Genomic DNA, 528,274 nt, shown 5'->3' with positions numbered 1-528,274 from the left:
AGGGCAAGGCTTTCCAAGCTCCTCTTAGGATCTGCACCACAAAAAGCCTAGCAACCAGCGTTTTAAAGGAGAAGTGGGGGACTCCCCTGGTGGTCCAGAGGTTATGATTTCCCCTTCCAGTGCAGCGGGGTGGGTGTCGTCCCTGGTCAGGGAACTAAGATCCTGCATGCTGAGCAGCCAAAAAACCAGAACACAAAACAGGGGCAACATTTTAAACAAATAAAGACTTTACAAATGAGCCACATGAAAAAAAATTTTTTTTAATTTAAAAAAATAAAAAGGTAGTTTGGGCTGGGAGTGAGCGCCTGGGTGGCCGAGCAGAAGGAAAATGCTGGCGATTTGCTAGACTCCTCACCCTTGTTTAGCAATGAATGCTGGGTCCTGGAATGTTCATATATTATCTGGTGTTCACTATATATATCTCTGCTTTTGTGTAACTTACATTCTCTTCAGTAATTTGGGCGGGAGAGGGAAGTCTGTGGACACTCCCACCCAGGAAAACATAACTCACCCGCTTGCTCACTTCTGTTCTGATGACAGCCATCATTTAAAAAGCACATGCAAAAAAAAAACCACATGCATGACCACCATCAACATGCCGACATTGTTTGGGTGTTTGGGTGTTTTCTGCTGTACGCAGTCACAGAGTAAAAACAGCCCTTCTCCTACCAATGGGCACAGGACAAGGACTCCAGCGGAACTTGGAGAGGCTGGTGGCAAGGTATGTGCTGTGAGGTTTACTTAGGGAAATCAGTAAGCGAGGTGGAATGCCAGCTTCCCCTTGGGAGGAGTGTTTCACAAGAGTCGGCTCAGTGATGACAGCCTGGTTCTTTTGAACGCACGCTTAATTTTTTTGGCAAACTGTACAATCTGCGATTGTTCCTGTGGTTGGTATAGCCTTAGAACTATCTCCAAAAGCCTTGGAGTCCATCCAAACGTCATCCAGATTTCTTTGTGGGATATGACTCCAAACAAGCAGGAAGGATAGAAGAAGCATTCAGAAACACCAGGAAATCTGCATAAGCACCAACACTTAGGGACTGGACAGGGTGTCGGGGGTGAAGAGTGAACAGAACTCACAGGCAAGTCTGGCTCAGCCTCTTGCGGGGTCACTGGTCCTTTCTCTTGGGTCCCGGTGCACACAAGGTTTTGTTTGCGCCCTCCAAGAGTCTCTGTTTCCCCGTCTGTGGAAGTTCTGTAATCAAATCCCACTGACCTTCACAGTCAGATTCCCTGGGGATTCCCAGGCCCTTTGCTGGATCCCTAGGTTGGGATATCTGCTGTGGGGCTTAGACCCTTCGCATCAGCGCGAGAACTTCTCTAGTATAATTGTTGTCCAGTTTGCGGGTCGCCCACCTGGTGGTTCTATGGCAGGGCTGCCGGTGACCTCCTCCAAGACGACTCCGGGAGGTGGTGACGGACAGGCAGGTCTGGCTGCTGCAGTCCACGGGCTCGCAAAGGGTCCGACACGGCTGAGTGACTGAACACAGTGCACAGACGAGAGCTTCCCTGGAGAGGTGGGAGCTGGTCACAGCTGGCTTGGAGGGGCTTTAAAGAGAGGGCAAGAAGAGAAACAAGTCAGAGAGGAAGGGGTACCTTGCAAACAAGATTTGTTGTTTTTTTTTTTTAAGTGGAGGAGGGTGGTCAGTGAGATCTAAATACATTTTTTTATAGGAAAATAACATCATATTTGTATGATGATGGGCATGACCCTGGAGGAATGTGAAGTGTGAAAGTGTTATTGCTCAGTTGTGTCTAGCTCTTTGTGACCCCATGGGCTGTAGCCTACCAACCAGGTTCCCTGTTCATGGAATTCTGCAGGCAAGAATACTTGAGTGGGTAACCATTCACTTCTCCAGGGGGTCTTCCCAACCCAGGGATCAAATCCAGGTCTCCTGCATTGCAGGCAGATTCTTTACCATCTAAGCCACTTAGATGGGAAGCCCAGAAAAATGAATACTAAACAGACACAGCAAATAGTTATGTTGACTAAATATGGCTGATAGGTATTGGGGAAGTTGAGCGATAGGGCATGTGAATTAAATTAATGCAAGACAACAGGAGAAAAGGCCAGTTTTTATTCAGGTACACAAAAGCAAAGAGATAATGTTACTCAAAGGTGTGGTTAGAACTGGGGGCTCAGAGTCCATCTTAATAGGGAGAGAGAGAGGACCAAAGGGCACTTATCTAAAATCAGAGATACACGGGCTCTTCGGGAAATATATATCTTTGTGATATGGTCTCTTTAGGTGATGTCTTATCCCGGTGATTCCATCTCCAGTGATAAAAGTTGTGAAACTCCCAGGGAGGGGATTTATGACAGCTGAGTTCTTTGGCAAGGCTCTGCTTTTGGACAGATAAGGAGAGTTCAGGGCAAAGCCTTCCTGCCTTTAGATTCTCAAGTGACTTCGGCTCCAGCAGTGTCAATGCCACAGTGGCCTGTCCTATACAGGAGTCTGTGGGACAGCGACTGTTAGTTAAAAACAGACGAGCTCCACAGGCCGTCAGGAGAAAAGTCATTTCCTGGTGCCATAGTTCCAGATTTCTTCTCCTTTGGAATGTCTGGTGATGACCTTGGCTCAGTGCGAGGATCATCTCCAGTGCAGGTCAGTTTCAGGGTCTTCTCTTTAGCGGGTAAACGTCCTTCACCTCGGAGACCCAGAGTTAACTCTCTCACTGAGACATTAAACCTACGGGTTTGCATTTGTGAGTTAAGTTTAGAAACTGTGTGTATTCGTTTTCAAGAGAGTTTGGCATATTAGAAGATTTAACAGGTTCTGGTTTAAAACGTGTCACTGAATCGGGGCACGGGCTGCGATTTTAAGGTGGAATCTCTCTCACTTTGTGAGAGGCATGAAAACGCTGAGAGAATCTTAAGACTCACCAGGCTGTCTCCCTTGCAGTTTTATTGGGATATAATTGACATGGCCACTCAGGCATGCCGGACTCCGCGGCCCCGTAGACTATAGCCCGCCAGGCTCCTCTGTCCATGGGATTCTCCAGGCAAGAACACAGGAGTGGGTCGCATGCCATCCTCCAGGGGATCTTCCCAACCCAGGGATTGAACCCGTGTCTCCTGCTTTGGCAGGCAGACTATTGACCTTCTGAGCCACCAGGAATAGGGGTGTAAGACGCACAGCACATGATTTGACTTACATATACCATGAAATGATTATGACAAGTTAGGGAGCATCCACCTTCTCATTTAGCACCAGTTTTGTAAGTTAAAATTTCTAGATTTATGAAACTTAAGTTTTAAATCTTATTAAGGGGACCTTTGTTTGTCAGGAAATTGACTGTTTATTATTATCCATTATTCATTTCCTCATGCATCTCTAAGGTGACTTGTAATAAAAGAGAACCATTTGTACACTTTAAAAGCTTTAGGAAGAACTATGGTTTTATATCTGACTTTAGCTAATTGAACATGGATGTTAAAAATATATCCTGCTGAATGTTTTTCTGAGCAAAAGAATAACATAGGTGACCCTCAGAGTCGTAAAAATTCCCATTGACAGTTCTGTGTGTAATTTTATCTCATACCCACATTTACATAGGGATTCTTTTCTGTCCTTTTAAAGATTTTGTTTATTTTTAATTGGAGGATAATTGCTTTACAACATTGTGCTGATTTCTGCCAAGCGTCGATGTCAATCAGCCATAGGCATACAGACGTCGCTCCCTTCTGTGCTGAGCGTCCCTCCCACCCCCCACCTCGTCCCGCCCCTCTAGGTTAGCAAAGGTCTAGGAGCCAGCAGGAAGCCCAGAGCAGTAGCTGGGGTACTGCATGCGCACACACTTCTAAGAGTTCTAGAGCTGCTTTCCGAAAAGTGTCACATATTCAGAGTGAATTGGACTAAAGTTGTCAAATCTTGATTTATTATCTTTAAAACTAGATGTCAGTGATCGTAAAATGGTTTGAGGGACTTCCCTGGTGATCCAGTGGTTAGGCTCTGTGCTTCCATTTCAAGGGCATGGGTATGATTCCTGGTCTGGGAACCAAGATCCCATCAGCTGCAAAATAAAATAAAAGCAATGACATGTATCTATAAAAATTTCTTTAAAAATTAAAAAATTATTTCAGCTAAATATATACATCAATATATTAATAATAGATATATTAAATTATAAATATATTAGCCTAAATAATATTAACATATTTATTAATAGTATAATATTTTACTTAAATGCATTAAATATACCATAAATATATTAGATATAAATATATTGTTAATATAAATAATATATATTTAGCTCAAAACATGCATATAGATATATATGTATATACACACACACACACACACACAGAAATGGAAATGAAGGTTCAACAGTGATAAAACTCTGGCCTCCCAAATTGCTCCAGAGCTTTAGAAAAAAAATTAGCGGAGTTCTGAAGGCGTGAACTGCGTGGAGGCAGAAAGCACGTGTGATGAGAGCTGGCCTCCGAGAGACAGGCACTTCAGGGCCGCCTGCTGAGGTCGTCACGTGACGGTATTTCTTGGCTCATTTGGACCGATGTAGTAGAAATTTGAAGCTGATAAACACTGTCTCTAATAAATACCTCTTGTTGACAATAAGATAACTCAGCTCTCTATAGCTGCCCTTAGATGATCTAGTAACTTATAAAGTTTAACAAGAGAGAAACAACAAAAAAGCATTCAGCGTTTACTGAGGGCTCAGCTCTTTCCCAGGAATTATCTTAAGCTCTTCACAGGCAAGCTTTAGCTCCCTCCGTCCCCACATCCTTTGAGGTGGGTATTAATATTATCCCCATTTAACCTGTGCTGAGCCAGAAGAGATGGAGTTACACGTCTCAAATTGCACCGCCTGTCAGCGGCAGAGCTGAGATGGGACCCCAGCCCCCCAACCCCACACCCGCCCCCCAAATGGGCTGCGGTCACGACCAGGGCCACCACCATCTTTCATGCCCACCCTGCCTCTGCCCAGGCTTCCCTGGGGGCTCAGAAGGTAAAGAATCTGCCTGCAGTGCAGGAGATGAGGGTTCGACCCCTGGGTCAGGAAGATCCCCTGGAGGAGGAAATGACCAGCCACTCCCGGATTCTTGCCTGGAGAATCCCAGGGAGAGAGGAGCCTGGTGGGCTGCAGGCCCTGGTGTTGCAGAGAGTCGGAGATGGTGGAGTGACTGACACACGGAAGGCTGCACAGGCGGAGTTCTCCCAGGCTGGTCCCCTAGAGGGTGGAGGAGGATTTTTTTTTCCAGGTTAGGAGATCTGATGATGACAAAGTAAACACTGAAAGACTCAAGGAGAAGCCAGCCTTCCCTCTAGTGGTGCAGAAATGGCTTGTGGTGACTCAACGTGGAACTTGCACATGCCACTCCAAGAAGAAACAAACAAGCAAAACAAACATTTCAAGGCGGCCTAGTCACCATCTAGTTGCTAGACTTTTTTTTCTTTGATTGAGTGTACAATTTAGCTCAGAGCACCTGGACTGAGTGAAGATGGTGTGAGTGAATACAGACCCCAAAGCTTGATGCTTTGCAATGAAAACCAACGTTCCCATCTGCAGGGAGCTCGAGGCCGGCTTGCTTCTGCCCAACGACTCATAATCTTTCGAAGATGCTCTCTCTTCACTTCTGATGGACTCCTCATAAATGGTCTTTCATACTTGGGCTTTCAGTTCTTATAATTCCCAAGTCAAAGAGTTAATCATCTTTAAACAAGTACTAAGCTGACTGAAGAACCATTACCTGAAGAAATTCTTTATGATATTAAAAAAAAGGATTTAGTAAAAATCATTCATAACACTTCTAATTTATCGTTTCATGAAGCTGAATTTTCAGACATAGGGTCTCTTTAAAAAGCATAGCTAGGGAATTCCCTGGTGTCAGTGGCTAGGACTTGGCCCTCTCACTGCAGGGGCCCAGGGTTCAATCCCTGGTTGGGGAACTAAGATCCCACAAGCTGCACAGTGCAGACAAAAAAATAAAACAAAATAACATGTGTATCCATTTCTATCTACACCAGTATCTAGAAAACACTGAATTATCAAACTGCCCAGGCTTCCCTGGTGGCCCAGAGTGTAAAGAATCTCCCTGCAATGCTGGAGACCCAGCTTCAATCCCTGGGTCGGGAAGACCCCCTGGAGGAGGAAATGGCAACCCACTCCAGGACTCTTGCCTGGGAAATCCCATGGACAGAGGAGCCTGGAGGACTAAAACCCCTGGGGTCCCAAAAGAGTTGGACATGACTGAGTGACTAAACAGCAACAATAATGGAGATGCTTCTCGGATTTACAACATGCAGGTCAGCTTGAGAGAAACAGCAAGTATCTGGTGACTCTGGGCAAAGGGGATGTGTTTTTCAAAATGTTTTCTGCTTGTGACCCTCTTCTGTGGGGGGTGGTCTTTTTTTTTCATTTAAACTAGTTTCTGTTTTTTAAGAGAGGGCTCAGTGAGACACATGGTCAAATACAAATACTAGAGAAATGTTTTTTCTCCACCGCCTCCTCCCCTTCTATCCCCCAGAGGTAATCTCTGTATATACTTGCCTTTTAAAGAAAAATATTCATGTTGCACAACCCAGTGTCTGGATCCAAGTTTTTAAAAAGTGAAAGACAAATGCTTCCAAGGAACTGCCCCACTCTCTTCTCTTTTTGAAAATATCAGCCATTGGTTCCATCAGACTCTTGGAAAGATAAACTGGTATCACAGCGTAAGATATCTTTTTCTACTTCCTGTGTAGCACGGGGACTCTGCTCAATGTTATGTGGCAGCCTGGATGGGAGGGGAGTCTGGAGGAGAATGAAGTGAAGTGAAAGTCGCTCAGTCGTGTCTGACTCTTTGTGACCCCATGGACTACACAGTCCATGGAATTCCCCAGGCCAGAATACTGGAGTGGGTAGCCGTTCCCTTCTCCAGGGGGTCTTTCCAGCCCAGGTCTCCCGCGTTGCGGGCAGATTCTTCACCAGCTGAGGCACGAGGGAAGCCGACCTGCGGGAACATGTATGCCTGTGTGTGTAGGTCTGAGTCCCTGAAAACCACCACAACACTGTTAATCAGCTATGCCCCAATGTGAAACAAAACGCTAAAACAGAAGATATCTTTTTCTAAGTACATCAGCTAATGTCTCTTCACATTCACTCAATCTTGGAAGAGATCAATACAAGTTGACTGATCAAATAATTTGTTTTTGGGTCACTAAAGAGCCGTTGAATGAGAAACTAGTAAATAAGCGTATAGCCATCACTCTTGACTTCCCTGACCACATAAAGTATGTTCTAATGTGTGTGTGTGCTCAGGCACATAGCTGTGTCCGACTCTGTGACCCCACGGACTGTAGCCCGCCAGGCTCCTCTGTCCCAGGGATTCCCCGGGCAAGAATACTGGAGTGGGTTGCCATTCCCTTCTCCAGGGGATCTTCCCAACCCAGGGATTGAACCCTCGTCTCCTGCATCTCCTGCATTGACAGGCAGGTTCTTTACCACTGAGCCACCTGGGAAGCCTATACTCCAATACAAAATAAAAAGTTTTTAAAAAAGAAAAGTAAGTTCCCTACTCAAGACGTGTATTTTGGGAATGGAAGAAAGAAAGGCTCATAAAGGAAAAATAAAAAGAAGACAGGAAGGAAACAGTAAGGACCAGCAGGAGAAAGAGTCAGGATCAACATCTTTTTGTCCTGGAGATGATCCTCGGGCTCCAGGCTCAGCGGGTGCGTGTTTCAGGACCTGCTTCTCCCTCCTGCAGCTCAGCCTTTGGCCATTTCGTTCCTCATTAGCACCTTCCCCAGGAAGAAGAACAGCCAGCCACTGAAGCTCAGATCTGTCAATTTTGCAGTTATCAGATCTTGTCAAGACCGAGCTGGGAGAAGACAAGATGCAGCCAGAATAGAAGCTGGGGCTGTGTGTGGATTTCCGCCCTCTTTCTCATCTCTCTCGACTCGGACATCTCTGTGCGGGCGTCTGGGTCCCATGTGCTCACCTCCCTGTCACCCACTCATGCTTAACCTTGGTCGACTGTCCTCGGTGGGCCTCCACCCCCTGTCGGGTGGCTGCTGAGCTTGCCCTTCCAACCAGAGCAAGCTCTTGATTGCCACGTTGTTCGGCCTTTTCTTAGTCCATGAGTGGTACTGGCACTTGTTGCTCGGTCATTAAGTCCTGTCCGACTCTCTGTGACCCCACGGACTGCAGCACGCCAGGCTCCTCTGTCCTTCACTGTCTCCCGGAGCTTGCCCAGATTCAAGTCCACTGAGTCGGTGATGCCATCCAGCCGCCTCATCCTCTGCCGGCCCCTTCTCCTCTTGGCCTCAGTCTTCCCCGGCATCAGGGACTTTTCCAGTGAGGACACTAGCAGTTACCCAACTCCACCTGCCTGTCCCTGTGGGCTGTCCTAGATGGGAGGCCATGCGCCCAGCTGAAAGCCCATGTCCCCAGCCTCCTTGGCAACCAGAAATGTCCAGCAAGACGCAGGTATGGTCGTGCACGGGGACAGGCAGCCTGGAAGCTCATCGGGCGAGTCTTCTGGCAGCTTGAACCTGGCCGGAACCTCCTTTTGCACTCAAACCTGGGGGCTTGAGATGATTAAGGAAACACTTTCCTAGGACTTAGAGAGTTCAGCCGGACAGAATTCTCCCTCTTCCCTAAAGCAGGTGTGGGATAAGTGTCCTGGCTGGGGGGTGGGAGGGGTGAGGGGCAGAGGACAGTTTCTGGGTAAAACCTTGGGAATGACTCTGGCTTGTCCTTTCTGGTGGTGGGTGACATATCCAGAGATCACAGAGCTGCCAGGAGTTGGGGGAGCAGGAGGGCAGGGAGCCAGATATAGAACCCCACTCTCAGAACCAGCCAAGGTCAGGCTGAAAGGGGGCGCATCTTAGCCAAGACAGGATGGAAATGCCCAGGTCGCTGCCCTTGCTGGAGAGTCTGAGGGAGGCCGGGATGGGGGGGGGGGCACCCTGCTGCCTCCTCCAGGGCCGGGATGCCGCACCATCGGCAGGGCTGAGCGGCAGCACAGGAACCAAGTGGGAAAGCCTCAGGAGGGTGGGAAAGGCTCAGGAGGGTGGGAAAGCCTCAGGAGGGTGGGAAAGCCTCAGGAGCGTGGGAAAGCCTCAGGAGGGTGGGAAAGCCTCAGGAGGATGGGAAAGCCTCAGGAGGATGGGAAAGCCTCAGGAGGGTGTGCAGAGGTCGCTGGAGAGGCCTCGTCCCCAGAACAGGGCCCCGGGCTCCGAGAGTCGCCGTGGCACGGAGCACAGCCCTCGCCGGCCGTGTTTCCCACTGATGCATCTCCCTGGTACGTGCGGTCACTGCACAGGCTGGCCTGGGGGCTTGTGCCGACTCTTCAGTCATCTACAGGAGAGGCCGTCTTAGACATGGAGACTGTCTAACAGACCACCCTCGGCAGAGCAGGGGAGTGTGCAGGAGTCGGGCAATTCCTGTGAATCAGGCAAATTCTACTTCTCTTCTGAGGCTCAGTTTCCTCAACTCTAAAATGGAAATAGTAAAGCTGCCTTGCTGTAACAACTAAGCGAGGTCATGGATTTAAAGCAGCAGATCTCAAACTTCATCCATCTGAAGAGCGTTCATCTTGTTAAATTTTTATTAAGTTAAAAAATTTAATTAAAAATAATTGTTTAATCTTGTTATAATACAGATGACAGAGGCCTACCTCCAGAGTTTCTGATTTCTTCCAGCCAGGTGGGACCTGAGAATTTGCATTTTGAACAAGTTCCCAGGTGCTGCCTCTACTGCCTATTGGGAGGTCGCACTTCCAGGACCCCCACTGGAAAACACCTGCACTCTTCTGGAGGCTTGTACACGCAGTTTTCCCAAGTGCCCTTTCTTCCTCTTGTTCACGCAATGGGCGTCTATAACACAAGGCTTAGATCGATGACTCAGTTTCTGGCACACATGCTATTAATAATTGCTTGGTCTTCTGATATCAGCCTGGTGTGCAGGTAAGTAGCTGCAACATAATACAATCTTTCTAGGAATAATAGTTGTTGTGTGGTCGTTAAGTCGCCGTGGACTGTAGCCCTCCAGGCTCCTCTGTCCATGGGACTGTCCAGGCAAGAGTACTGGGGTGGTTGCCATTTCCTCCTCCAGGGGATCTTCCCGGGGAGATGCATCTCTTGCATGTCTTGCATTGGCAGGCGGGTTCTTTACCACTGAGTCCCCTGCAAAGCCTTCTAGGGATAGTACCAAAGTACCAGGGATAGTACCTTCCAGTTTAGCATCAAAGCTAATATTTGTGCAGACTCTCATGAGTATACTTTTACTTGACTGTCACCAAATCCTGGTTTTTCAGGAGAAGACGCTGAGGTTGAGAGAGCTTAAGGAACCCGGTCAAACTCACACAGCTGGTCCGTGGCCAAGCCTGGCCTCAGACACAGGTCTTCCGACCTTAAAGCTGGTGTTCTTCCCACTGAGCGCAGCCAACATTGTTTTCTGTTGTTATTACAAACTCATAGGGAGGCAGGTTTGCCCCCTTTGCCAAACACCTTTAATGAGGGGACTGATTTGCTGCCAAGTCCCTAAGTGCAAAGGCATTACCGCTTCCAGCCCCAGGAGCAGCCAGAAAGTGCGGCTGTGGCTGGTTTGTCAGTGTTTGTCCCGAGGCATGCGTGGTCCTAACCAAGGACTCCGCAGCAGCTCCTTCCGTGAGAACTCCTGCCCTCCTGCGGACTTGCCCTCCAACGGGGATGCCCCCCACCCCCGTCCTCGAGGACTATGTTAGCACTGATGTGTCAAAGGCGAAAAAGTTCAGAGCCACGTTCAATCAGTGAAATTGCTGAAAAGTGCACAGAAACGGCATTCCATCCAGGGAAAAGGAGAACCAGCCACTTCCCAGAGAGAGGAAGTCCCTGGGGCTGAAAGAGAGGCCGCTGGCCTCCTATGCAGGAGGGTGTGGAGCCAAAAAGACTCTCAGTCTAGTGCAACGGGGGATGGCAGCTCGGCGGCGAGGAGCAGGCACGGGGTCAGCTGGGGAGGGGAAGAGGCTGGGACCACACGGACCTGGCTGCCTCCTGGGCTTCTTCAAATGCAGGGCAGCCCCAGGCACATTCCCAGCCTCTGCGCGCACCTCTGGGGGCGGCCACGGGAATTAACGAGGTTCTCGCCCACAGGGCCCATCAGCTCCCTGCCTCTGCCTGCTGGAGCCCCCTAATTGTGCTCCTTTGTCTTATTTTACTGGTGCCATTACTTTGGTTTTCTTCCATCATCCATCAGAACATTGCTCTTTTTTAGAAACTTTTAATTTAGGATGGAGGTATAGCTGGTTACCAATGTTGTGATAGTTTCAGGTGGATAGCAAAGGGACTCGGCCATATGCACACATGCCCATGCTCCCCCAAACTCCCCTCCCGTCCAGCCTGCCTCAGAACCCGAGCAGAGCTCCCTGAGCTGTGCATCGGTCCTTGTTGGTTATCTACTTTAGGTAGAGCAGCGTGTGCGTGTGGATCCCGAACTCCGTAACTGTCCCTTCCCCGCATTTTTCCCCCATCAGCCACAAGTCCACGGAACATCGCTCTGATTTGGCGATGAGAACTCTCCTACGATAGTGCTGCAGTGAGAGGGGTGGATCAACGTGGTCGTGTTGTGGTCTTTGCAGGCACGGTGGATGGTCTGGGCTTCCTGTGGCCTCACCTCCAGGGTCCAGCCTTTTCCAGGCCTCCTCTCCAGACTTCCTGATGAGTCCATGAGCTCCGGACACCCTTCCAGCACATTCCCCTGTGCTCATACCTGCCAGAATCACTTGCCAGTTACTCGCAGCCCTGACTGATACACGTCTAGAATGGAGTCAGCAGAGGAGGGTCAGGGTATGTTAGTCAATCGCCATTTATTAACTTGGATCCTAGGGCCAGACTTAATATCATGGATGTGGCTGCTTTTAGGCAAGATTCAGTCTTTCTTAGCAGCAGAATGAAGCAGGTTCAGCTGGTGATGAAAGAAAAGCGTGCTTTGAGCAGCGCATGTTCCTGGGGGCCTGGGCAGAGCTGGGGACCATCTTCTCTCCGTTGGCCTCCAGATCACCGCGCAGTTGCTCTGACAGCAGGGCTGCTGTTGCTGGGTGTGAATATGTCTGTTTCCCAAAGATGCTGAAAGTCGTGACAGGAGAAGGGAGCCGTCTTGGCCTCCTAAGATCCAGCCTGGACGTCACAGGAGGACTGGGGGGAGTGCCTAAGAGAAACATTCTCTCCATGCCCAGCCACTCCTCATCCTGGGAAGGAATACCCGCTGGGCACGAGTGTTGTGGCTCGGTCGTGTCTGACTCTCTGTGACCCCATGGACTGCGGCCCTCCAGGCTCCTCTGTCTGTGGGATTCTCCAGGCAAGAATACTGCAGTGGGTTGCCATTCCCTTCTCCAGGGATCTTCCCGACCCAGGGATCAAACCCACATCTCTTGTGTCTCCTGCATTGGCAGGCAGGTTCTTTACCCCTGAGCCATCAGGGAAGCCCTGCTGCAGGGCACGATGTAGAAATCACCAGGCTGCGACAGCTGGGAGGGCCTGTGAGAGGCGGACACGGCCAGAGGGGTGCTCCTCCCTTAGACTATGCATTTGGGGTCCCCTGGCCTGCAGCACTTTCCCACCAGTGAAGGGGCCTTTATGGGGGATGTTTCAAGGGCTCCCCACTCCAGAGCAGTGATCCATGCCTGAGGATCAGGGACTGTGTCTTAGCAGGGACCAGGGTTTATCCACAGCATCTTGGAGGCCAAAGAGCAACTTGGAAGATGGGGACCGTCCTGGACAAAGCCTCAGCCCCAGTCTCCACCCCGAGGTTTCTAACGCCACAGGAGCTGGGGGGCTTTGTGAACAAGAAGGGGAAGAATGGGCCCTCCAGGATCTCTTGGGGCTGATATTTCTGCCAGTCACTAGGTAGGGGCCCAAAGCGGTTGAAACTTGATTTTGAGATACACAGCAGTGGGATCCTTGGTGCAGAATTCACGGTCAACACGTAACGCTTCTGCTTTTCACTGCAGGGTCACTGTAGTCAGTCACTACAGCCGAGTCAGCATGTGAGTTTCCTCATCACAGAAGCAAACTCTGCAAGCTGGCTCTGGGCAGCAGAGCAGTGCTGCGTGTTTTTGACCAGTCGGAGCTCTGTCTAAGCTCGATGTGGGTCTCCAGCCCTGGGGTCTTTCCTCCGCTTGGTCTTTGGTGTCATCTCTTTCTGGCTGCTTGAGTTCCTTCCTTGATGCTTCACTCAACATCACTCCCAGCTGGGCAGTGGTCCTCTCTTCCTGGCTCCCTGGAGGCCTTCTGCAATCTCAGGACTGTGTCCCTAGCCCTCAGACCAAAACCTGAACTACTGGGGCGTCCGACGCAACAACGAGTCCCCAGCCCAGCGACGCACCCACCTGCAGTGCCTCACAGTCTCTCGGAGGAACATAAAAGTTCATCCAGGTCCTGAGCAGATGTTGGGAGGCTCGGGCAGAGGGCCAGGCACCTGTCTGTTCAAGCATCTTCGCAGGCCGTTCTGGAGCTCAGCCAGGCTCAGGGACCATTCTCCTGGCCAGAAATGCTCAAGCTGCCCACTTCCTAACCACAGAAGAGAGCCAGTCAGGCGCCTCTGGGAAGAGTCTGGTTCCGGAGTCCAAGAGCCCACAGAGCTGAAATGCCTTTGAAGACTGGTGTTCTGTCCTGAAAGCAAGGGTGAGGGGGCTCAGAGGCAGGTTCTGGAGTCAGAGTGCTGTGTCTGAATCCCAGCTCTAGGTCAGAGCAGCTGCAAGGTGCTTAACCTCCGAGAGCCTCAGTTTCTGCATCTGAGAGAGGGGAACATACGGTGTCCTAGAACCATGAGGATTCTGTGAGGTATGGAGAGCACCCAGCGCAGCGCCTGGGGCGCAGTGGGGGCTGAGCAGCAGGATGAGTAAGCAGTCGGGGCTTTGATGGTGGTGCAGGGGACGTGGTCCACCCCGATGCCTGGCCCGCGAAGGGCAACTAAGCCCGTGCGCCACATGTACTGAGCCTCGCTCCCCAAGAGGAGCCTGAGCACGGCACCCGAGAAAGCCCACGCGCAGCCAGGGACCCAGCACAGCCACCAATAAGCAAGGAGTTCTTTTAAAAGAGCAGTTTGAACAGGCGTTGCTGGTGGAGCGAGAGCCCCTCCCCGTCCACCCCACCCCCAGCCCGCTGAACCCCACCCGCACACCCCACCCCTTCCCCCCCCCGCACCCACCGCACCCCAGACGTCGGCCTTGTTTCTGAGAGCCCACCGCCACGCCAGCTCCCTAACCGCGGCTGCTTCATCAGCCGCGCCTTCCGGGGGGCTTGTCCGACGGTCGGTCGGTGCAGAGCGAGAGCGTGTCGCCGGCAGGCGCCGCTTACGGCCGGAGCCACTGCGCCCGCTCAGCTCCCCGCCGAGCGCTGACGGCCTTCAGATCAGTCGCTCCTGAATTGCTGTCCTGCCGCTTCCGTCTGACTGCAGAGGAGCCAGTAATGAGGCCAGACTGATGAGCCGTCAGGTGGAAGCATTCTTCCCTTTCCCCCAGCGAGACTTCACTGACTCCCCGGCGGAGCTGTGCATTATCCTGGTCTTGGGAGCAGCGCTGGCTTCCCCTTGGCTGGCCTACTCGGCGAGCACCGGAGGACGCTCCTGCGGACAGGACCCTCACCTGCACGCCTTCGTCCTGTTTCTCTGGAATTGCAGACTCTGATCGGTGGTCTCCTGCTCACCGTCTTTTTGTAAATAATTCAGTGAGCAAAACAAACCAACCAACCCAGGCTGGGAATGTTGCCACAGCAGCAAACGAGTCTGCCAAGGGGCCGACCCCACGGTTGCCTCAGAGGCTTAGAGGGTGTTGGCAGGCTTCTAGAGCAGTCTCACGGGGGTGTGTGTGAGAGAGAGAGAGAGAGGATGAAGGGACGGGTCAGCTCCTTCAGGAGGCTTACCTGTCATTTCAGAGGCTTACTTCAGCGTGTTAAGCCTCCTCTGCATGTCAGAAGCGTGGCAGAGCCGTGGTCTGTCCAGGGGGACGGCTAGGGCTGGGAGCAGCAAGGCCCCTTTTATCAATAAAAATAGGACAACAGGAGAGGCGGGCGCAGGAGTGCAAGGTCAGCTTGGTTTGTGGCGATGGTGGACGTGAGAAACACAAGACTCCGTGGGAAAGAAGTTCATAAGATGAAGAGTTCAGTGCGGTGTGAATGTACTCAAGTCTGCGGAGCTATACACTTAAAAATGGCCAAGATGATGCGTGTGTCATGTGTATATATATATATATATATATATATATATTCTACCATAATGTTTAAAATAAATAGAAATCTATAGAAATTTTAAAAGAAATTGCATGACTGACCCATACCTGGCTCCTGTTGGTTCCTCAAGAGCCAAAGCCTTTCTCCTTGAAACTGTTTCTTATGCAGAGTTCTCAGAAATGCACTTCACACCTCACTGCATGCAAACCCACCATTATGATATGACAAGTTCAAGACATTTGGAAGTGTTGACCCTTACACAAAGGAGCCCCAGACCTTCCACATTTTCACTCATTTTTTCTCTTTCTTTTTTATTTTTTAAATTGTGGAAGTATGACAACACATTTACGGAAGACTTGGAAAACACAGAACAGAGTTACATATGGTCCCACTATATATTGCAATTATTTTTAAGCAGATAAATTAAGAGTTTTTAGTTGGAGTTTCAATATCAAACTCAAAAATTAATAGAATGAATATTCAGAAAAGTAGATGGATATAGTAGACCTGAAAAACACCATGAACCAATTCAACATAAGATTTATACAATTTTCACACAACAGTAGGATACAAATTCTATTCACGTTTTCATAGACTATAAGCTAGGAGACACTGGAACATATCCAGGGGTGTAAACCAAGGTGCAAACATTTCATTCACACATTTAAAAAAATTTGCCCACGCCATGGGGCTAGTGGGGTCTTAGTTCCCAGGCCAGGGATGGAAGCAAGACCTGCACAGAGAAACACTGAGCCCTAACCACTGGACAACCAGGGAGGTCTCAACTCTCCATTTGTGTGGCTAGCTTGCGTAGCTCTCTCTGCTCATAAAGTGATACAGTTAAAAAATGTTTTCTAAGTTCCTTTTTAATAGTTTGTATTGTTTCCTTCCAGACATGATCCATTTCTTGCTTTCGGTTTCCTGTAACCAGCTCCTAGCAGCATCTCTCTCATTTCTTATCTTAGATCTGGGAAACCATACAATGAAGCTTATTACAATTGTGTGTGAAGAGGAGCTTCAAGACAGATGAACACTTGGCCGGTCAGTATTGCTATTAGAAGTTTCTAGAGGATGATAGAAGCAGCTGTAGGCTGAGGAATCAGATGTGTGCATGTGTGTGTGTGTCTGTTAGTCACTCGGTTGTATCTGACTCTGCCACCCCATGGATTGTAGCCCCTGGCTCCTCTGTCCATGGGGTTCTCCAGGTAAGAATACTGGGGTGGGCTGCCGTTTCCTTTTCCAGGGGATCTTCCTGACCCAGGGAATGAACCCACTTCTTCCGCATTGGCAGGCAGATTCTTTACCACTGTACCACCTGGGAAGCCCAAGTTGTATTCATTTGAACAAGTCATTTGATTTCTCTGGGCCATGACTCCCTAGTCTAGGTCTGAGATAATTGACACATAACAGATCGTCACCAATCTTAACTTTCTTTCTTCCAGGCTGGATGTCTTTCTGTGCAGTTTAAGGACTTTAGTGTCCCAAGAAACTACTACAACTAGGTGATTTTGTTCCTAAAACTAGGCACATCTCTTCTTATACACTTTACAAATAACACCTCTGTCATTTGCTCAGAAGGAGCAGAAATTGACCTTGTAATAGGGTGTCAATACAGGTCCTATCTAGGCAGCTCAGGAGAAGAGTTTCATTAACCTCCTACCTGGTGACCTTTGAGGGGAATGATGGATTGATTACCAAATCTTCCCCTGCAGCTTAGAGAATGTTGTGCAGGTGGGCACATACACACTGGTGAGTAGGTTTTCCATATTTGTGGGCAGTGGGCTGGGGCCTGGGGGTATGTATAAATGGGGCTTTCCTGGTAGCTCAGCTGGTAAAGAATCCACCTGCAATGTAGGAGACCCTGGTTCAATTCCTGGGTCGGGAAGATCCTCTGGAGAAGGGATAGGCTTCCCACTCCAGTATTCTTGCCTGGAGAATTCCATGGATGGAGGAGCCTGGCGGGCTACAGCCCACGGGGTCGTAAAGAGTCGGACACGACTGGGCAGCTAAGCAGAGCACAGAACATCTATATAAACTCCCATCTCAAATTGTGCTCATCAGTTGCCAAGCAGGTACAACTCTAATTGAAGTTATTCTGCTCAAATGACACACTATCCAGGAAAAAATAAAAAGTATTTCTGCTGTGAAATTGGTTTGCTGGTGTTCTGCCAAATGGAAGCCTTATCATAGTAAATATATCAACTTTAATTATTCATTTCTATTTGCTCGAAGAAATATTCTTCTGTGACATACATATGTTCCTACACTCCCTTGTTGCAGAAACATGAACGGAATAAATCACTTTCACACATAAATGTAGCTGTAAGAGTTTGGATTGCTGACTGGTGTTCTCTGTTCTGTTCGCACGTGTTCATTCGGCTGGAGGAGAGGTGCTGTCTGGGTAACGGGGAGGAGCTGTGGACCAAAGGTGAGGGTCTTTTTAGGTGCTCTCAAGTAAAGGGGGGGAAATAAAGCAGGGGCTGCCATCTGCTACTGATGAACCAAGACACCTCGACCCACAGAAGTTCAGTGATGCACCACTGGTCGGCCACATGCACGCACTCAGTCTGAATCGATGGAACCAAAAACCAGGCTTCAAGTCTTTGCAGCTTGTCTGCGAGTCGCCCGTGGCAGACACATCAGGGCCTGTTCCGCCATCTGGTGTTCACGGAAGGAAAAGTCCATCGAGCCGAGCTGAAACTGCCAGCATTCATACATTATTGGTGGCTGTGAAATTGCTACGATCTCAGTGAAAGGCAATTCCATCCTCTCTGCCAAATTCCAACGGAAGACTGTTTGAGAACATCTATTAAAATTTAAAAGGCATGCACCCTCCGTCTAGTGATTCCACTTTTAGGAATTCATCTTATGAATATGTTTATGCATGTGCACAAAGAAGCGTGTCAAAGGAGGTCCCAGTGCACCACTGTGTGCTCTAGCAGAAGATGGAGACAGGGTGAGCACCCATCACCAGGGCACTGCTTCAGTAAATCATGATTTACCCACACACAGGTATACCAGGCAGCTGTCTGAAAGAGAAGGCTAACCCTCCCACACCGTTGGAAATGTCAGCTGGTGCAGCCACTATGGATACCAGTATGGAGGTTCCCTAAATAACTAAAACAGGGCTACTCTATGAGCCAGCAATCCCACTCCTCAGCATATACCTGGAGGAAATCGTAATTCTAAAAATACCCAGACCCCAGTGTTCATAGCAGCACTATTTATAATAATAGCCAAGACAGGAAAGCAACCTAAAAGTCCATCTGCAGATGAATGGATAAAGAAGATGTGGCATATTTACACAATGGAATATTACTCATCCACAAAGAAGAATGAAATAGTGCCATTTGCAGCAACCTGGATGGACCTAGAGATTACCATATTAAGTGAAGTAAGCCAGAGAAAGACAACTATCATATGATAGCACCACTTCTGAATAAACCCATCCAATTGCTGGAAAATCTTTTATTTGAAACATAGAATCCTTCTTCTCTATAAGTGCTGTTCATTAAGTGAAGTTCTGCCCTCAGGGACAACTGAAAATCAATTTAAAACTTCTTCCACATAATGGCTGTTGAAATGTTGGGAGACAGTTTTCTAAGTCTTCTCTCCTCTGTAGGGTAAACATCCACAATTCATTGAATTATTGTTCTATCACATGACTTTCAGAGTTTTTTTTTTTTTTTTTAATCTTTCAGAGGGTCTGACTTTTCAATGTGTTCTTTGCAAACAGCCAGACTTCGGTCTGATCAGACAAAGCAACTGTGCCCAAGGTTGAAGTTGTCTGTCTGTATCTTTGAACACAGTCTAATTCAATGGTATTTCAGCCAGGTCACTATTGAATCAGGCTAAACTTGCTGTCTGTGGAAGCATCTAGAATTTCTGCATGCTAGAACGGCTCTGTCCCCCACTTAATCAACCTACACGCTGAGATTTACAGGTATCTTGTGAGATTTATCCCTGTTTTCTGGCTGATGAGCTGTTTTTTTGCTATCAACTCTGTCCACATTCTCTCTGCTATATGACAACTTACAATTTATGGAATTTTTCAACTCTTCATCCAATTTATTGAAAGTATTGAATAGAGGAGAACATTCTATAGTTTTCTTCTGGAAAGTTTTTCTAAATTATCATCTTTTCATAAAGTGACCTGAGGATAGAAGATTGTGTTTTTCTGTGTGGAGTGCAAGGACCCTTGTTTCTAGGGCTTTGGAGCAGCGCAAATATATGAAGGAAGGGATTCTGTGCTGAAGAAACTAATATGCAAACATGTAGAAACAGAAGGAAAACACAAATGCTGTAGACGAGTTAAATAATCAGTTGGATGTATTTTTACCTGGGAGACCAGGGAAATCATCTGTAAAGGTCCTTGATATATTTGTGATGGTTGTATGATGAGATGCTGCAGGAATGTTTCCCAAGACCCATGGTCTACTTGCGGGGTCTATCTAAGTCAAACTGTTGGATGTCCACACTCACTCTGTGCTGTGTTAGCCGTTCAGTCGTGTTCAATTCTTTATGTCCACGGCCTGCAGCCCACCAAGGTCCTCTGTCCACGGGGATTCTCCAGGCAAGATAACTGGAGTGGGTTGCCATACTCTCTCCAAGGGATCTTCCCAACCCAGGGATCAAACCCAAGCCTCCTGCATTGCAGGCAGATTCTTTACCATCTGAGCCACCAGGGAAGCCCAAGAATCCTGGAGTGGGGAGCCTATTCCTTCTCCAGGGGATCTTCCCGACTCGGGAATCGAACCAGGGTCTCCTACATTGCAGGTGGATTCTTCACCAGCTGAGCTACCAGGGAAGCCCATACTCACTTTAAAGATTTAAATTTAGAATAAACAGCAATAAGGGAATTCCCTGGTGGTCTGATGGATAGGACTCCTCCCTTTCACTGCTAAGGGCCTGTGTTCAATCCCTGGTTGGGGAACTAAGCTTTCACAAGCCACATAGTAAAAAAATAACACAAACAGCAATAAATCATATTGCTGGGGCACATTTGTGCCTCTTACTCTCTCAAAAAGGGTAAACCCAAGCCTTCTTTGCTTTCATATAACTTAGACCCATCAGAGCTAATCCAACCCCCGGGACTTGATTTTTTCGTATTACAGTGACTGAGCAGAACTTCACACTTACACTTTGTCCGAGCAGCTGCTCAGCCGACTGATGATGCTGTTAGTAGCAGCAGAGATAGTGTCAGCCGCTCAGTCGTGTCTGACTCTGCAACCCCACAGACGCTTGCCCTCCAGGCTCCTCTGTCCATGGGATTCTCAAGCCAAGAATACTGGAGTGGGCAGCCCATCCCTTCTCCAGAGGGTCTTCTCGACCCAGGGGTCAAACCTATGTCTCCTGTGTCTCCTGCATTGACAGGCAGGTTCTTTACCTCTGAGCCGCCAGGGAAGCCCCATCTTACTCCCAAGTGAAAGTGAAAGTCGCTCAGTCGTGTCCAACTCTTTGCAACCCCATGGACGATACAGTCCATGGAATTCTCTAGGCCAGAATACTGGAGAGGATAGCCTTTCCCTCCTCCAGGGGATCTTCCCGACCCAGGAATCAAACCCAGGTCTCCCACATTGCAGGCGGATTCTTTACCAGTTGAGCCACAAGGGAAGCCCATCTTACTACCAAGGGCACTATTAAAAGACAAGTCTTCAAATGCTTTGCTAGAATGGAGACACATTATCGTGAAAGCGCTTCTTATTTACTCTCCTAAAACAACGTCAGAAACAGAACTGGGCTTTGTTTGTTGTAACCTGTTGGAAGAGGTCACACATTTTTTAGTGATCATTCCCATTCATTGAAATGCACACAAACCATCTTCTTAAATAATTTGTACGCCCAGGCTGTGAGTTTATATCAAATGTCACAATCCATTGGTTTTCTTCCTGTATCTTCAGGGATTTCTCTTGCTTATCATTTTAAAAAATTCCCTTTTCTCCCACTATCAAGTGATACAGACTACATGAAATAGGAAAGTAAACAAGATAAAAAATCTCTTCCTAACTGAATTATTCTTCACATTTTGGTGAATTAACTTCCAGTATTTTTCTGTATTTTCTTTACACAGATCACAATGTGGTCCATATGTGTTTTAAAATAAAATGCCTGTGGTACTGGATTGTCTTCCTTGATATCCTGTAATGTAAAGATTGATGACAGTGATGTTGTGGTCACAGTTACAAGTTCACACAACCTGGGATATGTTTTCCTGGGTTGATAGCCCTGAAATGCATTTGGGACAACTGGTAGCTTAAATGATTTTCTAGGAAAGCTTCAATTCCATCTCTATGGTGTATTTTACCTTTTTCGGTGTTAAGTGTAATTTTCTTTGTTTGGATAAACCCAATGAAAACTGAAAGCTAAATACAGAGCTCCCTCTGGGTCAGTTAGCATTGCACTGTGTTTAGAACTTTTAAACATTGTCAAATAAATGGGGCTAACTGTTCTGAAAGGCAGCAAGCCATATATATAAAGATTCTTAAAAATGTTTTGCCCCAAGTAATTCCACCTCTAGAAAAAAGATTCTAAGGAAGAAACTTATCCAATGATTTTGCCAAAGAACTTAGCTGTGGGGTTATCATAATGTTGCAAAATACCAACTGAATGTCCAAAAGCAGGGAGATGGTTAAAGTAGAGACGATGGAAGAGTACGGAGTTACTTTCAGGAAGCACGCTCGTAGAGCATAAAATAATGATCCAGGAAAGCACCTATGACAGGAAAATAAAACACCAAATTGTATTCTGAATATGGCCCTGATTCGGATATAAAAATGCCAAAATGACTTAACTCTACATTGTGAAGTTTTAAGATTTTTTTGGAAGACATTTTTGAGTTTTTGTTTGTTTCTTTGTTTGCTTTTGGCCTTGCAGTATGCAGGATCTTCCTTGACCAGGGACCAAACCTGTGCCTCCTGTATTGTGAGCACAGAGTCTTAACCAGTGAACCACAGGGCAGTTTGAGATGTTATGGGATTTTTAAATATTTGTTGGGCTTCCTTTGTGGCTTAGCTGGTTAAAGAATCCGGCTGTAATGCGGGAGACCTGGATTCGATCTCTGGGTTGGGAAGAGTCCCTGGAGGAGGGAAAGGCTTCCCACTCCAGTATTCTGGCCTAGAGAATTCCATGGACTGTGCAGTCCATGGGGTCACAAAGAGTCAGACACCACTCAGCAACTTTCACTTCACTTCACTTCATAGGTCTGCTTTCCAGATTTATGCAAACAATACAACATTCCTTTTATAATGAGGAAGATACACATAATTTCCATATGTACCAACCTCCTCCTATTCTGACCCCCAGACTTGGTTGTCTTTGCAAACTTTAACTTGTCCTGCGCTGGGGTCAGCTGAGGTCCTGATGGTTTGTAGACTTTAACTTGTCCTGCGCTGGGGTCAGCTGAGGTCCTGATGGTTTGTAGACTTTAACTTGTCCTGCGCTGGGGTCAGCTGAGGTCCTGGTGGTTTGTAGACTTTAACTTGTCCTGCACTGGGGTCAGCTGAGGCCCTGATGGTTTGCAGACTTGGTTCGTGCTGCACATGGATTCATTCCACGTAATATTCCCCTCCTTCCATCCGTTTCTATCTTTATTTTTTAACATGGTCTTTTTATATCTGCGCTCATCAGAGAACTTCTTGGGAAGAGTCGCGTCAGTCTCTCTGGCTGCCTTTTCATTTCTTCTACGTCGGGTCATCGGCAAGCGCATTCTCAGCACTTCGTTCTCAGGTCCTCGTGTGCTCACCCTCGTTCCCTTTCAGTGTCTCGAGCAACGAGGTCCTTCTGGCGTCGACGCTGGTGTCTCGCAGAGTGTTTCCACACATGTGTCACACCTGTGTGTGGGGTCCCGGGCTTCTCTTCTCTGGGTTCCGGAATGTCACGGCCTTTTGTCCTAACCTGGGGCTTTGTGAGACGTGGGGAAAGGGAGGAAGCTGGGGGTGAACCCCAATGCACACATCAGGGCCGGACCGAGGGTGAAGCAGACAGCTCTGGAGGCACTGACTGGGGCTCCTCGTGGCCACTGGACACCACGGGGGCGAAGTTCGGACTCCACTGAAGCTCGGGGAAATGTGTAGTGATTCACCAGGGAACCAGGTGATTTGGTAAATAGCTCCCCGGGAAGCTATTAAACGTGTGTGAATTGCATCCCTACTTTTGTGTGTGTGGATTTTCATACAGACACATCTTGTTTTTCCCCAAATGTGGAAACAGATTTTCTGTCTTATCTATTGATGGGGTTTTAAAAATCAGTAAAAAGAAAATGATACAAAAATCTGATGTATTGAAAAAAAGGAAGAAAGTAAAATGCCTGTATCTTGCCGCCTAGCGATAACCCCCACTCACCCTTTTGACAGCAGGGCCTGAAATGGCTGTCATTCTTTTTGTCTCCCGTTCTTTGCGGTTTCTGGTCATGAGGACCAATTCAGTGAGTCTCACTGAAACCTATTTGTGTTTTGGTGCCTTCGTGCACAAAAAACATGCTTCTGTCCAGGAATTCCCAGACTTTGCTGTGAGACATCCGAGGCACCGCTATTAATGCTAAGGAGAATGTTAAGGAGAGCCGGACGTCACCCAGCACTCAGCTTAAGCCGGCGTTTGTAAGCAGTCTGTGTGCGCTCTAATTTAATCCTGACCTCCGGCACATGAAGCAGGTTTCATGTTCACCCCTGATGTATTTTTTTACTTTGTTGGCTGCACCGCCTGGGTGTGGGATCTTAGGCTCCCCCACCAGGGGTCAATCCCAGGACTCCTGCAGTGGCCGCGCAGAGCCCTAACCATGGACCACCAGGCAGTCCTCACCCCGGCTTGGAGACGGGACTCGGCCCTGGGCTGTGGCTGGCCCCCGAGGCCACGGTTAGAAGACGCGGGGCCAGCAGGGCTCAGCCCAGCGGACCCGATGGAAGCCTCCGGCCCCGCCCAGGACGCCACACTCCCTGCTGCGTGGCGGGCTTGCGGGCTCCCGGACGGAGGCACCGTGAGGAGCCGGGTATCAGGCTCGTTTCCTCTGGCTCCGCTTCTCCTCCGCAGACTCTGGGCCCCGGCTGTGGGAACTGTCCACACCGAGTTTAAAACCCGAACCTCGGGGCTGATGAGTCCTCCCAGCAACATCCCCACCGGTTTCTGAGTGATGCCCTCAGTCCTTTGCTAGAAGCCCAGTCTTGGGCGGCTCAGGCCAGGGTCTGGGAAACAACAGACTCTCCGGAGCCTCTTCAGGAGAGCAGCTGGTCCTCGGCGTCTCACGGCCGGTGTGCGCGGGACCAGTTTCTAAGACTGTCCCCCGATCGGCGCCGAGCGCGGCCGTGGGTTTGGAGAGTGAGAACGGAGGGCGGGGGCGAGCCGAGCCGGGCCCTCCTCCTCTCCCACCGCCTCAGCCCGGCCGTCTCCTCCGCTGTGGTCGGTGTTCTTCCTGCAGGACGCGCGGGACTGCGGGCCTCCCTGCGCTGCCCTCAAGCTGGCCTCTCACTCTCAGACGCGGCGTCTGGGGCGCCTCTGGCATCCCGAGCCTTCGCCCTGCCCAGGCCGCATCCACTGCTCCTCGCCTGAAATGTTCCGCTCCAGCAGGCTTCAGCCGCGCGGCTTCTCTCAGGAACACAGCCCGCTGCCTTCCGCCTTCTGGATCTGACAACTGCGTCCTTGCCTCCTCACCTGCTGCGCTCCGAACTGCCAAACTCAAGGTTCTCCAAGACGTAACCCGAGGGAAACACCCTCTGTGGAATTCCTGCAGATGCTTCCAAGGAAAATAAGTACCTTGGGTTTTGTTTTATATTTCTTCTGTAGCATTGTATCTCAGTCCTAGAAAACTGTGAGTTCCTTGCGGACAACAGTCAAGACTTGTGTGTTTCTGAGATTCCAATGCCAACTGCCAAGTACAGCTTAATAAGGGCTTGGGAAATACTTGCAAAAGAAAGACTGAATTTGTGGAATCTAGGAAGTAATTCACAGGTGATCAAGGAGTCACACACTATAGAAAGTATAAAAGGTAATCTCACGTTGGCAAGACAGAGGATTATGTGGTAGAACCTTATCAATAGAACTTAGGTAAATATTGACATACTGAATCAATGGGTCTTAATCCCCACTGCTATCATAATTACCTGGGGCTTTAAAAAAGCCCAATGCCTGGACTGTCCCCTCGGAAATTCTGTTCAATTTTTCTATTTTTTGAAAACAATGTTGGAGATTATACTGTGCATCCAAGGTTAAGAATAACCACTCTAGATAAAAATAGAAATTGAAGTATATAAAGATACTAGTTGGGGCTTCCCTGGTGGCTCAGTGGTTAAAAAATCCACCTGCCAATGCAGGAGACAAGAGACACAGGTTCGATCCATTCCTGGGTGGGAAGATCCCCTGGAGAAGGAAATGGCAGCCCGCTCCAGTATTCTTGCCTGAAGAATCCCATGGACAGAGGAGCCTGGTGGCTGCAGTCCACGGGGTCGCAGAGTCAGGCATGGCTGAGCGACTGAGCAGGCACCTATGCACGCAGAGACATCAGTTGCTACAAGGTGAAAGCAATTTGCGAGCAGGGGTCCCAGAATTTGCACAAAGATGTCTCAGTGCAGACACAGGCTAACTAGGCATTTCTAGACTCACGTGGCCATGCCCACTAAGCTCACAAGTGCCTTCAGCCTCTCTGAATGTGTTCGTAGTTCCTGATCCACTTTGCTGTCACTGGAGCAAAGATACTGAGGGCTTACTGGTGAACAGTAGTCAGACTCTTAACCCAGAAAGAGGCAACTTTCAAAAGTTTTTTAAAAAGTCTAAACTGTTGCTAAATGTTTAATGTTATGGTCAAAGTCTCTGCTTGTGAAGTAAACAAAGTTTTTGAACATGTGATGCAATGTGATTTCAGGAATACAAAACCTTGGACTCTGAGTCTAGGTCTTGCTAGTTAATTTACAAAATAAATAGGAAAGGATATAAAGTCATTACGAATTTTTCCCCTTTTAAAAAAATTGTGATATAGTTGATATATGATATCAGGCTAGCTTCAGGTACGTTGCGCAGTGACTTGACGTGAGCACACATTATGAGATGATTGTCCCCGCACAGAGGTATTACAACATTCTCAGCCGTATTTCTTTTGCTGTGTCCCCATGGCTTGCTTATTTTGTAAGTGGAGGTTTGTACCTCTTCATCCCCTTCACCTATTTCACCACCCCCCAAGTCATTAAGAATTTTAAGTGCAAGGTCCTATGTCTCTTGTGAAACAAATATTGTCCTGTATTCTTCAACCCAAGTGTCTATGTGGCTCTGTATTCTTGTTCATGGTTAAGAAGACATAATATCCTAAGTGCAACATTAAATCCCAGGGTTGTCTACTCTTTAGTGATGATTATAAACCCTAACAGTACAAAGCAGGCACTTCATTTGTCAAAATTCCTTGGATTTTTGTCTTGATGGTCTTTCCATTTGCTCTGCCAAATTAAACTTTAATGGCAAGTTTAAATGTGTCTTTAAAATGTCATTTCACATCGATTGTCAGTCGGCTCTGTGGTTATTATATTACTGAGTTATCACTGGGGTGAGAGTTAAACCATATGGAAAGGAAGATAGACATGACTACACATCACCCAGCTGGTGCTAGAGTTACAGCAAAAACACATCGCAAGCTGGAGGATGGATGAATACCTCTCGTCCTAAAGCTCATCACAAGGCTTTTCATTAGACCCGTGTTTGTCTGTGCAGATTCTGGGAACATCTTGTAATTCTGACATGTTCAAGTGGCGAGGCACTTAGAATTAATAGCAATAATAATTATAATTTATAAATTGTAGATTACCATCCATTATGCTTGTATTTCATTTTACCAAGAAAGAAAATTTTTATTAGCCAAAAAATAAAAAACCCCACATGAGTCTCCTCCAAAGCTCTCGAACTAACTTGGATTTAGCGGTTTCTTCATTTTCCTGCTATTACTGCTTTTTGCATCATTTTCCGAAGTTCTGTAGCTGGCAAATAGGAGCTGTTGTCAATGACTCAAAAAAGTATTTTTATAATAATCTCGTCACTGGTGCTCACAGTGTCTGTCACTTAGTTTGGGGCTTCCCTGGTGGCTCAGATGGTAAAGAATCTGCCTGCAATGTGGAAGACCTGGGTTTGATTCCTGGGTTGGGAAGATCCCCTGGAGGAGGGCATGGCAACCCACTCCAGTATTCTGGCCTGGAGAATCCCCATGGACAGAGGAGTCTGTGGGTTACAGTCCGTGAAGTCGCAAAGTCGGACATGACTGAGTGACTAAGCACAGCACACACAGCACTTAGGACATGACTGAGTGACTGAGTGCAGCACACACAGCACTTAGGACATGACTGAGTGACTAAGCACAGCACACACAGCACTTAGGACATGACTGAGTGACTGAGCGCAGCACACACAGCACTTAGAACACGACTGAGTGACTGAGCAGAGCACACACAGCACTTAGGACATGATTGGTGACTGAGCACAGCACACACAGCACTTAGGACATGACTGAGTGACTAAGCACAGCACACACAGCACTTAGGACACGACTAAGTGACTGAGTGCAGAACACACAGCACTTAGGACATGACTGAGTGACTAAGCACAGCACACACAGCACTTAGGACATGACTGAGTGACTAAGCACTTAGGACATGACTGAGTGACTAAGCACAGCACACACAGCACTTAGGACACGACTGAGTGACTAAGTACAGCACACACAGCACTTAGTTTGCACCTGCTGCCAAAAATGTTTTCTTCTCAATTTTAAACTCCAAATTTTCTTTACCCAATCCCCAGCCTGTAGGTCTCTCTCTCTCTTCCTCCATCCATCTCAGTTCTTTATTATCTAGGACACCTTGGCCCTTTTCATTCATTTTCTCTCTTCTCCACTCTTTGAAGGAATTCTCCACAGTAACACCAAGCCTGTGGGTGATCTAGAAAACAAACATCTTTCTCTTTAGAAGAGGTAGCCGGGAACATGCCCAGTAGTGGGGTTGCTGGGTCACATGGTAGACTTAGTCCTAGTTTTCTAAGGATTCTCCACACTGTTCCCTACAACGGCTGTAACAGTAGCATTGATATGTATACATTATGGGGTGTAAAGTGGATAGTTGGGGAGAAATTGCTGCAAAACACAGGGAGCCCAGTCTGGTGCTCTGTGATGACCTAGAGGCTGGAAGGGAGGGAGGCTCAGGGCGGGGAGGGGATATAGTTATAATTATGGTGGACCCTGGGAGTTGGTGATCGACAGAGAGGCCTGGCATGCTGTGGCTCATGGAGTCACAGAGTCGGGCACGACTGAGTGACTGAACTGAACTGATGGCTGATTTTACATTGTTGAACGGCAGAAACCATCACAATAATGTAAAACTTAAAAAACAAAAAAGAAAAGGAGGTTGGAGTGTGTGCGTGTGTGTGTGCGTGTGTGAAAGAAAGAGAAGACTGTCACCATCACGAGAGAGGAAGGAGCGGCCTTGCTTTATGCTAGTGGCAGCACACTGTTCTCCGCATCACGGAACACCACGTTCATTAGCAGCATCGCTCAAGAGTCACTGTCTGCCAAGAACATGTCTCAAACCGATGTGTCTCCAGAAACTGCAGACTTGGGTGTAAAACACCACCACCCAAATGAGAACAGGCAAAGCTGTTTATTCAGAGCTTGCTATCAGAAGGCAGTCAGACATCATCGTGTTTGGCAGAGACCCAGAATCAGTTAAAGGAGTGGGAAGCTTCACTGCAGATGAAAATGGAAAGCCTCGAGTAGGCCCTGATGGGAGGGCTTGGTGGGGGCAAGTCGTGATTGATCACAGCAACACACCTGGTTCTCTCGGGTGGGCCTACGTCCGCCCGATTGCCCCAGCGACTGTGGTCAGAACTCTGTTTTTGTATGCTGTCTAGCCATTGTCCATGTGTGTATTCAGTCCCCGAGAGCGAATGACATGAGAACTAGGGTCCTGAATGGCCCCTCTGAGCCCACTCGTGAGCGCCCTTGACACCTGCCCGTCCTCTCCTGCTCTCCTTCGCTTCTTAGTGTCCGGACTAGTAATTTCACATCAACCTTCCAGTCCCCCAAACAGAGCTAGAAGTCTGCTAAGACAGATCAGAGAAGGCTTCAGCATGGATGAGCAGGACTTTGTGTTGATCTGGTGTGAGAGGAGAGTGTAGCTACCGGGCAGGTCGTGTTACTGAAGACAGAAGAGGAAGCACTCAGTTTGTGAGAGAAGACACCGAGCTCAGGTTTTAGAAGTGAAAATCTCAGCTGCCTCTGCGACAATGTTCTTTAGAGCCAGGCACCTGGCACCTGGAACGTCATTTCAGAGGTGGGGAGAGGAGGCCTGAGAGTAAGTGACGGGCCTCAGTTTACGTGCCGAGGCCAGGGCTGGAGCAGGTACTGCAGCTCTGGGCTTTCCAACCACCACTACTCACACCAAGGATGGAGAGCAGTCGGTCTGGACCAGTGGCTGGGCAATCTGGAACCACCAGGATGCTCTCAGAGGCAAGAATGAGCCACTCCACACTATTAACATAAATGTGGTAAAGACAGAAACCGTCTATGAAGATTTCACACAGACCCACCAAGATGAAAAGTAAATGATTAAAGAAGGTAGGTTTGGAGATCCTTTCGAACCGTGATCCTCTATCTTCTATTTACAGAGACAAAAGTACACCCCCAAATGGTTAATATTTAAGCACATCAATATTTACAGCTCCCTTTTAGGAGAGGAAAGCCGCTTTGGCAGTGCCAGTGTGACCCACCCGCGATGATTCCCCCAGTGCTCATCTTGTTGTCGGGTTTTCTCTGCCATGTTGCGATTGCAGGACGAAGTAAGTACTCACGGCTTTTGGGAAAAAAAAATCCAGTCCTGGGCTTCCCTGGTGACACTAGTGGTAAAGAACCTGCCTGCCAATGCAGGAGACATGGGATTGATCTCTGGGGTGGGAAGATCCCCTGGAGAAGGAAATGGAACCCACTGCAGTATTCTTGCCTGGGAAATCCCATGGACAGAGGAACCTGGGGGGCTACAGTCCATGCGGTCAAGAAGAGTCGGACATGACTGAGCGCATACCCAACCCTCTGGTAAATGCTGGGGGCCCACAGGGATTAGCTAAATTCCCTTTAGGATGGATGCTGGGGAGACTGGATTGGTGCTTATTGTTTGATGGAGCCATGCTTAAACTCCTTGGCAAGATACTTAGCTCCTTTAAGCCTCAGTATGCTTGCCTATGAAATGGGGATAACACATCTATCTCTTTTAAAAGCTGGTGAGATTAGCTGGGGTACGACATATGTCAAGTATTCGGAGCAAAACTCAGTGTAAGTATTTTGGTAGCATTAAATGTTTTTCATTTGTGTGGGCCAGCTAAACTTAAAAAGGCAAATATGGGTTTCTCAACCAACTGCTTTGTGCTGTTTCAGCCTGCCCCAAGCCAGATGAGGTACCATTTTCCATGGTGGTTCCACTGAAACAGTCCTATGAGCCTGGGGAGCAGATAGTGTTCTCCTGCCAGCCGGGCTATGTGTCCCGGGGAGGGATCCGGCGGTTTACGTGCCCGCTCACAGGACTCTGGCCCATCAACACGCTGAAATGCATGCGTAAGTCAGCCTCCTTCCGCAGTCTCCGCGCATTCAGACCCTGCACGTGGCGGGGAGATGACCGGCCTTGTCCAGCTCCGGGTGCAGAAGACCAGCAGAGCTGCGGGGCGGGGGGCGGTGGAGGCAGGGGTGGGTTTCCTGGGAGGGGAGACTGCGGACAGTCAGCGCTGTTTGCCGGAAGCCAGGAGGACAGGGCGGCAGAGGATGAGCTGCTTAGACGACATCATGACTCAACGGACACGAATCTGAGCTGATTCCGGGAGACTGTGGTGGACAGGGAGCCTGGCGTGCTGCAGTCCATGGGGTCACGAAAGGTCGAATGGGAATTAGCCACAACAACTGGGATTAGCTAGGGGAGATTTTAAAAAGAGACTTGGTATGATAAAAGGAGAGGGAAGCACTGCAGATGTGAAAAGAGAAGTGGATATGATATCACAAATTATATTTCTAATAAAATACAAACACTATATTAAATCAATGTTATGCATAATATATACAATATTATGCATAATATATATATAATATTATGGGGCTTCCCAGGTGGCTCAGTGGTAAAGAATCCACCTGCCAATACAGGAGACTCAAGAGATGCAGGTTCAATCCCTGGGTCAGGAATTTTCCCTGGAGAAAGAAATGGCAACCCACTCCAATATTCTTGCCTGAGAAATCTCATGGACAGAGGAGCCTGGCGGGCTACAGTCCATGGGGACGAAAAAGGGTAGAACACTACTGAGTGACTAAACAACCTCAACAGAGTGAGCATTTAGACTGTTCGATTTTTGTCATTGTAACTAACAGCTCTAATGTGCAGGGGCCTCCCTGGTGGGCCAGGGGTTCAGACTCTGCGCTTCCACTGCAGGGGGCATGGGTTCTCTCCTTGGTTTGGGAACTAAGATCCTGCATGCTGCATGCCCCCCCCACCAAAACAAACAAAAAAACAAGAAGTGACAATACAATGGACTCCATAGTACATGTGTCATTTAGGTTATTCTGAGTTAACTTCTGAGAATAGTTATCAGTAGTGTCACTGGTTCAAAAGATAGAAATGAGTTTAAACATTTTTATTAACAGGAAATTCTGTAACTAGAAATTGATGCTTTTATCTTTAAATCACAGCCAGAGTATGTCCTTTTGCTGGGATCTTAGAAAACGGAACAGTACGCTATACAACGTTTGAATATCCCAACACTATCAGCTTTTCCTGCCACACCGGGTAAGGACTTTTGGCTCACAGAGGTTGTGCATTCCTGCTCCCTTAAGCTGAACATCAAGGCTGGCCCCTATTTTATTTCTAGTCTTTAGGCTGGACTTGCTGAATATGGATCACTGAATAAAAATCCACAGTGGAGTTGGAGTGGGGTGGAGAATACAGCAGTTGGTAAAATACAAAATTGATGCTCTATCTAATTTTTCTGCACCTGATTAGCTACTTATACGAGGAGTATATTGAAATTATTGAAGCTGGGTGATAATTCTTTATAATCTCTGGGCCAAATCTTGGCTTAGGGGTTAAAGTATTCTAGTAGTCAGACTTGGGCTTTAGGCTAATTTGATGGACTGTGACCTAGGTTCACTGGTAAAGAATCTGCCTGCTAATGCAGGAGACGTGGGTTCGATCCCTGGGGTTGAGAAATCCCTTGGAGAAGGACATGGCAACCCTCTCAGTAATCTTGTCTGGGAAATGCCTTAGACAGAGGAACCTGGTGGGCTAGAGTCCATGGGGTCGCAAAGAGTCGGACATGACTAAGCGCCTGAGCACGAAGTAGAGGTGAATTCTGTGGAGAAGGCTGAGGGTGGTGGTGTAGAAACGCCCTCCTCCTCCCCAGGACCGCCTCCCCAGGAGGAAAGCATGTCTGGAGGGACACCGGCTGGTCCTCCTCATGAGCAAAGACCACGGGTGACCCAGGCAACAGCCTGCTGGCCATCAGGTCGGGCAAAAGTTCACCAGGGATCCTTGTTTGTGATGAGAGATTAAGAAATACTGTGAGTGAAAGAGAAATGCAGTCCTTTAAACTGAAAGACCAATTTATTAGGAGGTTCTTGATGCGTGACCTTGAACACTTTGTCTTCAAGGACAATGGCATATTTATAATGTTGATAGACTGCGTTGACAGCCCAAATTATTACACATTTGGGCCAGCAGGCTCTCAGAAAATGAGTATTAGAGGTGACTCAGTATGATTCACTTTTGTGACCCCCGAAAAAGAGGTGTCTTGGATTGGAAGCCGTTACCCTGACTAGCTGGTTGGAGACCAGGGGTTTGGGGACTGGAGGCGGGGTGGGCCTCCACACCCAGCGGTGATGGAACCCTCGCATGCTTCAGCAATTGCCCTGCAGGCCCAGGCTGGGAGGCTTGCTGAGCCTTAGAGGAATTTAAGCCTCTCAGGAAAACAGTATGGAAAGATGGAAAGGAAGCAATACTATTTGTCTGCAGCACAGCTTGATGGGAAAAAAATTTGAAGTGCCAGGGGTGGATGACTCTATAATTTAAGGGGTTCAATTTTCCCTCTGCAGGTTTTATCTGAAAGGAGCTAGTTCTGCAACATGCACTGAGGAAGGAAAGTGGAGCCCAGGCATTCCTGTCTGTGCCCGTGAGTGTCCGGGTCCAGCTCTAGGAGGGTGACCGCTTGGTTGGCCTGGGACGTTCCTGGTTTTACCAATACTACACCCTGAAACCCCTCAGTCCCAGCTCCCTAAGATGGTCGCTCACCTGTTTTGGGACTGCTCATCCTGACGTCTTCTTAAAATGATTTTATTGATTGATTTTTTGTGGCTGTGCTGGGCCTTGGTTGTTGCGTGGGCCTTTCGTTGCGGCGAGTGGGGGCTCCTCTCTGGTGGCGGTGCACGGGCTTCGTTTGCAGGGGCTTCTGTCTAGACCACAGGCTGCTGGGCGCACCAGCTTCCTTGCCCCGCAGCACGTGGGAGCTTCCTGGATCAGGGATCGAACCCGTGCCCCTGCATTGGCAGGCGGATTCTTTACCAAGGAGCCACCGGGGAAGCCCCATCATGGTCTCTTACTCTGGAAGATGAAGCAGCCCCTTTGGAGTGACACACCCTAACCCTAGCTTTGAAGCTCTAGATCACTTAGGTCAGGATGGCAGCCCACTTCTGAGTCCCTGCGTGAAGCTACTTGTGCAGGCTCCACACAGAGAGAGTACAAAAGCAGGAGGTATTCAGCGGGAGCAAACAAACCTGCATTAGCACCAAGGTGTCACTCAGATGTCACTGACTTCTTGTCATCAGCAGCTATTGCAGGATGCTGGCTTGGTGAGGTCCTTCACCAATTCTGACTCCGAGAAATGTCTTCAGGGTAGCATTTCCTTCCAAGACGTTTGGTCACCTAAGCAACATGGTCTTGTAACAGGCAAATCAGTGATGGCAAAACTTAAATTCCCTTCATTTTTCAGTTTTCTGATTGGCTCAGACATCTGATTTTCTGATCACATTTTCTTCCCTGGCTTCTCCAATGGACTGTGGTTACCCTGGCATTTGATCAAATTTTGCATTATCTCAAGTTAATCTTTGGATTTTTTCCTTTCTGTAAAGAGCATTTTGTTTAAAAATGACTCAACTACTTCCATTCAAATGACAGTTCTTTCTTTCTTCAGCTATAACCTGTCCTCCACCACCCATACCCAAGTTTGCAAAACTCAGCGTTTACAAGCCGTTGGCTGGGAACAACTCCTTCTATGGCAGCAAGGCAGTCTTTGAGTGCTTGCCACACCACGCGATGTTTGGAAGTGACACCGTTACCTGCACAGAACATGGGAACTGGACGCAATTGCCAGAATGCAGGGGTAAGTGCGATGATACGGCAAAGCAGTCATGGGAGTGCAGGGTCTCCCTGTTGAAGAGGACTGCAGATTCCACTCTCCCGGAGGGTTCTGAATGGCCTTGTTTACCGTGGCCACTGCTCTGTGCCTGGGCCTGAGGGTACCGGGTGACGGAGACCTGGCTTATGGCTCAGGGTGATGAGAGGAGGCGCAGTGGACAGTCTGGAGCAGCCTGGGAGAGCTCCTGGGAGGAGGACGTGCGGGTGCAGTGGGGAACAGTGCAGGCATGCCGCAGGAAGCGGGGGAGCTGGGGAGGGGACAGGGAAGAACAGGGCCTGAGCATGGACAGATGAATGTCACAGTGAGGTTGCTGAAGAGACGCCTGGATTAAACTGGGAAGTCCAAAGAGATCAGGGCTTCCCTGGTGGCTCAGTGGTAGAGAATCCTCCTGCAATGCAGGAGACCTGGGCTCGATCCCTGGGTCGGGAAGATCCCCCTGGAGAAGGAAACGGCAACCCACTCCAGTATTCTTGCCTGCGAAATCCCATGGACAGAGGAGCCTGGCAGGCTACAGTCCATGGGGTGGCAAAGAGTCAGACATGAGTGAGTAACTAAAGCTTTCACTTTACTTTTGAGAGATTTAAGGTGAAAAACCGGGTTGCAGTCAGATCAATATAAACTTTTGTAGTTTTTACCTAAATTTAAGAATCACAAGAATATTCAATTTAAAAATATATATGAAAATTCTCTCTCCTTTAATTGGACTCATCATTGCTATATTTATATTTATTGACCATGTGGCATGTGGGATCTTCCCCAGTCAAATATCGAACCCATGCCTCCTGCACTGGGAGCATGGAGTCTTAACCACTGGGCCATCAGGGAAGTCCCATTACTATCTGTGAATCTGTCCACTGCATAATGAGTAGGCAGATTGTAGAATTTACCGTGCATTCGAGGAGTGATGCTGAAGACTGCTGCCTTCTCCCACAGTGGATAGTGCAGACGTCTGCTGAATGAGTCCAACAGAAGTACTTTTTAGCACAGGGGAGCTGGTGCTACACCTAACACCTAGCACCTTTTGGGGGACTCAACTCAGGGCTAGACACTGGTCTCCTGCTGTTTATGCATATGTCATCTCATTTAATTCTCCCAATTAGTGGATTCTTCGTGGGCTCTTTTTTCCTTCTTATTTTCAGCTGTTTACATTGATATGTCAGCCATCAGCATGTTGTGACATGCTCTCTCTTTCTTTCTATAGACATGCTTTTGCCCTGAATCTTCTGAAAATAAGTTATGCCCATCATGACACTTACCCATGGACACGTCAGCAGCATGAACATCCTGATAGCAGTGAGATTCTCCTATGTTATCCCTGTACCCAAGATATTTAACGTGCTGGAATTACTAGCGATAATAATGTGGACAACTGTATACAATTAGCAATGTTTGTTTCATGTGCAAATTGCCCCACCTGATCCAGAAGTTCCTTCACACACACGTCTTGTTCTCTGTGAAACCCAGTCGTGAACCACCCCCCTGTCTGGCTGTCTCCTTTAGTCCTGTAGTTATGGATGATCCTCTGCCTTTTCAGTCATCTTTCATTGATGTTTATGAAGAGTGCGTGCTGGTTGTCTTTAGCAGTTTCCGGAATGTGAGTTTGGTGGCTTATTTACTCATGATTAGCCTCAAGTTAACACTCTTTAAGAACGCACCCCTCAGCAGAAGGCACGAGGTGTCAGTCATCCACGGCCAGGTGTGCTGCGATCCCGTGGCCAAGGGGGCACACCCCTCTTCTCTTGGTGAAAAAGCATCTCTTCCTCTTTGGAATTAGTACGCAGCCTGTGGTGGTAGTTTGAGGCTATGTGAACACCCACTCCTGAGCAGTCATTTCGGCGTCCATTGATGACCCTGGACTCAGTCAGCTGAGTCTGGTGGTTGCGAAGTGGTGGCTTTCTAGTGTGATCTGTCCTTTGATATTTATTACCTGGAATTCTTCTACGGGGAAAAGTTTTTCTTCCATGAACTGTTTCTCTTTAGTTTCATTATAAACTCATACATTCCTTTGTTCTCAATTTGTGGAAGAACCAAAACTGATCCGAGCAGTCCAACTCCGAATTTTGTACTCTCTTTTAAAAAATCCATTTTATTTATTTGGCTGTGCTGGGTCTTAGCTGCAGCACGTGGGATCTTTTAGTTGGAGCATGTGGTATCCAGTTCCCTGACCAGGGGTGGAACTCGGGAGCGTGGAGTCTTAGCCTCTAGACCAGGGAAGTCCCTGGATTTTGTATCCTTGAACCATCGCATTAGACTGCCTTCCAAAAGCTCTGTGCTCCTCCATCCAGCCTGGTTTTCTTTAGTGTGGTAAAGAGGGGACGACAGAGGATGAGACGGTTGGATGGTATCACTGACTCAATGGACATGAACTTGAGTAAACTCCGGGAGATGGTGAAGGACAGGGAAGCCTGGCGTGCTGAGTCCATGGGGTCGCAAAGAGTTGGACAGAGTTAGTGACTGAACAAGAGCAACAACAAAGAGGGTTTGGATTTAGGACTTTCCCGCCGGGGGTCTTCAGAAGGCCAGGGAGCAGCACCACTTTTCCCCTTCGTATTTCATGCTGGCTTCTTGTACAGTCTGAAGACAATCATAAGAATTACGTTTAACATTTAAAATCCAAATAATGGTGTTCTACTGTGCATGGAGGGAATCTTTGTGTTTTAATTTCATGGTCTGTTGATTGAAAGAGACAGACTTTTCTTTTGTTCAAACCCACCATCTTAGACAATGCGCAGATGAAGTTTGCAATAAATAATACCTTGTGATTATACGAAAGCCCAAAGAACTTGGTAACTCATTAATTTACTTACAAAGTGTTGTTGTTTCTATTTTAATACCCAGGGTCTCACGAGGATGAGATAAAGGGGAGGTCACAGGAATCATCCAGCGATTCACTGGTGTAAGAGAGGAGCTTGTAACTATTCTGTAACCACCAGGCCCCACACTGTTTATGCTAACATGGCTTATTGCTTAAACTTTTTAGAAGTAAGATGCCCATTCCCATCAAGACCAGACAATGGGTTTGTGAACTACCCTGCAAATCCAGTGCTCTACTACAAAGACACCGCCACGTTTGGCTGCCATGAGACGTATTCCTTGGATGGACCAGAAGAAGTAGAATGCAGCAAATTCGGAAACTGGTCTGCACAGCCAAGCTGTAAAGGTATGAGATATGGGTAAGGTCTCAAACCGCCTCCAGATTCATCCAATGAATCTCCTTTACTTGCCATTTTCTTGTTCCAATCATTTACCACTTTGTTTCTCAGACTTGCTTCACAGCTACTGGGATTTATATGAACACTTCACACCTAGCAACTCTGTTTGAGATTTAAAAACTATATACTTGATTCATTTATTTATTTTTGGCTGCATCGAGTCTTGGTCTCAGCTCTCGGGAGCTGTAGTTTCGGCACGCAGGCTTAGCTGCCCTGCGGCGTGTGGGCTCGTGGTCTCCTGAATAGGAATCAGGCCCACGGCCCCTGCCCCTGGATGGCGGATTCTTAACCGCTGGACTACCAGGAGGTCCCTCCTGACTGCGTGAGACAAGCGTTTCTGTTGTAGGCCTTGATGATGTGGTGGAAGATTGTGTGGGCTTTCTACAGCCGCTTTTACGTCCTGGCCCATGACCATCCTGTTTCGCTTTGTCCTAGTCAAGACTCTTCTCACTGGGGCAAAGTCCCATCACACAGTCAAGTGAGTTCCTGGAAATGGTGATTAACTACAAACAGCAACAGGCGATCGTATGGAATATGAGTCTGGGGAAATGAGGACGGAACTCAGTCAGGAACCGTTGCTACTCTCTCCACGGGGGCCTCAGGGTCCCCCTGTATCTCTGTTTCTTCCTTCCTCAGCTTGAACCTGGCCTGATTCTGTGCCAGGACCTGTCACCTGAAGGGTCCTCACTCAGGGCATCTTTCCCCTGAGAAGCTGGTTCTTTTAACGTCACGGCTCCTTGATCTGGCCCGTGTCGTACTTATTCAGAGAGCATCAGGGGTGCACTGTGGCTCTGCTCAGGCTGCTGTGGGCTGGAAGGAAAGTGGGCAAAATGGAGAATGACTAGGTTGGGGTCCCCTTGAAGCAGAGCCTGAGACAGGGACTCAAACGCAGCTGATGTACTGAGTCTCAGGAAAAAGAGAGTGAGGCAGGTAGGATGGAGCCGGACACGGGCGCTCAAGCCTCCCTGCATCAGAAGCACCTGGAGGGCTTGTTTAAACAGTCTCTGGTTCACCGGGTCTGGGATAGGACCTGAGAAGTATATTTCTACCAGGTTCCAGGAGATGCTGGTGCTGCAGACGCAGGGCCCATGTCTGGAACAAGGAAGTGGGCTCAGCTAGAGTGTAACGTCAGTTTAACCCCCGGGGAGCTCTGGACAGGGCCACTGATGCCATGGAGAGGCGAGGGGACTTATCTTGATCCCGCTGTGAGTCTGCACAGGCTGTGGGCTGCCCGCTTCCCTGCCCCGGGGCTGATGTGCACGCTCTCCTGAGAGAGGAGGCTTCCGGTGGCTGAAGGCCGTTTTCAGAGAAGGGAGCACTTGTGAGCTGTTACCAGCCCACACTCACCTGGCTCGGGAGTGGGTGCGCCCGGTCAGCGAGTGGGAGCCGAGTGGGCGGGGGAGACTTACCTGCAACAGCAGTGTCTCTTTAAAAACGTTTTATTGGAGTATGGTTGCTTCACAATGTTGTGTGTTTCTACCGCACAGCAAAGTGCATCAGCCGTACGTATCCATGCGTCCCCTCCGTGTTTCCCCCCAGCAGGTCACTGCGGGGCACTGGGGAGACTTCTGCGCTATGCAGCAGGTTCTCACTAGTCCTCTCATGTAGAGTATCCACAGCGTGTCTACTTCAACCCCAGTCTCCCACCTCCTCCCCCCTTCCTCCCCCTCGGGAGCCCTACGTTAGTTCTCTCCGTCTGTGTATCTGATAGAAGTGCTTTAAAAAAAACAGTTATTTATTGGCTGTGCTGGGTCTTCACCGCTGCGTGGGCTTTCCCTAGTTGCTACCAGAACGCGGGACTACTAGAAGTGGACGGGGCTTCTCTTGGACGCGGCATGAGGCTTCTCACTGCGGGGGCTTCCCTTGCTGCTGAGCACAGGCTCTGGGGCCTGTGGGGGTCTTCCCCCGGCCGGGGACTGACCTCACATTGCAAGGCGGATTCTTAACCACTGGCCCACAGGGAAGCAGAGCACCCGATGCTTCTGCTCTGACCTTCTCACGTGGCTGCTCCAGGGGAAGAAAAGTGGTCCTGGAAGCCGTGGTTCACGGTCCTATTGATAAAGAGCCGCAGTTGGCAACGCTGCTGAGGCTACTCACTATGCACCTACTTAGAATCTTCTTCTCCTGGGCCATTTGTCTCAGGTCTACTCATTGAGTGGTTCTGATGTTACATTCTCTTTGCTGCTGCGGCTAAGTCGCTTCAGTCGTGTCCGACTCTGTGCGACCCCATAGACGGCAGCCCACCAGGCTCCTCCATCCATGGGATTTTCCAGGCAAGAACACTGGAGTGGGTTGCCATTTCCTTCTCCAATGTGTGAAAGTGAAAAGTGAAAGTGAAGCCGCTCAGTTGTGTCCGACTCTTAGCGACCCCATGGACCGCAGCCTACCAGGCTCCTCCATCCATGGGATTTTCCAGGCAAGGGTACTGGAGTGGGGTGCCATTGCCTTCTCCGCACATTCTCTATAAGAAACAGTAAATGAAGTCCTGTCTTGACTACAAATATTGTCTCTTTCAGCGTCTTGTAAGTTATCTGTTAAAAAAGCTACTGTGATATACGAAGGAGAGAGAGTAGCTATCCAGAACAAATTTAAGAATGGAATGCTGCATGGCCAAAAAATTTCTTTCTTCTGCAAGAATAAGGAAAAGAAGTGCAGCTACACGGAAGACGCCCAGTGCATAGACGGCACCATCGAAATCCCCAAGTGCTTCAAGGGTGAGTTTCCTGCTGGAGTGTTTAGCTGGCCTTTCCCTTGCCCTGGCCATAGTCAGTACTTCCTAAAAAAATTTCAGTTTGTACTGGGATGTAGCCGATGAACAATGTTGTGATAGCTTAAGGTGAACAGCGAAGGGACTCAGCCGTGTACATATACCTGTATCCACTCTCCCCCAAGCTCCCCTCCCATCCAGGCTGCCACGTAACGTTGAGCAGAGTCACCTGTGCTTACAGGAGGTCCTTGTTGGCTGTCCATTTTAAATATAGGTGTGTGTACATGTCCGTCCCAGACTCCCCCAGTAGCCCTTCTCCCTGTCCTTTCCGCCTGGCCACCATGAGTCCCTTCTCTACCTCTGTGAGTCTTTCTGTTTTGTAAGTAATTTCGCTTGTATCATTTCTTTCTAGATTCCACATATAAGGGACGATGTACGATGTTTTTTCTTCTCTGTCTCACTCAGTATGACCATCTCTAGGCCCATCCATGTTGCTGCAAATGGCATTACTCCATTCTTTTTAACAGTCGAGTAATTATAATTTATAATTTTATTATTGACACATAATGACTAAAAGAAGCCATGTCAGTTTGGCCACTAGATTTTTAAAAGGAGGGTTGGACGGGAGAAAACGGCAAGATAAAGCAGTAACTGCATTTGGTATTTCCTGTTTCCTTTCCAATTCTTTTCCTTAAAACTCAGTCAGGATTGTGGCTTTCTTTGATGAGTGTTAAATTACGCCATGGTGTATAATTCCAGATTATGCGTGAATAGTAATAATGACATGATTGGAATATTGAATAATAATACCACCTCTTGAGCCCAAATGATAATGAACTCACCCCAAATTACAAAGTAATTCAAGTCAGTGGTCGTTGGCTTACAGATCTAACATTTCTTTCCCTCTTTTGACAGTTCCTGGAGTTTGAAACGTACCCGTTAGAGAAAAGTATTCATTAGAGCAAAACATTGAAAGAAAGATGACATTGTGTTTGTGTGAGATAAAGGAGCGTACAACGGTCAGCAGTTAAGCCATTAGTTTCAGGTCTAAATAAATACCTTTGTTGACACAAAGGAAGAGCCAGCCAGAGGCTGAAGCTATGATTGCATCTGGGTTTAGAGATGCTTCTAGAACGTCGTCAGCCCTGTGTCAGCTGGCAGAGGACACAGCTGGGAGCAGATGAGGGAAGAGAGAGGTCTGAGAAGGGGGCAGCTAGAGACAGAGGAGGAAACGAGAGCCAGCAAACAATACCCACCTCACAGGCTTGATGACGAGAAATCTCACCCATGACATGCAGTGGGTGCTCAGTGATAAGCATGACAGTCCTCTCACTCTAATCACAAACAGTTAGAGATGCACTGCACAGATTGTCATTGTTCAAAATATAGCAGAGCCCTGGTGCGATGTTACGTACTGAAACTGACAAAAAATCCTGGAGCAGGTCGGCAGAAATAGCACTATCAGAGGGTGATTTTAAAAAGTCAGACAGAACTTGGTTAATGTGTTTCTTCAGGCTGTTCTCTCCTATAGTCTGCAGACAGATGAGCGCTGTGGGTACACTGGGCATAAATAAAGGGCTGATGCAGTTTTTTCTTTTAATCTTGAGTGTCAGAATTATACAGAACCTTTCATTTTCTCTCTTGGAAATGATTGCTTTATCTTTTCCCTGATGTTTTCTCAAATCACTTAAACCTCACACGGAATGCTTTCGTTCATATAATTAGATTTATTCTACAGGTTTATAAAATGTATTTGATTTGGCTTGGCTATTTAACAAATTTAAGAAATGATTGTTTCTCTTATAGTATTTATTTATTTTTTCTCCCCAAACAGAGCACAGTTCTTTTGCTTTCTGGAAAACGGATGCATCTGACGTAAAACCATGCTAAGCTGGTTTTCACACTGAAAATCAAATGTCATGCTTGTATGTGTCTGTCTAAGGAACCCAATGGAAATGGAAAAATAAAGTGACTGAATTTACGGTGTCAGCCATTGCCGTGTTACTCCTCATGGTAGCTTACTTTTAGTTATCTGATTTTTTGCTTGCTATCGTTCAGTTGCTAAGTTATGTCCAACTCTTTGTGACCCCTTGAACTGCAGCATGCCAGGCTCCCCTGTCCTTCACTATCTCCCAGAGTGTGCTCAAACTCATGTGCACTGAGTCAGTGATACTATCCAACCATCTCATCCTCTGCCACATCCTTCTCCTCTTGCCCTCCATCTTCCCCAGCATCAGTCTTTTCCGGTGAGTCGGCTCTTTACATCAGTTCAGTTCAGTTCAGTTGCTCAGTCGTATCCAACTCTTTGCGGCCCCATGGACTGCAGCACGCCAGGCCTCCCTGTCCCATCACCAACTCCCGGAGTCTACTCAAACTCATGTCCATTGAGTCAGTGATGCCATCCAACCATCTCGTCCTCTGTCGCCCCCTTCTCCTCCTGCCTTCAATCTTTCCCAGCATCAGGGTCTTTTCAAATGAGTCAGCTCTTTGCATCATGTGGCCAAATTCAGAAACCCAAATATTTGGGACATTGTTCTTGCACAGCTGTGAAACGGAAAGTGTAAATAATTACCTGGGTTACCCAGTTCCCCTCTCCCTAATTCTATTCTTAAGTGCTTTCACTCAAAACAACTGCAATGCAATTATTTTCTTAGAATGGTCCATAGACTCCAGCATCAGTTTCGCCTGGTAATAATCACAAAGGAAAAAATGCTGTGTACTGGAATTTCTGAGGTTGGCCCCCAAATATGCATCTGTAACAAAGTCCCCAGATAACTGCCTTTTTGAGAAGTGTCATTGTAAAGGATAAACAAAGTGCATAGCCCTTCAGGCCAGTAGAACTGGGTCTGGACTCGGATAGCTTGGTTTACATAATGCCTAGAAATCTCTCCTTGTCCACCAACATGCCTCTGACCCATCACTGATGTCGCTCCTTTGTCTATATTTAACTTCCTTGCTCCTTCCTCCTTCTGTGGGAGGTGCTGGCAAACCACACCGCAGGTTCTAGTTGTGTCTCCTGTGCCGGCACCAGAGCAGCTGGACATTGCTGAAACAAAAAGGAACTTCACAATTATGCTGTTAGGTCCCACTTTGATCCATGGACATGAACCTCACACGAGCTCAGCTGCGCCTGGCAGTTCTGCCGCATTTCTCTGGTTGGTCCTCGCCCCGCCTCCCCGACACGGCTCTGTCTCTTCTCAGCCCTGCTCAAGCCACTCTCCTCCCCTCTCAGACAGTGTCCTGCTCTTACTTCACCAAGAAAATAGGAAAGAACCTTTTCAGTCTTTGCACGACCAAGTCTGTCACCTCAGCAGAGTCTGTACCAAGTTCTCTGCGCTCTGTCTCCTTACTCTGAGATCCCATCTAAGGGCAAACCTCATGCCCAGGACCCCATCTTCTGTCTTCTTAGTTAAGAATTTTGCTCCTGTGATGAATGGTCTTCCATTTTTTTCTTCCTTTCTACTGGAGCAGTTCTACACAAATGTACAATAATGTTGTTGAGTCGCTCTTCCCCATGGACCGCAGCACACCAGGCTCCCCTGTCACCACTATCTCCCAGGGTTTGCTCAAACTCATGTCCTTTGAGTCCATGACACCATCCAACCATCCCCTCCTCTGTCGCCCCCTTCTCCTCCTGCCCTCAATCTTTCCCAGCATCAGGGTCTGTTCCAATAATATCATCACTTAAAAAAGAAAACCTTCCTGTTACCTCACATCATTTTCTAGCTACCGCTCTCCATCTGTGTCAACTTAAAATAGTCACAACAAAGTTGAGAGTTACGTTTTATTTGGTGGGAACTTTCAGGACTTCAAGTCCTGGAAACTTGAAGCGTCTCAAATGACTGAGAGAACTGCTCTGAGGAGGTGGGAGGGGAGTCAGGTTGTACAGAAGTCGGACACAAGGGGCAGGTAGTGTGGACATCAAAGTATTTTTGTGAATTAAAGAAAGCCAGATAGCTCAAGGTGAGGAACTGGCGCTTTTCTGGGTACGGGGTGAGGCAGGCGTCTGGACTCCCTGACATCGCCCCTTTCGTGGGCACCTCAGTCCTCCGGGCAGGCTCCCGAGGCCTCCGTGCTCACCGCCGGAGTGCCTGCGGCCTGGCAGTTCAGATTGCGGGTACTGTTCTCCTCCTGGGCGCCCTGAGGGCTCAGAAATTCACACAAGCAGGGACAGATCCCTGCCGGCTGTGACATCCTTGTTTATTATTGTGGCAGAAAATACTCCATTTCTCATCTGTGTCCCTTGTTTTCATGAAAGTCCCAGAAAGAGCTGTTGGTCTTTGCCGGCTCCACACTGGTGTGCGGTGTGGTGTACAATGTCGTGACTGGTGTGCCCATCACGACCCTTCACCTCTGTCTCCTCCGAGGTCTCTTCTCGCGGACGCGTGGTCCTCAGGACTCAGGTGCCTTCACCTGGTGCGGGTCTGATCTTCACCAAGGTGCTCTTCTGAGCCTCTTCCCTTACAGAAACCAGTGTGGCTCTTCCCAGGTTGTCGTTCAAAATCTCCAAGGTCCCACTGTTGTGGTCGTTCAGTCGTTCAGTTGTGTCCAACTCTTCTGTGATCCCATTGACTGTAGCCCATCAAGCTCTTCTATCCACGGGATTTCCTAGGCAAGAATACTGGAGTGGGTTACCATTTACTCCTCCAGGGGATCTGGGAATCAAACTTGTGACTCCTGCATTGGCAGGCAATTCTTTATCACTGCACCTCTTGCCTAGCCCAATTATTGTATATATATATATATATATATATATATATATATATATATATATATATTCAATATTCCATTATATAGCACATCTTCTTAATCCATTCATCTGTTGATGGACACTTAAGTTGCTTCCACGTCTTGGCTATTGTAAGTAGTGATGCTGTGAACATTGGGATGCATATATCTCTTCCAATTAGTGAAGAAAACATAGGCAGAACACCCTATGACGTAAATCATGGCATTATTTTTTTGGATCTGTCTCTTAAAGCAAAGGAAATTAAACAAAAATAAACAAATGGGAAATATTTACACTTAAAAGTTTTTGCACAGCAAAGGAAACCACTGACAAATCAAAAAGACAACCCACTGAATAGGAGAAAATATTTGCTAATTATATGACTGATAAGAATCATGTATCAGTTTAATAAGATGCTGAAGCTCCAATGCTTTGGCCACCTGATGTAAAGAACTGACTCATTTGAAAAGACCCTGATGCTAGAAAAGATTGCAGGTGGGAGGAGAAGGGAACAACAGAGGATGAGATGGTTGGATGGCATCACCGACTTGATGGACATGAGTAAGAGTAAGCTCCAGGAGTTGGTGATGGACAGGGAAGCCTGGTGTGCTGCAGTCCATGGGGTCACAAAGAGTCGGACATGACTGGCAGACTGAACTGAACTGAAGAGTTTAATAGCCAAAGCATATAAATAGCTCAGACAACTGACCATTAAAACAAAAACAAACAAAAAAAACCCACCCCAGTTTTAAAAAGGTCAAAAGGCCTGAATAGACATTTTTCCAAAGAAGATATACAATGGGCATGCGAAAAGATGCTCCACATCATTAATTGTCAGAGAAATGCAAATTAAAACCACAATGAGACACCAGCTCACACCTGTCAGAGTGGTCATCATCAACGAGACCACAAACAATAAACAATGGAGAGGCTGTGAGCAAAGGGAACCCTCCTCCTCTCTTGGTGGGAATGTGAATTGGTGACACCACTGTGGAGAACAGTATAGAGGTTCCTAAACAAAATAGAATTACCATACGATGCCACAATTCTCTCCTGGGTATTTATCTGACCATATAGGTTCTTTCAAATCAGTCTTGCTGAAACTTTTTGTAAGAAATCTCCAGGTTGAACTTATAATAGACTATTTGATTAAAAAAAAAAAACCTGCTGGAATATGGCAAGTTTGTTGTGGATGGCTTTTGGCATAATCTTTTTCACTGGAAGGCATTTCAGGCCACTGGGTAGGCTTGAGTCCTTGAAAACTAATCAGAGTAGACTTTAGAGCTTAGGCCATAGTACTGACTCCTCTAATTTAATGATAGTTTTACAGAAAGAAAAAATCTGCTCTTTTTCAGTCTGAAGAGGCAATTTGGACTAGAAGAGCCTGGCGGCGGAAGCTGCCCAGTGGCAGCTTAGTGATTCCTGGTCCGCCTAGTGATTACGTGGTCCATTTAGCTCAGTAAGGGCACTCTCTATTCAAAATGTTTTTCTTCTTAAATTCTTAGATCACCAGGCTGCCCGTCATTAGAATGCAGCTGTGTGCTCCCTACTCAGAGTCCGGTGACTTTGCCTGCTGGCTCAGAGTCCAGAAAACAACACTGTCCTCTGCGCACAGCCAGCCTGGTACAGGAGGGGTGAGCCATAGCCACAGATGGGTGGTCCTCCATTTTAACACGGCCGAATGTGGCCTTTTCCATCGCGGGTGACGTTGCTTAACCAGTGACTGCAGACCCACTGCACCCTGCGAGCGCTCGAGGCCCCCGAGGCCTTGTTCTGTGACAAGCAGGCCCCTTCATGTGCTTCCCAACGACCAGCTCTCCTCTCTTCCAGGATGAAAGGTGGACTTCTAAATGCAAAGGGATCCAGGTCTTTACTTTTGTTTCCTGCGATAACATATTTCTGCAAGGAGTTACGGAAAATGAGCTCTCTTATTTCCAAGACATTGAATAATCTTTCAATATGTAGGTTCTCATTTCTGAGTCCCCCAAGCTCAATAACAGGTGTTCATCGGTAACATTTCCTGGCCACTAGCCTGAAGGTCATTCCCCACCTTAAACTGAAATAAAAGATTAAAAGAAAGAGAAAAAAGAAAGAAAGGAAGGAAGAAAAGAGCTTGGAGTGTGTGAATATGGGTGCGAGTATATGTCTGCATGTGTGTGTGTGCGGTTGGTGTGCATGTGTATATGCGAAAGTATATGTTGTTTGTGTGTTCTCTGTGAGCATGCGTATGTGTGCATGCCTATGTGAGTGTGATGTGTGTCTGTACATGAGTGTGTTTGCTCTTTCTGCACATATGTGGGTGTGAGCATGCATGTGTGTGAGTGCGTTTACATGAGAGGTGTGTGTGTGTGTGTGTGTGTGTGTGGCATACCTAGTTCTTTCTGTGCTAATGCTGCCTCCTAGTGACGTCCACCACTTCTGAAAGTGCATGAGTTCTGAAAGAAAAGATAAATGTTTCCTGAGTCAGCTACAGCTACAGCTAAGTCGCTTCAGTGGTGTCCAACTCTGTGCGACCCCACAGACAGCAGCCCACCAGGCTCCGCCGTCCCTGGGATTCTCCAGGCAAGAACACTGGAGTGGGTTGCCACTTCCTTCTCCAACGCATACATGCATGCTAAATCGCTTCAGTCGTGTCCAACTCTGTGCGACCCTATGGACAGCAGCCCACCAGGCTCCTCTGTCCACAGGATTCTCTAGGCAAGAATACCGGAGTGGGTTGCCATTTCCTTCTCCAGTCCTGAGTCAAGCACAGGGCAAAATTTCCCACATGCCTCACCTGTGTTAAGTCCATCTTCCCAATCACCCCGTTAGGAAGGTAAAGAAACTGAAGCTCACGGAGTTCTGGCAGCCGGCTTACACAAGTGACGGAGCCAGAGAGCCATGCTTCCGAACTGGGTCTTTTCTCCCTTGCTCACACTGCTAGTTGAGCGGTGGCTTCTTGGAAATAACTAAGTTCCAAAGCTGAGATTTTCCAGCTTAGGGAGGAGTGCGGAAACAGGGTGGTGGGGAGATTTGGGAACAGGTGAGGCTGGGAGGTGCCCTAGTGGGTGGTTGCTAGTCGAGTGAATGCTGGCTAGAGCAGTGTGTCTACACGTTTTCCTTGACTTCCAATGGGGTTTTGCATGTGTGTGTTAGTTGTCGTGTCTGACTCTTTGCGACCCATGGACTGTAGACTGCCAGGCTCCTCTGTCTGTGGGATTTTCAGGCAAGAATACTGGAGTGGGTTGCTATTTCCTCTTCCAAGGGATCTTCCCAACCCAATGGGGTTACCTCCTGGATAAACACATTGTACATTGAATACATTGTAAGCTGAAAATACATTTAAAACACCCAACTTACTGCTTATCATAACTTAGCCTAGCCTACTTAAAACGTGCTTAGAAGAATTACATTAGCCTACAGTTCAGTCGGTAAAGCATCTGTCTGCAATGCAGGAGACCTGGGTTCAGTTCCTGGGTCAGGAAGTTCCCCTGGGGAAGGAAATGGCCACCCACTCCAGTAGTCTTGCCTGGGAAATCCCATGGACAGAGGAGCCTGGTGGGATTCAGTGCACAGAGTTGCAAGAGTTGGACACGACTTAGTGCTGTCTTTCTTTCTTACAGTTGGCCAAAATCATCTATCGTAAAGCCTATCTTATAATAAAGTGTCAAATATCTTATGCAATTTATTGAGTGGACTTCCTAGGTTGCTCACTGGTAAAGAACTTACCTGCCAGTGCAGGAGACATGGATTTGTTCTGGGGGTCAGGAAGATCCCCTGGAGAAGGACCACTCCAGTGTTCACGCTTAAGGAAACTGCAAGGACAGAAGACCCTGGCGGGCCATAGAGCCTGGGGCCACAAAGAGCTGGACACGACCGTCAACTGAACAACCCCAAAACTGATGGAGCACCACACTGAAAGTGGAAAACAGAATGGCTTGGGTACAGAATGTTGGAAACCTGTGGGCTATTTATCCTCCTGATCGCACGGCTTCCTGGGAGCCATGCTGCCCCACTGCCAGCATCATGAGAGAACATCTCATTTCGTATCACTAGCTGGGAAAATATCCAAAGTCAACATTCGAGGTTTGGTTTCTACTGCATCTGTATTGCTTGCACATCATCATGCAAATGGAAAAATCTAAAGCTGAACCATCATAAGTGGGGGACCGTTTGTATTATTGAAAGGTGGGGGCGGAGGGAGAATAGCCAGTTTATCTCTGCTCATAGCCACTGGCACCCATGGACTGCCCAGGAAGGCAGACAACTAAGCCACGGAGGAGGGGATGAAACAGTGATTTCACCTTCCTTCTGGCAAAAGAAAGGAATCCAGAATCACTGAGTTACAGGTTGTAACTGTTTTCTGGTAGTGATGAAAAGAATATATTCCCCACTATTCTTGGTTTCTACTCTCTTTAAACTACATCTATTTGTGGTATAATTTATACTTCTGTGACCTATAAGTAGAAAGTTCTGAATCGTTTCCTATCCAACTTAAGGACTTCACTGGCTACAGGGTTATTCCGATATTTATCACTAACATCTTTCATGCCGGTGTGCTCTGATCTGTCAGGTCCAATTCCTTCCAACCCCATGGACCGTAGCCTGCCAGGCTCCTCTGTCCAGGGGATTTCCCAGGCAAGAATCCTGGGGTGCTTTGCCATCTCCTCCTCCGGTGTGGGGGGGGGGTCTTCCTGTGTCTCCTGGGCCTCCTGCATTGGCAGGCAGATTCTTCACTACTGCACCGTCTTAACATAATAATAATAATGTTCATTCTTGATATTTATCTAGATTGCTTTCCAGTTAGATGGCTGAGTCATTCATGTATTTCAATCTAATGATAGAGAGGATCTTAATAACGCAAAATGGGAAATCCCTGACTAAAATTTGGTTATTTAGGATAACAATTTATGCAATGATACTGTGTATAGAGACATTTGCTGGGATTTAAGCAATAAATTAAAATATAGAAGATACATGTATCATGTGAAACACACCCTCAAAATGGGCAAAGCACTGGAGAGGTATTTTGTAGAAGAATTTTTTAAAAGGACTAATGCTGCTGCTTAAATATTTCAGCTGTTCTAATAGTGGAACATGCAAATTAAACAGAGATGCTATTTTTATATACACAATTATCACAGATTAGAAAAATTGTTAATGTGAGACAACCACTCTCAGGAACTGTTGAGTGGAATTGCAAATTTGCCAAACAGTTCCAGGAAGCAATTAGTCTATACTGATCAAGAACTTTAATTTTTTTCATGCCCATAGGAATATCTTTTATGGGGATAGCTGAAACATCAACCAAGATGTATATATTAAGAGACATTTATTATAGTATTACTTGTAAGAGTCAAAAATTGCTAATAATTTATATATCCAATCACTGGAAAATAAGTAAATTATGTTACACACAAATGAAGCAAAAATAAGTAGATATTAAAATGACTATATATATGTGTAAGATTTGAGAACATATTTACTATTGTTAACAGTAGCTATTCATTAATAGTAGAATTACATGTAATTTTATATTTTTTGTTAACCTTTCCAATTTCCATATAGTATCATCAAAACTTTTATAACCTGAAAAAATACTCAATTCAAAAATCTCATCTTATGGGGGACTTTCCTTGAGGCCCAGTGATTAAGACTTTGCCTTCCAAAGCACAAAGTGTGGGTTCAATCCCTGGTTGGGGAGCTAAGAGAGTAAGAGCCCATATGCCTCATGACCTAAAAACCAAAACATAGACAGGAGCAACACTGATTGAACAAATTCAATAAAGACTTTAAAAGTGGCCCAATTAAAAAAAAATCTTTAAAAACAAATCCTCCAAAATCTCAGCTTGGAAGAAAAATTTTGTTTCTCTTCACAGTTCAGTTCAGTTTAGTTCAGTCCCTCAGTCGTGTCCAACTCTTTGTGACCCCACAAACCGCAGCACACCAGGCCTCCCTGTCCATCACCAGCTCCCACAGTCCACCCAAACCCATATCCATTGAGTCGGTGACGCCATCCAACCATCTCATCCTCTGTTGTCCCCTTCTCCTCCTGCCCTCAATCTTTCCCAGCATCAGGGTCTTTTCCAGTGAGTCTGCTCTTCGCATCAGGTGGCCAAAGTATTGGGGTTTCAGCTTCAACATCAGTCCTTCCAATGAACACCCAGGACTGATCTCCTTTAGGATGGGCTGGTTGGATCTCCTTGCAGTCCAAGGGACTCTCAAGAATCTTCTCCAACACCACAGTTCAAAAGCATCAATTCTTCTGCACTCAGCTTTATTTACAGTCCGACTCTCACATCCATACATGACCACTGGAAAAACCAGAGCCTTGACTAGACTGACCTTTGTTGGCAAAGTAATGTCTCTGCTTTTTAATATGCTATCTAGGTTGGTCATAACTTTCCTTCCAAGGAGTAAGCGTCTTTTACTTTCATGGCTGCAATCACCATCTGCAGTGATTTTGGAGCCTATAAAAATAAAGTTAGCCACTGTTTCCACTGACTCTTGATTATTCTTGATAGTAAGTGGAAATAATCCACAACAGTGATCCAAAGTCACTGATATTTGTTTTGTGTCTCGTGTTTGCTTTGCAATGTGTTCATTAGTCACAGTCTCTCAAACTGTTGGATAACTTCACATGGAAGCTTTTGAAACCTTGATTTCAGAACATTAGAGAGGAGAAGAAGATGGTGAATTCCATAGTTTTATGTCTAAGTCAATGTTTTCCAAAATAAAGGCTATTTTTGGAGAGATTTGAGGATATTTAGGAAGTAAAATTGACAAGACTTGAATCATCTTTAATTTCATTATGTAGAGAATCATTGATTCACATGCTTACATCTCTCTGGTAAGTAAGTAAGTTATTAGAATGGCTTGTAAACTATTTTGTAATTCATTTTCTGCGAGTTTATTAGTAATTCATTTATTGGTATAGACTGAAACGATACTGCCAGTGGAGGGTTTGAAAAAAGCATCTTGGAAAGAGGATTATTTCCCTCTGGAAGCTTGATAGAAACTAGTTACAAATGAATGAATCTTCTATTTTCTTTATGGAAAATTGAAAAGATGCTCCAAGCTGTGTTTATGTTAGATTTGGCATCACACTGCGTGTATTGCAAAGATACTGCAGAAGGAATCCTGTTGTGAAATTACATGAAAAACAGTGGTAAACTGAATTTCTTTTAAATGAGTGTTTTTATAATTTAAATTTTGTTTCTGCTCGGTATTTTAAAAAATATATATATAGTTCAGAGCTTTTCTGGAAATGTAATAGAAGACCAAAGAAAACCACAACATAGCAATGCAAACATGGAGATCGCCCTGAGGTGGAAGAGACTTCTTGGAGCAGCAGAAATACATTTTACACTTGATCTTGCTGTTCTGCACAGAATTGGTAAACACAGTCTTTTCATTTTATTTCAGCGTCTTCAGAATTTGGGGTAAGTTCTTTCAGATCTTGGATAGTTCTGAACCCCCCAAAAATGTAATGTTCATTTTCTTGTCTAATTGAACGGTATTCGCCTCTGAGTTGTGAGATCATTTCTTTATACTCATTCAACGTTGTCTGTCCTAAAAACGGGCACGCCCCTCTGTGAATATCCTGCGACCCCATTTTCTTTGCTCTTTATCTGTTCTTTCTCTACAGCCCCTAAAGTGTTGACAGGCTCCTATCCAAGCGGGATACCCGAGGGCAGCAGTGTCCCGACAGCGGTCTGGTCATCCTGGGAGTGTCGGCCTGGGATTGGTCTACCGCCTGGCTGGAAAGCTAGCCTAGAGCTGCGCAGAGGACCGGACGTCGTCATGACAACGCCGTCCAGAATAGGGGGGCGGGGAAACGCGAGTGCGGAAGTGCCTGCCGGGCGGGGCCCCCGAGGCCCGGGCGTCGCCATGGCAGCGTTGGGAAGGGGTGTGGCCTGCTACGGGGCGCCCCCGCCCCGCGGACCCCGCCCGGGCCTGCACCGCGGGCGGCGACCTCGACGCCCGCAAGGGTTTGAAACCGTTTTGTGGCGGCGGCGGCGGCGGCCAGTCGGAAAGCTTGCACGTAGGGGCGCCAGTTCTGGTTTTCCCGAATCCCTTCCCGGGCCCCCACGCGCGGGTTCCCGGTGGAATTTTGTGCGGGGCGGGGTCTCCCCGGGCCGGCCGCCGTCCAGGCCCCTGGCGCGCGCCGCTGGGGTGTCCGGGCGCGGCGGCCGCGGCTCCGCGTGCGGAGAGGGGTCCGGGCGGCGCGGCCCAGGGCTTCTGACGAAGTTGGGGGCAGGAGGGGTGGGTCAGCACGCGGGGCCCCGGCTCCCGACGGGACGGCGCCCGTGAGGAGACGTTGGCGCGCGGCCGCGGGGTCTGGTCTGGGTCCCCTCCCTTTCCCCGGGGTCCCTGCGCGCCCCCCGCTCTGACCTTCTTCCTCTCTCGGGGTCCCCGCGCGCCCCCAGCTCTGACCTTCCTCCCTTCTCCCCGGCTCCTCTCCGGGCCGGAGCACTTCCTTCGCAGCCGGGCGGGGGTCCTGGGCGCTCTGGGGGCGGCCCCTGGGAGACCCGCCCGCCCCCGGCCCTCAGGGCGGACAGGGCTCGACTCCAGGGTCCCCGGGACGATTGCGGACCCTGCGCGCGGCCTGCCCGCTGATCGTCGTGGAAGCGGGTGGAGAAGCCGGTCGCGGGGACTCCAGCCGCCCCGTGGGGGTCAGGGTGCGGCGGGGGGCGGTCCCTGGCTCCCTGGCCGCTGGCCCCAGCGTCCCCGGTCTCCGGGGCGATGCCACCCGTCGTGGGAAGTGCGGTCAGTGCCTGGTAACTGTCCAAACACCCGGAGGTGCGAGCTGGTGAAACAGACACTGTAAACGGATTTCAAGTCTTGTTAATGACCCGCCATCCACTTGAAGTATGATTTGATTGAGCAGAATTGATTTTAGGCGACTCGGAAGAGTGTATTTATTTCGCGTGACCTCTGAGAGATATCTTTCTTTGGGGGTGTGGCCGCGTTTCCCCAGGACCTAGAATGTGTGCGGCTTTCTCGTGCTTTGCTGATTTCTAGGACCGCTGAGCACCGTCAGAAGCACATCTTAGCCCATTTCCTAGCTGTCAGCAGAGACACCGGTATAAAAAAAGACCATGAGCTAAATATGCTAGAGCTATAAGCAAGTCATCCAGCTTATTGCTTTTTATGTGATTAGTAGGCACACTCAAGTATTTTAAATCTAACTCAAAAGATATAGCTTTACTTATTTTTTTAATTCTAATAATTTAAATCTGCAATTCTAATAAGTCATACATAATAAAACTTTTTGATTAGCTGGGATTAAGCTACCAGTAAGAGGTAGCTTAATATAACATATAACATATAATAATATAACATATAACATATAACATATAACCTACCTGTAAGAGGTAATTCCTTAAAGGTTTGAAGCAAGAATTCTTTGACGGTTTGAACCAGTAACTTAATTTTGTTTTCGTTTTGTTGGAGAATAAATAAGGGATAAGGAAAAGCTGAGTTTTAGCATTGACCAAGCATTGACACTGATTCTTTACTGTGCTTTTTAACAAAATAACTGTTTGGCAGCACTGGGCGTTGGTTGCTGCATGTGGGGTCTTTAGTTGAGACGTGTGGGATCTAGTTCCCAGACTAGGAGTGGAACCTGGGCCTCCTGCACTGGGAGCTCAGCGTCTGAGCCGCTGGACCACTAGGGGAGTCCCTCTTAACTGTGCTTTTAAAAAAATGTTTACTCCAGTATTGCATATTATTATAGCAATTTGATTGCCTTTCTACTTTCCAAATTACTTCTTGGAGGTATTGCTGATTTATATTTGAATGGCCAACAGGTCAGATATAATGAATCTGAGAGCTGCTGGTTTCAGAGTTTGAATCTGAGTTTTATGCTTAATTTCATGACTAAGTGAGTCATTTTACTGTTGAGTTTTCATTTCCTCTAACACTGAACATTAACATCTTCTGCTTATGTCAAAGGATTGAATGAGAACTAGCAATTATAAGGAATCTTTGTTTTCAGTTCAGTTCAGTTGCTCAGTCGTGTCCAACTCTTTGCGACCCCATGAATCGCAGTACACGAGGCCTCCCTGTCCATCACCAACTCGCAGAGTTTACCCGGACTCATGTCCATCGAGTCGGTGATGTCATCCAGCCATCTCATCCTCTGTGTCCCCTTCTCCTCCTGCCCCCAGTCCCTCCCAGCATCAGGGTCTTTTCCAGAGATTTTTGTTTTAGCGGTAGCTAAAGACCCTGATGCTGGGGAAGATTGAAGGCCGGAGGAGAAGGGGACGACAGAGGATGAGATGGTTGGATGTGGCATCACCGACTTGATGGACATGAGTTTGGGTAAACTGCAGGAGTTGGTGATGGACAGGGAGGCCTGGCATGCTGCAGTCCATGGGGTTGCAGACTCAGACATGACTGAGCGACTGAACTGAACTGATGGGCTCTCTCAGGCATATGTTTGATTATGTGGGCAAGATGAACTGTTTAAGCCTGGAAGTACACTTTAGGTCAGAACTGTGCTTAAAACTCTGGGTTTCTATGTTTCCATTTGTTTGTTTATCCATTTGATTAATTGCTTTTCAGCTTAATGATAGTAATATAACATCTGGCAGTGATATCTTGTTACCAGCTTTCTGTTGGTACTTTCTGTTACTGATGGAGTTATGTAAATTATGCAGCTAGTTATTGTAGGAATGTAAAACAAAACCAACCAGCCAGATAACCCCAGGCCAACTAACCAGTCATTGTTTTTATTTAGTCACTAAGTCGTGTCTGACTCTCTGCGACCCCATGGACTGGCCCACCAGGCTCCTCTGTCCGTGGGATTTCCCAGGCAGGAAGACTGCGGTGGGTTGCCATTTCCTCCTCCAGGGGATCTTCCTGACCCAGGGATTGAGCTGTCTCCTTGTGTCTCCTGCATTGACAGTTGAATTCTTTACCGCTGTGCCACCTGGGAAGCCCTAACTAATCATTAAATGTGATTAAATAAAACAAAATTTATGTTAACCAAGTCTTGAATTCAGAAACGTGTTTCTTCTGCTGTAATGTAGAAGGCACCATGACCAGTTCTGGTTAACAGAATTAAGGGCGATAGTATTTCTATTCTAGATGAACTATTTGGTATTTGGAACAGAATTTAAAAAACAAAAACAAAAACCAACCACAGAGGTACCTTGTTTTACTGCACTTTGCTTTATTATGCTTCATAGATACTGTGTTTTTAACAAATTGAAGGTTTGTGGCAGCCCTGCCTGAAACAAGTCGATCACTTGCCAACAGCATCTGCTCACTTCATGTCTCTGGGTCACATTTTGGTAATTCCCACATTTGAAACCCTCCCAAAAGTGATTACAAGTGATGGATAGTGTTTTTTGTTTTTGTTTTTTTTAGCAATAAAATATTTGTAAAATTAAGGTATGTACTTTTTTAGCATAACGCTATTGAACACGCCATAGACGACAGTATAGTGAAAACATGCCTTTCGTATGAGGGAGCTTCCCTGGTGACTCAGATGTAAAGTATCACCTGCCGTGCAGGAGGCCGGGGTTCCATCCCTGGGTCAGGAAGATCCCCTGAAGAAGGGAGTGGCAAGCCACTCCAGTATGCTTGCCTGAAGAATCCCATAGCCATTCCAATCCTTTTTTATGCACTGGGAAAGCACAGTGTTCAGGTGAGTCGCTTCACTGTGACGTGTGCTTCATTGCTGTGGTCTGGAACAGCCTTCGGTGTCTCTGAGGTCGCCTGTATTTGTCATGTGGAAGTAGGCTGTTCATTTCTTCAGGGAGCTTTTATTTACCAGTCAGTTCTTCAGCTTCTGTCACGTGCATGTGATGTACGAGGTGCCTGCTGAGATGTGTCAGACACGGTCCCTGCCCGCTGGAAGCATCCACAGATGGTGGAAGATGAGTAAATAGTATGCAGTTGCGTGAAGAGTGAAAGCACGATAAATGCTGCCCCACAGCTGTGAGCCGTGCACACTCGGATGGAGCGAAGAGTCTGGGCAACGCGGGGCAAGCCTCAGAAGGGCGCTTGAGCTGCATTTCCTGACTCGAGGCAGGGGGAGCGCCCGTGAGGATGAGTGATCCTCTAAGGCCTGAGCGTGTGCAGACCAGCGGGGCGTTCTGATGGTGCATGGTCATCGTGGGGCAGTTAGTGAGGCAGAGTGTGTGTGTGTGTGTGTGTGTGTAGAGTGGTCATCCGTGGGGCAGTTAGTGGTCCCTCTGTGTGTGTGTGTATGTGCAGGGAGTGGTCATTGGCGGGGCTGTTAGGCTGAGTGTGTGTGTGTGTGTGTGTGGAGAAGTGGTCATCCGTGGGTTGGTTAGTTAGGCCATGTGTGTGTGTGTGTGTGTGTGTGTAGAGAGTGGTCATCCGTGGGTTGGTTAGTTAGGGTGTGTGTGTGTGTGTGTGTGTGTGTGTGTGAAGTGGTCATCCATGGGTTGGTTAGTTAGGGTGTGTGTGTGGAGAAGTGGTCATCCGTGGGTTGGTTAGTTAGGCCGTGTGTGTGTGTGTGTGTGTGTGAAGTGGTCATCCATGGGTTGGTTAGTTTGGCCGTGTGTGTGTGTGTGTGTGTGTGTGAAGGAGTGGTCATCCGTGGGTTGGTTAGTTAGGGGGTGTGTGTGTGTGTGTGTGAGGTGGGGGGAGTGGTCATCCATGGGGCAGTTAGTTAGGCTGTGTGTGTGTGTGTGTGTGGAGAAGTGGTCATCCATGGGTTGGTTAGTTTGGCCGTGTGTGTGTGTGTGTGTGTATGTGAAAGAGTGGTCATCCGTGGGGTGGTTGGTTAGGCCCTGTGTGTGTCCATGTGTCTGTGTGTGAGTGTGTCTCTGTGTGTCTATATGTTCGTGTGTGAGTGTGTGGAGAAGTGGTCATCCGTGGGTGGTTGGTGAGGCCCTGTGTGTGTCCATGTGTCTGTCTGTGTGTGAGTGTGTCTGTGTGTGCGCGTCTATATGTTCGTGTGTGTGTGTGTGAGTGTGTGGAGAAGTGGTCATCTGTGGCTGGTTGGTGAGGCCCTGTGTGTGTGTCTGTGTCCGTCTGTCTGTCTGTGTCTGTGTGTCTGCCTGTGAGTGTGTGGAGGGGAGAGACAGGCTCGGAAGGCTCCGTCTGGGCTCAGCGGTCGCCCGCACCCTGGAGGCGGAGGTGAGGGGCTGAGCTCCCGGCCCAGGACTGAGGGGGGAAGCGGGAGGGCGTCCTCTGACTGAGGGGGCACGGGAGGGTTTGGAGGTGTTTCCGGATATTTGTTCTTTTTGTTGGGGTGACACAGCGAGGAGGTCGTCGGCAGGGGAGGGAGAGGGCGGTGGGCGCCAGTCAGGGCGCAGCCCAGACGCGCAGCGGGCGCGCATCTCGGGAAGACTCGGGAAGAGCTGGGAGCTGTGGGAAGAGCATCTGGGCGTCGCCCGACTCTTCCTCTGCATGAGGAAGGCCCTGAAGTGGGAAGTGAGCGGAGGCCGGAGCGGCCGGAGCAGCCTGAGCGGCCTGGTCCCGCTTTGGCGCGGCCCTGGAGGAGGAGTGGTGAGGGGCCCCGAGCGGGTTTTCGCCCACGGAGCCTCGGTCAGGGTGGGAGGGCGGCTGAAGAGCCGTGCGTGGGAGCCTGGCCCCTCCGGCCAGACCGACCGGCTGCGTGCGGAGCCCCCGTGAGCGGAGCCGACCCTGCCCTGGAGGCACTGGGGCAGGTTAGTGGGACAGCAGGGGGCGGAGAGGCCCAGCAGGGCTTTTCTCCAAACGTGAGTTGCAGATTTGAATAAATGACGCATGGGGACCATGTATCACATAGAGACAGTGCCCAGGCATTTCAGAACTTAGAGGAACATGTGGATTCTTGAGTAGATTTTAACTTAAGGAGTCTTGTCAAAACCTATGTTTCTGATTTTGGGGTTCACCCCTTTATAATCAGTGTTTTTCCTGTTGATTAGGAAGAAACCCGAGGACCAGTATTTTAAGTTTTTTGATGGGAATTAAACATTGTACATTTATCGATATTAAAACTCACTTTTCTGGTATACAGTTTGGTTAATTTTTGCACATGCATGGAATAGGTGCTTACAGCCCGCACAGATGGCATGTGGGACATCCTCAGGACCTGTGTGATTTCCTCCCCCGCCCCGTCCCATTGCTGACCCCGTGAGGGAGCCGCATGCCTGCACTTTTTCTGGGTGCCCGTAGTTCCTGTCTTTTCTAGGGTGTCACACAAGGGATATGGTCATGCCGTATGTGGCCTTTGAGAAAGACTTCTTTCACTTAGGCCAGCGCATGTGCAGGTCACCCATGTTGTCGGGCGTATCAGCACTTCTTTCCTTGTTTTTCATTGTGTGGATGAACCACAGTTGGTTTATCCATTTCCCAGGGGAGGGACACTTAGTTGGAGTCCAGTGTTTGGAATTGATTACAGAAGTTAACCAATGGTTACAGAAGAAAAAAGCTGGTATAAACAGTACCTTCAGGTTTCCATATGAATATAGATTTTGTTTCATTTGGATAAATGCCTAAGACTAGGATTTTTGAGTCTTATGCTAAGTGTGTGCTTAACTGGCTAAGAAATGTCTGTTTTCCAGAGTGGTTTCACCATTTTGTGTTCCTACCAGCAGCGCGTGAGTCTTCCTGTGGCTCTGTGCCCTTAGCAGGTGTGGTGGTGGTTGCATTTCTCAGTTTCGCTGTCCTCGTAGGTGGGTAGTGATGTCTCAGTGTGGTTCTCATTGGCATCTGTCTGCTGATCAGTGATGTAAGGCGTCTTCACCTGCTTAGATGACAGCTGTGCATCTTTTGTGAAGGAGCTAATGTTTTTGCTGATTACCTTTATTGGGTTGTTTGTTTACTTGTGGTTTAAAGTTCTTTATGTATTCTTGATATAGGTTCCTTTTTGAGATGTATGCAGTGTTTCTTCCCAGTCTGTAATTTATCTTTTCAGCTCCTGGACAGAGTTCTTTGCAGAATAGAAGTGTTTTATTTTGATAAAGTCCAATATATCAATTTTTTCTTTTATGGATAGTGCTTTTAATGTTGTATCTGAGAAATCCTTGACTAACTTCAAGTCATGAAGATTTTTTTTCCCTATGTTTTCTTGTTTTACACTTAGGTCTGTAATTTGAGTTAATTTTCAGTTCAGTTCAGTCCCTCAGTCGTGTCTGACTCTTTGTGACCCATAGACTGCAGCACGCCAGGCCTCCCTGTCCAACACCAACTCCTGGAGTTTATTCAAACTCATGTGCATTGAGTTGGTGATGCCATCCAACCATCTCATCCTCTGTTGTTCCCTTTTCCTCCCACCCTCAATCTTTCCCAGCATCAAGGTCTTTTCCAGTGAGTCAGCTTTTCATATCAGGTGGCCACAGTATTGGAGTTTCAGCTTCAGCATCAGTCCTTCCAATGAATATTCAAGACTGATTTCCTTTAGGATGGACTGGTTGGATCTCCTTGCTGTCCACGGGACTCTCAAGAGTCTTCTCTAACACTATAGTTCAAAAAGCCTTAGTTCTTCAGCGCTCAATTTTCTTTACAGTCCAACTCAAACATCCATACATGACTAATGGAAAAACCATAGCTTTGACTAGATGGACCTTTGTTGGCAAAGTAATGTCTCTGCTTTTTAGTAAGCTGTCTACGTTTGTAGTGTTTATAGTGTTTCTTATAAACACTATAGCTTTATAGTGTTTCTTAAAATCAGGTAAAGTGAGTTTTCCAAACTTGTTCTTCTTTTTCAGAATTATTTCTGCTGTTCTAATTCCTTCAACTTTCCATGTAAATTTTCAAGTCAGCTTGTGTATATCTGTGAGGAATACTGCTGGGAATTTTAGTGGAACTGCATTAAATCTGTAGATCAATTTGGGGGTGTTCAATACTAATGAATTTTATTTGATCTCTTCCAACAGTTATGTAGTTTTCAGCATACAGACATTATTATTTTAATTTTAAATATTTTACAGGCTGAATTATGGAAATGGGAAGTGAAGAAGAAAAATGGGAGAAGCTGGATGCGGAATTTGATCACTTTGTGGTAGATATGAAGCCTTTTGTTCTAAAATTACCCCACAGGTCAGGTAAGATTATGTTTGAAAATTAGGTTCTTATCATTAATTTTTTTCTTTGTATTATTTAGCCAAACCAATGAACTTCCAATATGGAGAGAAAACTGAATTTGTTCAGTAACAATTTTCATCTTATAAAGGATTGTTTACTCTGAGCTGTTCGAGGGAACAGGGAAATTCAGCAATGATGATGTCTTACTAAGCCATGGCAAGGTCTTACATGTTACATGTCCATGTCAGGAGCTTAAACTGCATGAATCTCTCAAGTTAGCTGTAACAGTTTTTTCCTCAGACTTTTTCCTCCTCCCATGGAAATGGTTCCTTTCAGGAGCTTCCTGTACACCTGTCTCTGACCCTTTTGTTTATTAAAGCAGAAAATAGTCTGTTATCTTCCCTGCTTATTGGTCGACTGAATAAAAATCAAGTGTGGGTGAGTTTTTGTTGCTGTCTTGTTTGTAGTTCCTAACCTGTTACCCTTTGAGAGTTTTTGTCTCAAGTCAGAGATTTTCAGATAATGTAAGGTTTATCAGAGAGCAGGTACAGAGACTGTGAGGAGCTTGGAAGCTTCTCTAAGTTAGGGCAGCCGTAAGGCTGGCTGTAAAAGTAAATCTGTTTTGGGAGCTTTTGAGTGGAGGGTTAGGAGTGGGGACAAGAAACTGGCATCTCCCCAAGTTTTGTCCAAGTTCCCTCTTAACTCTGAGACACCTAGTGAACTTCACATTCAGAAGAAGGAGCCAAGTCAATGTAGACCTTTACCCCAGGGAAGGGGGGTGTGGTGTGTGAGTCCCAGTCCTGTGGTCGTCCACCGGACAGGCAGGGCCTGCAGCCCGCCGAGTCTGGGGGTTTGGCTCAGTCTTCCCTTCACGCTCTTCCTCTGGCCTCTTCTCCTGCCTTGTTGGATGGTAACCTCTTTTTTGTTCCTCTGCTATTCTTAAAATGAGTACTTCCTGTCCCATGGCTCATTCAGTTAGTTGAACTAGTATTTAGTGGTGTTTCTACATTGTGTTCTCTTCTGATATTCACTGTGTTTTTTCCTTCTTGTGTTAGATCTGCTGATTAAAATGTATATTAAAATCTCTCATTATAAATGTACTTCAAGTCAAACTATGTTCATATTTCATCTTTTAAAAAGGGATTTGGGGTATCTAGAATGGGATTAACTATAATCTTTGGTTTGTGACTCATTGTGGAAATTAGTACATCCCTGGTGCTTTTTTATGCCATTAATTCATAATGAAAGCTCAGAAACTCACATCCCAGTCAAGACCTGACCATTCATATAACTTCAATCTCATTACAGTTAAATTCTACTTCGTTTCCCCCGATTATTTTAAGTAATGAGTTTTTTTCATTAACCAAATGGCTGTACTAAGCTCTGTTCATTTGTATATTACATGTTAATAGATTTCAGTTTGCTCTAGGACATATAGAAATACACAGTTTGAAAAACCGTTTACTTAAGTTGATCAGTTTTACTTACTGTTTTCTTTTTGCACAAAGTACACCCGATATTGGGGCCTCCCTAGTAGCTTGGCGGGTAAAGAATCCACCTGCAATGTAGGAGACCCCGTTTCAATTCCTGGGTTGGGAAGATCCCCTGGAGAAGGGAAAGGCTACCCACTCCAGTATTTTGGCCTGGAGAATTCCACGGACTGTATAGTCCATGGGGTTGCAAAGAGTCGTACATGACTGAGCCAGTTTCACACCCAGTATTTCAAGAAGTTTGTTTGTTTTGTGATTATATAATTTTCAAAACTAAAAATACAAAGTTCTTTAGAGACTACTCTCATACCTGGAGTGATAAATCCAGGCTGAGCAAAGTGGTAAATCAACCCCAGGGATTTTTGTAGCTGCAACAATAAACGAATATGACCTTTAGAGACTAAGAGATTAAAGCAGATTTATGATTCGTGTTAGATATATAATCCTTAAATTGAGTTAGACAGAAAAGATTAATGTTGAAATAGACTTGGTGAGCCCTGAAAACAATTCTGTGTCATGGTGAGATGAGGCAGTCAATAGGCCATTATATGTGGATTAAACCATGGTACATTTTTAAGGTAGTTTTTAAAAGGATAATTATTTTTCAAAATTAAATTTAAATACAGTAAGCCTCAAATATTTTTAGAGAGGTTAAAAGAAAACCCTAAATAAATCATTGACAAATCCTTGAAAATTATCAGCTTTAATAAATAAAACACTTGAGATTCAATTTTAGATTGAGTTTAACATGCTTAAGTAAGTTTTCATTTTCTCTCTCTTGGTTTTATAATTAAAATTATAGAAAGATTTTTTCAATACAACTAAAATTATTTTAGAGATGATTTTTGGCAACACTTTTGTCTCAGAGATTTATCTGATGGTAATCCTGGAACTCTAATCTACTGATAAGAGTCTGGCCCAGGGGTGGCGGGCTGCAGCCCTTGTCCCCATCCCGCCTGCGGCCTTTTCTGTGAAGATTGATTAGAAAACAGCTATGACCCCTGGTGGATGCGTGGTGCGGGTGATTCCTTGCAAACTTGAGACGTTGTGTGGAAGATCACTTGGGCCTGCAAAACCGAAATGTTTGCTGTCTGGTGCTTTACAGAAAAGATCTGCTAGCCCCTGTGCTGGACGAGAGCAGATGTTTTATGGGTCTGTAAGGGAATGTTGTGTTTTCTGAGAAATGCAGCCTAACAGCCCCTGTGTGTGTCTAGAACGGCAGCGGTGCGCACTCTGGATCAGAAAGCTGTGTGAGCCTTCAGGTACCGGCACCGGCATCCAGGGCAGGAAGAACCGCAACTTGTACGCCAAGCTCCTGCTGCACATGCTCCGGCGGGGGGTGCTGGAGGGCCCGTTCACGCAGCGCCCCGAGCCAGGGACCCTCAGAGCCCTGCCTTCCTACATGGTAGGTGTGTGTGCGCCAAGCGCCTTACCGCCCATGCCCAGGCAGGGGCGCTGGAGGGCCCTGCTTTCCTACCTGGTGGATGTGTGTGCGCCAAGCGCCTTACCGCCCATGCCCAGGCGGGGGCGCTGGAGGGCCCTGCTTTCCTACATGGTAGATGTGTGTGCGCCAAGCACCTTACCGCCCATGCCCAGGCAGGGGCGCTGGAGGGCCCTGCTTTCCTACATGGTAGATGAATGTGCGCCAAGCACCTTACCGCCCATGCCCAGGCGGGGGCGCTGGAGGGCCCTGCCTTCCTACATGGCAGGTGTGTGTGCGCCAAGCGCCTTACCGCCCATGCCCAGGCGGGGGCGCTGGAGGGCCCTGCTTTCCTACCTGGTGGATGTGTGTGCGCCAAGCGCCTTACCGCCCATGCCCAGGCGGGGGCGCTTTAGGGCCCTGCTTTCCTACCTGGTGGGTGTGTGTGCGCCAAGCGCCTTACCGCCCATGCCCAGGCGGGGGTGCTCGAGAGCCCTGCTTTCCTACCTGGTGGGTGTCTGTGCGCCAAGCGCCTTACCGCCCAGGCCCAGGCGGGGGTGCTCGAGAGCCCTGCTTTCCTACCTGGTGGATGTGTGTGCGCCAAGCGCCTTACTGCCCATGCCCAGGCGGGGGCGCTGGAGGGCCCTGCTTTCCTGCATGGTAGATGAATGTGCGCCAAGCGCCTTACCGCCCAGGCCCAGGCGGGGGTGCTCGAGAGCCCTGCTTTCCTACCTGGTGGATGTGTGTGCACCAAGCGCCTTACCGCCCATGCCCAGGCGGGGGTGCTCGAGTGCCTGTTCACACAGCACCCTAGGGTCATTTATTAAGTTACAAGTCCTAGATAGGCGTTAGTTAAAACAATTATTTTGCTCCGTGATTCAGTTTTTTTCCACCTCGAATGGAAATAGAGATTGGGCTCTAAGGGGACTATACTTAATTGATTTAGTCACCGCCCAGTATTCTGCAATATTTTTAAAAAGTTAAAATTTATTATTTCCCACTGATTTTAAATAATTTTAATTTTAAATAATTTTAAAATTATTAATTTCCCACTGATTTTCACTGGATTACATTAATTTTCACTGGATTACACTAATAATGTATAGATGTCAGTAAATTCTAGCTTCTGAAGCTTTCTAGATGTTAACATGAATTTGAGCAAACCTCAGAATAGTGAAGGTGAGGGAAGCCTGGTGTGCTGCAGTACATGGGGTCTCAAAGTCAGACACAACTTATCCACTGAACAGCGAGTATGTTTTACTTAATGTATATGAGAGGTGGGATTGAATGACTTCTAATGTTTTATATGATCTTATAAAATGACAATAATGAGAGTTTAGAAGTGATTTTCTGTACTTTGATTTCATTATCAAAAATCAGCTTTGTTACAGAGGCAGTTGGCATTGCGCTTGGTTGATTAATATTCAGTCTTGGACCTCATAACCGTGAAATATGTCTTGGTTTATGTGGTGTTTGGATACTTGAGAAATCTGTAGGTGTTGGTGGTTGCTGATAGATGTATATTTATTAAAAAAATAAAAAACCCTGCAAAACTTTTGTGTAGTATATTTTAAGATTTTACTTTATTTTATCAGTTAAACCAAAGTTCAGTCAAGAGGCATGCTGCACGCTAGATAATAATTTCTGTTATTCATGGCAGAATGTCAGACTTTTTGATGAGATTCTGCTTTATATGTTAAAACTATGGCCATGCATTTTCTTAAGATCAGTCGTCTTTGGGGTGGTAGTTTCTTGACTTGATAATTGATTAAGCATTGGAGTGACTTTCTCAATGAAAAAGAAACAGCTGTGCTTGTTTGACTTGGGGTAGAGGATCGTGTGTCTCCCTTCCTTAGAGAAAAGTCCCTGGAGACTTTTTTGAGTAGGATTGGGAGGATTACAGTTAATGCAAACTTTATATGCAGAGTTTTCTTCAGAAATGTGTCATGAAGCCTGTCACCCTTGAGAAGAAATAAATGGGCTGGTGTCTTTCTTCTTAATGACTGAAGATAGAACATTTTCTGAGGCATATTCAGATGTTGAAATACAAGTGTACCATATCATGTTTTCCCATTTGCACTCATTTTATGGGATCATAGGAAAGGGCTTTAGTTTATAAATAATAATAATGATGTAAAAGCCTAGAGACCTGTCTTGGATTTTTCGGCTAGGTCATGGCATGGCCAGAACTAAATTCTAGGTCTTCAACTCTGTTATTCCTAATGATGAAGAGGTTTCTAATTTTTATTTCTGATTTTTATTGATTTTGGTTTCTCTGCCTACTGATTTGTGTGTGTGTGTACATGTGTGTGCATGCACACAGGGTAATGATCACAGAAAGAAATAGGAGAGCACAAAAATTGTCTTTTCAGAAAGCTGATATTCCTTTTGTAATATAAGTCATTATTATCATATGTGTCTGTCATATAATTTTATGATTTATCAAATTTAAACAACATAATTAAAATGTGAGCTATCCATTTTTATGTATTTTAATATTTCATTGAATGATACGTTTTTATATAATTAAACTTGAGTATTTGAAAGGTTGTTATCAAACTTGAAACTTGATGGAAATCTTAACTGATTATTTCATTATATAGTACATTTTGAAAGAATAATCTTTCTAATTTTTAAAAATCAGTCCATCTATTTTGATGAACCAAATCCAGCACAAGCCAAAGGGTCCAGCCCGGATGGATTACCGGACTGGGTGGTGGGTGAGCTGGGGACCAGCGAGCACAGATGCAGCGAATCCCGGGAGCTTTCCCCTGGAGAAGATTACTCCTTGGTGCAGTCGCCGACCGATGTCCACAGGTATGCCTGAGCCTGGGATTCCACGTGTGTCTCATCATTTAGCTTGTCTTTGGAACTGGTTAATACATTCCATATTTCCTTGTTTTTTTATGGTAAACAGTTGGTTTACTTTATGTTTTTGCTGAAGTTGAGGGCTATGAAGGAATGTCATGTTGGTAAAATAAGTGTTGCTTTTCCACTGATGGTATATTGAAGATTATATTACATTTTTAAGTGATTTTTGAATATCTGTTAAATATTTACATCTCTTTCCATTGCTTGGGAAGTGGTGATTGAAAGTCCTTAAGTAACATAGTTCTCTGTTTTCCTCTGGGACACGCGTGAACTGAGAATATTTCAGTGACTTCAACAAAATACAGCATCTTCCATATCCATCTTGAAGTTTATGCTTGAATTTCTGTCCTTCTCTCCCCTCACCAAACAGTATTTGTTTTGATTTAATATAATAGTGAAGGCAAACATAAACCCAATTAAACTGTGCTTTCTTACTAGATATAAGCTTAAATACGATTTTTAGTACAAATAAAAGTGAATTTCTGAATTTTAAGTACACAATAAAACAATTATTGTTGTAGTATAACTTTTGGCCTTTAGAAGGAATAGATTTCAATTGGACTTTAATCAAATTATGTTTGGCACTGTTCCCTGAAATGTTCATGTACTGGACAGTGTCAACTCCTCACCATTCTCTTAGTAATTTTTATTTTTGGAATTTGATTAGGTTAACAATGTAATCTTTCTTTTCTACTATTAATTTTTTTTGCTTTATTCCTTAAAGGGTACAGAAATCTCATTAGTAATTTGAAACATCTTCATAGTTGGTGCAGTCTGGCTGTGTTTTTCAGACCTCACATATTATGATGGAAAAGAACAGATGAACATAAAGCAAGAGACCCAGTCCATGTGAAATTTCTAGTTAGAAAGGGGGAATAAGTTAATCTGGAGAGGCAGGACAGGCAGAGCTGATACAGTTAGGACGTGCGTCAGAGGCGTGAAAGCGAAGAACAGTGAGTCCGTGGCAGGTGGCTTCCTGGGACGTTCAGAGTCGAATTCAGGACAGGACGTGCACCTGGGGCCTCCAGGGAATCCAGGTGAATGGGGCTTTTTCTCTCTCAGAATAGAGGATCAAGTTGCAGGAAATATGGTGATAATATTCTTTAAATATTACTCAGTAACTTTTCTGGGCAATGAAACCATAGTAAAATCTCTATGGTTTTAACAAGTAACATATCTCTTTGTTGCTCACCTATAATAAAATGACATTTCAATGCAAATTACTTGAATTTGAGGCCTTAGTTAACAGTTACACAATAAGTAATTAATGGAAAAAGCAGACGGTCCTTCATTCCTCCTCAGCCCTTCAGAGCTCATGACTTCAGAGAAGCGTCCCCTGGCAGCCCAGGTCTGTGTAGGTGACCTTGTTATCCGCACGTTTCCTCTGTGTCTCTGCTGCGCTCCCCACGCGTGCAGAGGTGCTCCCCTGTCCTCGGGCTGGAGCCTCAGCTTCAGAGCGCAGGGACGGTGTTCCCAGCGCCCTGGGCAGGCACTGTGGGGGCGTGCCCGAGTCTTAGTCTTCGGTGAGTGCGCACAGGAGTCCGGGAGGGGGTAGGTAGGCCACACGTTGAATTTCATCTGTGCAAAGCCCCTTTCAGACAGGTATGTTGGGGCAGAGAGAATAGCCCACGAGGATTTATTTTTAAAACTATTTAGAAAAACCTGAGGGAGGGGTAAATTTTAGAAGTTAAGAGACGTATGGATATAGGCTAGGGATGCCTATTTGTTTCCTAGCCTTCTTATCTTATTTCTGATGAAGGTGTTAAAGAAAATGAAGGAACTGGAAAAGACAGCTGTCTTTCTAGTCAAGCGTTAGAGTTTCACTAAGGGTGAGGCCAGGTACGGGTATCTTTACTTAACACGCTTTTAATTTAACTCAATCTATTTAAAATTTTTAATTTGCATGTATATTGCTTAATATTTGTAATTTTATATACATAAAGGTGCTTAAAAATAAAACTACTTTACTTTACCTAAAGGCAGTACACTTAATTTAAGGCCAAATACATAATGTGTTTGATCAGCTCATAAGCAGTGGTAGAATCTATTGATGGTCTGTCTTCATGTTTCTTTTCTAGAGTTGATCCTTTACTCTGAGTGGTCATACTGTGCTAATGAAAAAGTTAGAATCTGCTCGTGTTGACCTAATACATCTCATCAGTTCTGCACGAAATTGTTTTAAAAAGTTTAAGAGGCTTATAATATGTGACACATGTATGTTTTTATAGTGAATAATTTATTGTTACTTAGAACTGAAGTTTAATGCTGCCTCATAAATTTTACAACCACTTCAACTTGTCCTTTGAAAAACCTCTTTAATCTTAAAAGATTTTCCCCCTTAGTGTTTCTTTTTTGATCACTATAAAATCCTGCTTTACTTAGGCCTTTTTGTATGTGAAGTATTTCTCATGGCATTTTAGATTATGCTGTTTGTGTCCTGGCCTTTTCATATTATTAAAGATGCAGAGGCCTTTTGAAGCCTCTTTGCCAGGACTCCTGTTCAGTAGAGATGGTGCCTGTCCCGTACCTTTATTCTTCCTGCAGTGCGTGTCACGTGGCCGCATCCTAAACACATTAGATGTATAGTGAGGTCGTACACTCTGAGGCTTATTCTCATGCTTTTCTCCTCAAATACACACTGCACACAAGTAAACTTAGCATTTTACTTCAGTTTCAACATGGAACTAGTCCTGTCCTGGTTTTATCCTTTGCTTCCCTTTTTCATAGTTCTTGGTTTAATGTTATGTTATTACCCCATAGTTTATTTTAGAAAAACCACTTTCCAAATTGCATTGCCATATTATTAGAGATCTTTTATTATAGTTTTATATCAAATATCTGATTCTTTTGTCGACAGTGAAATATCCGAGTTACATTTGAGTTTGGAGCACGATTTTACAAAATGTTAGAGCTCTCCCCTGTACAGTTTGGGTACTTTCCTGTAGCTGGACCGCTGTGAGTTATGTCCACGTGAGTTACTTCCTGGTCGTCTTCCAGGTGCTTAGCTCTGAGTGATGGTAAAGGCCCGCCTTGTCTCTGTGGTGCCCAGACCTGCAGGTGGCCCCGCGATGCTGCTGTGGGCACTGACGGCCTTGCCCGGTCCCCTCTCCTTGAGTGTGGGCAGGACCTGTGAGGGCATCTCACCAGCAGGATATGGCCGAGGTGACGGGCTGTCACTTCCGTGAGTGCCAGGCGGTGCTGGAGACCGCCCTGCCTGCAGACCGGCCCTCGGGGCCTGCTGCCTGCCTTGCTGCTGAGGAGCGGGCTGCCCTGAGTCTGTGGCCAGAGGAGGTGGAGCTGCCGACAGCTGTAACCGCCGGCAAGGTGGGCTCCTCCCTCCAGGTGGGGACCCGGCCCCGGGCAGACCCCGCGCGCAGCCTCGTGCGGCCCTGCGCAGGGGCTCCGGCGTGGCAGCGTCCGCACTGCTGACCCACGGAAACGGGGAGAAACGTGGGTGGCGTTGAAAGTGTCTGTCCGTGGTAGTTGGTTATGCAGCAGTAGATGACTAGTACTCTTTTTATCCTCATGTTAGAAGATTGTGCAGTCACATGCGGTACATTCTTGTGAAAATCTCAGTGTAGGCCTGCAAAGAGTAGAACTCTCCACTTCCGCGTGAGAGTTGCAGGCGTCCGTGCTTGGGTGTGTCTCACTCCACGCGCACACACACCCACAGGTGTGTAGCAAGATTGTAGTCGGCTTGTGCTACGCGTGCTGTTCTTTTGTCACATGACTGTTTTAATCCCGTGTCATGTGACCTTTGCGATCTTTTTAACACAGGTGATAATCCATAGTGTGGATTTACTGTAACCAATCTGTCTCTGTTGCTGGTGGTGCTTTAGCATTATAAAGTATGTCCTAGTTGACATCCCAGTACATGTATCATGATGAACCTGTGTGTGCTTGGGCTGTTATTGATTCTGTAGCCAGGAACAGTGAAACATGTAATGGGCTGTTGGTGGGATTATTAGTAGGTTCAACATCTTGTACAGAAAAGTATCTAGGCTAGTATGGAGTGATGTCTCAGATATGTGAAGTTCAAAAAATGTACGTAAAAGTAGTACGCTTCCATTTGTGTGTGCGTATCTCTTAAAAAGGACATGTGGATGTGGATGTGCACACGTGTGTGGAGTATTTCTGGGTGCCATGTGTGAAGCTGTTTTACGTCTAGGGAGTGGGGTAATCTGGTGTGAAAAGTTAAAAACTTTCTTTATACATGTGTCTGTTACTTTTAATAACCACACTTATTTTTTGATAGGAAGTGTCAAGTTGCCTTCCAAAATGCTCTCTCATTAAAATACTCAGCCATACACACTCTTTAGATTAGTTATGCACATTAATGAATCTAACCATGTATAGCAAATACACAGATTTAAACAGAAGGATGAAACTTTGCCAATAGTGTTTGTGGGTTATACTTAGATTTCTAATTTGTTAAAACAGGAACCAAGTGAGGCAAGTTGTACATTTATGGAGCACCTACTGTACGCTAAATGCTATTCTAGAAATCTTTGGTAAGTTATCTGACTTCATCCTCTAGAATTCTGTGAGGTTGACAGCTGCCCTTTGTATTTATTGAGGAGGTTACTGCTTCAGTAAGGTCAATAAACTCCCCAGTGGTGGATGCAGAATTGGAATCTAGGTCTTAAAATCCCAGGCCCTGTGTTCTTTCTGGTAGACCATGCAGGCATGAGTACTTTTTTTGCAGCAAATATGGAAACTTCACTTTAATCCTTTTCCCTGCCTTGAGCTTTCTTAGCAGTCTTGGGCGACTGTGCCTTTGTTCATGGTTATTTGTGGGTTGAGTGAAATGAGGCAGTTTGCCTTTGTTTAAATATCACTTCTGACACTTGGCAACTGCCTGTCCTCAGGCAAGTTCCTTCCTTTCTCCCAACCCAGTGTCAGCCTTTGTGAGAGGCAGACGGCAGTGCTGACCCCAGAGCAGCGAGGCTGGGGGAGCCCGGCCTGTCGCCTTTGACGTGGGACCCGTCACTCCCCACCTTCGGGGTGCGGGGGTCCTTCACGTGGGCTGGCTTGTTAGCTTGGCTCCTCTTCTGGTGCTCTCATGATCTGATCTTCCCGAAAGTGTTGTCTTAAATCCATTGGTCATTAATTATTTTCAGTTTAAAAGTAATTTTGTGTTCATGAGAAAAGGAAATTAACGGCTGTGCAGAAGGGTTCTGATTGTAAGTGTGAATCCTGCACATTCTCAGAATAAAGAGAGGGAATAGTATTTTAGAAGAGGCTTTTGGGAGCTCCTTAGTGGTCCAGAGGTATTAGGACTCGTCATGCCAGGGCCTGGGTTCAATCCCTGGTCCAAGAATGAAAATCCCGTAAGCCATGCAGCACAGCCAAAGAAATTAGAAATAAAGTGAAAAGAAAAGAGGCTTTGAAGCAATCTTTATTTGGATAACTCAGCAAGTCCCCTTTTCCAGAACAGAGGGAACACAATGTGGCTGGCCCTGGTTTTAAACATTTCCCCACACCACGCATTAGAAGCTGCCTACGTAGGGTTAGACTTCAGTTCTTGTCGTCTCCGTGTATTTCTTGGTGTGCACTATTTCAAAGACAGACACAAAGACAGGAGGTTGTATTCTTGTCCTACAGTTCTGTGGAAGAGGTTTTGAAGCTTCTTTGTAATGGCTGGTAATTATTTTTATGAGTTTTCAACCAAGTATGATGTGGTCTGGTAGCTTATCACCAAAGTGTAGTTAGGTCCTGGGGTGAGGAAAGATGAAAAAGAATGATTTAATGCCACATTATTTTTAACTTGAAACTTTGGTTAAGAGTTATGAGTTAGAGAGCAAAGAGTAACGTCGAATAAACCCCAACCTTTAAACTATGCTTTGCATGGAAGAAAGACAGTTCCGGTCATTTTAGAGGACTTTGTTGTTGAAAAAGAAGGCATTAGTAGCTTAGATTTCTTTAGATGCCACTTTATAAAGTGTCACGATGCTTGAAGAGTCAGAATGCTTAAAAACTCTAGGAGCCTGCAAGCAGAATTACTATCTCCTAGGTGGCGCTAGTGGTGAAGAACCCTTCTGCCAGTGCAGGAGATGAAAGAGATGCGGTTCGATTCTTAGGTCAGGAAGATCCCCTGGAGGCGGCAATGACAGCCCACTCCAGTATTCTTGCCTGGAGAATCCCATGGCCAGAGGAGCCTGGAGGGAGCGGGTGGGTACTGTCCAGGCAGCAAAGAGTCAGATATGACTGCCTGACTAAGCACATGTATTACTTTTACCATGTTAGATTTAGGTTAACTTTGTATAAAGGAAAGTTTTATCTTTTAATTCATGCCGTGTCCTTTAAATAGCATATACGTTCACACCTTTAAGAAAGGACTTGGGGAATAATTATCCTATTTTAAGTGAGGATGCGTGCTAAGTCACTTCAGCTGTGTCTGACTTTTTGTGACCCCATGGACTGTAGCCCACCAGGCTTCTCTGTCCATGGGGATTCTTCAGGCAAGGATACTGGAGTGGGTTGCCATGCCCTCCTCAAATGAGGATAGAGGGCTCTAATTTCTGCATCTTGCTTTAATGAGATCTTTCCATGGGTTATTTCATGCCAGATTTTAGTCTGGAATTAAGAATCTAATTATAGTCCTGCCCTTATGGAAAATATGATTTGCTTTACAATGATCCTCTTTAACATGTGGTTTTCCAGTAATGATTGTGGCGAAAAGCTGAGACTCCGTGCCCTTTAAAAGTGTCTCCCAGGACAGCCAGCCCTTCGCTTGCGGCTGCAGTTTAAACACGTCGCCAGCAGATGGTGATCAAGTAACGAAAACGTGCTCCTGCTTGCGTATGAATACGTTGATAGGTGAAAAAACATTTTTGCTTTAAAAATATTGATTTAATTTTTAGTCTGCATACTCAGAAAGCATAATAGACAGACTCTTTAATTTGTTCAGCTCCATTTTCATGTGTAAACGACACTGACCTGTAAACGGCCCCCGCTTCTCAGCTGCTGGATGAACTTATGGGGGAGCTGATCGTCACCTTGCCTTCCCTGGGCTTGTCGATGCCTGCGGGCTCGGGTGGTCAGGGTTAGACATGGTGCAGCACTCTCAAGTGTTATCACGGCAGTGCGTTCCCTTCAGTTAAGAGTCGCCCTGCTGCTGAGGCCGACCTGTCTGCGGTGGTGCCTTGCGTGTGTTCCGGCCGCTGTGTGCGCCACGGGTGTCCGGCCGCGGTGCGCTGTGGCGCGTCTGTGGCCGGCCCGTGTCTCCGCGCCTGTTCACACCTGGCTGGCGAGCGCCAAAGGGTGGCCGGTGTATCCCTGAGAACGGACTGTTGCGTTTGTATTAACTCAGAGAGCGTGTGGGGCTTGGAGATGGAGACCTGGGCTTCCTGGCGGATGGGGTCTGCTCTCTGCAGGGAGGTCAGGTGGCTAGGGAGTGGGCGTTGGGTCCTGGCACATCTCAGCCACCTCTGCCCGGGGAGACTGTGTTCTGGGCAGGTGTCTCCCTTTGTTGGTGAGGATCATTCGTGGTCAGTGGTTGGTCTCAGCTGGTCAGCCTAAGGTTTCAGAGGAGCTTCCCCAACTGGTCTGTTTGGAAGAAAGAAAAATTGATCATTTCCCTTAACTTACTGAAAGAAGGATCAGCCTTGTTCATCCTTTTGTTTGGAGAGAACTTTAGTATGGAACAAATATGATTGATGTGGTCTTCTTGCTAGAATGGAGGCTTGTCAGGTGGACGTTTAACCTTAGCTGTTGGGAGTGAGACTGCCTCACCAACGAAGAACAGACCTTTCTCAGGACCCTCAATCCAGCGGTGCTTTCACTCACTCGTGGGACCACTTAACTGGCCACTAATTTTCAACAGTGATGTGCTAATTAAATATCCTTCTTAGGTGTTTACCAAGACAAGGCCAAGCGACAACCATTTGTAACTGAGATGGAATGGCTCTGAAAGTAATGACCTGGCATTTCTTTTAGGCTGTTTAAATTTTTTTTATTGAGTCAGACTTTTGATAAACTTAGTCACTTCTTTTTTAAACATTTTTAATGAGTGGGGCTTTGTAATAAGTATCTTTTTATTTCACAAGCAAGTTTCCTTTTGTGAGATCATAATATCGAACAGTTTAGTTTTGATGTTCTTTTAAGCAGAAAAGGATGACAGTAAGCTTATACGTGTATTGTATAACAATTTAAAGGGAATTAAAATACTTTCTGGAATGTTGATACTGTTAAACCAGAGATATGTTAATAAACATAGATTTAAATGTGTTGACTTCTAAAGATGGTTTCTATTTTTAAGTGTAAAGTCAAATGTGTTATTCTAAAGTAGTAAATGGGAAAAATATTAAAGTCTTAAAATGTTTATGAATCTCCAGTCAGTTTTTAGTTTTGTCAGGCTTCTCACTTTTTAAAATTTAGTTTTGTTTTTCTTTTTATTCCTAATAAAGTTCCCTTTGAAATATTAAAGTAAATATGTTGTAGATCCTTGTAAATTATTTTCATTTTCTTATTTTCAGTGTTATTTCATACTTTACTGTAGTAGTTGTTGCTAGTTATTTGTATGTTTCATTGATGTTAGCAATACGGTAAGAAGACTTCTGCAGGTGGTTTATAACAGTATTAATTGCTAATTAGATGAATGCAAAGACATGAAATCTAAAGTTAGTTCTCATTTTAGTTTTCTGATTTATAATACAATAGTTGTATTACTCTTAAAATGTTTTGCAACTGTGAAACATAGCATGTGTGTAAAAACTATATGAAAATTCATTTAAAGACCATTATAAAATAAACATCCCTATACTTTTGACCCAGCCAAGAAGTAGCGCTTTTACCGAATCCCGGAGACCTGCCATCCTTTGCCTTGGTGCCTCTGCTTCCCATATCCTGAAAGACCCAGTGTCCTGTATTTTGTGTTAACTATTTCTTTGCCTCTTTTTTAAACTTCATGTAAGTGAGACCCTACTGTATATATTATTTTGAAGCTTGCTTCCTTTTCTCATATTTTTCAGATTCATTCATGTTAATAAATGTAGCTGTAGTTCATTCTTTGTTTTGTAGGAAACTTTTAAAGTCAGTGTATAACATGACATCAGGACTCACAGATCTGAAGTGTGGTGCTTGATGCAAATTCATAAAGTGACTGCATCTGTGTGTCCTCTTCTAGGTCAAGACAGAGACCACTGCCAGCTCCCCAGAAAGCCCTCTCTTTCCCCAGCCATTTATCATCCCCCAGAAGGTGATCGCTGTTCTGCAATATATGACCATAGATTAGTTTTCAGTTCTTGAAGTGTCTTCACTGTCTTCTAGCTGCTTTTGCTCAACATTGTGTTGTGAGATTGATCCATGTTGTTGCATTTAGCAGTGGGTTATTTTTACTTTATTATTGTGTGAATATGTCACACTTACATATCCATTTTGCCCGTTGTTGGTTGTTTGGGAGTTTTTCCAGTTTTTGGCAATCACAGATAACCCTGTGAGCATTCTTGCCCATGTCTTCTAGTGCCCATAAGCACACTGTATTTGCTTGGAGGTGTGAGTGCGGTAGATACTGCCAGAGAGTTTTACATGATGTCTGTAGCAGTTTACTCTGCCACCAGGAGGGTTTAAGAGTCTGTCTCACATCCTTAGCAGTTCTTGGTTTGTCAGCTTCTCCAGCTTTAGCCTACATTCTAGTATAGTGGATGTGGGTTTTAATTTGCATCTTCCCTCATTACTGATGATATTGAGCTTTTCTATGCCTGATATAATATTGATATTTTCTATGCTTTATAGCCATTTGGGTATCTTCTTTTGTGAAGTTCAATTTGTCTCTGTCCACATTGTAATAAAAATGGTTCGTCAGTCTTTTCTCCATAGATTTGTTACAACTCTTTATATATTCATAAACAATTTCTTTGATACATATATGGCAAATATCTTCTCCCACTTTCACTGATTTGTTCTGTTGAACAATATTCAATTATAATGTAAATTATTTTTAGTCAGTCATCTGGGATATTGTCTGTGTTTTTTTGTGTCCGATTTAAAGTTTTTTGCCTTGCCTGTTCTAAGATCATGGGAATGTTTGCCTTGTTACCTTCTAGAATGTTCCTTATTTAACCCTTGGGATTGTGCTACTTATGGAGCTGGTTTTTATGTATAAAGTGAGGTAGGGGTCATTCCGCCACCCCTCCTGTGGATAGTTGATAGCCATTTGATCCATTAACAGTTAGAAGAGCTATTCTTTCCCCACTACTGTGGTTGACACCGTTACTGTAAACCAGAAAACCTTGTTGGTGTGGGTTCCTGGACCCCTGTCCCCTCCCGTGATCTCTTTGTCTGTCTGTGTACTAATACTACACCCCCTTAGTTGCCACAGCTTTAAAATAAGTCTTGATTTTTCACAGATTAGTGCATGCATTACAGCTTTCCTCTTTGAGACTTCCTTGGTTCTTTTTCGTCCCTTGTATTCCCATATGAGTTTTAGAATTACCTTGCCAGTTTTTATAATGCCCATACATTGAGATTTTGCTCCTGTTGAGATTTTGGTTGAGAATGCATTGAGTCTATAGATCAGTTTGGGAAGACTGTATCAGTAATTCATTCCTTTTTATTCTTGAATGGTGTTTCATTGATGAGTATATCACATTTCTTTATCCATTTACTAGTTAACAGATATTTGGATTGTTAGTTTTTAACTATTCTGAAAAACACTACTATGGACTTTCATATACATATTTTTGCTTGGTCATTTGTTTTTCATTTCTTTTGTGTAGATATCTAGCAGTGAGTTGTGTGGTAAGTTTATTTTTAACCTTTTTTAGGGAATCAAACCCTTTTCTAAAATGGCAGTGCCATTTTACATCCCCATGAGTGTTCCAGTTTCTTCACATCCTAAACTGTTGATATTGTCAGTGTTTTAGGTTTTGGTCATTTTAATAAGCATGTAGTGGTGTCTATCTCATTATGGTTTTGATTGACATTTCTCTAATGACTAATGATGCTGAGCATTTTTTCATGTACTCACTGCCCATTTGTATATCTTCTTTGGAGAAATGTCTATTCCAATAGTTACCTGCTTCCCACACACCCAACATATAATAATCACTATAGACATTTCTAAAAAGGAGAATGATAGGACGTACAAAGGAGTCAATAGCAATTCTGAAGCCCAGTTGGGCAAATGTTGAAAGTTCCTTAATTAGAGCTCAAGATCTGGATATAATATTCTGTGTCTCTTGGCTCCTCCAAGTAGGAGGAGGCTTTTGATTCTAACTTCTGAGTTATCCTTTGTTTTTCATGAAAAATAGTATGTGTTTGCAGTTGGGTAGTTCTCTTAGTATGCTTCCTTCCAGAAGAATTTTGGGAGTCCAGTGGCCCCTTTTCATTTTTACCCTGTCCTTTTTGGTCCAAGAGCAGTGATTTTGCTAGTATAATTTTGTCAGAACCTTTGTAGGCCTCCCGTGAATCCTGTGTGTAGGGAAACTAGAAATCACTATCTGTAGTAAAACTGGAAAATTCATGAATATGTGGGAATTAAATAACAAACTCTTGATCAAGCAAAGAAGATATCAAATGGGAAATTAGAAAACATTTTGAGACAAATGAAAACACAACATACCAAAACTTAGGGGATGCAGTAAAAATAGTGCTATGTGGGGAATTTATAGTTGTCAAACTTACATGAAAAAAGAAGGAAGATCTCACATCAGCAAATTTATATCTTAAGTAACTAGAAAAAGAACAAACTGAAGCTAGCAGAAGAGAGGAAATGATAAAAATTAGGGTAGAAATAAACAAAAATAAATATTGGAGAAAGCATTAGAGAAAATCAAGGGAACCAAGATTTTTTTTTAATTAACAGAAGTGACGAACTTTTAGCTGAATTGTCTACAAAAAAAGACTCATCTGACATCAGAGATGAAAGAAGGGACATTAGCACTAATTTTACAGAAATAAAAAGGATTATAAGTGAGTACAGGAAGCAGTTGTGAATCAACAAATTGGATTACCTTGATTAAGTGGGTAAATTTCTAAGAACACACAATCTACCCAGACCAAATCATGAAGAAGAACAGACCTACAATTAGTAAGGAGACTGAAAGTGAAATTCGCTCAGTCATGTCCGATCTTTTCCAGCCCCATGGACTGTAGTCCATGGAATCAAGGAGACTGAAGCCATCTTCGAAACCTCCCACCAGAGAAAAGCCTAGGACCAGACAGCTTCACTGGTGAGTTCTGTTGCTGTGCTGTCGTGTCTGAGTCTTTGTGACCTCGTGGACCGCAGCATGCCAGGCTCCCCTGTCCTTCACCATCTCCCAGAGTGCGCTCAGGTTTATGTTCATTGAGTCAGTGATACTATCTAACCGTCTCATCCTCTGGTTAATTCTGTCACACATTTAAAGAAGAGTTAGCACCTGTTCTCCTTAACTCTTCCAGAATTGAAGAGCAGAGAAGCGGGTACTTCTAGGCTTATGTGTGAGGCTAGCACTACCGTGGTGCCAACACCAGACAACACACTATGAGAAAAGAAAACTACAGACCAATATTCCTGGTGTGCACTGATGAAAAAATCCCTCAGAAAAATGCTAGGAAACAATTCAACAGCATTATACACCATGACAAAGTGGGATGTATTCTTAGAATGCAAGGAAAATTTGACAAGTGGAACAATGATTATAATATAGAATGATGGAAAAAAGCCACACAATCGTCTCAGAAATTGATGCAGAGAAAGATGTGACAACTCATTATCAGAGAAATGCAAATCAAAACCACAATGAGGTACCATTATACGCCAGTCAGGATGGCTGCTATCCAAAAGTCTACAAGCAATAAATGCTGGAGAGGGTGTGGAGAAAAGGGAACCCTCTTACACTGTTGGTGGGAATGCAAATTAGTACAGCCACTATGGAAAACAATGTGGAGATTTCTTAAAAAGCTGGTAATAGAACTGCCATATGACCCAGCAATCCCACTTCTGGGCATATACACCGATGAAACCAGATCTGAAAGAGACACGTGCACCCCAATGTTTATCACAGCACTGTTTATAATAGCCAGGACATGGAAGCAACCTAGATGCCCATCAGCAGACGAATGGATGAGGAAGCTGTGGTACATATACACCATGGAATATTACTCAGCCATTAAAAAGAATTCATTTGAATCAGTTCTAATGAGATGGATGAAACTGGAGCCCATTATACAGAGCGAAGTAAGCCAGAAAGATAAAGACCATTACAGTATACTAACACATATATATGGACTTTAGAAAGATGGTAACGATAACCCTATATGCAAAACAGAAAAAGAGACTCAGATGTATAGAACAGACTTGTGGACTCTGGGAGAAGGCGAGGGTGGGATGTTTCAAGAGAACAGCATCGAAACATGTATATTATCCAGGGTGAAACAGATCACCAGCCCAGGTTGGGTGCATGAGACACATGCTCAGGTCTGGTGCACTGGGAAGACCCAGAGGGATCGGGTTCAGAGGGAGGTGGGAGGGGGGACAGGGATGGGGAATACATGTAAATCCATGGCTAATTCATTTCAATGTATGACAAAAACCACTGCAATGATGTAAAGTAATTAGCCTCCAACTAATAAAAATAAATGGAAAAAAAAAGAAGAAAGATGTGACAAAATTTAACAGCCTTTCATGATAAAAATACCTGACAAACTAGGAATAGAAGGAAACTACCTCAAAATAATAAAGGCCATATATGAAAAGCCCACACATAATAGCATACTTAATGGTGAAAGCAAAAGCTTTGCCTCAAGGGCACTAATGAGACAGAGACGCCCACTCTCATCACTGCTGCTTGACACAGTATGGGAAGTACTAACCAGAGCAATTAGGCAAGAGGAAGAAAGAAAAGTCATCAAAATCGAAAAGAAGAAAATGAATCTCTGTTCACAGATGGTGTGGTCTCAGATACAGAAAACTCAATGGAAAACTAATAAAACCAACACAGAAAAACCAGTTGCATTTTTATACATTAACAATGAACAATCAGAAAAGGAAATTTTAAAAAAGTTTCATTTGCTGTAGTATCAAAAAGGACGATCCATGGCTGATTCATGTCAATGTATGACGAAAACCACTACAATATTGTAAAGTAATTAGCCTCCAACTAATAAAAATAAATGAAAAAAAAAAAAGAAAGTAGCAGCATTTGAAAAAAAAAAAAGGATGAAATAATTAGGTTTCTTAACCAAGGATGTGAAAGACTTGTACACTAAAAAAAAAAAAAAAAAAAAACACTACAAAATACTGTTGAGAGAAATTTAAAAAGATGCCACGGTAAATGGAAAGACCCTCTGTGTTCATGGGTTGGAAGAATTAATATTGTTAAGATCTACAGTATGACCCAAAGTGATATAATTCAATCCCTATCAAAATTCCAGTGGCTTTTTTTTTTTCTAGAAAAAAGAAAATTCTTCCTAAAATTCATATGGAATCTCAAGTGACACTGAATAGTAAAGACAGTCTTGGAAAAGAAAAAACTGGAATTCTACCATTTTCTAATTTCAAGACTTACTACATGGTCACAGTCATCAAAACAGTGTGGTGCTATCTGCGAAGGATCAAGTAAGCTTTCTGCACCAGCACGCAGCTTTAATCTTCCCTGCTGTAATAGTAGCTTGCGCCTCCCAGTACAGACTGAAGAGGTGTGCAAAAGCTAAAGAAGATAAAGTGCCTGTACGAATTGCTGGAGTTGAGGAAAGCCATCGGAAGGGCTGCAGCCGCGCTCTTGAGCTGCTTCCCCGTCAGTACTATTTGGGATCTAGCAAGGATGGAGCTCCCAGCCCAGGCGTACAGGCCGCCCTGAGGACAGTCGGCGCTGATGCTGGTCTGAGACGCACGAGGGACAGCACGGCCTGGACACGGTGGCGAAGCTCATGTCCAGTGTGTGTGTTGGGAACTGTGGGAGGCTAGATCTGTGGCCAGTTTTATTTGTCTTTTGTAATGAAAGAACTGTGGTTTTTTTTTTGCATTTTAAATAAAAACAACTAGCGGTTTTTGAACTAAAAGTTCCTTGTCTGTCTACATTGAAATGCTATAATCACTTGGAGCGTGAGCGCCAAAAGTCTGTGAGTGCACACACTGCCTTTGGAAATTGCAGGTGTACCTGGTGTCAGGCGCTTGTTGGGGCAAAGAGGAGGTGTGCCCATGCCGACCTCTGTACAAAGACAGTTGTTGCTTTAGTTGCTGAGTCATGGCCAACTCTTTGTGACTGCGTTGTGTACCACCTGCCAGGCGCCTCTGTCCATGGGATTCTCCAGGCAAGAATGCTGGAGTGGGTTGCCGTTTCCTTCTCCAGGGGACTTTCCCGACCCAGGGGTCGAACCTGTGTCTCCTGCGTTGCAGGCAGCAGATTCTTTTCCACTGAGCCACGAGGGACGCCCACAGAGGACAGACACTGCTGGGAATGTGAGCATCCCCCTCGACACTTGATGCTCTCTGCCTAGATTTGGCAAAGGAGGCAGCAGGGTTTGCCAGCAACAGTGATGGAGAAGCCACCGTTCTTAGGTGTTGTGTTCCAGCCAGTAAAGCGTTTTTCTTCCTGTGACTCCATGTTTTATGAAGATGATACAAAGACTAATTGAGAACGATCTTATGCAAACAATAAAGGAGGGTAGTGTTTTCTGATATCAGCCTGTGGTTCATCTTCACAAAGCTCCTTGAGGGGGAGACTCTACCCTGTTCACAGTGGGATTCCTAAGACCCGTCACTACACCATGGAACGCAGTGACTCAGTTATTTGCCGAAGGAATATATGAATGAATGGACAAATGAATGATTGGATAAAATTAAAAAAGGAAACAGTGTGGTACAGGCATAAAGACAGACATATGGACAGATTAGAATAGAGAGCCCTGAAATATACCTTTGCATTATGGTCAAGTGATTTTTGATAAGGATACCAAGAGCATTCAGTAGGAAAGGACAGTCTTTTCAACAAATGATGTGGCAAAACCGGACATCCACATGCAATAGAACGAAGTTGACTCTTCCTTTTCACATACAAAATCTAATGCAAAATGGATCAAATACCTAAAGGTAAAATCTAAGACTGTAAAACTCTTAGAGGGAAATACAAAGGAAGCTTTGTGACAGTGGGGTTGGCATTGATTTACTGGATATGCACCAAGAGCACAGCCAGCAACCCCAAAGGCCCTGGATAAATTGGACTACCTCAAACTTAAAAACTTTTGTGCATCAAGGGACAATCAGCAGAGTGAAAGGGCAACCCATGGAATGGGAGAAAGTATTTACAAATCACCTGTCTGAAAAGGCGACTGGTATCCTGAATATGTAAGAAGTCCCACAATTCAACAACAATAAAAACAAACAACCTGATTAAAAAATGAGCAAAGGACTTGAACAGACATTTCTGCAAAGAAATGATCACTAATCATTCTGGAAATGCAAATCCAAACCTTATATCTATTAGGATGTCTACTGCAGAACAGATGAGCGAACAGACTACATGCTTAGCAAGGATGTGGAGGAACTGGAACCCAGTGGCTGAACACATAAACAAAATGTGGTATGTAATACAGTGTAATAGTACTGAGCCTTAAAAAAGAAGGGAATTCTGACACATGTTACAACATGGGTGAAATTCGAAGTTATCATGCGAGGGCAGAAGAGCCAGTCACAATGTGAGGAATACCTTCTGATTCCACTTACATGAATGAAGTGTAAATTCAGAGAGGCAGAAAGTTGAATGGTATTTGCCAGGGGCTATGAACATTTGAAGAGACCCTGATGCTGGGAAAGATTGAAGGTGGAAGGAGAAGGGGATGACACAGGATGAGATGGCTGGATGGCATCATTGACTCAATGGACATGAGTTTGAGTAAACTCCAGGAATTGGTGATGGACAGGGAGGCCTGGTGTGCTGCAGTCCAAGGGGCCGCAGAGTTGGACAAGAAATGAGTGAACTGAACTGATGAACATTGGGATGCATGTATCTTTTTGAATTAGTGTTTTTCATCTTTGCATATATACCCAGGAGTGAAATTGCTGGATCATATGGTAGTTCTATTTTTAGTTTTTTGAGAAACTTCCTTACAGTTTTCAATAGTGGCTCCACCAACTTACATACCCATTAATAGGGTATTAGGTTTTCCTTTTTTCCACATCCTCACCAACACTTACTTGTGGTCTTTTTTGGCGATAGCTTGATATTACTTTTTTTTTTTATTGCATTTTTGTCTGAGCTAAAAGAGATATCCTAGGTTATTCATTTAGGCTCTTCTCCAGTTAAAATGCAGTTTTAACTGGCATTGTCATTGCTATTTATTTAATTACTATTTTCCTAGTTTCTGTTTCTATTTAAGCCTTCTGGAATTCATATTATTTTGATATAAGAGATTTTGAATTTATCTTCTTCATCTCTTATATTTTCACTCATTATATTCATTCCTTTATTTTTTGTGTGTTCTCAGAATATTTCTTGAACTTGTTTTCTAATTTGCTGGTTTGATTTTTATGCTATATTTAATCTGTCATTCTCTTCTTACATTGTGGTTTTAAAATTTGGCAATCGTGTTTTTCATTTTTAAGCACATTTTTATGATCACAGATTGTTTATTTCCTTTTCTATCTGAAATGTCTACTTGAATCACATTGAGAACAAATTAAAAAGACTGTTTAGAAACTTTCTATGTATTTATGTTTCTTTAGCAGAAGGGCATTCAATTAGTCCTTTTTTAGACTTTTAAATCTTACATCTCATTACTTCTCTATCTTTATAATGACAAGTCTACGATTCTGTAGTATCTGGGATGAACACGGATGTGGGGAGGATGTTTCTGGATTTCTGTTGACATATTTTACCTTTCCATGGTGGCTCAGATGGTAAAGAATCCACCTGCAATACAGGAGACCCAGGTTCAATCCCTGGGCCAGGAAGATCCCCTGAAGAAGGAAATGGCTGCCCACTCCAGTATTCTTGCCTGGGAAATCCCATGGACAGAAGAGTCTGGTGGGCTACAGTCCATGGGGTCATAAAGAATTGGACGTGACTGAGTAACACAACGTTAGCCTTGGGAAGAAGTGATGGAAAATTTTGTATTTCCCATAGTCTTGCCCCTTCAGAGGAGTAGGGTGGTGCTCTCCTGTCAGGGACCCTCACTAGCATGCTGAGATCTTGCTTTCTGTGTTGGTGTTCCCTCTTCCGGTACCACCACGGGAATCCTGATGCCTCTGTGACCCTGCTCCTTGCCCCAACTACAGGCGGTCTCTGTGAGCACCTCGACCGGCTCTTCTGTGGGGCAGACAGCACCTGCCGCTCTTCATGCAGGATAACCGAGGGTGAAGCTCTGCCTCCTGCCCTATGTCCCCCTGTTCACCGGGGCCTCCAGCTGCATCACCGTGACCTTGGCCCCATCCCTGTGACCTTGGCCCCATCCCTGTGACCTTGGCCCCATCACCGTGACCTTGGCCCCATCCCTGTGACCTTGGCCCCATCACCGTGACCTTGGCCCCATCATCTGCAGCTCAGAGTTGCAGTTAAGTTTTGTCTCCATCTGTAGTCATTATCGGTAGCAAGAAATGGAGCCGCCATGCTTAGCGTTCTGTGTGTGCGTCGGCAGTGACACTGACCTCTGTCTTGTTTGGCTCAGTGGCCTCCACAAGGAGCTGACTTGGATGGTCTCTGCTTCACTTGGCCTGTACTGGGGACGTGGCTTGCACCCAGTCTCGGGCAGGTTGGATTGGAGGGAAGGCTGTCAAATATGTGTTTGTAGCAGGGTTGGAGGCCAGCAGAACAGGTTGGACTGGAGATGAAGATTGGTGATCAGTTTCCCCTTGTGATTTGGAAACTAATGGTATACACTGAATTGACCAGGGAAGCACATAACAGAAAAATAAATAAGGCTGGGCACAGAACTCAGGGGTCATTGCCTGTGAGAGATGGGCAGAGGAAGAAAAACCAGCGGAAGAGCTGAGAAGCGGGCTGACCAGGCCCGACCCCGCTGAGCTTCCCGGCTCAGAGACCAGGCACGTTCGGGGCGATGCGGCGGTGGACGGTGAGGGAGCGTCTGCAGCAGCGGTGGGAACTGGAAGGAAGGGCTCTGCGGAGCCAGTGCATGCGGCGTCTTTGCAGCAGCGCCCCTGCGGTTTCAGGGGGAAGGCAGGGAGTGGACCGTCTCGGCTCCTCTGCGCCTGCTGACCTCACGCTCAGCGCCTGCAGGGTGACTGGAAAGGACAAGGACCCGCCGCCCCCCTGGCAGGCTCACCGAGAGGGAGCGAGCGGGGTTGGTCCAGAGGACGGCCGCCCGCCACTTCAGAGGACGTGCTGGTTTATGTATGCACCCGGTGTAATAAACAGATAAATGTTTCAGTCCTCTTTTTTATTAATATTTTCTGTGAGAAGAATGACTTTTAATATTTAAGCAATTTTTCAATTTTTCAGCAGAGCTCTTTTTATGATTGTTTAATCTGTTCTTAAGGTGCAGGCACTGCTTACTGTGATGTAGTATGTGCCACACGCTAAGTGTGAAGAGCTTCTTATCCGCTCAGGCACGCTGACTGATGAGATTATCCTCAAAATGTCACTTTATTTCTTTTTCTTATTTATTCTTAAGTGTTTGGATATCTGGACTATTGATTAAGGGTATAAAAAGTCCACAGCTCTCTTTAAAACAGCTTTTTTCAGAAATTCTAAATTACCTAGTAACTAGTCTAAGGACTGTCATTCTGTCAGTGTTAACTACCAAAACCCACATTCATTTTAACCTTGTCTTTCTGAACTACAATTTTGTCTTTTGGGAACACTTAGTATGACCCACAGCTTGTGAGGGAAATCCTGCTATGGCTAGAAGTTGGAAGTCAGTGACTAATTCATCCAATAATGGTTCATTTTCATTTTGTATCTCCTGAAGGAGCCATTCAGAGAATAGGTATTTGTCGTCATGGAGCTTTCACTGAAGCAGCTGGAATAAAAATATCTGGGAGACTCCAGGCTAAAGTAGAATATGGAGAATGGCATTTTGAATATTTGGTGTATTTTATATTGGAGGAAAATCTTTTTTGTTCAAATTCATCTGGAAGCTTAAACCATTTTCCTATTTATGCTGTGCTTATCATATTTTACCTGAATTAACATGGCATATTTTTAAATTTAGGACTTTGATTTATCTGTGGTTTCTGACATGGTTTTGAATTTTCAGACTTTCAGCTACATGAGAGTTTTGTTATTTTATGTGTTTTAAGACTTTATCTTAATGTGAAGCATGAGTCCAACAAAACTTGCTAACCTTTTAAAACACTTATCTTCTCTGAGAGGGTACGCTTTAGCTTTTCTCTTCCTACTCTTAGAAAAAGGGGAAATGCCTGTGGGTTATTATAGTCCCATTTGACAGCAGCATTTGTTTGTAAGAAAGCATGTGACATTTAGGTGACATTTTATTTGTTGTGTCACCTAATTGAAGTAAAATGTGAGATACAAGTGGTTATTATCTGTATTTTTTTCTTTGCTATTGAAATATCACTGTTAATATAAGCAACCATCTCATTTCCAAAAGAAAAAAACATGACAGCCCTAGATTTTAATGCCCTTATGTCCTCTGAATTCCCCCAGTTCTGACTGTGACTATTTTGGTCTCTTAATAGGGAACAGTGCATTGCGAAGTTCCAAACCAGATCACAGTCTATGAGTCCAACCCGCAGAGAAGATGGACGGATTATTACCCCAAAGGATTGTGTAAGATCAGACTTCACCCTCGCTTTTCTGTTTGTTTTCTTCTTGTTTTAAAATATCTCCACACATTTTTAGTTTCATATTGTTAAATTCCTATGATTCTTGACAAACAGTAGACAGTCTGATGGTTTTGGTGGGTATCCTGATTTCAAAGAAAGGGACATATTGGGTATATTGCTATGTTCCTTCTGCTTTCCCTAACATTCTGAAGCATTGTGTTCATCAGTCTGTCATTTTTCCCGGGCACTGAAAAATAACTTTGAAAAACTTCATTTTTTAGTTATTTCTTCCCCCTTTTCTCTGTGTATATATAAAAATGACTAGACACACAGGGGTCATAAAGTTAGAAATGGAACTGGTTTGTAGTGAAGTAGAGGACACTTCCTTCCTGGTGAAGGTGGGCTGTTCGCATCCTGAAATACGAACACCTCTCTTGCGTGTTAGACTCAGCAGAGAGATTGTTTGAACCTGGAGCTAGTGAGCTTCGTAAAGAGAAGGACTTTGCCTGCTTGCCTCCATCCTTGTATAATTCTGGCTTGTCTTGGGTTACAAGCCTTTTAGTTAAGCAAGCCATGTGTGATGCTTGACTTTTTTAGGACGTTTGCTTTACATATAATTCCTTCTATTTTCTCCAGTGATGGGGAATTCCAGTTTGGAACTTTAATAAGCCTCTTGATATAAAGAAGAACACATTTTAAATATTTGTGAATTTATTATTAATCATCATATTTATTCAAAATAAACAAGGGAGGTACATTTTAAAAGATATTCTCATTCACACAAACATTCAAAAAGCAAGGGACCAACTGTAGAGGCAATAATGAATTTTAATACAGTATAAATAGTAAACCCAACATTTTGTTCAATAGAAATTTGTAAATTTTTAATTAGTTTCTGAGTTTCTAAATTAGTTTCTAATTAATTTCTAGATTTCAAATGAGTAAAATATGAAGAACATTTTAGTGTATTTTTCATTACTTCAGATAATATAAATGACCATAGATAGATTTATTTGTTAGTAATGAGGTTTTCCGGAGAGGGAAATGGAAACCCACTCCAGTGTTCTTGCCTGGAGAATCCTGGGGCAGAGGAGCCTGGTGGGCTGCCGTCTGTGGGGTCGCAGAGAGTCGGACACGAGTGAAGCGACTCAGCAGCAGCGTCAGCAGCAGCGAGGTTTCCTAGGAGCTTCCCAGGTGGAGCTGGCGGCAAAGAACCCGCCTGCAAGTGCAGGAGACGCAAGAGACACTGGTTGGATCCCTGGGTCGGGAAGGTCCTCTGGAGAAGGAAGTGGTAACCCACTCCAGTACTCTTGCCTGGAGAACCCCATGGACAGAGGAGCTTGGCAGGCTACAGTCCACGGGGTCGAGAGGAGCTGGACACGACTGGAGTGACTTGGTGCATATGCACAAGGTTTTCTAAAAGCATGAAAGTGCTATACCAACAAATTAAATTAAAATTTTTTAGCTGTACTGTAAAATATACATTATTCTTTTATACCGAGTTACCTTGGTAAGTTTTTGGGCTTTCAGATCATTGTCCATTTCTGGACACAGATCTTTGGCTTTCCTCAGTTAATTATGATTTTAATCTGATTTGATAGATATGTAATATAAAAAATTATACAGCAGGGAAAAGAGCATGGAGTTTTAATTTTTTAAGAAAGTTAAGAATTACCATGATTACGTTTTCATGATGTGAATCCAAGGCTTATTTCTCTTTATGTTCGGTGTATAATGGAGAAATAATTTAAGAACAAAGAGTTTCTTGGACATCAACCCAAACTTCCCTGTTAACTCATTTTAACGAGAATTAAGTAATTCATCTTTTCAAGTGTTCCCTTTCCCGCCTTTAAAACTACCATGGTACACCACAATTAAAACTTTTTGTAAAAGAATTTAAAGAGTCTGGATTATTTTTTAAAATATTCTTTTGATTTTTTGAAATCCAGTTAATGTAAATAGATTGTGAAGGAGTCTCATAGCCTTAAGCAGCTGTAATAAACAGTCATCACTTGGAACTGCGACTAGCTCAGCTGTAGCCTAGCCCTTCCCTCTCAGGGTGGTCGAGCGTTACCAGACCGCACAGGAGCACTCGTCACTCTGAACGACAGGCGTTTCGTCCTCTTTCTCCCCCGTCCCCTCTGCCCTTCCTTCCTTCTTTCCTCTGTTACTTCCATCCTTCCTTCTTTCCTCCATTCTGTCTTTTGTTTTCATTCTGTTTTTCTTTTTTTGTGTTTCAGGATATTCATTTGAAAAAATCTCCTCTTTCTTTGGATGACAGTGACATGGAAACTCGCCTTAATAGTTGGAATCTTGGGGTAAAAAAGCATTTGTTTTACAAATTTGTATGTTGATGTGGCGGAATCATTCTGTGTTTGGGAAGCACCTGAACTAATTTAATTCTGAACAACGACTCTTGCCTATGTTAGACACTTAGACACTTAGTCCTGGGTGGGCGCTGGGAAGGCCTTGGGGGACAGGAAGGAGAAGTGTGAGTGGTCCCTATGCTTGACAAGCTGGCTTTCCTGTTGGTGAGATAGGAGATAGGCACATGAAACAGTTAAAGACAGTTGCAGACAGCATGTGATGGCATGCCAGAATAAGTTACCCGGAAAGTAGAAGGCCACATGGGTGAGAAAGCTGTCCGGCAGACTTCAGGCCTGAACCACCATCTTGGACAGTTTTCATTTGCGGAGGCCTGGGCGCCCGTGTGCCTGGACGGTGGAGAGAAAGGGGCCAGGAGCTTAAGGCCGGAGGAGGCGCGAAGAAAGGCGGGGAAAGCGGGGCTCGGGGCCGTGGGCAGGGCTGCCGGGCTGGGGCCTGTTGCAACTTGACTGCTAAAGCGGAAGTTCCGCTTTCAGATTTGAGACGGTCGTGAGCTCTGAGATTAGTTCCCCCGCCTCCACGTTTCCACTGTACATACAGGCTGTTTAATGCTTTCAGGAAGTGAAAAGGGCTTTTTCAATTTTTAAAACCCAACTTTATTATTATACAAATAATTTGTAATTTGAAAACTACAGAAAGTCAGGTATGCAGAGAGATGTATTAACATTTTGTTATATATATCTTTCCCTCATTTTTTTCTGCATGTATTTATAAAATTAAACTTTAAACAAAATTGGGGTCATATTATAAATGCTATTTTGTTATGTGCTGTTTTAAATTTGGGGTAGGTTTACAGTAGTTCTATTAGCATGACTGTTAATGGTAGCACCAGTTTTTCTTATGAGTGGCTAGTTCATAGCTTACTTAAGCACTCTGACACTTTGGACATATAGGCTGCTTCCAGTTCATTGCTAACATAAGTCACAGCTGCAGCCGAAGTCCTTGCAAGAACCCTCCTGTTCCTGTTTGGTTGCTTCTTAGATCACGTTAGGTCTCGGAGCATTGCCCTCCATAAGGCATACACCAGTCTGTTTTCCAGCCAGAAGTATATCGGACTGTTCTTTTTTTACTTCTTCGCCTACATCAGGGACGGTTACTTTTATAAAAACCCTGAAACCCTTCTTGCTAATAATGATCTTTGGTGAAGGCAGTGCTTTAGGGAGACTGGGTGGTGGTATGAAGGCTGTGTTGGGTGTGTATGGAAATAGAGAAGGGGAGCGGGCATGTGTGCGGGCTCCGCCTTGCTCTGACTCTGAGCATGGAAGAGATGGAAAAGGAAAACGTTTCAAAGAGAATAAAGAATGCTTAGTGACTGACGGGCGAGCTGAACAGGAGGGCATCTAAAGCTTTGGTTCCAGGAAAATGGGAGGGTTGGCTCGCTGTCAGCTACCTGGTTGACTGGTGGCGGAATCATTTCAAGGGTTTCTCCGTTTTATCATAGACTGCTTTCATTCGGAGAGTAACGGAGAGTTTCAAGCTTTCAGCTCTGTGGTCTCCAGGGTTGCAGTCTTGTTTTGCAGCCACAGGCTGGTCGTGGTGGCCGTGCCCAGAGCCTGGGGACAGCTGTCTTCAGAGACTTCAGACCGGGACCCGGCGGCCACCGTCAGAGGGTCAGAGGGGGGGGACAGGAAGGGATTTGAAGTGAGGCATTTGAAGGTATGTTAATGTCGGAGAAGAGAGAAATAGCATTGATAACGAGAGGGGAATGGGTCAAAAGAAAACCATTTCCAAATTTGAAGGAGTCGGGGAAGCTGCCCCCAGAACGAGTCCTGACTTCCTGGTGCGGGAGAGGAGCGAGGAGGCGTCGGAGAGCAGAATCAGAGAGAAGGGCGTGCTGGGACGTCCTTCTGCAGCGGCCTCTGCCCCAGGCCGCTGAGAACTTCTGATGTGCGTTTTGTAGCACACACAGTACTTTTCACAAATGTTTAACTGTTCAGAGGATTAAACTTTTCATTTATATAATAAAATTAAGATAAAAAATCTAAACTATTTTGAGGGACTGCCTTAAAACTAGGGCCGCCTGGGATTTGTTTCACAATTTTATTGTTCAAAGATTGCGCTCACAGTGTGAAATAAAGTCCCTCATTTTTATATATTTATAACAGAGATGTATTAATCAGGTTCAACTATATCTCTTCATCACAGTAGAATAATTTAAATATCCAGTGTATTAAAAAGCTTAGATTTTGCTTTGATTTTAGTTTTGTATGAGAATGTGTAATGGACTTTTATTTCTTTCTTCCTCCGAATGATCAGTTAATAGCTAGTTAGTTTTTGTGCTCTATACTAAGGGCACATTTTTTTATGTTGCTGGCATGCCTGTCAACACTTACTTTTTGATGCATTAGAAGTTCCAGATTTTGAATTTTCTAGTTTTTGTTGAAAATATGCATTTCCCCCAGTTATATTCTTTCTTTTCCCAGGAGTGTTTTAATATTTTCCCTGTGAATATACAATTCAAGTAGAAATTTACTTCCTAAACCTAGCGGTTAAATTTTCCTCCTGTATTATTATTTTTTACTATTATTACTCTTTAGCCTTTTTAACCTTTAGCTTTGGGGGAGCTTTCTTGCTTTGTTAACCTATCTTATATACATTTCATTCACGACCGTCTTTATATAAAGTTTTTTCTTTTTTTCCTGAGGAGGACTGGGGGATCTGGAGGAGTCTCTTCTGGGCCTCGCGTGGGTCAGCAGACCCCCACCTGTCCGCACCCAGGCCTTGCCCGGGTCACCGCCCCCAGCCCGTGCCCTCCAGGGCCTCTGTGCTGACTGTGGAGGCTCGCTTCCACCAGGAGCAAACAGTGGGTACACTCTGGGTGACCCCCTTAGGTCAGGTCTCTGCAGAATGGGCGAGAGAACATTCTGTTCTGTTCTGGAGAACTCATGTCCTGGAGACCTCGCAGGACAGGATGGTCAGCGGGAGGGTGGACGGCACCCCGAGTCCGGCGGCCCCCCTGGAGGGCAGGGCCCCTGGCGGGACCTCCTGTCCAGGGCCGGGGCGCCTGCACATCCCGGAACCCCCGGTAAGGAGTGTGGGGGCCGAGCGGACCCACCGGGGAGGCCGGGGCGGGGCTGCGTGGTGGGGAAGGGAGAGCGTGGGCTCCGCGAGGCTGGGCTCAGGGTGATGGTGCACGCGGTGCTGCGAGCGCCGTCGGATCGAAAGGCGCCCGTGCGCGTCCTCATCCAACGCTGCGTGTGCCGTGCCTGCCCCTTGCTTTCTCTCTGGTACCTGGAGGTGCCAGTTATTAATAGTTTTCTTTTAAGTATGCAACTGAGCCATTCTCTGCAGCGGCTAGTGACACTGCACGTGTGGACTGAGTATGTATTTTCCTGATGACGGATGAAGTTAGATCCCTTTCAATACGCTGATGGACATTTTGGGTGGCCTCCCAGGGTGCAGTGGTGACTGGGGCCTTGGCGCATTCTGCTGTTGGGCTGTCTGCCTTTTTCTTGTCAACATAGAAGAGCTTTGTATCTATTCTGGATGAGTCCTTTTGGAATTTAGTATCATAAATAGTTTCTTCCACTTTGTTGCTTTCCTCCATTCTCTTACTGCTGTCTTTGATGAACAGGAACTAAAAAAAATGTTTTTTAATTTTTATTTATTCATTTGGCTGCACGGGGCTCTTAGTTTTGGCTCAGGCATGTGAACTCTCAGTTGCAGCATGTGGGATCTAGTTCCCTGACCAGGGATTGAGCCCCTGCCCCCTGCTTTGGGAGTGCAGTATTAGCCACCAGGGAAGTCCCAGGAATTTAAAATTTTAATGTGGTTCATTTTCCCGTGATTTTGTCTCATGAAAAATTGCTTTCTGTGTCTGTGTGAAGTATGTGGCTGTCCCGAGTTCTTGAAGAGGTTCTCCCAGGTCTTCTAGCAGCTGTGTGGTTTTACTGTTTCTACTTGGAACTGCATGCCGCCCGCAGGCAGTTGCGGGGTCTGCTGTGAGACGGGAAGTAGGTCCGTGGCCCCTGCGGTGTCCGCCTGACGCTTCACTTGCCGAGGGGCCTCTTCTCCCCCTGCTGCACGCTCGGCACGGGCTCCGTCTCACAGATCAGACGGTAGCACGTGCGTGTTCCCATTCTGCCCGTGGCTTGTTTGCTGTCCTTGTGGCAGTGAATGGTGTCTCTTATCTGTATTTCATTTGTTCTCATTAAATGTTGAAATGTGAGTAAACCCGTTTGTGGTATTGTATTTTTTTCTGTGGAAATCATTTTTCAATTTCTAAAATATCGACTTAAGAGTAAGAGCATTATTTTGGAGCATAAGTGACATTGGTGACTGAATTTATTTTATGCTGTAGGAAGAGGTTTCGCCGTCCTTCTGACGGGTGCTCTGACTGTGAGAACAGTTATTCTGGCTGTGCTGCTTGTAATATATTGCCTTAGAATGTCCCTTCCTCTAAGATGGCCAAAATACCAGATAAAGTGTCTTTGTATTTTTCTGAAACCTTGGAACATCTCTCTTTGATCAATATTGGTCTATAAGGAGGTCAGTTTGACCAAATCCTGAATAATTTGAAAAAGACAAACTGACAGAACTCTTTGAACAATTCTGCTGAAAAAATAAAGAAAGCGTCAAAAGGCAGTTTTCATTAGAGAGCATTCAGATATCTGTTTTCATGTCTAGTTTAAATTACTATTTATTTATTATTGTGATTGTACTTGTTTTTCAAACAAGAAACATTCTGTCATGTGATTTATTCATGCTATTGGAACTTAATTATTTTTGGCGTTACTGTCTGTATAATATTTTGTCAGACTTTAATGTTTCACTTAAGCTCTTTTTATCTTCCATTTTGGACATTCTTTATTGTGGTATTCTTTCTTGAGGTATTATATTATGAGAGAACAAGAAGTCTTCTGAAACAGCATGAAGAAAATCAGTGTTAAGACTGTTTACAGATTTCTGCAAGTCCCTGTTGCTTGTGGATTACAAAGTGGGAACATTCAACTTCAAAGCACATCTGGCTGGTGTTACAAAATCAGAAAATAGATTGCTTATTTCCCTCGAACAGACTCAAGAACATGCTCTCCTATGAATAATTCTCGTTACATGTTAAAAGTGCGTATCAGACAATGTGCTGTAAATGAATAAGAGCAACAGAAGATTCATGCTTGTTTACAGCATTCATTGTTGCTTTTAAATATTAGAATAGACTTTTGTCAACCTCAGAAAGGAAATTTATGATAACACGATGAGTCCTTAACTTCTGTATTTAATGATTTTTAAAGATGAAGAGGATGAAATAGTTATTTCTGCATAGTTGAAAGGCTACATTGTAATTAGCTAAACCAATATTTTGTACCCTGCTTATAAATGTAGAGCTGGGTAAAAATAAGTCACAGATGGTTTTCTTGGCTTTTGGGTTTAAATTTTAAGCTTAATTAGAGCTTGAGCATCTTTGAGAATTCTCTGTTTTTCTCTTCCTTTATTTTTCCCCTTGTATTTAATTCTGCTTCATGAATTAGGGTTTTATGTGCATGTGTCTTTGAAGGACTTACTTTTTATGCTGGTTTTCTCCATTCCAAAAATAGAGAATGGTTACTTACTTTTCATATATATACCTTCAGACAATAAATATTTATTGAGTGTACTTTGCTGCCTGCTGGAAATTGGCTGCCTCTGTTTTTCAAAAGCTGTGTATATATAGTACCATTTTGTTTACTAAAGACTATGCCTCTGTCTCTGGTATGATATTTAAGTAGACTTTATTATTATCTTTATTTAATAATGTTTCCCAAAGTAAATGGACTAAGTCATACACCCAACAGTAGGGCCCCACATCTGGAACACGTTTATTATCAAATTTTTAATTTTTGTTTTTTAACTTAATTTATTTGTTAAAACTTATTTATTGATTTACAAACTCATTTATTGACTATCCCAGCACCTTTGACTGTGTGGATCACAATAAACTGTGGAAAATTCTTAAAGATATGGGGATGCCAGACCACCTGACCTGCCTCCTGAGAAATCTGTATGCAGGTCAAGAAGCAACAGTTAGAACTGGACATGGAACAATGGACTGGTTCCAGATTGGGAAAGGAGTGCATCAAGGCTGTATATTGTCACCCTGCTTATTTAACTTATATGCAGAGTACGTTATGCGAAATGCCGGGCTGGATGAAACACAAGCTGGAATCAAGATTGCTTAGAGAAATATAAATAACCTCAGATATGCAGATGACACCACCCTTATGGCAGAAAGTGAAGAAGAACTAAAGAGCCTCTTGATGAAAGTGAAAGAGGAGAGGGAAAAGGCTGGCTTAAAACTCAACATTCAGAAAACTAAGATCATGGCATCTGGTCCCATCACTTCATGCCAAATAGATGGGTAAACAATGGGAACAGTGACAGATTTTATTTTGGGGGGCTCCAAAATTACTATGGATAGTGACTGCAGTCATGAAATTAAAAGACACTTGCTCCTTGGAAGAAAAGCTATGAGCAACCTAGACAGCATGTTAAAAAGCAGAGACATTACTTTGTCAACAAAGGTCCGTCTAGTCAAGGCTATGGTTTTCCTGTCATGTATGGATTTGAGAGCTGGACCATAAAGAAAGCTGAGTGCCAAAGAATTGATGCTTTTTAATTGTGGTGTTGGAGAAGACTCTTGAGATTTCTGTGGACTGCAAGGAGATCCAGTCAGTCAAACCTCAACGAAATCAGTCCAGAATATTGGAAGGGCTGATGCTGAAGCTGAAGCTCCAGTACTTTGGCCACCTGATGCAGAGAGCTGACTCATTAGAAAGGACCCTGATGCTGGGAAAGATTGAAGGCAGGAGGAGAAGGGGACGACAGAGGGTGAGATGGTCGGGTGGCATCACCAACTTGATGGGCATGAATTTGAGCAAGCTCCAGGAGTTGGTGATGGACAGGGAGGCCTGGTGTGCTGCAGTCCGTGGGGTCACAAAGAGTTGGATGTGACTGAGCGACTGAACTGAACTGATTTATTTAACTTCTTTTCCTGGAGTCGAGTTGGTCTGCAGTGTCGTGCTACTCTCTGCTGTACGGCAGCGTGAATCGATCACACACACGTGTGTCCACTCTTCCTAAGAGTCTTCCCCCCGTGAGTCGGTACGGAGTCCTGAGGAGCACCCTGTCCTGCGTGGCAGGTTATGGCCATTTACCTGTTTTATGACTGCAGTGGTTTGCCACTCCCTTCCCTGGGCTGGAGGAAGCACACGTTGGGATCAAGATTGCCAGGAGAAATATCAATAACCTCAGATATGCAGATGACACCACCCTTATGGCAGAAAGTGAAGAGGAACTAACGAGCCTCTTGATGAAAGTGAAAGAGGAGAGTGAAAAGGCTGGCTTAAAGCTCAACATTCAGAAAACTAAGATCATGGCATCTAGTCCCATCACTTCATGGCAAATAGATGGGGAAACAGTGGTTGACTTTATTTCTCTGGGCTCTAAAATCACTGCAGATGGTGATTGCAGCCATGAAATTAAAAGAATCTTGCTCCTTGGAAGGAGAGTTATGACCAACCTAGACAGCATATTAAAAAGCAGAGACATTACTTTGCCAATGAAGGTCCGACTAGTCAAGGCTATGGTTTTTCTAGTAGTCATGTATGGATGTGAAAGTTGGACTATAAAGAAAGCTGATCACCGAAGTATTGATGCTTTCGAACTGTGGTGTTGGAGAAGACTCTTGAGAGTCCCTTGGACTGCAAGGAGATCCAACCAGTCCATCCTAAAGCAGAGCAGTCCTGGGTGTTCATTAGAAGAACTGATGCTGAAGCTGAAACTCCAATACTTTGGCCACCTGATGCAGAGAGCTGACTCATTGGAGAAGACCCTGATGCTGGGAAAGATTGAGGGCAGGAGAAGGGGACGACAGAGGATGAGATGGTTGGATGGCATCACGGACTCAATGGACATGAATTTGGGTGGACTCTGGGAGTTGGTGATGGACAGGGAGGCCTGGTGTGCTCTGGTTCATGGGGTCACAAAGAGTTAGACACGACTGAGCTACTGAACTGAACTGAATTTTGTATATGTGATGTGATTTAGTTGCTAAGTCGTGTCTGACTCTTGCAACCCCATGGTCTGTGTAGCCTGCCAGGCTCCTCTGTCCATGGGATTCTCCAGGCGAGAGTACTGGAGTGGGTTGCCATTTCCTTCTCCAGCGGATTTTTCCAACCCAGGAATCAAACCTGGGTCTCCTGTATTGCAGGCAGATTCTTTACCAGCTGAGCTACATATTCTATATATAGTGGTGTGTATATGTCAATTCCGGTCTCCCAGATCATCCTTTTCCCCCGTACCCCTTGGTAGCCCATAAGTTTGTTTTCTCTGTCGATGACTGTGTGTCCAGTTTTAATATATGCCTGTCTGGTGGCTGAAAGTGCCATCTCTTGTGGTTTTCATAGTCCTAGATAGTTTGAGCATGTTTTCATATGCTTATGTCATTCAGATTTCCAAATCTGCCTGGGGGTGTAGTGATTAAATTGAGACTTGAAGGATGCTAGGTGCGTGCTTACAGGGACTGGGGTGGGCTGGGCAGAGGTAGACAGGCGCAGGAGACCTGCCGTCTCCTGGTGACGAGGGCCCTTCAGGACCTGGGGGCGAAGCGTGAGGTGAGCTGGCTGGGGGCGGCCGGGGCCTCAGCTGTGAGAGGGTCACTCGAGGGCGTTCGTGTGTGCAGAGGCGGCTACGCTTTATGTTTTATTTGTTAGTGGGCCACTAGAAATATATTATGCAATATGTATTCTAAGAAACATGCTAAATATTAGGACATATGGAAAACATTTTCATTATAGTTTAATTAATACTCAAATATTAATGTCTTTATTTTAAAATTTCAGATAGAAAACCCTCGATACCTGAGACAGAAGCCCATCCCAGTTACTCTGGTAGGTGAGAATGGCCCTGCGCTTTCCCTGTGGGCAGATGTCTTAAAATAAAATAATTGTTTAGTTGTTTACAGAAAGCAACCAGTCCACAGTATGAAGTACAGCAGTCTCGTTAATCCTATCACTTGGGAGTGAATAAATCCCTTTCTTTCCTCCGCTGTTTGTCTTGTTTTGGCATGAACTTCACTCAGTTTGCAGTTTACTTTTGGCTGCATCAGGCCTGAAACAGTATTGAATGGCTCTTCCTCATTCAACAGATGACTCCGAAATTCAGCCTGAGAAAATCCAGCAGTCTCCACGATGACCAGTTACTCTCCCGCATGCATGAGAAAGAGGTAGGGTCTCGATGTTTCTGGCGTATCTAATCTGTGCACAGTTTTCGTGTTTTGTGTGACTGAGCTCTCAGGTCCTAGTTAGAGTAATGCAGGCCTGGTAGGAAGGGGCTGTTGGTGTCAGCGTAGAATCCTGGCGCAGGTAAAGGCAGGCCTCCCGTTCGTTTGCACCGGCGTGGGGGCAGAGCTGCTTTGGAGGGTATGTGCGTTTCTGCCCTTCAGCAGCATGATTCCCAGGTATGCCCGTACGCAGATCTCCTTTTTGGATCTCCCTCCCGCTGTGTCCCACAGGGCCCGGGGCCGAGTTCCGTGTGCCGTGCGGCAGGTCCTCGTCGGTCGCCTGTGTGTACACGGGGGCAGCAGCGTCTTCCTGCTCTGCCCCGTAAGTCAGCCTGCTGGCGTGCCCGCTGCTGGCTCAGTAGTTCAGAGACCTGTTAGCGCTCCCATCTGAGGCCCGAGGGCCTTTGTTTCTTAGTGTACTGCTGGTGCTTTTAAAAAACCTGTGGAAATAAAAAGATGTCACATTCCATAGAAACTTTTTGAGGAAAATACTTACATTCAGATGGACCTTCTTTGAAATTCTTGTTCTGAAATTTTTTCTTTCCTTTTAAGAAGTTGTCAGTTGTTTTTACACATCATTCCAAGTCATTACCAACCATTTTCCCTCTTGCTGTTCAGACTGCTTACCATAGAATAGTCACCTCCTGTCTTTTTGAAATTTTTTCTGGTCTTTTGTGACACAGTACTCTTCCTCTTTATGTTTACACCTCGGGTTAGGGCTAAGCATACCAATGCTCCCCAATACGTGTTGAAAGAGAAGATTCTTAAAAGTACCATGTGTTGCACTGGAGATTCATTTCTGAACGTGTGTGGCTTTCTTTTTTCTGTACCCCTGTGTTTTTCTTTTTCTTTTTGGTATACTGGTAAAAATATTTGTGGGATCATTGAGAAGTTTGCATGTAAACATCAACTTACACCATATCTTAAAATATACCCAGTGTATATTTTGACTAGAATAACCCTTTGTGTAGTTACATAGTTGTTTCTGACTATTTTGGGTGAAATGTTTGGTCGTTTTTTCCTCCTAAAATATTTAAGAGTGTATGCTGGCTGAGTTGCTTCAGTGTGACACCTTAGTTTCTTTTAAAGCAGTATCTGTGATTATTAAATAACTTTGGATGTTTATTAAAAGAAATTTTGTAAAATATAATAAAATAAAGAAAAATAAAGCTTTTTATTACCCAGAGGGGGAAGAAGAGAAATTGTGTAAAATGCAGACATATGTAAAGAAGGAAATAAAATCACGTATGAAATTAATATATACAAATGAAAAGGCAGCATTGTGTTGACTTTGGTTCTCTTTTAATGTATTCTACAGAATACATGTTATTTTTCTTTAGGAAATTGAGATGATATAATTTGAGTATTTTTTGTATAACATGAGTATTTTATGCTACTAGATATTGCTCCTAAGCATTTATTTATTTATTTATTTTTGATGTCCATTCTTTTATTTCTCATACGTGTTTAACATGATACATACATCTTTACATGTACAGTTTAGTAACATCAGAGCACATTCCTGCCTGTTCTCGGCTGCAAGTAAATATTGTGAATTGTCTCTCTGGCTTTCCCCAGAAAGTTGTTGTTCAGTTGCTAAGTTGTGTCTGACTCTTTATGACCCCGTGGACTGCATCACACCGTCTTCCCTGCCCCTCGCTTTCTCTAGGAGTTTGCCCAGGTTCATGTCGGTTGAATCGGTGATGCCATCCAACCACCTCATCCTCTGCCATCCTCTTCTCTTTTTGCCTTCAATCCTTCCCAGCATCAGGATCTTTTCAGTGACTTGGCTGTTGGCATCAGGTGGCTAAAGTGCTGGCGTTTCAGCGTCAGCATCAGTCCTTCCAGTGAATATTCAGGGCTGATGTCCTTTAGGATTCTCTGATTTGACCTTCTTGCTGTCCAAGCATTTATTTATTTTTTTTCCAAGCATTTATTTTTAATGGCTGTATTATAGTCTATATTATAGAATTATCCCCAGCTAATGATGTATCCCTATTGTTAGGTACTGAGATTGAGTTTTCACTAATATAAATGATTCTGGGAAAAAATATCCTCATATCTCTATCTTTATATGCATTCAGATATTTGTATGGGATAATGAATTATGTCTTACATAGTAAAATTGAAATGATGTATTTTTGTAAGTATAGTAACATAAAAAATTTAACCTCTAAAATAAAAATTAATACTTGGAAGTCTCATGAATATTGTATGTGATTTTAAGATACAAGTAAAGAATGTATTATATGCAAAAATGAGAATGAATGTAAAAAGGCAGAGGTAATTAGGAGCCACATGAATGCTGAGAAAAGTGGCAGTTTAGATTGCCTTTGTAAATATAAAGATACTAATTATATTTTAAATATAGAGCATTGATTTTTAAAAGCTTTTTTCAGTTTTAGGACACAGTTTTTTTTAATATTTTCATTTTTGAAATAGGAAATGTTAATCATTAATAAAAAGACATTTAGGCTTTGTTGGTTTTCCTGAATCACGTGTGCGTCTCTGTGCTGAACCTAGTGGGGCTCTGCCCGAGGAGCTGCCTTGTTGCCCTCTGTAATGGGAAGCCTGGTGCCCCCGATTCTGGCCACTGAAGGGGCCAAGCGTCCAGACCCTGTTTCTAGGAGCTGCGCTTGTTCACGACACTCACCTCTGTGTGCTGTCCTGCTGGTCTCTGACTGTTCCACACTCATGTCAACTTTCTGTCCATCTCCTTTAACCTCGTTATGTTTGTGTATATTTGTGTAACTGCCTCACACTCTTTCTAGAATGGTGCATGAATAGACGGATAGATTTAAAAAGTCCATTTAAATAAAAGAATTAAAAACAAGAAAATATCAATCCTGCTGCTTTACCATTTTTACTGATTTTCCAGAGATAGTTTTCTAACATGGACTTTTGCCTCCGCTTAAATGCATAGGTACGCTGTGATGTGTTTAGTCATCCTGTAGGAGGATGGTCTTAGGTCCACTGGCTGAAGTCACTTTTCTTAGAGGCTCCCTTGCGGGCCTGGGGTGGCGGCTTTTCTGTCTTGCTGTTCAGCAGACTCTTGCACACCCGGGTTGGATAGCCCTGACGTGTCCTGTGCGTTCTCGTCCAGAAATGCTTTCGTTGTTGTTGGGTCATGTTGTAAAAATAAGAAATAGTCTTGTTTGAGTTATGTTTATTTTAAAATTAAATAGTAAATATTAAAATTAAATAGTAATGTTTATTTCCACAACACCTGATGACTCTTCAAGGTAATCATTGATAAAAATTTAATATGTATTCTCTTTAAAAGTTTAAAAATACAAATAACATACTAGGTCATACTCTACATTTGTTTCATTTTGCTTTTTAAATTCAAACATAATTCTGATGATTTTTATGTCAGTAACATAGTTAATTCTTTCAAGTAGTTGCACTATACTTTGTTTTATTGATGGCCCATGTTTTATTACTGGAGATTCCTACTGAGGGATGTAGGTTATGAAGAATATTTTGCTACAACAAGCCGTGTTTCAAGAATATCCCTGTGTACAGCTATATGTATTGCATGTTTATTCTTAGACCATAAATTCTGTGAAATCTAACTTCTCAGGATTGCACGTTTTAATTTTTTATTGAAACTGACAGATTGCCCTTAAAATGATGTTACGTCTGCCTTGGGCTGCAGACATTGGTGAGACTGGAGAGTGGTGGCCAGTGAGGGTGAGCGCTCCTTTTTGGAGTGATGAGAAGTCCTGAACTGGACTGGGGTGATGCTGTGCAATTCTCTGATGTACCGAGAGACATCCAATTGCATACTTTAAGTGGGTGAATGTTGTAGGTCAGGTCTGTTTATACTTGCACCAATAGTGTATGAGAGTGTCTGTCTCCTCATTTAATCAGCAACACTGAATTATAAACATTTTTGATTATCTGTGAGACAAAAAAATAGTATCTTGTTTTAATATTTGCATTGCTTTTATTATGTGAGAATGAACATATTTTTGTCTGTTTATTGTTTTCTTAATTTCACTTTTGTGAACTGTCCTTTATTATACCTTTCCATATTTTTGTTAAATTGTTTGTCTTCATTGTGATTCCTCAGCAGTTTATATATTAAGGAATTCAGTTCTCTGTCATATATCTTACAGGTATTTTTCTGTGTATGTCTTTTGATTTATTTCTGTCTTTTTTAAAAATATATAGAAGTTTTCTTTTCAGTAGGTGGCTCCATCAGTCTTTTCTCTCTGGCTTTTGGTTTTTGTATTGTGTAGAAAAGATTTGCTTATTCCAAGATTATGAAAAAATTAATTCATATTTTTGTCTCTTTTAAAAGCTCATCTTTGTATTTAAATCTCAGGTCCATTTCACAGGGTTTTACTCTGAGTAGTGATGATAATCTAGATTAAGTGGTTCTTAATGTTATAAAATAAAGACTTAGGAGGTTGAGTGCTTAAGTTAAAGAATGCAGCAAGTGTGGAAAGAATTGAGTGACATGAAGTTCTCTATAGATTACAGAGTTTGTCTGCATTTAATAAATGATTTAATTCTGTTGATGCTTTGGTGAGTTCTGAAATATTTAATTAGCCTTTGGAATATAAAACAACTTCCATTCTAGTTTATAATTCTGTAGAAGATACCTTAGATGTTAAATGAGTAATATTCACAGTATTATTTTATTAGAGTTGAAGAACTGTACTAGTTTTGTTTTGATTGGTAAAAACACACATAGACATTATTTTAAGATTAGAAATTTTGCTCAACTTATTTGGCATTATGGGAAGACATGTTTGGTGACTGTGACCCTTTGTTTTCACCTTAGCCTGCCATTCACAAACACGCTTGGACTTGTCTGCCTTTGTAATTGTTAACACGTTTCCCGTGATATCCACATCACAGGACTGTGTGACCTTGGGCGCCATCAAGCAGTGTGCTTCTTTTTTTAATTCTTTTAGCATTCTTAAAAAAGATTTCTGATGTAGATTAAGACATTTGGAAAACCGTTGTCACTGAAACTGAAAGTAGAGAGCACAACGAGAGGAGGTCAGTTTTCAGAGAACAGATGGTGGAAACTGCCCTTTTTGAGAAATAAAATAGAGTATTTCCTTTGAACTTTACCTCCACCCACAGTGAGTGTTTCCACCCATTGCCTAAAAGGCTGCCTTGCTTCTTTCTTACACGTAATGCCAATTAGGCATTTTTTTCCTTTTGCACATCTCCTAGTAAAATGTAGAATTTAAATAAATCCAAATGACAAAATCTACAGTCATTGATGTAATAAATGAGAGAATTTATACTTTAAAGCATTTCTTATGAATAGAGCATTCAGAGACTCGCAGTCTTACAAGATGTAATAATTATTCAAAGGAAAACCATCGTGGACCACATGCAGGCAACGGTTAGATCCTGACCAAGGCGCCGGCCGCCTGCCGTCCACCTCCTCAGTCCTGCTCTCGCCCACCTCCCCAACAATAACCACCATCCTGACGGCTCTCATCATTTCCCTCCTCTGCTTTTTAAGTTGACTTTGCTACCAAGCCTGCCTTCTTAAGAATGAAAATACTTCTGTTCAGTGGATTTTGAACTTCTTTTAAATAAAACAACTTTTCTGCTCAGTAGTATGTGGGTAACACTCATATTTGTTAGGCATTTAGCTGTAGTTGGCTTCATTTGCGGTACTTTCTATTAAATGACTCTGCCACACTTTCTTGCCATTGTGTTGATGAATCTATTCTAATTTTTGACTTTTGCAAACAGTAACCTTGTGAACAGTCTTGTACGTGTCTCCCGACACATATGTACAAGAGTTTCTTTAGGGCAGTGGTTCTCAGAGTGTGGGCCATGAACCCTATGATCCCTATGATCCATGAGGTCTATGAGGTCAAAATTATTTTTGCAATAATTAAAAAAATTTTTTTTACTGTACTGACATTTGTGTTGACTTTGCACACAGAGTGTTGGGTAAAACTGTATCCTGACCCACATCAAGGCAGTGGCACCAGATTGTACCAGTCGGTGTATTCTTCATTGCCACATGCTCCCAGGGAAAAAATTACCAATCTTACTTACGTAAGAATGTTCTCAGTGAAGCAAGTAGAAAACTATTAATTTTACTAAATCTTGTAACTCAAATACACATCTTCTGGCTAGATGAATGATAAAGTAGAACTGTGTATAGAGGGCTTAGGGTGCATATCCAGGCATGTATCGGAGTACCAGAAGGAAAATCCCATGTGCTTCCTCTGTTATGAACTGTAATAGCTCCTGCTTGTGGGATGTCATTTTTACGTGACAGACAAAATATGGTTATTCAGACTTGGTTATTGGGAGACATTTTCTGGAAAGTGAACAAATTGAACCTGTCACTTTAAGCAAAACAACTGACCGTATTTGCTGCTAATGATAGAATGTGACCTTTTAATACAAATTAGAATTTTGGCAACCCTGTATCAGTCACTGTGAGCTTGAGAACTTTCCAATACTAAGACTTTTACTATGAGATTGGTGGTAATATTAACCAGTGTGAGGTTTTGATATTATGTAGTGAAATTTTCAATATTTGGAAATCTCTGCAACTCATTGAACTGATGTTTTCCAACTGAGTAATGCATGATGTCATAGCATCAGACATGGGTAGAAGAGCCATTCGAAGTTCAGGGTAAACCAGCAGACCGACTGTGACGGTGAAAAGCTTGAGTCCACTTACTAAGTCCATGTAACTTAGAAAACCTAGCACTTGTGAGTGTTGGTTTACTTAAAAAGAATATCTACAGTTACCAAAAGGGGATTAACACACTGTACTTTACAACTACGTATTTATCTAAGGAAACACTTAAGGAAGAACTGTGTTCCAATATTACGTATTACACAGATTCTCTGGATAATAGAGCGGGATACTCTTCTCAGCTGCTTTTATAAGGCAGATACAACATGGTTAGAACCAAGAACATTTCAAGAAAAAAATTAAATCCCCTTAAAAATAAAATCACAGTGACAAAGTTCATTGTCAATACATTGAGAAAAGACTTTTTAATGAATGACGCTGGTACAACCTTTCAGTTACATGGAAAAAAATAAAATTGGGTCCTTTCCTTTAAAAACAAAAATAACCAAAATTGTGGATGTACCTAAAACTTAACCTGTAAACACCCAGATAAAAAGTTTCAAAACAACAAAAATCTTGGCATCAGGTCTTTCTTACCCAAAAACGTTTCCAAACTCAGAATGAATAAAAGAAATGATAGAAATATTTGACTCAAGTGACATAAAGAGTTTGTAAGGTAAAAAAAAAAAAATCAATTGAAAAACAATCAATTTGGGGAAAATATCAGAGATAAACTGTGATGTATATACACACATTGAATTAATGCATAATAAAACCTGCGTACCAGATTTTACTGGTTGACAGGAGGGAATGTGGGCGAAAATCGTGAAAGGGCCTTCACAGAAGACCAGATTCAGAAGGCCCCAAACATGTGACACATTTATATTCTGAATATTCATTGGAAGGACTGATGGTGAAGCTGAAACTCTAGTACTTTGGCCACCTAATGTGAAGATCTGACTCATTGGAAAAGACCCTGATGCTGGGAAAGATTGAAGGCAGGAGGAGAAGGGGACGACAGAGGATGAGACGGTTGGGTGGCATCACTGACTCGATGAACATGAGTTTGAACAAGCTCCAAGAGTTGGTGATGGACGGGGAAGCCTGGCGTGTTGCAGTCCATGGGGTCGCAAAGAGTCGGACAGACTGAGCGACTGAACTGAACTGGCTGAAACATGTGACAAGGGGCCAACACACAGTAGTTTTCAGGGAAATGCACATTAGGATCATAGTGAGATGTCTGTTCTTCCAGCAAAAATGTGAATTTACCTTTAACAGAGGGCAAAATATATCTAGATGATTTGAATCATTGCCATGTCTTTTGAGAACCCACCCTGTAGAAAGCAAAATCCAGGTGTGCTGGATGCATACATGAGAATGTTTCGCAGTGTTGTTTGTAGTGGAGACAGACTGAGAAGAAAGTGAATATGCATTAAGAAGAGTGGTTGAACAGATTTTATTTTCTCCTCATGAAAGAATAATTGGTAACTGTTTAAAAAATGAATAAAAACTAGAGCAAGTGTTTTTAGAGGGATTTCCATGAAATATTGTTCAGAGAGAAAGGCAAGGTGTAGAAAATATGTATTTTTGTGTGTGAAACAGTCATAATAAAAAGTTATGTATTGCTGAGGGTTAGCAGTTTAGAGAAGAGGGTCTGCTTAGCACTCCTCCGGCAGCACGGGGCGCGTTGGCACTGCGCGGCTCTGCCATGTCGCGGGGGACCCGGCTGGTGGGCAGCCTCTCCGCCCGCAGCTCAGAGCTGCAGTCTCCACCTGAGGTCTTGGTTCCTCACCCTTCAGAAAGAGAGGGTGGAGGGAAAGCCACTTCGAGAAAACATGTCCGTCGCAGTTGTCTGCATCACCTCTGCCCTGTTAGCCCCCCAGCCAGCCCAGAGGTGGTGGAATTAGTGGGGCCCCAAGGAAGAAGAGAGGAAGAAATGTCGGGGGTCCTCCTGGCCTGTGCCACACAATACCAAGTGGATTTGGCAAAATACCAGTTCACAATGACCCTTTCGGGGGAGTGGAGTGGGCCGAGTATCACTGATGAGTCTGTGTTCTTTGGCCTGTAGAGTGAGGTTTGTTCAGAAGACCTTGAATCAGCTTGGAGGCGATCGCAGAGTACACCCAGGGTATGAGTGTATGTAGTGGGCCTGCTGGACTGGTGACTATCAGGTGAACATGGAAAATGATGCTCTCTTTCATACAGGAGTTTATGTTAATTTAATTGTGTACTTTTGCAAAATGGGAAAGTAAATTAATAACACCTTTAAAATGTTTTCCTTGAAGTTGGACATGAAAACAAAGCTGATGGAAGCTAAATATCATGAAGAGAAGCTTAAATTGCAGCAGAAACACGATGCTGATGTTCAGAAGGTAGGGTGTGTACTGTTTATTATTTTTTTAGAATTGAGTATTTGAAATATTCTAGGTCTCATGACCATCCACCCACTCATTATATTTATGTGCTTATGAGAGCCTGACATATAAATGGGACTTGCTAAATTAATATCCTAGCAAAGCTGATCTTTAAACCTCATTTGCTAAACAAATGTATTCATGTGAGTCCTCATAGTTTACATCATCTTCAAGCTCTCCTTTATTTCTTACAGCCCTTTACATTCTATCATTGCTTTTCATTACAGTTGAAATGAAATATCAGCTGTAAATACTAGAGTTTGCTTTGGTCTAATATTCTTTCAGTCTTCTGGCAATTGCAGTTTCCTTTCTAATTTAAAAAGAAATCTTGAACTTAGTTCTCTTTGGTGTAGACTGAGTGTACTATGAGGCCAGTGTTGGCTTTCTTTCAGTAGCTCGTTGGGATTTATGCCTTCCAGTATTTCAATTTGTACTTTAAAGTATAATTTTTCTTCTTAATGGGCACAGCAAAAGTCATCAATGTATAGTTATTATACATTATAATTGTATAGCTATATTTTTGTATTGATTTTTAAAATGTAGTGATATATAAGTATAATTTTATGATATGAATTTTGAACTCATGACAGTTGATCCAAATAGAAACTTGGCATTGTCCGTTTCAAAATTGAGCCTGTGATGCTGCTCCCCAGAGTGAAGTGACAGAGCTGGGGGGAGGGGGTGGGGGCCAGGGCGTCGCGTCGCCTGCCTTTGTCTCCCCCACCACCCTGCCCCACTTCCTTAAAGCTGAAAATCTAGTGGTGTTTAGTCAGGCATATACTGGGCTCACCTTCTTGCAAAGCAACAGGAGGGAAACCACTGATTGAAAATTAGAGAAAAACTATTGAATCCTTTTCCTTGACTTTCCTCTTTTCCATTCAGACTTTAAAGGCAAATATTACTTTATGTTCTTACTAGAATTTTACCTAAGTATAAATGGTTAGATAAAAGCAGTTCTCTATCATAAATATGTTAAGAGGTTCAGTAATATAATTTCAATAGAGCATAATACATGTCTAAATTGAAAATAGAACCTATTGATGTATAAAATATTGATGTGTAATATAAATAAATATAGAAATATAATTGGAAAAATCATGGTAATAGAGTTTGAAATAGGCTTTTTGGTATGTCCGTTGCAAAGCGCTATTCTAAGAAAAACATTTAATAGTAGAATCCTTTCCAGGAGTTTCTCTTTTAAAATAAATTCTGCATGAAAAAAGAAAGCAGTGCAACTGGTTTGAAATGTCAGGTAAAATATAAATAAAATCTTTGACCTCATGCCAGATTTGGAAAGTACATTCATCAGTTTGTTGCATGTATGGCGTTTTCTATGTGTTACGAATTGGGAAGGAATAAAATTGAAAGTGTTTATCTCTTTACACACATTCTTTTCCGGTTCTGCTTCTTTATGGACATGGAGATCAAACTGGCTCCTTTACTTATTTATCAGTTGTTCTTAGAGGTGGGACCAAAATAATAAAAGGTAAAGTAAGATGCTGGTAATACAAGAAAAACTTGGTTAGACATGGTGATAACCTGTTTTCAAAAATTGAATTTGCGTGTATAGGAATATACCTCAGCCGTAAGAAAAGTGGGTAGGTAGTCATACTTCCGCCTCAGTTTGGTTTTCCTTTTTCCCCTTGGTTAGACATCTCTTTACCCTGCTTCCTCACTTTCCTATACTTTGTTTTTCTCTAATTTTTGTAAAGTATTAGATGTATTTAAAAGTATTTAATGATCCATTTAAAAACTTCTGAGAGTATAAATTAGTGATGTAGAATATTCATACAATTTTGGACATACTTTGAGCTGACTTATTTGATTCCCAAGAGCAGAACTAAATATAAAAGACGTCTGTTCCACCCACGTTCCCGTGTGTCTGGGCGTGCTCGGTAGTGTGTGTGGAAGTGCCAGAAGGGCCTCGGGTTGCGCGTGTCTGCAGGGCCCCTGTCTCAGGGCTGGGAGGGGATGGCACTGTGTCAGCATGTCAGCTTTCTGATGCTTCTCTCTGCTACTTGGTGACAGCGTCATCTGTTACATCTTAGAGAACCAGCTAATTGAGTAGTTACAATCTCTTTAAGGATTGGTACATGAAAATTTGAAACAGCATATTTCTTTTGGTAATCAATTGTTATAGTGTATTCAATGTTTTGTCAATGCACTAAAATATAATTTTTACATCTTTTTTTTGGGAAGCCACTGACAGGATTAACTGAGATAGACTTAAAAGAATATTGTGCTCTTTTAAAAAAAATTATGTGTTCCATACATAAAATAATATAATGTACTAAAATATTTTAAATTTGTTTGCAGATTTTAGAAAGAAAGAATAATGAAATAGAAGAAATGAAAACTTTATACAAAAAGAAACAAAGTGAAACCGAGGAGACTATTAGAAAACTTGAGAAGAAAGGTGATGTTGTCCTTGTTACATAAACCCATTAAAGCGTTTCTGCTTTACTTCAGTGCTTCTATAAAGTACAGGTTCATTTCTGACTGTAGTATGGGATAGGAAAGTTTGTGTGGGTATGGGTTTCCTTTGTTGGTGCGCTGATGTGAACTTCTGTATTTCTTAAGAGAAACCTGTGTGTGTGTGTGTGTGTGTGGTAGCAGTGGTGGGTGGTTTGGTTAAAGGTTTAGGAGAGTGTGACTGTTACTCTCTTAATCCTCTCCCTCTTCATTGGACTGGAATGGCCATAGGTCAGTGTTAGAATAGAACATACAGGCTTTCACAACAGAGTCGAGAGAAATTACTCGTCTTGGTCTAATAAAAATTCATTCCATTAAATGTCTACTTTATGCTTTATAGTATATTCTATGTTGTGATGGACAGAACATTTAAAAGTATTCCTCATTTATACTTTCATTACAAAGGAAAAGAAAACAGGTAATCAAGTGTTAAATTGATTATGACTATAGGTCGAAACATTGAAATGTAGTGGACAGTCTTAGGGAAAGTGTTGGAAATATTTGGGGGGGGGGAAGGAACTTTAAAAGTTTTGTAAGATTTAGTTAGTTGCAGAGGAGAGTTCCAGGTACTGGGGTGGGAATGCTGATGTTCATAAACTATGGGAAGGATGATGCAAAACCATCCATCTAGAGTGGAGAGCCTCATGTTAAGAGAGAAACTGACAATGACTAAGGTAGGTGACTTGGCGTCATATGAGCATGACCTTGAATTTCGGATTTAGAAATTTCAAGTTTATCCTGTAGCTGCTGAGAGAGGGAGGAGGAGAGAGGGGGATGGCGAGGGGGAGAGAGGGAGTGAGCATCTTCCTTCTTAGGAAACCTGCTCTTCAGCATCTGCTGTGGCCCATCGGCAAGCCTCTTACTCATAAAGCAGTGCGATTGGAGATGTATATAAAATCCTTTCAACTCAGGGACGCTACGCCTCCATAATGTCATGTGTAAGATGATGAGGACCCAGAATATCTCAGTAATAGCAGTGGGAGTGGCGAGAGCAAACCTGAAAGAGAAACTCTGCGGGATTTGTGAACGATCCGATGTCAGTGAAGACTAAGAAGAAAGTGGAGAGTCTGTCATGGAACCGCTCCAAACATCAGTGGCTTCACACATTTAAAATCTGTTTCTAGGCTTTTGTTTTTATTCTGATTCAAACCAGGCACTTTAAACAGTCAAAGAATGTTCAAACTGCCATACAATTGCACTGATTTCATGCGCTAGCAAGGCTGTGTTCAAAATCCTTCAAGCTAGGCTTCAGTAGTCCATAAACCGAGAACTTCCAGATGTACAAGCTGGGTTGAAAAAAGGCAGAGGAATCAGAGATCAAATTGCCAACATCCATTGGGTCATAGAGAAAGCAAGGAAATTCCAGAAGAACATCTACTTCTGCTTCATTCATTGACTGTGCTAAAGCCTTCGTGCAGATCACAACAAACTGTGGAAAACTCTTAAAGGGATGGGAGTGCCAGACCACCTTTCCTGTCTCCTGGGAAACCTGTATGGTGGTCAAGAAGCAACAGTTAGAACCAGACAGGGAACAACAGATTGGTTCAAAATTGGGAAAGGAGTATGACAAGGGTATATATTGTCACCCTGTTTATTTAACTTGTATGCAGAGTACATCATGCGAAATGCTGGGCTTGATGACTCACAAGCTGGAATCAAGATTGCTGGGAGAAATGTCAACAACCTCAGATATTCAGATGTTACCACCCTGATGGCAGAAAGCAAGGAGGAACTAAAGAGTCTGTTGATGAGGGTGAAAGAGGAGAGTGAGAAAGCTGGCTTAAAACTTAACATTCAAAAAACTATAAGATCTGGTCCCATCACTCCATGGCAAATAGAAGGGGAAAAGGTGGAAATAGTGACAGATTTTATTTTGGCGGGGGGCTCTCCAAAATCAGTGCAGATGGTAACTGCAGCCACAAAATTAAGACACTTGCTCCTTGGAAAGAAAGCTATGATAAACCTAGACAGTGTATTGAAAAGCAGAGACATCATTTTGCCGACAAAGGTCCATATAGTCAAGGCTGTGGTTTTTCCAGTAGTCATGTACAGATGTGAGAGTTGAACCATAAAGAAGGCTGCAGGCCAAAGAATTGATGCTTTTGAACTGTAGTGCTGGAGAAGAGTCTTCTGGACTGTAAGGAGATCAAACAGTCCTAAAGGAAATCAACCCTGAATCTTGGTGGCTTAGACAGTAAACAATCTGCCTGCAATGCAGGAGACCTGGGTTCAATCCCTGGGTTGGGAAGATCCCCTGGAGAAGGGAATGGCTACCCACTCCACTATTCTTGCTTGGAGAGGTGCCTGGAGGGTGATACTCCATGGGGTCACAAAGAGTCGGACATGACTGGGTGACTTACACTTAAAAAAAAATTTTTTTTATTGGAATTCATTGGAAGGACTGATGTTGAAGCTCCAATAATTTGGCCACCTGATGTGAAGAGCAGACTCACTGGGAAAGACCCTGAGGCTGGAAAAGATTGAGGGCAGAAGGAGAATGCAGTGGAGGATGAGATGGTTGGATGGCATCATTGACTCAGTGGACACGAGTTTGAGCAAACTCCGGGAGGAAATGAAGGACAGGGAAGCCTGGCCTGCTGCAGTCCATGGGGTCGAAGAGTCGGACACGTCTTATTGACTGAACAGCAATATCAGGTTAACTTGGACTCGTCTCCTTCTCACTTATTTGCTGCATCATTGAGATATAAAAGTGAAAGAAATATCTATGTAAATGTTTATGAAAATTTTCGTATCTTGCAGTAAGTGAATAAGAACATATTAAGGAGGCTAATAAAATACCACTTTCAAAGAAATACACAACTGAATTTATTTTGCATCCGGATGACATGAATATATTGAACAGTTTTCACTCGAATCAATGACAGTTTAAATCAGTTTTAAAAAGAAGATAGAAATTTGAATGCTTTATAAGGGAAATGTTTTATGTAATTTAGAGCATGTTTTGCTTCAGTCCCAGTAACTTTAATGCACCCAGGAGCAGTGGCAGACTGGAGTGGTGGGTTTCTTTATCTGTGGGCTTAGCACACAGCGTTTGGGGTACTTGCCTGACTGCCAGTCTTTTGCTCTGTAGTTAAAAAGTTGAAATATCTTTCTCCTCAGTGAAGAAGGAAATAAACTATTATAGCATGCAGTGTAATAAGGGACTTAATGCAGAAATCTAGAAGGTCCCCTGGGCATAGAGAGGAGTGTCTTTCTGCTCCTGCAAGAGGAGGAGACTGGTTGGTTCCGGAAGGAGGCGTGATTTGAACTGAGACTGATTTGGGTATGTGGTATTTCGGCAGGGGAGCGGGGCAGTCCAGGTGGACAGGTGGGCGCATCTGGGCAAGAGGATGAAAAGATGTGGGTCTGCAGATAGGTTGGTGTGTTTACGAGGTTAAACACACAGACGTGGCTGAAGATACGGCCAGAAAGTAGTCAGATCTGAGGAGCCGTTTCCTGTGTCAGAGGCTTTGGGTCTCTGTCTTGTGGGAGGGGAACTGGGAGTTAAGGTCTGAGGGTAGCGGTGCCGCATCGGCACGGGGAAAGGGCCTCTGTGCGAGCGGTGGCAGACACCCTGCAGGAGAGTTAGGGAGCCCAGCACACTGTGCTGTGGTCTGGGGGTGAGCCGCGAGGGCTTCACCGGGCTGCGGAGGTGGATGTGGAAAAGAGGAGGGAGGGAGAGATATTTTAGGGGAGAGCAGAGAAGACTGGGAGGAAGATGGGATGATCTGTTAACTGGTGCACTTTGCTTTTTATCACTGGACTCTTATGTGGCAGCTAGAATTGGTTTAATTATGTTTTCTTCATTTTTGACAGTTCAGACCCTTGTCCGAGAATGCCAGGTTATCAGAGAGACCAAAGACAACCAGATCGCAGAGTTAAAAAAGATATGTGAGCAGAGCACAGAATCTCTGAATAATGATTGGGAAAAAAAGGTAAGCTACAGAAAATAAAATAGTGATGGAAAAATATAAAGGGTTATACGTTAATGTAGCCTACTTAATTATAAAATAATGGGTATTCACAAAATATAAAGAAGAGCTTGAAAAAATAAAAGTAATAGTGTTCTAGACTCTCTAGAAATAGCTGTTGTGTTTTTGGTATACTTTTTTCTGGAAGTTTAATGGTTTATAAACTAGTTTTCATTTAGAAAAGTTACTTTTAACAATTCTTGGATTTAATTAAGGCTTTGAATTTTGTCAGAGCTAATAGACTTTAAGCAGAATTCATAGGGATATAATAGCAGGGTAATTTTGGGGAGTTAAATTGTTCAAATTTTGAATGTAGGCCCTTGGATCATTTCTTTTCTGAAATCTCAGATGACACAATAGTTGTAGTATAAACTTGTTTTTGGTGTAAGCAAAATCAGTTGTAGATGGATTATTCTTAGAGGAACATTTAATTAAGAAAAACATTTTCATTAAATTTAGCAGAGCCAAGAGTAATGTAAAAAATACTTATAATGTGTCATAAAAGTCTTACCTAGTCACACATAGTAACTACTTTCAGGCTTCCCTGTGGCTCAGCGATGAAGAATCTGCCTGCAATGCAGGAGATGTGGGTTCAGTCCCTGGGTTGGGAAGATCCCCTGGAGGAGGGAATGGCACCCCACTCCAGTGTCCTTCCTGGAGAATCCCGTGGACAGAGGAGCCTGGCGGGCTACAGTCCACGGGGTCACAGAGAGTCGGACAGGACTGAGCACGCATGCAGGCACATAGTACTACCGTCCACGGGGTCACAGAGAGTCAGACAGGACTGAGCACACGTGCAGGCACATAGTACTACCGTCCACGGGGTCACAGAGAGTCAGACAGGACTGAGCACGTGTGCAGGCACATAGTACTACAGTCCACGGGGTCACAGAGAGGCAGAGAGGACTGAGCAGGCGTGCAGGCACATAGTACTACAGTCCACGGGGTCACAGAGAGGCAGAGAGGACTGAGCAGGCGTGCAGGCACATAGTACTACCGTCCACGGGGTCACAGAGAGTCAGACAGGACTGAGCACGCGTGCAGGCACATAGTACTACCGTCCACGGGGTCACAGAGAGTCAGACAGGACTGAGCACGCATGCAGGCACATAGTACTACAGTCCACGGGGTCACAGAGAGTCGGACAGGACTGAGCACGCGTGCAGGCACATAGTACTACCGCCCATGGGGTCACAGAGAGTCAGACAGGACTGAGCACGCATGCAGGCACATAGTACTACAGTCCACGGGGTCACAGAGAGTCGGACAGGACTGAGCACTCGTGCAGGCACATAGTACTACAGTCCACGGGGTCACAGAGAGTCAGACAGGACTGAGCACGCGTGCAGGCACATAGTACTACAGTCCACGGGGTCACAGAGAGTCAGACAGGACTGAGCACGCGTGCAGGCACATAGTACTACAGTCCACGGGGTCACAGAGAGTCAGACAGGACTGAGCACGCATGCAGGCACATAGTACTACAGTCCACGGGGTCACAGAGAGTCTGACAGGACTGAGCACGTGTGCAGGCACATAGTACTACAGTCCACGGGGTCACAGAGAGGCAGAGAGGACTGAGCAGGCGTGCAGGCACATAGTACTACCGTCCACGGGGTCACAGAGAGTCAGACAGGACTGAGCACGCGTGCAGGCACATAGTACTACCGTCCACGGGGTCACAGAGAGTCAGACAGGACTGAGCACGCGTGCAGGCACATAGTACTACAGTCCACGGGGTCACAGAGAGTCGGACAGGACTGAGCACGCGTGCAGGCACATAGTACTACCGCCCATGGGGTCACAGAGAGTCAGACAGGACTGAGCACGCGTGCAGGCACATAGTACTACAGTCCACGGGGTCACAGAGAGTCGGACAGGACTGAGCACTCGTGCAGGCACATAGTACTACAGTCCACGGGGTCACAGAGAGTCAGACAGGACTGAGCACGCGTGCAGGCACATAGTACTACCGTCCACGGGGTCACAGAGAGTCGGACAGGACTGAGCACGCGTGCAGGCACATAGTACTACCGTCCACGGGGTCACAGAGAGTCAGACAGGACTGAGCACGCGTGCAGGCACATAGTACTACAGTCCACGGGGTCACAGAGAGTCAGACAGGACTGAGCACGCGTGCAGGCACATAGTACTACAGTCCACGGGGTCACAGAGAGTCAGACAGGACTGAGCACGCGTGCAGGCACATAGTACTCTCATTTAGGAGCTCTTCACCATTGGTTGAAATTACAACATGTGCTCACAAGAAATGAAACACGTTCCTTCTTTTGAGTAAGTCAGCTGTGAAGGTCTGCGGTGAACTCCTCCAGCTGACCCTCTCCCAGTGGGTTGAGTTTGGGCGTTCTCCTGGGCCCTGCGGGTGTTTGGAGCCAACGCCAGGTGGCTGTGTCCTGGGGCCGCGCCTCCAGGGCCGCGTGAGGAGGCCCCTGTCCGGAGGGCAGACGGAGCGCTCTTCTAGGTTCGTGTTCCTTTGTGTCCTTTTACCTTTTCTGTGAAGTTGGCATGTCTGTTTTCTGGCTGCTGCAGTGCACATTTCATCATTTAACACTTAGCTCAAGACGCCCGTCTTCTCAAAACCAGGCCGGCAGTAATTGGACAACACTCTGCAGTATCCGTACTATATAAATTATAACTCACTTTGGCTTGATTAAATGTATATATAAACGCCAGACACTGGGATAACTATTCTGAGCTCCATCAGGCTTCAGATCTGTGAGCCTGGGCTGGGTGCAGAGGATAGGAACTAGATTCCAAATTCCCCGCCCGTGAGGACGGGTGGACAGCAGGCACTAGACTCCGAATTCCCCGCCCGTGAAGACGGGTGGACAGCAGGCACTAGACTCCGAATTCCCTGCCCGTGAAGACGGGTGGACAGCAGGCACTAGACTCCGAATTCCCCGCCCGTGAAGACAGGTGACCAGCAGGCACTAGACTCCGAATTCCCCGCCCATGAGGACGGGTGACCAGCAGGCACTAGACTCCGAATTCCCCGCCCGTGAAGACGGGTGGACAGCAGGCACTAGACTCCAAATTCCCCGCCCGTGAAGACAGGTGACCAGCAGGCACTAGACTCCGAATTCCCTGCCCGTGAGGACGGGTGACCAGCAGGCACTAGACTCCGAATTCCCCGCCCGTGAAGACGGGTGACAGCAGTCACTAGACTCCGAATTCCCCGCCCGTGAAGACGGGTGACAGCAGGCACTAGACTCCGAATTCCCCGCCCGTGAAGACGGGTGACCAGCAGGCACTAGACTCCGAATTTCCCACCCGTGAGGACGGGTGGACAGCAGGAACTAGACTCCGAATTCCCCGCCCGTGAAGACGGGTGACCAGCAGGCACTAGACTCCGAATTCCCCACCCGTGAGGACGGGTGACCAGCAGGCACTAGACTCCAAATTCCCCGCCCGTGAGGACGGGTGACCAGCAGGCACTAGACTCCGAATTCCCCGCCCGTGAGGACGGGTGGACAGCAGGCACTAGACTCCGAATTCCCCGCCCGTGAAGATGGGTGGACAGCAGGCACTAGACTCCGAATTCCCCGCCCGTGAGGACGGGTGGACAGCAGGCACTAGACTCCGAATTCCCCGCCCATGAAGACGGGTGACCAGCAGGAACTAGACTCCGAATTCCCCGCCCGTGAAGATGGGTGGACAGCAGGCACTAGACTCCGAATTCCCCGCCCATGAAGACGGGTGACCAGCAGGAACTAGACTCCGAATTCCCCGCCCGTGAAGATGGGTGGACAGCAGGCACTAGACTCCGAATTCCCCGCCTGTGAGGACGGGTGGACAGCAGGCACTAGACTCCGAATTCCCCGCCCGTGAGGACGGGTGGACAGCAGGCACTAGACTCCAAATTCCCCGCCCGTGAAGACGGGTGACCAGCAGGCACTAGACTCCGAATTCCCCGCCCATGAAGACAGGTGGACAGCAGGCACTAGACTCTGAATTCCCTGCCCGTGAAGACGGGTGACCAACAGGCACTAGACTCCGAATTCCCCGCCTGTGAGGACGGGTGGACAGCAGGCACAAGACTCCGAATTCCCCGCCCATGAAGACGGGTGACCAGCAGGAACTAGACTCCGAATTCCCCGCCCGTGAAGATGGGTGGACAGCAGGCACTAGACTCCGAATTCCCCGCCCATGAAGACGGGTGACTAGCAGGAACTAGACTCCGAATTCCCCGCCCGTGAAGACAGGTGGACAGCAGGCACTAGACTCTGAATTCCCTGCCCGTGAAGATGGGTGACCAGCAGGCACTAGACTCCGAATTCCCCGCCTGTGAGGACGGGTGGACAGCAGGCACTAGACTCCGAATTCCCCGCCCGTGAGGACGGGTGGACAGCAGGCACTAGACTCCGAATTCCCCGCCCGTGAGGACGGGTGGACAGCAGGCACTAGCTCCGAATTCCCCGCCTGTGAAGACGGGTGGACAAATGCCCACAAGGCTTGTCACCTGGGTTTTACACTTCCTTAGAGGCTGCCCACTGAAAATTGGTTTCCTTACCTTAGTTGCATCTCTATTTCAGCATCTCACCGACTTCAGCATATGTGCACAGTCCTCGTTCAGACGGCCAGTGTGCACAAAGACATGGAGCGTGCAGCTCTCCCGAGAGCTGGCTTTGGTTGACACATGCCACCTTTGTGTCCACTTAGTATAGTTTATGGAGTGGATAAAAATAGTTTCTTGTTGGGAGTCAGGTTGAAGGATAAAGCATTTTGAACATTACTCTTGTGCAAGGTTTCATGCAAATAAGATGAAAATTCTGTGAGATAGCAATCTTAATTGATAGCAGTATTATAAATACCTTTGTTTTCTGATATGAGGCTGATTCTGGTGCTGTTTACCTGATGCATTGTGTTATCTGATTTATTTACTATTTCTTCCTGAGGTGGATCATCCCCTTTAATATTTGTTTATCCAATAAAACTTTCAATTCAGGAAAATAAACAAAACATTTTTTCTTAATCATGCTCTTTTCAGGAATATTTTATATCTTTTGTTGTTCAGGTCACCATATAAATAAATAGAGAAATATAGGGAAGGTTTTTTTCTGAATTACAAAATAGTCCATTCTGTAACAGTATTGAAAGAGTCAGTTCTTCTCCTCTGTAGCTCCACAACGCTGTAGCAGAAATGGAAAAGGAAAAGTTTGAACTTCAGAAGCAACACACGGAAAATATTCAAGAATTGCTCGAGGACACAAACGTGCGGCTGAACAAAATGGAGGGTGAATACGTGGCGCAGATGCAGTCCACAGTACGTCTTCTTTCCTTGTCTTGTCGCTTTATGAGCTGTCCTCTTCACCTCCCTGTCCTCATGCCTCCCCGCTTCCAGAGCATGCAGTGCAAGGCAAGTGTGTTGTGGAGTTAAAACCACTTGCCTTCCTTCCCAGCACAGGCTTACATGTGGCAGTGTGCGGCCTCTTCCAGTGGCCATGGGATTTCCCTGGGGATCGTTTGTTGTCACTTCTTTTTTATTTTTTTTCTACCCCACCAAAGCTTTATAAACCTTTCTCCTTTTTTTCCACTGACTTTCAGCCTAGAGATAACTTCTTTACTTTTTTCCTTTCTGTTTTATTTATTTGTTTCAGTCTTTTTGACTGAAGACGTGATTGTTTTTCTGGGAATGTGTAATGCCCGTGTGAAGACAGTCAGATCAGGAGGTGGAGCAGTGTGGCTGTAATGCCCATGTGAAGACAGTCAGATCAGGAGGTGGAGCAGTGTGGCTGTAATGCCCGTGGGAAGACGGTCAGATCTGGAGGTGGAGCAGTGTGGCTGTAATGCCCATGGGAAGACGGTCAGATCAGGAGGTGGAGCAGTGTGGCTGTAATCCCATGGGAAGATGGTCAGATTGGGAGGTGGAGTAATGTGGCTGTAATGCCCATGGGAAGACGGTCAGATCAGGAGGTGGAACAGTGTGGCTGTAATGCCCATGGGAAGACGGTCAGATCAGGAGGTGGAGCAGTGTGTCTGTAATGCCCGTGGGAAGACGGTCAGATCAGGAGGTGAAGCAGTGTGGCTGTAATCCCATGGGAAGACAGTCAGATCGGGAGGTGGAGTAATGTGGCTGTAATGCCGTGGGAAGACAGTAACGTCAGCAGGTGGAGCAGTGTGGCTGTAATGCCTGTGTGAAGACGGTCAGATCGGGAGGTGGAGTCGTGTGGCTGGTGGAAGGTGGTCTTTCTTAGTCGCTCTGTCTTGACTGAGGGAGCAGACACAGATGCGCTGTGGGTAAGCCCAGAGTCCCGTCCTGAGGATTCGGGGGGGGGGGCACCAGCGTACACAGCAGGAGAGCAGGTGTGTCCTCCTAGCAAGGATGGAGGGCCCCCTGAGCCCTTTGCTGAGTCTCTGCTTGCAGAGGTGGGTCTTCAGCCTTGAGAGGCTCAGCTGCCTTCCTGAATTACGGAAGCCTGGAGAAGGTGGGCTGAGGGTGCCTGGACCCGGGGCCTCATGTCTGAGGCAGTGCACCTCATCCTCCTTGTTCCTGACACGTGATCTGACCTCGTGGCGTGTAGACCCTGAATCCTCAGCATGAGCGCGGTCCCCTGGCCACTGAGCCCCCTCAGTCTTCTGGCTTTTCCAGAGTGCCTCCTTGGATTTAAAGCTGTGGAGTCTGAGCCAGAGTCTGTTACCTAGGCATGTCCTGGAGACCCCAGACTAGCTGCAGGGCCCGCTTCAGAGGGCGGAAGGAGGGGGACGCGGCACCCACAGTGATGCGGAGCGGGGCTGCAGGTCTCGGGCTCCAGTCCCAGGTCCTTAGCGGCCAGCCCTTGCGGCGCTCAGTGTCCTCATCCGTCGGCGGGGTCGCAGCAGCAGCGCAGTGCAATGTGCGTTGCTGGGAATGTTAGATATGTCAGGATCCCTGAGTTATGTGATGTAGGAAGTGCTCAACAGATAGTTGTGACATTCAGGAACAATAATCAGGAGACCTGTATACACAAGGAGGTACTCAGTTCAGGAAGTTAGTGGGCATTTGCTTGAAGACAGCAGGCTGAGCGCAACGTGTGCCTCCGTTCCCTCCCACAGAGACGCAGCCGTTGACCAGTGGGATGGAGGGGAGAGCGGTGACGGTCTGGGGTTGGGCCAGGCGAGGGGTGGGCTGACACCGAGCCAGCCGGGTCAAGAAAGCAGAACCCTGAGTCGGCCTGGAAGGAACCTAAGCAGCAAACAGTTCCATGTAGATCTTCCAGGGCCCAGGGCCTGTCCTACTGTCACCTCTGGAGGAGGGGGTGCATTTGGGACTTCAGCAGGTAGAGTGCTAGACAGTTTAAGAATCAGCTAGATGTGGAGTTGGGGTGAAGAATATAGTGGGTTTATTATACGATTCCTCCTCCTTTGGTGTATGTTTGAAATGTCCCATAACAAAACTTCTAAAATTTTATATGATTTGGCTGTGCCAAACCTTCAGATTGCAGAATCCTTAGTTGCAGCATGTAGGGTCTATTTCCCTGACCAGGCGTCAAACTCGGGCCCCCACTCTGGGAGGCAGAGTCCTGACTGCTGGTTCACCAGGGAGTCCCTCTAGCCTTGTTGTCATGTCTGTCCATTTTAGAATATTTCCCAATGATAATGCTGGATATGAAAAATAAGAATTAAAATAAAAAGTGTAATAGATACAGTTAGAAACAATACAATAAATACAGCAGAAGGAAGTCTACTAAAAAATTAAATAAGTAAGATTAGAATTGGAGAAAGAAATGGCACCCCACTCCAGTACACTTGCCTGGAAAATCCCATGGTTGGAGGAGCCTGGTGGGCTGCAGTCCATGGGGTCGCTACGAGTCGGACACGACTGAGCGACTTCACTTTACTTTTCACTCTCATGCATTGGAGAAGGAAATGGCAACCCACCCCGGTGTTCTTGCCTGGAGAATCCCAGGGACGGGGGAGCCTGGTGGGCTGCCGTCTGTGGGGTCGCGCAGTCGGACACGACTGAAGCGACTTAGCAGCAGCAGCAGCAAGATCAGAATGGGCTTCCCTGTAGCTCAGTCGGTAAAGAATCTGCCGCAATGCAGGAGACCTGGATTCAGTTTGGGTCGGGAAGATCCCCTGGAGAAGGAAATGGCAACCCACTCCAGTATTCTTGCCTGGAGAGTTCCATGGACAGAGGAGCCTGGTAGGTTCCTAGTCCATATGGTCGCAGGAATCGGACACAACTTAGCAACTAAAACACAGCCACCACCACCAAGATCAGAATGGAAACTATCCTAGGAGCAGAGTCTCGGAAGAAAGTGCAAGGAGGCAGATACATGGAATGGAACCACGGAGTAAGAAGGATAGATCTTTTTGAAGAAATAATGTAAATTGATTTCTCGGAATTAAAGAAAAATGAAAAACACAAAGGGATCAAATAATACCCCAAATACTCACATTTGGCAACACTGGAGTGACACTTAACACATAAAAATCAAAGATATTTGCTGATTTTTGAAGCTGCCTGTGTCTTCACTTGGGCACCGTCTTAGGGCCACGCTTTCCCACGCATTCACCTCCTCGTGGTGCTCCACCATCTCCAGAAGTTCAGGCAGAAGGAACAGCCAGTGCAGAAATCCCAAAGCTGGGACACCCCAGCCGACGGCAGCAGGGACGGGGCCCTGTGAGCAGAGAGCAAGGTGGAAGGAGAATTCGTCAGGGCACAGATCAGGGAAAACCTCGTGATCGATCCTTTAAAAAAAAACCAAACAGCTTTATTGGTATATGATTATAATTAGTATATTGTAAGATTCATCTGTTTTAAAGCATACAATTCCGTGAATTTTTGGCATCTTGCATTGCATTTGTAGTGGATTGAGCACATCAGAGTGGTTCCATGTGAATGTTACTCTTAATGTGTCTGTCTTGCTCTGTGCAGAGAACAAACTGTGGGCTCCGAGAACGGACTCAGGGGCGCTGGGGACCCAGGGCCATGGGCGCGGTTCGGGGGACAGGCGGCTGGGCCTGGGGTCTGCGGAGGGCGAGCACTGCCACTGCCGGGCTGCTCCCTGGTGGGGCGGGGACGCCCGACATGGACCAGCTCTCCTCAGCAAGATCAGGGGTCTGTTTTCTGGGGAATCAGCACAAGGATGACATTCAAGGCTGTGAGCAAAAGCCAGATTTATATCTGAAATACATTTTTGTCATCTCAGCCTCCTAAATTTTCATAAACATGAATATATTAAGTAATGGTAGGGTTGAAGTTTATGAAACATATTAATTGCCTACAATGTTTACTGCACTGTTATTTTTCATTAGTTAGATAACATTAGAGAGTAATAGCTTTCACATTGGAATTTTTAATTTTTATAAATTTGTAGTGTAAACTAAAGTCATACTTTGGGACCAAGAGGTTACTCTTAGAGAAACTGCTTTCTATTTTTAATGAAAGTTGAATTTAAAAATTAGCATTCAGACCTTGTCATTAGGCAACAGTAGAATATAGAGAAGAATGGACAGGGTCTGTCAGCGGGGTTGAATTTAAGAATCATCAGAACTAGACAGATCTTGCTGAGCCGCTCCTGACTTAATAATTAAACAAGGTAGAGTTCAAGGCGCGGCTTCAGATGAAAGACGAGACTGTCAGTGAGAATTAGTTCCTGGGCTTTGTTCTTTCAAGCGCTCTTCTTTTTTTAATTGGGTCTTATTTTTTCCCCGTTCCATTTTTTTGTAAGCAGGCATTTTTACAGATGATTAGACCTATGTCTCTTGGTATTGGAGGGGGTCTCCTTGTGTGAAACCAACAATTAAACATGGAAACACTGGATTTTCAGAACGACGTGTTACAACTTATAAATATGAAAACGGTAGCAGTGTTCTTAGATGCTTGGGGAGGTGACAGCTGTAAAGTGTAGGGCTCTCTTCACATCAGGGGTTGAGACACACAGAGTCTGTGAGTGGTTTTATTGAGATTTTAGGCTTTCTTAGTGGAATTCTTTACCCCTCTCTTTATCACAGATGCCACTGGCAATCTTGTGAAGTTTATACATTCCTCTCCGCATAATATTTGACAATTTAATAAAATTATATAAGATGACAAAGAAATTATAGTTACAGTCATCAAAATATTAATAAATCAGAGTCATGATAAAGTAATACATATGCTTCTAAACAAACGCAATAAATATGATTGAGCAGTGGGCCTAATAAGTGTAGTAACTTATGAATAACAATGAGGGTAAACAGTATTAGAAAGCTGAGTGCAGAAGAATCGATGCTTTTGAACTGTGGTGTTGGAGGAGACTCTTGAGAGTCCCTTGGACTGCAAGGAGATCCAACCAGTCCATCCTAAAGGAAATCGGTCCTGAATATTCATTGGAAGGACTGATGCTGAAACTGAAACTTCAATACTTTGGTCACCTGATGTGAAGAGCTGACTCGTTGGAGAAGACCCTGATGCTGGGCAAGATTGAGGGCAGGAGGAGAAGGGGATGACAGATAAGATGGTTGGATGGCATCACCGACTTGATGAACATGAGTTTGAGCAATCTCCGGGAGTTGGTGAAGGACAGGGAAGCCTGGCGTGCTGCAGTCCATGGGGTTGCAAGGAGTCAGACACGACTGAGTGACTGAACTGACTGAAACAATATTAGAGATTATCCCACACTATATGGTCTGTAAACTGCCTGTGATTTCCGTTGTTCACAGGCATTGCTAATTCTTCATTGGTGGCTGACTGTACTCATAGTTGAAGGGAAATGCTGAGAGTCTGTCAGGGGACTGGAAATAGAGATGAGCTGTGTTTTTCCATTCAAAGCCCCTGACACTCCAAGTTCTATTCATGGACCTAAATCGAGTTTAAGAGTATCACAGGCCTTAGAGACGTAAAGCGTTGTGTCGACCACGTACAGTTAACCACCACCGCTGGTGGCGAACGTGAATCGGAGAGCATCGCGTCACTCTCCGGCTTGGCTGGGGTTCATCATTTCATAGTTGCCATCAGCATTTCTCTTCCAGCCTCACAATGTTAAAGAAGAATCTCCTGAATAGCATCAGTTGATTATTTTGAATAGGATTGCCTTTTAAACAAATAGATTTTATTTTTTAGAGGGTTTTAGATTTACAGGAAGTTTGAGAGGATGGTACAGAGTTCCCATGTACCCCACACCCAGCTCCCTCTTTGTGACATCTTATGTTATTTTGGTATGCTTGTTACAGGCAGCAAATCAGCAGGACGCGTTAATAAACCAAAGTCCATAGTTTGTTCAGCTTTCCTTCTCTTTTCCCTCATGTCCTTCTTTTTTCCCAGGATCTCATCCAGACACCACCTTCTGTTTTCTCCTTAGGCTCCTTTGGGCTGTGAGTGTCTCAGACGCCCCCGTGTCTCATGACCCGAGCAGTTTTGCAGAGGACTGGTCAGGAATACTGTAGGATACCCCGCCTCCTATTCTTCTCATGAGAAGATGGGGCTGTGGGCTGACACAGTAGGTCATGGAGGTCAGGTGCTGCTCTCCATATCACATCAGGGGCACACGCTGCTCATGGCCACCCCTGTGGACGTTAGCCCTGGGCACCTGGCTGCGGTGGTGTGTGCTGGGTTCTCCCCCGTGAGGGTGGCCTCCCGCCTTTCCACACTGTCCTCTCCGGAGGAAAGTTCCCGTGAGGAGTCTGTGCGTAAGGAGTGCGCGGTGTACTCTCTATACTCAGGGGAGGGGACTCTGAATTATCGGGAGTTTCTCTACAGGGGAATCTGTCTCGTCTCCCTCATTTGTTAATTTATTGAGCAATTCACTTTTGTCAGTGTGGATATTATTTATGTTCTGGGTGTAATCCCGTATTCCTTCCTCATGTCGCTTAAGTTGCTCTGGCTTCAGCCATTGGGAGATTCTCCAGGAGGCCCCTGGGCACTCTGACCCCACCACCCCCCCAGCAATGTGGAGGACGTGGAGAATGGTGTTAGAGACCGAGGTCTGCTTTCCAGGGGTGCCCGTGACTGAGGGGGTGTCGTTTCTTTCCTGTCCTCTCACCAGTGTTTGTGTGTGTACAAGCCTGTGTGTATAGGCACATTTGTGAACCTTAGTATCTGTAACCAACTGCATCTGTGTTAAGCTAAGCGTAATCTCTCCCTGGTGTCTGTAACCCTGAACCTTTACCGCACGGGGTAGTCTAGCCTTTTCCTCTCTTCCATAAGCTGTCAGTCTGACAGTGGGAGCTTGGCCTGCATCATCCTCCGTTCGCTTTCTGACTGTTCACTTGGTGCAGACATGGGATACTCAGGGTTGTTGATCCATGTCCCTGGGGGACCAGGCCTGCCGATCAGCACGGGGCACATGTGCGGTTCTTGCCGCATCTGGTCTCAGGTCCTCAGCCTTCCTGCCACCCCTTCAGTGAGGTTTTTTACATATTTGTGATATAACAAGGTTCTCTTTTCACAGCCTGTATTTCTTCCTGGGATCCTCGAACTACTAAATTATTTTTTTAAGTTTGCATAAAGCTCATCCTTTGTGCTTTAAAATTCCGTGGGTTTTGACAAATATATCTAGTCGCGTATATACCATTATGGTTTTATACATAGCGTTTTCACTGTCTTGAATTCACACATGCTTCATCCTGTTCTTCCCTTGCCCCTCTCTCTAGGATCTCTGGCAACCACTGATCACCTTAACTGTCTGTAAAACATCGTTTTTTGCATAACTTCTTTTCCAAAATATCATATAATTGGAATCATACAGTATGTAGCCTTTTCAGACTGGCTTCTTTCATTAAAAATTATACATTTATGGTTTCTTCATGTCTTTTTATGGCTTTATAGCTCATTTCTTTTTATTGCTGAATAATATTCAATTATATGGATTAACATTGTTTATTCACGTCCCTATTGAAGGACATCATGGTCGCATCTACTTTTGGCAGTTACAAACATTTGGCTGTTACAGACATTCGCTTTCAAGTTTTTGCCTGGTCATAGTTTTCAGATCACTTATGACTGAGCATTTTCACTATAGAATGTCCAACCAAAAGAAACGGGTGAATATGTGCACCATGAAACATGTGTGAAAATGTTTATAGCAGCATTATTATTAATAACCGAACACTGAAAACAAACAATCAGTCAGTAAAATGGATAGATTATTTTAGGTGTATTCCACAATGGAGCAGTGAATATAGCACTGAAAATACTACTGTAACCCATGTCATGGATGACAGCTCTCACAGACGGGTGATATGCCTGGCCCAAAAGGGCACATACTGTGAATTTATTTACAGAAAGTTCAGCAAAAGACCACGCTTCTTTGTGATAGACATCGGAATAGCGGCTATCTCTTTGTGGAGCATGAGCAGCGAGGCATCTGAGCAGCCCCTGCGCTGACGTCTTGTACTGGCTCATGGCGTGGCTTCCCTGGTGAAGAGTCCACTTGCCATACCGGAGACACAAGCTTGTCCCTGGGTGCGGAAGATGCCCCGGAGAAGGAACCGCCCACTCCAGTGTTCCTGCCTGGGAACCCCCGGGGCGGGGCCGGCTCTCAGGCACAGGGCCACAGGCTTGGACCAACTTGGTGACTAAATCACCACCACCACCACTGGTTCATGGCTGTTTCCAAGTAACAAATTATCAAGATATATGTTTAAGATTTGTGCATTTTGTATATATATTTCAAGAAGAATTTGATGAAGTAAAATGTGTTGCTCCTTTTTCCATAGGAATTAAACTTTGGACTCTATAAATAGTTGCTGATTACTAATCCTTTCTAATTTTTGACTCCTATAGGATTTCACACAAAGTTTGTATGTAAAATTCTAGCATTTCTTATTCTGTCTATTGGTTATATCATTGAAAGCTCATCAGATATTTTATAATTTCCTAGTACTTAACTTGCTGAAAATATTGTCTGTATTTCCTCACAAAATAATGCCCTTTCACAACCTTCCTCTGAATTCCCAACGTGCCATTTCTCTTGGAGTGTTTGGTTTTGGAACTGAGATATCTATGATTTTTGCTGCTTCTCGTTTCCTGCAGATAGTGTTTTACTTGATCACAGTGTTTGCTTCTCTGGGAGTCTGCTTGGAGCTCCTCCGCCCCCTCCTGTTTCCGCAGCTACCACTCAGCTCAGGCCATTGTTGCCTCACTCCAGGTCCTTCCAGTGGCCTGCTGGCCGCTCCCCCGGCCTCCTCTTGTCCCGTGTCCCACAGGTGCAGGTTGTCTTGTGTGCCCGCGACTGAGACCTGGGGTTGCTAACCTAATGCCCACTGTAACTTCTGTCTGCAAGCCATGCCCATTCACAAACTCCAGCCTCCTGTTCCGAGCGCCCCCTCTGAGGCCACAGTGTGGGAACGTATTCTTTGTGCCCAAGGTAATCTGTCTGTTCCTGTCTGATTCTGTAGTCAGTTAAAAAGCCTGGAACCCCCCTTCCCCACTGTTTGTTACAGCCTGAAAAATATGGCTGGACATCAGCATCTTTTTATCTTTGTAACTTTTGGCCCCATTTTGAGGTTTCCACTATTTTGTGTCCCCTCGGGTCTTTGTATTCATTAGAAAAAAACCAAACATTATTTTGGCCAAATGTTGTTAAGGTGTTTCATATATGTCTGTAGGGTTTCCCCTGACATGAGTTTTAACATTCTTTTTGTTTATTGATACTTTATGTTTGCTTTATTTTGTCTAATCCACAGTGTGTTAAGAAAATGCTTTTAAAAGTAAATATAGTAAATACAAATAGTAAAGTGAACAACTGTGACCATACATTTTGCTTCTTGAATCAGAGTGTGCACCAGCGTATGCAGAAGTATCTGTCCAGTAAATGCAGATCTTAATACAGAAGCCAGTTTTCAGTTCTTGTGACGCTGGCTGTATCACAGGGATGCCTTTAACAGCACCCTCGCACCAGAGGCCAAGCAGGAGTCGCCAGCCAGGTGTTGCGCAGGCGCCCAGTGCGTGGGGCCTCGAGTCAGGCCCGTCCTGTCCTCGTGTTAAGCCTGCCTGTTTTGGCTCCGCTCCGCTGCTGTCTCTCTCATCCCTCTCTCCTGGCCTCTCCCGTGGGCCTGGCTGCCTGCCGTTTCTCTGCCCGAGTCCTCTCGTCGCTTCCTGTCCTGCGCTTCCCTCTGGTGACTGTTCTGTTGGCACGGCCCCGGGGCTCTCTGACCTCGTGTCCTCAGGCAGTGCCAACCAGATTGTTTTGGCCCGTTATGGTCTGTTCATTTATTATCTATCGCCTGTGCTAAGCATACAGATTATTTGAATTAATTGCTAAGGGACTCTCAGGGTAAAAGTCTTTGACAGTTTGATCTTTGTATGTTGGAATTAGGATGGACATTATACAGAAAATTTATTTCCAAAATCAGTTTGAGCCTGAGAAAATGAGTCGAATCGTGGTAAAGGGAATGGTTCTAGGGCCTGGTTTCTGTAGACTTAGTTTTTTTAGAGCTGTTTTATTCACAGCAGAATTGAGGAGGAAGGTAGATTCCCATAAGCCCTGTCCCTTCTGCTGACGAGCAGAGCCCACCACCACGGACACCCCCACCAGAGTGCACCATCACCCAGAGGCCGTCTCTTACGTCAGAGTTGGGTCTCGCAGTTGTATGTTCTGTGGACTTGGACAAATGCATAATGCCACGGATTGACCTAACCTTATGGTATTAGACATAGTGTTTCCACTGCCCTAAAAATCCCCTGTCTCCGCCTACTCATCTTTCCCCTCGCCCAGCCCCTGGCAGTCGTCTCCAGAAAATCATGTCATTGGAGCCGTACAATATGTAGACTTTTCCAGTTGGTTTCTTCTGCTTATTAATATGCACGTAGGTCTCCTCTGTGCCTCCTGATGGTCAGAGCTCATTTCCCCTTAGTGCTGGGCACTGTCCCGTCCTCTGCACGCACTGCAGTTTATCCATTCTTCTCCTCAAGGGCGTCATCGTTGCTTTTTGCCAGTTACGAGCACAAAGCTGCTGTAAGCGTCCGTGCGTGCAGGTTTTCATATGGACACAAATTTTTAACTCATTTGGGCAAATACCAAGCAGCATGATTCCTGGATTCTATGAAAAGAGTGTGTTTTCTAAGAACCTGCTAAGCTGCCTTCCAGGCTGGATGTGCTACTTTGCATTCCTTCCAGTAGTTAATGAGAGTTCCTTTTGCTCCAAACCCTTGTCAGCATTTGTTGTCAGTGTTCTGATGGGTGCAGAGTGATGTCTCATTGCTGTTTTAATCTGCATTTCCATGCTATATGGTGACATGTAATATGACATCCTCTCCTACGCTTATCATCAGCTGTATATCTTCTCTGGTGGAGTGTCTAAGTCTTTAACACATTTTTAAATTAGGTTTATATTATTGTTGAGTCTTAAGAGTTCTTTGTATATTTTGGATAACAATCCTTCATCAGATGTGTCTTTTGCAAGTATTTTTTCCCCATTTATGACTTATGTTCTGATTCTCTTAATAAACACTGTCTTTTGTGGAGTAGAAAATTTTAATCTTAATAAAGTCCAATTTATCAATTGTTTCTTTAATGCATTGTGCCATGAATATTGTATCTAAAAAGTCCTTGCCAAACTTAAGACAGTTTAGGTTTTTCCTATGTTATTTTCTAGGATTTTTGTGGTTTTGCATTTAGGTCTGTGATGTCTTTTGAGTTAGTTTCTAAGATCTGTGTCTAGATTCTTTGTTTGTTTGTTTGCATTGCTTGTCCAGTTGTTCCAGGACCATTTGCTGAAGACAGTGTCTTTGCTCCATTGTGCTGCTTTTGTTCCTCTGTCAAAAACCAGACTGTGTTTATGGGGGTCTCTTTCTGGCCTCTCTGTTCTCTTCCACTGATCTGGTTGTCTTTTCTTTTGACAGGCCACAGGGCTTTGATTACTGTGTCTTATAGTAAGTCTTGAAGTAGGCAGTGTCAGTCTTCCAACTGTGTTCTTCTCTTTCAGTTTTGCATTGGGTATTTTGTTCCTTTTGTCTCTCCATGTAAACTTTTAAGAGGAGTTTATCCATATCCATAAAATAATTTTCTGGGATTTTAATTGGTGTTGCATTAAATCTATAGATCAAATTGGGAATAACCAACATTGCATTACAGAGTCTTCCTATCCATGAACATGGACTATCTCTCCATTTATTTAGTTCTTTGATTTTTCTCATTCTTTCCTCAGAGGTTTGTAGTTTACCACATATAGCTCTTGTACATATTTTGTCAGACTTTTTTGGGAGGTGCTGATGTGAATAGTGGGCTTCATGGGTCACGCTCACGGTAAAGAACCCTCTAGCCAGTGCAGTAGATGTAAGAAATGTGGGTTGGATCCCTGAGTCAGAAAGAGCTCCTGGAGAAGGAAATGTCAACCCACTCCAGTAATCTTGCCTAGAGAATCCCATGGACAGAGGAGCCTGGCAGGCTACAGTTCACAGGGTTGCAGGTAGTTGGACATGAGTGAAGCGACTTAGCATGCATGCACTTAAGCTCATACCCGGGATCAGAATGGTGCTGTTCAGCGAAGGAATACCCACTCATTGAACGAATTAGAGGCTAAAAGCGTACAAACACGTTAGCCTGTGTTTCATGGTAGAAAGCGCTCCTTTTTTTAAAATTTTTAATTTTTTTAAAATTTTTTTTCCTTTTTTTTTTAAAAGACAGTTAATTTAGAGGTTGATTTGGTTTTTATTAGTATGATTTATGGTACATTTTTTTGTATTCTTATCTCTAATCCCTTGCATTTTTCTTGAGGTTACTTAATGATGCAGAATTGCTATAAAGTCAGAGGCTTTCTGAACAATGACCTATTCTTTCAGAACCAGATGATCAAAGAACTGGAGTCCCGTGTCCAGCAGCTGACTGGAGAAGCGGAGAACAGTAATTTACAGAAACAAAAATTAATTCAAGAAAAACTGGAACTGGAGAGATGTTACCAGATAACATGTAATGAATTACAAGAAGTAAAGGCAAGGTATTGTCTGAGGTCAGACAGCTCTCAGGTGTGGCTATAAAAAACTGACATTAACTCTGTAAGTTATCTGGTAAAATTAAAAACTTGTGCATTTAACCTTGGAAGGTTTCCATTCTAAATACTGCTGTTTGTTAAATTTTTTAAGTACCATTGAATGTAAGAGGCATACTGTTTAAAAACACTTGATAAAAATATGCTTACTTATTTGATGTATTGAAAGATAATGCATTTGGATTTGACTGGCTAAAAGATTCCATTTTAGAGGTTGATTATGAATACATTGGAAGTGTATTTTATTCTCTGGTTGCTTTTAGGCGCAACACACTGCATAAAGAGAAAGACCATCTCATCAGTGATTATGAGCAAAACCTGAAACTATTACAAACCAAGTATGATGCTGATGTCAACCTTCTGAAAAAGGAACACGCTCTTTCTGCTTCTAAGGTATTGTAGGTGCTGATGATAGCTATAGCCAGTCAGAGTCGTTATTCCCTTCACTCAGCACAGAACCAGAAGTGCCCGGTGGAAGCTCACTATCTGGCGCGTAAATGAGTCTCCTTTGCTTAATTTAATGCTAAATGTCTAATATATAGCACAACATAAATACTTAATAAATTAAAATCTGCTATAAATTAACCCTTTTAACTAAACTAATTACTAAAGTTTTTGAAAGAGGAAACATAAAACTCCAAGAAGTGATGTTCAGTTGTTTTAACAACATTTTTGAGTAACTCTATTTGAGTAACATTATTATTTGAGTAACTCATATAACTATACATTGTTATGTTAATAGTTAATTAATTAATAATATTGTTAATAATGTATAGAGCTAATATTTTGAATATAATACCAGTAATTAATACTATTATTAATATTTTGAGGTCTTGGTTATACATTAGTTTTCTTGCCCTCACACGTGTCTGTGAGCCTACACACTCCCTTAGGGCACCCACCCCCTTTTGTGTCAGATAATTGAAACTTTATGCAAAGAAAATCCTATAGCTGTGGTTACTTACTTGATATGTCAAGAATTATTAGGTTGGTGCAAACATAATCATGGTTTCAGACTGTGAATTTTAAATCATTATAACTAGGCTCAAACACATCTTTATTAATCAAAATAGGAACCATTACAATCAACACATTTTTCCCAACCAGGAATGTTTGTTTACCCTTATTGAAATCAATGCTTAAAATCTCTAAAATCAAAGCATAAAAGCTTTAAAATCAAAGCATAAAAATCAGTGCTTCGGGATTTGATGAACTCTGAGAAAACATTTTCTGCCTCCTCCTGATTCTGGAAGCATTTTCCCTGCAGAAAGTTGTAAAGATGCTTGAAGAAGTGGTAGTCGGCTGGCGAGAGATGAGGCGAAAATGGCAGATGAGGTAAAACTTCATAGCTCAATTCTTTCAACTTCTGAAGCGTCGGTTGTGCGGTGTGCAGTACGGCATTGTTGTGGCGAATTGGGCCCGTTCTGACCAGTGCTGGCTGCAGGCATTGCAGTTTTCGGTGCATCTCATCAATGTGCTGAGCGTATTTCTCAGATGTAATGTTTCGCAGGGATTCAGGAAGCTGTAGTGGATCAATCAGGCAGCAGACCACCAAACAAGGACTTTTTTTAGTGCGAGTTTGGCTGTGGGAAGTGCTTTGAAGCTTCTTGGTCCAACCACTGAGCTGGTCGTCGCCAGTTGTATTAAAATCCACTTTTAATCATACATCACAATCTGATTGAGAAATGGTTCATTGTTGTTGCCCAGAACAAGACAAGACACTTCAGAACTATGACTTTTTTGATTTGTGGTCGGCTCGCGAGGGACCCACGGACCGAGCTTTTCCACCTTTCCAGTTTGTTTCAAACGCCAATGACCATAGGATGACTGACGTTGAATTCTCTGGCAGCTTCTTGTGTAGTTGTGAGAGGACCAGCTTCGATGATGGCTCTCAGGTGTCGTTGGCAGCGTCCGGTGACCGGCCACCATGCTCTTCGTCTTCAGGGCTCTCGCTTCCTTCGTAAGATTTCCTGAACCGCCAGTGCGCTCCACGTTTGTGAGCAGCTCCTGGGCCAAATGTGTTGATGGTGCAAGTTGTCTCTGCTGCTTTATAACTCATTTTGAACTCAGATAATAAAATCACTCGAATTTGCTTTTTGTCTAACATCTTTTCTGTAGTTTAAGATAAATATAAAATAAACAGCAAGTAATAAGTCATTAGCAAAAGAAACCCCAGAAAATAAAAAATGTGCATTAAAATGATGTATAACATAACCATCACATTTATTTAGAATGTGTTCCAATATCAAATGGCAAATTGCACCAATGCAAAAAAACTGCAATTACTTTTGCACCAACCTAATAACTATTCCAATGGATTTGGTTTTTAAATTAATGTTTAAAAAAGTTTTCTGTTTACCTATTCTTTTTATATCAGTATTTTCATAACTTTAAATACTATGAATTTAATTTATATTTTCATTTCAAAGATTTTTTAACTTAAATTTTTGTAAAATTCACATTTATAGATGATTTTAATTCTAATCGAAACTTCAGGAAGAAAAAGGGTGAATTTATTAAACTGGAAGTTTGGAGGAATGATAGAAAAATCAAAATTTCATTTTTTATTATTTTCCTGAAATCTCTTTAGGCATCTGGTATGATTAAAGAGCTAGAACAGAACGTCTGTCAATTAAAGCAGCAATTACAGGAATCAGAACTTCAGAGAAAGCAGCAGCTCAAGGTGAGTCCCGTGCTTTTAAACAGAGCAATGGCTTAAAGTCACCCGTCCTTTTCTGGGTGTATATGAATAAGTGAGTGTCAGTTAAAAAGCTCAGAAATGCAGGTAACCATTTCTGATTCTTTTATTGCACTGTATCATTTCTCATCTTATTTATTTTAACAAAAGTAGATGCTAATGTGATAGAGTAAGAAGAGCAATTTTAACTTGGATGATCTACTCTTATGAGATTAGTTTGAAAAATAAACCTTATTTAGATAAACTATTATTTTAGAATAATTTCCTCTTTAAATTATTGTCTGCCACTCTTTACAGTCTCTCTCTCTCTCCGTTTTTCTCTTTCACTCCTCTTGTGCATACATCTGTCTGTTTTTTTGGCTGCGCCCAGCGGATGCAGCGTCCTGGTTTCCTGACCAGAGGTGGAGCCTGTGCCGCCTGCAGTGGAAGCACGGCGTCCCAAGCACCAGACAGCCAGGGAATCCCCTCTGTCACTCCTTTTAGACCCTCTCTTTTTCTCTTTTGGTCAAAAAGTACCAAACCCTGATATGTGATATAACACCTTATTTTCATATTGAGTCATTTGATCATTGTTAAGTGGGCTCCTAATTCTAAGGGTCGGAAAGTGTCTCTCTCACTGTAACATAGGTGCTTTTGAGAGTAGTAACATCTTCAGTTAATGGGCATTTTATGGTCTCCAACAGAAAGCTATTCATGTTTCTGTTTGTGCTTTAGAAAACTGGACAGGTAGGACTCACTCACTGGTAGGCAAAACTCAAATAAGTTTGTCATCAAAGAGATTGACTTGTTTCATTAGATTACTAATTTTATTGACCCTAGAAGCGATTTTAAGTATAATAAAGATAAATATTTATTATTCACAGGATCAAGAAAATAAGTTTCAAATGGAAAGAAGTCACTTAAAACGCACCTTTGAGAAAAAGGTAATATATTTTGTGGGAAGCTGTAAGCCACTTATATAGCAAAGGAGACAGTTAAGAGTGCATGCTAATTTCTATAAAACCATGTGTTCTAGACTGTATTTCTAGGTTTATTTCAGTTAGCCAGTAATCAAATTTTGCTTCTTTATTTTTCATGTTTATGAACAGCTTCTTCAGTTTGATTCTTAATTATGTTAACATTAATATACCACTTCTGTGTTTTATTTAATGAGTGAAGAGTATTATTATGTTCACCTCTCATAATAACCCTTTGAAATTATATTTTGTTTTTACCAGTTTAAAAATATGATATAATTGATGAGAGTTATTTTTTTCTGTTGTATCATATGTGTAATAAAACTCTAAATAATTAACCAAAGAATATAAAGTCAATGAAAGAATTGTCACTGCAACTGATTAGTAAAAAAGTTGATTAGTAATTATTTCCTGTCATTTAGAGTAGTGACTGTTTCTGCAGATGCATGTTGGCGTCCTTGTTATCAGTGATAACTGGGTGTCCATGGCCACCCGTTCACACCTTCAGTGATAAAGTATAGAGTTCTACAGGGTCTGTGACTTTCGAACTTCTGTTTTGAATTTGTTGTTTGCTCTATAACTGTAGTTGAGATAGCAGAGATTTTGTTGCTGCTTTCTAATTATTTACAGTTCTAACATCCACCAAATTCATCCGCTTGTAGAATACACACACAATGGAAAATGAGAAAAAGGTTACCCCCTCAGCTAATCAGACAGATTGTGTGGCACAAAGTTCTTGAAATGCCATGAAATCACGTCTGACGTGTGTGTACCGTCCCCTGGGACGTGTGTTCAGCGCCCTCCCGGAGTGTGGTCTCTCTGGGCCCTGGGTGGAGGAGGGGCTGAGGGGACAGGCCGTGCAGCTTGCTCTCCGGGGGCCTCGGTTTCTTGAGACGCGCATGGACCAAGTGTAATAAGTTTTCCTATTGCTAAAAAAATTTTTCCCCTGCAGTTTTAATACAGCTCAATGCAAGATACTGAATATACTTCATGCCTACAAAATGATATCTGAGCAGGAGGAAGAAATACTGCTTTCCCTGAAATAAGGAATTTTTTTTTTTTTTAGTTTCCACTTTAGAGCTTTGCAGCTTCATAAATATTAATACTTGACTTCCCCAAAGAAGACCATGTATTATCGTAAGCCTCACTGCCCACCGTCTGAGGCATCCACACCTGTGGGTATACCTGTTAGTCCCTTGCTGGTGCCGTGGGCGGGTACCTGGCTCCCCGTCCAACGGGGACCCCTCCCTGGCCTGCTGCTCTGTTACCCTGCTGGCAGCCCTCCTCCTGGGAGGTGGCGTCTGCGCCCCTGTGGGCCCCGGAGCCCTGGTGCCCGGAGGAGGCCACACCGGTTCACCGCATCCAGCTGTGGGCTGGGAGGCATGGAGCTGGAAGGCAGTCTCCTGCCGCTGTCCTCTCTGGCCGTGCAGCCACTGAGTGAACCTGGGTTTGGGGACCAGCCCCCCGCCTGGTGGGCACACAAGAAGCCGTGTTAGAGATCGATTCCTCCCCTCCTAGTCTGTGTCACTTTAGGGAGCGGACCGCAGTCATGTAATCAGGCATCTTGGTAACCACAGCCTTTCCCTGTCTGTGAGCTATCAAGTGGCCTCGCTTTTAAGTAACAGTAACTAGTACAGTTCAGTTCAGTCACTCAGTCGTGTCCAACTCTTTGCGACCCCATGGACTGTAGCACGCCAGGCCTCCCTGTCCATCACCAACTCCTGGAGTTTACTCAAACTCATGTCCATCGAGTCAGTGATGCCATCCAACCATCTCATCCTCTGTCATCCCCTTCTCCTCCCGCCTTCAATCCTTCCCAGCATCAGGGTCTTTTCAAATGAGTATGTGTTTAAAATAACACCTTCTGTAAAGAAGAAGGAGCGCATTTGTTCTAACAGTGTTTGTATTGGAAGAAAATGTTGCTCAGTGCGTTGCTTTTTGTTTTATACTCAATTCCACAATCTGCCCTTTTAAATTGCCCTCTGTTCTTCTCTCTGTATTAAACCTGTGATCTCAGTCCTTGAGGCGCTGCTGCCTTGTGCCCCCTCAGTGAATATCCCCTCTGCTTCCTCCGAGGGCTGACACCAGCCTCACCCTGCTCGGGGATTCGTGGCCTGAGAGCAGAGAGGGGTGCACAGGGCGTTTGCCGGTTAGACGGTGTTACAGGTGTGCGCACTCAGTAACCGTGCAAACCCAGGTTCTGAGTGTCTGTTCAGGAGGAGGAAATGCCGTCCGAGTGACATCACTTCCTCCTGCCGATGAGAGCAGCGCAAGGGCGGCCAGCTGCTTTGAGGTCCGGGGAGCAGTTGCGTCGACGCCCCTGGTTGGAGCCCACGCGTTACTGAATGGCCTTTATGGATCTCTGCTGGCTGCTGCCTGCTCCTAAGGTCTCTGAACATCAAACAAATAATAGGTAGTAAAACTCAATGTCGTTGTTTGCCCAAGTGTCCTAATCTGTTAAATCAGGAAATGGTTAAGCTAAATGATTTTACGAGCAAGGAAACACCTGCCTCCTACAAATAACCTACTACCTGTTTTCCAAACAGGCATTGGAGAGTTAAAAGATGGTGGTGTTTACTGAAAGTTCACGGGACAGATGTTAAGCATGTCTGCTGTAAACTGCTAGAGCTGAAGCGTCTGCTTATGAGTGTGACCCATGGCCACTGTGTCGCCATGAGGCCTGATGGAGTTCAAAAGTGTTAGGAATGGTGTTTACATGTATATAATTCTTTTAATTAGGTTAGACCAATGTAAAATTTACATGGTTTTACATATATTGTGGAGTGTTTTCCAACAATTATTGGCCTGGTTTTCTCTAAGAGGTAAGGTGTCTTGAGTGAAGTTTTGCAAAAAATGAAATTGCACAGTGAAATGATTGATAGAAATCATGGCGCCCAAGGTCCCGAGCTTGTCCCATCGAGAGGCAGAGGTGGCCAGGCTGGTTAGGAAGTACGGTGGGCTGTCCAGAGGTCCACCAGGGAACCTGCCGCGGCTCCACGCGCTTTTTGTGCCTTGATGTCACCCACCGTATGTCTGTTTCCTTACGTGTAGCAAGTCTCTTTCTTGTTTCTAGGAGCAGGCCTTTTTTGATAAATTCTTAAGGTGCAAGGGAGTGAAATCTCCATTTGGCTGTTGCACAGTAAATGTGCTTCCAGCTCCCTCAGTCAGTGTTTGTAGAACACTCCCACGTTTGAGAATATATGCTACATCTTGACTGTCTGCTTTGTGTTTTCATCGTTTAAGTGATTAGAACTCGTGTTTGGTGTTCACAGCGTACGGCCGGGCAGGGACCGCAGGCGGGTCGCCCCGCTGGGCCGCGGAGGAGAGGCTGGCCGCGCGCTGCCGCGTCGCCCCCTCTCTCTAGCAGACAGGTGGCACCGGCAGGACAGCCCGAGAGCCCGTGGGCGCTCGGCGCAGACACGCTCGGTGGGGAGCAGGCCCCCAGGACAGCACGCGCTGGCCTCTCGTTTGGGCCCCGCTTGTGCTGGGCGCCGGGACGCGAAAGCCGGGGAGGAGCCGCTTCCCCTGGGGAGCCCCCGGCTCAAAGGCCTGCGCGCCGACGCGGCTCTGCGGCTCCCACCCAGGGCGTCCCTCGCCTGCCGTGGCAGTGGCGCTCTGGGTTGGATCAAGGGGCTGGGGTCCGCCGCCGGTCAGGGAGTGGCGGCCACACTTGGCGGAGGTGACCGCCGCCTCTCCCGCGCAGACCGCGCTGACGGGCACTCGAGGTTCTGCGGGGCGCGATGCAGGCTTCTCCGAGAAGGAGGTCCTTCGGAAGGGGACACTGCGAAATTCACCGGCGGGGGCTCCCGGGAGTGTGGCGCTTGTGGGGAGAAACGGTGTCAGAGGAGAGAGGCGGAGAGGGGACGATGGGCTGACCTCACCCCACGCGGCGGCCGGCACGGCTTTCCCGCCGGCGTGGAGTTCCCAGGCAGTTGATTTGATCCGTCTACCTTCTGCCTGCCTGCCTACCTACCTACCTACCTGTCTATCTACCTATTTCCCTAAAACACCGAGGGGAGAAACGAAAGAGAATTACAATAGGAAAAAGCCAAAGAACAAGGATTTTTTAGTTAAATAGGCTTCTGTCTAAATGAATAAATAGCTAAACAGAGGTATTTTTGAGGAGTATTGATGCAGTGTCAGAAAAGGTTTGTGTCTGTGTATGTGATTGTGTGTGTGGTTGTGTATGATTGTGTGGTTGTGTATGATTGTGTGTATGTGATTGTGTGGTTGTATATGATTGTGTGTATGGGATTGTGTGTGTGGTTGTGTATGATTATGTGTGTGGTTGTGTATGATTGTGTGTAATTGTGTGTGGTTGTATATGATTGTATGTGATTGTGTGTGGCTGTATATGTGATTGTGTGTGTGGTTGTATGTGGTTGTGTATGAGTGGTTGTGTATGATTGTATGAATTGTGTGTGGTTGTGTATGATTGTGTGTGGTTGTGTATGTGTGTATGTGATTGTGTGGTTGTGTATGGTTGTGTGTATGTGATTGTGTGTGGTTGTGTATGTGATTGTGTGGTTGTGTGTAGTTCTGTGTGTGGCTGTGTATGAGTGTGTGTGTGGTTCTGTATGGTTGTGTATGACTGTGTGTGGTTGTGTATGAGTATGTGGTTGTGTAGGATTGTGTGTATGTGATTGTGTATGTGGTTGTGTATGATTGTGTGTGTGGTTGTGTATGATTGTGTACGGTTGTATGTGAATGTGTGTGTGGCTGTGTATGATTGTGTGGTTGTGTATGATTGTGTGGTTGTGTATGATTGTATGTGATTGTGTGTATGTGGTTGTGTGTGGTTGTGTTTGTGGTTGTGTGTGGTTGTGTATGAGTATGTATGTGATTGTGTGGTTGTATATGGTTGTGTGTATGTGATTATGTATGGTTGTGTATGTGTGTGGTTGTGTGTGTGGCTGTGTATGTGTGTGGTAGTGTATGATTGTATGTGGTTATGTGTGGTTGTGTATGTGATTGTGTGTGTGGTTGTGTATGAGTGTGTGTGGTTGTGTATGATTGTGTGTGGTTGTGTGTGTGGTTGTATGATTGTGTGATTGTGTATGAGTGTGTGGTTGTGTATGATTGTGTGTATGTGATTGGTTGTGTATGGTTGTGTGTGTGGTAGTTTATGGTTGTGTGTATGTGATTGTGTGTATGTAATTGTGTGTGGTTGTGTGTGGTTGTGTGTGGCTGTGTATGAGTGTGTGTGTGGTAGTGTATGATTGTGTGTATGTGGTTATGTGTGGTTATGTATGTGATTGTGTGGTTGTGTGTGTGGTTGTGTATGAGTGTGTGTATGTGTGTTATGTGATTGTGTGGTTGTGTATGGCTGTGTGGTAGTTTATGATTGTGTCGTTGTGTATGAGTGTGTGGTTGTGTATGGTTGTGTGTGTGATAGTTTCTGATTGTGTGTATGTGGTTATGTGTGGTTGTGTGTGGTTGTGTATGATTGTGTGTGTGATTGTGTGTATGTGTGTTATGTGATTGGTTGTGTATGGTTGTGTGTGGTAGTTTATGATTGTGTGTGTGGCTGTGTATGAGTGTATGTGGTTGTGTCTGGTTGTGTGTGTGGTTGTGTATGAGTGTGTGTGACTGTATGATTGTGTGTATGTGGTTGTGTGGTTGTGTATGGTTGTGTGTGTGATGGTTTACGATTGTGTGTATGTGGTTGTGTGGTTGTGTATGAGTGTGTGTGGCTGTGTTTGTATGTGACTGTATGATTGTGTGTATGTGGTTGTGTATGGTTGTGTGTGTGATGTTTATGATTGTATGTGGTTGTGTGGTTGTGTATGGTTCTGTGTGATGTTTATGATTATGTGTATGTGGTTGTGTGGTTGTGTATGGTTGTGTGTGATGTTTATGATTGTGTGTATGTGGTTGTGTGGTTGTGTATGGTTCTGTGTGATGTTTATGATTGTGTGTATGTGGTTATGTGGTTGTGTATGGTTGTGTGTGATGTTTATGATTATGTGTATGGTTGTGTGGTTGTGTATGGTTGTGTGTGATGGTTTATGATTGTGTGTATGTGGTTGTGTGGTTGTGTACGAGTGTGTGTGGTTGTGTCTGGTTGTGTGTGATGTTTATGATTGTGTGTATGTGGTTGTGTGGTTGTGTATGGTTCTGTGTGATGTTTATGATTGTGTGTATGTGGTTGTGTGGTTGTGTATGGTTGTGTGTGATGTTTATGATTGTGTGTATGTGGTTGTGTGGTTGTGTCTGGTTGTGTGTGATGTTTATGATTGTGTGTATGTGGTTGTGTGGTTGTGTATGGTTGTGTGTGATGTTTATGATTGTGTGTATGTGGTTGTGTGGTTGTGTATGGTTGTGTGTGATGTTTATGATTGTGTGTATGTGGTTGTGTGGTTGTGTATGGTTGTGTGTGTGATGTTTATGATTGTGTGTATGTGGTTATGTGGTTGTGTATGGTTGTGTGTGATGTTTATGATTGTGTGTATGTGGTTGTGTGGTTGTGTATGGTTGTGTGTGTGATGGTTTATGATTGTGTGTATGTGGTTATGTGGTTGTGTATGGTTGTGTGTGATGTTTATGATTATGTGTATGGTTGTGTGGTTGTGTATGGTTGTGTGTGTGATGTTTATGATTGTTTGTATGTGGTTGTGTGGTTGTGTATGGTTGTGTGTGATGTTTATGATTGTGTGTATGTGGTTGTGTGGTTGTGTATGGTTGTGTGTGATGTTTATGATTGTGTGTATGTGGTTGTGTGGTTGTGTATGGTTCTGTGTGATGTTTATGATTGTGTGTATGTGGTTGTGTGGTTGTGTATGGTTGTGTGTGATGTTTATGATTGTGTGTATGTGGTTGTGTGGTTGTGTATGGTTGTGTGTGATGTTTATGATTATGTGTATGGTTGTGTGGTTGTGTATGGTTGTGTGTGATGTTTATGATTGTTTGTATGTGGTTGTGTGGTTGTGTATGGTTGTGTGTGATGTTTATGATTGTGTGTATGTGGTTGTGTGGTTGTGTATGGTTGTGTGTGATGTTTATGATTGTGTGTATGTGGTTGTGTGGTTGTGTATGGTTGTGTGTGATGTTTATGATTGTGTGTATGTGGTTGTGTGGTTGTGTATGGTTCTGTGTGATGTTTATGATTGTGTGTATGTGGTTGTGTGGTTGTGTATGGTTCTGTGTGATGTTTATGATTGTGTGTATGTGGTTGTGTGGTTGTGTATGGTTGTGTGTGATGTTTATGATTGTGTGTATGTGGTTGTGTCTGGTTGTGTGTGATGTTTATGATTGTGTGTATGTGGTTGTGTGGTTGTGTATGGTTGTGTGTGATGTTTATGATTGTGTGTATGTGGTTGTGTGGTTGTGTATGGTTCTGTGTGATGTTTATGATTGTGTGTATGTGGTTGTGTGGTTGTGTATGGTTGTGTGTGATGTTTATGATTGTGTGTATGTGGTTGTGTATGGTTGTGTGTGATGTTTATGATTGTGTGTATGGTTGTGTGGTTGTGTATGGTTGTGTGTGTGATGTTTATGATTGTGTGTATGTGGTTGTGTGGTTGTGTATGGTTGTGTGTGTGATGTTTATGATTGTGTGTTTGTGGTTGTGTGGTTGTGTATGGTTGTGTGTGATGTTTATGATTGTGTGTATGTGGTTGTGTATGGTTGTGTGTGATGTTTATGATTGTGTGTATGTGGTTGTGTGGTTGTGTATGGTTGTGTGTGATGTTTATGATTGTGTGTATGTGGTTGTCTGTATGGTTGTGGGTGTGACTCTGCGTGTGTGTTGATCTCACTCCTGTCTCTCATGCCCCCAGTTGTACACCCCGCCTCAGCTGGGTGGCCGGCAGGAGAGTGTGCGGGGTCCCCGCTGGCTGAGTGGCCTCCGGCTGGGCTCTGCACCCCAGGGGCTCCCCTGAGAGCTCCCTTCTCCATGCGCGGTCCCTGCGCTGCGTCCATGCTGGGCCCACCCCGGGCGTGGGCATCCGCATGTGCTCACGAAGAGCTTTCAGTGCAGAGGTGCTCACATGGCCGCCTCCTCCTGGCTGCCAACCACCTGTCACAGGGCACCACTGCAGGAGAGCGGTGCTCCTGGGCGACTTCCCCAGACTCAGAGGATGGCTGGGTATATCATTCTGGAAGCAGGCGGCTGTCTCATCACAGCCTGTATGTGTCTGGGGAATGTGTCTGTGTGCGCTTAGTCGCTCAGTCGTGTCCAACTCTTTGTGACCCCATGGACTACAGCCCGCCAGGCTCCTCTGTCCAATGATTCTCCAGGCAAGAATACTGGAATGGGTAGCCATTCCCTTCTCCAGGGGATCTTCCCAACCCAGGGACTGAACCCAGGACTCCTGCATTGCAGGCAGATGCTTTACCGTCTGGGTCACCAGGAAAGCCAAATAGAGACGTTAATTTTTGTATTCTCCTGTATCTCATTAGATTACTTTCCTTTGGTTAATGTGTAATGTTAAAAAAAATTCAGAAGTTCTCTTTTTTAATTTCTTACATGTCAGTTTATTTTACAGGGATTCCACATGCAGGCTCATTTAAACAATGATTAATTTTGACCAGAAAGTTATTATCAGAAGAACAGTATTAAAATAATTTTATGGTAAATGATTATGGTTAACCAAGCCTCTATCTTGAAAAATCTAAATCTAATTTATATTGAAAATGGATTTAAGATTACTGTTTCATTGTATTTCTCCTTTGAGGAAACTTGATTTGTCTTTTAGTAAATTTTATGTCTTTGTCATGGCAGATTCACGACTTACAGAGTGAACTTGATAAGGAAAAAGAAGATGCTCAAAAGAAAATCCATAGACTTGAGGAAGCTTTGAAGTGAGTAAAAGTGTAATATATTTAATTTTTAAAAATACTCTTATTCTAAATTGTGAGCCAAATTAAGTGACTAAAACCCAAGCATTATATTTTTTATCATAACCTTGCTGTGGTTTAGTTTGAGTCAGTTTCCATCATGAATCTCTATTTTCAGAATTTTATTACTAGCCAATAAATTTTGTTTTTTTTTTAAAAAAAGGGAAGAAAATCAATTCAGCTGTTTTTAAGTGATAGGAATGTAAGAAAGAGAGCTTAGTGGTTTCAGATGCTTTCCTCCTCTTAAATGAAAACAGATTAAAAATAACAATAACAACAATAAGATTTAGATCTTAGGACATTTAGAAATTCCTCTGTAGATTTTTTTGGAGGAATTTGGGTAATGATATGTTTCAGCTGTTGTATCTAAAAATGGACTATTATACAGGCATTGTTTAGCAAAGGTTTTGTTTTATGATACCTAAGCATACACATTAAAATATTTTTTTATATATGTTTGTCTTTTCCAATAATTTGCTAAGTTGATGAGGCCTTACTTATCACTAGATATTATCCTGTAGTTTTTCACTGGAAAATATTGGTGTATTCAGTAAATGTTGCGCTCTCACCATATTTCAAACAGTGTACAGTTCCTTCCTGGAGGACCCGTGTTGCAGTCCGGTTGGGAGGATGGTCACGCCCTTGGCCAGGTCCAGTGCAGAGCCTTGAGTGAGGAGGGCTTTCTTGGAAGAAAGGCCAGGAGGGCACTTGGCCCGAGAAGCTGACTTAGGAAGAGCTTGCTTGGGCACAGTGTGTCCAGCTGACTCCCAGGGAAGCAGCAAATTCCATTTTCTGAGCTTTTCCAAATGTCCAAGCAGGAATAATTTAGAGAAAGGCCAAAAAGAACGTCTAGGGTCACAGAGACCTGGTGTCAGATTCTCCCGGGAGGGTCGCACAGCCACCCCTGCCTGTTAGCGTAGCAAGCCGCGTGGGGGCGTCACAGGGTGTCAGCGTCCCTTCTGTAACAGGGCTTGATGTCGCCGCGCGGGAGCCAGACGACCTCAGAGGACTGTAGGGTTCATCACGCGTCAGGTCAGGAGCCGTGCTCACGCGCCAGCTTGAGTGTCGCCGCAGCGAGGGCCTCTTGCTTGTGGACGAGATGTCCTCCCTTGATCCCTCGTTAATTCATTGTTTTCCTCCTTAAAACGCTGAGTCACAACTCTAGCTGTTCAACTTCCCATATTTTCCTTTCTTTTTTGTTCTACTTTGTCTTTTTCTTCTGTGACTGCGTTATACTTTTTCCATTAGTTTGTTGATGTGCATTTATCTTATATCCATAAAGGAAGAGATAATTCCTTCAAATAACACTAAATCAGCAAATATTTGTTTAGTACCTACAATGTCTATATATTGTAGTATCGTGTGAAAAGAAATGGAAGGTTTAGAAGCTATAGCTCAAGACACAGCCCTGTTCTTAACAATTTTCTTGTCTGGCGTGGGCATTTGAGGTCCATAGCATTGTTAAGTATCAAGTTGTTGACGTAAATGCAATAGTGCGGTCTTTTCATTTTCACTATGAAAAAACCCGGAAGCCTCCATAGTTTCTATATACAACATAATCTATTTAAGGCTTCAGAAGTGTTTACCAAAATGTAACATTTTACTTGGAGTTAAAGAAAGCTAGTTTAGATTGTTAATAATGTTCCTGTGGATCTGTGTCTTCCTTTCCCCTTATAGGAGATGTCTTTATTTCCACTAAATGTATGTGTGACCTTAATGGTCTAGCACCTGGTACAGCGGGAGTAATCTGATCTAAAGTAGGAGAGTAGTTTATTGTGCGGTTTGCACATCAGAGCAGACAGCACAGCCTGGCTCTTTCCCTGAAGGAGAATATTCTGGGGGCAGTCGCTGCTGCTTTTCAATCCAAGAATAGCGTTAGACCCAGTGCGTCCAGAGACAGTTCCATTTTTCTAGAAGAGAGGTGTATGATATGGAAATTTGTCATGATTATTAACAGGTTTTTTTCCATGATAAAAATATACACAAAGGTGAAAAATATGACTTTCAGAATGTGGTGGCATTCATCCATCCGTCCATCCGTCCATTCTTTCACTCAGTAGGGTTGCTTTCCTCCATCCGTGTTGAATGTGCAGAAGAGGCTGACAATGAGTTGGAGATAGCATGGGAATTAATCGGCTCCTGGAAACGTGACACGTGTGTTCAGCTCAGTCTTGGATTCAGAGCTCAGGTGACGCTTCACCCTCCACTGGTGTGAAGAGCAACAATGGTTTGGAGTTGGCACTTACTGTAAATACAGCTTCTAAAGCTACTTTGCCTACTTGTCTGTGTTTTTTAGAAAAGGAAGTTTAAATATACTCTATTACTTACAACTTTTATTCAACACATATCCTAAACATTTTTTTGCTTTCTATTTCATTATTGATGCAGAAGATATTTTATAGCCCCTTGTAACTGAAAGGAGTCTGAAACTATAACTGTAAATGGTATGAATTGTATGTGTTCATTTTTCAAAGATAAATAATTAAACCAAATGAGAAACTCAGTAATGAATGGGAAATTACCATAGGTAACAAAATAATTTGGTGTAACTCTTTTAAAGACTAACACAAAGTATGCTTTTTTTTTTTCTTTTTGAAGGAGTTAACATCTATGAAAAACATGTGTAGGTATTTAGTTCAGTTCAGTCGCTCAGTCGTGTCCGACTCTTTTCGACCTCATGAACTGCAGCACGCCAGGCCTCCCTGTCCATCACCAACTCCCGGAGTCCACCCAAACTCATGTCCATTGAGTCAGTGATGCCATGCAACCATCTCATCCTCTGTCATCCCCTTCTCCTCCTGCCCTCAATCTTTCCCAGCATCAGGGTCTTTTCAAATGAGTCAGCTCTTCGAATCAGGTGGCCAAAGTACTGGAGTTTCAGCTTCAGCATCAGTCCTTCCAATGAACACCCAGGACTGATTTCCTTTAGGATGGACTGATTGGATCTCCTCACCGTCCAAGGGACTCTCAAGAGTCTTCTCCAACACCACAGTTTAAAAGCATCAATTCTTTGGCGCTCAGCTTTCTTTATAGTCCAACTCTTACATCCATACATGACCACTGGAAAAACCATAGCCTTGACTAGATGGACCTTTGTTGTTGAAGTAATGTCTCTGCTTTTTAATATGCTGTCTAGGTTGGTCATAACTTTCCTTCCAAGGAGTAAGCATCTTTTAATTTCATGGCTGCAAAGTGAAGTAGATATTTATATGTTTACCAAATTTGATTTCTAAGTTTTGGGTGCTGTAGAAATAATGGAGCATTGTTCTGAGATCTTGTATAAATTGACTATTCTAAAGCAATCTGTGAAACCTTCCAAAGTTGTCCTCTTGATTGATACCTTTTTCAAAGTCCTCTGTGGCAGTAAAATGCAGAACTGTCTCAAAACAGATTTATTCTGATCCATTTTAACTTTTTTTGTGTTGTCAATTGTAATCGTAAGTATTTGTACTCTGACACTAATATATCTAAACTTTTGGATTTTTAGTACTGAAAGTGAGTGCTGGTGATTTCACCAGAACATATTACAAAGTAGGCCTTCAGATGTTACGGTTATGAATGACCCTACAGGAAGCAAGCCCTTATTCAACTAAACCATTGTTTCCGTCTGTCAGTACGCAGTGCAGGGCACTATGCTTTGGTGCCCACGGAACACAGGGGGCTGTCACAGAGACCCTGGGGGGTTGTCGGTGTGGTTTTCCTGCTTAGCTTAACATGAGATATTCTTGACCTTATTTTATTTACAATAGTGTGAAATAGGTATTTTGCCTCCTACTGAGCAATGCATCGTTGGGATTCCCGCATTGTTTGTGAAAGTAGAAAGTTTGTAATAAGGGGGAAATGCAGTGTTCCGTCCATATTTCAGGAGTTAGGGGAAGAATTACAGGCAACCCAGAAGCAGTCTGCTTGGCCCTCTGAGTCCTCGACATCCTTGCAGACCTCGGCCGCCCCAGGGCCCTGCTCATCTCCCTGCTCACCTGGCTTCCCTTTGCTGCTTCCTGTCGGCTGGATGTTCAAAGTGCCCCATACTCCTCTTTGAGGGATTTTTTTCTCTGTTCATGTATGCAGAATGAAAATCAATGTTTTCTTCCGGAGGCTGACCCAATAGAATGTCTTTAAAGCTACTCGGCTCTTCCTTTTGGAGAAAATCTGTCTTAGGGATTTAAATACAAAGTTTTATTTTCATCCTGGGATTTCTATCCATATTTTTTTTATAATGCCACTGATAATTTGTAGGGCTGATTCCACTTACATAATGGTGAAGGCAGGAAAATAAATGAGTAATTTTTTTTAGTGGTTACTTCAGCAAGCGATTATTTCCTGTGTTTATAATACAGACAGAGATATAGTGAACTTATTACAAGAAACAGCAAATATCTGTATATCTAAAACAGACTGAAATGGCTTACAATATAAATAGAAATTAACATATGATTGAAATAGAGTGTAATGTAAGCATGTAAAGTAGGATGGATATGAAATGAAATGAAATTGTTTCTGTATTGAAATTCTAAATTCACCCTGACCGAACTGTTTCCCGTGGTTTGGGGAGTCACGTGAGCTCCGTGCAGGAGCGTGGACCCAGGTTCCAGCTCAGGTTGCCAGCCTGTGCAGCTGGGCCTGGGGCTCCGTCTGCGTGGCCAGTCTTTGCCTCCATCAAGTGACCTTGCTCCGAAGGCTGTGAGGAGGCTTGGAGCGGTTCCCGCACGGCACCTCCAGCAGTGTCCGCTCTGTCAGCTCTCACCGCTTTCTCTCTCTTTATCTTACGAACGGGACAGACAGATTTGTCAGGTGATCTTACCCTGGCACGTTTTTTTTAACAGCTTTATTGAAATCTAAATCTCACCCCATAGAATATACTTAGTTTCACTGTATAGCTCACTGACGTTTAGAAATTCAGAGTTGTGCAGCAATAACCATAGTTCAGTTTTAGGACATTCTCATCATCCCCAAAAGACTCCGCATGGCACCAGATTTTAGAAGGATAATATCATGATTGATTTTTTTTTCTGACCAAACAGAATAAGTAATAAGGGACAAGATCTTCCATATGCTATTGTGCAGAAAATGCTAACTGGCCACTTCTCATTATGACCCTCAGTAAAAGCTGACAACACAATATCAAGATGTGCTCTTGCATTTTGTGGAGACCTGAGGGTGTAGCCCAGTATGTTCCTTCCAGGTTAACCGTCTGACATTTTACCTTTGATATGAGGTTGCATTTAGAAAGCAGATTCTGGGTGTGTGTGTGTGTGTGTAAATGCACTGAAAGCAATCTGGAAATATACATGTACCTGAGTGTTTGGGGTCATATTCATGTTTTCCTCTTTATGTTTCAGTGTAGTTTGAATCTTTTCTGATGAGACTATTGTATGGTACTTTGGTAGCTTAAAACAACAGTAAAGACAAAAGAAACCAGTGAAGATTTTCATCGGAAGAATTATAAACATTAATGATGGTTATCCTTAATTGTTGAGAATATGGGATTTTAAAAATTTTCTCTACATTTTGCATATTCTAAAATCAGCATGTCCAGAACCTTCTCAGAGTCTTGAGGACTTTCAGCTTGCTACAGATCCATCCCTCAGTCAGCATGGGATGGGGCAGGCTGTGAACACGGTCTCTGTAAATACATGAGCTCTAAGTATCTGGGCCTCTTGATGAAGGTGATAGAGGAGAGTGAAAAAGCTGGCTTAAAACTCAGCATTCAAAAAGCTAAGGTCATGGCATCCAGTCCCATCACTTCATGGCAAATGGAAACAGTGACAGATTTTATTTTCTTGGGCTCCAAAATCACTGCAGATGGTGACTGCAGCCATGAAATTAAAAGATGCTTCCTCCTTGGAAGAAAAGTTATGACTAAGCTAGACAGTATATTAAAAAGCAGAGACACACTTTTCCAAAAAAGGTCTGTCTAGTCAAAGCTATGGTTTTTCCAGTAGTCATGTGTGGATGTGTGAGTTGGACCATAAAGAAGACTGAATGCTGAAAAATTGATGCTTTTGAACTGTGGTGTTGGAGAAGACTCTTGAAAGTTCCTTGGACTGCAAGGACATAAAACCAGTGAATCCTAAAGGAAATCAACCCTGAATATTCATTGGAAGGACTGAGGCTGAAGCTGAAACTCCAATACTTTGGCCACTTGATGCGAAGAACTGTCTCATTTGAAAAGACCCTGCTGCCAGGAAAGATTGAGGGCAGGAGGAGAAGGGGACGACAGAGGATGAGATGGTTGGATGACGTCACCGACTCAATGGACGTGGGTTTGAGTAAGCTCTGGGAGTTGGTGATGGACAGGGAGGCCTGGCGTGCTGCCGTCCGTGGGGTCACAAAGAGTCGGACGCGACTGAGTGAACAACAAGAAGTATCGTGGGGTTTCGACTGCAAAGCCTTTTGTGCATTTCTTATGATAAACGGACAGATGATAAGGCTGAGAGTCTATTTTTTTGTTTTTTAGAGTGGAAGGACACCCTGCCACAGAATTTTAGGTGAGGTTATTCTGAGGCCAATAGAATACAGACTAGGAAATACAGCTTTCTAATAAGTGTCAAGTTAGGATATTTTCAACGCAAGTATGAGGTATTTTCCATGAAAGATGACATACTTTTTAGACGTGCTTTACGTTTTCTTCCCGTGGCAGCTCACGGGTCATCCGCAGACTCACTCTCCACTCTTCTTTTATCGGTCTTCTCTTGCACACTTGGCTCTGGTTGTAGCGCGGATTCTGCTTCTTGGCATCAGAGCAGGTGGCGGTGCAGTGGCTGTCGATCCCAAGAGAGTGAGGCTCTGGCCTCTGGTTACCAGTCCCTGGGGAGAGCTCCCACTGCCTGGAGGAAGGCAGAGGTCCTCCCAACGCTGGCCGCCAGCAGAAGTCCAGACATGCCTGCCAACCGCAGGTGCTGGAGTCACCAAGAGTACAGTGCAGTCAGGCACTGGATGGAGCCAGGCTTCACTGACACAGGAGAGTCGGGGAAGAGCAAGACATGGAGACACTGTGAATCAGCCCTACCCCAGTAAAAATTTAAAAACTAGTTGCATTGTTAAAACATGTTAATTATAGATCGTTGCTATGTCTAGACTGTATCATTTTAAATATTAAGAGTAAATAAATTTATTCAATTAATTATACCTTTATTTACATAATAAGAGCTTTTAAGTCTATATATTAAATTATTTTAAATAAGTGTTTAACAGTGTGTTACTTATTTAAAATTTAAAAATAAAATAAACATGGCTATGAAATGAAGCCTCCATTAAAAAAAAAGCTTAGTTGATCTACAATATTTTGTTAGTTTTGGTTGTGCAGCCTAGTGAATTGTATTTTTGCAGATTATACCCCACCATAAGTTATTATAAGATAAAGGCTGTCATTTCCTGTGCTATACCTGTATCCTTGTTGCTTGTCTACTTTATACACAGTCGTTTGTGTCTGTAAATCCCACACCCTAATTTGTCTCTCCACTCCTCTTCTCCCCTTCGCTAATGACAGGTATGTTTTCTCTGTCTGCAAGTCAGTTTGTATTTTGCATATATGTTCATCTGTATTTTTTAGATTCCGCATATAAGTGAGGTCATACAGTATTTGTCTTTCTCTGACTGATTTCACTGAGCATGATGTTCTCCAGATCCTGCCATGTTGCTGTAAGGAGCAGAATATCGTTCTTTTTAATGGCTGAATAACTCTCTGTGGCCACATCTTCCTCATCCACTCATCTGTTGATGGGCACTTGGGTTGTTCCCGTGTCTTGGCTATTGTAAATAGTGTTGCTAGGCCCATTGGGGCACGTGTGTGTTTCCGCTTTTTCTTGTATACTCAGGAGTGGAATTGCTACATCAGATCGTAGTTCTGTTTTTATTCTCATTTGTGGAAGAGAATTTCAAAGTGAGCATATGAGAGTATATTTATCCATCCTGCTGTCAGTATCCATTTGCGCAGTTTCTACGTTTAGGATATTAGTAACTGTGCCGTGATGAACATGCTTATTCCTAGTTATTTACCTCTGTCCAGTTTGTAGGTTGTGCCGAGGAAGACACAGCTCGAGGGAGGGTGCGCCTTTAGACTGCAGTGGTGTCGTCGCGGAGCTGGCTGGAGCTGGAGGGTTTCGGGTTGGTTTGGCGCCAGAGGGGAGCTGTTGGAGGACTTTGCTCACTTTTACTTTACCCTGGTGGAGGTTTGGACCTCTGATTCTGAAAACAGTATATCTACTCTGCTTAGGAGGATCTAAGACACAGGAGATCTGACTCATGGACCTGCTAGCTGGTGATTGGGTGACTGAAAGTGAGCAGGTATTAGAGCAAGGAAAGAATGTGAAAACTTCCTAAGGGCTTATTTTACCATAGTCTTGATTTTCACAGATATTCCTCCCTCCCATAAGGATTTCTGTTATTGATAATTGGCCTTTGTAGAAAATGCATAATTTTATTTTCATGTACCATTGCCCACAAGTACAATTTCACTTGCACAGAGAACGGTTAGAAAAAATTCCTGTTAGCTCAATTCCTTGTTAGCTCAATTGTACTCATCTACTGATGATACTAAAGTTGATGTTAATAAAGCAATGAAGAACCGGAAAAAAAGAAAAAAGAAAAAATTCCTGATGTTTTCTAAAGTGATTCACAGTGTTCTTGAATTATATTTTTATTTGACCTGTTTTGAAGCCAACTCTCAATGCTAGTGATACTCAGCAAATGTTCACCATCTGGTTCGTTGAAAGTTATACAAAAATGAACAGCACCTGTTCTTTTGCCTGGCTTTATCTATAGTTTTGTTTTTTATTAAATAGTTTTGGGGTGTCATTTTTCCAACAAACTGACATATGGCTTTATAAAAACACAGTGTTTACTTTCTCAATATACATAGATTCTTAATCTCTCCTTACAGTGGAAAGTAGACTACCCCTAAAGTTATATTTTTAAAGACGTTATATTTTTAAACACAGATGGAAAAGCTTTCCTATAAGGTTCTTTTAAATCTCCTTCGTTTATCTCTGGTTGTGTGTTTGTTGTCATAAATCAACATTTATAATATTAGTAGGAACAGGGATTAATCTTCAAATAAGAATGCCTTAGAGTAAAGATAGTAAAACTGCCGAGTTACAATGACAGTGTTTTTGTACTTTTATTTGCTGGAGACTAATCTTAAAGAAGATTTAAATGGAATACTAAACAATCTTGTGATTATTCGAAGAAGTAGACTGCATGCTGTTGATGTTTGTTTTTCATTTGAACAAGGCTTACTGCAGAAATCTGGATAAAGATACATTCAAAGCAGGTAGTTTTGCAGTTTACCCCAGAGGCTGGAGGTTTGAATTTTGGTAGAAAGGGAGAGCTTGGTTAAATCCAGTCTTGTGTAGGGTTTTTTAAGTACAGCTGAATAGTATAATTCCAAATTTAGTTTTATATGTTGCTGAAGTGAGAAGCTGTGGCTTAGTCATTTTGTTTGTAGGTTTGGTTAAAAAAAAATCTGTAAGAATTAATAGTGATGTATACTTTAAAATAGAAAAAAAAAGAATCAAAGAGCTATCTAGAAAGAAGCTAAAGAATGCCTGCAAACTTGAATTCTCAGTCTGAAGATTTCTGTGCCTTTTAAGTGAATGAAAACATCTTTACAGGGTCACCTTGATAAGACATTTTATCCTGTGTAGAAAACAAGATTTTTACTTTTTAAAGTTTTCTTAGAGGAGTAACTAAAAATAGGTTCCACTGCAATATCAAAATGGCCTGGAATTTATGGTGCTTATTAAAGAAGATGTGGTATTGGTTTTAACCAAGAATATATAAATTTAAAGACTGATTAAGTTTGTAAATTTTCAGTTGTTTTCTTTTATTTTGTGGTAATTATTAAAGATGCTGTGGTGTTGGTTTAAACCCAGGCGTGGTGGTTTAGTCACCGAGTTGCGTCCCACTCCATGTGCCCTGTGGGCTGTAGCCCACCAGGCTCCTCTGTCCACAGAATTCTCCAGGCAAGAGTACTGGGTTGTCATGTCCTTCTCCAGGGGATCTTCCTGACCTAGGAATTGCACCTGGGTCTTTTGCCCTGCAGACAGTTTCTTTACTGACTAAATTACCAGGGAAGCCTTTAATGAAGAATATATAAAGACTGATTAAGTTTGTAAATATTCAGTATTTTTTCTTTTATTATTACTACTAAAATTAAGAACAGATATAGTTTATAATGCATTTTCATTTAAAATATATCAGATTTTCATATTTACCTATAATGTTACCACTAAAAACCTAGATTTAGAGTTGGAGAGCAGGAAGATATTATTTGAAATGTATGAAATCATTTTAGATTTTATATAGCTAAAATTAAACTAATTATGTCAAAGCTAGTTTAAATGTAACCAGAAATTGGTAAATTATTTTATAGTTGTGTTAAGAAGTTTATTATATGTCACTGCCACTTAAGTTCTAGGCTAATCCAAAAAAGAAATGCTTTTTTTCTACCATTGGAACAGAAGACTTCTGTTCAAGTGAACCCACCCAGCGTCCTTGGAGGGTGAACTCTAGTTGCCAACATTGTGCAATGAGAAAACTTTTCAAAGTATCTGTTCTTTAGCTGTATTTTTATCACAAACTAGTACATGCTTGCTGTAGAGAATTGTAAAATTACAGAAGAGCACAGATAAAAAAAAATCAAAATCGTTTATGGTCACATTAAATAGAACTATCTACTGTTTTGCCCTTTTATTATTTTATTAAACTACAATTCATTTACATGATTATTAGTTTCAGGTGTGGCACATAATATTTGATATTTTTATATGTTGCATCATTCAAAAAACAAAGATCATGGCATCTAGTCCCATCACTTCATGGCAAATACATGGGAAAATAATGGAAATAGTGACAGATTTTATTTTCGTGGGCTCCAAAATCACTGCAGATAGTGATTGCAGCCACAAAATTGAATGACGCTTGCTCCTTGGAAGAAAAGCTATGACAAACCTAGGTAGCATATTAAAAAGCAGAGACATCACTTTGCCAACAAAGGTCCATATAATCAAAGCTATGGTTTTTCCAGTAGTCATGTATGGATGTGAGAGTTGGATCGTAAAGACTACTGAATACTGAAGAACTGATGCTTTGGGGCTGTGGTGTTGGGAGAAGACTCTTTGAGAGTCCCTTGGACAGCAAGGAGATCCAACCAGTTCATCCTAAAAGAAATCAATCCTGAATATTCACTGGAAGAACTGATGCTGAAGCTGAAGCTGAAGCTCCAATACTTTGGCCTCCTGATGCAAAGAACTGACTCATCAGAAAGGATCCTGATGCTGGGAAAGATTGAAGATGGGAGGAGAAGGGGACAGCAGAGGATGAGGTGGTTGGATGGCATCACCGATTCAATGGACATGAGTTTGAGCGAACTGTGGGAGATAGTGAAGGACGGGGGGCCTGGCGTGCTGCAGTCCACGGGGCCGCAGAGAGCCTGACACGACTGAGCAACTGAACAACAATGGCACGTTACAGAATGAGCACCACGGTAAGTCTGTGCTTCTGTCGCCATAGTTACTGCAGTGTTACTGAGGGTGTGCCCCCAGGTGCCCATGACACCCCGTGACTCACCTGCCTATACCTGCATTCGTACGTCTTCGTCCCCTTCACCTGTTCCGCCCATCCCCTCACGCCTGTCTCCTCTGCCAACTGCTGGTTTCTTCTCTGTATCTGTGAAGTCTGTTTCTGTTTGTTCTGTTTTGTTGGTTTGTTTTGGTTTTTAGAAAACTGCAATGAGATGTCACCCCACACTTGTTAGCATGGCTATTACCATAAAGACAAGAAATAAGCAAGTGTTGGTGAGGATGTGGAGTAAAGGGAACTCTTATGAAATGTTGGTTGGGATGTAAATTGGAACATCCACTATGGAAAACAGTATGGAGGTTTCTCAAAAATTAAAAAGTGAACTACGATATGATCCAGCAGTTCCAATTCTGGGTGTTTATCTGAAGAAAACAAAAGCGTAATTTCAAAAGTTATGTGCACCCCAGTGTTCATAACAGCATTATTTACAGTAACCTAGATATGGAGGCAACCTAACTGTCCATCAGTAGGTGAACAGACAGGAAAGATGTGTATACACACAATGGAATATTATTCAGCCATAAAAAGAAGGAAATATTGCCATTTTTTTGCAACCTGGATAGACTTGGAAGGTATTATGCTAAGTGGAATAAGTCACATAGAGAAAGACAAATGTATGATTTCAATTAAATGTAGCATCCGTTATACCATTTTAATTACTCTGAATACAAATAAAATCTTGAGCTTTAATAGAATGAGAATATCCTCTTCCAGGTTCTATTCATTTTTTTCTCCCACATTTCATGGTCTATCTCCAAACAATGGATTGGAGATAGCAATTGGCTATTCTTAGCCATTTGCTCTTCTATTTCAAGTTTAGAATTAGGTTTTATTAAAATTTTGTTGGAATTTTTATTATATTTTCATTATTGTTATAGATTACCATAAGTAGAGTTAAAATTTTTATTATATTTTATTTACTATATTTTTTCCACAAATAGTATTTTTCTCCATTGATTTATCTATTTTAATATCTTTTAGTAAAATGTTTATAATTTCCCCATATATGTTTTACATATTTTTGTTAGATTGATTCTTTCATACCTCCTAGTTCATGTTACCATTTTGTATTTTTATCTTTTTTAAAATTATGTTTTCTAAGTAATGGATCTAGCTGAACAAAAATCTTCAATACATTTTTTAAATACTGAACACCTTCATCTGGTACTTCTGCTGAATTTATTTTCAATGTTTTAGGTTGAAGGTTTTTGATAGATACCTTCTTTCAGGTTAAGGAAACTCCCTTTCATTCCTGAAAATTCTTTATATTTTTAGAAATGAATGGATATTACAGGATATTGAAAGGTTTTTGTTTTTATTAAGATGACCATATAATTTTTTAAAAATGGTTTTTAAAAGTTTTTTAAAAAGTTCTACTGTATTAGCAAATTTTAATTATACAATACGATGTTATCAACCACAGTTATCTTTATATCCTCAGACCTTATTTACCTTGAGGTTAAAATTTGTGCTCTTTTAAAAACCAGTCTCCCCCTGTTTCCCCTGCCCCCAGCAGGCCACTGTCGTCCTCCTCTGTTTCCGCGTGTTCAGGTTTGTAAGTGTAGCTGATTTACAGTGTTGTGTTGGTTTATGTTGTACAGGAAAGTGATGCAGCTATACTTATGTGTACAATCTTTTTTGTATTCTGTTCCATTATGGTTTATCCAATGATATCCTGGAGAAGGTTTTGTGTGCGCTTAAGAAGAATGTGTGTTTTGCTGCTGTTGAATGGAATGTCTCTTAGGTGCATCTGATCTAACGCACAGTTTAAGTGCAGTTTCCTTATCGGCTTTCTCTCTGGCTGGTCTATCCATTGTTGAAAGTAGGGTTGATATCCCTACTGTTATTTTGTTGTCTATTTCTCTCCTCAGATCTGTTAATATATACGTATTATATATTTCTTTTCTCCTGTGTTAGGTGCATGAGTATTTGCTAGTGCTGTATTATTCCATCAGTTGACCCTTTTATCATATAAGGACTTTCTTTGTCTCTTGTTGCAGCTGTTGGCTTCAGGTCTCTCTTGTGTGATAAAGTACATCTGCTTCTGCTGTATTTCGGTTTCCATTTGCTGTGGATTATCTTCTTTTATCCCTCTACTTTCCGACTGTGTGTCCTTGAAGCTGAAGTGAGTCTCTTGTAGGTTTAGTTATAGGCAGCATATAGTTGAATCTGTTTTGTTTTCTTAATCCTAATTCATATGGCCACTCTCTATCTTTATTTACGCTAGAGTATTTAATACATTTACGTTTAAAGTAGTCAGCGACAGTTATGGATTTCCTGCCACCGTTTTTAAAGTTCCCTGGCTGTTTTGTAATTCCTGTGTTCATTCATCCCTCTCCCGCTCTCTGCCTTTGTGATTGGATGACTGTCCGTAGTGGTCTGCCGCGGCTCCTTTCTCCTCATCTCGTGTGTCCGGGGAGTCCGAGCCCTCTCCTGCTCAGGGATGGGCTGGCAGTGGAGCGTCCCCCCTGCCGTGTGGCCCTGCGGCGGGCGGTTTATGGCCGGAGTGTGTGTCCTGCTCCTCTGGACGTGGCCGAGGAGTGTCACCGCGGGCCCACTGTCCCCGTGCGTATCAGGGGCTGCCGTCCTGCGGGGCTTGTAGATGCAAGGCCTGCTGCTGTCAGAGCCAGGCAGTGTTCGGAGCGGCTCAGCTCGTTTCTGGATTTCTGTTAGAGTGGCTCTCTCCGTGTGCGCTGTCCATTCGCTGTGTCTGCAGGGTCGGGGCCTTCTGGGTCCTCGTCTCAGCTGATGCCCTCTCTTGGGAAGCGCTCTTTCTTCTTCCTGAAACTGTCCTGTCTGTGCTTGCATGGCGCCAGAAGCATCCGATGGTTTTCTCCCGACTTGATTGGAGGCTCTTTTTCAGTCTCCTTTGAACTGAGTCCTCCTTTCCCACCGGGATTCCATGTTTCAAAGTTACCTGGGTTCAATCCTATACCATCTCTTTTTCTGTATATATGCCCACTTCTTAAGTGATCTCATAAAGCTCTGTAGCTTCAAGTACCGTACATTTAGTAAATCTCATATCTTTATCTCTGGTCCAGAGCTGTCTGTTACACTCCAAATTCTTATGTTCAGCATCTTTATTGAGTTATTTTTTTTAACATTTCTTTTCACATCCATTTAAAAAATCTTTTATCATTCCTTCATATTTATGATTTTCTTTACTATATTTTTCATCAGTTTTTTTGGTCCCCTGAATATGTGTTTAAGATGGTTTATAGCATTATTGATTTTATTTTCTGCACCTACATTTCTGCTCTTTTATTTTTATTATGAAATTTTATCGTGCTCTAAATTTTTCTCTCTTTTTAAATCCCTTTTCATCTTAATCATTCCTTATTTTAAATATTATTGATACTTTAAATCTTTAGTCAGTTCAGTTCAATTGCTCAGTCGTGTCCAACTCTCTGTGACCCCATGAATCATAGCACTCCAGGCCTCCCTGTCCATCGCCAACTCCCAGAGTTTACTCAAACCCATGCCCATTGAGTCGGTGATGCCATCCAGCCATCTCATCCTCTGTCATCCCCTTCTCCTCCTGCCCCCAATCCCTCCCAGCATCAGGATCTTTTCCAACGAGTCAGCTCTTCGCACGAGGTGGCCAAAGTATTGGAGTTTCAGCTTCAGCATCAGTCCTTCCAATGAACACCCAGGACTGATCTCCTTTAGGATGGACTGGTTGGATCTCCTTGCAGTCCAAGGGGCTCTCAAGAGTCTTCTCCAACACCACAGGTCAAAAGCATCAACTCTTCGGCGCTCAGCTTTCTTTATAGTCCAACTCTCAGATCCATACATGACCACTGGAAAAACCAGAGCCTTGACTAGACGGACCTTTGTTGGCAAAGTAATGTCTCTGCTTTTTAATATGCTATCTAGGTTGGTCATCACTTTCCTTCCAAGGAGTAAGCATCTTTTACTTTCATGGCTGCAGTCACCATCTGCAGTGATTTGGGAGCCCAAAAAAATGAAGTCTGACACTTTCCACTGTCTCCCCATCTATTTTACATGAAACGATGGGACCAGATGCCATGATCTTAGTTTTCTGAATTTTGAGCTTTAAGCCAACTTTTTCACTCTCCTCTTTCACTTTCATCAAGAGGCTTTTTAGTTCCTCTTCACTTTCTGCCATAAGGGTGGTGTCATCTGCATATCTGAGGTTATTGATATTTCTCCCAGCAACCTTGATTCTAGCTTGTGCTTCCTCCAGCCCAGTGTTTCTCATGATGTTCTCTGCATATAAGTTAAATAAGCAGGGTGCAAATATACAGCCTTGACGTACTCCTTTTCCTATTTGGAACCAGTCTGTTGTTCCATGTCCAATTCCAACTGTTGCTTCCTGACCTGCATACAGATTTCTCAAGAAGCAGGTCAGGTGGTCTGGTATGCCCATCTCTTTCAGAATTTTCCACAGTTTATTGTGATCCACACAATCGAAGGCTTTGGCATAGTCAATAAAGCAGAAATAGATGTTTTTCTGGAACTCTCTTGCTTTTTCAGTGATCCAGCAGTTATTGGCAATTTGGTCTCTGGTTCCTCTGCCTTTTCTAAAACCAGCTTGAACATCTGGAAGCTCTTGGTTCACGTATTGCTGAAGCCTGGCTTGGAGAATTTTGAGTATTACTTTACTAGTGTGTGAGATGAGTGCAATTGCGTGGTAGTTTGAGCATTCTTTGGGATTGCCTTTCTTAGGGATTGGAATGAAAACTGACCTTTTCCAGTCCTGTGGCCACTGCTGAGTTTTCCAAATTTGCTGGCATATTGAGTGCAGCACTTTCACAGCATCATCTTTCAGGATTTGAAATAGCTCAACTGGAATTCCATCATATCCACTAGCTTTGTTCGTAGTGATGCTTTCTAAGGCCCACTTGACTTCACATTCCAGGATGTCTGGCTCTAGGTGAGTTATCACACCTAAATATTTTATCATACCTAAGATTTTAAATCTTAGCTAATTCTTAAGGTTTCACCCCTTATATCGTTAAGACGGTCATCTATCTTTCCAATACATCAGAGTCACAGTTTTTCTGATGCTTTCTTCTGGATATTGTGTTAATAGGTTTTCCTTCTTTGTGTAGATGGTTTTCGTCCTGGCTCTGTTCCTAGCTTATGCAGTAGCTTTCAGATTCTGATTGTTGTTTGCATTGCTCCTCAACTTTGAACAGGGTACATTTTGCTTGGTCTTGATGGTTTGTTTATTGAGCAAACACATGGATTTCTCCTTTTGTAGATACCGTCTGACTTTAGTGTGCTATCTGTTTGGGTGTGGATCATCTCTACTTCATATTGACTTGCATACCTTCCATGTTCTTTCAAAGATATGCAAGTGGGTAGAAAGAAATTATTTGTCAGCTGCTAGTGAAGTTCCAAGTTTCTGGGAAGATATCATCTAGAGAAACTTTGCTTTACTGATGAGATACTTTTTCATAAACTCTGTGATGAGTATCTGCTTTTTGTGAATGAATGTGAATCCATAGTTCTCAGTATGTTTTGAATTCAGGTTTCTTCTTTTTGTGGCCATCCACCTTACTTCCTTTATGGAGATTACGGTCTTCTACATACAGTGCATTACCATTTGTCCTTTACTCCCAGTCCAGACGTCTTCTGGGAGTTCCTGACTCTGAATGGATGTGTATAAAACATCAATATATGTTGCTGTGTAGCTCCCCTTTCGAGGAGGCATCCCAGCTACCAAAATATTTTATTTCTTTTTAGACGCAGAATCTTTGACCTGGGGAAGGACGGAGATTTCTTCCTTCCTCATTTTTCAAAGCTTCTGTTTCCTAAGACCAGTTTACATTTGCTCTCAGGTGGACAGGCATAGCTTTTTGTTGTTGTTTTTTAACAATCACTTCCATTTGCTTTGTATTTATTGGAGATTCCTCCCAAGTTTTTTCACTGAGATGTTTGTTTGTCCATCTCAGTCCTTATTACTGGGATTTTAAAAATATTTTTCCACTTTCTCTTTGTAGGTATGTTAGTAAGTATTTAAGAGAGTCTGTTCAGGAGATGGTAGCCAGATGTCACTTTGTGTATGAAGAAGAAAACTGTTTTTAACATATTTTTGATAGAATTCTTTTTGAAATGTAATATACACCCTGTCATCCATTTTATCCTTGCCTAATGAAAACAATTTATGGCAAGTTGGCATCATCATTTTTGGAATCAATTATTGTAATTTGGTGTAGATTCAATTATAGTTTGTGTGACTAAAATCTAAACATGTAGTGACCTTCTTGTGACCTTGAAACTTGTCTTTTTTTTAAAAGTCCTTGATCTCAGCTTGCTCTGTGGTCTTTGCCTCTTTTTCAGGAGGACAGCATGCCACGTGGCGCTGTGACCTCCTGCGCTATGCAGCAGTGTTAGCTTTCTGCAAAATTAATAAGTGAATCAAAGGCTGACTCAGATCTCCCAAATGTTGTTTTTAACTCTAGAAAATCATCATATTCTCTGTTGCCATGAGTGTTCTTTGATTTTTCACACCAGTGAGATATGCTTTATTAATATAATAAAGCACAGCCGGCTTCTTCTGAGCTTTTATCCTTATTTTAGAGATTCTCGACTCTGTTTGTTCACGGAGCACATGGGGAAGCCCTGTCCTCACTCTCCATCACCTCGTCTGTCTCCAGGGCCCTGTTGCTAATACCTGACGCTGGTGCCATTTCTGCCCTGGCAACTCCAGTCTCAGGTCGTCTCTGTAATTAACATCCACCTGGTAACGTGTTCACGTTCAGCTTTCTGGAAGAGCATACTAAGTAGCTTTGTGTCAGAACATAATAAACATAGAAGAATGAGTGTCAGACATTTCCATCCTCAAGAAAAACCTGCTTCTATTTCCTCACTGAATTTCCTTTATTCCTTCCCTAAGTCATAGTCCCCCAAGTTTGAGGTCATGAAAAAATTTTTTTTTTTGAGGTCATGAAATTTAACAAGAGAATTTGAAAATTGGTGGCTTTGTTAACATTTGGATCCTCTAGTTTTTATTACTTGATATAAAATTTATTCATGTTAGGTGTGGAATACACAAATGTCAAGGAACTTTGAAGAAACCTTCAGTAATTTGAACCATATATCTCTATTCTTAGTGAAAAATGAAAACACCCCAAAGGAGGTTTTATGTGGAGTAAACCAGGTCTGGAAATGGTCTGTATTGGAAGACCTAATGGCCTTTTGATGTCTGATTCTTTGATTTGGCCTTTTCTCTGTAAAGGGGTGCTATGTGATTATAATTAGAAACATTTCAAGTTCCTTACCTGGGAGTTAATTGCTCTATAATTTGCTCTATTGTGAGTGATCATGTAGTTTTGCTTGGTAGTGGGATTTGAAGTTATTACTGAAGAGACGCTCCCTGTGTAGCAGGGAAAGTTTGGTCACACTCCTAATGGGAAGTCACTTGTCTTGCAGGTTTGGCTGTGATGTGAACATACATTTATTACATATTTAACATGTTTCATTTTAATGATATTCTAAGTAGTTAATGGGGATATAGTAGTTTGGTTTTTGTGCCATTATGTTTGAAGTTGGAAATTATGGACAAGTAAGTAAGAATAAATATGATAAATAAGTAGAAGGCTGTAAATAAGTAAGCACTATGGTGCTGGAGAAGACTCCTGAGAGTTCCTTGGACTACAAGGAGATCAAACCAGTCAATCCTAAAGGAAGTCAACCCTGAATATTCATTGGAAGGACTGATGCTGAAGCTAGAGCTCCAGTACTTTGGCCACCTGATGCAAAGAGCCGACTCATTGGGAAAGACCCTGATGCTGGGAAAGATTGAAGGCAGGAGGAGAAGGGGGCAGCAGAGAATGGGATGGCTAGATGGCATCACCTATGCAATGGACATGAACTTGGGCAAACTTCGGGAGATGGTGAGGAACAGGGGGGTGTGGTGTGCTGCAGTCGACGGGGTCACAAAGAACGGGACACGACTGGGCAGCTTCCACAACAACCAAGTGGAAGGCACTGCCAGAGTTTTACATTCACGTTTGTTTGGTGACTTGAGAAGTCCTCGGCTTTGCATTGATACGAATACGTGCCTCATCCTGAGCAGTTACCCCCTAGGCTTTGGGAAGCTCTGAATGTCATGTTCTTCTCGAGAGCAGCTTTCTTAAGTATGGCTGCTGGTGGTGGCGGGGACCCATCTGTTCTCTTTTCTGCTTGAGCATCTGAAACCACTTTCGATGGAGAGCAGTCAGAGTTTCCATTTTATTGTGAGCATTCCTGAGCGTCAGCGGGCGTGCTGACACGACCCTCCCTCCCAGAGGCAGGATGAGAAGCGCGGAGAGAGGACAGAAAGCTGCGGCGACCTTTTCTCCAGCCGAGGAGGAAGTTTCTGGTCTCAGTCCTTCTTTGTGGGCACGTCTTCATGGAGTTCTGTGTTTCTTTTTGCTGCCTTGGAGAGTGTCTGTCTAATGTGACCGTCAGGAGGCCTCCTCGGCAGAGACAGTTGTGACACTATTTCACACAATAGCTTTAATTTGGAACATGAGATCTTTAGGCTTTTGAGTATTTTCTTCAGAAACTAAGTTTGCAAAACTTGTACTTTTTAGCTTCTTGAGTTTTACCATAATCAAGATTGATTTTAGCAATGGGATGTGGTGAAATAAATGTGATCCTGACGAGGAATTGATACTAACACAATATAGCAATACTTTGTTTAATGTTTTATGGTCAACAAATGATTTTAATACACATTCCCTTAACGTAGCCTCAGAAGAACTTTGTGTGGCTGTTTGTTATTATCTGCAACTTCAAGGGAGAAGCTGAGAAATTTCAAGGAGGGGAAGCAGCGTAGTGGGCCTGGCTTAGCCTCTTCTCGCCCAGGAGGAGCTGACCGAGGCGCTCACGCTCTGGGCCGGTCGGGGCGGCGGGGCCGGAGGACAGCGTCACGCAGGCGGCCCCCAGGTGCACTTTCAGCCAAAGGTGGCATCTTGTGATTAAAGGCAAAAATGTCATCGGTGTGAGTTTCTCTCTTTCCCTCCCTAGAGGTAATCACGCCTTTCCTGTTCACATTTTATGCTTTTACCACATCTTTTAAAGGCTGTGTTACCTCCTTGGATTGATACCTGATTTTCATTAGGAGGAATTTTCTTCAAGGAGAATTGTCTGTCCCCTATGCAAATAGACTTTTGATAGTCGTAACCGAGTAATTTATCACACAGACCAGGAGGCATGTGAATCCCACAGCCGAAATCTCAGATTAGTCCCCAATTCTGACTCCCACTGTATGTGCTTTAACATAGAATGTCGTAATTCCGAAAGAGATTTCACACACTTTTCTTTTTCTAACTTCTGCTTTTAAGGCTCTAAATTGTTTTAAGAAATGTTGAGGTTGTATCCTACAAATTTTTATATGTCTTGTTCTCCTTGTGATTCATTTACAAGTATAATTAGTTCCTGATCTTCAATATGATTTCTTATTGGACAGAAATTACCTAATGGTGTGTTTTCCACTTTCCAAAGAAATGACCTTTATCCCCTCTCAGCAGGCAGAGATAGGAAACAGGAATGCATACATCCACATGCGTGGATGTGTGTGTTTTTATTCACGTACATGCACTGACACACATATCTACCTCTGCTTCTATATTTAGCTAAATATATAAACATCATGAATTCACACTAATTCCAGTTCCAGGGAGATGCCACAGCTTAGCATCTCCTTATGCGCTATTCCCTTCTCTGACAGAGAGAAACCTGACTTCCAATATATGTCATGTTGTTTGCTCAAAGCTTGAATTCCAGGAAGTGGTTTTTGAATCGATAAACCATACTTCTGGGAAAAAGAACCCTAAAGCCATGGTTTCATTCTTCTCTGAGTTCTCTTTGTCCTGAGTCTTGTGATCTGAGTATTGTCTTCAGAGGTTACTCTGGCTGTTTCTTCTCTCTCCTCTGTGTGATTATGTTATTAATCATCTGAAGTGTGACCAGGCTTTTTATGGTGTTGTTTCACCTTAGAATTTCCCTCCTCCATGCTGTTTTATCCTTTCCTTTTTAGTCAATGGAACGTGAACACGGTTTTAAGAGTCAGACCTGGACCGCAAGGTGTGATGGCAGAGCAGTGCCCCCCCACCTCTTCTCCGCTCCCAGCCTCCCTGCAGACAGGCGGTCTCCTCGGTCTCTGGCCGGGCCTCTCTGTATGTGTTTTGCACAAATGAGCTCTTACGTGTTTATCTCATGATTTTCTCTTCATTTGTACACTTTCCCTTTTCCCTTTATTATAAACTGGAACTCAGTCACAGCTCTTACATCAGCACAGTACACTAATGTGCAGATGAAGGTTAGCTTATGCAACTGCTGTCCTGCCTGCGGACCGGGAGATCATATCCAGTGTTCGCAATGATGAACGATGCTGAAAAGAATAACCAAGTAGATATATGTTTTTGTATTCTCTGAAATTTATATTCAGGGTAACTTTAGAAATGAGAATGCTGGGTGAAAAGACAAACATATTTGTAGTTTTGTTGAGTATTGCCAAATTCCCCTTCATGAAGTTTGCACTGATTGAACGTCCACTGGCTCTGTATTAGAACGACTTTTGACTTACAGCCTTCCAAGTAGAATGTGTTGTTCTATTTTAAATTTTCTGAAGTCCTGCTAGGTGATAAGCAGTTTCTCAATATTGTCTTAATTTGCTTTCTCTAAGTGAGAGTAAACATATTTTCATATATTTCAGGGCTGTTTTATCAGTCTTATTGAGTTATAATTGAAAGTAATTTCACGTAGTGTACAGATTCATGTTTTGACGTATGTGTTCACTTGTGAAACTGCCAGCACAGAAAGATGTCACCGTGAGCACAGCATCAGCCCCACACTTCCCCTCGCCCCGTGTAATCTCTCCTGCCCACACTTCTGCCTCACCACGTGCCGGCAGCCGTGAGTCTCCTGTCTGTCACTGTCACTCTATTTTAATTTCTAGAATTTTAAGTAAATGGAAGCATATTATTTGTATACTTTTTGGTCCTACCTCTTTCCCTTGACTTAATGATGATGAGGTTTATCCATGTTGTACTGTATATCAGCAGTTCTTTCTTTTATACTTTTGAGTAATATTCCATTACATTGATACACCGTAGTTTGTTGATCTGTGTATTTGCTGATGGACATTTACTCTGTTCTCACTCTTGGGGCCATTACAGATAAAGCCTCTGTGAACATCAGTGTCCAGGTCTTTGTATAGACATCTGCATTTTGTTCCCTTGGATAAAAGCTCCAAGTCACAGGCCTAGATCATGCGGGAAGCATATGTTCACTCTGAGAAACTGCCGTCCTGCTCTCCTAAGTGGCTGTGCTGTTTCACACCCACTGGCATGTATGAGACCTCCAGGTCCTCCAGATTCTTGTCGAAACGCAATGTGATCATTGTTTTTATTTTCACAGTTCCAGCAGGTATGTACAAGTAAGTCATTGTGGTTTCAATTTGCATTTCCCTGGAGACTAATGTTGAAAAAACTTTTCATGTCTTTTTTGTTGTATACTTTGGTGTCTGTTCAAATCTTTAACCTATTTTTTAACTAGATTGATTATTTTCTTGTTATTGAGTTCTGAGAATCTTTTGTTCATATTAGATACAAATCCTTTGACAGATAGATGGTTTGTGAATATTTTCTCCCAATGTGCAGCTTTTCTTTTCATTCTTTTAATAGTTTCTTCCAAAGAACAGGTGTTTTTAATTTTAATGAAATTCAGTTTATTTATTTGTTCTTTTATGGATTGTGCCTTTAGTGTGTCATAGCTAAGAAATCTTTCCCTTCCTCAAGACATAAGGGTTTTCCCCTATTTTCTTTTGGAAGTTTTATAGTTTTTAATTTTGTGTATGCTGGGAAGTATGAATGGAAATTTTTTCTCTTTATTTCTTAAAATTGCCTCTTTACCTTTTAATACATATGCAATCTTTAGTTATTTTCATCCATAACCTTTCATTCATAATATTGTTAATTTGTATTGTTTCTTTTTCCAGATCAGTCTGACTACAGTTTTATCAATTTTATTAAGCTTCCCAGAGAGCCAGATTTTTGTTACACTGATTTTTGTCTAATGTTTTCTGTTCCTATTTTATTGATTTCTGTTCTGATTATTTTTTTTTCTTTCTCCCACTTTATGTTTAATTTACTATTCTTTTTCTAATTCATTAAGGTGAAAGCTGATGCCATGGATTTGAAATCTGTATGTTTAAAATTTTTCTAATAGGTATTTAATTTTATAAAACTTCTCTCAAGTTTTTTGTTGATTGTTTAGTTGCTCAGTCGTGTCCAACTCTCTGCAACCCCGTGGACTGCAGCACACCAGGCTTCCCTGTCCTTCACCATCTCCTGGAGCTTGCCCAAACTCATGTCCATTGAGTAGCTGATGCCATCCAACCATCTCATCCTCTGTCATCCCCTTCTCCTCCTGCCTTCAATCTTTCGTAGCATCAGGGTCTTTTCCAATGAATCAGCTGTTCGCATCAAGTGGCCTGAGTATTGGAACTTCAGCTTCAGCATCAGTCCTTAGAAGCATTTTTTTAATTTTGATATGTTTTTTTGTTCATTCTCATTAAGTTCAAAATATTTTCTAACTTCTCATTTTATTTCTTTTTTGACCCCTATGTTTGGTAGAAGAATGTTATTTAGTTTTCAATTATTTGGGGGTTTCATAGAAGTCTTTCTTATATAGGTTTTAAATTTAATTCCACTGTGATCAGAGAATATGCATTGCATGACTTGAATCCTATTAAAATGTTTGAGAATTGTTTTATGTTCCCAAATGTAGTCTATTTTTGCTAAGTATTCTACTTTTGAAAGTAACATGTTTCTACTGTGGTTGAGTGGAATGTTCCATAAGTGTCAATTAGGTCATGTTAGATCTGTAAGTTTTTAACTTTAGCTAAATTTGAAAAGGCTTTGGCCATTATTTCTTCAAACATTTCCCCATGCCACCTCTCTCTGGTGTTCTCCATTGAAGACTCTGGGTGCACGTGCGTTAGGTCACCAGTGCTTTCCTTCCTTTTTGTTATTCTGTTTTCCTTCTGTGCTTTGTTGTGGTTAGTTTCCATGTTCACTCATCTTCTCTTTAGCAGTTTATAATCTGCCTTTAGTCTCATCCATTGTATTTTTCAAACATTGTAGTTTTTCTGTAAAACTATAGAAATTCTTTCTCTAGAATTGCGGCATGTGGAAGTAATTCTCAGCATCATCACAAACCCCTTTCTCTGTTCTCTATTTGTCTTCTTGACTCCTGTTTTCTTCCAGGAATTAGCAGCAATCTTTCCCTTTCACAGCTTCTCCACCTGTCCTTTATCCTGGAATGTCCTTATCCTGTATTCTCCAGTCCTTCTCACCCTTTAGTTGACTTGACATCACTGTCTTATATCCTAATTCCTAGGGAAGGTTTATTTTTCCCTGTTTATACAAACCCTTAATATCCTATATTTCCCTTTGTTCATTTCATTGAATGTTCACTAATAGCAGTGTATTAATTCACAGGCTTTCCCCTGCTAGACTGGAAGCTCCTGTAGGTTGTGATTCACCCAGTGGTGATTCTTCAGCCTCTTTGCAGGAGCCTACACAGAATGGATGTTACTACATGAGTGGTACATGAACGGGTGGACGCCACATGGTGGCAGATGAGCAGATGACTGCACTGACCACGCACGTGGAGGATGGGCACTTGGGTCCTTGGAGGAGTTTAGTGTGAGGGGGCAGAAATGGTCAGGGAGGCCTGATGTATGTTTATAAATGGATGGGTATCTTAAAACTAGTACAAACCCAGGTAAGATACTTTTATGCCCTATCAATAGAGTGTTTTATAATCAGTAAAAATGGCTCTACATGTTATTTTATCTCAAAGAAGACTTTAATCCTATCTTTAGAAAGGATTACCTGTCATCTTCCTCTTGAAAGAAAAATCTGATGGAGGTTACTTTTTTCATGGAAAGTATGATGGTAAGGAGGAAAAGATAATTTATAAATATCAAATGCAAATATGTATTTTACAAATACATGTACAATTTATATACATACAGTTAACATATAATATGTATGTAAAGAATCTGCCTGCCAGTGCAGGAGACACAGGTTTGTTCCCTGTTGGAAAGATGCCCCAGAGAAGGAAATGGCAACCTAGTCCAGTACTCTTGCCTGGAGAATCCCATGGACGGAGGAACCTGACGGGCTACAGCCCATGGGGTCGCAAAGAGTCAGTGACTTAGCAACAACATGTGTATACACACACACACACACACACACACACACACACACACACACATAAATACCTCCTAAACATTCTCAGCGATGACCTTACAAAATGATGTGCCCTTTACAAAGCTTTACCATTCTACTCCAAGTACAGTGAGCTCCACTGGTCTTTGTTCATGGTGCTGCATTCATACCTCTGTGCAGATTTATTACACTGACAACAATATACAGTGTCTTTCTTCCCATTTTGGAAGCAGGGACAGTATCTTGATTATTTTTGTATTTCTAGCACCAAGCTCACATCTTGGCATATAGTGCTAAGTGAATGCTTGATGGACATTTTAGCTTTCAAATGTAAAAGTTATTTGTTATACAAATATTAATGTTATATAAGGATAAATTATAGTAAGGGCCTAGTTAATTAATATTGAACAGTGATTTAGTTAACTATATGTGTTATATATATACATACACACACGCACAGATTTAAAGTAATAGAATAACTTTGAAGTCAGATGGGCTGTTTTAACTTCTCATTTTGCCACTTAGTATATAAACTTTGGTAAATCATTTAACTCTTCTAAATTTAATTGTTTTCTTTTGTGAAAAAATAACTTTCTATAGTTGTGTAATGAAATGAAATAATGTGTGAACTACTATAAATGTGATGAGGATAGAAGTCACCCAGTGTTCACTCTTTCATCATTCACAAAGCCATTGAAGTTCATGCTCCATAATAAAATGTTACAGTCTGCAGCAGCATCATTCAGTGAAGTACTAGAAAATATCTACTGTGGCTTTGAAATACATTTCACATAATTTAGAAATCATTTATGATAAGCAGAAAATTTTCTCTCAGTGATAAATGTTACATTTATATTTAGTAAATAAAGAGAAATTTGCCTACTTAAAATTTCATCTGCTTGTGCACAGTGATGAATGTAAGTGAGAATATTTTTCAGCTACTTTGAAATATTGAACTGCCCAGGGACAAGGCATGGATGGTATTTTGAAGGAAATAAATATTTCAGCCTCACATTTCAGCCTTTCTTCTTTATTCCTTTGATCTGGCTTTGGTTTACTTATCATTCTGCTTGAATGACTTCACACTGCCTTTTTCCTCTCCATAGTAACACGAAGTGATCCTGCACCTACTTCACAATGTTTAGACTTTGTCGTTTCGTAGGAGGAACATGTGTTTCCCTGTTATTTACTGATATATTACTTTCTATAAAATAGGACGAATTGATGGGCACGTATGTAGCTTTGCATATATTATGTATAATTTATATGTAGAACTTTTAATCAGTACTTCCTTACATATAGGAAACATGAAAGGAGGCAGCATTAGATTTGGGATTTATTTGAAGTTTAAAGTGAAAGATGAAAGATTTTAGAGGGATTTTTCTTCACTGTACACTGAAGCTGTTCTATTCTTAAGGATCATTTTCCCAAAGTTTTCTTATTTCACCATAAAAATTTCAGTCATGTTTTTATTTGCCATCTCTTGCGACCCCGAGGACTGTAGCCCACCAGGCTTCTCTGTGCCTGGGATTCTCCAGGCAGGAGCCCTGGAGTGAGTTGCCTCGCCTCCTCCAGGGGATCTTCCCGACCCGGGGATTGAACCCTGGTCTCCTGCAGCCCCCGCATTGGCCAGCGCATTCTGTACCACCGCACCACCTGGGAAACTCGTGGAAGTGGAGCCGCTCAGTGTCCAACTTCTTGCGACCCCATGGACTGTAGCCCACCAGGCTCCTCCATCCATGGGATTTTCCAGGCAGTAGTACTGGAGTGGACTGCCATTTCCTTCTCCAGGGGATCTTCCCGACCCAGGGGTCGAACCCGGGTCTCCTGCATTGTAGACAGGCGCTTTACCGTCTCAGCCACCAGGGAAGGGACATAGTTTATATGAGATGCTACAGTAGCAGTATATAAAAAGTGCTAACAAGGACGAAAGTAAGCAGCAGCTAGCAATTCTATCTGAAGAGTTAACAGCTGAGCCCCTAAAGAATGACTAGTAATCTGCCAGTCAGTCAGCACAGCCAAGAAGGGATGGCCAGGTAAGCTCCTGTAAAACTGATCCCCCCACAGGTATAAACTCTGTTCAGACATAAAATAAGGCTCCCTGTTCAGAAATAACACTCAGACCCAGAGGATGAATGCATAGAAGGAGACAGGGGAGGCAGGACACACCTGGAAGAAGGGAAGGTGGACCTTCCCGTTTTTACAGCAGTGCCCAGTTTGGTGCCACACGGGACAACTAGAACTCGGGTACATGCTTGTCGTCTTGGTGCTTGAAGAGCCAGGTGATAGAATGGGCAGCTGTAGCCCCTGGCAAAGTAAGGTGGAGACGCCAAGAAACCAGGGAGCCCGCTTCCTTGGTACGTGCTCTTGGTTCGCATTTCTGCCTGACCCTCAAGACTCCCAAAGCCCAAGTCAGGCTAACAGGGTGGATTTATAGATGAGCTCCTGCTCCTTACATGGGAGACAAGGATTGTAGTTTGAATTCAGCTGAGTTAACTGCCTGCTATAAACAAATAATGAAAATGATCATTCAGTACTGTTCAGAGGAAAGAACGGAATCCAGACTGTCCACTCTGCATCACTCATGAAGACAGAAGCTAAAATGACTTGACATGCAAAGAATCAGGATAACATGACCTTTTTATTCTCAACAGAAACGCAATCAACGGAGACCACCCTGGATGAATCGGATGCTGGAAGCAGCGGATCAAAGTATAAAGTAGCTGTGCACAGGAGCTTCAAGAAAAATTGGCTATAATGAATGAAAAGCTAAGAACTTTCAACAAGAAAACAGTGGAAAATACAACACTTGAGGTTTAAAACATAGCTTGAATATAACACCAGAATGAAGATTACAAAAAGAACGTGACGATAAGTCACTAGAAATAAGTCCATCTGAGAGCAATGAGAAAATGTGTGGAAAAAAATACAAGCTGCAGACACTTGCAGGGTAACACCGATGTATAAAATATATTTCGTTTGAGTCACAGAAGCAGAGGGAAGAGAGTGATAGAAGAGAAAAATATTTGAAAAACTCATGGCCCCAAATTTTCCAGTTTCATGGAACACAAAGTTATGCTAATTGAAGAAGTTCAGTAAAATCCAAGCAGAGTAAATGCAAAACAAAACAGAACAATAATGCTTATTACTGTGCTTTTGGAGTACAGCTGTCCTGGAGGTGGTTTAATGGATCCTCAGCTCAGTTCAGTCCAGTCACTCAGTCGTGTCCGACTCTTTGCGACCCCATGAACTGTAGCATGCCAGGCCTCCCTGTCCATCACCAACTCCTGGAGTCTACCCAAACCCATGTCCATTGAGTCAGTGATGACATCCAACCATCTCACCCTCTGACGTCCCCTTTTTCTCCTGCCCTCAATCTTTCCCAGCATCAGGGTCTTTTCAAATGAGTCAGCTCTTCGCATCAGGTGGCCAAAGTATTGGAGTTTCAGCTTCAGCATCAGTCCTTCCAATGAACACCCAGGACTGATCTCCTTTAGGATGGACTGGTTGGATCTCCTTGCAGTCCAAGGGACTCTCAAGAGTCTTCTCCAACACCACAGTTCAACAGCATCAATTCTTCGGCGCTCAGCTTTCTTTATAGTCCAACTCTCACAAACTCTCACATCCATGCATGACCACTGGAAAAACCATAGCCTTGAGTATACGTACCTTTGTTGGCAAAGTAATGTCTCTGGCTTTTAATATGCTGTCTAGGTTGGTCATAACTTTCCTTCCAAGGAGTAAACATCTTTTAATTTCATGGCTGCAGTCACCATCTGCAGTGATTTTGGAGCCCAGAAAAATGAAGTCTGACAGTTTCCACTGTTTCCCGATCTATTTGCCCTGAAGTGATGGAACTGGATGCCATGATTTTAGTTTTCTGAATGTTGAGCTTTTAAGCCAACTTTTTCACTCTCATCTTTCACTTTCATCAAGAGGCTCTTTAGTTCCTCTTCACTTTCTGCCATAAGGGTAGTGTCATCTGCATATCTGAGGTTATTGATATTTCTCCCAGCAACCTTGATTCTAACTTGTGCTTCCTCCAGCCCAGCGTTTCTCATGATGTACTCTGCATATAAGTTAAATAAGTAGGGTGCCAATATACAGCCTTGACGTACTCCTTTCCCTATTTGGAACCAGTCTGTTGTTCCATGTCCAGTTCTAACTGTTGCTTCCTGACCTGCATACAGGTTTCTCAAGAGGCAGGTCAGGTGGTCTGGTATGCCCATCTTTTTCAGAATTTTCCACAGTTTATTGTGATCCACACAGTCAAAGGCTTTGCATAGTCAAGAAAGCAGAAATAGATGTTTTTCTGGAACTCTCTTGCTTTTTCGATGATCCAACGGATGTTGGCAATTTGATCTCTGATTCCTCTGCCTTTTCTAAATCCAGCCTGAACATCTGGAAGTTCACAGTTCATGTATTGCTGAAGACTGGCTTGGAGAATTTTGAGCATTACCTTACTAGCGTGTGAGATGAGTGCAATTGTGCAGTAGTTTGAGCATTCTTTGGCATTGCCTTTCTTAGGGATTGGAATGAAACCTGACCTTTTCCAGTCCTGTGGCCACTGCTGAGTTTTCCAAATTTGCTGGCATATTGAGTGCAGCACTTTCACAGCATCATCTCTCAGGATTTGAAGTAGCTCAGCTGAAATTCCATCACCTCCACAAAGCTAGTGGATGTGATGGAATTCCAGTTGAGCTATGCTCCTCATGGTGACTTTAGTTTGCAGTTCCTTTTTTTTTTCTTTTGAGATGTTGAGAGTCCGTTCATGTGTTTTTTGGCTAATTATACATCTTCTTTGAAGAAATATCTATGAGGATTCTTCACCTATTTACTTATTTGTTGTTTTACATTATTTGTTATTTTATAAAGTGTGCTAGCTTCTGGTGCACAGCTAAGTGATTGTTATAGACTCTTGAGTCCTCCAACTTTATTCTTTTCCAAAATGGTTTTGCCTATTTTGAGTCCTTTGTATTTCCATATGAATTTTAGGATCAACTTAATAATTTCAGCAAAACATCATCTGGAATTCTGATCGGGGCTGGGTTGAATCTGTAGATCAGTTTGAGGAGTGTTGTCATCTTTTCAATATTAAGACCACTGTTAATTTCCATTTCACTGGTGTTTGTTCCTAACCCTTGAAGTGTCAAGTGTTTTGATGTGTCCACGCGTTTATCATTTTTAACAAGAATTTAGCAGAGACCATTGGTCTTAGTCATGCAAAGAAGAGGCCAAAGAAGTCTATTTATTGCTCATGGTTAGTGAAAGGTATTATTTCGAGTGCCTTTAAAGTCATAGTTTCTGACTGACTCACTATCAGCAGCTTAAGTGCCGATAGCAGCCGTGAGTAGAGAGGATGTAGCTGCTTGAAGTCTTGTTTTTCACCCTAGCTGGGGAGGGAGTGGAGACTCGTCTATGATTTCCAGGGCTGTTGGAAGTGTTTTGTTCTGTTTTGTTTTCCTTGGGGCCTCCAGTGGAGAGGCCAAGCTGGCAGCAGATGAAGTCTACTGTAATGTGAAGCCTGTGAATGTATGTTGGGTCTCTGCCATCATTATCAAAAGTACTGGTGTAGAAATGTGCAAAGGGAAGATTTTCAAATTAAGGTTGGCCTGAACATATAAATGTTAGCTTTCAAAGCTCAAGAAATAGTAAATTGTAGTCCATTAGTCTCCTACATTTTATTGCCTGTTTGGAATAATCATGGTCTTCAGAACATCCTTTAATCTGAACTGGCTTGTGGTTGTATAAGAATGCAGCTTCTTTCTTCTTTATGCTTTATATACTCAGACGAGGAAAATTTACTGCATTTTATAAATAAATCAGAGTTAAAAAGGAAATTTTCTTCCCACCTTTTTATCTTCACAGAGGCACATCTTTAAGGCATTTGAGTGATGCGTTTACACTCAGCTCCACAGCTACTTCCACTGAAAAAAATAATCTTCAAAGTCACTTTTTTTTTTTTTTGCTTCTTACAGGGCACATTATTTGGAATCATGGTAAAAGGAAATACTGTTCTTATATTATTGAGAAGCAAACCCTTTTCTTTTTCAAGTGCTGAAAAATTTAACTTCTATTTCATTACTTTGATGGAAATTAAAATGATACCTCATTGAAATGAATATCATCTTTTTATTTAAGTAAGACAGATATTTTATGTTAAGACAGAAGATTTCAGAGTATGAGTGGAGCTCAGTGTGTTTGTGTGGCTTAACTGGGCAGAAATACTGACTTTTACTGAGTGGTGGTCAGCTTCACCACTGTTAGCTTTGTGGGTGAGGTGGGACTAAAAATGAATTGAGACGCTTCACTCATTTCCTTGTGTCTTCTGTTAAATATTAAATAGAAAGCAATATTTTAATATAAAACAATACTTGCCATCTGTCAATACTTTTTAATATGTGGAAAGACATTTATTATTATTATTAATGTTACTATACAACAGTCTAGTCAAGGCTATGATTTTTCTAGTAGCCATGTATGGATGTGAGAGTTGCACTATAAAGAAAGCTGAGTGCCAAAAAATTGATGCTTTTGAACTGTGGTGTTGGAGAAGACTCTTGAGAGTCCCTCAGACTGCAAGGAGGTCCAACCAGTCCATCCTAAAGGAAATCAATCCTGAACATTCGTTGGAAAGACTGATGCTGAAGCTGAAAGGGGCAATACTTTGGCCACCTGATGCCAAGAGCCGACTCATTGGAAGAGACCCTGATGCTGGGAAAGATTGAAGGTGGGAGGAGAAGGGGATGACAGAGGATGAGATGGTTGGATGGCATCACCAACTCGATGGATGTTAGTTTGAGCAGGCTCTGGGAGTTGGTGATGGACAGGGAGGCCTGGTGTGCTGCATTCCATGGGGTTGCAAAGAGTCAGACACAACTGAGTGACTGAACTGAACATACAGGACTTCCCTGGTGGCTCAGTGGTGAAGAATCCACCTGCCAATGCAGGAGATGCCCAGGAAACACAGGTTCAATCCCTGGGTGGGGGGGATCCCTTGGAGGAGGAAATGGCAACCCACTCCAGTATTTTGGCCTGGGAAATCCCATGGACAGAGGAGCCTGGGGTGCTACAGTGCATGGGTTCACAAAAGAGTCAGAAGTGACTTAGTGACTAAACAACAACAGTAACAAATAACAGCATATCAGTGAATATGCCGGATTGTATTTTCTCAAATGGCAAATGGGATGCAGGAAAATATTCCTCTTTGATTCCTGAAAACCTCAACATCATCTGTCTTTTGGAGGATTCAGTTTCTTACCGCATCTATGATTCTGTCCATGAGGATTCCAGTGCTGCTTAGTATTGAAGAACATTTTACTAAGTTGCTCTATCATGGGTCCTGGCACTGAGTGTCCACTTTTTTCTTCTGATCTGGTTTTCAGCACAGCATCATGTGTTTCTTCATTATCGTGCACAGGATCTGGCCGAGGGGTGGGTTTCGTGTGTATGTGCGGAATGTCCACGGAACGGTGATGGCATACTGTTGCACTGCCATCAGACCCATCAAACGTCAGGCTTGAAATGTTCGCACAGAAGCAGTGGGCCTTACTGCACTAGGTCATAGTTTAACAAAGAGCATTTTTATTATGGTCTCAGTATATAACTGATCATGAATAAAACTTTGGACTTTGATTTTTGTAGTCAATTATAAAGTAAATGAACTAGATTTGGTAGTTAAGAATGAGATAAAATAGAGAAAATATTTGTCCTAGTAAATTGAAAGTATTTATAGTAACAGTAGCTCAGGTGAGTTATTGCACAAAAAATTTAAAACAACTCACTTTTAGCATTTACATAAAAAGTTGATATTTCACATATTTTTATAAAATGTGTTAGAATTTTCTCCTGGCTAATTAGTGATGCATAATTTTAAATTATATGGTTTATAAATTTTTTAAGTTTTCAAAGTGAAGAGGAACTAAAGAGCCTCTTGATGAAGGTGAAAGAGGAGAGTGAAAAAGCTGGCCTAAAACTCAGCATTCAGAAAACTCAGATCATGGTATCCGGTCCCATCACTTCATGGCAAAAAGATGGGGAAAATATGGAAATAGCATCATGTTTCATTTTCTTGGGCTCCAAAATCAATGTGGACAGTGACTTAGCCACAAAATTAAAAGACACTTGCTCCTTGGAAGAATAGCTTAACAAACCTACACAGCATATTAAAAAACAAAGATATCACTTTGCCCTCAAAGTCCATGCAGTCAAAACTCTGGTTTTTCCAGTAGTCATGTGTGGATGTGAGAGTTGGACCATATAGAAGGCTGAGTGCCAAAGAATTGATGCTTTTGAACTGTGGTGATGGAGAAGATTCCTGAGAGTTCCTTGGACTGCAAGGAGATCAATCCAGTCAATCTTAAAGGAAATCGGTCCTGAATATTCATTGAAAGGACTGATACTGAAGCTCCAATACTTTGGCCACCTGATGCAAAGAGCTGACTTATTGGAAAAGACCCTGATGCTGGGAAAGATTGAAGGCAGGAGGAGAAGGGGATGACAGAGGATGAGATGGTTGGATGGCATCACTGACTCAGTGGACATGAGTTTGAGCAAGCTCCAGGAGATGGTGAAGGACAGGAAAGCCTGGTGTGCTATAGTTCATGGGGTTGCAAAGAGTTGGATATGATTGAGCGACTGAACAACAAAAAACAAAAGTTTTCAAATATTGTCCACTGTACTTTCTTTTCTAATATGAAACAGACTGAGCATGCGAATGTGACCCTTTGAAAACTTGTGGTCCCCAAGTGTGGGAGACTCGGAGTGGTCCTCAAGCGTGGCAAGCATGGGACGAACAGTCCCGGGGCTCACGGCAGAGGAGTAGCTCCTCTGCGTCCTGACCTCGTGACCTCGTGGGGACCCTCGTCGTCAGCTGCAGCCTCCGCCTCGGCACCCACGTCACAGCCCTCTCAATGGAGCCTCTGGGTGACCACTCCCAGTCAGCCGGAGCACAGTCCATCCAGCACTGGTGACAGCTCTCTGTCACAGTGGCCACCTGCTTCCTGGCCAGGGGACCCAGTAGGGGTCCTTCTATGAGACACTTGTCTCACTCTGGGGGCACTTTCTGAGCATAGGCAGCGGCATCAGAGACACCCGGAAAGCCACGGAGCAGCCAGAGCGCGGGCTGCGCAGGGCCGCCGGGGCGCAGTCCCGCCTGGCCGTCAGTGACGTGGGGCCTCGGGTGCGGTCTCTGAGCCTGTTTCCTGTTCTGCAAATGGCCTTACACAAGCTGGCCGTGAGAGTAAAGAGAGAAGACGGGTTAAAATCATTCACGCAGCGCCCGGCACCCAGTCAGAGCTCAGCAGTGGCCAGTATTAACATTCACATGTTTATACCCTAAAGTCTTACTTTTTGTTCTGTCAGCATGCAGAGATTCCTCTTCTGTTGGTGGACCCGCTTGACTATTTCGTTTTAGTTCAAGGTACAAAGAAACACGATGGTTACGGTTCACTTAGGCAAGTCTGCTGCGGGCAGGAGGTTGTGTCCGGCCGGCATGGCGCTCCACTGGGCCTGGCACCCCGTAGGTCGGCTCCTGCCAGACGTGCGTGTTAGAGGGGTTCCCATGGTACCATGCGCTTTTCTAAGCAAGATGTGAAAGATTGAGGGCAGGACGAGAAGGGGACAACAGAGGATGAGATGGTTGGATGGCATCACCAACTCGATGGACATGAGTTTGAGTAAACTCCAGGAATTGGTGATGGACAGGGAGGCCTGGTGTGCTGTGGTTCATGGGGTCGCAAAGAGTTGGACACGACTGAGCAACTGAACTGAACTGATTATTCACATACATAGAATTCATCCTTTCAAAGTGTACAGTTTGGCAGATTTTAATATATCCACGAAGATGTGTGGCCATCACTACTATCTAAGTCCAGCATGTTTGTCACCCCCAGCCCCCTGTGAGTGAGCAGTCACTGCCAGCCCCCCCCGTCCCCCCAGCCCCTGGTGACCACTGACCTGCTTTCTCTGTCTCTGTGGGTTTGTCTGTTCTGGATGTTTCTCATAGATAGAATCATACGATATGTAAGCTTGTGACCTTGAGTCTGACTCCTGTAACGTTGCAGTGTTTTTGAGATTTGTCCATGTTGCAGGTGCGTCAGAGCTTCATGCCTTTTTGAGGCTGAATACTGTTCCTCACTGCTCCATCCATCGGGTGGTGGAGGTCCATGGTGATAAACAGTCTTGTTCTAGGAAAGTTGTTCAAAGCCAGTGTATCCTTATCAGAATACACATTATGTGCTTATATCCTTCTTTCCTGAGACAAATCGTGTTACTGTCATCTTTTGAAGAGAGGTTTTATAGCATTTGGATATTTCAGATAGAAATCTGGTCTGTACTTTAGAGAGACTTAAAGCTTGTTCTTTGACCAAACCTGGTTCTTTGGTTATGCGCTAACTCTGTGGCCTGTGTGGCCTTCCCAGGGAGAAGGAGGAGCAGCTGACCCGCGTGAGCGAGGGGCAGAGGCTCCAGGCACAGCAGGCGGACGCCGCGCTGGAGGAGTTCAAGCGGCAGGTGGAGCTGAACTCAGAGAAGGTCTACGCGGAGATGAAGGAGCAGGTGAGAGGCCGCCTCTGGGGCGGAGACGTGCAGGCCTCCCATGGGAAGCAGCGCGTTTACCAGCTCAGAAGGCTCTGCCAGGGTTAGCCCACCGTGGGTCGGGGCTTCAGGTGAGGGCCGGGGTGGACACCCACCTCCCACAGAGCGCCGGAAGGACGGGCAGCTCCTCTTGACCGAGACAAGCGCCCCGGAGGAGGGCTCAGCCGGCGGGGCCCTGCTGCCCTCCCACAGGGCAGCCTTCCTGGGCCGCGGGGGGGCCTCCGCTAGGCTGCTCCTGGCGGTGGGCAGGGGACAGAGCGCGGTGGAATGGGGCTGGGGGCCCTCCTCCCCCCTCAGTGCCCTGATTCCTCTTGAAAGCAGTGCCAGAAACCATTCCAAGTCCCGTCCATAGACGCGGTCATGGCCAGACTGTGCCAGGCTTTGGGACACGGGTCAGCTTAGGTGTAAAACCCCATGACTGGTCATTTTCTCCAGAGCAAGGCCTGAAGTTACCCTCATCTGTGTCTGTCCATGTGCCGTAGATAGTGTTGCATTGGTCAGTTATGGCAGATTATTTTCTAGTGGCATTTCAGGAGGACAGAGGCTGTCTCCGGTTCTTATGCAACCGGTATGTTGTATAGTTTTGAGAAAAAGTTAAAAAATTTATAGAAGAATAAAGGAAACAGACACCTAGGTACCCATCATGAAGAATCAACAATTGTCAACAGTGTTTATTTAAATAAAATGTTACAGATATAGTTTCATTTTAATTTGCATTTCAAGTCTAATCACGTTATTCTCTCTCCTCTCTTCTCCTGGTCTTTTCAGGAGAGCTCATACTATAATTAATGTATTGTGTATCATTTCAGTGTATGTGTACTTTCATATGCACATGTAATGTCCGTAAGTACCACATGCGTGTATTTTACATATATACATATGTGTTTAATTTCTATGCTTCCATTTTTGAAAAGTTAAAGACTACAGATTTTATGTCTCAGTCTTGTGCACACTTGTACACTGAATTTTATATAGCTGTGGCCTACCTGTAGATTTAGTGCAATGCTTTTAACATTGTATGTGTTTTATCATATGAATATACCATATTTTATATATCAGCTCCCCTATTCGAGAGCATTTAATTGATTTTCAGGTTTTCTTAACTGTTAAGAGTGTTACAGTACTTGTTTGTGATTTCATTTTCAGCTGCAGTTTTCTTCCTCGGGGCCTGAGCACTCACATATGGTAGAAACGTCCCTGTGGAAGGTCACGGGCACAGCCTGTGGGGTTTACAGAACTGGGACTGTGCTTCCTTATTATTTCCTTGATTTGGATTGTGTGGACCTGGGTCCTGAGAGCAAGGTTTGAGACCCCTGCTCACTGCCTTGGGCGAAAGCCAGACTCCTGGTAGAATTTGCGGCTGGAAGGAGGGCCGTTTGGTGCCCGCTCCTGGACGTGCGTCTCTTCCCGGCTCCCTGCTGTGATCAGAGGCCAGGCCCAGGGGAGGCCCATCTGCTCAGATGTGCAGCGGCGCTCACAGGGAGCTCTGTGATCAGCTTAACATTGAAAGGGATACAGAGAATGTTGAAGGAGGGGGCCCCTGGCAAGAAGTCTTGAGCATACCCTGAAGAAGGCTAAAAAAGGGGCTTTTGAAAGTGCCAAGGCTGACATTACAACTTTCCGATAAAAACTAAAACCACAGCAGGCACCTTTGGCTCAATAAATACACCTTTGGGCGTTGGTGATGCAATATTAACAAACTGCCCAATAATGGGTCAGGAGAAAAACAAGCAAACAATATGGGACTTGTGAAAACATTTTGTAGAACAAGAAAAAGACATTTGTATCCAGCAGTCACAGAATAAAAGCACACTTTTGAAAACAGTCTACTGTAGAATTCAGGGAAAAGAAAAAACCAAAAAACCTCAGAGAAGCAGTACCTTTAGTGAGAATACATGATCTATATGAAAGAGGCACATACATCAAGTAAAATTAATGCAATTAAATCTAGATACCTTTTGGAAAAGTACTTAACATCAAGAATAAAATGGAAATCCAATAAGTTTCGTGGCAGAATGAAACTGGAAAAGAAATTGGAGAAATAATGGAGTTTTGAAGGAGAAAGGCTGTGATCCAATTTTATACATAACCAAGGAGCTTCTCACTTCCAGAATCAACAGAAAAACACTTTATTAGTAAGAGTTCACATAACATATACTGATTGTTTCTTCTCTGGAAAAAAATTATATCAATTCAGAGCAGAAGACACCCAGCAGGTGGGGAAACCATCATAGTAAAGGATGAGCCGAGAACAGTGGGATCCAAAAGACAAAAGCAAAGCCAGCCGGCTGTCACACCTCTAGTCATGAGATAGAACGCCGCAGAAGGCATCTAGTATAGAAAATACAAATTTGATAACAGCAGATAATCTGAATCCTCAGGTCACATTATTAAAGTTCACGAAGCTTGGATCAGGATGGGGGAGTACAGTGGCCAACACTCTGCCATGAGATGAGACTCAAAGGATTTGCGAGATGAGGGATGTAGGTTAAAACATTCTTTAGATGTGTAAAACAGGCATTAACAAAATTAACACGATGGTACATTCTCATAAAAATCTTGAGAAGATAAAAGCAAAACTTGAGATATTGCCTAAGAAATAGAGGTAGAAACAGAAGAAAATGTCCAAAATAAGACAGAGTATATAGCTGCAGTAATAAATAGTGATAGGTTAAGTTTTTCTAATAAGAAAGGTATTGATTAGCTGACTTAAATGAGTATATACTACTTATAAAACATACAACTAAAAGTTACACAAAAGTTATATGTAGAAAATATATCTTATCGCTTGTATTCAGGATTAAAGAAAATGTAATACTGTCATATAAATTAACATCAACACAAGTCAGTAAACTGGACAAAGGAGTCTATTTTTGCTTGAGAAAGCCAAGAGTCTTTATGAAATGTGTAAGGAATACATGAAAAAATTGCCATAGTCATGGGATGCTTTAATAAATTTTTCTCCATTCTTTACTGCTCAGGGGGCCAAAACCTAAACAAATAGGAGATCTACATAGCAGTTTATAAAACTACCATATTTCTACTTCCCACTGTTTAAATATGACATATTAAATTCTTACTCCAATGGAGCAGTTACAGAACTAAGTAAACCAATAAATTTCTGAAACTTGACTGCACATACTTTTAACACAATGCTTATTAGTAAAACCAGAAATTAAATTTCAATTAAAATTGCTACATTCACCAAAAACTTTTGTTTTTTGAAAGACACCATTAAAAACAAGAGGAAGTTAAGGCAAGCCAGAGAATTGGAAAATAAAGGATTCACAAATATTTTCAAGAACTCATATCTAAAATATAAAAGAAATCTTACGACACAATAAGCAGAAGACAAACAACCCAGTTAAAAATAGACGGAATATTTGGACATCTCAGAGAAGACTAATAAGCACATAAAGAGATGTTCAGTATTATCATTCGTCAAGGAAATACAAACTAAAACCAAGCAAGATGCCACTGTGTGCTCTTGGAAAAGGTTAAAATTGTAAAGATGAACTGAGGGTGCCAAACATTGGTAAAGGTAAAGGTGTGGTCAGATGTGGTACTTTCACACTGCCAGTGCAAAAATGTTCAACATACACAACCGTCTGTCAGCTGTTCCCTTCCTGTATGTTTAACCAGGAGAATCGAAGTCATATCCAGACAAAGACTTGTACACAAAAGTTGTCAGCAACTTTGTTCACAAAAGCCCAAAACTTGAACAACCCGAATATTCCTCAGAAGTTGGAAGGACAATCGAGATGCAGTGTGTACCATGGAATATGACTTGGGAATAAAACAGAATGGACTGCTGATACCTGCAACAAGGGACGCGTCTCAGAAGTCCTGTGAAGGGAAGAAGCCGTGAACAAACAGGGTTCATGCTGTGTGCTCTGCACGTCTAATTGATGTCAGAACTCCCCAGATGATGTCAGCGTTTCTGTTTTGGCAGTGCCCGCCTGATTTGTTTCAGAGCAGAAGCCTCTTCTTCTGTGGGTGGGCTCCAGCTTCAGACCAGTCTCTGTCCTTTGCTGTGCCGGTCTGCTGGGCTGGGGCACTCAGGAGCACATCTAGATTTGTGGCGATTTAAACCCCTCCACCCGGGAACTCCAGGCACTCATGGGACATTCTCCAGGGTAGACCATGTGCTTGGCCATGAAACAGTACTCAGTAAATCTTAAAAGGACTCAGAAGATCTTAAAATCATACAAAATGTGTTCCTTGACCCCGATAATAAATTAGAAACAAACAATAATAAGAAATCTGGGAAAACACCACATGTTTGGAAATTAAATAAGACACTTATGAGTAACTCATGGAGTAAAGGAGATATTACGTTAAAATTAGGAATTATTTTGAACTGAATTAAAATGAAAACATGGCATGTCAAAGTTTACAGAACGCAGCTAACACAGTACTTAGAGAAAAGCTTGTAACATCTGTCTCCAGGAAGAACATTCTCAAATCAGTAACCTAGTTTTTGTCTTAAAAAACCAGAACAGGGAAAGCAGGCTTCTGCTCAGGGAAGCAGAATAAAGGAAATCATAGATATTTACATATATATGTGTTTATGGAAAGCAAAGAAGTAGAAACCATTAAACTAGAGAAAGGCAATGAAGCCAAAATTTGGCTCCTTGAAAAGATTGCATAAAATTGACAAATTTAGCTTGACTGCTGAGGGTAAAATACAAAAAGTGAGGAGAAACAAATGACCAAAGCTAGGGATGCAAAAGGAAAGGACACTGCTGTTGATCTTATAGAAAATGAAATAATTATAATGTGATATTTTAAACACTTGATGCCAACAAACAACAAAAACTTAGGTGATTATGGACAAATTCCTAGGAAGATGCAAATTATTAAAACTGTCTAAAGAAGAGATAGAAAGTCCAAATTGTCCTATGATAGATAAGGATATTTAATTAGCAACTAAAACTCTTTTCACAAGGAAAAGCCCAGGACCAGACGGCTTCCCTGGGGCTGCGTGTGCTGTGCGCTCCGCTTGCAGCCCAGCGAACTGCAGCTGCCACTCACTGGCTCCTCTGTCCACGAGATGCTCCAGGCAGAAGCACTGTGGTTCAGGCAGTAGGAGGATCAAGCAGGGTGGACGAGGAAGAATCATGTTCCTGTCTACCTCTGGGATTCTGTTTTTCAAGACTCCAAGGTGTGCATGATGTGTATTCAAGGTTGTTCATTGTGATGTTATTTATCAAGGGTAAAAAAACTAGAAACTATATGTCAAAAAATATATATAGTTGAACTATAAAGAAAGCTAAGTGCTGAAGAATTGACGCTGTTGAACTGTGGTGTTGGAGAAGACTCTTGAGAGTCCCTTGGACTGCGAGGAGATCCAACCAGTCCATCCTAAAGGAGATCAGTCCTGGGTGTTCATTGGAAGGACTGATGCTGAAGCTGAACCTCCAGTACTTTGGTTACCTGATTCGAAGAGCTGACTCATTTGAAAAGACCCTGATGCTGGGAAAGATTGAGGGCAGGAGGAGAAGGGGACGTCAGAGGGTAAGATGGTTGGATGGCATCACCGACTCGATGGACATGAGTTTGAGTAAGCTCCAGGAGTTGGTGATGGACAGGGAAGCCTGGTGTGCTGCGGCTCATGGGGTCGCAAAGAGTCACACACGACTGAGCAACTGAAGTGAACTGATGTCAAAACAAGTTGGACAGAATGTTTTTTAAAAAAAAAAATCCTTGGAGAGAATGTGATCTCAGGAACCATTAAATTAGAAATCCATCTTCCTCTTTCCTCTGCAAAAACTGGCCCCTTTAAAATCAAACCATCTTGAAGATCCAGATGCTAAACCCCTAGTTACTGTTTCCAAGTTAAATGGAGCAAACAAACAACTAGAAGGAAATTAAAAAAAACAAAAAGGAGAAGAAGAACCCTGCCCAGCCATCAAGTGAGCCTGCAGTAAAACAAGGCCAGCTGAGCGCAAGAGATGGCGTCTGTGCAGAGGATGCGGGCACCGCCCCGCAGCCCGTCCACCCTCACGCCCCACTGCTCTGCCCGGCACCACGTCATCTGTCTTCCTCCTTCGCCAGTTCTCTGTCCCTCTGTGTGATTCTCCCATTTCTGGACCTCCAGAGTCCGCGTGTTCCTACCTTGCAGATGTCCCATCTCTGCGGACCGGTTACCCAACCTGATGGAGGGTCCTCTGTGGTGCATGCGGCTGGGGTCCCCTTGCCCCCACACACCCTCACCCACGTCCTGTCTTTGCCAGCGGTCATCACTGACCTGTCCAGTGGTTCTGGATTCAGACCCATTGAAACATGACAGCAGCTGACCAGTGAGCAATGCTCTGTTCGTTTTCTGTTGGAAGAAAGTTCTTCCATGGTTTCAGTGACAGATAGTTTTGCCAAGTACAGCTGAGTTTCTGAAACACAGAAAGCACCTTTGGTGTGAGTGTAATAGTATGGAGCAGCCCCACTTATAAAGGAATCCTTATAGCCAGGCTCATTAGCAAATTGGAGAATTCTGGCACAGAAAATTTTAACAGGCAGTAAATACAACATATGTGTCAAAACATGGTAAATTAGATACCCTCCATTTCCAATTGTCACTTGGTTAAAAAGTGTGAATCTGATGTGGCTCAAGTTCTCAAAGAAAGTCAATCAGAAGATTCATTATTTGGAGAATTCATACTGCTTTTGGATGTTTCCACAGTCTGTATTTTCCTTTTCTGTTGTTGTTTTGAACTGTTCTTTTCTCACTGAAGTCTTTTGTGTGAAAGCCAGGAGAGCTCAGGGCATCTTTTTCCACTTGGAAACTGCTGCACATAGAAGACAACGGGAATTTGAATTAAAAAAAGCTTTGAGTTTGTTTTTGAAAGCGAATTGCTGTTTGAAAAATGAGGCCCATGAGAGAAAATGGAACAGACTTTAACTTTTTTAAAAAGTTGCTTCACACTGTTTCTTTCACTTTGAAGAACTTTTTATCTGATTTAAGACTGCTTAAATAACCTAATTTTTACTCCAGTGGCGAAATCCATTATATATGTTAGCTGTCAGCAATTAGTTGTGCAAAATATACATATTTTAATTGTGAAAATGTATTACTGTTAGAATTATTCCTGTATATGTGTATATAATTGTATTTTTTTTTAAAAAAATAGGGTTCTATATTTACCTATTCTCTGTGAAACAAATAAATGACTGAAAAAGACAGCTATGTCTTTTGAAGTATTGGCAGCAATTCTAAGGTGAAACTTTTTCATCTTGTAAACCAACTGAATGAATGTCAGCTCACCACTTCCTCCTGGGGCTTCCACTCAACCACTTGACTTTTCTAGTTAGTTTTTCTCCTCTTGAAAATACATTCTCATTAAGTGGCATTTGCTGCTAAATATCTGGCTTTAAATTCTGTTCCTTTATCTTAGTAGCCATCAGCTACATGGTATTAGCTTTATACTTGGAAAACCCACGGTTCGCTGTGAAAACCCAATGCGAAAACCCTGCCTTTGACTAGTGAGGTTGCTTCTGGGTGCTGGTACATTTGAAACTGATCAGCAGCTTCTTACAGTCTAAAAGATTTTGAGTTTAGTTTATCATCTCATTGTTGCTGTTGACTTCATGAAAAAATTCTCAAGTTACAAGGAAGGAGGAGTGTCATCTGAATATATCTGTGCTTTTATAAATGTAGATGGGTAACAGACTGAGAGAAGACTCGATACACGGACCATCCATCCTCTCGCCCTTTAGGGGTCATGCTGGCTGATGTAATTAAATAAGGTCTTTTTAGACCAGCTTTAAGGTAATAGAATGTCCAATACAAATAGAAGCATGTTTTCTCAGTTACTTTTTGATGATAATGGGCAAATCTGTCTCCGCTTTCAACATTTGAAAAATTTTGTCTTCAAATGAGATGAGGTGGCAGAGGTAGACTTCTTGAAGGATGTTTAAGTGTTCTCACAGAGCCTGTTGTGTTAATCAGTTCCAGATGTCAACATCCAAAGTCTATGGATAAGTGTTTGGCTTTGAAAAACAAAATTAAACAAAGAAATCAAACAAATAATTAAACCTTAACTCTCATCCTTAAATGCTTAATAGAGTAGTAAGTGAAAGTTTACTCACTACCAAGGAAGACCTGGACGAATTGGGAGATGTACTTGTGTATGGATTTGAAGACTTAGTGTCACAAAGATGTCCTAAAATATTTTTCCTGTTCTTTACTCCATCCCTGTTGGTTCTGCCGTGGTTTAGGCCCCTCTAAGTCCACACCGTGTGTGCGTGCTTAGTTGCTCAGTCCCTGTCCAACTCTTTGCGACCCCACAGACGAGAGCCCACCAGGTTCCCCTGTCCATGGGGTTTCCCAGGCAGGAATACTGGAGTGGGTTGCCATTTCCTCTGGCAGGGGAACTTCCCAACCCAGGGGTTGAATATGTCTCACCTGTGTCTCCTGCGTTAGCGGTGGGTTCTTTACTGGGTGAGCCATCGGGAAAACCTGTAAAAATGTCAGTTCTCCCCAGGTTAATATATAGAATCAACACAATCTCAAAACATTAGCAGTGCTTCTTGCCGGGGGCAGGTGGGGGGCAGTGGTCGGGGAGTGAGGGAAACTGGCAAGCTGATTCTAAACCTGCGTGGAAATACAGCTGGCTCAGAGCAGCCGTGGCAACCTTATGCTACCAGAACTTATACATGCTGCCAAATACTGAGACTGATGTTAAGCTATAGTCATAACTACAGTGTGGTTTTGGCACAAAGATGACCAATGTTTTAGAGGAAAGAGACCAAAAACAGACTCACACACACTACGATCACCCTGTACTGCCATACAGCCGGCAAAGAAGGGCCGGGCCCAGTAAATGGTGCTGTGGCAATGAGGCCCTGAACCGAGCATCCACACCCAGGGTCGATAGAGAGCTCCTACAAGTGGATAGGAAGGGGAGCGGTGCCAGACACGCATCCGCTGCTTTCCTCTATCAAGGATGTTAGTTCCTACTGAATCTTCAGTCCGGCACAGATGACTGTTTCTCTGTCTTGCTGCCGTTTGTATCTGTCTTATCTGCCTATCTGTCTGTCCTTCTGTCTACATCTATACATATCTGAAAATATTTGAAGGACAATTTCTTATAGTTTATCTAAATATGTATTAAATACAGTAAAATTGTATATGTCTATAGAATTGTATAGTTATCTACTAAATTTATATGTCAGATTACTCAGAACCTAACAACACAAGAGAAATTGACTAGAGAAAGAACAATGACTTTTTACAACCACATTTGACAGAAACGCTAGATCCTGGCCCAGGGTCCATTCCTAGTCTCTTACTAACACAGTAGAGCCCTGAGTTTATTTAGGGCAACATTAGACACGGTTCTAAATTGGCAGCCTCTCACCTTGCAGATGGAGTGTGGCTTCTAATGCAGAGAACTTCTAACGCAGTGAATGAGATGGAAACAGCATACTTAACTTGCTCCTGACAGGAACTGGCAGGAAAGCCCCTTCAGAGGGTTTTCAGCAGCTTCAATGGACCCTTAACCCTTGTCCCCTCGCCCCCGCCCTTTAGGGCTGGGGACTCTGAGCTGCAGACACCACTCGGGCCATCGCGGGAAGCTGAATTGCAGACAGCCGAGCCCTGACATCTGTGAACTGCCGACGCTGCGGCCTGTTCCTGAGCGCCTCGTGCCCCGAGGAGGACACAGAGCACTGGCGTTGCTTAAGCTCTGGACGCTCAGGTGTTCTCTTTCATGGAGCTCAAGTAACACCCAAGACACCATCGTAGACCTCTCTTCAGCACCTGTGAACGTTAGACATTCACAGAAACACACCCGAGCCCGTTTCTGCTCCTAATTTGATCACCAAGTCCTACACTTAGCTTTCTTGGAAGCCATTTACCCAATGTTCTTTTTCCCTTACACTTGAAGTTAAATGGAATATGGAATGAGGTATGATTAAGCAGAATCTTTTGTATCTATGGCAACTGAGAACCTTGTGTTTCTACACAAACTTCAAGTGTTTTACAAGACTTGTTTATTTTGGTTTAATTGTGGAAGGAGAATGGAGTGGGGTCTTGCATTTTCGGTCAGTATAAAGTAACACTTATAATGACACCAAATAACACTTATAACACTGAAATTTTCTCAATATTTTGGTATAAGAGGTCTTTCATGTGCTTTAAATTGTTTTCTACTTTGGTTATAGATAATTTTTTTGAAGGAAGATATCCTATTTTTATGAATGTTGTGTATACAAAGCTCTTAATTTAAAATATTTTAATAATTACTGTTATTTGTAATATTCAATCTGTGCTAAAGTAGAATAAGAACCAAAAATCAACTTCATATGAACATTTGTCTTAAAAGCCCTGAATAAACCAGGTCTTCTCTCATTGATTTAACTTTCTTGCCTCCTTTCTGTTTTACTTTTGTCTGCCCTCCATTCATCCTTGAGAATTTAATACGTATGTATTCTGCACACCATGGCAATTAATTGATAACTAAGATATAAAAGAATTATAAGTCATAGTTTCTTTTATTCAGGGCTTTTAAGACAAATCTTCATATGAAGTTGATTTTTGGTTCTTATTCTACTTTAGCACAGATTGAATATTACAAATAACAGTAATTATTAAAATATTTTAAATTAAGAGCTTTGTATACACAACATTCATAAAAATAGGATATCTTCCTTCAAAAAAATTATCTATAACCAAAGTAGAAAACAATTTAAAGCACATGAAAGACCTCTTATACCAAAATATTGATGAGTAAGCAAAGCTCGCAATCTGAAACACTCCTGCGCTCTAGAGAAAAGCGTCGTGTGCTGGGAAAGGAAAAGTTTCATCTTCTTGCTCCCAGAGCACAGGAAGAGGAAGGTGTTTCCGTCAGTTGTGGATCAGAGAGCAGACCCCTCCGCCAGGAGGGGAGGCTCGAGTCAGCCCCAGAGAGGGATGGTTGGGTGAGAGAAACACGGAGGATTTTCCAACAGAGAGGACCAAAGCTGCCTCGTGAGTAGCCGCAGCCGTTCGGGAAGTGCCAGGGAGCCAGAGTGCAGGGACGGCTTGCGAGAACCAAGTCACAGGCCTCTGGGTAGAGGGCTGATGCGAAGAGCGCTCATTGGAGGAGACAGTCCTGAAACCCAGGTCGTGAGTTAGAAAACAACGTGGGCTCCACTGTGCCTGCCTTAGACATTCCTCAGCAAAGCTGATCTTGGGACTGAGGGCCTGTGTTGGTCATCTTAGAACTCTGATTGCTGAATATGGAAGCTGCCGACCCATGTGTATGATACAATGGTTTTTAATATATTCACACAGTTGTGCAACTATCATCACTCCAGAAAAAGCCCACCCCCAGCCCCCTAGCACCCTAGGCAATCACTAGTCCTCTTTCTGTTTCTGTGGACTTGACTCTTCTGCGAATTTAACACAAATGGGACAGTACAACACATGGCCTTTTCTGCCTGTTCTCTTTTACTTTGAAGACTGTCTTCAAGATCCATCCATGTTGTAATGTGTCTTAGTACTTCATCCGAATAATGTCTCATTGTATGAATATGCCACATTCTGTTCATTCATCAACTGATGGGTATTTGGGCTGTTTCCTCCTTTTTGGCAGTTAGGCCATGAACATTTGAATACAAGTTTTTAGTATGGATTATGTTTTTCATTTCTCACCTAGGAGTGGAATTCCTGGTTCATATGGAATCCATGTGGGTTCACTGTATCATCGCTATGGTTAATCTTTTGAGGAACTGTGAAATTGTCTTCCAAAATGGTTGCATCATTTCATATCCCCACCAGCGCTTGTGGGGGTCTGATTTCTCTGCATCTTCACCAACCCTTGTTATCGCCTGGCTTTTTGACTACAGCCATCCTGGTGGGCGTGAAGTGCAGGTTGCTGTTTTACCTGGCACTGCCTAATGACAGTGTGTGGAGCATTTTCTCAGGCGCCTGTTGGCCATCGGTGTATCTTCTTTGGAGGCATGTCTTCCAATCCCTTTGCCCAATATAAAATTGCATTAAATTGCCCATTTATAATTGAGTTGTAAGATTTCTTTATATATACTAGATGCAAGTCCCTTTTCAGATAGATGGTTTGTAAATATTTTCTTCCATTCAGCACACAGCAAGGCCTTAATAAAACCTTGTTGAGTAAGTATTTGGATGTTCAAAATTGTTTTTCTATCACAATGTTATTGTCACAGTAGAGTTTAGTCAACAATATACCAATGATAAGTTCTCTGATTTGAAACTATTAAAACCTATCAAGATAAGTGGACACATCTGTCACCACTTTATCATCTTTAAATTCAGCATTATGATCGGTGAGGTGTTGAAAATCCATCATTTTAATGAATGTGCAACTGACAAAAATATGCGATGCCATTTGCCACTTAAAATTTTGATGTTTGATTTTTAAACTTTGCAGATGGAAAAGGTGGAAGCAGACCTGACTCGGTCCAAGTCTCTCCGTGAGAAGCAGTCCAAGGAGTTCCTGTGGCAGCTGGATGACGTCAAGCAGAGATACGAGCAGCAGGTGCGTCTGCGCCGAGGCCCTGCACGCTCCCCTCGAGCACAGTGTCTGCATGGTGAAAATACTTAGGATAGACAAAGAGTGATTCCCTTTGTTAAATTAATGAATTATAACAAATAAAATAATTAGCATATAAATAAGTAGCGTAGATTATAAGAAAATCTTTAATGTCCCAATAAATAAACTGGCAAAGGAAAGAAACATATAAAGAAGTAAACTGAGTAAATGACCATGTAGAAATATCTTCAGCCTTGGTGTTAATAAAAATGTAAATTAAAGTGATGTACCATTTAAAGCTGGCAAAAGTTTAGTAAAATTGGCACTTTCATATATTGCTAGTGGCATTGTGTTAATGTAGCCAAAACAATTTTTGTAGCATCTACTAAGAGTCATGAAAAATGTTTACATTTTCTGGCCCAATTATCCTTAGCCTTGAAAATCAGACAGAAATATTCAAACAATGATGTTAATTATTTTTTAGATGGTTGATTCTTTTCTACATGCTCTACTTTCTACACTGATAGTCTTTTTAACGTGACAGTCCCTTTTTTTAGGGTAAAAATATATAAATTCCTTTGAAAGACCATTAAGCTTCAAAGGCTTTTCTCAGAGTGATAGATTTGAAGCTGTACCAGATTTTTGTCTTTTATAGTCTTGGTCAAAAATATTTAATAAGGAAAATTGATGAATTATTTAAAGGATTCATACTATTAATAGAAACCATACACTATTGCATCAGTCTTATTTCATTTTCATGAAAGAGAAATGATATCGATGTTTGACGAGTGTATAATAGGAGTTTTTGGAAAACCACTCGAAGATCTCTGAGGTCAGTGCAGATTTAGCCTGTTTCTCTTCTTCCTGCGTCGTGAGCCGATCATCAACACCCTCGCTGAGCGTGAAGCTTCCAGACGTCACTTAGGAAGCGGAAGCATGAGCTCGGGAGTGTTAGGAGAACATTCATTGGCCTGATAATGTACAAACTTTAAAAACCCCTTTTTAAGCAGAAAATTCCATCAGCCAGAATGGTAGTCCCCTGACCACTCCAAACTGCCGACGTTTTCACGCTGAAAGTGTACCATGAGGAAAGACAGGCACAGAGTCCTTTCCCTGAGGGGAAGCCTAGCGGACTCCCGTCTGTGAGCCGGTGGCCCTGGGGATGGGCAGGGGTGGGGGCGGGGCTTCGCTCAGCCGTGGGCGGGGCCCCCGGGGCGTGGGGTGGGGCCAGCTGTGGGTGTGTCTGCGGGGTGTGCGGGGGGCCGGCTCCGAGTGACCAGTCGCCGCGGCCTCTGCGGGGTGCGCGGGGGAGGCCGGCTCTGAGTGACCAGTCGCCACGGCCTCTGCGGGGCGCGCGGGAGGCCGGCTCCGAGTGACCAGAGTCGCCGCGGCCTCTGCGGGGCGAGCGGGGGAGGCCGGCTCTGAGTGACCAGTCGCCACGGCCTCTGCGGGGCGCGCGGGAGGCCGGCTCTGAGTGACCAGAGTCGCCGCGGCCTCTGCGGGGTGCGCGGGGGAGGCCGGCTCTGAGTGACCAGTCGCCACGGCCTCTGCGGGGCGCGCGGGAGGCCGGCTCTGAGTGACCAGAGTCGCCGCGGCCTCTGTGGGGCGCGCGGGGGGCCGGCTCTGAGTGACCAGAGTCGCCGCGGCCTCTGCGGGGTGCGCGGGGGAGGCCGGCTCTGAGTGACCAGAGTCGCCGCGGCCTCTGCGGGGCGCGCGGGGGGCCGGCTCTGAGTGACCAGAGTCGCCGCGGCCTCTGCGGGGCGCGCGGGGGAGGCCGGCTCTGAGTGACCAGAGTCGCCGCGGCCTCTGCGGGGCGCGCGGGGGGCCGGCTCTGAGTGACCAGAGTCGCCGCGGCCTCTGCGGGGCGCGCGGGGGGCCGACTCTGAGTGACCAGAGTCGCCGCGGCCTCTGCGGGGCGCGCGGGGGAGGCCGGCTCTGAGTGACCAGAGTCGCCGCGGCCTCTGCGGGGTGCGCGGGGGAGGCCGGCTCTGAGTGACCAGAGTCGCCGCGGCCTCTGCGGGGTGCGCGGGGGGCCGGCTCTGAGTGACCAGAGTCGCCGCGGCCTCTGCGGGGTGCGCGGGGGAGGCCGGCTCTGAGTGACCAGAGTCGCCGCGGCCTCTGCGGGGTGCGCGGGAGGCCGGCTCTGAGTGACCAGAGTCGCCGCGGCCTCTGTGGGGCGCGCGGGGGGCCGGCTCTGAGTGACCAGAGTCGCCGCGGCCTCTGCGGGGCGCGCGGGGAGGCCGGCTCTGAGTGACCAGAGTCGCCGCGGCCTCTGCGGGGCGCGGGGGAGGCCGGCTCTGAGTGACCAGAGTCACCACACGCAAGATTTCCAGGTGCATCGCAGGGCGATGAGGTGCACATAGTTACCACCTCAGACGCAGAGTTGTTAGCAACCGGGATCCGGAATCAGCTTCTGAAGATTTAAACTGCTGAAATTAGGATTGTTTACTGGGACTGAAGGTAAAATTCCGCTCTTCGTCTCAGACAGTCATTGGCAGAAAGTATGCGGCGGGGGCTGGGTGGGGTTGTCGAGGACTGAGTGACCAGGAAGAGAGGAAGAACCCGGAACAACGGGTCATGGCCGGTAAAAGGTAGTCTCCATGGATTGTCCACCTATCAGGTTGCGAGGAGTAGTTCTGTTCTGGTCACTGCGTTTTAAGCAGGAGGATAAAAAACGCAAATATGTTCAAAGGAGAGTTTCCAGAGCTAAGGACCTGTGGGGTTAGGTCAGAGGAGTGTTTCAAGGAGTAAGGATATTTGCCAAGAGAGGACGAGACTCCGGAGCATTGCATGTTATGTGTTTTTAAATTCCAGGTCTGTAATGGGGGGAAGTCTTACGGGTGGTCTGTGTGGTGAAAGTCACTCAGTCGTGTCCAACTCTGTGCGACCCCGTAGACTATAGAGTCCATGGAATTCTCCAGGCCAGAATACTGGAGTGGGTAGCTGTTCTCTTCTCCAGGGAATCTTCCCAACCCAGGATCGAACCCAGGATTCTTTACCAGCTGAGCCACCAGAGAAGCCCAATAGTAATTGTAATAGCCTGCAATCAGGATGACACACACCAGGCCAGCCCCATTTCTACCTGCTTTACAGACTTCAGCCCCTTCCCATCCTCACAGTCATGCTGAGAAGCAGGTCCATCATCTGTTTCTCCCAGTCGTGGAGACTGAGCTCATCTGGCCAGAGGGGCCACACAGTGAACAGGTGACGGGGTTGGACGTGAACTTGAGTTGTGCTCTTCATGTTCACAGGCCCCGGGGTGTCTGGGGACAGAAATTGAGCCTCTGGGTGAATGGTATTATGGGAACATTTTGAGTTGTCTCAAGGTCATTCTTTCCTAAAGGCTTATTCCAATGTGCAGTGGTTTGTCTGGTGAGAAAGTGAGTTTCCCTCCTGAGTGTGTGGAGGTGACTGTCCTGAGTGCTGGGGGCAGAGGGTCCCTTCCAGGTCCGACATCAGTGACCGTCTGCAGCTTCCATCAGACCCCAGCCCCTCTGTGTGGCTCTGGACAACTGCAGGCGGCTCCGAGTCCTTTACCTATACCCCTTTCTATACCCGCCTGCCTTCTCTGCCTGCCGTTGAAGTGCAAGGATGACAACTTTCCCTCATCTCGTCTTACTTTTCTGAAGAACCACAAGCCTTGAGTGTTGTGGGTGTAGGGTTTCACTCTGGAAGGAGATGTACATGCCACCAGTCCCAGCTTCTCAGGCCTGGGTAGGCGACCCCTGGGGTGCATGAGCGCTGGGGTGGAGGGGCTGACGCCTGCATCTTACAGTGTTGGACTCACTTGATTATTTGGTGGGAAAGCAAAGTGGTTTTACTATTGAGGTAAGGTTCATATTAAAACAAACAGAGACTTTTCCTGTTTTGTAAAATGCACAGTTCTCATGAATTTTGTAGGATAAAACAGGGCATTTCAAAGCAACTTGCAGTTTGCAGAGTCTGCTCCAGGCTGAGGCCTCAGATCCCGGGGGGATACTATTCATCTTCGCCGCTGTGAGGGATGCTTTGGTGGAAAAGTTTTAGAAGCACTTATCCGGTCTAATCCTCACATTTTATAATGAGGGAGCCCGCATCCAGAGGAAATGAATGACTGGTGCCTTCTGGGCCTCAATTTCCTTACTCGGTGCTACTCGCGAGCCCCTCCCATGTAGACAGCCCCTCCCACGTAGACAGCCTAGTGCCAGGAACTGTAATGAAGTGAAAAAAGCAGAGTGGTATTTTGAAGCATTTCAGCCCAAATGCAGGCATAAAGTGTGCAGATGTGGAGAGACAACATCAAACACATGGGATAAACACTCACACAAATATCCTGCGAAGCCCAAGCTTTCATCAAGATTTCCTGTTTCTTTCCTGTATGACCCGTTGGAACAGAGAGACCATTCTAATTGTCTTTTCACAAGCCTCACTCAAGTTGGAAACAAACAACAAAGCAGGCATGCTAGGATTTCCTGAACTGTGGAGATTTTTTTTTTTTTTTTTGCAATTCCAGCATTTCATTCTTTAATCTTATATTTTATATCTTCTCTTTTCCCTGCAAAGCCTTTAAAGGGAAATGTAGTTCAACAGATAAACAAGTGGCCAGATTCTCCAGGAAGAATAAATACTTACTGTTGAGGATGATTAGAAACACTGGCCAGCCCAGTCCTTACACGACACCACTGTTTGGAACAAAATGTTTTGGTAGCAAAGACAAGCCAGGAATTATACAAGATAAGAGTGCAACTGGGACATTTGAAGATCAGTTGAGATGTTTGAGAAACAGCATGCAGTTCCCAGTTTTTTCTCTGTAAATATTACCTAGATTTTTTAGGTGATATAACCTGAAAACATGGACCTGTTTTGAATCAGACTGTTAGTCTCCACTGGGAAAGGACACAGTGGAAAGTGAGGGTGTGAGACAGGGAAGGGGGCCCCACACAGCGAGGGGTGGCACCCATGGGTGGGGGCAGGGCTGGGCCTCAGCGTCGGGGGAAGGGGGCACCAGCACAGAGGTCTGCGATCTGCAGTTGGAAAGCAGGGGTGTTCTGACTGCTGAGGGCTTCCTCTGTGCGACAGGAGAGAAGACTGTTGACGCTGAAGGCATCACGTGGACAGGGGAGCCAAGGCGGGCTGGTGACAGCAGGGCTGCTCTGACAGCAGCTGCTCAGTGAAGTTTCTGTCGGGTGGTGAGGCCTCAGGTGAGGTTAGTGACCATGGATTTGCAGGTCTCCCTAAAAATTCTTTGAAATGGATTTCTGTGTGGTTTATTAATTTCTATGTCTAGTATGCCCCTGTTTTCCTGTCTTATTGCTCACCTTATCATACTCTCTTAACAAAGCCTTTCTTTCTTGGCTTTCCTTTTTTAAGTTTGTGATCATCTTTGAGCGTCATTATGATCACTGGACCCCTTGGTGGTGATGAAGACAAGTGCAGAGCCTGGTCTTTCAGACTCTTCCCTTCCATAGCCACCTGATCCAGGCATGCGGCTGCACTGCACAGCACAAACGGGTCCTCCAGGTACTTGGCGTCCTGGCGTTCAGGCTGTGAAGTGCTGGGAGCCCAGGCTCGCAGAACCACATTGGCAGTTGGTGAAAAGTACCTATAGCCCCACCTCTTCTTCCCTATTCCCCCACCTTTTCTTGGCGTGGAATTGTTATTGTCTAGGTTCATACAAATGGAACCTTTCCCTCGAGTGGGATTGAAGGGGGCAAAGATGAATGTGGTTTTTTTTCAGTGACTGTCACATGAAGATGATTTATTTTATGGATACCTCATCTTAAAAAGGGCTTCCCCGGTGGCACAGTGGCAGAGAACTCGCCTACCAATGCAAAAGACAAAGGAGACTCAAGTTTGATCCCTGGGTTGGGAAGATCCCCTGGAGGAAGAAATGGCAATCCACTCCAGTATTCTTGCCTGGGGAGTTCCATGGACAGAGGAGCCTGGTGGGCTACAGTCCGTGGGGTCACAAAGAGTCGAACACAACTGAAGCAACTGAGCACTTTCTGCACTTGGGTACAATAGAAAAACTATTCTATGATACTAGAAAAAATGTTTCCTAGGTAGTGAAACGGCTCAGCAGTGATCCCACTCTCCAGATTCCTTCAACGTCTAAGCTCAAATCCTGTCCTTCATCACCTAATTCACGTTTACTGAGCAGCCCCTCTTTGCAAACACTGCATGGTGCTTCGATGTGGCGGTGTTCACAGTGGCGTCTGCCATGGTGGTGGGGAGCCCACAGCCCCCCAGACTGAGGACGAAGTGTGAGGTGAGGCCGTGACCACTGCTTGGAGACGCAGCAGGACACTGCGTCTGAGTACAGGGCCCACTACGCAAGCGTGTCCTTTCATCTTTGATGTTAGATGGGCGAGGCTTTCGGATGAATGTGGAATGGTGCGTGAAGGAGAGAGGGGACTCGGGTTTTCCAGCTGAGCGACCAGGTGAACAAACGGCGGTGACAGACACTGACTCACAGAGAGGAACTGCCTGGACTGAGCTGGGGACGCAGCGACATTTAGACGTGGGGACCAGAGGGAGGAAGTGGCAAGAATGCCCGAGAGCAGCCCGCAGGGCGGTGGGTGGGTGCAGCATCCCATGCCGTGCGCAGCTGGGCCACAGGCAGGAGACGAGGACCTGAGTCCCCAGCCATGTAGGCGTCGCCAGACAGGAAGCTGGCTGGAGGCCGACAGCTGCCCGCTGCGGTGGCAGGAAGGTCTTCGGCCCCTTGATGAGTCCAGGCCAGTAGAACGGGGGCAGCAGCCCGCAACGCAGGGGACGGAACGGGAGCAGACCCTCTGCCATCCAGCATCAGGTGTGGTGGCGGCGGCGGAGGCGTGGGGGACGGCCGCCCTCCTGCTGCCAGCCCCGGCGGCGGCCGAGCCGGGTCAGGGGAGCGTTGTGCTCAGGACGCTCTCCAGGCTCCGGCTCTCACGTTTGCGTCCACTTGACCCGAGAGCGGAGACGGTTGTGCTGCAGGGCGGCTCTCCCCCGGGCTCCCAGCGGCAGCCCCTCCTCCTCCTCCTGGAGCCGGAGAACAGGGAGGGCCTTCCTTCCCACTCCTGCAGCTGCAGCTCATCGCACACCGAGGCAGCATGCGCTTGTGTCATCTGGTGACTTTGAGCTCATTTCAGCTAATATTTGTCATTCCTCCTTTTTTATATGTTGGGTGCATTCTGTCATGTCTATAACTTCCTTTTCTGGCTTTAGGATTTCTGACTTGAAGGTATATTACTGGGACAGTTGATCTTCTATGTATTGTGTACCGAGAAGTGATGACTTGCTCCATCCCATTTGTATTTTAAAATAAGATTAATTAACAGGTTAATAACGTAAGGTTACTAATAGGTCTTCAGGTAGTATTGGAGAAGAAAATGGCAACCCACTCCAGTATTCTTGCCCGGGAAACCCCATGGACAGAGGAGCCTGGCTGGCTGCAGTCCATGGGGTCACAGAGAGTTGGACATGAATGAGTGACTGAACAATAACAGGCAGCGTTTGCTCACACTGAGCTTGCTGTAGAACAGTTCTGAGAACTTAGGGTTCATATTCGAGACCCTCAGAGACTTGGCCGTCCAGCCCGCCCAGCCCGGTCTCTCAGGCGTGGCGTGTGCTCCTGCCCCAGGCACTTGTATGGAGCCTCTGGTGGAGGGAGGAGGCCGTGGTCAGACTGTGGCAGGATCCAGTCCGAGGGCGAGGTCCGTGCCTTCAGTGCCTCGGAATCCCGGCCGGAGTGTGCTGGGGTGCGTCATGGGTGGAGCACGACCCTTCTTGGTCTCTTGTTTGAAGATTCCTTGTGAGTCAACCTTGCAGTTTCTGTGCTACACAGCCGTTTCCTCTCCCAGACCCGGCCCCCGCTGCTGAGTCCAGGGTCACAAAGGACTGGCTACCAGATGACTCGCCAGTGTGCCTTCCTGCCCGGCCAGTTCCAGGCGCACTACTCTGAGCACTGAGGCCTTCAGCGATGGGCCTCCTCCCCCCAGAGCACTGACATGGAGACCTTGCTGAGACTTGTTCCCCCTGCGGATGTCAACTGCTGTCCCGTCCTCCACACAGTCCCTGCGTGCCACCTCCCAGTCACCGTGAGCTCCGTTACACACGACTGTGGTCAGTTAGACGTGTGCAGTGGCTCCAGGTGAAGGGACACGCTGCTTCAGCTCACTGTTGAGACGTGCCCACGTGCAAAGGACATGTATCTACACTTAGGGGCTGGGCTGAATTTTATCACAATCCACCTTGATGATGGCATTGGACATGGTTATGAATATTACCCTTAAGATGTTGCTGAAACACTAGGGTTTCTCTCCTGGACTCTACTGTTAATCTGGGGGGGACCCCCTTGCCTGAAATTGATGACAGTGAGGAAACCAAAGGGCTTGTGACATCTAGAAGTTGGTCAGGCAGCACTGGATCAGGCGGTCAGGACTGAGCTATTTCACTTGCAAAGGCTCTGTGCCCTTGAGACTTCACTAACCAGCCTCACCGAGCAGCAGGCCCTGACACAAGAGCAAACTGTTTGAATAGTTTAGTTTATGAACAGCTATCTTTAGGCTTCAGATGCCGTTCTCTCTTTCATCTGTGCCTGGTTTTGAAAATGAATGAACTGAAATGTGAACATGAGCAGGATCCCTGCCCGCCTGTTGGCGCGCCTCGGATAACGCGGCGTTTCTGTGCAGGGGCACCGGCCTCCGAGCCTGGAGTGCGGCTGCAGCGGTGCTGCTGACCTCTCGGCCAGCCCCGCTCTCGTGTCTTTTCTTGGGGGAGAACTTCTGTGGTTCTTCTGCCTCAATTGTGCGTCTGTCGGTTACTTTTCCTTAGAGTATCGTAAAATATTTTGCTTTCTATCATTTTTAAATCACACCCATTCTCTTCATTTTTTTTTGAGACTTTTGAGAATCAGATCTGAGTAGAACATTTTAGCTCCTTCTATTTCCTTGTTACATGTTTAAATCTTCTAAAATATATAATTTCATTATTATAATGCTTGATAGTATAATACTGAGCAGGAATAATAATGTGTCCAAGACTATTCTAAAAATATCCCAACTCAATAATTCATATACTTGGCTGCCTGAAAATGATGCAGTAATGTCAATAAAATTTTAAATTCTCTTTTTTGTTGGGATTAACATTGTAATTGTGTGACTCACAGAGTCAACCATGCACATTTATTTTAAATAATCATAGAAAACTGTTCCAGTTGGCATAGTATATAAGAAGAACACTTATATTTTTGTTTATTGCATATAATGGAATAATATGAAAGAAAAATCTGTCATTTTTAAAAGACATAAATTCGCAAGCATGCATCTGTGTTCTTAGATGCAAAATAAAAATTTCCATATTATTTTATATGCTATCCTATTCGATATGTATGTGTATTCGAGAATTAGGACACTTTCTTCTAAATAGTAGAAAAATGAATGAGTGGTCAGGAATTGATCGTTGATTTTCCCACTCTCAAAGAAAATCACAATAATCAAACCGTTTTGAAACGTACATTTAAAAGCACTTTTAATCTGCGTTTTGTTTCTTAATTTGCAATTAGAGGACAAGAGTGGTAAATCTCCAAAGAAAATAGCTCCTGAAGTGTGGTGCAGGCTGCACGCCTGGAGAAATGAATGCTATAGCTTTAAGATAAGGTAGTCTGGTGATTCAGTGCACGAAACTAGATCGATTTGGAGCAGGCTCCTACTGTTAGCTTTTTTGAAGATGGATTCTCACGCCGACTATAACGCCACATATTCTCGATAACAGCAGTTTTTCCCCCTGAAATCCACCAAAACTGAAGAAAAATCCAAGTGACTGTTCCGCGCAGCTGTGTGGCCTGGAGTTCACTGGGGAGGCTGGCGTCCTGCAGTCCCCATTCAGCACCTGCTTCAAAGGCAGCCTGGCCGGCTATAGTGTGCGGGCCAGGTAGGGTGCCATTGTGTGCGGCCCGGAGGATTAGTATCAAAGCTGCGGCGACCAGGCCCTCGGTCTCCGGCTGCCACTCAGTCTAGCGGGGCGCGGCTCAGACCGGCCAAGGTCACCGTCTCCAGCGTGGAGTGGACTGGGAAAGCACCCTGAGAATGGCGTGCTTTTTCTGAAATCATGGCGCGGGCTGGCGGCGCAGCAGGTGCCCCCTGGAGCACACCACATCTGTTTGTGTTGGTGTCCCGTGGCTGACAACGAGATAATAGAGCTTTGAGATTTATCATTTTATTTTAAGAAAGACAACTGTATGTACAATAATCCAGATGCGTACTTAGCTTCGATCTTTTATTTGAAAACCATAAAGAAAACAGACCGATTTAATTGCTGCTTTTTACGTGTATGTATTTAAGCAAAAAAGCAAAGCGTACTGACTATTAACCATTTACAACCGTTGCTGGTCAGTGATACCCAAATTCTTGGGGAGGAGATACCTAGCATTCGACATAATTTTTTTTTTTCAATATTCAGGCATTTGTGTCAACAGATTGCAGAAGGATTTACTGAATATTCCCAACTGTCTTAAATATTGGGAGATTTAGATAAAATCCACCCCCACACCCAATGAGAGTATTTTAAGGGTGAGGTAATGATGACGCAAAAAATAAAATTTTCAACTTGGGCAAATTAGAGAAAAATTAAGCTGTCCACGAGTTGTCATGACGACAAGGATGTTCTGTTGATGAACTGTCCTCATTGTCCAATCAGATAGTAGAGCTGAAGCTGGAGCATGAACAGGAGAAGACGCACCTATTACAGCAGCATAACGCGGAGAAGGAGAGCCTAGTCCGAGACCACGAACGGGAAGTCGGGGAGCTGGAGAATCAGCTCCGCGCTGCCAACATGGAGCACGAAAATCAAATCCAAGAGTCCAAGAAGCGAGACTCACAGGTAATTACCAATGATATTTGATAAAATGGGTATCCATGTTTAAACAGTCATCAGCGTTTCATGTTTTCTGATTATGCTTGTTGGTGCACGCTATTTGATCATTTGCAAAACTGACATATAAATGTGATTTTTTGTTGTTTTCTCCCTACCCCCCTTTTTGGGGGGATGAATAAGGCTTTAACTACAGAAACCACAGGTAGCCAGATTAAAAATCCCATGGCGCGCTATAACTTGGCCCCTTTTTTATAATCTTGTCTCAGTTCCTTTCATGATGGATTTTTTTTTAAGGTATCTGCCCCTTACCCCTCCCCTCAGCCTTAGCAAATCCCTAGGAAATGTTATCAGCCTCACTCCTTGCTTTTTGTTTTAATCTCTGTAGGTAATCAAGCAGCTGTTTTAATATTTGCTTTTCCTTTCTAGTGTTGCTTTTTTCCTTTAGACTCTATATTTGATTAGATTACTGAGATGATAATTGATAAAAATGCCTCCAGAGAAGGGCTGTTTCCCACCAGGTCTGTCGCTTTCTCCTACATGCGCATACACACGCCTCCCAGCCTCATCTCTGTAGTCCCTGTTGGAAGCCATTTGGCAGAATAACCCCCAGCTGTGGTAGCATTTGACTCTTCAAACTTATGGATGAAATGTGCACTGTCAGCATGGAAAATTATCTTTATAAATTTCAGATGAAAAAAAAATCTTATTGGGTGTGTTTCTTTGTGGTAGGACACACTCTTTAGGGTATATATAATCAAAGGCCTTTAGTGTGTCCTCTTGGGGAGGTCGCTGTGAAATTTCATTAAAGAAAAATTGAAGAGCAATTGGTAACAATAAAAAGATAATTTTCTCTTCTAACAAGACCATATCATCCACGAGGTCTAAATACCCCTTTCTCATTGAAATCTCACCATATCATACACACCCCTCACAAGCTTCTCCTCAAATACATTCCTCCCCAAATAATATAATTTTTAAGCAAACGAGATAGACCTATTTGTTATAAGATGTGTTTAAACAATTTTATAATTATCTGAATGTACAAATTCTACTGATTAAGTAAGGTGTTGGATCTTGAGTCAGGGCGGGAGGCGGGAGGCAAAGAATAGGAGTTGTTGGTCGCTTTCATTTGACCTTGAGTTGTCTTTTACTTTCGGATAACGATGGAGGCAATATGAATATACTCGGCACAGGCTTTTTTTTTTTTTTTTTTTGGTCAATAATATGGATTTCTAGGAAAATTAGGTGAATTTGTTTTGTGGGCTTTGTTAACTAGGAGGTAGTCATTGTAGCAGCCATGGGACCAGCGTAGGCAGGTGCTTCCTGTGAAACCAACGTGTGCTGTGTTTCTGCCACTGACTTCATTAGAGCCTTCATAAGATACATGCTGGTCTTTTGAGGGTCGGTCATGCAGTTTATTAAGAATGTTTTCACACTTACAGTCTCCTTCGAAGATGATGTGAAGCCTTACCATTGTCTCTTTGAGAAGGTATTTGATTTCTGAGCCAGGGTAGGGTCTGTTTGCATGGTAGAATAATTGATACACTAAAAAACATTAATTTATCCAACTTCTAACTATTTTCATGGTGTTGTAGAAAGCCGACACAAACAGGCCAAATTTAGAGGGAATCTTTGCGGTTTTGCATATGTCGCGTCTACCATGTGCAGGGTGCGGTTCATTCAGTGACAACAAAAGGGAGATTTTGGAATCGTCAGGTGCACAATTAAGCCGTGGGGAGAGCATAATAATGTCACCAATTGAATTTCTTCTAATTGAAGTGTTAATCTGACCTCCTCAAACACTGTAATATGTGACTATTTCTCACGTTTTCTGTCTTTCTTGGAATAATTGGAATTGCTGTCCAGGAATTCGAGGGAGCAATGGAAACTTAGGCTAAATGCATTCTGGATCAAAATGAAAAATGATTTTCTGCAGAAGCTATACTAAATTGTTTTCAGGGAACATATTTTCTAAAAAACTCTTGTCAATAAGCTATATTTTAAAAAATCTAATCACATATACCAAAATGCTAACAACTTGTATTCATTTTTGGCTATTTATTGGGGCTATTAATTCAGTTTCCTCAGGTAAGTCCTAAATTTTCCAACTATATCTTTTCATGATTGTGGTCTAAATAATCTAATGTATAATACCTTTTAGGTTCTGAATTACGTTTATAAATTTCAAAAAAAGCCCAAAGTGACATATGTTTTTAAGAAATAGCAGATGCCTTTTAAACATGGCCGCTTTGTGGTTTGATGCGGGAGCCGCAGGCCTGCTGTAGACGCCGGCGGTGCGGCGTTCTGTCTGAGGCCGGGGCGGCGCTGGATGCTCGGTCCAGCTCGGCAGCTGTGGAGGCCATTTTGTAAAAAGGACCAGTCGGAACCTTGACCGAGGGAGCTCCAGGGGATTATCTGTTTGGGGCGTGCGGCTTTGTCGGCTGCTTTTCATCAGTCAGATTCTTGAGTGCAGGCAATGTGCTAAAAAATCCACTCTTGGCTCCTTTTGACTATGTAATACATTGTGTACTAATAAGAAAACCAGTGTTACAAAGTACAGACATCTGCCTCGAGGTGAACCAAGACAACCGGGAGCTCCTTTCAGTGAAGGTGCTGTATAGTTATTGTAAGTGCGTCGTTATTCTAGCAATTTCTGTTTTATAGAGAAACAACAAGATACAGTAATACCATTAAGGACAGTTAACCATTTCTCATTTTATTTGGTGCATTGAGCTAATTAGTCTATGCATATATTTTTTATCATAATTCCTTGGTTTTCAGTGATGGGCTAGTTTCTGTTGCGATACTCACATTTGCTCAAATGCACATTACCTCCCCCTTCGTGTAGGATGTGCAGTCTGGCGTGTCCCCGAGGGGCATGAGTAGATGTCAGGGCGTATAGAAGTTCACACCCTCGTTAGCAAATATTTCTCACTTGCCAGATCCCACTTATTGAAGATCCTCTGGTGAGTGACTTGCTTGATTCCATCCTATTTTTTAATATAAAGGTGATACATAGTTTTGTTGCAATCATGTTAGGAAACCTTTGTCTGATGTGGTAGTCCTCATGTAATTCTTGTTTTGCTTTTGAACTGCAGTGTAGTAAAAGAATTTCTGCAGTTTGCCCCTTGAAATTGAGGAAAAGCAGGACATAGATTCCTTGATCCCTTGGTGTGCTTTTAGTACCCGGAACCACTCAAGGATTGCTTGATCTCTGAGGTTTGCTGCCTAAGTGAACGGTATACGTGAGCCCCACAGAGACCATCCCAGAGTGGCTTCGTGGTCCGCCCAGGGGCTGTCACCGTCTGGGGATGCTGAGGTGCAGACAGGAGAGGGGTGTGGGTGACACAGAGGCTGCTGGGTGCCACCACGTGTAGACTGCAGAGCAGTCATCATGAAACGGGTCTAGCCTGACGACCCTGGCATCCTGATGTCTTTCTCGACTCCTTGAACTGAAAACCGTGGTTGTAAGAGGAACAGTTTTGGGTAAAAGATGGAACATCTGGATTTTGCCGTATTGACTTAGTAAGCGGCTATGTGCTATTGCTGGTTCTAAAATGTGCGGGTTTTAGATCTCTTCTTTCTCTCCTGCGGATGGGGAATACATGTAAATCCATGGCTAATTCATTTCAATGTATAACAAAAACTACTGTAATTATGTAAAGTAATTAGCCTCCAACTAATAAAAATTAAAAAAAAAAAAAAACAGAAAAAAAAATAAAAAAAATAAACACACAAAAAAATAAAAAAATAAAAATAAAAAGTTCTCTGAAAAAGATATTTATAATAGACAATTTTAACAATTATATCTTAATAGTTCCTTGGTTTTCAGCGATGGGCTACTTTATGTCGTGATACTTACATTTGCTAAAATGCAGTCTTCCCCCCCTGTTTAAGATGTTCAGTCTGGTATGTCCCTGAGGGTGTAACATGTTAGAAAAAGAAAAGACCTTCAGATCAGTAGATGTCATTTATAAACGGGGTGCACATGTGCAGTGGATTCAGCGCGGGCTGTTATTCTTCAAAGATTACTCTAAGGGTGACTTTAACAGTGCGTGGTTTCTGAGCATTGTTGCTGCACCTGTATGGGGTCTCTGGGCTTTGAGGGGGCTGGCACTTTTTCTATTGAAAACATTTGATTTTAATTTCTTTGTATTCCAAGCACTTCTAAAAAGGATTTGAGGCAGCATTTTATGATAAACACATACTTATACAGGTGAAATATAGCTGAAAATAATAATTAAGCAATGAATGATATTAACCACATCAGAAAATCCATACTTTTAAAGAACATGCTCCAGCTAAGTACAAGTTTTAGCTCAGAGCTTGCCTGGAAGCTGAAGTGAAGAGTAAAACATGATGAATCATGCAAGCCTAAGGATCTAATGTAAGAGGTCATACCAGTTCATTATTTTTCTAGCTCTCAGTTCTGAGAGGAACTTAAGATACAGGGCTTAATATGAAAGGTACTGCTAGTGTAACTGATGATGCTCCGTAGGTGTTAAAACATTTGGGAAAAAAACCCAGTGGGAAAAACGTAATTAGCAGGTTTATTTTAATGTGCCAAATTTTCATTTTAGTTTATGGATAATGTCATTATCCTCAACAGCAAAAAACACAGCTGCTTTGAGAGATCCAATTTTGTAGATATTATGAATCATAAGAAAGCATATTCTAAGTCACAAGCTTAAAAATTTCTATACTGTCACGACATGACTATTCCAGAAACCCTTATAAAAGATCGCTAGGGTGCTAAAATTAGAAACTTGGCTGAAATTGAAAATTCTTTAAAAGTCAATGCCCTGTTAGTTTCCAGGTGTTGCTGTCTTCCTTACCTCTGATTCTCTTGTCCTCTGAATTGATACTGTGGAAAACTGTAATAAATAATAAATCAAATGGTAATTTGGTCCGGGAGCACAGGGTATTTGTACCTGCCCTAAAATGGTTCACTCCCTACCTGCATAACCAGAGTCGTGTTTCATCATCAGCATTTTTTCACTGATGTCACCTGCTTTGTTTCGGGGTAGTAGATATTTTTATCTCTTTGGGTCACGCTGGACTCTGGACTGGTTGCTTGGATGAACCGAATGACGTCAACCATCCCCCACTCCTGTGACAAGGCTGCTGCTGGTCGTGCTCCCCCGCTTCGGTGCTCCCCTCCTCTCCTCGGGGGTGTGCAGTCACCTCTAGGGGGCCCAGGGCTCAGCCTGCGCGCCCACACATGGTGCTGGCCCCTGATCCCCGCACCGCGTGTGTCGGGACGGGGCGGGGCACTCTGAGCTTCATCGCGCTCCACGTGTGCTCTGCTGCGGTGGACGGCGTGCTCAATGCCGGGCGTCAGAGGCGTTGGTGGGAAAACGTTTTTAACAATTCTCTTCATTTCGCAAAAAGAAAAGAAGATTTTTTTTAGTAGACTTGGGGTAAAACCACATGCTAAAATTTTCCATTTATTTTTTTTACATGAAGTTATACGGTATTATTGAAATGCTTTATTTAAGATAGCCGAGGAACTTTTGGTGCTTGTTTAAAATATAAATAGAGGTTTTCCCAACTAAACCATGTTTAAAAGCCTGTGGGGGATATATTCTTTTTCTGATGCCAAAAACTCAGGTTATTCAGAATTTTCCAAATAGGGCAAAGGTCCTTCTTATATTCGGAAACAGTTGCATTGATGCGAAGATCTCGTTTTATTAATGTCCAGTGGTGAGGAGCCTAAGAGTGCTGCCTGTGGACTAATAAGATCTTTGCACTAATGTATTATTGTGTATGTTACCATATGTAAGAATACTATTTCTTAGGTCTTTAATTAGGAGAAAATAGGGAAAGATGCCATTTCAAGTAAAGCTACATTTTTGGTAGATCACCAGCTTTCTTTTTCATAAGAATTCTAAAATTCTGTAATTATTTTCATCTTAAAGCACAAAAGTAGCATATATACCTATAATTAAACTATATAAATCATTCAACTTGGTTTTCATTATGGAGAAAATTATATTAAAAAACAAAGACAGGTTGAGACAAGGAAAGTGATTTCTCTAAGAATGATCCATTTATCATAGAATTACACAGTGTATCTTCAATCCTGTGCATATTTTTTAAAATGTGGCAGTTGCCATGGAAACCACATTCCATGGCATGTGGTCCACTGTTAGATAAAGAATATTCCTTTTCAAGACAAACCTTCCAAATAATAACATATAAACTATTCTCTTTGCATTAATGACTTTATATCATCAACAATGGTTGCTTTAAAAAAAAAATCTGTCCTTTGTTCTCATTATACTTACTGTATTTTTAAAGAAATATATAAATTGTTCCTGAAGAATAGTAATTAAATGCCAGAGATATTTACAATGGGAGATCTAAGGTGATCGCTCTGTGCTGGTGAAAATGGGTGGTTTCATGGGAGCACAGTCTGTACTCATGGTGTGTTCTGACAGACGGAATCTGAGGAGCACACTGAGTGTCTACATCTCAGATTAAGTCATCCGAAGAGATGGCCGCATCCAATTATTTTCATTTTATACGTAAAGAACCTGTGTGGTTCCAAGGTCGTTATCTTGCCTGAGGTCACAGAGTTAGCAAACCAGAACTTCTTGACCTTAATTCAGTGCTCTTTCTTCATCTCACAGCCTCTTCCGAGGTAGGTTTTAGATTTCTGGAGAGGCTTGGATGTGGAGAAAGGAAGAGTCATGTGACTCCACCGGGCGTGGCAGACACTGGGACCTTTGTTTCCTACCGCATCTCCATTTGCATGTCTCTCAGTGATTTGCTGCACTTGACCGGCTGCAGAGTTGTAACTAGTCCGCATACCTCGTAGAACAACACTGAATCTTTATGCTTGTGCGTTTTAAAAACAGCAGCCTTATCAACAAATACCCATTGTGTGCTTCCTGTGCGCCAAGCTCCCTCCTTGGTCCTTTCCGCTGCTTTATCTCATTCAGCCCTCCAGCCTGCCACGAGGGTTAGATTTCCTACTTGGAAGTGGCTTTGACCATCTCACCTGGGTCAGAAAATGTGTTTCCCTTTCCTGATGAGGGCAGACTCAAGGCACAGCGAGTCGCCCAAGCCACCAGGCCTGGTGGTGTCGCTGGGCTCACAGCCAGGGCCCCTGCCCGCTCACTGCTGTGGAGGAGCTCGCTGTCTCTGAACTCCATTTATCCTGCTTACCTTCCACTGTGTTTTCAATTTTGGGTCGTTAGTACGTTGCAGGATTTAAAGCACTGATTACCCTTGACTCAGGCTATGTAAATCCAAGTCGGGTCTTAGCCAGTGGTTTCAGTGTTTCTCCAAAGTCACAGCCATGGCCATGTCTCTCGTCAGAGACAAGTACAACTCTGAAGAGATGTGCACTTCTTAGCATTTTATTTGGAATAGAAATCCTTCCCACAAATTTTAGAACTTGTAGGATGGAAAAATGAGTATGTTTTTGAAATGGGTTCACTTTTGGTTTCCACATTATTACTGCAATAAGAAGGTATGTCCAGTGTAAGAATCCAGTAGGCTTGCATCTCAGTGGGATTTACCAATCCTTATAAGAAGTTGCCTAGGAGTTTGCATCTAATTCTGGCGAAATGCGGTTGGTTGTGAATGGTTTATTATAGATAAATGTCTGTTATCTGCACATACTAATTTGAAATACCAGATATGATTCATACCTTTCAGTAGAGTGGCTTTTTAAATCTCAAAGCCTTCAATGTTAGCATTTTTTCCATAAAGGAACCCATGTAAGGATCCTATTACATGGCAGCAGCTAGTCAAAGCCTTCTAAGAAATGAGGTCGAGGTGGTTTAGGAAGTTCAGATCTGGAGACTTTCCTGATAGAAATACAAGGAGCAATTAGAAAGTGTGTTTTGTTTAGAATCTTCAAAAGCAATTTATGTCGATGCAGTTTGAGCTGAATTCTAGAGTAACTTTGGTCAAAATGAAAAGTTTTCAGAATTTTTGTTTTTGTTTTTAAACACATACTCCAGCGATAAAGGCTATTCCACATTGGGAAATTCGTTCCCGTTGGGTTATTTTTAGCGCACTGCCCTTCCCTCTGCTCACCTCCGTGTGAGTGAAATCACTGCGGGACAGTGGGTGAGTCGCTCCGCTTCCTTGAGATCTCAGAAAAGCCATTCTTTGGTTTCTGGCCCAGTTCTCTAAGAGACATCCCTGATGTCTTCGCTGGTATATTTGAAGTAATTTTTTGTGATGGAGAGGTTGAAGGCGGAGTGCAGGAAATGACTGACTAAATGGTGATGTCATCACACGTTCAAAGAGCTGCAGACTGAAGCTCATTGCACCGTCGCTGTGTCCCCGGTCAGGACTGATTGGAACAGCACATGGTCGCATGACGCAGAGGCTATTTAACGCCTGAGCATTTTCCCTGAGAAAAAGAACAGATATTTCTGCTGGGGAGACCGTACACTCCTGTTTGAGGAGGCAAGCATTACATGAAAATAATAGCCTATTTTCAAATTTCTTTAGTATTTATGGAAAGGAAACCTTTGAAAAATATTGTCATTAGAAGGAAACCTTAGGATAATAAAAAGTGGTTTCATTGAGACCTAACTGGTGGATTAATGTGGAACTTGATACAATATTTTTCCATCGAAACAAGTATTAAAATTTAGTGAAAATTATTTTTCGTCACTTGTTCTAGCAATTATTTTAAGCTGTTACCTGACCTCTCGAGTACTTTTGGGTATTTGTGTCCTAAGAAGTTGGGGAAAGACCCCAGGAAATCATAAAGAAACAGTACACAGACCTGCAGGGTTTGAAAATGTGTGTTATTTTTCTCTTTCATTTGGATTTGTTTTTCCTTGGGTGTGAAGTCAAAGCCTGAAGGTAATATTTGAGAATGAGTTGATGGTGTCCTCAGAGAATGCAGTCTGCTGAAGTATGTGGCCTGGACCTGGGGTCTCTTTCCTTGTTAGTGGGGGCAGCTGCTGCAGTGGTTTCAGGGCATGTGTGTGTGTGTGTCCCACTGACATTACTCTGTGGCACAGAGAAGCTGTCAGTGAACACGGACAGTGGTCCAGCCAGGCCTAGCATCTTAAAACAAGGCAATTTTCCAGTAAGGACTTAAAAGTTGTAGGTCTCATAAAGGTTAAAATTAAACTGATGATTCATTCATCTTAAGCTTACTCCATAAGTCAGTATTTATTAATGAAGCAAACCCCAGACCCCTAGGGTCAAGTGGGACCTTATTTACTTTGTTATTTGCAAAGATGTCATTTAACACACAGAACGCATATGTTCACCAAATGCTTCCTGATTTTTGTCATGTAAACGTTGTTTTCCCTTTTGGGGCACATTTCACAACAGATCAAGATAAAGTGACACTGGTGTGTGCACAGGGTAAAGGAAGCTTGGGGGTGGAAAACATCAGTTCTTCGTTTACTCAGAAATTACTGCCAAAGCTGGTGTTAGAGAAAAGGCCCGAGCTCCAGGGGTGTGGCGTGTCCCGGCCCCTTGAAGCCAGTCGTGCTGGTTCAGGCTTTGAGAAGTGAGGGGATGGGCTCAGGCACGTTCACCTCTCCATCCCCTTCAGTGACGTGCAGCAGACATCGTAGTCTAGTGCCATCACGTTGGTGCTCCTTAGAAGAACACACAAGCAAACGTGAAACAGCCAGCCAGTGGGGATTCTCTGTGGGACTCGGGGAGCGCAAGCTGGCGCCCTGTCGCCGTGGAGGGGGCAGGATGGGCTGGGAGGTGGGAAGGACGCTCCGCAGGAGGGCACATGTGTATGAGCGTGCTCAGTCGCTCCGTCGTGTCCGACTCTCTGCAACCCCGTGGACTGGAGCGTGCCAGGCTCCTCTGTCCATGGGCTTCTCCAGCTAAGAGTACTGGAGTGGGTTGCCATGCCCTCTTCCAGGGCATCTTCCCAAGCCAGGGATGGAACCCAGGTCTCCTGCATTGCAGGCAGATTCTTTACCAGCTGAGCCCCCAGGGAAGCCGGGACACGTGTGTCCCTGTGGCTGATTCATGTTGATGTATGGCAGAAACCAGCAGAGTGTTGTAAAGCAATTATCCTTCAACTAAAAATAAATAAATTAGGAAAAAAGTCACTTCAGAAACAGGAATAGTGGAGTAAATCTTCTCATGAAAATCATTATTGTTGACTATCCTGATTGCTTTTTGAAATCTCATTTTTCCATGTTGATACTGACAAAATGGAACCCTCTGACTTGAACACTTGTAATTGTGACACTTGGATATTATATAAATCAAATTAACTTCCACATATGTTTTCCTGTCTGTCAAAATTAGGCAGAATTAAGTATATGGAATTTCCTTATGACTTCACCTTGACTCATTTCCTATGGAAAGGCCTTTTGAGTGCAGTTCTGTGCAGGCCTCGGGGATGGGGTGGACACTTGAGGAGGGCTTGCCACATGAACGTTACCCGTTTATGTTGTGATCGGAAGACAAGCGCATCTACCACGTGGTTGGAAGACCAGCGGACGTTTTTGGGCAGTAGGTGACGTGATCTGACCCCTGCTTCTAAAAGGCCACTGCGGCTGCTGTGGAGAGTCCTGCGTGTCTGTGCCACATGTACTTGAGTCAGGAGGACGTGCTGGCGGGTACGCTGTGGGGGTGAGGGAAAGAGGGCTTCTTCAGGGCTTGGGTTCGAGTAGCTAACTAGATGCAACGAGATGGTCAGATAGCATCACCAACTCAGTGGACATTAACTGAGCAAATTCTGGGAGATAGTGAAAGACAGGGAGGCCTGGCGTGCTGCAGTTCATGGGGTCACAAACAGTCGGACGCGGCTGAGTGACTGAACAGCGCAGCTGATTAAATGCGGCGTCGACCACGAGGACCGTGAGGAGCTGTGTCATTGCCAGGCCAGGGTTGAGCTGCACCTTCAGTGTCCAGACGGAGAGGCGGCAGACAAGCTGGAAGTGCAGGTGGAGACTCCAGAAACAGATTCAGACGTCATGGGCATATGAGTAACAAATAAAGCACGGGCCCGGATGCAGCAGTCAGGTTCTTCCTGGACATGCATCAAAGATGCTGGTCGTGGCAGTCTAGCCCGCCCACTGGTGTGTGAGCCTGAGTTGCCGACTTTGCCTCTCTGCTGGTCACACCCCGTGTCTGGAACCCCACGCGGTCAGTCATATCACCTGCGAGCCCCTGCCGCATGTCGGCCCTGCGGTGGACGGGGCATGTTGACCACAGTGCGCCCTGCTCACTGTCTGTGGACAGACAGGGCCGTGTGCATACTCATGACGGGGTGGGGAGCCCAGAGAGGATCCCAGGACAGAGGGGCTGCTGAGGACAGGGCCTGGCTGTGTGGGACAGAGATGGGAACGCCCATCGCCAGGACAGTGCCTGGCCCGCAGTCTCCACGAGGGCACCTTCTGCCGATGACACCGCTATTGGTGGTGAGCTAATTGGGTCCCTCCGGGCCCTTGGCTGCCCCTCTCTGGGGGAGGTGAGCCTTACCCTCCTGGCTCCTTCCTGCTCTCTGGAAACCTTGCCAACCCGCCTGCCATGCCCGTCGTGTGTTCGAGGAACTACTAACAATACCAGCGTGGAAACAGGTGGACAGACCTCAGGGCCACCTCGAGCAGGCCAGAGAAGTACAGTGAAGTGACAGAGGCACCCTGACTCCGTGTCAGGGAGACAGAGCCTGGAGTGTGCAGACACGGCGTCTGGGGGTGATCTGAAAGGTCACATTCAGGGAGACGGCCTGTGCACTGAGCGTTTTTACTGAATAGAGATTCACTCTGCAGATTAGAACAGGAAAACCGTCGAACAGAAGGCGTGGTGTGGTCAGTGCCTGGAAATGCTTTGTACCGTACGGAGCAGTCTGAGCAGGCCTCCCTGCACCCTGGTCCCTGCTGGGGTTCATGCTGTCCGTGTCTCCCATTTCTTTACCCCAGCGGGTCCCTGATGATCCACGCCGCGGGCCGGGTCAGGAGGCTGTGCATGCCTGAAGGTGAGGGAAACCTCCAGAAAAAGGGAGATCTGGGCAGCAGGAGGGGAGGGGACGGTCAGCCTCGTCCTGTCACGAGGTCATTCCTAGTCACATAGCTCTCCTCAACGTGGAGTCCATCACGCAGAGGAAGGGGGCGATCTAACGGTGGGGAGCGTGGACAGCAGACCTGGGAGGAACGGGCACAGGACGAGCATGTCCTGCTGGGACATCGCTGGGCTGGGGGCCGGGGAGGGGGGAACAGCGCAGGGCCTATGACGGGGGCGGTTGGGGGGAGCTACACCTGTGCTGGGTCCTCCTCGGTAGGGGGCCGGACACCCGGCATCTGGAGCCCTGGGAGAGGAAGCCGCCTCTCGCCGGGACGCACCTGTCCTCGTGGGGACCCAGGGCCCCTGCCTGCAAGGGCCGCGCACGGGCCGGGGTGCCGCTCAGTCCTCCTGCCTGCGCCCCTGGCCCTGGTGCCTCAGCTTCCGAGCTTACGCTTGCAGGACAGGGCTGAGGCCTGCTTCTGGGACAGAAGGGTGTGTGCTTGGGGCCTGCAGATGAGCTCCACAGACATGTCTCTCTAGAAAGAAGCATTTTCAACTGGACAGAACCTAGTTTTATGTTTTCGTGTGTCTCATTATTTTGAGAAAGAGCGTTGAGTAGAGTGTTATGCGCCTCAGACGCTTTCTGGAGGATGCAGGTACTTTGTCCGTTTTTACAGAAAGGACAGGCCACACAGTGCGGGGCGTCATTGGAGGGCTGGTGCTTGCACCCAGACCGTTTGACTTCAAAGCCCGTGAGCTCTCATGGCCCTGCACCTGGTCCTGAGAGCAATCACGGGCGAGCCCGCTGGCGGGAAAGCCTTCATCCCGCTGCTGTTCACCAGTGACGTGTGCTCAGCCTCCTTGAGCACCATGAGGCCATTTCATAGGACAAATCAGACTGACGTGTCGGAACCATCAGGAACCCCCGTGGCAGCCTCCCCAGCGTTTTCCATGCAGCGTTCAAGCCCCTTTTCAGCGGCATTAACATCATACTGTAGTTACGGCTGCAGTTTTTCCCCCTAAGCAACTCTTTCTCTTCTGAAACCCTGTGGCAGCCCGTGGTTGTTTAGATTTGAGTGTAGGAATGTTTTTAAACATTAATTTGGTTTGACATGACTTGGTGCACAAATTAATTATTCAAGCACATATTGTTCCATGTACATGAAAAGAATGGAACTGTAGTGAATCGGGTTCTGACGACCACATGTGCATCGCAACGTTACCAGCAACAGACTATTAAGAGAACAAAAGCTGGCAACATGTCCTAGCTCTGGATTTGGCCAGTCCCACAAAATTAGCATAAATATGTGAAGCGATCGGAACAGTTTGGGGCTTCCTAGGATAGGGCCCTCTTCTTATCTAGTTCTGAAAGAATGTGGGATAAACGATTCATTTAGCCGAGGATAAAAATATGTCTGCTATGCAGTTATAATCGTGTGTCATTAATCAGAAAATACTGCAGAAACTCTGACAAATTAAAAACACAAGGATGTGTCTGCAAGGGCTTTTTCAGCCCTTACCAAGCTGCCTCACCTCTCAGGCAGGCTTTCATGGCAACTGCTTGCTCAGTGTACAGACATCTTCAAAGGCTCTGACATCTGTCGGCCTTTGAACTACCATTAAAAAATATTATCCCATTTCCATTCTTTTATGCCCATTTTTTTAATTATAGCCCTTCTTTCAAGTTGGGAACATGGTTGGTTTAAATGAGGCTGTCCTTTCGTTTTCAGCCACCCAGCTGCGGTTTGAATAAATTGATGTAGAATCAAAGGCGGGACTTTAAAGGAAAAAGGTTTGATGGACTTGGACTCCGAACCAGATGAGGTTTTATGATGAAAAGAGTTTAATCCCAGCACAGGCATTGCGTCTATCAGTTGAGCAGAACAAAGCAATTCATATATATAGGTTCACGCGAAATGATCTATTTTTTTTTTTAACGCACAGATCTCTTCAGGACTTGCAAATGTGGCATTAGCTAATATTCAGAGAGCTGGTTTCCTTTCATCCACAGAAGCTTGTGATTACGGTACAGCTCTCGAATTGGAAACGAGAGCCGCGACACAGATTTGAGGCTGCGCCGTCTGATTTGTATTCAGTGTAGATGTCACTGCGGGACAGGCTCGTGGGGGCCCAGCCAGTTCAGCACACAGAAAAACAGCCTCATCATCTGGGTCCTCAGTCATGAACATCACCAGTTAATTAAGACAGCAGCCTCATGACTGTCAGCGAGATGTTTGGCTGATTGGTATCGCTTAAGATTTGGCGAGAAGGATTGAAGAAGCAGCCTATCTTTCGCTCCGTGTTCTTCTCACAGGTTAATGTGCACAAGTGCATTGCAGGGGAGTGAATTAGGCGTTTAACTCAATTCACTTCATTAGAGAAGGAAAACAACATAATGCGCAACAGTGACTTAATTTGCATTCAAATATTTCCCCTCATCCAATTATTGATCTAAAAAAAAAAAATCCTTTCTGAAAGCAGATTTCAACATTGCCTTTGCTCAGTAAGCTCCTGAACGATAAATGTTATCTTGAGCCAAGTCATTGAGTAACCAGCTAAGTAGTTTAGGATAATTACAAACCTAGAACATAGATCTAAGTCCACTTCAAAGTAAGAAGTGATTAAAAAAATTTTTTCTAATAATAATTCAGGGTAAATTTTACTTTTAATCCATTAGAAAGACTTCTTAAGATCATGTGCACCTGTTTTACACTGTTGCTCAGTCGCTCAGTCGTGACTCTTTGCTGTGCCGTGGACTGCAGCACAGCAGGCTTCCCTGTCCTTCACCACCTCCTGGATCCTGCAGTTTGCTCAGGCTCACGTCCATTGAGTCAGTGATGCCATCCAACCATCTTATCCTCTGTCACCCTCTTCTCCTCCTGCCTTCAATCTTTCCCAGCATCGGGGTCTTTTCCAGTGAGTCAACTCTTTGTATCAGGTGACCAAAGTACTGGAGCTTCAGCTTCAGTATCAGTCCTTCCAGTGAATATTCAGGGTTTATTTCCTTTAGGATTGACTGGCTTACATTAGAAATGTGCTGTTTCTCAGAGTAAAAAAAAAATGGTTCTTCCATTTACTTAAAAGGTTTGGTAGCATTTACTTGTACAGGTTTGATCATTCTGCACCGATTATTTTTCATTGTCTTCAAATATAATTTCTATTTTAAATTACAAATTAATATCCAAACCATAGTTTGAAGAAATTCTGAACTTGTGTAGCTTTACTTTAGCAAAGCAGATGCTGGCTAGTGTAATAGTGCTTTAATTCCTCTTTTTGTGCAGTCCCTGGTGTCTACCTCATAGTCGAGAATGTTTCATGTTCTTGTTCTGCCTCCCCTTTCCTTTGAGGAAGACGTGGATTGGTGCACTTTGATACTGAATTTACCAGGAACTACCCTTTGCCCCGCCCTATATTTCTGAAGATTTATAAGTTTACTGGGTTACTTGGAATACGTTGGATTTGTCTTAGTATAATCATCATTGTTTTTCACTCTGCAGCCCTGTTTAGCTTCCTACCTTTTCATCATGTGATGGCCAGCCAGTCTTCCAGTGCTTGTAACCATGTATTAATAGTTTTTGTCTCTATACACATTCCTTTCGCTCCATCCTACTGAATCATGTTTGTGTCTCCTCAGTGAGTCCTGGAGAAGGCAGTGGCACCCACTCCAGTACTCTTGCCTGGAAAACCCCATGGACGGAGGAGCCTGGTAGGCTGCAGTCCATGGGGTCACTAAGAGTCGGACACGACTGAGCGACTTCACTTTCCTGCATTGGAGAAGGAAATGGCAACCCACTTCAGTGTTCTTGCCTGGAGAATCCCAGGGACGGGGAGCCTGTGGGCTGCCGTCTGTGGGGTCGCGTAGAGTCAGACACGACTGAAACGACTTAGTAGCAGCAGCAGCAGTGAGTCCTAGCTTTACCTGGATTCTCCCGCTTTTCCATCTAAGTTTCTCATTTCTCCACCAGCTCCTCTAACTTACACTAACTATGTAGTCTTCTACCACCTCTTTCTTCTTAATTCTTCTATTAAGCAACCATCTACATTTCAGTGGCCTTAAATCGCAGCTATATGCTAATAACCTCAGAGTTCCCTTCTCTCATCTTAGAGCTGGATTCAGATATCCAGCTGCCTTTTGGCACCTTCTTTTAGCTCAGGAGTGCCTCTAATGTCACATGTCCAGAACTGATACCTCACCCCCATCTTCTGTGTGTCTCTGAATAGCATTTGTACACATGGAATTCACAAGTCAGAACTTGGGTGTCATCCTTAAGTGGCTTACCCTTTTAAACAAATCTCGAATCCTTTCATTCCCTTTACTTCCTTCTACTGCCTGGGTCCAGGCCACGCCCCTTCTTTCACCCAGGCCACGCCCCTTCTTTCACCCAGACCACGCCCCTTCTCTCACCCAGGCCACGCCCCTTCTCTCACCCAGGCCACGCCCCTTCTCTCACCCAGACCTCCAGTCATCTCCTAACTGACACTCTTGCTTCCCTCCTGACCTCAGCAACCGTGATGGTCGGATCAGAAAACCTCCCCGCTTGCAGCCGTTCAGTGGCTTGGCCCACAACGCCCCCACCACCTGGCCCCACTGTTACCTTCCCAGGACCTCCTGCTGCTCTTCTCCCCTTGCTACCTGAACTGGAGCTATCAGCTTCTTTTTAATTGCTGAAAGATACCAGACTTTTTCTAGTCTTCTGATTTTAACTGTTTATTGGAACTGGATGGCTTTTGCTCTGGCCCGTTGTGTGATTAGCTACTTCTCAATCTTTAGGTCTTAGCCCAGTTGATAACTCCTCAAATAGGATTTTCCTAGTGTCTCTATCTAAAAAGGGCTTCATCAAGAAACAAGAAAAATTTCAAATAAACAACCTAACCTATCACTAAAAGAATTAGAAAAGGAAGAAGCAAAACCCAAAGTCAGCAGAAGGAAGGAAATAATAAAAATCAGAGAGAAAATAAATAAGGTAGAGATTAGAAAAACTAGTGGAAAAGATCAATAAAACCAATAACTTATTTTTTGAGAGCACAAACAAAATCAACAGACCTCTAGCCAGAGTCATCAAGAAGAAAACAGAGGACTCTAAATAAAAAAACAAGAAATTATAAAAAGGGAAATAAAAATCAATGCCACAGAAATAAAGAAAAAATAAAACATGCCGAAATTTTATTTTATTTATCTATTTATTTTTGTTTATTTTTTTTCATTTATTTTTATTAGTTGGAGGCTAATTACTTTACAATATTTTAGTGGTTTTTGCCATACATTGACATGAACCAGCCATGGATTTACATGTGTTCCCCATCCCGATCCCCCCTCCCACCTCCCTCCCCACCCCATCCCTCTGGGTTTTCCCAGTGCACCAGCCCTGAGCACTTGTCTCCTGCATCCAACCTGGGCTGGTGATCTGTTTCACCCTTGATAGTATACTTGTTTCAATGCTGTTCTCTCAGAACATCCCACCCTCGCCTCCTCCCACAGAGTCTAAAAGTCTTTTCTGTACATCTGTGTCTCTTTTTCTGTTTCGCATATAGAAAACCTGCCGAAATTGAGTCAAGAAGTAGATAATTTGAACAGACCAATTACTAGAAGTGAAATATAATCTGTAATTTTAAAAACTCTGTACAAACAAAAGTCCAGGTCTGGATGACTTCACTGGAAAATTTTACCAAACACACAAAGAACTTACACCTTTCCTTCTCAAACTCTCCCAAAAGACTGAAGAGGCAAGGCTACTCCAAGAGCCTTCTATGAAGTCACCATCACCCTGAGACCAAAACAAGACAAAGATACCACCAAAAAAAGAAAATTACAGGTCAGTATCTTTGATGAATTATATACGAAATCCTCAAGAAAATAACAGCAAATCAAGTCGAGCAATACAAAAAAAGGATCATATACCATGATTAAGTCAGATTCATTCCAAGATCTCAAAGCTGATTTGGCATACCCAAATCAATCAATGCAATAAACCATATCAATGAAAGAAAAGTAAAAAAACACATGACAATCTCAAGAGATGCAGAAGAAACATTTGATAAAATTCAACATCCATTTAGGATTAAAAAAAAACTCTTACCAAAGGGTTATAGAGGGAACATATGTCAACCTAATAAAAGCTGTTTATGATGGACTCACAGCCAACATGATATCAACAGTGAAAGTTGAAAGCCTTCCTGCTAAATTCTGGAATAAGACAAGGATGCCAACTCTCACCACCTCTATTCAACTTGGCATTGACACTTCTAACCACAGCAGTCAGACAAGAAAAAAAAAAAAGTTATCCAAATTGGAAAGGAAGAGGTAAAATTGTCATTATTTGCAGATGACATGATACTCTATACAAAAAACCCTAAGGACATCACAAAAAAACTGCTAGAATTAAAAATTGGACTCAGCAAGGTAGCAGGGTATAAAATTAATATACAGAAAAGTGAAAGTCATTCAGTCGTGTCCCACTCTTTGTGACCCCATGGACTATACAGTCCATGGGATTCTTCAGGCCAGAATACTTGCATGGGTAGCCATTCCATTCTCCAGGTGATCTTTCCAACCCAGAGATCGAACCCAGGTCTCCCACACTGCAGGCAGATTCTTTACCAGCTGAGCCACGAGGGAAGCCCAAGAATACTGGAGTGGGCAGCCCATCCCTTCTCCAGGGGATCTTCCCAACCCCGGAATCGAATTGGGGTGTCCTGTATTGCAGGCGAAATCTTTACCAGTTGAGCTACCAAGGAATCCCCAATATACAGAAGTCTGTTGCATTTCTTTACAGTAACAAAGAAATATCAGAAAGAGAAAATAAAACAATCCTGTTTAAAATTGCATTAAAAAAATCAGAATAAACCTAACCAAAGAAGTAAAAAACTTAGCTGCTGAGAACTATAAAACATTGATAAAGAAAACTGAAGATGACTCAAAGAATGAAAAGATATTCCATGCTCTTGGATTAGCAGAATTAATGTTGTAAAAATGGCCATACTACTGAAAGCAATCTATAGATAATGTGACCCCTATCAAATTACCCATGATATTTTTCACAGAATTAGAATAAATAATTCTAAAATTTATGTGGAACCACAAAAGACCCAGAATTGCCCAAGCAATCCTAGGACAAAAGAACAAAGCTGGAGGCACAATCCTCTCAGACATCAGACAACACTACAAAGCTGCAGTAATCAGAACAGCACGTTACTGGCACGAAACAGTCACACGGGTCAACGGGACAGAACAGAGCACAGAAACGCTAGCACGCCTATTGTCAGTTAGCCTGCAGTGAAGGGCAAGAATATGCAACGGAGAACAGTCTCTCCAATAAGTGGTACTGGGGAAGCTGGACGGCTTCATGTAAATCAGTGACGTTAGAACACTCCTTACACCATGCAGAAAAATGGACTTGAAATGTTAAACCTAAATACAAGACAAGACCATAAAACTAGAAGAGAACACAGGCAAAAAATTCTCAGACATAAATTGTAGCAGTGCTTCCTTGGGTCAGTCTCCCAAGGCAAATAAAAGCAAAAATAAACAAATGGAACCTAATTAAAGTTATAAACTGTAGCACGGCAAAGGAAACCAGAAACAAAAGCACAACCTACAGAAATGGGAGAAAATATTTGCAAATGATGTGACTGGTAAGGGCTTACTTTCCAAAATATGCAAACAGCTCATACAACTCAGTAACAAAGTCAAGCAACCCAACAACAACAAAAACAAAATGGGCAGAAGACCTAAACAGGCATTTCTCCAAAGAAGATGTAAGGTGGCCAACAGGCACGTGAAAAGGTGCTCAGCATCACTAATCATCAGGGAAATGCAAATCTAAGCCACAATGAGGTATCACCTCACACTGGTCAGGATGACCATCATCAAAAAAATCTACTACTAATAAGTGCTGGATGGATGTGGAGGAAAAGGAACTTTCCTACTCTGTTGTGGGAATGTGAATTGGTGTAGTCACTATGCAGAGGAGTGTGGAGGTTCCTCAGAAAACGAAAAATAGAGCTGCCACATGACTCAGCACTTTCCCTTCTGTGCATATACCTGGAAACGATGTAGATAGTAATTCAAAAAGACACACACTCTCCAGTGCTCACAGCAGCATTATTTACAACAGGCGAGACATGCTTATGAGCAGATGAATAAAGAAGATGTGGTACATGTGTATATGTATTCAGTGGGATACTCAGCTGTAAAAGGAATGAAACGCTGCCATTCGCAGCAGCATGAATGGACCTGGAGATGATCGTACTGAGTGAAGCAAGTTGTACTAAGATGAATATCATGATATCACTTATATATGAAGTAATAATACAAATGAATCTACATATGAAACAGGAACAGACTCACTAATGTAGAAAACAGCCTTAAGATTATCAAAGGGGAAAGCGAGGGGGAAGAGGGATAAATCAGGAGTGTGCAATTAACAGATACAAATAATAGTTTTTATGTACAAACTACTATTTGTATCTGTTAATTTACATTAATTTACTGTATAACAGGAAACAATATTCAGTGTCTCTCAATAACCTATATTGGAAAATAATTTGAAAAAATATATATGGCTATAACTGAACTAATTTGCTATATACCTAAAACTAATGCAAAATTATAAATCAAATATGCTTAAATAGGTAATAAAAATAACTATATAAATAAGGCTTTCTCTTTCAGAGCATCTAGTTTGTGAACTTCAAAGCACTATTCTCAGTTTATATTGCATATTTATTAAATTTTGTCTATTCCCCCAGTGGACCGAAAAAGGGGCCAATATCCACTTTCCTCACTTCTGTATTTGTTGTTATTCAGTCACTAAGTCATGTCCAACTCTTTGTGACCCCATGAACTGCAGCACGCCAGGCTTCCGTGTCCTTCACTATCTCCCAGAGCTTGCTCAAACTCATGTCCATTCAGTCGGTGATGCCATCCAACCTGAGATGGTTGGATGAGATTCCTCTGTCGCTTTCTTCTTTGCCAGCACCAGGTCTTTCCCAATGAGACAGTTCTTCGCATCAGGTGGCCGAAGTATTGGAGTTTCAGTTTCAGCATCAGTCCTTCCAATGAGCATTCAGTGTAGATTCCTTTAGAATTAAGTGGTTCAATATCTTGGCTGTCCAGGGGACTCTCAAGAGTCTTCTCCAGCACCACAGTTCGAAAGTATCTATTTTGTATGGAAGTGAAAGTGAAGTCACTCAGTCCTGTCTGACTCTTTGCCACCGCGTGGACTGTAGACTACCAGGCTCCTCCCTCCATGGGATTCTCCAGGCAAGAATACTGGAGTGGGTTGTCATTTCCTTCTCCAGGGGATCTTCCCGACTCAGGGATCGAACCTGGGTCTCCCGCATTGTGGGCAGACACTTTAACCTCTGAGCTACCAGGGAAGCCCTCTGGTATTCTTCTGTATACCTTCTACTGAAAAGATTCTTGGACAGACCACAGCCTTGACAAACATTTGTGAACATGTATATTCAGTTTCAGTTCAGTTGCAGTCTTGTCTGACTCTTTGTGACCCTATGGACTGAAGCACGTCAGGCTTCCCTGTTCATCACCAACTCCCGGAGCTTGCTCAAACTCATGTCCATCGAGTCAGTGATGCCATCCAACCATCTCATCCTCTGTCATCCCTTCTCTTGTGTTCAGTCTTTCTCAGCATCAGGGTCTTTTCCACTGAATCAGTTATTTGCATCAGGTGGTCAAAGTATTGGAGTTTCAGCTTCAGCATCAGTCCTTCCAATGAATATTCAGGACTGATTTCCTTTAAGATGGACTGATTTGATCTCCTTGCAGTCCAAGGGACTCTCAAGTGAAAATGAAAGTGAAAGTTGTTCAGTCATGTCCAGCTCTTTTCGACCTCATGGATTATACAGTCCATGGGATTCTCTAGGCCAGAACACTGGAGTAGGTAGCCTTTCCCTTCTCCAGGGGATCTTCCCAACCCAGGTCTCCCAAATTGCAGGCCGATTCTTTACCAGCTGAGCCACAGGGACACTTTCAGTTTTCTCACATCCACACATGACTACTGAAAAAGCTATAGCTTTGACTAGATGGACCTTTGTTGACAAAGTAATGTCTCTGCTTTTTAATATGCTGCCTAGGTTGGTCATAGCTTTTCTTCCAAGGAGCATCTTTTAATTTCATGACTGCAGCCACCGTCCCATAGTGATTTTGGAGCCCAAGAAAATAAAGTCTGTCACTGTTTCCATTTTTTCATGTTAACGTGTGTTAATAGAGGTCACTTCCCTGATCAGTAGAGTTCTCACAGAGTTTTTAACATAAAATGATGAAAGTACGTGTCCAGGATCAGCCCATAGTCACTGTAATGTCATTGTTGTTTCAAGTCTGTGTCTTCCAGAGGAGGAACTGTACTTTAGGTCTTTGCATCCAAACATCCTACCAGGTGGCCTGGCTCCAGGGCTGATGTTTAGTCAGTGAACGAGTGAACACAAGTCAATAAGTGCAACTATTTTGCAGAGATTGGTCAGGTTTGGGCTTTGCTTGTCATCATATAACCTTCAGATTTCCAAAATATGCAGCTAATATTTATTAAATCTCCAGATAGTGCTGACTTCAGAAAATCGGTTGCCACTTGGGTAGTAACGATGAAAATTATAGAATGTCTATCCAGCATGTCTTTGACCACCTGATGCAAAGAACTGACTCGTTTGAAAAGACCCTGATGCTGGGAAAGATTGAAGGCGGGAGAAGAAGGGGACGACAGAGGCTGAGATGGTTGGATGGCATCACCAACTCAGTGGACATGAGTTTGAGTAAACCAGGAGTTGGTGATGGACGGGAGGCCTGGCGTGCTGCAGTCCATGGGGTCGCAAAGAGTCAGACACGACTGAGTGGCTGAACTGAACTGATCCAGCATGTACTGAGGGCCACCTTAATTTTAGGCACATTGCAAGCTGTTGAAGATGCAAAAAATAAACAACACACATAGTCCTTAGGGGGAAAAGACAGTGAGCACTAGTATAAGCACAGTGTCAGAGACAAAATGGGATGTGTGAGCCGTGAAGGAGGTGGCAGTGGTCCTGGTTGGGGGTGGGCAGTGTGACCGTGAAGGAGATGGCAGTGGTCCTGGTTGGGGGTGGGCAGTGTGACCGTGAAGGAGGTGGCAGTGGTCCTGGTTGGGGGTGGGCAGTGTGACCGTGAAGGAGATGGCAGTGGTCCTGGTTGGGGGTGGGCAGTGTGACCGTGAAGGAGGAGGTGGCAGTGGTCCTGGTTGGGGGTGGGCAGTGTGACCGTGAAGGAGGAGGTGGCAGTGGTCCTGGTTGGGGGTGGGCAGTGTGACCGTGAAGGAGGTGGCAGTGGTCCTGGTTGGGGGTGGGCAGTGTGACCGTGAAGGAGGTGGCAGTGGTCCTGGTTGGGGGTGGGCAGTGTGACCGTGAAGGAGGTGTCAGTGTCCTGGTTGGGGGTGGGCAGTGTGAGCCGTGAAGGAGGTGTCAGTGGTCCTGGTTGGGGGGTGGGCAGTGTGACCGTGAAGGAGGTGGCAGTGGTCCTGGTTGGGGGTGGGCAGTGTGACCGTGAAGGAGGTGGCAGTGGTCCTGGTTGGGGGTGGGCAGTGTGACCGTGAAGGAGGAGGTGGCAGTGGTCCTGGTTGGGGGTGGGCAGTGTGACCGTGAAGGAGGTGGCAGTGGTCCTGGTTGGGGGTGGGCAGGGGTCAGGTGGTGGCCCATCTCCTAGGCAGAGCCCTTGGTCACGGCTCCTGCGATGTTTTCTCCCAACTGCAGAGAGTAGTAATTTTCATCCTTTATTACTTCTTTCATGTTTTAAAGTAAATACAAAATTATCTTATCTCTGTATGGTTTCTCCCTGCAGAGACTGCCATGTCCATAAAGGAGCATTAATATATTTAGTTGTTTGCTGCAAGCCACCACAACCAGCTAAGGAGTGAACTATGCTGCTGATTCCCTGGCGTTAATGTTCCTACATATTTTAATGTTGCCCAGCATAACTTATATTAACATCTTCCAAAGTGGGGGGTGGTCAGTATGAAGAATATCTTTTAATTTTCTGTCTTCTGGGAGCGATCACTGAGGTAATGTGGTTGTGTCTAGAGGCAGCCTGGGTGTTTCTCTGGTCTGTAAACGGGCTTCAGTGAGGAGAGACCCGAGTTTCTATCGCTGTGTGCTGCCACTCCGAGGACAAGCGTGGGGTTTGTGGTCAGGGCTGCTGTGGGACCCCTGACAGAGCTGGTCCTTTCTTCCACGTCCAGTGGGGCCGGTGTTATAATTATATAATGGGCAGAGGAGACAAGTCCGAGGTCATCTTCAGGAACTTGCCTAGCTCCTTTCCAGGCAACATATTATACTTGTAAGGGGGTAAAATAATGAGACAGTTGTTTGAAGCTACGTCTGATAGCCAAGGGGAGAACACACACACACACACACACACACACACACACACACACACACACAGGCACGCACATCTACAGAGCCTTTCTTCTGCTCTGCCTCTGAAGTTCACGAGTGAAGCTGGCCGCATCCGTTCTCATAAAAGCGACACAAAGGGACACCACGTCAGTCGTCACGAAGCCACATCACTTTGTGCTGCAGATGGCCTCTGACCCCCATCGCTACTTTTGTTTTCACCGTAATCACAGACTTTCTCACCTGAGATGAAGAGCGTGGAACTAACACATTTTGTTCCTTTGTGAGGCCAAGACTCCGAGGTTGAACTGTCAGGAGGTGTCATTGCTGGAACAGAAGGGTTGAAACAAACGTCCCCAAGCTGGTCCTGGTCGGGGATGTGACAGCCTCGCGCCCAGGGTGCGGCCTCCACCCCTGGCATCACCAGGCTGTTAGTGGACCCGTCAGGCTTGAGCCAGCCACACGTCAAAGCGTTCTGAAGGCTGTCCTGACTCTCAGCTTCTTCTCAGGTTTTTCATTTTGTCTTTTCAGTCAGAGTCTTTGGGAAGTCCAGTTTCCTTCGCGTTATGCTCAAGAATCATGTTTTCAAGCTCTAAAACATCATTTTGTATTTTTCCTCTTTATTTTCAGAGCCTTTTGTTTTCACTTTATAGATGTAATAACATTTCCTCTCCCTGTTGTTTATGAGTCAGAATTTTTTTAGCGCTGCTCCCCGAATTATCTCTTTCCTTCAGGGTTGTTTTCTTGTTTATCTTCTCATTTCTCTTTTGTATTTATTTCTCTTGGCTTTTCTTTTGCACTTAATGGTTCTTGCTTTCTCTTCATATTTACTACAGATGAATATTGTATTAGTTGCCCATTGTAACAAACTACTCACTACAAACTTTGTGGCTCACAGCGGCAGACATGCATTATCTTACAGTTCTCAGGGAGATGGACCCAAAATCAGTCACAAGACTGAGTCAGCTACGGGCGGGGCGCTTCCTTCCGGAGGCGGGGCAGAGCCTGCCTTCCTGGCTTCTGCAGCCACCGCCTCCCGCCGGGGCCCTGCCCGCTCTGCCCGCTCAGCCCACGTGCTGCGCCGGTGCTGGCGCGGCCCTCCTCCTGCTCCCTCGCAGAGACCCTGCGGTGGCCTCGGGCTCACACAGGTGCTCCGGGGGACGGCCCACCTCAGGCCCCTCGTCACATCCCAGCCGCAGGTGTCCCTGTTCCGCGAGCGGCGCTGCGGGCTCAGGTCCCCAGGGTGAGGACGTGGACAGACTTCTGCGGGCGGAGGGGCCGTTGTCCAGCTCGCCGCAGACGGGGCGGCGGGCAGGCGGGCCTGTGGTGTAAAGTTTTCCGTGCCTCACCTGAGTGCAGCTCCCTGAACGGTCTCTGCCTGAGTGACTCGGAGTGAGTCCCGGGAGGGGCGCATTTGCCCTGACAGCTGTGTGAACCCCGGGCTCTGGAGACGCTGGAGTGAGAGGGCTTTACGCTGGGTTTGTAGAATCCACGCTGGGAGCCCTAGCTGTCCCTGGGTTGTTCCTTCAGGTATTGTTTTCTGTTTCGCACCCAGATTGCCTTCAGTCTACAGGTTGGGGTGACCCCGCCCCTGTACCAGACCCTCCGGAGCTTGTTTCATTGTCACCTCTCGTGGGGTCTTTACCTTCTTTGTAGAGGTGAACCCAGAGGGGCCGGGCGGATGGAGGCCTGGCCCTGCTGAGCTTCCCCGCTGGCTCGACCTTTACAGCTCGTCTTCATGCTCAAACATCTGGTTATTCTCTCACCTACTTTCTCTCTGACAGACTCACTGAAAGCTCTCAAATGAGTGTCTCCCAAGCACGCCTGTAGTGACTTTGTTTTGTACGGCTGCAGTTTTTGTCTTACTCAAGGTCTTTTGTCTTACTCACTAAATTGGTTAAAGATCACTGAAAGCAGAATTCTTAATATATCATAATATTCACTTAAAGATGTAAAAATACTTCCACATATAATAACTAAACTACTGCATTCAAGGAATGAATATTGGTTAAGACTTTTTGCAAATTTGTGTCTGATAACACAATAATTTGATGCAGAGTAATTTTTTAAAGTAGTGGCCACTGAAATTGCCTGGAATGATGGATCACTAGACACTTTATAGACGTGCAGGCAGCCGCTTCTTTTGGATTTCACATTATAGAGGAGTGCAGATACGGGAGCTTAGCTGTGCTTGGCTTTGTTGAGGTTTAGGTTATTCTGGAAACAGAGCCTGATACGAGAATTAGCATCCAGGTAGTTCACTAAGGATGGGATTCCAGGAACCTGAGATGAGGGAATGGGGAGAGTAGAACAGGAAAAATCCTATTATGGGAGACTTATTGATCAAATCACTGCTGGAGCAGGCGTTCTCCATCCCATGGATGACCTCTCAGAAAACACAGCGCCTCGTCCCGCCAAAGGGTAGAGGTCCGGAGCATTTAGGCATGGACTTCTGGGTCTGTGTGATGGTCCGGAGCATTTATGCATGGACTTCTGGGTCTGTGTGATGGTCCGGAGCATTTATGCATGGACTTCTGGGTCTGTGTGATGGTCCGGAGCATTTATGCATGGACTTCTGAGTCTGTGTGATGGAGGGTGCTCCCGAAGGGCGTCTGCTCCAGCACTGCCTGCTGCTGCCTTCTTTCCTGCTCCTCCACGTCTTTCCTGCTCTTGCCCTTCCTGCTTTTGGGCTTCCTGCTCCTGCACTTCCTGTTCCTGCTCTTATACTTCCTGCTCTTGGGCTTCCTGTTCTGCACTTCCTGCTTCTGCACTTCCCGCCTGCTCCTGTGCTTCCTTCCTATGCCCACACATCTGGCTTCACCTGCTCTTGGACTGAATGGCCTTCTCCAGCTTTGAAGGAAACTCGAGGTGGAAAACTGAGCCACAAAGAGCTCACTTGAGGTGGGTTTGGGTGGGAGTTGCATGCCTCTACTGGGCTACCTTCAGACAGGTCAGAAAGATGTGGCCCAAGACACTGGAAGCGTCTGGAATTGAATGGAAACAGTGAAAATGGGTCAGAAATACAGATGCATCTTTCTTTACACAATAGAGTCTTCCCTGCATGACAACAGCTCTCAAGGTTTGCATCGTGTTTATTTAAAACACACCCACAGAAGCCTCAAATAATCAGACCACACGAGTTTACTTTCTGTCCCTTCTCAGACCCTTAAAGTGGCAATAATGGAATAACGAAGGTGTAAATCCACCACAACAAAGACAGCACAAGGGTGGCTATCAGCAGATGAGACTCTGACATGTTTGTGGAGGCAGTGCTGAGACGTCCAGCTTCTAGCTACAGGCGAGGCTGACACCACCTAGGAGAGAGCCTGTCCTCCTCGTGACACCCAGGAAAGACCCGGACCCAGAGATGTCAGGAGGCAAGAGCAGCAGGAGAGACGTGAGGCGAGGACAGGGTTCACTGGACGTGAGCAACCAGTGGACAGCCCACCTTGGCCAGGATCCAGGGTGAACAGCGCTTACGTCCAGGCCCAGGAAGTTCGTGGAGGCCTGGGAGGAGCACAGGGAGCTAGTGTGGGTCAGGCGCCTTGGGGCAGAGCCTGATTGAGTGCATGTTGGGGAAACAGCGTCTGTTCCTCTGCTCACGCTCAGACACGGTGCGCCCTGTGACACGCAGACTCGGGCTCCAGACACACACAGCGCTTCCACTCTGCACTTTACCACCTCAGTCTTGAGTATGAACAGACAGCCCTGGATCATCTGGTGTTTGAGTCTTGAAAGAGAAGGGCTAACAATTAGATGACTCCAGGGGAAACAGATACTTCAGAACAAAAAGCAAATTTAAGGAGAGCAAAGCTGAAATACCAAATACAGAGTTAAGCTCATGAAAGAAGAGCAGGCTGCTATGAAAATGTAATGGCCAAAGGAATAAAAAAGGGCTGTGAAAATTAAAAATTGTAACTGTTTGCCAAAACTGATATTGAACAAATCTTCCCACAAGAGAAAATAAAAAGCAGAGACAAAAATGTGAGTATAAAAATGTTTTTTAAAAGGTGAGATTTAGAGGATTAAGCCAGGATGCTCAATAGTTAGCTGATGTTCAAGAAATAAAAGATAGAGTGAAGGAATGATTATCCGTGTAGTCAGCAGTCAGATTCACAAGGCTGAAGGATGTGTGTCTTCAGATTGAAAAGGCTAATGAGTACCAACATAATGAGTGAAAAAATCTGCATCTGCACACATCCCCACCAACTGTCAGGGCAGAAGGAGTAAAAGAGATGTCCAGTCTTCCAGGGAAGATCCGTCTGCCCAGGAACAAGGTGGATTGGCATCATATTTTCACTGAAAATGAAAAGTGAAAGTGTTAGTCGCTCAGTCGTGTCTGACTCTGTGTGACCCCATCGATTGTAGTCTGCCAAGATCCGCTGTCCGTGGAATTTCCCAGGCAAGAATACTGGAATGAGTTGCTATTTCCTTCTCCAAGGGATCTCCCTGACCCAGGGGTCGAACTTGTGTCTCTTGCATTGCACGCACATTCTGTACCACCTGAGCCACCAGGGAGGCCCTGTATTTCCACTAACCAATGGTTAAATATAACAATACCTTCATTAGAACCATGGAAGGGAAAGTTTTTCAAACCAAAGATTTTTCAAATCACAAGATTTCTATACGTAAGTGAACATTCAGTCAGTCAAGTTGGGGAAGGCCATTGCAAACATGCAAGGGTTTGGAGTTTATCTCCTGCGTGTCTTTGGAAGTTGCTTGGAGGCGTGCTTCAGTAAACTAGAGGAGCGATTATAGGAGACTTGCAAAGGGTTCACAGACCGTTGGATCCAGACAGGAGGGGGGAAAGGAAAGTTGTGGAGAAAGGTTGCTCAGTGAGCCCAGAAAATACACAGCCCAGACCAGAACAGAGGGGTGAGGCAGGAGTAATCTAGACTATCCACAAGAATTCTTAGTGTTAGGAGGCAATAAAAGCAAAGAGTGAATGGGGAAAAAAGAAAATGAAATAGAAACCTTGGGGCAGGGAGGGGAGGGCTCGAAACCACCGGGAGCATGGTGTGGGAGTGATATATTATCTGGTTGTTTTGTAGAAGAATTAGACTCTATTAAATACAGCTTTAGAAATCAATTTTATATAAAGTGCATAGAAAGTTTATTCATGGTGACAGTTGCAACGTAAAGGTTACCAACCTTAACAGAAATACAGATAATAGAACCTGGGGAAAAACTCAGATAATCAAGGTTACGAGAATGATTAAGTGAAGGTTAGGCAGTGATGATGTGCTCATCGAATTGGGTGGAGGTTTAATCGACCCCACCTATAATTGCTACACAAAAAAAGATTGATTATTTTATGCAAAGTTGTATTTTTAATTTTTAGTGAAACCCACATACTCTTTTTTTGCATCCTGACTGCACCAGTTTGCATTCTCACCAACAGGGCACAATGGTTTCCTTTTCTCCACATCAAAAAATTAAAAATAGAACTACAGAGTGATCCAGCAATTCCACTTCTGGGCATATTTCTGAAGAAAACAAAATCACTATCCTGAAGAGGTATCAGTACACCATGTTTATTGCAGCAGTGTAGCCAGGACAGGGAGACAACCTGTGTCCATCAATGGGTGAATGAATTAAGAATATATATATATATGTATGTATATATATATTTTATGATATATACATAGATCAAACCATTGTGATGTACTTTAAACTTACTTATTGGGAGAAGGCAAGGGTGAGATGATTTGAGAGAATAGCATTGACAAATGTATATTACCTCTTCCCTTGTAGCTCAGCTGGTAAAGAATCCGCCTGTGATGCAGGAGACCCTGGTTTGATTCCTGGGTCAGGAAGATCCCCTGGAGAAAGGATAGGCTACCCACTCCAGCATGCTGGTCTGGAGAATTCCATGGACAGAGGAGCCTGGCAGGCTACAGTCCACGGGGTTGCAAGAGTCAGATATGACTGAGTGACTTCCACTTTTCACTTCAGTATACATTACCATATGTAAAATAGATGGCCAGTGGAAGTTCGATGCGTGAAACAGGGCCCTCAAAGCCAGTGCTCTGGAACGACCCGATGGATAGGGTGAGGAGGGAGGTGGAAGCGGGGATTCAAGATGAGGGGGCACATGTGTATGTGCGGCTGATTCATGTTGATGTATGGCAAAAATCATCACAATATTATAAAGTAATTGTTCTCCAATTTAAATAAATTATTTTAAACAGCCTAATTTTTATTTTTCTATTTTCTTACATGAAAATCTTTGTCTCTGAGGTATTGCATTGAAACAGAGTCACAGAAGGTTTGGACAGGTTCTTAGCTAGTTAGTTCCTGTGCGCCTGCTCAGTCGCTCAGTCAAGTCCGACTCTGCGACCCCACAGACTGTAGCCCGCCAGGCTCCTCTGTCCATGGGATTTTTCAGGCAATAATATAAGAGTGAGTTGCCATTCCCTCCTCCAGGGGATCTTCCTGACCCAGGGGTAGAGCCCTGTCTCCTGTGTCTTCTGCATCACAGGCAGATTCTTTGCCTGCCGGGCCATCAGGGAAGCCGGCTAGTTCATAAGGCATTTACTCAGAGAAATTTGGAGTTAGAAGACATTTCCAGTTTGTTGCTGATGTTTTGGAATGCATTTATCTTGGGTCTGTGAAACATCTCACGGTAATGTCATTTACTGTGTTCTTACAGGAGTGGTCAGTGAAGTATTTCAATCATTAGTGCAGCCAAATTTATACATTTTAGAATTAGGAAGACAAGGATACACATCAGTTGGAGAAATAGTTGGGATGAATAACTTAAGATCACGTTTTTCTGATATCAAATTGAAACACAGAACACAGGCATAGTTTCATCACTGTAAAAAGTGCACTATATGGGCTCCATGGTAGAGCAGTCAGCACTGTAGTGAGCTGAAGATATAAAATCTAAGTAGAAGGACTTATAAGAATGCTCTGAGAAATAGAAACTGCAGAAAACTGAAATATTAGTGGAGATAAATAGACTGATTGAGGCCAGGCTTTCTCAATAAATCTTAAATATCTTGTTGAAATGTAATTTCATGATGCAATAAAATTTGAGGTGAGAAGCAAAATATCAGACTGTCATAAAATAATATTATTTCAGATGGGTAATTTGCCAGTGCATGGGGAACCATTCCATTCAGAAGACTCCAGCGGGCGCTTTTTCCCACCAGTGTTATTTTAGATTTCTTTAGCATTGACATATTAGTTGAATCATTTTTATTGATCCAGGTGGCAGCTGTTTGAAAAGTAAGAGAAGTAGTGGTCATTGAATTAAACATTCAAGTGCTGCAGTCACTTGAGTCAGCCTCTGTGTGACATTTCTGTGTGAGAAGCTTCAGTTAACCTGTGTCATGGGGCAAATGAGGACTTCCAGGGGGCCAGGGGGCCATCAGAATTGCTGCTGCAAGGTTTGTGAGCTTAAAGCGGACACGTTAACCCAGTCTTCTAGGACACTGGCTTCATCACTTTTATGGAAAAGATACCTGTAATGTTTATTATAAGGATTTCAAAGAAATCTGTGAAACTGCCTGTGTAATCTTGCAGCACACAGAACACGCACACAGGCGCACTGCACGGTTCTCTGAAATGTAGGATGGAGACGCAGTGTTGCTGTCACGCACAGCATCTTCATTAGCAGCACCCCCTTTCCCATCTGCGTTCAGTCTTCATCATGCAGAACTGGGGAGTTTCTTCCCTGTGACTTACAGAATTGATATATGGCAGACACCAGCATTCAAGGCCTCTGGTGCTGAAGAGAGAAGAAGCACTCCAGTTTCTGCTTATAAAGCACCGTGTGCTCTGATTCTTTGATCACATTTCAGTTACGTTTCCGCCGCCTCATTGGCTGCTTGCGTTGGAACTGAGAGAAGAGAATCAAGGTCATAAGTAGAGTTCTGTATCCATAGCAACATGTATTTCTCTTTCAACACTTTGCAGGTATTTCTTTTTATCCTAATGCTTTCTTAGGGATTGCTGGTTTCATAGGGGGATAAATGACTCAATAAATGGCCTGAGAATAAATCTAGTGTTTTCCATATTCTGGAAGATACAGAGGAAACAGACCAGAAACCCAGGTAACTAGGAATTAATGTAGACGGTTAAGTTATTAGGAGGGTCAGAAACTCAGGCTGGTCAGTTTTACGAGAGTGAAGTCAGGTCAACAGGTCAGAAAAAGGTCTCACGAATCCACGTAGTAGAACAGGTAAGAGATAAACAGGGTGAGATCACATAAAGTCGAGTCTAATCATGACAGCGGATCTGGGGAGTGAGTAGTCCCGTCCGTTTTCGAGCAGGCCTGAAGTCAGGAAGTGAGATCTCAGATTCTGAAGCAGACAAAGACCCGAGGTCCAGGCTAACGAGAAGGGTCAGGCAGCCCGCCCAGCATGGCTGCCGCAGCAGCGTGAGCCTACCTTGGAGCCGAGGTCTGCCTTGCGAGAGTCCCCTCAGGTGTGCCCTTCCCGCCCAGTGCAATCGGTGGGCTCGCTGAGCAAGCGGGAACAGATGGGGGAGAGGATGAAAGGACTTGCTGAACCTTTTAGGTCAATGAAAAGGAAAATGATGTCATAGCTCATCTGTCTCATACATGGTCAGGTGACTTTGTTCCCTCACCGAGCACATAGTCAGCCACCGGGAGTTCAGCGGGCCTGGGAATCTTAGATACAGACTAGTGGCCTTGTAGGTGGTTCTACGGACGTCTTCATAACAGAATGGCTTTGGAAGAGCTCTGCATAAAACTGAACATAGCAGTTTTGTAAACAAAGCCATAAATTTTAAAATACACTGAATTTTGATTATATTTATCGGAAAAAAATCAATTCACATATTTATCAAACAAAAGCTTAAGCAAATTGAAACACATTTATTTTCTTGTTGATGTTCATCTCTAAATTTACTTACAGCAGCTTTTCCTTTGAGTTTTGATGAGGTATCCATGATCTTGATCTAGGTAACTTTTGTGCCTCAGTTTCCCTAGTGACTCAGGCGGTAAAGCGTCTGCCTGCAATGTGGGAGACCCGGGTTCAATCCCAGGGTCAGGAAGATCCCCTGGAGAAGGAAATGGCAACCCACTCCAGTACTCTTGCCTGGGAAATTCCATGGATGGAGGAGCCTGGTAGGCTACAGTCCATGGCGTCGCAAAGAGTCAGACACGACTGAGCGACTTCACTTTCACTTTTGTTTTTAAAAGTGTTATAATCAGTGTGCTGTGGCTGTTAGAATATTTAAGATGCATAACTTAGTCCCATAGCTGTCTAGTTTTACTAGATGCAAGGATATTATGCTGAAAAGAGTTTAACATTATATTTAGTAAGTGAAGTGAAAGTCACTCAGTCGTGTCTGACTCTTTGCAACCCCATAGACTATGTAGTCCATGGAATTCTCCAGGCCAGAAGACTGGAGTGGGTAACCTTTTCCTTCTCCCATGGATCTTCCCAACCCAGGGATTGAACCCAGGTCTCCTGCATTGCAGGCGGATTCTTTACCAGCTGAGCCAAAAGGGAAGCCCATATTTAGTAAGATAAGTCCTCAAAAAAAAAAAAAAACCCACAAAAAACACAGTGATCTAAATCTATAAATCCATTTGAAACCTTTATTTTTATATTATATTGTTTTGAATCCTGTTTCCAATGTCTGTACGCTAGTTACAGACTATTTATACCTTTTGAATGTACACTTGTATATATTTAGGAACAATCTTTTTAATTGAAGCTCAGCTTAAAAACACACACAAATGTTTGAATGTAATTTTAAACTAAAGAGGGTAAATTATTTAAAAATTAGCAAAGATATATTTTATTTTTATCAGTTCAGTTCAGTTCAGTCACTCAGTCGTGTCCGACTCTGCGACCCCATAAATCACAGCAGGCCAGGCCTCCCTATCCATCACCAACTCCTGGAGTTTACGCAAACTCATGTGCATCGAGTCAGTGATGCCATCCAGTCATCTCATCCTCTGTCGTCCCTTCTCCTCCTGCCCCCGATCCCTGCCAGCATCAGGGTCGTTTCCAATGAGTCAACTCTTAAGCAGAGGCAAATAATACCACCTAGGATTTAGTTAGTGCATTTTTCCTAGTCGTTTGCATTGGCTTTACCCATACAGTTCCTTTTTATACTAAGTGAATTCATTTTATGAATAGAGAAGCGAAAGCAGCAAGTAACAGCTCATGTACAAAAGTTCAGACCATTTTTTTAAAAAAAGTTCAGACTATCATAAGTTGTTCTTTACTGTCTCCTGGGGTGCCTGTGTGGACAGCGGACTGGTCCAGAACTCTTTCTTGGTGGGATGGTGAGGAGCGCGGCGCCCCGTTCGCTTCTGGCCTCTGCCCTAGACACGACACGGGGCGGAGACGGCGGGATGGCTGGCCATAGCTGAGCTTGGGTCTCGGCTGCCTTTTCAGTTCGGAGGTGCTGTGCTGCTGTGTGGAGACGGCCACCACCGACGCCTTCATGGCTTTAGAGGACACTTACTTTGAGCTTATTTCAGAATTCCTAGAAGTATCACTTCATGGCAAATAGATGGGGAAAATAGGGAAACAGTGACAGACTATTTTCTTGGGCTCCAAAATCACTGTGGATGGTGACTGCAGCCATGAAATTAAAAGACGCTTGCTCCTTGGAAGAAAAGCTATGACCAACCTAGACAGTGTATTAAAAAACAGAGATATCACTTTGCCAACAAAGGTCTGTCTAGTCAAAGCTATGGCTTTTCCAGGAGTCATATACGGATGTGAGATTTGGACCGTAAAGAAGTCTGAGCACTGAAGAATTGATGCTTTTGAACTGTGGTGCTGGAGAAGACTTTTGGGAGTCCCTTGGACAGTAGGGAGATCAAGCCAGTCCATCCTAAAGGAAATCAGTTGTGAATACTCAGTGGGAGGACTGCTGACGAAGCTGAAGCTCTGATACTTTGGTCGCCTTATACAAAGAGCCGATTAGTTGGAAAAGAGCCTGATGCTGGGAAAGATTGAGGGCAGGAGAAGGGGGTGACAGAGGATGAGGTGGTTGGATGGTGTCATTGGCTCAGTGGGTGTCAGTTTGAAGGAACTCTGGGAGTTAGTGAAGGACAGGGAAGCCTGTGTTGCTTCCGTCCGTGGGGTCGTGAAGAGTCAGACGTGGCTGAGGGCTGAACGGCAGCACTGTTTTCCGCAGTGGCTGAGGACGGGACACAGAGCTAGAAGTCCTAGTGTTCACGTGGCACTGACTTAAATCCTGTCTGTGATTTTTCTGCTTTAGTTTCTGCATATATTTAGAGTTGTATGAAGTACTCACAATGCACTAAAGAACACATAATTGGGAGAAATGCTGTCAGAGTAATAGTCACCGTAAGAGAGGACCCACCAAGCCCAGCTTCAGTCTCCCTTCCATGAGCTCCTTGTGTGAAGTCCAGCTGTTCCTGCTTCACATGGTCTAGATTTTCTTGTATTTAATTAAGCAGCCCAAACTTCTGAATAGCTTGCTTTACTGAAGTCACATGGTTATTAGCACACTAATTCATGCTTTCTGAATGGCAGTAGTGTAACATTTGGGCTCTTGTGACCTTATTGCATATAGAATGTTTGAACAGAGAAGCTAAAACAGAACTAGCAGAAAACCTGGGTCAAAACTCTGCTTTCCTAGAAGAGGGAAGTGTGGTAAGTGGAGAAAATGTTGAAAATCTGCCTTCCAGTTAGTTGAATGCCACTCTTTAGAGAAGTTTTCTAGGAAAGACGAATTCAGCCTGAATTTTATTCTTTTTCCAAGGCCAAATAGGTTACCTGTTGCTCCTGGAAACTCTCTGTCAAAGAAATAGCTTCAAGTGCTTCTAGGTGCAGCACACAGCCTCTTCCCGACTTGAGGTCCTCCTATCCCTGGCCCCGACGCGGCGCCAAGTGAGCTGTGCATGACACATCCATACGTGTGCTTTTAGACGTTATTTTGCCGTCCCACGATGAGACTGTCAGAAGCGCTACCTGAAAACAGCGTCTTTGCAGGGTCGTGGTCCTCAAGGGGACTGTCCCCACGTTTATGGTTCCACTTGAGTCCAGAAAATATATGCTTATTTCTATTTTGTGCTTCTGTTCATTATTAATCTGTTTAATCTATAAAGTAAAAATCTATTTAGTCTATAAAATAAATGCTCATATGCAGTCGTTTTAAGTGTAGTGGACATTTTTGTTTGCAAGTTTCCAAAATAGGCCAGTGTGATGTGAAATTTCTTTTTTCCCATTTCATTGTAACTTAACTAAAAGCCAGTTGCTATGGGTTTTCACTCACTTTCCTCAAGACCTATTTTCAAGCAGATGACTTGGTGGTTCTTTTAGACTAAAACTGGAAATTTTAGCATCCGTTATGAATTTTTAGCAGAATCATCATTACTCACAAGAAACAAATGCAGGCACAGTGTTTGCCAACTCATAAGACTCATTACACGTTCTGCTTCTCCTTTTGAAGTTTTTTCTCCAAATAGGCACATAAATTAATGAGTGCTTTACTTTTGTATTTTCACCCTATTTCTTGTTTTTCTTTGTTATTCTCTACCCAGAGTACTCTCTTCTTCTGCAGGTAAAAACTATATTTTGTTTATTGACATAAGCCCTTTGGAGTGTGTTCCAAATCTGAGTATTAATTTTTCTAAAATTCTTTTAATCTTTAAATTTTTTTCCTGCCCTTCCTATAGATTAGACTCTATCTTCTCCCGTGTAATTTAGTCATGCCCTGTGATCAATGACACCATATTTAATTTTGTGTATAGAATTCCTTCCAGAGCTAAGCTATTCTTGTGGAATCTGGGGCAATTTAAACCCTTTTCTCATCTTTACAAGTTGCAGAGGCAATGTTTTTGCTGAACTGCAAGGTGGGCAAGTAATGTATTTTTAATTGCTCGGTCTAGTAACTGTAGAATAAGTGTTTTTTACAAGGTCAAACTGTCTTTACGCCACACTTCCTGTGGGAGCTGTTTAGAACCAAAGAGAACATTCTGTTGCATTTTTGTTTTTCAGTTGCTCAATTGTGTCCAACCCTTTGCGACCCCATGGACATGCCAGGCTTCCCTGTCCTTCTCTATCTCCTAGAGTTTGCTCAGACTCATGTCCATTGAGTCGATGATGCCATCCAACCATGTGATATTTATAAAATAATGTTAGAAGATTAAAAGACCATAAGCTAAAATAACGTTTTCTTTGAATCTGTCAGCTTAAATCCAAAGACATATTTATTGTGCCCAGCATCATGAAAATAGAGAAATTAAGATGCTTTTCATACGTTTACCATTAAAATTTTTAGAAGTTCCTGTTCACGTCTTCCCTCATTTTTCTGTTGGATTGTTTATCTTTTTTATTGATATGCTTTACAAATTCTGGATATTATTCTTTTGTTAATTACATATATTGTGAATCTCCTCTTCCAGGTTTCACTTTATCTTTTCATTAGCTTTGTGGTATCTTTTTTGAATGAAGCTTCTTAATCATATGGTATCTATTTTATCAGTCTTTTCAATAGTGCCTTTTGAGTTATGCTTAAGAAACCCTTCCTTACCTGGAAATAGAAAAAGCCTGTCCCACAAAATTCCCTGGTGATCCCGTGGTTGGGACTTGGTGGCCTCACTGCTGTACCCCGGGTGTAATCCCTGATCAGGGACCTAAGATCCCACGAGCCATGCAGCTCTTCCCCCCCCAAAAAAAGCCATCTCCCATATTTAAAAAGATTTTGTCTTTCACATTTAGTTGTAATCCATTAAGCACTGATTTCTAAAATGACCCTTTGTTGAGATGTAATTTCCATTCTATACGATTCACCCATTTAAAGTGTACAGTTCAGGGAGTCTTTGTTCTCAGAGCTGTGCAGCCACCACCCTTCAGCACCTCCTCTCAAAGCCCTGGTAGCAGTCACTCTCCATTTTCCCCAAACACCGCAACCCCAGGGAACCACCCAGCCTGCGTCCCGTCTCTCGGGATTTGCCTGTTCTGCCCAGTTCACCTGGTGGAGCCAAACAGCACGTGCGCTTTTGGGAGCGAAACTTTTATTCAGCGTGTCTTCTAGGTTCTTCCATGTTGTTGCATGCATTAGTTCTCGGTTTCATTTAATTGAAATAATATCCTGTTGTTTGGATATACTAGGTCTTATTTGTCCATTCATCAGCTGGTGGACATTTTGGTTCTCTCTACTTTTTGACCACTATGAATAATGCTGCTTTGAACATCCTGTGCATGTTTTTGTGGGATGTATTTTATTTCTCTAGGACATATATCTAGGAATGGAGAGAATTTATTTTCGTCTGTTGTGTAAGGTGCGGATGTGGCATCTTCCTTTCCCGTTTGAATAACCTGTTGTCTCAGTGCAGGTTTTAAGCCAGTCCGTCACTTCCCCGCTGAGCTGCGCAGCAGCCCTGACCCACAGAACTCCTTTCTGGGCCCCTTGGTCTCTGAGAATACGAACTGTTCCTTTCAGTAACGTTGATCTAGGTCCTGATACTGGTGTGAGTTGCCGCACCACCTGTTCTTTTTTAGGAGTAGCATGAACGGTGTTCATTCCTGTAGATTTCAGACTCCACTTGTCAAGGCTGGAAAGCTTCTGTTGGAGCTTCACCTGGACTGCGCTGATGCTGTAGACCACCTTGGGGAGAGCTGATAGCCAGGCTTTACATCACTGTGATGTGTCTCAGGCATTTAGATCTTTACAGTCTTCCAAAAAGGCTGATTATCTTTTCTTCAGAGTTTTGCCCATCTTATATTTGCTATACATAATTGCAAGTAGTGTTTGGATAATTTCTTCAGATGTATAAAAATTACAAGTGATCTTTAAACTTTGATCTTTGGTTCAGATGCCTTTCTAAACTCTCTTTTTATTTCTAGTGACTTGTGTGTTCATTGTCCTTTTCCTCAACAATTATAATATCTGTGATTAAAGACAGTTTTTTTTTTCATTTAATTTTTTTTCTTGTCATGCACTTATGAATACAAGTAATGGTAGCAGACATTCTATGCTTCTTGATTTTAAGAGAGCTATTTTAAAACTTCACTATAAAGAATGATTAAAATTTGCTGGAGTTTTGCTAAATATTTTTATCTGGTTAAGAATGTCTCTTCTATTCCTATCTTACTAAGAGTTCATATGGCAGAATTTCATCAAATGTTTTTCTGTGTATTAAGATAATCATAAGGCTTTTTCTTCTAATACATAAAAAGAATAAATCATATTACAGGTTATTGTCTAATATTAAACCAGCATTATGTCCCATCTAATAGTTTAATGACCTAGTATCATTGGACTCAGTTTGCTAATAACTGCTAAGAGAGATTGACCTGACAGTTTTCTTTTTTGGACATGTTTTTAAGTAATGTTATGCTAGCCTCATAATTTGAGTTGCTGAATAATTCTTCTTTTTCTGTTCTCTCAAAAAATTAGCAGAAGAGTGAGTTATTTGTTTCTTAAATATTTGAAGGAACTGGCCAGTAAAACCATCTGGGCTTGATATTTTTATTTCTGGAAAGATTTTTGACTACTATTTAAAATTTTCTAGCAGTGATAGGGTGATTCATATTTTCCAGTTTTTTTCTAGTCAGTTTTGGTAAGCTTTTATAGTTCAAGAATTTTCTTTTCATCTCAATCCGACCTTTATTGGTGTTTATAGAATCTTATAAACGTGCTGCCCTTGCATCCTCTGCAACTTGGTGATGGTGTGTTTTATTTTTATGCATTATTGGACTCTGTTTGTTAATAATTTATTTAAAATTTTTATATCTGGTTCATGACTTAGTTGGCCAATAGTTTTTATTTCTCTTCCCATTCCTGTCTTCCTTTGGTATCAATATTATGACTTCTGAAATAGTTTCAGTGTATACTTGTCATTTTCTATTCCCTAGAAAAGTCTGTGAAAAGTTAGAATGATGCACCTCCTGGGTGATTCTCCTAGAACTCACCTATAAAGTCTGCACTTCGTGTTTTCTTTGTCAGAAGGTTCTTCACTGTCCTTTCAGTTTCTTTAATTGGATTATTTAGCCGATAGTTTCTTCATTTTACATTCTACCATTTACATTTTACATTCTACATTTACATTTTACATTCAACCCAGCATGTCTGGTTACTGGCATGATGTTTCTGCGATGTTGCCTCTGTGACCTTGGTGGATCCGTAGCGTCTGTGTCCCCCTTGGATGCCAGCATCTCCTTCTCCGGGCAACGTGGCCACACTTGGCTCCCATCTCGAGCATCTGTGTGTGTGTGCCTTCTTCCTTGTTTCCTTCATTAGTCTTACAAGAAACTGTTCTATCTTGCTAATTTCTTAAATTGGTTGCCTATTTCACTAATAATTAGCCTTTTAAAAATAAGTAGCATGTTAAGGCTACTTACTTCCTTTAGTTTCATCCTTCAGGATTTGAAAAGGAAAATGTTCATTATCAGTCATTTTTCAGAATTTAAATGTTACATATTTGTTTGATTAGTGCATTCGTGTGCGGACTTAGTCGTGTTCGACTCTTTGCAACACCAGGGGCTGTAGCCCACCAGGCTCCTCTGTCCATGGAATTTCTTACCAACAATACTGGAGTGGGTTGCCATTTCCTTTTCCAGGGGATCTTCCCGATCCAGGGATGAAACCCACATCTCCTGCTTGGCAGACAGATTCTTTACCACAGTTAACACCAATCAGAATTTAAAAGCCGTAAAAATAGATGCAGTGAAATATCTCCCATACACCCCATCAGGACTAACACCCTCATTCCCATATAAAATACCACCTTAAATAGTGGGTTGTGTCTCCTTCCAGAGATTAATTATAAGTACTTTTAGTTGTTATCCTAACTTCATTTTGAAACCTGAGTTACTTAAGGTATGTATTTTTAATATTTGAAGTATGTGAGAAACTATTTCGGTTTTGTTCTTCTCATCTCTGTGATGGTGCTTAGTTCAGTCGCAGTTGCAGTCTTGCCAGATGACACCTGTGACGCCGCCAGCTTCCTGCAGCACTGACACACGTTTGCATGTGTGTGTGTGATGAGCTCTTTCACTGGGAGGGTGGACTTTCTCCCACGGTTCCCCTGCAGTTGTGTATATTTTAAGGTTGTTTTATCACATGTGTGCACTTAGATGTGTCCCTCCCTCTGGTGACTGATATAAAAAAGTAATTTGGTGACACTATTTTAAAAATGCCATTCATTAATATTTTACAGGTATAATAACTTTTTTCATCTAGTTACTTTCAATCTCTTCATGACTTTGGTGTGTCTCATAAAAAACATGGATGAATTTTGATGTTAAAAAATTTTAAATGTTGTGTTACTTGAAGTAGTAATTTTGGTCCATTTATTTGTGTTTTGATTATTGATATACTATCTTACTTTTTTTTCATATTTCCCACCTTTTTCTATGCTCTTTTTGTCCTGATTTTGAAAATAGACTATTTTAAAGACTTAAGGAGAAATTGAGAGGGTGTTGTAGAGAGCTCTCCATGATCTCACCCCAGTCCCCCCATTATTGACATCTTACATTGAGGGGTGCTTTCAGTTTTGCACCAATATTAATTTGTTGTTCAGTTGCTCAGTTGTGTTTACCTCTTTGTGACCATGAACTGCAGTTTGACAGGCTTCCCTGTCCTTCACCATATCCAGGAGCTTGCTCAAACTCATGTCCATTGAGTCAGTGATGCCATCCAACTATCTTGTCCTCTGTCGTCCCCTTCTCCTCCTGTCTTCAATCTTTCCCAGCATCAGGGTCTTTCCTGGAAAGTCAGTTCTTCACATCAGGTAGCCAAAGTATCGGAGCTTCAGCTTCAGCACCAGTCCTTCCAATGAGTATCCAGGTCTGATTTCCTTTAGGATTGACTGGTTGGATCTCCTTGCTGTTCAACAGACTCTCAAGAAGTCTTCTCCAACGCCACAGTTTAAAAGCATCAATTGTTCTATATTCAGACTTTATGGTCCAACAACTCTCACATGACTACTGGAAAAACCATAGTTTTGACTATACTTCTGCAAAGTGATGTCTCTGCTTTTTAATACACTCCGTAGCTTTGTCATAGCTTTTCTTCCAAGGAACCCGCTGCGGGGTCAGCGACACTGACTGCGGAGGCCTGGGGGCCACGGCGTGCTAGCAGACGTCCTTTTGGAGGAGGTCACCATTACTCCTACCGTAGTTCGGCCTCAGGCCAAACTGCAGGGATGGAACACAGCCCCATCCGTCAGCAGAAAATTGGTTTAAAGATTTACTGAACATGGCCTTAGTTTGAGCATTCTTTGGCATTGCTTTTCTTTGGGATTGGGATGAAAACTGACCTTTTCTAGTCCTGTGGCCACTGCTGAGTTTTCCAACTTTGCTGACATATTGAGTGCAGCACTTTCAAAGCATCATCTTTTAGGATTTGAAATAGTTCAACTGGAATTCCATCACCTCCACTAGCTTCGTTCATAGTGATGCTTCCTAAGGCCCACTTGACTTCGCATTCCAGGATGTCTGGCTCTAGGTGAGTGATCACACCATCGTGATTATCTGGGTCATGAAGATCTTTATTGTACAGTTCTTCTAAGTATTCTTGCCACCTCTTCTTAATATCTTCTGCTTCTGTTAGGTCCATACCATTTCTGTCCTTTATTGAGCCCATCTTTGCATGAAATGTTCCCTTGGTATCTCAAATGTTTTTGAGGAGATCTCTAATCTTTCCCTTTCTGTTGTTTTCCTCTATTTCTTTGCATTGATCGCTGAGGAAGGCTTTCTTATCTCTCCTTGCTGTTCTTTGGAACTCTGCATTCAAATGGGAATATCTTTGCTTTTCTCCTTTGCTTTTTGCTTCTCTTCTTTTCACAGCTATTTGTAAGGTCTCCTCAGACAGCCATTTTGCTTTTTTGCATTTCTTTTTCTTGGGGATGGTCTTACTCCCTGTCTCCTGTACAGTGTCATGAACCTCCATCCATAGTTCATCAGGCACTCTGTCTATCAGATCTAGTCCCTTAAATCTATTTCTCACTTCCACTGTATAATCATAAGGGATTTGATTTAGGTCATGCCTGAATGGTCTAGTGATTTGCCCCACTTTCTTCAATTTAAGTGTGAATTTGGCAGTAAGGAGTTCATGATCTGAGCCACAGTCAGCTCCTGGTCTTGTTTTTGCTGACTCTATAGAGCTTCTCCATCTTTGGCTGCAAAGAATATAATCAATCTGATTTCAGTGTTGACCATCTGGTGATGTCCATGTGTAGTCTTCTCTTGTGTTGTTGGAAGAGGGTGTTTGCTATGACCAGTGCGTTCTCTTGGCAAAACTCTATTAGCCTTTGCCCTGCTTCATTCTGTACTCCAAGGCCAAATTTGCCTGTTACTCCAGGTGTTTCTTGACTTCCTACTTTTGCATTCCAGTCCCCTATAATGAAAAGGACATCTTTTGGGGGTCGTGAACTTCCAGATGTTCAAACTGGTTTTAGAAAAGGCAGAGGAACCAGAGATCAAATTGTCAACATCCACTGGATCATTGAAAAAACAAGAGAGTTCCAGAAAAACATCTATTTCTGCTTTATTGACTATGCCAAAGCCTTCCACTGTGTGGATCACAAGAAACTGTGAAAAATTCTGAAAGAGATGGGAATACCAGACCACCTGACCTGCCTCTTGAGAAACCTGTATGCAGGGCAGGAAGCAACAGTTAGAACTGGACATGGAACAACAGACTGGTTCCAGATAGGAAAAGGAGTACGTCAAGGCTGTATATTGTCACCCTGCTTATTTAATTTATATGCAGAGTTCATCGTGAGAAACGCTGACCTGGAAGAACCAGAAGCTGGAATCAAGATTACCAGGAGAAATATCAATAACCTCAGATATGCAGATGACACACCCTTATGGCAGAAAGTGAAGAAGAACTGAAGAGCCTCTTGATGAAAGTGAAAGAGAAGAGTGAAAAAGTTGGCTTAAAGCTCAACATTCAGAAAACTTAGATCATGGCATCCAGTCCCATCACTTCATGGCAAATAGATGGGGAAACAGTGGAAAGAGTAGCTGACTTAATTTTTCTGGGCTCTAAAATCACTGCAGATGGTGATTGCATCCATGAAATTAAGACACTCCTTGGAAGGAAAGTTGTGACCAACCTAGACAGCATATTAAAAAGCAGAGACATTACTTTGTCGACAAAGGTTTGTCTAGTCAAGGCTATGGTTTTTTCAGTAGTCATGTATGGACGTGAGAGTTGAACTATAAAGAAAGCTGAGTGCAGAAGAATTGATGCTTTTGAACTGTGGTTTTGGAGAAGACTCCATATCTTTTTATATGACCAATATTAATACATCATCATTCACTGAAATCCACATGTTCTTCAGGTTTCCTTAATTTTTACCTAATGTGTTTCTCTGTTTCAAGATTGCATCCAGAATGTCACATTAATTTTAGTTGTCCTGTATCCCTAGTCTCCTCTTTACTGGAATGGTTTGTCAGATTTTCCTTATTTCTGATGATCTTGACAGTTTTGAGGAGTGTCTGTTAGGGATTTGTGGATGTGCTTCTCTGGTAATGTGGGATTCTTCTGCGAGAAACGCTGATCTCTTCCGTGTCATTATCAGTGGAATCGCTTCTAGCCATGTGGGTCCATGCGGGGGAGCGCAGCACTGGTTTCTCGGGTGGTGCAGCTGCGGCGTTGGGGGCTCTCCCCCTGGCCCGTCCCTGAGATCTGCCTCCGTCAGTGTGACTTCCCCGCTTCCAGTGCGCCAGGCTGTCCCAGATTAGCTCAGGGACGTCCTGCCATCCGTGCAAGGACCACTGGCTCTTTTCACTGGGGGCTGGTGTGAGAAACCAAGCTCTGGGGCTTCGTGTGCAGGCTGCTCCTGGGATGCCCCGTGCCGGGTGTAACCTGTTTCCCCTGCCCGGCTCTCGTATTGTGCTGTGCCGCGGGCCTTCTATTAACATTGCCTCCTGGTTCACTGCTCTCACTTCCGCTACGTCTAAGCCGCCTCAACTCACCCACTCTGTCTTTCACACAGCATTTTTAGTTTCGGCAATTATGTTTGGTTCTTTGTCAAATCTGGTCATTTTTGTTTAATCTCTTCTGGTTTACTCATTTTGCAACTCTATCCTTTGTTTCTTTAAACAGTTAATACATGTTTATATTCTTTTTCTGATATCTGAATGCTTGCTCTTGGAAATCTGTTTCTGTTGACTAACCAGTGGTGGTTTGGGGCGGGGGGGACTTGGTGATTTTTTTATTAGGAGCTCGTTTTTGGTTTATCTTAATTTGTGGGAAACCTGAAGACATTAAACTTTGAAACCCTTCAATAACTGCATCAAATTCCACTTTTCTGAGTCTCCTCTCTTCCTTTTTAATGCTCTGTTTCTCTTTTTCCTGTGGCTCATTATTTCTGCCTGAAACATCCCGTATCTACCTCTGTCTCCAGATGCTACTGTCTTTTCTCTTAAGGTCCGTCTCAGATGCTTAGGTTTTATTCAATTTTCCAGAATTCTTCTGCGCTCACATAACTGCTCTCTCTCTGACCTCTTGTGACCCTTTGTCACCTCTTATGGCTGTTACGCTGTGTGTGTGTGTGTGTGTGTGTGTGTGTGTGTGCATGTACGCGTATGTGTAGCTTATGTATTGTAGTCTAAAGTCTTTTAGGCAAAATGCTTTTCTGGAGGTCTCTTATCACCATGGCTTCTACACCATAAGTCTTAATAAATACTGACTTATGTATAGTTATAGATTAATACCTCAGTCTGTGGTGAGGATTGCCCATAAACTCTTATGAAATGTATGTAAGTGACTTCATGTATCAATAAGTTGTTAATGTGTTGTTATTCCAAAAGTGCTTGTAGAATAATTCTTCAACTTTGAAAATAATCAAAATGATTGCTTCTTAACTATGGACATGTCCTCAATTTAAATATTAATGTATTTTTCTTTCATAAAGAGCATTTAAAATGTTTGTTTGGGATGATAGTCCTGACAATCCATAATCATTTATAAGATGATGATAAGCCTGCCACTTCTTTTGCCAGAACTTTTCAGATTCAGTGTGGTTTCAAGAGCCATTATCTTTCTGAGGAAACTGGTCTGTGTTGTTGGAGGGTTTTTGTAATTAATTTTTTCTCATGGTAAAATACACATAATATAAAATTTGCCATCTTAACCATTTTTAGGTGTACAGGTCAGTGATACTAAGTACATTCACCTTGATTGAGACCATCATCACCATCTATCACATAACTCTTTTCATCCTGTAAAACTGAAACTGTCTCCATTAAAACAACAGCTCTCCTTTCTTCACCCACAGGCCCTGAAAATCCCCTTATACTCTCTGTCTGTGTGGTTTTGACTCTTCTAAGTACCTCACATAAGGAGAATCACACAGCCTTTGTCTTCTGGCTTATTTCACTTAGCATCATGTTTTCAAGATCCATACGCGTTGTAGCATATTGCAGACTTTGCTTCTTCTCTAAGGCTGAATAATATCCCACTGTGTGTATAAACCACACTTTGCTTATCCGTTTATCCATCAAGGGACATTGGGGTTGCTTCCATGCTTTCTGGTCTGTATGTTTTTGAACTGTTATTTAAGAGTCAGGTTAACTAAAAGTTGTCCTTATGGTTTGTCTCTTAGAGACACAGCCTTTAGTAATTTTTGAATTTTTAAAATAATTCTGCCCTTTTATGTCAGTCACATAGGTGAAGTTTTATAGCTTACTATTTATAATATTAAAGAAAAATGAACACATCTATTCCAGATTGATCTTGGCAGTTTCCTCCCTCTAGTTATCAGCACATGCTAATGACTGAAATACTAAATACCTGAGGGACACCTTCGGCATTGAGTTCTTTCACTTAATGTTTATTTCTCCCATAATTAGTTGATACATTTTTCAGCATAGTTTTTCTATTTAAAAATCACCGTTGGATTGAAGCCAGTGCATTACCAGTGGTGCCAGCAATTTAAAACACCTTCCTCTAAGTTACCATTATGTACCTAGTCAACTGATAAAAATATACAGAATGATGATGCCCAGCCCTGGAAGGCGTGTCCAGTCAGGCGATAGTTGGGTTATATGGTGCCTGTTGAAGTGTTCAGTGCCTTGAACAGTTCCCACTGTGTTTCAGAAAATGCCGTGCTCTCGCTAATGCACGTATAGTCACAGCAACACCAAGTCCCCTCAGCCTGAACCAGCCGGTCACCTGGTAGCTGGGCATGCCAGGGTCCTTGCTCTGCTTTCCCTGTGAAAACAACTTGGAACGCCAGATACAGTTTTTTAAAGAACATTGTGTGTGTGTGTGTGTATTCACAAGCGGTTGAGTTAGTTAGGATGTGCAGATGTCAACATTTAAATGAAAACAGAAACCCAGAAGTGTGAGCAGAGTGCTGAAGACAGCTCTCGCCCTTGAGGACCTTTTCTAAAACCAAGTAAACTTGAACTTGAGTTTGGGGACTTTTATTGGGCACAGGAGTAAAACAATGTCCAGGGTTTGCTTAAGGTGATGATCTAGGCTGCCACTGGGACTCGGGCTGGGACACCAAAGCGCCACCAGGTGCCAATGAGTCAGAAACCGGAGAACTGTCATCAAGCAGGGAAGAAGCAGGAGGGGGATGAGCCGGGAGAGCGGCGTCATCGTGTGCGCACCACTGCGTATTAAACAGAGAACGGATGAGAACCGGGAGAGCGGCGTCGGCTGTGTGCACCACTGCGTTTTAAACGGAGAACGGATGAGAACCAGGAGAGCGGCGTCGGCTGTAAGCACCGCCGCGTATTAAACAGAGAACGGATGAGAACCGGGAGAGCGGCGTCGGCTGTAAGCACCACCGCGTATTAAACAGAGAACGGATGAGAACCGGGAGAGCGGCGTCGGCTGTAAGCACCACTGCGTATTAAACAGAGAACGGATGAGAACCAGGAGAGCGGCGTCGGCTGTAAGCACCACCGCGTATTAAACAGAGAACGGATGAGAACCGGGAGAGCGGCGTCGGCTGTAAGCACCACCGCATATTAAACGGAGAACGGATGAGAACCGGGAGAGCGGCGTCGGCTGTAAGCACCACCGCGTATTAAACGGAGAACGGATGAGAGCCCGCTGCGCAGCACTGGGAACCCTGATCAGCGCTCGTGGGAAAGAAATCTGAAGAAGAGGGGCCATGTATATAGGGCCTCCCCAGTGAAAGTGAAGTGAAGCCACTCAGTCGTGTCCAACTCTTTGCGACCCCGTGGACTGTAGCCTACCACGCTCCTCCATCCATGGGATTTTCCAGGCAAGAGTACTGGAGTGGGCTGCCATTTCCTTCTCCAGAGGATCTTCCTGACCCAGGGATCGAACCCGGGTCTCCCACATTGTAGGCAGATGCCTTACCGTCTGAGCCACCAGTGGTAAAGAATCCGCCTGCTAATGCAGGAGATGCAGGTTTGATCCCTGGGTCGGGAAGATCCCCTGGAGTAGGAAATGGCAACTCACTCCAACATTCTTGCCTGGGAAATCCATGGACAAAGGAGCCTGACAGGCCGTAGTCCATGGAGTTGCAAAGAGTTGGACATGACTTAGCAACCAAACACCATCATATAAACATGTGTATATGTATGTACATGTTCCCTCTGCTGAGCAGCAGAAACCCGACAGCATTATAAAACGACTGTCGCTGTGACCCATGGACTGCAGCCCACTGGGCTCCTCCATCCATGGGTTTTCCAGGCAAGAATACTGGAGTGGGTGGCCATTTCCTTCTCCAGGGGATCCTCCTGACCCAAGGATCAAACTCAGGTCTCCTGTGTCTCCTGCATTGCAGGTAGATCCTTTACCCACTGAGTCATCGGGGAAGCCCTTAAAGCAACTGTACTTCAATTTAAAAAAAAAAGAAACTAGTAAACTAGAAAAAACCTTAGTGTTGAGTGAGGTGCCCCTGAAAATCCACGCCTACAAGCCAGTGCTCATGAACATCCGATGCCTGAACTCCCACCTCAGCATACCCTGGGATACAAGGCTGAAAACTTGCTCTGAAGTCATCCAGACACGCCGACATCTCCAGGGTCTGTCAAGGTCAGATGGCGGCTGGAGAAACACCTCCAATCCCATCAGATACGAGCCTGCGTTTGAAAAGAGTAACAACACAGTGTGACAAAAAGCAAAGTATGATGAACCCAGGGTCTTAAAAACTCTGAGCAACAGTGGAGATGCTGGACTCATCAACCGCAGATCGAGGAGTCATGGTTAGTATGTGCTGTGAAGTGAAAGACTTTAAAGGACTTGAAATTATTTACTAAAGCGGTTAAAGGCATTGAAAACTCACCAGACACATTTGTATAAGAATAAACTCCCCAAAATTAAAACAACTGAAATTCAGAATCTGTATGGATTTGAGATCTAATTACATGCAGAAAATGCCTAGAATGTAGGTGAGAGGAAAAGAGATGGAAAACATGAGAAATTCATGAAATGAAAAAATAGGAAGATCTAATTTACATCTATGTGAGTTCATAATGAGTGGAGAGAGAATGGAACAGAGATGTTAAATTAATAAGTCCAGCCTGATAATTCTGTAGCCTCTAGAACTTTGAGAGAGTAAACTTGTCTAAAGCTACTCACTTTTTCATACTTTGTTGTGACAACCCTGGGAAGTTAGTATGCCCACGTGTTTGGGAATTAAGAAACATACTTTTAAACACGTCATAACTCAAAACATAAAAATGAAAGTTTGAAATGCTTTGAATTAAATGATAATGAGAATACCATGTATCTAAGAGGTTGAACTTACGCAGTAGTAGAGCAGTATTTATAGTCTTAAGTTTACAAGTCAAGAAAGAAGGAAGGATAAAAATAAATGAGTGAGATATCCAAGATAAGAAGTTAGAATAAAAAAGGCTCCAAGAATGTAGACTGCAGGGCATAACAAAAATAAGAGCAGAAATCAATGAAATAAAAACAAAAATTGAGTAGCAAGTACTGAGGAATCTCAGAAACATGATGCCAAATACTTGAAGAAGCAAGTTGCAGAAGAACCAAGTAATATTCCATTTACAAAGGTATTTGAAATTACAAAACTAAATGCGTTGTCAGGGGTAAAACATTTCGGGTGGCGTTTCCATCGGAGCCAGGAGGGGCTGGCTGGCCGGAGCAGGAGGCGGAGGCAGGGGCGGTGGGCGCGTCTGTCTGGCCTCTGGTGGCTCGCGTCCTTCCACACCCCGGTCACAGCCTCTGCCGTTTCCCTCGCAAGGTGCTCGCGGACATGGAGGCGCAGGTGCATAAGCTGAGAGAGGAGCTGGTCAGCGTGAACTCGCAGCGGAAGCAGCAGCTGGTGGAGCTGGGGCTTCTGCGGGAGGAGGAGAAGCAGAGGGCCACGCGGGACCACGAGGCCGCGGTGAGCAAGCTGAAGGCCGAGTCGGAGAAGATGAGGCTCGAGCTGAAGAAGACCCACGCCGCCGAGGCGCAGCTGACACTGGAGAAGGTAGGCAGCCGGGCAGTGGGAGGCGGGCCGGCGCGCGAGGCCCAGGCCAACGCCTTGGCTTCCGGGCCCGCCTCTCAGGCGTGGCCTGGAGCCGTCCTCCCAGTTTATAGGCCTTGCAGGTGCGCGGTGTGCGCGTCTCAGGCTTCCCCACCTCGCCCCTGCCTCCCGGGCAGGGACTGACGGGAGCACCCCTGCCAAGTGACCAAAGACGCGTGTGCTGTCGAGCATCACAGTGGGCGGGGGTGTGTGGGCCCAGCGTTGAGTGGAGGCCCTGGACAGGCCTGGGCTTTGCCCTTGTGCGCATCGGAGGCCGGGGGTGGGTCCCGGCTGACGGTTCTCTGAGCACGCCCGCTGAGGGCAGAGCTGGACGCCGGGAGACCAGTTCAGCTACTGCGGGAACTCGGACGGGAGGTGACCGTGCTGGGGTGGCCAGGGGCACGGAGGGTGGTGACCAGCCCCGTCCCCTTGGGGCCCGGGTGTCCGCAGCGGGGCTCAGGGTTTGCTTCAGGCTCAGACGTGTCAGGGCGGCGGGGGACAGAGGCGGCGCTGTGAGCGGGTCGTCCTGAGCGGCTGCAGGGCGGTGCTGGAGCCAGTGGGCACACGGCCTCAGTCCCCTCTGCTGAGAGGCGGGGGCGTCGGAGCCTCCCGGACACGGCCGGCCGCGGGGCCTTTGTGCACCCAGCGGGGTCGCAGGTGGCCGTCTCGCCAGAGCAGCGCAGTCAGAGCTTTGAGGCAGAGTGCACAGTGTCCAGGCCGCGGCGTCTGCTGCGGGGCTGTCTCAGCCTCTGGCCTCAGCCAGGGGGGCGATGAGGACAGCGCTCCCGCCCCGCCGCTCACCGCTGCCCACCGGGCAGAGTGTCTCTGAGGACACAGGCTTCAGTGGCCTGGGCACCGTGTGTCCCGAGGGTTCAACTCCAGATAGTGAAGCCAGACTTAGAACAGGCAGCCGAGGCCTCCGTTCTCTTCAGTCAGGCGTCCACGTTTTAAAGGGTTCTTTTCAATAAGAGCGGAAAGTTTTCAAGTACAGGTTTATATGTGTTGTTAACGGATATACAGGTTATAGATAATAAAATAGTACTGGATACCGCCAGTAGTTTGGCCAGTATTTCTGGGACATCTTCTGTGTCTGAGGCGTTATCCCAGCACTTGGGAACCACGCAGAAAGGCGAGAACGAGAGACCCTGTCTCTGAGGAGCCGGTGGGCAGGGCGGCTGCGGGACACGCAGGGGCGGTGCGCAGGGCGGGCTGAGGCGGGAGGCGCGCTCTAAGGGCGTCCGGGGCGCACTGGGACAGCTGAGATTCACCTGGACGCCGCGGCGCGGGGCTAGGGCGCGCAGGCGCGGAGCCGCACCCTGATGGACGTGTCGGGGGCTGGGAGGCGACCCGGGCGGCGCGGTTCTGGCGGGGCCTGACCAGCAGGCCTGCCGAGCTCACACTGTGCTGGTCTTAGCTCGGAGCTTGAACCCCGGGGGTGCTCAGGGCTCCTTCGCCGTGAAGTGGCAGGACCCACGGGGCTGTTAGGCTCTTCTGTCAGCGTTGGCATGACCAGCGCAGCGGAGGGGTCAGTCCAGGAGGGGCCCCCAGGGCGCCTCGAGGTGCAGTACGGTGGCGACCGTGCCGGAGGAGGCGCGTCTGAGTCGGCCCGGAGGGCAGCCATTCCGTGAGCGCGCCTGTCGGGTCCTCTGGTCCGGCAGAGGGGGCCCTCCATTCAGGCCCAGCAGCAATTTGGATTGGAGGAGCGTTTGTAGACGACCCTCGGGAGGGCCGGACAGAGCGGGGGCTGCAGCGCTGGGGCTGGGGGTCATACCCCAAACCACCAGACATGCAGGACTGGTGAAGTCGGGGAGGAGACAGAAAGAGGAGAAAAGTGTATTTTCCTAGAAATAGCAGGAGGCAGTTCGGAAAGGACGCTTATCAAGGATGTGACAGAAAATCTGGAAGGCCTGGCGGGGAGGAAGGTCCAGGATTTGGAACTGAGGATGGCTGTGACCGTGGGCAGGGCGCTGCAGGCGGCGGTGTGAACAGAGCACGGCCGCAGGGGGCAGTGGGGAAGGTGGGGGTGCTCGGAGAGGATGGGGCGCCGCGGGAAGGAGTGGTCCCCAGAGCGCAGGAGTCGGGGTTTAGGCTGAAAACGCCTGGAGACGCTCGAGCGGAGGAGCCGCCTGGGGGGACCGTGGGCCCTGATGCTTGCGGCTGCGATGCGGCTGTGAGCCAACTTCCACTGAGCCACAGGGACTGTGGCCGGTCCTGGGGGCCGCCTCCCTCGCTCCTGCCCGCAGGTCCCTGCCCTGGGAAGGCTCCCTGTCCCCTCTCCCCTGTCCTCTCCGGTCGGTAGAGCCTCAGCGCGGGCGGGCCTCTCAGTGCGACGCCCAGGCCGACACTCTTCTATTTTTTTTTAAACATTTTACTTTAAAAGTTGTTATCTAAATTGATGCAAAAATTAACATCTTCATACTAAAAATTTTGTCAACATTTCCATTTTCCCCCTTAGTTTAAGATCCCAGTTGAATTACAGGGTCAAGTTGCTTTTCAGCAACATTGTACTAATTTATCTTTCCCCGCAGACTGTTTCATAGGGCCAGTCCTTAGTACTCTAATTTGGGGGGGCAGGGTGTTGGTGAGAAACATTTATTGATTCTAATTTCCTATTTAAGAGTGAGACTGGATATTTATAACAGATCTGTTGGTCATGTTTCCTTTCCTGAGAGTTGTGTGTTCATGTCCTTCGTCTGTTTCTCGGTGGTTGATGTCCTTACATTGTTCTGATCACCTTATATGAACTTCGTGTTTAGCATGAGAAAATTCTTTGTGGCAAGTATTTTTGGTATTTGCCTTTTAATTTTGTCCTTTGATTTTATGAAACACAAAAGTTTTATTTATATTTAGTGTATTGTTAGGTCCTTTGTGAAATCTCCAGTATAAGTAGTGGCTTTAAGCTTCACAATTTGATATCTTAAAATTTATGAACACATCACGCATTTTGCACACTGTGCTGAATTTAAAAAGCTCTTGTGAAATTGGCGTGGTACTTACAGGCTCGGGCTCCTGGTCTGTAATTTTAATGGCATCCGAAGGACCGTACTGGAATTCTGCCAGCCGGAAGTCACCAAAAGGCCTGGAGCAACAACCCAGCATCTTTTTCAAATTTAAGGAAAGCTCCATATGGTACAATTTTCCAAAGCTAAGGTCACAGAAACTACTTAAACCTTTGAGATTTATAATTAAACGATTAATATTAACTTAAGAAGACATTGTCATTTTGACTTAAAATGGATTTCTGATCTCAATTCTGTTCTTTTTACTTTGATCTTTTCCCCAAGTTTTTCCTTTGCAAAGAAGGTGAAGTTTGTGTCCTTAAAATTTTTAATTAAATGTTATTCTCAAACAGTTCAAATTTACAAAAACTGATCAACACAGCACCCAGCTTGGCCCTCGCAGAGCTCCACGCGTGTCGGTGAGCTTCCGGTTGGTGTTTCCTGAGCGTGTGCACCTCAGCTTGGTGTGATGGGCTCTAGTGATGCCTCTGAACTTAACGACAAGTTAATCTAATACAAAAGAAAAAACCTGCACAGACAGAAACTTGGAAAACTGTCAGTTCAGTTCAGTCGCTTAGTCATATCCCACTCTTTGCAACCCCATGAACTATAGCAAGCCAGGCCTCCCTGTCCATCAACTCCCAGAACTTACTCAAACCCATGTCCATTGAGTCACTGATGCCATCTCATCCACTGTCATCCCCATTTCCTCCGGCCCTCAATCTTTCCCAGCATCAGGGTCTTTTCCAGTGAGTCAGTTCTTCATATCAGGTGACCAAAGTATCAGTGTTTCAGCATCAGTCCCTCCAATGAATATTCAGGGCTGATTTCCTTTAGGATGGACTGGTTGGATCTCCTTGCAGTCGAAGGGACTCTCAAGAGTCTTTTCAGACACCACAGTTCAAAGGCATCAATTCTTCTGCACTCAGCTTTCTTTATAGTCCAACTTTCACATACATACATGACTACTGGAAAAACCATAGCTTTGACTAGATGGATCTTTGTTGGCAAAGTAATGTCTCTGCTTTTACTAGATGGATCTTTGTTGGCAAAGTAATGTGTCTGCTTTTTAATATGCTGTCTAGGTTGGTCATAACTTTTCTTCCAAGGAGCAAGCGTCTTTTAATTTCATGGCTGCAGTCACCATCTGCAGTGATTTTGGAGCCCCCAAAAATAAAGTCTGTCACTGTTTCCATTGTTTCACCATTTATTTGCTATGAAGTGATGGGACTGGATGCCATGATCTTAGTTTTCTGAATGTTCAGTTTTAAGTCAACTTTTTCTCCCTCCTCTTTCACTTTCATCAAGAAGCTCTTTAGTTCCTCTTCACTTTCTGCCATCAGAGTGGTGTCATATGCATACCTGAAGTTATTGATATTTCTCCCAGCAATCTTGACTCCAACTTGTGCTTCATTCAGCCTGGCATTTTGTGTGATGTACCCTGCACATAAGTTAAATAAGCAGGGTGACAATATACAGCCTTGACGTACTCCTTTCCCTATTTGGAACCAGTCTGTTGTTCCATGTCCAGTGCTAACTGTTGCTTCTTGACCTGCATACAGATTTCTCAGGAGGCAGGTCAGGTGATCTGGTATTCCCATCTCTTTAACAATTTTCCACAGTTTTTTGTGATCCACACAGTGGGCATGTTCATAATCTGAGTGTGATGATCTGGTGTTCATTTATATTTATTGTTCAGTTGCTCAGACGTGTCCAACTCTTTGTGACCCCGTGGACTGCAGCACGCCAGTCTTCCCTGTCCTTCACCATCTCCCGGAGTTTGCTCAAACTCATGTCCATTGAGTCGGTGATGCCATCCAAACACCTCATCTGTCATCCCCTTCTTCTCATGCCTTCAGTCTTTCCCAGCATCAGGGTCTTTTTAGTGAGTTGGATCTTTGCATCAGGTGGCCAAAATATTGGAGCTTCAGCTTCAGCATCAGTCCTCCCGATGAGTATTCAGGTCTGATTTCCTTTAGGATTGACTGGTTTGACCTCCTTGCAGTCCAAGGGACTCTCAAGAGTCTTCTCCAACAGTACAGTTCAAAACATCAATTCTTTGGTGCTCAGCCATCCTTATGGTCCAACTCTCATATCCGTACTTGACTCCTGGAAAAAGCATAGCTTTGACTATACATTGGTGAAGTAATATTCCTGCTTTTTAATATGCTGTCTAGGTTTGTCGTAGATTTTCTTCCAAAGAGCAAGCATCTTTTAATTTCATGGCTGCAGTCACCATCTGCAGTGATTTTTGGAGACCAAGAAAATAGTATCTGTCACTGTTTCCATTTTTTCCCCATCTATTTGCCATGAAGTGATGGGACTGGATGCCATGATCTTTATTTTTTGAATGTTGATTTTTAAGCCAGCTTTTTCACTTTCCTCTTTCAACCATCATCAAGAGGCTCTTTAGTTCCTCTTCACTTTCTGCTATAAGGGTGGTGTCATTTGCATATCTGGGGTTATTGATATTTCTCCTGGTAATCTTGATTCCTAGTTTGTGCTTCATCCAGTCCAGCATTTTGCATGATGTACTCTGCTTATTAACATTTAGAATTTTAAAGTGTCTTCAGTTGCCTCAATTGTAAGCCCTCTTTGGGTGGTAATGGGGGCTATGTCTTATACACGTGTAACGAGAGGAGCTGTATATCCCTTCGAGGCTCAGTTTTACACCAGTTTCCAGCTCTCTCCTGCTTCTGATTCTCATGTGATGCACCTGTTTCACAGTGATTCCACGAAGTAAACCCTGGAATCATTTCTGGGGTGTTTCCTTATTAAGCAGAAATAGCAGCATGTCTGTCATCATTCGAGCTTGGATATATACATGGTCAAGGTCTCACCACCACCACGTGAGTGGGACTGCAGAGTCTGGCATGTGGACGGAGGAGGGGAGCGTGCCTGGTCTCCCGAGGACCTTCTGCACCTCCTACCTCCACCCTGCTGCCCAAAGCAGAGCACTCCTGCTTTCTAGCAAGTCTGGAGAGCAGATCACAGTCTTGTGTGCCTAAGCTAGACAGCTGTCTACCAAGAGAAAATTAAAGGACAGTATATTTTATGTTAGGGGTTATTTGAAAATAACATCTAGAATTATAAGTAAATCAGTTTGTTTTAAAAGTAAACATTTAAAATTTCCAAGTCCCCCTTTTCATTCTGTGGCCTAACTTCCTAATGTGCTAACTGTACAGAAGAGAGGGGAGCACCGCCATTTGCCAGAAGTTGCTGGCTTTCTGCTTTTGGATGTTCTTGAGGGAAAATTTTTTACGTAGAATGAAGGAAAAATCTCTTAGATCAGTGCAGCAAAAGGTAGTTATTGACTTGAGAAGTTGCTGAAGGTAGACCAGTGTATTTGCCATCTTCAGAAAGTGACATTCAGACTGAGGAGTGGCGCCAGTGTCCTACCCAAAGGCTTCTGGGTGTGTGTTCACCTCTGTGAGAGGACAGCGCTTGGCGAGCAGACGGGCGTTAGGTGTTGGGTGTTGGGTCTGGGGTGGCGGAGGAATCGCCACAGGACAGCAGATGGCCCTGGGCCGAGAGTCAAGTCTCGTTCTGACTGTCGTTCATCACGAAAGGAAAGCAGTTATTCCGGGTGAGGCAGGGCTTCCTGATTCCGTATCATGAGGATTAAATATGATTTTAAGTGGTCAGTTAATTTGAGTACTATACAAGATACAGTAAAAAATAATAGTAATATACATGACCAGGAAAAGTGTAATTGGCTGAAATAAACCTCTTTGTCTTCACAAGTAATCAAAGAAATACTGAGACAAGAAGCTACTTTTCATATATCAAATAAGCATGTTACTGTAACTATAAATAATACTGAATATTGTTTTAAAATAAGGGTACAAAATACAGAGGGTGCAGTGAATAAATATTCTAAAGGGCTGTTACTGAGTATAAATTGCTACAACCTTCCTCAAAGCCTTCAGTAACCTATGTTATTAAGTTTAAAAATATCTATGCCTTTTGATCTAATAATCTTTTCTGGTTACCATAAAATCAATACTAAAACCTGAAAATGATATCCCTCTAAACACAAATTAATCTCACTCATGAATATTGTAAAAAGATCCAATAAAATATTAGGCAATAGAGGTTAGTATTGCATTTAAAACATCATGTAATAGAGTATTAAAAAGCAAAGACATTACTTTGCCAGCAAAGGGCCATATAGTCACAGGGATGGTTTTTCCAGTGGTCACGTACAGATGTGAGAGTTGGACCATGAAGAAGGCTGAGTGCCAAAGAGTTGATGCTTTTGAACTGTGGTGTGGAGAAGACTCTTGAGAGTCCCTTGGACTGCAAGGAGATCAAACCAGTCAATCCTAAAGGAAATCAACCCTGCATGTTCATTGGAAGGACTGATGCTGAAGGTAAAGCTCCAGTACTTTGGCCACCTGATGCGAAGAGCCAACTCTTTGGAAAAGACCCTGATGCTGGAAGAGATTGAAGGCAGGAGGAGAAGGGGGCAACAGAGGATGAGATGGTTGGATGGCATCATCAACTCAATGGACATGAGTTTGAGCAAGCTGCAGGAGATGGTGAAGGACAGGGAAGCCTTGATGGCTGCAGTTCATGGGGTGGCATAGAATTAGACATGACTTAGCTACTGAACAACAACAGCTTACCATGGCCACATGAGATTATTCCAGGAATGCAAAAATGCTATTAAAATGCTAAATAGGACTAAATGCTAAATTACACTAATAGCATAATTCACTATATTGATAAATCAAAAGTGAAAAATTGTATGAAGTCTTCTGCATATTCTTTACAGTGAGCCCAAGCGTCTGTAAAAAAGAATCCCCAAACCGTGGACAAGTGAGGTTGGGAGTTTATCTTGCTGTCTCATCACAGTCTGGTTCAGGGTGGGAGGCATCGGCTCCGTCCCAGGAGGTCGTGGAGGGCCCGGCTGGCTGGCGGCATGGCTCTGTCGTCTCCAGTGTGGAGCCTCCCTGTGCCTTGAGTGGTTCCTGGGCCGCCCCTGCTCAAGCAGCACAGAGGGGCACGGAGGCTGAGGACAAACGGTGTGCCTCTGAGGAAGTGGGGCGGCAGCTGCCTCTCACTCCCGTCGCACCGCGCTGGAGAAATCCTAGTCCTGGGCTCCTGCAGGGGAGCAGGGACTCGTGAGCACGTGCGCAGAGGGTTACTGTTCAAAGAAAGAAGCGTGCATGCCACGGGCGATCAGCAGGCAATGGCGCATTTGTAATGCTTCAGCGTTTGCTACCTACTGTGTGTAGTGATCCTGGGGGCTTGCTACATCAGTGAACAAACAGCCAGAGATTCCTGCCTCTGCAGAGTTCACACACCCGCAGGAGACAGACGCTAAGCCCCAGAATTTAAAAAGGGCCTGAGTGGACTTCCCTGGTGGCTCAGTGTGAAGAATCCACCTGCTAATGCAGGCGACAGGGGCTTGATCCCTGGGTCAGGAAGATCCCCTAGAGGAAGAAATGGCAACCCGCTCCAGTGTTCTTGCCTGGAGAATGCCACGGACAGAGGAGCCTGGCGGGCTGCAGTCCATGGGGCTGCACAGAGTCGGACCTGACTGAAGCGACTTGGCACACATGCTCCTGAGATGACAGGAGAAGCAAGCCATAGATAAGCTTGCATTTAGGGGAAAAGGGAATGTGCTCATTGATTTCTTTGCCAGATGGTGTATGTGTGATTTTCAAGTTACGTTCTTCAGTTCTTTCAGAATGCTCTTAATCATCACCACTCTAGGCTGAGCAGTGATGTGCGGAAGTCCCCAGCGGCTTGTTGTCGTCCTGACCCTAACCCCGGGGGCGTCTTCAGCCTCCTGCCTGTTCTGCCCCTGGGAGACAGAGTCACAGGACAGGGCGTGTGGTCCTCAGCCTCGCATGATGCTAGTAACAGCCGGATTGTGACCTCGCCGCCCGCCAGGGCAGGAGGCTGTGCCCCAGGGGCGTCAGAGCAGAGCTGGAGTAGTGCCTCTCCTGAGCCTGCTTCCCGCTCTCGGCCGGCTCCTGGGCCTCTATGAGGCAAAGGACGTGGGCTGCTCTGGCTTTAGACTCCTCGGGACTGGGGGAAAGTCAAGCCCAGCATCTGATGGGGCTGAAGGGGAGATTGTGGTGGCCCCCCCCCCCGCCGAGACAGAGCAGGCTGGGAGTCTGCGGCCCCCGAGGGACCCCGGACCATCTGGCCTCAAAGAGAAGAGGATAAGATGGAGACCCGGGCGGGAGTCGTCCCGAGAGACGGATCTTGGTGCTGGGTCCGTCGGGTACTGGCTGCCTCAAGCCCTCTCACCCCAGTATTCTAAGGTGGTGTTCAGTCACTCAGCCGGCTCCCACTCTTTGGGATCCCATGGACTGCAGCATGCCAGGCTCCTCTGTGTTTATTTAAATGTTTTTCTAATTTTATATTCAGTTATTTGTTGTCTTACTATTGAATTTTGAGTGTTCTTAATGTATTTTAGATACAAATTCTTCATAAGATTTATGATTTGGAAACCCTTTCACAGTCAGTGGCTTCTTTTCCTTCTTTTAACAGTATTTTTCAAAGAGCAGAAGTTCCTAATATTTATGTAATCCAGTTTATCAATTTGTTCTTTTAAGGTCAGGCTTTTGGTGTCATTTCTAAGAAACTTTTGCCTATCATAATGTCGCAGGGATTTTCTCCTGTTTTCTTTTACGAGTTTTATATCTGTTTCTATGGTTCATGTGACTGGTACAAGATGTAGGTTGATTCCATTATATCAGCACTGTTTGTTGAAAAGATTTTTTCTCTATTGAATCATCTTTGCAGCTTTATTGAAAATCAGTTGGCCATCTATGTGTGCATACTAGACTCTCAAATTTTGTTCTGTTGACATGTATATCTTTCCTTCACCAATGCCACACTGTCTTAATTATTGTAGCTTTTATCGTCAGTCTTGGAGACAAGTAGTATGCTTTGTCCAACTTCGTTCTTTTTCAGAATAGTTTTGCTCACAGTAGTTCTTTTGATCTTAGAGTCAATGAAATGAATTCTGCACAGAATCCTTCTGGGACTTTTCAGTTGTATTAAATCTGTTTCTCAGTTTGGAAAAAAGTAAAATCTTAATGATATTCAGTATCCCAGTCCATGAACTTTACTGTCATTTATTTAGCTTTCTTTCTTGTCTTTCATCAGCATTTGCAGTTCTCAGCATACAGACATCACTTTAATTTTATTAGATTTCTGCCTAATCATTTCGTGTCTCAGCATCCTTGCTGTTTCATCACCACTATCGAGAGGTGCAGTGGAGTCTCAACAGTGGCTGTGTGCCCTCTGACCTTTTCACACTCACTTATTTGCTCTAGGTACTTTTTTGGTAGCTTCTTTGGAATTTCTATATAATCAGATAAGTATTAACAGCTTTCTCTATGGAGGATTAATTTTAATTCAGTGAAGCAACCTATGTTAACATACTTTATTTCTCACAGAAGCATATTTTATTACTAGAGTGATGAATTTTTAAAAATGACTTCTCAAAACAAACCTAACATATTTAGAGTCAAATGAAGTCTCATCAATCATAGAAAATGCATCCAGAGGCCAGAGAATTTTTAATTTCCCAGTTTACTTTATTGTGTCCTCAGACCTGTATATGATTTTTAAATAATAATGATATCCATAAATTATAGGCATGTAATAGATACATTGAATTACCTCTTTTTAAGGTACAAGCTATTCTTGATCTTATTAATCATTCTTTTTCAACATTAAAGTAATTTAAAATTAGTAGTTTATGTACATATTCTAAATATTGCATTAGATTGAAAGCCTCTACTACTTAAATATGACAAAATTTTTGCAAAAACAACTATATTGAAATCAGACCCAAGATATACTTCTCCTACCCTTGAAAATTTGGTGGAAAAATATCAAAAACAATATCAGTTTGATAGTTGAGAAGTTTTTTAAGTATTGATATTCCCATAACTGTGTAGAAAAATCTAACTCTTGTGTATTAAACTATGTGCATGTGCGCTGTGCATGCTGAGGCATTTCAGGTGTGTTTGACTGTTTATGACCCCGTGGACTGTAGCCCGCCAGGCTCCTCCGTCCGTGGGATTCTCCAGGCAAGAACACTGGAGTGGGCTGCCCTCTCCTCCTCCAGGGGATCTTCCAGACCCAGGGATCAAACCCTTGCCTCATGTCTCCTACATTGGCAGGCAGGTTCTTTACCACTAGCGCCACCTGGGAAGCCCATTTTAAATTATAACACCCTTAAAAATATTTTCTTTTTTAATTGATTAATTACATTAGGATATGTTTTGAATTTTATTTTCTGAATATATATATGGAGACAGAGTGAGCACTGAACTATATGTCCAAAAATGTTCCTAATAGATACACACATACATGTGCGTATATCCAAAGCACACTAATCCATTTCAGTAACAGTATAGGCTTTATCATTGTACTTATGGCTGAAACACTAGTTAACTGGCCAGGTGTAGAGTACTGTATGCCATTTTTTAAGTTTTTCACAACGCATTACAAATTATTATTGGAAGAAAGAAAAGCTACACTTCTAAGTGCATGCAGATGTGAATTTTGGCTAACAGAGCTGTTTTTAATATTCATCTATGGTATTTTCTTGGCAAAAAGAACAGACATTTGTTCCCACTGCACGAATTTAGCAGCTCAGTAGACATCCTCGGACAGTCTAAGGAAGCAGCGCTGGGTCGTGGAAAATATCTCATAAAACCTCAGTGGCTTTGAGTCTTATTTGTGACATTGCTTTTATTATTATACATTTCCTGTTATTATTGGATGAGGAATTTTAACAGATTTTAAAATAAGATTTTAAAGATTTATAATTTAGGCCTCTAGTTCTGTTAATTGTTAAAATTCCAGTATAGATTATGGTGTTTATTAGACCCAGATCACCTTATTAAACTGAAGGAAGTCCCATACATTTGAGAAACTTCCAGTGAACAAGAAACTATTAGAACTGTCATCCTTGGCCATAACTCATGGCCCGCCTAGTCAAAGGAGGAAATGAACAGGTGGTGTGAACCCTCAAAGCTTCAGCTTCCTGAGTTTGTGGGTGAATGAGTCAGCGTGTATCTATCAGGCATTTACCATACACTTAGCTCAGTGCTGATCAGGGGGAGGAATGTAAACCTCCCCCGTTTCCTGGGAGCTTTTGTTATAGTGGAAAGTGAAAGAGAAAGTGAAGTTGCTCAGTCGTTTCAGATTCTTTGCGACCCGGCGGTGTAGCCTACCACGCTTCTCCGTCCACGGGATTCTCCGGGCAAGAGCACTGGAGTGGGCTGCCACTTCCTTCTCCAGGGGCTCTTCCTGACCAGGGATTGAACCCGGGTCTCCTGCATTGTGGGCAGATGCTTTGCCGTCTGAGCCACCAGGGAAGCTCTTTATGGTGGTGACAGTGAGAAATCCAAGCGTAAATGAACCTAACTGTATGGTGATGGTGATGGTTTAGTCGCTAAGTGCTGTCTGACAGTCTATCTAAAACTGTGTATGTCTGCATGATAAAATTCTAGCTTAGGTACAATGCTGGAAATCTGAGGTCTGTGATAATCAGGGACTGTTTTAGGGAGAAGATGGTCTTTGAATTGACACTAGATACAAATTTCTGAGGCAGTCCATTGGGACGGAAAATGGCAAGCAAAGAGCTCAGAACATATTGGGGGGATGTCAAGCAGTAATTATGAAAACTCTACTTATTAAAAAGGTAGAAGATGACTTTGTAAAGCTTTTAAAACTTTCTGTTTACACTCACTAAGAAGTTGCTAAAAAGTGCAGAGAATTTCCATCCATCACCCAGCTTTTCCCCAGGTCAGCATCTTACTTACTGTTGGTGTGACCATGGAGACCTGGAAATTAACGCCAGTAAGATAGTTTATATTTATACTGGTTAATAACTGCAGACCCTCTTTGAATTTCTCCAGTTTTCCCACTGATGTTCCTCTTCTCTTGTCCCAGGGTTCAACCCAGGGTCTCCCGCTGTACTTAGCTGTCAGGTCTTTTTCGTCTCCTCCAATCCATGACACTTTCTCAGTCTTTCCTTATTTTTCACGACCTTGTCACTTTTGAATAGTATCAGTTATTTTGTATAATGTTTTTGGATTATACTTTGGATTTATTTTATGTTGTTTCATGATCAGACTGAGGGCCTGTGTTTTTGGTGGGAATCCTACAGAGGTGGTGTCGTGCCGGCAGAAGTGCGTGGCATCAGTGATATCCAGACGCTGTGTCACTGCTGACATTAACATCAGTCGCCCGGTTAGGTGGGCCTGCCGGGTTCTCTGTAAGCTATCTTCAGGAGATACTCTGAGTCTCTGTGCATACCCTGTGTCTCCCCAGACTTTCTTCTACTCCTTTATCATCCACTGGTGAACCTTGCCTGCATTTTTTTCACTCAGAGTTCCTTTGAAGTTCTGTCATTTTCTGGCTTTAACTTCACTGAAGGTGGTGTTTTTTAACATTTTTACTTTTTCACTTCTTTAGGGAGAAAATATTAGAAACTCTAAGATGGCTTTTTATATGCAAGTTTTTTTTAGAGTAAGGAATCAAATCTAGAGGGAAATAAAAGGAAACAACATGAAGCTGGAGGTCAGGTTTGTGAAAAAACAATGAATGCTGGGTTTGTCTGCCTCTTTGAGAGGAAACTGAATTTGACTCTACATTTTTTAGGAACAAATGTCAAGAGAGCATCACAATTAGAACAAGATTCAATGCAAAAAAAAAAAAAAAGATTCAATGCAATACAGTTTTAAAAGTCACTTGTTCAAATTCCTGGAATTGAAATCTTCAGAGAAAAACTTACTAGGGGTTCTTCATGTAAAGGAAATCAATCTTGAATATTCGTTGGAAGGACTGATGCTGAAGCTGAAGCTCCAGTACTTTGGCCACCTGCTGGGAAGAGCCGACTCATTGGAAGAGACCCTGATGTTTAGAAAGATTGAGGGCAGGAGGAGAAGGAGGCAACAGGTAACAGAGGATGAGACAGTTGGATGGCATCACCGACTGAATGGACATGGGTTTGAGCACACTCTGGGAGATGGTGGAGGACAGGGAAGCCTGGCGTGCTGCGGTCCATGGGGTCACAAAGAGTTGGACACGACTGAGCGACTAACACTTTCACTATTTCTTTCCTCAGTGAAGAAGACAGTGTGTAATGTGGTTAATATCCTGAAAACATTCTCATGTATCGTAACCTTTTTACAGGATATTTTCTAAAAACGGCGGCGTGCTGGGTGTTCTCTTGTCACTGTCGTTGTTGTTCAGCCGCTCAGTCGTGTCCGACTCTTTGTGACCCCGTGGACCGCAGCCCGCCAGGCTTCCCTGTCCTTCACCATCACCAGAGTTTGCTCAAACGCATGTCCCTTGAGTTGGTGATACCATCCAGCTATCTTATCCTCTGTCGTCTCCTTCTCCTGCCCTCAATCTTTCCCAGCATTAGGGTCTTTTCCAACGAGTCGGCTCTTCCCAGCAGGTGGCCAAAGTACTGGAGCTTCAGCTTTAGCATCAGTTCTTCCAATGACTATTCAGGGTCGATTTCCTTTAGGATTGACTGGTTTGATCTCCTTGCTGTCCAAGGAACCCTCAAGAGTCTTCTCCACACCACAGTGTGAAAGCATTCATCTCGAAAGGTCAAGCATAGACTTACCATGGTGCTGCCTAGTCGCTTCAGTAATTTCTGACTCTGTGTGACCCCCGTGGACTGCAGCCTGCCGTGCTGCTCTGTCCATGGCATTCTCTAGGGAAGAGTACTAGAGTGAGCTGCCAAGCCCTCCTCCAGAGGATCTTCCCAACCCAGGGATCGAGTTCAGGTCTCCTGCATGGCAGGCGGTCTTTACTGCTGAGCCACCGGGGAAGGCCACAGCATTACCAAGGACCCCTCAATCCCACTCCTAAGTACAGCCCAAGAGAATTGAAAACACACGTTCGTGCAAAAACCTATACATAAATGTTGATAGCAACATTTATTTGCAGTGGTCACAAAGTAGAAACAACTCAGTTCCCATCTAATGGTGATAAATGGACAGATGTGTTATATCCATACAATGGGATGTTATTTAGTCATAAAAGGAATGAATTACTGATGCCTGCTACAAGGTAGATGAGTCTTGAAAATATTGTGCATGTGAGAAGAGGCAGACACTAAAACACACATCATATTATTCCATTTGTATGAAGTATTCAGAACAGACAAATTCACAGACAGAAAGTAGGCTCGGGGTCCCCGAGGCCCGAGGGGGTGGAGAGTGGCGGCTAATGGTGCAGCGCCGCCTTGGGGGCGGAAAACACTCTGCGCTTACACACACACGTGCACAGCTTTGTGAACAGAGTTCAGGCTGTTGCCCTGGACACCTGAGCAGGGTGGACACGATGGCGAGTAGATTGCATCTGTTTAAAAACGACAGTGGGTTATGGAAGCCACGGCGATCGACAATTCTGAGAAGGGAGCACGGCGCGGCTGGGGGAGCAGCTGCGAGAAAGGCCATCGCCTGCACGTGGGGCGGCTCCAGCCTCAGTCCCGAGGTCGTTTGTGGCTCACCGGCAGACACATCTCTCAATGCATCTTTCATCTGTGCCCGCTGCACTCTGAAAAATACATCAAAATTAAACATCTTTAAATGAAGGATTTCTATAGGAAAATCCACTTGAAGTGTGTCAGCGGTTGGGTGCCCACATGTTTGTGAAAGACATGGTAGACAGGTAGATAAACGTGAAGAGTTCAAAGGCCGTCATCTCCTTTGGCACCTTTCTCCTTCAAAAAGAGGCCCGAGGCTAGGATAACCCCCTTCACTTCCTGTCTCCTGCCACTTGTGGCTGCATCGGGCCTGGAAGCAGAAGTCCTGACTGCCGCTCAGCCTCCTGCCCTCCTCCTCTGGCTCCTCGCAGCGGCCCGGGGGCTCATCTCCCCCATGGCAGCCGTTCATCTCACTGCCTGCTCCTAAGCCTCTTAGGCATCCCAGGGTAAGATCCACATTCCTTGACCTGAGACGCTTTGATTTGGCCAAACCCTGGGTGTCCGGCTCTGAAGTCAGCTTGAGTGGGAGACGAGCGGAGAGCGGATGCAGCCAGGGGCGGCGTCTGCCTGGGGAGGGGAATCACAGGGAGGGTCCGGAGCTTCGATCCGAGCGGGAAGGCTGTGGCACTGCTTCTTGGCGTCTGTTCCTGAGGTCGCCTGTTGGCAGCTGCAGATTCCATGCCGAACGTAGAAGAAAAGGGAAAACACATCTTCTTAGCAGGTTGTGCAAAGAAAACATTTTTTTTTACTCTTTCACTTCAAAATAAAGAGGAAGCAACACTGCAGAGTTAAATACCAAATATATTTAAAGCTTGTAAATCAAGTGGAGGGGAATAGCTTTAGAGTATATTTTGGGTTAAAACATTTGTATTATACCTTTGACCAATCAGGAAAATTTTTAAATTTAGTTTCTGCCTGCCTTGGCTAGTAAATTATTTAGTTCACATCTTTTGACTTTTTTGTATTTAAACATTCAGAAGGCTCATGGCCATTTTAGGAGATTGAGGGTCCACTGACACACTCTGGAATGAAGCCTGGCTTGCGGCACATTTGCATATAAGGTTTTATTTGTTCTTCATTTGGGGTGGATTGAAAACCAATCATACAGTTCATCAGAAAAGCTCTTCAAGGATTTTAGTAGCTTTGGACTCTGAAGCAATTAGCTATAATCTTTCCAAACAAGAGACAGTAGGAATTCTTGGAGTTTTTCCAAGTTCTGTTGTGAGATTACAGAACTAGGGATGAGTGTGTGTGACAAGTGATAGGTGCTGAGCATGTCAAAATGCTGGTTTAGAATGTGAGCAAGGTAATGTGCGGACCTGAAGGAGATGTAAGAAAGGATAGAACACAGGGTAACAGAAAACATGCTCTAGAACCTGATTCTGCTGTGGCTTTTGTCTGCACGTTAGATACCCCTCCCCCTGGGGGGCTCCGGCAACATTGCGTTTCTGCTCTTGAAGAGCAGGGGCTCAGACTGTGACCCACGGTGGGCTCAGCCTGTGACCCACGGTGGGCTCAGCCTGTGACCCAGGGTGGGCTCAGCCTGTGACCCACGGTGGGCTCAGCCTGTGACCCAGGGTGGGCTCAGCCTGTGACCCAGGGTGGGCTCAGCCTGTGACCCACGGTGGGCTCAGCCTGTGACCCACGGTGGGCTCAGCCTGTGACCCACGGTGGGCTCAGCCTGTGACCCAGGGTGGGCTCAGCCTGTGACCCACGGTGGGCTCAGCCTGTGACCCACGGTGGGCTCAGCCTGTGACCCACGGTGGGCTCAGCCTGTGACCCAGGGTGGGCTCAGCCTGTGACCCACGGTGGGCTCAGCCTGTGACCCACGGTGGGCTCAGCCTGTGACCCACGGTGGGCTCAGACTGCGACCCGTGGTGGGTTCAGCCAGTTAGCAGCAGCGCGTGGATGGTGTCTTGGATGTCCCAGTGGTAACTCACCTTGATAAGAATCTTTCCTTCAAATACCTGTAAGAAGACACTGGGTTTCAAAGTTCTGAATTGAAGTGATGGAGATGTATCTTGGGTTTCTCTGGTGTCTCAGTTGGTAAAGAATCTGCCTTTACCAGATTCTTTATGGAGGACACCAAGCTTCAATCCCTGGGTGGGGAAGATCCCCTGGAGAAGGAAATGGCAATCCACTCCAGTATTCTTGCCTGGAGAATTCCATGGACAGAGGAGCCTGGTGGGCTACAGTCTGTGGGATCGCAAAGAGTCAGACACTACTAAACGACTAAACCGAATATAACTTGTCTTTTATAACCAAATACCCCAGAGAGGCGACAAGAAGTGGCTTCTCCTTGATTGGGTCATAGGTTGACAAATACCTGAAGACCCACAGGTAGGGGCAGGGTGAGTATTCTGCCGAGAACCCCAGCGCTAGGAAACGAGTGAGACTCCAGAGATCCCTGCTTTGGAAGCCCGGCCAGACCTCGCGGCCAGGCTCCGTGTTCAGACACCAACGCGTCATCTCCAAGGGCTGGGCAAGTGATCTGGGAGCATCCTCCACTCTGGGCCACCTCCTTCAGGAGCGTGAGACCCCCAGACCCGTCACGGCCCTCACCGTCAGAGCCACCGTGATCCTCTGAAAAGCAGTCAAATGGATCCTGGAGATTCTGAGTTGAAAGAGACCTGAGGACCACCTGCTCTGACATTTCCTGCCCCGAATGCAGACCTGAGTTCATAGAAAGTTTCAGAGAAACTTCAGTTCTGAAGACAGGTTTTGACTGCCTGACTGAGTGCCTGATTATCTAATCTATTCTTTCTCTATGTTGTAACTGTCTTCATTATATATAGAGCTCAATTATATAATCTATCCTTTTTGTATACAATAACCAAATATAAATTTGGTTTATAGATTCCCATGTTTGTGTTTCTTCATTTGCTTCAAATTAAATGAAGAAACTGAGTCCTTTTCTCTGAGAGAAGAACATTAGCATGCGACTAGTCCCTCATTGTTTTAATGAGAACAAAAGCAAAATGTTCCAAAATTTTTGCTTGCAGCTACAAAGCACGTTTAAGGCATAAAAACCTCCTTCATTAAATGCTCACAAAAAAAAGAATTGTTTTGAAGTTCTTAGTGTCAGCTTGTATAGGCTGCATTGTAAACTGATACGAAAGAGCCCCCATTATGATCTCTGTGCTTTGGTGCCAGAAGGTTTGTTTCTTATGCTAAATTATTAAGTTCTGTCAGCTGCTGGGCTGTCATATAGAGATACAGTAAATCACATTATATTTTGTCATGGATTACACAGAGCAATAAATTTGGGAATAAAGATCAAAGTCGTTCCACAATCACATCTGAGTGTAGGAGGGATGTTTAACTTGTAGAAAACTGATTTAGGTGAAGCTGTTGCAGTTCTTGTGTGCATTTAAAATGAATTTGTGGATATTTGGTTGAAAATGAATGAGCATCAAATCCCAAAATGACTTTCCATATTTGTATTTAGTTCAGGGACGTTAAATTCTAACACCTAACTGCGTGGTTTGAATTAGATAATTGCATGCCAGGGTGGTGGACTCAGTGTAAATTATATTTATGTATTTTAATTGCTTTCATGAGTAAACCATATATTCCAGTCTATATTTGTTTGGGGTTAGCACATAATTAGTTATATACTCTAGTAGTAATATTGCCTGACTCCTTGGAACTGACCGTTTTGCTTTTTACTACATTTAAAACCTTTAAAAGTAAGCCAGCTTAAGATTGCTAAGCAACGTTGATTATTTAGACCTTGGTGAGCTGAACTGGTGGTTATTACCTTTGTTCTGTGTTACCATAGAAACCCTTTCAGGGTTATCAAAGTTGATGCTATTCATTCATTTGAAACAACCAATCTCAACTTATTGGGTTCTTTTTACCAAAAAAAAAAAAAAAAAAATCACAGTAGAAACGAGATGGAGCATGGTGAACAGTAACTGTATGCTTTATATAAATTATGGTCCCAGTGCTTTTATTTAAGAAAGAGCCCTCAGTCACATCATCAGTTAGCTAGAACAGTGGTTCCCAAATGGGCTGATTATCAGAATCAACAGGAGAGCTTTTAATGCAAATTCCTAGGTTCTAAGCTCCTGGTGGTTCTGACCTCAAATAATATCTTTTTCTTTCACACTGATATCATTTCTCCTAATCTGTTCCTTCATTGTAATCCTGTTTGGGGAAGTACTTCTCAATGCTGTAGATTATTCACAGACATTTAAGGTTTGCAAAATTATTTGTCACGATTTTGGTTTCTCATTTTGTTTCCTCTTGTTATCCTTTTATTGATATATTTTCCTCTAGTGAAATTTAGATTTACACTAGTACAATAATAAATCAGTCTGACATTAGATGTAGACAGATCACACCCCGAAACTGATACGAGGATTCAGACCTCCCCATTCCAAGCAGGGCCAGGGTAACGTGTGGTGGGATAGAGGTATGACGGCCTGCGATGCTGATTTTGGTCTGAAAGGAAATTAAAGGCCAGTTGGTGAGCGAGTGCATCAGGGGGTCCCCAAGCTGGGGGTCAGGCCAAGATGGGCGGCTTGGTGGTGACACCACAGTGGCCTTGTTGGGGAAACTGAACAGTTTGAAGAACTCATCCTCTGTAAGGGAGTGTGTGTGGGAGGGCTTCCACAGAAAGCATTCTGTCGTTCTATAGATTCTATCTTTGGGTACCGAGAACTTCTCAGGCTTTTTCCTGTGTCCTCTGATACCATCGTGATGCTTCATAAGCCCAAGGTGCCCAGGTTGGAGCCACTGTTTTAGACCATCACTGTGAAAAACCCAAAGCAAACTCAGTTTTCAGAGAATGGCCTGAGCCGTATGTTCACTACAGCTTCTGTGCAAGGAACTGCAGGAGCGGAGACTGGAGAGCTTAAGCCTGCGGAGTGGCTGGGCGTCGGGGTCACCCCTGCAATTCATGTAGCCAGGAGGTGCACGGAGGCCAGACAGAAAAAGGTAGAGCAGGAGAGACTGGTGGAAAAGCTGGCGTAAAATCCAGGGGAGGAAAGGTGAAGACCTGGAAGTGAAAATCGGTAAGACAGTCAAGGGTGAGAGAAGAGGATGCTGGGAAACTCTTGTGTTTCTGATTTGGGAGACTCAGTGGTGGTGCGGTTAACAAGCTGAGGGAGGAGCAGACTCAGGGAAGGTGATATGACTGAGGTTAGCTGGGACGTCGATTCCGTGCCCATGAGACAGCTCAGAGAGGGGGCTACCCTGCAGCTGGACTGAGTCTGGATGTGGGTGCAAGGGACAGAGCAGTAGAAAGAGAGAGTAGGAACTCACCCCAACAAAAAGGGGACTTAAAGCTCTAAGAGTGGACTTTTAAAAAGAGGGCTTAGCTAGGGAAGAGCAGATGGCATGGGGCAGTTCTCATTTAAAGTCAGCAGAGACCAATAAGCAGTTACCAGGGAGGTGTCTGAAGAATCAAAAGGAGATAATGTCATGGATGCCAAGGGAGGCAGACAGTTTAATAAAAAGTGAGTAAGTTAAGTTCAGTTCAGTCGCTCAGTCGTGTCTGACTCTTTGCGACCCCATGGACTGCAGCATGCCAGGCCTCCCTGTCCACCACCAACTCCCGGAGCTTACTCAAACTCATGTTCGTTGAGTCTGTGATGCCATCCAACCATCTCATCTTCTGTTGTCCCCTTCTTCTCCCACCCTCAATCTTTCCCAGCATCAGGGTCTTTTCAAATGAGACAGTTCTTCACATCAGGTGGCCTAAGTATTGGAGTTTCAGCTTCAGCATCAGTCCTTCCACTGAATACTCAAGGTTGGTTTCCTTTAGGATGGACTGGTTGGATCTCTTTGCAGTCCACAGGACTCTCAAGAGTCTTCTCCAACACCACGGTTCAAAAGCATCAATTCTTTGGCGCTTAGTTTTCTTTATAGTCCAACTCTCACATCCATACATGACCACTGGAAAAACCATAGCCTTGACTAGACAGACCTTTGTTGGCAAAGTAATGTCTCTGCTTTTTAATATGCTATTTACGTCGGTCATAACTTTCCTTCCAAGGAGCAAGTGTGTTTTAATTTCATGGCTACAGTCACCATCTGCAGTGATTTTGGAACCCCCAAAAATAAAGTCTGTCACTGTTCCCACTGTTTCCCCATGAATTGATGGGACCAGATGCCATGATCTTAGTTTTCTGAATGTTGAGTTTTAAGCCAACTTTTTCAGTCTCCTCCTTCACTTCCATCAAGAGGCTCTTTAGCTCCTCTTCACTCTCTGCCATAAGGGTGGTGTCATCTGCATATCTGAGATTATTGATATTTCTCCCGGCAATCTTGATTCCAGTTTGTGCTTCATCTAGCCCAACATGTCTCATGATGTACTCTGCATATAAGTTAAATAAGCAGGGTGACAATATACTGCCTTGATGTACTCCTTTCCCTATTTGAAACTAGTCTGTTCTGTGTCCATTTCGAACTGTTGCTTCCTGACTTGCATACAGATTTCTCAAGAGGCAGATAAGGAGTCTGGTATTCCCATCTCTTTAAGAATTTTCCAGAGTTTGTTGTAGTGCAGTAAAATCAAAATTTGATCCTTTTGGAAGACTAGAAAACACAGACTTTCTGGAAGACTAATTGGAAAAATAAGGAGAAGGCACACATACACAAGAAAGGAATTGAGGACTAGGGCCGGAGATCCAGAAAAGACTGAAAGATGTTGAGAGTTAATGAGCAACTGTATGCCAATAACATTGAAAATCTCCAACATTCACCAGCTGGCAAGGAGATAAACAAGTGTGGTGCGTCCACACAATGGAATACTGTTTGCCTGATGCACGCCACAACCAAAGTGAGCTTAGAGAAACAGACCAGACACAGCAGCCCTCTGTGGTGAGACTCCACTTATATGCCGTGACCTGGGTGGGAAATCCATAGAGACAGAAAGAAATCAGTGGCTGCCAGGGGCTTCGGGGCAGGACGTGACCACGAGCGGGTGTGGGGTTTCTTCCTGAGGTGATGGAATGTCCTGGAATTTAGCGGTGGTGATCACGATAGGGCTGTATGAATACACTAAGAAACACTGACTCGTGCAGATTAAAGTGTGAACTTCATGAAATGTGAAGTAATTATATCTTACTAAAGCTGTTGAAGCTGAAACTCCAATACTTTGGCCACCAGATGCAAAGAGCTGACTCATTTGAAAAGACACATGCTGGGAAATATTGAAAGACAAGGAGAAGGGGACGACAGAGGATGAGATGGTTGGATGGCATCACCGACTCAATGGACATGAGTTGGGTAAACTCCGGGAGTTGGTGATGGACAGGGAGGCCTGGCCTGCTGCGGTCCATGGGATCGCAAAGAGTCGGACACGACTGAGAGACTGAACTTTATTGAACTGAAAGTTATTATTAAAAATAGGAAATTGACAGCACCAAGTGTGATTGAAAGCATGGAAGAAAAAGAGTGCATATACTGTGGTGAGAATACAAAATGTTGGTGGCATTATCCTGTAGAGATTAACATTTGATTTATGAACTGTCAGTTAAGCTCATTAACATGTGCCCCAGAAATTCATAAATACACAGCAGAAGATGTGCACTGGACTGCCCACACCAGCACAGCTATTGGAGGAGGAAACTGGGAAAGTTCAAGTACCCCTTAACAGAGGAATTATAACAGACGAAAGCTGTGAAAATGAAGGAAGCACAGCTGCAAATGAAACATCAAGAATGAATCTTAGGAACAGTGTTGTGTGAGAAAGTCTGTTTTGGGAAATTACGTAGAGCATGGTTGTTTGTATAAAAATAGTAAAGCTAAGTGATAAGTTAGAGGTGCTTACACAGGTACTGTTTTCTAAATCAGGCAGTAAATAACATCCAAGAGTTGCTGATCCTCAGGAGCGAGGAGGTGCAGTGGGCCAGGAGGATATGCTGGCGTCTGCAGTGTGGGATGTGAAGTTGTGTGGTCATTTCAGGAGGGTTCTTTATCGTGTTTCATAAACACACAGAATGTTGTGTCCTGTATGTGTCCATTATTATAAATGTTGACAAATGAAAGTCATTAGCAATGTCAAAAGCCACAGAGTGCCCCAGACTTGGGGACAGGTCAGAAAGAAAATGGCTCCCTTAGTAAAGAATCAGAGGCAAGTAGTTATTTTTATGGACTTGAAGTGGAAGAAGGAGGAAGAGTGAGGAGAGTTGGCTCAGTGGTAAAGAACCTGCCTGCCAGTGCAGGAGACATGGGTTCCATCCCTGGTCTGGGAAGATCCCATGGAGGAGGGCATGGCAACCCGCTCCAGTATTCTTGCCTGGAGAATCCCTTGGACAGCGTATCCTGGCGGGCTACAGCACATGGAGTTTCAAAGAGTTGGACACCACTAAGCAAACTCATGCACATACTAGGAGAGTTGCCCACAAAAGCCTAATTTGGCTGGCTGCTCTTCTCATACCTGGCACTGCCAATCTGTAAGCTCAACGGTCGCTCAGCTCCGTCTTGTTTCCACTTCTTCCACTGGAGAACGCAGCCTGCCTCAGCTGTCAGCACCCCTCGGCCAGCTCACCCTGCCCTGAGTCCTCGGTCTGCCGGCTTCTCCTCCTGCTCACTCTTCCTTCCCCTGCGGTTTTCCTGCTCCTCTATGAAGAGCTGGTCTTGGTCCTCCTTGCGGGACTGACTCACCGCCGTCTGCTCACTCGCTGTCCTGAATATCCACCGCACCTGCATGGCTAAACCTCAGTCCAGTTTAATCTCTGTTGTCCACTTCATATGCACATTATAAAATCATGGCCAGGGAAGGTAGATGATTTGCCTGTGCTCACACCAGCCACTCTGGTTTAACGTCAGAGCTGGTGCTGTTAACGAACATCCTCCGCCACGCGCCGTTCGGCAGCTGTGGGCCTCGTCGGTCGGAGCAGCTGGAGTTGATGAAGACGACCTCTGTGTGCAGACCAAACGGGGGCCTTGGCACCATACTCCTTGTTGCCAAACGTTTCAGATGTTATTTTTCAGTGAATTGGTGTGGTAAATCTCTCAGTACTGGCAACCCTGGAAAACTACATAAAACTACACAAGCACTAAGCCATTTTTAATAATGAAGATCTAATGACTAAATCTCAAGACTGCCCTCTCAGCATCTTTCTGAGCTTTCAAATTATCTGTGAAAGGGACTAGAGCATTTGTTAAGTGTCGAGATTACTGCTTTAAGTTGAACTTTCTGCAAACCTAATGTAGCAACTTCCTGTAAATACATTATTTTATAAATTTCCTACTAATATTCATTACATTATACCAGTGAGGCAAAAAGTAGAAAATTTTCTGAAATAAGTAAAACATTAATGGGATCTATGAGTATGCCAAGTCAGGACATCTAACTCCTAGATTCAAAGCTTATTTGAAATAATTGATTGCTTGACCAATAATTCAATTAGAATCATTTTAACATGTTTTGATGTCTGAAGTCACATGTTTGAAATAGATCTTCTCCCTGCTTCCTGAAAGTGCCATGCCAATGACTGTGCCACTCACATATAGATCTAGTAAGTATATTTAATATGTATATTATATATGCTGAAATTTATTAAATACAGTAGTCATTTTCTTTATTTGTCAAATCATGCAACATTAGATTTTGGCATAAAGTATAACAGTGAAGACAAAAATATTATAGAAGGTAGAGAATATTAAAAAAATTAATTGGCCCCATTTACATTTGGTCTTTGATGATAAATTCTTTTTTGCACATCAGAGAATAGCTGTTTCTTCCCTGGAGCAAAATAAAATTTTTTTTTTCTCCTTCATTCTCTCAAAGTTTGTACTTCTGCCCAAGTATTAAATGCATTTCAGTTTCTGTGGCCTGTGCTTCAGAGAGCTTCTCTGAGGGTGAGCTTTTGAAATATGATTAGATCTTAATTCTTTAACTATTTTCATAAGCTTGTTTCACAGTTTGCATTCTTATTCAGTAATGGGAAGAAAACTCATGTAAATCTTATATGATCACTTCTGGGTGTTAGCCACGTAAGCGTGTATGTTGCAGTGGTGGGAAAATGAGTCTCTTGAATTACAGGGAGGGCAGAAACCCGGCTGCCCCATGTTATTCTTTAGGTTTTCTGTCGCAGACCTGAAGACCAGTCATTGCAGTCCACAGTACTGACCACAGTTACCAAATCTGTGTGGAGAGTGTATCCAATATTCATTTGGCATATTCCGAAATGGGGCCAAGTTCAGGAATATGGGCATTTTTTCTGAAAATGGATCCACCAGTAGTGACTGAGGATAATCAGTGGTGATGCTGATGATGATGTCACAGCCCTTTTCCAAAACTGCCTAGTTCCTTCCTTCTTTAATAGAGAATATAGCTCCTTACCAAAAAAATAGGCATCAACAAAAACCAAAACTCTTGGGGTTTCTACTTACTAGGTTAAGGTTCTGGGTAAAGCAACAATATAAAATGACTTAAATCAATTTTCTAGAAATGAATCAAAATTGAAGAATCACTAAATATGACATTTGCTAATGTTTTGCAGTTTAAACCAGTTTGCCATTTTCTCAAGTTAGAATTTGCATATAATGATGGAAAGGAAGAAGGAGTCTTTAATTAAAGTACCCTTTCTTGTAATGACGGTCTCAAACTGAGAACTTAACTGGGACTCAAAGTAAGATTGAGATGTTCTAGATGCAACAGCAGGACTTGATCTCATTCATAGTAACTTTGTACGGAGACAGATGGTTATTAGACTCATCATGGTGATCATTTCGTAACATATGCAAATATCAGGTCATTCTTCAGGACACCGGAGACTAACAAGATATTGTATGTCAACTCTATTTCAATTTAAAAACGAGAATCATCTTGTGCTGCTAGATAGGGAGCTCTCAGCACTCTGTGATAACCTAAACAGAAAGAATCTGGAAAAAGTGGATATATGTATATATAGGTAAACATTAATAATGTACATACCTTTGCTACATACCTGAAACTAACACGGCATTGTAAATCAACTATAGACCAATATAAAATAAAAATGTTTGAAGTTAAAAAAATATTTTCAGTTTAAAAGCTTACAAAAAAAAATCTCATGTTAAAATTTATCATTGACCACTCCCTAATAAAGATCAGCTGGAAATTCTAGGGAAAACAATGATTTCAGAAATACTCTGGTACATGCAAACGTTTGTTGTTGTTGTTTAATCAGTAAGTTGTGTCCGACTCTTTGCAACCCCACGAACTATAGTCCTCCAGGCTCCTCTGTCCATGGAATTCTCCAGGCAAGAATACTGGAGTGGGTTGCCATGTCCTCTTCCAGGGGATCTTGCTGACCCACAGATCAAACCTGCGTCTCCTGCGTTGCAGGCCGACTCTTTACTGTTGAGCCGCAGGGGAGCACTTCCGCCGCTGTCTGTCAAAGATGCGACCAATTCCCAAGATCTTAATTGAAGCTATCTGCATTTCATCTTCAGTTTCAAAGGATATTTTCACTAAATATGCAATTCTAGATTGACAAATTTTTTGCTTTCAGCACTTTAAAGATTCATTATGTTATCTTTTGACTAGTATAGTTTCAGATGAAAAATCCTTACTGTTACCTTTTTTTCCCTCACTTTTTCAGTTATTTTTTATTTTTTTTAATATAAAATTATTTATTTTAATTGGAGGCTAATTACATTACAACATTTTACTGGTTTTGCCATACTTTGACATGAATCCGCCACGGGCGTACATGTGTCCCCATCCTGAACCCCCTCCCACCTCCCTCCCCACCCCATCCCTCTGGATCATCCCAGTGCACCAGCCCCGAGCACCCTGTCTCATGCACTGAACCTGGACTGGCGATTCATTTCACATATGATAATTTACATGTTTCAGTGCCATTCTCCCACACCGTCCCACCCTCGCCCTCTCCCAGAGTCCAAAAGGCTGTTCTGTGCGTCTGTGTCTCTTTTGCTGTCTCGCATGCAGGGTCATCGTTACCATCTTTCTACATTTCATACACATGCGTTAGTAATGCTGTACTGGTGTTTTTCCTTCTGGATCTGTATAATAGGCTCCAGTTTCACCTACCTCATTAGAACTGATTCAAATGTATTATTTTTAATGGCTGAGTAATGTTCCATGGTGTATATGTACCACAGCTTTCTTATCCATTCGTCTGCTGATGGACATCTAGGTTGCTTCCATGTCCTTCCATGTTATTATTAACTTTATCTTTTTTAATAAACTCTTATCTTTTTAATGTATCATTTTTCTGGATGTTTTTAAGATTTTACCTTTATTTCAATTCTTGTGATTTGATTATGATACATCTGATTTGATTTTCATTGTCTTTCTTTATTGTTGTGGTTCATTGATCTTCAACTTGTGGGTTTATAGTTTTCTTCACATTGGAAGTTTTTCCACAATCATGTCTTTAAATATTTTCCCAAACCTTCTCCTCCTGGTAAACAATTTCACATATGTTAGTTGCTATGACATTGTCTCAGGGTGTCATTGAGTTCAGACTTTTGTTGCTCTGACAGTCATTTGGATATTTAAAATACCTTTTCTTCATATTCACTGATCTTCTATAGTGCCAAATCTGTTATCCCACCAGTGAAATTTTCCTTTCAGATAATATATTACTGTGCTCTAGGCTGTTCAGTCCTTTTTAAGTTCTGTTTCTCTCTTTACTGTGTTCAAGTTTTTGTTTAAATACTTCGGTCTGTTTTTAATTATAATTTTTAAATCTTTGTCTACTAATTCCTCCATCCCTGTCACTTCTGGGTCTAAGTCTGTTGCCTGACTTCTCTCCTGCATGCATATTCCTGCTCCTTCTTCTGTCTGGTTATCTTTGATTGGTCGGATCCAGTATCTGCCTCTTGGAGGAAGGCAGGGCAAGTGCTGGGCTCATCTCACCAGTTTCCCCACCCTTCCTGGGGGCACGGTCCTGTGCTTCCTGCTCCCACGTCACGTCTAACAGCGGTGCTTCCTGCATCCCGTCCCATTTCCTGGCTGTTTACACAGCAGGTTGCATCCAGTCCCAGGTACTCTGTCCCGGCCAAATGTAAAGTATGAATTTTATTTATGCTTCCAAACTTATACCTTTATTTTGAGGTACAACACAGATTTTTCAAGTTGGAAAGTTCTGTAAATATATTAAATACAAGTATTTGTTATAAATTCTCTGAATATTTCTGTTGGCAGAGCAGTACACAAGTTGCATATTAACATCTGGCACCAGCGGCCATAGCCGCACTCACAGTGTTTGACGAAGCATCAGGTGGGTTCCTGCAAAGCTTATGAATGGAAAACACTGCACAATACACTGAGCTTTATGCTGCATTTCAAGGTTCTGGGAAGCATCTTTCTCTTTAATCCTAAAAACAAATATATTATTCAAAGATGTATGCTATTATATTTTTAAAGAAACCTCTATATAAGATCTGGGCTTGCCTTGAATATGGATATTCTAGACGAGTCTTGTAATTTTCATCTCCTCAGGTCATGTTCTTGGAAATCATGAATGCCTGGACTTTCACCACTAATGATAGGAAATGAGGGGAAAAAAGGGGGGGTGGGGTGGGGAATGAAGGACTCTTTTTGAATTAAGACAAAATACCCTGCAGGAAAAAGGTAGCAATTAAAATGATTAACCATGGACACTTTTGTGAAAGTTATCTGGTGCTCCTTTCCAGGAGAGTTTGAAACCCAAGAGTTTGATGGGAATCACAGAGAAAGTAGACGAACACATTGGACTCTGGAGCAGAGAAGAGTGAGCTGAGAAGCGGCCAGGAGCACCAGAGGGAGCTGAGTGCGGCGGGTGGGAGGCCAGGCCACAGGGGGACCGGAGGTCCAAGGACAGCAGCGAAAGCAAAACCACGTTCTTGTTTCAAGATTGTCCTCTCATCTGTTACTCTGTGTCTGTTCAGGTCACACTACAGATGATTGTTGGAAAATCGTGTTTCTAAATAGTAAGCACAGCCGTAAAAATAAGATTTTTTTAAAAAATAAGATTTAGATTAAAATAATTAACCCTAGCCTAATTTTATCTATGGAAATAAAATGGACAGTCAGTACATCCTGAGAATAAAATTATTCAGAAGTGTTTTAGAGGCAGTTTGCATCGTAACTGAGCTGTAAAATTTCAACAGTGCTAAACTAGAGCTTTTGAGACTTAAGAAGAGTTCTTTGGGAATGCCTTTCTTTGGGATTGGAATAAAAACTGACCTTTTCCAGTCCTGTGGCCACTGCTGAGTTTTCCAAATTTGCTGGCATATTGAGTGCAGCACTTTCACAGCCTCATCTTTCAGGATTTGAAATAGCTCAACTGGAATTTCATCACCTCCACTAGCTTTGTTCATAGTGATGCTTTCTAAGGCCCACTTGACTTCACATTCCAGGATGTCTGGCTCTAGGTGAGTGATCACACCATTGTGATTATCTGGGTCGTGAAGATTACAGTTCTGTGTATTCTTGCTACCTCTTCTTAATATCTTCTGCTTCTTTTAGGTCCATACCATTTCTGTCCTTTATAGAGCCCATCTTTGCATGAAATGCTCCCTTGGTATCTCAGATTTTCTTGAAGAGATCTCTAGTCTTTTCCATTCTGTTGTTTTCCTCTATTTCTTTGCATTGATCACTGAGGAAGGCTTTCTTATCTCTCCATGCTATTCTTTGGAACTCTGCATTCAAATGGGAATATCTTTCCTTTTCTCCTTTGCTTTTCGATTCTCTTCTTTTCACAGCTATTTGTGAGGCCTCTTCAGAGAACCATTTTGCTTTTTTGCATTTCTTTTCCATGGGGATGGTCTTGATCCCTGTCTCCTGTACAATGTCTCAAACCTCTGTCCATAGTTCATCAAACAGTCTGTCTATCAGATCTAGTCCCTTAAATCTATTTCTCACTTCCACTATATAGTCATATGGTTTTTCCAGTGGTCATGTATGGATGTGAGAGTCGGACTATAAAGAAAGCTGAGTGCCAAAGAATTGATGCTTTTGAACTGTGGTGTTGGAGAAGACTCTTGAGAATCCCTTGGACTGCAAGGAGATCCAACCAGTCCATCCTAAAGGAAATCAGTCCTGGGTGTTCACTGGAAGGACTGATGCTAAAGCTGAAACTCCAATACTTTGGCCACCTCATGAGAAGAGTTGACTCACTGGAAAAGACCCTGATGCTGGGAGAGATTGGGGGCAGGAGGAGAAGGGGACGACAGAGGATGAGATGGCTGCATGGCATCACCGACTCGATGGGCATGAGTCTGAGTAAACTCCGGGAGTTGGTGATGGACAGGGAGGCCTGGCGTGCTGCGATTCATGGGGTTACAAACAGTCGGACACGGCTGAGCGACTGAACTGAACTGGACTGAACTGAAGAGCAGTTCAGAAATCCAGGCAGCTGTGATTTAGGCTCAAACAGTAAAGGCCTTGAAGGGTGATACGTTCATTTTATTTCTTCAGTTAGTCTCATTATTCTCCAGAGTATTGATTCTGCTCTCTGTGGCTCTGGCAGGTCTTGGAGGTGTTCATGTCTCACCAGCTGGCCTCACTTTTGTTGATTTCGAGTGGCCAGAATTCTTCCTGGATTCCTGGGGCTCAAACTGACCCCTCCGCCTCTTCTCTACCTGGCTTCCCAGGTGACTTTTGACACCTGCCCGCACACCTGGAATCTCCCGGAAGCCTCCTCTGCTGTCTCTGCAGAGGTCCCCAGGAACCTCTCCTTCTGCACCCCGAACCGGGGATGAGGGACCTCACCGCCCACCCGTCCTTTACTCGGGACAGGGCTCCGCCCCCTCCACAGTCAGGCCTCCCCGTCTTCCTACACACAGCGGTGCTGTCCTCCTACGAAAAACAAACGAGCCCCAGCCCCTTCTTTCCGCACTTGCCCTCTAACTCCAGCCCACCTCTCCTGTTGTTTGGTAGCCTCGGCCCCGGCTCCCGTCCGTCCCTCTTCTCCTGGGCTCCCCGGGGCACTGGGCCCGCTCAGCTGGCGTGTGGACCACCGGTCCCCCTCACGCCCACCTTGGCACTCTGGAGGTATTGATGAAAGCATATTTAAATTAAGAAGTACTGGCCGACACAGATGCACTTCGTGAGTTTCGCCGCGGCCTCGGTTTCGTCGAGAGTGGCTTATCAATCACGGAGCCGCTGGGACTCTCGAGTTCTTGGGAGAGCAGCCGCCCCAGGCCCGGCCTCTCTGGGGGCTCCAGGTGGGAGGGCCTCAGTGGTCGCTGGGGAGCTTGTCATGAAGCGCAGGGCTGTGTAGTCAGCTCGGGTCCTGTAACAGACCCACATGGGCGCCTTGTTAGGAGCAGAAACGTCCTCCCGGCAGCTGGGGGGCGGGAGCCCCCACCCCCGACACACAGCCTTCTCACTGCGACTGCGCATGGAGGCGGCGGGGCCTCTTCTTACCTGGCCGATCCGGGCCCAAGAGCTCCGCCCGCAACACAGCGACCCCCAAACGAGGCTGTGTGGGTTTCTCTCAGAGTGTCTGACTCTGTGCGACCCCACGGACTGTGGCCCGCCAGGCCCCTCTCTCCATGGGGATTCTCCAGGCCAGAATACTGGAGTGGGTTACCATGCCCTCCTCCAGGGGATCTTCCCGACCCAGGGAGTGAACCTGTGTCTCCTACATTGCAGGCAGATTCTTTACCGTCTGAGCCTCACTCCAAACACCATCACTTGGAGTTGGTTTGCTCCCTGGAGAGATGGAATGAGAGAGGAGACCCAGGTACAGCTCAGGGTGAAAATTAAAGCGGAATGGTACAAGAATCAATATCCTGAACATCTAGGCACCCTTTTGAAAACCTTGGTCACCAGGTGTGCGTCTCCAGGCGGTAAACCCGAGGCCACAGCACTGGGCAGTCAGATGATGGCATGGGAGATTCCGGGAGCCAGCGCACCCGTCCTGGGCCTGCCCATTCTAGAGGGCCGTGCTTTAAATAGGAAAGAACACCAAAGGTCACCCCAAATGCAAGGCAATTTCTAAGGTGAAAAACAGACCAAAACGGGCTGGCTCAGCATGGAAATAAAGGGAACTAAGAAAAAATACAGATGCTCTAGAGAGCAGAAAGAAAACGTGTGTGTGTGCATAGACACACAGACGTGTCCAGGTGTGTATGAAATTAATCCCCGGGAAGCGGTGGGACCCAGAGAGGCCCTGGGCCAGCGCTCCAGCCGGTGCAGGGCCTGCTCCCCTGTGGGGCCGGTCCTGGCTCCCTCATGCCCTGCATGTGCCGCTGGGGCGGGTCACTGAACCTCTCTGCACCTCAGCTTCCTTGGCCCTTATCAAAGGGGGCGTGATGGTGCTGTTCAGAGCACAACAACAGAACTCTGGGAAATATAAACAGCATGGCAGAATTTTTTAAAAATCCAAAGTTGAGAAATCAGTACAAAATATTAATATCAAAAAGACAAGGTAATAGAAAATAGAAACAATAAGAAAAAGAGACGATAAACCTGAGAGGTCTAGTCATCAGAGCTGAAAGGCAGATGGAGAGAGGAGACAGAGGGAGGGAGGGTTGGGGAAAAAGACAGGAAATGAGATGGTCATGACCAAAACCTCTTCTAGAACGAGGGCCACAAGGCCAGACTGACAGGGCCGGCGTGCTGCCTACACGGTGCATGGGAGGGGAGGCCGGCTCCTTCACCGTGGTGTCCTGGGTGGGAGGATAAAATGGAGATTCGAGGCTCCCAGAGATAGCAGAGCGGGTCACACACAGGCCCGGAGCTTGAGTGCAAAGGAGAGAAAGCCGCTCTCGGGGTGTGGGCTGGTTCTGGGAAAGGCACCCCACTTCCCGGGCACAAACCCGATGCGATTTAGGTGCACTTGTCACTCCAGGAAAGGAGGGCAGGGCAGGGGCGCCGACCTCAGCGCAGTGCCTCTGAGCCTCCCCTCTGCCTCGGTCAGGACCGTCTAGTGCTTTTATCTCTAAACTAAGGGAAAGGGCATTACCTTTGCCCCCCTCCTCTCCACCCCTCTTCCCTGGTTTCCTCTTCCTCTCTCCTGTCTCTCCCCCTGCACCTCTGCGCCGGCACACTTCTGCTGGATCTATTTCTGTCTCTCCTTCTCCCTTTCTCTTTCCACAGAAGTCTGTGTTTGCCTAATAATTGGCAGGAGAGATCTTTTTTTTCTCTTTTGCTTTTTAAGTGATGAATAGTTGGCATTAGATCAAAGGCAAGGCCTGTGGTTTTCTGGCTGCCCCAGAAGGGCGTTGCGGCTGGCAGCCGGCCCAGTGCCTGGTGACGGGCGTGTGCAAAGATGCCAGGCTGACAGGTCACTGTGTGTGTGTGTGTGTCTTCCTGTCCGTGTGTCTTTCAGGCCAACAGCAGGCTGAAGCAGATTGAGAAGGAATACACCCAGAAGCTGGCCAAGTCTTCTCAGGTAAGAACATTAAACAAAACAGCAAAACCAAAGCAAACAAGAAAGAAACCTCAGCACAAAGGGATTTGTACTTCACAACTCAACGCACTTCTTTTCAGTCTTTTTATGGATGAGTATCGTATTTTGATAAGTATGTGGATAAATAAAATAGGTTTTTAATATTTCAGTCTCAATTTTTAAAAATCAGGCAAATCGAATCATTTGAACCAACACACACAGCCAAGTCACGGCACACTTGTAGTCAGATGTTGTAAAACCAGCCTGTGCACTTGGACAAGCCCAGGCCAAACCACATTTCACAAGGGCAGGAGATACACACCTACACTTGTGATAGAAATACTTGTGATACCATCTGAGCTCTTCTGCAGTGTTCCATTTTTCGTCACCTAAATGCTGTTTGCACTGTGGTGCCAGAGAAGACTCTTGAGAGTCCCTTGGACTGCAAGGAAATCAAACCAGTCAATCCTAAAGGAAACCAGTCGTGAATATTCATTGGAAGGACTGATGCTGAAGCTCCAATATTTTGGTCTTCTGATGCAAAGAGCTGACTCATTGGAAAAGACCCTGATGCTGGGAAAGATTGAGGGCAGGAGGAGACGGTGTCAGAGGATGAGATGGCTGGATGGCATCGCTGACTCAATGGACACTTGCTGTACTTAGTCACTCAGTCGTGTCCGACTCTCTGTGACCCCGTGGACTGCGGCCCACCAGGCTCCTCTGTCCATGGGATTCTCCAGGCAAGAACACTGGAGTGGGCTGCCATGCCCTCCTCCAGGGGATCTTCCCAACCCAAGGATCGAACTCAGGTGTCCCACATTGCAGGTGAATTCTTCACTGTCTGAGCCAGCAGAGAAGCCCCTCAATGGACATGAATTTGGGCAAACTCCAAGATGCAGTGAGGGACCAGGAGGCCTTTTGTGCTGCAGTCCACGGGGTTGCGAAGAGTCAGATACAACTGGGTGGCTGAACAATAACAGCAAAAGGCTGCCTAAACAAGATTCAAAACAGCAAGTATACCGAGTTAATTTAGCAGCTCAACCGTTGACTCCTTTCGGGGGAAAGAAAATTTACAAGCCCAAGCCCCAGCGAGCATGTCTCCTGTGTGTTGTTACTGCAGTAGCTTTAGTAGAAGGTTTTCTGCACAAGTTGTTATAAAGATCTCCTTTGGTATCACCCAGGGGATTCCAAGCATTCCTTAGCTGTGTGAGTCATTCTGGAATAAACAAATGCTGATTTTCATCTTACCGATGGCGAGATTAAGCCATTTCATTTTGTAGACATCCTATCTAATGATTTTTTAAATCAACTTTTCTTAGTATTTTTGCCATGAGTACAGTGAGATGTGGCAGTCAGCTGAAGTGTTTGTGCCTTTCTGCAGGTCAGCGAACAGTGGCATTACTGGCAACATCACAGCAAAGCGATAATAAAATTAAGAAATTTATGGGTCCCTGATCATATTGACTGGAGGAGGAAATGGCAGCCACCTCCAGTATTCTTGCCTGGGAAATCCCATGGACAGAGGAGCCTGGCAGGCTAGAGTCCAGGGGGTCGCCAAGAGTCGGACATGACTGAGCGACTATAAGACTGCAGCGGCAATCACGGTGACACCTCCAGTCCTCGTTCACGGGAACTCGGGTTAGAAACCATTCCTGGCCCCATTTTCTATTTGAGAAAACTGAGACTCGGGTGAGGTCACGCAGGTTAGCACATGACTAAGCCAGGAGCCAGCCTGTCTTCCAGCTGGAACGGAAGCTCTGAACCTGACACCACTCATCTGACCCAACCCTCATGTTGTTAATATGGCAAAACTCTGCTGAATAACTATGACATTTCTTAGGTTCTACAGTTATTGCTAAAATGTGCCTGTATTATATAGTCCCCATCCCATTGGGAAAGCAAGAAGTCTTTGTCTAAGTGAAGACTGATGTGTTTATCTGAAAGCTGAAGGCAATTCTTGATTGCCCTTTTCCCAAGAAAGAAAACAGGGAAATGTTCTTTTTAATCCACTGAGAAAGGTTCTTCTAATCAAAAGAAATCTTATTACTCCAAGAGCTAAACTAGAACATGAAAACACCCCAGCTGGCATCCCCTCACAGCCTGCTTACGGTGCTTTATGCTAAAAGGGGAGGCAGGAGGCAGCTGAGAGTGAGAAGCAAGACTGCTGATGGAAATGCCAGGATGAGCAGGGTGTTTCGGTTTATCTCAGGGAAGGTGTGAAGGAGCCTGACTAGTCCTCGGTAAAACAGATGGAACCTGAGTGGTGTGGAAGCACGCCTGAGTCTTCTGAATACCTGCCCCACCACTTGGGTGACTGCGAGCCCGTTACCTGCCGCCCCCGGAGTTCCTGCGCTCACTTGTGAAGCAAGGAGCAGCGGTGCCCTCAGAGCCGCTGGGCATAGGGAGGGCCTGGGGCCCGGCGAAGGCCTTCACGCTGTGAGTTCTCGCCGGAGCTCGAGGGACAGGAGAGGAGGGGGCGGAGGATGGAAAAGAATGGGAGGAGCAAGAAATTGGTTATTTTAAATTTACTTTGGGGTGCTCGAGAATTAATGAAACCTCCCTCCAAAATCTGGAGAGGCGGTGGGGTGCTGACCATTTCCCCGAGTAGGGACGTGCAGGAGGCAGGGAGCAGAAGTCAGCTGTGGCCACCGTCACGCACTGTGACCACCACCATCCATAAGTGAAGGGCAGGGCGACCCCCGGAGAGAGGGTCCCCCCCGGCCTGACCTTCTCGTAAGAGGCAGGATGGGCTGACAGGACGAACGTTTCGTTTGCGCACCACAGTGTGAAGCTTGACATGCGTGTGAGTGCACGTGTATGCTTCCATCTGTGAACTGGCGTTTGAGAAGCACTGGCCTACAACCCAGTCAGTTCAAAGAAGCAGATGATTTAAAAATAAACGTTATAAGACAGAGCTGTGGGCTGACTTTCACTTTTTTCTTGAGATAGTTTGCTGGAATCTCTTAACGCATATCTCAGCTGAGGGGAGTGCCAAAAGCAAAGCTGCTTAACTGTTTATCAGATTTTTTAAAATCCTTCTCTCAAAAAAAAAAAAAGTAGTAAGATGAACGCATTCGTAATGAATGCATGGTACCTAGGGGAGCATCAGGTTAAATTTGGAAAATATTTTAAATATTTTCCTTCCTTGAAGGAAGTTACTTCATCCTTAAGATTTTATCAAGCTGTAGGACATCAGGGCTCATGGCCTCTGCACCCTCGCAGACCCGGGACGGTGCCTCCCAACTCCCCCCCAGGATGCTCCCCCCGATGGTGATGCTGGCACCCTCCCAGGGCACATTCCCAAATACAGTTTCCATCAGAACTGCATGTTTATTCTTTTTTATCTTAATACTACATATTAACCTTGCCTTTTCATCTTTCATGTGGTCTTCCCCACTCAGCTGACTTACCTGGTGGCCATTTTTCAAAGAGAAACCTTGCCGTCTTACAGGAATGTAGCTAGTGTGTAGAACTGTTTGCGGAGCCCACCCATGGCCCCCGGCGCCCCCGCTGGTGCAGAGCAGAGCCCAGGCGCAGCACCCAGCCCGTGCCCCCGGCCTTCGGTCGCCCTGCCCAGCCACCCGGAGGGCATATGCACCCCCTCCCCCTTACTTCCAGGATCTTCAGTGTTTGCCAAACCCTGGCAAGTACATTGTACTTTAAAGAAGAGTTTTATGACAGTCTTGACTATACTATGATCTGAAAGACAAGAGTTAAAAATGAAAGCCTACCCTCTATTTTGAACCCTGTTACTTTTGAGACCTGGTAAGACCACTGACATTTATAGAGTCGAAATTGCTTGGCAGTAATGATGAACTATCATAGCTTTTAGTGGTTAGGTTGCTCCCAGCATTAGCTCCATATAACTTTGCTTTTGCTTTCCCAGATAGTAATTTTTAATATCCACGTGGAAATGTTCTAATCCACTTCCTCTAAAGCTAATGCAGGGTAGACGTCTAGTTGAGTTGTGGCATTTTGTTTTTCTCAGAAACTTTTTGCATTGTTAGTCTATGAAAAGACTGTGTGTGCGAGCTCAGTCATGTCCAACTCTTTATGGACCGTAGCCCGCCAGGCTCCTCTGTCCATGGGATTCTCCAGGCAAGAATCCTGGAGTGTGTTGCCATTCCCTCCTCCAGGGGATCTTCCCAGCCCAGGGATCAAATCTGTGTGTCTTGCGTCAGCAGGTGGATTCTTTACCACTGAGCCACCTGGGAAGCCCTGTGAAACCCCATGAAAAGGCTAGATTGTCTCAATATAATCCTATTATATTATAATCATAATATAATTGTGGGTCATTGTTCCACGACTTCAGTATCTATCGAGTGCCAGTAACGTGCACTGAAGAAGATAGTCCGTCTCACATGCGAGGGCTGCAGCCGAGACCTGATTAATCTAGTTAGCGTGATTACTTCTCAATCTCAGAGTAAACCTAAAACTGCTTCTAAAGTTACCCACATTTCAATCACCTCTCTAAATCCATCACATCTGTCAGCCTCTCAAACAATTTCATTGTGAGGCATTTTACCTAAAGTGTTTTTAAACTCTTCCTGTATCATCTTCATAAGTTTTAAAATGCAGCTTTCCAAAGATAATCTCATTATTTCTCCCAAAGGAATCTCATTGTTCCCGCAAAGAATGTAAGGTTTCATTTTCTAACAAAAGCAAGCGTGTTCCCTTCAGAACATCCTGCCCTTCACCCGTTGTTCCTTCCAAAACATGCAGTGACTTCTTTTTGATGAACGCATGTCGTAAATCTTCTGAAAGGAAGAAACACATATCTTGTGTCCTTGTGGTCATTTGAAGAGCTCCCAAATTTTTTCTATCTTCAGTCTTGGTCAGTTAGAAGCAAGTCTAAATCTTCGTAATTTGCAAAGACACGGAATTGTGCTGTAACAATGCATCGTGTAATCATGGTGAGGGATGTACAAATAGACACGTAATGAAACTGCACAGAAGTAAACACACAAGCATAGTGAACACACTACAGAACTCAGTTCATCACTTCTACCACGTTTTAGTTTACTCAACTTGAAACACTGCAATAGTCATTGAAATAGTTATTTTTACTATTTGGCCCCAAGTTCTTATGAAATATCCATCTTGGGTTTCATGTTGGGCCAAGGAAATCTGGCTCCTCCTTATCTCTGGCTCCTCTGGCTCTGTGACTGCGAGCTGATCATTCTGTGCCTCAGTTTTTGACATTTACTCTAAGAATTTAACCTTCCCTGTTTTGTAGAAGTGCTATGAGAATGAACTGAATTGATGCCAACTTGGAAACATTTAATCAGAATTCAAAAAACAGATGAAAACATCTTCATTCTCAGTAAATGAATCCCTCTGCTCCTTGCAGAAGATTCCAGTTTGCATTTTAAAAATTAATATATTTTGTAATTTATTTCACACTTGTCTTCTATTTGATTATTTTCAAATTCTAAGTGTTGAACTTAGTCACAGTGAGCTTGTGCACTTCTCAAAGCGTAAATGTTCCTTTTTGGGGTAAATGCTCTATTTTTGCCAGTGTGCGTGTGCTCATTCAGTTGTGTCCGACTCTTCAACCCTATGGATTATAGCCCACCAGGCTCCTCTGTCCAGGCAAGAATACAGGAGTGGGTTACCATGCCCTTCTCCAGGGGATCTTCCCAACCCAGGGACTGAACCCGCATCTCTTGTGTCTCCTGCTTTGGCAGGCGGGATCTTTACCACTAGCACCACCTGGGAAGTCCATGTCAGTCGTTAAGAGCTAATGTTTCTACAGGACTTGGCTTCTGGAAGACTCCATACAGTTTCTGTTTACTGCCTCATAATACTGTACTCTAGTTTTGTTATCGAAACACAGTTGAAAAACTGAGCTTCAAGGAAAACACAGAACTAAGTGGTCCAGTGTTTGTCACCAACCAGCCCTTCTCCAGTAGACCCAAAAGTATAAGGACCTAAGGCAGGATGAAAGTTGTTTTCTCTTTTATTAGAAGGGAAAACCGTTCCCTGCTTCTGAAAGGAAGTTTGTTGAATTGCTGTTGAACTTTGAAGGAAATGGAGACATCCAAACCCAAAGAAGAGTAATGCTCCTAGTAAACCTATTAAAGAGAAAGGGCCCTCACCCGGTTATTTGAGACCACGGAGGGGACCCAGTGACGGAGAGAATCAGTCCTCGAATGTAGAGAAACCACAGCAGTCTCTCTGTGACTCAGGAAGAAAGCAACCTGTTGGGAGGGATATCAGGGTAAACTCCTCTTCCATCCCAAAACCTGTTTCAAAGGAAGACAGGGCAGGAGCTGGCTGAGAGGCAGCGCCTGGTACGGCTGCCGACCTGCGTGGCGGTCCGGACTCTGCCTGTCTCCTGGTCCCGCGCTGGGCTCTTTCTCTGCCCCCGTTTCTCCCTCTGTGGAAGGCGGGCGATGACGGTGCTGGCCGCTCAGTAGTAACTGACACAGGAATGGAGGTGCTTAACACAGTACACGAGCGTGAGCACACACTCAGAAATCGTTGTGTAGAACTAGGTGGCTATGAAGAATGGACTCTGATTTTTTTTGGTTATTAGAGCTCAAAGTATTATGAAAGGCAAAATAGCTTTTTTCTTTTCCACTCCAGCAAGAATGTTTCTCGGTAAAATAAATCCTGACACATTTCATATTTTCAGGATCACAGATGTTCTTTCCCCTGATGAGTAAATACTGTGGAATGTTATAGTGGGAACGTCTTCCAAGCGCGTTTGGTTCAGCAGTTGCTCACCATTCACAGCTTTCCCGTGTGCAGTCTCATGCACTGGTGCGCGGGGCGCTCGCTGCAGCCGCGCCTCTCTGCGAGCGCGCCAGGGAGGCTGGGCGCACGAGGCGGGCGTGTCCGAGGCCGAGTCGCAGCGCGCACTCCCGTTGCAGGTGATCGCCGAGCTGCAGGGCACCGTCTCCTCACTGCGCGAGGACAGCAGCCGGCAGCAGCTCGCGGCCGAGCGGCGGCTCCAGGACGTCGTGCGCAAGTTTGAAGACGAGAAGCTGCAGCTGATCAGAGAGAACGAGCGAGCCGTCCAGGTAAGGCGCTTTCGCGTGGCTGCCGGCGGGCGAGGCAGCCGCGGGACCTGGTGTCCAGCTCGCCTGCCGGCCTCGCGTGCACTGGGCTCTGATGTGGCCGGCCCTGCGAGGCCACGTGCCCACGGGGACAGACACCGCAAGCCCAGCACACTCACAGCCGACACATGCTGGAGAGCCGCCCCACGTTCACCCTAGGCCCCTTGGGGCCGCCTCTGGCCAGAGCGAGCGCGTTGGCACCACTGGCGCGTAAAGGCACAGACAGCCCGTTTACCTGCCCCTGCGCACCGCGTCCCGCGACCCTGCGGGGGCCTGATGGGCGGACACCCGCTCTGTGGCGGCCCCGCCTCCGTCGGCGGGCTGAGCCCCTGGGCCTATCCGCGGTCACAGGGCGTCGTCCTGGCTTCACCGCAGAGAGCATGGATGAAAGCCTCTGCGTCTTGCGGGGTTTAATGTGAGGATGAGCGTCCGGAGACTTTACAAGTAACATTTAAAGAGAACAAAGTGTGTATTAAAGAATCCCCGGCAGAAGATGATTTCTCGGTCATTTGACTTTATTGCAGCGGTGCTGAGCGCATGTAGGTAATCATATCAGCACAAAGCGCAGAAAAAGAAAAGGAGCGCTTGGGCTTTCTCACGCCTTTTCTGCCCAGTCCCTCCATCTTTCTCTTTTCTGGCCTTTTGTAGGCCATCTGCGTGATTTGGGGGAAAGTCAGTGTCGGCATAGTTTGCTTTTTCATATATACCCCTTACGCCTGGACAGCGGGGAATAGAAGGAAAAATCTTAAGATGTGGACAAAATCTTCGAGGCCAGTATACCTGCCTCCTGACCAGAGGTGAGGCCGTATTTTGTTGTTCATGAGAGTTTTCCCTGAGTTTTTACATCTGTGAGTGTTTCTTTCCCCCCTACATGTGATGAGACACAAAAATGTGTTTCTTTTTTCATATTCTGATAATTTTTTAAAAAAATCTTTGAATTTTCATTTATAAATGTAGGAAAAAGTCCACATTGGTCTGTAGAACTCTTTTGCTTTGTATGAACTAAGTTGACTACTTTCTTTCAACTGTTTTGCTATATAAAGATTTCATTTTAAGTGAATTTCTTTTCCACTTGAAATCCAAATACTGTGTTGTAGGTAATTGCCAAATTTTAAATAAATAATTGGATCCCAACATATGCAAAATGGAAAACATCAATTTACTCCATAACAACATAATTTCTAGTATTGTTACTTAAAGATTAAAAAAAATCTTGAAAGAAATATAATTCATATAACTGCCTAGTTTGGTTTATTTTTGCAGTTGTAATCCGTTTACCTGTTAAAACAGAAAAACCTTCTGATCCTAATTTCCAGCCAACCGTCAAATCATAAAGACTGAAGCTGAAGTTAAATGATGACAGACATACATTGACACACATACACTGGGCTTCCCTGATGGCTTAGTGGGTAAAGAATCTGCCTGCAATGCAGGAGACGCAGTAGACGCAGGTTCGATCCCTGGGTTGGGAAGATTCCCTGGAGAAAGAAATGGCAACCCGCTCCAATATTCTTGCCTGAAAACCCCAAGGACAGAGGAGCCTGGTGGGCTACAGCCCAAAGTGGGGGGTCTCAAAGAGACAGACACAACTAAGCACGGAGGCACAGCATACATACACACATATACACACACATACATACACACATATACACACACACATACATATATACATATATATATACACACACATATACACACATATATATTTGTAGTATATAATGAGCAAAACTTAGATACCTGAAAATAATTAAAATTACAGTGTAGATAAGGTGTGCTTGAGTTTTGATTCATTCATTTATACTATGGTTGAAGTGGGTTGAAGTGCATGACTTTTTCTTTACTAATCTATATCAGTGTTAATGTGTTAACACTTGTTGCCTTGCTTTTTTTTTTAAAGGCTATGTCACAAAAAATAATAGGAATGATAGCTAGTATTTCTTCAACAAGTATTGTGTACCAGGCTCTCTGCCAAACATTTACATACATTCCATGTTGCATTGTCTCATTTAAGTCTTATAAGTATTCTTTACAAGGAAGGCATTTCCACTGCCCCATCTTACAGATGGAAGAGTCAGCGCTCTGGGGTGAAGTGACCACCGAGGACAGGTTCAGTGTCTTCTGACTCGAGAGCCTCGGCGATTTTACCGTGCACAGAAGCCCCGTGTCCACACTGCCTGTGACAGTGAGGCAGGGCCCGGGTGCATCGGCGAGCTTGGGAGCCCTTGCTCTCAGTTCCCGGCTGCCTGAAGGTGGGCGGCACCTTTGCAGCAGTTGTTCCTCTCGGCGTTTTAGTCGTGTTTGTTTTGTAGACGCAGATACACGGATGGAGTTACATCCTCAGAGAGAGACAGTCACCAAATGGTTTTCTGAGACCAAGTACCTTTGTCTGCATATACATTCAAGTAAGCTGACGAGGCCCTACTATTTGTAGTGTTAGATATTAATGTACTTAAATGCTGGTTGTCAGCAGCGCTGTAAGAACAGGAAGCGTGCGTCTGCCCACCTTCCGGGCTGGGGGATGGGGCGGGCGCTAGGCCCAGCAGCAGGCCGAGCCGTCGGAGGGCCCCCGCGGGTTAGGGCACGCGGGCCTTTCCTCACAGTGAGGCGTTAGGCGAAAACGGAGGTGTGTCCAGCAGGCCGAAAACCCGCTCACAGGGCCGCCAGTCTGGAAAACAGCCCGGAGTAGCTCTCACTGTTCACTCACCCCAGAGACACCGTCTCCAGGACCCGCCCTGCGTGGCACGTAAAGGCGCGCCCGGAGCCTTAGCCAGGAGGATGCTCCTTCTCGCACTCACGCCTGTCGCGGGGCTCTGGTTGCGGGAAAGGCTGCCCCAGCACCAGCATCCCGGCTCCTTTGCGCGCTGTTCTTTCGCCCAGCACATCAGCCGACCGCGGAGCAGTGCAGAAAACGATGCCGCAGAAGGGTACTTCGGGGTCTTAAAGGTGTTCACGAGATCGTTTTCAGTGAAAACGCAACTTACACAACATGACGTACGGAAGGGGTTGTCTTTGCCCCCCAAAAAGTACATATAAATAGAAGAAAGGCTGGAATTATGTGTCAGCATTTTGCTGGTGGATACTCTTAGTGGTGGGATTTGTGGTAATTTTCCTCTCATCTTAGCTCTGTACTTAAGTTCTTAATTAATCTATTTTAATTGGAGAATAAGTACAGTATGGTGATGGTTTTTGCCATGCCTCAACACGAGTTGGCCACAGGCACACAAGTGTCCCCGCATACTTCAGTTGTGACAACACTTAACAAGAGAGTGAACCTTGTTTGCCAGAAAAGAAAACGCCTCGGCCTGAAGGAGTTCAGAGGTGGCCGTCAGGGAACCCTGCAGGCGAGACCCACAGTGGGCACGAGCCTTGCTGTCTAGGAGACGAGGAGGGGAGCGCGCTGTGGAGGGGAACTCCTGGGGCCTAGAGAGAGTTCTGGAAACACGGCCACCCGAGCAGATCCTTTACGCTGAGGTACACCCGGCCTCGAGAGCGGAAGTGCTCATCACTGTTCACTGCTTCAGTTCATCCTCAGCTTAGAGGCGAGCTTCTGAAGCGATCTGTCGCTGCTGTGTAACAGCCGCCCCAGAACCCGGGGGTTTAGAGCAGCAGCTGTTAGGCGCGCTTGGGGCTTCGCCTGGGGAGCGCGGGCGGCGGAGGTGGGCGGCGGCTGTCAGCCTGCGTCTCCCGGAAGTTCGCGGGCTGCGGCGCCCAGGACCCTGCGTGGCCTCTTTCGTTTTGTTCTACGAAAATCTGCTCGATTGTTGTTGTGAAAATGGATAGTGGCATATGCTCACGAATAATTCAAAGTGCAGTGGGGAAAGGGAAAATGCCTGGTCGCCGCAGAGTTCATCCCTCAGAAGTAGCCCACCGCCTCCGCAGTCAGGGGAGGTCATTTCAGGTGCCTGACTGTTGCAGGGAGAAAGGAGAACCAGACGGACTGGTGAGCTGGCTTAACACTCTAGAGTCTGCATTTCTGTCAGGCTTAGAAAAATCTCAAGTTGATTTTACTTAAATTCAGCAGATGGGTGAATCCAGAGTTAAACAGGAAGAACTGTTAAACTTTGGGGCAGAGTTTGAGTTTTGGCTGAAAACTGAGTTCATTGGAATAACATGCGTGCTCCCTGACCCTCTTCACGCCTCTCGCCTGGGGTGTGCACTGTGTTTATGACACTCACACAGTTTGTCTCTAACTGCAACCTTACTTAATACCCACACTGTCTTTAAAGGATGTGGTGCTTCCCACCAGGCCTTTTATAATCAGCCTTCCCCACTCCCACCCCGAACTTCCTACTTTCATGTGCTTCCAAATGGGCTGGATTTCATGGGCAAGTGGTTCCTTCAAGACTCACGCTGCTGCCTTCCCCGGGTTTTTCCATGTTTAAGAATGTCTTCTGGGACGTCCCTGGTGATCTAGTGGTTAAGAATCCATGTTTCAATGCACGGGGTGAGGGTTTGGTCCCTAGTTGGGGAGCTAAGATCCCACCTGCCTCACAGCAAAAACTCCAGAAAAACAGAAGCAATATTGTAAAAAATTCAGTAAAGACTTAAAGTGGCCTGTATAAAAAAAAAAAAATCTTTAAAAACAGTTATAAAAAAGTCTGCTGATTAACCCTTATGGTTGAATGACCTTCGAGATGGACATAGTGTCCTTATCTTCATTTTCACCTGAAAGCTTAGATGTTGCTCACCTGGCACATAAAACTGCTGTGGGGAAAACTCGGCAAGGGCTGAGCTTTCCCAGGTCGGTCGTTTGCTTTTTCTAGGGGATTCCCGAAGAAGTCTGTCTTTATCATTAAGCTTAATAGATTAACACGGATAAATTCTGCTTTTAACCAGGATCCCCCTAAATGCTAAGCATTCCATATCAACTGTGTCTGAAGCGCAGAGAACCTCCCCTCCATATGACAGTTACTGGTAGAGTCTCTGCATTTTCTGGAGCCTAGGGAAGGGGCAGGAGAGCTGGAGCAGAGGGTGATCACAGGCTGGTCGGGCTGACTGCTCTTTGAGTTCACACTGCCTTAAAGGGCCTGGGGGCAGCGGCATGTCATCCTGGGGATGGAGTTGTCCCAATTTGGTGTCCGTATCCTGTAGTTTTTCCAGTAGTCATGTACAGACATGAGAGTTAGACCGTAAAGAAGGCTGAGTACTGAAGAATTGATGCTTTCAAACTCTGGTGCTGGACTAGACACTTGAGAGTCCCTTGAACAGTAAAGAGCTCAAACCAGTCAATCTTAAAGGTAATCAGTCCTGAACATTCATTAGAAAAACTGATGCTTAAGCTGAAACTCCAATACTTTGGCCAACTGATGTGAAGAGCCAGCTCACTGGAAAAAGCCCTGATGCTGAGAAAGATTGAGGGCAGGAGGGGGAGGAGGCAACAGTCAGCAGAGGATGAGACAGTTGGATGGCATCATCGACTCAGTGGACATGGGTTTGAGCAAACTCTGGGAGATGGTGAAGGACAGGGAAGCCTAGTGCGCTGCAATCCGCGGGGTTGCAAAGAGTCAGACACAATTTAGCAACTGAACAACGATTTTAATTTCTGATGTAGTAAATATTATAGATATAACGCACATACACAAAACCTCTTTGGGGTTCTAAATTTCTTAAAAGTGTAAAGGGGACCAGAGGCCAAAACCTTTGAGCGTCGCTTGTCTAGACAGTGCCCTTCTCTTGACTTTATCGACAGCCTGCCGTCTCCCTTCGCGCTCCCTGTGGTGCCACGGGCTCCGGGTAGAGTCCTATCCCTTAAGGCCCCAGTGTCGTCGTCTGTGGCGTGTCTGGGTGAGAAGCTCGTGCCAGACTTGTTCCTTCCGCTAGTGAGCTTTCCACTGCACTCTGATGCTGTCCCCAAGTCCTCCTCTGAAACCGTGCTGTGGGACATGTTCTGCACACTCGGATCTGCATGTCTAGGGAGCGGACGTGCAGCTGGTCTTTATCTACAGGTGGGAACAGCACGCAGCACCTAGACCCACGTGCAGAGTGATGCATACGGACCCTCTGAACGGGATGGACAGAAACTGAAGACCCCCTCGCACCTTCCAAAACAGTTGGTGGTCCTGAGAGGATTTGGGGATTGCAAAGAGGAGGTCGTGCCCAGATTCTGCTTCCTTCTATCACCAAGCAGATCCTAAGTTTCTTGAGCACAAGCGCTTACTGCTGGGTTTGTTTCAGTGGAAGTTCTACAAATAGACTGAATAAATGTATGATGCAAAGTGAAAGTGAAAGTTGCTCAGTCATGTCTGACTCTTTGTGACCCCATGGACTATACAGTCAATGGAATTCTCCAGGCCAGAATACTGGTGTGAGTAGCGGTTCTCTTCTCCAGGGGATCTTCCCAACCCAAGGATGAACCCAAGTCTCCTGCATTGCAGGCAGATTCTTTAGCAGCCGATGTTACCTCTTAAATCAAGGCTCTGGAAAAGAATCACATCACTTCATTCTCAAGTTATTTTGTTGGTGGCAGCAAGCTCGTGAATGCTTTGTGTTGTGGTAGCAGATACTCAAGAACGGCTTAGATTTGCGCTGGCAGATTTGTGTTTTGCCTCCTAGGCAGATTCTAATCAAACCCCCTCGCCGCGTTTACACAGCATCTCTGTTCTCCACACCCCAGGCTGCCCACCAGAGCCGGCCGTCTGAGCGTCCATCAGCACCGCCCCTGAACTCACGCCGGTTGGCAGGGGATGTGGGCAGAGGCAGTTCTGCAGGAGGACCGGGAGCTCCCCTCCGGCGTCGGACACCCCCCAGGCTGAGTCCTCTCTTTGAAGCTAGTGGATTGAAAGTGCCTCGCTGTGAAGCCAGATGTCCGAGTGGAGATTTCGCATCGCAGAGAGGTGCTGTAAGATTTCCGCTCGCAGGCACAGAAAAGAGAGTTTAGAGCTCGGCTGCTCCTCTGCCTTCGCCACTGCCTGGAGTTTACGAGGAAAGCTCACTGCCAGGGGGCCGTCGAGAAGTCTGGTCTGTGTTACCAGCAGGGCTGGAGGGAGGGGAAAGAGCATTTCATAAGGTTGGGCAATTCTTGCTGTGCTGAAAGCTCACAGGAATCCACTTCCCAGAGAATAAAATTTCAGACCTCATTGCGGTGTTTCAGGGACATTGAGAAACAGGGAGCAACCCTGGAGGCTGGCATCAGACAGCCCTGCCTGGAACCTGCTCACCATCTAATTCTCGTCTCCCCTGTGCATGTCCTAAGGGCGTGGAGGGCACGCTGTCTCGGTGTCCTCTGGAGCTGGAATTAATGATGCCAAGAAGAGAAATGGATTTTCCATCCCACCCAAGGTGACTTGCCTGCCCACGCAGAGAGGAAGACAGCCATTTAGTCCGAGTAGCGTCAGACGGGAGCGCCGTTTTCCGGGAAGGGTGCTCTGGGCAGTGGGCTGGACGTGACGGGCATGGGACGCGGTGATGGGGGAGCAGAGAAGGGGCCAGCGGTCTCCCTATGAGTATCCCAGCCCCACCTCTTCTCCAGCTCTGTTCTTTGGAAGATCTCTGCTCTACTTAAAGACGGGTTGAAGGTCATTTGTTCAGTGGGAAAATCCTTCAAGCACTATGAAGAGCCTTGTTAGCCCCTGGAGCCGGGTCTGTGTGTTACATTAACAGGGAACCGAGCAGAGTTGGGTGAGTGAGTGTGAGAGTGCCTGGAAGGGCAGACACAGGCAGAAGCAGGGGCTCCTCCTCCGCTGACGCCTGTGCCCCGTGAAAGAGCAGAGTCATCAGCGACCGCATGGGTCCCGCAACCACCGCGTGGTCCAAACTGGGAGCGGCTCTGGTTCCTCAATGCTGGAATATAGGTGCATCCTTCAGCCTTTTTTTAACATATAAAAAAATTAACAACTGTTTGGAAATATTTTCATTCTTAATAATTCTGAACTAATCTGAAGCTATTTCAAAGTCAGTATGATGACCTGATATGTGTGATTTAATCGTTACCTAAGCAGCCACAGCTAAAGTGACTGAATGATTGCTGTGTATTATAGCCTTCCGGCTCCAGTCCCCATGGTTGCAAGGACCGTCCACCTCCCCAAGACGGGGTTGGCAGGACAGAGAGTAGATGGACGGCTCTCCACCATCCTTGATTCGCTTTGGAGCTGCCGGGCACCCTCCTGCTCTGCTCTCTCTGCGGCACTGAGTCAGCTCTTCCACGTGTCCCCAGGCCCCGTTTCTAACCCCAGGATGATGTGGCCGTTGAGGTCTGAACCCGTGGCGTTTTCCCACCTCTAGTGCCCCCCCCAACTCCATGCAGCATTGACCATACTGACCCACAACTTTCCCACTAGAGCACGGCTTGGAGAACCTTCCCCGTGAAAGGGCTGGAGAGTGAATATTCTGGGGTCACGCAGTCTCCGTCACAGTGACCTGGCTCCTGGTGCTGCGCTGTGCAAGCCTCAGTTTGTTAACAAGTGGGCGCAGCTGTACTCCAATAAAACTTGATTTAGGAGAACAGGCTGGGTGCAGATGTAGCCCACCGGCTGCAGTCTCCTTGCTGGGATCAGGGAGCTCACGCCGCCCCTGGTTGGCAGGTCTCCTCTGCTGGGCTCGCGCCCTCCGAGTGGGTGTCCTCTGGCCCGGGCTGGGCTTTGCGGACCCTCTCCCGGCACAGTGAGCTCATCGCCCCTGTGACTCCGGCTGTCACTTCTGTTGAGACGCTCGCCGGAAACCTCGCCTGATCCTGGTTGGGCCCCACAGCTCCCATCTTCTGCCGGAGACACACCACCACTTCCCGCTCAGTAACTGCAGCCTGGAGTGAGCATCTCCACGCTGGCTCCTCCCTCCCGCCCAGCGGGGTCACCACCCCCACCCACCAGCCATGCTGTTTCCTGTTAGACACTTCGGGTTCGTCTTTGTCCTCTTGCCCTCATCGCCATTTATCTCAGGCGTGTCACTGGAGTCCTCGAAGGCATTCCTTACTCCTCCAATAGGACCCTACTCAGAGCCCTTCTCAGCTCGCGATGGTGTCAGACAGCCTCCCTTGCTGGTGTCCCTGCCAGAAGGCTCTCAGCTCCGCCCAGCAGGAGGAGCTCTGCCGAGGAGCCCTGGATCACTGGTTTCCCTGCCTCACAAGGAGAGCTTCAGGATAGAGCCGAGGAACAAAGCTCTGGACGCAGATTCACAGGCGAAAAGTGATATCCAGTAAACGTGTGAGGAGCGGCTGACTCCCATCCCTGGTTTAAATTGTACCTCAGGATTGTGAAGGGCCTGGCTGCTACCTGATAGGCGTGAATGCTGACCCTGAAAAAGTACCCAGTGACGCATCGTCACCGGAAGTTAAATCAGCGCCAGCTCTGGAAGTCGGTGTGACGGAAGCTGCTGCCATGTCAGACGCACGTGATTGGAACCTTTAGTGCCACTCATGGGAGTGTAGCCTGTGGATACACTTGCAAAGCTCTGCGGTATCTTTGTAGCCTTATTTGAGCAAAAGGATAGGGAGAAATAAGTGATGCTACATGAAAGCAACGAGACACTTTGCTGCTGTTGTTCAGTGGCTAAGTGTCCTACGCCCCATGACCTCATGGCCTGCAGCACGCCAGGCTCCCCTGTCCTCCACAGTGATGCCATCCAACCATCTCACCCACTGCCGCCCCTTCTCCTTTTGCCTCTAGTCTTTCCCAGCATCAGGGTCTTTTCCAGTGAGTCAGCTCTTCACATCAGGTGGCCAAAGTGTTGGAGCTTCAGCTTCAACATCAGTCCTTCCAGTGAATATTCAGGGTTGATTTCCTTTAGGATGGACTGGTTTGATCTTGCAGTCCAAGGGACTCTCAAGCGTCTTCTCCAGCACCACAATTCGAGAGCATCAATTAAAGAATGAAGTAGATCTGCCTTTGAAAGTGGGGCAAGATTGCCAATATGTAGTCAGTGAAAAGAATGCAGCACATTATGTACATTTAAAATTGCCTGAATGGGTCTCAAAAATGGTGAAAGGGGGCAGGTGGCTTCCAGCACAGGCCACCTTGACGAGGGGGATAACTCATACACATTTGTGACTGTGTTTCACATGATCCTACATTGACACGTACGGGTTGAGATATAGATATCCAATGAAAAATGGAAATGGGTTGCACGTATATGTGTATATGTATGTATTGGTATGTGTGTGTGTATACTTTTCAAAAAAAAAGATAGAATGCATATATTGGGATAGCCAGAAAGCTCATTTGGAATTTTCTGTAAGATGTTATGTAAAAACTGGAACAAACTTTTTGGCCAATGCAATACATATGTATCTACATATACATATATTCTTCAACAATTATACATTCTTAGGAAGAAAGTGAAGCTGTGAATAATAAGCACTTGTACTATCATAACTGATTCTCCTAAATGTGCCTTGTAAATCATGGAAAAATTTTAAGACAGGCCTTGCTCATTTTGCTTTACATTTATGTAGTGTTATTTTTAGGGGATTTGTTGCATTAAAGAAATAGAACATGTAGAGAGTTAACTTTACACAGAATTTCTAGGGAACTAAATCAAATCAGTAAATTAACAAGGATAAGCCTAGTTTTTATAATTAATTTTCCAAAAGCTTATAATGAGGAAAAAATTCATGTGATGTCGTCATTGCCATCGAAAAAGACCAAAATGTCATTTCCAGGACTGTCAGCAGGAGTCGTTTGCTGTCATAGCAGCTGAGACTAGAGATTTGGAGCAAGTGAGATCGGGGTGGTTAGTGGGTTGCAGGAATGCTTTAATGTTGGAAGCACAGAGGAAAGAGAGGAATTAAAAACAAAGACACAGCCCCCATTTTTTTCAAGAGAAGCAAAACCCTTTTGCTTTTATGTTTCTGTCACTTGCTCCAGGATCCTTCATGAAGCCCTCTAACCACCTAAATAAATATTCATATGGCTGCTCAACATCTCATTAATAAACCAAGATTTGGTGGTAACATATTTCAGAGTAACATATGATTTGCATCTCACCCTTGTTTAACTTTAAATCTCAAGCAATTAATAAATTAGACTCGAGAGGTTTTTAAGAAGTAACATCTTACACGCACCACAAATTGCATTATTTTTATGTGTAAATAATGATGAAAGGAGAGATTGTTCCTTTGATGTCTATAAACTACACTGTGAAATATGCAGAGAACATTCTTGAGTTCAGTTGCAGCCAAAACAAATAGACTAGTTCATAAAACAAAGCAGCAGCATTCTTAGAAGCAAGCGTTACTTTTTCTTTTCTTCCCAGTTCTTTTTCCATCATATATCCTTGCCATTCCTCGGGGCAGATTCATTCCAAGTTCAAAAGCGATGCTGGCCTGTGTTTCCTCACCCTGAGAGCTGGGTCCTTCTCAAGCTCTTCCTAGTAAACTTGTCTTCCCATTGAGCTCAGACCAGACCTCAGCTGGACAGCCAGTTCCCTGCAGGGAATCATTTTTGTCAGCAATATTCCATTATTGCTCAAAAAGCCAATTATTTCAAATGTTAGCAAACACTTGTGTTCCTCAGAGAGATATATTTACTCACTTCTCTATTTTCCAAGCTATCTAGCTCCCTTTGTTTTTAAATAGTATCTGCAGATCCTTGTTTACAGCGTCTGCATCTGACCTGATTTTTTCTTTGAGATAGTCAAAACAGCACCTTGTCAGTACGTGTCTCCCAGGGGAAGGTTGTAGCAGTGGTTGGGCTCCTGCTGGAACGAGGAACAAGTTCTGACTCACAGCACGATGACCATCACGAGGTGGTTCATGTTTCACATCAGGCGTGTCTTCCTCCTCGAATCCAGCGTGTGACCAAGATTACACACAAGGCGGTCATGTACCGATGTGAGAGTTGGTCCGTAAAGGTGGCTGAGCGCCAGAGGATTTTTGCCTTTGAACTGTGGTGCTGGAGAAGACTCTTGAGAGTCCCTGGAACTGCAAGGAGACCCAACCAGTCCATCCTAAAGGAAATCAACCCTGAATAGTCATTGGAAGGACTGATGCTAAGGCTGAAGCTCCAATACTTGGGCCAACTGATGCCAAGAGCTGACTCATTGGAAAAGACCCTGATTGAGGACAGGAGGAGAAGGGGGCAACAGAGGATGAGATGGTTGGATGGCATCACCGACTCGATGGACATGAGTTTGAGCAAGCTCCAGGAGATAGTGGAGGACAGAAGAGCCTGGCGTCGCAGTCCGTGGGGTCGCAGAGAGTCAGACATGACCGTGACTGAGCACAAGACACGCTGGATTGGAGACCCCAGAGGTGTACACTTGACTTCCAGTTCCTCCGGGTGTGACAGCGGGTCTCCTCCACAGGATCAGCTTTGCCGCAGCCCCATCATGGCCTCACTGACACGTCCACCATTTACCTCCTCAGCCCAAGGCCTTTTCACTAACACTGATCCTGGGCTCCAATCCTAAGCTACCTTTTCTCTGGCTGAGAAATTATTCTAATTTCTTTTCATCTGATGGTGGTTTTCTACTTGAGTTCACCATCTTTCTATTCAAATCCATTGTTTATTTATTCTAAAAGCTTAATGAGCAGAGTATTAAATACAGTGGATTCTTGTGAAACCACCTCCTGTTATACCAGCTACTGCCCAGTCCCATAACATCTCACTGATTAACAGTATCTTCAAGTGGAAAAGAGTCAGAGAGAACCGGCCCCTACCTGCATTCTCCCACCCTCATCCCCACCCCGCTCCACAAAATTAAAGTCCTGAGCTAGTCGGAGGGGGCAGCGTGGTCCTTTCCACGCAGCTGTTGGCAGCATCAGGCCTTGAGCCCAGGCTTCCACCTCTTCAGCATCTCCCTCGTGCTCACTGTATCCAAACACATATGAAAATGGAAATAAAGGAAAATACATTTTACTTTAAAATCTACATGAGCTGCCAGAATGGATGAAGTGTCTCCTCACGGTCATGCATGGTTCCTGTGACTCCCCCTGGCCAGGGGCTCAGCGAAGCTAGCGCTTGTTTGGATGTTTAAGGAACATTTCCCTCGGTGGCTGGCTCCGTCGCTTGCTATGATTTTTAAACTATCACCAAGTGTCCTTGGAATCAGAATATCCCAGGTCAATTTAGAACAGAGGTGAGGGCTCCAGAAGCAACTTTCTTCTGGAGGGAAGAAGACCCCTCACTAATTTAACGAGTGTCCCAGAGGAGGGAAGCTGGCACAGGGCCTCTCCTCGCCGGCTGGCAGGCCTGGGCTTTACAGACACTTAGGCCAAGACTGCTTTGTGACAGCTTGTTTTCCAAGAGGAGGCTGGATGTTTTGAGGATCCATTAGGTTCAATGGCTTTATTTCTATGGTCAGTGAACGAAGGAAAGCTGTTGACACAGCAGCCTGCTGTGTTTTTGGAAGACACTGACTGGAAATGGCCGGCTCTGGGTTCCTCTGAGCAATTTTCCAACCTTTGCTGAACCGGGAAGTGTGAAGCAAAGTCCCACCTTTCTGTTGCATCTGCTTTGCTTTTCTGAGACTGGAAGAATCCTCCCTGACGTGCTGGCGTGTGCTGCGTTTCTGAGGTGGGCGGGCCTTCCTGACATGGACTGTGGAGCCGGGAAGGCGTGGGTCCAAACCCTGCTCCACCCTCTAGAAGCTGTGGGGCCTCAGACAAGTCCCCTCAGCTCTCTGCCCCACTTTCCTGATGTCAGGAAACAGTTCACAGTAAAATGTGTGGGAATGACAGTGAGAAGTAAATGGCTTACTGCTTGAGCAGCATCGAGAAGAGTGCTTCTACTTAATAAGTCCACATATACATCATAGGTGGAGAAGGAAAAGGCAACCCACTCCAGTGTTCTTGCCTGGAAACTCCCATGGACAGAGAAGCTTGCCAGGCTATGGTCAATGAGGTTGCAAAGAGTCGGACTCCACTGAAGTGACTTAGCACGCACACGTACATCACTGGAGTAGGAAATAGTAACCCGTTCCAGTCATCTTGCCTGGAAACTTCCATGGACAGAGGAACCTGGAGGGCTGCAGTCCCTGGGGTCTTGTCTCTGCCCTGACTCTGGGCAGGCACTGCCCCCAGGCTGGCCCCTTCGGTCCCCGCCCCACCCCCAGAGCCCCCTTCACGTCTCGGGTCCTTGGAGACCTGGGGGCCCAGGAATGCACCCCGGCTCTCACAGGTTCAGGAGGTTCCGCATCCCCAGCCACCCCCATAGGCCCGGCCACGCCCTCTCGGTACGCACCGCGCCCAGGTGGGCGGCCCCTGCATCAGTCTGCCCCGCCCCGCCCATTCCTGCTCGCTCTGCACTCCTCTCAGATGCCTGTCCCCAGAAAGAAGTCCTTGATGGTGACCTCCTGAGACCGACTTAGGCTCCGTGCTCTAGGCCCACCTGTGGGCTTTCTCCCCACAGTGTGGACGTGGGAGTGTGGACGCGGGAGTGCGGACATGGGAGTGCGCACGCGGGAGTGAGGACGCGGGAGTGCGCACGCGGGAGTGAGGGCACGCGGGAGTGCGCGCACGCGGGAGTGGGAATGCGGACGCAGGAGTGCGCACGCGGGAGTGAGGACACGGGAGTGCGCACGCGGGAGTGAGGGCACGCGGGAGTGCGGACACGGGAGTGCTCACGCGGGGGGTGCGCACGCGGGAGTGAGGGCACGCGGGGGTGCGCACGCGGGAGTGCGGACATGGGAGTGCGCACGCGGGGGTGAGGACACGGGAGTGCGCACGCGGGAGTGAGGACGCGGGAGTGCGAACGCGGGAGTGCGGACACGGGAGTGAGCGCGCGGGAGTGAGGACACGGGGGTGCGCACGCGGGGGGTGCGCTCGCGGGAGTGCGGACATGGGAGTGCGCACGCGGGGGTGAGGACACGGGAGTGCGCACGCGGGAGTGAGGACGCGGGAGTGCGAACGCGGGAGTGCGGACACGGGAGTGAGCGCGCGGGAGTGAGGACACGGGGGTGCGCACGCGGGGGGTGCGCTCGCGGGAGTGCGGACATGGGAGTGCGCACGCGGGGGTGAGGACACGGGAGTGCGCACGCGGGGGTGAGGACACGGGAGTGCGCACGCGGGGGTGCGGACGCGGGAGTGAGGACACGGGGGGTGCAGACGCGGGAGTGCGCACGCGGGGGGTGAGGACGCGGGAGTGCGAACGCGGGAGTGCGCGACGCGGGAGTGAGGACACGGGGGTGCGGACGCGGGGGTGCGGCGGGAGTGCGGACGGGGAGTGCGCACGCGGGAGTGAGGACACGGGAGTGCGCACGCGGGGGTGAGGACACGGGAGTGAGGACACGGGGGTGCGGACGCGGGGGTGAGGACACGGGGGTGCGCACGCGGGGGTGAGGACACGGGGGTGCGCACGCGAGGGTGTTCACGCGGGGGGTGCGCACGCGGGGGTTCGGACGCAGGAGTGCGGACACGGGAGTGCGGACGCGGGAGTGGGGACGCGGGAGTGGGAATGCGGGGGCGCGCACGCGGGGGTGCGGACGCGGGAGTGCGGACACGGGAGTGCGCACGCGGGGGTGCGCACGCGGGAGCGCGCACACAGGGCACGCTGACAGCTGTTCCCTCTGCCCCTCCCCTGTACTCCCAGCCCCAGCAGGTCAGGGCCGCTCACCACAGTCGAGTCCAGCCTTGAGCCGAGCCACGTGGTCACCCCGCGCTCACGTGCTGGCTCACCGGCTGGTCACTGCCCATAAAGCCAGGCCCAGCGTCCCCTCAGTGCGGGCTGCATGATCAGCAGAGACAGAGCTCCTCTTAGAAAGACTTTCTTTTTTACAATTTTCTGGGAGTACACTCCATTTAAATGTTGCGTTGGTTTCGGGTGTGCGGCACAGTGACCCAGTTACACGTATTTTTTTCAGATTCTTCTCCCACGTGAGTCGCCGCAGAGCTTTGAGCGCAGTTCCCTGTGCTGCCCAGTGGGTCCTCGTTGAGAACCTCTGTTACATACAGCCGCGTGTCTGCGCTCATCCCAGACTCCTGGTGTGTCCCTTCCCCCAACCTTTCCCCTTGGGCGCCCTGAGTCTGTTTTCAAAATCTGTGAGTCTGTCTAGTTTTGTAAATAAGATCATTCATATCAATTTTTTAAAATTATGGCAGCACACACACAGAGAAAGCAAGCAGTCTCCCTTCAAAAGCGTCTCTGAGCCCCTGCGGCCGCTGCGCCGCGCCTGGGCGCCTCCTCAGACCCTCCTCTTCCTGTCCCCTCTGTGTCTCTGAGCAAACCATTCTGAGCTTTTCTCTGAACTTTTCAAGCAGAGACACTTAAGATTTCAGGGCTAAACAACAATCATACTTACAGGCCTTACCCCAAGAAGAGAACGTTTTCTTGACTCTCGTTTTTCAGTGATCAACCCCTAGTCTGTCTTTGATGCTTGTTCTTCAGTCGCTCAGTCGCATCCGCCTCTTTGTGACCCCATGGACTGCAGCACGCCAGGCCTCCCTGTCCTTCACTGTCCCGAAGTTTGCTCAAACTCGTGTCCTTTGAGTCAGAAATGCCATCCAATCTCATCGTCTGTCATATCCTTTTTCTCCTGATCGCAGTCTTTCCCAACATCGGAGTCTTTTTTTCAGCGAGTTGGCTCTTCACATCAAGTGGCCAAGGTATTGGAGCTTCAGCATCAGTCCTTCTGATGAAGGTTCAGGGTTGATTTCCTTCAGGATTGACTGGTTTTATCTCCTTAAAATCCAAGGGACTCTCAAGAGTCTTCTACAACACCAGTTCAAAACCATCAATTCTTCGGCACTCAGTCTCCTTTACGGTCCAGCTCTCACATCTGTACGCAACCACTGGGAACAGCTCTCACCCGTATATGACCACGGGAGAAATCACAGCTCTGACTAGAAGCTCTGAAGAGCTGGATTTCCTTTCCTTTCTCCTTCAGATGTTTATCCAACTTTCTGTTTCATCATGTTCAGTTTAGATTATTTCATGACTCTTTTTTTAGTGTTTTATTAATAAGCATAAAGAAATACGTCCCCCTAAAAAGTTCAACTACATCCTCCCAAAATAAAATCAATAACATTCAATACAAACACATATTTAACTACTAATTAAATAGACATTAAAATTAAGGGGTCCATGGAAAGAGGCTGTGTTCCTAACAGGATGAGTTGAAAGAGGCGCTTTGCAAAAATTCAATCACTGATTATATTCTCTAGAAAAACAGTAAATATTTGATTGAAATTAAAATGGTAAATGCAACTTCCAGTTAAGATATAGCAAAACATCACCTTTACACTTTAGGATGTTTGCTTAGTCAAGTAGGGAGAATTGAGAGGAGTCAAAGTTTATATTAATAGAGAAAAGTTATCAGAAAAAATATTTATAGGCAAAAGTAATATTTTTGCTTCCTTTAGTTCTTAGATTCACTGCCTCCAAATGGTTATCAGGTCAGCCTGCCTACATGACCCTCGGTGGGCAAGACAGAGAAATCATCTTCTCATTCTTATTTCTCTCATTTCCTCCTGGCCAAGAAATCTGCGGCCTTTGAAACGTTTTCACCTTCAGCCGCCATGCTTTCACTAGGGCACAGATTCTCTAACTGCTAGTTTTCCAAGAAATCGTGTGCAGGAAAATTAAAATTTGAAAGCCGGAGAGTCTGGAAAAAGGGAATGGACCCAAAAAAATGTTTTCAAAGCCATGCTTTGTATTTATGTATGGCATCTCTAAAGCACAGCTGCTATGCTGGGGGTCATTGGGTAGGAATACGGACTTTCAAATACCTGCCTTTAGGTTAAGCCCTGGAGCCAAAAGCCAAAGAGGAAAAACCACTAATCAAAAGAATAGATAAAAATTATGTACAGTAACCATAATGTGGCATTTCTGAAAGTCGTCAAATCAGTTTCAAAACCTTATTTTTGTTCTAGTTCCAGTGTCTCTTTGGAGTTTTCCTCTCTCTTCTGGGACTGACCTGTTTTCCTCTCTGTGAGATCATTAGAGTTTAAAGACAGCCTGTGTGAGCCATGAGCTCTGGGCTGGCCGGCTGGCCGCTTGCCTGAGGCACACGGCAGCCTTTCAAAGGCTGTTTCCGGGGGCAAGGCAAGTTTTAAAATTCATGGTAAAGACTTTTAAGTGTGATGTAGTCAGAAGTCCTAAAATATACATATTTATTTAGCTGAGCAAATTATATTTCCCAATGAGAGCACAGCCATAAAGGTTAGCATTTTTCTAGGAGTAAAATGGAACATGTAAATGCAACTTTTACTACAGATGAGAATGTCTTCAGGCTTGAATTATTTGCACCATTGTTTAGAGACTAGCTTTGTAGGTATAAACCTGATTTTCAACTGGAAAGTTAAGGCAACAACAGGTAATCTCTGGAACCCAGACCTGTGATGGCAGCACAGCGGTGAGGTTGGGTTTCCTGTGACTTTCCTGCCCCACCAGGCCCTTGGGATCACTTTGTCACTGAATGCCTGCCATTTGCGGCCTCTGATCCTCCTTTCTCCACGTCTGGTGACCCCACCTCTCGTCTCTACCACTAACCCCCAAGTTTTGAATCGACCACACACACCACCACAGCAGTTGTAGCAGACATCTGCCCTGAACCCCAAATGGAAATGCGTTTCCCAGTAGAAGCTTTGTGATCAATGTTAGATCTGGTCTCACAACGGCACAGCACTGAATTTCATGCACAAAGGGTCAAATAGGCCTTTCCAGGTCCAGTTCCTCCACCAGATACGAACTTTGACGTGAACCTGAGTCACCCCCACCCCCCTGCATGGACCTCCTCTACCCTCTGGGAAGCAGGGCCGCACTGGTCTCTACTCACCAAGCATTCCATTTTGGTTCTTTGCTTCATACCCAGAGTCCAGTTCAGTATTTGGTAAACAATAAGCGCTCAGTAAATGTTTGCTGAATGAAGAAATGAATTTGGCATCTGCATCCACCAACTAACAAAACTACACTCTTAGGAAGGGTCAACCTCCTCCTGCTTATTTTCATATTAGACGTACTGGTGCGGGGGGGAGGATCATGGTGGGGATTGTGGTGGGGATCGTGGTTGGATAGTAGTGGGGATTGTGGTGGGGATCATGGTTGGGTAGTGATGGGGATTGTGCTGGGGATCATGGGGGGATCATGGTGGGGATCATGGTTGGATAGTGGTGGGGATCATGGTGGGGATCATGGTTGGATAGCAGTGGGGATCGTGGTGGGGATCATAGGGGGATAGTGGTGGGGGTGGTGGAGATCTTGATAGGGATCGTGGTAAAGATATTGGTGGGGATCATGATGAGGATCATGGTGGAAAAATACTGGTGGGGATCATGGTGGGGATCGTGAGGGGATAGTGGTGGGGATCATGGTGGAGACTGTGTTGATGATGATGGGAAAGAGGCTTCAGGCATGAAGCCTGGGGTTCTGATAACCATCTGCTCCACACTCCACTTAAATGTCTTCCACATTTGTATTCACTGGCTCTTCTTTCCTCTTCAGGAGCTTTAAATATATTAGGTTGGGCAAAAGGTTCATTCAGATTTTTCCATAAGATATCATAGAAAATCCAAATCTTTTGGGCCAACCATATAAATTGTACACAATGCTCTTGATTTTTTTCTCTGTATTTTTCCCTTAGTAAACTCGTGTTAATAAGGGGAATTTAAGTCCCTTCAACTTCACCTCTGACTGCTCTGCAGAAGAATCATAACTTTGATGCCAGTTTCCCCTCAAAGGCCAGGCTGAGTTGCAGATGGTCTCCCTGGATCTAGAACTCTGTGCATCTGCTCCCCAGTCTCACTGTGGGTGACTCTGGTTACACTGAGCCCCTCGGCTGACTCTCCCTTCCTTGTTCCTGCACAGCCAGCTGCCTTGACCTTCTCCTCTATAGCAGCATCACCTCTGTCTGGTTTGCACTGACCACCCCCGTCCCGGGCTCCTCCTGAGTCCCCTTGCTCCCTTTCATCCAGCTCTCCCGTGCTCCCCTAGAGCAGATCCATCGGCCGTGTGTCTGAACCGGCCCGAGAGTGTCACCCCCGACTCAGATGCTTCCGGTCGATCCTCACTGCCCTGTGTGATCTGCAGTGTCAACCAGAGTGGACTGTTTTTATGGCCTAAATACACCCGCTGTTTCCTTATACACGAATCTACGGTGATATTGTTTCTTCCACCAGGTCAGATATAGGATTGCTCAGTCTAAGATTTCAGACGTGCACCAACTGTAAACAATAAGATGAAGACATAAGATAGAGCCGTGGACTGTGTTGTCAAAACAAAGGTGAAGTGAAGGTTTTCAGAGGAGAGGGCAAGAAGATGAGAGGGTGACTAGGGACATGGGTGGGGGTTAGTGGAGACCCTGTGCTCATGTGGCTGTCGGAGATGGTAGGGAGAGGGTGCGGCCAGAGCTGCCCGCGTTCTGAACCCACAGCTGAGCGGAGAGTCAGCGGACGGGAGCGCAGACTAAGTGCATCTCCACGTCAAGGGCCAGTAGTCGCCACGTCAGTGGTAAACACTTCAGACACTCTATAGAAGCTCCTTCTCCTAAGAAAGAATACTGTAAAATATCTGTATTTTTTGTTGACTTTTTTACACTTTAGTCAGTTGGGTTATCACAACCCAAACAAAATTAGATGTAACTACCAGTAAAAATGTTATGTATTTATACCGTGGGCAGGGATATGAAAATATATGTATGTGCATGTTTACATGTGTGTACACACCTGTGTTTAAATATGTGGGAGATGGAGACGGGAGAGGAGGAGGGGCGGGGGGAGAGGCGGAGAGAGACATTGGAGCCGGGTTAGGCTGTCTGGGCCCAGCTCTCATTTTCACACTTGAAAACTGGAGCTCAAAGGGACGTGTTCTCTTGGGGAGAATCAGAGCCTCCTTGGAGAAGACAAGGTAGAAGATGGTTGCATAATTTACGTGAAGAGTGTATTCAGGGTTTGGAGAACTGCTGCCCAAAGACTCCTGTCCCAGCGTGGCCAAGGAGCTCTGAGCCCCCGCGAGCAGTGGCTGTCGTCGGAGGGGAGGTGGCTTAGCTCCCCGGGGGAGCTGAAGAAGGAAAGGAACTGATTTGGAAGGAAGAACAGCTCCCGGAGGATCCGAGCAGGAGAAACGGACCGAATTCATGAAATGTGTGCGTTTTGCCGTCACCTGGGAAGGCGTTTTGTTAGAAGCCAGTGTGGAGCGCAGCAATGCCACATAGCGCTCAAAATAACTTCTAAATTGTTCTTTAGACAGTATAGGTTTTCCTTAAGTGGCTATATTTAGATTTGCTTATGTTTTTGTTTCTAAAGTTAATATAATTTGTATCCTCTGCAGATTTGGGCTTGTAGCTCCCCAAAATACAGACAGCAATTTCTAAGGCGATGTAATAATGTCAGTCACATCAGCAGGTTCTGTCTGCACAGCGGGTGACACCCTCGACCACGACCGTCTGCTGCAGAAGCCCCCTCTGCTCCCAGCTCCACTGTGCGTTTCCGAGAGCTACCAGAACACACGGGCCGTGGGTCACCTGCCTGCCTTCCTGCAGAGCTGGGAAACCAGAGAAGATGCCGGAAAAGCGAGCATGACTGACGTGAGGAGACCTGAGTGGTCTGGGCTGTCAGCGTGGGAGGCTGTGAACGCCAGGACGTGCCTCCCGCAGCTTTTACGCTGTATCTGCCTCTCTGAGTATCCATGCCCAGGTTCCTGGCCAGTGGTAGCTGGCTCAGCCCGGCACAGATGCACCAGCTTTGTTCCAGTGTGGGCACACCGCCCCGAGCCCCTCTGGCCCTTGCTTCTGAATCCCGCCATGTGCCCACCCGCCCAGAGGACATTCACTCATGTCTTCTCATCCCAAGGGAAGATGAGAGCAGGGTCAGACAGCGCTGGTCAGCACACTCTAGCACTGTTTTGGTCACTGTTTACACGTGCTGCAGAGAAAGCAGGAGGCTTTTTTTGGCTGCAGGCCCCCCACACGGCACAGCAGAAATTACACATTTTTCTGGGCTTTGTCGGTCAGACCAGAAGAGGGTGGCCTCGTTTTCATATTCTTTTCCACTATGGTTTATCACAGTGTGTGGAGTACAGTTCCCCGTGCTGTGCAGTAGGTCCTTGTTGGCCATCTATTTTATACACAGTAGTGTTTATCTGTTATACAGAATAACGTGTATCGTCTAATCTCAAACTCCTAATTCATCCCCTCCCCCACTTTCCCCTTTGGTAACCATGAATTTGTTTTCTGTGTCTGTGGGTCTATTTATGTTTCATACATGAATTTATTTGTGTCATTATTTTTGATTCCACATGCCAGCAATATCATATGATATCTGTCTTTCTCTGTCTGGTGTCCTTCACTTAGTGTGATCATCTCTAGGCGCACCCATGCTGCTCTGAGTGGCACTGTTTCGTTCCTGTTTACGCTGAGGCTGCTCTGAGTGGCACTGTTTCGTTCCTGTTTACGCTGAGGAGTGACCCCCGTGTGTAGGCGCCGCATCTTTACCCGTCTGTCTGTGGGCACACAGGTTGGCACCATGCTTTGCTATCAGAGATAATGCTTCAGTGAACATTGGGGTGCATATCTTTCCGAGTTACTATTTCAGTTTATTCAGATAAATACCCAGAAGTGGAATTACTGAATAGTATGATGGTTCAAGTTTTAATTTTTGGAAGAATCTTTAAACTTTTTTCCATAATGGCTGCACCAATTTATATTCCCGTCAACAGCACTGGGCTGGGGCGGTGGGGGGGGGGGGGGTGTCCCTTTTCTCTACATCCTCACTAACATTTGTTATTTTTTGTTGTTTTGATAATTGCCATTCTGACAGGTATGAAGTGGTCTCACTGTGGTTTACATGTGCGTTTCCCTATTGATAGTCATGTTGAGCATCTTTGCACATGTGTTGGGCATCTGACTGTCCTCTTTGGAGAAATGTCTGTTCAGGTCTTGTGACCATTCTTTAATCAGGTTCTTTGAGTTTTCAGTGCTAAGTTATACAAGTTCTTTACATATTACATATTTCAGATATTAACCTCTTACTGGACATGATTTGCAAGTAGCCTTTCCTGTTTAGTAGGTTGCCTTTTCATTTTCTTGACGGCTTCCTTTCTTATGCAAAACCTTTTTAGTTTGATGTTGCCCCATTTGTTTACTTTTGCTTTTGTTGCCCTTGTCTGAGGAGCCTGGTCCAAAAAGCGTTGCTAAGACCAGTATCAAAGAGCTTACTGCTCGTTTTCTTCTAAGAGGTTCACATTCAAGAATGTCCTGAGCCCGTTTTAAGCTGCCTTCTGTGTGTGTTCTGTAAGACAGTGGTCCAGCTTCAGTCCTTTGCATGTGGCTGTCCAGTTGTCCCAGCACCACTTATTGAAGAGACTGTTTTTCCTCCATTATATATTCTTGCCTCCTTGTCAGGGATTAATCAATCATATATGGGTTGGTTTATTCCCTTGTTTATTTTTATTCCCATACTTTATTTTGGGGGGCTCCAAAATCACTGCAGATGGTGACTGCAGCCATGAAATTAAAAGACACTTGCTCCTTGGAAGAAAAACTATGACCAACCTAGACAACATATTAAAACGCAGAGACATTACTTTGCCAACAAAGGTCCATCTAGTCAAAGCTATGGTTTTTCCAGTGGTCATGTATGGATGTGAGAGTTGGACTATAAAGAAAGTTGAGTGCCAAAGAATTGATTTTGAACTGCGGTGTTGGAGAAGACTCTTGAGAGTCCCTTGGACTGCAAGGAGATCCAACCAGTCCATCCTAAAGGAGATCAGTCCTGGGTGTTCATTGGAAGGACTGATGCTGAAGCTGAAACTCCAATACTTTGGTCTCCTGATGCAAAGAACTGACTCACTTGAAAAGACCGTGATGCTGCGAAAGATTGAAGGCAAGAGGAGAAGGGGATGACAGAGGATGAGATGGATGGATGACATCACCGACTGAATGGACATGAGTTTGAGTAAACTCCGGGAGTTGGTGATGGACAGGGAGGCCTGGCGTGCTGCAGTCCATGGGGTTGCAAAGAGTTGGACACGACTGAGCGACTGAACTGAACTTATTCCCTTGTATTTACCTTTGCCAAAGCTGCTTCTTCAGCAGACAGTTTCCCCCTTCCTCACCCCTGCCTGTCAGAGTTGTCGCTATTACTCAAGGTTTTTCCCAAATGCCACTTCCTCCCTGAAGACTGTCCTGGTCACCTTGTGCTTTTCCTTGCCGTCATTTAGTTGTGTGTGGACTGTTTTTGAGGTTTATCATCAAAGTTTGCAGATACACCCAAAAGCCGAGCACAGTGCTGTGAACCCCATCATGTCCGTCATGCAGTTTCAACTGTTATCAAGAGTGGACCATGTGTGTCTCAACTTTCTCCTTCCTTCCTTGGCTAAAATAACTTAAAGCACATTTCAGATGTCACGTCATTTTATCCTCCGAATTCCAGGAGCCCTCTCAGAAAACACGGGCACCATCTCACAGCCACAGTGCCAACGTCATACCCAAGAAAATTAACAGCTGTCTTGTAGTATCATCTAATACCTGCTTCATAGTCAGGTGGGCCCAGCTTTCCTGAAATGCCCATTTAAAGTTGATTTGTCTGAATCAAGATCCAAACGAAATACGAGCGTCGCGTTTGCGTGTCGTGCCTTACGTCTCTCTGTCCGCAGCAGAACCTCCTTGCTCTCTGCTCCACCCTGGCGACCTCCTGCAGACGCCCAGGGCCTGGCCGTGGAGCCTCCTGCCTTCTGCACTTACCTGCTGGCTCCCCTGGGGTGTCGCTGGACTCCTTCCCACCTCCTTTCAGTTGCCTTTTGTGCTCTCAGTTGGACACTTAAGACACTCACTGAACCCCCTGCTTTTTGTCCTGATCACATACCTTCTATGACAGTGTAAGCACCTTCAAAGGTGAGACTGTGGCTTCACTCCACACTGGGCTTCCTGGATGATGTCTGATCCACACTTGGCTTCCTGGATGATGTCTGACACATTGTTTGTATTTTAAAAATACCATTCAGTTGATTTATCTAGAATGAGTTTTCTCCCTCTTGCAAAATGTGAGCTGGAGATACATATACTCAATGCCAAGATATTTATATTAGGAATTGAGTTGCCAGAGAATTCTCAGTAATGTAAGTCCCCATTTCTACTTTGCACTGAAATAATTAGAGCCAAACATAAACTGGCACATTTTTGTATCTGAAGATGCTTACAGTTTGGAGTATAAACACTTAAAATTTGCAGTTGTAAAACACTCAGGTGAATTCTCCAAGTCCCTTATACAGTCTCCAGGTGCACCATGAAGTGGTTTCAGAAATCAGCAGTGTTGTGCTCTCAGCAGTGAAAGTCAGCTCACTAATCATTTTTCTGATCTAAGAATTTAATTTTGCTCAGTAGTCCAGAAATCAAGCTGAAAGTCTGACAGTACAAACACTATCATGTGTGCTTTGTTGCTGATAACTAACTGCAATCCGAGCCTTAATAACCAAAAGGGAGTGGGAGGAACTTCAAAGGTTGCATGATAAATGTTTTTGACAATGTGTCAGCTGAACATTAAACAGGATCTTTGCAAATCCTCTCATTCTAAGTGGTTTAAACAGAAAGTTTTAAACTTCTTCCTTCATGAGTATTGGCCCCAGATAGCACAGTATCCCGAGGTTGAAAAGGGAAAGAAAAATACTTTATCTGGCAAATATAATCCCATCCCTCCATGAGCGGGGGTGGGGCGGTCCCGGAGGGCCTCACCTGAGGCCTCCTCACCCAGCGATGTGCCAAGGTGACACCGGAGTGACTGTCTCCCTGACCCGACGTGACCGCTCACACAGCGGAACAGAGATAGAGCAGGAGTGTGGTGACCGCGGTGGTCACGCGGCCCTGCAGACCGTCTCGTGAGGGGAGCACTCTGGGTCCTCCCAAGGCTGAGATGAGGCCCGGAGCTGGGCACTCAGAAAGGAGTGGCGGGCGTGACTCTAGTTTTCGGGACGAGACTCGAAACGAGGGACCTCCCTCCCCGTGTGTGTCAGCCCCACGGCAGCTGTGGCAAAGCACCAGGACCCGGCGGCCTGACCCAGCAGGGAGCGGCGGGCTCACCGTCTGGGTCGCCCCCCACCACCCCAACCCAGGCTCCAGAGGAGAGCCCCACCCCCGCACAGCAAAGGATGACAGCGTCTTTAGTGTGTTTACAGGTTACCAGAGTGGAAAGAGGCACAGTGGGCTGTCCGAATCCACAGACATTCTGGCCAGTCTCGGCGGGTGTTCTGGACAGTCCTGAGTGTCCGGTGGTCGTGACCAACCCCTCAGGTTTTGCAAAGAGAAGCAGGGACGCTGGTGGATGCCTTCTCTTGAGAAAACAAGGCATGGTGCCCCTTGGGACGGGTAAGGGAGCAGCCTGAGTAAACATGTACACTTTTATCCAAGGGCAGCAAGAGGAGATACAGTTGTGTGGCTCAAGGGGGGAAAGGCAATCTGGAGGCTTTCGGCAGGGAGACCCCAGCTGTCCTCACTGAAGCCCCTTGTCCTCTAAAGCTGGCTCGTGCCGCCAGCAGCCGCCGCTGCCTGCGTGAGTGCTCATTCACTCAGCCGTGCCCAGCTCTTTGTGGCCTGCAGCCCTCCAGGCTGGTGTGTCCATGGGGTTCTCCAGGCAGAGAACCGGGGGGCTGCCGCGCCCTTCTCCAGGGGGTCTTCCCGAGCCAGCGAATGAGCCCGAGTCTCTGTGTCTCCTGCACTGCAGGCAGGTTCTTTACCACTGTGCCACCTGGGGATTAACATAGTGCCAACTTCTCACTCAGCATTTCAGAGAGCCCTTCTGCTGACCCTGGTGACGCTCACCATCTAGGATGAAGAGGAAGCGTCAGGTGAATCATGATTCATAAATGTGTTCTCATGTAGGGGACATGACTGACAAATATGACTTCAGGTTCAACAGAGGAGAAATTCATGGCTTGTTTTGGGGTTAGAACGGTGCTGCAGCTCAAGTTGACCTCGTGTGGACGATTACCGTGCAAGGAAATAAACATTTAGACCCGTGGCTCCTGGGTGCTCCCCTCCCTGGGTTCCGGCAGGAGGGCGGTCTCTGTTCTGTAGACTAACTGCAGTGTACGTGGTTGTCACACCAGCTGAGAGAGGGAGCTCCTCTGAAATCCTGGAATGTCCTAGCCCGGTTCTTGAACTTGGTCCTGGATTTCTATCCCCCGAGATAAGAACGTGTTCACAAGTGACGCCATCTGGAGGGACAGAGTGGGCAATGTGCTTTGAATTTCCTGAGCAGAAATGTGCCGACTGCTCCCAGAAGAAACGTGGGTGAGGTCAGGACAGGCTGTGTGCTGCTGGGGAACATTAATGAGGTGTGTTGGGGGATTCCAGCTTCCTTAGATCATCAAAGTCTTGGGATAACATGATTTCTTTTCCTGGAACCTCCATGGAGACCAGGAAACACTAACTCTTTTAAAAGTGCAGTTTTAAGACTTTTAAAGGAAGTCATTTAGGAATTTTAATGGCCAGAAAATAGATGAGAGAGAGAGAGAAGAAAAGAAGAGTGAAAACTCTGGGATTCTTTGGCAGAAGTGCTACTCTTGCTTCTTATATTGGCCGCGGTACTTTTGCCTTTCAAGCTGCACCAGTGGCCTAATAAGCACTGCGACAACGGCCTTGGATCAGAGTGTGAGCTCTCATCCACGAGGTTTGTTGCAACGGCTGAAGAGTTTTCACCCAGAGGGAACTTTGCCTCGTGAAGAATATCCCACGTATTGGGTTAAACCTCCTTCTTTTCTTCATACACTATCACAAGAGACTGAATTATGAGGGTTAAAGAAATGAGAAAAAAAACAACTTACTTGCATGGAATGTGAAAAAACTAAAAGCCTGAATGTGCCTGTGGGCGCTTAATGGCTCAGCAGCGTCCGACTCTTTGTGACCCCACAGACTAGCACTCCAGGCTCCTCTGTCCATGGGATTTCCCAGGCAAGAACACTGGAGTGGGCTGCCATTTCCTTCTCCAGGGGATCTTTGCAATTTAGGGATCGAACCCGTGTCTCTTGTGTCTCCTGCATTGGCAAGCAGATTCTTTACCAATGAACCAACAGGGAAACCCAAAAAAACTGAATGCATGCCTTAAAAAATACTGTATTAAGTTTTGAATACACAAGTGGCCTTGGCAGTAACCGTGGTCTGTTTCAGTAACGATCTGTAGTACAAATCTGTTTTCGGTTCTGCAGAACCACTGATAAGACTTCTTTATGGTTTTGTTATTCATTCTGAGTAGTTCTGAAAAAATCACTTTAAAAGAAATCTTGACTGGCATTTCAGGTGAAGAAGACTTGCCGCTTTTGTTAGTAGATTTAGCCCATTAAGAAAAAAAAAATAGCGGCCTGTGTAAATAGCCAGTGAGGCCACCCAGTACAAGCATCCCTCTGCTCTGGTGTCATCTCCCGTAACCCCAGACCATCTCCTTGTCTCGGGGACAGGAGGTGTCTTCTTGCTGGATCCCAGATGCTTAAGATGTGAAAAAAAGAAAAATAAGTACAAATCTAACACCAAAATGATGAGATTTTTATAGCTTTACGTAATTTTCCCTTCAACTTTCAGTTAGCTGTAGTACAGAGGAAAATAGTTGTTGTTTCTGCATCAATTTTCCTCTCAAAGAATGTCCACTCATCAGAAATATTGTCGGCACCATTTGTGAACTGAAGTCTCCTTAGGTTAGACAGGTGCGGGCATTGTTACAAAGGCAGTGAGGTTTCATGGAGAGCTCGCCTCCTCTGGCTGTTATAATCTGTCTCTTCACTGAGTCACAGGTCAGGTGTCCTCTCTGTCTGATGGATAAACCAGTCAGCAGACAGATACTTTGTGAGACAAACTTTCAAGTCATATTACAGGTTTTAAATAGAAAACAGACCTTCACCCTGTTTTAGAACCATGTAAACTGTGTCTCAATAAAAGCATAAACAAGCCCCGGCGTCCAGTCACCTTCTCCTCAGGTCAGAATCTGGACACCCCGGCATCTTCCAGAACACACAGGGTGCAGGGAGTCCTGCCCCGTCTCTCCTGCTGGTGGAGGACGCGTGAATCATGCGTCTTCAGAATAAAATGGTAAATTCAAACCTCGTGAAAGGAAGGATATGGTGACTTCATGTGTCTTAAGTAGAAAAAGCTTTAAACGTTCCTTTTTCTCTTTATTATGGAAACTCAAACAGACACACGCGTAGGGAGACCAGCAAGCAGCACCCCGCCGCCTGGCTTCACAGTTTGCAGGGCTGACCTCTCCTGCGCCGAGCCGTCCTGCCGACGCTCTGCGTTTCTCCGTGTTCATCTCCTCGCGGTGCGGAGCTGCTGCTGGCGAGTCCCCCTCAGCGTCTCGCCCAGCTCCGCGATTCCCCACCGCTGACTTAACCCAGTCCCCAGCTGTATATTCCACGGGACGGACCGTCCCCCACGGTCTCCAGTCCCTGTAAACGGCAGGACGCTGTGCCACTCAAAGGTGCGGGCCCCCAGGGAACGCGTTCTGTGAGCCAGAGCTCGGAGGAGCCGGTCAGCCTCGCCCCTCGACGGTCGGCAGGCCAGGGAGACGTGCCGCGGCCTCAGGACGACCGAGAGGCCCGACACCGGCGTTTGCACGGAATGAGGCAGGAGGTGCTCGGGACACGCTGAGTCTCCGGCGGTGAGAACCGGCTCCCGCGCTCCTGAGAAGCGGGGCACGGCCCGTGGGACGCGGGACTCAGGAGCAGGGTGACGTCTGTGTTTCTGGTTCTGCCTCCGTTTGCCAGTGGCTGTTTCCACGTTTCTCACAGCCCAGGGTCTCAGTAAAGATGGGAAGGTAGGGAGTTTGGGATCGTATTGTCTGGTGACAGCCTGCGGGCCAGGCGTCCTGGGGTGAGAGAGTGGTTTGCGGCTAGGAGGGGCCAGCCTTCTGGGCCAGGACAGTGAGGCTGCAGCTTGGCCGCCGCTGGATGCCCACCCCACCCCACTCCGGATGAGGACCCGGTGGAGTCTGCCTAAAGCCGACGGCAAAAACCTCTCCAAAGACCTGTGCTAATCTGAGTCTGAGCGCTTCTGGAAAACCCTTCACCCTGGAGGCACTGGGATTGTGGCTATTGTGTCCCCACAGCCCAGAATCCCTCCTTTCCAGTGAAATTTTCCTTTATTACATAACTTTTTAGCCACTTCTAATGCAAATGGACTTGCATTTCATGTGTCCATTATTAAAAAGCATGTATTTGCCATCATTTCAAGTTTGTTTAACTGACTCAGAATTAGGACGGACACTTGGGTTTTTAGAAGACCACAGAAGCCCTTAATGTGTGGCTGAAGTTGAGTAGCTGACTTTGAAGCCTGTTTATAAGTTTTATGAAAATAGCATTGACTCTAGGTCCTTGTTATTCCCCCTAAATGAATAGCAAAGCCCTGAGACCCTGACAGGTGCCTCCTCCAGGAACATGAGCTGCCTGGCTTCTCCCTGCCCTGAGGATCCGTCACCTGTGGCCCTTTTACACTCTAATGTGCTCTATTTTCATATTTTAAACAAACAAATCAGATTATCCTGTAGCCCGCTCCCTTTCGCAGAGTGTGATCTGCCCCTGTTGTTCCCATAGAGCTGCAGGCTTTTCTTCTGGAAAAGGCCATTCTTTGTTGGCAGTCCCCACAGATCTCTGGGAGAGTCGGCCATGGGTGGGGCCCGCTGCCAGCCCCGTCACCTGGCGTCTAGACACAGGTCTCGCTGGGAGAGCCGCCCTTCAGTCACGAGGCCAGCAGAGGTGAGGGGCACGTCTGCAGAGCACGCAGCAGGCTGTTCAAGTGGGACTTTGTTTTAGGTTTTTGACCCAATCTTGGGCATTCCATGCTTTGATGATCTTGGGCTTTTCTCAGGAATAAAGTAAAAGTTGTATTTATAGGTGTGTGTCCAATGTCAGACTGTAAGGCTTTCCAGTGAAGACACCACAGCTTAGAAGAAAGGTCCCTGCTAGTGCTTACTCAGTAGTTGTCACACTCAGAGAGGCCCGCGTCCATTCTGGGGGGTGAACAGCTCTTGACCTAATAATATTTTAGAATATGAGATCAGGGACAGCTGTCAGTATAAACTGTCATTTTCCTTTCATCTGATGCATTTTAACTTTTTGGAAAGTGGACTATTACTCGGTCACTCTTCAGTTTTTTTAACTGATTTTTATTAGGTAGTAAAAAGAATTTCTAGCCGTATTGCTTGCTCTGATTAGCCCTAGAAAGATCACGTGAACCCTTTAGTTAACTATGAGCAAGCTGAAAAGTGGTGTCGTTTGAAAAGCAAATGTAACTTGCCTTCTGTTTTGATAGCATTGCTGAGACACGGTGGGTTAGCAATCTCTTCTTTGCTGTGTGAAGGCGGAGAAAGGGCAGGTCTGGCGCCATCCCGTGTCCTTGCAGGGACTCTCTGGTCAGACCCCCTGGACTCCGTTCCTCCTCTGTCACCTCCAGCACCAGGATCGCCCCCGGCCTCTGGCGTCCTCGCCCTCTGCCTGCTCCTAGTGTGGGCGTCATGCAGGGTCAGACTTTGACCTCCGCTCCTTTCATGATTCCCCACCAGCGCATCCTCGTCTGCGTGGGCCTGAGCCCTGGAGCCCCTCCTCCCGCCCAGGCCCCCTTCCCCTCGCCCAGGCCCCCTCCCCCCCAGACCCCTCCCTCCCAGAACCCCCCTCAGATCCCTCCCCCTGCTCAGGCCCCTCCCCCTGCTCAGACCCCACCCCCAAGTCAGGCCCCTCCCCCTGCTCAGGCCCCGCCCCCAAGCCAGGCCCCGCCCCCTGCCCAGGGCTCTCGCCGTCACAGCCCCCCAGAAGGCCCCACAGCACCTTGAACTTTTGTCAAGGAGGATCTGCCCCCGGTGCTCTGACACTTCTGGTTCCGCCTGCTCCCTCGTGGAGGGCGGGGACAGGAGGAAGGAGAGAAGGGCTGAGAGACTGTGGTGGGGACGGGGACACTCGAGGGGGCCGTGCCGGGGGCCCTGCTGGGGAAGGGCAGGGTGGAGGTGAGACTGCGGGGCTGACAGTTTTGTGTCTAAAAGGCAAAGGAGATGCACATCTCAACAAACCAAGAAACAAAGGAGTGTCGTTTTTTATCGTGGCAGAAACCAGACAATATGTCATTACACATAATAGTGTCATATGGGTATACATGTATCAGGTGTGTGTATAGAGAGAACTTTGGAAGATATTCTTGTACATTCTGCATCTTGAGAAACTTGATGACCTTTCAGTTACTGTGCCGTGTTGAGAACAGTTGGAAGACCCCATGGTTGAAGTAATTTCCTTAGGGAAATACTTGAGATGTGTGTTAGCTCCTGCCCAAGCGTGGGCCCGGTGCCAGCGTGCACCAGGGCTGGCTCCAGGCTGGAAAGCGCCCAGGGCTGCAGGCATCCTGGCCTCACACAGACACAGAGACAGAGTGCCTTGAATCCCGGATGGATCACAGCCCCACAGTGTCCAGGCTTTGCCCCTTGGACAGTAAGGTTACACCAAGAACAGAGCGGCTTCCAGGCAAAGGAGAGAAGACAGGGGCAGAGGGAGAAGGCCCGTGGGGAGACGCGCAATCGCTAAACTCGAGGTTGGTCAGCGTGTCGCAGTCCCCGCCTGGGGCCTCACTTCTGGCCCATGGATGGACCCGAGGAGGCCCTCTCCCCTCTCTGGGTCTCAGTTCTGTCCTCCCCAACGTGGGTGAGAGAGTGCCTGCTGCACAGGATTGCCAGGAGGCTGAAAAATAAAGTCCATGCAGTCGACGGTGGCACGCGGTCATTGATCATGGCCACAAAATCTGCAGGACACAGAGGCTCCCTCGGCCCAGGGTGGTCAGAGCCTGGAGATCCGGGTCCCTGAGACCCATGCTTGTTTGGGAGTCTCAGCCACGTCTCGGGGGTGCTGCAGTGCTGTCTGAGTGTTGCGGCAGGGGGACGACGTGATTGGATTTTGGGGCATGGGGTCACTCTGACTGTGGTGTGAGGATGGAGAGCAGGAGAGAGCTGGGCAGAAAGCACGGTGGTCTCTTCCCAGCCCCGTGTTCACTTCACTCCTCGATTAGGCCGTAAGAGACGCCGACAAGATCCTATGCACTGATACAAAACTATCAAAAGAAAAAATTGCTACCTGGTCAAAAAGCATAAGAACAACTGCATTCATCCTTCTGGAAACAGCCCACAATAATACAATCATTAATATAAACAAAAATAGAGTTTGAAGCTCATTGTCAGGCATGGCTGAAGGGTGGATTTTATATTCCAGTATAATGTCAAAAAGCCCCTAAAGCTTCTGTCCTCATTCTCATTCTCTCCTCAGTCAAACCATCACACTCTTTTTTAAAACTGTGTTTGTTTATCTTTGGCCGTGCCAGGTCCTCGCTGCTGCGCGCGGGCTTTCTCCGGGTGTGGAGGCGGGGGCTGCAGGGCTCGGGCTCCAGTAGCTGTCCCACGGCGCGTGGCATCCCCCTGCACCAGGGATCGAACCCACGAACCCTGCGTTGGCTGGAAGAGTCTTAACTACTGCACCACCAGGGAAGGCCCCCTTATTCTCTCTCTCTCTTTTTTTTTCCTTATTCTCTTTTAAATAAAGGTTCTTAGCCTGGGGTTCATCCATGGACAGGCTTCAGGCAACATGTGGACCCCCCCTGAAACTAGAGGCACATGATAAGCATTTTTTTCCACGTGGGGAGTGACCACATAGTATTCACCAGATGCTCCAGTGAATCGAGAATGCCAGAAAAAGGCCAAGAACCAGGGACTGTGTCTCCGTGGAAAGACGACTGAAGTTGCACTGACGGGATTGTTAACTGGACATGAACTGACTCGGCTGCCCAGACCGCGGTCTTCCCCACCCCAGCACCTCAGGACGTGGGCCGTGCATCCTGCTCCTCCACCCCAGGCCGAGCCCTGGACCCCCCCCTCAATGCAACTCCCTCCCTCACCTCCCTCCTGCTCCAGCCTCAACCCCAGAGTCATCGTCTCTTTATTTTTCACTCTGCATCCACATCTCAGGGCAGTGACCCATGTCCTCAAGTGGATTGGGGCCCTGACACCACCCCGGTCCAGTCCCCAAAATCCTTCCCTGTGTGTCTCAGCGGCCTGGACCCTGCTTCTCTGCTTTGCCTGGACCCTTCTTCAGTCAAATCTTTGCATCAGCTGAAGCGAACCTCATAACCTTCCAGGAGCCCCATCTACCTTGAACAAAACCTAAAGTCCTCAGCCACCCCCTGTGGCTTCACGGAGCTGATGTGATGTGATGTGCTGTGACCCCGATCGTGTGCGGGCCCCCTGCCTGGAAGGTTCTTCCTGCGGGCTCCTCTGTGACCGCCTCTCACACGACCCACTCCAGAACCCCCTGTGCTGCACTGTTTTCCTTCTGTGCTACATGTATTGTATACTCACTGCATATTGTCTGTCCCCTGGTGTAAGGGAAGCTGGTAAGAGCAGGGAGTTGTTTGACCTGTTTTCTTTCACTGCCTCATCTGAAGGACCTACACAGCTCCTAACCTAGAGCAGAAACCTGGGCGTCTTCCCTGAATGAATTTTATTTTGAGAATTCATTCAGTATCTTCCTGCCACATCCCTTGTGCTCTGCTCACTGTCATTCCCCATGGACTGCATCTGTCATCACGTGGGATTGTTTGAATGGATCCTGTTTCTCTTCTAGTTCACCCCTTTACTTAAAATAGCAGTTGATACAGTGTTCTTTATTGAACCTTGTCATTCCAGAGTTCCCCCAGAGGAACCTGAACTGCTACTTGGCAACTGAAAGAGTTCCCCACTGTATGCTTCTTACGGGTTCTTCAGATTCAGTGCTATCCTCAGTGGCTTAATAAAGAAATGCCTTTAAGGTCACCGTAACTTACTCAGATTACCATAGCACAATGTTGAAAAGCGCCGTGCTGGTTCCGTATTTCAGTTCCTGCGGCCACGGCACTGTTCAGAGTGTAAGGGCACCTCACAGGTGTACTGGTCGAACTACTTCAATTAGCAGTCGTTTTACGCTTTATCACATGCTTGTGCATCTGTGCTGGGAACAGAGGAGATATTTTTATAAGATGAATCGACACCTGCTAATGTGTCTGTTTTGTAAGTTTGGAATTTTTAACACTAGTTATTGCTAAAGTAGGAAACACCTGGGCCCAATACTGAAAGGCTGGGCTTTTTTCTGCCTGAACTGTTCGGAATGACTGTAATAGACTTGAGATCTGAGGCCGTTTTGACACCAGTTCAGGTGGTAAAGCTCCTTCCTCAAGGGTGCTAATCTTTAATATTTCTCTATTTGTCTTACACCGTTTCAGGCTTTACGAGAAGAACTGGAAAACCGCTCGAAACAAGTGCGATCCATGGAGAAGAAGCTGCAGCAGAAGGAACTGGAGTCACAGGAGCAGGTACTCGCCCACGTGGCCGGCTCGCTCGCTGACGTCCTCCAGGTCCAGGGGCTCGGGGATGGCGGTCGTCCCGTGCCCACTGGGATGCAGTGGCCTTGGGTGGCAGAAGGCTCGGGCCCTGCAGCACATGGACAGCCACGGGGTCTGTCACCCACAGCCTGCGGTGGAAGCCCTGCGCCGGCTCCGCTCCCTCATTCCCTCGTCTCTGTGTCCTGTGCTTTTTCATCCTAAACCAGCTTGAGGGCGGCCACAGTCCCCAGCGTCCTGAGCAGACCTGGCGACACCCAGAGGCAGAGGGGACTGCTCATGTCTGGGGGTCCTGCTCTGAGCAGTGGGGGCGCCTTTCCTAGGAGCAACCGCCCCCCACCCCCGCGCCCACGGCAAGACCATCCTTTTCATCTCATTGGCCAGAACAGGTCACATGCTCAGCTGAGAGCATCCAATCCCTGGTGAGAGGACAGAGGGGCACAAACTGGCCGGGACCAATCAGGGCCCGCCTGGCGGGGGTGGCCTTACAGGAGGGAGGGCAACCTGGACCCGGCGGAGGGGAGGCGCGTGTTGGGGGTGTAGCTGACAGGATCTGCGTGTTAGGATAAAGGGACACCGTCGTACTTAAAGAGACATGAATCACGCCTTCTTTTGAATTTTAATTTTCTCCTTCTTTCTTCCGTTATGTTCATGAAACAGACCTAATATAACCAGGATGATTCAGCTAAGACAATAACTAATGACCTATTTTATTTTAAAATGAAAGTGTCTTTTTCATCCAGGTCTTTTAAATTTTACTAATTTTAAACTAAAAAGTCCACAGAGTATCAATACATATCGCGAGTCTTAATGAAACTGTTAATAAACGCATCGCCCTGGGTCTTAAGCTGCAGCACTGCTGATGTTCTCAGCGCTGCCCCCCTGTGGGACAGAGCCCGCCGCGGGTGTGGGCAGACACTTGTGTGCTGCTGTTCGCGTAGTCCGTTCAGCACGGGAACGTCGGGTCGCTCATCTGGACCCTGTGAAGAGCAGCCCCGACCTAAGGCGAAGGGAGACTTGCATCGCCTCTGGAGTTGTTGGCAGACAGGACCCCCAGGTCGTGTGCTCAGTCGTGTCCGACTCTTTCTACCCCATGGACTGTCCTCTGGCCCCTCTGTCCATGGGGTTTCCCAGGCGAGAGTCCTGGAGTGTGTAGCCATTTCCGTCTCCAGGGCATCTTCCCCACCCTGCAGTCGGACCCTCGTCTCCTGCACTGGCAGGTGGATTCTTTACCACTGAGCCACCAGGGGAGCCTGACCCCGAGGCAGGGGACTGCACAAAGTGGCAGGTGTGAATGTCTGGTTGATGCTGCATAGTGGTATTAGTACTTACTGAATGGACTTGGCCTCCCAGAATGCCTTCCCCTTGTCTAATGTTCACCCTGCATCATATGTGTATTGTGGACGTGTCATGGACGTCTGTGTTATGTCTGTGTAGGATATGTCTTGTATGGAGTCCATGCTGGACAGGCAATAGGATCACAAAATATGATTCCAGGATGAAAAATGAGTTGTAACCGTATTTACCCAAGGCCTACAAGATGAGAGACAGTGCACAGAAACGTTACACGAATTAGTTCATTTATGCTGATAACCACCATTTAGGGCCAGCGCTACACTCCGTTTCCCAGCTGGTGCACTGCAGCTCACAGAGGCTCAGTGACTTGCCCAAGGTCACCCAGCCTCAAAATAGTACGGGGTCGGGGGATGGGGTCACACCCTGGTTGATCTGAATTCCAAACCTTTGCTCCTGTCATGACAGTTTTAAGCTACAGCGTTTCTAGTTTAAAAATCGACATAGCAATGACAGGGAAAGTTTATTAAGGATGGCAGGGAAAAAAAACCACCACCCCAGACACCTGGAACCGGGGAGTGGTTAACTCCCTGTGGTCGGAGAGCAGAGCCAACGTGGCCGCAGCTGAAAACACCACCCATGGGGCAGCATGGCCTTTCGGGGGCTGGCCCAGGTCCCGCTGTCACTGAGGTCAGCTGGGCCCCCACCCCGGCCGGCTGGGATGTCTGGAACTGGGAGAAGATGACAAGCTTCTTAAGAGCAGGAAGCGTGTTCCCTGAAGGACCAGGCCTCCTCCAGTTTGTGATAAAATATGACTCAAGGTAAAACTCTGTTGACATCACTCTAATTCATGGCAGGACTTCACACAGAAAACCCCATAATAGATGGAGAGTAGGGAAATTAAGAAATCCCAGATGAACAATAGGGAAGGGTTCAGGAACCACTTCAGTCTTATTTTATTGACTTCTTTTTGATCATCAAAGTTGCTTTCATCTTCATAGTGACAATAGGCTTCTAGACTGTTTCTTCCACTAATTCCTGATATCTTCTGTTAGGCTCCAGTTTACCAAAGAAACGTCAGGAAATACCCCTGGGTAAAGCTGAATATTTCATAATCTTTGCAGCCACGAAATGCTGGGTTCTTTCCACAAGATCCTAGGATGTAGCTTAGCAGTTGTTTCAGTAGAACTGGAGAGCAAATCGTGGCGCTTCTTCAGTTCATCTATGTTTAATCTGATTTAACTTCTGTTTTATCTGAATCTGACCTTTCCTTTCGTGACACTAATAGCAGTAGTCAAAAATAATTAGAAGTGTCGTCACTTACAGTCTTCAGGGTCTCCTGATGTGTGTGCTCACTGGGGGTGTTTAAGGGTATTTAAAGTGTCAAGATTGTTTGTGATTTCCTGTTTTGCATCTGTCAAAGCAATTGCAAAATAACAGTAGTCAACCTGACATCAGCCAATCAACCAAAATGTGTGCAGAACAGCCTCTTGAAACTTCTCTTCTCTTTTCAACCAAATATTATTATCCTGGTGCTAGCTGCATGAAGACTCAAAACTGAAACTGGCAGAATTACAACGGATAATTTCCTGGGCATCCTTTTTTATCTTGCTTTAAAAATTTTTTAAACTGTTTCTGTTTTTCATTTAAGAAAAATTCCTGTGTCTTAATTCTATAAAAACAAAAAAGCTGAAAGAGGCATTATAAAAGCTGTGTTTTTACTTAAACACAGAAAGCTGCTTCTCCTTGGGTCTCGATGGCTGGCGCCCCAGCCGCCCCCACCCCTCGCCGGCATCGGCCTCTCCTCCAGCTCCTCCCCCTCGGCAGGTCGGTCCCCGAGGGCCCGGGAGCCCGTGGCTGCCCCTTAAGTGGCATCAGGATAACACCAGTGTAACTAGAAACGACCAGTTTCCTCTCTGAGCCAGGCTTAGAGACAGGTTGCTGTTGCTTAGTTGCTAAGTCGTGTCTGACTCTTTGCAACCCCGTGGACTGTAACCAGCCAGGCTCCTCTGTCCATGGAATTTCCCAGGCAAGAATACTGGAGTGGACAGAGACATATCTTTCCTTTAAGGCATAAATAGGGAAGTAACAAGCTGGAATCAAGATTTCCAGTAGAAATAGCAACAGCCTTAGATATGCAGATGATACCACTTTAATGGCAGAAAGCGAAGAGGAACTACAAAGCTTCTTGATGAAAGTGAGAGAGGAGAGTGAAAAAGCTGGCTTAAAACTCAGCATTCAAAAAACTAAGATCATGGCATCCAGTCCACTTCATGGCAAATAGATGTGAGCAAAGTGGAAACACTGACAGACTATTTTCTTGGGCTGCAAAATCACTTTGGACAGTGACTACAGCTAGGAAATTAAAAGATGCCTGCTACTTGGAAGAAAAACTATGACAAATCTAGATAGCACATTAAAAAGCAGAGACGTCAGTTTGCTGACAAAGTACAAAGGTACTCTGACCACCTGATGCAAAGAGCTGACATTGGAAAAGACCCTCATGCTGCGGAAGGTGGAGGGCCAAAGGAGAAGGGGGTGGCAGAGGATGAGATGGTGGATGCCATCGCCGACTCTGGACGTGAATCTGAGTAAACCCAGGGAGGGTGAAGGACAAGGCTGCCCGGTGTGCTGCTGTCCACGGGGTCACAGAGGGCTGGGCGCGACTGAGCGACCGAGCAAAAACAGGAAGGTAATTTTAAAACCCATCGTTCCTCTCCACGCCAGGAGTTAGTCATATCTGATTCCCGATAAGATCTGAGCGAGCGTCCCAGAACTCCAGTGGTGGAGGGGAGGCCGGGGCTCTGAGCAGACCTCCTCACTGTGCGAGGAGATCAGGGGAGCCCGTGACCTGCCGTGACGGAGGCGGGCCGCCCGCCCCGGTGTCATCGTCCACCGTGTTGACCGCACTGTGCCTGGGTCTGTGCTGGACGTCACTCAGGCTCAGCCTGTGTGTGAAACCAAGTGTCCTTTTCGGGAGCAACGGTGTCTCATTCACAGTGAGACCAGGTGATCTGCAAGCCTCTGCCAAAGTAATTCAGTAAATTATGGAAAAGAAGGGAAGAAAAGAAATAGTCTAAAATTTTACCAGTGTTCTTAACACTGTGCCAAGCCAGGATCTGTTTATCACAGGGGCACTACACAATGTCAGCCTTGGACCTAATACATAATATAGATAATACCATACGTGTAACAAAGCCACTGCTTTGAACCAGGCATTTTCAGTCTCAAACGTGTGAACAGCTTTGATCACCTGGATCACTCAGTTTCCCAGAAGATTCTTTTAAATAAATCAGTGAGAACTAGTACTTGGAGATCTAATCAATGAGATGCTATGCCGTGCTTTCCACAGAGGATCATCCTTTCTTTCCTGCACGCATCGCTCCTGGGCCGTGCGAGGTGCTGGCCTGCGACGGAACCGAGAAGAAGCCTGGAGGGCGGGTCCCCTCCGCCCTTGAGGGGCTCCCAGCACGGGCGAGCAGAGGCGGTGTGGGGTGCAGCTCCAGGCTGGGGTTTGAGGATGCGCTTCTCCTCCTGTGGGGCTGCGAGGCTCAGGCCCATGAGGCGGGAGGCTGCCACCCTGGCCCTGCCCGCTGTCTCCCCGACCGCGGGGGAGGCTGCCCCTGGGCAGGGCCTGGCGCTTGCTCCCCTGCAGGGCCTCCGGAGCCTGCGGCCAGGTCCTCAGCTCAGACCCCAGGCTGCCCCGGAGGCCTCACCGGTTCTCTGGCTGGCGTGTTTCGGCAGCTGGCCGGTCTCGTTCCTCTCTGGTGTGTCCAGGCCCCGAGGTCTAGACTGTGTGTAGATTGTCCTGAAGTGTGTTGTGAAGTGCTGGGCACGGTCCACGGTTCAGTCCCAGCCTCACAGCAGGCAAGGCCCAGACTCATCCATTCATCCAGGACGGAACCTGCTGAGTCTAGTGGCCAGTCTCGGGGCTGATCATGTGCATCTGGGGAGGGGACAGAGGGGGTCCCGAGACCCCCGGCGAGGCCCATGGGGAAGGGCTGGGGGAGGCTTCAGGACGAGCACGGCCTGCGGGGGAGGGTCCACCTCGCTCACGATGGGTCACGGGACCTGTCCAGGCCCTAACTGGCCCAGACATGAGGCTCCCAGAAGGTCAGTAGCCACACCTTCCCGCAGGGTCCGTGTGGACATCGCGGCAGGATGCGTGTGGAACACGCCAGGTAACGTGGATGGAGCGTGTGTGGTTCCAACTCTTCACCCAGGAGAGGGGCCCACGAGGCGGGCTTCTGCAGAAGGAAGGACACTGGTGAGGATGAGGGGACGTGCGGAGAACAGGTTCCAGGTGCCCGGGGGCAGCGGGGAGCCTCCTGGCCGAGGGTCCCATCAGTGAGGAGGAGAGACCAGGATGTCAGCTACTCTCGTTCCATCTGTTGAGAAGCAGTGAAGGCGCAAACCTGCGTCTCTGCTGGCTCTTTGTCTGCCCTTGTGCTCTGCTGGGACCGTGGTGCCCGGTCCCTGGGATCGCGGTCGGGGCTCAGTCACTGGTCAGAAGGCAGTTTTCAGCCGCAGAGGACTCTTTTCTTTAACTGCTTAATGTTATATGATTGCGTCTTTAGAGAGATCCCTCCAGCAGCAGAAGGTAAAAGGAGAGAGATGACCAGAGCTGAATCCAGCTCCTTCTGCTGTCGCACTGTTACCACATTATCGTTTATTCCTGAAGAACGTGTGGGCCTCCCACAGGGCCCAGTGACCTGGGAGGGAGAAGGTGCGCGTCAGGAGGACCGGCGTCCGCCCGCGTAAAGCCGTCACTGGCCGGCGCTTAAACCCCTCCGTCAGCACCAGGGGCGACCTGCGAACCTGTAGTCACAGGCAGCCTCCTGGACAGATTCGTGCTGCAGACGGAGAATCAGTTAAGCAATAATCATGACATTTATCAAAAGGAAGACCAGTTCTGTCTTTTACAGATTTTCAAGCTTTTAATTTCCATTTTCCATAATGGACTTTAAAACTTCACAGTCTTGGCTGCTGTGGATCTGCCATGCAATCTATTCAAAAGTCCCAACAGCTCAAAACCGTATTTTATCCTTAAGCACATTATGAAAATGGGAATAATAATTGCAACAGAAATACCATTCAAAGACTTTTACTGACTTTTCGTGTTTAATGGTTATTACTCTGGTTTCTTTCAAGTAGCTTTAATAACCACAGTTTATTTACAAAATTCAGGCTGATTCCTTTGTTCCCAAGAGACAGCTGGTATGATACATTGTTGTAAAATCTAAGTTGTTAGGAGAGACAGAACCATATTTAACTTTGGCCACATCTTAGTCTCAATGAGAGTTTGAATTCTTGCCCCTGTTTTCTGAAAAACACTTGAAGCGTGCATTTCATCAAACCATGCCTTGTAAATCGTAATTCTAGTAGATTTTCGTGGCAAAGCAAGTCAGCCCACTTGTACCCAAAACCACCACTGGAAACCATACACAGTGATCACAGAGCCATTTTCGTGGTAACTCAGAGGGACTCTGGTGGGTGAGTGGGCTCTGGGCTCCATCCCTGCTCTCCTGAGAGTCCCTCTGTGTTGGACTGCACTCGAGGGGTGGAGGGCAGGTCCCCGTGTGCTGGCTGTGTGGTTTCAATCTCGTGCTCCGCTGACGTCCCAAAGCACAGCCCCCCCGCGTCACCACAGCTGCTCTGGGAAGCGTCCTCTGCGCCGCTGAAGTGGCTGCTGGTCATCGAACCCGGACAGAGGGTGAAGCTGGGGTCCAGCCGCGGGACACACGGGCTCTGAACTCTGACCCGCGCTGCCAGGTTCAAAGCCAGGCTGAGCGCCCAGGGCTGGGTCTCATTCCCTGCCGCCCATGGCGAAGGGATGTGATCATGTGTTCTCACTTCTTTCGGTTTGATTTCTTTTTTTTAAGGTAGTTTTGTCTTTAATTTTAGTCTTTTTAAAAATTAGTTTTTAAAATCCAAAAATAATGGATCCAAATGAGTAAATAATTGTTGTTCTTCTTCAGTTGCTCAGTCGTGTCTGACTTTTTGTGACCCCATGAACCACAGCACACCAGGCCTCCCTGTCCATCACCAACTCCCGGAGTTTGCTCAAACTCATGTCCATTGAGTCAGTGATGCCATCCAACCATCTCATCCTCTGTCGTCCCCTTCTCCTCCTGCCCTCAATCTTTCCCAGCATCAGGGTCTTTTTCCAATTAGTCGGCTCTTCACATCAGGTGGCCAAAGTATTGGAGCTTCAGCTTCAGTCCTTCCAGTGAATATTCAGGGTTGATTTCCTTTAGCATTCACTTGTTTGATCTTGCTGTCTAAGGGTCTCTCAAAAAAGCAGGAACAAAAGCTAAAAACCAGCTTTGGCTGTGTCCTACCTTATAGAATTGGTGGACAAGGACAGTGATCAAGCGTTAGCCTGGGTGATGGAGTATCGTCTCCCAGGAAAGTAAGAAGGCTGTGTTCCTGGGCCCTATCCTGTCAAGGCATACTTCACTGGCAGTTACTAAGCCCTGAATTCATGGAACTGAGGAAGAAAAAGCACAGAAATGGTAAAAGAGAGTGAGTCAACATGGTCAGAAGAGATAAGTGTTTGATGGCTATTTATTGTGCTCGTCACATTCAGAAAAGAGTGTCAAATAGTCTAAGCCTCACTTGCAATTCCTTTTCTACTGTGGTCCAGCCAGAAAAGATCTCCTTTCCTGTTGAGGAAGGGCTGTTTTGAGGTAGAAGCAATTGAAGCATTTATTGTCTAACAAATGACAGAGCAGAGGCATTTCAGAGACATTAGATGTATGTCGATCTAAATGAGAAATAAAGAAAGGTGATTTTCTTTTTTAATGCAGCGGAAACTTCAGGAGTCTAAACGACCGCTTGGACATACTGCTCTTGCGAATCACCGTTTGGGTTTCTGTGCAGAATTGGGCTGCCCCGGTGGCTCAGACCGTGAAGAATTCACCTGCAATCCGGGAGACTCGGGTTCAGTCCCTGAGTTGGAAAGTTCCCCTGGAGGAGGAAATGGCAGCCCACTGCAGTGCTCTTGCCTGGAGCATCGCATGGACGGAGGAGCCTGGCGGGCCGCAGCCCAGGGGGCCAAAACAAGTCAGACAGGGCTCAGCGACTAAACAACAGTAATAACAACTTGACATGTTATGATGCTATTTAAATGACATTATTTTTAAAATTTATTTTCTCACAGTCTTTCTCAATTGTCTTTTTGAGAAAGACAATTGACTTTTGCATAGACGTCCTTTATCACATTTAGGGAATTTCTTTCTATCCTTACCAAAAGTCTCTTTTTCTTTTTAAAATTATAAATGGATGTTTCTTAAATGCCTCTCTTCCATCTTTTGAGATAATTATATGAATTTTGTCCTTTATTCTACTAGTGCAGTGGACTTCATAGATTTTCTAATGTTAAGTCCATGTTGCATTTCTAGAATAAGCCTCATTTGATCATGAAGACTTATTCCTTTTTACCTTTTGCTGGATTTTGGTTCACTAATATTTTGCTTAGAATTTTTGCATCTATGCTTATGAATGACATTATCCTACAGTTTTCTTTCATTGTGATGATCTTATTAGATTTTGGTATCAAAGTTTACTGGTCTCATAAGACAAACTAGAGTGTTCCCTCTTTATCTGTTTTCTGGGAGAATTTGTGTAATGCTGACAATTACTTCATCCTGAAGTGTTTGTTAGATTAAGCTCTCTGGGCTTAAAGATTCTGTTGCTGGAAGATTTTCAGTTATTCACGGATGTACTTTCCTCGGTAGCTGCAGTGTCAGAATTCTATTTTAACTCCTGCCTAGTTTTCTCTTCTCTGTTTGAGACTATACTTTTATATATACATATAAATAGATATACTCCTGACCTTCTAAGTGTATTTCCTATGTTCTGTATTGATTCTGCTTATTTTTTTAATCTAACTTCTTCTTCACTGAGTCTCTCCTTAGCTGTGTCTAACCTGTTACACTCATTCTTAATTTTAATGGTTGTATATTCCAAAGCTAAAAGTTCTACTTAGATCCTTTTTTTAGTTTCCTATTCTAGGCTGAAGTTCACCACTCTTTTCCTAACTTTGTTGAACATATTTACTTTGGTTCTTTTAAAGGCTAAGTCTGATAACCATTACGTGGAATTCACATTGTTATTATTTCACTGTATTTGTTTCTCTTGGCTTCTGGTCACATGGTCTTGGTGTCTCATGAGCCTGACTGTTTTTGACTGTGTGCAGATATTTTATACAGACCTTGATAGGACTAACTGGAGTCCGAAGATGGTCGTTTTCTCTGGAGAGAGTTTACACTCGCTTCTCGGTAGGCAGGCAGTGTCCTTGTCTTCCTGAACATCCGTAGTCCACTTAGGTGGGCCTCCGTCTGCAGAGGGGTGGTCTGTGTCCAGCTCACTCCCACTCCTAGGGTGTGGCCTAAGGGGCTCCACCGCCCTTCCCTGCAGTGAGCCCTGGATGCGGTTTATGTCTCCCTGGCTTCTTTGTGAGGCTGTTGAAAGATCTACTCAACTTCTCAACCTCTGACCGGCCAACCTAGAATTGGCAGAGGCCCCTGTTGAAATGCCCCCAGTTCTCTGCATTTCTCTCCTCTCCTGGTTGGCCCCATAACCCTTCCCTCCCCTCCTGGTTCCCTGATAGCCTGAAGCAGGCTTGGTAGAGCGTCATTACTAGAAGTGGAAATCCACCACAGAGCTCCCTTGGCTTATGATGAGGTTGCATCCTGATGAACCCATTGAAGTTGGCAATACTGTAAGCTGAAAATTCATCTAATATACCAAACCCACTTCTGTTAGCCTACAGTTGGGTAAAATCATGTAACATAAAGCCTAGTTTATAACAGTTTGAGTATCTCATGCAATTTATTGAATACTGCCCTGAAAGTGAAATTCTTTCAGACTGGTTTGTCGGCACACAGAGGTTATAAGAATGTTGGCTGTTTCCCCTTGTGATCACATGACTAACCAGGAGCTGCTGCCCAGCATTGCAGCAGCCCTGGAAAAGATCAACATCCAAAGTATGGTTTCCACTGAATGTGTATCACCTTCACACCACTGTAAAATCAGAAACTTGTAAGTCGTTCCATCATTAGTCGGGAACCATCTGTATTCACATTTCTGTGAATTACTCGATCACATTATTGCTGATCTCTTCCATTGACTTGATTTTCTAATTTGATCTATAGACGTTCATTTTCTCATGAACTGTGTCTGTGAATGGTTTGTTAGATACGTTGCAAGGGCTTTCTCCTAGTTCTTATCTTTAATCTCTTTATCCAATATTTTAATTTTCGAGAACATTATCTTCTGTTTTTTTGCTTTATGGTTTCTAAGCTTGCTAAGGAAGGTCCTCACTCCCCCAGGATTATAAAATATATTCTCTTTTATTTTCTGCCATTACTACTGAGAGTTTTGTTTTATGCATTTTGACTCTTTAATCCACTTCAAATTTATTGTCATATGCCCTATGGTATCAGGATTATAATAGAATGTTCCCCCAAGGAAAGGTCCATTCTCTCACCTGTGGACTTTGTGAATATATACACACATGGCAGAGGAGAGTCTGCCGAGGTCACTGAAGTTAAGAATCGGTGGCTGTGAAGCAGGGACGGTATCTCAGATCACGCAAGCAGTGAGCTCAGTCTAACCACGTGGCTACGTCAAGGGCAGAGGCCCCCTCTGGGCTGGAGGCAGAAGACAGTGATCGAGGTGGGGCCAGAGAGGCTCAGAGAGGTGCCGGGCAGGAGGGAGGGCCCAGGTGACACCCAGCAGGGCCGGGGGCGTCGCTCTGCAGGGAACTGGACGCTGTCCACCAGCTGAAAGCGTGCCTCCAGGGGAGAGTCTGGCCCTCACCTTTCTGCCTCACGAGACCAGAGCAGAGGAGCCACGAGCCCCTCAGCCTTCTCCTGGAACTGGGAGGTGGTGGGCTTGTGTTGTTTCAAGTGCTATGTTTGTGGTCATTTGTTACAGCAACCCTAAAACTGGTACAGGGATCTTAATTCATTTCCAAAAATATACCCAGTTATTGGAACCATTTATGGACCGAGATATTCTTCCCCTATTTACTGGAAATGCTGCTTTGTCAACAATCAGATTTTCCATTTGTACGTGAATCTGCTTGGGACTTTGTATTCTTTCCTGACCATCAGCTTCCTGTGCCAAGATGAGTCACAGGGTATGGTGCTTGGAGGCAGGGACTCCGGAGCCCCAGGGCCCGGGTTCAAATCCCAGCTCTGCCACTTCCACGTCCAACAAATCAGCTTACTTTTTTTGCCTAGGTTTCCCTGTCTTGAAAATGGGTTAATAATAACACCCACCTCATAAGATTGTTAAGAAGATTGTCAATTTCTACATGTCATTCCCTCACAAGGGCACTAGTGCATAGCAGCTTGTGTTATCTGTGGGGAAAGTCTTCTGTCATCATTTTTTAGGATTGTCTTACTTATTCTTAAGCATTAGTACTTTCACATGAGTCTTAGGATACCTTCTGTGTTTTAAGATCTCACTGAGGGTTTGGTTGGAATCACTCTTACTGCACTTCACCAGTCAGTCTTGGAAGAATTAATGCCTTTGCGTCTGTTTGCATTTCCTTAGATCTCCTTCTGTATCTTGAGTCCAATTGAAATCTTTTCTTCTATGGACAGTGTGCATTTATTATTAGATTTATTCCCAAATACATCATGGCATGTTTTGCATTTTGCACAGTTTTGCACAGTTGTCGCTGTTGTTCAGAGTCACACTGACACTTGTTTGTATGTATCCACCCCAACCAGAGCAATTTATGGTTAGCTGCTTCATCCTCTTTTGTGGCTGAGTAACAGTCCGTTGTGTGTGGGCACCACGTCTGTATGCCGTCATCTGCCGGCGCGCACTGAGGCTGCTTCCATGTCTTGGCCGCTGTAAATGGTGCCGCCGTGGACAGGGTGCGTGCGTCTTTTCCAAGTATGGTTTTCCCTGGAATATATGCCCAGGAGGGGCGCTGGGGGGCGTATGGTAGCTCTATTTTCAGTTTTCTGGGGCGCCTTCACTCTCTTCTCCACAGAAGCTGCGCGAGTTTACATTCCCACCCACAGCATCAGGCTCCCTTTCCCGTTCCTGAGAGTTCCTGCTGCTTCCTGAGAGTGTCTGCTTTCTGTGACAGAGAAAATCTGTGGGGTTTAGACCCACACCTCCATTATAATTACCTGTGTGCATGCTTGGCCTTCCCGCTAGACTGAGATGCCCATGAGGGCAGAGGGTGTAGTGTGGTAGGAACACACACATACGTGCATCTACATGTTTGCCCATACACACACACATGTCCACGTGTGTACGTGACACGCGGGGAGCCTCTCGCACGTGTGGCACGGCACCATCTCGCCCTCGGGTCCCGCACGCGCTGGCGGGCTGCCGGGGGAGCCTCCACACCTGTCCCCGGCCGAGTGCCAGCCCGTCCTCCGTGGACCAGCAGTGCTGGACCGCATGCAGGAGAACGAGTGACATCTCAGCAAAAGCGGAGCGGCAGACGCCCCGCTGGCCCGCCCGGGGCCGGCCGTGGGTCTGACTGGTGCTGTCAGAGGGGCTTGATCCCTTGTCAGCCTCTGAAATCCCAGGAATGCTGCTCCCCGAAAGCTACCTGCAGTTGAGCGGTTTTAGGGTTTTCTCTGCCTTCGTGGTTATGAATTATATGGACTCTAAGTGCTTATCTACAAACTGAGGGTTTTCCAGGTTGGGGATCCGAGCTATGAGAAGAAAACTGCTGAAATGCAAGGCACTGGGGTAACAAGGGCCCCCGGGTGTGGGCAGGAGTTTCCAGGCCTAGACTCGCGCTACTGTGCATGTTGGACGCTCCGCACACCTGGAGGCCCCAGCTGGCCAAGGGCGAGGCCCGACGTGAGAACTGTTTACCAGTCAAAAATAAAACTTCCTAAGGGGCTCATCACCAACTTCTATTGAAGCGCGGTGATGTCCCCAAGTGTCCCGGGTGCAGAGCCCCGTCTGAAGGGCAGACCTTCCCAGGTGGCCCTGGAGAGCCCGGCCGCACGGCCTCTGCCTCCGTCTTCGCGGTTCTGCAGGTTTATCCTCAGTGTCCAAATGTCAGAGCTCATCTTCATCCCCCTTCCATGTTGTTTGGATGCATGAAATTTAACACAGACCTGAACTATCAATAACCTCAGATATGCAGATGACACCACCCTTATGGCAGAAAGCGAAGAGGAGCTAAAGAGCCTCTTGATGAAAGTGAAAGAGGAGAGTGAGAAAGCTGGCTGAAAACTCAACATTCAAAAAACTAAGATCATGGCATCCGGTCCCATCACTTCATGGCAAACAGATGGGGAAACAATGACAGACTTTATTTTCTTGGGCTCCAAAATCACTGCAGATGGTGACGGCAACCATGAAATCAAAAGATGCTTACTCCTTAGAAGAAAAGCTATGACCAATGTAGACAGCATATTGCAAAGCAGAGACATGACTTTGCCAACAAAGGTCCATCTAGTCAAAGCTATGTTTTTCCAGTAGTCATGTACGGATGTGAGAGTTACACCATAACGAAGGCTGAGCACTGAAGAATTGATGCTTTTGAACTGTGGTGTTGGAGAAGACTCTTGAGAGTTCCTTGGACTGCAAGGAGATCCAACCAGTCCATTCTAAAGGAAATCAGTCCTGAATATTCATTGGAAGTACTGATGCTGAAGCTGAAACTCTAATACTTTGGCCACCTGATGAGAAGAACCTACTCATTAGAAAAGACCCTGATGCTGGGAAAGATTGAGGGCAGGAGGAGAGGGGACACCAGAGGATGAGATGGTTGGATGGCATCTCCAACTCAGTGGACATGAGTTTGAGCAAGCTCCAAGAGTTGGTGATGGACAGGGAGCCCTGGCGAGCTGCAGTCCATGGGATTGCAAAGAGCTGGGCACTACTGAGTGACTGAACTGTTCCTAGAATTAATTACCACCGAATCCCCAGTGATTTTAGTCACAGTTTTAGACAATCCGTAACAGATAGCAACTCAGAAAATACTGCTTTATTCCCCCACCCACTGCCCTGAAACTGTGGCCATTCTGCAATTCCCTGGGCTTCCCCACTTGGCTCCCTGGGCATTTTCCCAGGCTTCTGGGACTCCGGACTTCTGGGCTTCAGTTCTGTCCGGTCAGATTTAAATCATGGTTAAGGCTCGGTGGGCCCATCTCTGTCCTCCTTTTAAGAAGTTTTATAGAGGTCACGACACCAGGACAAAGAAGTGGCCCAGCGCCGGCATGGGTCCCCCGAGGCTGCAGCCCCGCCTGCCCCTCACACCCCGCTCCCATGTGCTCGGCTCCCCCGTGTACTCTGGGCGCGTCCAGGCCCAGTGGTGGCAGACAAGACGGGAAGTGTTTCCCAGACACTCCTCTGACTCCATGTGACATTTCCCTCAGACTGGGTGCCCATGCTTGAAGAAGACCCTGAGGATCCAAAGAGAAGGAATTACTGGTCATGCTTCGTTCACGTGAAGTCTGCGATGAGGGGAGAAAAGTGCAGAGAAGCGAGAGCCTGGAGCCGGCCTCCATCGCTCGTTCGGCGCGCTCAGGAGCGAGCGTGCCGCTCTGCATTGTTGAAGTGCCCAATGTATGTTACTAGTGCTTTAGAGTGAAAATGGAGGCGACCACTGGAGTTTGTCTCGTGAAGCCGGTTGGTGGTTTTGGGGAGGTCGGGCAAGGCTCGCTGCGAGGGGCCCCGTCCTTCAGTCGTGGCTCTCCGTTGGTTGGTACCTTGCTCGCAGCAGCAGGAGCCACAGAGAGCGGTCAGCCCTCTACTTGAAGTCCGTGAACCAGGGGCATTTTCCGGGCACGGCCCCGCAGGTGGTCCCGGGCAGGCCGCTGGCCGACCACCAGCGAGTGGGCTGCTGCATGCATCGGTCTCTCATCGATGAAGGCATGTGGGCAAGGCCCCGACGGCGCCACAGAGGCCAGGGGCGGAGAGTGGTCACCGAGGCGACGGCGGGAATCTGTAGCTGACCCACCGAGACTCTGTGTGTGTGTGTCACTGTTGTTTACTCTCTGCAGCCTCTGGGTGCAGAAAGCAGGCTGCACGGGGCCCACGGAGCCGGAGTCTGACCCAGAGGAATGAGTGCATCCAGTCTGGTTGAGTCAGCAAGAGAGATGGGGGAGCACTCCCCCTTACTGGGAGCAGGGACACCAGGTGGGCAAGGAGGCTGGTGACGGGGGCGGCTCGGTCCGGCTGAGCCACCCAGGCCGTCAGCCAGCGCGGCGTTGTCACCGGGCATCCTCGTCACCGGCTGGTCGACCCGGCCAGCTCATCGTCAGGCGCAGAGTCCAGGCCCTGGCAGTTTTCACGTAATCCGTTAGAAATGGCTGCTTGAAACTCACACTGGTTTAAACAATGAGAATGTTTTGTTCCGTGTAACTGAGACGCAGCGCTGGCTTCAAGGGAGGCCTAATCCAATTACTCAAGTGATGTGACCAAAGGCCAGGGGCTCATGTCCATTCTGAGGCTGTTTCCTTATCGTTGGTTCCGTTCTCAGTGAGTTCTCTACCTCGTGGTTGTGGGACCACCGCGAGCAGCTCCTGGCCTGCGTTTCCAGGCCCAGACCACCGAAGAGGAAGCCCCTGTCCCAGCAGCTGCTGTGTCACGGCCCGCCCTCCATCCTGGCCGGACCTTGAACAGTGGGCAGGGCCAGGCTGCCCGAACGGGGTGAAGGAAGCCAGCCCCTCCCAGGTCCTGAGGCCCGAAGACAGGGCCGAACATGGGAGAAACATCCAGCTGCTTCCACTGCTGGGCCTCAGCCCCCAAGGCCCTCCCATCCTTACCTATTGTCTCGGCAGCGGAGGAGGGCCCGGCTTGCCAGGGAGCCAGCGGGCCAGAGCCCAGCAGAGCAGGCATGGAAAAGCCTGCGATGTGGCAACAAAAGTCATTGAAATCGATGAGGCATCATGGACAGGTTTTCTCAAAGTTGGGGGCGGGGAGAGCATTGGCACAATGCAGGGTGAAATAGCATCTCTATTCCAAAATCTCAGACTTATTGCTGCCAAAGTGAAAGTGAAAGTCACTCAGTCGTGTCCAACTCTTTGTGACCCCATGTTCTATACAGTCCATGGAATTCTCCAGGCCAGAAGACTGGAGTGGGTAGCCTTTCCCTTCTCCAGGGGACCTTCCCAACCCAGGGATCAAACCCAGGTCTCTGGCATTGCAGGCGGATTCTTTACCAGCTTAGCCACAAGGGAAGCCCAAGAATCCTGGAGTGGGTAGCCTATCCCTCCTCCAGGGGATCTTCCCGACCCAGGAATCAAATTGCAGGTGGATTCTTTACCAGCTGAGCTCTCAGGGAACCCGAGGTCAGTGTTCAGTGCGTGTGCAAGATACAGGGTGGGGAGGGAACTGCCTGGAGGTCTCAGTCACCACTTGAGCTGCCCGGAGATGCTCCTGAGAGAAGCCGCCAACGGTCGCAAATAAAGCAAGCACACACCTCAGAATTCCATCCAAGGAAGAAAAGACCCTTGCTGTTTGTCTTCACATACAGATTAGATAGCTAAAGTTTTCACCATAGCAGGTTTGACCTTCAGGACCAGTGAACAGGCAGGACCATGTGTCACTGTTCGTCATATTATCTGCACACAGTGTTTGGGGCCTTTATTTCTAACTTTAGAGAGTGGCGTTTCTCCATCACTGAAGTCAAGAAAAAACCTGTGCCATGGAGGATGGAGGGTTAGGGGGTAACGCTGCTACCCCCGGCGCTGGTAGAGGGCTTTCTTCTTCGTCTTGTTTACTCTCCACCATGACTTCTTCTCAGACGTCATCTGAATATGTTTCTAGATCTCAGTACATTTTTAATATGAACAAAATCTTCCTGCTCTTGATTTGACCTTTGTTGGCTTGATGTGTTTTAAAGATGTGGGCAACAGTTTTATGAAGAATGCGCAGAGACATTTGTGGAGAAGCACATGGTGAGAATGATGATGAGGAAGATGAGGGCGCCTCCTTTCTGCTTGACCAGCACGAGAGCTCCTCCACCTGCGCTGTCTTGGGGTCGTGTGGATTTTGTCTGAGTCAGGAGCAGCACACTCAAGGCTTTTAAGGAGAGTTTAACCAGATTATTTCTAACACAAATTCTACTCTCACGTCTGTCCAAGTGGACCAGGCCAAGGTACTGACTCATCCATCTGTGAAAACAGAAACTGCAGCCTCTATTTTTTATTTGGCCACACCACAAGGCAGTTCAGGGCCTTAGTTCCCCTACCAGGGATCAAACCCTCAGCAGTGAAAGCGCAGATTCCAAACCACTGGACCACCAGGGAAGTCGCCAAAACCCCAGGCTCTCTGCAGGTGGACTGCCCCCTGGCACCCGTTTCCTGTCTCACCTGGCACAGGTGTGGTGCTGGTCACAGGAGCCCAGCTGTGTGTCTCTGGGTATGTTCTGCTTCCTGTGGACTCCAGCCCATGTATGTTGAGAGGTTGGCAGAGATGCCTTTTGCTGTTTTTCAGTCTCTCAGTTGTCTCCGACTCTTTCAGACCCCGTGGACGGTAGCCCACCAGGCTTCTTTGTCCATGGGTTTTCCCAGGCAAGAATATTGGAGTGGGTTGCCATGCTCTCCTTGAGATGAGATGAAATGATAGGTTTAGTCAAAGGGTGTTGTAGAAGCAACAATGAATCACAGCCACCCTGCTCACTCCCCCTACCTCAACATTCAGAAAATCACCAGTCCCATTCAGAAATGAAATTTTCACTTTTTTTAAGAAAAAGGAGTTAGCATAAGATCCTTGCTAGATTGAGAAAAATATAAGCAAAAATCAAATTAGAACATAGACCAAATGGGAAATTACTCAAGAAGCAGGGAAAAGTTCAGAAAAATTACAGTTCTTTGAAACAAATAGTTGTTCATAATGCCAAAGCATTTAAAGAACACACTGATGTGCCTGTCTGTATGAGAGAGAGAAATTGGACCAGAGCAATTTTTTTTTTTTTTTTTTTTGGACAGGAGCATTTTTATACCCAGCAAGTTGTCTTTTACACGGACAGGCTGTGGGCAGACACTGCAAACAAACAGGGACAGAGAAAACAGAGCAAAAACATGAGTAATTTTTAAAAGCAGTCAGTTGGGGCTTCCCTGATGGCTCAGAAGTAAAGAATCCACCTGCCAACACAGGCAGAGGAGACACAGGTCCAACCCCTGGTCCGGGAAGATCCCACATCCCACAGCAACCGAGCCCGTGGGTCAGAGCTGCTCTGGAGCCCCGGAGCCTCCCCGGCTGAGCCCGTGTGCCGGGGGCCCCTGCTCAGCCACGGGACGCCCACAGCGCGCCCAGAGAGCAGCCCGTGCCCGCCACCACTAGAGAATGCTCAGCCACGGGACGCCCACAGCGCGCCCAGAGAGCAGCCCGTGCCTGCCACCACTAGAGAATGCTCAGCCACGGGACGCCCACAGCGCGCCCAGAGAGCAGCCCGCCGCCACTAGAGAATGCCCTTGCGGCCGTGAGGACCCAGCACAGGAAAAGTAAGCACATAAAAGTATTTTGTAAAATAAAACAGAGTAGTAGCTCAAAATTTCAGAGCCAGTGATGAATGATAGAGAAAACAGTCAATATATCATAGCCTGTGGGACCTTGCTAAGGCTGCCCCTAAGGTCTGATTTACAAGTTGTGTGCTTTTCTTGGTGTTTGCCTTTCATTTAAGTCAGCTGATGTTACTATTGGACTTAAGTCCAAGAAGATAAAATGGGAAGAATCAAACATTTCATCAGTGGGGAAGATCATTTTCATCCTTTTTCTTTTCCCTTTGGATATAAATCACAAGATTATAACATACCTCAAAAAATACTTTGCCAAAAATTTTTAAAATTACATTCAAGAACCCTTGCTGTGGGACTTTAGTAGGTAGTAAAATAAACTATTAGAGCACATTTCTTCCTTAATTTAGTCTAGTATAAGAGACTTTTGGAATTAAAGGCTAGTAATTTTAACATGCTCAATAAGTCCATTGACTTGTCTAATTGAACTCAGTCACACTTATTTTCACAGTCTGGGGCCTGTTTCCAGGTGTGTCCAATGAATTGTCTGTGGGGTACACTGAAACTCAGCTTTAATATCCAGTTAAATCCCCACAACACATGCAACAAAGTCTCAAATTCCATAGCATCTCAGATCAGGAGAAAGAAAAAGAGAGCTGGAGAAAGACAGCAGGAAGGACACACTCAGACTCAGGCCCACAAACACACCTCTTCATCCTGCTCAGACACACTCTTCCAGACTCTCCTCCACTTTCGGGGCCTGTTTGTAGCTTGGCGAGCCACCATCTTCTCCTTGACGAGCCCAGTGGCCACCCGTGAGCAGAACAAGACCTGGACACATTCTGGAGGCAGAGGGAAACTCGTGGATCAGACACACTCGTGGTGATGACGGTGCTCTGCTCTGGTCCACGTGTTCGGGGACTTGCGACGTGGCTGTGCAGGTTTCCCTTCACTGGCATCTTCATAATCCCATGATGGTACCAGACACCCAGGCACTGAGCCAGTGTGGGCTGTGGGCTGTCCTCAGCGCAGCAGGACCACCATCCACTCCCCGGACAAGAAGAGGAGCAGGATCAGCATCACGTGTGCACCATGAGCGGGGACACGTGTGTTCCTTGCTTGGTGCTGAAAACTGTGCTAACAGGGATTTCAGGGAAACAAAATGCCGTTACAGGGACTGCCTCTCCCAGACCCTCGAGGACAGACTGAGTTCCTTTTCCGTTTGTGACTGTGTTTCCCCGTATCACATGCCAGTTGTCTGGCTTCTGACCTCATATAACAAACTTACCTTTGTAATGAATGGATATTTTTCTGTGATTCCTTAAATTCAAACCAATCATTTCTGTGGCTAAAAAAAACTGCTGTTTTTTCACTCTAGATAACTTACATACGACAAGAATATGAAACAAAATTTAAAGGGTTGATGCCGGCATCTCTAAGACAAGAACTTGAAGACACCATCTCCTCCCTAAAGTCACAGGTAATTACTAGAAGTCAGGAATGTCCCGAGGGTTCAGGTGGCATGCATATTTTAATTAATAAACTTATTTCTGAACTGGTGCCAGAAATCAGTGTCATGGAATAACCTGGTACCCAGGATGAAGTGTTTTGTGTTTTGGGGAGGTTTTAGAATTTTTCTGACCATTTTAAGAACTCTCTGCTTGATAAGACTTTCTTGAAAGCATCCTTGAAATTGAAAAGTTCAGTTATGGTTACTTTTATTTACAGTCCACATTCCAATACAGACTCACCCTTTTATTCTTGGTACCAGGCCCGAAATGCCATCACTTAGCACGTTGCTAACTCCTTATGATGTGAACGTGTGGAAAAGTAAAAAACATGGCTAAGTTAGAAGTGTTTTTATTCTGATGTATTTTATATGATTATTAGAGATAAGAAGATGCATTTTAAGATCAAAGCAGGGTAATGACATGGTATTCAAACAATTTGGTTAAAGATTTCTGCTGAAACATGTAATTCTTGGTAGTTTATAAAAAATAAAATTGACTTCAGTTTTGATACTAATTCAGTTTTGATACTAAGACTTCCTGGTCTTCCCTGATGGTTCAGCGGTAAAAAATCCACCTGCCGGTGCAGGAGACTCAGGTTCGATCGCCGAGTCGGGAAGATCCCCTGGAGGAGAAAACGGCAACCTACTCCAGCATTCTTGCCTGGAGAATCTCATGGACAGAGGGGCCTGGCGGACGGCAGGCTACGGGGTCACAAAGAGTCGAACATGACTTAATGGCTGAGTGTGAGTGCGCAAAACTTCCTACAGAAGTTTTCTCTAAAACACGGTTTTATAAATTGTTGTATATATTTTATAGATACATAGTTTTTTAGATTCTAGATGGGTACTTTTTAAAAAAATCAAATGTTTTAACTCAGTGTGAGAAAGAGTTCACATATTCCCATTTCTAAAACACTTAGAAACTTAAAACATACTTTTTTTTTCCTGGAGAAGCTCTGCAAGAGAAAAATTTCTCTGCTTTCTGTGCCAAGAACAGTGTCTGCCACAGAGAAGGCGCCCAATACATGTATGTACAAAGAAAACTGATAACCAGTTCAATGAGAGTCACGTTGTCTGTTTACATGTGTGAGGCGGATGCGTGGGGCACGCGACCACTGTGCCTTCACTGTTCCCCCAGTAAAAGCCTCTTACCTGAAAACCGGATGCCCGTTACATCCATCCTTGCGCTACGGTTAGCTCCCTTCTGGAGCTAAGGAGTCTAGCCGTGCTCACGCCTACTGACAAAAACAAGCGTGGCAAAAGAGTGTTAACCTAGAAGGCGTTGCGTGCGTGCTGAGTCTCTCAGTCGCGTCTGACTCTGCGACCCCACGGACTATAGCCAGCCCTCCAGGCTCCTCTGTCCATGGGATTCTCCAGGCAAGAAGACTGGTGTGGGTTGCCCTGCCCTGCTCCAGGGGAACTTCCCCACCCAGGGATCGAACCTGCACCTCCTGCGCCTCCTGCATTGCAGGGGATCCTTTACCCCTGAGCCACTGGGGAAGCCCTTAGAGAGGGTTACATCATCTTTATTTACATGAAAAGCTCTCCTTCAGGTGTGGTTCTCCCCTAACTGCATAGGAGCCCTTCCTCGGCCGGCTGTGTGGGACCTAGCACCTTCAGAGGGGTTATTGTTTTAGAAAGACAGAAATCTGACATCCACCTGCAGGGCTTCCGTTATCATTCATATGGTTCACTGGAACAGAAGTGCTTCAGTTCCTAAACCTGGACGCTGACCCAGAAGGCGAGGGCTGTCAGCTGCATGCGGGCCCCGCGTGAGCAGCTGCGCGAGCCCCAGCCGGGCAGAGGGAAGGGTCAGTCTGAAAGCACAGGTGCCCGTGCTTGTGAAAATTGTTGGGATTCTGGCTGCAAAGCATGCTGGGGGCAGGGAGGTGGCTGTCCCTGGACCTCATGAACTGTCCCGGGGTGCCCTGGGGGCACCAGGAAGACTCGAGACCCGGGTGAGGCGTGTGCCCCTTGAGATGAGCCCTGCACGCTGCTCCTGCTGGCAGGCTGCCTGCTTCGCCAGCTGGCCTCTCGTGCATAACTGCGGCTCGGGAGCCACCGTCGCCACGATTTCATTCAGAAGGGGTGAGGGCACACAGCTCTGAAGTGATTGGGTGCCACCGACTCTGACTGCATTGAGAGACAGCATCGGTCATCGGAAAACCACTCCTGAGTGTTGTATAAGGTGCCTTTGAGTTTCCTCCTGGCACACGTGTCTTCAATTGTGCGGCACGGGGCCCAGAGCCGGCGCTCTGCGCTTCGGGACCCCTCGGCCGTGCCCTGCAGGCCTGGGGGCAGCTCAGGTCCCTGCGCCCCTTGCCCCGGCTCCACTGGTGGGCTGTCAGGGCCGGGGCCCCGGGCGGTACCGGCCCAGAGCTCAGGGCTAGGCACCTGTCCCAGCATCAGTGGCTTCATGACATCCCATGGCCTTGGCAAGTGGCTGTCGTTCACCCCGGTGCACAGGTGAGTGTCAGAAGCAAAAAGAACTTTCTAGAGCCGTGGGAGCCACGCCAGGAACTGAGTCCAAGTTGGCCTGATCCAAGCCCAGTGCACAGCAGAGCACCACCTCCGCAGCCCTAGGGGTCCCGGGGGTCTCCTTCCTGCTCACTCCGTCCTTCCGTCAGCAGCTGGGGGTGCCAGCCACGTCTCTGCCCTGGAAAGGAGACGGGGGCACACAGGTGCTCCAGTGCCCCCAACCCCGCACGGAAGGGCTCTCACACAGGCAGCTGGATAATCGCTAACAGAGCAGGAGAGCACGGCGGCGGGGCGGCTGACCCGCTCGCAGGCAGAGGAGGCGAGGTGGGCAGGACCCGAGACCCTGAGCCCGGGAGTGGGCCGTGGGCAGCAGCCCTGTGTCAGGGCCCGCGCTCGGGAGGACGAGGGGCAGAAGGCAGTGCCGGAGGAGGCGGAGACAAGCCGCCAGGATGGGCCGGCCCCCTCATCTCCGAGATGCGGGCTGTGAGCCGGCCACTGCAGCCTGTGGAGGTGAGGTGGGTGGGGGCCGGGGAGGGGGTCAGTCGTGGAGCTTCACGGGGGCCTGCCTCACCCCAGGGTCGGCGACCCTCCCGTGTTGCCAAGGAAACCGCCCGCGCCTCCTCTCACCTGGGGCCTCTTTTTCAGGTTAACTTCCTGCAGAAGCGGGCGTCTGTCCTACAGGACGAGCTGACCGCCTACCAAAGCAGAAGGTACGGCCGCCCACAGGTCTCTTGACCACCTGCATGTCTCACCCGTCTAACCCGGGGGTCTCCTGCCCGAGAGCTAGAGTCTTCATTAAAAGGCACAAATTATCAGTGTCAGAAAGGCTAATTTTTAGGAAAGAGCCTGTATGGGAGGACCCCGCCCCCCGCCCCAGCGTCGTCGTTGTGCTTCGTCAGCGCCGCCCGAACGAGCCCAGTGGCGCCTGCCGGGCCTGGGCTGCGGCGGGGTCAGGTGCTTCGTCAGCGCCGCCCGAACGAGGCCCAGTGGCGCCTGCCGGGGTCAGGACGGCGTGTGTTCTGCAAGCCTGGCTGCAGGTTACGGAGCAGGTCTCCCCCCTGAGACGGCGGGCTGACGTGGTCCTGGTCACCCACCGCTTCAGGGCCCGCGTCCCCTGGGCTCAGCATGGACGCAGGAGCTCCCGGCCCCAGAGGTAAACGCTCAGAGAGGTCACCACGCTAGCCAGGACCCCGGAATCCCCAGGGCCCCCGTCTCAGGGACGCAGGAGACCTTCTGGTCAAAGGCTCTTGAGACGTCACTGACCTGGGTCCCGTTTACCTGCCCCAGCTGCCTTCCTCCTGTTCAGTGAAAAGCTGAGCCGTTTGTCTGGCATCGAATTAAAAGTGAAAACTTGGAAGGCCCTGCCATACATGACTCAGGTGAATAGCAGGGACCTATGAACCGCACGGGGGACTCTGTGCAGTGTCTTGTAACAGCCTCTAAGGGAGAAGAATCGGAAAAAAGCACATATATAATATATACACACACACACAAATCAGTGAGCCATACAGCTGAAACACACAGTATTGTAAATCAACTAGACTGCAATCGTTTTTTAAAAAGTGAAAAAACTGTGACTCATTCACTTTTCAAAAGCTTCTCTTCCTTGGTATAGACAAGACTTGATCCCTTCTGGGTGTCGATGATGAAGTTTTGACATCAAGCAGCCCTTCCACCCCGCATCCAGCTCCTCCTGAATTAGAGCATATGTGACTTTGGACAGGCCAGGACGCCAAGAAAGCCGTAACTCTGGGTTCTGCCTTTCAGGTGACCATGTGGAGACCCCCCGGGTCACCCCAGAGAGAGCGGTGGATCCAGCCATCCCAGCCGCGCTGCAGATTTCTTCCAGCAGGTTTGAAGATTCGGATATTGTTAAGTAAACTGTCAGACCAGTGGCATTTTTTGATACTTAAATGTAATTAAGATCATAAAAACATCCATCACTCATACACCAATGGCTGGTTTTGTGTTTTTGCCTATTTTTTTTAACATTCCTTTATTTCCTCTTTCCATATTTGTGTGCATTTGAGTGTGTCTTGAGAATTGCTGATTTGGGGGAAAGAAATGATTTGTCGCAATGCCTCGTGGATGCTTTTGCATAGAATTTTACCATTTGCCGCTGCTCCAAATCACATTTGTAGCATCATATCAATATTTTTAACATGTTTGCATTATCTTCATGTTCATATATTATTAAAATATTATTTTGTACTTATCAGTTTTATTTGTACATTTTTATTGCACCTCATAAAGATGACATGGTATTTTTTTCCCTGGAAAATACTGACCATCTCAAATCGTGGTATGGGGAAGAAATATCTATGTCAGGTCAAAGCTCACATCCACATGCGGCGTGTTTCTTGAGAATAAACTCGCTGAGTCCCTGCCGCGGGTCCAAGTCCCGGTCATGCTGGTCTGCAATCTCCTCTGGCCTCTGGGGGCAGAGCAGGGTATCAATTCCGTGTGGCAGCTGTGGTGTTACTGTTGCCTGCTTGATCTCTGAGTTTATGGCTGTGGTTTAATTATAACCCCAATGGATGGATGCTCCTTACGGAAGCCTCTGAATGTCGAGATGGGTTGGGAGGCTGCTCAATACCCTGGCAAGTGATGGTGGTATGAATTTGTTGGGTCCGCCGTCCTCGCGGAGAGTCTGGCGTTTTAGTGCCCACCCAGAGGCCAGGAAGCAGCGCTGTGCTCGCGGGCCAGCCCCACCTTGCCAAGGAGATGCTAGACTGCAGCGGACGGTCACGTTCTCTTGGCTGCACTGGGCTGCGTGCCTCGGGCCCTGTGAGCCGCTTGAAAAATCTGGGCCGTGGGCGGGGCTGGAGTCATCTGGTTTACTGCGAAAGGACAGGGCAGGACGTTTATTTACAGTTTTTCAAATTCTTTTCTCTTTCCCACGCCCATCTTCCTCATCTGCTGCCTGAGGATTAATTACCCGTTTTGTGCTGTGACTGAGACATGGGGGTGATAAGGGAGCAGCAGATTTTACTGCCGCGTCCAAAGCCAGGCCCAGGTCAGCCTGACCGCTGCCTGCTGGCCGCAGGCGGTGAGCAGCCTTGCGCTCTTGCGCTGAACTGTCTCGGCCGGCACCTCACTGCCTGCAGAGGTTCCCCGGCCCCTCCTCCAGGAACACTCTGGAAGCTCGGGTTTTCCTTGCCTGTAAAATAAATGGTAGCACCGGCCTAAAGACTGTTTGGGAAAAAGCGAAATTGTGTCGGGTGCTGTAACGACGACCTGACCAGGGAAGGCGTTGGTACCAGACTGACTCAGTGCTCGGAAGGGAGCCATTGTGACGCCATGATTCATTTTTAGCTCTTGTGTCCGGACCGTGGACAGCAGGTCGACCAGCAGCAGGTTTCATCAGGCAGGCAGGTTATTAGCGTCTTGAAGTGAAAACGCTTTGCCAGTGGTGTTATATGCTTGAGCCCAGCTCCCTCTCCGAGTGTTTGTTCTCTGTGAGTAAATATCAGTAGGTGTTTTGGAAAGTTGCCTGCCATTCTTTCTTTTCCTTATTTCAAGGGTTATGAAATTACAAACGCGGGTGAACCTTTGCCATCACCCAGATCCTGCTCCGCTCTGGGAGTCAGCGGACTGAAACCCTGGTTGGTTGGGTTCTGAGTGACGGGCTGGGTGGCCGGCACCAGCGTTCCTGTGAGCGTCCTCTGCTACAGGGAGAGAGGGAGACTGCGCTTAGCACGTTCAAATTCCTTGCTGAGGGGGGCACTCAGTATTTACGTGGCTACTGGGAGAGGAAGTGAGTGCCCAGGAGATACATTAGGGACAGTGCGTCTCATTGTAAAGCCGTCTGAGATGTCATCCTTTCTTCTATCTGGTGGAAGACCAACTGTTCATCACCAGTACCTGATTCAGCTGCATTTCCGGCAGTTATTGTCGGCTCTGCCCCTGAGCCAGGCACCTGTGCTCCTTACACGTCAACCCGCCGTCGTCAACAGGCAGGGCAGGCCACACTGAGCAAAGTCGTGGGGTCACCGTGTCGTTGGTGAGCACGTCTGTCCAACACAGGGTCGGCTGGAGAAGGGTTCACGTGAACGTTGGCCCCGGCCGTCAGCACGTGTCAGGGCTTTGTTAGACCACCACCACCACCACCACCACCCCCGTCTCCGCATCCCCCGCAGTGAGCGCCTTAGGTTTCTGACCCTGGGTTTGGCTGCGGCCCTGCTCAACAATCAGTTCCCCAGATGGCAGCCAGCCAGGGCACTGCAGAGAAAAAAGAGGATGAGAGAGGGGGCGGAGGCAGACAGGCTTGCTTCTTAGTCTGTGGGAGGCTGGACTGTGGCCCGCGGGAAAGGGCCAGGGTCACGGAGCAGCACGTGGCAGCCCGACTTGGCGGGAACAGCACACACCCGCGCGGCCTCGTTAAAGGCCTCAGCGGAGACGGGCAGAGGGGACCTGTGAGCTGGAGCCGACAATTAGCAGTCTTCTCACTGAAGCACATTCCCATCTGTGGAAGGCAGGGCTGTCCTAGCTTTCTTTCCAAGAGTAAAAAAGAAAGGTAAAAACATCAAAAATGTCGGGGGGGGGGGGGGGGGGAGTTTCAGAACACAAGGTCATCCTCATCCACAGTTTCCTTAAAAGAACTATCTCCTCTCAGCTTTCATATTTTGTTCAGAAAGGTCATCTCTTTCAAGCCTTGTCATTAAAGGAGGTTTGCTCTTTAAAGTGGGCTATCAAAGGGTGTAGAAATTGCAAGTCACTGAGACTGAAATGCATGATCAATTTTGAGCCTGCTAACTACCACTCGCTTAGAATTGGCTGTGCTTCCACCCTGGCAGCCCCTTTGATAAAGCCAGGAAGAGATACATGGTTGGTCAATTCAAAGTAGGAAAAGCAGATAATTAGATGAAACTTTTGTTCAACTGCTGAAGTGCCTCTTGGATATGGAGGCTTGATTAGGAAGTAGAGGCGTGGGCTGTAATCATATCTGAGAAGTAAAAGTTGAAGATCCCAGATTTTGACCTGTGTTAACACTCTTCACTACGGTTTTAAGAACTGAATCAACCCTCAGATCATATTATTTATCTCTTCATGGAGGAAGAAAAATGCAACTTGAAACATAAGAGTGAAGGAATTTTGAAATCTGGATCCTCACCAATATCTACTGCAGTTGAAGTTCCCTTCTTCTAGACACTTCAGTTTTAAGCAAGGATTTCCACCAGGCAAATGTTTTAAAGCCAAAGGCCCAAGATGTCCCCTTAGATTCTGTTGTTTTCAGAACTGAACTTCGTCTAGACATGAGGCTAACAGATACTCTTATACCCTCTCTGGGAGTCTACCGTTTAAGAGGGTCTTAGGGAGAACAGCTCACTGGAAACAAAGACTCTATCACGGAGCAAGATGAGTTACCTGGTGAGAAGCCTGGTAGATTTATTAGCTAAATGGGCCTCCATGAGTGAAACCACTGCCCACACTCCTTCACTCCAGCTAGAAAGAGGAGCTAGTTCCAAGGTGAGGTCTACAGATGAGCCATTTCCTTTAGGCAGCTCCCTTCACCGACTTGGGCCTCACTGCTCTAATCTAGAACATCAAGGGTGTCGACGTTGTGTATGCTCAGTCATGTCTGACTCTTTGTGACCCCGTGGACGTAGCCTGCCAGGCTCCTCTGCCCATGGGATTCTCCAGGCAAGAACACTGGAGCAGGTTGTCACTTCCTCCTCCAGGGGATCTTCCCGACCCAGGGATGGCACCTGTGTCTCCTGCATTGGCAGGTGGGTTCTTAACCACTGAGCCACCTGGGAAGCCCCACTGTCATGGCACAACTAGACCAGTATTTCCTACTGGGCACCATCCCCATCCTCTACTTCAGGGCCGCTCAAACCAGCATTCCATCAAGCCCGGTCTGTACGACTGGTCTTCAGCTGTCACACTGAGGAAACATCCCAGGCTCTGGCCCCCTCTGCAGAGTTCATGTTTACAACACTGGCTGTTCATTCCTGCACCCGTGTAGTAATAGTTACTGACCATCTGCCATGTGCCAGGCCCAGAGGCTGAAACAACTGACTTATCATCTCTTTGGTTGCTGAGAGTCAACCCGGCTCGCCGAGGCCGTGGTCACAGGGGTCTCACGCAGGTGTGGTCAGCTGTAGGCTGAGCCGCAGTCGTGGGAGGCTCCAGCCCTCGATGGGTCACTCTCCTGCAGCTGTGAGGAGCCCTCAAGACAGCCTGCCCCCTCCCCGGGAGACCACCACAGCACCAGAGCTGCGTGCATCCTGGGCCCAGAGAGGGCACAGCCTCACTTCTGCCGGGTTCCACCCCCAGAGCCAGAGGCAGAGGACAGAGACCGCAGAAAAGTCAGAGATTCCATGACTGTCTCCTTGGTGAAGAAACCCCCCCAACTCTTTCACCTGGAATCTCCTAAAATGCTTGGATCCATGGAAGCATTTTTCTGTGGTCCACATATTTTATTGTTTAAAGTTCTGTGAGATGTGGATTAGAAAGTGCAGGCCTAGGTGATGACTTGAAAGTTCCTTCCCGTCCAAGAATCCTGTCAATCTGGGTCGTATTTCTAGCCGCAGATTACGTGAGCGGTCTGGAGACACTGCTTGGGTCAGGAACACTCAGGGAGATCTCATCTCCCTCTGTGACTCTTTGGGACAATGGTCGTGACCAGCGTTGACTGATTCTCCCAGTTCTCCTCTGTTTGGGGCTTGGAATGCATGGCGTATTGTAATTATCTCGGCTAGTGTATCATTATAAGGCCCACCAAAACACAGACCCTGTGCTTACCCTGGTTTTTCCTTCTTTCGTGGAAATACCGGCACATGGAAGGATGTGGACTTGACGAGGCTGCAAAGGAACATTTCCTAAGCCACAGACACTGACAAAGTGCCCAGGGAAGTGGAGCTCAGTCATCTGGATAAACAAACGAATCAGCCTCCTGTCTCTGATCATCCCACCCTCTCGAGCTTCTCTGCATCACTCCTCTCGACCTGAACCTGGGGAGTGAGGGGGCCCATAAATGTGTAAAACCCAGCCCAGCACCCACAGACACGAGGGAGGTCCCGCCCTGTCTGACCCTCCCCATCTCACTGACCGCTGCAGGTCACTGGACGCTTCAGCCAAACTGGTGACCAGCATGTGTTTTGAAAAAAGTCAGAACTGTTGGTCTGAGTGGCGTTTAGCTCTGGCCTGGATGCAGGGCCTGTTTAAGGCTGGAAAGAAAAATAGAAACATCATTTCCTTCAGTAGAGGAAGTATTTTCCTAACAGGCTAGCAAGGGTCCTGAGAACCTTGCATCTTTGCAGAAATGCCTTGACATCGGCGGAGGTTTCTCATAAGCCAGCTTCGTTTCCCAGTCTGGCTTCTCAGAGGTTGGGGGAGTGGGGCACTTACGGTCAGAGCTTGCTGTCTCCATGTTCCACGTGAATTCTGCTCCAGCCCGGGCTCCTATGAACACGCTCGTGTGTCCCAGCTACTGTGGATCACAGTCCTGCGCGAAGTGCGCGTGGAGAAGATTCCCGGGCCCAGGACCCGTCACTGCCCACGACACACTTACCCACGCCAGGTGCCCGGCTCCCGTGTGGCGCCTGGGGGATCACCTCTGCCTATCCCCACCGGCTCCTTCTCAAAGTTAAGAACCTGGGAGCACTTTTCTACTGAGAGTGATATTTCTTCCAACATCAGAGGCCCTTTCTCTGACTGAGATCCCACTTCTGTTATCCATTTTTTTTCTTCAGCATTTTCATTGATGCATTTGGGCATGTGGATTGGAAAGAAATCGGATTTAAGGAAATTTTTTTTTTTCTTTTAAAATGTTTTCTACGTTCTTATTTGGAGTGTGTGTGTGTGTGTGTGTGTGTGTGTGTGATGGTGAATCCATACACTTTCAAAGGCCTATCCATGCATATTTTTCTTGTAGTATTTTTCTTTTTTATACATTTTTCTAACTGAAGTATAGCTGATTTACAACATTTCAATGAAAGTGAAAGTGTTAGTCGCTCAGTCGTATCCAACTTTCTGACCCTATGGACCGTAGCCTGCCAGGCTCCTCTGTCCATGGAATTCTCCTGCCTGGAGTGGGTTCTCAGTCCCTTCTCCAGGAGATCTTCCTGACCTGGGACTGAACCTGGGTCTCCTGCATCATAGGCAGTTTCTTTACCATCTGAGCCACCAGGGAAGCGCTGATGTTTCAGGTGGACGGCAGTGATTGAGTTTTACATATATAGATAGATAGATGTTCTTTTTCAGTAGTATATTTCTTGCCCCCTCTGCCCCTGCTCAGGTGTTTCACCCAAAGCGCGTAAGGGTCACCGTCTGCCTTCTCGCCGGAGGGGGGTGAGCTGCTGTCTGTCTGTGGTTCCACCTGATGCCCGAGGAGCCACTTCACCCCCTGCAATCCGTGCCGCGAGCTCGGCCCCATCTGCTCCCAGCTCACGCCTCCCGCAGACCCCCGGCCTGTGACGAGCTTGCCATCCGCAAGGGGCGATGAGGCACACGTGGAGAAAAGAAGACAGAAGCGGAGGGCGAGAGCTTTGTACAGGGGACATGCCGAGTCTTACGGGAACTCCAAGGGAGTGGCAGCATTTTGAAACGCGGTCCCACGGGAGAAGGTGCCATTTAAGCTGGTCGTCGGAACAGGAGGCGGATTTCAGTCGGTAGAGACGTGCGGAAGGGCCAGACGGTCCGGACTGCAGCAAACTCGGAGAAAAGCACTTGGACAGCAGCTTCCCCGGCATGCTGGAGTCAGGTCACAGACGTCCGAACGGGCTGACCAGCCGGGGCTGGCCAGCCTCCGCTCTTGCGCTCAGGGGCTTCGAGATGGAGGAAGCGGTGGCTGTGGCATGAAGACTCAATGAGGTGATCCATTTACAAAGCACGCAACAGACGTCCCACAGGTGAAGGCTCCTCTTATTTTCCCACAGTCCTCGGTAACTCCAGGAGCTGAGCGTCACCTACACCTGAGGAAACTGAAGGAGAGAGGTGTCTGGACAACTGCTCAAGGCCGCGCTTCTCATACCCGTGAACACAAAGCAGAGCCCGTGTCTCTGATTCGCTCACTTTTGCTTCCTCTACTTTCACTTTAGACGGCTGCACTGACTCATGGACACGAATTTGGGCAAACCCCGGCAGAGAGCGGAGGACGGGGAGCCCAGGGTGCTGCAGTCTGTGGGGTCCCAAAGAGCCGGATGCAGCTTAGCGGCTAGACAGCAACATTTTAATTTTTCTCCTTCCACTATTTTGTGTCGCCTCCATGGATGGGGAGAGGCCTCGACTCTGTTCTATCAACAACAACAGGATCTGACCCCTCGGCTCCAGAGCAAAGAGAAGCTGGCACCTGGTCCCAGCTCTCAAGCTTGTCAGGATCTGGCGTGTCCGTTGCAGAGCCGAGCAGTGCAGACGGGGCTGTAGACAGTGATGCGGGCTTCCTGCTGCTGGTGTCCTAGGAGTGGGGCACTCTTCTGATGGCATCAGCTAGAGCCAGACCAAGAAAGGCCGCAGCTCATCGAGAGCTTGATTCTAAAGCACGCGCTACTGTCCTGCTGGAGAGGGGTGCTCTGTTCCCAGAAACGCGTGTAAACCTGGGGCAGCTCTCATCTCCAGGAAGGAGTCTCTGGGCCAAAAGTAAGTAGAGTCTAATGTCAGATGACTTCCCTGGAACAGCATCTAAATAGTTCCAATCTATAGAGTTATGGTTTATACTCTGACACCTACTTGGTCGTGATGGTTTTACCTGTGATTGTGCCTCTAAGAATGGTTGAATTTTGCATTATACCTTCTGACCACAGAGAAGAGAAAGTGTAATTCTACTGTCTTCAGAGAAGTTATTAACTATCTTATTGTTGCAAGCATCATTCATGATACTTCAGACAAGAGCTCATATCTATAGACAAATTCAATGTCTAGCCCTGGTTGAAATGGCCTTTAGGCTCACCATCAAGATAAACAGACAAGAAAAAATTATTACAGGAGTATCAAATAGGTGATGGGATTGAGGTACAGAAATCACAAGTCAGAAATCACTGAGGCCACCTGGCCAGAGAAATGCCACCTGCCGCTGCCATGAGCACCCCTTCATGTCAGCAGCCTGTCTGGGTCCCCTCCCCACCATAACGTCTTTTCACCTGACTAGGCCACCAGCCATCCAAACAGAGACAGACAACAGCCCGAGTCAGCAGCGTGGACCGTCTACCCGTTCAAGGTCAAGGCTGCCGATGATTCCTCTGACTCCATTTGCAACTTAGAAAAAATTAAAAGATCTTTTTTGCAACACTTCTTTTTAAAAATTCATCAAGTACTAAAATGTCTCCATGCTTCACTGTTTGTAAGAAAAGCAGAAATGACGCATTGACTCTGGAATCGACAAAAGGAGAGAGAGGCCACAGTTTTAGAAATAAAGCATTTCAGCAAAAGGAAGACTTCTTATTTAGTTGTAAGCAGTTTTGAAAAACACAGAAAGCATTTGAAGTACACATAGAGCCAGCTCCTAGGTTCTAAGAGGATGTGACAGGCTCATTTATAAAGTAGGGAGAAATCTGAGGCCCCTCATCAGAGGCAGTGAGCTTATATGCCCCAAATCCAGCAGCGTTTTGGGCATCTCTCTGCTAAACGCCCGAGAATAGGAAGCTTTTCTGCACCACCAAAGCAGGGCTCAGCACTTCTGGGAACAAGCTTGTTGGTTTGATGTCAACGTACAGAAGAACGTTTGATGAGCCTGCTCAGAAGCATCCGAGAATTCTACAGAAAAGTTATGAAAGGGACCAAAAGAGCCCATCTCCCCGAGCACTCACCCCTTCACACCCACCATTACTATTCTCTAGAGATGACCCAGATTTTGAAAACAGTTCCAAGGCCCTTGGAGTGATGAGAAATGTTGACACGAAGATGCCTTTTTCTGTCCAATATCATTGGACTCATAGTTTAAGAAAGCTCATCCAACTCCACCCATGAAGAAAAAAAACCTTCAAAATGGAAAATTTATGATTTAGTGTTTGATTGATTTTCTGAGATCAAACACGATTATTCTGAAATCACAGATCGGCTCCCCAGTGAGTAGACTGGGTCCAGAACCCAGGCTTTTGGTTTCAAAGCCCCTGTCCCCCCACCTGGTTTGCTCTCCTCTTCACCCCCCACCCACACACACCAGGAGCATGGGACACACAGACTTCACTGGGTGCTGAGATGAATCAAGCTTTCTTTTTTTAAAGTTGTCACCAATGTCCATTTACTAACTTCTCTGCATGCCTCCTGATCTAGAAAGTCCTGCCCTTAGTCGTGCTGGCAACAGTGTCTGTCTGAAGAGGTGCTCCCAGGCATGGAAGCTTCATTTCATAAACCACCTGATAAGACACTTTCTAGAAAAGCAGCACTTGCCTAGTCCCCAGAGTGAGGCACACAAGCGTCTGCTCTGGGGCAAGTGAGCGAGGGGCCAGAGGGGCTGGGAGCCGGACCCCAGGCATCACCTGCAGGCCTCAGGCTTCCCCCGTCCACGCTCCGGACAGTGCCCGAGGGGTCCCCGAAGAAGGTGCCTCCTGAACCCTCAGCCCTTGCTGAACCCGGAGGAAGAAATCCTTTCTCTCTGGACTTCCACTTCCTTCCCGTCACCTCAGGTGTCTGAAGTAGACTTCCCATCCGCCGGGACGGCAGGGCCTCACTGCTGCGTGTCTTCCAACAGGGGCACCAGGCAGGCAAGAGGGAGACGGAGAGATCGCCTCGTGCAACCGGTATCTCCTGGGCTTTGTCACTTCAAGACGCTGTGATGGAATCTCGGGACGCAGACAGGAGACTAGAGCTGAGCGCACAGAGAGGAGAGGGAACACCCAGGGGCTCCTCCACGTCCCGCCAGGGAGCCTCACGTGGGGCCGGATGAAAACGGCCGCCTTCAGAGAGACCCTGACGGCCCATGGCCCAGTCCGTGTTCCATCTGAAAAGGACCGAAGCGCGGCTGAGGGGTTAGGGTTCATCTTGGGGGCCGCAGCTCCTGAACCCTCGGGGCTCCCAGGAGGAAGGGTCACCTCCAAATAAGCCAGACGCCCTCACCCCTCCCGTGGTCGCACGTAGGTTGGATAGAGGGGCTGCGAGCAGTTCCTCGGGAGGCCTGGGCCGCCATGAGGCAGGCCAGCTTTCAACTGAACACGCTCAGGCCACGGGGGGCTCAGCCGTGTTCCCAGGGCCACCTCGCCCAGCGTTCCTCCCAAAGCCCTCACTGTTCCCGGGGCGGAGCTGCCTCGGCTCCTCTCACAGGCGGAGGAGGCCGCCGGGCCCTCACAGGCGGAGGAGGAGGGGGAGGCCGCCGGGCCTCACAGGCGGAGGTGGAGGCCGCTGGGCCTCACAGGCGGAGGAGGGGGAGGCCGCTGGGCCTCACAGGCGGAGGAGGAGGGGGAGGCCGCAGGCCTCTCACAGGCGGAGGAGGAGGCCGCCGGGCCCTCACAGGCGGAGGAGGAGGAGGCCGCAGGCCTCTCACAGGCGGAGGAGGAGGCCGCCGGGCCCTCACAGGCGGAGGAGGAGGAGGGGGAGGCCGCCGGGCCTCACAGGCGGAGGAGGAGGGGGAGGCCGCCGGCCTCTCACAGGCGGAGGAGGAGGCCGCCGGGCCCTCACAGGCGGAGGCGGAGGCCGCCGGGCCTCACAGGCGGAGGAGGAGGGGGAGGCCGCCGGGCCCTCACAGGCGGAGGAGGAGGGGGAGGCCGCCGGCCTCTCACAGGCGGAGGCGGAGGCCGCCGGGCCCTCACAGGCGGAGGCGGAGGCCGCCGGGCCTCACAGGCGGAGGAGGAGGGGGAGGCCGCCGGGCCCTCACAGGCGGAGGAGGAGGGGGAGGCCGCCGGGCCTCACAGGCGGAGGAGGGGGAGGCCGCTGGGCCTCACAGGCGGAGGGGGAGGAGGCCGCCGGGCGCTTCAGGGAGGAGGAGGCCACCGGGCCTCTCACAGGTGGAGGAGGAGGCCGCCGGGCCCTCAAAGGCGGAGGAGGAGGGGGAGGCAGCCGGGCCCTCACAGGCGGAGAAGGAGGAGGCCGCCGGGCCCTCACAGGCGGAGGAGGAGGCCGCCGGACTCTCACAGGCGGAGGAGGAGGCCGCCGGGCCCTCACAGGCGGAAGGGGAGGCCGCCGGGCCCTCACAGGCGGAGGAGGAGGGGGAGGCAGCCGGGCCCTCACAGGCGGAGAAGGAGGAGGCCGCCGGGCCCTCACAGGCGGAAGGGGAGGCCGCCGGGCCCTCACAGGCGGAGGAGGAGGCCGCCGGACTCTCACAGGCGGAGGAGGAGGCCGCCGGACTCTCACAGGCGGAGGAGGAGGCCGCCGGGCCCTCACAGGCGGAAGGGGAGGCCGCCGGGCCCTCACAGGCGGAGGAGGAGGGGGAGGCAGCCGGGCCCTCACAGGCGGAGAAGGAGGAGGCCGCCGGGCCCTCACAGGCGGAAGGGGAGGCCGCCGGGCCCTCACAGGCGGAGGAGGAGGGGGAGGCAGCCGGGCCCTCACAGGCGGAGAAGGAGGAGGCCGCCGGGCCCTCACAGGCGGAAGGGGAGGCCGCCGGGCCCTCACAGGCGGAGGAGGAGGCCGCCGGACTCTCACAGGCGGAGGAGGAGGCCGCCGGACTCTCACAGGCTGAGGAGGAGGCCGCCGGACTCTCACAGGCGGAGGAGGAGGCCGCCGGGCCCTCACAGGCGGAGAAGGAGGGGGAGGCCGCCGGGCCCTCAAAGGCGGAGGAGGAGGGGGAGGCAGCCGGGCCCTCACAGGCGGAGGAGGAGGAGGCCGCCGGGCTCTTCAGGGAGGAGGAGGCCACCGGGCCTCTCACAGGCGGAGGGGGAGGCCACCGGACTCTCACAGGCGGAAGGGGAGGCCGCCGGGCCCTCACAGGCGGAGGAGGAGGGGGAGGCCGCCGGGCTCCACGGAGGAGGAGGAGAAGGACGCCGCCGGCCTCTCACAGGCAGAGGAGAAGGAGGCCGCCAGGCTCCACGGAGGAGGAGGAGGAGGCCGCCCCGGGGGGCGGCAGGCACTCGAGCCCGGCCTGCAGACAAGGTCTTTCCCGGACCCAGGGAGATTGGACGGTGGCCCTCCCCTGGGTCACACACCAGAATCGTCTGAGAAGTTCTCTAAGACACGCCCTGTGTCTCGGGGAGACACAGAGACAAGCCTGTAGCCCAGGCAGACGGGTCAGACAGGCTGGGGCCCGCGGACTTCTTAGAAGGCTCCGGGTTGTTCTAAGGCGCGGCCCAGACACGGACCCCTGCTGAAGACCCTGCACCAGACTTGACAGAGACTTTATAAACCGATTCACTCGAAGAGAGATCCCATTACACTGCCGACTCTTTGTGTCTTCTTAATGACCAAAGAGACAAGCGGGTGAGATGAGATTTTTCTAATTACACATCAATTGGACTTCTCAAACTTCATTTCACAGCTCTGTCTTGAAAAAGCAAGCATTGCATTAAACCTACAACACACGTGGCCGATGCAGAGGGTCACCGTCAATGGCAGCATCTCTCCTGGTGCCCTGGGGACTGTGGTGACCTCCTGGTGACCAGTGACACGGCCACTGGAGTCAGCCAGTGTCACGAGAGGGGAGCAGCTGAGAGCAGCCACCCCCAGCCCCTCGGCATGAGATTTAACCGCCACTGTCTTGCCTGTTGGAAATGAGGACGCTGCTTCCAGATTCCTTGGGGACAGAGTTTGGGGACCTTCATCCAGGGCACCACAGAAGGACAAGTGCCCAGGCCTCTGTGTTTCTGGGGCGGGGGGGTGCTAGCAGACAGAAGGGAAGCCATGCTGGGGGCGTCTGGGGCTGTCCTTGGGCCTCAGCTGGGACAGGTTGGGCAGGGCCGCCATGTTGGACTCCATGAAGCCCGGCTCTGCCCAGGTTCACAACAGGGAAATTGCAGAGCTGGGTCCCACTGGGCCCGAAGCTGTGACCTTGGGGATTCAGCTAGGCAGCTGAATTAGTGGACAGCTGAAGTGCCTTTGTTTGTTTGTTTTTCATTTGTTAAAAACAAAGGAAAATTCCAAACCGCTAGTATGGTGAGACCGACCTGGGCCCTGGACCTGCAGAGAGGCGCCGGCCCTGGAAATGGGCTCGAGTTGGCCATGACAAGGACTCGGGCCTCCAAGTTTACTCTCAGGGCAGTAGCACAGCTCAAGTGGGAACTCGGGTCACCTGGCTGAACCGAAGCCCAGGCTGGTCCCTGAGACGGTGTGAAGCAGGCTGCTCCCGGGCCTCTGAGACAGCACCCCCCAACACTGTCGTGTTTGGGCTGGGAGCCTGTCGCGGGGCGGGGGCAGAGACGCGGTGAGCAGCCGCCTGGCCTTGGCCGGGAAACCGAGATGTTAAATCACTCTGCGAACTGCCAGCCTGCTGCCAGCTGCATTCCTTGACAGCGCATGTTCCCCTAAGGCCCGAGCGCGCCGGGCTGGCTGGAACGCAATGCGGCTCCACCAGGCAGGACCACGGCGGGCCTTTTCCTGCTGCGCTAGGCGGGGAGCGAGTGAGCATTTCTGCCCCCACTCAGCATCTCCCAGGAGGTGCTCACCTCCTAAGAAGGATGCTACCCACTGAGCCATCCAGAGCGGGTAACTGAGAAAATTGTTAATAAAACACATGCCAAGAAAAAGAATGCAAATTACAGGCTGCTGTCTGGGCTGGGTGGGCTTCTCTGGCTTCAGGAAAAATAGAACAAGATGGTGATTTTTTTCTCGGCCCGAAGGGCGTCATACCCAGAGCACCACCAGCTCTCCCGTTCTAACCAGTGTCTCGTGGACACCTGTTTAATAGTCCGATACTCATACTGACAAGCCACCAGTGCCGCTCTGTAGATAGATTCTCCATTTCTTTGGCAGAACTGATTTTACAATGCTGATGTGCCCTGACGTGGGTGAGGAGGGAGTACGATTGATACCATTTTTCTACCATAAGTACAGTTTGGGGGGTTCTCACTTGGAATGGCTCAAGAAGCTGTGTGTTAATGATCAGTCACTTAGGAGGCATGGTTGCTACAAGCCCGCGGGCAGCACCGGGGCCTGGCCCTTCCCAGCCTTGTGGAAATTAACCTTGTTTGGTGAACAAATGGGCAACGATCTTTTTCTCCTGAACCAGACAGAGAAGGGGCGAGGGAAGACACAGGGAGGCTAAGAACCAAGAATTTCGTCAGTTAAAGACTCTTTCTCAAACTTGCAAGCTGAAAAGGTTTTTCTGAAGAGTTCCAAGCATGTTTTTGCAAGACATTAAAAAAGAAGAAGAAAGGTTAAGTCTGAAAATTGTAGTTTGGCCCAATATTCCCCTGAACTCAATGCATTACTTGTGGTATTTTTGGAAAAAGAAAGGAATTTTGCTTTGAAAATGTCACACTCCAAAGAAGTTTTCGTAAGTTGTTTGTAGGGGAGTTGACTCCTATTTGGTTGAGTGGATGATCTGAGTCTTCCTTTAAAGATATTTCAAACTATTCCAAACAGTCTCTCTCCCTGGTTTTGCTTTTGTTTTTCCAAACAACAGAAGACCTACCAGTAAATCAGGGTGGCAGGGAAGACATTTCTATATAAATGGAGAAATAATAATTACAAAAATGTTAAGACACTGAGGGTCATGCCAGATCATCTCCTCTAAAGATCTGCCCACGAAGCTTCTGAGGAGGAGCCAGCCTTGGGGTGACTTGGAGCTTCAGGGAAGGATTGCCATCCACGACTGTCCTGGAAAAGGCACTCTGCGGCTGTCTATTCTTCCCCCTCAAATGGCCCGGCTCCCTCCTGCCCTTGGGGGTGCTCAGAGAAGAGAGGAGAGACTGTCGTGTCCCCCCTTGTTTCCTTGGCGTCGGGACACTCTTGGTGCCCAGGCCTGCGAGCTCCGGCAGTTCTAACGGGGAGCCTGCCAGAAGCGGAAGGAACCAACCTGCCAAAGCTCCCGGAAGTGGGGGAACAGGCTTTTGATGAGGGGGGGAGACAGCTGTATGTGTGAGGTGCTGATGCGGCAGCTGCGATTGTGAGCACAGGCATGACCACCACGCCACTTGCACCGCCTCTTCCAGAGTGAGGGCGGCTCCCTGCTCTCCAAGTGGAGCGTGATGCTGAGTCTGACTGCAAGACTGTGGATGATCTGATCTAACCCCTCGCTTTAAAGACCGGAAGAAACTAAGAGACCAAGGATTTCACGGGGCTGGACAGCAGTCCGTGAGAGTGGGCTGCTCGCGTGGCCCTGACACAGAGGGGCATGGAGACGCAAGGGCTGCTTCAGAGCTGCCCACAGACACGGGACCTGCGAGTTCAGAACCTGAATGCACACGGAGGGCCGTCCTGACGCCCCTGTTGTCAGGGTCTGAGCGCTCGCAGACGCTGGTATCTGCATGGGGCCCACAACGCAGCCCCATCGACAGGACCGGTCCCCCACGCACCCTGAGCCCAGCACCCTCGCACACGGTGGGTGTTCAGTGCGGGCTCGTGGAAACACGCGCAGGGCCTCATGAGGTCAGCTGCACGCTGGCCCCTCCCTGGAGCGAAGGCAGTGTAGGGACAGTGGGCTCCGACAGAGACCCTGAAACGCGGTGTGCTTCCCTCTGACGTCCTCTATTATCCTGGCCGGAGCCTCCCGGCCCCAAACTCTGATCCAGCATCACTGCCATGACTCTGATCTCCTCTCGTCCCGTCCTGTTTTCCCTATGGTCGCCCTGGTCCGTGACACGTTTGCAATGGGCCGTGGAGCCTGGACAGGATGACCTCAGTGGCTGGGCACAGGTGTGTCAGAAGCTCTGGTGAGCAGAGCCACCAGGAGGGTCAGGCTCCTCCAGGCAGGAGGGGCTGCGGCCTTCTGCCAGCAGCTTGAGAGCCCGGCGTCTCCCCCTCCGTCTCCTCCCTGCAGCTCCCAGGGCCAAGGCGTGCCCCCCACCCTCTGAGGCTGATGGCCACAGTGTCTAATAGGAGCGGGTTGCACTCCCAGGCCTGACCAGTAGGTGCCCCCACTTGGCTCCCGCGGCTGCCTGTTCTTGGATAAGCCTGCCTGTGTGGACCTGGCAGCCCCACCAGGTCGAGCTTGGCACAGCAGAGGCCCTGTGGCCCTGAGCGAGTCCGCAGGAGGCCGTGTGCCCACGCCCACCCAGAACGGCTCATCTTACTGCCAACGGCGCATCAGGACTGGGGTGCAGAGCAGACCGGGCCCTGCCCTCGGGAAACTTCAGTCTGGGGGCCGCAGGGCCCCCGTCTGTTCTTATCTGGGTCTCTGGAAAACAGTAGGCAGGCGTATCAAGTGTGGCTACATTGCCCCAAAACACACCCTCCGGTAGTCCCACTGAGGCCTGTTTCTGCTTTGAGGCCAGAGGCAGGTGGAAGCTTATTTAAAAGAATGTGGCCTCCAGCAAAGCCACCTCCAATAGGGCCTGCTCCTGGCAGCTACTCTCCTCACAGGCCCTGCCGCCCGCCTCTGAAAGCTGCTTGAAAGAAAGGCCCTGCACTTGGTTCTCTCAGCAGCTTGTGGAGAACGCCCTGGGTGAATCCAGGTTTAGCTTCAGTTGGTAATGAACATTCATTTTCCTCCTGCTGCTGAAATGTTCATCACGTTAATAAAGAATCTAGCAAGGTATAAAAGGGGGACTACTGGCAGACCCCAAAATGAAGGATAGATGAGAGTTGAAGAACCTGGCTGACCCCTGACCCGTGTCCCCCAGCTGGGCTCCCAGGACCCCAGCACCCCATGCCCGTTTCTTCCCAGCCCCCCCAACAGATCTACGTATCAGAAGCCAGGATTAGACTTCTCAGAGCCAGTAATGAGAAATGAACTCCCTATCAAATCTCCCTTTTGTGATGAGGGAACACTGAACGAAATGTTTTCAGAAGTATTTTGGAATAACCCTGGGGCATGTTAAAGCTTTAAAAAAAAATCCACGCCCACCATAAGTTTTTGCCCCCCTCTTATTATAAACAACCCCAAGCATCTTTACTTTCCAAAGTGCAAAGATTAGAAAACCACCAGGAAATGGAAAATCCCGCAGAGAGGAGGCGAGATTACTACTGTTCCTAACGTGGGCCCGTGCAGGCTTCCAGGGTTTGCTCCATCTTTTATTTCTTCACAGTAGAAATGTTTGAGCAGTTATAGTTCTGAAAAAAAAAAAAAAAAAAAAATGAAACCCTCCAATTCAAGTAGAAGTTCCTTCAGGGTCTGTACAAATCGTATTAGAAAGCAGCTTTTATGTATCTAGAATAATTACACTTGATTTGAAAGAGTTTGTTTTTTGTTAAGCTAACTTTAGCATCCACGCTAATGGGGAGCAGATGTACATGCATCCCAGGATGCGCCACACCTCTGCTTACGCAGAAATGTGTATGCATTCACACCTATGGGGCCCGCGCCTCCCCCACCCCTGAGGACCCCTCGTTTCTGTGACCCCTCACTGGCTGGCCCTGGTCAGCTGTCCACCCCGCCGTCAAGCCAAGACATCTAGAGCCCCTGGCGCTTTTGAGTGACCCTCGGGCTCCTTTAATCCGAGCCTGGAGGGTGACCTAAGAGAATGAGGGCTGGGGCACTAAGGGGTTTCCTCTCTCAGAGAAGGGCTCGGGCCCTGGGAGAGAAGGACCGGCCTCAGAAGAAGGTGTGAAAAGCATTCTCATATCTTCACATGAACCTCTCTCCTCTGCAAACCTGCTGCTTTTCTTTCCCAGAGTGCTCGCAGAGTCTCTGTATAAATGAGATAGAAGAAATAAAAACCTAAGACAGACGCATTTTTGAAATGTAAGCTCAAGACAGGCTCATTTCCAGTGGACTTGTCGGCGTCGATGTTGGGATCCACAGGCCGCAGGGCGCCCCTCACCTGCTGTCAGGAGGGCCTGACTCACGTTCTCCCCGAGAACGTGAGAAGTGTGGATGTTGCTCCCCGGGTCTGACTCGGAGCCCCCCAACTGCCTCCCTAAAACTTGGAGCCCCAGGCGCAGCCCCAGTGGGGTTCAGAGAGCCCTGGGCCGGCCTGGTGGTCTGCCTCGCCCTGCCTCAGCCCTGGATGCTCTGCCAGGGGGCAGCTGTGGCCCCAGATCACCGACGGGGCCTGGGGCGTGAGCGAGGGTGCCTTCCAGATGTGCGCAGCTCAGCAGCTTGAGATTTCTTTCTGTAATGAGGAGGGGGACGTTGTAACAGAGCAAAATGTGGGCGTGCATATGTGTGTGCTGCGTGTGTGGGTGTGTGTACGTGTGTGGGTGGGTGTGTGCACGTGTGTATGCATTTGGGGGTGTTCTGCGTGCATGCGCCTGTGTGTACACTGCGTGTGTGCACATGTGTGCGTGTGCATGCAAGTATGTTTGCATGTATCTGTATGCGTATCTGTGCTTGCATGTGTGTGCATGTCTGTGTGCCTGTGTGGACACGTGTGAGCATGTGTGTGTGCAACGTCTAGGCAGGGCAGCTTCTGGCAAGAGGCGGCTCCTGCATCCAGCGCGTTTCATTTTGGAAACCAGAAACGGGCTCTTCCCCTGTGCATTTTTATCTTTTCTGTGTAGACAAGCGTCCCAAATGGAATTAAATGAAGAGGAAAATGAAACACCTCGCCAACATTAGTCAGCATCCCCTATTTTTGCCTTTCTTTTCTCTGTCTTTCTGTCTCTCATCTCTCTGTCTGTTTCTCCCTGTGTCTCTTTTTCTCTTTTTAAACAGGGAGAGAGGCAGCATAATGATACTGAAAGAGCTTCTGCCTCCGGGAGGCCAGAAGGACTTTTGCAGAAAAGAAAGTTGTGATTTCTTGTCCTCCTGCTGTGAGGACCTGGGTGAGCCTGGCTCTCCTCCTGGTGGAGAAGCCCCCAGCCCGCAGCCTCAGGGGTCAGCTCCCTTCACAGGCCACTTCCTGGAGGACTGCCAGGCACCGGGACACATCAAAGCCCTAATTAAACCCGTTCTTTAATTGTGTCTTTTTGCTTCATTACTTTCCCTTCCCCTTTGATGGAGGCTGCACCTCTCTGTCGCCCCCAAATTATCCCTTTTCTTCAGTTTTCAGAGGAGCTAAACCTTGCTCCCTGGGATGCTGGCGTGGGGTCCCCCTCCTTTTTCCCCCTGCAAGTTGGGGACACAGCTCCTCGCCTCCCCCCCCCCCCCCCCCCCCGCAGGCCAACAGTTAAAGGGATATTCACACCTTTCCCCCCTCCCTGCTCTTCTATTCTTATGAAGTTTCCATTGATTATTGTCCTAAAATTCCTTGGTCCAGTCATAGATAAAAGGATAATGACTTCAAAGGGAAGAGTTAAGAGTTAACCCCAAGCTAAGAGAGTGGACAACTAGATAATTAGGGCAATAACCCGGCACAGACTTGCTTTCAAAGGACCGCCAGGCTGAGCTCTCGGGTGCCTTTAATTTTATCAACATTCGTAGCCGCCGACTTGAGCAGACGGTCTGGAGTCATTATGAGCTTCAAAGCTACAGGTAACACTCCGCCCGGCCGGGAACCTGACATCAATTTGGGCCTGAGGCTCCCGCACAGGACGGCGCGACGGCTGCTCCCCGCAAACTCGTCAGCCAGACCACAGGCCCAGCGTGCCGGGGGCGGGGAGATCAAAGGTCCCCGGCCCGCTTCAGGGCGGCAATCGGGAGTCAGATTACAGGAAGACCCAGGAAGAGCGCGGGGTCGCCGCACTGGGAAGACGTCCTCTTCCGCTGCTCCGGGCGGGGCTCTGCAGACGCTGAGGGTCCCACTTCCCCGGGAGCCAGATCCACGGTGTGAGGGACTGGGGCGCCGGCGGGGGTGGGGAAGCATCATCCAACTGGGGCCCTCCGAGCCCCCCCCCCCACGCCCCCTCCGAGGCTGGGCCTCTGGGCGTCCTTGCATCCTCAGAGACGCCCGGTGTCCATGACGACCAGGCCGACTCTTGTATGAAGAAAGGGTAGCGTTCTGAAATGCGAGGCGACGCCCCGAAATCGCCAGCTCACTGGAACAAGCAGGGCCACCAGAGGCCGGGCTCTGACCCCCCGGGGGACGGCGGGGGGCGGGGGCCGACCGGGCCTGGGAAGAGAAACCGGAAGTCCCCCCGGGACCCCCGGAGCCGTCCTGCTGGCCTCCGGGGCCTCCTTCCCGCCCCTGCACCGCGCGGCCTTCAGTAAACCCCAGACGGAGGGGCCTCCTCTCCGGGTCGCCGCGACCCCTTCGGACCCCGCGCCGGCCCAGCGCCGGCCTCCAGCTCTGTCTCCATCTCCAAGCCCGAGCAACCGTGATACCCTCCGGGCCTCTGGCAGGGTGAGGCTCCCTGGGCACGGCTTCGGGCTGCCCCTCGGGCCGTCAGAAGGTTAGCAGAAGCCGCTGAGGTGGCCCCGCGCCTGCGGAGCTGTGGGTGAGGGGCAGGCCTCTTGCTCTGACCCCTGGGGCCAAGGCTGGGGCCGCCGAGGTGGCGAAAACACCTTCCCTGCGGCCGGCAGGCCCCGCTTTGCCCGCACTCTCTCCCAACTTTCACAGAACCCCCCGAGTGCCCAGAGGGCAAGCAGGGGCCCGAGCACGGCCGGCAGCGCCTGCCACTGAGTGCGGAGCCCCGAGGACCCCCCACCGCAGCCCACCCACCCAGACTTCTCTGGAAGCACCCGGGGTGGCTACCCTTGCTAACGGGACACCAGGTCCCGCCGAGGAACTGCATACTGAGCCCCAGGTGGAAGAACGGGGGGGCAGAAGCAAGCTGGGGTGCCCCCACTCCTCTGCAGTCCACCCTCCGTGTGGCATCCACGTCTCCCAGAATGCCTGCCGTGGGGTGTGGGGCAGCAAGTGGGACCAGGGCCGGGGCAGGCCGTGGCCCAGCCTCTTTCATCACTCGGTCCCCAGGAGCGTCTCCTTGGTGACACACCCTCCAAATTATGCCAACAGGGATGCTCCATCCTTTCTTTGCTTTGGGTTGGTTCTTGAAAAACTGTGATGAATTTTCAGCATAGCCTACTAGCAGAAAATCATATATATTATTTCTCCCAGGATCCAGCATTTTAAAAAATCATCCTCTCATTTAGACATTAAACACTGCAGCCTACACACTGCTGTAGAAAAGAGAAACCAACCCGGAAGTACCGGGAACACCCTCCCTGGGGTCCCCCCTTCCTTCCAGGAGCCCTGTGACAACTCCGATCCTCCCACCCAGAGCCCTGGTCAGGGAGAAGCCCCTGGGGTCACGGCCTCCAGGCCTTGGCTCTGAAGCACGAGGCCAGAGTGAAGCTGGAGGCTGGGCACGTGAGCATCGCCAAGGTCTGAGATTCGTGACGTTGGATCCAGGTGTCTCCATTTAGACACGTGTGTGGTTGGAAGGGAACACTTGGAAGGCAGAAGCCACGTGTTCAGGTCCAGATCTGGCCGTTCACTGGCCAGCAGGGCTTGGACACGTGCACAGGTCCTCCACGGCCCCAGGGACGTGTGACGGGGCCCCTGAGAGACGGACGCCTGCCTAGTGTGCAGGTCTGGGTGAATGGTTGATGGCCATCCTCGCCCTCAGGGAGCTAGGGGTCCAGAGCTCTGGGCAGAGGCTTCCTCCGCTGGGCAGGCGGGGGGACTCAGGTGTCGACACAGCTATCCCAGGAGCGCCCCACTGTGTCCCTACAGTCATAGCTGGACTTTTCTTTTTCTTGCACTTTAAGGGTCGAAGACAAACAGTAGTCCTGGGGCCCTGCGTGGCACTAGAGGTAAAGAACCTGCCTGCCAACGCAGGAGACGTAAGAGACAAGGGTTCGATCCCTGGGTCGGGAAGATCCCCCGGAGGAGGGCATGGCCACCCACTCCAGGATTCTTGCCTGGAGAATCCCATGGACAGAGGAGCCTGGAGGGCCACAGTCCATGGGGTCACAGAGAGACATGACTGAAGCGGCTTAGTGTGGGGCTCTGGGGTTGGTGCTTTAGAGGGAGTCCTCCTGCTCTGAGATGAGGGTGAAGAGGGGCTGCTAAGGGAGGTGGGCAGGCGGCCCCCGAGGCACGTCACCCCCAGCGCCGAGTTGCCAAGAGACTGTGGCGTCTCCACCCCTCTCTAACAGGCAGGAAGTCACTCCAAGGGCTGACCTCTCGGGAGTCCCCGGGGGGCTGGCCTGGCCCCGAGTGGCGGGGCAGGGCCGGGGTGATGCACCCAGGCAGTGTCTGGCCAACCGAGAGGAAGGGGCGGAGCCTGGGTGGAGGCTTGTCAGAGCCCCGTTGACGGCCGGCTGTGATCTGTCTTCCCATCCCGGCAGGTAACTCAGATGCTCGGTGATTAATCGCATCTGGGCCGAGATCATGTGCCTTCACGGTATCTGTGGTTTGTAGGGACAGACCAAGGTCTCTGTCAGTGTCCCCGCCTGGGGGTCAAAGTTCAGCCCTGAGCACCTTGCTGTCCTTTGCCTTTGCTCAAAGCTGCAGAGGCGGCTGTGGGCCTGGAGGGGACGCTCAGTACTAGTCACCTTCCCCGGCTGACTCTGCTCAGCATTTCAGAAGCAGAACATGCCTGAACGTTCTTGGAGAATTCCCCAGGCTTGCTTCCCGGTTTTACCTCCAGAACAACCTTACAGATGGGTGGGGCAGGTGGGGCCATCCTGGTTCCAGGGCCAAAGGGCCCTGAGTCATCGGTGGACGGGACCCACCCCGCCCCACAGTCAGGTAACCAGTCGGCACAGCCCGGGGACTTTCTGCCTTTTCATACTCTTCACGGGGTTCTCTCGGCAAGAATACTGCAGTGGGTTGCCCTTCCCTCCTCTAGCTGACCACGATTTGTCAGAACTCCTCACTGCGACCTGTCCATCTTGGGTGGCCCTGCATGGCATGGCTCATAGCTTCATTGAGTTTTGCAGGCCCTTTCGCCACAAGAGGGCTGTGATCATGGAGAGAGAAGGGGGAAACAGAGGGCAAGATGCTTAGATGGCATCACCAACTCAGGAGACATGAATCTGAACAAACTCAGGAGACAGTGAAGAACAGAGGAGCTGGAGGGCTGCAGACGCTGGGGTTGCCAAGAGTCAGAAATAATTTAGCGAGTGAACGACAGCGGCCCAGGCACAGCTCCTGGCTCCAGGAGCCCGTTGTAGTGGCCGACGTGGTCGTCATCATCGCTGAGCTAATGCAGGGCCAGTGCCCCTTGCTCTGTGGTGGTCACATCCATCCATGGCTGGACGAGGTCTTTCAGCCATAGTTCTTGTGATCCTGGATATGGGTGTTGGGCTTCCCGTGACATCCTTGATTTGAACCCCAAAACTTCTTCCCATGCCCTGACTCCTGGCCAGGCTAATGCTGTGGTTTGTAGGGGCGTCCTCGGGTGGTGTCCTAACTGGACGGTTAGCAGTCAGTCAGTGTCTGCTCTCCAGCCTGGGTGCCCACTGCTTCCTGCTTCACCCTCTGCCTTCCCTCCTGCATCTCTGGTGGAAGCTGCTGGAACCCTGCAGGCTTGGAGTGTGTGGTCCCCAGCCTTGAGCCAGCGGTGGCATGGACACCCCAGCTCCCTTGTCTGCGAGACTGTTTCCTCATGGTTCACGTGAACCCCCATCTCAGGTCTGCTGCCGGGAAGCCCAGCCTAAGGCAGCTGCTGAAATCAAGTGTGAATATCTAACCAAGGCGACTGCAGCCATGAAGCTAAAAGACTGTTGCTCCTTAGAGGAGAAGCTATGACAAACCTAGACATTGTATTAAAAAGCAGAAACATCACTTTGCTGACAAAAGTCTGTATAGTCAAAGCTATGGTTTTTCCAATAGTCATGTATGGATGTGAGAGGTGGACCATAATGAAGGCTGAGCACCAAAGAACTGATGCTTTTGAACTGTGGTGTTGGAGAAGACTCTTGAGAGTCCCTTGGACTGCAAGGAGATCCAACCAGTCCATCCTAAAGGAGATCAGTCCTGAATATTCATTGGAAGGACTGATGCTGAAGCTGAAGCTCCAATAGTTTGGCCACTTGATGCCAGGAACCGACTCACTGGAAAAGACCCTGATGCTGGGAAAGATTGAGGGCATGCGGAGAAGGGGACGACAGAGGATGAGATGGCTGGATGGCATCACTGACTCAATGGACATGAGTTTGAGCAAACTCCGCGAGATGGTGAAGGACAGGGAAGCCTGGCGTGCTGCGGTCCATGGGGTCACAAAGAGTCAGACATGACTGAGTGACTGAATGGCAGCAACAATCTAACCAAGGTCAACCTCTGAGATTACAGCAGCTCCCATCTGCTCTGGGAGCCCAGCCCTCATAGAATCCGGCCCCTGCCCATCCACAGGAGGTGCTTCCTAGAGCAGAGCTCAGCGACACTGCTTCCCACCAAACGAGGAAAAGTTTCTCTGCAAAGTCGTGGCCAGAGGATTGGGTTCCCACGATCTGGCCATGCCAGCTCCGTGCCCCCCCCCCCCCCGCCACCGCAGGCCCCCCCACCTCCTGGGCTCCCCAGGGGAGGTCCTGCAGGGTCCCAGCCCCGGCCCAGGCTGCATCTCGCTCCCAAGCCACTGGCCCCTCCCAGGGCCACCCTCCTCCTCGCGTTATCTCGTCCAGGTGGGCTCACTGCCCGCAATCCCAATTCCTACCCCATACCCCTCGGGCATCTCCACTGAGACCCCCGGTCTGCTGGCGCCGTGTCGTCCACCTCTGAGCTGGTCTCTCACTCGCCGAGGGCTCCCGGAACACAAAGCCTGGGTCTGCCTGTCACCCACACGGCTCCTGAGCCTCAGACAGTGGCTGGCACGGGGCCACCATTTGCAGAGGTGGATCAGGCCGACCTTGACGCTCCTTCAAACTTAGTGCTGGGGACTGAATCTTGTCTTCTGTGAAATGTGTGCACTGAACCCCCAAACCCTGAAATGATGGACTATGGAGGGGGGGCTTTAGAAGGCAATCAGGTTTAGATGAGATCATGAGGGTGGGGCCCCATGATGGGTTACTGCCCTCCCCCTTTTCCACGTGAGGACACAGAAGCTCAGTAGGAAGGTTCTAGTCAGGAACCAAACTTTCCAGCACCTTGATCTTGGACTTCCAGCCTCCAGAGAGAAAATAAACACCTGTTGTTTAAGCCCCTAACTCTAGGACTGAGGGACTGAGCAGAGCCCAGCAACACATGATAGGACTGCAGCCGCCAGGCTCCCCCGTCCATGGGATTCTGCAGGCACGAGTGCTGGAGTGGGTTGCCACGTCCTCCTGCAGGGGATCTTCCCGACACAAGAATCGAGCCCGCGTCTCCTGCACTGCAGGCGGATCCCTCACTCACTGAGCCACAGTCAGTGTTGCCCCTGTTCTCGGGGGTGGCTAGAGGCGTTGGGTGTGCTTCCTTCACCCTGTTGAGGGGGGGACTGGGTGAGGAGGGGGATCTCCCAGACCCCACCTGCCCTGCCTGCACCCCTGGCCTCCAGGCAGCCGTCAGTGCTTCCTGGGGCCCACAGGGTGCCCCCCTCCCCTCAGTGCCAACAAGCTGGCTGGGCTGGGCCGCCTCTGCCAGCTGCCTGCCCTGCCCCGGCCAAGACCTCGTGGCTGTGGTCCCACAGCCAAAGCTTTGCATCTGCGCAGGACAGCGAGGCTGCATGGCTTCCCCTCCGGCTGCTCCAGGGCCGGGGGCTGCTGTCCCCCCGCCCGCCATGGCCGTCAGCCCTTACCAACCAAAGCAAGCCCTTCTCTGGTGCTCATGACCTTTGCAGGGGGTCTCCCAGGGCCCCTGCCCTGGGGAAAGGCCTCCAGACTCCCGTAGAAGGCTCTGGGGATGGGCAGGGGAAGAGTTAAGTTCTGGGCTGAGGCTTCGGGGTTCAATTTCTCTATTTCCTGTTGATGACATTATTGTCTTCCTACAACCATTGACACATGTTGCTTTCATCTGTTTCATTTCAAGACATGAGCACACTGGCTGGAAACTATGCTTAATAGCGAAACTCAAAACATTTGGGTTTCCTTTCCTCTCGGCTCTTGCTGGGATGCTGCACTCTTTGCTGGGTTGGTTTCTGGGTGGTGGTGGTGGCAGCCTGGGTTTTTCTCAGCCACCATATTTCACCCAGCAAAGCGTGGCTTCCTGGCTGGTTGCCCGGGGCCCATCTGTGGCTCGGGGGCCGCGTCCCGTGGCGGGGATGGGGAGGCCGGGTTCACGCGCCCCTTCGCGGAGGCTGCACTGCGTCTCCTCGTCAGCGCCCCCACCCCACCCCACCCCCGGCCTGTCTGGCTGGAAGACGGGCAGGTGGATTCCCCCCAGGCTCGCTGTGTCCTTGAGCTACTCGTGGCCTAGGCTGTCTGAACAGGGAGGTGAGCATGTCAGTCTGGACCCAAGGACTCGGGGAACAAACAGGCCCGGCTGCCCGGGCATGGGAGCGACGGGCCTCCCCTGGCCAGGCCTGGAATGGCAGGCGGCCGCTGGAAGCAGGCCAGCCGCATCTGGTTGGAATTGGGTTGACACAGATTTCCAAACCTGATCGCGGCCTGTCACCCTTCCCTGGGCTGGGGCAGCCTTGCCTGCTGACACCATCCGCAGAGGGAGCGAGCCTGGAGGGTGGCCGCCCACCTGGCCAGGGGTTACTGGCCTGTACTCAGCACCCCCAGCTCCAGCGGGCTCCCTGGAGCATCTCAGACATTTCCCTGGGGGAGAGCACGGCCTGATTCTTGAAGTCAGGGAGGCGCACGCCTTGCTGGCTACACTGACTTCTACGCCCATCTCCTCACTTCAACCTCCTGGGAACAAGGTGGTTTAACCCCCCCTCACAGTGGAGGATGAGGAGGCTCAGACACGACAGAACCTGTGCCCGAGGCCCCACGGCTTCCAGGTGATGCGCTGGGGTTGGACCCCGGCCCGGCCTCCCCGTCTCTGCTGAGGCCTCCCCTGTCCTCCTGCCAGCAGCCCTGGGTGCACCACCTGCCCCCGGCTGCCCCAGGGGGTCCAGGGCCCCTTCCCTACGCCCTTCCCCTCTTCGCCCACTGGGGCCTTTTCTTCATACCGCATTTCAGCAGGGAGGGGGCAAGTTCATAGGTGCTGGTGGTACAGAATCTGCCTGCGGTGCGGGAGACCCCGGTTCAATCGCTGGGTCAGGAGGGTCCCCTGGAGGAGGGCACAGAACCCACTCCAGTGTCCTTGCCAGGAGAACCCCACGGACAAGGGCCTGGTGGGCTGCGGCCCAAGGGGTCACGGAGAGTCAGACACAGCTGAAGTGACAGCATACACACACGTCACCGTCTTGAAGTTTCTAAGAACTACTGAGCAAGGGATTGAATTAGTGTTTTCTGCTGTAGCAGGTTCTGCCCCGTAAAACAGGTGGTTGACGGGGGAGAGGGGCCGGCTAGGTTCCCCTCCACCTCCGCGTCTCTCGCCCGGACGCCCCCTCCCCATCTTAACGGCCCCTCCGTGATCATCTCGGTCTCCGTGCACTCTGAGCCGAGGCCTCAAACGTCCCGGTCGCAAGGACCAGACTTGGAAGTCACAGCGGCTCCCGAGCCGTTGAGGCCTCGTCAGAAAGGAAACGGCTCGGGACCGTCTCTGGTCTAGGGCCGCCGGGCCTCTTTAGGGCCCGGTTACTGCCGAGACGGCGCCGAGGAGGGCGGGGCCCTGGGGGCTGCGGCCCGCCTCCGCTGAGGACGGACCGGCCTTGGGGACCCTGCGGCCCCGCGCGGTGCAGGCCTGACTCGGCCCCGCCTGCGCTTACTGCACGAGGGTGGTCACCCTGCCCGGGTCCCCAGGGCCGGCCGCCTGGGCCTCACATGCCCGAGCGGGGAGATGACGCCCCCGCTCAGGGTCACCCTGCGGGCTCCGTGACAGGCACCTCGCGTCTCTCATCTTGGTTCTCACAACATCCCGAGGCTGTGAGTGCCCAGGACTGAAACCAGGCCACAAACCAAAAAGGACAGCTTGACGATTTGTCGCTTACAAAGTGGTTATTCATCCTCAGCTCCACTTGTGGATGGGAAAATGAAGGCCTCAAAAAGATGGATAGGTAGATAGATGGATCCAGGATGGATGGATGGATGGATAGATAGGTGATTGATAGAACATAAATACGTAGATAGATGATGGATGGATAAGTTGTAGAGAGATTGAAGACAGATGATTGACAGTAGAGAGATGGATGGGGCTTCCCTGGTGTCTCAGACAATAAAGAATCTGCCTGCAATGCGGGAGATCTGGGTTTGATCCTTGGGTTGGGAAGATCCCTGGGAGAAGGACATGGCAACCCACTCCAGTATTCTTGCCTGGAGAACCCCATGGACAGAGAAGCCTCGTGGTGTTAGCAGAGTCAGACACGACTGAGCGACTAAGCACACAGATAGATGGGTGGATAGGTAGGCAGATAGATGACAGATAGATAATATTAATAGATGGATAGATAGATGGCGATGGCTATGGCTTATTCAGGTCACAGCCGGGTGGCGGAGGCTCAAGATGTGAGACGTGGTTTCCTTCCTGACTTCTGAGTCCGGTGTGTAGTTGCTTCTCACGCCGACTCCTCCGGTCCTCCCTTCACTCCACTGCGTTGGATTTGAGAGCAGTTCGAGGCTCGGTTTGCGGCTCCGGGGACTCCATGGGGGTCAGGCCTCCTGATGAGCAGCCCTGGACCGACCTAGCGCCTTCACATGCCGGTCGCAGCCGGCACAGGCCGCGAGCCGAAGGTGGGTGGTAGCAGGGAGCCAGGGGTGGTCGTGGCCCACTGCCTCTGTGCATCCCCTCATGCCCAGTTTCTCCTGCCTTGGGCGCCCCTGGGTGAGGCCCACCTCAAAGAGTATATTTATAGATGAATCAACTTCTAAACTGAGTGGCGAGATTTTATGGGGGCCCGGAATCGCCCCTGTTCCCTGCCCCGGGGCACAGCGCGTGGAGAACAGACAGGCGGGTCGGTGGAGCTGAAACAGCCAATGAGGGCCCAGCGGGAACCGGCAGGGGGGGCCCCCTGGCCAGGTCCCCACGGGCACATGCGCCTCCTGACTGGGCTTTGGGGTTGTTGTTATTCAGTTGCTAAGTTGTGTCTGACTCTTTGCGACTCCAAGGACTGTGGCCCCCTGGGCTCCTCTGTCCACGGGATTCTCCAGGCACGTGCCCTCCTCCAGGGGATCTTCCCGAGCCCGGGATTGAGCCCGGGATCTTTGGGGTCCTGCATGGGCAGCTTCTTTACCGCCAGCGCCACCTGGGGGGCCCCAGGGCCCACCCACTCCTGCGGAGACTTCAGGGTGCAGGCTCGTCCTCCCCTGGGCTCCCGGCCTCGGAGGTGGCCGGAGCCCCGCCTTGTGCCCCGGTTTCTCCTGCCTGACGGCTGCATGAAGTCCGGGAACGCGGCACTGGGTCTCAAAGCCTCCCTTCCTCCCGTGCTGCACCCAGCGGTGCCCACCTCCTTCCCGTCCTGGCTGCCCGAGAACAGGCCCTTCTTGGGGGGAGCTCCCTGCCAAGGGCAGGCAGGCCCCTCCATTGTCTTGTAGAGTTGAATGTTGACACCTTTTCTCAGGGAAATCCAGAGTCCAGACACCCTAGGGCTAGCTGAGGAGTGGGGCGGGGGCACCCCTGGTGGGGGCAAAAGGTCAGACCCCGGGGTGGGCTGGGGGGGCCAGGGCGGTCTCAGAAAAGTCAAGTTTGGGTGAAGCAGCTGCGGGCCTGAGGAGGCCCCCAGGGAAAGGGCCAGGGCCCGCGTGAGTAAAGGGCCTCCCCGCCGCCCAGGCCGGCCTTGTGGTCTTGGCCTCTAGAAACTGTCCTGCAGCCGGGGGCTCCTGGGGGGCCAAACTCCACCAGGAAGACGTCACACCCCTCTGCCCGCCACCCCACCCAGTGGGCGGCCGTCTCACACCTGCCCAAACACCTAGCCCAGGGGTCCCAGGTCTCCCCTGACCTTGGAATAGAGGCGGGGGCAGGACGGAGGCCCCTCACTCACTCCCTTCCGGTGACTGAATTTTCTGGCACCCAAATCAAGCCACCAGGTCTTGATCATTGTCTGATTTGTGAATGGATGGATTCATGTGAAAAGTTTTGATCTTCTTGAAAAAATTTTCAATTCTGCAAAAAACACATTCTTATTTCAGGGGAGGGGAAGCAGCAGTATTATTGTCTGGGAGGCGGCCCTCTGGCCCCATCTTCTGTGAAGCTGGTGGCGTCTTCTCTGGGTCTTCGTCGTCTGATGAGCTGGCCAGCACACGGTGTGTTTTTCCTTGACGTTTTCTAAGTGTTGGAGAAATTCCTCGGTATTATCAAGACGAACTTCACAGTTTCAGTAAATTACTCTATCTTGTTCTGTGCTCAAGTTATTGGGGCAAGTGGTTATCGAGAGAACATTAGTACAGGAGTGAAGTTCAGTTGTCACATTTAGTTTCTGGGTGGGATACTAACGTTTTTTGCTAAGAAGCCATTGGGTAAATGACCTGGGTAATGCCAGGTCATTTCTCCTTGTCTGCTCAGAGGACATCCTCTAGCGGTTGATGGTGTTCGGTTGCTCAGTCTACCCGACTCTTTGCAACCCCGTGGACTACAGCACGCCAGGCTTCCCTGTCCTCCACTATCTCCCCAAGTTTGCTCAAACTCATGTCCATTGAGTCGGTGATGCCATCCAACCATCTCATCCTCATCTCATCAGTAGCTGCCTGACTCAGGACTAAAGGCTGGACCCTGGCAGGGGCGCTTCTGAGACTGACGGCTCAGTCCAGGCGGGTGGTCCCCAGTTGGTCCCTCCTTCACTTGCACCTCTGTCCACAATACGGTTCAACCAGTTATCAAGTGCCGACTTGGTGCCTGGGAGGGGCTGGGCTGAGGGATGCGAGTGTCCTGGAGTGTGGCCCCTGCGTCCTGGGTCTGTGGCTCAGTGGACAAGTTCTGCTTCAGCTTGCTGCCGGCGCCATGACAGCGGGAGGAGGTGCTCCAGTCCGGGAAAGAGGGACCAGGCCTGAAGGAGCCAGAGGGGCAGCCGGCCAGCCAGGGGACTCCTGACGTGCAGGCACAGAGGAAGGGATAGTAACTCTGTGTGAGGTGGACACATAAGTGGAGGCCGGCTCGGCCGACCACCCCATCGCCTTGCACAGAGCTCTGGGCCTGACCTGAAGGTCGTGTGCAGCAGCGGGGATCTGAAGGTGGGAAGGACACAGTCAGCTGGGGAGCGCCTGCCACGCTCTCGGCAGCATCACGTACGGGCCCCAGGGCAGGGACTGGAAACCGCAGGCCAGGAGGACAGTTAGGACATGTTGCTGCTCCTGGCAAGAGAGAAGGGTCAGAGCCGTGTAGTAGTGGCAGAGATGGGGAGAAGGTGGTGATTTGGGGAGATTCTAGAAGGCTGCAGCATCAGGGCTGGACGCTGGGTGGGGGCACGTGAGGGAGAGGAGACTGGACTGGGCCCAGGTTTCGCTCGGAGGTGGCAAAGGACGCGGGGTCACTGCCTGACAGAGGCCGCCTGGTTTCTATGAGGGGCAAAGGAGGTCCCATTTGAATGGTGTTAAATTCTAGAGACCTGTGGCCCCGTGGTCCAGGATGGGAGGATGAAGGAGGCTGGTGAAGAGGTGGGGCTGGAGGGCCGGGAGGCCCTTGTCCCTGGAGAGATGGGCTTGGAGCTGTGGATGGAAAGAGGAAGACGCCTGATGCGGAGGAGCCCAGAAAGGGAGGCGGCCACCATTGGAGGGGCATCCCAAAGAAGCGAGCAGGACTTGAGAACAGAAGCGTTGCAGGCGCCCACCCAGGAAGGCCCAGGACCGCCCAGTCAGGGCACCTTTCACCTGCTGAGACGGTTTCGAGGCGGAGAGTCCATCGCGGGTGGGGGAGACAGTGAGAGGACAGGCAGAGCAGACTGCACCCACAGATGCCTCTTGAAAGTCAGCCTTCTAGCACCAGTGCTCTGAGGCCCAGCCGACAGGGGATGAGGACCTCGCTAGAGCATCGCCAAGGACCTGACATCAGGAAGGCTCAACAGGAGCAAATCCAGAAACTCCCAGGTGTTCCGGGGCAGCCCAGGGCCCTGCCAAGCATCCTGGGCCTCCGTGGCCAGCTCTTCGGAGTCGGGGAGGCACCGAGCGCCTGGCAGAGATGCTGAGAACAAAAGAAGAAACACTGACATGAAGGAACAAGGGGACTGATCTCAAGGCCGGAGCAACTGCCCCTTCCAGAAGTTGTTTAAAGGGAGCAGGACAAAACTTCAGGGGCAGAAAACAAGGCCCACGGAGGGCCGGAGCTCAGGAACGCAGACCTATTTATTTACAAAGTTTCACGTGTTGCCAGTTGGAATGCTGACTTCAGGGACTTTTTTCCCTATCTATCTTTCACTTCCTTTTCGGAAAACAGCCTTTGTGTGTGTGAATCTGCTGGACACTAGGGTGGCGAGAACTTCAAACATCAGAACCTCTTTCTGGATTTGTTTGACTATGGATGGTCTCTTCTGGTGACAAGCTCCTGAAAGCCCATCTCCATGAAAACTCCTGGTGGGACGCCAGCCGTGCCAGCAGTTTATAGCTCCATTTATAGTAAATATTAAAAGCACCTGAAGGTTAATCAGATTAGGAAGTTTTAAATTATTGTTTAGCTTTGTGGTTGTTCAGTTGCTAAGTCAGGTCTGACTCTTTGTGACCCCACGGACTGCAGCACGCCAGGCTTCCCCATCCTTCACCATCTCCCAGAGTTTGCTCAAACTCATGTCCATCGTGTGATGATGCCATCCAACCATCTCATCCTCTGTCGTCCCCTTCTCCTCCCACCTTTCTCAGCATCAGGGTCTTTTCCAATGACTGGGCTCTTTGCATCAGGTAGCCAAGGTATTGGAGCTTCAGCTTCAGCATCAGCCCTTCCAGTACATATTCGGGGTTGATTTCCTTTAGGATTGACTGTTTAGCTTAATTTCATTCTAAATTGAAGAGAATGAAGATGATCATTTTTATTAAAAACAGGTTTCTCCCCCAAAACTGCTGGGGATGGGGCTGCCTAAGACTTTGCTATTTTGCCTGTGGCTTGAAAATCCCCACCTTGCCATCCCCTCCCCCTCACCTCACGAGGGGCAGGAAGCAGAGCCCACCTTTTCCCGCTCCCTTCCTCCTCCAGACTCTGGGGTCTCCACCCCACCCTCAGCTGCACCCACCCCATGGAGATGCTGGGGAAACACCTGTCACCCCTGAAGACTTGGCAGCACCACCCGGGAGCCGGCCAGAGGGAGCCCACTTCTGAGGTCAAGGCCGCCCGTTGGTAGGAGCTAAATGAACGGGCTTCCTCAGCATTTCCAGTCTAGGCCCTGCGATGCCGCTTTAGGAATGTATCCCAAATTACTGTTATGTTTTAAAGTAGCAACCTTCATTTAACCTTTATTTGATTACCTTCAGAATTGTACTAATTAAGATGGCTGATGAGTTTTTCAGCTTTTTTTGGTTATCATTTAGGTTGGTGATTTATTTGTTTTAACTTTATTAGGAGTATAGCTGACTTACAATGTTCTGTTCATCAAATGATATTCATCCGTCCTGTCATGGAAGCCGAGGACCCAGGGTGATCTGGGTCTCCCGGGGGCAGCCCTGCCTAGGTCTGCTGACCATAGTGTGGAGCAGAGAGGATGGACCAGGAGTCAGGCCCCGGGGGGGGGGTGGTTGTAGCTCAGCTTGCAAGTGGGCCAAGGAGCCCTGGGAAGATCTCCCTTCCTCTTTGCTTCGCTTTCCTCATCTCTTAAATGGTGGGTTAGATTAAACCCCATTTTAAGGCCTCCCCTGGATGGAAGACGCTGCCAAAGATATATTGTTGTTGTTTAGTCTCCCTGTCACGTCCGACTCTCTGCGACCCCGTGGACTGTCGCCCACAAGGCTCCTCTGTCCTTGGGATTTCCTAGGAAGAATTCTGGAGTGGGTTACCATTTCCTCCTCCAGGGGACCTTCCCGACCCAGGGATGGAACCTGCATCTCCTGCGTTGCAGGCGGACTCTTTACGGCTGACCCACCATAGGATCTTAGTTCCCCAACCAGGGATCAAACCCGCAACCCCTGCATTGGACGCAGAGAGCCCTAGCCACTGAACCACCAGGGAAGCCGCAGCTGCTGCTGTTTCTCTGGGGCCCTGGGTACAAGGCCTCTGAGAGCTAGCAGACAGCACAGACCCCTTTGCACTGAGCCCCGCCCCTTTCCTGGGAGGAGCACAGACCCCTTTGCACTGAGCCCCGCCCCTTTCCTGGGAGGAGCACAGACCCCTTTGCACTGAGCCCCGCCCCCTTCCTGGAAGGAGCACAGACCCCTTTGCACTGAGCCCCGCCCCTTTCCTGGGAGGAGCACAGACCCCTTTGCACTGAGCCCCGCCCCTTTCCTGGGAGGAGCACAGACCCCTCTGCACTGAGCCCCGCCCCTTTCCTGGGAGGAGCACAGACCCCTCTGCACTGAGCCCCGCCCCTTTCCTGGGAGGACAGCAGAAGTCAGGGTCCCCTCTGCAGGCGCCCCCTCCTTGGTTTCCAGCCCCCCAGGCCAGAAGCGTGGCCCCTAATTGGAGGGCATCATTGCTGCAGAGATGGGAGTTACTTCCCAGAACAGCTAACAGGCTAGTGAGTAAACAGGGTGACTGCAGAGACTGCCGTGGTTGTCCAGCATGGTGCCCCCTCACAACAGCCTTTGGAGGGGTGTCCCCTCCACTTTACAGGTAAACACAGCGCCTCAGAGCAGCTGGGTGACCTGCAATCTCTCTAGAAAGATTACCTGTGTGTCTCTCCACCCCCTCCCCCCACAAGGCTGCATTGTCTAAGGTGGCAATTTTCCAAAGAAATAAAAGACAGAGTCACTGACTCTTCAAGAGCGATGTCCTGGGTCTGAGCTCTTCTGAAGTCGCAGCTGGTGTAACCTCCCCCCACTCCCCCAACCCCCCGCCCCAGGAGGTTTTGTCCGGCTGATTCAAGATTGGAGATCTGGCCAGGTGCCTCGCAGGGAGCCCTGCGTTTTCTGGGATTCTAGGATTTCAGGCCGGTACCTAATTCCAGAAAAGAATTACTCTCTGCTTTATTAAACTTGTCTGCACTTAGGCCAAGTGGGCTGTTGATCCTCCGTAGGGCTTGTCTTCAAAGCAGGGGCAGTGAGCATGTGCAGAAATCCATCACCTTGCTTTCCAGTTTCCAGGCAACCGTGCAGGATTACAACCAGTCACATGACGCTGCGGCTGCCAGGGAGAAGGGGAAAATGGAAAACTGTGCTATCTTGAGAAAGGGGCTGGGGAGAAGCAGGGGACTTTGGCTCCTCCTCCAGAAATATCAACAAGTAGTCGGGGACCTGGGGGCTTGAGGGGCTCCTGGCTTCTGGGCCCTTGGCCCAGCCCCAGCGCTAAATGTACCACCAGGGGACAGGGCGGGGGGGCGAGGGGGGAGGCGCTGGCCCAAGGTGACCGAGCACCTGTTCTGGAAACCGGGCTCTCCAAGTGCTCACTGCTGAGAGCGCCAAGCAGAACCCACTCTTGCTCCCGCGGCCCAGTGCTGGGCTCATAGGGAGCAGAGGGTGAGCCCTTTGGTGAAGGCCAAGCCTGGGGCAGTTGGGGCCGGGGGGGTGGGGGCCGTGGAGGGTGGGAGGGGGTGGCAGCTGGCAGGAAGGAAAGCCCCCTGTGAAGACTCAGTGCCCACTGACTTTTAGAGCCAACTCTTCCTGATCTCTGTTTATTTTGATTTTGGAGTTTGCAATCTCCCCTCCTCCACATTGCGTGTGTGTGTGTGTGTGTGTGTGTGTGTGTGCGCGCGCACGCAAACACACACACACACGCTGCTGTTGTTTATACTGTAGATGCTTTCATGGCAATGCATCCCCTTCTGGTCCTAGATTCACACCCTCTGTGGCTGAAAGGCTCCTGAGAACCCCAGGCCAGCTCCGGGCTCTCCTCCGGTCGGTCCCCGAGGGGGTGTGCGCCATTCTGAGAGGCTGGGGAGACGTGGACTGGCTTCCAGCTTCCTCCCACCCAGCAGCGGTCAAAATCCAGAGCTAAGTCATCTGGCCACTCTTGTTCACTGGTCCGCCCCAAAGTGGCCGTGCGTTTCCTGGCCTTGGACCACTGGCTTCCCGCCAGCCTGGCCACCCGGGAGGTGAGCCCGAGGAGCAGAGCACAGACAGAGAGAGGCCGGTCTCAGGGAGGGAGAAGCCCTGGCGGCTCGTCTCTGGGCCCTGGTCCCGGTCCCGGGAGCATCTCAGTGGCCTCTCTCCCTGCAGAAACCTACGCAGTCAGAGAAACATGTTTCTTGCCTGTTTTAAAGCCCTAAAGGCCTAATGAAGGTTCAAGGCCCCTCTGCATTGGAAAGGTTTTGCCGTCCATTCAATTCACTAAGAAGGTAAATAAAGAAACAGTAGAGGTGGAAAGCCAGTGCGTCCACGTCTGAGGACGCCAAGCTCTCCTCTCCCTTCTGCAACAAGTCTGGGCTCCACCTTTATGTTTTTTAAGAGGAGGAAAAATCAATTATTAGCTTATCATATGAGAGATCATTCTATAGCAATAGATGAGTAAATAAACAATGTTCTGGGTTTGTGGTATATTTTCTTATTATTCTAAGCCAGATGGTTGTTGGGTGGATGTTGGGGGGACTCAGAGGTGATTGTGGGGTGAGAAGTTTTCACTACATTAGCACTGAGAGTCTATGGGGGAAAAGACATCGCGTGTCTGTTTAATATGCAACATACGGAGAGTGGGGGATGCAGCTGATACAGAAGGATGGGGGTGTACCTGCTGGGAAGGTCCTGATGGCCAGGTTGGGAATGTAGGGTTAAAATCTGCAGGGAGTTGAGGCTGGCTTCCCAGCGAGGCTATGGGCCCACCTCCAGCCCCCGGGCCTCTGTGGGCAGATTCACACCATCTTCACACACCCACCGACGCACCCGGATCCTAACACAAGCACGCGCGACTTCTGGCGCAGGCCTGCGCGTTCCTCCTGTGACACTTAGTCGTCCACCTCTGCTCTAGCACTCTTTTTTTTTTTTTTTTTAAACAAGCTCCTCTAAGCCCAAATTCCCAGGGAAACTTGAACAGAGGTAGAAAAGTGTTTGATGATAGGGAAAAAAAAAATCTGCCTGCTTGCAGTTCTCAGAATGGCCAGGATGCTACAATAAACTGTTGCTTTCCCGAGCTGGGGAGGACGGGGACAGGCTCGCGGAGGAAGCCGGAGCAAAAAGGCCAGAGCACTTGAGAGGCGGAACCAGAACTCGGGCCGGGCGCGGACGGCCGCGGGGGCCCGGCGGGGCGGGCCGGGCGCGGCCCCTTTAAGGCGGGCGGCGCGGGCCGGCCGAGCGCGGCGGGGATTGGCGCGGCGGGATCAGGGCGGCGGGGCGGGCGCGCGGGGCCGGCGGCGCTTTGATCAGGTCCTGGCAACTCGGTACCGCCGGGCGCCGGGAAGTGAAGAGAAGCGCTCGCAGCCATGGATCGCGGGGCCGCCCGGAGCCCCGGGCGCCCGGCTCCTCCGCCGCCGGCTGCGCTCTGAAAGGTGGGGCGGAGGCGCGGTCTCGGCCGAGCGGCTGCCCCGCGGGCCCCCCGGGCCGGGGCCGAGGGCGCGCCCGGCCGCGTCGCGGGCGCCGGGGGCGGGAGGAGCTCCGGCCCGGCCGGGGTCGGGGAGGGCCGGGGAGGGGGCCGCGAGCTGGCCGGGCGGGCAGAGGGGCGGCGGGGGCCCGGTGGCGGGGCGGGCGCGCCGGGCGCTTACCTCCCTTTCAGGACCGTGCGCCGGCCCGCGCCTTTGAAGTGCACAGTGAGGTCCGCGGCGCAGTTTTTGTTGGAAGCGCCGGGAGGACGTGGGGTGCGCGGAGCGGCTGCTGGAAGCGGCGCCCGCGTCGAAAGCCCGGCCGGCGGGGCCGGGGGGCTGGGGCGGCCGCGGCTGGGCGAGGCCCACTCGGATCTTCCGCAGACGCGGGGCGGCCGGGCGCGCCGCCGCCGCCTCCCTCGCCGCCGGGCTCCCCGCACTCCCTCCCCGGCCGCGCGCCTCCCCATGCTCCCCGACGCCGGGTCCGGCCCGGGGGGGCCTGGGGCCGCGGCGGCTAGCCGATCCGGAGGCCGGGGCCGGGGCCGGGGCCCTGCCCGGGGCGCCCGCGAGGTCTGGGCGCGGAGCGCGCGCGCGGACCCCTGGTGAGTGCGAGGCCGCGGCGGCGGGCGGCCCGCGCGCTTTGATGTGCCGAGCGGCCCTTTGAAGTGGGCAGGCCGGCTATTTCGGGGCGCGCTCCGGGCGGGCGCGCAGAGGGGTGGCGGGCGCGGCGCCCGGCGCTCCGGGGGGCTCGCCCCGGGTGGCGGGGGCCAGGCGGAGAGACTCGAGCGATCGGCGGCCGCGGCGGGGGCGGAGCGGGGGCAGACCCCCCCCCTTCCCCGGGGGCCCCGCGCCGGGGCGGCGCTGGGTAGGAATCGGGGTGCGAGAGTGCGCCGGGGGGCCTTTGGGAGGTGGGATGAAAGGGCGGCTGCGCCCCCTCCCCTCCCCCGCCCCCTCCCGCCGCTCTCTCCTCCCCTCCCCTCCTCCCCTCCAGCCCCCGGTCCGCGCAGAGGGGCCCTGATCGCCGGCCGAGGCTCAGTCTGCGCGCCGGAGCGACCCGAGTCTGGGGCGCCTGCGTTCCCCGCGTCCCTCTTGCCGCCGGCCCCGCGACCCGGCCTCTCGTGCGGAGAGGCCGAGCCTCCGCGTCGCCATTGCTAGACCGGCCGCCGCGTTCCGGGCTTCTCTGCGGGCGCCTCCGACCCGCGCCCGGACTCGTGGCTGCGAGCGCCTCCCGGAGCTCCGGACGGTCGGGGTGGACCGGGGCCCGGGGTCGAGCCCGGGGCGGGGGGGGGGGGGGGGGGGGCTCGACAGCGATGAGAGCTGGGCCTCGGGCCCCCTTCGTCTTCAGGTAACGGGGCCGCCCCCCTCCCCTCCGCCCGGGCAGCGCGGCGCTACCGGCGGCCTGAGGCCTCGCGCGGGGCCCACGCGCGCCCACCCCGGACCCAGGGCCCCCGGCCTCCGGTTCGGGGTCGCGCCCCGCCCCCCCTCCAGCCCTCCCCTCCGCTCTCCCGAGTTTGATCCTTCCCATGCTGGGGTGAGCGGCTGGTTTATTGGTTAGATAAGACTTTTTGCTTGTGGAAAAAAGAGGCTTGAGGTCAGCAGAGTTTGGGATTCTTGGCACAGGCGATGGTAGCGTGAGACGGTTTCTGATCCGGTTTTGTAGGGTTTGCGGCTCCGGGGAGGCGGGGGGCAGGGGGCGGCGAGTCCTGAGGCTTCTCCGCTCTCTGGCAAAGTTGGGAGATCAAAGCCTTGTCTGAGTGAGTGGATTTCTGGTTTCGGGGAACCGGGAAGACCGAGGTGTAGACTGAGCCGGAATCTTGGCGGGAGGCGGGGCGCAGCGAACGTTTCCATCTGGGTGGGGGGGGGGTTCCAGCTGGGAGTCCGGGAGCCCATCCCGCCCTGTGCTGGGCGGGCTGCTTGCTCGGTTGAGGCTCTTCTGAATTTTTAAGGAGTGGGAAGGGGTAGGTGGGGGGATGGGAACCAGATGCCGGGGAAGGGCACGTTTGGAGCTCGAGTTATCTGTGCGGAGAGCCGAGTGGGGAAATTCACCGAAATTGGTTTCACCTGCACACCGCCCGGCGGCTCGGGGCGCGCGTCTTTGGAGTGGATGCTGTCCCAGTGAGGGGAGGGGCGCGCCGGGCTGCCCTGCCGGGCCGGGTGGGGTTTTGGAAGCCGGTGTCTTCCACCTCCCGGGCCCTCTGCCCCACCTCCCACCCTCCCCGCGCCCCTTCCCCGCCCCCCCTCCGCCCCCAAGCGTGCAGGGAGCTCAGATTTCGCCTTTGAAAAAGCAGCGTCTGATACTTTAGATGAGCACCTCGCAGATAGCTGGGTTGCTTGATTTGAATTTGAGGAGTTGAAAAGCCTGTTTACTTTCTTGCTTTGATGTTGGGTAGATCTGGTTTTGATTATATCAATACCCTTTTCTCTCCCTCTGCCTCCCCCCTTCCTTTTCTTCCCAGAAAGGAGGCTCAGATGAGTCCCTGCTGACTTGAGAGAGAAAGAGACCACGCTGATTGCTGAGAGGAACTGGAGGAAGAAACAAATTCCTAAACTCAGCGAGAAGAAGGCACTCGCCATGAGCAGCGCTGTGTTACTGCCTCGGCTCCCAGATCCCAGCAGCAGCTTCCGCGAGGATGCCCCGCGGCCCCCAGTGCCCGGGGAAGAAGGGGAGACCCCACCGTGCCAGCCGGGCGTGGGAAAGGGCCAGGCCGCCAAGGCCCCGCCCGTCTCCCCCAGCGCCCGGCGGAATGAGGGCGGGCTGGGGGAGCCGGAGGGCCGGGCGTCCCCGGACTCCCCGCTGACCAGGTGGACCAAGTCTCTGCACTCCTTGCTGGGCGATCAGGACGGTGCTTATCTCTTCCGGACTTTCCTGGAGCGGGAGAAATGCGTGGATACTTTAGACTTCTGGTTCGCCTGCAATGGATTCCGGCAGATGAACCTGAAGGATGCCAAAACTTTACGAGTAGCCAAAGCGATCTACAAAAGGTACATTGAGAACAACAGCATCGTCTCCAAGCAGCTGAAACCTGCCACCAAGACGTACATTCGGGACAGCATCAAGAAGCAGCAGTTCGACTCGGTGATGTTTGACCAGGCCCAGACCGAGGTCCAGGCTGTGATGGAGGAGAATGCCTACCAGATGTTTCTGACTTCGGACATATACCTCGAGTACGTGAGGAGCGGGGGCGAGAACCCAGCTTACCTGAGTCACGGGGGCCTGGGGAGCCTCAGGCTCGTGTGTGGCTACCTCCCCACCTTGAACGAAGAGGAGGAGTGGACTTGTGCTGACTTCAAGTGCAAACTTCCCCCCACTGTGGTGGGCTTGTCCAGCAAGACCCTGAGGGCCACAGCCAGCGCGCGGGCCATGGACACCGTTGAAAGCGGATACAGGTAAGCCAGCGGGGGAGGGGGGCGGGGAATGAGGTGGGCTCTGCAGATGTTTTGAGTTAGGGAGGGTGGATGGATGGATGCTCAGATGTGCTGCTGAGGCTGGCAGAGGTCTGTCTTGCGCTCGGACCGCTGGCCACGAACCCTTTGATCTGGCTTTCTGTTGTTGAAAGGAGGGGAGAGGGGCGCACGCACAGCTAAATACCCGGAGTCTCCCAGCGCCAGCTGCAGACAGTGGCAGGCAGTGTGCCTCAGTGTGGTCCCTTATTATCCTGCACCAGTCTTGGAGGGGTAGCGAGAGAGGGAGAGTCAGTTGGTCACAGACACTCAGCGCTGGTTTCGGCAGGGGTCACTCAGTGGCGAGGAGTGAATGGGGCCGCCGTGCCCGCTGGGCTGAGCCGGAGGCCCAGGCAGTAGTGTGTGTGCCCACTGACCACGGGGTAAGTGGGATCGTTTGAACTTTTATGTTAAGAGCCAGCAGCGGGCTTAACAACTGGGCTTGTGGTTCTTTATGGAACGAGACGTGAACCCTGCGAGGAATCCTCCAGAGGAGGCAGGGTCCTGTGCCTCCGCAGTGAAGGGTCCTGTGCTTTTCAGAATCTGCTGGTGGGTTATTCTAGGTCTTGCGTCCTTGCTGCCCTGGGGGCAGACCCCGGGGTGGGGGGGGTGCCTGTGTTGGTCACTGCTGATGGAGAGGAGGTTCTGGCCGGAGAGGACTTGGGCCCTGGACTGCCTTCTCTCTTGGAGGCTTGGAGGACAAGCAGTTCTTTATAGAACCGCCAAGTCTTAAGATTCTTGACCTTTGGAGGCAACTTCAGACCTCCTGTTGGAATGAGTTTTTCTGTTTCTCTCTCTCCCCTTCCAAATATCCAAAGAGAATGAGCCTCTGAGTTTCAGGTTGTTGCTGATGGCATGCGGGGGAGGGGCCGGTCGCTGGGCTGCTCTTGGAGAAGCTTATCTCACTGACCCTGTGGGAAGGGGCGCGCGACCTGGCGGCTGTCTCTGGAGGTCGCCTTTCTCTGTGGGGTCCGGCCTGCCGCCGAGGGGCGGGGAGCCCGCTCTGAGCCGGGAAGCTGGTGGTCCCGGGGCGGCCGTGCTAGGAGGGAAGGGTGGCGCTGGCACCGCCAGGGGGCGCTCCTGCGGCCCTGCCCGCCGGCCTCGGGGCGGACATCTGGTCCACCACCGCCTTCGGTGAGACTGGCTTGTGCAGTCCCCTTGCTCCAAGGATCATCGGAACCGAGTTGTTTCAGCATCTTTAAGCTATGCTTTCGGGCTGTTTGGAGAAAGATGCTGGCTCTGACTTCTGGGGCTGGCAGCTCCAGGCCACCTGCCACCCCTGCCCGTTTAGTTATGCGGGCACTTGGGGAAAGCCCCGCTGGCCTCCGTGCCCTGCAGACTGGCAGCGGTCGCCGAGGCCACTTAAGGCCTGTGGTCAGGCGGCTTCTTCGGGGGCCTAGAGGCGGTGGGGCTTCTGTGTACCACCCCCGTCCCGGGGTCAGGGCCCAGAGCGCCACCTCTGTAAACTGCGCCTTGGCTGGTTTTGGAGCCGGTCGGGCTCCGGGGCGGGCCCCTCCTGGGCCCCTCCCCTTTGTGGGTGGGCAGTCGGGACTCCGCCCCCTCCCGGCCCACCTTGGCTGTTTCTAACCAGGATTCAGATTTAAGGGGGTGTCTGCAGGCCGAGCATCCTCCTTTGTGTTTCATCAGTTCCTCTTTGGTTGGGATTGGTGGGCGTTGTTTATATGTAAATGACACCTTTTCATTGGCCCCCTGGGTTTCCTACTAGATTCCTGCCTGACTTTGTCCCCCTGTTGGGTTCTGAGGAGGGTATCTTACCTGGCCTGCATATGTCTTACCTGGGCATTGTCAGAGAGAAATTAAGACCTACCCCAGTACTCTATTTTTTGTTTTTTAAAACGTGCAAGATACTCAAGGGTGCCTGTGGTGTGTTAGGAGCTGCCCCGAGCTATTCAAAGGCCTGAGGTGCAGCCCTGTCCACCTCTTCCCACCTGGGCTGAAGTCTTGCTGAAGCCCATGTGTCCTGCAGATGAGAGGACACTGTCCCTTCTGCTGATGTCACAGGTTGCTGTTAGGATCAGAATAATGAACAGGGAAGTCCTTTGTAAAGGGGCGTGGTTTGAACAGACATAAGGCATTATAATTAGCTTGATTTGATCATGCTCACTGTTGGCTGTGTGAAAAGGGCACCCAGGTTCAGATCTCACTCTCAAAAAGGGAGCCTTGTGTCCTAGCCGGCGCTCACTGCGAAGCTTTGAAACAGTCTGGTGCCCTCTCGGGGGCTCTGAGGAGCTCCAGTACCCTGGTGCTTTGTGTCTCAGTGCAGAAAACTCAGATGCACTGTGACAGATAAGAAGCGACTTGTTAGAATAGGGCCTTGTGAGGTCTACAAGCAGGCAGGCAAAGGGGTTGCCATGGCCCAGGAACTCAGTGGGCTGCAGTTTTATGATCACAGGAAAAGTGGGGAGGGGAGAAGAGACTCCGTGACTCGTGAGTAGACGTCATGCTTCCAGCCTCAGCTCCTCCAGGTTGAGCAGGGGAGTTTTATGGTCCCTACGTGGTCGAGCCACAAATGACTGCTTTTTATTGTGCAGAGAACTTGTCCTAGGGCTCATGGACTTCCTGAGCTAGCCGAGCAGCATGTGGGGCTCAGGTTGACGCTGTTTCACTGTTTGGGGACGCGTCCAGTGCTTCCGTTGGTGGTTTTGTTGTTAAGCAGGCGTGCCTTGCTTTTCTGAGTGGTCACCGACTTACGGGGTTTCCCACGTGTTCTCTCACAATCCGCTGTGGGGTGACTCCTCACCCCTGTGTCCCGTCACTCTCTGCCCCGGGGCGCAGGCGTCCCCTCCCGCGCCCTGACTTCTGTACTTGTTGAACTGTGTCCGAGTTCCCGGCTGGTTCCTGGGATGTAGGGAGTGCCTCCAGCTCAAGTCTGCCTCCCTCCACTCAAGAAGCCAGGTCCCTGGCCTACAGACCAGCTCGTTTTAGTCAAATGGAGGAGACAGAGTGCCCGAGTCCTGCTGAGGGCTCCCTGTCACCAGCTGTTGAGGAGCAGGCTTGCAGCTGGATGCCAAGGGTACCAGCTGGTCCCCACGCCCTGGTTTACCTTCGGTGCTCAGAGGAGCCTCACTTTAATGGCCTGTTTGCATTCTTACTGACTCGGTGTTGGGTTTCATGTAAAGGGGCTTCCCTGGTGGCTCAGATGGTAAAAAACCCACCTGCGGTGCAGGAAATGTGAGTTCCATCCCTGGGTTGCGAAGATCCCCTGGAGAAGGGCATGGCAACCCACTCCAGTATTCTTGCCTGGAGAATCCCATGGACAGAGGAGCCTGGTAGGTTCCCAGTCCATGGGGTCACAAAGGGTCAGACACAGACTCATAGAACACGAGACGGGATCCTCAGGGGAGGGACACGCACACACACGCGTGTGCACACAGACGCACACATGATCCCTACCTCCCTGGAGGATGTCAGTGTGTGGGGGGGGCTGGCCTGGTGCTAGGACACCCTCTCGGTGGTCTCCCCTGTCTGTCACTGGTTCCCAGCCTCACGGTACATCAGGGGGCCCAGCAGGTGTCCCCTGCCAGCTCCCAGAGCTTCCTGTCCCCCTCGAAGCCATCGCTCTTGGGGCCTGTTTCTATGCGAAGCCACTGGAGTCCAGCTTGGCTTCAACATCATGGAAGAAATGATGCCCGAGAAGGCTGTGCAGGGAGCCGGCCGAGGGGGGGGCGCTGTGCTGATGCGCAGCCCCCCTACCCCGTCCCGTGCCCCCCCCCCCCATCTCCCTTAGAAGATGCTGCAGGAAGGATCATCCCCTTCTGGGCGTCTGGGCGGGACTTCGTGGGAAATCATCAGAGGGCTTCTGAAAAGAAGAGCCCTCAAACGCACAGCCTTAGAAGCCAATGCCTTTTAAGGTGCGTTGTTTGAGAGGGGCTCCAGAAAGGGGTCCCAAAGGCCAGGTCTGTTCTGCTCTCTATATGGGCCTGGCCCTGGAGTTGGGGTTGGGGGCCCCCGGGATTGCGTGGAGATAACATATAAGACCAGGCCGGCGGTGTGCAGGGCAGGGTGCCTGGGGCCGTGCCCCCCACTGCCGAAGCCCTGTGCACGCTGAAACCGCGGGCCTGAGGGTGCCCAACACAAGCGCTGTCCCGGCCTCTGCTCTCCAGAGGGATCGAAGAGGCTTGCAGCAACTGGGAGCACCACAGCCCTGAAGAAATAATCTGCATCTGGGCACAATTCCTGTAGCCTGGTTGAGTCTCTTTCTTTTTTTTAAAAGCGATCACAAGAAAGCAGTTCTAATTCATTTTCTCCAAACTTTGTGGCGGTCTTGACAAAGTTCTGGGTACTTAAAAAAATAGAAAAAGTCAAGTCTGTGTCTCTCCCCACGACTCAGCCACCTTCCTCTGGACCGTCTTGTGATGATGGAAGGAAAATCCCTGTACTTTACTGCAGGGACTGAGCGAGGAGCAGTATATTCCACTTTTAATTGCTGGTGGCACAGTAGCCCTCTATGTTGGGAAGGAGGGAGCCCGGTTTATTTTGGGGCCCCGGTGTCTGACCGGGAGTGCAGAGCTGTGTCCACACGCAGCGTCTGAGTGAGGCGCCTTTTTCTGCTGGGGAGGAGGGGGTCTCTTAGTCACTCTCTCCCTGCAGACGCTGTCGCAGCCCTCACCTGGTGGGCTGTGGATGTGTGAATACCGCAAAGATAGCAACACGGGATGGGCAGGGTGCACAGAGGCTATTTAAGGCTGTTTGGGCTTTTTGATCTCTGTGTTACACCTCTTAGATGAAAAACCCGTTCAGCAACCCACTGTGTCCTAGGTCCTTAAAAAAGGGAGTGTGGGCAAAGCTGTGAGCTTCTGCCACAAGCCACACGTGACGGGCAGTGCTGGGGGGTGGGCCCCCAGGAGGCGGACGGGCCGGCCCTGCTCTCAGGGGACTCGTCGCCGCTACACACGGGACAGGCCTTAGCGAGGGAAACACCAGCGCTGTGCCGTCGTCATGCTAAACACCGCCCAAGAACGCCTTGTGTTTGCTGGTGCGTGGTTTTCTGGAGCGTTACCGTGACCCCCTGTAACCAGCGCCCTGGGAGGGTGTTTCCAGCCCCGGGCCAGCGGCCGTGTCTGAACCGCACACTGTTCTAGGTGGACCCCATGTCCGCGGAGGCTGTGACACCCCGGGACACCCAGCTGGCTGGGAGCTTCCTGGTTTCTGCATGACGGAGCCCCTGGGGACCGTCATCTCCTCCATCCGTGTTGTTCAGTCGCCCAGTCGTGTCCGACTCTTTAGAAACCCCGTGGATGTAGCCCTCCAGGCTCCTCTGTCCGCGGGGCTTCCCAGGCAAGAATCCTGGCGTGGGTTGTAGTTTCCTCCTTGAGGGGGTCTTCCCGACCCAGGGATCGAACCTGGGTCCCTTGCATTGGCAGGTGGGTTCTTCACCACTGAGCCCCCTGGGAAGCTCCATCCTGCTCTGAGGCAGGGGCCTGTGCAGGAGGTTGGGGCTTTGGGCCACTTTAACATCGTGGGTGGCCCCATCACCTGCCCGCACCCGCTCCCTGCAGCACCCTGACCAGAGGGGAGCCTCGTCTGCCCACTCCCCTCCTGCCCCACCCGCGGTGGAGACACTGCAGAGGGCGCCTCCTCGCCAGTGCTGGCACCAGCCGCCCCCGCCCGCCTCGGCTCTGGGAGGACCTCGGGCCTCTCGTGGGCGGTCCCCTCCTCCTACTTCTCTTGCCCGGCTGTCTGGAAACGCCACACTGGAGACGTGGGCACCAGTTCCAAGTCATGGAGGATCCCACCAGCCTCCTGTCATCATCGCCGAGGATCCGGGGCGAGGAGGGAGGGGGCCAGGCCTCCCACCCTCGACAGGTGGGACAGCGAGGCCAGAGCATCTGGGGCTGGTCAGAGTGGCCTGGCCCAAGGTGTCCAGTGGGCTCACGTGCCATGCTGCTCGTGAGCACTTCCTGGTCGCTTCTCGACCACCTGATGTCTCCGAGATCTAGCCTCGCTCAGACCGGCAGATTGGGGATCTCTGCTGCCATCGGCTCCTCCAGGACCTGATGTGGGCTCCACGTGGCTGGCCCCCAGCACGTGCCCCTGCCTGGGGCTCCGCCACCCCCTGGGGGGCCCTGACAGTGACTGGGTAGCACAGAGTCCTTGAGCACCTACTACGCTGGTGGGGCTGCGGCAGGGGCCCCACCCTGCGACGGGGTCCCGCCCACAGTGAGCCCCGATGCTGGTGGTGGCGGCCGGGTTCAGGCGCTCAGTCGTGTCCAGCTCTGCGATCGCATGGACCGCGGCACGCCAGGCTCCCTGTCCTCCCCTCTCCTGGTCTTTGCTCAGACTTGTGTCCATTGAGGCAGTGATGCCATCCAACCATCTCATCCTCTCTTGTCCCCTTCTCCTCCTGCCCTCAATCTTTCCCAGCATCAGGGTCTTTTCCAGTGAGTTGACTGTTCTCATCACTGGTGGCTCTTGGTTTTTATTAGCATTTCTAAACTGAGGGGTTGGGTCGGATCATTTCTAAGGTTCATTCTGCACTAACGTGTCACTTGTCAGCCAGAGGGCAGGTCCTGAAGGCAGGACCCCCCCCCAACTCCAGCCGCAGTGCCCGCCCTCCTGGGGCTCTTCTGCCCAACTGTGCCACAGCTCCCTGCCCACCCCCGCGCCTCAGTCTGCCCTGGGCCCCCTGGATTCCACGTGCCTCAGGCCTCTCCCCTGCCCTGCCACCGCCCAGGGTGGAGGACCTTCCGCTGCTCTTCGCTTCCCTGGCCCCCACCCCATGTCCCTTCCAGGGCCTCCGGGGGCATCCCCAGCCACCCAGCGGTTCCTCCACCAGAGAGCCCAGACACCCACTACGGGCCAGTCATCCTGCCTCACGCTGGAGCATCTTTCGACACCGAGGCTACTCCTGTGTGAAAAAGCAGAGAGACAGGCTGAGGGGGAGTCGTCCGGATGGGTCCCACACCCACTGGCTGTGGTTCTGTGATCCAGGGCCGCCCGGGCATGTTTGTGAAATGGGCACAGGACCTCTTCACCCAGGTGGCCTCGAGGATCAGATGAGGTCACGTGTGTAAAGGGCTACCTCAGTTGGTGGGCGGGCACACTCCGTCTGCACTGACTCACTCCTCTGTCATCCCCTCGCCTCCCCTCCAGGAGCAGAGTCCTCTGGAAGTGTCCCTTGAGGACTGAGCCCCCCTGAGCCACCGTGGGGGCAGAGAGGCCCCCTGCGCTCTGCCCAGAGGGTCACCGGGCCCTGGGCAGCAGGCTGGCCTTAAACAGGCAGAGGACACAGTTTGGGGCAAAAGTCGGGATGCGCAGCTGTGGCCCTTTGCTCGCAGGTGCTTCAGGAGGAGTGACCCCGTGAACCCGTACCATGTGGGCTCCGGCTATGTCTTCGCGCCGGCCACCAGCGCCAACGACAGCGAGATCTCCAGTGACGCACTGACCGACGACTCCATGTCCATGACGGACAGTAGCGTGTAAGTGCCTTCTGGTCTCCCACCACGTGCCCGGCTGGCAGTGTGGGCCGCCGGAGCAGCGGGGCGGAGTCCTCGGCCGGCGTTGCGAAGCCCCCGTGTCCGTGTGGACGTCCGTCGGCTGGGACGGCAGTGAGCTGCTGGCGTGGCTCAGCTTTGGTGCAGGAGGGCCCGTGGGAGCCTGGGTAGCTGGAGGCTTAGAGCCTGGAGTGGGGGTCGGAAGGTACCTTCACAGAAGGAAACTGAACTAAGGTAGAAGGTTAGGGCAATGCCTGTAGGTTCCCTGAGTGCAGACACCCCCTTTTGCTTGTCAATTCGCCCACTTTCCCTGTGGGCAGAAGAGCTTGGTGGGTCTTGAATCCAGGTGTTTCGTCTGCAGAACGAACAGGTGGGAGGCGGCGGGGTGCGGGGAGGCTGTGTCTGGGCTCAGTGACAGTGGAGTCCGGAAGCCCAAGCTCTCGCCAGGTTGCTGCGTGCAACACCCCCTTGGATGGCTCAGTTCAGCAAGCGCCGGTGTGGTGTCTGCTCTGTCGCTGGGCGTTCTCTCCAGAGTCATCTCGGATCCTGGCTCTTCTGCAGATGGTCAGCTGGGGCTCCTGAAGGCAGTCCCAGCCATCAGGGTGGTTGGATGAGGTCAGCGGGCCATGGGCAGGGTCATGCTTTGAGCTGCAGGTCGTCTGAGGTCGTGCGGTGGTGACCTCTGTGGATGGAGAACAAGGGTGCTCCCTGAGTCTCAGGTGGGTGGGGGTGGGGCAGCGGGGTGGACTAGACACCCCATCTCCTGCCAACTTTGGAGACTCTGATTCAAGAGGCTCAGAGGCGGAGCCCAGCTGGGAACCACCTCTCTAGAAATAGTCTTCGGAGAGTCTTCCTCAAACGCCCTGGAGTAGAATCTTCTGCTAAGGGGACCGCTTTCTACAGGCAAGCCCGTGGAGCTACTGTCGCTTCTGGAACACTTATTTCCAGTCTGTCCCTTCTGCCTTCCCCAAACTGGACCAGCTCTTCCTCTAGTTTGCTTGAAATGATCTGGTTTCCATTGGCCAGAGATCTGTTGCTTGGCCTGCGGCATGGAGCCGATTGAAAGGAAAGTGGATGGGTTGGTTTGAGACTTGACTGTTGAGTTTCCTGGTGGCTTTTATTGTATCACCTCAGATTCCCCTGTTAGTAAAAGGAGAGATTTATGTTTAAGGTGAGATTTAATACAAGAATAGCTCTTTGGTTTGAGTGAAATGGAGAGAGGGAAACTGTCATTCATCCAACATGAAGAGATGAGGGCTCTTATGGAGGTGAGTCTTCCAGTTACTGTACTGGGAAAATACTGTCCTAGAAGGGACATATTTCTTAAAACAATGTTTTTTCTCTCTCCTTATTGAGTAGACATATTCTGTTTCTTGGTCCAGATACTTAATCTGAAGGCCTGTTTTCACACCACGTTGTAATACGATCTCAGAATCCGAGACTGGATAGGCTTTCTGCCCCCCCGGAGGCTCCCCTGGTGGCTCCAATGCAGGAGACCCGGGTTCAATCCCTGGGGTCAGGAAGATCTCCTGGAGAAGGGAATGACAACCCACTCCAGTACTCTTGCCTGGGAACTCCCACGGACAGAGGAGCCTGGCGGGCTATAGTCCGTGGGGTCACAGAGAGTCAGACATGACTGAGAGACTGACATTTCCACTTTCACACTTTCTGCCCCTGGAGGTACTGGTACCTCCCCCACCCCTTAAAATACTTTTTCTTTCTTCTCTCTGTCACGCTGCCTGGTGTCATTCTTTGCTTGTGTATGCTTGTTTCTAGCACCATTTTTCCTCTGGTTCTTAACTAGAGTGTGGATTGCGTGAGAGTCAGTGTTATGTGTAAAATAGGAGTGGAAGTTGGGTCTGAATGAGGGTATTGAGTGAATCTCCTTAGTTAAACATAGTTGACTTAAGGCTGTGAGACTTCTGTTTAGTTTTCTTAGAGATTATTTTTGGCTTGCCTCCTGCTCTGCGTCACCGAGGTGTTATTTCGGGTTTGGGATGAGATAACTTGGGTGTAGTCCCCATACCTGGCTGAGCCTCACAAGACCCAATCAGAAAAACTGGCCGCCGCTCACGACTGTCAGACGGGGCAGGAAGGCCTGGTGCTCCCTTGTAACTGCTCCCGTCTGAGACAGAACTGGGGTCCAGCCCACAGGCCCCTGCCCTCAGCCTGCTGCCGCTCCCCACGTGAACAACCGCAGTAATAGGACCAGCTGACAAGGAGACTTTGAGCTACCTGAGTCTCTTTATTTATTAGTGACCACACAGTTTTCTTTTTTAATGACTTAGTGAAGTGTCAGTTGCTCAGTCATGTCCGGCACTTTGTGACCCTGTGGACTGTAGCCCACCAGGCTTCTCTGTCCGTGGAATTCTCCAGGCAGGAATACTGGAGTGGGGCCCTATTCCATGCTCCAGAGGATCTTCCCGACCCAGGGATCAATCCCAGGTCTTCTGTGCTGGCAGAGCCGCCACAGAAGCCCTAATGACTTGGGGCCTGGGTCGGGGGGGAGTTCTAACTCCTGCCCCACCCCCTCTGCCTTCCCCCTCTTCTTTAGACCCTGCCCAGAAAGAAAGCATCCTCAGAGGTGACTTCAGAGCCCTTGCCCTCCCCACCTTGAGCTAAAGCGCCATGGACTTAAGGTGCTCAGAGTGCAGAAAGAAGTCAGCTCTCCTGGGTCAGCATGTGGGCCAAGAAGGCCCGGGTGGGTAGAGAGGCCGAGGCGGAACACTTGTGCCGCAGCCGCTCTGGGTGCTCACGGGATGGCACCAGGTGGCAGGGTCCCAGGTGGCAGGACCTCAGGGCGGGGGCCGCTCCCTGCTCAGCACGGCCCCCTGAACAGGCGGGGATGAGTAAAGCAGGACACCAAGGCCGTGGTGGGTCCCCTGGAGCCCTGAGGTCAGTGCCGCGGGCGTGGCGGGGTGCATGGCTCTGGCCACCCAGTCTCGAGGGCAGCTCACTGGATGCAGCCATCCGTCCCCAGGTGGACGTGCTGATGTCCCTGGGCCCACAATTCCCATCAGCGTGGGGCCGCCTCCTGCTGCCTACGCAGGGGTAGACAAAGGGGTCTCAGGACGAGAGCCGCTCTGATGGGATGGGACCGGGCTTGGAGATCCTAGGGGTCCCGGGCCCATCGGCTTGGCAGGCACGGCAAGCCCGACTGGGCGAGGCACTTTCTGGCCGCTGGCCCGGCGCCGGGCGGGTCCCCGGCTGGGATTAGACCCTCTTCAGCTCTGCCAGTTGAAGGCCCAGCACGGTGCGGAGCGCGGGGGATGGAAAGCTGAACTGAGTCGCTTTCAGTCCATTGTCGACTCGGGGAAGCTCAGGGATGAGGCAGCAGGCCGCTTTGAAATCTCCTCGCACGAGTGAACAGGACCCCCATAAAGCCTGAAAAGGGCCCCGGCTGCTTCTCCAGAACACAATGACCAGCGAGGGGCTGGCCACCCTGCTGGGGGCTGGGGAGGGGCGCAGCTTGGGTGGGGGGGACGGGGGTCACGGGCCGCCTTCAATAGACTCCAGAAGGTTCATTAGACACAAGCCTGGGGAAGCCTTGGTCTCATTTGCCACAGAACCGATGAAGTCCGGGGACCTCTGCCTGAGGCTGGGGAGAAGCTGGGCTGCGTGACCTTGCCCTGAGCGTGTCCAGGGAGCCTTGGGGGCCAGAAGGCCAGGGCCTGCTGCCCACTGCTGGTTCCCCACTAAGCAGAAAGTCCCATTAAAAATGGCTGGGGATTTGAGTCTTCACACAGGCCTCTGAGAAGGCCGTTTTACGAGCCTGTTGTTCCAAAACCTACATTCTCAAAAGAAATGACTTTTTTTTCTTTTTTGAAAGCTAGACTCCCAGCCAAGTCCTCAAGCCCAGTCCTTGGGCAGAAGGATTGTGGGGCTGGATACACCAGGAGCAGCAGGTTCCTGCCGCCCAGGTGTGGCCTCTGTTAGGAAGTGAAAGTCGGGAGGCCAGCGTGGAGGCGATGATACCCTGACTTCTCTCTCTGCACAGAGCTGCTTCTGAAGTCTGTCTGCTCAGGGCGTCACAAAATCAGCCCAAGATGCGTTTCTCACAGAGGGTGGCCCAGGTCATTTTATTTATTTTTATTTCCTCTTATCTTATTTATGGGTTTATTCTGGTCCCTGGGGAAGGCATCTGAGTGAACTTCACATAGTGCCTTATCTTACAAACCAGCCTTTTGATGTTGGCTGTGATCAGAGGCCGCCCTCAGAGTGGTGGCCAAACAGAAATGCAAGTGGACACGTGTGCACGTGAGCCCGCTATTTCAAAGCTGCCGGAAAGAGACATTCAGGTTAGGCCAGGCATGGCCCAGTCAAAAGGCTAAGCTAATTGGCTCAGCTTAAATGGCAGCTAAGTGGAGTCCACACTTCAAAACCATGCTCCCCAGAAACAGCTGGACCCGGCAGCAGGCTCGTTAGCTAAAATGTTTATAATTAAAGGAGACTGCTCAGGGACCAAAACTTGGGCGCACATCAGCTCACAATCCTGAGAAGCCAGGGAACTGATCACAGACTTTTATAGAGCCTGGATGAAAAGAAGAGAGGCCCCCTTCTGGAATGAGGGGCTGTTTTGGAAGAAGATTCTTGGCTGTGGGGAGGAGGGGGGTGGATTAAAGCCACATTTCCTTGAAGGCGCCTGGTAAGCCTCTGAGCTGGGTTAGAAGCTCCCTTTTCTGCGCTGGTCACAGGTTTTCTCGCCGGCAGCCAGATCCTCCACCTGCCCTGGGTGCACGGGGCTGCACTGGGTGTTGGTCACAGAAGTGTTTCCAGAATTCATTTGTTCTTCTGCCTTCAAGTGACAGAAGGCCCGTGACGTGCTCCCCCACCTCCCTTTCTAACTGCCTCCCCAGTTCACCTTTCTGTCTCCTGCTTTATACGGAAAAAGAAAAACGGGTACAAGCCTTACCACTGCTTTTATCTCAGGAGGCAAGGGGTGAGGGGCAGAGGCTGCCAGAGGGCGCTCAAGGTCAGAGCCTTGGAGGAGCGGGTGGGGCCCCTGTGTGCCTCACAGGGAGATCCTGGCGTGTCCAAGAGTTGCTGGCAGGACGTGAACCTTGTCTTGCAGTCCTGGGGCAGCAGGAATTGGTGAGACCAGCATGAGACCCAAGCTGTGGGTCCTCACTGTCACCTCCACCCCACAGGGGATTTTAGGTGGGGACAGGGTAACCACCCAGGCTTCCAGGGGCGCTAGTGGTAAAGAACCTGCCTGCAATGCAGGAGACACAAGAGATACGGGTTGGATCCCTGGGTCAGGAAGATCCCCTGGAGGAGGAAATGGCAACCACTCCAGTATTCTTGCCTGGAAAATCCCATGGACAGAGGAGCTGGTGGGTTACAGTCCTCGGAGCCACAAAGAGTTATACCACAGTATATATGCAAGGAGCCCAAGGTTAACCAGTTGGCTTTCTTAGACACAACTGATGTTCCACCACCATTAACAAGCCAGGGGCCCAATGACAAAGAAAATGCCAGAAAAAAACAAAAGAAAGAAAATGCCAGAGAAAGGGAAATAGCCAAGCAGCTCATTTCAACATTTGCTGCCTCGAAGGATGATTCAGTATGCAAACATCTGAACCCTGAGGCTTTTGTAAATAAGTGGCTTCCGGAAGGAAGAGCAATGGGGATATATAATCACACCTTGACCATCCAACAGCTTTCAAGAACAAAAGTCTTTTAAAAACATCTTCGCAACTCCAGGTCCTGTTTTCAATGAAGACTGGGCAGAGTGGAGGAGGATGTGGTGGTGGTGTTTTTAAACCTCTTCCATTTGCTTTCCAAAGGATATAAAGATGGGGGCTTCCCCTGGAGGTCCAGTGGTTAAGACTCTGCTTTCCAATGCCACGGGTGCGGGTTCAGTCCCTGGTCAGGGAACTGGGATTCCCCCATGCTGCAGGGTGAGGCCAGAAATTAAAAATAAACAAACACAACACTGTAAATCAACTGTACTTCAATTTTAAAAAATAAATGAAAATATAAGGATAATGTAAGGGTCTCTACTGCCTCCCAATCTTTGCTCAGAAATCACCTTTGTGGCGACGACTTCATTGACAACCCCCCATTTAAAACTGCAGCTCCACACCACCAGCTGTCCTTGCTCCCCATTTCCACAGTGCGTTTCATCATAGTACTTACCACCATCTAACTTACCACGATGTTGTTGTTTAGTTGCCAAGTCGTGTCTGACTCTCTTGCAGCTTCATTAACGGCCTGCCAGGCTCTTCTGTCCAAGGGATTTCCCAGGCAAGAAGTGCTGGAGTGGGTTGCCATTTCCTCCTCCAAGGAATCTTCCTGCAGGAAGATCCCCTCCCAGGGATCGAACTTGCATCTCCTGCATTGCAAGCAGATTCTTTACCACTTAACTTACTATAGATTTTGCTTTTTATGTTAAACTTGCTGTGTGTTCCACTCCATTAGAACACAAGCTCTATCTGGGAGTCATCTGCATTTTTTATCCCCTCCCTTCACTGCTGTCTTGCCTGGAGCCTAGAATAAGCTCTGGCACATAGTAGGTGCTCACTTAATTTTGATGAATCACGAAACCCCGGAGTAGGGGCTTTCTCTTTTATGCCCACCTTGGTCATGGATCTGAGAGTCTGATGGTTAGCGGCAGTAGGGTTTGGAGCTGAGGGAAGGGAGGAGGCCAGGGACGCCTGCTGGTGACTGATGGGAGGAAGACCTTCAGAAACAACCGGGGGGTTGACTGTTGGAGAATTCTGCACCCGTCCACCAGCCCGGCTTAGTCTTCTGTGGGTCTGGTCCCCATCCTTTCAGCATCGCCTGGTGTACTTTAAGGCTCTGGCCCCCCGATTCAGGGTAATGCACTGCGGTGGTAGCAGATCACTGGAGGAAGCAAAGCGTCTCAGTTTCCTGCTGGGGGACCCTCCCTCCGCGTGGGCCCACTCCTAGGACCAGAGCGCGGACGGGAGCTCTTTCCAAGTTGGCCCTCCTGCCCCGAGCTGGAGCCACTTCCAGAGAGGCCTGAGAGGCAGGGCGCCTGCGTCTTGGCTGATGTCCCCTCAGAGTCCGTCATGGCGCGCGGGGGTGGGGGCGGGTGGGCCCTGTCCGTCCTCGGTGGGAGCGCCAAAGGGCGCGTGCGCCGAGGCGTCCTCGTGAGCCGGTGGGCCCTGTCCTTCGTCTCCCTTAGAGATGGCGTCCCTCCCTACCGCGTGGGGAGTAAGAAGCAGCTGCAGAGAGAGATGCACCGGAGTGTGAAAGCCAACGGTCAAGTGTCCCTACCTCACTTCCCGGTGAGTGCGCCTGCGCGGTGGGGGAGGGGGAGCCTGCTGGGGGCGGGGCCTCGGGGGGGGTCTGCGGGGGGCGGGGCCTGGGGGGGGTCTGCGGGGGGCGGGGCCTGGGGGGGTTCTGCGGGGGGCGGGGCCTCGGGGGGGATCTGCTGGGGGGCCCATAGGGGCGGGAGTGCGCCTGCGCGGTGGGGGGAGTGGTTCTGCTGGGGGCGGGGCCTCGGGGGGGTTCTGCGGGGGCCCATGGGGCGGGAGTGCGCCTGCGCGGTGGGGGGAGTGGCTCTGCTGGGGGGAGTGGCTCTGCTGGGGGCGGGGCCTCGGGGGGGTTCTGCGGGGGCCCATGGGGCGGGAGTGCGCCTGCGCGGTGGGGGAGTGGTTCTTCTGGGGGCGGGGCCTCGGCCGGGATCCCGTGGGCACCGGGCCGGGAGTGCGGTCTCCACAGTTGGTCAGCTCTGGGAACAGGAGGAAGGGAAGGCCCACCTGAGAGGTGCGACGGGGTTCACCGCGGTTTAAGCCAGTGCCGGGGACCTGACCATGATCTATGCGACCTTCTCCATTTTCTCAACAAAAAAAGAGTTCCCTAAGAGAAAGAAACCAAGAGGTTCTTTCCCAGAAACCAGGCCCTGAAGGGTGGAAGGTGGCGCACGCTTTGCGTTGGGCGGCTTTCTGTTGGCTCCTTCTCCAGAGACCAGACCGGCGCCGGGCGCATCGTAGGTGCCCCCTGCGCTCTTGGGACTGAACCAGGAGGCTGGCGGGTCTGCCTCCTGCCAGGGCCGGTTACATCCCGGGACCCTCTCCTCGTGTTGCCGCCTGGCTCTGTTACTTCAGTCAGCGTTCCTCTTTGTTTTCGGCCATTTCTGCTCCAAAGCCCTGGAGGTCTGTTCCTCCTGTTTCCAGCCCCAGAACATGGTTTTGTGCCTGCCTGTTGAATCTGCAGTCAGTGTTTGAGGATCCATGACTGCTTCTTCTGTGCTTGAGACGAGAGGCCAGTGGGGTGCGGAGGGCTTTTCGGGGACCTCCCTGATGACTTCCAGGTCCTGCACGCAGGGGGCCGCTCTGCCCCGTCTAACTGCTCCTTGGGGAAGGGAAGAGAGTGCCCAGCTCAGAGCAGCATCTCTATTTCCGAGTCCTTCCTGCCAGCTGCAGAGAACCCAGCTGGCCCACCGGTTATGTCGCAGGTAGAAAGTCAGCCCGTCGAATTGCTGGTCCCATGTTGCATTAGTGTGCAGACTGTTGCAACTTCTCTCCGAAGCTCCTGGAACAGTCCAGGGCACTCAAATTTGTGAAGATAGCTTTTCTGGGGAACTCCAGCGCCCCCCTTCTCCATCACCGTCTCCTCACCCCAGTACAACAGTATGGATGAGATGTATATATTTTAATTTGGAGGAGCCAAGGGGCTGGGGGGAGTTCTGTGTGTTTAAGAAAAGTTCTGTTACCCAGGCTTATAAATTACATGATTTTTGTCCTGGGGAGTGCAAACCGGCCTTCTCCAGGAGGCAGCACTATGCTGGGGGGCTGCTTGGAGCCAGCCTGGGTGAGAACGGCAGCTGTCTCTAGATGGGCCCTCCCCTCCCGGGGTCTTGCGGCTCAGCGGTTGCCGTGGTGAGGCTCAGTTCATTGCTGAGGAGGGGAGATGCTGGCCTCTGCAGGTTGGCTTTCTGTTGCCCCCCCCCCCCCCCCCCAAAGAAAAGGGCCAAAGCAGGAGGGAAGTGAGGGGAGGAGGCAGAAGGACCAGGGGTGGGGGGGGGGGGGGTGGCTCAGGACGACAGGAGGGGACAGAGGGCCGGCAGCGGGGGTTCTCTGTCAGCTGCTCTTGGCACTGTTCTGGTGCCTTTTTATATTCCGTACTTGACTTGGAGATGTTCCCTTTTCCCTTGATAGATCAGCTTCAGGCAGCCAAACTCAGCAGTGTTCTGCTACTAGCCTGCAGCAGCTTTCTTCATTTTCTGTACAAAGAGATGGGAGGAGGGGTGGGCCAGAATGAGGGGGGTCGAGACAGTGTTAGACAACACCACCTCAAAGGTGCACAGTGTGCGGCCAGGGAAGAAATTACCACTGCTTCTGATCTGGGCCCTGTGACTCCTTTTTTTTTTTCCCTTTTGCTCCCCCCTGCCTCCCTTCCAATCTTATTTTTTCAAATTCCCAACTCCCTTTCTGTTTAGGCTCATACTTTTTATTCCTTGAGTTGCGCTCTCCCCTCCCCATCGCAGAGAGCCGCCTTTTTTTTTGATGTTTGACAACAGTCTTTGAAGATTCTCAACTTCAGAGTAGCGACTGATGGGCTGGTTGTACTACAGAGGGAGCGCGCGCGGCCTCTCGGAGTGCGACCAACTGCTCGTGCCCACGGCGCACGGCCGGGGACCATGGCTCTCCATGAGGCCACGGCGCCGGCGCATAAAGCGGCCACGCCGCCCGGGCCCCGTACCGCCCAGTCTCCACGCAGCTGTGGACGTGGCCGCGTCCTGGCACCCGTTCCCCGGCCCGGGCAGCCCCCTGACCGCGTCTACCCTGTCTCCTCCCCACGCCCCGCAGAGAACCCACCGGCTGCCCAAGGAGATGACCCCCGTGGAGCCTGCCGCCTTTGCGGCCGAGCTCATCGCCCGGCTGGAGAAGCTGAAGCTGGAGCTGGAGACGCGGCACAGCCTGGAGGAGCGGCTGCAGCAGATCCGAGAGGTAGGCGCCACCCTGCCCCCCACCCGGATTGGGGGGGAGGGGGCTCCTTCTGACCCCCCCTCTCCCCGCTGCCTTCCCTTCCAGGAGGAGGAGAAGGAGGGCTCGGAGCTGGTGCCGGGCTCACGGGAGGCGGGGCCTGCGCCGCACCCCCTCTGCCTCCTGCCATCTAGCAGCTATGAGGAGGACCCGCAGACCATCCTGGACGACCACCTGTCCAGGGTCCTCAAGACCCCCGGCTGCCAGTCCCCGGGCATGGGCCGCTACAGCCCCCGCGCGCGCTCCCCCGACCACCACCACCGCCACCACCTGCAGCCACACCGTGCGCTGCCCCCCCCCGGGGGCCCCTTGCCCCCCGCCGCCATCCCGGCCAGCTGCTCCCTCCTCGGGGCCAGGGGCTTTGTGAGCAGGCAGACCACGAAGCATGTCCACCACCACTACATCCACCACCACGCCGGCCCCCGGACCAGGGACGAGGCGGAGGCCGAGGCTGCCCCGCGGGCGCGCTGCCCCTGCCCAGTCCCCGGGGGCGCCGACTACTCCTACTGCACCAAGTGCAGGAGCCACCCTGGGGTCCCCGAGCCGGCGGGGGCCGCCCAGCTCGGGTGAGTGTCCCTGTAGGAGGGGAGGACGGCGGGGACTTGGCGGCAGGGAGGGGTGGGGCGGCGGAGGGGGTCAGGAGGGGCTGAGATGGACGCGCTCCTCTGTCCCCACCGGCAGCCGGGGCGGTGCCACCACCAGACGAAGTGCGAGAGGCTCCGAGCCGGGCCCTGCTGCGCCCGCCCGGGAAGCCGGGGCCCCCGGTGGAGTGGGGTCCCTGCAGCCGCCTGGGGAGGAAGGAGACAGGGCGCAGGTTGTGTGGCAGTGGGTGCTGGAGAGCGAGCGGCCCGGCAAGCCCAAGCCCCACAGGTAAGCAGTGGCCCGGCCTGGCCCAGGGCGCGGGGACAGACTGCGTCTGCGCGGCTGGAGCTGGGGGGGCGGTGGGCGCTGCCCTCCCCGCGGGGACTGCTGCACTGAGACCACAGAAGTGCCGCGTCCTGGCAACGCAGGGTGGTGTTACAGCCCAGCTATTTTTTTTTTTTTTCTCTCCGGAGGCAGGATGGAGAGCTCTCTGTTGGAGTCATATTTTCCAGTTTTTCTAACCCCATTTCTTTCCTTCGGCTTCCTCTCTGCCTTCCTCCTCCAGCGCCCAGAGCACCAAGCGGGCCTACCCCACAGAGTCGGCCCGCGCGTCCCCAGCCGAGCGGGCCGGCCGCCACCACCTGTGGGGGGGCGGCAGCGGGCACCCCCGTGCCGGCCCCCGCGCCCACCCGGCGTGCGCCCAGGACTCTGCGGCGCCTCCACCGGCCCCGCCTGACACGCTGGCTCAGCTGGAGGAGGCGTGCCGCCGGCTGGCCGAAGCGTCCAGGCCCCCGAAGCAGCGGTGAGTGGGCCAGGCCGCGGTGGTCAGCGGCGGGGCCGGGTGGAGGGCCCCTGCCTTGAGGTCCAGCCGCTCCGACGGGCTCACTGGGATCTGGGGAGTTGTGCCTGCAAGGAGAAGGAATCTCCCAAATTCCTTGCAAATCCCGTTCCCTGAGGAATGTCCTAGTCAGTCAGGGCTGTGAGATGAGCTTCGAGGAGCCGTGACCCGCCAGAGACCCAGCGCCTGCAGCCCTCGGCCTGGGTGGGCAGCATGCCGTCCCGGGGGCCCAGGGCTCAGTGTGGCTGGGCCAGGCACCGGGGAGCTCCTGTCCACACAAAGCTGGGGTGAGGCTCCCCCGGGGGAAGTCAGAGGTGGGGAAGACTGGCTCTCTCTTCCGCTGGCCCTGGGCTGGGGCTTGCCACTCATCCTTTCTGTCCTCAGGTGCTGTGTGACCGGTCAGCAGAGGGACAAGAGCCACCCCGGTCCCGGGGTGCCGGGCGCGGCGCCCTTCTCCAGCCCGAGCCCCGCTTCGGAGGAGTGAGTGTCGTGGCCTAGAGGCGCTGAGGTCCACCCAGAGGCTTTGTGTTTTCAGGGTATTCACGCCAGGGGTTGCAGTTTTTGAAAAGTTTTTAGTCTATAAAATCACCTTGATTTTAACATCCAAGACAAGGAACAGTAAACTGAGATGGTGCCATAGATCAGGGTCTGGAAAACCCCTGTCCATACAGAGGAATGCATGGTGACTTGTTAACACATAAGTGTTCCTTCCTGAAGTGGTGGTTGGCTCAAGGTTGCAAGCTTAGAGCGAAGCCTTTAGCTTCTGGCTAGAGAGCCCCAAATGCAGATGAAAAAGTTGTTCCTGTTCATCTGGAAGGCTAGCGGGTTGAACACGTCTGTGCAGAACTGAGCAGGAAGGCGCTTCTTCCCTGTGCAGAGACAGGCAGAGGGCCCATCCTTGCTGCCTTGGGGGGCCAGGGGCTGGGAGGTGGTGGGAAAAGCATCTCCTGGCCGGTGCCCCAGTCCCTGTTGTCGAGTTACACTCCTGTGACTGGACAGGGGAGCCAGGCTTCGTTTCATTCCAGGATGGTGTGTGGAAAAAGTGGTCAGCTACAGAGATCTGAAATGGTCTAAATCATTCAACTGTCCTTTCTTAGTTTCTCCATCATGAATAGCGTTCAAAGTGAGAAAAAAAAAAAACCTCTACAACTTTTTAATTGGTTGACCTTAAGTTGACCAGCTGTCTGGGCCTATGGCTTCTTTTTTTTTTAGCCATTCTGCAAAAACTCAAGTTGCAGTAACTGAGGGCTAATCCCCACACAGCCCCCTGCTTTGACCCTGGCATTCCGAGTTCACGCCATCCCTCGGTAGAGGCAGAAACCACAGACTCTGGTTGGGGCGAGTGTGGTGTCCTGGTCACTCTGGGAGGATTCTTATCTTTTGGGGCAAGTTCCCTGTGGATGCCCCCAATGGACATGGCTCTGTGCTCCCGTTGGGCAGCGCACACATATCTGCACAGATGACCGGGGGAGGACCGTGTGCCCACCAGAGGTGACTCCCCTGACGCAGGACCCCTGCCCAGTGCCCTTGGCACACGCAGCTGCAGCCTCACCTCTGAAGACAGTTTACAGACCCCCTGGGCGTGTGTGTGCACTCTGACCACTTTCAGATGCTGGACTTGCGGCTTTTCGGTCTCATTTTCAGCCACAAGGAGCCCAAGAAGCTGGCAGGGGTGCACGCGCTCCAGGCCAGCGAGCTGGTGGTCACTTATTTCTTCTGCGGGGAGGAGATCCCCTACCGGCGGATGCTGAAGGCCCAGAGCCTGACCTTGGGCCACTTTAAGGAGCAGCTCAGCAAAAAGGGGAACTACCGGTGAGCATCCCGTGGCTTTCCTCTTCTCCGGAGTCGGTTTGCTCAGAACCAAGAGCCAGGGTCACCTCTCAGCCCCCAGACCTGGAGGGGCCAGGTGGGTGGGCTGCCAGGGGCTTCGCTCTTGTCTCCATTCCTCCTCCTACCCCACCCCGCCATTCCTCCAGGCCCCCTCTCCCCATCTGCACAGTGCAGACCACACCCTGGCGTGCCAGCCTCGGGCGTCCTTGGTCACTTTCCTCTCGCCTTGTCGGGGTCATCTGGAGTCCTAGCTGGCCTTGTCGGCTGCCTCCATCCCAGAGGAGTACATGGGTTGAGTCCCGCTGTGTCCCGGGTGCCATGTGCAGGGCCAGGACAAGGAGTGGGGAGCACTGGGGGACACGGGTCAGAGAGGAGCCCAGCTCGGGCGCAGAAGCTGCCACCCCAGGGCCCCCCTGAGCTAGGAAGGGAGTGTGAGAACTTTAGCATCCCTTAGCAAGCGACCTGCTGGGTGCACACCATCTCTGCACCCGGTGAGCCCACCTCCAGGGCCCGAGACCCCTGCCCTTCAGAGCAGGCCCCCCACAGCCCAGAATGACTTGGTTTGCAGGGAACGGAGCAGGGCTTGGGGCCAGGACCATGCAGGTGACGGACCACAGGCCTTGGGCCAGCTTGGGGTCTTCCTGGTCCCACCTGGGCAGAGACGGTTCTGGCGATGAGCAGGGGAAGGGGGAACAAGCCTGGCTTACATTGCTCAGACCCAGGCAAGGGTAGCGGCACAGGTGCCCCTCCAGGGACCCATCAGGGTCTCAGCTGTGGCACGGCTGGTGACCTGGGGGGCCCGGAGCATGGCAGCCCCCACTTGGGCACTCCGGCCACATCTGGCCTGGATCCTGTCTGTCCCAGGCATGCTCAGTGAGCCAGGCTTTGAAGCCCCAGCTCTCCTCTTAAGGCACGGACTCTGCACGCACATTCCTTGCTGATTGGATCAGGCTGTGGTGAGCGGCCCTCCCTGCCGCCCTTCTGGGCCGGAGCCGACCCCTGGTCCTCTCGGCAGCGGTGGGGGTCTTCTCAGCCCGTGTGCTGCTGCACTCACCTTGCCCCCCGCCCCCCCCCCCCCATTCCCAGCGAGGGCTGGGCGGGGAGCTGCCCTCAGAGGCCAGATGCCCGGGAAGCAGGGTGTGAAGCAGGTTGCAGTGGTGAGAAGCCAAGAGCTGTGCCTTTGAAGTCTCGGGGTAGGGGGAGGCCGGGGCCACACGCAGGAGGAGGTTGCAGTTATGGACCCAGTCACCACGAGTCTGCTTAGAGAAGCCCAGAAGCCACCCCGCTCTGCTCCGTGCTGACCCCGAGGGCTGTGGGCCTGGGGTGCCGGGGGCATTGGAGCCTCTCCAAGGAAACAAAACTGTTGTTTCCGCTCACCCCCCCATCCACGGTGCCCTGTCTTGGGCGGGCAACCCAGGATGGGTGTCTGCAGCGCTGACCCCCCGGAGCCAGGCCCGGAGCCTGGGGAGTCCAGCGCCTTGAGTCCCTGCAGCGTCCCACCGTGTCTAGCCTTATCAGCTGTGTGAGTACTTGGCCTGCCTGCACTAAAGAGCAAGGACATTTAGCTGTAACCCAGGGGGATGTGGAAAAGCTTTTTAAGGAGAAAAGATAAAAAGAGAGAACTGCTGTAACCCCGAGACACAATGACAGGTTTTTTAGAAGCTGTTCCCCTCCCCCGGGGGACTTTGACTCCCCCACCCCCAGCAGTGGCCTTTGGTGCCTGGGATGACAGCCTTCAGGGCCTAGTTCAGTCCATCTGAGGGGTCTTGCTGGCCGGGCACAGGGGAGGCAGAGGACTTGGTGTGGCGTCCGGGCAGGGGCGCCAGTGGGCGGGACAGCAGTCGTCTCAGACGTGACCCTGCTGGGGTAGGCTGGCCATCTGCGCCCGTGCCATCAAGCGGCTTCAAGAAGGAAGGCTGGGGTGGGACCCAAGGAGCTTTCCATCCACACAGAACAGGTGCCTTTGGCGTCTGACCGTGCGGCAGGGGAGCGAAGGGCCCGGGGCAGAGAGGAGAGTCGCCGGGGTCTTGGTGGCCCCGTGAAGCAGGGAGCTGCCCACCTCCCGCCGTGGCCACAGCGGAAGCAGCCAGTCCTGTCCCCCGGCTGCACCTGAGCCCCCGACTGTGCCCGAGTTGGGTCCGGCACTGGTGGGTGGGGAGGAGCTCAGGTACCGGCCTCCTGCAGGCTTCACAGGGTCAGATGGCTGAGTCTGGGGGCTCTTTGAGGGGCCCTCTCCCCAGGCTGCCCCTGCAGATGAACGCCAAGCATGCTTTGCCCCCACTCCCCCCCCCCCCCAGGGGAAAAAAAAAGCTGGTGAGAAAAGCAGCTCTCCATCAGGCGACAGCCCTGGACTGAAGGCTGCAGCCTCAATGCGATGGGGGGCGAGGGAGGGGGGCATGGCCACTGCCTCCTGGCCGCCTGCCTGGCTTTGCCCTTCACCCAACCCCCCAACCCCGGGCGGCTCTCACGGCAGATCCCAGCGGCGATTTCCCTGCCAGCCCCATGCAGCAGCGTTCTCGAGACCCCTTGGTCCCTCCGTGTTGACAAAGACTTCTCAAGCCAGGTAGAAAGTGCAACTTCACCAAGCATATGTTGGGTTTTCCCGTTAAGGTATTACTTCAAAAAGGCGAGCGACGAGTTCGCGTGCGGAGCCGTGTTCGAGGAGGTCTGGGACGACGAGGTGGTCTTGCCCATGTACGAGGGCCGCATCCTGGGCAAGGTGGAGAGGATCGACTGAGTCCCGGCCCAGCCTTCCTCCGCCGGAGCGAGCACAACCCTGCCCCACGAACGAAGTGCAAACCGGTGAAGACGCTGAAGGCGGGAGGAGGGCGGGGCCGGTCTTCACCCTTCCCCGGCGCTGCGTTGAGGAAAGCCGGAACTGCTTATAGAAACGTGACCACTCGGCGCCGGCGGAGCTGACTGTGCCCGAGAGGCTGCCGCGTGTCCTGTGTGACCGCCCGGGCCGTAAATCCAGCCCCAGCTCACCTGGCCAGGAGTCCCTGCTGGTATTTATTGAACAGGCTCCCCGCGCCCAGCGTGTGGACGCGCGAGAGGGAGTTTTGTAGTTCTCTGTCACCCGGAATTAAGCTCCGCGTGAAGATAAGACTGTTCGGGGTGGCGCCCTGCCGCCCGCACACGCGGAAATTGGTGCATTTTCCGCCCACCGCCCCGCGCTGCCCTGTTTTGTCATATAGATCTGGAGGCCTGGTGTGGCGGGCCTGTCAATGGGGTGATCGTTGGGGGGAAGGAGCCTCCCTGGGGCCCAGGTTCATCCTGTGACTTCTGGGGCTCCCCATCCCCACCCCACAGCCGACACTTGCTGCAGCCGTGTGGCTCGACTTGTGCTTTTATGGAAATAGTGGTCCTTGGCGTTTTTTACAGATTACTCTCTGGACCCCAGCCGTTTTGGAAGCTCCTCACCTCACCCCCGCCCTGCAAAGAAGTGAACACCTTTGGGAAGACTGGCCCCATCACTCTCCCTCCAGTCACCTTCCTGTGTTGGCGTTGGGGTTTTCACTTAACTTATATCTGTGCGTTCTGCCCTCCTTCGTCCCCTGAACCCACGTCTGTATATATTGTATGGAGAGAGTATTCACCCACTGTCTCTCAGCTCGACCTTGAATCAGTACAGTACCTGTACCTGCACGGTGCCCGCGCGCCGTGTGCCGCCCTGTATTGAGGGCTCAAGCTTTCCCTTGTTTTTGAAAGGGGTTTATGTACAAGTATATTTTATGCCTTTTTATTACAAGTCTTGTACTCGACGACTTTTGCCATGGCATTTTGTTCTACTTATACTGTAAATTATGCATTATAAAGAGTTCATTTAAGGAAAATTACTTGGTACAATAATTATTGTAATTAAGAGATGTAGTCTTTATTAAAATTTTATATTTTTCAAAATATTGACCTCGTCTTTGAGTTCGTGGGGTGGAATTGGGAGAGTGGCACCCTTTGTACATCAGCACCTTTGCCTGATTTTGCCCTGGCTCGAATCCATGTCTCTCTGAGCTGGAGGTCTTCTTACCCGACTGCAGTTTTGGAAAATGATTTCTTCAAAGTCACCGGTTGCTGACTGGCTGAGGGTCTTATGGAGGTGCAGGTGTGGACAGCATCTCTGAAGTTCTCCCTGTCTCCCACCTGATTCATCAGCCTCTTCCTCCCACCTGGCCGGGCAGGCACAGGTGACGAGGGACTGGGGTAGGGTCCTTCCAGGAGCACTTGCGTCTCAGGTGATGTGTCGGGGATGAACAACCTCGCGATGGTGAGCAGATCGTGACTGCCCATGGGGTCAGTGAACCACCTCTGTCTCAGTGCCCATCAGCCACCCTCCTCCAGCTGGGTAGACCAGATGGTTGGGTGAGGAGCGCCCACTGCTCATGGGATGGTTCTCTTGTTGGGCTGCTCTTCATCCAACAAACATCCCCACCCCGTGCATAGAGCACTGAGGGTTGGGCCATGTTTCAGATCCCAGAGAGCAAGTCCATGTGGCGGCGTCCTAGGATGAACCCTTTCTGAAACAAGGGGGAGATATGTGTGTGGGGGAGTAAATTAGGAGTCTGGGGTTAGCATACACACATACTATATATAAAATAGATAACCAGCAAGGACCTACTGTTGCTGGGCTTCCCTGGTTGCTCAGATGCTAAAAAATCCGCCTGCAGTGCAAGACACCTGGGTTCAGTCCCTGCGTCGGGAAGATCCCCTGGAGAAGGGAAAGGCTCCCCACTCCAGTATTCTGGCCTGGAGAATTCCATGGACTGTACAGGTCGTGGGGTCGCAAAGAGTCAGACATGATTGAGCAACTTTCACTTCCAATATGAGGAATGAAGAGATTCAAGCTGGTGGATGTGGCGGGGGACCTCTTGATTCATCATGTAAGAATCATGAGTTCCGACACCGGCTTGGGGTTCGGAAGAACCTGAACCCCCGTCCCAGAGCCACTGCCTCGGCGGGAAGCTCCCAGCAGTGTCCGTGAGGCAGAAACCAGATGCGACCGACCGCTTGTACTCACTCTTCTCACTGTGAGAGCCGGCTCCTCACCCGCGGAGGGAGCCGGCCTCTAGGCTCCTCGAACCCTGACTTTGCAGAATCAACTGTGCCTTCCTTGGACGAGTGGGTCTATGACTTTATTCGAAAATTCCAAAAGAAAAGGTAGGATGCAAGACCTCCCTCCTCCAGCCCCGCCAGGTCTCCACTGGGAGCTGGTGCTTCACAGCCGCCTACCCCAGACACCTCACCCCAGGGAGGCCCGGGGTGCTGGAGGGGCACCCCTCTGGTGCTTCGCCACCTCCCCTTTCTAAGCGTCAGCTGCCCAGCACGTCACCTACCTCGTCTTCATTTCCTGGGTGTTTCCAGAAGCTCTGGCCCCCTTTTCTGATTGATCGCTCCCCAGTTCATCAGAGAAGTGCACAGACCATGGGCCCGAGTCCACCCTGAGCTGGCGGGAGCTCGTGCAGCTCCTTCCTCACTCCCTGGATTAGTATTAGGAACTCCACCCCCCCCCCCCCCATCCTGCTGCAGCCTCTGGGCACTGGCGTCCCCCTTCCCCTGCCCTGGCACAGAACCAGGAGAGGCGGGGGGCACCGTGATGACTGGGGAGGCAGAGACGTTCCATCCGGAGCCTGGCTTTGGCCCGAGCACATCTAAGATTTGTCTTTATTACATTTGAGCTTAGACCAGGGGTCCCAAACCTCCAGGCTGCAGACCAGTACCTCCTGTCAGATCAGCAACAGCATTAGATTAAAGATAAAGCGCACAGTACACGTAATGCACTTGAGTCATCCTGAAACTTTCCCCTGTCCATGGAAAAACTGTCTTCCATGCAACTGCTCCCAGGAGCCACAAAGTTTGGGGTTGCTGCCTTCCACAGTACCTGGAAATTCTCTGTAACCCCTCACCCGGGGGAGGGGGTGGTTCACGGGGGAGACTGGGGCTTTGCATAAAGGACCCTGTTTTCTTCTTTTCCATCCCCAGGATATGTTGGGGTTATAATCATATTGCTAAACGGAAGGAAATTGGAAGTTACCCCAGAGAAAATATTCCAGTCTATTTGAATAATTAGGTAAGATTGGGCTTTTTGCTGAGGTGGGTTGGTCTTTTTGTAAAAAGATCCTGTGTGTGTGTGTGTGTGTGTGTGTGTGTGTGTGTTGGGGGCTTTAGCAGAGACCTGCCACAGACACAACTGTCCACCTCGTCGAGGACCTGGTTCCGAGGGCATAAGGCCCCGGCTCTAGCTACGTCGACTCCTGACTTCTCCTAAAGGGCTCATCTGCTCGAGGCCTTCGCCTTTGTCACTCTCTGCTTGGCTATCAGGATATAAAATGCTTGGGAGAAATTATGGATTTTCCGTCTCTAAAGATTTCCAGGTTGAGAAGATGACGTCCACGGTCCTCTTCAGGTCTGGAGGCTGCACCGAGACTGTGTGAGCAGTTCAAGTCTCTCCCTCCAGGGAATTCTGAGTTTGGCACAGGCCTGGGGGATTCTAGTGTTTTCCAAGGGAAGCGATGGGCTACCTGGTGGCTGGGGGGCAGCCAGGGCTGGGGGCAGGGGAGTCTCCTGCCTCTACGGGAAGGTTTCTGTCCTGGCAGGGACCGCATTGGTAAAATGAGCCTCGGCTCCCAGCCCTGACCAGGCAGTGGGCGCGCTCTCGGCTGTCTGTTTCCAGGAGGGTAAAGTCTTTTGCGATCGCCAGTTATGTGGTTGGTTTGTGAATCATTGTGGAGCACTTGGCCAGGCCGAAGACAGCAAGAAGCAATTAGTCCTCTGATCGACACGGTTTGTCAACATAAAAGGTCTGGGCTGAAGGGCCGCCAGATGACACCCACTGCTTGGCACGCCCGCGATGGCCACAGGCCTTCGTTGTTTATTCCTCCTGCCCGAAACCCCCAGGGGGTGAGAGAAGGGGGAGGGGCCAAGCTGGAGGTGGGGCGCAGCTGCCGTCCATCTGAGCCCGCCCGCCGCCCCCCGAGGAGCAGCGCCCCCTCCCCCTGCATTAGGGGTCAGGGCTGCTGGGGCCACCTGCTTCCCACTGGGCCAGAGGCCAATTATCCAGATGGAGGGGCAGCCGGGTCCCCAGGGCAGGGACAGCGAGATGCGAGAAAGGGGCTGAAGCGAAGCAGACACGCGGATGCTGAGGGTCAAAGGTCAGCTTTTTGGTCTGAGCTGCTTAGAGTTTTCCTTTTTTTTTTTTTTTGCTAACCAGAGAAATAGTCAGGGTAGAAAATTTGAAAAATACATAGAAATAAACCCCCCCCCCACCCCATTCATCTGTAATCTCACGGCCCGAAGATACCAACTGATAATATTTTGTTGTATTTCTTTCCTGTATATGGCACGCTCTGTTGCTCAGCATTCCGAGCATCTGTTTTTGAGGATAAATTCCTACATGTGTGAAGACTTTTATTGTTTCAAGCAGTGTGTGTGTGTTAGCTGCTCAGTCATGTCTGAGTCTTTGCAACTCCGTGGACTGGAGCCCACTAGGCTCCTCTGTCCATGGCATTCTCCAGGCAGGAACACTGGAGAGGGTTGCCATGCCCTTCTCCAGGGGATCTTCCCGACCCAGGGATCGAACCCATTTCTCTTGAATTGCAGCCCGAGTCTTTACCATCTGAACCACCAAAGAGGCTCTGTGACCGTTTCTTCAGACTGCCTGGTTGCCGCGCAGACCTGCCTGGACTCCAGTACCTGGAGCTCCTCTTCCAATGAGAGGCCGCAGAGCAGTCCCTTCCGTTTGAGGCCGACAGCAGGCCAAGCCCAGCAGAACCTGCTGACCCCCCGCCCCCCGGGACCTGCAGGATTCACTTCCAGCCCTGAAGGAAGGGCTTGTGGTCCTGCCTGCCTGCCGCACCCCTTACCTGTCGGGAGGTCCTGCTTCGGGACCACACCTGCCTCATTCGACAGCCGCTTGCTGGGGTCCCTGGCCCCGAGTCTCCCACTCTGCACAACCCCTGGTGGTGTCTTGTGTCGGACCCTGGCTGATTTCCACCCTCTGGTCCCCAGCGCACACAGCCCTCCAAGCCACCTCTTCCGAAGTCTCCGTGCACAACACCAGTGGGCTAGTTCTCTCGGTCATCCCCATGGTCACTGTAGCTGGCTCTGATCCTTGCTGGGCCTCCTGGAAGCAGCACCTTGGTTTTCCTTTGGGGAGCACTCAGTCACACAGACGGCACAGGATCTGACCAACTGATACATTCCCCTCTCTGGCATCGAGACTGGTTCAGGGATGGGCGTGAGACTAGCGTGGGTCCAGCGAGAGTCAGCCTTGGGACTCAGGCCAGGAATTCAGAGAGCACGGCACTCCCTGTCTGCTGGGGCCTCTAAAGTGGAAGGACAGAACCCTCGAGAGCTTCGGGAGACCACACCGAGGGGAGCCCACTGGGGCTGAAGCCAGAAGAATTCAGAGCATCAGGAGGAGGGGCTGGCGGCGGAGGGGGAGACTGGCCAACCTCTGACGTCACTGGATCCTCATATCCAGCTGCCCCAGACTTCCCTGGGAGCCAGCAAATCCTGTCATCTCTTAAGTAGACTTGACTTGGGTTTTGTTTTACTGAACCCAAAGGATTCTGACTAATAACACAGCTCCCATCCCCTGGGGAGTGGGCGGATATGTTCTCAAGACCAGGAGCCCACACCAGATGAGAGGGGGGTTGGGGAGGAGAACCAGTCACTTTGAGAAACAGGACGTTGAGATAAAGAGAATCTCTAGTTAAGGTTCCAGAGAACTCCACCTTAGATGCTTGCAACCAGAGGCCTGGCAGTGTGAGGGTCTTTTCCTAACAGGGTTCTTGGGCCCTGAGGTCACGCTGGCTCTTTGCTGCAGGCCAGCATCAGCGCCTGAGGAGGACTCTGCCTTCCTGGCTGGGGGGGGGGCAGGGGGAGGTGGGTGGCTGTTTCTGAAGCCTGGGTCCCTGTCCTGGAGGTCTGGGTTCTGACACGATGGATGCGCCGGGCTGCCTGATTGAGGCGTCCTCTGGAGACCCGGAGGAGGATCACTGCGGGGATGAGACGTCCTGGGCCCCAGGAATCCACCAGCAAGAGAGCGGGAGGGAGTCCCAGGACAGGGACCAGTTCGGCCAAGGCCTGCAGGTGGGCGGAAGGGAGCGCCCAGGGTCTAGGGGCGGGGTGGGTGGTGAAGGGGGCCTTAGGGTCTTCCAGGTCGGGGCTGACCCCCATCAAAGGTGGGGATCAGTCCGGAGCGAAGCTAACCCTGGTATAGGCTGGGAGGACGGGGGACGGAGGCGCTCAGGTGATGGAGAAACGCAGAACCGGGGGCCACAGCTTCCTCCTCCCCCACCCGCCCCCTCTTCCCCCTCCTCCCACCCAGCCCCTCCTCCCCTCCGCCAGTCCTCACGCAGGGCCCAGGCGCCCCTTCATCTACCGTTGCTCACGGGCCCATTGCCACCTCTCGGGGCTCTCCCACAGCACCCCCTCCATCCGCGCCCCCAAAGTGGGCCAAGCCCCAACCCAGGGGTGCTGACGTGCGGGGGCCGTGGGGGTCCTTCCCCGGGGACCAGGGCAGAGACAAGTGTGTCTCTACTGACCCCGGTGCCTTGGCAACGCGGCGCTCCAGTACACCCTGGAGGGTTTCATTACCGAGGAAAAGAACGATTTCCCCCTGAGAGACCATTTAATTATTTGATTGCTCAGTAACCAAAAGTGTGCGAGGCCCACAGCCAGAAGGGACTTGCAAGCGCGGTCTTGACGTAGGCAAGCGAGCGGCGACAGGCTCTGGAGGCCCGCCGCTCTGCGAGCCCAGGGCTCAAAGGTGGCCAGCGCCAGCGGCCTCGGGGAGCCAGTCAACACGGGTGCAGGTGGAGCGGGGATGACGGGGGAGGGGAGAGGGAGGAGGAGAGGGATGGAGGAGGGGGGTGCTGGAGGAGGAGGGGCTGACAGAGGAGGAGGGGGTTGATGGAGGGGTGATGGAGGAGGAGGGGGGATGGAGGAGGGGGATGACAAAGAAGGAGGGGGATGACGGAGGGGGGATGGAGGAGGAGGAGGGGGATGCTGGAGGAGGAGGGGCTGACAGAGGAGGAGGGGGGATGGAGGAGGGGGATTCTGGAGGAGGAGGGGCTGACAGAGGAGGAGGGGGTTGATGGAGGGGGGATGGAGGAGGGGGATGACAAAGAAGGAGGGGGATGACGGAGGGGGGATGGAGGAGGAGGAGGGGGATGATGGAAGAGGAGGGGGGATGACGGAGGAGGGGGGATGATAGAGAGGGAGGTAGTGATGGGGAGAGTAGGGATGATGGAGCTGGGGGTGATGCCGGAGGGGGGGGGTCAATGCTGGAGGAGGGGGATGACGGAGGAGGAGGGGGGAATAACTGAGGAGGAGGGGGGATGATGGAGGAGGGGGATGATGCAGGAGGCGGGATGCCGACGGAGGCGGAGGCGAGTTCAAAGGCCCGCAGAGGGTTTTCGTGTAAAGTTTCGAGTTTAAGGCATGACTCTTGCGATGGAGCCTCGGCATTTGAACTCTTGTTTATTAGAAAGTTTTCCAGCCATTTAGCAGCTTCCCAGAGAAATGCGGGGGGAGGGGGAAGTCTCATCCCTTAGTTACGCCCAGGAGGGCACCTTGCCCTGGCTCCTGTTCTACCGGGGGAGGGGGCGGAGCTGAAGACTGCCCCGCCCACCCAGGTCCCATGGGACCCTAGGAGCAGAGGGTCCTCAGGAGTCAGGGAGGCAGCCTCCGGCTGGGGGGTCTCCATGCCCCCTGCTCCTGCCTGTGTCTCAGCGTGATGGGGCAGGCAGCATCTGCCCTCGGGAGCAGAGAAGGCCTTCAGCTTTCCAGGTCTGATTTCCAAGCCCACACTGCTCCTTGATGAGAAAAAAATAGACATCACATTTTCAAGGTGATTAAATACCTTCTAGGAGGGGCTTCAAGCCTCAGGACTAAAGGATCCCACTCCCAACACCCCATCTGCTGATGTGGACTGAATGGGCTTGGGATCCCACCTGGTCTTCTCACTGTCCCCCCCTGCCCCGCCCCCTTCCCTCCCCTCCCCCACCCCCAGGAGGAAAGGACGTCCCCTCGAGGGCCAGGCCAACAGACGGCCTGGCAGACGCGGCCTTGCCAGGGGCTGCTCGCAGGGGCAGTTGCCACCTTCCTGGCACCAGGAGCCCCGCAGGACCCCATCAGCTCCACCTGGTGCTCACCTTGCCTTCCCTTGAGCAATCCCATCTTCTGGACTCTTGGCAAGATGGTGAACCATCTGAAAACACATTCAACTGAGGCTGTGGTGGGACCCTCTCCAAATGGGGTCTTCTCTCCCTTGCTCTGAGGTCACAGCTACAATCTCACCCAACTCTGTGCTGCATCCAGCTTTATTCCAACACAAAGAACAGGTTTCTGAAATAAACGTGAGGTTTTGCTAAATAGGAAGCCCTCTACGCTACCAAGCACAACTTTAAACCACAACAGAGGACTAGCTCAGTCAGTAAAGAGTCCGCCTGCAATGCAGGAGACTCAGGTTCGATCCTGGCTCTGGAAGATCCCCTGGAGAAGGAAATGGCAACCCACTCCAGTATTCTTGGCTGGAAAATCCCAAGGACAGAGGAGCCTGGCGGGCTGCAGTCTGCGGGGTCGCAAGAGTCGGACACGACTTAGTGGCTCAACCACCACCGCCGCCGCCACAGAGGCCTTCCCTGGTGGTCCACAGGTTGAGGACCTGCCTGTCAGTGCAGGGGACATGAGTTGATCCTTGGTCCACGAAGACCCAAGTGCTGCCAGGCAGTTAAACTGCGCGCTGGAACCACCGAAGCCTGAACTCTGGAGCCTGCAAGCTGCAACGAGAAGCCGCCACAGTGAGAAGCCCAGATGCACTGCAGCTAGAAAGGAGCCCCCGCGCCCTTGTGCGCGGCCCCGAAACCCGGGGCAGCCATCAGTAAGAAGAATTTGAAAGCTAAAACGCTCTACGGCACATCAGCCGTAGAGCTGACACCCACCCCTGACTTACAGGAAGATGGATCTTCAGGGTGGTTGCAATGGTCTCTGTGACCTGAGATGAAAAGCATCAGTCCCAAACCACAGTGTCCGTGTTCGCAGCCCATGCTGCCCCCTTTCAGTAGGAACTGCATCTCTTTCTGAGTCAGAGGCAGTGGTGTGCTGGCAGGCGTTGAGCAACGAGCTGTCTGGGGAAGAAGCTTTGATTTGTGCCCTTTGCCAACTTCCATGGTGGCAGCGCTCCCATTGAAGCCAACTTCAGGCTGAAACCTGAGGTCAGCTCTCCCAGGCCGCTGTGAGCTGGCCCAGGACACCATGGAAAAGGGCTCCAGAACCAGGAGACACACGTGAAGGGTACCGGCCTGCTGTGGCCCCTTTGCCTGGCAGTGCAATAAGGCCACTCTTCTCTACTTTCCCCCCAAGGCTCCCAAATGCTGGTTTCTGAGATGTTCCTCATAGAACTGCCTTCTCCTCACCCTGCCTGCATTCCAAAGGCTGCACCTTCGATACAAGGTTAAAGAGACTCTCGGCTTTGTGGAAATGTCCATGCATGTAGAGATAACAGCATAAAGAATGCAGGCTTGGGACAACAGTTATTCACACTTATTATGTATTTTTCTGGAACTTCCCAGATGGCACAATGGTAAAGAATCTGCCTGCCCATGAGGAAATGTGGGTTTGATCCCTGGGTCGGGAAGATCCCCTGGAGCAGGAAATGGCAACCCACTCCAGTATTTTTGCCTGGAGAATCCCATAGACAGAGGAGCCTGGTGGGCTACAGTCCATGGGGTCACAAAGAGTCAGACATGACGGAACAGGCACACATGCATATATTTTCTTAATGTCAGGCACCATAAGAATGGCATTTGTGGAACTGGGCATGTGTACGTGTCCATGTCCATGTGTGTGTGTGATAATGGAATATTATAATACTATCAATTGATCAGAAACGTCTTTGTTCCTGCTTCCCTCCTGGTTCCACCTCCTGATATTCGAGTTAGGAGAAAGAGGCTCAGTTGTGTAGGATCGGGGGGATCTCTGTGCTGCCGAGTCTCAGGTCCCAGATAGTAAGGAGAGATCTGCTCAGGATAATTACAGTTAGAGCCATGCACTTTTAGTTACCTGTTGGATGAGAATGACAGAAAAGTATTTCAAGGTAGTGTTCAGTCTATTTTTTTTTAATTTTTGGTCATGCCAAACACAGGGGGGGATCTTAGTTCCCAGACCAGGAGTTGAGCCCATGCCCCTTGCAGTGAAAGTGCAGAGTCTTAGCTACTGAAACACCAGGGATGTCCAGAGTCATTTTTTAAAATCAATTTTATTGAGGTTTGGGCTTCTCTGGCGGCTTAGTGGTAAAGAAGCCACCTGTCAATTCATGAGACACAGGAGGCAAGAGTTCGATCCCTGGGTGGGGAAGATCCCCTGGAGAAGGAAATGGCATTCCACTCCAGTATTCTTGTCTGGAGAATCCCATGGACAGAGGAGCCTGATGAGCTACAGGCCACGGGGTTGCAGAGTCGGACACGACTGAAGTGAAGGGACATTGTACTGTGAGCATTTTTGTGTGTCCTTAAATTTTCTTTGAAGACATGGTTTTTATTGACTGTATAGTATTCTATCCAATATTTTTGTACTAAACTGTATTAAACTAGTTATATGTGCTGCAGTCCATGGGGTCGCAAAGAGTCAGACATGAGTGAGCAACTGAACTGATATTAAACTAATTTCCTATTTTCAGGCATTTAGGTTGTTCTTAATTTTAAAATCATCATGATATATAAAATAAATAATCAGGACCTACTGTATATGGCACAGGAGACTCTACTGAGCACTCTATAAAGACCCATACAGGGAAAGGATCTTATGAAGAACAGATACATGGATAACTATAACTGAGTCCTTTGCTGTACATCTGAAACTAACTCAACATTTAATCAATAAGACTCTGGTAAAAATTTTAAAAAATAAATAAAATTATCACTAAAAACTCCATGATTACTATCTTCAAATGTGGATCTTCATGTTGATTTTCTTTTTATTTTCTTAAGAGATATTCCTAAAAGTGAGAGTGGCTAAGTGAAGGAATCTGAAGAGTTTAATTCAGATTGGCTAGCTGCCCCCAGGAGCTTTGAATTAGGGTTCCTGTTTTTCACATTCTTTACAACATTGAGTATTTAAGTGAAAAAAATAGAATTCCATTGTTATTTTAGTTGGTATTTATTTTATTACTTGATAGAATATACGTTTTACACTTGTATGTCTTCATTTGTAAATTACATGTTCTTGTGCATTGAACTTTTTTAAACTGGAATTTTTCATTTTTTCCTCATTCACTTTTAAGAGCTCTTTATATATGAAGGACATTTACTTTGTCATATATGTTGAAATATTTTCTTTTTTAACCTATAGAATTGTACATATTTTTTAATGATAGAAATTGTTTTCTTTCACATTGAAAAATTTTACATTTAAAAAAGAATTTGAATCTTTCACTCTGTCCATTACATGTTCTTAATATGTGTATACTTAGAAACGCTTTCCTACCTGTCCTTATAACTATTCAGTAATATTTTTCCATTTCTCTCACCAAATTACAAAAATTATAAATGTAGCCATTTCTTCTCCTTTGTCCGCCTCCTTAAGACACTGCATTTTCTCAGCTGGTGTTTTCCTCCAGGACTACAGTCAGGTTAGCACCTCCCTTGTAAATTAAACCCAAATCTTCAAAGGGCAGAGAAAAAGAAAGACCGCCTCCTTCTTACAGCAGCCAGTAGGGAAACTGGGGCATCGAAAGTCACGTCCATCTCAGGAGCTTCTCAGCCCAGCTTCTACAGGAAGATGAAGAATGGGCAGTCCTGTCTCTCCCCCCTAGGGACGGCAGTCCAGGAAGGTTGGGGCTGACTGCTTCCACTGGGTCTTGGACCAGTGGTTTGCTCTTTCCAATCACTGCTGATCCACCAGCCTCCCAGGTCAACTCTCAAGGGAGGTAGCAGAAACAGGAGAAAAAGAGCAAGTATGCTTTAAGCACTATGTGATGTCTATCTATCATCTATCAATTATCCATCTATCATCTATCCATCTATTATCTACCCTCTGTCTATCTACTGTTTATCTCTACGTCAAATATCTATTGTCTATCTACCACCTATCATTTATCTGTCATCATCTATCAATTATCTATCCATCTCTCTATATCTGTGTACTATCTACCGAGAGATCGTCACTTTAACCGTACCACCACCTTCTACATCATGTGGCCAGCTATCCCGAAGGCTGTGAGATGCTGAGTAAGATGAATGGACTTGTGTCAGCGGGAGGACGACCCGAAGAGACACAGGTGTGCAGAAAGCAGAGGCAGAGGCCCAGGTGAGCGGTGGAAAGGCAGGGGTGAGGATGACTGGCAGGCCCCACGCTCGGGCTCAGACAGGTCCACTCAGCACCTCCCAGAGAGAGAGAAGAAAGTGGGTGGGATGCCCCCTCCAGGCCTCGCCTCACTCACGTGACCCAAGCCCTTTTCAACAGTCACTTCCTAGCCTCCCACCCCCCAACGCCAGGGGGTCAGGACCACTTTAGAGGAGTGGGAAATTGCTTCTCCCAGGAACAAAGCAGGGAGCGGAGGGCTTGGGAGACACTGCATTGACAGATTCCCACCGAGGAGTTGAATTCGAGCTGGTTTTCCCTTCAGTGGAGAGAGGCATAGATGGGGGGCTGTGGTTCGCTGCCTGAGATCCTAGTACCTTGTACCCCTAACCGTCATTCAGTCGCTCAGTCGTGTCCAACTCTGCGACCCCACGGACTGCAGCACACCGGACTTTCTTGCCCTTCACTGTCTCCCAGAGCTTGCTCAGATTCAGGTCCGTCGAGTCGGTGATGCCATCCAACCATCTCATCCTCTGGCATCCCCTTCTCCTCCTGCCTTCAATCTTTCCAAGCATCAGGGGTCTTTTCAAATGAGTCAGCTCTTCTCATCAGGTAGCCAAAGTATTAGAGCTTCAGCTTCAGCATCAGTCCTTTCAAGGAATATTCAGGGTTGATTTCTCTTGGAATTGACTGGTTGGATTTCCTTGCTGTTCAAAGGACTCTCAAGAGTCTTCTCAAGCATCACAGTTCAAAAGCATCAACTCCAGTGCTCAGCCTTCTTTAGGGTCCAACACCCTACATAACTACTGGAAAAACCATAGCTTTGACTCTGCAGACCTGTATTGGCAAAATTATGTCTTTGCCTTTAATATGCTGTCTAGGTTGGTCATAGCTTTTCTTCCAAGGAGCAAGCGTCTTCTAATTTCATGGCTGCAGTCACTGTCTGCAGTGATTTTGGAGCACAAGAAAACAAAATCTGTCACTGCTTCCACTGTTTTCCCTTCTATTTGCCATGAAGTGACCAGATGCCATGGTCTTAGTTTTCTGAGTGTTGAGTGTTAAGCCAGCTTTTTTGCTCTCCTCTTTCACCCCTAACTGTGCTGGCTTTTACCTCCTGCAGCACCTCGCTCTGCTGAGGCCTCTCTCAAGGCTCGGAGCAGGGCAGGCAGGAGCTGGGAGCGGAGATGCTGCTTTTGGGGTCCTCCAGCCCTGCTCCGAGGCGCGCTCTGTTCCAGGTGGGGCAGCCGGACTCTCACTCTAGATCATCCGAGCCCAGGGGCCAGACAGCTGAGCAGCCTCTTATTAAACCTCAAAGAGTTCTTTGTTCTACAGCTGAGGGCCGAAAATACAGGGCAGCGTCCCTCAGCTGGTTGCTTGGAGGTTGCTGGGAGAATCCCTCAGCAAGAGAAAAGGGGGTTTGGACCAAGATCACAAGGAGAAGCCAGTTCTCTGCTCTCTGTTCTTCGCCTGGAGAGAGGCTCTGGCCACTTCCATTGAAAGAAAAGAAAAAAGAAAAAAAGCCGAAGAAGCAGGGCTTCCACCTCGCTTCTGGTGTTCATCAACACAGCAGTCACCGGGACTTGAAAACGGCCTGACACTTGGGCCCCACCCTCAGGGACTCAGCCTAATTGAAGTGGGGGTGGGACTCCCCTGGGGGATCTAATGTGCCCCCAGGTCGAGGGCCACTTTCTTGTAACTGTGCTTTTACTGTTTACCTTTAATGATGATGGTGGAGGGGTGGGTACCCTTTTTCCTCCTTGGTGGGGTGGAGATCAAAAGTCTACCTTTGAGGCCCATGATCAAGGGGTCCTTTGACCTGCTCTGGCCCTCAGCAGTTTTATTTTCTGTAATCAGCTCCTTCGAGTGCAGGGCCTGAGGGCAGCAGATGCAAATCTAACTCTCACTAAAGCATATAAAAAGCAGAGACATCACTTTGCCAACAAAGGTCTGAATAGTTGAAGCTATGGCTTTTATCGTAGTCATCTATGGATATGAGAGTTGGACCATAAAGAAAGCTGAGCTCTGAAGAATTGATGCTTTCAAACTGTGGTGCTGGAGAAGACTCTTGAGAGTCCCTTGGACTGCAAGGAGATCGAACCATTCGATCCTAAAGGAAATCAACCCTTAATATTCATTGGAAGGACTGATGCTGAAGCTGAAACTCCAATACTTTGGTTATCTGATACAAAGAGCCGACTCACTGAAAAAGATGCTGATGCTGGGAAAGATTGAGGGCAGGAGGAGAAGGGGATGACAGAGGATGACATGGTTGGATGGCATCACCAACTTGATGGACATGAGTTTGGACAAACTCCGAGAGACAGTGGATAGGGAAGTCTGGTGTGCTGCAGTCTATGGATTGCAAGGAGTCAGACACGACTGGGTGATTGAACAACAAAAGCATCTCCCTGCCTCTGAGCTGTTGATGGTTTTCTCTCCACTAATCACAAGCCCTAATTAGAACTTTCCAGGTGTGGTTCCTCCAGCCAAGCTCTCCTTGACAGTCTAAAGCCGCCTCCTTCCCCGCCTTCCTTCCTCCAGGGTTTTCTCTGCCCTTCTCTGGACATTTTTAACTTCCATTGGAGCCTCCATTTGTCAGCAGCCCAATAGAAAACAGAACCTCTTCGGGGGCAGTGGGGACCTTTCAGTCTCCTAGGAACCCTCCCAGGGCTCTTCACAAGACAGATGTTCACTAAGCATTCCATCTTTTTTCCTTTTTTTATGGCCAGGCCCCGCGGCTTCCGAGACTGTATTTCCCCACTAGGGATGGAACCCAGGCCCCGTGCAGTGGGAGCAGAGTCTTAACCACGGGGCCACCAGGGGCGTCCACATGCTCGTGTGTTTGTATGGGCTTGGTCGCGTCTGACTCTGTGACCCCGTGGACTGCAGCCCGCCAGGCCCCCCGTCCATGGGGTTCTACGGGCAAGAATACTGGAATGACTTGTCATTTCCTCCTCCAGGGGATCTTCTTGACCCAGGGATCAAACCCATGTCTCCTGCGTCTCCTACAACGGCAGGCAGGTTCTTTACCACTAGCACCACCTGGGACGTCCAGATGCTCACTAAACATTCTTTACTGAGCTGGTTCTGCGACGTTCATTCTCCTTGAGTTAATTCTCTCTTTCCTGCTTTAGTTTCCTTATCTGTAAACTGGGGATAGTACTCACTTTGAGCAGCTGATGCGAGGATGAACTAAAACGAACAGAACACTTACTCTGTGCCAGGCCATTTTCTCAGTGCTCCCCCTTATATATATAATTGTATGTATTTATTTTGGCTGTGCTGGGTCTCTGTCGCTGTGAAGGCTTTCCGCTGGTTGTGATGAGTGGGGCGGCTCTTCCTGGCGGCGCACGGGCTCTCCCTGCCGCGGCTCCTCTCGGCGGGAGCATGGACTCCAGATGCGGGGGCTAGGAGCACTGGCTCAGCCGTGGCACCCGCGGGCTTAGCTGCTCCCAGGAAAGGGGATCTTCCCGACCAGAGATCAAACCGGAATCTCCTGCAGTGGCAGGCGGATTCTTTACCACTGAGCCACCAGGAAAGCCCCTAAGTGCCTCGTTTAGATTAACCACCAGGCCCTCACAAAAGGCGCTGAGACAGGACCTGTCCTTACCCCGTGTGACCAAAGTCTGCGTTGTCAGCCGGAGGGGTGGGGAGGGCTCCGAATGCAAGGTCGGGCATCGAGGCTTTAGGAACGGGCCTCCTCCTTCCCACCACCCCTCCCCCCAGTCGCCCTGTCTCCCCCTATTCCCTGCCTTTCTGGATTAAGCCCAGGGGGTTGCGCTTCTCTTCTGAGAAGACTCGTCAAGGCATCGGAAACCTCTCACCTGCGAGATGACGCCTGCTCCCACCTGGAGACGGAGGCGGTGGCTCCTCCGCCTGGAGACAAGCCCGGGAGCGGCGCCCTCCTCCGAGCGGACCTGCCACTGGGTTGGCCCAGCCCCGCGCCCTCCGGCCCGCCTTCTGCAGCCCACTCTCTCCCGATCGGAAACGCGGACGGAGACACTCCGATCTGTGGGCCGCTGGACAGGCGGGAGGAGGCCCGGGTCCCCGAGGGGCCACCACCCCTCACGCGATCGGTGAACAGAGGCGCTCGCCGGCGGCCGGAGGCACCGTGAGAAATTCAGGAAAGGCTTCAGCGAGATGTCACGGCCGTGGGAAGCAGGAGCAGACAGAAGGACGGCGTCCGGGCTCAGCCAGGAGCGAAAGGCCTGGAAGGGGGAGGACCTGGAGGCGTTCAGGACGCGCAGGGTCTGCAGGGGCGCGGGGACGCTAGAGAGGTGCGGCGAGGCGGCGGGAGACCCGGGCGGCGCCTCCGTGAAGGGACGGGGGCCTCTTTATAGGGGAATCTCAGCTGTGACACAGATGAACCTGTCTGTGAGACGGAAACAGGATCCCGGGCCTCGGGAACAGCCGTGGGGGTGCCAAGGAGGACGGGTGGCGGGGAAGTTCCGAGCGGCAGGTTAGGATTCGGAGATGCCAAGTATCACAGACAGGATGGACGAAAGACAGGCTCCTACCGCGTGGCACAGGGGACGCTACTGAATATCCTGGGATAAACCACGATGGAAAGAATGGTAAAAAAGAATGCTATATGTACACGTTTAAAAAGAGAAGTTACAGATTGGCTTCTTAAAGAGGAAACACGCAGGACTTCCCTGGAGGCCCAGCGGTTAAGAAGCCACGCTTCCAGTGCAGGGGGCTCAGGTCCGACCCCTGGTCCGGGGACTGAGAGCCCACATACTGCACTGTGCGGCCAGAAAACAATTAAAAATACATTTAAAATGTGAAAGTTTTGAACCTAGTTGAAACCTTTAAGAATCAAACTTAGGTGCAATTTTAAAATAAATACAGCTGTTAAATTAAATAAAAATTATGTTTAACCGAAAAAAAGGATTTGTTGCCTCCATCAGTGGTCTGGGACTTCAGTTTGAAAACCCAGTGTGGTTTTCAGAACTGAAACTCAAAAGCCGTCCTTTGCTGTGAAATGAACGCCAAGGCTGCTCCCAGTATTAAAAACAACAGGGAAGAGAAAACAAGCACATCGTACACCGTGGTGCGAAGCACAGTGTGAGTTTCATCCGTGTGGACGCACACAGCTACAGGCTGGACGCCCCCTCCCGGACCATGCATTTCCCACTGGGGGTGGTCGCTGTGGGTGGGACGCTGCTGTGGGGTGGGGGTCCCCACGTGTGGAGGAGGGTCTGGGGATGTCCCCCAGCTCCTGGTCCACCCGCAGCTGCTCTGCCTGCTGCAGGAGGCTGGGGGGGACAGCCTGCCCGCCCCTGAGGCTGCTGGCCTTTCCCGAGGCTGTTGGCTTCTGAAGGCTCAGCTGTGGCCTGCTGGGCAGCGGCTCTCACTGAGCGCAAAGCAGGTTTGCAGGAGGGAGGGTGGGCGTGTGGACTGGCTGCTTAATTAAAACAGGGAGAGGTTGACAGGAGGGCCTGAGTGTTTGATCTCAGTCTCTGCTCACTTTCTAACTCGAGGGGGAAGAAACCGCCTACTCTGCCTTCTCCCATCCCTCCTTTCACCAGCCTGGCAGGTGCCGCTGGTGTCTGCCCGTCCTCCCCGAGGCCCTCCTCCCGTGTTTGGGAAGTCCTGGGTTCAGGGTGCCGTTTACACACAGGGTGCCGTTTGTTGGGGGGATTCACCGTTCACCCCCTTAAATGATCGTAGTCTTAACTGTCTAAAGTGTTTTCAAAGTATATCTGGTTTCCCTACACACGACATGAAAGCATCTCACGGCAAAGTTTGGAAAACCTCCGGGCGAAACTGGAAATTGGGTGAGAGAGTGGATTACCATTCCCTTCTCTAGGGGCTCTTCCCAAGCCAGGGATGGAACCCGCGTCTCCTGCGCGGTGGATTCTTTGCCACTGGGCCGCCAGGGAAGAGCTTCCTCTGCTATCAAAACTGACCGATTTACAAGCTCTTAATTGAAGCACAAGGGTTATCCCTCCCAGAGATATCTGAGCCGTGTGGCGGTGTTTCTTTAATTTTCTACTTTGGAAATAATTATAGATCCAGAAGAACTTATAAAAGAAAGAAACAAATCCACAGGAGGTCCTGTGTACCTTCAGCCAATTTTCCCCAGTGACTACATGGTGGATAAATATGGTAAAATATCAATATCAGGAAAGTGGCGTTGGTACAGTCTGTAAAGTTTATGCAGATTTTGCCAGTTTTACCAGCTCTCATTCTGTGTGTGTGTCCTTCCATGCAATTTTATCACAGGCCTAGGTCAGTGCAGCCAGCACCTCCATCAAGATACAGGACCGCTCCATCGTCCCAAGGCTTTCTGGTGTCCCCTTTACATCAAGGCTCACCCTCTGTCCCATCCCTTACTTCTGGTAGCTAATAATCTGCTCCCCATCTCTGTAACTTTGTTATATCAAGAGTATCCCATATAAACAGAATCACAGCATGTAACCTACTACAACTGGGAGTTTTCAATTCAGCATAATTCCCTAGAGATCCATCCAAGCTGTTTGCACATCCATCTTTCGTTCCTTTTTTATCACCGAGCTGTCTTCCAGGGGTTGGACGTACCACAGTTCACCCACAGAAGGACATTTGGGTGGTTCCAGCTTTGCGTTGTTACAAAGAAACCTGCTATGAACTTTTGTGTGCAAGTTTTTGGACGAACATGAGTTTCAAGTCTCTGAGTTGAACACCCAAAGTTATCACTGCTGGGTGGAATGTGTGTATGAGAACAAGGATCAATGCCTTTGAAACTCAAGGCTGTGAAATGCTGGGGCAAGGAGGTCAGACACAGCAGGGGAGGGGCGACATTTCCGAGCACCGGGTCCTGCTGGAACTTGTCCAATTACATCACAGGCTGTGGACTTCATGAAGATGGTGGGAGGTGCCTGGAATGTTCCAGAACCAGGTTTATGGAATCACTGTCTTGGACCCTAAAACATAGGCCTGCTACTCAGGGGACCCAGAAAATGAGAGACCAGGCAGCCCTCGCCCCAGCCCCTCTAACCCTCCCCACATCTCGTTCATCCACACGACTCTCGCTTTATCCGAGGAGGGCCCTGGCTGCCCCCCAGTCACTTGCTGGTCCCACCACTATCCTGTCATCGGCCCCTCTCTCCTTCCCTCTCCTCATCTGAATTCCAGCCCTTCGGCCTGGAAGCCTGCCCTGTCAGTCCCAGCCATTCCTGATTGCTCCACGCCTTGATCTTGTACTGGAAATAGTAAGTGGCTTTCAAACATTCTTTGAGTCACAGATCCCTTTGTTCAAAGGAAATTGTACCCAGAAATATACACAAATAAACCTGATAAAGGCAGAGCCCTCAGATTAAAGCTGGTGTGGGGCTGAGGAACCTCCTTTTTCATCCACACTCCTGGCCCTCCTGCCCACCCCACTTGCCCCTGGAAAAACCTGGGCGCTTCAAAACTCCCAATCCACATGGCAACACACCGCAGTTGGCACGGTTCTAAGGCTTCACCCTCGTTCTGACTTCTGGGTTCTCCAGGATTCTTTCTTCTGCTTCTCCTGCTCAGAGGGCAGTGTCTCTCACTGAGCTCTGGTCCGTCCTCCTGACGACCCACCATTCCGGGGTTGCTGGGTGAACTTGAGAGGCTGCCGCCAGGTGTCAGGCACCTCTCACGCCAAGGCAGGCTCCGCTGATGATGGCTGGGGGGTCCTGGGCTGGGCTCGAAACCTGCAGGGGCCTCAGCTGACCTCCGTCTGTAACAAGGCACTTAGCTTAGGCGGTGCACAGTAGCTGGGGCTTCTCCGGTGGCTCAGTGGTAAAAGAATCTGCCTGCCACGCAGGAGATGCAGGTTCGATCCCTGGGTTGGGAAGATCCCCTGGAGGAGGGCATGGCAACCCTCTCCAGTGTTCTTGCCTGGAGAATCCCGCAGACAGAGGAGCCTGGTGCGCTATGGTCTATAGTGTCACACACAGTCAGACACGCCTGAGCACGGCACACACAGAAGCCGTCCGCACGGGTCTCACTGCTTTCAGAAACACGCATCCGATGCCGGCTGGGCACAGTGCTGGAGCTGCATCAGGAGCTGGCCCCGGGGAGTAATACGAGGCCCCCGCCCGAGAGGAAGACGGGCCAGGCTGCTGAGGTGGGGAGCAGGCAGGCGGGGGGACCGACTCCAAGACCAGCGCAGGACGAGGGACGCCCTGCCGAGGGCTGCCCCGTCCTCCCGGCCACACGCGGGCCCCGCAGCCCGCCCGGTTCTCACTGCCCCACGACGCCGGTCCACCTCCGCCCCGTGCCGAGCACGCCCCGCACCTCCGCGCTTCACGGCCGACGAGCGCGGCCCCGTGGGACCAGGTTCAGGGGAGAAAACGGAGCCCCAGCCTCTCGGAGCCGCTCAGCGGGAGCCACGCGGAGCCGAGAGCCACTGGGGCTGACCTCCTGGGTTTCTGACCCCGGAGCGCACACTGAGCCCCTGCTGGCGGTTCGGGCTGATGGAACGGCCCTAACTGCTCCCTTTCCGCCCCACTCACTGCGGGTGAAGCTGGGCCTCTCAGGACCCCGCTTTCCGCAGAGTGTGACGCCCCGCGGGGGATGGCGCAGCTGCTGCAGGAGGCTCGCGTGTCCCCACTGGGGGCGGGTGGGGGGTGTGCGGTCCCCACGGTGAATCAACACGGGTGGGTGGTCACGCGGGCAAGTCTGACTGGCATCTTCACCCCCGCCCCGGTGGGTTTAACGCTTTCTTTTTTGTTGTTAACGCTTTCTTTACCGTTGTGGGCGACCCAGCCCGGCTCACGGGGAGCGGAGGAGGTGACGCAGGCTGGGAGCGATGGGGCGGTGAACCCCATGGGGAACCCCTGAGCCAGGGGACCAAGCCTGCCTGGGTCCGTGTCGGTCCTGTCGCCCTGCAGACTCTGCAGGCCCCCGGGCTCGGGACAGTGAGTGAGCCCTGGGCCTCCCCGAGGGGCAGAGTCAGGAGACACAGCAGACCAGACAGACAAGGGACTCCTTGCTGTTCCGTTGCTCAGTCCTGTCTTTTTGCGACCCCACGGACTGCAGCCCACCAGGCTCCTCTGTCCAGGGGATTCTGCAGACAAGAACACTGGAGCGGGTTGCCATGCTCTCCTCCAGGGGATCTTCCAGACCCAGGGATGAACCCGCATCTCCTGCAGGGACAGGTGGATTCTTTACTGCTGTGCCACCAGGGAAACCCTGAACAAGTAATTACAGGCATGCTACAAAGTACTGAGCACTCTGGAGTCTAGAATAGACAGGCAGGATGGAGGAACGGGGTTTGGAGGGTCAGGAGGCCTTTGTGACGGGTGACAGTGTTATAAAGGAGGGCCAGTTATAACGTTGCCATAATGAATACAGGAGGCCTTGTGCAGAAGGTGTCATCTGAACACAGCTCGATGGTGGTGGGTGAGTCCATCATCCAGATATCCGGGGAAGAACATTCTAGAAAGAGGGACCAGCCAGCACTGAGGCCTCAGGAGCTCCTTCCTGATGGACTGGAAGCAGCTGGAGGGCAGGTCTGGCTTCCTCGCTGGGCAACCCCCCACCCCGGACAGGGTGCCGGGTCTGGGACTGGTGCTGGGGAGTTTGCTGGAGGAGAGAACCAGGCTCTCCTGGGGCCAGAGCCGAGAGTGGGGGGTGCTTGGGGAGCTTCAGGCTGGGGTCCCCAGAGCGCAGACCCCAGTCTGGTCCCCGTCCCCGGGGGCCCCCCGTCTGTGCTGTCTTGATCCCCTCACGTTGCACCTTCTGACTTGGAGCCTTATCGTGTCCCCCCTGTGTGGGAGCCAAGCTAAACATATCTGGGGACTCGTGTGCTTTTTCTCATATTTCCGCATGAGTCAGTCTCTCCAGCGTTTTAATCACTTCTCCCCCATGAACGGTTGGCAAGGAGCGGGTGCCCAGCTCTCAGCTCCTGGCTGAGACCCAGCCGCCCGGTGGTACAGAGCGCCCACCCCAGCCAGCACAGCTCCTGGACTTTCCTCCCAGAGGATGCCTGCCGACCTCACAAGACGGTGAAACAGCCCCAGACCGAGGGTCCAGAGGAGTGCCCGCCGGGAGTGGGCGGGTGGAGGGTGTAAGACCAACCCGGTCCTTCAAAGAGCCAACGAGGGGCTGGGAGGGGAGGTCGCAGAAAGCAGACGCAGAAACACATCTTTATGGTGAAAGTGTCAACGGTCCGGGGCACCCAAGGAGGCAACAGAGCCACCTGCCTTGGTGACAAGAGAGGGAGAAGGTTATGGGGCACCTTAGCGGGGCTCAGGGCTTCCCGAGGTGGCAAAGAATCCGTCTGCAATGCAGGAGGCGCTGGAGAAGCAGGTTCAGTCTCTGGGTCGGGAAGATCCCCTGGAGGAGGAGATGGCGACCCACTCCAGTATTCTGGCCTGGGCAAATCCCACGGACAGAGGAGCCTGGTAGGCTACAGTCCACGGGGTCACAAAGGGGTCAGACACGACTGAGTGACTGAGCGTGCACAGAGAGCTGGGCTAAGGCAGGGGACCTGGAGACGGACAAATGCGGGTTCTGAAGCCGCACTGTGGGTGGGGCTCCGTGGGGACGTCCCGGTCCAGGCGGCGTCCCTGGGCTGGGTTTCCCTGAGGGCTGGAGGGTCCTCCTTTGATGGCGCACTCCAGCTGGCAGGCTGGTGCTGCTAACACCTGAGCGCTCCGCGGAGCTGAGCATGAAGGCCCGGCTTCTCCTCCACCGGGGCCGCTCCCCGGGGGTCTGTTCTCCCAGCACAGCGCAGGGGCCCCACGGACGAGCGTCCCAGGAGACAGAGCCACCCGGAGCCGTGTCACCTTCTGTGAACGGCTCTGTGAACAGCCACTGCGCAGGAGTGGCCCCCGAACACCTGAAACGTGGCCGGTGCGACTGCAGACAGGAGCTTTTAATTTATTGGGTTTTAATTAAACATAAATACTCGGCAAGTGGCTGCTGTATTGGACAGCGGCCTCGCCCTCTTGGACTCCCCTTAACTCACAGGCCGTGGAGACTCTGCCCAGGTTTCAGTCTCATGTCTGACTCCACGAGCAAGACTCATCTCATCTCAGTCACGTGCGTGGGGTCCCTCCTACCGAGAAGGCTCCATGTCGGGGGCGGGGAGCCCCCTGGCAGATGGAACTCCATCCTGGCCTGCCGCCATGTGTCCCAGGCCTCGAAGGAGCCTGCAGGGCTGGGGGCGGCAGGAATGACCGCTCACTCACCAAACGGCCATGGAGACCCTGGCTCCGGACACTGGGTCAGCCACTGGGAACACACGGAAATCCTGACAACAGCCAGGGAGGGAGGCCTGACTGCTTCCCCGTGTGAAGGGGAGGCACCTCGCGAAGGCGCAACCGCAGAACAGAGGCAGTCCCCAAACAGAGCCTGCGAGCACGCCCTCAGGACCGCTGTGCCCCAACTCGGCGAGAGGCGAGCCCCGCTCTTCCGCGGTGCATGCATTGCTGATACCCTGAGAAGTGACCTGTGTGTGTTTCCCCCTCCTGAAGGGCGCGAGAAGATATTGCTTCAGTTCTAGTTTAAAAACAAAGCAGAGCACAAAGTCCAGTCCTGGCGAGGGGCCAGGGCAGGGCGGGCGCGAGGCCGGAGCTGTCTGAAAACAGAGCGGCTGGCGGACCAGCGTCTCTAACGCTGAGATCAAATCCTGGCTCTGGGGGCTTTGCACTCTCCTAGAGAACCGCTCAAATCCCGGCTCCCCAAGGGTCTGGCCGCACGCCCGCCACCCCACGAGTGGCCGGGGGGACCTTCTCCGGTCACTCCTGGCTGGCGGACGGCTGGTCCTGGCCTCCCTGGACCGCTCTGCTGCCCCAGGCCTGTCTGCTCAGGACCCAGCTCCCCGTCTGCTCATCCCGCCCAAGCCCTCTGTGGTGTGAGAGTGTGGGGTTGGCCCCTTCCTTCTCCCAGAATCCCGCCCTGGGCTTGGCGAGCCCAGACCTCTGTACCATGGGCTCCCCCCACCCCCTAGGCAGGGGGCAGTCAGAATCATGGTTCTGCCCCTTGAGGGGTGTTTACCGACTCTACACCCATGAGTCCTCCCAGCAGGCCTCGAGGGAGGCTCCTTATTGGCCCCAGTTTACAGGTGGGAGAGCGGAGGTGCCCAGACGCGGGCAGCTCGCGCAGGGGCTCGGTCCATAAGGGAGAACCGGGTCTGAACCAGGCCCTTGCCGGATCAACAAGCCGGCCCGCTCGCTGGTCCCAGCAGGTGCCCTTCCTCCGGGTAGATACAGTCCGAGCCCCTGTTCTCAGACGCGGTCGGGGAATGTCTCCTGGTGTCGAGAAACCAGCATCCAGGTTCGCGGGACCCGGAGCCACGGCCCGGTCTGGGCTCTGCCCCTGCTGTGCTGTGTGACCTTGTGAGGGTCGCCCGCTCGCTCTGCACTTCAGCGGCGTCATGCTCACCCTGCCTGACTGCAGCCGTTGTTTTTGAGCTTCTGCCCAACGTGGGGCCTGGGACTGCTCACCCTACACACGCTGAGTATTCAATCCTCCATCAGCTCTGGGGCTGAGGACGCGAGATCCGACGCAGGGGACCCAGTTGTTTAGTCGGTAAGTTGTGTCTGACTCTTTTGCGACCCCGTGGACTGTAGCCTGCCCGGCTCCTCTGTCCAGGGGATTTCCCAGGCAAGAGCAGTGGAGTGGGTTGCCATTTCCTTCTCCCGGGGATCTCTCCGACCCAGGGCGGAACCCGAGTCTCCTGCACTGGCAGGCGGTTTACCACTGAGCCGCCTGGGATGCCCCGGGGGCCCTGGGGGCCCTGCAGGGCCTTGCGTGGCGGAGGAGTTGGGATGTGGGCGCAAGTCTGCTTGGTTCTGAAGTCACTCAGTTTACCTCGGTTTGATAGTGAGAGTCTCGTGAAGGAGCAGGTCTCAAAGCTGGAACCTGGCTGTGCCTCCTGGCGGGGATGGGGGGAGGGCAGGCTTGACTGCAGCGATCAGCCTGGGGATGCCTTCGGGGTTGCGGGGTGTGCAGAGTGACAGCCACCTAACCTCACGGTCTCTCCGCAGGGAAGGCTAAGAGGGCTTCAGGGACGGGTGGGGGACACAGGGGGAGTGAGGACAGACACCCTAGACAGACAGACAGGCGCCCGAAGCCGGGGGAGGGGGGCGCAAGACAGGCCCTAGAACAGAGCCTCCTCTCGTCCTCCCCCACCCTCAGCCATTGCAGGGGTTCACGGTGCCCCCCTTGCCTCCTGGGTGATGGATGGTGATTTCTGCTTGAGGCCTACCCCTCTACCCTCAGATTTTCTATTCTGAAGTCCCTTCAACTGCAGAGACAATTTACTTTGTCTCTTGAGGACACTAAAACCCAGAACAAACAGTCTCTGATAATAAATGTCTTTTTTTTCTTTTTTTTTGCGGAGGGATCCAAAACTCTCTGGGCACGTTCCCAGCGTCCAGGACACTCTCTGGCTCCCCCGCTCAGCCTGGGGTGCTGCACGGCTCGGGAGAGGGAAGCCAGGAGCGCTGGGCTTGGCTGTGGTGGGTCCTGGCCCTTCCTGGAGAGGTGGAGAGCTCTCCAGGTGATTGGGCGGCTCAGAGCTCAAACCCGCGCCACCTGCATCACAGGCAGGTTCCTCACCACTGAGCCACTGGGGGAACCCCCAAAACTCATCCTCACCCCTCAGTAGTAAAAGGGAGGGGGTGTTCTTACCCCAAAGCGGCAGAGCAGCACCTTGGTGACTTCTCTTTGATCCCAGACACCTCATCTGGGAAGCAGAGACAAGGACCGCACCCCAGGACTGTTCAGAGGATGGAAGAGCTTGTGAGACCACAGGTCGAGCCAAGAAGCTCGCATTGCTCAGCGATGTTCGGAGTGAGCAGCCCTTTCCATCAGCCAAACCTGTGCTGCTAACAGGACATTCTGGGAGGGATCCAAGGGTGAAGCCCCCCCTCACTCCCAGCCCAGAACTGGCCGCTTGACCTCGAATCCAGGTCGGCCAGCAGCAGGGGGTGGGTGCAGGGGTGGGAGTGAGGGAGAACCTGATCTTCATGTTCTTAAATGCCGGGGGCTGGGCGGATGGAGGTTCCCCAGCTGAGCTGGAGCTGGGGCTCCTTCCCAAAAATCTGTGTTCAGCCTTCTTCCTGCTTAAGCCGTTGCTGGTCCCTGGGCCTCAAGCCAAGGACCTTGTTGGGGTCCTTTCTGCCCCACCAGCCTTCCCCAGCAGAGCCTGGTGTCCAGTGGACAGGGTGCATGTAGAGGATGCGTGTGCAGAGTGTAGTGGGCACCCAAGGAGGATGGCATGCTTGCTGTGTTACGTAGGGAACACCTCAAATCTTGGCTACCAGACTGCTGAATGGGAGGGATGTCGAGGTAACTCAGCCTTAGGCTGGGATTCAAATACACACACCCCTGTATATAAGCTAGATAATCCACAAGGACCAATGGCATTGCAAGGGAACTATATTCTATAGTCTACAATAACCTATATGGGAATAAAATCTGAAAAATAGATGAGTGCGTATATACAGGCTACCCTGGTGGTTCAGTGGTAAAGAATCTGCCTTCCAACAGAAGAGACATGGGTTCGAGCCCTGGGTCCGGAAGATCCCCTGGAGGAGGATCACTCTTCCTCCAAGAAGTGTCCGAGAAGACACTCCGGTCTTCTTGCCCGGAGGATCCCACGGACAGAGGAGCCTGACGGGCTACGGTCCATGGGGTAGAAAAGAGACATGACTTGGCAGCTGAAACAACAGCAATGCATATATATGTACATGTAACTGAATCGCTTTGCTGTACCCTGAAATTAACAGGATATTGTCAATCAAGTATACTGCAATATAAAGAAAATGTTAAATAATAAAAAACAACTGCCCAAAGCTGAAAAAAGAAAAGCAGCTCAGGCTTACCTCGGGCCTCGGAGGGCTCAGGGAAGCCTTGCTTTCCCTGCCCAGCTGTGGGCTTCACGCCTTGATCAGCAGATGCTAATCAGCGTGGATCGGGGCAGGCGCGAGCTTCGTGGCCTCCATCCTCCCCCGCCCTCCTCCTCCGCGTTTAGCTTCCCTGGAATCCCGAGAACAAAGTGCCCCCGTCTTTGGGTGGAGAGCCCACGGCTCCGGCCGCCCAAGGGCAGCCGGCCCCCTGGCCCCTCTGCAGGAATCCCCCCGCAGACGAGGCCTCCTTGTGACCTGTCACCTTCTGGCCTCGGGGTGAAGGACCATTAACCAGACGGCCTTCCCCAGTCTTTTGTGGACGAGAGTCTTTTGTCCAGCGGTCCTCGGGGAAGAAGTCACGTGGAGAGATAGCTCCGATCTGCGTCCAGGCCGCCTCCCGGCTCGGGGCCGCCGTCTTGGTTTGCCAGCCCTTTATAATTTATCAGGGTTTCCGGGGGCGCTGGTGGTGAAGAACCCGCCTGCCAGCTGGAGACCTGAGAGACGTGGGTTCGATCCCTGGGTCAGGAAGATCCCCTGGAGGAGGGCATGGCAACCCACTGCAATGTCTCGCCTGGAGAATCCCGTGGACAGAGGAGCCTGGCGGGCTGCAGCCCATAGGCTGTACAGAGAGTAGCCGTGTTAATCCCTACCATAATCGAACAAATTCTTGCATGGGTGCTGTCTCCTTAGGTCTTCAGAGACGTAATGTTTCCTGCCCAAGGTCACCCAGCGAGCAAGCAGCCAAGAAAGGACTGGCTGCTGGTCTTGTGATGTTCTGGTTCATCTCCGTGGACGTCACCAGGCCGGCAGGTGAGAGGCGGGAAGGGCTTGGGGAGGACTCCGAGGGAAGCTTTAGATTTGCCCTGTTTCTGTCTCCACATTGCTTACCAGGCAGAATATCTAGATAAAACTAAAGAGAGACAGTTACTATTTATGTGCGTGGAGTTTCTTCTTTTTCTAGACACTTTACATAAGCTATCATATTGGTTATAATTCAGTCCTCATGGGAAACCTTTATATATATGTGTGTGTGTGTGTGTATATACACACACACACATATATATAAAGCCTTTTAAAAACTGTTTATTTATTTGGCTGCAGTGGGTCTTAGTTGCGGCATGTGGGATCTAATTCCCCGACCAGGCGTTGAACTTGGGCCCCTGCACCGGGAGGATGGAGTCTTACCTAGTGGAATCCTCAACACAACAGTTATTGAATCTCTTCTAATGTCCCAGGCACCAAGCTGGATGCACTACCCAAAGAAGCCAGATTAGACTTGGAAGAAGTCAGGATGCTAACCTTAACACAAAGGGAAGCCTTGCCCTTGGCACTGGACGCCTCGATCTTAAGCACAGCCACTCCTGGCCCCCGGCGGCCTCACGCGCTGGGCAGCGTGAGCCAAGGAGCCCCGCCTGCTCAGTTTCTCTGCCAGATGGGAGCCGGGGGCCCAGCACACAGGCTGGGGGGCCGAGACCAAGTCCTCTCCCGAAGAGGGAGCCAAGTCGTCTGGGTGTTCGAGCTGCTTCGCCCGAGGTCACTTATCTCTGAGTTAGAGCAGCTGCCCCGCAGGGCAGAGGGCCCCACGTGCTCCAGGCCTGGCTGGCGCGTCTGCCCCTGCGTGTGGCCAGCACTGCTGGCCCGAGCGCCTGGTTTCCAGGCGAGTCCGCGTGAGTGATGGTAGGGCACCCTCTCGTTCTGTTTCAGAGCTCTGTCCCGTCACCCCAAGCGTCGTGCGGGCTGGAGTGTGTGTGTGTGTGTGTGTGTGTTGAGAGGACACGGATTAGCTTTTCTCTCCTTAAGAAACCTAGTCCTCCTACAACTCAGAAAAAACGCCTCAAACAATCCTATTAAAAATGGGCAAATGGATTAACATACACACACTATTATATATAAAATAAATAACCAGCAAGGACCTACTGTATTGCATAGGGAACTCTACCCAACACTCTGTAATAACCTAAATGAGTAAAGAATCTGAAAAAAAAAATACATGCGTGTGTATAAGTGACTCACTTTACTGGACACCTGAAACTCACACAACATTGTAAATCAACTGGACTCCAGAATAAAATAAAAATTAAATTATAAAAAGGGCAAAGGATGCAAATAGATATTTCCCCAAAGAGGACATACAAAGAGCCAATAAGCATATGAAAAGATACTCACCATCACTAATCGTTAGGAAAATGCCATTAAAGTCACAATGAAATATCACTTCATGCCAATTGGAATGCTATTATAGTAAAGCAAAAACCACAACACAAACACAAAATAACTGATGCTGATGAGGATGGAGACAGACTGCTTGTAGGAATGAGGATGGAGACAGACTGGAATCTTGTGCGCTGCTTGTAGGAATGTCAAACGGTACACCTGTTATGAAAAAGCAATATGGTGGCACCTCCAAAGTTAAACAAAGGATGACCATATGCCTAGAAAGCATATTAAAAAGCAGAGACAAGAGTTTGCTGACAAAAGTCAGTCAGGGCTATGGTTTTTCTAGTAGTCACATAAGGATGGGGGAGCTGGACCATAAAGAAGGCTGAACGCCAAAAAATTGATGTTTTTGAACTGTGGCGTTGGAGAAGACTCTTGAGAGACCCTTGAACAGCAAGGAGATCCAACCAGTCCATCCTAAAGGAAATCAACTGTGAATATTCATTGGAAAGACTGATGCTGATTCTGAAGCTCCAGTAATTTGCTTACCTGATGCAAAGAACCAACTCATTGGAAAAGATCCTGATGCTGGGGAAGATTGAGGACAGGAGGAGAAGGGATGACAGAGGATGAGATGGCTGGATGGCATCACCGACTCAACGGACACAAGTTTGAGCAAGCTCTGGGAGATGGTGAAGGACACGGAAGCCTGGCGTGCTGCAGTCCATGGGGTCACAAGGAGTCAGACATGACTGAGCGACTGAGGAACAGCAATGATCTGATAACTTTCCTTCTGGGCGCATAAAGGGGTTGAAAGCAGGCATCTGCACGCCCACGTCCATAGCAGCATAAGTCGCAATAGTGGAAACAACTTGAATGTCCTTCAACAGATGAATGACCAAAATGTGGTCCATACACACAACGGAAAGTTATTGAGTCTTGAAAGGAATGACACCCTGACCTAGGCTCCAACACGGACGAGCCTTGAAGACATTCTGCAGAGCAACGTAAGGCAGATACGGAGGGACAAGCATTATATGATTCTACTTCCGTGAGGTCCCGAGTGTGGGCAAGTTCACAGCGGGCAGAAAGCAGAGTGGTGGGCACAGAGCTTCAGTCAAGGAAGATGAAAAAGTTTCCATCCTGGAAACGGATGGTGGTGACGACTGTACAACTTGTGACTGTACTTAATGCCGTAGAACCGCACACTTTTAAATGGCGAAAATGACCGTCACAGCATTGTAAAGCAATTATTCTCCAATTTAAAAAACAGTAAAAAAAAAAAAAAAAGGCTAAAATGGTCAATTTTATGTTATGTTTTACCACGACGAGAAAAGAGCTGTGAGTTCAGTTGTATCCTACTCTTTGCGACCCCAGGGACTGCAGCCCACCGGGCTCCTCTGTCCGTGGGATTCTCCAGGCAAGGATACTGGAGTGGGCTGCCATTTCCTTCTCCAGGGGATCTTTCCGACCCAGGGATGGAACCCAGGTCTCCCGCATTGGCAGGCAGACTCTTTACGATTGGAGCCGCCTGGGAAGCCCACAACCACTGGGCGGCTAGGGAATCAGCCGGGGTACTTGCTTCTTAACAGCAGTTCGTGAAAATGGGTGGTATGAACGGAGAAGAGCTGTGGAAGTGCTCCTCCACACCTGGAAAAACAGCCCTGGGGCGGCTGCCAGGGCCCAGAGTCAGCCTCCAGGCCGGGGGTGCGTGTGGGGCACTCACAGGGGCTGTCCTCTGGCCGAGGTGAGAAATCTGACTGGTTGCAGTTGGTGCCCGAGGTCAGAGGAGACTCTCCGCCTCCAGGGAAGAGAAAGTGTGCTGAAATCCCCGGGGGGTCATCTTTAGTGGAATGAAACAGGCTGATGGGAAAAGCATCAGGGCCTGGGTGCCAAGCCAGCACCTCTCCCCCACTGGGAGCCCACAGGCTTCCCGGAGAGTCAGAGCAGCCCACGCCTCTGCCCTTGCCTTTCCGAGACGAAAATCGAGTTCTGAGGGCGTGACTGAAAACAGAGCTTTCACAACAGATTCATTTCTGAATGAGACGCACGACAGTGGGAAATGGGCAAAGGGCTTCCATCTGATTTTCCATCTGAATTCCTCTCAAAATATTTGGGGGGATTGTTTTCCAAATTCTCCCACAAAAGGCACTTTTCAACTCCAGGAGAGCAAGAAAGATCAGCTAGGATCAGGACCAGGTAATTCCTTCATTGGGAGCAAAAGCTGGTTTTGAGTTTTAGGTACTGATCTAAGGCATTTTGGAGAATGAATGTGAACACTCAATGGGTTTAGGTTTGTTTTTTTTTTTTCTTAAGAAAAGCCTGAAATTCTGTTCTCTGTGTCTGCATCTCCATTGCTGCCCTGTAAACAGGTTCATCAACACCATCTTTCTAGATTCTGTATAGATGCTTTAATCTGCAATATTTATGTTTCTCTTTCTGACTTGCTTCTCTCTGTGTAATAGGCTCAATGACTGGGGGAGCTCAAACCCGGTGCTCTGTGACCACCTTGAGGGGTGGGACAGGGTGGACGGTTCAGGAGAGGGGACATGTGTATACTTATGGCTGATTCATTGCTTCTCTCTGTGTAATAGGCTCAATGACTGGGGGAGCTCTGTGACCACCTTGAGGGGTGGGACGGGGTGGACGGTTCAGGAGAGGGGACATGTGTATACTTATGGCTGATTCATAATGTATGACAGACAGCAACACAGTACTGTGAAGCAGTTAGCCTCCGACTCAAGGTCTTTTTTAAAGAAATAGTGGCAACTATGTCATACGGTGTTGCTTGGATGGCCTGAGGCAGCCCTTGTAAAGCGTTTGGGGCAGTCAGACCAGGTGGACCTCCAACAGGCGTCAGCTCTTGTCGTCACCACCCCAGGCGGCTGCCACCGCACCGTGGCCTCTGAGTGCTGTCCACACTTCACCCCCAGCACACGCCTCCTTACTGGACGTATGGCTCCTAAAAGCTGGGCAGAAGGGCCCCGGCTCCCCACCCCCCCTCCTGCGTGCGGGCTGAATCTCTTCGGTCGTGTCCGACTCTTTGCGGACCCATGGACCGTACGTAGCCCACCAGTCTCCTCTGTCCATGGGATTCTCCAGGCAAGAACACTGGAGTGGGTTGCCATTCCCTTCTCCAGGGGATCTTCCTGACCCAGGGATTGAACCCAGGTCTCTTATGTCTCCTGCATTGGCAGATGGGTTCTTGCTGCTAGCACCACCTGGAAAGCTCCTGTGAAGTGAAGTGAAGCCGCTCAGTCGTGTCCAACTCTTTGCAGCCCCATGGACTATACCCTACCAGGCTCCTCAGTCCATGGAATTTTCCAGGCAAGAACACTGGAGTGGGTTGCCATTTCCTTATTCTTTCGCTTTTTCAAAGATATGTACTTGTTTATTTGTCTGTTTGCTGCACCAGGTCTTAGTTGCGGCAGGTGGGATCTCATTTCTCGACCAGGGGTCGAACCTGGGCCTCCTGCGCTGGGAGGAGACTCTCAGCCGGTGGACCACCAGGGGGTCCCAGCGAATTCTTCCTACATCAGTAAAGTGTTTCAGCCCAGCCCGGTTGACCTCGCCATGAATTCCAGATTGGAAGGTCTGATCTGATCGGGTCTGACACACTTGGGATGCCCTGGACCACTAAGGGCTCGGAGGGTCTAAGTCCAGCGGCTGCCTCCCTCATCCTCCTCCAGAGCCGCTCAGGGCCCTCGTGTCGCCCACCGCCCAGCCGTGGACCCTCACAGTCCGCGCTCTTCCCTTGACTTCTCTGAGAAGATCCAGGTTACCAGCTGACGTCTCTCAAAGACTTGCCTTTGCCCCGTGCATGTCGTTTGGCCTGGAATCCCCCCGTCTTGTTCCCGCGGCTTCAGTAGGAAGATGCTCACCCTGCCCTCTGCAGCCTGAGCCCGTCCCCACCCACCCGCTGAGGGTCCTAACGGTATCTTGTAAGCCTTTTATTGTCTTAAAACAGCAGCAGCCTAACCCCCCCAGGCTCCAGACCGCCTCTCCTCCGTGGCTCCAGCTCTCTCCATCCTCCCCGCCCCCCCGGACTTCCCGAAAGAACTGTCCCCACACCGCAGCTCCGTATCACCTCCCGTCTCCTCGGCATGGACCGCACGCTGGCCGCCGGCCACCACCTCACTGACGCGCCTGCCAAGGGGGCCAGGGGATTTTCTGTTGCAAAATCCCATAGGCGCTGTTTTATGCTCATCTCTCCAGATTTGCTGTCTTTGCTTTCTTTCTTTCTTTCTTTCTTTTTTAATTATCAAAGATTATTATTGTACAATATTGAGAAGTACAGGACAAAATACAGTTATTGGAAGACAGTTTCTCCTGCCATCTTGAGTGTTCACCTCTCCTTGACCTTCCCCTTCCCTTCCACTTCCCCTCCCTCCTTCCCGTCCCGCTGGCTCCCGGGACCCCTGGCTCTCCTGGTTCTCTCTGTGGCCCTCAGGCGGCGTCATACTTGCTCCGTCTTTCCTTGGATCGCTTCCTCCCGAGCCGTGCCTCTGACCCCAGGGCCCGCACGTGCACCGCGCTCCTGATGATCCCTGTCTGTCTTCCTGGCTCAGAGTGGTCCCCGAGTGCCACCCTTGCCCAGCCTGCAGCCCAGCAGACATCTCCAGTGTCGTTCTCGAAACACAGCGTCTCACGCAGCTCAGCGCCCTCCGCGCGCCTGCACCCCTCATGGACCAGCATCACCAGCGCAGGTGCTGGTGCCGGTGCCGGGACCCCGAGTACCCCCAGCGGCTCTCCACACGCGGCCCCTCCCCTGTCTCCGTCAGCGCGGCTTCGGCTCCAGTGGCCCCGTCCTCCTGGGGTGACCCTGACAGCTTCCCAGCCTTGCTGTCTGCTGGCAGACCTGCCCACAGTCAGCCCCGTTCCTGCACCATGGGGATCTCAAGTCTGTGTCCACCTCGGAGTCCCGGTGGCCCGCAGAGTCTGGTGGTCTGATTCCTCGGCATTCGTTGTCATCCCAGAATCTCCAGCTTCTCGCCTTCCTCCTTCCTCTCTGCTTCTAGTCCTCGTGAACACCCTTTCTTATCTCCACTCTCTCTCCCCAGCCTCCTCCTCCCAGAACCCTTCCCAGGGCCTCCTCCAGGCCCCTGGTGCCAGCCGGGCGTGTCTTAACCACTGCATTCATCACAGGGCTTTGCCACTGGTGACTCCTCTCTTCGCTTTCCCGGAACACATGTTCCTACTGACACCTGAAGCTAGAGTGTCCTTTCAGTTTTCAGTTATCTCAGCCAACGCCTTCCCTCTCTTGCTGAAGTCAGTATAAACTGGGTTCTCTCTGATCTGAACTGAGACAGAGAGTGATCTGATCCCTGATGCAGTGAGACTACACCCAAGCAGATAGGATTTTCCCTTCTTTCCTTTTAATGCTTACTTTGGGGGAGATTGGATTTTCAAGCCCTCTTATACGCGGTGGACCTTCCTGGTCTTTATGGAGTGGCTGACAATGACAGAGTCTGTGCAGATTCAGGTACCGATGACCTCCTAGATTATTTAAAAGGCAGGGTGAGCCTTGGAGGCTATCAGGGAACTCTTCTGACCCTGAGGTCCCAGAAGTCTGCAATGCTGCTCAAAGATGGTAATTTCATCCCTCCAATTAATGCTGTGAAACTCTCATCTGGATATGGGTCAACTGCCAGCAAAAACTTAAACGCTGGCTCTGCTTTGGTGTCAAATTGTAAATTCTCCCCTTTCATCTTCCGCTGCCAGTCCTTCTGTTTTTCATTTCTCCTGATTTCTTTCTTTGGGCTTTTGATCTGTTTTCTATTGTTATCATTCAGGCATTTCATGCCTGGACTTTCCAAGTCTGTGTGATCCAACCAGAACAGCATCTGGGTTCCGTGTTCATGCATGACTGTCAGTCCCCCAAGGTGGGGACGGGGTGCTTGCGGGACTGTTCCACACCTTCATTCCTTGAAGCCGGCTTTCCTCCGAGCCTTAGCCCCAGGATTTTCCAAGGAGCTTGCCAAGGTGGGCAGGATGCGAGACAAGCTCCCAGGACGTTCGCGTTTCTCTCTTCTCTTCCTTCCTCCACCACCGGCGGTCCTTATACCTTTCTGGGTCTGATGACTGGCTCCTTGGGTTCGTGTTTCCAGATCTTGGAACATCCCTTCAAGCCACCCAGGCCTTGGAAGGGGTGTGTCGGATCTGGCTTGAAGTTCTGAGTTCTGTTCCTTACGCGTCATTTAGTTGTCAAATAATCTTGTTGCTGTCGTACAGTCGCTAAGCCATGTCCCACTCTTTGTGACCCTTTGGACTGCAGCCTGCCAGGCTCCTTGTGGGTAAGATCCTTCACTGTCTCCCGGAGTTTGCTCAGATTCACGTCCATCGAGTCGGTGATACCATCCAACCATCTCATCCTCTGGTGTCCCCTTCTCCTCCTGCCTCCAATCTTTCCCAGCATCAGGGTCTTTTCTAATGAGTCAGTTCTTCACATCAGGTGGCCAAAGTACTGGAGTTTCAGCTTTAGCATCAGTCCTTCCAAAGAACACCCAGGACTGATCTCCTTTAGGATGGACTGGTTGGATCTCCTTGCAGTCCAAGGACTCTCAAGAGTCTCCTCCAAACCACAGCTCAGAAGCATCAGCTCTTCGGTGCTCAGCCTTCTTTACGGCCCAGCCTCTCTGAGGGTCAGTTTCACCAGGCCAGAAGAGGGATGACGGTTTTAAAGCATCGGATTGTTGTAAGGATCGAATTCAATACAATAAATTACAGAAAGCAATTTACAGCAATTACCGCGTAGTAATTGCTACCATTTTGGGGGTTAGAACCGTTCATTAGATAGATCCTTGGTACCATGTCATTTAGCTCCAGGACAGCCCTCTCAGGAGTACTGTGACTCGCATGTGACAGATGAGAAAACCAGGGCTCCAGGGGGTCCACACCAAAGGTTGCCCCTCTCCTCTGCCCGACGCAAGGCAGAGATGGACACGCTTCCAACAGAGGCGTGGATGTGACTGCTGTTTCTGTCCTGTTTCCACACCCAAGCAGCTGAGACCTTTTCAGTGATGCTGTCACCACCTGATACTGAAAACGACAGCTGTTCACTCAGTCCCAAGATCCCATCTCATACCTGTGATAACTGAACGTCCAAAAGGGACGGGAACCAAATTAAAAATGGGAGAGAGACACGTGCCTTGGGTCTGGCAGTAGCTCTGGGCTTGGATGTGCCTTGACACCTTCTCTCTGCATCTCTGTCTCAACTGCGTCCCCTCTCTGTGGTGGCAAGATGTTCCTGGCAGGGCTGGGCATCCCCCTCTTGCCCGACAAAGCCAGGAGCCTCACTGGTCCTCCTGGATCAAGTGCCCGTCTCCAGGACGAGCAGCAGGGCCAGGCTGGGGCATGAATCCCCTGGGCACGGGGATGGTGTCACCCCCATCCCACCCACCTCGACCTGGGTGGTTCAGCAGCTCTGACCCTCCCAGCTATGTGTCCTTGGACAAGCTACTTAATGTCTCTGTGCCTCTCTGTTCCCACCTGTGAAGTGGGAACAGTGAATACGATTCACTTCATAGAACTGCTTTGAATATTAAATGAATTAATATTTATGAACACTGGGACGGCACCTGGTACATAGTAAGCATTATACATATGTGTTAATAGGGCTCGTGCCCATTGTAAATATAAATCCTTATTGCAAATTCCTGGGGAAGAATTTGGATTATTCATCATCATGTTTTGTGAACCTCATTTTCATTTTTTAAAAAGTCACAAATGTAACAATTAGGGTGCATGCGCAGTTGGGTCTGACTCTTTGCAAACCCACAGACTGTTGCCCGCCAGGCTCCTCTGTCCGTGGATTTCCTTAAGCAAGAACACGTGTGGTCCTTCTCCAGGGGATCGTCCCAACTCAAGGGTCCAAACTCTGTCTCCCGCGTTGGCAGGTGGAGTCTTAAGCACTGCAGCACCGGGGAGACCCATTAGGGTGGATACCACTTCACCCAAAACTGACGTACGGAGGGAATTCAGAAATGCTCTCTTCACGTCTGATTAATCTACGCTTCTCTGCTACCTGGACAGTCTTTCAAGTTAATAAAACACCAAACACAACTGGAAATGCTCTGAGGGGGTTCATTTCAAGGAATCACAAGATGAATTTTTTTTTCTTAAAATAAAGATGCACCTCACTTTGTTGGGTAAGTCTGTAAGCCCCTCTGCCCACACAACGGCCACTGTAGAAGCAGGGACATTTTGAATGTGCCACGTGATCAACAGGGAGCCTTTTCTAGAACATTCTCCTTTCTAGATATTCATTATCTAGAAATAATGAAGCACTAGAAACTTCATTCTTCTACCCAAGTCCCAGCACCAAAAACAGTAAAACCTTATGAAGATCCTTCTCTTCACGTGCGAGTGACCATGTGTGCAGGACCTGGGCGGAATTTCACTGTTCTGGTTTTGGTTCTGTTTCTTCACCTTTCGGCTGTGTCACCATCACCATGAGCTTCCATCCGCCTCTCTGACTCTCCTCCTGTCCTCCCCAGAATCCTGGCCCGAGCTCCTCACTCCGGCTGGAGCCTCAACAGTGCTGTCTGGACCTTGGACGAGCTCTGTCCTTAGGCCCAGATTGCTCTCAGCCTCTGATTGCTCTCAGCTTCTGATGCCAGACCCCTGCTGTTCACCCAAGGGGACACGGGGTTAGATCTCCCTTCAGGATGAGGGGTTCCCCAGGCGGGTGCGGCAGGCCGCAGGGAGCCCCGCCCTCCACAGGGCTGGGCCAGAGTCCCCTCTCCCAGCCAAGCCAGTCCCACGATCAGGGTGCTTCAGAGGGGCTTGAAACATTTCCATTTAACTCGAAAGCATCAAAGAAGCCATGTCCATAATCCCACTAATCAATCATGTACCTTATTTACCTGAATCCAATGCCCCTTCCATTTTTCATCTGCAAAAGTATTTGTTTTTTCTGCAGTCTTAATTGTGGAACATATATATTTCATTCAACATTATTTCCTGTATATTTTCCCCGGGTTCTACCTATAGCCCATATTTATTATTTTTGAAGCAGCCTAATATACCATTGAGTTAATTACCCTGAAATGTACTTCATGTTCCACTATAATTGGACATTTCTTTTGCTATTAGATTCTTGCTTATACAAGAAGGTAATAAACATCTGTGTAGAAATAGCCCCCTCCCTTTTTTTCTTGTTTTGAATTATTTCCCTCCAGTAAATTCCCAGGAGTGGGATTACTGGGTCAAAGGAGATGAACATTTTTATGGCTTCTGATATATATGGCCGAATTATTTTCCAAAATGACTGTATCAGCTTTCATAGGCCTGAGAGATGCGTAAGTATGTTTCAACGAGGGTGGGGGCAAGACTTCACATTTTCAAAACGAAAACGAATTAGTTTTGTTTTTCTTCCTCCTGCGCATAATGGGGAGTTTTTAAACCCGTGGCCATCCTCCGGCTTTGCTTCAAGTGGTTTTCATTTATAAATGCTATTTCAACATCTCTCAGGCTCTCGTCGGTTGATTTTTTTCACATGCCTCTAGTCTGTTATTAGAAGGTCTGAATGTGGGCTTGGGGGGCGGGCAGGTGGGGGGTGCGTCTGCAAGAGAATGGAGCTGGAGCCCATGGGCTGCGCTGATGGAGTCCACACTGGGGGGACCGGGGGCTGAGAGACAGCGATGGCGCTCAGGTCTCTGGGCAGGCTGCAGGGTGGTGGTGCCTTGCAGAGACCAGGGCTGGCGCAGGAAGGCCTGGGGTTGGAGCTAGTCTTAATGGGAAGCATGGCTGCAGTCGTGGACCACTGGGTGGGGGGTGGATGGGATGTCCATCTCGGAGGAAGACAGTAAGAGACCCAGTTGAAGCTGATATGACATGTTTTTCGTCACTTACCTGCCACTCTATTCCCAGCTCTGTTTCTCCCAGGCTCTCATCCCAGATCCCACCAAGAACAGATTGAGGACTTCCCCGGTGGTTCAGTGGATAGGAAGCTGCCTGCCCATGCAGGGGACATGGGTTTGAGCCCTGATCCGGGAAGATTCCCCCTGCCTTGGAGCAGCTGAGCCTGGAGGCCACAACTACTGAGCCCGCGTGCAGCAAGGACTGAAGCCTGTGCGCCTGGAGCCTGCGCTCGGGGACGGGAGAAGCCCCCGCGGTGGGAGCCCCGAGCACCGCCGTGGAGAGTGGCCCCTGCTCACCTCAGCTAGAGAACCCAAGCAGCAGCAAAGACCCAGCGCGGCTGAAAATCGGTGAAATCAATCAATGTTTAAAAAAGAAAATCACTTCTCTCTCAAAAAAAAAAGAAGCGTCGATTGAACAGCCCTCACTCAGTTAAACTTGGAACTAGGATGGAGTCACCACCGCTTGTTTCTCCTCCGGGTGATGCTGACACCGGAGTCTTGTGGGTTTTCCCGAGGCAAACGCATCAGCCAGGTGTGCGTGCAGCCGCTGTGACCTTATTAACCACACTCCTGGAGAATCCTTTGGAACCTTGGGCATTTCTGCTTCTGTCTTTGGCTCAAATGAAGGTGTGTGAACAACTCTTTGCCTCTGAGCTCCTAAATGAGCCCCACACCCTCTGCCCGCGACGCTGTAATGCTATCAAAATGGGACTCATTCCCTTTGATCTCCGCTGGTTCTTAAATCCTGCAGTTGTGTGTTGGAACATCAATAGAAATGGGGTTTCAGGCTTCCTCTTTCATTATCTTTCTCAAAGATTAAAAAGAGAGAGAGAAAGAGAAAGCAAAAGGGAAAAAGAGGTCCTAAGCTTTGTAGATGAGGCAACATTTAAGAGTCATCTCTTTATCTGATGATATCAGAGGACACAGTTGTTTAGAAATACAAGTCCATCCTAATCTCCCCATTTGAAAGGAGGCTTTTCTTAAAAGTGAATAAGAAAGGCACACACCTAAGCCCACCCTCCCCACCCTCTTCTGCAAAGGCTGGCAGCCCCCACTTCATCCACGATCATGCGGTGGGTACGTGTCTGGGTGTTCTCAAGCTCTGGAGCTCTGGAGGTGACTCCGAGAGCTTCGTAGGTCCAGGAGACACTCAGTCCTTCCAACGAACAACCCTACTTTTCAAAAAGGAACTTTCTGTTCTTGGCAGTGCAGGGAGAAGAGACTTCTAGATTAGAATAATTAAGTATCTGACCCATGACTCCCCACATGCCTGTGCTTTCTTGGGCTTTGATGTGGGCAGCTTACTGTCAGACTGAAAAGTACAGTTTCTTCTCAAAGTCTTCCACATCTGGGACTGAGGGCGGCTCAGAGGGAGGAACTCCAGGGTCTCTGGCTTGAAAACGGATGGGACCCCAGCCTGAGTCTCCAGGCAGTGGGAATGTGAGAAGCAGGATTCTTAAGGCCCTAACGCCTTCCCTGAGTCCCTGCGTGGCTTGTCCAGTCTAACTGATGCCAGACAGGAATCTTGGCCTCCTTAATCAATCTATAGAAATTGATAAGCGGCCAGACAAGAAATTCACGCAGCATAAGGGGAAATATACATTTCAGGTGGTGATGGGTGATACTATGTATTAACTACTGTATGAATCAATGTTCATAACTGCAACCAGCAAAACTCACCCCAGAGAATTTAAACAGGAAAGGCATTCACTGAAGGACTCCAGGCTTCCCTGGAGGCTCAGACGGTAAAGGATCTGCCTGCAATGCAGGAGACCTGGGTTTGATCCCTGGGTTGGGAAGATCCCCTGGAGAAGGAAATGGCAACCCACTTCAGTATTCTTGCCTGGGAAATCCCATGGACAGAGTAGCCTGGTGGGCTACAGTCCATGGGGTCACAAACAATCAGACATGACTGAGCAACTCACTCACAAAAGATATTCATAAAAACCGGGGTGGTCCAGAGAGCCGGGCTGGGGGCTGCGCACCCTGATGCAATGCCTACGTGACCCTCTGACAGCTCCAGGCGACTCCTGGCCCCTCCCTGGATGATGTGAGGTGGAGCCCAGGACTCCACTGCAGACGCAGCCTCTGCCTCCAGCAGCGCAGTGTCCACCCTGGAAACCATCTCCGCAGCCATCCTGCACCACAGGGCTGCTGCCTAACTCTTGTGAGTTACTCCTCAACCTGAATCTCAGTTAGGAGTTTCTGATTGGCTGAGCCTAGGTCACGTGACCAGGCCCTTGCTGCCAAGAAGGAGGGGAGTTCTGTACCTGTAGCCCATCAAGGGGAGAGTAACCCAAACCCGGGAGCGTGTGTGACGGTGGCGGAAGTGGGAAGGTGTGAGTCACTCTGTCGTGTCTGACTCTTTGCCACCCCATGGACCTTAGCCCGCCAGGCTCCTCCGTCCACGGGATTCTCCAGGCAAGAGCACTGGAGTGGGTGCCATTTCCTTCTCCAGGGGACCCTTCTGACCCAGGGATCGCTCCCAGGTCTCCTGCACTGCAGGCAGATTCTTTACCATCTGAGCCAGCAGGGAAGCCCTAACGGTGGGGGGTTGCTTATAAAAAGGCTACCTTCCATGCAGGAAGCCGCGGGTCTGTTAGGAGCCTGGGTGGGACTCCGGGTGATGTCAGGAAGGCACTGGGGTGCTGAACGGAGACCCCTGGAGCCTCCCCAAGTACTCAGGGCATGATTTGCGGGGTGGAATTCTCTGTTTCAAACTTTAATGAAAAACATAGGACTATAGAACCAAAGATGGTGAAATATACTTTTTTTTTAAAACAGACTCTAAATATAAATTGTTTCAATCCTTCACATTGTTTTTCACCACTTTGCTTTGTTTTTCCTCTTGAACTTATTTTTAAAAACCAGACGGCAGTAAACACAGAGAGGAGCAGATGGTGGGGGTGCAGGGTGGGGGCTCAGGGCGGCTCAGGCCTCCCCCTCCCCCGCCACCCAGGCTTGGTCTCAGCTGCTTCTGCGGGAACTCAGTACCCCTCTTTCCATCAGGCAGGACCGTGGTGGGAACTGGGTCCCTGGTGGCGGCTGGGGCTGGGAACGAGCGGCACAAAGCCCCCCCTCTTCCTGCCCAGGACACACGGCCAGGAGTACCATGAAGGTTGGTGCTGCCAGCCCCACGGGGTGGGCAGGGGGTGAGCGGTGGGGACCTGGGCAGCCCCACAGTGATGGAGCCCTGGCATCCTCGCAAAGCCATGCGAGACAGAGCGTGGTGGTGTTGTTTTTAATTTAAATGTATTTAGTTTTAATTGGAGGACAGTTGCTCTATTGGTTTCTGCCGTACATCAACACGCCTCAGCCGTGGGTACACACGTGTCCCCTCCTTCTTGAACCTGCGTCCCACACGTCCAGGTTGTCACAGAGCACCGGATTCGAGCTCCCTGTGCCACAGAGCAAATTCCTACTGCTGTCTAGTTTTATATATGGTAATGTATAGGTTTCAAAGCTTCTCTCTCCGTGGGTCCCACCCTCTCCCCCACTGTGTCCACAAGCCTATTCTCTAGAAGCCAGAGCACATTGCCGAGTGGACCCAGAGCTGGGCGTGAGCACGAAGGTGGAACCCTGGTATCCGAGCCTGGAATCTGGCTACGGGCCATTGGATCGAACTCCCCCTTCAGACCCCATCCATGTCAGAGGGAACAGACCTGTCTGGGATGGGCTGAAGCAAAGCGGTGAAGGCGGGGAATGACAGACGACCTACAGCCCGAATTCCCTAGAGCAGCCTGCAGAGTCTGGAGGACATGCAGAAGACACTGTCAGAGCCTCACAGACCTCGTGGTGGCCAGGGAACGGTGCATGTGTTCATTTATTTTCCCCATTCCGCCTCATTTTGGCCTGTTCATGACACCAAGGTCACCCAGCACCTAAGGATGCGAAGGGGAGTGAGATGGAGGGCAGAGTGGAAAGAGGTAGTGGTCTTACAACAGCTACTTAAAAAGTTACGCTGGGGGGACTCCCTGGTGGTGCAGGGTTAGGTTAGGTGGTCACGCTCACTGCTGAGAGTGCAAGTTCAATCCCTGGTTGGGGAACTAAGGTCCCCCAAGCCATGTGTCATGGCTAAAAAAAAAAAAAGTGCCATGTGCTCTTTAAGTGTTACAAAATGTTTGCACCCAGTTTTAAGGCCCCTCTCATGTAAGTGATGGGCCAGAAGCTGAAGTTCACACTAAGTTTGGCTGCGACTCCATCACAGTCCTTCACGCCGAATGTACCAGTTTGCCTGGGCGCCCCTCAGGACAGGGCCTGGGCCTGTCTTTTCCGTCCACAGGTCCCCAGGCAGGTGCTGGTGAATGCTTTACAACAGACTCTGTGGGGAAAAGAGAGTGGATAGGAATGTTTGCATGTGTGCTCCGTCGCTCAGCCGTGTCTGACTCTTCGTGACCCCATGTACTGCAGCCCGCCAGGCTCCTCCGTCCGTGGGGCCCTCCAGGCGGGAACGCTGGTGCGGCTGCCGTCTCCTCCTCCAGAGCATCCTTCTGACCCAGGGGTGGAGCCTGTCTTGCATTTGCAGGTGGGCTCTTCACCACTGCACTGCCTGGGAAACCCAATAATAATTTATACTGATATTTAAATGTACAGAAAATCCATGAAATAAATAGCTCTTTTTAACTGCCTAGTTAAAAAATATTTTTAACTTACGTCAGAGGAAGGAGAGATAAATCAGAAGTTTGGGATTAGCATATACACACTATACAATAATCAATAGGACCTATTGCATAGCACAGAGAACTATACTCAATATTTTGTAATAGCCTATAAGAAAAAAGAATCTGAAAAAACCAGATAATGTACAAAGCAATATAGATACTAGATATAGCTGAACTGAGATCATTCTGTTGTTTTTGCGATTGCACCCAAGTACTGCATTTCAGGCTCTTTCGTTGACCATGAGGGCTACCCCATTTCTTCTAAGAAATTCTTGCCCACAGCAGTAAATATAATGGTTATCTGAGTTAAATCCTCCCATTCCTGTTCACTTAAGTTCACTGATTCCTAAGGTGTCAATGTTCACTCTTGCCATCTTCTGCTTGACTACATCCAACCTACTTTCATTTATGGGCCTAACATTTCAGGCTCCTATGCAATATTGTTCTTTTCAGCATCGGACTTGACTTTCACCTCCAGACACACCCAAAACCGTGTCGGTTCTGCTTTGGCTCAGCTGCTTCATTCTTTGTTTTCTCAGCCCTTTCCCAGTAGCATATTGGACATCTTCTGACCTGGGAGCCCCATCCTCTAGTGTCCGTATCTTTTCGCCCTTTCTTACTGTTCATGGGGTTCTTGTGGCAAAAATACTGGCGTGATCTGCCATTCCCTCTCCCAGTGGACCACGTTTTGTCTGAACTGTCCACTCTGACCCGTCGGTCTTGGGTGGCCCTGCCTGGCGCAGCTCATAGCTTCTCTGAGTTATACAAGCTCCTTCGCCAGGACAAGGCTGTGATCCACGAAGCGGGGAGAAATCTAGAAATGTACATATAACTGAACCCATGTGCTCTGCGTCTCAAACTAGCACAACACGGTGAACCAACTGTACTTACAAAAAAAGAAAAACAATGCTCCCTATTTCCATCTTTAAAAAACTTAAACAGTGGTTTTGTTTCACAATGGGTGTGCAAAACTCCTGAAAATGTAGCAGTGGACGGCCCAGCTCTAGTGGGCAGCCCCGGGGCTCAGCAGGGGGCCTGGTGAAGAAGACACTCTGAGCACGTGCTTGCCTGTCACCCGGATGCCTTCAGAATGGCTGTCTCTGCCCCTCTGAGGGCCTGCGCAGGTCACTTCCTCTCCTCTGCGTCTCCGTCTCAGGCAAGAGGCTATTAGTGCCTACTTCATAGAGGTGCTGGGAGACTTAATTAAGGTTCGCTAAGTGCTTTGAAATCCGTGGATGAAAGGCCCGGTGGGGGAGAGCTGTGTTATTATTCCGCATACCATCTTAAGAAGCGGATGTGATGATACCCACCTGGCACTTTTCATCTTCAAACTGTCCCCCAGACATTAGCCAATTACACGTCACGGCTCCCTGCCCCGTCAGTGGGTGTCCCCTGGAGGGCGGCCCTGCGGGGGGGAGGAGACCCCTTCTCCACCCCGGCCTCTGGGGAGTGGAGCCCGAGCCGGGCCAGCCCCCTCGGCAGCACCGTCGGCCCCGCCTGGGCTGGCCCCGCAGCCCCAGCTCCTCTTCCCCGCACGGCCTCTGAAACCACCTTGATGCTTTCAGTGTGCGTGATGCTACCCATCGAATATCTTTAGTTCTAAGATGCTTTCCCTCCACATTTGAGCATCCTTGACATCTGTGTGCATCTTAACAGGTTCATCGTTCAGTTGGAAGTGTTGTCCTCACTGGTGCAGAAAATAATAGTGTCATACAACCATCAAATGTCAGCCAATGTTGAAACACGCTTTTGCCATTCACTCTAGAACTTACGGACTTCCCTGGTGGTTCAGACGGCAAAGATTCCGCCTGCAATGCAGGATACCTGGCTTCGATCCCTGGGTCAGGAAGATCCCCTGGAGAAGGGAATGGCAGCCCGCTGCAGAATTCTTGCTTGGAAATTCCCATGAACAGAGGATATGGTGAAGGACAGGGAAGCCTGGTGACACAAAGAGTCAGACACGACTTGGTGACTGAACAACTAGAACTTATAGCTTTGTGAGTTATTTCCCGCTAATTATTTTTACTTAATTCTTACTTTAATTTTCTTTTATTCTTAGCTTTTTAGGTGCTGAAACTTTCATTTCTCCAAAAATGTTTGCCTAGAACATTTAAGTGGGATAATTTTATAGGATCACATAATTTTCAATATTTCTGAGATTCCTAGGAATCAAATTTAAAATGAAAGAATCAGGTTACAAGCATAAAATTTTAATTAGTGAAAGTTTTTGGATTTTGCACGAAGACTGAAATTAGGAACTTTTCTAAATTTCTTATATAGTCCTTATTTAAGTATTGATATCCAAATTCATACTTGAAAATATATAAATATAAGCACAGGTTAATAACTAAGTTACTTGTTTTGTAAATGACTAAAGTCTTTAAATTTGGTTTCTGGCTAATTTTTTATAAAAATCTCTCTGTCCCCCATTCTCATTATAACAGGAATAGAGGGGCACTGTATTAGGTAGAAATGCAGATAATTGAAATAAAGAAATGGCAACAATAATCCTATGTCTCAATTTTTTGTGCTATTCACAGTATAATGATTACAGAAATAACACACTTTGAACTTTAACCTGCATTATTAGCAATTTTTCCCATTACTCCCTAAGTCTAGATAGTCCAGAGAACCATAAATTCAGCCTTGGTCCATAGCCTTTGCCAGTTTCCACGGTATAAATACTCAGAGATCAGTGCCAATAGCTTGTTACTGTATTTCTTTCTACACTTTTCTCCTTTCTTTATTAAAAACATTTCCTTCCTCTGACTATAAAAATAACTTATGCCCATGGTAGAAAAATCAGAAAACAGAGAAACCAGTATAATATAAAATGCCAGCTGTCAATAATCCCATTTGACCATTACTATAATCACAATGATGGTAATAACCCTTATGCTTCTACATTACATAAGTAAGCCACGCTAAGAGCCACCTGATGGGAAGAGCCGACTCATCAGAAAAGACCCTGATGCTGAAAAGATTGAGGGCAGGAGGAGAAGGAGACGACAGAGGACGAGATGGTTGGATGGCATCACCGACTCAATGGACGTGAGTCTGAGCAAGCTCCAGGAGACGGTGAAGGACAGGGAAGTCTGGCGTGCTGCGGTCCATGGGGTCGCAAAGGGTCGGACACGACTGAGCAACCAAACAACAGCAAAGCCATGTTAAGTATAAAATACAGGCAAACAGAGGAAAATTATCTATAGTTAACTTTCTGATGAATTTCCTACTATTATATATTTGTCTTTATTTCTATCTGGAAATAAGTATATCTATGCTGACACTGGGCTTCTCTTTGGCTCAGCAGGTAAAGAGAACAGGAAATGCAGGTTCGATCCCTGGGTTGGGAAGGTCCCCTGGAGATGGAAACGGCAACCCACTCCAGTATTCTTGCCTGGAAAATTCCAGAGACAGAGGAGCCTGGAGGGCTACGGTCCTTAGGGTCGCAAAGAATCAGACACAATTGAGCGACTAGGCGCATATATGCTGATATCTGTACACATAGAAAACTGAAAACATAAGAGGGTGTATCATTTTCCCTGATTTTTAGTTTAACTTGTGTGCATTTTCGCAGTATTTCCAGAGCCGACCGTCTTTATGCTCGGTGACCTGGAAACTCCATCCTTAGGTACCTGCCTGTGTTCCTTTGCTGGGGCTGCCACAGACAGGGTGGATGAAACATCAGAAGTTTATTTTCTCCCATGTCTGGAGGCCGGAAGTCCAAGGTCAGGGTCGGCTGACTTGTCCCTTCTGAGGCCGACCAGGCCTTTCTCCTCGGCTCGTAGATAGCCAGCTTTCTCAGGTTACACCCCAAGTAAGTGGTAAGGCAAGGACGGGAACCCCAACAATCTGCTTGAACGGCCATATGCTCACCACTCCACCATACTGCTTCTCCTGCCAAGTAGTATGGTGCCCCCCGCCCCCCATGTAAACAAGTTGAGATTCACTGGGTTTATCTAGCTGTCTTTCTGCTGTTGGACACTTAGGTCAGTTCCTTTCTTAAGTAGAAAGAAAGCAGTGAACACTTTTGCATGCTCATCTTTTCCTTTCCTCAGTCTAGAGCCCAGAACACACTACTGGGTCCAATCGTTTGAACATATTAAGAGCTCTTGCTCTAAATTGCTAATTTGTTCTCCTGATAGACCAAACTAGTTCACACACCTGCAACCAGTTGCTACATTTCTCCATGATATTAATGCATCCCACTTCTTTTGGGCCATCCAGAAAAGTCCTGGTCATCACCCTTTTTGTCAGTTGATCTGTGCTCTGAAAAATTAAAATGGAAATTCTATCTGTCTATCTGTTGTTGTTGCTGTTGTGGGTTGCTCAGTCATGTCCGACTCTTTGTGACCCCATGGACTGCAGCGTGCCAGGCTTCCTTCACCATATCCCAAGATTGTTCAGAGTCATGTCCACTGAGTTGGTGATGCCATCCAACCAGCTCATCCTCTGTTGTCTCCTTCTCCTCCTGCCCTCAATATTTCCCAGCATCAGGGTCTTTTCCAATGAGTCAGTGATGCCATCCAACCATCTCATCCTCTGTCACCCACTTCTCCTCTAAATGTAAGTGTGTGTGTGTGTACACAAGAGATGTCCTTCCAGAGAGGCCTTCTAACTCTGCTTCCAGTTCAGAAGAAATGGCTTTTTGAATGATCAGCACCAGGATTCCCAGGCATTGTAGTGGCTTCTTAGAACTTTAACAATTTGATTCCAAGAGAACAATAGCCCTTTAGTCACAAGAAGACTTGATGTCCAAGGGATCTGTAGGTATTTTAAGGTACATTTTTTTTCTAGTTGTTCACCTTCATGCCTATCCTTTGAGGTTATCTAGTCTCACTCCTTGGTTAGTGAGACCTGAAAAACTCCTTTTTTTTGCTCACAAGAAACTTGCTGTTAAAACATATAATGGTGGCTGTATGTGCATGCGTTAGTTTAACACAAGTTAAACTTAAAAATCAGGAAAAATTACACACACTCTATGTTTTCAGTTTTGTGTGTATACAGATATCAACATATATGTGCTTAGTCACTTAGTCGTGTCTGACTCTTTGCAACCCTTTGGCCTGTGGCCTGCCAGGCTCCTCTGTCCATGGGATTGTTCAGGCAAGAATACTGGGGTGGGTTGCCATTTTCCTCCTCCAGGAGATCTTCCCGACCCAGGGACTGAGCCCATGCCTCCTCTGTCTGCTGTAGTGCAGGTGGATTCTTTACCCGCTGAGCCATCAGCGAAGCCACAGTGGTAGCTGCACTGGGTTCAAATCACACACAACAGATGCCTGACCCATCAGTCCACTGAATTTAAGAAGTTACATATATATTAGCCTGTACTCTGCGAAGTACCAAAGAACTCTGCGGTGTTTTGTTCAGTCATGTATTTAAACACACTTACTGAGCACCCTCTGACTCCTGGGCAGATGATAAACAGCCAGTGGGCTGGGCTTCTCATCCTGCTTTGACAGCAAACAGGTCCCAGAAGATGCTGGAGCCCAAGTGAGGAGAGGAGCAGCCTGACATTTGAGTGGAGAACATCAAAATCCCGGAATAGGCGACTTTCACTATAACAGATAATCGCCCTATAAAATGCGTTGTAAAAATAGCTGCATGCTGTCTTACCACCAGTTGCTTTGAATAAATAACACCTCTTGCTCTTTCGCAAGTTCGAAATGGAGAGAGGGAGGCAATTCAGGGAGCTGGAGAGAATATGACGAAAGCTGGGTTAGAAGGGGAGGCCCTACTTGAGGGCCACAGCCAGCTTGTTAATCAGCCTCCCAGGGTTAGACACCCCCACCCACTGCAGGAGCCCCGCGTGCCTTGGCTAAGAGCCTCCTTGGGGGCAGCGAAGGAGGCAAGCGCTTCGCCCCCAGCATCCTGGCGGAGGGGAACCTGGGAGGCAGAGCTGAGCACTCCCGGTCATTGGCCCACCTCTCTGGTCGGACCAGCCAGCCCTGCAGCCTCCAGGAGGCGCCTGAGAACAGAGGCCTGAGGCCGGTGGGGGGACAGGCTCCTCTGATGGGTTTTCGGACACCGTGTTCCAGAGAGAGTGGCAACTCTTGGTTTTGTGTTTTTTTTTTTATTAAAAACATTAAAAATTTTTTTTCCACACTGCATATGTTATCTTAGTCCCCTGATCAGGGATCAAACCTGCGTCCCCTGCACAGGAGACGCAGGGTTAAGCAGTGTCTTAACCACTGTGCCGCCTGGGAAGTCCAAGGGTCTCACGTGGGTTATCAGCCTTGCCAAACACGTCAGAGCCGCCTCGTTCATCGCACGGGTGATGTTTCTGCTGCTGGGAACGACCTCTGAAAATACTTCACAAGCCACACTTTCTGATTTCCAAAGAGGGCTGTGTGTGTGTGCGTGCGCGCACGCGCACGCACACATGTCCTGGCCACGGCTGTTGCCAACTTTCAACCATTTATCTAAAATTTATCTGTTTACTTGTAAGAACCTTCCCATCCTTAGGCCTCCGAATTCCACTAAACTCCTTTCTCCATTCAGAGCTCTTTCCCACAAAGAGAAGTTGGTGGCGGTGCTGCCGGCCGCGGCGCATGGAGGGTCTTCCTTACCATCTTCTCACCGGAAGAACTATCGGAAGCTGGGCTTGGTCCCCGGTCCCCACCCTCCCGGGACCCCACCCCTAAGCCGCCAGCATCACAAGCAGGATTCAGGAGTGCTCCTGAGTCAGCTCGGACCATCAGGATGCCTCACGATGAGCTGCAACAAGGAGCAGGACGTGTGCCAGTGTCAAGGGTCGAGGCAGCCCGTCCCGGCAAAGGATCAGAGAGTCAGTCTTCGCGGCTTTGCGGGCTACGCGCTCTCAGTTCTGCCGCGGCGGCGGGCAGTGGGAAAGCAGCCACCGACATGTAAACAAACGTGCCTGGCTGTGTTCCAATAAAACTTTATTTACAAAAACAGCCGGCCAGCTGGCTCTGGCCCGTGAGCTGCAGTTGGCCCATCCCGCTTCAGGCACTGGGGGACTCTTCTCGAAGCAGTTGGCGGAGACCGTAACAGCCCTGCAGCGAGGGTGTCCAGTCCCAGCTCTGCCGTTGACCAGCGCCTTCGGGGAAGTCACTGACCGTCCCTGGGGCAGCTTGGCTTCCCTCCTGCGTCGGCGTCTGCAAGTGGGCACTCCAGGGCTGCGTCTGGCCCGCAGATGTGGGTTATTTGGCTCGTGTAGTATCCAAAACATTCTGAATTCGTTTCCAACATTTCAGATGGGGGAGATTTCAAATGAAAATCCAGATTTCTGGCTGCTCTTGAAATATCAGAAAATCTGGCACCCGGGACGCACATGCTCTGTGACGGCCCTCCCCCGAGGCTGCAAGCAAGGTCTGGCAGCCTGGGAGGGGGGCGGGGTGCGCGCCCTGGAGGGAGGCAGTCTCCGCACGCCCGCCGCACCCTCCGCGGGCTTCGTGGTCTGTGAAGCCCGGAGGAGACCCCCGTGCCTCCGAGCTAACAATCTAGAGCTTGCTGATTAGAGCCACCGCGATGCTGGTGCTATGCGGCCTGTGCCACCCCTCCCGTGACCCCCACCCCGCCTGGCCACTTTCCCCAAACAACTCGGTCTCTGAGATCCACGTGGTGCATGCCTAGTGCATCCCGGTTCCATAGCTCCGCCTCGGGCTCGAGGCTGGGGTGCGCGCTCCATCAGGGCAGCAGAGTGGCTCCCCGCCCCGCCGGGATTGCCCGGTCAGCCGTGGCCCCCTCCTCGGTGCTGGGAGGGGGTGAATTTTTCCGACAAGGAGAGACACCTACCCTCCACCGATGACGCCTGCCTCGGTATGGGCTGCCCTGACAAATCACCAGGGCTGACTGATGAACAACGGCAGTGGCTCTCTCGCAGCTCTGGGGGCTGGAAGTCTAAGATGAGGGTCAGGTTCCGGGGAAGGCTTCCTTCCAGGATGCCGGCTGCATACATCAATATGGATCAGCCATAGTACACGTCCCCTCCCTCTGGACACGCCCCCCCTCCTCCCACCCCATCCCACCCCTCTAGCTTGTCACTTGATCTCCCTGGTCACACAGAAAATTCCCACTGTTTTTCGTAAGTTAGTGTATATGTCTCCATGCTGCTCTCTCCATTAGTCCCACCCTCTCCTCCCTCAACAGCCAAGGCTCTGTTGGACTTGACTCTGTGTCATCCCTGTTCAGTTCAGTTCAGTCACTCAGTCGTGTCCGACTCTTTGCGACCCCATGGACTGCAACACGCCAGGCCTCCCTGTCCATCACCAACTCTCGGACCTTACTCAAACTCATGTCCATTGAGTCAGTGATGCCATCCAACCATCTCATCCTCTGTCATCCCCTTCTCCTCCCACCTTCAATCTTTCCCAGCATCAGGGTCTTTTCCAGTGAGTCAGTTCTCCGCATCAGGTGGCCGAAGTATTAGAGTTTCAGCTTCAGCATCAGTCCTTCCAATTAACATTCAGGACTGATTTCCTTTAGGATGGACTGGTTGGATCTCCTTGCAGTCCAAAGGACTCTCAAGAGTCTTCTCCAACACCACAGTTCAACAGCATCAATTCTCTCGCATTCAGCTTTCTTTATAGTCCAACTCTCACATCCATACATGACCACTGGAAAAACCATAGCCTTGACTAGACGGACCTTTGTTGGCAAAGTAATGTCTCTGCTTTTTAATATGCTGTCTAGGTTGGTCATAACTTTTCTTTCAAGGAGTAAGCATCTTAATTTTATGGCTGCAATCACCATCTGCAGTGATTTGGGGACCCCCCAAAAATAAAGTCTGTCACAGTTTCCACTGTTTCCCCATCTATTTGCCATGTAGTGATGGGACCAGATGCCATGATCTTAGTTTTCTGAATGTTGAGTTTCAAGCCAACTTTTTCACCATGTTAGGACTGTAACATCTCCCTCCTCAGTTCTGATGGGCAGACCCACCTCCACCTTTGTACTTTTTGCAAATCACTGCCTGAGAATCATTAACAACAAGCCCCAACCCTTCCCTGAATCCTAGAACACTCTAGTGAAGTGTAAGTGAGTGATTGCATGTTCCCCAACCGTTTAATGCAATCTCCACTTTTTAAAAATTAAGACTGGTTTAAAAACCATCCTTAAAACAAAAGAGGTCTGCTCACCAGCATCCTCTACCAAATTGCAACCTGCCAGAGACCACCAGTGTCTTAGCTTATTGTTTCTGGGCCTATATTTGAACTTCTTGTCAATGTGTCGTTGATTAGAAAGGATGAGCTGGTCTTTTTCTAAATTCAGGCCTGGCAAATTGTTCACACAAAGCTGTGCAGAACTGCTGCAAACAGGCGGGACGTGGGCACATCTGCTCCAAGCATGTGTTTACTGGGTATTTTCTCGTTTTCAGTTGCACAATAGTAAGTAAACTTCTAACGTGTTGCCCTGATAACATTGTACTGTGGGGTTTTTCATACCTATTCAAAGTTGAGCCTGTTTCCTCTCTCGCTTCTGTATCTATGATAAAGGATGGAAGCCAAGGTTAGATCTTGTATGTATTTCAAATTGGAAATAAAATTCCAACTGCTTCTTGTTTGAGTCTTCAGATCAGTTTAATCAAAGAGTATTTTGGGACGCAGGGGGAAGGAGGGGGCATGAACCAAGAGAGTGGCACCGACACATATGCACTCCCGCGTGTGAAATAGCAGCAGCGGGAAGCTGGCGTGAGAGCCCAGGGATCTCCGCTCGGCGCTCTGGGATGACCTGGGGGTGGGGTGGGGGGAAGGTTCAGGGAGGAGGGACAGACAGCTGGTTCGCTTCCTTGTGCAGCAGAAACTAACACAAACATTGTACATCAATTACCCTCCAACAATTTTTTAAAGAAGAGTATTCTGGTTATAAGTGCTGATGCGTTTCAGCTTTGTTGAATGTTTTTTCTGCATCTATTGAAAAGATCTGTATAAATTTTTCTTCATTCTATTAATAGAGTGAATTATATTCACTAGTTTTCAAATGTTGAACTGCCATCCTGGACAAACCAGACTTGGTCAAGATGCATTACACTTCTTATGCATGTCTGGATTTTACTTGCTAGTATTGGAAGAGGATTTCTTGTATCCACCTGTATGAGAAATAACTGTATAAATTTATTTTTTATAAAATCTCTGTCAAGTTTTGACATTAAGGCTATGCTTGCCTCGAAAATGAATTGGGAATTTTCTTCCTTCTCTAGTCTCTCAAATAACTTATATAATATTTGTGTCATTTCTTCCTTAAATAAATGAAAGAATTCAAGTAGAAACAAAAGAGTATTCTGAAATTGCAAGGGGAACTGAGTGAAAAAACAAATTTCTATCAACCTCTTATCTGTGTGAAGTTTTGTGTTACTGTAGAACCAAAACAAAACTATGGAAATCACTGACACGTTGGTGACTGAGGCTGACTTATGAGTGAGTTGTCATCTCGATCAAGGATCGGCAAACTTTCCCTGTGAGGCCAGACCATAAATCTTCTTGGTTTTGCAGGACATAACTTCTGCCACGGTTACTCAACTCTGCCACGCAGCACACAAGTAGCCACGGGAAGTACGAAGCAGCCGCATGTTTCTGTGTTAATAAAGCTTTATTTGCGGCCTTGACATTTGAATCTCATATACAGGGTTGGTCAAAAAGTTCGTTCAAAGTTTTCCATACAATACTACAGAAAAACCCAAACAAATTTCCAAAATAGTATTTTCACGTGTCATTTGTTCTTCTTCTGGTTTTTTCCAACCGATTAAAAATGTAGAGATCAGTCTTAATTCATGAGCTGGGCTCATACCCGTAACTCTCAGTTTATTGTTTTCACCTACTGAAACAGCTGCATGATGGTAAATTCCAGGTGGTGGAGAGGGTGTGATTGGAAAGGGCTGGAGGTGTCTGGACTCCCAGCAAGTTCAAGTTCTTGACCTGGATGGTGGTTACGTGGATGTCTATTTTGTCAATATTCAATGAACTGTACACTTATGTTCTTTGATCTTTTGAGTGTCTGTGTCTGATATTTTACAATGAAAATGTTTGAAGGTAAGTGACACATAAAGTGACACATACAAAACATGATTATTCTCATTGGTATAATGAGACCATTGTATAATGGTTGTACAATGTATAATAATTGTGCTATTAATTTGACAATATAAAATAATTAATACTAATTTTATTCAAATGGCACTTTATTGGATACATTGAAGGTTAATGCAAGATTTTATTAGAGAAAAATGACTGCATTGCTAAAAACATTTGACACCAGCTGCTTCATCAATGCTGTCCGCTGAAAGCTCATGCAGCTATCGGTGGAAATGTTCTGTCTGTGCTGTCCCCGTGTGACTGAGGCTCCTGTATTAGATAGCAAGGGTTTACATTTTTTTTGTACTTGTCCTTCCATTTTGCAATTTGTTATTTAAGCATGTTTGTCTGGGTTCAAATTTCAGTTGCCATCGGATTGCTGTGTGACCTTGGACAACTTACTTGACTCTTCTGTGCCTTACTGTCTTCATTTGTAAACTGTAAATAACAAGAATACCCACCTTCTACTGCAGTTGAGGATTAAATAAGAAAAGCATATGTGCCAAGCACCAGGCCTGTGTGCTCGGGGACTCTGCCACGTAAATTTTCTGTTTCTGTCTGCCCAGTGGAGCTTGTGAGACCAGGGATTGAACCCAGGCCCCAGCAGTGAAAGCTTCAAGTCCTAACCACGGCACCACTAGGGAACTCCTGCCATTGTAATTCTGGACAACTTCATCTTCAGAGCGATCCTCTGAGGTTTACAAAACTGGAAATCATGCCTTCCGCAGCTCATAAATGGTGTGCGTGCATGCTCAGTCGTGTGTGTGACCCATGGACTGTAGCCCACCCGCCAGGCTCCTGTCTGTGGGATTTCCCAGGCAAGAATGCGGGAGTGGGTTGCCATTTCCTCCTCCAGGGGATCTTCCCCCCTCAGGGATAGAAGAACCTGAGTCTCCTGCATTGGCAGGCAGGTTCTTACTACTGAGCCGCCAGGGAAGCGTACAAGGAAAGAAAAAGCGAAAAGCTCACCTCCAGTTACAGGCAAGCCTTTACGAATGGACTTTGACCATTGCTGACTTTCTAGAACTTTTCCTATGGCTGGCTTTCTCAGACGGGAAGGACACTGGTCCCGAAGGCCACCCCAGAGTCCGCACACAATGCATGTACTCCTTGGCCTGCAGTGGGTGGGGTTCAGAGCAAGGGCTAAAGGTCTTGGGGGGTTGAGATGGATGTTTATGCCTCTGTCTGTCCTCGGCGCCTTTGATCTGCTATCCTGAATGCACAGGGCAGCCCGCATTGTTTGTGGGAGGGACAGAGCTGGTGTTTTATCAGATTCCTACACACAGAATAGAAGGGTGGAGAGATGACAGGGCGGGTCTGGAATTCGGATGGGCTGGGTTGCTGGCCTTGTGGGAATGTGTCAAGTTGGAGCTTTGCTGGTGGGGGCTGGAAATGGGGTCCAGGGGGCCGGCAGGAGTCTTGTGGACCCTGCTGGGGACCAGAGCCTCAGCTGCAGGGTTCAGCTTGCAGGTAGCCTGGGCTCGGCCACGCGGGGCGCCTGGCTGGGCCCTCGGGTCTCTGCTGGGGGCCAGAGGGCCCGAGGAGAGATGAAAACGAGACGAAAACGGCCCGCTCCCATCAACAAAGCCCGGGACGCCCTCCGCCCCCCAGCTGCTTCCACAAAGAGCTGGAGGGGCTCGGCGGGCAACTGCTGCGGATTCCGCCTCGAGCGGCGGCCCTGGCATATGGCATCGCCCCAGCGCGGCGCTGACCCTCCCGCCCCGGCGCCGGCACCCCCAGCAGCCTGTCATGGCAACAGCTGGGGGCCGGGGGCGTGAGGGCCCAGCCCGGCCTGACGGGCGAGATGGATGGTCATGGGCGACGTGCCAGAGGCCCCCTCCCCACTTCTGTCTGGGGTCTGCGGAGGGCCTGGGGTCAAGGCCCGGGGAAAAGCAGGAATTCTCACTGGAGGGGCTGGGAGCCGGTGAACTGGGGTACTGGGGGTGGGGGGGGGCGGTTCAAACTGCGCATGCCCGCAGGGGATGCTCCCCGACCACCCCACCCCACCGCACCCCACCCCACCCCCACCGCGGAGCCGGCCAGCCAGAAACTGGCCAGGGGAAAGGCAATTTTGCTGAAAATGTCTTGAAGGGAGGACTGATTAAAGTGATCCCTTTCGGCCCCCGGAGGAGCCAGGCCCAGTGGCTGGGCGGTGGACTCCTCCCCTCCCGGACCCCTGCTGAGAAGGAGGGACACAGACATTGTTAGGTGGCTTGCAGAGTCTGGGAGTGGTCCCCTCCCAGCTGGCAGGCGAGGGGTGTGGACCTTGACGCCAGGCCCCGGGTGGGGGTTGCAGGTGCAGGCAGTGCCCGGGGAGTCAGTGGGCCCCAGCACCAGCCTGGGTTTGCCAAGGAAGAACCTGCCTTCTGCTCTCAGTACCTCTCCAGGCTCATGACGGTCAAAACTCCGTATATTCAGTACCCAGCAGAGAGAAGACTGGATTCCTTTTTTTGGTGGCTTTTCGACTCAGAAATACCAAGAGCCATTTTTGGTACCTATATCGGAAACTTGAAGGCTGCACTTCTTAATAAGTAGATGGACTATTTCCTGGAGTCTCTCCCAAGTTCACACTCTGGTGAAAAGCCACGAGCTGATCTGTCCTAAGTCGTAGGACTTGGCTGAGCTGACACTCTTGGAGGCATCAGGTACTCACTTCCACGGGCAGGTAAACTCACCTTTGCTCAGCTGCAACCTGGCTGTAATGGCTGGGCGCCTTTCCAGACGCTGAGCCGTTTTGGATTCTTGCGTTTATACATATGTATTTGAAATCAGGGCCTGCAGGAAAGTAGGTCAACTTCTGATAAGCTGATCACCTCCAAATTAGAAGCCTCTGAAATTAGGACATCAAAACAGCCCTGCAACTAACGAAGGGGTCCTGTTGGAAAGAAGGTACAGAGAGTCAGCAGGAGGCATGGGACACTGTCGGATCTCCTGGATGGAGCGCCTTAAATGGAAATTATCAAATGGGTCTTTAAAACATGCACCCTTTGGTTTGATCAGCCTACAGTAGATAACCTTATTAAACCTGATCTGAAATTACAGCCACGGCCAGTGCTTCTTTGATGCTGTGGCTGTTTCATTTCCTGTTTATACTATGATACACGTTGCACTCGGAGATAAAGCACTTCTAAAGGATATTAAGACATAAAAGTCCCTTGGCTATTTGCTGGCACTGTTTTGATGTTTTCTTGCTCCCTGGAAATTAGCATATCCTTTTCAAAGTCTTCCTCTGATGAGAGTAATCCTTTGCCACGATGTATTTGCTGAAAGTCATCAGTGATAGTATATTGTGTAAAGAAATGACATACAAAAGGCATGATGCTAGATTACTGATAATGAGGCAACCTGTGTAACGGTGGCTTGTGGCTTTTCTGAAACATATTCTGACACCCTAAATACACCGGGCTTCTATTAATGAGGATTTGATTCTTCTGAGATTTTCAAGAAACTTGCACAGAACAACTTTTTGAAGAAAACACTAGTAGGGCAAAGTTGAACATTTGTACTCATTGTACCAAGCTAAGTTCTATCAAGACATTTTATGGCCTTGGACGTAAGAAACAATTGTAGACTTTCTGTGTTCCATTTTCAGAGCTGAGAGTTAATGAGTATGGATGGATGCTAATGAGATGGATGGAGATAATGTGGGAAAAGAGGTTTGGCCACATACCTAGAATTTTCTTTCAATTAAACAAGGGAAGACAGAATGAGAGGAAGACAATTAGGAAGAAAGGAAGAGATGTAAGAAAGAAATAGGAAGACAAAGGAAGGTGAGAAAGAAATATTCTTTCCAAGAGAGGCAGGAAGGAAAGAAACAGAGGGAGAAGGGAAAGAGGAAAGAAGGAACCAAGAAGGAAGGAAGGGTTTTTAAAAGGAGAAATCGTGGGAAAGTAAGAAGCAAAGATCTGGGGAAGAGGAAAGGAAGTGAGTGAAGGGAAGAGAAGAAAGAAAGAAAGACGAACGTGAAATAGAAGGGAGGGAAGGAAACACTAAAGACAAGGAAAGGAAGAAAGAAAAACTAGAAGTCTGGGATAAAGAAACCGGAAGAGCAGAAGAGGGGTGGGAGGAGGGAGGAAAGGAGAGCTCTGTCATCCAGACACCGGGGAGCCGTTCCAGGAAGGAACCTGGCCAACTTCACTTCCGTTCGGAGAAAGACTAGGAAAGGCATGTTAAATTAACCTTATCTGAATCAATCAGCAGGCGTGTCCTAATCTAGTTATTCTGGGAGTTTAAACCGAAGGTCACTGAGCTACAGTCTTCGGGGTCATAGCCACTTGTAGGCAGAGCCGAAGCCAGACTTTTGCCGACAAGGTCAGTCTTTAATTTTATTCTTTCCATTAGGATTCCAAACGGAGGGACACTTGTTCTTTCACAAATACTATGTATGGTTTAGTCACTAAGTCGTGTGTGACTCTTGCGACCTCATGGACTGTAGCCTGCCAGGCTGCTCTGTCCATGGGCTTCACCAGGCAAGAATACTGAAACGTGTTAAAGAGCAAAGCAGCGTGTCGTCCTCTGGCCACAGTCGTCTTTCTCAGACGGTTCTTCTCACTCTGAAGTGACTGTCAGTTCATATCCAGCAAATACTGAAGGTCCCCATAGCAGGCATGTTTTCTTAGAAATCTGCATGCTTTCAAAGATGAAGTGTTTCAAGAGCTCACTTTCTTTGGTCTGCTCCTCCATGCATTTCACATGTGTTGCATTTTCAGTTTAAGGACCAAAAATATTTTCTTAATTATAGGCATACTGTTCCGAACAGTGGTTTAGAATACTTCTTTCTTGGACGTGTGAGTCCAGTGTGGCTGGTAGAAGACGTGGGGGCAATGGAGGAGGCCAAGTGAAGGGGCGGAGATCGGCTCTGGGTACGACACTTCCAGATGCGGACAGTGTCTGGACACCCGGTGACTATATGGGCACAAACGCACCTTTAAAAATGTAAGCTTAGGAAAAGATCAAAGAAAGAGGGGGGTCAGGGAGGTGGGCGTCTTCCTGTGCCCCCATTTTGCTGCTTCCCAGGAGGCTCTGTAGTAAAGAATTTGCCTGCAAGGCGAGAGGTGCGGGTTAGATCCCTGGGTCAGGAAGATCCCCTGGAGGAGGGCATGGCAACCCACTCCAGTATTCTTGCCTGGAGAATCCCATGGACAGAGGAGCCAGTCAGGCTAAAGTGCATGGGGTAGCAAAGAGTCAGACACGACTTAGCAACTAAACAGCAAGGAAGATGGGGGTCCTCTCGTGCCCACCTCCACCACATCAATGTCATCACCTCTGATACTTGTTCTAGAGGGAAAAACCTGTTATGGGTGGCCTCAAGTAACTCAATGCAAAAGGTCTGACTCAGCCTACTCTCTGATCAAATACAGAGCCTAAAACGTGTTCTGTAAGGAAGAGTCTTTGTCCGGCGTTGACTTTCCCAGAAGTGAGAAGCTGGGAATCTGGGTGCAGCCAAGGAATTAAAGGATTTGTTTACTCATAGGGCTCAGTAGGTCCTTGCTTTAGACCAGTGAGAGTGCTAGTCGCTCAGTCGTGTCTGATTCTTGTGACCCCATGGACCATAGCCCTCCAGGCTTCTCTGTCCATGGAATTCTCCAGGCAAGAATACTGGAGTGGGTTGCCATTCCCTTCTCCGGGAGATCTTCCTGACCCAGGGGTCGAACCTGGGTGTCTTGCATTGCAGGCAGACTCTTTACCGACTGAGCCACCAGGGTTTAACACAGAGGATGGAGTCTATAGACGTTCTAGTTGCTGACCTGACACCTCCAGGGCAAGAGACTCATATTCCGCTCCTCCCCACCAGCTCCACGTCTCCCCACATGCCCACTTTCCAGCTTGGAAAGACGTGTTCACCCCGCAGGGTTTTTAAATTAAGAATTCAAACTTCTCCACTCACATCCGTCCAGCAGCAGCAATCCTCATCTCGAGAGGAGATCAGTGACCAAGTTTGGTCCCGTAACTAACATAGGCGACTGTGGTGCTTCTCAAACTTTCTGTGACTAGTTTTGTTTTGATTTTCAGTACGTGGTCCTGCTGCACCAGCCTAGCAGACAGCTGTCACCACTGTGACTCACTGTGAGAGCTGAGCCGTTCCAGAAACGCCTGTACACAGTTTAGCGAGACAGCCCACTGATCTGTTTGGCCGTCTTGGCAACGTTAAATCGCGGTGAGGTTTCTCAGCACTCACTCTCAGTTTCTGTACTTTCCTCATCAGGAGACTTAATAATAGTTTGTGAATTGACATCAGATTGGGGACCACACTTTAGGGGCCCTGGTCTAGGGCAGGCATTCCAGACCTTTTAATTATTACTTATGTGTCACCAATGACTTGGTTACTTATAATAAAATGGATGGCTAATGGGCTTCCCAGGTGGCACAGAGGGTAAAGAACCCGCCTGCCAATGCAGGAGACGCAAGAGGGGTCGGTGCAATCCTGGGTCGGGAAGGGCCCCTGGAGGAGGAAATAGCAACCCACTCCAGTGTTCTTGCCTGGAGAATCCCCAGGACACAGGAGCCTGGCGGGCTACAGTCGGTGGGGTCACACTCATGCGCGCACACACGCACACACATACACACACTGTTGTTGATGGTGGAGGCAGCCGTAACGGCAGGGAACACGGCAGTTTCTCACCTTAGGCCTCATCTTATCAATGGACTTGTGTGGATTCCCAGCCAGTCATGAAGTGTTAATACAACTACTAATGTATCATTGAAAGTTGTGCCAATTGTGAATTATTATAATGCTTGTGAGTTGTGATTTTGATCGGTATAGTTGTTTTTCTTTTTGCTTTTGCCTGTGAATAATATTTTTAACTAGAGGAGAAGGAATGAGAACAAAAGTATGTGCAAGAATGATGCTATTTATATTAAATGTCACATTGAAAACAAGTAAATTCTATGTGTAATTTTAAGCCAAAATGCTAAGTTTATCTTTGCACATCCTTCAATAAAAATTCTTGCCTTACTGAAATTATCTGTGGAGTAGAGATACAGGGGAGAAAAATCAAAACTCTTTTAAAAAAATGTTTTATAGTCTGCAAAATTATGTTAGCCTATTTTGTTCATTTTCCTTTTTAATGTGACCAATTTTGGTATCTTTAACTTGATGCTTTCTTTATTACAGACGTCTAGGATGTTTTTGTGAATACCATGCCAGGCCCCCTAAAAGCTGCCCTCTTTCTATTTCTTTCCCCCAGCATTGCAGCATGACATCGTGTGTGGGGCTGAGGACACTTGAGGATCCCGCATGGCAGTGTGCTATAAGCTGTGTCACGTCATGTTTTGGGTCAGGACGCAGCACTGGGCTAGCAGGGCAGTCCTTTTCCCAACCAGCTGGGGCCAGCAGAAGAGTGACCACAGCTTCAGAGCTCCTGCTCCTCTTGGGCTGTGTCAGCCTGGCGGAGAGGCTGGGGCCACGGGACGGTCCTACTGCTGTTCAGAAAGGGAGCTTCCACAGGGAGACAGGACAAAGCAGGAAGCTGGCTGGGCCCGGCAGCCACGTTCCGTGGACCTTTTTGTGAGCCACATCCTGGAGGACATAACTGCAGTGAATTCTTCTCTGAATCTCACTGATACCATGAGAGGCATGAGGGGAAAGCATGCCAGCTGGGCATTCAAATTTGAGGAAGTCAGTCCCTCCTCCACACACCTATTCTGTCTTCCACATACACAACATCTTCGGGGGACGTTGGAAGCATATTAATGAGCTTAGGATCCATAAAGGACTCAGGGATGCTTGGAGGTGTGTACAAAGTGCACTTACCGACCTTATGGGCTTATTGAGTGGATGTGCTAATTAATGGACCAGGAGGCTTTGAAAATGGAAAACATGATATTATAATAATTGGCAAGTTCCTTCAGCCTCCTGCTTCAGCTTCCTCGTCTGCAGAGTGGAGATAATAACACTCATCTCCCTGGGGTGTCAGGGAGACCCAGGTTAATTCTGACCTGCTCTGTGCTTTCATATTCAGGAACGACGATTACAATGTGGTGCAACTTAAAATCAAGATGAACCTGTGGTCGGATTCTCATTTATATTGCCCTTCATTGTGTAGATTAAAGCTGGGCTGATCTCTTTGCTTTAACACTGACCAAGGAAAAAGAGGAATGCTTTCCTGAAAACGTTTGCGTTTACACAAATTTACTACAATTGCCTGAGAACGCAAGTGTTGCTTTCAGCCTCTGGGAAGAGGAAAACCAGACGATGAGGCCCAGGGCGAAAGGAGTGAGGAGAGGAGTGAAGCGTGAGGAGACAGAGCGAAAGTGAAAGCGTTGGTCACTCAGTCGTGTCCAACTCTGGGCGACCCCACGGACTGTAGCCCACCGGTCGCCTCTGACCATGTGATTCTCCAGGCAAGAATACCAGAAAGGCTAGCCGTTTCCTTCTCCAAGAGATCTTCCTGACCCAGGGGTCGAACCCGGGTCTCCGCATTGCAGGCGGGGTGCGGCCTGAACCACCAAGGGAGCCCTGAGCGTCTCCCACTAAACCCCCCAGGAGAAGGTCCACCCAGGTAGCAGCATCTTCGGGGAGGGCGAAGGTGGATTTCAGTTTTCTCCATGAAGAGTCTGAAAGTTGACTGTCTACATCAGATACAGCGGTCACTCACTGCACAAACTCCTCCTCCTGGACACTTCCAGTTCACTGTTCTGCCATCCCCTAGGGAGGACCCTGAGGCCTCTTCGGGAGAAAGATCTCTGAGACAAGAACTATTTTTATATGATGCTGAGACGTTACTCACCTGTCTACGCTCATTCTCTCAAGGGTGCGGTTTCTGGAGGCCACATGACATGTGATGATGCTGTTGCTCTGAAGACTAATGGAATATGTGCTGTGTACAGTTGTGTTTTTATATTTTAATTAAAATACTGCAAATATCAAGGAGTATAACTTACATAGGTGAAAGCTTTTTGGAGTGTTTAAGAGTCTAAAAGGGGGTTCTGAGGCCAAAATGTTTAGGGCCACTGCCCTGTGGTGTGGCCCTTGTCCTCATGGACCAAAAGTGTTGCTGTGGTTCTGGCCATCATATCTGCATCCCAGCAAGCAAGAAGGAGAAAAGGGGGGAAGGGAAAGGATAAAAGCATTCTCCCTTCCTTTTAGAATATTCCCAGCATCAGCACAAATCACTCCCTGTAGCTCATCAACTATTCCTTAGCCAACTGCAAGGGAAGATGTAGTCTTTAGGCCACAAGCCCAGTTTAAAAAGGTGGGGAGAGGATCTCATGCTTAAGGGACTAAAAGGCTATTAGTAGCCTCTGCTACAGGTGAAATGTACAGAAACAAAATTCCTGCTCTTGAGATGTGGACACACCATCTGCAGAACACAGATGGCCCTCCTCCCGCCCCTGACAGATGGTCCTGGAGACGCTCGTTTATCTCAGAGCCCTACCCGCCCCCCACCCCCCACATCTGGCTGCCCAGGTTCCTATAATTTTCACTGACCCCTAAAACTTGGCTTAACCTGTGAAACACTCTTCAAAGTTGAGCTTTAGGGACCTCTGTCACTTAGGACACATCTGAGTTTCTCAAGCTCAGTAAGAGCATAAAAGGAACTGTTATTTTCCCAAAGGGGATCACAACAGAGCTTAGGGAGAAAGACCCAGGAGTGAACATCCTTTTGTGTGATCAAGAACCTAGAAGGAAAAAGCAGTGAGTTAAGTAGAGCCTGAACTGGTTAACTGGGGAGGACAAAGAGGGAGGGGTTGCCTTGGCCCAGAGGGACCAGATTATTTTGCTTAGACTAAGTCTCCAACCTTCATCAATCTCCATCTTGCAAACTGCTGCGGTTTATCAGGAGACAGACTGGATGAAGAAGCATGGGTTGTTCAGGTCAGCCCATTCTCACTCGGGAACCAGCACCAAGTCTGGCTTGGTGGATGGTGGGTCCGCAGCATGATCTTCATCCTGACTGTTCCAGCGAACTGGGGCGTCTATTCCAGAAGTCACACGGGGCCACAAGGCTACCTGATTCAGGTGACACAAAACTTTGTGCATAGAATTCTCTTTCTCCTAATGGATCCCATTCAAAGCCTGTAGTCCTTTGGCCTGGAAAAAGAACCCAGTTTTCCCATTTTTTTTTTTTTTTTTTTGCTTTTGCTAACATTATTTTTTGAGGTTCTCATGAAAAGTGGCTGAAATGGACACGGTTCTTCGTGTTATTTACTGTACCTGCCAGCACATCAGAGGCGCTTAAAAGGCATGCGTGGATTTGTTTGTTGTTCAGTCATGTCTGACTCTCTGGACCCCCATGGACTGCAGCAACCCAGGCTCCTCTGTTCTCCACTGTCTCCTGGAGTTCGCTCGAACTCATGTCCGTTGAGTCGGTGATGCCATCTCATCATCTCATCCTCTGCAGCCTCCTTGACGAGAACTTCGTATTTTGCAATTCCACCTTTTTCCTCTTCTTTCTTTTTACCAAAAATAAGCCACCTTCTCTGAACCTCTGGGCCCATTTCTACTGAGAGACCGTCTTCCAAGAACGGCCCCTGGGGGCCCCAGAGCAGGGCAGGCTTTGTGGCATGGTCAGGCAACGCGGCTTTCTTTCCATCAACCCATCCCAGTGTTGATGGGTCCTCTGGGGTGATTTTGAACCAGTTCTTCTTGTTGTTGTTTTGTTTTGCAAGACTGAAGCCTTCGCCTCCCTGAAATTTGAGTGTGGGCTGTGTTGGGCTTGACATTCTAGAAGCAAAAGCCTAAATGCTTTTAGAAAAACCCAAGCTCAAAGTCAGACTCACCAAGCAGCGGGTGCAGGCTGCAAGAAGCCAAAAGAAAGACAAAAGCAAGCGGTTTCCTTTTGGCTTTCTGAAGGAACAGCAATTACAGCGTGTGTCCCCACCCTGCCCCCACCCCATCGCATCCGAACAGCTCAGGCATCTTGCTCAGGTATCGAGATTTCCCACCACTAACCCACCCCCAACTGGAGTCTTCGAACCTCTTTCAGAAGTCTTCTTTCAACCCGGACCATTCAATCCTGCTTTTATTCCCCGGCTTTTATCCGTGTAACCATGGCAGTGCTCTCCGGAGAAGAGAGGAAAATCAATGGCTGACCTGCCTGCGAGCCAGACTCAGTTAACCTGGCTTGAAAGGGAAGAGCCCCCCGCGCTCAGGCCCCCCTCGGCCACTGCTGACACTCAACTTCTCTCTGGAAGGAAAGATGCCAAGACTTGGCAGCACGGAGGGAAAGCCCTGGGACCCGCCGGATCAAAGAGCGTCCCCAAGGGGCTTGGGTGCTTCGGGACACACACTCTCAGAGACGACAGAGGAACTGAGGTCAGGTTGATTTTTCTGGGTGGCTGCAGCCTTCACAGCCTGAGTGGCCAACGAGCCGCACGGTTACTGGCTGGGCCTGGCTAAGGAATTCAGGGTCGGTGGTCTCTCTAAAGCAAGCGACTCCTCTTAGAAATAGTAGAAGTGGGCAGTGTTAGTCGCTCAGTCATGTCCGACTCTTTGCAACCCCGTGGACTGTAGCCCATCAGGCTCCTCTGTCCATGGGATTTCCCAGGCAAGAATTCTGGAGTGGGTTGCCATTTCCTCCTCCAGGGGATCTTCCCGACCCAGGGATTGAACCTGGATCACCTGTATTGCAGGTGGATTCTTTACTGCCTAAGCCACCAGGGAAGCACATGAAGGATCTGTGTGCTGTATTCAGAAGGCCTGGGTTCAGCATCCAGCTCTGGGACTTCGGACCAGGGATCTAGCTTCATGAAGACTCAGTCTCCTCATCAGGGAAAGGGGCTAGTAACAATCCTGATGTCACAGGTTTGCCATCTCACCTGAAGGACCCACAAAACCTGGGCTGCTCCATCCACAGGAATGGAGACCCGGATGGGGGAGGTGAGTGAAATTTGGTTTGGGGGTGGGGTGGGGGTGCACATAGACTTGGTGACCCCTCCGCTTCCTGATCCCTGCACTGAAATGTCCAATGGAAGGTCACAATTCTTTCCATCCCCTCTTCCTTTTTACACTCAGCACAGGTGCTCTGTGATGGCCTAGAGGATTGGGATGAGGGGTGTGGGTGGGAGGAAGGCTCAAAACAGAAAGGAGATATATATACACATACATAAATACACATATGTCTAATTCACATTGCTATTCGGCAGAAACTATCACAACATGGTAAAGGAATTATACCCCAATTTAAAAATTAAAATAAAAATACCTCTGATGACAAAAAAAAAAAAGCCTGCCAGACTTTTCTAAGAGGAGTCCTTACAAGCCCTCTTAAAGAGTTCTTGCAAGCTGGTGCAGAGTTCTAAACCCTGCACTGAGCTACAAGGCTGACTGCTCACAGACCATCCTCTGCAGTCTCCCTCCCGACCCCTCCCCTCAGCTGACCCTGCAGGCGAAGCCCTCTCTCCCCACGCTCCACTTCCACCTCCGCAGCCTCCGTGAAGTCACATCATTGTTCTGGGATGACAATACTCCCCTCCATAAGAAACTCCCGAATGCCCCTGCTTCCAGGGAGCCCGCCTGGATTGATTCCTGCTTTTCTTCATCTACAGTTGGAATTCCCTCCGCCATCTGTCAGATTCCCACCAGCTTGGTTCTTTGTTTATGTTTTCCTCCCTAGAGTTGCTGCCTGTGTGTCTCAAATCGTGAACTCCTGGAGGGCAGAGCCTCAGCTCTGTAATTTTCTGGGTTCACCTTTGATGGTGGGGATAAGATGCTGTGGCCTCAAGGGGTGCATGGCTTTTGATGAGTGAAAATGAAAAGCAGGGGTTTCCACGCCCATGGTTACTTCCAGTCAGGGGGTCTCCTCACCCATGGTTACTTCCGGTCAGGGGACCGGTCCTGGTCCGCCATCGTGGCTGCTGTTTCTCCATCACTATCTCATTTCTTCCGAATCACGCACCTTGAAGCCCAGCTCCTGGAGCCCACCTGGCCCCTCGGCCGCTGCTGAGCACCCCGTGCCAGAGTCAGCATGTGTCTCAGGTCTACTTTAACCGCCTGTCCCCCTCAGCTCCACCGGCCAGACTGTACACGGGAGCGCTCTCGCCCTGCCTCTCGGACTCTGAAGTTTCTATCCACCCACCCGAGCCAAGAGGTGGACTGTCTGGCTAGGAAAGGTGGGTGTAATGACGCTGTGAAAGGGGGCCCGCAGCAGACGGGATTTGACGTGACCCCGCCCCTCCGCCGAGGACGGAGATGAGATGATGTGGCGGGGCCGGGGCCTGGTCAGAGCCCTGCTTCGGTCTTAGCCTGGGAGGGGCCTCCCTCTTCCCTGGGATCTGCGGCTTTGCTACATCGCACGCTTTGGCTGATGAAATGTTAGGGAACATGACACAAGCAGAGACTGAAACTGCGCTCATGTGGTCGATATCGCCCTCTGAGCCCCTGCTCTCAACGTGAGAAGAGTGACCTCTGGCTGGCTGGGCCCCGGAATGGACACACACTGAGCAGGTCTGAGCCCAACGCGTGGTGAGTGACCTCTGGCTGACTGGGCCCGGACTGGACACACACTGAGCAGGTCTGAGCCCCACGCGTGGTGAGAGGCTGTGCCTCAGCTTGAAGGGGAGCATCCCCGGCCCGCTTCACCCCAGGCCGCTCACACCCCGGATCCGCAAGGTGGCTGAACACCAATAAACAGTTCTTGGACTTCCCTTGTGGTCCAGGGGTTGGGAATCTGCCTGCCAATTAAAGACACAGGTTTAATCCCTGGTCCAGGAAAAATCCACGTGCACAGGGTAACTAAGCCCAGGCACCATGACTACTGAGCCTGCGCCCTAGAGCCGGGGATCACTACCACTGAGCCTGCGCCCTAGAGCCGGAGCTCGGCAACAGGAGAAGCCGCAGCAGTGAGACGCCCACGCACCGCACCCAGAGCGCGGCCCCCACGCACCGCACCCGGAGCGCGGCCCCCACGCACCGCACCCGGAGCGCGGCCCCCACGCACCGCTAGAGGAAGCCCAGGTGCAACAGCAAAGGCCCAGGACCGCCAGAAAGTAAACAAACAATTAAAAAATACAATAAACTCTTCTTGCTCTAAGCCATTGAGTTCTGGGTGTCTTGCTATGCATCATTGTCGTGGTGGAAGCTGGCTGAGATGGATGGCAGACAGCTCACCCTTGTCCACCAGCTCTGTTCAGTTGGTAGAGACTGGGGAGGTGCTCCACTGGCTGGAGAAGTGAGACCAGTCGGAGTTCCGCATGAAAGAATTCCAGGATCGATTAGTGATGTCTGCCATAGGAAGGTTCATGGCAAAAGGGCCACATAGCTACTGTGGATCTAAACTTTCCTGGTGACTCGCCTTGGGGCCTCCCAAAGACGGCAGAACACGGAATGTGGCCTGTTGAAAAGTACGAATGCACACGGGGCTGGGACAGACAACACACAGGCTGGCGTTTGCATGTTCATCTTTCAGGCTGTCGCATGTGCAGGACACCAGTGACACATTCAGCTTCTTAGAAGAATGTGCCTCTTCTATATAGATGCCGCCTCTGAGTCACCACTTGGTGAGCAGTTAGTCCAAGGGGAGAAAGGGTGTCTCTTCCTTTAGGCAGATGGGCCCCGGCCTGGGGTCCATGACATCACACACACACCGTTCTGGACGGGATTGCAGCCCCCATTTGCTCTCTTGGATGAGCACTTTTGTATAGTGCGCAAACTGTACCACTGTACATGGCCAGCTGACGGGCACCAATTGGGATGGAGATAAAAGAAAAAAGAGGAAATGAGATGAAAAAAGAGAAAAGTACACTCTTCTCTAATGTCAGCCCTGCCTAATTCCTTTGCTTTGGAGTTTCAAATGAGTCATCTTAGCACTATTTGACCTTGTGTTTCAGGCCCAAAGTGCTTGTATATTCTGGGTAGTTGGAAGACTGGCTTAATTGAAGTGGATCAGCCTACTAGCAGGCAGACGTGTTCTATTCCAGAAGACGAAACTTCCAGCCCACTGAATCTCCAGTCTGGAAATGCTGGAAACTGCTAAGCTGAGAACCAACTCCTGTAAATCTTTTGCTCACTCCTGCTTGCCAGGTACCTGGGGAAAGCAAACATGTCGTGTAAAAGGATCCTCTTCTGCAAGGTAACAGAAAACTCAAGTAAAGACTGACCCTGGGAATTAGATAGCTGGAGTTTGAAGAGCCAAATAAAAAGGAGTCGCATCTGGTTCCATTTTTCTTGTGAAATTATCTCACACTGACCAAGTAGGTCCTTTCCTGAGTATATAAATACAGAAGACACACACATGGTTGTTATCAAACAGTATTGTGCAAAATTAAATGGGCTACTTTATGGTGAAATGGAGAAGAATGGCAGGCATTTCAAACACATGAGTTTCTCTTCGTTGGGTCTGGAAGTGATCACTCATGAAGACAGCTACTTTATCTGCTCGACTGTGGAGTGTTCTAGAAGGGACTTCAGGTATTGGGTTAAAACCAGCGACATGGTCAAGCGCGAAACAGACCGGAGGTACACAGAGCCCTGACTGCCCAGTCCCGGGGGGAAGGGCCCCCGTGTGAATGACAGAAGCCACCCCACCCTGTGTCCCAAGCTGCTCTTTTGGACGAGGGCCCTAATGTGCTGACCATATGTGAACTCGGGGCCAAAGGGAATGGACTGCCTGGGGATTTTCAATTATCTTTTGGTCTCAGAGACTCGCTGCATTATTGCTACCTGGCTCCCATCCCCAGATGGTTCCAGGGAACGCACAGTAGATGAGAAGCAGAAACCAAGGGAAGATCCCCAGCCCTCGCTCCGGCTGGGCTGGAAATCACTGCGCTTGGAGCCAGAGGAGGGAATGCGCGGGCGGGTGGGGCTGAGCGTCCCAGCCGGGCGTTCTGCTGAGATGATCACAGCGAGCAGCCCAGCCATTCCCAAAGCAATGAATGCCCCCCACCCCCCCCACCACAGGAAGTTTCCCCCAGGACCTCTGTGAGCAGAAGGATGGCGCTGGGAGGTGGGGTGAGGTGGGAGTGAGGCGGCGCGCGGGGGGTGGGGGCGTGGAGTGAGACAATGATCTGTGAAGCCATAAAAGGTTACGAGGTTGGGAGAAAGCGAGAGCCCACGAAGCTGCTTTCCCTACTACTCCGCCATGGAATTTCCAGATGTTCTCATTTTTATAGGCTGACTTGGAGGGTCAGAAGCTCGCAGTAAATGGGGACCCATGAATGGCGTGTTGGTGGGTCAGAAAGGAAGCGCGCTGTGAACTGTCCCGGGGAGGAGAGCTGGGTCCTTGTCCAGAATTCTGTTCTCTTTCACTCTCCTGTTTCCACTCTTGCTGCCCTGGTGAGACCCAACCCAGTTCTCCACACCATCCAAAACACCCCCAGGGGCTCATCCAGGGACTCTGGGAGCCCTGGGTGAGTGAAGACACAGGAGAAAATATCACCAGCCTCTCAGAGTATGTGCAATCAGGGTTGAAATTCAGTTCTTGGAATTTTTGCATATACTTTCCTGGAACATTCAAGAGGACTGTGTGTAACAGGGAAGAGCATTGGAGAGGTGGATCTTTTCTTCCACCCCAAAGGATGAAGATGGCATCTAGGGTCCTCCTTTGACACAGAAGGCAAAACGCAGAGATGGGTCAGATAAGACCTGGGGAAACCAGAAGGTGGCCCACAGCCTTTAACTGAAAGGCAAGAGACAAGAAGAATCTCATTCATTAGAGTTTAGACTGTTCTGAAAGGGCCTGGTGGGGCACTTAAAAGAAGGACTTTGCTTCATGGACTGGAGTTTTCCATTTCCAGTGGTTGAGTGGTGGTGTGATAGGGGAAACAGTATAGATTTCTTCTTTATTTAAACTTATTTATTTTTTCCCATGCTGGGTCTTTGTTGCTGCATGCCAGCTTTCTCCAGTTGCGGTGAGGGGGGCTACTCTCTAGTTGTGATGGGTGGGCCGCTCGTCACAGTAGTTTCTCTTGTTGCAGAGCCTGGCTTTAGGTGCGCGGCCTTCGGGACTCGCAGCTCTTGGGCTCTAGAACGCAGACTCAGTGGTGGAGGCACATGGGATTTGTTGCTCTGCAGCATGTGGAATCTTCCCAGACCAAGCATCGAACCTGTGTCCCCTGCATTGGCAAACGGATTCTTAACCGCTGGCCCACCAGGGAAGTCCCACTATAGATTTCTTTAGGTAAAGGAAATGTGAACTTTCTTTAAATAAATAGAACTGAGGAGTGTCACTCTTAGCAATCTGGCCAGGGTGGTTGGAAAGTCAGGGGTTAAGAACCTATGGAGGATTGTGCAGTCAGCTGAACCCATGGTTTTTGGTCCCCAGTGGTCCACAGACAAGCATCACTCAGCCTGGAAGTCTTATCCTTCATCTATCACTTAGCAAGTTTCCTTTCTAAAGAGCCAAGAGCATGGATTGTCTCTACCTATAATTATCAAGTGCACTCGACTTCCACTTTCTATTTTAGGGATAACCCTGAGATTCCTTGCATTTGCCTTTCATTTTTTTTGAAAGAAGAAATGGAGATGATAACCAAGGTCATGGTTTTCTGGGTGTGAATTAACGAACATTTAAACGTTTGCTATTTGTCAAAAGCTCAACACCTCAACCCCAAATACCTCGGCAGAGCTGTGGTCACGCCATAGACAAAAGGAAAGAGCAGGCAGAGGAGGGTGGAAGAACACAGGTGGGGCCTGCAAAGAGGCTGCACTGCAGGGCGGGGAGCGCGCCACCTGCTTCCCTGCCCAGCGCCTGGCCCAGGAGTCAGGCACCCGATGCCCTCGGGCCCTCGGCCTGCTCCTTGGGGCCCCTGGCTGTTCCTTAGGGCGGCTGCTCCTTAGCCCTCCCTTCCCCAGGCCTCTCCAGGACCTGGGTCCAGCGTGGGGTCCCCGCCTGCCCCAGTCTGACAAGCTTCCAACCTGCCTTGAGGACTTGAGGCTACTCCAAGGCTGAGAGGAAATAAAGGCTAGAAACCTTCAGCAAGAAAAGGGCCAGGTGATCCCACCTCGTTTCTTCAGCCTCTTCTTGGCATGAATTAAAGAAACTGTCTCCTTGAAGCTGCGGGTGTCTAAGAAGAACTTTGATTTTTCTAAACATTTACGATTCTCTTTTATGCAGTCAGAAAATGGGCGAGGGGATCGAAAATGTAAATCTTTAAGCAAACGTGTGTGTCAGAGAGATGCCAGACCCTTTCAGAGGAGCAGGTTATCCTAAAAGGCAGCCAGAGAGCGAAACAGAAGACCGCAGGGTCCAAACAGCCGGCCCCGCCCACCAGAAGGGGCGGGACTTGTCCTGAGAGCCAATGGGAGGCCGGGTCTCCCTACGGCAAGGGAGAGGATTTCCGGAAGGCCCTGCCAGGGTCCTCTGGTCCAGGTCTCACCGCCCCTCAAGAGTTAGAATGGTGGGGAGGGCTGTATCTGCTTCTTTCCTCTCTCCTGTCTTGAAGCTGATGTCCTTGATCGTACGGTCCTTCCTCTGGGGACATCATTATAATGAACTGAACCTTCTCCGGAATCTCGTAGGAAGACAAGCTCAGGGAAAACTGCTGATCAACTTTGGTTTTGTCTCCCTTTCTTCCTCCTTTAATCCTGTCTTCATCCCTTTTAATGAAATACCTCATGCAAACAATAATCAAACAGAAAATCTAATGAATATCAATGAAATATAAAACGCGAGTGATAAATTTAACAAGACTCATGCAGAACTTAGAGGAATCAAGTGTTTACCTTCTACTGAAAAACCTAAGGAGGATGAGCAAATGGAGAGACATCCTTTGTTCTTGAATATGTGGGTGCAATGTTGTGCTGAGTGGCTCAGTCGTGTCTGACTGTTTGTGACCTCATGGACTGTAGCCCACCAGGCTCCTCCTTCTGTGGGGATTCTCCAGGCAAGAATACTGAAGTTGGTTGCCATGCCCTCCTCCAGGGGGTCGTCCCAATTCAGGAATTGAACCGGGGTCTCCTGCATTACAGGCAGATTCTTTACCAGCTGAGCTACAAGGGAAGCTAGAGACAATATTGTTAAGAAGTCCTTTATCCCTAGATTATTCTGAAGACTTAGCACTAAATAAAATCTCAATTATGAATGGAGAGAGTAGCATGGAAATATATACACTAACGTACGTAAACTAGATAGCCAGTGGGAATTTGCTGAATGACTCAGGGAACTCAAACCAGGGCTCTGTGACAACCTAGAGTGGTGGGATGGGGCGGGAGGGATGCTCAAGAGTGAAGGAACATATGTAAACTATGGCTGATCCGCTGATGCATGGCAGAAACCAGCACAATATTGTAATTATCCTTAAGTCTAAAATAAAAATGTAAAAATCTCAGTGAGAGTTTTGGGTGCTTGATAAACCCTCTGGATCATGAGGAAGCATAGAAAGACGAGAATAACCAGGAAATCCTTAAAAAGAAAAAATTATAGAAGGGTCAATAGCCCTCTCAGATAATACAGCATGCTATAAAACTACAGTGATGTACACAGTGTCATACTAGGAAAGAAAAGACAGATTAATGGAACAGACTAGAGGGTCCAAGATATACCAATGTAAATTTCAAAATTCAGACTCTGTTAAAGGGTATTTTCTAATGAGTGGAGTGAAATCATTTATTGACTGCTATTGGTGCAACTGGGTAGCCTTTTAGGGAAAAAAGTGCCATCTTTGCCCCAAATAAATTCCAGATGCTTTAAATGTAAAAAATTAAGCCTTAAAAGTACTAGAAGAAAGCACGGGTGAATATTTGTAACTCTTTGGATGGAAACTTCTAGGCATGGCACAAATGCTACAAACAATAAAGAAACAGATTGAAGCATATGACAACATAAAAATTAAAAACTTCTGTACAACAAAGGCCATAAACAAAGTAAAAAGTAAAACACAAATAGGAAAAATATTTAGGACACAAGTCAGAGGGTTAATATCCCTAATACGGGAGAAAAAAACCCTGCTTCCCTGGTGGTTCAGAGAGTAAAGAATCTGCCTGCAAAGTGGGAGAACTGGGTTTGATCCTTGGGTCAGGAAGATCCCCTGGAGAAGGGAGTGGCTACCCATGCCAATAGCCTTGCCTAGAGAGCTCCAGGTACAGAGATGCCTGGTGGGCTACAGTCTATGGGGTCACAAGAAGTTGAACACTGAGTTGACTGAGTGACTAAAAATAAATAGTTAAGAAACTAAAGGCTTCCCAGGTGACTCAGATGATAAAGAATATGCCTGCATTGCAGGAGACTCAGGTTCAATCCCTGAGTTGGGAAGATTCCCTGGAGGAGGAAATGACAGCGCACTCCAGTATTCTTGCTGGGAAATCCCATGGACAGAAGGGCCTGGAGGGCTACAGTCCAGGGAGTCGCAAAAGAGTCAGACACGCCTGAGCAACTAAGCAGCAGCAGTGAGCCCCTTTGGGGGTCCTTCTCCCACCTGGTAGGCCCGGGAGCCTCCAGGGGAGGTGACAGTGAGCCTCCGTCCTAAGGTGGATGAGCCCCTGCCATTTCAGGGGCCTGAGAGATTCTATGGACAGAGAACCCCTTTGCCCCCCACCCCCACCCCAGCACCCAGCACAGGCTCAAAATGCTAGGAATGAGCACGTGAGCAAGGAATGCATTTTTTTAATCCACAAAGATTCTACTGTGTCATGTCCTATCCTTCCCTGGCTAACAGACTCTTTCCTGTTTAGCTATAAAGTGTTTCGAGAAGGATCTGAGTGACCTGGCATAGGTCAGCTGTTCACTTCTGGCCCAATAAGATGTAACGGCAATAGAGATGAATCAGGATTGAAAGGGATTTGCCTTCATCACTTCTGAAAGGAGAGTTTGTAGAGAGAAATGTTCCTATTAAAAAAAGAGGCCGGACTTCTCTGGCAGCCCAGTGGTTAAGCTGCAGTGCTCCCAATGCAGGGGGCACAGGTTCGATCACCAGTCAGGGAACTAAGATCCTGACAAGTGGGAGGAGGCAAAAAAAGAGAGAGAGAGAGAAGAGTCATCCGCAGTCTTTAGTGAGAAATGCAGTCATAATTTAGGAAAGGGGGACACTTTTAACCTGCCAGTGGATTAAAGAGCCAGGATGGTTACAATGGGTGTGCCAATTATATAACCTATACTCAGGGTTTCTCCCTCCCACTTCAACCTCCCCAAGTCATGACAGTAAAAAATTCTCCAACCAATTTTCTCTGGTTGGAGGCGGGGACCTGGGGAGGGCAAAACTGCCCACAGCTGAGAAATGGCTATCCTATCATTTCTGGGACAGTCAGATTTGAGACCTAGTTTCCACGTATATGCCTAGTCACAAGACCACTTGCCCCCATTTTGGGCTCAGAAATTAAAGTCCTGTTTATAATGAACTTGTTAACTTTGCTTGGACATGAGCACCATCAGCCCTTTGGTGTCCAATATTTTCTTTTTCTCTGTTACTTAAAAAATAAAGCCCTATTTAGGAAAATGAATGACCCCGGCTATCTTTCTGTTTTCCCAGCACCCACTCTAAACCACCTTTCCCAAAACCACACACCCCTCCCCCGGGACCACGGGCAAGTTGGAAACTCCATGACAATGCTTGAAGGAAGCCAAGGGCTTCCTTGGATCCCACACCTTCTCTGTCTCTAAACTGCCTTTTCCTTTGGATGAAGGACAGCAAGCAGATTCAGCTTCTCCACAAACCCTCTTGCTGTTGAAATTCGTTGAAAGACCCGCTGTCCGCCATTTCTTTGTTGCTGCCTTAATCGTCAGGGCCTCCTGTCGGCACTGTCTCTGGCGAGAGAGGAGCCCTCTGCCACTTGGAAAGACAAGAGGCAGCATGAAGAACCAGCCCCCCAGCACACCAGAGCCTCACAGGGCCTCTGGTGCATGAGCAGTTCAAGCGGCCACTTGCTGTCTGGTAATTAGCTCGGTTGAGGGCTGCATGGCAGATGCAGAGAACTACAAAAGGCACCTTTGGGGAAGAAGCCTCTTCCTTGAAGGAGATGTGAGGAACCATTCTAAGCGGTGCTGCTCAAGCCGTTCCCGTGGTCCTGCACGTTGGAACTGAAAACTGGCTGGAGGCAGGAAATCAGCGGCCACGTGTGTGCTCACAGACACTCACACGTTCACACCCGGCCCAACTCATCTATGTTCTATATTAAAAGGCCTGCTGACCTCTGCACTTTCCTCCCCCTCAAATTCAGAAGCAATGAACAGGATGCCTTCTGACTTGAAATGCAACGGGGAGCTTTGAAAAGAGGGGAAATTAGCAACATATGAGCTGAAGAACCCAAAAGGACCTGAAAGGAAAGGAAAAGCCTGAAAGAAATTTCAGACGTCACTGTGATCTGGGGGTCAGGGCTGGGACGGTTCCGTGGCCTCGTGTGGTTATGAAAGGAGTTGGGGCCTCTGTGCCCACCCTGACTTGGCTCCCTGTCTGAGTCTTTTCTTCTTCTTCTCTTCCCCAGGCTCCACCAAACAGGAATGAACATTCTCCTGCTTGAAATGGTCTCCACTGAGTCCTTTGGACATTCTGACTGATGCTGCAAAGATCAAGGAGACCCATTTTTCTCAAGCACGTGCCTTTCTCCTCTTTTCTTCAACACAGAGCAATGCTAGTCCTTGATCTTGTCCTCTGACCTTTGCTGAAATGGAAAAAAATGCAGGCAATGCAGGAAAGCCTGTTCTGAGAGCCCTGCTCTGCCCGGGGACATGGCCATTGCTCTCAATTTGTTGTGTTAGTCTGAGTTTTGTCCAGAGTTCAGCCAGAATCCAGCTTCGTCTCGTCTGGGCAGAAAGATGCAGCTTCACAGAGCAAACCACAGGAAGGGTGAAACAGGCCCCAGGGTCAACTGGACTTACAAGTTTAAACCCTTTCAGGATATCCTCACTCTCGAGCCTGGCCTCTTGCTTCTGTTTCCTTCCGCACACTGGCCTCCTTCCTACCTACTGCACACTGACTTTCTCCAGACAGCACGGAAATGTCCTCCAGCTTCCTGGGTTCCTCACGCACCAGCTTAGCAGTCCCAGTGGAAAGAGATGTGTAAACTCTCACCTGCTGAATCGTATAAAAATCTAGGGAAGAGCTCTGATTGGACAGCTGCTTGGGTCACGAGTTGCTCCTGGACCAATCACTGGCAGCTGAGGAGATGGGGCTCTCTGATTGGTCAGTTCTGACTACTAGGCTCTTCCCTCTGTCTGGGGTTAGGATAGATCATGAGAAGCACGTAGCAGGAGGCTGGGGGAGCAAGTCTGTCCATTAGGCTGGTCTTCAGGTCCCAAGTGTATAGTTTCCTGGGTCTGCTGTAATAAATGCACACAGTCTGGGGGACCTGAGAGAGCAGAAGTTTATTCTCTCACAGTTCTAGGGGCCAGAAGTCTAAAAGCAGGTGTCAGTGGGGCCATGCTCCCTCCAGAGGGAAGAGCGCTCCTTCTGCCTCTTCCCGCCTCTTCTGGGATGTGGTGGCTCTTGGCATTCCATGACTTGCAGCCCCTCACCCCCCACTCTGCTCCATCTTTGTGTGGCCTTTTGCTCCCCTCTGTCTGTGTCTTCTCCTCTTCCAATAAGGACACCTGTTGTTGAATTTAGGGAGGCCTGGGTTCAATCCCTGGGTCAGGAAGATTGCCCTGGAGAAGGGAATGGCAACCCACTCCAGTATTCTTGCCTGGAGAATCCCATGGACGGAGGAGCCTGGTGGGTCACAGTCCATGGGGTCGCAGAGTCAGAGACAAGTGAGCAGCTAACACTTACTTACCGTGGATAATCCAGGACATTCTCAAGTCAAGATCCTTAACTTAACCACATCTGCAAATATCCTTTTTCCAAGTAAGGTCACACTCACAAGTCCCTGGGTTCAGGACGTGAACACACTCCTTGGAGCGGGGTGTTCACGATTCAACCCGTGCCCCCCAGTGAGAGAGCAGCCGCTGGGTGGCCAGACTCGACCCAGGCGATAGGAAGGGTCTACCTTCTTCCTGGGTGAGCAGTCCGGGCCACCAGAGAACCAGGACGCAGAGTGCCAGCCCAGAGCAGGCATCACGCCGGGGGCGGCAGAGCCGGCCCAGCCCCAGAGGACAGAAGGACAGAGCTGCTTTCCCCCGAGAAGCGAGTCTGGCTGCTGTAGCAACTCGGGTTTTCGCCAAGGGCTTGCTCCTTCCCAACCCCAGCTCCCCAGCACCTGACTAAGTGGTTGTCACTGAAGGTCAGAGGTCAACAGGGCCCTCCCGAGCCTGTGCCCACTGTTGGCAGGCCTCTCTGGACTCCAGGTCCCTGACCCGGATGTTTGCCTTCCACATGGACTATAGACCTGGCCGCCTCCGAGCTGGGGTCACCCTTAAATTCCTCTCTTGCTCCAGCTCAGAGCTGCTACACCATCGGCGCGTTGTGTGTGTGAGATTTATTGATTTACTTGTGGATAAAATGGTGACTCAGATGGAAAAGAATATACCTGCAATGCAGGAGACCTGGGTTCAATCCCTGGGTCCGGAAGATCCCCTGGAGAAGGGAATGGCAACCCACTCCAGTATTCTTGCCTGGAGAATCCCATGAACAGAGGAACCGGGAAGGCTACAGTCCACGGGGTCACTAAGAGTTGGACACAACTGAGCAACTAACACTTTCATTTTCAAAATAGCTAAAACTTTTCAAAAGGAACTTAATTGAGATGTAGTTCATATACCATACAGTTCACTCACATAACAGCCTCCAATTCAATGATTAGCACATTCACAGAGTTGAACAACCATCACCATAGTAGTAAATTAGGGATCATTTTCATCACCTCCGAAAGGAATCTCCAAGCCTTGAACTGCTCCCTGCCTTCCACCCTCAGTTCCTGATGATTGCTAACCTACCCTCTGTCTTTATAGATTTTCCCATTCAGGACATTTCCTATAAATGGAATCAAATACTACGTGGTCTTCTGTGTCTGGCTTCTTTCACAAGGATCTGGTCCTCAAGGCTCACCCGTGTTGTGGCAGGCGTTGTTACTTCATTCTTTTTATTGCCAAATAATACTCCATTGTGTGGATATACCACACTTCCTTCATCTGTCCATCAGTTGATACATTCCGTTTTTTTCCATCTCTGGGCTCTTATGAATAATGATGCTGTAAACACTCATGGGCCAGCTTTTGTGTGGACATCTGTTTTCAGTTCCCTTAGGTGCATACCTAGCAGTGGAATTGCTGCATCATGTGGTCACAAAAGCTTTTAAAACAAGATCAGAGCTGTGCGAGGCACTGATGGGGAAAACCTGAGCTGTCTCACGAGATGTTTATTTGTGGTCTGCAGACATTTTGTGTCTGGGGGAAGGACGAGGAGGGAGAGACAAGGGAGCCAGGAAAAGACTCGGAAGGACGTGTTCACAGTGAACACAGAATGCCTGGCTGCATCTTTGTCTTTCCACCACTAAGGTGACTTGGAGGAGGGCGGGATTTGGCTTTTTCATATGCCCCCACCTCTGTTTCCACTCAGGGTGCTTTTCTTTTTCAATGCGGAGTTCTTTAAGGAAATATCAGAGGAGCGCAGAGTTGGGTGCCTGCGGAAGTCTCCTGGGGATGGTGCAGGAGCCCGTGGCCTGGTGGAGGGTCACCCTCGGCCCTTGCTCTAAAAGTGAGCGTCCCGCTTGTTGCTGCTTTAGAGCTCGGCCGGTGCTCATCATCAGCTTCCGAGGCCCTGTGGCTACTTGCTGGGCCTCATATCACAGACCAGAAAAGAGGGGGCACAGGCAGGATTCAAGACAGTTTTTGGTTTCAGATTTTTTTTGAGTCCGTGGTTTGTTCTTTTATGTTTTATATTTGCGTGTGTGTGCTTCCTTCCAGTTTGACTGAGATGTCGTTGACATATTGTTGTTGTTTAGTCACTCAGTTGTGTCCAACTCTTTTGTGAGCCCATGGACTGTAGCCTGCCAAGCTCCTCTGTCCATGGGATTCTCCAGGCAAGAATACTGGAGTGAGTTGCCATTTCCTTCTCCAGGGGATCTTCCCTACCCAGGGACTGAACCCTCATCTCTTGCATTAGCAGGCGGGTTCTTTACCACTGAACCATCAGGGAAACCCCTATCACTGACATACAATTGATACAACATTGTATCAGTCAAAGGCATACAGAACAATGGTTAGATTCATATAGAGTATGAAATGACTAAATTTAGTGGTGAAAATCCATCACCACATGGATAAAAATAGAAGAGAAAAAAGTATATTCCTTCCTTGTAATGAGAACTCTTTGAATTTACTCTCTTAACAACTTTCCTATATATCATCCTGACCCAGGGATCAAACCCTTGTCTCTTGTGTCTCCTGCATTGGCAGGAGGATTCTTTACCACTGGCCCCAACTGGGAAGCCCAGTATAATAGATAGTAGTGTTAATTTAGCTTTTGTTTGCTGTAAATAGGGGTATTTTTTGCACCCCTTCTAACCCCAAAGCTCTGGCCACACTGTCCTCCGAGCAGATAGGATAACCGTCCTCACGTGGTGTAACCAACAGTGAGGTCCACATCTGCCACTCCTGATGACACGCGGGGTTGTCATGGAAATGTGTGGTCATCAGACCCAGGCGACAGCACTGTGCTTCTTCAGCCCTAATTCGTGGTGATTTTACCAAACCAACACCTTTTCTTTTCTTTTCTCACTTTATTAGTTTTCCCAGACTGAACCCATAATCAGAAACGACGGGTTTTCCTGTGCCCCTGAGTCCGGAGGATGCATGCCGTGTTTCTCTCTCCACTCTCATCTCACGCTCCCCCCACACCCCTCAGTCCGTCTGTGCTGAGTTCTCCTGCTCCCTTCCTGTGGCTGCCCTCCTCAGAGGAAGCGGGTCGATACGGGAGCCAGGCAGAGGAAGGGAGGCCCAGGACATCGGGGCTGCCTGGTCCCCTGGTGGGGAGGAGAGAAATTAGAAGGAAAAGGCTTTGGGTGCCCAGCGCCAGAGGGCCTGGGAGCAGGGGGCAGGCCTGGGGCGAGACGGAGCGGGCGGCCAGCCCACCCACCTCATCCAGTTTCAGCCAGCCTCCCTGTGCGATCTCGGAGCCGTCTCTGGAGCACGCTTCCCTTGTGAGGGGGTGGGTCGTGGGTTCACCCAACGCCCTTTTTATCGCTCATAGTGTGATGGGGACTGTGAAATGCATTAGGACCCAAAACCTGGGGAAGTGATTCCAAGCTGGTGATAGAATAGAAACAGCCTCAGGGCAGGAGGCAAGGGTCACGAGTCCTCTCAGCGCCAGTCATTGATGATGGCCTTAGACAAACCTGCACGTCAGCTAATTTATCCATAAAGGAGGGATAAAAATAGGCATCTGTGTACTTCTCAGCAGTACAAATCACCCATGAAACAGCAGACGGGGAATGTAAGAAAAGAATATCGGGTAACTCAGCCATGATGGGATGGGTTGGAGGGGAGGGAAGAGCAGGCCCACCCTAGGGACGCAGCTGGACCCTCCCCTCCCCAAGGGGCCTGTCAGGACAGGCTGACGCGAGAGAGGTGACTCCACGGATTGTTGTTGAGGCTCAGGCAGACCAGAGGGGCCAGTGGCCACCTCCTGACCCTCGGGCAGTGCTCTTTGGATGGAGAATTCCACCTGAGGTGGGGGGGGCAGGATGGAGGTGAGGGACAGGGAGTGACCTGCCGCGGGGCTTGTCTTCAGCCCCATCCAAGGAGGAGGTGGCACAGTTATTCCAGTCATGGCGTCAGGAGTATTCTAAGAAATAAAGGGCTCTCTCAGAAGGATTTTACCGTTTAAGAAAGAACATGGATAAAACCACAGGCCAGGAGCACCATTGGCCGCCGGGGCCATCTGGTCTACCAAGGAGGGAGCCTTGCCCCCCGGGCACGGGGCCAAGGCAGGGAGGGACGGAGCCCCTGGGGTTCCCATGACTCGGCGGCAGGCCTGGCCTCACAGACGGGCATTGTTCTCTACGCCCCTTTGTTGTCCTTTCCCAGGCGCCAGGCGGGTGGAAACGGGAGGCACAGGTTACCCAGAGATAAGTCTTTTTATGAGCTTCCTGGTTTAGCGGCGAGAGGAACTCAGCCTGCTGGCCCAGGGGCTGGGCCACCACCCCTACCTGCTCCTCCTCGGGGAGCGAGGCCCTTCTGGTCAGGGGGGCGGGCGGGGCGCTGACACCCCCTGCAGGGGCTATGCGGGGTGCCCGGCCCAGGTGCCGGCGGGTGTGAGGAGGAAGCTTGTGTCCGTCCTGTGGGGACCGGCCCGCCATCCCAGCAAGCAAGAGCTTCAGAAAGACCCCGTCACTGGTGCCAGGGTCTGGACCAGCAGGTCATTTCCCAAGATGCCTCTGGAAATGTCTCCTGACTCCTCCAGGGAGGAGAAAGGGACTTCTTCTATACACCCAAGAAGATATCCACATTTTGTCTAAATTCCAAATGGACAGGAGAGGCTTGGAGGTGGGCCCTTGAAACATTAGTAGTCAGGACCAAGGAACTTTTAAGGAGGCAGTTTGAAACTTTTGCCTATTCTGAGTAATTAAGAGCGGGCTGGAGAGACAGAGATTACAGCTACCAGTATCTTAGCTGTCCTTCCTGCGTAACTAGAAAAAGCTGTTTCTTGCAGCTCTGTTTGAGGGTGTGTTGTTGGATGTCTGAATGTTATACTCATGGAGGCAGCCTTCACAGGATGCTACTCTGACTCAGAAATTAAGGGGCAAAGTTGACTCCCCAGGGGCAGGGACCCCAGGGAGGGAGGGGGGCAGAGGACCAGCAATAAACAAACACAGCAACAGACCCTGAAGTCGGGAGGTGCCGCGAAGCACGCTGCAAGGACGAAAGTGAACGGAAGTGTTGGGGAGCGGCCGCGGGGCCCCCCAGTCTGTCTGGGGAGGCGGCTCCTGAGGTGATGCCAGCACCTTCTTGGCTGGCCTGATGCCGTCTCTCGGTGCTGATGCTGAGAGCCGCCCTGACCCGGGTGTGCTGATCCTACGTCCGCGATCACATGCTGACCTTCGCACGTGGAGCCACGGAGGCAGACTCGGCCGCCCACCCTCCGGGTGCCGCCTCCTGTTGCCTCCTTTCCTCGTATCAGAACTAAGACTCCCTCAGGCCCGCCCTGTCCTGCCCTGCCATCTGAGGAGTTCCCGAGCAGTGTGTTGACTACACGAGGCATGTGATGTGAGCTGGGGACCTGGGAGGGGGAGGAGGGCAGCCCCGGCTCGCGCCAGCCCTAAGCCTTCCTCTAGAAGCCGTGTGTTTCTCTGGTTGTTGGCGAAGCTGATTTATGATGTTTTAGATGTACAGAAAAGTGAGTCAGTGATACACGTCTACTCCTTCTCTGATTCTTTCCCCTTATCGTTTATTAGAAGATACTGAATACAGTTCCCTGTTGCTTATCTATTTTATATATAGCAGCTTGTGTCTCCTAATCCCATACTCCTAATTTATTGTCCCTTCTTCCCCCCTTGGTAATAACCATAAATTTTATTTCTACATTTGTGAGTCTAGTTGTTTTTTAAATAAATTCGCTTGTATTATTTTTTCGAACTCCACATATAAGTGATATCATAAAACATTTGTCTTTCTATCTGACTTACTTCACTAACTTAGTATGATAGTTGATGCCTTTGGCATTATTCATTCTTTTCTATGGCTGAATGATATTCCGTTGTTCTTCTTTAACCATTCTAGATGTTATTTTTTAGTAACTTAGAGTTTATCAAAATTAAAACACCTAGTCTGTGATAGAGAGTGAGAGTACAAGCCACAGATCATGGGGAAATGTTTGCAAAAATACCTGATCTAGAAGCTGCATACAAAAGACACAAAAAACTCCTAACACTTAGCAATAAGGACATAGACAACCCAATTTAGAAATGGGCCAGAGAGCTGAACAGATACCTCATGAAAAGCAGACACACAGGATGCTATTTGTTTTTAAGACATCCCTGCTGTGAACTACTTTGTCTTCTTTTGTTCCTCCAGACACCATAGAAGAAAATATGCCTGTCACATGAGCGTCTGGTTTGCAAACCTTGCTGCCTGCTTGTGTGACTGCGTGCTAAGTCGCTTCAGTCGTGTCCGACTCTTTGGGATCCCATGGACTGTAGCCCACCAGGCTCCTCCATCCATGGGATTCTCCAGGCAAGAAAACTGGAGTGGGTTGTCATTCCCTTCTCCAGGGGACCTTCCTGGCCCAGGAATTGAACCCACGTCTCTTATGTCTCCTGCATTGCAGGCGGGTTCTTTACCACAAGCGCCACCTGGGAAACCCGGGCTACCTACTTGCTGTGTATCTAAATATCCTCTAATACAGCAACTCTGAGGTCTCAATGATGCCAGTGGTTTTACCCCTATACCCAACACACTGCCTGCCTGAGTCTCCTTGAGCGGGGAGGACACAGCCTCACTCCAGAAAGACCATCTTCTTCCTCCCCTCCCCCTCCTCCTGCCCTCCCCACCCCCCCCCCCACTTCCTCCTTCCTTCTGTCTTCTTTCATAGTGTCTCCACTTATGTATACATCCCTGACCGATGTATTGATTGTGGACAGTTTTTTGCACTTTTTATTAACAAAATTGCACCATGTTGTTCCCTGTGACTTGCATTTCTTTGTTCATCATTTTTTGTTTTTGACATTTATTTGCATGCATGCCCTCCTCTGTGGCGCAGTCATTTTCTCCAACCAATAGCGTGTCTTGATACGAATACACTCTGGTTTGCCTCTCCTGCTGCCAAGAGACACTAAAGCTGTTTTTCATCTTTGACTCTTGGGAAAAAATGCTGCAACAACCATTCCTGCCCTTGTCTCTTGGGGCCCGTGTGGGAGTGACTCTTGGATATATATGGAGGCGTGGCATCGCTGGCTCAGAGGGTTGGGACCAGACTCAACTTTGTTAGAGAAGACAGCTCTATTCCATGGAGATTTCATCTGAGGAAGCCTGTCTGTAGTTGAAGAAGCAGAACCCAGGTGTAGTAGACTCATGTCCTCTATAGTCTTACAAAGGAAGTTATTGGTTTCTTCAAAGTAATTCTGCAACTCTAATAAATAGGAATCACTATAAAAAGATGCCCTTGGGTGTATATAGAAGGAGCTCACTTTGTAGGTTGTACTTATTAATACAGGTACTTCTAGCAAAGACTAGAATACCCAGACAAAAATCAACTGTGATGCACTCAATTGCAATGTGTCAGAGATAATGTCAAAAAGTGAAGGCACAAGTCTATGACCTGAAAAGAAAGTCAGGGGCTTCCCTGGTGGTCCGGTGGTTAAGAATCTGCCTTGCTGGCTGTCCTTGGGTGGCCTACTCACTAAGCAAGAGCTGTGGCCCAGTTTGCAGATGCATCGGTCTACACACTGGATGGGCGCCCTGGCAGCTCAGGCAGCGTGAATTTGCTTGAGGGGCCATCAGACCCCTGAGCACACTGACAGAAGTCCACTTTGAGCCCACCAGGCTCCGGCCCAGCCATGGGGGCCGTGGGGTATTGTTCCACGGGTGGGTGATGCTCTACCAGCCACCTGCCGGGACCTTCTCGTGAGTGCAGGGCTCCCTCCTCCCCACCCTCCCCCTCTTCTTCCTGCAGATGGCCCATTCCATCTTTATTCATAGCAGTAAAACCTGAATCTACCACCATGATTTTTACTTTTCTTGTTTCTGCTCATCAGGATACAAATAGGCATGCCTAGATTCCTACATACACATAGAAGAGAATCAAGGCCATTGTTTATCCTGAGTGGGTTTTAGGAGCAACATAATCCAGAGTGAATTTCAGTGAAAGTGCTACAGGAGATCCACATGGGTGCTGCGTGATAACTTCCTTCACGCATGTCACCTGCCCAGCACACATAGAGAATGCTCTTTCCCTGTTTCCATTTCCTGATGGATGCACTTAATGGCTAATTGGGGAAACACTCTCATCCGCGCTGCTTAAGACATTTGCACAGCCCACTGAGTGAGGAAGAAAGGGTTATTTCCCTTCGTGGAGGAGGGAGAAACCAAAGCCCGGAGAGATGGACAGACCTCCCAGACTCACACAGCAGAGCCTTTGCCCCTCTCTCACCACGTGGGCTGGGTCCCCCCACCTTTGATGTCCACCCACCCACCTTCAGAGGCCGCCGCAGAGCTGCTCCCTGTCCAGGGCCTGCCTCTGCTCAGTGACGGGCAGAACTGGCCCCCACAGAGCGTGGTGCCCCCCAGCCTTATCAGAGGCCTGACCCCAACAGTGCCCTCAAGGGGCTCAGTGCTTCCGGGAAAACCATTCGCATCCCGAGGGCGACATGACTGCAGCTTCCCCCGTCTGGCTCTGATTTCAGGTCTCTGCTCTGGTGCTGAAGGTGAATATTCTGCGAGAACCCAGCTTTGACTGTGCTGTCTCTGGGGATCTGTGTACCTTCAAGATAAGGTGAGTCTCCAATCATTTTTGTGATAGTAATTGTTGGTATTCACCCTCAAACACATCCCTGTGACCGCCGCCACCCGCCCCCAGCTTCCTCCTGCACTGATTAAAATAAACCCCCTTGCTTAGGAAGCCACGAGCACTGTAGCGTTTATAGTCGTTTTTTTCCCCTAGAAAACCTAATTTCCAGACGGCGTGCCTCGCCCCAGCAGGCCTCCGTGTGGCTTAGACAAATAATGCAAAATCTCCAACAACCCCTGCCAAGAGCGTGCTTCTACCACCGGCCTCCGTTTCATTTGCTTTGCTCGGCTTTGGTTTTCTTTTCCTTCTTTTTTTTTTTTTAAATCCAATGAATCATTTTGGGGTGGTTTTGTGCTTCCCCTCCCCCACCCCCCACCTTGAGTTGTACACAGATTCTAAACTGTGAGCGACTCCTGCCCTAACTACTTAGGAAAAACACTAAAACTCCCCGCCGCTGTGATGTCTGCTGAACGACAAAGGGGAGAGTGATTCTGGGCCTCTGTACTCCTCGGTTTGTCACTACGTTATGACACCCAGCGGAGCGGAGTGACAGTGCGGATCAATCACGCCCTGAGCGCGGTGGGGACTTGCCTGCCCCCCGCCGAGTCGCTGCAGTTTAATTAGCTTTTTTCACACCACCGTCGTGTACATCTGCAGCTTCAGCAAGAAAAAGAGACGGGAGAGGGTTCACTGGAAAGTGGGGGACCTTGGGGGGAAAAAAGTTCAGATTGTGGGGGGAAGAAACGTCCGCAAGAAGAAACATCAGAGACCTTTGTACTTTGGGCCTCAGACGTGATGGTGAGATGCACAGTCTGGGGTACCCCGTGTTGTGAGAGGCAGACCCTAAAAACAGCTCTTGGAAGCTCTTTAGGGAGGAGGTGTCTGATGCCGTTTACAGGGCTTTCTCTTCTCTGGGGGCTGGTCCATATAGTCTGTTTCTTCTCCAGCCCCCGCACCTCCCCGCCCCGTCAAGATGCCCTGAGCCCTTGCCCTCCCAAGCCCGCCGGGATTCAGGAGGCCAGATCTTGACGGTGGCCAAGTTTTGCAAAACTTCGCATGAATTCTTCTGGCCGAGGGGTGACCCCGAGTGAAAAGCTTGTTCCTCTGTTCATTTTGCGAGCATGAATGATGCCAAGCCAAGGAGGAAGCCAGGAAGGAGGCCGAGGCGGTCTGGAGTAATAGCCGGGGACCCCGGGGTGAGAGCCGTTCAGGCTGGCATCAGACGCGGAGGGTCACCTCTGTCTCGGCCCAGGAGGGCGGCGGGGAGAGGACCGGCAGCGGTTCGCATCTGGTGCGGAGGTTCAGGAGGCCGTCTGCTCCCTCGGCAAAGCCCTGCGCCCGTGGAGCGGGTGGAGACACCGTGGCCTTCTGGGCTCAGGGAGAGCTGGACTAGGGGGTGGGCATTTTCCTCCCAGAATGGTCTTTCCTTGCCAGGCAGAGTGTGGGGTGAGGTGGCTCCGGGTCCCCTTGTCAGCACCCAGCATCCTTTGTTCTGTGCTCCCCAGGGAGGGGAGGGAGGGATGCATCTGAGGGGGCAGAGCCCATCTGCAGGAATCCCCAGGAACCCCGCCCACACGTCTGGGGTGGGCTTTAGCAAAGCCTCCCCGCTTTCCCTGCCCCTGTTCTAACACAGTGGACCACAGCACCGCCAGGCTCTGAGAAGACCTTGGCCCAGCCTGCAGTATCTCCTGCTCCACCTCGGTCACAGGGTCAGTGCTGGAAACAACAGAGCTTAGCAGGTTCCGAAAAGACAGAGGAGACATATTAACAAATGCAGGCTGCCAAGGGAAAGAAGCCAGTCTGAAAATGCTGCCCTCTGTATGATTCCAACTCCATGACGTTCTGGAAAAGGCCAGACTATGGAAGCTTCCCTGGTGGCTCCACGGTAGAAGAACCCGACTGCCAGTGCAGGAGACCTGGGTTCAATCCCTGAGTGGGGAAGGTCCCCTGGAAAAGGGCATGGCAACCCACTGCAGTGTTCTTGTCTGGAGAAACCCAGGGACAGAGGAGCCTGGCGGGCTACAGTGCATGGGGTCGCAGAGTCGGACACGACTGAGCGACTTTCACTCACATAGACCCACACTCGATACACTCTCTTTTTCTTTCTCTCACACTCACACACACAGGGACCCCCCAAACCCAGGTTTCTAGGGATAGCACAAATATGGTGTCAGGTGAGAGCCCAACTTTACAGAGTTGGTTTTTGTAAATTGTATGAAAAATATCAAGGTTAATCTTGTTCTATATGTTTGTCCAATTGACCCAGCACTGTTTGAGAATGTTATCCCTTCTGCATTGATCTACGGTGCCACCTTGATGGACAATCAGGTTTTCAGAGATGTGGGCATCTGTTTCTGGGCTCTCTCTGTTGTTAATTTGCTCTGTTTGCCTACAATCTCACCATCGCCACAGGGTCTTAATTATAGCAACTAATGTCTTCATGCTTGCAGAGCAAGTGCTTGCTCCTTGTCATTCTTTTCTAAGGTAGTCTTGACTATTTATGACTATTTGTATTTCAATATAAATTTGAGGATCATCTTGTCAATACACACACACACACAATATCTGTTGAGGTTTAGATTGGACTTCACTGAATCTAGAGCTTAATTTTGGGAGAATTGACATTTTTATAGTATTGACTCTTCAGTATATGAATACAGCATCAGTCAGTTCAGTTGCTCAGTCGTGTCCGACTCTGTGTGACCCCAGGGGCTGCAACACGCCAGGATTCCCTGTCCGTCGCCATCTCCCGGAGTTTGCTCAGACTCATGTCATTGAGTCGGTGATGCCATCCAACCATCTCATCCTCTGTCACCCGCTTCTCCTCCCACCTTCAATCTTTCCCAGCATCAGGGTCTTTTCCAATGAGTCAGTTCTTCACATCAGGTGGCCAAAGTATTGGAGTTTCAGCTTCAGCCTCAGTCCTTCCAATGAATATTCAAGACTGATTTCCTTTAGGATTGACTGGTTTGATCTCCTTAAAGCCCAAGGAACTAGCATATTTCTCCATATATTAAGTCCTCTTCAATTTCCCTCAATAACCCTTTTGTAACTTTTTAAGTTGTCTTGAATACTTTTATTAGTTTTAACTCTAACTAAATAATTAATGATTTTTATTGTAAGTGCAATCAAATTTTTTATTACATTTTTAATAAAATAAAATTTTTGTTTTTAAATTATTAAGACTTTTATTTTCCAGTTGTTAGGAGTTCCAATTGTTATAGAAATATAATTGATTTTGTATACTGATTTCATATATTCAAATATTTCCCCAATTCCCTTATTATTTATTAGTATTTTATTGTTAATTTTTGTTAATAGTTTGTCAATATCTTTTAAGATTTTCTGCATACATAATTTTAGTTACTGTTTGTACATATTCAAGCTTATACCACTATTTCTTTTTTAATATTTTATCGTTTATTTATTTATGGCTTCTCTGGGTCTTAGTTGCCGGATCTTCCTTCTTCACTGCAGCAAGTGGGATCTAGTTCCCTGAGCGGGGGCAGACCCCGGACCCCCTGCATCGGGAGCACCGAGACCTTCTCATGACCACCAGGGAAGTTCCCCATTACTTCTTTTTCTGGCCTGTTACAAGTTTTTCCAGTATAATGCTGAATAGAACGTTGGTACCACTTACTGATATCTCTTTCCTGATCTCAGTTGATGATTTTAATATTTCACTGTTAAGGATTATATTTGTGACAAGCTGTGAGTTTTTTTTTAATTTGATTTTTGTAAATACCACTTTTACCAGGTTAAGGAAGTTCTCTTCTATCCCTAGTTTATGAAGACTTTTTGTTTTTAACCATAAATGGTTACGTGTGTGTGTGAGATCAGTGGCTCAGTTGTGTCTGACTCTCTGTGGCCCCATGGACTGTATCCCACCAGGCTCTTCTGTCCATGAGATTTCCCAGACAAGAACACTGGAGTAGGTAGCCATCAAATAAATTTTTTGCATCTATTGAGACAATAATACATTTTTCTCATTTATTTTGCTAGCATTTAAATCACAGTGATTAATTTTCTAATATCAAATGAACCTAACCCTACTGGAATTAATTCAACTTGATTGTCATATGTTATCTTTTTTTTGTATCTCAGCATTTGGCTTTCCAGCCTTCTGTCCAGAATTTACATCTTTATTCATTAGATACATAGACCTGTAATTTTCCTTTCAGGTTTTGGTGTCAAGGATATGCTGTCCTCATAAACTGAGTTGAAAAACATATTTTTCTCATTTACTGGAAGAGTCTATGTAAAATTGGTGTTATTCCTCCCTCAAATGTTTGGAAGACTTTGCTAGTGAAGCCTTCTCAACCTAGATCTTTCATTGTGAAAACTTTTAAATAACAGGTTAATTTTTTAAAGTTAATTTAAGATTGTTCACATTTTTCAATTCTTCTAGTGTCTCTTTTGGTAAGTTAAATTTTTCTAAAATCTTGTCCATTACATTTGAATTTATTGGCATAAAATTCTTTATAATATCTCCTCTTGTTAAAAATGCAGTGACGTCTTCCTTTAAATTTAATTCTTGATACTGGAGCCCAATATTTGTGCCTTCTCTTTTTTATTTGATTAATTTTACCAGGGAATTACTCTTAGAAGGGAATGACAGAGAACAAGATGGTTAGATGGCATCACCGACTCGATGGACATGAGTTTAAGCAAGCTCTGGGAAATGGAGAAGGACAGGGAGACCTGGCATGTTGCAATCCATGGGGTCACAAAGAGTCGGACACAACTGAGTGACTGAACAACAACATTCTTTTTAAAGAATCATCTTTGACTTTATCGAGTCTCTATTTTGTTTGGTTTCTGCTTCCTTGTTGCTGTTTAGACCTTAACTTGTGTCTGACCCTTTTGCGACCCTATGTACTAAAGCTTGCCAGGCCCCTCGGTCCATGGGATTCTCCCAGGCAAGAATACTGGAGTGGGTTGCCATTTCCTTCTCCAGGGGATCTTCCTAACCCAGGAATTGAACCCAGGTCTCCTGCATGGGCAGGTGGGTTCTTTACCACTGAGCCATCAGGGAAGCCCTTCTGTTTCATCAATTTCTGAAAATAGCTTTATTTCTTGTTACATTCTACTTAGTGGGGGCTTATTTACTGTTCTTTTTTTCTAACTTCTTAAGTTTGGTACTTAGATCACTGATTTTCAGGTATTTATTTTCCAAATGTATAAAACTAAAGCTGTGTGGTTTCCTTTAAGCATCACTTGAGCTGCATCACACAAATGTTGTTACATCTCATTATCATTCATTTTAAATACTTTTTTATTATTTCCATTGTGATTTATTCTTTTACTTGTGGGTTAGTAGCAATATACGTTGTTTAATTTATGAACACATGGGGATTTCCTTCTTATTGTCTTGTTACTTGTTATTGTTCTAGTTTCATTGCATTGTAGTCAGCGGATTTACTATGCATGATTTCAATAGTTTTAAACTTGTTTTATGGCCCAGCATATAGTCATTTTTAAATCCTTTTTTTCACAAATGCTTTAAAAAAATGTGTGCTTCAAGTTGTTGAGTCTAACATTTCATATATATATCCATTAAGTCAAGTTTGCTACTCATGTTGCTCAAATCTATCATATTCTTTCTGATTATTTCCCTGTTTTACTTGAGACATATTAAAATCTCCCTCTTTACAACATTGTGCTGGTCTCTGCCATGCATCAACATGAATCAGCCACAGGCATACACGTCCCCTCTCTCTTGAACCTCCCTTCCACCTCCCATAAATATTAATAAATATCAAATATCCCATAAATATTAGTACAATAATAATATTTTATTGAATTTCAGGAACTCAGTACTTTTAAATTTCAAACCTTTGCACACAAATCATCACTACACTTTCTAGAATTGTGGAGGTTAAGACTGGAAGATTGTCACTTGCCTTTAACTTTCTTTTCTTTTGCGTTCGGGTAGTTATCTTCTTCCGGAGATCAGTTTCATTTTCATCCACAAGATGCCTGGGAACATCAGCAGTATGGCATCACCTCCATCCAGCTTCCACTGAGATGATTCTAGTGTAGACGACAGCATCACTGTGTCTCTACCCATGACACCACTTTCTCTTTGCCCCCCATCCACCCATCACACTCGGAAGTTATCTTTCGAAGCTTAAAGGCAGCTTCCGTGGTCTCCCATGCAAGAAAGGCTCCCTGCCCGCCCCCATGGGATGCCCACTCCTATCACTGCACTCATCGCCCTGGATTTTAGTCATTGGTCCGTGTGTCTGTCTTCCCCAGCAGAGCAAGCAGTCTTTGCCCGCTGTCTTCTTATCGTCTTGCTATCTATCTCCAGCAGCCAGCGCATAGTAGGTGCTCAAGGAAACACGCGCTCCACGCTGCACGAAGATGCGGAATCATCACCATTTCCGAGAAAAGGAGACAAAGCCGAGAGAGCTGAGACAGCCCGCGCAGGTCGGCCTGGGTCAGCCGGGCTCAGAGCCAGGCCCCGACGCCCACCGGCGGGGTGTACGCAGCCCCTCGCGAGAGCGGGCGCTCCCACGGACCACCCGGCTGGCCTGGCGCTGCGCTGGTGCCGCCACCGCGGGGCTCTCCAGGGCCCAGCTCCCCCCGCCCTCCCTCCAACGAGGCTGGCCCATCCACATGCAGGGAGGCTCCCGGACTCCGCCGTGGTGGAGCTGCCCACCGCCCTCTGCTCGGATGGCCATGGCCGCGCTGACCGAGATAAGGCCTCCCTGCCCTCCGGAGCTACGGCTGAGCTGGGCCGGGAGCTCCGGGTCGGACACCCGACGGCCAGAGGCGTTGCCCTCGGGGGGAAGATGCTACACACCAAAGGGTCTGCTCTTCGCAGCCCGTTTTTCCGGAGAGCCTCGGGTCCTGAAAGGGAGCCACTTAGACAGTGGGAAAGAAGGCTTTTGTGGGGGTTGGGTTTTGGGTTGTTTTTTTTTTTTTGCATTTCTTGTCTTTTTTAACCTTCTGTTTCTGACTCCGCCCGTCGGCGTCTCTCACTCGCCCCTGGAGATTTCTTTCAACACCGTCATCGGTGGAGTCGGGGCTGCCCTCCCTGCTCTGACCGGTGGGAGAGCCGGCCGCCCCTTCTAACGAGGGCCCCAGGCCCCGCTGCCCTCGCTCTTGATACTGGGGAGCGGATGAGCCGGCGAGCGGCACTTGGATCAGAAGGGCCCGCTGCTCAGACGTCACAGCCGCGCTCAAAGAGCCAGGAAGTGGCGGAAAGAACAGACCCAGCACCGACGTGCTCGCCGTCCAGGGACGGGGCCAGCTCCGCCGACAGGGTCAGGGGGGCGGGAGAAGCTCTTATTGGACAGGAATGGCCCTGGGAAAAAGAAAACCTCAAAGGGGGGCCGAGGACTCGGAGTAGGACCTGCCGCTTGGTTCCTGGCACATTTTCCTTGATGTCTTCCCAGGAAGCACGATTTCTACCGGACTGCAACGCGCTGGGCAAGTGTGTGCGACCGGCGAGACGGAGGCTCCGGCGCTGTGCGTCACCGCCCCGGGCTCCGCGTGCTTGCTTCCAGCGCCGGCTTCCTGCGGGGCCGCATGAATGGGCCTTTCTGGTTCTGAGGCCTCTGGGGGCGCCCGGCCAGCCCGATTCAAGGGCGCCGCTGAGAGCCGGCCAGGCGGACCGGCGCTGCCTCGGCCGCGACGTCGAAGGAAACCAGCGCGGGTTTAGCTGGTGCTCAACCCCGGGGCTTTGGGCAGTTCTTCAAGCACGCTGCGCCGCGGTGTCTGTTCTACAAAACGGGGATGAAATCAGCTCTTTTGCAGAAGTGTTCCGACAGTGATGACACTCGGCCTGCTCCTCAAAGGGGCTCCAGAAGTCGTTTTCACTCCTTTCCCCTGTGATTATTTATCATGATAATGGGAATGCTAAAATCGATCCTCTCAAATCTTGGGCCTCCGAGCTGACAGAACGGGCTCTTCTAAGTCAGCTTCCCAGGTTCTTCGTGGGATAGACAGCCTGAGGGCTCCGGTGTGCCCCTGAATTCTGCTTTCTCGCTGTGAGGACTGTCTGTGGAAAATGTTTCAGTCTGACTTCCTCTTTAACAAAAGATTTTTTCTTGTTGCTGCTGTGTGCCACTTTTAAAGTCTTTAGTGAATTAGTTACAATATCGCCTCTGTTTCATGGGGCGTTTTTTGGCATGTGGGGTCTTAGGTCCCCAACCAGGGATCGAACCTGCGCCCCCTGCGTTGGAGGGTGGAGACGTAACCACTGAACCCCCAGGAAAGCCCCTAATCGACTTCCTCTTGACACCCAGAGAACGTTAGAATCATCCCTCTGTGGCCTCCCTTATTCATTCGTACTTTATATAATGCGACTCATCTGAACACCAGCCTAACAAAACGCTGGCAAGACGGGGCTGCCCTGGCTCAGCCCTGGGCCAGTCCTTTCTGCGCGCTTTCGCTCTATTTAGGATGTAGGCTTGCAGCAGCGTTCCTGGCCCGGTCTCCCCACCCACTCCCCGCTCTTTTATTTAGGGTATTTATCTCCTCCAAACATACCTCCTAACTTATCTAATGTGGCTCTTTATTGCTCAGTGTGGGTTGTCCTCTCCCTACCCCAGTCGCAATCAGAATGTAAGTTCGCCACACTCGGAGCAGACTCGCAGTTGGCAAGAGGGAGGGGTCAGGAGAGAGGAGGGGTCAGCAGGTGAGAGCTTTGGTTTATAGGATGGGAGAGCGGCAAGGCCCTACTGTGTGGTACAGGGAACTAGAGACATATTCAGTATGCTGTGATAGACCACAGTGGGAAAGAATGCTTTCTAAAGGAAGGCAATGTGTCTATGACTGAATCACCGCTGTACGGCAGAGACTGTAATTGTACCCACCGTGTGGTCGTGGTTTAGTCGCTCAGCTGTGTCCAACTCGTGGCGACCCCACGGACTCTAGCCGGCCAGGCTCCTCTGTCTATGGATTCTTCAGGCAAGAATACTAGAGTGGGTTGTCATCTCCTCCTCCAGGGGCTCTTTCCAACCCAGGGATCGAACCCAAGTCTCTAGCATTGCAGGCAGTTTCTTTGACACCTGAGCCACCAGGGAAGCCCCTATACTTTAATAAAAATAAATAAATATACTTCATTGCATAGCAGGAACTAACACAATATTGTAACACAATTATACCCCAATCAAGCAACCAATAGATAAATAATTTTTTAAAATGTAAGTCCAGGAGGGTGGGTTATTTTTTCAAAGGAAGCTTTAATTTTAGGACAGTTTTAGATTCACATCGAAGTTGGAAAGCTTGTGCTGAGAGGCCCTGCCCACACCCAGTTTCTCCTACTGGCAGCTTCTTACGTAGCTACGTACTTTTGCCACAACTAAAGAAACAGGGATACTTTGCTATTAATGAAACTGCAAATTTTATCCAGATTTCACTAATTTTTCCAAACATCTGGGCTGTGTTCCAGGGATCCATTCAGGATCCCACGTTGCATGTAGCCATGAGCGTCCTCTCTCGGACTTTCCTGGGACTTGGTGACCTTGACCGTTCTGAGGAGTGCTGGTCCCTCCGTGTGGGTTTACCTGATGTTTCTCTCGGTGAGACAGGGGTGATGGATTTGGGAAGGAAGACCATGGAGGTGAACTGTGGTCATACCAAAGGCTGTACCGTCAACATGAGTTGGCACTGATGAGGCTGACCTTGGGACCTGGCCGGAGGAGAGTTTGCCAGGTGCTGCTACAATAAAGTTAAATTTTCTCTCTGTCCTCATAATCTAGTCGTTGGAAGTAGGTCACTAAACATAGCTGTTACGGGTCACATATGTTCTCCCAAAAGTTCTATGTTGAGGCCCTAACCTATAGTACTTCAGCATATAACTGTATTTGGAGATGAGGTCTTTAAAGAGTCAATTTAGTTAAAATCAGGTCTTCAGGGTGGGCCTTAATCTCATAAAACTGGTGTCCTTGCAAGCAGAGGACATTTGGACGTGACATACATATCATACATAAAACACAGAGAAAAGACCAAGTGAAGACACAGCCAGAAGGCAGGAAGAGCGGTCCCAGAAGAAACCAAACCTTGATCTTGGACTTCCAGCCTCTAGAGATGTGAGATTCCCTCATAGCTCAGTCGGTAAAGAATCTGCCTGCAATGCAGGAGACCTGGGTTCGATTCCTGGGTCGGGAAGATCCCCTGGAGATGGAAATGGCAATCCACTCCAATATTCTTGCCTGGAGAATCCCATGGACAGAGGAGCCTGGCAGGCTACCACCCATGGGGCTGCAAGAGTCGGACACGACTTAGTGACTAGACCACCACCACCATTGCTTAAGCCACTCAGGCCCTTCCAGGCGGCCCTAGTGGTAAAGAACCCGCCTGCCAAGGCAGGAGACGTAAGAGACGCGGTTCGATCCCTGGGTCGGGAAGATCCCCTGGAGGAGGGCATGGACACCCACTCCAGTAGTCTTGCCTCAAGAATCCCATGGACAGAGGAGCCTGGCGGACTACAGTCCACGGGGTTGCAAAGAGTCAGACACGACTGAAGCGACTTAGCACACACGCAGCCAGCCGCTCAGTCTGTGGCTCTCGTCACTGCAGCCCTAGAAAATGAGCATGACAGCCTCCACCCTCTGACGTGCGGGGAAGAGTCGTGCAGACTCTGAGAGAGGTCTTTAAGGGAGACGGTGTGCCTTGCCCTTTGCTTGTCAGCTCTCTGCCGGCTGAAGATGGACGTGATGGCAGAAGCTCAGCAGCCATCTTAACCATGAGGCAGAACTGCGTGTTGAGGATGGTGAGCAATAAAATAGGAGACTTGACTATCTTAAAGCATCTACTGGGGCTTGGAGAGAAATAAGATCTCTCTCTCGTCAACTTGCTGTTCCTCTGGGCTTCCTCCCTCTGCAGTTGAGTCTGACGCTAAGTAACACGAACTGTGAGCGCAGAGGCCCCACAACAAGGCAGCAACACACATACAGGGAATTAAAAGGAGGTCAGCATGACCGGAGGGCAGAGTCTGGCCCATTCCTCTCCCATTTTACGGACAAAGCAACTGAGAGCCAGAAACTAGTCAGCTTGAGCTCAGACTAGAATCAAGCTGATGGACTTCCAACAAAAGTTGCCTTTAATGCGCGCCTGCACTGTCTGAGACACTGTGCTCTCTGCCAGACGGTGGTCAGCAGCGCACACCCTCCCAACACCGTGAGACATAAATAGCATCATCTCCTTCAGCAGAGGAGAACCTGGAGGCTTAGCCCAAAGTCACAGAGCCGACTGGTGACTGGACAGGGAATTGGGACCTGGGTCTGCCTGATTTCGAAGCCTGTTCTTTTCCTTCTCTCCCAAGTCCAGGGGAATTCTACTCTGCCAGTCCCCAGAATCAACCCAGATGTTTGTGTTTAGTGAGTCTCAGAAGGAAAAGGGGGGTTTGAAAGCTTATTATTCTCAATTTTGTTATTTGTCAATCCAAGTCTGGGGAGTCATGATGGACAAGGGCAGTTGCTTTGGCTTTTGTTTTCTGGATTTCTTCCTTAAAAATAGTTGTGATGCTCCACATTTAGAGCCTATGTGTTTCCAGCCTCCTGGGTCTAATGGGTACATCTTTGGGATAGACGTGTGCCTTAGTCAGGGTTCTCCAGAGAAACAGAACCAAGAGCGTGGATAGATAGTAGATAGAAAGATAGAATAGGTAGATAAGAAGGTAGACAGATAAGACAGATGGAAGGATGGACAGATAGATGATAGAAAGATAGAGAGAATAGGTAGATAGAAGCTGGATGGAAAGAGAGACAGATGATAAACAGACCAATAGATAGTTTGATTATTGTTCTTCAGTCGTGCAATTCTTCTCTTTTGCAACCCTATGGACTGTAGCCCACCAGGCTCATCTGTTCATGGGATTTCCCAGGCAAGAATACTGGAGTGGGTGCCATTTCCTTCTCCGGGGGATCTTCCTGACCCAGGGATCGAACTTGGGTCTCTTGCATTGCAGGCAGATTCCCTGCTGAACCAGCAGGGAAGCCCAGATCAATAGATGGGGGGTTATGATCAGAATTAGCTCTCACAGTTGTGGAGGCCTAGAAGTCCCACAGTCTGTCAGCTGCAAGCTGGAGAACCAGGAAAGCTAATGGTGTGATGCAATCCACGTCCAAAGTAGCTGAGAACTGGGGTGGGGCTGACAGATGCTGTGATCTGAGCCTGAAAGCCTGTGTCTGAGGACAGGAGAAGGTGGCTGTCCCAGCTCAGTAAGAAAGAAAGAGAATTCGCCTTCCTTCTCCATCTGGTTCTATCGGGGACCTCAGTGGGTTGGGTGACGTCCACCCGCCTTGGTGGGGGACGCAAACGCTCATGTCTCCCAGAAACGCCCTCACACATGCAGCTAATATTTCCCCAGCTCTCTTGGCGTTTCCTTACACGCTCGGACTGACCAATAAAATGCACCATCACAAGCTGCATCTGGGAAGGGGGTTTCGTACAAAGTCAAGCCATGGATTTCCGTGCCTGAGACGCACAGCAGCAGCAGGCCAGCAGGGCGTCTGCTGTGAGCAGGGGTGCCCAGCCCGGAGAAATGCCACGACGGTCAGGGTGACCGGGACTCCCCGGACGAGTCGCTCTGAACACCGAGCAAGGTCGGGCCGACCAAGGTCTTAGGAGAGACATCCAGGCAAGTGGCATGCTCCCTCCCTGGAGCCGTCCACTGCGCACTCAGAGTGCAAAGGGCATGGATGCGATACAGGGTGCCCATAGGGTACCAGGGGCAGGAAGAGGATAAGGCGGACGTCGAGGCAAACCGTGGTGTGACAGAGTGGGGTGGTCAGGGCAGGGAGGGCTGAGAATGCTCTGGAGAGCGGCAAGCAGAACCTTTCTTTAAAAAGCGAACTCTTAAAAGAGGGAGAGGAGTCTGGGCAGAGGGCCAGCCTGTGCCAAGCTAGAGTGGCCAGCTGCGGACGGGCAGGGCAGGGAGGCCGGAGGCCCACTGCAGGGCTGTGATGTGGCCACGGGGACGTGGGGCCTGGGGGTGCTGGCGGGCTGCCTCCCAGGCCTGTGCCCCGTCCACCTGTGCCGGGCTCAGACTCTCACTGGGTCCACCCCAGGTGGGCTGAGGAGGTCTCCGGACGTGGCTCATCTTCCCAGAGTCAGCGATTCCCATTCCCTGCCTGGGATCAAAGCGAACCCGCCCCCACCCTCGCGGGAACACTTTGTTTATTCCCCAATTTCCTGACGGCCCACGTTCTCCTCCTGGCTCCTTGGGCCTCTCTCCCAACAACCCCTTCGCCCCGTCCCGCTGGGTTGGGAGGAGAAGGCGCTGACCTTCCAGCCCAGATGGTGACCCCTGGGAAGCTCCTGGCTCCTCAAGCTGGTGGGAGCCTAGCCAGGCCCGAGATCCCAATCAAGCCAGACCCGGTGGCCGCAGGAGGTCCCCAAGGACCCATGGGCGCTGGGGTCTCTTTGTTCTTCGAGTGCCCCCCCCCCCCAAGCTGGAGAAGGTTCTAGCCAGCTGTGCCCTATTCCCTCCCTTTTGGAAAAAAACTCATTTTTTTCTAATTATGAGTGACACACAAGAAATGTGGACAATACAGAACATTTAAAAATTTAATGAGTTTGATCCCTGGGTCAAGAAGATCCCCTGGAGGAGGGCATGGCCACCCACTGTAGTATTCTTGCCTGGAGAACCCCTTGGCCAGAGACCTGGCGGGCTACAGTCTATGGGGTTACAGAGTGACTTAGCACACAAAAATTAGAGCAAAAATTACTATGATGTCTCACCCAGGAGAACGAGCAGCATTTTATGCATACTCTCTTCTTTCTCTCTCAATGTCTTTGCATCGAAGTTGACTTGGGGATGTGTTTTCTTATTGATAAATGTATGCATACAGCCGTACAACACGTATTCATAGTGTAAGTGATACTAAATATTACAAGATCTGTTTGCTGCAACGTGCTTGTTGCTGTGTAAGCAGTTTTCCTTTTTCTGCTAACAGCGCACCACAAGACAGCTGGTGTGAGGAGACGGCCACAGCAGAGAAGCAGCTGCTGGGCTGCAGCCCAGGCTCCTGACCTCACGGAGCGCCCAGCTCACTTCTTGCTCCGGAAGGTGCCTGTGAAGTGTTCCAGACCTGGGAAGAGAGAGTTCTTCTCCTACCAACCCGTTGGGAGCACCGCAGCCGTCTCAGCTGAAGGTGGAGCGGCAGCGAGGTGGACGCAGCGGCGCGGCTGGAGGCGGAGCGCCGGGGCGGCGGGGAGGAGGACCTGCGGACCGCGCTCCAGGCCGGCCGGGAAGCCGTGCCCCCGCAGAGGAGCGGCCGGGGCTCCGAGACCCCAAGATAGGGGTCTATCCGGTGGGCCTGGGCCTGGGGGGTGGGGGTGGGAGGGAGGTTCAACAGGGAGATGAGATGTGTGTGCCTGTGGCTGATTCATGTTGACATATGGCAGAACCCAACACAACATCGTAAGCAAGTGTCTTCCAATTAAAAGTGTGTAAATTTTAAAAAGCAGTGAGCAATGACATGGAAAGAATATGGTGAATCCTGGAACCAACCTACCTTGGGGGGAAGAAGCGAGGCCCAGAATGAGCGCGCCAAGCTCAAGTCTTGAGCTGTAGAGATCTCTGTCTGGAGACCACGACAATCGCTACCAAGACCGTGTTTTTAGCCACTAAATGGGGGCAACTACTGAGTCTGAGAATAAAGATGATACTGAGGTTAAGCTTTGTACGGAGCATCCACACTGAGCATGACCATCACGATAACATCTTAGGTCGGGAAACCCCAGTCAAGTTCCGATTCTGTTGTTTCCCAGCTATGTGACCCTAGGCAAGTCACTTCCTTTTTGTGAGAGTCAGTTTCCTAATTCATGCAACAAAGAGATTGAGCTAGCTCATTCCTGAGGGTTCTGGCTTAAGAATTCAAGTTGCCTTTGTTCTAGAACTTGTGGTTCAACCTGTAGAATATGACACCCACCAAGAAGAGACCAAGTGTTTTCATGAACCTTGAACTTCAGTCCCTGCATCTTCCTACAGGATTGATGTACCATCTTCAGTCAACACCGTGTACCAGGATTCATCTCCCTGAGACTGGCTCGTGACGATTCTGACACTTCAGCTTGTCCTGAATGCCTACTGTTCTTGCCTCCCCGACCACCCTGATGAGCTTCTTGGACGCACTGTTCTCTGCCAGCTCTCCCTGCCAGGAGTTCGTGGCGTGGCAGGAGCTCGGAAGGCCCTCCACCCCCCCGGACTCTGCCTGCATCCCACCTCAGGTGGGCCTGTTCTAATTTGTTATTGTTCAGTTACTAAGTGTGTGACTCTGAGACCCCATGGACTGTAGCCCACCAGGCTTCCCTGTCCTCCACTGTCTCTAGGAGTTTGCTCAAATTCATGTCCATTCAGTCTGATACCATCTAACCATCTCATCCTCTGCCACCCACTTCTCTTCCTGCCCTCAGTCTTTCCCAGCATCAGGGTCTTTTCCAGTGAGTCGGCTCCTTGCATCAGGTGGTCAAACTGAAACTCCAGTTTCAGCTTCAGCATCAGTCCTTCCAATGAATCAGTCCTGTTCTAATGACCACCCTTAACAGTCCAGTTCCCTCTACATCATCCTAAAGGTTTCCCACCCTCAGCTTTCCATCTTTAGGGATGGAGCAGTTGCGGGGGGGTGCAATTTCCCTTCTGGACAGCCTCCCCAGAGATGTGTATGAAAGGTGTTTGAATGTCGACTTGAACTCTGGGTCTCTGTACCACTCCCCTCTTGGCGTTAATCTACACACTAGGAGGAATGCTGACCTCCCACACGAACGAACCCCCTAAATGCTGGAACCCAGCGTCTGTGTGTCTTCAGGGCTTCCCTTCTCGAAGCAAAGTAGCCCTAACACCGTCAGCTCACCTTCACTTGAAGAGTTTCCAGTACTCTGCCCGTGCCTGCTGACGGCCCCCAGCGTGCTCCAGGCTCCGCACCTCCGTCCTCGCATGTTTCCCGGAACCCAGGTCAGCGCCGCGATTGCGGCTGGCTGAGCCGGCGGGCTCTGCTGTGTTTGACGCCGGCTGAGGTTGCCTCTGCCTCCTGGCAGCCCCATCACACCATCGTCCCACATTGATCTGCAAACAGCTGAAACGTGACAGCATGTTTTTCTTAACGCGTGCTCTTGTTAATCCCTTCTGTGTTTGGGTGGTGGATGTTTGTGGGCCCAAGGATGCGATTGTCTGTGTGTCTACCTACGAGCGCCTCTGTCCTGCTCTGCTGAGCTTCTTTAGAATCCCACGTCAGTCGTCCAACGGTCCCTCTGGCTGTGGATCAACAGCCATGATTTCTAGAGCTTGATCCAAGTCATTGATTAAAAATGCTGAGTAGAACGGGACCGACAATATAACCCTGTGCTACCGGAAATCTTTCCTGGGGTTAGAGATCACACAGGGATAGTCCAGCTGCCAAACACAGCCTGCAGGATGTTTTGCTTGGCCTGCATGGTATTTTCTTTCTTGTTTTAACTTTGAATCAGTGGCCAACATCTGGGTTCCAGCTTCTCCTGAAAGACTCAATCTATCTCAACACTGGGTCCACAGTGCAACACGCTGACAACCGGCAGGCATGACCAGAGCAGCCCTGGGTGGTTGTGTGTGTTGTGGACTGCACACCCAGCTGGAGGTGTGTGTGAGCACTCAGCTCATGTCATGGGCTCTCCGTTTGTCTCTGTCCCCAGCACCGTTTCTCATCAAGCACCCCGCCAGTCCTACCCGTCGATGACACCTGTCTGACTCCTGAAGGCGTTCAGTTAGCAGCCCCACCTCCCTGTTTCAGCATGCTCTGAGTACGATCTGTCAACATGTCATAAATCCACCTGATTGTACCATCTCTCATGCCTTAGAGTCCCCCTCGGACTTTATGAGAGGTCTTGCAAACACTGTACAAAGCTCAGTTTTCAGGGTTTCCTGCATCTCCTTGGCTTGCCAGATTAAGACCGTGGAAGACGAAATTGAGATGAGCTTGACTCATGTGGTCGTGGGGACCTGTTCTGATTCTTCCACCATCACCACGTACCCTCCTAAGTGTGGACCAGCTATCCTTTAAAACGCCGTTTTAGCGCTCTCCAGGACTTCACCAGGAACGTCAGCAGCCAGCAGAGCGGATCCGCCCCTCCTTAGGACAGCTCAGCCCCTCCTTCGGACAGCTCAGCCCCTCCTTCGGACAGCTCAGCCCCTCCTTAGGACAGCTCAGCCCATACTGGCCCCTCTTCCAGGTGCTCCTGTGGCTGGGCGCGATGTCTGGGTGGCCTTCACTGTCACAAACCCTCCTGTGATCTCGGGAGGAGAACCACCGTGGCACACGGGGTGAGCGGCTTTTACAGAGCTTCAGTCCTTTTTAACCAACACCTGTCCCACTCCATTCATCTGCTCATTCTCTTTCCGGAGAAATCCATACAGAGACGCGAGAGGAAGACCATTCCCTTTCCAGCGAAAGTACTAGACCATTAGATTGAAAAACCAGGGCCACCCCTTCAAACATACTCTAGTTCTAATTGTCACGTAAAGAAAGAAAAGCCCTTTCACTGTTCTCACAGAGACAGTGAGAGGCCACCAACCATCTACGCTTTCCCTTTTTAAAAAATTATCATGCAAAAAATTTTTTCAGCCACCCACTCAGCTTGTGGCGTCTGATTTCCCCGACCAAGGATTGAACCCCGGACCCCGGCAGTGAAAGCCCAGGGCTGCCAGGCTGCTCTTCTCTGTGCCGCGTCGCTCAGCCGTGTCTGACTGTTTGCAACCCCACAGACTGTCTCCCGCCAGGCTCCTCCGGCCATGGCGTTTCCCAGGCAAGAATACTCGAGCAGGTTGCCATTTCCTCCTGCAGGGCGTCTTCCCGAGCCAGAGATCGAACGCAAGTCTCCTGCTTCTCCTACGTGGCAGGTGGGTTCTTCACCCTGAGCCACTGAGGCAGCCCCCCCAGGCCATTCTGCACGTTCCCCTTTCCCACTCTGGGGTTGTGTCTGGGAGGGGCTGCCTGAAACTGCATCTCCAGCCCCTCTGCCTCTGGGAGGTGCCGGGGGATGGAGGCTTTCCAGTGGACGTGGAAGGCGGGACTCACAGCCCTGAGGCCGAGGAGCTCAGGGTAAGTGCTCCGGCCCACCTTCCCCACCTCCACCAGCGCCTCGCCAAGGGCTCTGGGACCCCGGCCGAGGCTGCAGACTCCTCAGTCTCTTGAGAAAGGAAATCAGACTGTCCCCGAAGAGGAGGGAACAAGAACCCCAGTGCGGTTACGGCTGGAGGAAGTTTAACCCGAGCGTGCTGAGTAAGAGAACGTGCTTCTTTTCCAGGAGAGTCTAGGTGGAGAGGCCAGGCTCCCGGCGAAGCCCTCTTTTCCCCTTTATGAAGAAGAGCAGCTTCATCTCTGCGGAAAGAAGACAGGGGGGAGCACAGACAGCGGCAGCCTCACTCCCTCAAAAAAGAAAGGAACCTAGATTTCAAAACACTCGGACTTATTTCTCTTTCCAAAGGCAACTTCAGAAACTGTCCACCCCTCCGTCACAGAAGGGAGCCGTTTGAAGCCACCCCCTCCGCGAGCCTACCTGCTGACTCTTCAGGAAAAGAGGATATTGACATGACTCTTTAGAGTATAAAGGCTTTGCAGTGTTTGGGTACAACCCTAGGACTATCTTGCACCCACACATGATTAAAAATTTAGATGGCTAACTCTGAAACAATCAAACGCGCTAGATGCTTCTTAATGAGCCTCTGTCTGAACGAAAGCGCTGCAAACTTCAGAACCATGCTTCTGTGGAGATTCCGTTGTCTTTGATCCAGTAAAGTCACGGCGGGGTGGATTTCTTTCAAGTTTACTTTTTGGTATAGTGGTCCTCCCAAAATATTGGGAGATATCTTTCTTAGCAAGATGTGGGAGAAAACAATAGTGCCGTCTCTTTCATTATCTGCAATTTGACAGGAGTGCAGTTTATTAAGTTGAAAAGAGGCAGAGAATTTGTCTGAAGTCCCGAGACTCTGGTGGGGACTGCCTCCCTTCTGTACCGGTGGGAGTTGGCGACATTTTGAACCTGCTCACCATTAAACGCCTTCCTGATGGTGGAAAAGCCTTTAAAGGGAAAGCGGATGCATTTATGATGTAAATTTGTTATTTTGACAGTCTTTGAAATCTGTCATATTCACATCCAATTTAATGCCTCACACCAAAAAAAAAAAAAAAGTCCCTTTTCTTTTAAAACACTTTTAAGATTTTTCAAAGCCATTTTCATGTAGCAAACTATTGTTATACCTAATACATCCTGAAAGTATTTTAGCCGAGGAACTTATAGGATTCTGTTTTAAGTCGTGTCGAGTTTTAAAACATGGCGGTCTTCAAATACACTTTGACCAGGATATCTCTTTTTGATTAGTTTAAAGCCGTTCTTGATTTCCAGGTACATGAGTATCCACCACATATGCATGGATGGGTTTAGGCAATTGTTTAGCATAACAAAAGTTGGCCTTCTGAGGGGTCACCTCTGTTTTTGTAGACTTTGGGTGATGGAATCTTCTAGACCATTGACTACAGAGATCTCCGACAAGCTATCTGAAACATAGCTGAGACCCTGGGGCAGTGGGTCTAAACCAGGGTGAGTTTGCCCCCCAGGAAAAATGAAGCAATGTCCGGAGACAGTTTTGGTTGTCATGGTTGAAACAGAGGTGTCATGGCGTCTAGAGGGATGGCCAGTGGTGGTGCTAAGCATCTTAGGGCGCACAGCGCAGCCCCTCCCAGCAAAGAGTTCCATCCCCGAATGTGGACGGTGACGCGCCTGAGAAGCCCTGGGAGCAGGCAGTGAAGGTCTCTCCCCATGAACGCGGTGTTTCCATACCGACCCGCTAAGCTAGCGCTTGGCAAGCTTGCGAGTGTGAGCACGCCCAGGCTACGTTCTGACAAGCAGAGGTCCTCAGACCCCCTCCTCATCTCCTGAAACAGGTCCTCCAGGAAGGGAGTGGCGAGAGTCTGTACAGATACAGATACTCAGATACTCCCCAGGTAATTCTGATGCCATCAACCCACGGTGAGCACCTGGGAGCCACCACACTGGACCAAAGGCATCTTTTCATTTTTAGAGCATCTCTGCCTGGCTCGGAGGATAACTGCCACTTTGCAGACACCTGGAGTGAGCACGCCTACTGCTTTCCTAGATCACGACCTATGACCACAGGGTGGCCGGCAGAGACGGAAGTCCTGAGTGCAGCAAACAGTGACAGTGCTCAATAAAACAGAGGCATCAGACCATCTACCCCCGAAAAGCAGATGCAAGTTCCCCAAGCACAGCACTCATTGGGAATAGTTGGGCAGACCGGCAACAAACTGAGTGAGGAAGTAAATAATTAAAACGTCCGCTAGTGGCGAGCACTATGCAGAGAACTAAGATCAGGCGGTAGAGTGGACGGGTAGCTATCTGAGTCTGCAGGGTTAGGAGAGGTCTGCTTAGCTGAGATCCGAACAAGAAGAAGCCAGCTGGTGGCACCTGGAGGTCTAGAGGCGGGGGCTGTTTATCCACACGTTGCCCACAGTCTTGGTACGGACCTTAGCCCTGCATAGATCGTGGTATTTACCACTGTCGGTGTTTTTAAGAGTCTGGTCATCACCTTCCTGGGGCTTCCTAGGTGGCACTAGTGGTAAAGAACCCTCTGCCAATACAGGAGACGTAAGAGATGCAGGTTCTATCCCTGGGTGAGGAAGATTCCCTGGAGGAGAGCATGGCAACCCACTCAGTATTCTTGCCTGGAGAATCCCATGGACAGAGGAGCCTGGCAGGCTATGGTT

General features: G+C 48.2%; 4 protein-coding genes and 3 long non-coding RNA genes across 19 annotated transcripts; 4 read left to right on the top strand and 3 right to left on the bottom strand.

Annotated features, from left to right (window-relative positions):
* Positions 1 to 29,832: 29,832 nt before the first annotated feature.
* APOH (apolipoprotein H) lies at positions 29,833 to 42,452 on the top strand. Its single transcript, XM_020875658.2, has 8 exons — positions 29,833 to 29,942; positions 30,535 to 30,711; positions 31,828 to 31,924; positions 33,226 to 33,302; positions 34,320 to 34,508; positions 37,525 to 37,704; positions 40,273 to 40,470; positions 42,298 to 42,452. Exons 1-8 carry the CDS (start codon positions 29,879 to 29,881, stop codon positions 42,351 to 42,353), a joined length of 1,038 nt encoding a protein of 345 aa, XP_020731317.2. The 5' UTR covers positions 29,833 to 29,878; the 3' UTR covers positions 42,354 to 42,452.
* A 10,575-nt stretch (positions 42,453 to 53,027) lies between these two features.
* Positions 53,028 to 356,453, top strand: CEP112 (centrosomal protein 112). Of its 9 annotated transcripts, none has more exons than XM_070480124.1 (27): positions 53,032 to 53,215; positions 61,071 to 61,184; positions 63,869 to 64,059; positions 66,719 to 66,891; positions 87,521 to 87,611; positions 89,848 to 89,925; positions 98,809 to 98,856; positions 99,114 to 99,191; positions 108,108 to 108,194; positions 110,553 to 110,652; positions 114,525 to 114,643; positions 119,817 to 119,960; positions 132,384 to 132,550; positions 132,853 to 132,982; positions 135,180 to 135,272; positions 136,151 to 136,210; positions 144,966 to 145,045; positions 181,278 to 181,413; positions 193,839 to 193,946; positions 204,597 to 204,779; positions 255,217 to 255,447; positions 289,200 to 289,262; positions 296,135 to 296,284; positions 331,382 to 331,471; positions 351,629 to 351,730; positions 354,884 to 354,948; positions 356,006 to 356,453. In XM_070480124.1, the coding sequence occupies exons 2-27, from the start codon at positions 61,079 to 61,081 to the stop codon at positions 356,007 to 356,009; spliced, it is 2,877 nt and encodes a 958-aa protein (XP_070336225.1). In that variant the 5' UTR covers positions 53,032 to 53,215; positions 61,071 to 61,078; the 3' UTR covers positions 356,010 to 356,453. The 9 variants fall into 9 exon arrangements, with proteins under 9 accessions (XP_070336231.1, XP_070336229.1, XP_070336227.1 ...); XM_070480125.1 differs by having other exon boundaries at positions 53,037 to 53,215; positions 132,384 to 132,538; XM_070480128.1 differs by lacking the exon at positions 351,629 to 351,730 and having other exon boundaries at positions 53,029 to 53,215.
* Positions 72,326 to 79,055, bottom strand: LOC110126177 (uncharacterized). 2 transcript variants are annotated; one of them, XR_011492538.1, is made up of 3 exons: positions 78,968 to 79,055; positions 73,885 to 74,493; positions 72,326 to 72,660 (listed from the first exon to the last, which is right to left on the bottom strand). It is a non-coding gene; the product is annotated as an uncharacterized lncRNA (long non-coding RNA). The 2 variants fall into 2 exon arrangements; XR_002310339.2 differs by having other exon boundaries at positions 78,900 to 79,020.
* Positions 182,134 to 191,341, bottom strand: LOC110126178 (uncharacterized). The gene is made up of 3 exons (XR_002310340.2): positions 190,809 to 191,341; positions 189,854 to 189,907; positions 182,134 to 189,438 (listed from the first exon to the last, which is right to left on the bottom strand). It is a non-coding gene; the product is annotated as an uncharacterized lncRNA (long non-coding RNA).
* A 9,608-nt stretch (positions 356,454 to 366,061) lies between the features above and the next one.
* On the top strand, positions 366,062 to 369,649 carry LOC139039067 (retinitis pigmentosa 1-like 1 protein). Its single transcript, XM_070478965.1, has 4 exons — positions 366,062 to 366,147; positions 366,367 to 367,009; positions 367,120 to 368,200; positions 369,570 to 369,649. The coding sequence occupies exons 1-4, from the start codon at positions 366,062 to 366,064 to the stop codon at positions 369,647 to 369,649; spliced, it is 1,890 nt and encodes a 629-aa protein (XP_070335066.1).
* A 23,557-nt stretch (positions 369,650 to 393,206) lies between these two features.
* Positions 393,207 to 421,446, top strand: AXIN2 (axin 2). 4 transcript variants are annotated; one of them, XM_070480122.1, is made up of 11 exons: positions 393,207 to 393,415; positions 395,906 to 396,832; positions 404,185 to 404,325; positions 411,491 to 411,593; positions 414,120 to 414,260; positions 414,345 to 414,862; positions 414,978 to 415,166; positions 415,444 to 415,680; positions 416,101 to 416,196; positions 417,361 to 417,528; positions 420,157 to 421,446. In XM_070480122.1, exons 2-11 carry the CDS (start codon positions 396,018 to 396,020, stop codon positions 420,281 to 420,283), a joined length of 2,535 nt encoding a protein of 844 aa, XP_070336223.1. In that variant the 5' UTR covers positions 393,207 to 393,415; positions 395,906 to 396,017; the 3' UTR covers positions 420,284 to 421,446. The 4 variants fall into 4 exon arrangements, with proteins under 4 accessions (XP_070336223.1, XP_070336220.1, XP_070336221.1 ...); XM_070480119.1 differs by having other exon boundaries at positions 395,902 to 396,832; XM_070480120.1 differs by lacking the exon at positions 393,207 to 393,415 and adding an exon at positions 393,964 to 394,047 and having other exon boundaries at positions 395,902 to 396,832.
* On the bottom strand, positions 409,243 to 411,355 carry LOC139039217 (uncharacterized). Its single transcript, XR_011492537.1, has 2 exons — positions 410,494 to 411,355; positions 409,243 to 410,233 (listed from the first exon to the last, which is right to left on the bottom strand). It is a non-coding gene; the product is annotated as an uncharacterized lncRNA (long non-coding RNA).
* Positions 421,447 to 528,274: the final 106,828 nt, after the last annotated feature.

Source organism: Odocoileus virginianus, chromosome 17, assembly GCF_023699985.2.
Source record: "Odocoileus virginianus isolate 20LAN1187 ecotype Illinois chromosome 17, Ovbor_1.2, whole genome shotgun sequence".
Classification (NCBI taxonomy): Eukaryota; Metazoa; Chordata; class Mammalia; order Artiodactyla; family Cervidae; genus Odocoileus; species Odocoileus virginianus.
This window is presented reverse-complemented; position numbering and strand designations above follow the sequence as displayed.

Excerpts from the sequence above, each read along its gene's own strand:
- APOH (XM_020875658.2), top strand. The coding sequence starts at position 29,879 with ATGATTCCCCCAGTGCTCATCTTGTTGTCGGGTTTTCTCTGCCATGTT. Across the intron at positions 29,943-30,534 it reads TGTTGCGATTGCAGGACGAA|CCTGCCCCAAGCCAGATGAG; the intron begins GTAAGTACTCAC and ends GTGCTGTTTCAG. Across the intron at positions 40,471-42,297 it reads AATCCCCAAGTGCTTCAAGG|AGCACAGTTCTTTTGCTTTC; the intron begins GTGAGTTTCCTG and ends CTCCCCAAACAG.
- CEP112 (XM_070480124.1), top strand. The coding sequence starts at position 61,079 with ATGGAAATGGGAAGTGAAGAAGAAAAATGGGAGAAGCTGGATGCGGAA. Across the intron at positions 64,060-66,718 it reads GAGCCCTGCCTTCCTACATG|TCCATCTATTTTGATGAACC; the intron begins GTAGGTGTGTGT and ends TTTAAAAATCAG. Across the intron at positions 108,195-110,552 it reads ACGATGCTGATGTTCAGAAG|ATTTTAGAAAGAAAGAATAA; the intron begins GTAGGGTGTGTA and ends ATTTGTTTGCAG.
- LOC139039067 (XM_070478965.1), top strand. The coding sequence starts at position 366,062 with ATGAAAACGGCCGCCTTCAGAGAGACCCTGACGGCCCATGGCCCAGTC. Across the intron at positions 366,148-366,366 it reads GACCGAAGCGCGGCTGAGGG|GGCCACCTCGCCCAGCGTTC; the intron begins GTTAGGGTTCAT and ends CCGTGTTCCCAG. Across the intron at positions 367,010-367,119 it reads AGGCGGAGGAGGAGGGGGAG|GTGGAGGAGGAGGCCGCCGG; the intron begins GCCGCCGGGCCT and ends GGCCTCTCACAG.
- AXIN2 (XM_070480122.1), top strand. The coding sequence starts at position 396,018 with ATGAGCAGCGCTGTGTTACTGCCTCGGCTCCCAGATCCCAGCAGCAGC. Across the intron at positions 415,167-415,443 it reads GGCAAGCCCAAGCCCCACAG|CGCCCAGAGCACCAAGCGGG; the intron begins GTAAGCAGTGGC and ends TTCCTCCTCCAG. Across the intron at positions 417,529-420,156 it reads AGCAAAAAGGGGAACTACCG|GTATTACTTCAAAAAGGCGA; the intron begins GTGAGCATCCCG and ends TTTCCCGTTAAG.